The 576,716-nt window shown below is 47.6% G+C and overlaps 4 protein-coding genes and 1 pseudogene across 5 annotated transcripts; 3 read left to right on the top strand and 2 right to left on the bottom strand.

The window, feature by feature from the left end:
- Positions 1–150,945: 150,945 nt before the first annotated feature.
- Positions 150,946–152,430, bottom strand: LOC142447915 (elongation factor 1-alpha 1 pseudogene; annotated as a pseudogene).
- A 28,790-nt stretch (positions 152,431–181,220) lies between these two features.
- On the top strand, positions 181,221–191,315 carry ZNF572 (zinc finger protein 572). The gene is made up of 3 exons (XM_075549280.1): positions 181,221–181,945; positions 183,880–183,993; positions 184,653–191,315. The coding sequence occupies exons 2-3, from the start codon at positions 183,912–183,914 to the stop codon at positions 186,152–186,154; spliced, it is 1,584 nt and encodes a 527-aa protein (XP_075405395.1). The 5' UTR covers positions 181,221–181,945; positions 183,880–183,911; the 3' UTR covers positions 186,155–191,315.
- Positions 191,316–198,253: 6,938 nt separating this feature from the next.
- SQLE (squalene epoxidase) lies at positions 198,254–215,518 on the top strand. Its single transcript, XM_075549279.1, has 12 exons — positions 198,254–198,424; positions 198,776–199,136; positions 202,380–202,620; positions 205,583–205,763; positions 207,380–207,476; positions 208,850–208,963; positions 209,053–209,224; positions 210,019–210,114; positions 211,645–211,787; positions 212,213–212,309; positions 213,465–213,552; positions 214,983–215,518. The coding sequence occupies exons 2-12, from the start codon at positions 198,846–198,848 to the stop codon at positions 215,173–215,175; spliced, it is 1,713 nt and encodes a 570-aa protein (XP_075405394.1). The 5' UTR covers positions 198,254–198,424; positions 198,776–198,845; the 3' UTR covers positions 215,176–215,518.
- WASHC5 (WASH complex subunit 5) lies at positions 214,910–265,900 on the bottom strand. The gene is made up of 29 exons (XM_075549278.1): positions 265,735–265,900; positions 257,955–258,265; positions 257,055–257,200; positions 255,849–255,933; positions 255,037–255,137; positions 251,677–251,866; positions 250,827–250,979; positions 248,263–248,376; positions 245,919–246,090; positions 242,412–242,539; positions 241,284–241,413; positions 239,146–239,258; positions 236,914–237,080; positions 236,720–236,795; positions 235,444–235,554; positions 234,499–234,639; positions 233,264–233,344; positions 231,799–231,900; positions 230,702–230,881; positions 228,542–228,666; positions 226,977–227,139; positions 226,475–226,577; positions 226,305–226,384; positions 222,958–223,061; positions 221,775–221,904; positions 220,103–220,199; positions 219,409–219,562; positions 217,226–217,313; positions 214,910–216,433 (listed from the first exon to the last, which is right to left on the bottom strand). Exons 2-29 carry the CDS (start codon positions 258,138–258,140, stop codon positions 216,377–216,379), a joined length of 3,477 nt encoding a protein of 1,158 aa, XP_075405393.1. The 5' UTR covers positions 258,141–258,265; positions 265,735–265,900; the 3' UTR covers positions 214,910–216,376.
- A 44-nt stretch (positions 265,901–265,944) lies between these two features.
- NSMCE2 (NSE2 SUMO ligase component of SMC5/6 complex) lies at positions 265,945–540,532 on the top strand. Of its 2 annotated transcripts, XM_075549277.1 has the most exons (8): positions 265,951–266,067; positions 271,342–271,491; positions 273,304–273,468; positions 314,531–314,637; positions 350,734–350,887; positions 532,816–532,916; positions 533,336–533,442; positions 540,259–540,532. In XM_075549277.1, exons 3-8 carry the CDS (start codon positions 273,318–273,320, stop codon positions 540,374–540,376), a joined length of 738 nt encoding a protein of 245 aa, XP_075405392.1. In that variant the 5' UTR covers positions 265,951–266,067; positions 271,342–271,491; positions 273,304–273,317; the 3' UTR covers positions 540,377–540,532. The 2 variants fall into 2 exon arrangements, with proteins under 2 accessions (XP_075405391.1, XP_075405392.1); XM_075549276.1 differs by lacking the exon at positions 271,342–271,491 and having other exon boundaries at positions 265,945–266,067.
- The last annotated feature ends 36,184 nt before the right edge of the window (positions 540,533–576,716 follow it).

The raw sequence follows: 576,716 nt of genomic DNA, 5'->3' as shown, positions 1-576,716 counted from the left end.
CAGACATATGGGCTAATATTGGACTTATGGAATTGTTCTGGGCTGGGTTGGGATGTTTTCTCAATATGCAATTGCTGCTTTATATAAAGATCTTTCTTATACCCATATGAGCGTCTATGAATTTGTTTCTCTAGTCCACCCGGACTAACACACACCGTTTCTCTCCCACGTCCCTCCTGTTATTTGGGAGAAGAGAGGCCTAGAGCCCTGGTGGCGCAATGGTTAAGTACTCAGCTGTGAACCCAAAGGTTGATGGTTGGAGCCCACTAGCCCCTTCCCAGAAGAAAAGTCCTGGTGATCTGCTCGCCTACAGAAAGATCAGTGTAGGAAATCCAACGGGGGCAGTGCCACTCTGTCCTCTAGGGTCACTAATAACTGGAATCGACTCAGCGGCACACTGTGTCAACAAAGATAGAGGAAGGATCTCTTCCCCTGAGAGAAGCAAATTTCTTTGCCTCTGCTATGGGTTCCCACCACGTGTGCTTGTGTCCAGGATTTGCCGTGCTAATATTGAGTGCTCTCTCCTGGATCATCCGCCTCCCCTCTGCTGGGCCCTTTCCCTCTGCAGGCAAAGAGCCTGTGCTCGCTCCAGTGTTTCAAAAACAAGCCTCAACAGTCTAATAAAGAGGTAGAGATTGTCAGATTAGATCGAATAATAAACAAGATCCAGCTACAGACTATCTATCTAAGACTATCTAAGAGGCACGCCTTAGATTTGAAGATTCAAACAGGTTGTAAGTAAAAGAATGGGGAAAAAGACAGCCCAGGCACACAACCACCATAGCAGAGTCGGACGGCCTATACTAACGCCAAACTAGCCTAAAAAAAGGACATCATCGCAGATTGACGATGAGGGATATTTCATAATGCTCATGAAGGTCTGGCGACTGGTAGTCTTACAGTTTTGGTAAGGAAAGGAAGCTGTCAGTTTGGAACTTATAAAAAATGTTTATGTAGATTTCTCATGCTTTGGCTATGCTTTGCTGAGTTTCTGGCAGGGTAGGCGCTCAGTAAGGGAACAACCACAATGCAGTGGTACCCCAGTTTGACCCTCCAAGCTGCAGACGTGGACTTTCTGTGCACTTCCAGATGGTGACACATGCCACGGCCATCATGTCCAGACCACTCATATGGAACAAAAACATTTTTGTGCTTTATTTATGAAATATTTCTTTAAAAATAACTTTAACGAAGCACGATCAAAACAAACATTCTAGTTAAAGACTACGCTTGGGGACTTTCTAAAGACCATGAGAACCAGGGGGACATACGTTTCCATCTCTCCTTCATAACTTTAATTCTCACAATCCTTAGTCTCCTCCTTGTTTGATGATCATAAAAAGATCATTACTATTGAGTACTCACTATGTGTCTGGTGCTTCAGTTCTCCAGGTATGACCTCAGTTACTCTTGTCCAGGACCAGTAGGGTCAGGTTGGTTCTAGTAACGTCACCTTTCTCAGACACACATGCCTGGACATAGAGTTAGTGGCTTCCCTAGAGTCTCACAGCCCAAGAGGAGAAGAGCTAGTCTGGAAATCCAGCCTCACAGGAGATTATTTCTCTTTACTCCTTGGGCGGTTTATCTCAGAAACAGGGTACATTTCTTTTCCTTCCTTCTTAGACTTCAGCCCAAAGTAAAGTCTCGATGGTTTAACCTTTAATTTTATCCAATTCAGGCTACATCTCTCAGCTATATCCTTGTGCAAGGTGTTGTGCTGGCTGGTAAAGAATGCTTCGTTGTTGTGCCCTCAAAGCAATGCCAATTCATAGCGATCTCATAGGACAGAGAAGAGCCCTGGTGCCATAGTGGGTTACGAGCTGAGCTGTTAGCTGTGAGGTCAGCAGTTTGAAACCATCAGCCGCTCCTCGGGGGAAAGAGGAGGTTTTTACTCCCATCAAGATTTGCAGAGGCGGTTCCACAATGGCCTGTAGAGTTTCTAAGGACCAGAATGTACTCGATGGCCGTGAGATAAAAGTGTTAGATGCAGGCTCTTTCCTGAAAGAACTTTTTTATCTAGAAGTGGGTTGGGGTGGTACAAAGATGACAAAGTGCAGTGTAATGTAGTCTAAAGATCAATGTCAAAGATGGTGTGGTAGTCACCTAATCTGGTGTCAATTTAAGGATTAAATGTGTAGGGTAGAGTCTAGGCTGTCAATCTGGAGCTGGCCAATGAGACTTCTGTGTGGGCTTGGCCTTCTCCTGAGAATTCTGGGAAATCTGGTACTTCCTCCTTGGAGGCTAGAGAGACTCTCTCTCTTTCCCTGGGAGACATTAGGAGCAGACAAGACACATGGACCTGCCCTGATGCAGAGACCCCTGCCAGCGCTGAGATGTTTCCAGTGCCCCTGGAACCAAAGACTTTCTACCCACTGACCTGTGATCTACATTCGGCGTCATTGCATGTGTTTCATGTGTCTGAAGAGGACTATATAGATTGGTATCGGACATATGAGCTAATATCGGACTTATGGACTTGATCTGGACTGGGCTGGGATGTTTTCTCATTGTTCAATTACTCTTGCATATAAACCTCTTTCTTATACACATATGTGTGTCCATGGATTTGTTTCTCTAGTTCATCCAGAGTAACCCAGATGGTAAAGTGCAAGCCTTCTCCATCACTCTCCACGGGTCTCATCGGCACTGACAGTTCTGCCAACGTTTACCAAGCTTTGACATCTTTACCTGAAGGCTTTCAAATGATCGTGTTCTCCCACAGCAAATAGAACACCCCAAACTGGAGACAGAGTGCTTAGAGTTGAACCAGCCTCCTAAGTCACTTCCTAAAACAGAGTTGCCTGGGTCAACGTGAAGGCACAAAAGGTGAAGATCAAACAAATCCAGTGTGATCGAGTGCATCGACTTACACAGCCCCGTGCACAACAGAACAGAACGCTGCCTGTCCCCCCGCGTCATCCTTACACCGGTTGTGATGTTTGAGCCCATGGTTGCAACCACTGTGTCACCCCATCTTTTCGGAGGTCTCCCTCTTTGACGCTGTCCCTCTGCTTGACCAAGCAGGATGTCATTTTTCAGGAACTCGTCTCTCTTGGTAACATGTCCAAAGTACATTCAGTGAAGTCTCACCATCCTCACTTCAATGGCGAAGTGGAGGGCCAGGGAACAAGAGGAGAGGACGTCCATTGAATGGCAGGGTAGGTGACTGAGACGCCAAGAACACTTAAGGCAAAAAGAAATGAGGGCCCCCAAGCTCTGAATTGAAGATTTCCAAGAAGAAACAAAGTATTTTAATTTCGAGGGCAAAAGCCTGGAGTTAAAAACCCAAAGGAAAGACCATGGTAGGCCTTTCCCAGGTGGAAAGGACTGGAGAAAACAGCTGAGCCTGAGGTTGAATTGTGGAAGGAGTCTACAGGTAAAATATTAAGTGATGTGGGAACATCAAAAGAAGATAAGGGAATGCACAGGCCAGGTTGCTGCCTTCAGTGGTCCCTGACCCCGTGGAGCCAGCACTCGGGCCACCTGGGGGTCGCAGGGCATAGGGTCACGATTGCCAAGCAGGACTCTTTGCAGGAAAGGGTGGGACGCGCTCCAGCCATTGCTCTTGGGAAAGGGAGAGAGTTGGTCATATCGGCAGACGAGATCAAAAATAATAACTCAAATAATGAAGTGGGCACAGTGTTCACAGCCCCTCGGCTGCAAGCCCCGCCTTCCTCCAGCCCTGTTTGGTTGCTAGAGATTCTGGTCCTTTTTCAACTCTGAGAATAAGGCATTTTATGAAATGCCAGGACATGGTGGTTTTGTAGTGCAACCGATAGCGCCCCAAACTTCCAGTGGCCAATGTAAGGACACATGGGTGGTAAGATAGGCCACCATCCTTTTATGTTCTATACAAGAAAGAAAAATGAACCCATTATTGAGATTTGGAAAATATGCATTTAGAACTTAAGAAACCGTCTCTTCCTTCCCTCCTCTCTCCTCCCTCCCTCTCTCCTCCCTCCCTCTCTTCCTCCCTCCTTTGGTCTCCTTCCTCCTCTTCTTTTCTTTCTGTGCCTAAAAGAGCTGTTGGGCAAGAGCTCAGGTTCAGACCGAAATGTCTCTGCTTCCCGGTGTGATGAGGGAAAGCGACGGAACCTTCCGGTCCGATTCGCAATGTCCGTTGAGCTCCGTCAGAGTTGAAGTGTCCTTATTAACATGAATATCATAACACCTTTCCCTGACCAACTTGTTTTTCACTTGCTCTTGTTTACTGACTGCTAATGGCCCACGCCTTTTATGCCATCTGCCCATGAGGAGTTTGCAGTTGAATAGGGGAGATAAAGAAGCAACTAATTGTGATGCCTGGCAAGACCCCTCGATGAGGAGAAGGAGACAATTGAATCTTGATCTGTAATCACTCAGCAAATATTTATTTATCTTCTCTTATGTGCAGAAACAAGGCCAGGTGCTGAGGTTGAGTGGGTGTGTTTCTGGGGCATCCCAGGCAGAGGGAACAGAGATGTGAGGGGGTGGGGGACATACTATATGGGGAACAGCAAGTGGTCCATTGAATGTGGGCGGCTATAGGAGACCTAGCGAAAGAGGCGTGTTGCCAACCCATTTGGTTAATAGGAAAACTGAAGCTCAGAGAAGGTTTACAGTTTGTGCTCAACTACTAACCCACATTTGAGCCTCGGCATAAAGGCCTGACCTGCCCCTTCTGTAAAGTTCACAGCTGAGAAGGCCCCTGGAGCAGTTCTACTCTGTATCCCAGGGGGTCCCCCGCCCACTAAGACAGTCAGAATTGACTAGAAGACAAAGGATTGATCAAGGGTCCGGTGGCTACCAAGCCTTGTGTTGGAACCAGCTGTTTGTCTGTATGTTTCCCATGATGAGCTTCTCGGGAGTAGGAGATACCATCCTTTATTCGAAGGGCTTGGCACCAGGTGGTCACATCACAGATGCTCAGTGAGTGATGGATGGCAGGTCCCTTCCTGCAGCCCACAGCCTTTCAGAAGTGTTTTTATCATTTGTGTTTAGAATGAAGTACTCCCTAGAGGCCTGCTCTGCCCAAGCTCTACCCAACCTCTTCTCTACAAGGACCCGGTTTCACTGGTCTAACCACTCTAAATCAGAATCCCTGCCAGGCTCCCGGGAGGTCAACTGAGTTAGCAGGACAAGCAATGCCTCCTAGTACATCGAGGTAAACCCAAGGTCTCTTCCTGGAACAGCCTTCTCTTGCCCCAGGTAGTGTGTTCTTCCTGGCACTGAGATCCCAGAGGTGACTCCAGGCCAGGTCATTCTGGCCCAGTGAAGTCGTGTGCTTCAAGAGAAGGACTTTGTGAACTGCCACTTGGAGTTACTGCTCATCTTGTGGAAAGAGAGCTCTCATCGGGGCCTAATCACCCCACCTGCTCCCTGTCGCCCCTTGACAGTGGAGAACAAGGAGGCCCAGGGAGAATGGACTTCACCCAAATCACCCAACAGAGGCGGCGATGCAGGAGAGGCAGGCCACTGATAACAAGAAGCCAGGCTGGGTCAAATCTGCTCTTCCTCTTGATTAGCTGGAGGGGACGTGAGGGGTGACTCATCATCGGTGAAAGGGCAATGATAATCATTGCTGTAGGGGCCGCTGTGAAAATTGAGTAAGTTCATGAGTGACCGGAAAGAGTTTCATATGAACCTAGAATGTCGACACCGAGGAATTCCTGGTGAAAGTAGAAGGTGATGAAGAAATGATAGCTATTACTACTTTCTGACTCAGAAAACCCCTATTGGGAAGAGTAGACACACTCCTTGGGGTTCCTAAGACTTTAAGTATTTGTTAGGGCAGATAGCTTCTGCTCTAGCTACCACGTAGAGCAGTGGTTCTCAACCTGTGGGTTGCGACCCCTGTGGGGGTCGAATAACCCTTTCATAGGGGTCACCGATTCATAACAGTAGCAAAATTACAGTTATGAAGTAGCAACCAAAATAAGTTTATGGTTGGGGGGTCACCTTAACATGAGGAACCATATTAAAGGGTCACCGCATTAGGAAGGTTGAGAACCACTGACAGAGGCTACTGGATTTGAACCATTGACCTTGAAGTTGGTATCCCAATGTTTACCCCACTGAAATAGGAAGGTAGCGATGAGTTGGCATCAACTCAACAGCAGTGGGTTTTTGTTACCACTTTATGGGTCCCTGGGTTATGCAGTTAATGTGCTCAGCTGTTGACCAAAAGGTTGGAAGTTTCAGTCCACCCAAAGGTGCCTTGCAGGAAAGGCCTGATGACTTACCTTTGACAAGCCAGTCATTGAAATCCTGATGAACACAGTCCAACTCTGACACAAATGGGTCTCCATGAGTTGATCCTGTCTCAGTAGCTACCTGGCTTTGGTTGCTGTTAGCGGCAACAGAGTTGTGTAACACCCCCCGCCTCTCTCTGGCCCTTCTCTGAAGCCTTCCCAGCGAGGAGGAGTGAATTGCCTGGCTGGTAATTTTGGAGTAGAAGGATACCCCGTTCTCTCTGGACTCTGGCTACCACCAGAAGCCCACAATCTGCCCTGCTCCTCCGGGCCTTATCATGATGTCCAAGCCTCATCGTTGCCTGGGAACCCAACTGCAGGGAGACGCTGAGCACACCCACCACTGCCCAGGACGAGGTGGTGAAGTCAGTCTGAGGCCAGGAAGCCCATCGTTGCGACAAACCTAAGCCAGGCTCTCACTTTCCACCTGCCAAAACCAAGCCAAACTCACAGCCTTCTAGTCCACCCTCAAAGGGGAGGGTAGAACTGCCCCCGTGAGTTTTGGAGACTGTAACTGTTAATGGGAGTAAAAAGCCCCATCATTCTCCCTTGGAGCTGCTGGTGATTTCAAACTGCTGACCTTGTGGATCGCAGCCCAATGCATAGCCACTACACTACCATTTAAAAATGCGCTGTTATTTTCACTAAAAATACGGGTCTTGTACTCTCAGCCCTGACTTTATCCCTTCTTGTATCTGCTAGGAGGCAGAAACGTTTTCCTGATAACGTTTGTCTCGTGGGTGCTGAACTCAGCCCTCATGGGCATTTCCTTAGAGCCCGCCCCAGATGAGTAGATCTAAGAGGCTACACACACTCACATCGCACACTAGCTGGACGGAGAATCGATGGAAGCTGCCGAGGAGTTCATTTTACTTGGGTCTACAATCACCACCACTCGAGCCATTGTATTTTCAGTCATCTCCTTTGCAAGCAAAACCTGGATAGTGAGTAAAAAAGCCTGAAGCCTTTAGGCGATGGTGTGTGGAGACTATTGACTGTGGCCTGAAAAGAAGGACTGCAATTGTCTTGGGAGAAGTACCGCCAGAATGCTCCTTCGAAGTGAGGGGGTAAGACTTCATCACGTGTACTTTGGACAGGCTGTCAGAGGACCCGGCCCTGGAGAAGGACATTGTGCTTGTTAATGAAGGGCACTGGTCCTCAACCTTCCTCATGCCACGACCCTGTCATACAGTTCCTCGTGACCCTTTCATACAGTTCCTCATGTCGTGGTGACCCCCCAACCATCAAATTATTTTCGTTGCTACTTCATCACTGTCATTTTGCTACTGTGATGAATCATCATATAAATATCTGATATGCAGCATGACCCCTGTGAAAGGGTCCTTCAACCCCCAAAGGGGTCGCGACCCACAGATTGAGAATCTATGATGTAGGTGGTCAGCGAACAAGAGGAAGATCCTCAGGGAGTTGGGTGGACACGGTGGTTGCAACAATAGAGCATAGCAATCATTGGGGGGTGGGGGGAGCAAAGGTGTGGAGATCTTTGTCCATGGCATCGCTGTGAGCCAGAGCCAAGCTGACAGCACCTAACGACAGCAGATACACATCCCTTTTCCTGAAGCTTCTTAAGCTGCTTCTAAATGATCTTTGACAAACATGCAAATCAAACCCTCCGTTTTCTTCCCTGATGGAGGAAGAATGTGGAGAAGGTGGAAGGGTCATTTTTCCAGAGTTTGAGATGAAATCCATTCTGTCCACTGTTTGTAGACATTTGACGACCAGCCAAAGCCACCATCCTAACGGATAACTAGCAGGAAACCGAACTACAGGGCAGTGGAAGGTAAACATACACTGTGTGCACCTGTCCTCCCATCTCCAAAAGATAGGGGGGGGATCCACTGAAACATTAATGTGGGCAGAACATGATGAGTGCCTTCTGCAAATGCGTCACAATGAGCATGTTTTAATTTTACCATCCAAAGAAACAGTGATTAAAAGTAAAACTCACTGGAAAAATGTTTTTGAGAGACAAAATAAGCCTTAGATCCTTTAATAGTATTTATGCAACCTTTACTAGATAGCAGGCTCTGTACTGTGTGCTGTGGATGTGCAAAATGTAGAAAACATGTTGCCTATCCAGGAAGAGATGAGGCACCATGGCAATGACCTTCTGTGTTTGAGTTGAAAGACTTGAACTAGGCTGCTCCTGAAGGACATGGGAGCAGCTAAAGATTAGTCAGTTCAGTTTAAGGGCTGTCAGAGGATCCATGTGCTGGAGATGCCAGCCCCCAAGGCTGGATCCTTATGTCGCTGTTGCCCACAGTTTACTGGGATAGGAAGGGTCATGATCCAACATAGAGTTTCTGAGTCTGTGAATCTTTATGGGTGCAAGCAGCCTCCTCTTCCTCCTGTAGAGTGGCTGGTGGGTTTGAACCACTGCCCTTGTGGGTAGCAACCTACTGCCTAACCCACAAGGCCACCATAGCTGGTAGTTTACATAGACTATTCAGAAGAAAGACAAAAACAAGACAAGGAAGCTCTTGGAGCTCCAGAAGGGGAACCAGCCTTTTTTTTTTTCTAAGAGGGCTCCTTCCAGTAGAGGACACGTGAAATGAATCTCACAAAACATGTGTTAGTCTGGGTACTTTAGAGAAACAAATCCGCAGGAACGCATATGTATAAGAGTTTTAGTGAACATCAAGAAAATATTCCAATCTAGTGATGCCCAAGCCCACAAGTCCAACATCAACCCATTAACCGATATGTCCAACAACTATCCACAAAGTCCTCCTCCATCTCACAAAACACACACACAATGATGCTGACTGCATAAGGAATGCCAGTCAGTGAATCTGTAAACATCTCAGCGCTGGCAGGAGTCTCCACATGGCTGCTCCAGCACCCAGGGCTGCATCGGGGCAGGTCTATATGGCTTCTCATGAACGTCCTGCAGGAAGTGAGCCCCGCCAGCTGAAGCAGGGAGCTGACTAAGGCAGCTTCACCCTGGTCCTACCATCAGAAAGCAAGAGACCTGAGAACTCGAAAGGCGAGACTCATTGAGCCATTTATCCCTCTGCCCTTCAATTAACCGCACATGTGTTTATCGGCCAGGTTGGCACAATAAACTAACTCAATCCACCTCTTGCCAATCTGGCACCTGTACATAATTCTTTAACTTCACAATTTCAATTAAGTAACATCTACACCTTAACTCTATAATCCTGTGAATTTTCCCCCCACCTATGAAAGCATATAAGCCAACCACTTCATGCCTTTATCTCCCCCAATTTTGGGTATCCAATTTATATACTGCCCACTTACATCAACCCAGTTCTCTGAGGAGACGATCATATTTTTTGACATGAAGAGTCTTCATTCCAGTTGGAACCTTGTGAAGTCTGCATCCATAAGCAAAGTCAAATCTGACAGGCCATCCATAAAGTCAGCAACAATATGCACCAGTTCACAGGCTCAAAGATCTCCAGCTGGTCGGGTTCTGGTCAACTCAATGTGAGCTGCCTCACTCAGCCTCCACAGAGTGTCTGTTGGTCACCTTGCCTTTAGACCATGGGCTCTCACCAATATTCAACAAGCCTAGCCCCCTCGTGCTAGGTCATGAACCTTAGACCAGTCAACCCACTCTCATCTTCTCCTCTTTTTCCTATAAACCAAGTCCACAGGTGTCAGTGGCCAAACTCAACCCGTCTCTTCATTGCTGCATTTCTCCCACTTCCACTCGGCAAGCAGATCCAGCTGGTCACCTAGCAAGCATTTCAGCCTGCTCACAGGCTCCCTTTAACATTCAGAGAGGAGGTTTCTTCATGGTTCTAGATTTTTTCCAGCTTCTGACAAAGGCTACTGATTCCTAAGTACTCCAAAGCATTGGGCGGGGCATGCCTTTCTTTGCAGAGCTTTCTTTGCAGATGTGGCCTAAACCCATCTAAAGATCGAATTTTAACGGCTGAAATCAAGTGGGCTTACAAACTTTCTATTTTCCTTCTTCCCATATTTTCCCCAGAAAAGTATCAAGTAACTAGTGTGACTTTATCTGACCTCTGGCTAATCAAGAAAAAAATACCACAAGGGAGAGGTCAAACAGACATCTACTCTCCATCTTATGATTTGTTTCTCTAGTCCTGTACTCCCAAGGTACCATAATGTGTTAGTCCGGGTACTTTAGAGAAACAAATCCACAGAAACTCATGTATAAGATCGTTTTATGTAAAGGTTAAGTGCACATCTAGAAAATATCCCAACCCAGTGCTGCCCATGTCCAATGCCAGTCAACAAAGTCCTCCTCCATCTCACAAAACAAACACAACAATGCTGACTGCAGGAGGAAAGCCGAGTCAGTGAATGTGTAAACATCTCAGCGCTGGCCGGGGTCTCCCCATGGCTGCTCCAGCACCCAGGGCTGCATCGGGATAGGTCCATGGCTTCTCCTCTGGGATCTCTTGCAGGAATTCAGCCTTGCAAGCTGAAGCAGGGAACTGCTAAGGCAGTTGCACCCTGGTCCGACCATCAGAAAGCAAGAGACCCGAGAACTCGAAAGGCGAGGCTCACCGAGCCATTGATCCCTCTGCCCTTCAATTAACCCCAATGTGTTTATTGGCCAGGTTGGCACAATAAACTAACTAACTCAACAGATGTGCACAGTTATGGTCCAAATGAATTTACAAACCATGTTTGGTTTTGAGTCACAGTTCTCAGCCGTGTCCTGCTTCAGAATTACCAAGGGGGCCTTGTAAAAAAATCGAGTTGTTTTAAGCCCCACGTTCTCTTTCTCTGGGGTGAGGCTCAACATTTTACATTTCCCACAAGTTCCCATGCTTATGCTGCTGGTCTGGGGACTACACTTTGAGAACCCCTGGATTATGAGAAAGGGACATTCGAGGCTGCCCATAGCAGCATTGTCCAGCGGTTAAGCCTAGGTTTGGGTCCAGTTCTGCCTCATAGTAAGAAATCTTTTCGAGTCTCTGTTTTCTCGCCTTTGAAGTGCATAACCAGTGCCCACCTTTTAGATGGCTCTGAGGAATGAGTCATTAATACATCTAGTGCTGACAACTCCTTGTCATGTCCTAGCGCTTAATCAACGTCAGGTGTTATGATTTCTTTCTGGTAGAGACTGCCTCCTCATAGCAGAGACTGAAAATGCCCAATCCTTGAGTGACCAGTCTCCTTTGCAGCTAGGTCATGGGTCTGTGATCCAATGCTGGCCAATGATTGGAGTAGTAGACTGTTTAGAAATGGTCCTCTCCTCTGCAACCAGTGGGATGTCTGGAGCCCGGGTAGCCGGCCTGCGACCATGAAGCGTTGGGGAAAGCCTTGACTGAAAAGAACAACAACAACAACAACATGAATTAAGTCAAGATTCTGTAGATGACACATTCAAAAGATGCCTGGGGCCTTGAGTCTCTGAATTAACCAATTCTGTGAATTGTTTCCTCCAGATGTCTACATAGGTGAGGTAATACATTCTTGCGGTGTCAGGTCTGTTTAGTCAGGAATTCTCTTCCTGATGCCCACAGACGCAGTGACTGGCTGTTGCACTGAGTTGGTGGTGTTCAGATGTACCATATTGAAGATGAGCTATTGATGAGACATCTGAGGGGAGATGTCCAACATAGAATTGGGTGTATTTTCTGATAATGGTGAGGTCTAAGGAGCCTTGGTGGTGTATTGGGTTGGGAATTGGGTGGCTATTTGCAAGGTCAGCAAGTTCTACTGTGTCATTTGGAATAGCTACGAATCAGAATCACCACCATGGCAGTGAGTTGGGTTTTTTGGAAGGAGCGTTCAGACCCTGAGTGTGCAGTCGTTAAAGTCATCAGTGGTTCGAACCCACCAACCATGATAATCTGCTCCCATAAAGATTAGAGCCCTGGAACCCAGATGGGGGCAGTTCTACTTTGTCCTCAAAGGTCATCAGGAGTCCGAATAGACTGTGCCACGATGGTTTTTTAATTGTTGTTGCTTTTTAGGGGTGCTCGACTGCGATCCAAAAGTTGGTGATTCAAAACATACCCAGTCGCTCCTCACGTGACAAGACCTAATAATCAACTCCTGTAAAGATTACAGCCTAGGAATATGGGGGCAGACTGACTCTGTTATATGGAGTTGCTATGAGTTGAATTAGACTTGATGAGGCACAACAACAATTAGAAGATTATTATGATAAGGATCAAAAATATCCATTAGGTTTGCTAATGACACAATTATGAATGGTCGTTGACAGGGCAGCCTCAGGAAGTGATGGAGGGAGAAGCTGGGTTGCAGAAGGAATGCGTTCTTAGGATGCACAGACAATGCACTTAGGCGAGTATTTAAGAGAGCTGGGCGATGCAGAAGGAGAGAGAGAGAGAGGGATAGCTGGAAGGGACCACATGTTACTGGGCTGTTAGGTGACACCATTAATTCCTGCTCATAACGATTGACCCTCTGTTGATACATCACCAGGTCCTGTGTCATCCCCACCACTACTGTTATCTTTGAGTCCATTGTTGCAGCCGCCATGTGAATCTGTCTCATCGAGGGTCCTCTTTTTGTCCTCTCTCTACTGCAGCAAGCATGATTTCCTTTTCCAGAGACTGGTACCTCCTGCTATCACGTCCAAGTAAGTAAGTAAGCATCCTCATTTCTAAGGAGCACACTGGTGATACTTCTTTCAAGACTGATTGGTTTGTTCTTCTGACAGTCCATTGTACTTTCAGTTTTCTTTGCCAACACCATAATTCAAATGCATCCACTCTCCTAGAGTGATCCTTATTCATTGTCCAACATTGTCATCATGCAGATGAGGCAATTGAACATACCATGACGTGGGTAAGAAACACCTTAATCTTCCAAGCACTTCAGCGACGGCATCATGGCTCTTCAACACATTAGGTTTGAAGTTGATTTTATTTGACTTCTTGCAATGTAATACATCATTTGATTTCTTGCCAGTTGCTTCCATGAACATGGATTGAGAAAGAGAAGTCTAGCAAGAGGGGTCACATAGGATCAAGACTGGCTTTCTTTTTAAAGAGTAAGAGTAGATACTTGGGCATGTTTATGGGTCAAGAGGGGAAATCCAAGGGAGAAGTTGAAGCTGCAGAGAGAGGGAAATAATTTGTGGAGCAGGATTTTGGAGCAGGTGGCTTGGAATGGACTCACTGAGGAACTGGGACATTTGTCCTCCAAAGTGGAAAGGGAGGAAGCAAGGAGGAAGAAAAGATGCCTCTCCAGGTGGGCGGTCACAAGTGGGGCGTGGTTTATAGCTTGGTGGCATCGGCAGTTTTGTTGAAAGAGGAAGTACAGTTCTCAAGAACAGGCAGGTGGAGAGGAGTGGTTGGGGAAATGGGATGAGCGATTTTGGAATTTCGTGACCATCATCAAGGGAAAACCAAGGAGTGTACTCACCCAACTGTCTGCCCCTGAGGTCTACACGAGAAAACACCTCTGTTGTTTGCTGGAAACACAGCGACTGCAATAAGAAGCCTTTGGAAAACACCTTTCCGTCCCTGTGCTGCCTGTGTTGAAGCCCGGATTCCCACTTAGACTCCGGCTAGAGAGCTGATTGGCTCCTGTGTGAATGAACAGGTAGCCCAAAGGAAGGCCTGCGTTGGGGACCGGCTGAGGAAGAACAAAAGCAGAAATGTGTGTGTATGTTTGTGTGTGTGGCGGGGCAACCCAATGGATCTCAGGAGTATGTTTTAAAATCTATACTAATCAAGAAAGAGGAAGAAAGGATGTGAAAGCAATTTGGAAGTGATGATTTATATACATCTACATATCTATGGGAAAATATATACCTGAAAAGAAAAATGTTTGGCAGGCGATCCATCAAAGTGTTGATGTCTTTAGGTGTGTGTGATCATGAGTCCTTCTTGTTTTCTTTGATTTTCCTTATTTTCTCATTTTTCTATGTAAACAAATTGTTTATATGATGAAAAGGGGTTTTATTTATTTATTTTTAAAAACATTTTATTAGGGGCTCATAAAACTCTTATCACAATCCATACATATACATACATCAATTGTGTAAAGCACATCCATACATTCCCTGCCCCAATCATTCTCAAAGCATTTGCTCTCCACTTAAGCCCAAGGGTTTTATTTTTGAAAGATAAGAATGACAACACTATCTGTGCAAAACATCAATAGCTGAAAGGAACCAGGACTGTGGTAGTTACATAATCTGTTGTTAATTTAAGGCTTAAAAGTGAAACGGTGGAGTTTGGCCTGTCAAAGAGATCGCAGATTGATGACCTCATTTGGAGGCACTAAGGAGATAAATAGCTCTTTGGAGGCAGGACACAGGCTAAATTCCTGCAAGACATTCTTATTGACAAACCACATGGAACAGTCTGATAGCATCCAGAGCCTCAGAGCTGGAAAAGCCATGTAATGGCCCCTGCCAGCCCTGAGATACTGAGATGCTTATACTGCCACTGGATCCACAAGACTTCCCGCCCACTGGCCTGGGATCTTCCTACATTTGGCGTCATTGCATGTGTTTCGTGAGTCTAAAGAGGACTTTATAGATTGGTATCAGATATCTGGGCTAATATGAAACTGTGGACTTGATATGGATTGGACTAGGATGTTTTCATAATGTACAATTACTCTTTATATAAAGCTCTTTCTGATACACATATGAGCGTGAGTTAGTTGGTTTATTGTGCCAACCTGGCTGATAAACACATGTGGGGTTAATTGAAGAGTGGAGGGATAAATGACTCAGTGAGCCTCACCTTTCGAGTTCTTGGATTGCTTGCTTTCTGATGGTCGAACCAGGGTGTAGCTGCCTTAGCCAGTTCCCTGCTTCAGCTGGCAAGGCTCGCTTCCTGCAAGACATCCCTGAGGAGAAGCCACATGGACCAACCCCGATGCAGCCCTGGAGCTGGAGCAGCCTTGTGGAGACCCCTGCCAGTGCTGAGATGCTTACATGTTCATTGACTCGACTTTCCTTCTGCAGTTGACATCATGGCGTGTGTTTTGTGAGATGGAGGGGGACTTTGTGGATTGGTGTTGGACATCTGGGTTAATGGGTTAATGTTGGACTTGTGGGCTTGGATAGCACTCGGTTGGGATGTTTTCTTGGTGCGCACTTAACCTTTATATAAAACTCTCTCTTATACATGAGTTTCTGTGGATTTGTTTCTCTAAAGTACCCAGACTAACACAGCATATCTCTCAATTTGTTTCTCTAGTCTACCTAGACTAACCCAAAGACTGAAGACATATGAAAATGATGTCCCTGTTTCTTTGAACCAGAAGTTTCTTAAACACCCTAGAGCCCCCTTACATTTGTAAAATTTATTACGTTTTTCAAGCAACTCTTGAGTCCTCTGATGATTCCAGTGAAGTCCCTGGGCAGGTGTTTTGGTTTCCATTTTAGAGGGAAGCACTGGAGCCCTTGTGGAAGAGCAGGCTGCGCGCTGGGCTGCGAACCGCAGGGTCAGCAGTTTGAAACCACCAGCTGCTCTGAGGGAGAAAGACAGAGCTTACTTTCTGCAGGACTTGCAGCCTCAGAAACCCATCCGGGCAATCCCACCCTGTCCCACGGGGCGCAGTGGGTTGGCATGGACTGGACTGTTGTGAGTTTGGTTTGGGAGGTTTTAGAGAGAAGACACTGCAATCGAGTGCGTTAAGTCATTTGTTTAAAGCAGAGAGCACACTACAGGCAGAGCCTGGGGGCCAGGGATGGGTCTCCCTCCTCTAGTCCTGCTCCCCCACTTCTCTTCTCCTTCTTCCCCATCCTCTCTCTCCTCGCTGTCTAGGTCCTGCACAGGATTTATTTGCTCATGGCACTTAGTGATGGAACCATTACAGTCAGGAAGATACCTTGGATCTGGCTGAAAACCAGGGGGCCATCAGGATGATTACATCATAACCACCCCTGGTGTTGCAGCAGTTAAGCCCTCGGCTAAAGGTGGGCTATTGGAACCCACCAGTCCCCCCCACGGGAGAGAGAGATGGCCATCTAAGTAAGCAAAGGTTACGGCTTTGGAAAGCCTATGGGCCAATTCAACTCGATCTCAGAGGTTGCCCCAGTAGAAATGGACTGCACTGGCAATGAGCTCATTGTGTGACTTTTGCACCATTTATCTGCTTTGCTATCGATGGCTATTTGGGTTGCTTATCTCTGTGTGTGTGTGTGTGTGTGTTTCCTGGTATAAACAGCAGTGCTCTGAACATTCTTGCACGTTTCTTTTGCTGGACATGTGACCATATCTCTGTTGAGGATACAGCTAGGAACGAAACTCCTAGACCACAAGGTTATCTTGTGTTAACATGGCAACAACAACAGAAAATACCGCAAGTGGGTGGATGTCTCTGAAGAACGGAAACCACTTCAGAGACTAGGAGCCCCAATCAGACATTGACAGGCTCTGCGTCCCACTAGGGGAACATCCTCCTTGGTTACTTTCTGCTTCTCATTGTTGTCATGGTTGTCAGTTGCTTATAAATGTGTAACCACATGGTATCCATCTTCCCCTGTGTACGTCTGTTTTGTATCCCTCTTTAGAAGACACCACGTACGAGGGACCAGGTTAGGAACACCTTCCCATCTTCTCTTCTGTGCAATCTCATGTATAGGGCCGGGGTTTGGGGCTTCAGCATATACCTTGGGGACACAATTCAACCCAATAGCACCGGGTAAGTGTGGACTCAGTCATGGTAGATACAGCCAAAGAGTTTACCGAAGCACTCCTTTCCAGCCATCAGGCCTGATGATCAACCACACTTGGTCTTGTCTCCCTCCCCACACCCTACCCTTCTTTTGGTCCATCCTGGGACATGTGACTTCTTAAAAATAAGGGTATTGATTGACACGTTAGCCACAAGAGAAGGCAAAACAAAAGCTAGAAGTGAGTTAATGGCATAAAAAGATGCTTTGATACATTAACTTGAAATGACACTACAAAACTCTCTGTCTCTGAACCTATTTAGATAGATGGATGGATGGATGGATGGATGGATAGATAGATAGATAGATAGATAGATAGATAGATAGATAGAGCAGGCCTGGTTAATGGTTAGTGGATCTAGCTGCTAACCGAAAGGTTGGAAGTTTGGGTCTATCAAAAGGTGCCTCAGATGAAAGGCCTGGTGGTCTACTTCTGAAAAACCAGCCTCTGAAAATCCCATAGAGCAAAGTTCCACTCTGACACATGGGCTCACCATGAGCCTAAATCAACTCAATGGAAATTGCTTACAAATAAGCAAATATTATAGTATCTGTTGCCACCAGGTCCATCCTGACTCATAGCGACCCTAAAGGACAGACTAGAATGGCCCCACAAGGTGTCCAAGGCTGCACATCTTTTTTTTAAAGATAATTTTATTGGGAGCTCTTACAACTCTTGTTACAATTTAGACATCAATTGTATCAGCCACATTTGTACATATATTGCAATGTTCTTTTCTAGACATTTACTTTCTTTTTTTTTTTTTTTTAGTTTTTTACAATTTTTATTTATTTATTTTTTTTCCCAATTCTTTTTTTTTTAATTTTAACAATTTATTGGGGCTCATACACTTCTTTTCACAGTTCATATATATACATACATCAATTGTATAAAGCACATCTGTACAGTCTTTGCCCTAATCATTTTTTTCTCTTTTCTTCTTTTACATTTTATTAGGGACTCATACAACTCTTACCACAATCCATACATATACATACATCAATTGTATAAAGCACATCCATACATTCCCTGCCCCAATCATTCTCAAGGCATTTGCTCTCCACTTAAGCCCCTTGCATCAGGTCCTCTTTTTTTTCCCCTCCTCCCTCCCCCTTCTTCCCCCCTCCCTCATATGCCCTTGGTAATTTATACATCGTTGTTTTGTCATATCTTGCCCTATCCGGAGTCTCCCTTCCCCCCTTCTCTGCTGTCCCTCTCCCAGGGAAGAGGTCACATGTGGATCCTTGTAATCAGTTCCCCCTTTCCAACCCACTCACCCTCCACTCTCCCAGCATCGTCCCTCACACCCTTGGTCCTGAAGGTATCATCCACCCTGGATTCCCTGTACCTCCAACCCTCATATGCACCAGTGTACAGCCTCTGTCCTATCCAGCCCTGCAAGGTAGAATTCGGATCATGGTAGTTGGGGGGGACATTTACTTTCTGTTGAGCCCTTGAGATCAGCTCCTCTTTGCCCTCCACCCCCTATGGCCCCTTGATAGATTATAGATTGTTATTATTTTCATATCTCACACCGACTGCTGTCTCCCTTCCCCTCTGGTTTCTTTGTTTTTCCCCCTGGAGGGGTGTATGTGGTTATGCGCCATTCATTGTGATTGGCTCCTCCTTTCTCCCTTCCTCTCTCCCCCTTCCCCCTACCCTTTTGGTATTGCTAGTCCCATTCCTCTTCCTGGGTTCCGTGTGTTGTGAGCTTTATCTCTTGCCTATACCTATGTACGTGTTCCCATCCACTCCAGAGTGGGAAGGAGCACTGGGGTCATGATAGAGATGGGTGAGGAAGCCTCAAGGAGCAAGAGGTATATTGCGTGATCCATTGGTGCTCTCCTGCACCCTGATTGACTCATCCCTTCCCTGCGACCCCTCTGGTGGGTGGGGGATGTTCCATTGTCTACAAATGGGCTTTGGGTCTCTGCTCCGACCCCCCTCATTCTCACCAAGGCGTTTTGGTTTGTTTGTTTGTTGTTTGTTATGAATCTTCTGATGCCTGTTACCCAGTCCCGATGACACCTCATGATCACACCAGCTGGTGTGCTTTTTCCATGTGGGATTGTTCTGTTGGATGGCCGCTTGTTTAACTTCAAGTCTTTAAGACACCATACGTTATATATTTTAATAGCCAGGCACCAACCACTGTCTTCAACTACATTTGCTTATGCACCCATTTTGTCTTCAGTGGTCGTGTCGGGGTGGGGGCCAAGACTGTGAATATTACAGAAGTAGACTGCCACATCTACCTCCCACAAACATATATCTGAAACATAAATATATATTCATACATTTACCATATACAAACTATACCTGACACATAACAGATGCTCACTAACTTGTTGAAATAAAACTTCTTAGATAAAAACCAAAAATCCTGGATCCAGGCCCTTGGGCAGCCAGGTGCAGTGCACATGGCCCTGGGCACACTGCCTAAGCTTCCCACCCCCTCACCCCCCGTTCCCTTGTGAATGTGGCAAAGTGGAGAGAACACTCCCAGCCCCGCCGGCTTATTGTGAAGATGAACTGAAGTGGTCAGGATGGAGATCTTGGGCCGAGAAGACGGCCGGCGTGGGACATACAAATGCGAGTTAGGCTTATTGTGAGCAGTTGACAGAGACTCCGCCAGACTCAGGCTCTCAAAGGCACCTGGCACATTGTCCCTTGAAATTTCACTTGCAAAAGCAATTCAAATTGGCTTCCATACAGACACTTCCTCATGAGCTGAGCATCAGCCAAAAGACACAGAACAAAGAGCTACAGTAGCAGTCAGCATCTCAAACAGCAAGGCCACGTGGACCAGAGAGACCGATTTTAGGATCAGCTTTCTTCAAGTCTCCAGGTCTTTATGCATCTGTGGTGAAGCCCCACCAGGGAAAATTTTAATACCCTTCCCCAGGGAAGCACAAACAAAAGGTTTTGCCAGCATCAACTGCAAGACCAGTTGCCACGGAGCCTGCTCCTACTTGTGGTGACCTCATGCATAGAACGGCTCCGTAGGGTTGCTTTCAGAAACAGATTGCCAGGCCTTTCTTCCAAGGGCCTCGAGGTGGGGTGGAACTGCCAACTTTTGGTCAGTAACTACTTGCCATCCAGGAACTCAGCATGACCTCACTCACTGCCATTGAGTCAGTGCTGACTCGTATCGACCTCCCTGTGGGTTTCTGAGACTGTAACTGTTTATGGGAGTAGAAAACCCAGTCTTTTCCCCGGGGGCTGCTGGTGGTTTCAAACTGCTGACCATGCAGATCTCAGCCCAATGCATAACCACTACACAGCATCAACTCTAGAACTAAGAATTTACAAGTGGCCAAAGTCTATTCTTCTGATGCCCTTTCCCAGCCTCAACTGATGAAGTAGGACTCTTGGTCTAGCAGGGGTCACTCTCTGAGCAGGCATCGTCTTCGTGCCCATCATTATAGCATCAATGTGATCTATAAAATACCTGGGTTCGTCTCCACTGGCTTGTCCGTTTCTAAAGCTGCTCCGGCCTTCAGGATCAGGCAAAGCAAGCAGGGTTGGGACGTAAACAGACACAGCTATCTGGAGGACCACACACCGACAAAAGCCCACGATGACAAGCCTCTCTCTCACAACACGCCTCTGCTTTCTGAGGCTGCATCTGATGGGCAATGGTGAGAGTCGTCATTCTTGGGCCGTGTGAGACCGTAGCTGATGGTCTGTCCGCATCCACCCAGGGAAGAGCTTCCAAAGCGAGCAGTCAGAATCACCTGGAGGTGGAGACTTGGCCTGAAGAGCAAGGGTGAGAATGAGCAGAGCAGTCCTCTAGGTCAGGAGGATGTGCACAGCAAGGGTGAGCATGAGCAGAGCAGTCCTCTAGGTCAGGAGGATGTGCACAGAGGAAAGGCAGCAGGAGGCTTTCCATGTGTAAGGTGAGGGGGTGGCAATAGAAGGTGCCAGGCATCTATAATACCGACAAAATACACAACCTTCCTCTAGTTCTTTAATACTTCCTCCCTCCTCCACTATCATGATCCCAATTCTACCTTACAAATCTGGCTAGACCAGAACATGTACACTGGTACAGATAGGAACTGGAAACACAGGGAATCCAGGAAAGACAATCCCCTCAGGACCAATCAGGAGAGTAGCAATACTAGGAGGATAAGGGAAGGGGGTGTGGGGAACAAGGGGAAATGGATCATACTCATTAACATATGGCCCCCCTCCCAGATGGACGGACAAAAGAAAAGTGGGTGAAGGGAGACAGTGGTTGTTGTAAGACATAGAAAGGAAGAATAATTTATGAATTACCAAGGTTTCATAGGGGAGGGAAGATGGAAGGAGGGGAAAAATGAGGAGCTGATACCAAGGGCTCCAGTAGAAAGAAAATGTTTTGGAAAAGATGATGACAACATATGTACAAAAGTGTTTGACACAATAGATGGATGTATAGATTGTGATAAGAGCTGTAAGAGCCCCCAATAAAATAAAATTTAAAAAGAAAGAAACAAAGAAAGTGCCGGGCATTGTACTCAACCCTTGTTTTATCTCACTTAATCCTCAAAAACATCCAGCCATGGCCAGGGAAGTACTATTCTTCGCATTTAAAAGTTATGAAAACCAAGGTTCTGGCTCAGGGTTGTGCTGCCAATCAATGGCAGAGCCATGAATTCCAGCGAAGGACCACCCTGATTCCAAGGTCAGGGTCGAGTGTGTCGGTTGTGTTTGGAACTGAGGGCTTGTTTTTTGCTGTAGGCCTTCCTCCCTGAAATAGGCACTGCTTCGATACCTCTGGGCTCTGGGCTCGGAACTGTCCCATCTCTCCTGAGTGAGGAGAGTCAACTGTTTGTCAGGGAGCCAAGGTCAAGCTATGTAGGGCTAGGACCTGTGTTACTTCCTGCGTGGGGAAGTGGCCTGCTCTGTGGAAGGGGGGTGGCTGGAACTGGCTTCCTAGCTGGCGGTGGGTGAGGGAGGCGGGCAGGGTCCTGTCAGCCGGCGGATGCAGGCTGGGCTCCAAAAGGGCCTTTGTCTGAGGCTGGGCCCCAGGCCAGAGTGGCATTCTTCGGTGGATGCTGCCAGGCCAGCGCTGAGTGGGGCACCTGCGGGGCAGGAGGGAAAAGAGAGTGAGGAGCTGTCTTTCTTCCAAAAGGGAGAGAGCCTGGAGGGAAGAATCTGGTGCTTGGGGGGCCCTGGGGTGTAGAGGCCATGGCCACAGGCAGGTCAGGGTTGGAAAGTGACGCCAAGACCCCCACACCTACACTGGGCAGAAACCACGGCCATTATTTTTTCTGTTTCTGTTATCTCTCTCCATATATTTAAAAAAATAGACAAAATCTCTTTCTCTTTTGCCTCCTTGCTTATAAAAACTCTTGGATCACAAGGATCCCCGGTGGTGTAGTGGGTTAAGGGCTGGATTGTGGACCGCAAAGTCAATAGTTCAAACCTACCGGCTGCTCTGTGGGAGCAAGGTGTCTTTTTACTCCTGGGAAGAGTTAGAACCACAGAACCCCGCAGGGGCAGTTCTGCCGTGTGCTGAAGGGTCGCTGTGAGTCGGCATCCACATGATGGAGTAATAAGGTCCTGGATTTTCCCAGTGGGAAAAGACTTGGAATCTGTTCATGTCTCACCCACGTCCCCTTAAGTGGGTGGGCGCGCCCATGTCCCGGTTGGTATGAGTCAGTTGGCTGCTAAGGCTCCCAGCTGCTCCGTCTCTGGGGTCATTGCTCCCCGCTTTTAGCAACCATCTTTCGGAGGAGGTGGCTCCCCCACTGGAGTTCTTGAGTAGTGCAAGTGGTTACCAGTTGAACGGTCCGCAGGTCAGTCCCTGCTGAGAGGTGGCTCCGAAGAAAGCCCTGGTGATCTGCTCTCAGAGCCGTCAACACCTTGTGGAGCCTGTAGTTCTACTCAGCGCACGTGGACATCTCCGGGAGTCAGAATTGACTTGTTGTCCATGGAGTTGGGTACTTCCTGTCCCAACTGCTTGTGGTCCAACACTGACGCAGGGGCCTCCCCGGGGTGCCAGGTCTGTGGAGCAATGCTCGTTTCAGAGCCCCGACCTCGTGGACCAGGCAGAAGCTGGACGCAGACTGCGAGCACTTCCTCTTGAGCTCTCTCCCGCCTGTCTTGCTTCTCCCCACCTCTCCCCCCACCGCCCGCCACATACATTCTACTGCTAGAAAACCTGACCTCATACACCCTTTTTACATTCACTCCTTTTTATACACAACCGAGCTCTTCCTGGCTCCAGACATGTGTGCGTGCACAGGAAACACAGCAGCGGACCAACTAGGCCTGGCTTTGTCCTCAGCAGGCTTGGAGTCGAGAGGGAGGAGACATGTTAAACCATGAGGCCTCTCACTACGAGTATACCTTACGACTTGTATTAAAATGCACGTAGTGTCGTGTATCAAACGTATGGAGCTCCGAGTTAACATTTCTGGAAGGTTCCAGCCATTCACCCATTGTCTCTCAACTCCACATCCAAACTTCTGTACCTTGCTCTGCGGTGCAGGGGCTGGGACACTGCAAACTACATTTCCCAGAAGCCCTTGCTGATGTCTTCTTGCTACCTGTGGGTGAGAGAAGGCAACAGAAAGAGACAGGAAGACAGAGTCTTGGCCAATTTTGTCACCGCAGAGTGGAAACCCCCTTCAGATGGTCCTTCTCCCCAGCACCAAATGTGACCTGCTGCCCCTCCATTTCTCAGGTCTGGGGCCTCCCCTCTCCCCTTGGTTTCCTAGTCCATTGGGGGTAGCAAATGGTTCCGACTGCCTTTATCCCTTCCTGCTGTTCTTTCAATCCTACAACACCTGGGGGAGCTACCTGCCCCGCCAACACCACCCCCCCATTTCATATTCAATTCCTAGTGTGATTTCTCTATCTGCACGTAGACCCTGGCTCATACCTGGACCAGTGGGCAGCAAAGACCTCGCTGAAGAAATTCACTTGGCACTCGGGGCTACAGGAGCCGAAGGAGTCAAACCGGGAAAGGGAGCGAGGAAGAAACAGAACACAGAGACGCTGGCAAATACCAAGTGGCCGAAATGGACAGAGGAGGCCTTCCTGGCAATAGCCTTGCTGGCTGAGGGAGAGACTGGTGTGAATGTCAGGTCACAGCAAACACGAGAGGAGGCCCTCTGCCTGCTTCAGCGAGGGGCTCGTGCCGGACAAGCAGCCCCTCCATTCATGGGATTCTTCCTTTCCAAAGGAAAGTAGCCAGGGTCCCGGGCAGCTCACTTGATGTTTTTGTGTAAAGCAGGAGAAGGTGCCCCCTCAGGGCAGATGTAACTCACCTGCGCTGTTTGGCTAAAGGGTAGTGCCTTTGTATGAAAAATAGAGCAATCTTCCAGAAAAAGCAGCCCAGACATCTTTGTGTAATGTACAAAATGCACACCGTGGTGGCAGCCTTGTATGAGGCCCAGTCGTCAAGACTGGGTATTTGGGGTGAAAGAGACCTAGATTCAAATGCCACCTCTGCTTCTCGTGCTACAGTCTAACTTCTCCACGTCCCTGCCGCCATGCCTGAAAGGCGGGGTAAGAGAAGGTCTGTCGCAAAGATGCAGTCATCTTTGCAAAGCACCCAGGTCAGTGACTGGCACCCAGTACAGAGCCAGTATCATTGAATTCATTTCAACTCAGAGTGGCCCCATAGCCCACAGGCCGCCCAAGACTCGACTCTTTTATTTTTAATATTTTCTTTAAAAAATAATTTTATTGAGGGCTCATACAGTTCTTATCACAATCCATACATACACTCATTGGGTCAAGCACATTTGTACATTTGTTGCCATCATCATTTGCAAAACATTTTCTTTCTATTTGCGCTGTTGGTATCAGCTCCTCATATTTCCTCTCCACCCCCTCATGAACCCATGACAATTTATAAATGTCTTATACTGACCGATGTCTCTCTTTACCCACTCTGTGTCATCCGTCCCCCTAGGAGGGTGTTATATGTAGATCATTGTGATCGGTGTCCCTTTCCTCCCCTGCCTTTCCCTTACCCTCCTGGTGCAAGGCTATACACTTCATGGAAGCAGTTTTCCACATCTTTCTTTGGAGCAGAGCTGGTGTGTTCTAACCACCAACTTTCCAGTTAGCATCCAGACTCTTAACCACCATGCCACCAGGGATTCTTTGGTGACCAATATCAAACCAAATCAAACCAAGCCATACCATACCATACCGTACCATACCAATCCAATCCAAACCAAGCCATGCCATACCATACGAATCCAAACCAAACCAACTAAACCAAACCACATCAAACCAACCAACCAAATCATACTTAACCAAATAAACTAAACCATATGAAACCAAACCCACTGCCATTGAGTAGATTCCAACTCATACTGACCCAGAGTAGAACTGCTTCCTAGGATTTCCAAGACTAACTCTTTATGGGAGCAGAGAACCACATATCTCTGTGGGTGCCTAACAGACTCTTACAACTTATCATGACTTTCATTATGAACGCCTCTAGTTATTTTAGGCCTGAAATCAAGCTCCTTAGCATGTCGCTTTCAATATAACAACTTAAAAAGAAGTTCCATTCTTCTGTAAATTGCTACTGGTGTTCACGTGGTTTCCTTTGAGGGCATTTTCTTCTAGGGAGTTCTTATTTGTGGTGTAGAAAATCCCTGAACTGCCTTTCCTGTCCTGCCCCAACGCACATGCCACCACCTCTCTCTGCCCAGATTCTTGTTACTGACCCACCAATCAGCACACCAACCACCGCATCTTCACATGTAATCGCCCACACCTGTCACAGTTATCGTATGCATGGAAACAAATGCATGAGGTGAGTGTTCAGATTGCACAACAGACAGACAACAGCATGCTACTTGGACAGAAACACAGCCAATCTCTAGAGCTTGCATGCTGCCCGCATTGCCTTTCGATGCACGTGCTTGTTTAGTGTTCGGTCCCCAGGATGATTCTCCTCCTGTGGCAACTGCCTCACATGGAAGCTCCGTGTGACTTCCTGGCTCGGAGGAGCATGTGTTCCCGAGAGTTGGTTTGCACAGGAAGCAAATGTCCATGTTGTGTCATGCTCTGTCAGCCTGCGGTTACTCACCACCTCTCCCCACCTCTTCTGGACCCACATAAGAAAAACACGGGTGGTGACTTGGGCAGTAACGGCCTTCGTCAGTCCCCCACTGGATCGGGAATCGGAGTGAGCTGCCAAGGATTCATTAAACCTGAATGTTCTACAGTGGACAGCCCATTACTCCCTGGCCATTGCCCAGTCAGGTCATCCTTTTGTTTGCTTTATTCATTCATTCCTGCAACTTTGGTCTGCTTTGTGTCCATGTCGGCTAAGCACTATACTTGGAGAATCTCACACTCGCCCAATAACCCAGGGGTAGGTGCTGTTACTCTCTCAAGTGCTACCTATACGTAGGGAGGGAGCCCTGGTGGTTGAGTGGTTACGTGTCGGGCTGCGAACCACATGATTGGATGTTCGAAACCACCAGCAACTCCCTGGGAGAAAGACTGGGCTTTCTACTACCATAAACTGTTGCGATCTTGGAAACCTACAGGGTGGGTCGCCATGAGTCAGCATTGACTCGATGGTAGTGAGGTATGAGGAATTAGGGGCATTGATGATCTGTGTATCTTGTCAGTTGGCACAAAGTAAAGCTTGGATTCAGAACCACATTTCTGACTCCCAAACAATGCTCTTTACTATGATCCCACACTGCTCTTTTTATCCTACAAGACATTGCTGATAGGATATTGGTTTGCACGTGTTTGCATCTGCTTTCTGACTGATGGTTCTTGTGGATGTTTGGGATGGGCAGGCTAGCGGTGGGGTAGAGAGGCATGGATGGACCATTCGCCCACCATTGTCATTGTTGTTATGCTGTTGTCCCAGCCATTGTGATCACAAGTCCACCCCCGCACTAAACTGTGAACTCTCAGAGGACAGAGACTCTGACCCTCAGCTCTGGCCTCTTACACCTGGGTCTGAACTTGGCATTTGGTAGTTACCAGTGCTGCCTGGCCCAGCTGAGGTTTCTCAGCCCCAGAGCTGCCCTCTCAATGCTCCGCTCTGGGGCTAGGACTTGGAAAATGGCTTTTCTTCTTAGTCACCCAGCTCCTTCCTATCAAAAGCAAGCACAAAAGGGAAGACGGGTGGGGGGGGGGGGGGAGGACTTTCTCTACCCTCCTTGCTCTCTTCCTGTTAGAATTCCCACAGCAGTAGAACTTTCTCCTGGCAGTAGTATGGGACTTCACTGCCAGCTTCTCTCATCCCTCCGCAAACCAACCTCTTTATGCCTTCTCAGAGGTACAGCCATGCAGAGACCTGACTTCAGGCCCACAGCCCCTTCTCAGAGCTCCTGATGTGTCTCAGGTCTGGGATTGAGCTTCTCAGCTCCCTCCTCTGAACCCTTGAGACGTCAGCACCTGCTGCGCCATACCCCTTCCTTAGAGGTTTTAATCCTAACCCAGAGGCCCCCCTTCTGAGGTTTGAGGTTCAGACAACCAACCCTACCCTCTTTCCTTTGTGCTTTCAACCCTCTGGGCGACAGGTGGCTCCTCCCCACAGGTATTATCTTTGGGTTAATGCAGGCCCGCCTTGCTATTAAGTCAGCTCTCCAACACTTAAGCAACTGACTCCCTATATTAAATTCCCTCTGTTGAAATCCTTTCTGTGCCTTTTGTTTTCCTGACTGACAGAGGCTGGCGGTCAGTAAAAGTGGGTTGTGTGAGAGACAGAGGACTTAGTTTTGAGGTAAGTGCTAGAAGAGATCACAATGCAAGTTGGTGCCCTTCTTGGCCTGCACGTCCAGGAGACCCTCCATAGTGTGTTTGTTCGTGAAGGAGATCCACAGACTCTGCTTCTCGCGGTCATGCCATGCAGGCTCTGGACAACAGTGATAAAAACCAAACTCCCTGCCTTCGAACTGCCTCTGACTCGTGGTGACCTTTCGGAACCCGGTAGAACAGCCCCCAGGGGTTTCCAAGAGCGTAACTCTTCACAGAAGTAGAAAACCTCATCTTTCTCCCTCGGAGCAGCTGCTGAGTTCAAACTGCTGGCCTTGGGCTTAGCAACCCAACACTACCAGGGTTCTGGCCTAAAGTGACAGATGAGGAAGAAAGCAATGGGCAGCTTTGAGCACAGTGCAAGTGCGGACGGGCAATGAGGATAAGAAGCATCATGGGATGTTTGCAGGTACTTGAGGACGGGGATTTATTGAGTTCTTAGGAACCTCCCACGTCCCACCTGGACTTTTCCTGGGACACTTGGATAGCCCTCCCGGTCCTCCTCTCGAGGAACATTGCTGCAGAAATGCCTGGGACCCAAAGTGATCGCCAAAGGTCTTCTGAGACAAGCCTGCACTCGCTCCATTCTGAAGAATATGTATCGAGCTTCGCTTCTCTCAAGACACTCTGCCTACCTCGCTTCCACGTATCTTCTTCACAAGCAACTTCATGGTCTCTCCTCTCCTCTGCCAGCCCCATGTGCCAGCGAGCTATTATTGTTTTCATAACGATGGCATCCTGTCTTGAGTGCCCACAACACGACAAGCTGTGTACTGCTGCTGCTGCTGAGGGGTGACATCTTGTTGATTTATAACCCACAGTGACCCCATGTGACAGAGTAGAGCGTGGCTTTCTGATGGTTCGAACCATCTGCCTATCGGTTAGGCTTAGCCAGAGTGCCGCCACGGCTTCTTGTGAGCTCTATGTGAGGCCCTTATGTGCACTCCACCTCTTATTGTCCACAACAAGCCTACCAGGTAGGCCTCTTAGGCCAGTTCTGGAAACCAGGGTCCAAGATGCAGATTTACAAGCAGACGGTTGCTGGGGAGTGCTCTTGGAAACAAGGCCTAAGACAGAAGTGGAAGAGGACAGCTGGAAAAGGGAACTGTGATGTGGTCCCAACCAGCCCCGGAGATGAGATGATGACTCAAAGTTTATCCAAACTGAATCATGGAGCCAGCCTGGGGACTCTGTCTATGTCTGAGGGCAATATTCAGGTAGGGACTGTGTTATGAGCCACTCACAGTCAACCCTTTTGATAGCTGGTGCACAAGGCCCCAGTGTCCATGAGAAAAGCTGAGTATGCCAACCAGCCCCGGGATTCTATGATCACTTCTGCTGCCGAAAGGTGTGGCGAACAAAAGAGAGCTCACTCTACACGCCAACTGAGTGCCGAAGGAGGCTCAGCTTCCCTTCCCTGCGTAGCTCAGATCCCAGCCACCCACCAGCCCTTCCCTGTCTGATGCCCAACCACCGAGGGCTGGCTGACGAAGTTCCAGCCACAAGCTCGGGAGGCCATATGATGCCCTCAGTCAGACCCAAAATTGGGGTTTTCCTCTACTTCCTCAGAGTCCTGGTTCCAGGCCAGGAGTCCACATGACTCCCTCCACTTCAAAGCCACTGGCTTGCCTTGCTCCCCAAGGATTCCTAGAATTCACAGACAAGCGGCCGTTCCAGCAATAGATGCTTTAATATTTCAATAAAGATGCAAATGAAGACACACATAGGATAATAGGGTGATATCTGGGCGGGATCAGAGCTCAGAGTTCACATGTCCCAAAGAGGGACACGTCATCCTCTGCCATGCGCGATCACCAACCAGGAAGCTCCGTATGAGCCCCCACGGCACGGGATTCTTGTCAGTCTCCCCGTGTGTTCATGTGAGATTGCCTCCTGCTCTGTGGGGCTTACTCCGAACCAGACACCCGGGTGGTCCAGCTTGGGCTGGTCGACCCCCCTCTGCCCCCACTCATTCGCTTCAGCTATTGGTCTGACCCTGATAAATCTAAGTGTCTTGCAGTATCTACGTTGCAGGGTTGAGGAAACATAGAGGCAAACTCCTTCCAACATCACACAGCTAAGCTGCAGCGGGTCTCAGTCCCAATCCCAGAACTAGTTGATTGTGAAACAAAAAACCGTACCAGCCACTCCCTCAGCAGCAGCTCACCGGTACCGTCATCCTCGGGCTGTTCCCACACTGGCCGCTGATCTTCCTGGCAGTCTGAGGGAGTGCAACTTCCCATCTCCTCACTGAGGCAGGACAAACGCCAAGGTGTCCTTCTGTGCTCCAGAGTTCCCCCCGGGGCCCAGGGGGCATTGTCTCGGGAGAGGAATTTCTACATGACTCAGAGAAATAGCCTCTTCCCGGGGCTTCCACGGCAAGTTGGGCATGTCGGGCCCTGCACAGCTCCAGTATGGGCCACTCGCTGGGTAGAGTAAGTGGGCAGCCCGTGTCTCCTTGACCAAATCCTGGAGGCAAGGGAAAACCTTGCTTCTCTGTTGCCCATACACCAGAAGGTGTGTGTCGGAGCTGCGGGCCCTCACAGAGTCTCCAAGGCCCCACAGGAGGCAAAACCAAGCAGACAAGCGCTCACGGCACGCGCTGCTAATAGGCACATGAGACCGAGCAGTGAACTTGGATTCCGGCGATAAGGGCTTCGGGTCGAGCTGTGCCGCTAACCAGTCCTCCTGGTTTGGGTGCAGGCCTGTCAGCACCCCTGGCTCCCACCTTTTGTGATGGCAGCCCCTGCCCGCAGGTTCCTCTTGGACTCTGCCGTCCCAGACTTTTTGATTTAACCCCAGACTCCTTCTCTGAGCAGCACTTTTGCGGTTGGTTCTTGCTCTCTCTCAGAGCAAATCCAAAACCAATCCACTGCCAACAAGTCCATTCCCATGAGAGCAACCGTGCCTGAAACATGGACAGATATTTTAAAACCTCCAGTTCTCGCTGGCGACCCTGAGATGAAACTGCGGCTTTGGGTTTGGCTGTGTGGGGCATGAAGAGGTTTTTTCCCACCCCTCAGAATCCGCTGGGTGAAGGAAGATATCTTTGTCCCTAGTTCCCCCAGGATCAGACTCTGAGCTGAGGGTGTGAGTGCAGGGAATTCATTGGGGATTTGCTTCCCAGGAAAAGGAGGACACGGGTAGAAGAAAGTGGCCAAGGATGGTGTGTTAGTCTGAGTACATTAGAGAAACAAATCCACAGAGACTCATATTATAAGAGAGAGTCTTATATAAAGGGCAAGTGCCCATCAAGAAAACATCCCAACCCAGTGCTGTCCAAGCCCACAAATCCAACATTAACCCATATTCCAACACCAATCCATAAAGTCCTCCTCCATCTCACAAAACACATGCAATGACACTACCTGCAGGAGGAAAGCCGAGTCAGTGAACATGTAAGCATCTGGCAGGCGTCTCCACACGGCTGCTCCAGCACACAGGGCTGCATCGGGGAAGGTCCATGCAGCTTCTCTTCGGGGATGTTTTGCAGGAAGTGAGCCTTGCCAGCTGAAGCAGGGAACTGGCTAAAGCAGCTGCACCCTGGTCCAACTATCAGAAAGCAAGAGACCTGAGAACTAGAAAGGTGAGGCTTACTGAACCATTTTATCTCTCCACCCTTCAATTGATCCCACATGTGTTTATAAGCCAGGTTGGCACCATAAACCTTAACTGTCTCAGATAGGCAGAGGTCAGTAGGGTGTGAGACCAGGTAAAGTCCAGTCTCTGTCTGATCCCACATGGGGGCAAGAGGTGCTTGCTGTCATGTTGATGGAGGCAGATGACCAGGTCTTTCTTCTGCAGAGCTGCAGGGTGGATTTGAACAGCCAACCTTTGGGCGAGCAGCCTTAACTCTTGGTGTACCCCAGGTTCTCCTGCAGAGTCATGAAGCTTGTCCCTTATGCTGGAGCCATGAAGTCTTCCTGCATGACGTCCAGGCAGCTGTGTGTGCCAGGCCTTCCGTGGAATCGGTTTCAGAGCAGACCACGGAAACACACGACCGAACTACTGAGTCCCAAAAGGAGGGAGGGAAAATGATAGGGTTACGCAATAACAAGACGGTAGACTACCTGCCACATCTCCGTAGGTGTTTGTCTGCTTCTGTAGGTGTTTTCTTCCACTGAGTCCTTGTTTGACTCCCACTGACCCCAAACAACAGAACTGAAATGGCTTCCTGGGCTTTGGGGGCCCTTAATCTGCCCAGGAGCTGCTCACCCGGTCTTTCTTCTGTGGAGCTGCGGGGCAGACTTGAACCACCAAACTTGCGGTTAGCAGCCAAGTGCTTAACCATTGTGACATCCGTGCTCTTTTGCAGGTAGGCAGTGCTTTCTGAATCCACTGGGCTGCTGGCTCTCCTTAATTTCTGCTGGTCTCCTGGGATCAGGGCCTCTGGAAGAGCAGGTGTGTGCTGGGCTAGGTCAGGACACACCTGACTAAACAACAGGGGCCACAGTGACAGGAAAGCACAGCTGCATTGTTGTGACTGCCTGTGTGGATGTGGCAGGTGTCATCTCACTGTGTTTTCCTTGTCATATTCCCTGCCCCCACACCACTCCACCCCAGCTGTGAGACTGTGGGGAAAAGACATAGACCCCCTACCCACCTATAATCATTGAAGGCTCCCGGTGTGGACAAAAAGTTGCAGACAATTCTGGAATGTCTCACCTGTCTTCTGATGGCTAAGCTGACTTCTTACTGCCAGGCACTAAGATTGTTTTCTTCTATGGATGAGCTAGCTTCCTGAGACTTGGCAAGACATTAGGAAATACATCTGTGGTCATAGGACCGGTGAATAGCAGGACCAAGCTGTGATTTCAATTCCGATGGACTGCAAAACCCAACTCTAGCATCCACTTTCCCTGCTGGCCCCAGTCCTCTGGTGAGTGCCAGCCCCGGGGATGCAATGCCTATGAGCTTGCCTGCTAACCCCAAGTTCAGCAGTTTGGATCCACCGGCTGCTCCATGGAAGAAAAGACCTGGTACTCCAGTAAAACATCTTCCTGTTGGGTCGGGACCAACTCATAGTGACCCTCTAGGACAGAGTGGGGCTTCCCGTGTGGGTTTCCTAGACTGGCCTCTGTAGAGGGTGTGAGAAAGATAAAGGGATGATATCAATGGTGTGATTTTCTACCGGTTATTGTGTGCCCAGGGTCATCTGTGCCCAGCAAGGCCTTATCTCCCAGGTGGCCATGCCCATGACCGAGAGCCCTCTGCATCAGAGTACTCCACAAAACTCCATGCCATCGCAGCGACGCTGACTCACAGTGGCCGTGTAGGACAGGGTAGAACCGCCCCTGTGAGTTGCTGAGACGGTAATGCTTTATAGGAGAAGAAAGATCTATCTTTCTCCCGCATCAACATGCTAGATGGTGTTCAACAGGACCCCCATCCAGGTTGCCACTCTCAGACTCTCTGGGCTGGCGCCCTGGCAGTCTCTCCTCTCACAAACACCTCCGGCAGATCCCACATGTGCTAAAGGTTTTGGGAGTCTCTTCTGTGTTTCCGACAGAGCCCTCAGACGTGGTGGCCCTAAACCCACCACTGCCAGGCTGAAAACTCCTGGCTCCATCACTGACCCTCAGCACTGCTTCTACATCCCAGGCATGGTAGTTGCCCTTAGCCTGCCATATTTCAGGCCTGATTTGTTCTCTGAGATTCTTCCCTCTGCTAATGCCTCTGGTATTTTGTGCTACCTTGACTTGTCACAGGAGCCCTGGTGGTGTAATGAGTTCTGCACTGGGCTGCTAACAGAAGGGGCAGCAGTTCAAAGACACCAACTGCTCTGTGGGAGAAATAGGAGGCTTTCTACTCCCATAAAAATTTACAGTCTCAGAAACCCACAGGGACAGCTCTACTCTGTCCTATAGGGTAGCCATGAGTCATAATTGGCTTGATGGGAGTGTGTTTGGAGCTTGGTTTTACTTATTGTTCTTATCAATTGTGCTATCAAGTCAATGTTGACTCACAGAGACTCCATGTGACAGAGTAGAACTGCCCTAAGGAATCTCCTAAGCTATTATCTTATGGGGAAATATGGCTAAGTCTTTCTCCTATAGGTGATGGTGGGTGGGTTTGAACCTCCAACCTTAAGCTAACTGCTTAGCTGTTGTACCACCAGGGCTCTAAGGCCTCCTCATTCTGGTGTGGGGCAGAGTCCTGCACACCCCAGGCTTTAGCTGACTGCTCTGGACTCTTGATCTCGCCTGCCTGGCTTGATGGAGTCTGTTAGCTTCTTGGGAACTTCGCTTCCCAGGCCCCTCTGACCTGGCCAAAGTCCTGGCCATGGAGGTTCAGTGCAACAATTCCCATGATACCATGAGAGACTGCTCCATCCTAAATCCCAGAGGCCCAGGGACAGGAGCATAGGTAGAGAGAGAAGGCCTGATTACTGCCTAGCTCTGCTGCCTTCTGGGTACTTCTCCTTGCTGTCTGGACCCAAGCCTGCCCACAGCCTTTGGTCAGAGAGACATGTCCTGAGGTTTCTGGTTTGCAGATTTGAGGAACTCCAGGGGGAACCTCAATTCTCCTATGTGAGTCATTCAGAGTCAACGTCAGGGCTGAAAAGGCCTTTTTTTAGAAAGCAGCCCACAGTAAAGGGTGGGGTGTTGGTTGGTGTTGCAGTGTTGACTGTGGCACTTGGCAACCCCCCGGAAGCCTCAAGGTGGGGCTGCCCTTCTTCCGGAGAAATGATGCATGACCACGGGCAGGCATCACGGTCACCCCAGCGTGATATTCTGCGGGTAACTGATGTTGTGTTCCATGTGGTCCTCATGTAATGTTCGTGGCTATTTGGTACTCTGTACCAGGCAGCAGGAGACCTTTATGTCCGCCAATTCCTTATAGGCACAGGGAGGCTGAGAAACTTGCCTACAAGTCACACCGCCTGTGAGCAGCTTAGCCAGGACCCACACCCAGGCAGGCTAGTTTCAAAGTCTGTGTGCTTAACTGTGAAGCTGTAGCTGACTCACTTCAGCCTGGGGAGATAGAGTTTAGTATCCTTAGTTTACATCGGAGGGACTTGAAGCTAAAAGAGGTGATGTGACTCGTGGGGGTAGGAGGGGGCATTCATTCTCATAAACTCTCTGCCAGCAAGTCGATTCTGACTCACAGAGACCCTAGATAATGGGGTGGAACTGCCCCCTGTGGGTTTCTGAGGCTGTAAGTCTTTACAGAAGCATAAAGCTTCCTCTTTCTCCCAAAGAGCAGCTGGTGGGTTTGAACCACTGGCCTTGTGGTTAGTAGTCCAGCATGCAACCCACTACTGCATCAGTAACCATTACCACCTTTAAAAGTTGGTGTGGATGAACGAGATTCCCACTGTCCCTACCTACTATCCAGCGAAACCATAGCCAAGGGAATGGGCTTGGCGGAATCAGCAGGGGAAAAAAAGAAAAAAGGGGGAGGACCTGATGCAAAGGGCTTAAGTGGAGAGCAATTGCTTTGAGAATGATTGGGGCAGGGAATGTGCAGATGTGCTTTATACAATTGATGTATGTATCTGTATGAATTGTGATAAGAGTTGTATGAACCCCCAATAAAATGTAAAAAAAGAAAAGAGGAGAAAAAAAAGAAAATGATTAGGGCAAAGAATGTACAGATGTGCTTTATACAATTGATGTATGTATATGTATGGATTGTGATAAGAGTTGTATGAGCCCCTAATAAAATCTTTAAAGAAAAAAGGGGGGGGGAAAGTTGGTGACTCTGGCTATATTGAGCATATCACCTACCTTTCCGTGGTCATGATCTTAAGGCAGGTGGGGCCTCCTCAGAGGTACATAAGGGCCATGAGAGTGGGTCAGGGAAATGCCACTTCTTGCTGATTTTGCTGGCATTCAGATTCCCACCACTCCGCCCACCCCCATACTTATTGCGAATCAATTGTGTTCAGACTGGTGCATATATTTGTGTAGTCAGGCACTGTGCTGGCTTGGAGAATGCTAAGAAGATACATCCTCAAGATGTTCAGGATCGTGTGTGTGTGGTGGGGGAGGGACAGAGAAAGAGTGTGGTAGCGAGAAAAGAGAATAAATAAGGTCATTTTATTATTAAGATCATTTTAGTGGGGGCTCTTACAGCTCTTGTAGCATTCCATACATCAATTGTATCAAGCACATTTGTGCAAATGTTGCCATCATCATTTTCTAAACATTTTCTTTATATTTGAGGTCTTGGTATCAGCTCCTCTTTTTTCCCTCCCCCTACACCCTCATGACCTTTTGATAAATTATAAATTATAATTATTGCTTTCATATCTTATACCCACCACTGTCTCCTGTTACCCATGTTTCTGTTGTTCATCCCCCTGGGGTGTGGGGGCGTGGGGGTTATGCATAGATCATTGTGATTAATCCCTCTTTTTCCCCTCCTCTCATACCTTTTCCCTGCCCTCCTGGTGTCTACTCCCATTTCTGTTCCTGAGGGCTTTAGCTGACCTTGATTCCACATGTCCTGAGCTCTTATCTGTACCGGTGTACATGCTCCGGTCTAGCCAGAACTGAAAGGCAGGACATGTTGCTAAGGTTGCTGCCACAGAATTGACCCTCCACCCATGGCAGCCCCACGTATAATGAAACAGGACGTATAATGAGTCCAGAGGGTCTTCGTGGGCTGACCTTTGGGAACTAGATGGCCAGGCTTTATTCCTGGTCCGTCTTACACTAGAAGCTCCCCTGAAGCCTGTTCAGCACGATAGAAGAGGAACCCACCACTGACCAAAGGGTATGACTGTGCATGAGCAGCACTGGCCAGGAATTGAACTTGATCTCCAACAGGGAAGACAAGAATCCTACCACTGAAGCACGAATGTCCCCTATGCTGAAATATTAAAGGGCAATTAAAATGAACAAACTGCGACAAGATGCAATAACATGGATGCGCTTTGCAAAAAGACTCAATGAAAGAAATCAGAGAAAAAGACTAAGTAGGACTCTACTTAAATAACGCACCGTATCAGGCAAGACGAGCTGATTTTGGATGGTATCCGCGAGCTGGTTCCCTCTGGGAGGGAGTTTGGGGAGAGCAGGAGGAAGGGGGCTTCTGGAATGACGGTGCTCCGGTATTCGAACTCTCCCTCCGTGCCATGGTTACTGGAGTGTTCATTCGGTGAATACACACAGGATTTGTGCTCTCGATTCACGGCCTATGTCAATAAAATATTTTCTTTTAAAAAGTAGCAGTGAGTAGTATTCCGGTCAGGAAGCGAGCGCAAGCAAGGGCAGAGAGGAACCACTATGAGAATGTGTAGAAAGTTACAAGGAGCTAGATGTTTCCAGAGCATCGAGTGTGAAGAAGGCTAGAGCAGAGCTGGGGTTGAAGGCGTGGCAGTTGTCAGATCATGGAAAACTTTAGCTTCTACCAAAGAGTCTGGGATCTTCTTAGCATCTAGGAGATACTAAAAAAAAAAAAAAATTCCAGGCAAGAGCCACCGCAGTAAGATTTGAAAGGAAAAATGATATTCTAGGTCCACTAGTGAAGAGAGACACACCTGGGTGAGGGAGCAGACCGTGCTCTGCCCAAATAGAAAAAAAACATATCTTTTTAATCTCTTTTGCAGACCGCGCAAGCCCGCCTGGGCAGGTTCCCGCTGAGCACGATGCTTGTGACACACAAGTGCACGGTATGTATATGGCGCCACGTGAGGAAACCACGGCAGTGTGGAGGTTCTTGAAAAACTTCAGATGTGAGATGATGAAGCGCTGCATGGGGCCGGCGGTTTGGGAGATCTAAGGAGAATCTGCTTTGAGAACCATGGAGGAGACAATATTAGTAAGACTTCATTGCCTGTGAGAGGTGAGGAAACACGGGCTGAGGAGGATTCCTGAATCTGCAACACCAATGACTGCGTGGCCGGAGCCTCCACTGCACGTGGCCAAGGCCATTCAGAGGGAGTTCAGAGATGGCTCGAAGACCAGTAGGATTTTAGACAGGGTTCCCAGAAAAGGCAGGACTCCAGGCACGGGGGCATCTTGGAGAGTTATTTTGGGGTCCTCCTTGCCGAGACTTGATGGCTGATTTCAATGGTAGGCCTCTGATGTCCCGTACAATCACGGTTTGGTTTTCTTGCCTCTTCTGGTCATTGTGCCCGTGGTGGACACAAAGCCAGAGCTGTCGGGGGCAGAGCCAGCAGCACCGCTGCCCGGGGTCTGAAAGACTCCGTCTCTCTTTCTGCCACAGCTCCGGACAAAGGCCGCCTTATGCACCATCTATTTCAGTCATTTCTATGAGTGCCGGGGAATATTTTTCAAGCTATCCCTTTTAAGCATTATCACTTGGCTGTTAAAAAAAAAAATCCATCACAAGCATTGGAGTTTCTGAAAGGGGGTTAAAAATAGCTCAGGGCGCTAGGCAGCTGCAGCTATCGGGAAATTGAGCCCTGTGCTTGCACTTTCGCTGGTTTCCATTTCAACCCTTGCAGCTGGAAATCCATAGTTTTTCGCCTGCCAGCAAACAGATGCCAACGGAGGAAGGCACGGGGCAGGGCCCTCTCTCGACTTGGGGGTCACACTTGGCTTTTGTGAAAGCCGAGAGGCACCAGGGTGGGGAGGAGAGGGGGAGAGGGCAAGGAAGAGAGAGCCGATCCAAACCTTAGGTCTGCGATCAGCCTCTCCAATACACTAATGCAACTTCATATTTGGGACTAAGAGACAATAAGCTTTTGGCTTGGTTCTATGAATTTCAGAACACCAGCTCGCTAAAGTCCCCTTGGCTGATGTGCATCAGCTCACCACTGCACGCTCTCATGTTATGCCGATGGCCATGTTATGACGGCCGTGTCGTTGGCATTCCCACCTCACAAATGGGAAAACTGAAGAAGCGACTTGTTAAGTGACACTGGCAACACTGGCAAGCACATCACCTGCCCAGGAGCAGCTTTCTTCCTTCATTTCCAACCTGTGCACCTTTTATTTCTTTTGCTAGCCTGTTGTTCTGGCCAGAACTTCCAATATTTGGTTGAATAAGAGCGTGGGGTCCCATGTGCTTTTTGTTCACTAAATATGGTGATAAATGTAGGTTTGGGTTTGGGGTTTTTTTGTAGATTCTTTTGAAGTTGAGATAGTTCTCTAGTTCTTGTTTGCTAAGATTTTTTTTAATCAAAAATGAGTGTTGGATGTTACCAAATATGTTTTGTGCATTGATATCATGGCCTGGGTTTTGCCCTTAAGATTGTTGAGAGGGTGGATTCTATTGATTGGTTTTTAACTATTGAACCAGCGTTGCATACCTGGACTACATCGTACTTCGCTGTAATGTTGGGGTTCATTCCTTTTTAAATGTTAGGTAGAATTCACCGGTGAAGCCATTTGGGCATTGAGATTTCTTTTTGGAGGAGCCTTTAAATGAAAAATATCTTTAATGGTTTTAAGGACTATTTAGATGATCTATTTCATCTTGGTTGAGTTTTGGTAGCTAGTTGTTTGGGAGCTATTAGAACTTTTGTATAAATTCTTGAATTTATAAATATAAAGTTATTCATAAACCTTCTGACTCATGGTGACACCTTGTGTCACAGAGTAGAACTGCTCCATAGACGCTACTAGGCTTTAAATCTTTAGGGAAGCAAACATCGAGATCTTTCTTCTCAGTGTCACTGGGTGAGTTTGAACTAAAACCCTTTAGGTTACTACCCAAAATATCCAGGCACTGCCATTGTGCTTATTCCAACTCAACTCATGGTGACCTTGTAGGACAGCACAGAACTGCTCTTGGGCTTTCCAAGACTAACACTTCACAGGAGCTGACAGCCCGGTCTTTTTCCGCGGAGAAAGCACCAACCCTGCAGTTAGCAGCCTACGCAGAATCTCGTCCCCACACCAGGGTTCCATTCAGGTTAGTCTTCAAGTGCGAGACATTTCTGCCACCTAGGAACCAAGAGTGCCACTGTATTCCTTGGTTGCTTTGCAGACTCTGTAGTGACGTCCCCTACCTATTTTATTCCTGACGTTGATTTGTGTCGTCTCTGTTTTTCCTCTTTTCATCTTGGTCAATCAACGACTCTGTTTTTTGTTTGTTAGTTTTACTAAGGCACAACACATGCACCAAGACCTTTTGTAAATTCAGTTCATTTAAACATCTGTTTATGCAATATTTCTGTGCAAGAACTGTGGACAGATGATCCTTAACCAAGAAATATGAGGCTATTGGTTCCCTAAAAGATTTACAGCCTTGGAAACTTGATGGCCGTGGCTTTGGCTTGGTGGCAGGCTCCTTTACCAGCCATAGGAGGAAACATTTGTTTTTTAAAACGACAGTGTTGTTGTTGCTGAGTGTCATTGCTTTTATTGTGGGTTATGATAACCCCATGTGGTATAGTATAGAACTGCTCAATAGGGTTTCCTGGACTATAATCTTTACAGGTCTTTTCTTCAAAGGAGTCACTGGTGGGTTGGAACTGCCAACCTCTGAGTTAGGAGCCAACTACTTACCACTATGCCACCAGAGCTCCTTATTATAATAGTAGTTATCATGGACTCTTAAAATTTCCCAGGTGCTGTGCTGAAACCTCCCATGGATTGTCTCATTTAATTCTCGCGGTCATACTAAGCATGTATTCAGTAATGATTATGGTTGGGAGTACCTGGCGTGAACCAACAAACCTTATCCTTACGAGACTATGAAATTGCTAGTATTCTATCGCTCTCATCGATGAGCTATCTGAAGCTCAGGCTTCTGAGACAACATTTTGGAAAAGTCCTGGAGACTCAGTTTGAACCCAAGTCCTGAGCAAGGCTCCTGCTCTCGGTCCCCATTTCAGACAGATGCATGGTAACTGCTCGAACCCTTCCATCTCAATGTTCTGGGACCGAAGCAGGGGAGCTGTGCTCTTGACCTCAGCCCATCTGGGGTCTTCACTGTGGCATCAGGGGCTGGCAAGAAGAGGAGTGACTCGGGCTGAGCTGGCTCAGTATGACGATACAAGTTTATGTTCTGGTCAACAAATCTTGCAGGAAATCTTATTTGTAAAATACTCTCTTGCCACAGGGTTGCTATGACGTTTCTAGGTGAAGACAAAACTCAAAGGTTGTCGATGAAAGCCCTCAAAGTTAAGGAGCATGATGGTTAGATTCTCTGTCAACTTGTGTGGTGAGCTCTGTGTGGAGGGAGGGTGGACTCCATCTTGTCAAGCAGGTCACAGCTGATGGTGTCTCCTTGGAGGTGGGGCCTGTCCTTGAGAGGCACTGGGAGCTCCCCTCTCTCTTGTGCCTCCTCACCTTCCTGCTTGCTTGGATTCTGTGTCTACCTCCCTCCAGGGGTGGCCCATTGGCCTGCTCTCTTTGGGAGCTGTGGATGCCCTGGCACGTTCCTGCCGACTTTGGATCCATGCCCTTTCTCCATCTACTGGCCTTGTTAGGTTCCTGGAGTGGGTTGTCCCTCGGCTCTTTGCTTTGCATGCTGAAAGAATTCAGGCCGAAGAAAGTTTTGTAATCCAAGTGAGTTTTTTTAGGTTTTACAGTCTCAAAGGGGTACATGCTATTTCTGGAAAGCTCGAAGCTGTGCAGAAGCAATGGTACAATTCTGCTTGACAAGAATGAACATGACATTTGGGTTAATTCCCAAGTAAGAATAAACTGAAAGACCAAACAAACAACCAAACACAAATCCAGCAGTGGTTTGGGGCTCACCCTAAATCCCAGCTCCAACTTAAGAACAATTAGTTCTTACATCATGGCCCTGCTCATGGAAGGAAACCCAGGGAGATGGGTGCTATAGCAAAATGTGGGGAAGAAATCAGACGGTACCCGGCTATCCGATAAAATAGCATCTGGAGTCTTAAAGGCCTGTATCTGAGCAAGAAGTCATCTAAGTGAGATGTCAACTAAGTCCATATGGAAGAAGAACACCATCATCAGTCACCAAAGGAGGGTGAAGCATATCATCCAAAGTTGAAGGAGGGATTAGTGTCAGAGTCTACAGTCTGAGACTCTGGTTTGCAGAAGGATGTGGATGACAGCGGGAGCCCAAGATGCATGGGCAGAACTAGACAGGAAACAAGCCTCCGGTGAACTCCCTCGCTTCACAATTGAGGGACAGGAGGACAGTGGTCACTAAACGGGATGCATTAGTGAGTTGAGACTAGAAGTCAAAGGCATAAGCTTGACTTGAACGGTTAAAACTTGTCAGCAGATTCTCCCTAGGATGCATGCTGGAACTGATCTAGTTTCCAAAATCTTACGTATTTTGTATTGTTTGATTTGGTTTTTGACTGTGCACTTTAGCAGGTATTTCAGGAGTGTTGTGTCATTGGGGGTTACCCTCTTGAAGTTGTGGAATATGTTTTTTCAATTTTTTTTGGTGTATGGAAACAGGACCGATAAACCTAGAGAGTCAGCAAGTGGAATAAAGGTTTTGGGTGGAGGGGTACATATAGGTGGGGGTATGCTGAGGGGGGTGATGTCATCAAGGGGTCCGTATAGAAAAAGAGTGTTTGGAAACGGATTGTGGTAGCAAATGTATAGTTCTGCTGGAGGTGAATAAACTATGGGATGATTTGATATATGTATTCATCCCAATTTTTTTTTAAAAAGGTGCACCTGACTAAGCGCATGGTATTTTCAATCACCTCACATGCGTGTGGGCATTTGACAATATAAAGGAAGGCCACAGGATAATTGAAGCATTTTGATTAGGGTGTGTTGAAGAACACTGAAAATATCACGGACTGCCAGAAGAGAAAACAAATTTGTCTCGAAGGAAATATAGCCAGATTGCTCCTTAGAAACAATGATGGGGAGACATAGTTCAGGCATGTTATCAGGAGGAGCCGGTCCCTGGGTGAGGGTAGCCTGCTCAGTAAACTAGAGGGTCGGTAAAAAGGAGGAAGACTCTCAATAAGATGGACGGACACAGTGGCTGTAACAAGAGGCTTAAACATAGCAACAATTGTGAGAATGATACAGGACCGACTAGTGTCTCTTTCTATTGTGTATAAGGTAGTTTTGAGTAGGAACTGACTCTAACAACATGCCCTTAAAGAAGATTCAGAAGAGAAATCTTCATGCAACATTAAGATGACTCATTACTGCTTATAGTGAGACCTTCCCTAAGCAAATGATCTCATGTTTTAACTTCTAGATCGTTCTGCTGCAGAAACATTGGCTCATGTGCCAGGTATTTATATACGGGGAGATTTGTTACAGTTCTGGCTGGAATAGAAAAAGTTGGAAAACCATCTGAATGTCCAAAAACAGACAACTGGCTACACAGGTATGTGGTGCATCTACACAGTGGAATACTAGGGAGTCATTGACAAGGCAGTCAGGGCTCTAAGCACACCAGCACGGACAGACGCCAAAATCCAAGGTTAAGTGAACAGAGAAGTCACAAAACAATGACTGTAATTTGATCGTCTATTTATAAATGGGATGATTTGTAAATGGGGCTTTTAAATATATCTGAGGGAACTTCAAAAAGTCTGTTTGTCTGTTGTAGGCCCAATATCATAGAAAATGGAATTAAAATATGATGGAATTCTTTTAAAAGTCCTAAGTCCCCTTTTACTTATGGATTGTAAATTTCAGTATGTATTAAACACACATATACACAACTCCCTACCACCCTATTGTAAAGGTATTTTCCTATATAGGAAGAATTGAACAGCCAGTAGCTAACAGTGGATAGATACTCTTGGAGGAAGCATATGGAAATGGGGAAAGTTCAAGGAGATTCAATAGAGAGCTTTCAAATACATTTGTTGTTGTTTTCTGTTTAGTTTAAAATTCTACACGGATAATGTACTTGTATACCTAAAGAGGACGCTAACCAAAGAACCGAGCCCACTCTTCACTCATCGCGACCCGGTCTAGGGCTTCAAAGACTGTAAATCATTATGGGAGCAGACAGCCTCATCGTTCTCCCAAGGAAATGACCGGTGGATTTGAACTGCCTACCTTGTGCTTAGCAGCTCAATGCCTAACCCACAGCACCACCATGGCTCCTTGAATCAGACTATACATAGTATGAAAAACAAACAAAAAAAACCAAAGTGAAAATTCCTAGTGATAAAATTTCAGGCAACAGCCTCTGCTCTTTGCTGGCTCTCACCCAGCTGTGAGATTTTTCATGAGTCTCTCTCTTTGTTTTTCTTTCTCTCGACCCCATTTCCTCTTATAACGAAGAGACTTAACTGGATTACTCATTGCTGAGCACTTTATTAACTTTCAGGAAGCTGACTACTCTTTCCACACACATGCATTTATTTCTCCACATGTGTTTTCTGTGTGTGGAGCAAAGACTAATACACACACCACGGATCCATCTCAGCCCTAACGTTCTTCGACTCAAGTTGAAGTTGCCCGTCAGAACTGATATGCCTCTCGGCTGAGTGGAAAATAACGAGGTGATCTTAAGTGACCCACAAAAGCTGACAGTAGCTCTAGCAACGTATTTCCTTGAGTCTTAAGCTCAGATGTTGGCAGCGCCTTGTGGCTCAGGGGTTGTCTGGGACCCAACGACCTGCCTTGGATGTCTCTACTGAGTTCGGTGAGGAATCTACATCTTTAGAAGAACCATCCATGAATGGTTCTCGTGAGAGTCAGATCCTATCTCCTGGTCTACTGTGGCCAGACCCCGGGGTCCCAGGTCCATCCTAGCCTCGACCCTTAGTCCCAGCCTCAGAGCTACATAGCTTTCCAGCCTCAGGGCTACAGCAGGAAGGCCAGCCACTTGGAGAAGAGTAAGTGGAGTGGTCAGGCCAATAAACACCGTCTTGTGAAATGTGAGTACAATCTCCAAGGCCTCCCCTTTTCTGAAAAGTGCTATCTACACTTGACTTTTGCCTCCTTCTCCATCACTGGCAATGCTAAGGATTATTCTGCTCCTTTCAAGAGCAGGATGAGATGCCCCACAATTCCAGGCTTTGGTAGAACTTTGCTGATGTTGTAACCAGCTAGACTCTACCCTGTCACTCTTAATCCTCTCAAGTGCTAAACTGACACCAGATTATGTAACTACCACAATGACCCATTTAGAATAATTTTTTTAAAAAACAAAAACACCACCAAGAAAATACATTCCATTGTAACACCATGTAGCAAAGGCCTGGGGATCCACTTCTGTAAAGCTCTGAGCCAAGATGTGTTTAAATATGTGTCTGGGATCAGTGGGTGGCTATGGACAAATCCTCTCAGTAGTCATTTTGACATGGTGTAAATTTGAAGAGCACGGAATTCTTCAGGGATGGGTTAGACTAGAGAAATGGAGATCCCAACTTCAGAACTGTATAGACCTAGTTGGAGGATATATCAGGAAACAATAGCTTCACATTTTGATGTTTTTGTTTAATAGAAATTTCTATGTTTTTTTAAGGCGTCCTGATGGCATAGGAGGTATCTGTTGAACTGCAAACCACCAAGGCAGTGTTCGAAACTACCAGCTGCTCTGTGGGGGCAAGACGAGGCTCTCTGCTCCTGTACAGACTCCCAGGCTCGGAAACCCACAGGGACAGGGGAATGGACTCCATGTCAGTGCATTTGGTTTATGAGTATGTGCGCTTGCATACGACACTATTAATTGGGCCTCACCATCCTGTTTCATAGAAGAAAGAAACTGAAGCTTCTAAGAAATTAGGTTCTTGCCAGAAGTCACCACGTGCTTAACTCAGAGCCCATGTGCTTAACTTACACAGTATCTGGTCTACAGACCACCGGCAACATTAGCGAATATTCACATGTTGTCTTTTTGTCCATCAGTTGTCAGGGTTCAAATAGCACCCTTTCCCTCGACCCTCCCTCCTGTCTGCTCGTTCACGCTCTGGGGCTATAGGTGAAGCTGTGCATTGCGTGGGCCAGGGCTCACGGGCAGTGTGACCTTGGTTTCTGCTCAAGGCCTGGAACAGGAAGTCCGTGGCCGGGGTCCTTCCTGTGGACTTCCCCAGGCCGTGCGGACTTTACAAGCTCCGCTCTCTGGTGCGGCCATTGAAATGAGCCCACGGTTTATTTTGGAGACTGCTCTGGAGGTCTTGTAGAAAACACCATTGTTTCCATTGTTCTAGAAAGCGGGCTGGAGCAGCCTTTCCCAGGGGTTGGGCCTGCCTTTCCCAGGGGCTGAGTCCTTGAACAGAGAGGCCAGGAAGTGGTGGCAGCAGGGCCAGGGCGGGGGCAGCTGACCAGGCTGCTTCTCAGGCTCTTCACTGGCGCCCATCTCCCTCCCGGGGATGGCCAGAGCCATCCAGTTTCTGGTTAGGACAGAAATCAAGGATCCTTTTATAAATACAACAAGACAGGAGTGTTTAAGGTGAAAAGGGTAATTCCTCTCACCATCCCAGGCATGACACCAGATGCGGCAGAGTTGGCTCTGGGGCACACAGTCTCTGACTCATGGCAGCTCCAGGGGTGTCAAATGAGAACTGTGTTCATAGGGTTTCTTTTCACTGTAGTTTGCTGTTATGAATTAGGTGCGGATCAGTTTTGCATGCTGATACATATTCATGCTCCTTGTCGGTGCAATCCTCACACGGCAGTACCCCTTAGCCTATTGCTTCCCTGTTTTTCCTAGCTCCCTACTTCCTTCTTCCTTCACTTTGTTTTTGGGCAAATGCTGCCCTTTGATCTCAACGGGTTGATAATTCAAAAGTGTACATGCCTTGTTGGGGCTCTTATAGACTATTGTTTGACTGAAAATTGAGTCATGGGGGTGAATTCATTTCTATACCCAAAGGGTGACTAGGGGTTATGGTCTTGGGGGTTCCACCAGTCTCTTTTCAACCAATACGTTGGAAATGATTTTGAATTTTGTTCCACATTTTCCTTCCATTCTATCCAGGACCTTCTATGTCAGTGGTTCTTAACCTTTCTACTGCCACAACCCTTTTTTTTGGGGGGGGGGGAGGGGTGTTGTTAAAATATACACATATTTATTCCATAATTTTTTACAAATAAACATATCATTATACAACTATTATTATTTTTTAAAATCATTTTATTGGGTTTCATACAACTCATCGAAATCCATACATAACGTTAATTGTGTAAAGCACATTTGTACATTTGTTGCCCTCATCATTCTCAAAATATTTGCTTTCCACTTGGGCTCTTGGAATCAGCTCCTCATTTTTCTTTTCTTTTTTCCCCTCCCTCCCTGGTACGTACTCCCTCAAGAACCATTGATAATGTATTATTATTTTATCATATCTTACACTGCCTGACGTCTCCCTTCACCCTCTTTTCTGTTGTCCGTCCCCCAGGGAGGAGGTTATATGTAGATCCTTATAATAGGTTCCCCTTTATACCCCACCTTCCTTCCACCCTCCAGGTATCACCACTCTCACCACTGGTCCTGAGGGGGTCATCTATCTTGGGTTCCATGTGTTTCCAGTTCCTATCTGCAGTACTGTACATCCTCTGGTCTAACCAGGCTTGTAAGGTAGAATTTGGATCATGATAGTGGGGGTAGGAAGCATTTAAGAACTAGAGGAAAGGTGTGTGTTTCATCGATGGCTGTGACCCTTTCATACAGTTCCTCATGTTGTGGTGACCCCCAACCATAAAATTATTTTCATTGCTACTTCATCACTGTAATTTTGCTACTGTTATGAATCAGACAACCCCTGTGAAAGGGTCATTTGACCCCCCACAGGGATCGCTGTTCTATGTGATCCTTTCAGAGCAGTTGGTAGTGGTAGCTGGCAACCATGTAGGTCTTGGCTCAGGCTTGTGAGGACTGATGTTCAAATGGTTCATTAGTCCACTGACCCATTTTTTCCATTGTCTTCCACTTTCTTCAGTCTTCTTTTCTCCAGACAAGGAGAAACCAACAATTGTAACACAGATGGTCACTCACAAGTGTTGAAGATCCTGATTATTACTCAGCAGAGTCAGACGTAGAGCATTGTCTTTGTGCACTACATCGTAATGCCAATTGAGTGGTTCCATCTAAGACATCTCGATATTTTGCCCCCTGTACATTTCATCAAATTCACGTATCTATTGCAGCAAGGATAAATACACATGTACAAATATCGTCATGGGGTTTTCAAGGGCTGATCCCTTGGCAGTAGATAGCCAGGCCTTTCCTCTGAAGTGCTTCTGCATACATTTAGACCCTCAAAGTTTTGGTTAGGAGTTGAGTGTGTTATTGTTTGCATGACCCAAGGACTCCTTAAGATATATGTCTATTTTTTAAAAATCATATTTTGGGGAATCTATCAGCTCTTATCACAATCCATCTATCCATCCATCCATCCATCCCATACATCCATTGTGTCGAGCACATTTGTACATAGGTTGCCATCATTATTTTCAACACATTTTCTTTCTACTTGAGCCCTTAGGGGGTATATGTCATTGTTGTTGTTATGTTCCATGGAGTCGGTTCTGACCCACAACAACCTTATGCACAACAGAACGAAACACTGCCCGTCCTGCGCCCTCCTCACAATGGTTCCGATGCCTGAGCCCATTGTTGCAGCCGCTGGGTCAATCCATCGCCTGGAGATCCTTCTTCTTTTTTTGCTGCCTCTCAACTTCATCGAACACAAGGTCCTTCTCCAGGCGCTGGTCTCTCCTGACATGTCCAAAGAAGTCCAAAGTATGTACCCTGTTTCCCCGAAAGTAAGACATCCCAGAAAATAAGACTTACTTATAGTTTTGCCTCTCACGGAAATATAAGGCATCCCCCAAAATAAGACCTCCCCGAAAATAAGCCCCCCGAAGCTACCGTAACATGTGTTCTATCTATCTAAAAGTATCTCCCTCTATTGATAGACTTGTATACCTTTTATTCTTTCAATGTTGTAATGAAAATTATTATTCATGTATGAGGCCCTGGGTTCATTCCCCGGCATCGCCACCCAAAAAATTATTATTCATAAATGCTTGTCTCCTCATTCAATTATTACTCTTGAGGAACTTCAAAAAGGTGGAATTACTGGATCAGAGGTAAACACATTGTAACATGTGATGTGTATTTTCAGGTTGACCTCTGTAAATGTTAGACACTGTAACATCTCCATAAATAATATTCATCATAATGTTTCCACCACCAGTATCTGAGGCTACCTGTACCCCCTACCTCTGCCAGCTAAGCAGTAAAGCAGGACCCCAAAACAGGAAGAAAATTGTCCAATATATTTTAAAAATTTTTGCTCATAAATGAAGTTAACTGTACTTTTGCATTCGTTCTGTCATTTGCTTTGGGGACTGTCTATGTGGCCCCTCTTCTGGGGTGTCCTCAGGAAGATGATTTAAAGAAATCATCTTCTGAATTTGTATCTGCACTTTCTTTACTAACGTGAGGTTCTTTCTATTCTTGGTTTTCAACTATCCAGAGGAGAAATAACCAGGAACTAAGAGACTTAAATGTTGATTATAGCCATTCTTTCGTGAATCCATCAATTCTTTGGGCAATCCATTCATTTACTCTCTCATTCACTAGGAGATTATTCCCTTAGTAATTCACTAATCTGCTGGGCTCATTAATCATTTTCAAGTTGTTACTGAGCATCTGCTGTCTACAGATTGCCAGGTTCCCCTGGGAGACTCGTGGAAATCCGATGTGGTTCCTTCTATCCCTGCAAATGGTGCTAAAGGAATTCAGAGCCAGCTGTGTGAGAGGGCTCAGAGGCTGTGATCAGGGAGGGCTTCTCAGAGGGGGTGTTAGAGGATGCATGGATTCGGTTACGAAACACTGGAGGAAGGAGTAGAGAAAGAGCAGGAAGAACTTTCTAGGCGGAGGACAGTTTTTGAGCGCCTTCGAGTTGACTCTGCCTCATAAAGACCCTGTGTGACAGGGGAGACCTGCCGCACCTGGATTTCTTGGCTGGAATCTATGGAAGCAGATTTCCAGGTCTTTCTCCCGTGGAGCAGATTGCTGGGTCAGTTGGAACTGCCAACCTTTAGGTTAGCAGTGAAGCACTTAATCTCTGCACCACCAGGGCGCCTTTGAGAACAGTCCAAAGCAAAGCAAAGGGAGGATCCTTAGCCTGGTGAGAAGACAGCTGGAGCAGACATTTCCTATAAGGCATCAGTGGAGATCCTCCGGAGTCGTGGTGGCGCAGTGGCTTAACCAAAGGTCAGGGGTTCGCACCCACGAGCGGTGCGCGCTCTGCTTCTCTAAAGGTTAACAGCTTTGGTAACGCTGCAGGACAGTTCTGCTCTGCCCTGTGGGTCACTGAGAGTTGGACGATCCTCCTCAGTAGGGGGTGGTGTTAGTTCCTTAGTGGAGATCATCGGGGTTAGGACGGTGACCTGCGACAGCTGTGCTAATGATGTGGGCTTTCTCCTGGAGTCACCGGACAGACAGCTTCGCGAAGGCAGAGCTGTGTTGGAGAAAGGAGCGCTGGCGGCACCATGGACTGACCATTGGGTTGCTGACCACAGGGCCTGCGGCTCCAGCCCACCAGCTGCTCCACTGTCGGCTGGCTTCTGGCAAGAGTTACAGCGTTGGAAAGCCTAGGAGCCATTCTGCTGTCCTGTTGGGTCACTGTGAGTCAGAATCAACTTGACGGCGACAGGCGGGCGCTTTAAGAAGATTACACTGATGACGGGGTGCAGGTTGGGCTGGAGAGAAAGAGACCCAAGCAGAAACAGAAGTGAAGGCCTTTGCTCGGGTGGAGGAGAGTGAAGAGATCCAGGGTGGCGAGCAGAGCACGGGGCTCGGGATGAGGGGCCAGGGCTCCATGCCCCGCACTGCCACTAGCCTGCTTCCAAGGGAGTGCATTTCAGAACATCAGGAGATGGTCTCTCAAACACTAATTGCCAGCCACACTAACACCCGTAGGGTGGTGTCACCCAGTGAGGTCACTCATGGTGCTGTCACCATCCCCTCCCCCATGGACCTCCTCCCTTCCCAGGCCACACAGAATCCTTATTGGTGTTAGTTGCCCTCAAGCTGGTTCCACCAATGGGGTCCTATGTATAGCAGAGCGAAGCCCCCCAGGTCCTGCGTCAGCCTCACAATCGTTCTTAGGTTTGAGCCCATTGTTGCAGCCACTGGGTCAATTGATCTTTCCAAGGGCCTTCCTTTTTCATAGAAGATTGTGTGATCACCAGCCTGTGCGATCATGAGGTGTTGAAGGGATCAGGTATCAGGCATCATCAGAACAAAAAGTTTTACCATAGTGAATGAGGGGGGAGTGCAGAGTGGAGACCCACAGCCCATTTGTAGGCCACTGGAGAACCCCTTGCAGAGGGGTCTTGGGGAGGAGACTGGTACAGATAAGAACCAGAAACACAGGGAATCCAGAGCAGATGATCCCTTCAGGGCCAGTGGTGTGAGTGGCAATACTGGGAGGATAGAGGGAGGGTGGGTTGGAAAGGGGGAACTGATTACAAGGATCTACATGTGGCCTCCTCCCTAGGGGACGGACAACAGAAAAATGGGTGAAGGGAGACATCAGACAGTGTAAGATATGAAAAAATAATAATTTATAAATTATCAAGGGTTCATGAGTGAGGGGGAAGCAGGAAGGAAACGGAAAAAACGAGGATCTGATGCCAAGGGCTTAAGTGGAGAGCAAATGTTTTGAGAATGATGAGGGCAATGAATGTACAAATGTACTTTACACAATTGATGTATGTATGGATTGTGATAAGAATTATATGAACCCCTAATAAAACGATTAAGAAATGAGTTGTATGAGCCCCCAATAAAATGATTAAAAAGAAAAAATAATGTGTGATATCGTTGTAAATGGCTTTGATGCAATATTTCTTGGGGGCTGTGCATACTGTCAGCAACATTGTTTCAGAACGTCTTTCCATGTTGAATTATAACATTGTTGGTAACGGATCAGAAGTCTTTTTATATTTTCCTCCTTCTCCTTCAGTCAGAATTGCATCTCAAATAGGTCTTCGATGCAGTTCGCAAATCTAATTACCGCAATCTTGCAGCCGCCACACCAGAAAATTTGACTGAAACAGTGACAAAAGCAACAGCAGGGGCTTGTGTTATATGCAGGTGAAACCCCCTGATCAAAACATCATCGTACGTGGGTAACAATGACAGCTCTGACTATCAAGTTCAAGATGTAAATTAGCATGGCATTCTAGCCTTGCAGGAAGATTGACACACGTAAGCTGGGCTGATGCAAATATATTTTTGATAGTTTTAAAAATCAAATATAATCCATTTCTGCTGAAACACGGCCCAGAAATTCACTTTGGGGTGACTCTCAAATGTTACCCGTTGCAGCCTGTATGCCTCTCAAGCCGCCCACCCCCAACCCATCCCGCCCCTGCTCTGGTGACACCTCTGGTTTCACGACGTGTCGTGAAGTGCAGGGTAACATAAAACGAGAAGTCCGAATTGCAGGTAAGGAGGATGGTCCATTGCAGGTAAGGAGGATGGTCCGGCCAAAGGAATGGTGGATGCAACTCGGCCCTGTTTGTAGTTATAATCACAGAACGCGGTGCACACTGCATTTAGAGAGGAAGTGAGAGAATCTCTGGCAGTCCGTGGCTCAGTTGTGGCCAAACCAAAAACCCACCCCCTGCCATCGAATCAATGCAGATTCATAGCGACCCTGTGAGTTTCTGAGACCAGTTACATTCTACTCCTCTGAACAGTTCGATTTACGGCAGTAAAGAGTCCCGCTCTTTCCCAAAGAGCAGCTGGTGGTGTCAAGCTGCCCACCTTGAGGATCAAAGCCCAACTCATAACCCCGGGGCCACCAGGTCTCCATCCATCTTAGGCAGATGTATGCATTTTAGATTTCCATCCTTCTTGATGAGTTACCCTTCTCAAAAGATCGCCTTTGTTATTTGGCTAAGCACACCTAGGCACAAGTAGGCTGGCCCATGTCTTGACACTGCTGGTCTTATTAGCATTGCACCCAACTTCTGCCTGTCTTCGCCCCTCTCTTCTCTCCATGATCCAGGATGGCGCCATGTGTTAGCCGAGAGGGTGGAACGGCTCTATTGGGTTTTCTTGACTGTCATCTTCTCGGCAGGAGATCACCAGACCTCTTCCTCTCGTGGGGTTGGGGGGTGAGATCAAACCACCAAGCTTTGGCCTAGTAATCAAGCACAAACCATGTGTGCCATCCAGGAACCTGTTCTGTTACTGAAAACCCCTTGACATGACAAGTGACTGCTGTTGGCTATTGTTTTTTGTCGCCTCACCCCACAGCAAGCAACCTTCCAATGAAAGTGTCTTAGGCAGCTGTCGGGAAGCCAGGGGCTGATGAGGGAGGAGGCTGGAGCTCCAGTCCAGGGTCAGTGCCAGGAAGGGAGTAGGGCTACTTCCCAAGACCAGAGCAGGTGGTGGCAGCCTCAGTATGGTGAAGCAAGCAGGCTAGCCTGCTGGGTGAGGAAGGAAGTCCAACCGGAGTGGGGCCCTGGGGGCTTCCTGGAAGATGAAGGCTGCCCCTTAATCCTAGTAAAATCTTTGACATAATTGTGTCCGCTCAGCATTCTCCCTGTCAGTCAAATTACCTTGGGTCCTTGTGGAGTCTCTGCCCAGAGAGTTGAGAGTTAGGCTGGGTGGGTGTCAAGAGTGTTTTCCCAGAGTCCCATGGGATTGAGTGACAATTCTTCCTTTCTGCCTTTCTGCATCAGCTCATCCCTCGAACCTCCTCCTGCCATCTTAATGGAGACTTTAAGTGACGCTCTCAAAAGGTGGGACTTCCCTTCGGTGAAAGTCACCTGCTCCAGGAGTTTGTGGTACACTGTGTGGGGTCAACTACTGAATCAGAGGGCAGACTCTGGGATCAGTCGCTGCCCAGTCTTTCTCTCTGGAACCTCAGGCAAGTGATTGAAACGCTCATCACCAGTACAATGCAGATAGGACTCACATCTAGGTCACAGTGCTGCCGAGAGGCCTAGCTTCTAGGTCACAGTCTGCTCAGAGGACCAGGAGAAATTATTGTCCTTTTCAGACCGCCCAGGTTGCTGAGATCAAGCCTTGAGACATTGGCATGGAGGTGAGAGGGGGAAATCATGACAGCATTGAAAAGATGGATTTATGTCTATCATAATTGCTTTCTCACAATACAGGAAATCTGACTTTTCGTCTTATACTGACTCACTTTATGAAAGACCAACATTAGTACCAATTTTCATCAACTGAAAGATGTCTATGGAAGATTTCATTTTACGAAAAAAGTAAAATTAGTTCTCAGCATTTATTTTGCAGCAAACTGTTAAAGACGTAGCATGCTCCCCAGTCAGCAGTGTCACCAGCTCCTTTGCTAGGAACTACATTCTGAGTCTCGGTACCAACTGCCACAGCTTTGAACTGGGTCCGTGAACAATATTTGTTCCTGTTATTTTAGGATGTATCTGATTGTTTGGTATGGTTTGGGACATTATTTTGGGGAAGGTGTTTGGGAGTGCTCAAATATTTTTCCCATATAAATTACTGGCAGGCTCAAACTCTGATAAAAACAGTAACATCAATGTGGCCGGGAACCAGTGACAGAATCCTCGAGCCTCCGTGTGGCTCAGCCGAATAATAAAAGTGACCCTGGGGGAGTAATTCAGCAAGAACTACCAAAATCCCACCTGCCAGGCTGTTTCAGCTCACTCAAGTTTTCACATGGGTGATGTGCTTTCAGGTAGCTAGGGAACCCTGCTTCCCCATCCCAGTCTAGGAATTTAAAAGATCAAACATTCATGATCTCATGCTGTTTTGTGGATCGGAGGGGGGCGAGAAGGTCGGCAAGTGGTTCCGGCTGAGCCTCTCACCAGGTTGCAGTCAAGATGTGGGTGGGGGTGCAGTCATCTGAAGGCTTGACTGAAGCTGAAGGATCCATTCTCTGATGGCGCCCGTGGGTGCCTGGCATGTGTGTGCTGGTTATTGGCAGGAGGTCTCCGTCCCTCAGTGTGTAGACCTCTCCTTAGTGCTGCTTGGATGCCCTCTGAGAAGGACACGTGTCTGCCCCTGGAGCAAATGCTCCGAGAGAGCCAGGCAGAAGAGGCGATGTCTTTTGCAGCCACGCTGTCACCTCCATGATATCCTACTGGTGACACAGATCAACCTTGTCTAGTCTAGACAAGGACATAAATCTCAGGAGGCAAGGATGACTGGGATCAGTTTGGAGGCTGACTAAAGCCAGGTGCCATCACGTTGACTGACTCATGGTGACCTCGTGTGTGTCAGAGTGAACTGTACTCCACAGGGTTCTCAATGGCTGCTTTTGTTTGCTCGCTTGTTTGTTTTGTTTTTCAAGTAGAAGTTCACACTTCCAAAGTGCCTCTGGGTGCACTTAAACCTCCAGCCTTTCAGTTAACAGCTGAGCACGGTGAGCTATTTGCACCAACAGCCCCCCCACCCCTGACTCCCTAGGAGGCTTAGCGAGAAGAGACTAAGAGGAGAAAGGTGGTGTTGGGTGGGGGGGCTCCAATTTCAAGGGCACAGGGGCTGAGGGCCTGGATGCAGCACTCCACGCCAACACCAGCAACCCGAGTGTGGTACCTCCTGTCCATGGACAGTGAGATCCCCCGAAAAGGCGGGTCAGGAGAGCTTGGGAGCTGTTCCTGGCCCTGCTTCCCAACCTCAGTCAGTGGCCCTGCTGGAGATGGTGGAAGTGACTGGGTGTGCAAGCTGCTTGGCTGCTTAACCTAGCTGGAGAAGTTTCTATTATTTGCAATGAAGACCTGCAATGAGGCATGCAGACTCTTCTGAGCAGAAGGGTGTGTGCTATTCTTGCACAGACTGGAGCAAGTAGGAGAGGACCATCAACAAAGTGTGGACAACCGACGTGCCATATCATCTTGAGTTTTATTGGCATCTACATAACACCCACGGTGAAGGATGTGAGGGTGGTCTTTCATTTTGCATGTGTTGAGTGGACACTGGAATAGTGTGTCTGGCTGCAATTGTTTAAAGAGAGACAGTAACCACTTGGAACATGCCCAAAGAAGAGGGCCAGGGTGGTAGAGCACACAAAATTACATGCCCTGAGATCCAGGGCATGTTTGCCCAGGAGAAGGGGTGATTCCAAGGAGAAGCTGTTTCCATGTATGTGAAGGACTGTCTTGTACTCTGAGGCAGAGAAGTTGGACAGACTCATGTTCAAATCCTGATCATTCTCTCTTCATATGGCCCTGGCCACACCTGTAGTTAAGACAGTACCTGTTGTTGCTGTGTGTCTGTGGCAGTTACATAAGCTCCTGTCAACTTGCGAAGGGGTGGAGCCTAGCCTGTCCATCAGGTCACAGCTTGCTGACTGGAGGCGCGAAGGAGATAAATAGCTCACTGGAGGCCAGATACACTCTCTGCTAGTCTCCTTGCAAGACATTCCTGTTGACAAGTCAGATGGAGCCACGCTAATGGAGCCAGAGCCCTGGAGCTGGAGGAACCACATAGAAACCCACGCCAGTACTAAGATGCTTCCACCACCATTGAACCCATAAGACTTTCCACCCACTGGCCTGTGATCTTCCTGAATTCGGCGTCATTGCATGTGCTGTATGATTCTGAAGAGGAATTTATAGACTGGCATCGGACATATGGGCTAACATCAGATTTATGGACTTGATCTGGACTGGGCTGGGATGTTTTCTTAATATACAATTACTCTTTGATATAAAGTTCTCTATTACACACATATGAGTGTTTCTGGATTTGTTTCTCTAGCCAACACGGACTAACACAGTGCCAGTGAGTTGATCCTACCTCCCAGCGACCCTGTAGGAGATCAGGCATGGTAGTCAATAGTGCTAATACCTAGCATACAGTGTGGTCTCCCTCCCGCTTCCTCTCTGCCCTCAGCACGTGCAAGGATCTAGAAGGCCGACTTGCACTCAGTCTCAAAGTGGAATGGAGGCAGTGAGCACCTTGTCCTTGGAAGGATCCCAGCACAGGATGGACGGCCCCCTCATCGAGCCCTCCTGGGGGGCTGTGTGCCATGCTGAGCATGCTACGAGCATTTCTCGCTTTATTCCTACTGGTGACTTAGGAAGTAGCTGTTCCTGTGCTCATTTTACACTGAGGAAATGGGGCCCCTTTGGTTTAAATGGCATTACAAGCGGCAGCAGCAGAATTTGAACTCAGAAGTTGTCTGGCTCCAGACCTAGGCTTGTAGCCTTCCTAGTCTGCTGAAGGGGGTGGGGGTGTGTGGAGGAGGTGGGCCCAGAACAAAGATCAGGACCAGCCGGCATGGATGCCCTCGAAAGCTCATTCTAATTCCAGATCTTTGGTTTCCTGGCTCAGGCAGCCTGCCTCTCCACCAGCCTGCCAACCCCCTGCTGAAAGTCTGGCCCACTGCTCCCACCTCCCACTTCTCCACGCCTGGAAGGATCCAGGCAGTGAAGGGGTCTGAATGTCCCCAAATGCCACGGCAGACCCTTGCCTTGGGGCCCTGGGCAGCCAGGGCAGCCAGCATTGTGCACTGTGGCGAAGCAGGCCGAGAAATCTTTTCTTTTCCAGAGAGTTTGCACACAGAACAAAGGGAGCCATTATCCAGGGCACGCTGGCGGCTGCCCAGGACTGTGGCCCAGGTGTCCCAGGCTGGCCCATCCCTCGGTCGCTTTCTCCCTTTGTCTGAGGAGCACAGATGCTTGGCCTTGCTCCCTCCTCTGTCACCCCCCCTCCCCAGACACCTCCAGACCTTATCCCTTGGCCACTGTTTTCCTCCATAGACCAGATCCAGTGTGGGTTTGGGGCTGAGGTCAGTCTGGGGGTGCAGGCACCTCTGTCCCCCTATTCTGCATGGTGACCCATCTGTCCCCAGCCCTCTTGGTTGGCCGAGTGGTCTCACCAGGCTCTTCCAGGAAGTGCCATCGCAAGGGTCTTCAAGATGTGACACCTGTCCTGGGTGCCTCCTGAAGGGGGCACCTCTGAGCAGGTTCTACTACCCAGCTTGGCCCCCACTGTTCATAATAAATCAGATGTGGAGTGAGGAGGGATGGGGGGCGGTCCAAGGAGGTGCTGGGTGAGGCACCTGTATGAAAGGTGCCTGGTGAGGCAGCTGGGAAAGAGGGGATGGGGGCGGGTAGAGCTCAGCCTCTACTCAGCTTGAAACTGAGCTGCGGGTGGGGGGTGCACTCAATGTAGGAACTGCCCCAGGCGCCCAGCACCCTCGCTCTCCCAGCCCCACAGTCACGTCCCACATGTTTTCCCTCACAATTTCCTCCTGACTCGGCAGGAGGAACCTGTTTTCAGACGATGTCTTCCTCATCCTTCCAAAGCCTGCTCAGGTGTCACTTAGCTGGAATTGACTCACTTCCTCACCTGCCAGAGGGACTGTGGTGCCCTCTTGAGTCAGGAACCACCCGTTTGCATGGAGCGAGTCCTGCTTGCCTCAGCTTGCTGCCCATCGCATGGGGAGCATTGGTTGGGTGCTGCCAGGATCGTGTGAGATCACCCGTGTGGTTGGTAGAGCCCTGGCACCGGGCACTGAGCTGGTATTCAGACCAATGTGGCTATCTCCATCCATTCAGCAAGACACTTAACAGAGGCTCTCTGTGCATTAATCAGGTCACGCCTGGGGGACCGAGGTGACAGAGGTCTGGCTCCTCATGGCAGCGTGCATGCAGACCCCTGAGAGGCCTCAGCACCCAGGGGTACAGGCAGAGGGAAGAGTGGACTGAGGAGAAGCCTGATGGCTCATGGGAAGGAAGCACCCTAGGTGTGATTCTGTGTCCGCATTGTTTGGAAGAGGTCCTGGTATTCCATGAAAGAGACATAGGACCATACCCAGTTATCAACGCAGCTGCCACCACCACCACCATCAACACCACCATCACCATCACTATCACCACCACCACCATCACTATCACCACCACCACTACCATCACCACCACCATCAACACCACCATCACCATCACCATCACTATCACCACCACCACGACCATCACCATCACTATCACCACCACCACCACCATCACTATCACCATCACCACCATCACCATCACTATCACCACCACTACCATCACCACCACCACCACCATCACCACCACCACCATCACCACCACCACCACCACCACCACCATCACCACCACCACCATCACCACCACCACCACCATCACCACCACCACCATCACCACCACCATCAACACCACCACCACCACCATCACCACCATCACTATCACCACCACCACCATCACCACCATCACTATCACCACCACTACCATCACCATCACCACCACCACCACCACCATCACCACCACCACCACCATCAACACCACCACCACCACCACCATCACCACCATCACTATCACCACCACCACCATCACCACCATCACTATCACCACCACTACCATCACCACCACCACCACCATCACCACCACCACCACCACCACCACCATCACCACCACCACCATCATCACTATCACCACCACTACCATCACCACCACCACCACCATCACCACCACCACCATCACCACCATCAACACCACCATCACTATCATGACCACCACCACCATCACCACCATCACCATCATCACCACCACCACCACCACCATCACCACCATCACCACCACCACCACCACCACCACCACCACCATCACCACCATCACCACCACCACCACCACCACCACCACTAAAACCATCACCATCACTACCACCACCACCACCACTACCACCACCACTATCACCACCACCATCACACCACCACCACCACCACCACCACCACTACCACCACCACCACCACCACCACCACCACTAAAACCACCATCACCACCACCACCATCATCACTGAGTTAGTGTATTGCGCCAACCTGGCTGATGAACACATGTGGAGTTAATTGGAGAGCAGAAAGATAAATGGCTCCATAAGCCTCGCCTTTCTAGTTCTCGGGTCTCTTGCTTTGTAATGGTTGCACCAGGGTGCAGCTGCCTTAGCGAGTTCCCTGCTTCAGCTGGCAAGGCTCACTTCCTGCAAGACATCCCTGAGGAGAAGCCACATGTTCCTACCCTGATGCAGCCTGGGTGCTGGAGCAGCCGTGTGGAGACCCCTGCCAGTGCTGAGATGCTTACAGGTTCACTGACTCGACTTTCCTCCTGCAGTCGGTATCATAGTGTGTGTTTTGTGAGATGGAGGAGGACTTTGTGGATTGGACATATTGGTTAGTGGATTAATGTTGGCCTTGTGGGCTTGGGCAGCACTGGATTGGGATGTTTTCTTGATGCGCACTTACCCTTTATATAAAACTCTCTCTTATACATATGAGTTTCTGTGGATTTGTTTCTCTAAAGTACCCAGACTAACACAACCACCATCACCACCACTACCACCACCACTGCTGGTCCAAGCAGCACTTCACCTCAGCTGGGCTACTCCAACAACCCCCCCACCCCGAACCTGCTCCCCTATTTCCACCTGTGCCCCTCCCCTCACTTTTTTACCCAGCACCCAGCAGAGTGAAAGCCCGAGAATAGATTTCACTTGAGCAAACCCTCCAGTGTCTTCGGCGCCCTGTACAGGGTCTGCGGAGGCCTGAATCCTGCTATCAATCACAAAAGTACACTCAGTGTACAATCACCGCCCCCACCTCCCCCATACTCCGCGCACCAACCCCACGGGCACATACGTCCTTCCCAAGCACAGGCGCGCACATTCCCACGCAGGGTCTTCCTGCTGCCCTGCCCTTTCCCCGGACGGCTCCTTCTCCAGACTCCTCCAAGGGTGGCTTCTCCTCCATTGGTAATGACAGGCTGCCCTGCATACTTTCCTGAGACTCAATGATTTTCCACGATCTCTCTTCCCAACAAGACTAGAAGTTCTTCAAGGGCAGGGGCTCAGTGTCTCCTTTACTTCCCTACCTGCTACACCTAAAACAGCTGCCGGGCATGATGTCACCTCTGTTTGTTACTGAAAGAAAGGGAGGGAGGGAGGGGGAGGGCGGGGTGGGGGAAAGGCTAGAAAGCAGAAAGGAAGGAAGCGAGGAGCGGCCACCCTTGAGGTGGCGGGAGTTTGTTCTCTGCGGTACCCTCCATGCCAGGAAGAACATGAGAGGCAGAAGATGGGAGATGGGGGCTCAGAGGGAGATTGTCTCCATGACAACGGCTCCATGGCCAGTGACTGCTCTTGGGGTGAGGCCAGTGGACGCAGGCGGACTGACGGAGCCTGGGGGGACGCCAAGGGAAGCAGAAGTCAGTGCCCAGGCTGGCCGTCAGCTCAGACGCTAGGACGCCTTCCCTCGTGCCGCCCCATCACTCTGGCCTGGGCACACATGGCAGATGGGCTCGCAGCAGGGCGCTGGAACTCAGCAGGGCCAGCTTCGCTTGTGCAAACCCCTCCCCAGCCTTCAGCTTTCAAGCCCAACAGAGCGTCGGAGCCCTGGATCACAAAGCCAGGCTTCCTGGCCAACGTCCCTCATGCACTGCCTGCATGGAAAGTGAGGCTTCTACCCCTGCACCCCCACTGCACCACTAGGTGCCGGGTGACTGCGTGCTCATCCACAGCCCTGCTGCAGGGTGGCCCTCTGGGGGCTGTGTGTTGCTATGGTGCTGACCTCATTTCAACAGAGCTTCCAGACTAAGACAGACTAGGAAGCGGGAAAGCCCTGGAGGTCGCCTGCCAAAAATCCAGCCAATGATATCCCTGTGGATTAGACAAGGGTGGCCAGGAGGCAGAGTAGTAGCAAACAACCACAAAAAGTAGCAATAATAGTAACAAAAAGCCCGATAATAGTCCTATTCTAGCAAGAGCAATAATAAAATCTCCCAAGCAGTAATATAAATACATATAATCAAGAAAACACTCCTTGTATGCCAGGCACGTTACTCTCCACATCCATTTCATGCTCGCTGCAGTCCTGGGGAAGGGGGCTAGCTGTCCCCTTGAAATGGGACCTGGCTCTCCGGGCCGGGCAATGGTCCTTTGAGTCCAGCAGCAGCTCCTAGGGATAACGACCTGACGCCTAGTAATCGGCTCCCCTGACCATAACCCACAAACCCCAACATTACTGAGTGCCTTTTGCAGAATTGGATGTTGGGGTTTTGTCTTGTTTTGAAGCTTTTATTGTAAGTTGGGGTGAACGTGTACGGAGCACATGTGTTTTCCGCTCAGCCATTTCAACACATTTTGTTTCTTGGTGCTGCTTTGACTCCCCTCAATGTAACAATGCTCTTCCCACTTCTGCCTTGGCCTCCAGGCTGCCACAGTCTTCTGCAGCACCCTCCTGCCTCCCCAGCTTGGTTTGGGGGCAAACCTTGCCCTTCGGGTCTCTGATCGTGCCAAGGGTTTCATTCCTCCCCGGGGCTGTTGCTCACTCGAGAGACCTGCCTGTTGCTCGGCGGGATGGGGATCCTTGGGGTGGGTTCAATCCCAGGCTCAAAGGGTGTCCAAAAGCCACAGTCTTGGGGACCCCATCGGGTTTTCCAGAAGCAGGAGGCCAGCCTCATCCTTCTCCTGTGGAGCCCCTGGGAGCTTGAATCCTTTCAGTGTGCAGTTGAGTGCTTAACCGCTGAGCCACCAGGGCTCCACCAAACTCACCACCAGCAAGTTGATCCCAATTCCTACGACCCCTACAGGACAGAGCAGCTGCTCTGTGGGGTTTCCGAGAGGATCCATCTTGACAGAAGCAGACCGTCTGCCTCATCTCTCTCCTGCAGAGCGGATGGTGAGTTTAAGCCACCGACCTTTCAATTAGCGGCCACAGCACCTCCAGGGTCCTTCAAGGTCACATCCAAGGAAACCCTGGGTGGCCGTTCTACTTGGTCACGTGAGGTTGTTACGAGTCAGGTAAGGCTCCGTGGTACCCAACAACAATCAGTGTCACCTGAGCGCCAGTCCGAGTAGACTAGAGAAACAAATCCATGGACACACATATGTGTATAAGAAAGATTTATATACAAGAGCAATTGAACATTGAGAAAATATCCCCGCTCAGTCCAGATCAAGCCCATAAGTCCAATATTAGCCCATATGCCTGATACCAATCTATAAAGTCCTCTTCAGACTCACGAAACACATGCAATGATGCCGAATGTAGACGATCACAGGCCAGTGGGTAGAAAGTCTTTGGATCCAGTGGCATTGGAAATATCTCAGCGCTGACAGGGGTCTATGCATGGCTTCTCCAGCTCCCAGGGCTGCATCAGGGTGGGTCTTTGTGTCTTGTCAGCTGCTATGTCTCCCAGGGTGTGAGCACAGAGTCTCCCGCCTCCAAGGAGGAAATACTGGAGTTCCCAGAATCCTTAGGGGAAGGCTATGCCCACACAGAAGCCTCATTGACTGTGACCTGACAGGCTAGACTCCACCCCTACACACTTAATCCTTAAATTGACAATGCTATAACTACCACAGGGGGCTTGTCCAGAGTCTCGGTCAAGAGGCACCAGGATTGAATCTCCTCCTGTTCTTTGTCTGTACGTGGGCCCGTCCTGGGTAAGCAGGCAGACTGCTCACCTCTCCCCAGGCTGCTCGCACACAGTCCTTTCCTCCCTGTGCAGCCGGTTGCCCTGCGCGTCTCGTCCTTGGTGTGGGATAGACCCCGGGCCACGTTGGAATCATGTTTCATCCTGCTGGTTCAGTAATGAATCCGCATCTTGAGTTATTCTGACAAATGTCCACAAAGCCCGAGCTCTGTGCCAGGTGCCTAGAGGGCAGCGATGAAGGCGATCGTCTCTGTGCAGGGCCGGGATCTGTGTGCTCTGCTGTGTAAATGCTCCCAGAGCCCACAACAACCTCATTGTCCGTAAGTGCTGTCGATTTGGTTCCAGCTCATAGCAACGGGCCACGGAATGGACCGCGGCCATCCTGCACCTCCTCGTGCTCCTCCTTCATGTTTGAGCTCCTGGTTGCAGCCACGGCGGCAGTCCCCCTCCGCGAGGGCTTCTCTCTTCGCACTGCCCCGCTACCTTACCAAGCATGAGCCCCGTCTCCAGGGACTGGTCTCTCCCGACGAGTCCAGAGCGGGTCAGACGGAGCCTAGCCATCCTCGCCTCTAGGGAGCACTCTGACCTTATGTCTTCCAAGACGGTTGTTTGTCCTTTTGGCCGTCCTCGGGACTTCCAAGGTGCTTTGCCAGCACCACAATTCAAACATATCCATTCTTCTTCAGTCTTCCTTATCCAACATCCAGCTGCCACCTGCCTAGGAGACCCCTGAAAACACCCAGTGGCTTGGGCCAGACCATCTTAGTCTGCAAAGTGTCGTCCTCTCCCTTCGACACTTGAAAGAAGTGTTGGGCAGCTGGTTTACACAATGCAGCATGTTATTGGATGTTTTTTTTTTACCTGACAGTTCCATGAACATTGATTGTGGATCCAAGCCAGACAAACTCCTTGGCCACTTCAGTCTTTTATTGTGAGCATACAACGTTTACCTGACGGGGCTACCAGGGCTCCGTCCCCAAACTCGCAGCCAGCTGGTCCCTTCTGACTCGTAGCGACTCTGTAGAGGGCTTCTGAGGTCTAGAAATCCTGTGTTTTCTGATCACAAATGAGGCTCCCTTAAGACAGCCTGGGTTTGCTGCCCAAATCCCAGATGGTGTCGCCTTTTAATAAAACTTTTTTTCTCTCTAGTTTGGACTTGGTGTATCTGGCTTGGCTGCTCCAGGGCATGGCCCCTTATTAAGGGTAAAAAGCACAAAAACATGAAGAGCACAGCGTGAAGGAGCCTGGCAGCAGCTCTGAGGGAGACCGACTGGGCTTTCTCTGTAAACAGTTATAGCCTCAGAAACCCACAGGGGGTCCAGGAGGCAGCGCTGACTGATGGCTTGAGAACAAAGTAGATCAGGAGACCCCTGGTGGAATAGTGGTTATGTGGGGCTGCTAACCACAGGTCAGCAGTTCGAAACCACTAGCTCCTCCTTGGGGAAAAGACTGGGCTTTCTACTACCATAACCAGTCACAGCCTCAGATACCCACAGTTCTACCATGTTGTGTTAGTCTATGTACTTTAAAGAAACAAATCCACAGAAACTCGTGTATAAGAGAGTTTTACATAAAGGTTAAGTGCGCATCGAGAAAACATCCCAACCCAGTGCTACCCAAGTCCACAAGTCCAACATTAACCCATATGTCCAACACCAATCCACAAAGTCCTCCTCCATCTCACAAAACACACCCAATGACACCGACTGCAGCAGGAAAGTCAAATCAGTGAAGGTGTAAGCATCTCAACACTGGCAGGGATCTCCCCACGGCTGCTCCAGCACCCAGGGCTGCATCGGGGTAGGTCTACACAGATTATCCCCAGGGTTGTCTTGCAGGAAGTCAGCCCTGCCAGCTGAAACAGGGACCTGCTAAGGTAACCGTACCCTGGTGCTACCATCACAAAGCAAGAGACCCGAGAACTAGAAAGGCAAGGCTCAGCGAACCATTTATTCCTCCGCCCTTCAATTAACCCCGCATGTGTTTATCTGCCAGACCTGTCCTATAGAGTCGTTCTGAGTGTGATTGGAATTTAGAAGGAGGTCGGGAAGAGAACACTTTTTTTTACAGAAAGAGAGTGCAAACAAGGGAGGCAGCCGTCCCCTGGCTTGACATTAGTGGGGAAAGAGTTTCTCATGCCACTCCATTTCCCTACGCTGCACCCCTCTGGGTGAGTGTCAGGAAAAGCCTGCATGTGTTGACCTTGGGGTTACAAATACCCGTTAGCGAGAAGTTCAATTGGAAATATGGAAGCCACAGCGAAAGGGAGCACCTGTTTGGATCCCAGGAGAGAGGTCTGCAAGGAGGTTCACGGAGACTCTCATGTCTCTGAGACAGGCGTCCTCAAACTACGGCCCGCGGGCCACATGCGGCCCACCGAGGACATTAATCTGGCCCGCCGGGTGTTTTTGCCCCGTTTGTTTTTTTACTTTAAAATAAGACATGTGCAGTGTGCATAGGAATTTGTTCATAGTTTGTTTGTTTTTTAAACTATAGTCCGGCCCTCCAACGGGTCTGAGGGACAGTGAACTGGCCCCCTGTTTAAAAATTTGAGGACCCCAAATTGTGATGGTTTACAAGCAGGCATTACCTCTGATTCCCCAAAAGACAAAGAAAAACAAACAAACAAACTCAACTCAAACAGTTGCAGTAAAGTTCAGCAGAGAGTGAGGCAGGAGCAGAGCTTTGTACATTTGGGCCAGCCGGGCCAACTTCAGGTCTACACCAGTGCACAGATTATGGGCAGGGCGTCTGGGATGTTTGCATTCAGACCCCATCCCTGACTTCCTGTCTGCCTCCAGAGCCGAAAGAGCCCAAGGCCAAGAGGCCCAGTCACACACGGTCTGGATGTTCCATTCCAGAGCACCTCAGCAAACAGTCACGTTCAGACCCGCTCTTCTCTCCTCCCTGCCCCTCCAGGTCAGGAGCGCTTACACTGGGTGCCAGGGCAGAGCTGCCCAATGCACCAGGTAATAGTGAACTCGCCGAGGAACGGCCTGTGGGCCAGCACGTCGGCACCAAAATGAAAAGACAGGCCTTCCCAATCAGTGCCTTCTTTCTGGTAGAATTTGGCATCGAAGCAGTCACTGTGTATTGGGAGCCTCGGTCCCAAGGATGATGCTAAGACAGAAATCATAGGTCATTGGGGTGGGGCTGAGGAGGGGGCCGGGATCGATGAGAAGCCCTGTTCTTCTTAGAATGGAAAAAAAAGGATATCTATTTCCTCGTTGTCAAGCAGTTGGGAGTGGATTGGGGCTATTTATAATCTGCTGCCGAGCTAAAGCGGTTCTGCAGCTGGGCCCTGAGGACAATCAGGACAGTTTTCTTCTCCAGCCAGGTCTGCAGAGGAGCCACCCCCCTCCCTCCTCCAGCAGCCCACCCCCACAGTTCTCGCCCCAGGCCTCCCTGGCTGCCAGCCCCAGCTGCCAAGGAAGCACAGGATGCCTTTGAAAGCAGACAGACCAGACTCTCTTGGTTCCGAGATGAAGGCAGGGATTGTGACCCTTGGTGGTACAGATTGGTCTAGAACAGGCTCAGGGAACATCCGCCGGGTTTAGCACAGGGACCTTTGAGAGATCTGGGGAGGGCGCATGCCCAGGCTCTGCTTCCTTCTGGAACAAGTTGCTCCTCATCGGAAAACAGGGTTCCTGGGAGGGCACATTCCAAAGCACTTGCCTGGTGAGTCCTGGCAGAAGGGCCAGCCGAGAGGCAAAACAACCTCCAGGTAGTATCTGCTGCCCTCCGGCAAACCCCAACCGCCCCCCCCCCCCCCCCCCCGCCTGTGAGCCTGATCCGCAAGGTCAGCAGTGTGAAACCACCAGCTGATCTGCGGAAAAAGATGAGACTGCCCACCGAGTAGAGATTTACCGTCTTGGAAACCCACAGGGGCAGTGCTACCCTGTCCTATAGGGTCACTAGGCATCAATGGCAGAGCTTGGTTTGGGGTTTTGTCCTTACCAGGGAGTGGTCTTCAGCCGTTAGATGGAAGGACCTGCTATTCGGGGTGACGCTGCAGATGAGGCCAGCAGGTCACATCACCCGTGGTGCAATTTATCTGAAATACCTGGACTAGGCAGGTACATACAGACTTCTGGGACTGAGGGCTTCCAGGGGCTGACAGAAGGGGGTGCCCTAAGAGGAGTAGCTGGATAATGTGGGTGGGGCCTCCTTTGGCAGGTCATGGAAATGCTTTGGAACTAGATAATGGCGGTGGGTTTCACACAGGAGCAAGAATGTAGAAAAGCCGAATTGCTTGCTCTGAAACGGTCAACTTTATGTTATGGTTATTTCACGTCATTTATTTTTTTTTAAAGCAATTTTGCCTAGAAGCAGAGCAGACAATGCAGACACTAGCAGAGAAACGAGTTGGGGTGGAGTAGAGTGTCGAGGGCCAGGTTGAACCTGGGAAGTCCCCCTCTCGGTTGACCTGGAGGACAAACGATAGGGGAGAGGCCTAAAGACCCAGGGGCATTGGCTCCTCATGGATGCCATGGTCTTTGACACCTTAAAGTGCAGTTGATCTACTTACTCAACCGGGAACTCTGGTGATATTGGGCTGCGTAACCAAAAGGCCAGCAGTTCAAAACCACCAGCTATTCCATAGGCGAATGATGAGGCTTTCTACTCCCATAAAATTACTGTTTCAGAAACCCACTGAGGCAGGTCTACCCTGTTCTATAGGGTCACTGTGAGTTGGCATTGACTGGATATCAGAGTAGGAGAGAGAGAGAAAAAAAGAAAGAGAGAGAGAGAGAGAGAGAAATTCAGCCATCAGCCATTGAGCATGGATAAAGCAGTGCTTAGATGATAGAAATGGTTACTACGGTTGGCTGTGAACCACAAGATTGGAGGTTGGAGGTTGGAGTCCACCCAGAGGCACCTTGAGGGGAAGGCTTGAGGACCTACTTCTGGAAACTGTAGCACAGCTCTGCTTTGCACACGTGGGTCGAATGACGCCATGAGATCTGGGTGTGTTTCAATGATTACAGTTAGAGTACTCCTAGATAATCAAGGATAATGTCCTCGTCTCAAAATCCTGAAATAATGGCAACTTGGGTTACGTTAGGGTAGGGTACCATGTTGATACTGGACCTGGTGTGGGGGATAAAGAGATGCTTAAGACTGACATTGCCTGATGGAACTTGAAATCTAATTGGTGCATCAGACACTAATTAAATCAACACACACACACACACACATATTCAAATTTAATCAACACTGTGAAGTAAAAGAGCCAGCTGTGTGAAAGGCAAGAGGTGATGTGGGGAGGGCAGGAGGCATTTCCAGACACGTCCTGACATGTAGCGAAGACTCAGGAGTGGGTGGTTAAACTCAGCAGCAGAAGGGACAGCTTGTGGGCGGGCCCGGTGAGGACAGCTCCTGTAGCATTGGCATGATGGGGGAGCGTCACACGCAAGATGGCGACTAGTGCAAGGGGAGGATGGAGAAGTAGGGACAGGACAGGACGGATTGTCTGGGGCCGGGGAAGTCAGGACACCAGGCATGGTTTTATTTGAAGTGCAATGGAAAGCTTACTGGTAGCTGAAAACAAAATAAAATGTCCAAGTGGAGCAGTCCGTCAAGCAGCCCCATGGATTGACCAGAGTGAGCTCTGATTCTTTTACCAGCCAATCAGAGAAGGCAATGTGAACTAGGCTCAGTTCTTCTCTGGGTTTCGGCAGGGATGTAAATACATGCTAATAAGGAGCCCTGGTGGCACCGTCGTGAAGTCCTTAGTTGCAAAGCAAAAAGCTGGTGGTTTCGACGCATCAGGAGCTCCATAGGAGTGAAGATCCAGGGATCTGCTCACATAACATTGCAACCGATGGAGTCCAAGGGGGGCAGTTGTGCTCTGTCACATGACCTGGGGGTCAAGCAGCTAGCCCTCAGCAACACCAACAGCAAGGCGTCATGCCTGCTCATATGTCCGTGTGCTCTGCACATCGAAATTCCCACCCCCTGCCATTGAGTGGCTGACTCCTGCTCACAGGGCCCTGAAGACAGGGGAGCTCTGCTCCCCAGGGTTTCCGAGACTGTGAATGTTTATGGGAACAGAAGCCCTCGTCCATCCTCCCCAGAGCAGCTGGTGGATTTGAACTTGAGGCTACCAGCCCAGTGTTTGACCCCCGGTGCCGCCAGGGCTTCTGGTGGTGCACAAAACAGTGCTGCATGGCTGCATCAGATCTAAGACGATACTGCCTCACCTCAAAGGGGTCAGTTTTCCATGAGACCATGTCAGCTTCCATGGCACGGAAGCTTCTTCTTCTTCATTTAATCCACTTTATTTTTAGAAGAAGTTTGAGATTCATAAAAAAATTTCACAGATGTACAGGAAGTTCCTACAAGTGCCCATCCTACCCCCACCCCACCACACACACACACACACACACACAGACACACACAGAGTATTGGGGGGAGGAAGACCTCTCAGTGCCCCCCTTTAACCACACTATCGCACGGCCCAGCTCCAGTGTACGGCTCTTCTTGCCCGTCCGTGTTCATCGTGGAGGCAGCGTGGGCACGCTGAGCCTCCACTTGTTGCCAGGAATGCCTGACCAGAGACGCTGCTCACCTGTGTCCCAGAGCAGCCTCCCCTTCACTTGACCCCAGAGCTTCCTGGCCTTGGCACTCTTCCAGAGGCAGGGAGAAGCCTAAGATACACAGGAGGCCCCTGGAGTGCAACTTGCCAGGTTTGCCAGACACCCTTGAAGGAAACACTTAACCTGTCCTCACCGCAATGTGCCCTCCCCTCGAATCACCACCATATCCTACCAAAGAGCTTGTAGGAACACTTGGAACTCACTGGCCGACTGCGTGCTGGGAAACTCCCGTGTCCATCACGGAGTCAGCACGTTCCTCTCCTTTGGTGAGTCAGGCGGCCCTTCGTGCTGCCTCACCACATTGTCTTCCTCTTCCCCACGGGACCAGCAGTCTCTTCCGTAGCACGTGCTGAGGATCTTCTGAGTCAAGAGGAAGGACAGATGATGAGTAAGTCACTTTGTTCTGCAGTTAGGAGAGCAAGTTCGATCCAGAAGTTAGGAATCCCGACCCTCTTGAAGAGCTGAGAGCCGCTTGGGCCATTCCAGTTGGTATGTTAATAGGAAGACAGCCTGCCTGCCTGCCCCATAGAAATGCCTTTAGGTCCTCAGTTTATCTCAGCACCAGGCATGGACTAACCTAGTAAGCACGGGACCCGCAGGCTTATTTGTGTTTACTTCCTCATCTTTTCCCCCCTTTCTTTTCTTTTTTTAATTTTATTGGGGGCTCATAAAACTCTTATCACAATCCATCCATCCATCCTTGTGTCAAGCACATTGGTACATGTGTTGCCATCACCATTCTCAAAACTTTTTCTTTCTACTTGAGCCCTTGGTATCAGCTCCTCATTTCCCCCCTTCCCACCCCCACCCTCCCTCCCTCATGAGCCCTTGATAATTTATAAATTATTATTCTGTTTTCATGATGTAGACTGTCTGATGTCTCCCTTCACCCACTTTTCTGTTGTCCACTCCTCTGGGAGGTAGTTATATGTAGATCATTGTGATCACTTCCCCCTTTCTCCCCTACCTTCCCCCTTCCCCTTCCCCTCCCAGATTTGCTACTCTCATTATTGGTCCTGAGGGGTTTATCTGTCCTTGATTCCCTGTGTTTCCAGCTCTTATCTGTACTAGTGTACATCCTCTGGTCTAGCTGGAATTGTAAGGTAGAATTAGGATCATGATAGTGGGGGGAGGTAGCATTAAAGAATTAGAGGAAAGTTGTATGTTTCATCGGTGCTATACTGCACCCTGACTGGCTCATCTCCTCCCTGAGACCCTTCTGTAAGGGGATGTCTAGTTGCCTACAGATGCACTTTGGGTCTCCACTCCACACTCACCCTCATTCACAATGATATGATTTTTTGTTCTTTCATGCTTGATACCTGATCCCATCGACACCTCATGATCACACAGGCTGGTGTGCTTGTTCCGTGTAGATTTTGTTGCTTCTCGGGTCTGATGGAGGTTTGTTTATCTTCAAGTGGAACCAGGTGGAAATGTGGGCTACTGTTTAGAAAGTAAGCACCTTGAAGCGTGTGCATACTGTGTCTGTGGCATGTTGGGTAATCGGTCCCTGCTTAGCGCCCGGCTCTTTTAGGCAGTGGGGAGAGGAGGGGGGCGAGGGGTGTAGGAACCATCTTGGCCTGGAACCGTGAGCTCTTGTTCCAGCTCAGACACTTCCCTGTGAGACCTTGGATCGGTCACTGAACCTTGGCCAGCCTCCTGTCTGTAAAGGGCGGGCACCACTGAGGCAGTCTGCTGAACAGCCGCCTCCACTTCCAGGGGAGCTGGTTACCGGGGAATCAGCATTTATGATGACCTTGACAACATTCTCAGGCAGCACCTCGTATTGCCCAGGCCCCACAGAAATGCATCTGGGCCTGGGTGCCCTTCTCAGACCACCCCAAATAATAGGAACAGTGGCAACCCAGCCCAAGACCTCATCCCCATTCATCTACAATGTCTCTGTCTGACCACAGAGGGGGTGGGGTGACAGCCGACAACACAGGACTGTAGGTGCCAGAGAGATCAGCAGGGCGGACAAGGAGGGGTCGGCAGGGAAAGGACCTGGGAGAGACTGCGGGCTGGGGTGCATGGAAGACGAATGCGGTGCCCACCTAGAGCAGGTTCTGGAAGACAGCAGGCTGTGCAGGACTCCCGACCCTCATGGGCTCTGTGGTGGCGCGGACGGCATGGCAGGAAAGCGGGGTTGTCCTTAAGTTATTCCGGGACCTCTTTTGGGTCGTGATCAAGGCCGAAGGTACAGAGGATGGCTCCGACTTACACATAGCAGTGATTTTGCATAACGACCAGGCTCTTTGGAGACTAACCACGTTGCTATGTGAGGCCTGAGTGGACTGCATTCTTTTGAGCTGAAAGGCCCCCAAATTTGATCCCCCAAATATGCCAGAGAAACATTGACTCCACAGGAGATCAAACCAAGTCATGAGCGCCACTGAACAAAACCGGGCAGTGTGTGTCCTGAAGTCAACTCACCCTGGGAGAAAGGTGCGGAGGGCTCTCTCTGCTTTCCCTGAGTTTTATCTTCTCTCTCCTTCCCGTCTCTCCTCTTGCCCCCCCCCATGAGGGGGCTACCCGCTGTTCCACCCAGCCTGCGTGTGCACCCCAAAACCCAACCCACTGCCACTGAGTTCATTCTGACTCTTAGGGCCCCTCTGTAGGGTTTCCGTGGCTGTGGATCTGACGGGAACAGAGAGCATTGTGTCCGCCTGTGTGTTTGAACATACATGGAGAATTCCTTGCCCATCCGGTAGTTGTGACGTTCTGCCTCTAAGGGAATATGGGTTTTAATATTAAAATTAACCGAATTCATATCCCAGCTCTGCCACTAACTGACATTGACCAAGGCAGTGGGCCACTGAGCTTCAGAGCTGCTGCGACGTGATTAACTCCAGTGCCGGCCGCCGCCCCTCTGCCCCTACCTCCCCCCAGCAGATGCTGCACAAACGTGGGCTTTTGTTACCAAAGGAGCCTCAGGGGGAATCCTGGGTTACGAGTTGGGCTGTTAGCCATAAGGACAACAGTTCAACCCCCCCAGTTGCTCCATGGGAGAAAGACGACCCATTAAGAGTTACAATCTCCGACACCCACAGGGCCGCTTCTACTCTGTCCTTTCGGGTGGCTTTGCGTCGGCATTAACTGAATGATACCAGTTGGAGGAGTTTGGGGTTGTCGTTATAATAAACGGTAGCAAGTAAGAGCCCTGGCAACACCGCTGTTAACGAGCTTGGCAACTGTGAGGTTAGCAGTTCAAACCCACCCAGGGGCTCCACGAGAGGAAGACTTGGTGACCTGTTTCTGTGAAGAATTACAGCCTCACGGAGACCAGGAGAACTAGCTCGCGCTCAGATGCCACCACTGACAGCTCTGATCAGGACCACAGAAGGTCTTGGACAGAATGGGAGAAAACCTAGTCTGATAGAGGCTAGGGGAGCTCCTGAGTCTGTGGCCCTCAGGCCTCCTGCACAGCTACTCCGCAGAACAATGAACAATGAATCTACAAGACTAAGAGCGGCATGTGCCCCCAGGAAGCGCAGAAGGCAGGAAGGGGCAGGAAAGAAGGTCACATGGAACTGGGGAGCTCAGGGAGGAAGTGGGAAGAGTGCTGTTACATTGAGGGGATTGCAACTAATATCATGAGACAAAATGCATATCGATCGTTGGAAGGGAAACTAATCTGCTCTGTAAACTTTCACCCAAACCACATAATAACAATGAAGAAATACAACCTAAAGAGCTCTGTGGGACAGACTTACTCTGTCACATGGTGTAGCTCTGAGTTGAGCTCTACTCAAGTACACCCAACTATACCCAACACAAACAAGCTCACAGAAGAGCCAACCAAAGAACTCACATCCCGTGATGCCTCAGCTGTGAGTTCCAGCTATGTCACCTTTGTTGGCATCTTGCAACCTGGGACAGACCAGGTGTGAGGCCAGGACCTGCCTTTCACACTCTGCTCCAGCCAGGGTCCAGGATGAAGGGGTACTTTGGGGGAGCAAGTTGTATCAGGAGCTATGGGTGTGCATCTTGGGTGGATAGTCAAGTGAGTCTCCTGTAAGAGAATTCTAGAGACCAGCTCTTAGCTAACATTGCAGCGGGTTTGAGAGGGGTATGATCTGCAATGAGAAAGCTTATATACAAAAAGGATAAGCAAAAGTTAGGGTGCAGGGGGCTTGGGGGTCCCCTGCAGTATAGACAGGGCCCAGAGCTTTATTAAGGGCAGGCTTAAATACCTTCCCTGCACACAGCCTGCAACACATGACAGGTTTACACACAAAGGACCAGTCCACAACTTGAAGGCTTACAAAGATGCATCAACACATCGGCCAAGTTATTCACAGATGGGAAGGGAAGATGAGGTTGGGGACATGAAGTAACTTAAGTTTGCAGACTGTAGGCATAGTCAAGGACTAGGAGGCAAGGGTCTGTGTATCTCAAGTGGAGAGACAGGCCGGCCATTGCTTCATCAGCTCCCATGGCTGAGACATGAGCATTCTCCCACGGGCCCTGAGACATGGACGGTGGTGATCCTGTCCCATTGACCTAAAGGCCAAACAACTTGCCTCAATCACCCCCTTCTCCTCTCCTTGGGGGCTTTGCTCCCTTCACATGCAGCGATTGATCACACGGTTGTATGGTCTGGTGCTTCTCAGCTCTGACCACCGTGCGGTGTGATGGCGGGTACACCGAGTTAGATTGCCGTCATTCCAACCCCTCTACCCGCCATGCACTCCGTTTATAACCTCAGGTCCAGACCTCGGGTTTCCCAGTCATAAAAGCAGAAGGTCATGGCAGAGCTTGTGTCGTGGGCTGTCGTGAGGATTACGGGAGACAGCATACCTGACACCATTAATGCTATTAGTGTTCTTTTAGGAATAAATGCTCGAGGAATCTTGAATTACAGATGACACATCAGAGAATAGTGAAGGAGGGGGGCTTGTCTCAAAGCAACAGCAGCAGCAAACTCACTGCCATCGAGTAGATTCTGATTCACAGCAACCTTCTAGGACAGAGTAGACCTGCCCCCATGGGTTTCCAAGACTGGACATCTTTCTGCGAGTCTAAACCCCAAACGAACTCGCTGCCCTCAAGCCTGCTCTGACTCATAATGACCCCACAGGCCAGGGGAGAATGGTCCCTGTGAGTTTCCAAGACTGTCACTCTTTTGGCGAGCAGTCTTTCCCCTGCTTTATGGACGCCAAATGCTATTCCCCTCCTCCGACTCTTTGGCCAACGTTGCTGTGGGAGCTACTGGTGTACCCCTGAGTCCGTTCCACCTCACAGAGACCCTCGCTGACAGAGCCGCACCGCCCCGGGAAGGCTTTCTGGGCTGTAATCTTTGTGGCTTGGTTTGGGTGAAAACTACTCATTGTGATTTAGCTGAAAGTCTGCAGACAAGTTTGTTTCCCATGCAACGGTTCATACACACGTTGATCCGTGACGTTGGCTGCAATCTCCTCAGTGCAAAGCACTGCTTCCGCAGCCCACCGTTTCCCTGTGTCCTTCGTTCCTCGCCCTTCCTGCCACTGAGCTTCACCCCTGGGCAAAGGCTGCCCGATTGTTCTCAGAGAATGCCCCTCCCGGGAGTTACTGTTCTCTTGGTATGGTCTCCTGGTTGTTTAGGGGCGAATGAAGCTGCTGCAGTGACTTCAGTTCCAGGGATGACGGGTGTCCAAGGGCAAAGTCTCAACTGCAATTGTTATCGGGGCAGATCAGGAGGACTTTTCTCCCACGGATCTGCTGCTGGTGGGTTCAAACCACTGGCCTTTTGGTTAGCGGCCAAGCACTTGACCATTGAACCACCTGGGTTCCCTTCAACAGTAGGCGTGATCATCACCTTTCTCAATGGTGTGGGGGTTGTTACATGAGAGAATAAATGTAATATGCCCAGCATGGTGCCTGCCCCCAACAAATGGTTATTGGTGGTGGGATGATTCTTACTCTAAAACTGTCCCTTCTCCTATATTATTAGCAAGAGTGTAAATTGGCACTATCCTGTGGCTGGCAACTCGGCTCTACCTTTCAAAACTACAAATCCATCTTCCCAAGATCCAGCAGCTCCACAGGCATCTGCTGATGGTCCACCTTTGGTTCGCACATGGTACCAATTTGGTTTTGTTGTTGCTGTTGCTGTGTACTGTCCAGTTGATTCCAATTGTTTGTTGACCAGATTTTAAACTCACCTCCCAGGCATCGAGTCAGAGTGGACTCATGGTGACTCAACAGGACAGGGTAGAACTGCCCCCTTTGAGGTTTTGAGACTGTGACTGTTTACAGAAGTAGAAAGCCCGTCTTTCTCCCGGGGAGCGCCCAGTGTTTTCCAGCTGCTGACCTGGTGGATCACAGCCCAGCAAGTAGCCACTGTGCCACCAGGTCACCAGACGAGGCTGATTACATGAATTATGGCGACAGGGATCAGAAAGCTATGCAACTGTAGGGTAAAAAGTGATGGAGAAAGTTCTTTGTGTTCTGGTGAGGGGAGATCTCCAAAGACAAAATCACTGCCATCGAGTGGATGCTGACTCAGAGCGACCCTGTGGGCCAGGGTAGAACTGCTCCTGTGAGTTTCTGAGACTGGAACTCTTGACCAGAGTAGAAAGTCCCGTCTTTCTCTGGAGGAGAGACTGGTGGTTTCATACCGCCAACCTTGGGGTTAGCAGCCCCGTGCATCACCACCAGGCCACTGTTGTTTGTCACATCAACACCGAGATGCTCGTGGGTGTATGTAAAACATAGTTTTGAAGCACACACTGCAGGAACTGAGTTTCTGAGACATGGTCCAGGGTGAAAACTTTTGACTCTAGACCAGTGGTTCTCAAGCTTCCTAATGCCATGACCCTTTAATACAGTTCATGTGGTGGTGACCCCCAACCATAAAATTATTTTCATTGCTACTTCATCACTGTCATTTTGCTACTGTTATGAATCAGGCGACCCCTGTGAAAGGGTCATTTGACCTCTACAGGGGTGGAGACCCGCAGGTTGAGAATCACGGTACTAGAGGATCTGCCTACTTTCTGTTTCCTTATCTATGAGGACCACTGGCTGCCACATGGACTCCATCTCATGGGGTTCCCACGTGTGCCAAAGTCCAACTGTGCTCCACAGTCTCCAGCGGCACTTTTTTGGAAAGCACATCTCCAGACCTTTGTTCCAAGTCCACTCAGAGTAGACTGAAACCCCAAACCTCCATCCTTTCTGTTATCAGTTAACTGTGTCAATGACCCAGAAAACACACACACACACACACACACACACACACACACACACACGACGGGATATTCAAAAAATGGAATTTTTTTTCAAAGCTATGTATTTAATTTTTTTAAGAAAGCAACCTTCTCACCTTCAACGTACTCGCCATCATGCTTAATGCATTGATCGAATCTCCGATTCCCTTCTTGGAAACATTTTTCAAACTCATGTGTTTGGAATGGCTGACAGCAGCTCCCTCATTTTATTCTTCATCTCTTCTATGTCGTCAAATCACTGCCCTTTTATGTCCCTTTTCATTCTCGAAAACAAAAAGAAATCACATGCTGTGAGGTCAGGTGAGTCAGGTGCGTGGGGCGAGATAGGCATGCTGTTTTTACCCCAAACTGGTGCACTGAGATGGCTGGGCGAGCAGGGATGTTGTCACAGTGGTAAAATTAGTCCCCCGTCTGCCACAAATCAGGCCTTTTTGTCGCACACTGTTATGCAGTCTTTTCAGAACCTCTAAATAGAAAGTTTGATTAGCAATCTGACTTGGTGTGATGAACTCCAAATCTACCCCCTTCACATCATGTCCGTTTTTTGGGGGGGTGGGGAATAAATATATATATATATATACACACATTTGAGACTATGTCATCTACTAAAAAATTCAATGCAGTAACTTGTATTGAGAGAGAGAAAGAGAGAATAAATGATGGAGGGGTCTGTCAGTCTGTTTCTCATGGCCGTCCTTCCAGGCAGAGTAAGAAGGATCAGCTAGGATTGATACAGCTACACGTGAAAGAGTCCGCATGGGCTGGGTGGTGGTTGGACACCGTCTGCATTCCGTCTAGCTGAGCTTGAGTGTCGTTTTGATAAGACAAGGACAATTACCAGTTAAAACCAGATACTAGCAGGTGTCTGGCAGCCCCAGACCACTAGCTGTCTTTGGACCATGAAGTGACAGCTATTGTTTCAATAGCTGCATCCACATCCCCGGTCCTCTCCCTGGGGACTCCCTCCCACAGTTGCCCTTCTCTCATGAGAAGAGAGGTTACATATAAAAGGATGGGTATGTTGCATTTTTTCCCTTCCATCGTTGAATTTCTTAGATGAATCTACATGGCAAATAGGAGCCAGTGATTCCAAGTCTTCAGGAAACCAGCAAGTCTTAAACCCACAAAGGCAAATCTGGTGGACATCTCTCTGCTTCCTTAGCAGAAAGACTTAGCTGTTCTCTTCAACCTATAGCTATAGAGTTCTTGTCTAGAATTAAGTTATGGATTTAGAGGTGAATACAGTGATACATATAGATAAATATTCCTTATTGTTTCCTCGACATTTGACTGTAATTAAATCTCTTTGCCTAAACATTGGCACACATTCTTGTTATAATTATATTATCAATAAGATAATATGTCAGTTTGTATAAATTCACAAGTACATGCAGGGATGATAATATTAATAGATATATAGCAAGCTAAAGGGTGTATTTTCCCCCCCTTCCATATTCTTTATCTCATTTGGCCTTTAAACAACCTTATAAGGTGAGTATTGATTCAGCATCATTTACTGAGTGCCTATTATGTCCTGGATACTGTAATGGGTCCTGGGGTTTGAAATCTAAAACGATATGACCTTGGTATGCAAGGAGCCCACTGTCTAGACACAGAAATCAATGCAGACCTGGGTAGTGGATGATAAAGGTACATACAAGATAAAGTGAAGGTCAGAGAAGCAGCACCCAGCCCGGCAGGAGGGTGGGGAGTTCAGAAAAGGCTTCCTGGGGGGAGTGTGGCCTGAGCTGTGCTTGAAAGGGTAGGTAGGACAGGAAGAAGAATCCCTGGGGAGCACAAATGGCTGAGTACTGGGCAGCTGGCTGAAAGACTGATGGTCCACCCCAGGGAGAGGTGCCTCGGAAAACAGGCCAGGCCGCTTGCTTCTGGAAGGTCCCATCCTTGAAAACGCCATGGAGCAGAGTTCTACTCTGCGCACAAGGGGTCGCCATGATTCAGAGTTGACTTGATGGCAGCCAACAACAGGACAGGACAATCAGGGAGAGGGCTGACCTGGGATTATAAAAAGAACTCCTCGTCCTTTAAATGTGGAGGTGGGGAAAGAGTAAGGAGGTGGTAGGGAAAGGAGTGAGTGAAAATGTAGACGTGCTTTTGAGGAGCATAGAAAGTAGAGAGAGATGAAGCAGCAACAAAGTCCACATGGAAGAAGCATATTAGCCTGTGTGATCTCAGGATTGTAAACAATAAAATCCAAATCAGAAGGAGGGAATGATAACAGAGATGAAATTTCGAACCCCTGGTTTGCATCAGGCCATGGATAACAGAGAGGAGCCCTGATGGCATAGTGGTTACACATTGGGTTTGACCCACAAGCTTGGTGGTTTGAAACACCAGATGTTCCATGGGAGAAGTATGGGCTTTCTACTCCCATAAAGAGTTACCGTCTCGGAACCTCACAGGGCATTCTCCCCTGTCCTATGGGGTCTCTGTGAGTAGGCATCGACTCATCGACTCAGTGAGATGGAGAGCAGGGGAAGCCCAAAATCCATTTGCAGCGCCTACACATGAATGAAGCCTATGAATTCCCTCTGGCCACAGTGGAGGGATGTGAGGAGCCTTGTTATCAAGCAGAGAGCAGTGTAAAGTGGATTATGGCAGGCATAGTTATATTAATAGCTAATATCATTTGATCTTCCTTTTGACCAATCTTAAAGCTGTTTCAGTTAAAAAAAAAACGTGAAGGGGAAATTTGCGTCGATTAAGCCTCTGGGGAATGCCCTGTGACCATAAAGCAGGGCTGTGAACAGCCTTGCGAGCATGTAGGATGCATCGGAACGAGGATTACTGCAAATGCAGCCAGTTAAAATGCAACCCCTCATCATCTGACCTCTCTTTTGATCCATTTAAATTTTTTCTAGGTTTTAATATTTTCTGCTTTCTTTTTGAGAGAGGCTTTTATTTGTTTGGCTTTGTTGTTGTTGTTGTTTATTTGGTTTTTTTAGTTTTTTGTATATGAAATCTATGACAGGTACATCTATTGAGACAGTAATGAATTAATGGCTCTGTGGGTTTATGGAAGGGAAGGTTCGGGAGCAGTAAGGATGAGTCCAAGAATGAAGAAAAGATTCTACAACTGACTGTGGTGATGTAAAACTTCCTGGTGTGATTGAACGATTGAGTTGTATGATAGGTGAATTATAGACCAATAAAGCTGTGTTTAAAAATTGAGAAAGAACCCAGAGATTTTTTCAATGATCTCTCCTAATCACATACTTCCCTTTTAAGTTGAAAGTAGCCAAGTTAGCAGTTGAACGGATCAGCCCCAAACAATGGCCCGGGACCATAAGTCTTGTCCTGGAATCCACATGGACCCAGGCAGAGGAGCGATTGAGTTAGCGTCTAATGGTGTTTTCTACCACTCTTCTTCCCCGAGCTGCGGCTAAGCAGCAGGAGGAATCCACCCCAGTGCATGCAGGTGGCGCCCCACAAGTCTGTGTTACACAGGATCTCTTTGTCTCTTAGTTCGAGACTTACTAGTTTTTGCTGGTAGTGGTCGGAGTAGCCCTCTCGCCAGCGACCAGGGCTGCTCCCTCACATACCTGGCTCACACCCTCCACAAGTCCGAACAAGGTTCCTAAAGCTGCTCCTGGCTTTATGATCCGCTGTCCCACGCACAAGCAGGGCTCTGTCTGGACGTGCTCAAGCCTGGGAACAACAAAATACGGTTGAAGCCGGCTCATGCCAAACCCGGTGCTGGCACAGGCAACCCGAACCTTCCGGTGAGCGAAGGGAAGCCCCGCGGAGCATGCAGGAAGTAGCAAAGTGATTGTTGTCAGTAGTTCCCTTTGAGTGGTGACCCCGCGGGCTACCGAGCAGAACTGGGCTCCATGGGGCTTCAGTAGCTGAAAAGGGCCCTTGTGGTGCAATGGTTAAAGTGCTCAGCTATGGACACGACCCGTCAATCCACTCCTGAAACCAACTCCAGTCGGGGCAATTCTGCCCAGTCACCTGGGCCACACAGAGTCGGACTGACACAACCACCGCCACGATCTTAAAGGAAACATCATCCCCAGGCTTATCTTCTGAGGCGCCTCTGGGCCAATCCAAAGATGAAGCATTCTACTCCCAATAAAGAGGTGCAGTCTCGGCGGAAACGCACAGCATCAGCTGTACCCTGTCCTAGAAGGGTCCCTAGGAGTCGGCTTCTACTTGATGGCCACTAATTTGACTGATGTTTTGGAATGTTCGTTCATGCTCTGTGCCCTTTCAATTGGGGGGAAAAAAATCCTCTTGTGCCTATTTGCGTCACAATCTGGAAGGCTATATGACAATGTGTTAGCTAAAGCCACATATATAATGTAATATGTGCATGTATATTGACAGCTACATAAGTTAATTGTGGATTTCTGTGAGTGGTGAAATTGTAGGTAATTTTCCTTTCTTTCCTCTTTTGGGGTCTGTATTTTCTAATGCTTTGGGAATTATTGCCTACCAATTTAGGGATTGTGTACACAGGAATTATTTGAATGATTATTTTTTAAAGGAATTTCCCCAAATTTTCAAAAGCAGCCCTGCCTTGCCATGCCTGTGATGAAAGCAGGAAATCCAGCCTGCCCTATAACCCCCTTTTGAGATAGGCAGAGTGTTTGGAAGTGGACGAACTTGTTTTCTGCCTGGGGCATGCCAGGTCTTACCATCTCTCCCCACTCCGAATGACAGACTTACCATCTACAAGTTTCAATGGTCTTAGGGCACTAGAGAAGCCTTGGATTAATACACTCTCCCTTTCCAGAGAGGGGTCAGTGGGGTGATACATGTTTTACTCATGGCTCTGGGGCTAACTGTGCGGTGGGGTGCAGCTCTGGGGAAGTTTGCACGCGGTACTATCATCCAGGACACCGCCTTCACTCCAGTGCTCCAGGTCATCCATTTCTTTGCAGAGGTCGTTGGCTTGGCCACATCTGGGGAGGTGTAGAAGCCAGGGATCAGACACAATTGGTGACTCATGAAGGGTGCTGAACAGGAAATGAGCTATGATGTTGGGTTCCTGAGTCGATGCCCTGTCCCTGTGCCAACCTTTTCTCTTGGCTGCTGTGGTAGGCTGGGTTCTCTAGTCACATGCACACACACACACACACACACACACACACATGCACACACAGAGAAATGTATATCAAGAGAGTGGCTTACACAGTTGTAGAAGTGGACAAGTCCAGTCCCATTCAAGTCTGTGAGTCAGATGTTCAACTGGAGGCTTCCTCTGACTCAGAGCTGCAGTGGCTGCCAAACCAGGAAGCTAGAAAAATGGAGCAAAAAGACCACAGGTTGGTGGACGCAGAGTCAAATGAATACATTGGCAGCAGGCTGCTGGTGGCTTCAGGGATCAGTAGGCAGTATGCCAGGAGATTGGCTCAAGTCTGAAGAACTGGAGGTCGAGGAGCCAGGTGCAAGATCCAGACACTACAGAAGTGAGCAGGCTTCCCCACAGCGTCACTGCATAGAGATGTGGGCCACACACTGATGAACCGACCTTCTGTTTGTAGTAGGGCTGTGACCTGAGGAAGGGGATAGCCCTCTACTCCCATCTTCCAACCACTTGGCTGCTCTCAACAGATCCTCCGATGAAGTTGATTACATCATGTTAGATCACATCATTAAATCCATTCTAGGTGTCACCTTAATCCAGTCTATGCTCACTGCTGCTAGGCAGCACCTTCCTCTCTGCACACAGGGCTCCACCTATTTGTACCATTTACCAAGCACCATTCCAAATTTTGCCCAAATGGGTTCATGACTTGAATGCCTTCCTGCACCCTTCCCTTCTCTGCTGTTCATTGAACACTTTAGTTTATCAGTCACTCATAGAACACTCACTCTGTGGCAGATTGCTATTCTAAGATTTGAATCTCACAAGATCGTTATTAATGGAGAAATGACTGAAGTTGTCAAGGATTTCATTTTACTTGAACCCACAATCCATGACCATGGAAACAGCAGTCAAGAAATCCAACAACCAGCCTCTACTTAAATACGCCCTCAATGCAAGAACACGTTGTTCTATTAAACTGGCATTACATGGTGCTCACCTTCATGATACAATCGCTGAAGACAAATGGGTGCATAAGAAAATGTGGTGAAGAAAGCTGATGGTGCCCGGCTATCAAAAGATATGGCATCAGGGGTCTTAAAGGCTTGAAGATAAACAAGCGGCCATCTAGCTTAGAAGCAACAAAGCCCATATGGAAGAAGTACACCAGCCTGTGTGATCATGAGGTGTTGATGGGATTGGGTATCAGGCATCAAAGAACAAAATATATCATTGTGAATGAGGGGGAGTGTGGAGTGGGGACTCAAATCCCATCTGTAGGCAACTAGACATTCCCTTACAGAAAGGTCTTGGGGAGGAGATAAGCCAGTCAAGGTGCAGTGTAGCACCAATGAAAAATACAATCTTCCTCTAGTTCTTTAATGCTTCCCTCCTCCACCCCACTATCATGACCCCAATTCTAACTTACAAATCAGGCTAGAGCAGTGCATGTACTGGTACAGATAAGAGCTGGAAACACAAGGAATCCAGGACAGATAAAGCCCTCAGGAACAATATTGAGAGTAGCCAAACCAGGAGGGTAAGGGGAAGGTGGGATAGAAAGGGGAAACTGATCACAATGATCTACATGTAACCCCCTCCCAGGGGGGTGGACAACAGAAAAATGGGTGAAGGGAGACATTGGTCAGTGTAAGACATGAAATGATAATAATTTATAAATTATCAAGGATTCATGAGGGAAGGAGGGAGGGGGAAATGAGTAGCTGATACAAAGGACTAAAGTAGAAAGAAAATGTTTTGAGAATGATGATGGCAGCAAATGTACAAATGTGCTTGACATGATAGATGTATGGATTGTGATAAGAGTTATACAACCCCCCAATAAAATGATTTAAAAAAAAGAAATTCAATAACATATTGCATTGGGCAAATCTGCTGCAAAAGACTACATGCATGTGTTAAAGATCATAGATGCCACTTTGAGGGCTAAGCCGTACTTGACTCAAGTCATGGTGTTTTTAATCGCCTCATATACATGCACAAGCTGGACAATGAATAAGGAAGACTAAGGAAGAATTACGGTCTTGTCAAAGACTATTGGAAGTACCACTATTGGAAGAACCAGAACAGCAACCACATCTGTCTTGGCAGAAGTACAACCCAAATACTCCTTAGCTGGTGAGACTTTGTCAGGAGAGACCGATACCTGGAGAAGGAAATCATACTTGGCAAAGTGGCGGGTCGGTGAAAAAGAGGCTGACTCTCAATGAGAGGGATCGGCATAGTAACTGCAGCAATGGAATCAAACATCAGAATGGGTGCGAGGATGGCAGGATTGGGCAGGGCTTCATTCTGTTGTACAGAGGGTTGCAATGGGTTCAATCCAACTGGGTGACACCTCGCCAGTGAATCTTGTGTCAGGGAGACCTGGAGGCGCAGCAGTTAAGCACTCAGCTGCTAACTGAGCTTCATCAGCGGTTAAAACCCACCAGATGAATAGAATCTTCTCAGAGATTGATCTTTGTTGCATGGTGCCCTGGCGGCATAATGGTTAAGCACTAGGCTGTTAACCAAAAAGGCAGCAGTTTGAACCCACTAGCAGTTCTAGAGGAGAAAGGCTTGAAGTCTGCTCCTGTGAAGATTCCAGTCTAGGCATCCCTATGGGGCAGTTGGGCTCTGTCACAAACAGTCGCTATGCATTGAAACCAACCCAACAACACAGCATCACAACAACAGCATCCTTGGTGCTGCTGGGAATGGTCTGCGAATCACCCTCCCGGAAGCAAAGACCCAGGTCAAAGTATTTGATTCCCCAAACCAAACTCACTGCCATCAACACTGTTCTGACTCTGAGCCACCCTATAGAACAGAGTACAGCTGCCCTGGTGCTCTTCCCAGACTGTAAACCTTTACAGGAACAGAAAGCCTCTATCCCCCACCCCTTCCACCCGGAGGAGGAGCAGCTGGTCATTTTGAACTGCTAACCTTGTGGTTAAAGGCCCCATGTGTAACCCACTATGCCACTCCTAAAGTATAATGATAGGCCCAGGGAAGTCAGGCAGTCAGCTGCTCGCTAAGCCAGGAAGGGGAGGAGAAGCATCGTTAGCTCTTTGAGTGGAAGTTGGCCACTTTCTTCCATCAAGACCATCCAGAGCTGAGAATTCCCCCGAGGGTGATCCCAATTCTAATAAGAACGAAGTGATGTTAAGTACAACACAGCAAAGACAGGGGTCCTTATAAGGATGCAGGATGCCAACAGTCGGCAGCAAGTCACTCCTCAGAACAATCAACTGTTTGAGATCAACCTTGCGCCCAAGGGCGAGCTGCAGAAGGTTTGCACAGAAGACAGAGGAAACAGGAAACAGAGAGGGAGTGGGATGAGTGAGGTTTGTGGGGAACTTAAAAGAAATGTATGCATACATTAATGAATTGATTAAAGAATTTAAAAAGGCGGTAAGATAAAGGGTAATCTGCAGAGGGCCCTGGCAATGGCAGGGTAGAAAGTCTAGACTTCCTGTAGGCTGGAGGCAGCCCCGGAGGTGTTTTGAGAGCATGGGGTGGTGCCTGGGAGAGAGTCATCCGTTTCTCTGTCTGTTTAAACAGGTGCTGGCTGTGCTGTACAATAGCCGTGGAAGCCACAGCAGCATTGAAGGAAAGAACATGAACCAGTGCAGGCGGTGGAGAACATCAATCGCCCCGTGTGATTGGATCCAGAGTCTAAACCGGTGCCGATACCCCTGCAGGAGCCCCGCAACAGAGGCCAGAACTCAGAGCAGGAAGGGAGCTAATGAAATCAGCTTCACAGGAAGGAAAGGCATCTAAAAGGCCTCATTTGCCACTGGACGCACTCTGTCCTATTAGCTCCTGCAGCAGGAAACAAAGGAGCTGTTGGGGGCCTCCCTTGGAATGAAATTGGGGGTGGAATTTTACCTACCCAGCATCTATTTCCACTTCCTGGAAGCACCTCTAATTTTCTTTTTTAAAAATTAATTTATTTTTAATCATTTTATTGGGGATTCGTACAACTCTTATCACAATCCACACATCCATCCATTGTGTCAAGCACATTGGTACAAGTGTTGCCATCATCATTCTCAAAACATTTGCTTTCTACTTGAGCTCTTGGTATCAGCTTCTCATTTCCCCTCCTCCCTCCCTCTCTCACCCTCCCTCCCTCACAAACCCTTGATAATTTATAAATTATTATTATCATTTCATGTCTTACACTGACCACTGTCTCCCTTCACCCACTTTTCTGCTGTCCATTCCCCTGGGAGGGGGTTATAGATAGATCATTGTGATCGGTTCCCCCTATCTCGCCCCACCTTCCCCTTCCCCTCCAGGTTTGGCTACTCTCAATATTGTTCCTGAGGGGGTTCTCTGTCCTGGATCCCCTGTGTTTCCAGCTCTTATCTGTACAGTGTACATGCTCTGCTCTAGCCAGATTTGTAAGGTAGAATTGGGGTCATGATAGTGGGTGGTGGTGGTGGTGGTGGAGGAAGCATTAAAGAACTAGAGGAAAGTTGTATGTTTCATTGGTGCTATACTGCACCCTGACTGGTTCATCTTCTCACCAAGGCCTTTCTGTAAGGGGATGTCCAGTCGCCTACAGATGGGCTTTGGGTCTCCACTCCACACTCCCCCTCATTCACAATGATAGGATTTTTTGTTCTGGGTGTTTGATGCCTGATACCTGATCCTATCAACACCTCATGATCACCCAGGCTGGTGTGCTTCTTCCATGTGGGCTCTGTTGCTTCTAAGCTAGATGGCCGCTTGTTTATCTTTAAGCCTTTAAGACCCAGATGCTATATCTTATGATAGCCGGGCACCATCAGCTTTCTTCACCACATTTGCTTATGTACCACTTTGTCTTCAGCAATCGTGTGGGGGAGGTGAGCATCACAGAATGCCAGATTATTAAAACAAAGTGTTCTTGCATTGAGGGAGTACTTGAGTAGAGGCCCAATATCCATCTGCTACCTCAATATTAAACCTATAAATATATGTACATAGTTCTATTTCCCCATTATATAAAAATATATTTACATATGTACGTGACTGTATTTAGACCTCTATAAATGCCCTTTCCCTTCTAGTTCTTTCATCTATTTCCTTTTACTTTCCTCTTGCCCCATTATCATGTTCAGCCTTCATTTGGGTTTCAGTAATTCCTCTAGGTTACACTGCCCTTGATCAAGCCCTACCAGGCCTCCTACACTCTACTTGCACCTCTAATTTTCATTCAAAGCCCTCCAACCTATCCCCGTCAGATTCTGACCACATGGCACTCTGAAGGGGCTGACTCATTACTCTAGCTCCCTCTGGAACAGTGTGGGGACCGCCCAGCTTGCCAGGGTCCCCACTTCCCTGCACCATTCGGTCAAGTCACCTGTGGCAAACCTAAAGACATATGATTCCCTGCAAATGGCTCAAATTCCCTGACACTTAAGATTGGACTTGTGGCACCATCACCCTTGTTGATGCTGTCATTCCCTGGAGCTGGATGTACAGAAGTCCCCAGGGTCCACCTTTTGTATTGTTGTGAATGTACCCAGCAGAATGTGTACCGACTCAACAGTTCCTCCCTGTAGGATTCGGTGACAATCGTCCTGGGAGTTCAAGAACTCTTCTCAACCTCCGTTTGTGAGTTGTTCCTCCCCTGTTTACATCATCACCCTGCCTGCCAAGAATCCTGCCTAGTCTTTTGACTTGTTGTCCATTTGAGTCTGTATACATAGCACACTACGCAAGAGAAACATTCTGTTTATCTTTCCTGTACATAGCAAACTACGCAAGAGAAACATTCTGTTTATCTTTCCTGTACATAGCACAATATGCAAGATAAACATTCTTGCAAGTTAAGGTAAACTCAAATTCAATGCCATTGCGTCCATTCTTATAGCAACCCTATAGGACAGAGTAGAACTGCCCTGGGGCTTCTGAGACTCTAACTCTTTAGGGGAGTAGATAATCTCTTTCTCCCATGGATTGGCTCCTGGTTTTGAACTACCACCGATGATTAGCAGCCCAACGTGTAACCTACTATGCCAACAGGGCTTCAAGGTAAACATTTGATTTTTAACAAGACTTGGTGGGTAGTTTTTGTTTTTAAAATTTAAATATTTTCTCTGAGTAATAGTTTGGGGGCACTCATCTAGCCTGCGTGGCTCTAGAAACTCTAGGTTGTGTGAGAATTTGAAATTCTATGCTACATTTCCCCCCTTTTGATCAGGATTCCCTATAGAATCTTTCATCAAAGTATTCAGTGATGGGAGCTGGGCTCATAGCAAAGGAGGCAGGCAGCTGTTCGTGCAGGCACACGTTCCAGTTCCTCCTGCCACCCTGGTGGTGCTTCTTCCTCTGTTGTTCTAGGTCACGGGGCTGTAAACTGTGGCTCTCAAGCCACATTCAGCTCTTTTGTACAGACATGTGGCTCTGAAATAAAATTGAAAATGAAAATAAAACTATCATAGTTTCATTGTCAGATACTGGTGATTTCATATGTTTGTGCAAATATATTTATGGCTCTTGAAATTTTTTTAGTGGTTTTGAGGGACAGGATTGGCTCTTCCATCTCAAGTTTGCCAACCTCTTTTCTAGGTGAATAGAGACCAATTATTATACCCTGGATGGCTGCTTGCCCTGTATGGTCTAGCTCGTAACACACACCCACTAGTCATTCTTCTTCGAATGGGAGAAGAAGAAGAAGAAAGAAGAGTACGGAACCTGTGGCAGTTACATAATCTCCTGTCAACTGAGTGAAGGGGTAGAGTCTAGCCTGTCCATCAGGTCATTGCCAATGAGGCCTCTGTCGAGAATTATCATACACCATCTACGGGATTATGGCTGGAAGGACCATATGAATGGACTATATCTCAGTTTTGTGCAATAAGAGACATTTCTGAATCCTCCATTTTCAGAATCTCCATCCTGATACAGAGGTGACAGGATGTGGGGCCTTGGCACCCCCTCTTAGGGACCACTCCAATTATTATACCCTGGATGGCTGCTTTCCCTGTATGGTCTAGCTCATAATACACACCCACTAGTCATTCTTCTTCGAATGGGAGAAGAAGAAGAAGAAAGAAGAGTACGGTACCTGTTGCAGTTACATAATCTCCTGTCAACTGAGTGAGAAAAAAGAAAGCTTCATTGTTGGTGCGTTCTAAAGCTTGTACCCATTTAAATTCTCATGAGAATTATATACAAGCGCTGATGGCGATTATGGCGTGTGTGTGTGTGTGTGTGTGTGTGTGTGTGTGTAACATGCAAAGATACAAATCAGCAATGTCCAGGACCTCAGAGATTTGTCATTGTCCAATTGTTTTCTGAGGGGAAGCTCCTCCTTCATCATGGAGGCAGACCGAAAAAGGATTTGCTTTTTAGAAGTGTGCTTTGTAGCAACATGTGCGCAACATAGCCATCTAGCACAAAGGATAGTGACAGTTTATCAATAGGGTCCGATAGATTTTCCTATAAAGACGTTTCTCTAAGTGGAGTAATAAAAGTTCACCTGAGATTTACATTTGGTATAAATATCACCCATATAATATTGTATTAGTCTGGGTACTTTAGAAAAACAAATCCACAGAAATTCGTGTATAAGAGAGAGTATTATGTAAAGGATAAGTGTGCATCAAGAAAATATCCCAACCCAGTGCTGCCCAAGCCCACAAGTTCAATATTAACCCATAAATCCAACACCAATCCACAAAGTCCTCCTCCATCTCACAAAACACACGCAATGATGCTGACTGCAGGAGGAAAGCTGAGTCAGTAAACGTGTAAACTGTGCTGGCCGGGGTCTCCACACGGCTGCTCCAGCATCCAGGGCTGCATCAGGGTAGGTCCATGTGGTTTCTCCTTGTGGATGTCTTGCAGGAAGTCAGCCTTGCCAGCTGAAGCAGGGGGCTGCTAAGGTAGCTGCACCCTGGTGCGACCATCACAAAGCAAGAGACTCGAGAACTAGAAAGGTGAGGCTCACTGAGCCATTTATCCCTCCACCCTTCAATTAACCCCACGTGTGTTTATCAGCCAGTTTGCCACAATAAACTAACTAGCTCAGATGTGTTCTGTTCATTTAGTGTTTACAGTACACAGAGGAGCCCTGTTGGCGTCGTGGTAACACGTTGAGCTGCTAACCACAGCCCAGCAGTTCAAAACTAAAAGCAGTTTCTCAGGAGAAAGATGAGGCTGTCTACTCCCGGAAAAGTTAGCCTCAGAAACCCACAGGGGCAGTTCTATCTGTCTTGTAGAGACTGGGAGGCAGTGAGGTTGATTTTTTAATGCTCTAAGGGCACTGCTCCAAATTTATTAACTAATTTATTAACACAATGGCCCTATAAGATGAGAATTTGATATGTTTCACAGATGAGGAGAGTACAGTGCTCCTTCCAAATGAGGAAACTGAGGCTCAGTAAAATTAACCAACAGTGTATTGTCAGTGACTGGCAGAGCTGGGTTTTAAACCTAAGCCCTGTGGCTCTAGGGGGCTATATTCTTCTGTCATAAGATTAAATGAACCGAAGGAAGACACGTGTAGTGTCTTTCTACCTGTGTTACTCCAGGTAGAGTAAAGAAACAAATCCAGGGACACTCATATGTGTATAAGAAAGAGTTTTATATTAAAAAGCAATTGTATATTAAGAAAACATTCCAACCCAGTCCAGATTAAGTCCATAAGCCTGATATTAGCCAATATGTCCAATATCAGTCTATGAATTTCTCTTCAGACTCACGCAATACATGCAATGATACTGAATGCAGGAAGATCACAGGCCTGTGGGTGGAAAGTCTTGTGGATCCAGTGGCAGTGGAAGCATCTCAGCACTGGCGTGGGTCTCCATGTGGCTCCTCCAGCTTCAGAACTCTGGCTCCATCAGCGTAGCTCCATGTGTCTTGTCAGCAGGAAGATAAGTCTAGACTCTATGCCTGTGCCTGCAATCCCATTTTGGAGGGAGTTCTGCTTTGCTAAGGCGCAGGATTAAGGTGGGATTAAGGCCTACCTCCATCGAGGGTGTGAACCAAGTCACAGCCTGTATTTCCTTGGGGGTAAGGTCTACTAAAGACAAAAACCACACCTCCATCCAAGCAGTTCCTCTGTGTTTAAGGTCATCCTGGAGTCAAAATGAAATCCCAGGACCATTGGAAGAAGAGCACATTCAGGATCTCTGTGTGAATAGAGACCGGGACCAGAAGCCACAGCGGGGAACCCATGAGACACAGCAGAGGAACAGCAAGGTGACCCTGGGCCTGTGAGGCAGAGCCACCGACAGGCTTCCTGGTCTACAGAGGCAGAGGCCAAGGGACCCCATGGTCGAGAGGCTGAGGACAGGAGAGAGACTTGACTGCTGGCTGAGGAGTGGTGCTGTGTGGCCCAATGACTGTATTCTTAGTGGTCTTGTCTCCTGGTGACCTATTAACTTCCCTAAGCAAACCCTTTCAATGATGAGTGCTGTCTGTGAGCTCTGTGTCGCTGTGGCAACAAATGATCAGAGCCAGCATAGAAGTGGAGTGCTTTGGGAGGAGTGGCTGGTGTCAGGATAGGTAAGGAAGGATGGAGCGTGGAGGCGTGTCTCACTGTGTCCAGGGGCAATAGGGAAGCCAGAGGAAGTCAGGTATGGCCTCTGAGCTGTTTTACTACAAAAACCAATTGTGACAGATGACATGATTGCAAAGTAAATCTCTCTGAAGCAAACCCTCCTTTCCTACTGAAACCCTCCCCAAACCTGTTGCTGCAGAGTCAGTTCTGCCTCTCAGCCACGCCCGTGTCGTAGAGTAGAGCGGCTCCATTGGAGTTTCCTGGTTCCTGGCTGGTTATTCACTTACCGAAGCACATCACCAAGTCTTTCTTCCATGAGGCCACGCTAGATGGTGTGAACGGCCAACCATTAGGTTAGTAGTTGAATGTCATTAAAAACCAAATTCACAGTCATTGAGTTGATGCCCAACCATAGGCTGCCATCTTTTTGGGAGTAGAAGACCCAGTGTTTCTCCCAAAGAGTGACTAGTGGTTTCAAACTGCTGACCTTGCAGTTAGTAGCCCAAGTCGTAGCCGCTACACTACCAGAGATCCTTATTTAATGCAATAGCACGCAACAAAAAGAGAGTATGTGTTTGGGATCTACAAATAATGCAGAAGACTTTTGCTTGGTGAGGAACTGGCGAGACAATGGTGAGTCTTCTGATACCCTGGTAGTTTCCTGCAGGGAGTCAGAATAGCCTAGTATCCACCACCCGTGGCCTTACAAATCAAACATTTACTCGGTGTGTGACCTTGGACAAGCGGCGCATCCTTATTAACGAGCCTCCATGACCCCATCTGTAAAGTGACCATGACTGTGGTACCCACCTCCAAGGACTATTGTGAAGATGGAGACAGTATGAGAAAAAAACCCTGTTCAAACCCCATTGTTCCGCAGTCAGGATTCATTGAGTGAAGTCCGTCTCCCGCGATCCCACATGACAGAGTAGACTTGGACTGTAGGTTTTACTAGGCTGTCATCTCGCTTTGCTCTGCACAGCTGCTGGGGGGTGGGGGGCAGCCTTTCCGTTAGCAGTCAAGTGCTCTACCCCTGGGGCTCCTTGTTCAAAGCCTAGCCTGCTGGCAAGAGCTGTTAGCCACACAGGGGCATGTTGCTGTGTTTTTCCTCAGAAGAACTTTTGTAACCCCAGGATCTTCATCTCATGGGGGTCACGCGTTGCCTTCCGCATCTTCTTGGATGACTGGACTTTCTCCCAATCCTAGAGACCCCTTCTTATGACGTGACTCTCTGAACTTTGCTCCGCCCCTACCCTCCACTTTATTTTTGATGTTTCACTCATGTTGTCTTGTCACCTGGTGACGTCTAAGAAGTCCCATGGAGCTACTATGGGGCTTTGAAAAAAGCTGTTTTCAAAACATTTCCTTTTAAAAATGAGATGTTCAGTTACAAGGATCTGCATATAATTTCCTCCCTGGGGGGTAGACAACAGAAATGTGGGTGAGGGGAGACGTCGGATAGTGTAAAATATGACAAAATAATAATAATTTATAAATTATCAAGGGTTCATGAGGGAGGGGGAATGGGGAGAGAGGGGGGGGAAATGAGGAGCTGATACCAAGGGCTCAAGTGGAGAGCAAATGGTTTGAGAATGATGATGGCAACAAATGTGCTTGACACAATGGATGGATTCATGGATTGTGATAAGAGTTGTACAAACCCCCAATAAAATGATTGAATAAAAAATATTAGATGTTGAAGATTCTCATGTTTTGTGAGCTGTGTCCCATGGGAAGCAGGCTCTGCATATCAGGGATCATGGGAACAGATATTTTGGAAGCTCTAGAGCTGGGGGAGCCTGCACTGGGCTTGGAGACCAGGTATGCAGGCATTCTTTAGGAGGCTGGGGGTGGGAATGGATGGTGAATTTAATACTGCTAGCATCTCTTGGGGTGAGGGCTCCAGTCAAAAGCAGGGGTCTGGACAATGCAATGTCCCGAGGATAAGTGATGGCAGTCTTGATGTACTTGGGAAACTGAGAACAGGAAGGGGTGCCAGTTCAGTTCACTTGGACCGAGGTCTATTGGCCGTGGTGAGTGCAAAAGTGAACAAGCAACTCTCCATTTGGGAGATGCTCCTGGTTTGGTGGGTGAAACTGGCCATTGAAGGGCAGCTTCAACACAGGTGGAAAATGCCAGCTCAGTCCCTCTCATTTTGTAGAGAAGGAAACAGAGTCTCAAAAGATGCAGCATGACTCAAAGTGAGCTGACTGAGGTGTGAACTGGAGCCCACGCCTCTCAACTTCCAGGTGAGACCATCACGTCTGCCCTACATTGTCCCTGTTAATTGTCCATAGAAATTGTTGAAGGCCAGCCACGTTTGCACAGGCGAAGAGAGGAGAATAATTAAAACCATAATCTGAATAATTCCTCACGGCAGCTGAGGAAAACTCTGTCATCGGTCTGCTGTAGCAGCTGTTAGGCGCTATCAGGTGGGTTCTGACTAATACTGACATCTGAGAGCAATACTGCCCAGTCCTGAACCAGCCTCACAATTGTTGTTCTGGTTGAGCCCACTATTGCGGCCACTGTGTCAGTCCATCTCCTCTAGGGTCTTCCTCCTTTTCGCTGCCCCTCCACTTTATCAAGCCTGATGTCCTATTCCAGGGACTAGTCTCTCCTGAAAACATGTCCAAAGTATGTGACACAAAGTCTAGTCACCCTTGTTTCTAAGGAGAATTCTAGCTGTGGCAGTTACATAATCTCCTGTCAACTTGCAAAGGGGTGGAATCTAGCCTGCCAATCAGGTCATAGCCAATGAGGCCTCTGTGTGGGCATGGCCTTCTCCTGAGCATTCTGGGAACTCCTACTTCCTCCCTGGAGGTGAGACACACACACTCTCTGCTTTGTCTCTTGGCGAGATTCTTGTTGACAAGCCAGATGGAGCTACGCTGATGCTGCCAGAGCCCTGGAGCTGGAGGAGCCACGTGGAGACCCACGCCTGTGCTGAGATGCTTTCGCCACCACTGGATCCACAAGACTTTCCACCCACTGGCCTGTGATCTTCCTGCATTTGGCGTCATTGTATGTGTTTCATGAGTCTGAAGAGGAATTTATAGATTGGTGTCAGACATATGGGCTAATATCGGACTTATGGATTTCATCTGGACTGGACTGGCATGCTTTCTTAATGTACAATTGCTCTTTGATATAAAGTGCTCTCTTCCACACATATGAGTGACTCTGGATTTGGTTCTCTAGTCAATCCAGACAAACACACTAGCTTACTTCATCCAAGAGAGAGTTGTTGATTCTTTGGTAGTCCATGTACTTCCAAAATTCTTTGCCAACACCATAATTCAGATGCATTCATTCTTCTTGGGTCTCCTTTATTCAATGTTCAACTCTCACAGAGATTGGCCTAGCTTTCCTAGTTGGCTTTTCATCAAGGACTCAATTGGAACTCCCCATTAGATTGACAACAAGTTATCTTCTATTATTTTACCCAAAGCTGAATAAATTTACTGGACTGATAGGTTAAAGAGGTTTAGTCTGTTGGTTCTCAAACTTTGTTTCATTCTTAGTACTCAAACCAGGGAACCACAGACAAGCGTTTAAAAAATTGTCAGACCTCTTCTTGTTTTCTCCTTTGCTGCATGAGCTTTAGCGGAATCAGGTCTCTCGCTGGTAATCTTGGGTGTCATCTTGGAGGGGTGAGATCAGTGAGCAGTGGAGGCGTGAGAGAGTTAGGCGTTGTGGGCAGTGACGGCTTCTGAGGATTTTCTGGATTGAGGTAGCAGGCTCAGAAAGACACCCACAGGCAAACCTTCTTTCCTGTGTGTGCTGGCAGCATCTCAGAATGGTGCTGGGAGGTAGGATGGAGTTTTGAAACACTTCCCTTAGGGAAGCAGAGGGCTGATGCAATTTTACGTATGTGTCTGTTGAGCTTTGGTCCAGAGTGAATCATCTCTAAGGCTAGACAATCACGTAAAGACAACCTCAGAATTACTCAGTCCTCAGCTGCAGCTTTGCCAACTTGGACAGAAGTCAGGTTCACTTTTTGCCATGGCTAAGCTTTCAGGAACCCAGCATTTCTCCTTCCGAAGGAGCTAGGAGAAGCTGGAACTCATACCCTGTGCTTCTCACCCAAGAGGGTCAATCTTCGACCAGTCAATCAATGGGCTTGAAATTCCACGTGTGATTTTTATGTTTCTGAACTCCTACAGAGTTCTACACTTCCCCATAGGCGTCCTCACCAATGCAGCACTGTGCTAAGAATCTCAGTGAAGATCTCCACCCTCCCCCCACCCGCCCCAGTTTGGTTGCCGTTAGGTGCCAGTTCTGATTCATAGCAACCCTATGTACAACTGAACGAAAGGCTAGCTGGCCTTGTGTGTCATCTTCACAATTGTGATGTTTGAGCCCATTGTTGCAGGCATTGTGTCAATCTTCCCTTCTGAACCTCTACTTCACCAATCATGATCTCCTCCTCCAGGATCAAGTCATTCCTGGTAACATGTCCAAAGGATGTGGTATGGTTCTGTCCTGTTGACAGATGGGGTAGGTGATTGACCCTCATCACCATCATTTCCAAGGAGCATTCTGGTTGTACTTGTTTTTTTGTTTGCTGGTTGTGCTACTTGTAAGACAAATGTACTCATTCTTCTGGGAGTCCCTGGTTCTTTCAATATCCTTTGCCAACACCATAATTCAAGTGCATGAATTTTTCATCATTGTCCAACTTTCTTATTCTTTGTCCAACTTTCACATGCATATGGGGCCACTGAAAACCGGATGGACTGAGTCGGGTGCCCTTTAGTCCTCAATGTGACCTCCTTGCTTTCAATGCTTTAAAGCGGTCCTGAGCAGCAAGTTTTCCCAGTTCAATACATCGTTTTGTTTCTTGACTGCTGCTTCCACGAGCATTGATTGTGGATCCACACAAAACTCTTGATCACTTCAATCTTCTCTCCACTTAGCATGATGTTGCCTACTGGTCTAGTTGTGAGGGTTTTGGTTTTCTTTACATTGAGTTGTAATCCATCCTGAAGCTGTAGTCTTTGGTTTTCATCAGGAAATGCTTCAAGTCTGGATCACTGTCAATAAGCAATATTCTATCATCTGTCCATTGCTAGTTGCTAATAAGCCTTCTTCCAATCTTGATGTGACGTTCTTTTTAAAAAATCATTTAATTAGGGGATCATACAACTCTTATCACAATCCATACATACATCAATTGTGTCAAACACATTTGTACATTCATTGCCCTCATCATTCTCAATATACTTGCTCTCCACTTAAGCCCTTGGTATTAGCTCATCCCGCCCCCCTCCGTCCCCGCTAACTCTCCCTCATGAACCCTTGATAATTTCTAAATTATTATTTTTTCATGTCTTACACTGTTTGACGTCTCCCTTCACCCACTTTTCTGTTCTCTGTCCCCCAAGGAGGAGGGTAAATGTAGATCCTTATAATCGTTTCCCCCTTTCTACCCCACCTTCCCTCCACCCTCCAGTATCACCGCTCTCATCACTGGTCCTGAAGGAATCATCCGTCCTGAATTCCCTGTGTTTCCAGTTCCTATCTGTACCAGTGTACATCCTCTGGTCTCGCCGGATTTGTAAGGTAGAATTTGGATCATGATGTGGGGTGGGGGAGGAAGCATTTAAGAATTAGAGGAAAGTTATATGTTTATCGTTGCTACACTGCACACTGACTGGCTAGTCTCCTCCCTGAGACCCTTCTGTAAGGGGGTGTCCCGTTACCTACAGATGGGTTTTGGGTCTCCACTCTCCATTTCCCCTCATTTAAATGGTATGATTTTTTGTTCTTTGATGTCTGATACCTGGTCCCTTCAACACCTCGTGATCACACAGGCTGGAGTGCTTCTTCCATGTGGACTTTGTTACTTCTGAGCTAGATGGCCGCGTGTTTACCTTCAAGCCTTTAAGACCCCAGACGCTATATCTTTTAATAGCCGGGCACCGTAAGCTTTCTTCACCACATTTGCTTATGCACACATTTGTCTGTAGCGATTGTGTCGGGAAGGTGTGCATAATGGAATGTCAATTTAATAGAACAAAGTGTTCTTGCATTGAGGGAGTACTTGAGTGGAGGTCCAATGTCCATCTGTTGCCTTAATACTAAATCTATAAATATATGCATGTAGATCTATTTCCCCATCATCCTATAAAAATATATTTACAGATGTACATGACAGTATTTAGACCTCTATAAATGCCCTTTGCCTCCTAGTTCTTTCCTCTATTTTCTTTTACTTTCCTCTTGTCCCACTATCATGCTCAGCCTTCATTTGGGTTTCAGTAATTTCTCTCAGTTATATTGCCCTTGATGAATCCCTACCAGGCTTCTCACACTCTCCTGGCCACTAATTTGGAACACTTGTTGGTCCCTTGTCCCTGGGTTGGTCAACACCACCTTCTTTCCACCACCTCTCCCTCTCCTATGTCCCCCCGAAGCCATCAGTCCCATTGTTTTCTCCTCCAGACTGTTCATTCAGCCTATCTCATCTAGATAGACCTGCAGAGATAATATGCACACAAAAAACAAGCATGGCAAGACAAAGCAACAAAAGAAAACACAACGACAACAACAAAGAAAACCAATGACAAAAATAATAATAAATTTCTTAAAAGAAAAAGAAAAACCTGTAAATAGATCAAGGTCTATTTGTTGACCTCTAGGAGTGTCCTCCAGTCGAGTCCGATGGGGTGCCATGCTCTGGCCCTAAAGTCTATCCTTTGCACTCCCTGGGGAGCTCCCTGCTCTGCTCCCCCGACTGCTCTGCCGCACGCCCTTAGTGTTTTGTCTCAGAGTGGTGGGGTCAGACCGGGCCAATCCCAACACTGAGTCTCCAGTGTTGTCCCCCAGAGGGCCATGGGTCAGCGAGTTGTGACATTCTTCTTCACATAATCCAACTTCTCTGGTTATTTACTCAGCATACGGAATGAATAAATATGGTGAAAGGTGACAATCCTGACTGCCCTCTCCATCTATGAACAGGATCTGCAGAAGCACAATGAAATGTTCTGGAATTCCCATTCTTCAAGATGTTGACTATAATTTGCTATGGTCCACATAGTCTAATGCCTTTGCATATTCAATAAACAGACAATCAAACAGGTAAACATATTTCCAATATTCTTTTATTTCAGTCAAGAACCATGTGAGATCCCTCATTCTATGTCCCTTTCTGAATCTGGTTTGAATTTCTGGCAACTCCCAGTCAATGTACTGCTGAGAAAGATTTTCAATGATCTTCAATAACATTTTACTTGCAGGTGACATGAATGGTATTATTGGATAATTTCAGCATTCTCTTGGGTTGCCTATCTTTGGAATGGGCACAGATATGGAGCTCTTCCAGTTGCATGGCCACGTACCCGTCTTCCAAATTTCTAGACATAGACCAGTGAGTGACGCCAGTGTGGCACCCTCTGGTTGAAACATTTCAACTGGTATTCTGTCGATCAGTTCCCTTAGCCTTGGTTTTGTTTAATACCTTCAGTGCAGCTTGGACTTCTTCCTTCACGCTATTGGTTAAGGGCGGCATGCTATCTCTTGAAAGAGTTGAATGTGGAATCATTCACTTTGTTACAGTGACCCTGTGTATCCCTTCCCATTCTTTTTGAAGTTTTCTGGATCATTCACTGTTTTCCCCACTCACACCACCATAGAGTCAATTGTGACTCATAGGGATCCGCTAGGACAGGGTAAAATTGCCCCTTGGCTTTCTAAGACTAACTCTTCAATGGGAGTAAAGAGTCTCATCTTTCTCTTGCAGAGTGGCCAGTAGTTTTGAACTGCTGGACTTGCAGTTAGCAGCCCAATACATAACCCACCCTGCCCTCCAGGATCCGACAATATTCCCTTGATTCTCACATGAATTTAGATCAGACAGAGGTAGACCACAGTTGCTGAGATGTGGGAGCTCTGGGATAAACAGAGATACTTGGACATCGTGAACATGGCTTGGCATGGTCTGGAGCTGGTTCTTAGGATATGGGAAGTTGGCCAAGTCTACACAGGCATGATGTGAGTAGACTTCACCCTCCAGTTTATACCCCATGACCTGGGTCCCTGTGCAGGGCGTCTCCTCGAGGAGACCGCAGAGGATGTCGGTTGCCTCATGAAGAAGCATCCAGAATATTTTCTGCAGCCTTCTCAGTAGTCTCAACATTGTTGCCATTGCTTCTTTCTGGCCCCTGAGACTGAGTTTCTTGAAAATTGCTTTTGAAAGCATTTGACTTCTGTTCCTCAAATCCATTTGAGGCATTCTCGTTCTTGTAGGAAACTCCAGACTTCTTGGTTATTCCAAGAGTCAGGTGACGGGTCTGGGTGCTCCTCTGGTGCCAGAGCGCGTTTTTCTTTGTTTACTTCTTGGTGATGTCTAGTAATTTTGCTAAAAATTGTCACTTTCTCTAAAGTTTCCCCCTCTGATTCCTTTCTGTGCAGCCACAGAGGCTTCTTCGGGTTTGACAAGAAGCTAGCACTTCATCTGAGTTGCTGTAATTGAGGTGTTTGGAGAGGGCCTCAAATATAGATCTTTCTGCTCTTCTTAGCTGCCTCTTCTTTGCCCCAGAGAATGCTTCAATATTGTAACTCAAGGCTTCAACTTTTTCTATCAGCCCCGCCCCAGACCCCCCGCCAGGAGAAACCTCAAGAATTATAATACTTGACTTTTCATTCTGAACTGTCTCTTGGAAATTTCAGTTTTGAACTGTCTCTTTTATGTCATCATTTCTTCCATTTGCGTTTATTCTACATTCAAGAGCAATTATCAGAGCCTCCCCTGACATGCACGTTGATCTTTTTTCCCCTTTGTCTGTTCAATGCCCTTTTGCTTTGTCATATATAGCTATCCTACCACTTGTCAAATCTACTCTTGAGATGTTGGGTTATACCCATGGTCGTCTTTTGGCTCTCATGAACTTATTTAAATTGTCCTCAGCTTCAACCTGAGCTTACATATGAGCGATTAATGGGGCGTTCCTTAGTCAGCCTCTCTTCTTATTTCGGTTGGTAACATTGAGCTTCTCCAGTCTCTGTCCACAAATGTAATCAAATTGACTCCTGTGTGTTCTGCCTATCAAAGTCCTTGTATACAGTTAACATTTACGTTGTTTTAAAGAAAAGGTATTCACAATGAAGAGGTCATTAGACTTGCAAAATTCTACCATATAGCTCTAGCACCGAAGCCATATTTTCCAACTATTGATCCTTCCTCTTTATTCCCAACTTTCCCATTCTAATCAACAGCAATTATCAATACATTTGGTTGCATGTTTGATCAATTTTAGACCAAAGAAGTTGGTAGAACTCCTCAATTTCTTCATCTCTAGCTTTAGTGGTTGGGACATAAATTTGAATAATTTTATTGGATTACTTAGTAGATATGTCGATATTATCCTATTGTCCTACAGATAGTATGGCACTTTAAAATAGATCTTGAAATGTGCTTTCTAAAGATGAACGTGATGCCACTCCTCTTGAATGTGTCATTCCTTGCACAGGAAACCTTAGGATTGGTTTAAATGGCCAGTACTTGTCCACCTCAGCTCACTAACGCCTAGGATATTTCTCTTCATGCATTCGGCTTCATCTTTTAGAGCTTCCAAGTTTCCTAGGTTCGTGCTCCATGCATCCCAGGTTCTGATCATCAATTCATGCTTGCAGCTGATTCTTCTCACTCTTGAGTCGTGCCTCGTCAGCAAGGGAAGGTCGCGGGAGCTGAACTCCATCCCTGTCATTATGGCTCAGTCTATTCTGAGCAGGCAGCCCCTGCCCAGTGGTATTTTGAATGCCTTCCAAGCTGAGGGGCTCATCTTCTGATATCATATGTGACAATGTTCTGCCGCGATTCATATGGGCTTCCAGGGCTGACCCCTCAGAAGTGGACTGACCATTCCTTCTTCCTGGTCACTTCTTAGTCTTAAGTTCCAAGGAAACTGTTCCCCATGCGTGACCCTGCTGTTATGTGAAATACCAGTATCACAACAAGATAGGAGCCACAGTATCACAAACCCACCGATGAGTGATGGATACCGATTTTAGGCTTTCCCCCTATAGTTTTCCATAGTCCAAAATTTATATATAATATGTTATAGTAACATAAAATTGTATGTTTAATTATAGTGGACCCTTGAATGACATGAGGGTTAGGGGCACCAATCAAAAGGTTAGATGCACAGTCAAAAATCAACATATAACGTCTGACCCCCCATCCCCAGTTATTCATTAAGTGGGAGTGGATCATCAAAAAAGGCCTTCATAGCCGTTGCCTTCATATTGAAAAGGCTAAAGAAGAGGAGGAGGAGGGCTTGGTCTAGTTGTCTCCTGAGTGGCAGAGGCAGAAGATGGGAGGAGGTGGAACGGGGTGGGGAGAGGCATACACCTTCAGTGTAACTCTATGGAAATACATTGTAATATCTGTATGACTCTTTGTTCTTCTAAAAATGTGTGGATGTGGTACCAATCCTTCTTCCATCATTTGCTTTAGTCGCAGTGTCTGTATCATAGAAGGGCCCATGTCATAAAAGAAGTCTAAAGCTGTCTTGAATAATTTAAACCCTTCTACCAGGTTGTCCATGTAGAAGTGGACCCACATGGCTCAATCCTGTTTTGTTCAAGGGGAAAACAACAGGAACCAAACTCACTGCTATCTAGTCAATCTGACTTGGGGTGACCCTGTACGATGGGGTAGAACTTCCCTGTGGCTTTCAGAGACTGTAATTTCCTTACGGGAGTGGAAAGCCTCGTCATTCAAGGGGTAGCTGTAGCTGTGAGTAATTCTACATTGTATTATTTACTTAGATGAAGCCAAACTAAAATTCACTGGCATTGAGTCCATTTTGACTCATAGCAGCCTTGTGGATGGACTAGAACTGCCCCTGTAGGTTTATAGGGCTGTAAATTTTTAGAGTGGCAGAAAGCTTCATGTTTTTCCTGAGAACCACTTTGTGGATTTGAGCTTCATACCTTGTGGTTAGCATCCCAACAGAAACCATTTATTTAGACAGATATAAACTTTGGGACCCAGAGCCAGCACTCAGCTGAACTCCCCTTTAAGTCCTGCTCAAATTCAGCTGAACTCCCCTTTAAGTCCTGCTCAGATGTCACTTGTCCTCTCTGGAGATGCCGCCAACTTCTGCAGACTCTCCTGACGGCGCTTGTTGCACCTAGCACACACCTTCTCTGGAACCCTCACCACACTTTGAATTCGCTCCCTGGTTTCCTTCTTATCCATTGAAGGAACTCTTCTAATAGCATTTCCTGCGAGGACCATTTCATCCACCCACCGACACTGAGTCATTAACATACCAAGGCTGGCCGCGGCAGTGAGGACATTCTGATTACTCTGATCCAGTTGTAATGGGAACGAGTTCCTTCAGTGGATGAAGGGACACATTCATAGGAGAGTACAATCTGGGGATGGAGAGGATCAGTCTCATGTCTGCAGGGCAGGGGTAAGAGGACCAAGGGAGGCAGACATACCTGTGTGAGTCTGGGTGGACTAGAGAAACAAATTCATGGACACACATGTGCATAAGAAAGAGATTTATCTACAAGAGCAATTTTACATTAAGAAAACATCCCAACTCAGTCCAGACCAAGGCCATAAATCTGATATTAGCCCATATGTCCAATATCAATCTATAAAGTCCTCTTCAGACTCATGAAACACATGCAATGATGCCGAATGGCAGAAGATCACAGGCCAGTGGATAGAAAGTCTTTGGATCCAGTGTCGTTGGAAACATCTCAGCACTGGGAGGGCTCTCTCTGTGGTTTCTCTGGCTTCCGAGGTCTGGTTGTGTCCATGTGGCTTGTTTTCTGCAATATCTCCCAGAGAGTAGCAGAGAGAGAGAGAGAGGTGTCTTCCATCTCAAAGAAGGGAGTACCAGATTTCCCAGAACTCTCAGGAGAAGGCCATGCCCACAGAAGTCTCACTGGCTATCTCCAGACTGACAGCCTAGACTCCACCCCTACACGCTTAATCCTTAAATTGACACCAGATTAGGTGACTACCACAATACTAAACATCTAAATAAGTTGTAGAATAAACTAAGTTACCAAGCGCCAAATGAATATTCTTGTCTCCTACCTTCACCAGTACGTTTTGGCAAAAAGTTGAAGAATATAGCCACAGGGCATGGAGATCATTCTAAGGTGATATAAATACTCTAAGGTTGACTACAGGGATATTTACACATATCTGGGAATACGTGAAACACCATTGGATTGTATACTCAGATGGGTGACTTGTCTGACAGCTGATTTATTTCTCAACAAATCTGCTAAAAAATTTTAAAAAGATGGTATATTTAGGCATGAATAAATATAACTTTAATGTATTTAAATCAAGGAGTTCATAATAATGCTAACCAATAAACAATCTTCATGAGGCACTTTGATGGGGAAGATTTTGTGGCAACTTGGCTGGGCTAGGATACTCAGTGGTTTGGCAGTTATCACCTGGTAATCTCCCATGATATGACTTAACACAATGTAGTAACAGCCAATCAGTTCTAAGCCTCCACAGTAGGATAAGCTTCGAATGGAATGCAACTCTCTTACTCAGGTCACAATCCTGAGTAATTAATTAATTGCCTCGCATGTATCCTGCTTCCAATATAAGTGGACACTCTGAGAAAGCTTGCTTCCAAGGTCTGGAACCTGGATCTGGCTCATCAACCTCCGGTTCTTTAGACATGAGCCCATGGCCTGCCTTACTGACTGCCAATGTTGGGAGTGTTGGTAGCCTGTCATCTGACTTTGGATTAATCCTCCTCTGCAGTCACAAGCCTGACCTGCTGACCTTAGAATCATCCAGCCTGTGGTCTTCCTGTCAGTCTTGAGTTCCTTAGCCCTGGCAGCAATCTGAGCAGGAGAAGCCTCCAGCTGGACATCTGACCTACAGACTTGGAACCTGCCTGGACTTGAACTTGCCTGTTCTATGACTGTGTGAGTCATTTTCTTGCTATAAATCTCTCCCTATTTATACATACATAAACTTCACTGAGTTTGCTTCTCTAGTGAACTCAGCCTAAGGCAGTCACCACAAGAGGCTATGTTATGGAGATTATTGATATTATGGTGAAAAGATTAAATGCAGGCAAAGAAATAAGCAAGCACTTGTTTATAGGTAATACTAATTTCCAGTACCACTATACCTCAGAGTATACCCATATTGTACTATGCCCATATTGTTCATGAGAGAGCACTTCCTTTTATAGACATATCTAACTATTAAATAAAGAAGTAATTGGAGCACCACCGTTTTGCAGCTCCTAAGGAAGTAATGCTTCCAGGCAATGGTTATTAATAGCTGACAGCGTCACAACTACAGAGGTAAACTACCAGATGTCTCTTGACAGAAAAGCACCTACTGACTACAAAGTAGTCTTGATCTAACTCTAGATCTACCTACCAATTTATAAGAAACACTGGGGACTGAGAAACGGGTTAATAACACCATGGGGATATAATTAGGATAAATAAAAATATATTTAAAAACTATATAACAATATAGTCTCTTCAACAAAAACGTGTGAGGGAAAAGCAAGAAACTGTAGATTAAAACATATGTAAGAGATTTATCGACCCATTACAACTTTTAGACCTTATTTAGATACGTGCTTTTAAGTACAAAAGAAAGATAAATATAACAATTGGGAAATGTGAATGCAGATTGAATATTCAGTGGCTACATTTATTTTTGTTGTTGTTGGGATAAGGGCCTTGTGATCCAAGCATCCTTATCCATTTAGAGGTGTGTACTCAAATATTAAAGAACTATTATATGATGCCAGCAACTCTCTCAAAATAGCAAACAGGTGGTGAGGTGGGAGAGTATAGAAGGCATAAGACTGGCCGTGTATTGATAATTGTCAAAGCTGACTGGTGGGTATATTAAGTTGATTCCATACATACTTACATATCATTTTAAATATTCCTCCAGAAAAATATGAGATGTTCTGCTCCCCTAAAGGTCTACAGCCTCTAAATCAAGGCCACTATCAATCAAATTTGTACCCAAAGGAACTAGTCACATCCCACCATTGCAGGAGGCAGCTTGTGAGCAAAAGGCAATGGTGCTGAAGGAAGCTGCACTGAAAACATTAGCCCAAAACAAGGACTTGATGGGCTACCAATTGAAATGTTGCAAGCAACTGAAAAAGCACTTGAAGCACGCACTCATCTTTGCCAGGACATTTGAGAGAAAGTTACTTCACCAACTGGAAGAGATCCATTGGTTGTACGCATTCTAACAGAATGCTCAAGTGATAGGACAATATTGCTGCTGTCACATGCAGGTGTCATCTGCTAACAGGTGTAACACGGTATGCAGCACAGGGGCTGCCAGCATTTCAGGCCAAATTCAGAAGAGGATGTGGAACAAGGTATATCATGGCTGATGTCAGGTGGATCTTGGCTCAAAGATGTGTACTGTGTTTTATTGACTATGCCAAGGCGTCAGACTGTGGGTCATAACCCACTGTGGATAACCTTGAGAAGAATGGGAATTCCGGACCACTTCATTCCATTCCGGCGGAACTCGTATATGGATCAAGAGGCACTTGTGCAAATGGAGCAAGGGAATGCTGCCTGGTTTAAAATCAGGAAAGGTGCCTGTCAGGGTTGTATCCTCTCACCAGTCTCAATGTGTATGTTGCGCAAATCATCAGAGAAGTTGGCTTATATGAAGAAGAATGTGGCATCAGGATTGGAGGAAGGCTTATTAACAACCTGTGATATGCAGATGACACACCATACTTGCTGAAAGCAAGGAGGTGTTGAAGTACTTGCTGATGAAGATCAAGTATTGTAACCCTCAGTCAGGATTGCATCAATGTAAAGAAGACGGAAACCCTCACAACTGGACCAATAGGGAACATCGTGATCAATAGGGGAAAAGTTGAAATTGTCAAGAATTTTGTCTTGTTTGGATCAACAATCAACGCTTATGGAAGCAGCAGTCACGAGATCAAAGGCCGAGTTGCGCTGTGGAAATCTGCTGTACAAGTCCTCTTTCGAGTGTTGAAAACAAGGATTTGATGTTGCTTTACTTTGAACACTAAGGTGTGTCTGGCATAAGCCATGGTGTTTCCAGTGGCCTCAGACGCATGAGAAAGTCGGGCATGGCATAAAGAAGACCACAGAAGAGTCGATGCATTTGAATTGCAGTCCTGAGGAAGAATACTAAAAGTATCATGACCTGCTAAAATGACAAACAAATCTGTCTCGGAAGAAGTAAGGCCAGAGTGCTCCTTAGAGGCGAGGATGGCGAGCCTTCATCTTACAGACTTTGAACACATTTTGAAGTGAGACTGGGCCCTGGAATAGGAGGGCATCATGCTTGGTAAAACAGAAGGGCAGCAAACAAAGAAGTGGAAAGCACTCAAGAAGGTGGATTGATACCAGGGTGGCAACAATGGGCTCAATCATAGGAGCAACTGAGCGGATGGTGCAGGACCAGGCAGTGTTCCACTCTGCTGTGGGTAGGGCCACGATGTGTCAGGACTGCATCAGGAGAACTACTTTATGTCCCTGCAGGACAGGTGATAATCTTGTCTATCATAAAATGGTAATGATGTCTCTAATGTGAACCAGAGGTGTCGATAAACCGTAGATGTATGCATGGATTTTGAGCTCACACTTAATTCTAGCCCTAATCTAAGAACAATTGTTTCTTATGACATGGCCCTGCTCAATACTCGCCCTTATGAAGAGATCACTAAGATGTAAGTGCTATAGAATAATGTGGTAGGGAAACCAGATGGATCCTGACTATCAGAAAGAACAGTGTGTGTGGTCTCAAAGGCATCTCTAAAAACGAGCAGTCATCTACATCAGGCATCAGCTAAGTGTGCAGACAAGAAGCGCACCAGCCTGTGAGGGAAAGAGTGGTATCAGAGATTCAACTGTGAACTCCCACTTTTCAGAGGCAATCGGTGACAGTGGAAGCCCAAAATCCAGTACTCTTGCTAGATGACAGAAAACATTGTAAAGTTGACTGTGGCAGATGTAGTCAGGTTACAATATAATCTTATCATTTGATCTCCCTTTTGACCCATTCTAAAATCACTTGTTTTTAAGTATTTTCTTTCCTTTTGATTGAGGTTTTCTATGTGTTGTGTAGTCATTGTTGTTGTTTGCTTGTTTGTTTCCTGTCTGTGTTTTGTATGGTTTCCTGTAAAAGCAATCCAGGACAGGTCCATCCATAGTGACAGTAAGTGAATTGACGATTGCCTAGGGGCATGTCAGGGGCAGATGGGGAAATGGGAACTCACAACGAGTATGGGAAGAAAATATTCTGAAATGTACTGTGGGGATGAGTGCACAAGTCTTCTTAATATGATTAAACAATCAAACCGTATGCTATATGAAGCTTATGCCAATAAAACTATTAAAAATTAAAATGATTTACAGGCTTGGAAACCCACAGGGGTGGTTCTGCTCTGTTCGTAGGGTTGTTGTGGGTCAGACTGACTTGAGGACAGTGAGTGTTTGAGGGAGTCAAAAGTTCCGAGTGTGGAGTCGAAACACACATATGTACTTTGCGTGCGTGCACACACACACACACACACACACACATGTCCATGCCAGCATTAATTTTAAATGACCATAAACTGTAACTAACCCAAATTCCTTTCAACAATAGAACACGTAGCGAAATGATGCCATCCTCCGACAATGCACAGTAACATGGTGATGAAAATGAACAATCTGGGGGGGGGGAGGGGGTACCGATCGCAATGACCTACATATAACCCCTGCCCAGGCGGGTGGACAACAGACAAGCCGGTGAAGGGAGACAGCAGTCGGTATAAGAAAAAAAAAAAAAGATAAATTATCAAAGGTTCATGAGGGAGGGAAAGTGGGGAGGGGGAGGAAATGAGCTGCTACCAAGGGCTCAAGTAAAAAGAAAATGCTTTGAAAATAATGATGGCAACAAATGTACAAATGTGCTCGACACCGTGCATATATGTCTGGATTGTGATAAGAGCTGAACGAGCCCCCAGTAAAATGATTTTTAAGTGAACAAGCTATAGCTTCATGAAACCCCATTCATGAGTTTCATAAATACAACTGGTGTACAAGAAACCAGACACAAAGAAAAGCTAGTCTCCTGTCCATTGATCAAACTCCGAAACCACGCTCACTGCCATCGAGTAGATTCCGACTCACAGGGACGCGACAGGACAGAGTAGATCTGCTCCTGTGGGTGTTTTGAGACTGTAAATCTTGACAGGAGTAGAAAGCCTCACCTTTCTCCTGGGGTCAGTTGGGCAGTTACGTAATCTGGTGTCAATCTGGGACTTGAGAGGATTAAGAGTGAAGGGGTGGTGTCTAGTCTGTCATCGGGTCACAGCCAATTAGGCCTCTGTGGGCATGGCCTTCCCCTGAGGATTCTGGGAAAACTCTGGTATTTCCTCCTCGGAGTCAGGAGAGGCTTTTCTCTCTCTGCTCGCTTCCTGTGAGACATCCCTGAGGAGAAGCCACATGGACCTGCCCTGATGCAGCCCTGGGTGCTGGAGGAGCCACATGGAGACCCCTGCCAGCGCTGAGATGCTTACGCCGCCACTGGATCCAAAGACTTCCTACCCACTGGTCTGTGATCATCCTGCATTCAGCATCATTGCACGTGTTTACTGAGTCTGAAGAGGACTTTATAGACTGGTATCGGACATATGGGTTAATAACGGATTTATGGGCTTGTACTGGACTGGGTTGGGAGGCTTTCTTAATGTACAATTACCCTTTATATAAAACTTTCTCTTATATACATATGCATGTATATGAATTTGTTTCTTTAGTATACCCAGACTAACACAGGCAGCTGGGGGGGGGGGGCGGGTGTCAAACTCTCAGCCTTGCAGCTAGCAGCCCAGTGTTTACCGGGCAGTGCTTCCAGAGCTCCTTGTTTCCATTTATATGCCCGTGTAACTTAAAGCCTCGCTAGATGCTAGGCATCAGGATAAGAGTGACCTCTGGGGAGGAGGTTGGAGGCAGCAATGGTAAAGAACAGGAGGGCGTACCGTGCATGGTCAACGTTCTGTTTCATGACCCAAGCATCACATGCAGAGGTTTACTCACTTTGTGGCAGTCCATTGAATTAGACACTTCTCAAGGTGTGCCTTTTTCTGTATGCACCTTTTAAACCTCCACAAAATATGAAATAGGCTCTGAATGAGGGTCTGAGGGACTTTCCTTTCCTAGCTTCTCATGCTACCTTTGAAACTGAAAACTGGGAAGGGCCAAGGTCAGGGACACAACAGGCAGGGAGTGTAACCAAGATTAAATATATGGAAGGACAGCTGTTGGGAGGGGGGGAGCAGAAACCTAGTCAACAGCAGGAAATGCCCGCTCTAACCAATGTTGAGGGGATAGTCCAAGGTCAGGGGTAGGTGGGAAGGCCAGGCCAGGCCATCCAGGGTGTGGCATGCTCTCTTTACTGAGGCAGTGCAGTGGGACAGAGGGCCACAAGGCAATCAATGAGTGGCGCCAGGCTTGTTGCGCAAGCTCAGGGGGTGGTGTCCAAATGCAAGGTTAGCGTTTGAGGACTGCTGGTACATTCTAAAAGGATGAGGCTGGAAATGGGCTCAAACACCAACACTCAGGAGAAGTTGCTTGGATTGGGAGGGAGCTGGGTAGAGTTGGTGATTTGGAAGGTTTGTGGTTATATGAGGCTGAAGTCACAACTGGTCTATGTTGACCACTGAACGGATAGAGTGAGAGGGGTGAAGTGTCCAGGGCTCGGAGGATATAGGGTCAGGGTGGAGGTCAAAGGACTTCAGCATGGATAAGGTTTGCAGCTCTGGAGCCTTTGCCCAGTGGTTATGTCCAAAAGGCGGAGAACTCTCAAGTCAAGTACCAACACTTACAAGGTGCTCCGGCTCAGGCTCAGAGAAACGTAGGTCAACATCCTTGCTCTCAAGAGCAGCTGGGTTTGAGCCAGCCACTTAGGCATCCTGTGATTGGTTTTCTTCATCTGTAAAATGAGCTGAGAACTTACTTAGGGTTGATGTGAGGAATCACTGAAAGAGCGGGTGCAGAGCGTCTCATGAGGACCAGTGATGTAAATGGCAGCCGCCACCTGGAATGTCAACTCGGGGGCACCAGTGGGCACACACTGTGAAGTCAGTTTTAGCAAGCTGCCATTTGCAACCTTCCCCGAGGATCCTCGGCTGAACTCAGTTTTGATGGGATCGCTGCACTCGCAGCCCCTGCTCCGTGAGCTGGGACTGTTGTCTTTGAGCTCTGTTTTGTTTATTTTGTGACCTACACCGATAAAGTTCCTTCTTCTTTTGATTCTGCAGATTCTCCCAGTTGGTTCCCAAGGTGCCAACTCTTGAGGAAGGGCCTCTGTTGAGAGACAGACTCTGTCTTCCAACCGAAAGAGGGTGTGTTAGTCCAGGTAGACTGGAGAAACAAAAGCAGCGACACTCATATATGTGTAACAGAGAGTTTTATATAAAAGAGCAGCTGCATATTGAAAAAGCATCCCAGTCCAGTCCAAATTAAATCCATAAGTCTGATATTAACCCATGTGTCCAGTACTAGCCCATAAATTCCTCTTTAGATTCACATAGCTCATGCAATAATGCAGAATGCAGGAAGATTACAGGCCAGTGGGTAGAAGATCTTGTGGATCCAGTGACGGTGGAAGCATCTCAACACTGGCGTCGGTTTCCAGCTGAGTGTCTCAACAGCAGGAAAAGGAAGGCAGAAAGAGTGGGTCTGGCCTTCAGTGAGCTATTTATCTCTGTCGTGCCTCCAAATGAGGTCATCCAGCTAGACTCCACCCCTTTGTTCAAGTTGACAGGAGATTATGTAACTGCCACAAAGGGAGAGCTGGTGTGGAATGATTCTGATTTAGTCCAGTCAGCCTCTGCATCCTTCTTTGGTTCGTACCCTTATGTGGATTCTCTGGAATCCTGGTTGGGTGAAATCAACGTGCTCTTTCATGATGCTTATTCCTTTTCTGAGTTTCCCTGCAGCACCCCGCAGCTGGCACTGTGGCCCTGCTGGAGAGACAGTAAGGATCCCAGGACACCAAATAATTCCTGACAATCCTGCCTTCCCAAAGAGCTCACTAGCTTGCCTCCTGGTGGATCAGAACTCCCTCTGGCTTGATCGATAGCATGCTGCTGGCCGAGCTTGCCCAGACAAAGCCTGAACTCATCCCCAGCCACATCTCCCCAAGTCCTGCTGCTGCATCTTTGATAGCTTTTTTTTTTTTAACTTTAGGTACCCTCACCAATCAGTCCTTCATCTCTTTCACCTCACCAGATCGTTTGACGGCTGTTGCTCACAAAATTCAGAACATATAGTTTCTTATATTTGTAGCATCTTCACAGTCACCAACAGCGACCGTGATTTCAAACTTAGGACGGTTTAAATTGTGCTTTTTGTTGGCTGTGGGCTGGAGTCAACAGTGATTGAAACATGAGTGTCACCATTCATTTTCTCACCCTGTGCACACTAAGGAGAACTCTGGCTTGGGAAACTTAGGTTTCTTCTCCTTCTCCTCCTCTTGGCTCCAGGAAGGGTCTTGTCTTGATAGACAAGTTCTTAGATGTCCATGATAGAGAGATATTGGAAAATGGAGGAGGTCCACACATGGACTTTTTCCATAGGCTGGTCATCAGGGACAGAGGCCCAGGAGCAGCAGCAGGGTGTGAGGTCAGTGGATGGTGGCGAAGAAGAGTGTTCCAAGTGTCTGACGGATACCAGTGACTTGGTTACTTTTATCACATGAACTATATTTCTTTACTTTGGCACTGGACCACAGGGGCTATGCGTGAATAACTAACACAGGTGCAATGAGCGGAGACCAGTTCAAGTTTCTCAGAAAGGTTGGGGAGGACATAACCAAGGATACAGAAGGTCAGGACCTGGAATTGGTGTATGACTGAATGAAAGGCAACTCCACGGACAGTCATCTCATGACTGCTTGGTCTCTCCCAGATGGCATCTCTTTCTCTCCGGCTCCTTTTTTCTTCTGGTTAAATGTGGCACCTGCTCACGCATGGTTCTCATGACGGCCCTGTGGCACTGTAGGTCAGGTGTTGGGCTGCTAACCCCCAGGTTAGTGGTTCAAACCCACCAGCTGCTCCACTGGAGAAAGATGAGACTGTCTGATCCCCAAAAGATGCAGTCTCAGGAACCCTATATTGGATTGCTATGAATCAGAATCAACTTGATGGCAGTGGATTTGGCTTGTTGTTGTCCTAAGTCCTGGAAGGGAATCCAGTCAGCCCCGGTCATCATTTTGAGCTGGTCCACCTTGTTCAGTAGTCCCCCAGAAGACAGGCTGGCTACCTTGGGTCTGGTATGAACAGCTAACCCAATCAGGTTTTGTCAGAAGGGGCAGGCTCACTTGGAGCAAAAAGCGTCCCCTGTGACGCTCCTTGGGAGCCCTGCTGGCATAATGGGCTGTGTGTGTGGCTGTTCCCCATAGATCAGCAGGTCACAAGCATCAGCTGCTCCGGGGGTGGGGGTGATAAAGATGAGGCTTTCTACTCCCATAAAAAGTTACAGTCTGGAAGCCCACTGGAACAGTTCTACTCTGTCTTACAGGGCTGTTATGAGTCAGAATGGGCTCAGTGGTTTTGTGAGTTCGGGTGACTCTCCCTCCAATCGGGTTACTGGTGGAATTGTCGGCTTGTATGGGAGATTAAAAGGAGTTGGTTGCTAAACAGAAGACTAGTACTTCAAACTTACCCAGCGGTTCCACAGGACAAAGCTCTGACAGTCAGCTTCTCATAGTCAACTCTGTCACAAGGGGTTGCACTAGAAATCAGCATCAACTCAGTAAAGCCAAACATCAACAGCAAGCCAGTTGCCAGTGATTCCTGCCCCTGGCCAGTCCATGTGTGTCAAGAGTATAGATCATTGCTCTACAGCAGCGGTGCCCTACCTTCCTCACGCCGCAACCCCTTCACACAGTTCCTCATGTCGTGGTCACCCCCAACCATCAAATGATTTTCATTGCTGCTTAATCACTGTCATTTTGCTACTGTTATGAATTGGGTGACCCCTATGAAAGGGTCGTTTGACCCCCAAAGGGTTTGCAACCTACAGGCTGAGAACCGCTGCTCGACAGGGTGTTGGCAAGATGAGATCTGGTGATCTTGTCCTAGTATCACGGAGAACACAAGCCAAGATTCTGGACTCAACTCTGTCTAGAGCTGCAGCTTTAAGTATATCGCATCCCTTCTCCAGATCTCAGGCTTCTCATCGTGAAACTTTCCCCATCACCACCACCTTCACGGCGCTGTTGGGGGACTCGATAAAACCTTATGTGAGGTGAACAAGCGGCCATCTATCTCAGAAGCAACAAAGCCCACAAGGAAGAAGCACACCAGCCTGTGCGATCACGAGGTGTCAAAGGGATCAGGTACACGGCATCATCAAAAAAAAACTTACCATAGTGAATGAAGGGGGAAGTGCAGAGTGGAGACCCAAAGACCATTTGTTGGCCACTGGAGATACCCTCACAAAGGGGTCTAGGGGAGGAGATGGATCAGTCAGGGTGGGCTGTAGCACTGATGGAGAATACAGTTTTCCCCCAGTTCCTAGATGCTTCCTCCCCCTGGTTACCATGATCCGAATTCTACCTTGCAGGACTGGATAGGGCAGAGGTTGTACACTGGTGCATATGGGAGCTGGAGGCACAGGGAATCCAGGGTGGATGATATCTTCAGGACCAGGGGTGTGAGGGGCGATACTGGGAGAGTAGAGGGTGAGTGGGTTGGAAAGGGGGAACTGATTACAAGGATCTACATGTGACCTCCTCCCTGGGGGATGGACAACAGAGAAGGGGATGAAGGGAGACACCGATAGGGCAAGATATGACAAAATAATAATCTATAAATTATCAAGGGCTCATGAGGGAGGGTGGAGCGGGGAGGGAGGGGGAAATAAAAAGAGGACCTGCTGCAAAGGGCTTAAGTGGAGAGCAAATGCTTTGAAAATGATGAGGGCAAAGACTGTATAGATGTGCTTTATACAATTGATGTATATATATGTATGGATTGTGAAAAGAGTTGTATGAGCCCCTAATAAGATGTTTAAATAAAAAAAGAGCTCCCAATAAAATGATTTTTTTAAAAAAGATGTTCGGGTGCTTTACAAATGAAATCCTACTGATGGGTGTATTCTGAGACTTCCTGATTTTTAAAAAAGCATGAATACAAAAAATATGTACCTTGTAACAAAAGTTATAAGATTCTAATACACATTTTTGCATTCATTATATATATGTGTGTGTGTGTATTTTTAATCAGGATTTCTTAGACATAGCTGCACTATAATTGACGTGAACATTTCGTGCTATACTGTTTGTTTGCCCCAAGGGCAATGAAGCCCACGATACAAGTCGATCTTAAACTCAATGGAGGGCCCCCAGAAGTTAAACTCTGTTCGTTTTCAGTTGGCGCAGAATAATCACCACAATTCTGTGTTTAGAACAACATGCATTTCTTGCCTCACGTGTCTGCAGGTCAGAAGTCTCAAGGTGGCGGATCTGGCTTCACAAAGTCAAAGGCAAGGAAAGGCATCCTCGGGGGCTGCTCGCTCATCTTGGGTCCAGCCCCTTCTTCCAAGCTCACTGGTTGTTGGCAGAATTCAGTTCTCTGCAGCTGGAGGACCGAGGCCCTCAAGGCTTCGAGGCCACCCACAGTTCCCCATCACACGGCCTGCTTCACAGCCTGGCAGTTTGCTTCTTCAAGACCCATAGAGAGCCTGCCAACTGCTTTGGAACTCTGACGTCTTTCATCTCCAACTCTTTCCATTTCTGCCCTCTCCATCATCATTTAAAGGGCTTGCCTCCAGGTCAGACACCACCCCTTTGGACTAACCTCACCTACAGTGACTGAGTGCCCTTTGAACGGTCCCTTCTGTGTTCCACCACGTTTGCCGAGCCGCGCCCTCCCACCCTCAGAGGCATGCATCGGGAGACGAGGAGCTGGGCCACCATCTTTGATTCCACCATGTCTAAAACGTCAAGGCAGAATATTCCTGACCTTCCTTCCTGGCTTCCTGCTCCACTCTGAGGCCTGTGCCCAAAGAGACTGTCCGAGGCCCTGAGTGAAAACGTCCTCATTCCCTGCGTCGCCTCCCGTGCACATCCCTCGGGCCACGGAGGAGTCCGGGGCGGCAGATAAACTTGAGCGTGCTCCCCAGTCCTGCGGCCGCCTGGTGTTTTCTGTTGAGGAGGGTTATTGTGGCTGTGTTGGGAGGCTGGGCACACAGACAAGCCCTAATGCGGACGATGCCCTGTGTGATGGAGTCCTTGCTCTCAGGTTACTCGTTATGTAACCACCTTAGGAGCGCTGAGAACACGGACTGCGCTGGCATGTTCTGCTTCAGCCCACCTGAAAATAAGGGAGCTGCCAGGTCTGTGCGGGGCCCCACCCCCACCCCATCTCCCTGCTCACTGATCCCTTTGCTTGAATATCTCCCACCCTTGGGATGCTTAAACCTCCTGTATGCTAAGAGCAGAAGACACGAGAGAGGGTCCTTCTAGTAGCTGGCTGGCGGGCTAAGACACCCATCCCTCTGCGCTCCCGTCCTGTCTCCACTGGGCACGCCTCACCCTTCTCTCTTCCTCCAAGGACTAGAGGGGGAAACATTTTGGGTTTTTTTTTTTTTTTCAACAAAGGAAATCTCCCTAGAGCTGAAACTATAGACACTGCGGGAATCGCTGAACAAATGTCCGGCCAAGGGCCTTGCTTTGCCTTGAGGCGACCAGCAGGCTTTGACAACTTCAATCAACTCAAATCAACACTACTCCCCCCTCCCTACTTCTTTGGGCCACCAACGGTCCAGCTGATTTACAATAACCTCTTCACTAAATACTCCCCCTTTGGGAGATGGGCTGTCTGCTTCTTTCCGGATTGGGACCTTATGTTTGCCCCAGTATCATTTCTGCTGCCTGGAATACAGCTGCATACATACTTGTTGATTGAATGAACAAATCAATGAATGAGCTTACTAAATTCTCCCCGCTCCTGTAACACAGGACTAAGAGGGTTTATGTGTGAGTATCATTTGCTTTTGTTTTTTAATAAAGTCCAAAGAGACTTCTCTCCTTTCCTTGTCCTCAAAAGAAACTCCGGTTTATTGGCCAATAGGGAGGCAGAGGGAGAAGTGGGGGTGGGGTGGGAAGAAGGTAAGTGGAGAGACTGGGCTCTGGGAGGAAAGAGATAATGCTCCTGGTGGTTCTTGTGGGCTCGTCACCGGCACCGGCAGGCTATACATCCCCAGCAGGGAAAGGAAACTCCAAATGGACTCCAGGCTGGGAACAATAGTCTGCTTACCTCAAGAACCTCCTGGGAACTAACTCTGTGGGAGGTGAGCCCAGAAGGCCAGCTCCAGCAGAGTCGGTCTCCTAGAGGCTCAAATCTTAGGAGTCCTTAAGTAGGGAGACAGACAGGCTTCAGGGAAGAGAGAATGAAGGCATTTCAGGAACCGGAGGAGAATAGAATCTGTAGCTGAACCCCAAAGCAGCGTTTGCTCCCGAGTCCATAGTAAGCTCACCCCACAACCCCGGGTCTAGTCTTCCTGCGCCTCACAAGGAGCTGTTTAGCCAGAACATCACATCAAATGGAATCATGTTAAAGTCTGGGATCAAAACTGTCCAAGGGGGCATCGGAAAGACCCTCCCCATCATGACAATCCATCCAAGGTCTATGCTTGGAAGAGCACCAAATCTGACCCTGACCAAAGTTGCATCCGTTTATGAGATCATCATCGTGTGGGACATCCTGTTCTAGATCAGTGGCTAAGACAAAGAGGAAGTCCGATCCAGTTAAGAGCTTTCACGCATTCCGGGTTTTCATCCCAAGCAGGACCAGACCTCAAGAGTGCACCAAACCTCTTGGTTGGATATCCTCCTTGACCTACCAGCGACTGGATCCACACTCAACCTTGGGTTAAAAGCCTTTCTGTCTGAGGCTCTCGACACCCATTTGGGCTCACCTAGAAGAGAGTTTTCGGGTCAGGTGGGAATGAAGCCAAGTTGTTCCCAGGTGACCACCCACATCATGATCACAGCCTGTATCAGCCAAGGCCATGAAGGTGCTGTTGTAATCCCACGGTGGCTCAGAAAAGCCCAACATTCCTTGAATCTGAGAAACTTCTGCTTTCCCAAGAGGAATTCCCAGGCAAGACCTGCAGCATGGCAGTGCTATTAGACACCCTAAGGTTTGGAAGCCGGCCTCAAGGGAATGTCCACATCTGTCAGCTGCTGCAAACAACCGACTAAGAACAACCCGTTTTCAGACTGCTTTCTAGACATTTGAGCCTCCTCCTGGGTCCTGTGGTAACACCCCCTCTGCTGGTCCCCAGAACCACTGAGATGGGTCCAGCGAGGACGTGATGGGCCCAATCGATAGCTAAAGCTCTCCTAAAAACAAAACAAAACAAACAAACAAAACCCCACAAGTACGACTGGCTACTCAGCGTGAACTAACCTCTTAAAAAAATGACCTTAGGCAAATTGTGTCTCACTTTGCTGTTATTTTGGAATATGATGAAATGACGTCATCAACCCAGGAGTCCTACCTAAAACTTGTCCTTAAATCATTGGAGCAAAAACCGTTTCCCCCAGGAATGAACTTTGAGTTCATGATGAACGTGTCCCTGTCACAGGGGACCCGTGCTGACCGAGAGCAGGGCTGTCTCTCTGCTTGGGGACTCCCCACTCCTACCACTTGACTAACTTTAATTTCCAAGATATTTATGGGGCAAAAAAAAAAAGCTTTTATTTTTTTCCTCAGCTCTACCACAGATTATTAAATATGCTTGGGCTTCCCAAGGTTTCTGTGGCTCAGAGGCCCTAACTTTGCTAGGCCACCAAGAGAGGGTTTGTAGGTGGTGTCTTGTTAACCTCCAGCCCCCAAATACGGGTTCAGCCTAAGAAACTCCAGGGTGAAAACCAGGTGCTTGACCACCATGAAGCTAACAAGCACAGCAAAACGTGGGAAGTGAGGGAGAGCGGGATGGAGGGATTCTCCGGTCACCTGCTCTTTCCAATCTCATTCCCCACAGGCCTTATGTGGCTGCCTTTGTGTCCTACATCCCAGAAACTTCTAGATTCTTCCCGTTCGCTAATGCAACTGCCTCCTGTTCCTAATGGGGTCCAGGAAGGGACCTGCCAGTGTCGTCTCCCCTAAATGCTTGCAGTGGGCACGTGATGGCTAGCTTAGTAAGCAAGACCCTTGTGCCTCCATGTTTAATTCTCATTGATGGGAGAATGGTTTATATCATTTGCAGCTATTCAAGGCTCCAGGTCTCTGATTTGGAGCGGCTGGGATAGGGGACGCAGGGAATTTCCCTCAGCCTGCTAAGGCCCCAAAGGCAGGTTTTTCCAGATTGGAGGCCACACTGAAACTCCAGTGCCTTCTCGGGGGCCCCATGTGTGGATCCGCAAATGGGGAAGCCGATGATACCTGACAAGGACCCGGCCCTGCCTAAAGGCTTTCCTCTGTGGGTTGTTCTCGTTTTGATAATTGGTCAGCCAAACCAAATCCACCTGTGGGCCATCTTTGGTGGTCCTGCCTGAGTGTCCCTCTGGGCAGGTTCAAATGTGTCTCCTTCCACATGGGAGAAAGACAAGACTTTCTACTCTGTAACCATGTGCAGTCCCCGAAACTCACCAGAGGCCGTCCTACCCTGTCCTATAAGGTTGCTATGAGTCAGCTTCGACTTGATGGCGGTGCGTTTGGTTTGGGGTTTATGTACCCGCTGGTCTTCAGGGTCAGGCATGCTCACTGGTGACTTGGGACCTTTGCCTTTCCCTCTCTGGGCCTCGGCCTCTTCACTGGTAAAATGGAGAAAACATCAAGCTTATTAACTCAGCCTATGAGGAGGAGGTGCTCCACTGCGCTTGGCTCTGTCTTAAGTGACTGGGACCCCACTAGCCCTCCCCCTTGAGCCCCAGGACAAAGAGCAGCTCGGTAGAAAGCCTCACGTGAAAAGCCCGCCTGGCTCCAGCCTCTTGGTCCCTCCCTGCGGCTCTCTCTGGACCCTCAGTTTCTCTTGGTTGCTGGGCCCAGCCCTTGCCCCTGGGAGCCAGCCAGTTGCGTATTTGGCTTCTCTGCCACGAGCTGGATGGTGGGTCTCGCTTGGAAGAAGGTTTGCCTCTGTCTCCCACATCCCCCTCGATTCCCCCGACCCCTTTCCAGAGGTGCTTAGCATCTTGTTGTCCTGCCCCGGGTGCTGGGTTCAGGCCACAGCACCCATCAGTGGGGAAGAAGATTGTGAAACCGAGAACTGATGCTTCATGTGCACAGAGGGGAGAGGAGCTCTGCCCACCGGGCGCCTTCTTGAGAAGGGCCTTCATCAGAAGGTCCCAGAATCTTCTCGAAGGCTGCTTCCTCGCTCCCCTGCTCCCCGTCACTAACTCCGACCCGCTCAACTAGTCTTCACTCGAATGTCCCTTCCTCTGCCCCCAGAGAAGCCGTTCTTGCCTGAAATGGACAATCAGCAGCACCGCCCGCACCGCCATCCCGCACCCAGCATGCTCTCAGAATAGAATTATCGCTCGTGTGTATTGGAGCGATCGGTTCACCACGTTCTCCTTCCTCGACAACAACAAGGAGATCCTCACGAGAACTCACCGCAGGCAACACGATGGAGTTGCCCACCCAACCTGGGAATCGTTCTGGTGGCTCGGTTGGAAGCCGTCCCTGTAAAATCGGAGCTGGCTCAGCACCACAGCCTCACTCCGCCCAGTGGGAAGGATGGAGGGGAAGCAGGAAGTCACACCCTCACCCTGTAAGGGTAGGAACCAGAAGTTGCCCCTATCGCTTCCTCTCACGTTGCGTGGGTCAGAACCGGGCCCTCTGACCATGTGCGGCTACCGAATAAGCCAGGACTCATGGTCTCCATTCTGGGTAGCTGTGTATTCAGCCAAACCCCAGGGAGGCTTTCTAATGCAGGAGCAGGAGAGACAAGTGGGTGTCAGGAAGGAGGGGGATAGGCACTGCCTACCAACCATCCCCTTATACTGTAAGACACATGGCTCCAAGAACCCAGATTTCTTCTTGTCACAGCCTTGCACTCAGTCAAACACTGGGCAAGGTAGGAGATGGTGGCAGCCAGGCTAGCTGGAGGAGTGGAGATGCCTATGAGTGGATGTGGTAGGAGTCGAGATAGGTTCACATCCTCGCACTACCATTTGCTTCGCTATAGGGCTTGAGACTCAGCCTGCTCGTGCTCTAGGAGCTTCAGAAACCACATCACAGGGCTGCCGTGAGCGTGCAGTGGACTCGGGAACATCTCAAGTTGGTCTGGCCTTGTCTGCACACCTGAGGCTTGGTGACTCGCACCCCCTTCAGCCACCCAGAACCTCCCAAGGGAAGGTCGGTCACTCCTTATGGGAAGGTGGGTGCGCACGCTGGGGTTGCCCCACGCTCTGAAAAAAGCAAACAACCAATTCAAATCGGCCCCTGTTGGAGGCCGGACAGGCGTCACAAGCGGCAGCTTCTTCGTAGGCTCCTCTTTCCCAGGAAACAGCTTCTTCCGGGATAAGACAGACCGAGTTCTGTGGAGGTGACCCAGAGGGGTGGCGCTGAGATCCAGCACCCCACACCCAGGTCAAATGCCACCTCTTCAACTCAGCCTTCCCTGGACCCTCTTCCTTCCAACCATTTCCTGCCCAGGAAGGCCCGGAAGAGTGAGTCACTTCCTTGGGTTCTTGCTGAGCCTTGATCTTGTTCCTGTCTAAAGCTGTCGGGCTTCTCCTTCCACCCCTTCATTCCCCAGGGCTTTGGGCCTACCCTCCCCCCCCCACCCCCGCCTTCCCTAAGGGGAGGTTGGTGCGCCAAGATTAGCCAGAAGGTGGCTGAACCAAGTCTGGAGGGCACACACGTGGGCTCTGCATGGGCTGATCCCCAGAGGGCCATGGCTGCTGCCAAGGAGGTTGGATGCCCAGGAGGAGGACACCCCAGCCGCTCCCCAGCGGAGATAGTGTACTTTGGTCAGCAGGGTGGACACGGCACAGCCTGCAGGTGACAATTCTGTTTCCAGGGAACCTCCTGATTCTGCCGTTGGGCTGCGCTTGGTGGAGAGCAAAGCCAGCAGGGCGGATCTGTGAATACTGATTCTTCCGTCCTCGGCATGGTACACACACCGCCCCTGTAGGTTGTGGCTCCCTTTCCAGGATTGGGACCTCTCATTCTGGGCCCACAGACTTCAGGAGGCCCTCCGAGACTCTTTTTTCATCTCCAAAGGGGGCAGGGAAGCTTGATTGTCTCATGTTCTGATCGCTAAACCTCAAGTCTCCCCAAGGTCAGCCTTTTGATCAGACACTCAGAGACTTTCCCCCTAATGCGTCTGTCTCACGGCCTCTCATAAGCGACGCAGGACTGTCTAGTTATCCAAATGCAAAAGGGGTTGCAAAGCAGCAAGAAGCATGGCCGAGTACTTGGAGGTGGCGACGGGATGCTGGCTAAGAGTTCAGATCTTCGACCACATCACACTGTCTTCTGATGGCTGCTGCGCTCTCCCTCCGTACCCTGAGGGCTCCTTCCTCCTGGTGGGAACGGGACCTTCTTCTTCTTGTGCGCAAGACATAAAGACTGAAAACGAGATGCTGTTGGCTGGGCACTCTTTGTTGGGAAATGACCAGAACTTACATTTGTGAGCACTTTACAGATCCGCCTGCCTGGTTTTATTTAACCCTAAACCACAATGCCAGGAAGGAGGGTCAAGCATTCACATTTCTGACTTTACAGAGGGGAGGGAGTTAAGAGACGTGCTGAGCTTCCCTTGAAGGTGAAATCAGGGCTGAGATTGAGAGTAGGCTGCACTTACTTCAAGGCCTTTGCTCTTTCCACCAGCAGGGAGTGCCAGAAATGGGGAGTGTGCCCTTTTCAGAACTTTGGGTCTCCTGCTCACAGGCCTCTTCTTTTGGGGCCCTATGGAAGCCTGGGGCAGGAGAACAATCGGAAAAAGAATGCTAATGCTGGATGATGCTTCTCCTTGGTTCACTCCACCTAGCAAGAGTGTTAGCCAATCTAGCCTGAAGCAGTAGTTCTTCAACTGTGTGGCGGAGGACCCACTGACATCCTTAAAAACAAAGGACAGCCCAACAAGCTTTTGAGTATATGGATTATATCTGTCAATGTTTATCACATTAGAAGTCAAAACTGGGGAATTTAAAAAAAAAACGTTTTCACTAATTTCCTTCAAAACAAAAAGGTAGAGTATGCCCAGAGGGGCACTGTTCTACACTCTTACGCCTTCCTCGCCTGCCTTCAAAGACGACAGCCGGGTTCTCCTACCAGCGTCTACATTCAGTCTTTTGTATTGTGTTCTTTTAGTTGAACTATATGCAGAAAGTTCAACCACACACAGATAAGTAGTTGGAAAAAGAAGGAGTATTTTAGCAGCCTTGTCAATCATAGTGGGTATTCTCCTTTGGCACAACACACCCTTTGTCACGAGAAAATGTTCTAAAGGTCAGTTGCATGGAGGCCGAAACCCTGTCAGCACATTGCTCCCACCCAGTGATCGTTCAGGGGATCATTAGCCCATGCTGATTTGCCACATCATGCCTTGACCATGTGGAAATTATTAGTTCATCTAAGTGATGGAGTTCTTCCTAATGTATAAACCACTGTCTTGATGGAATGTATACATATTGAACCCACATTCACTTATGTCACTGCTGGTAGCAAAGCTGCCCAGCTGATCGTGGCAAATACAAGTTTATTCCCAAGTGATTACACTTTTCACTCAAAAACTCAAGGTTTGTATCATCAGCCACGTTTTTTGCCACCCCGCTGTCAGCTGTTCTCCTTCGCGTGGCAGGCTCACCTTGTTGCTGACAGGTTTTAAACAGAGGTGGAAGATAATGTCTGCCACATGGCCACGTCTGAAAGCGGCAGTTTGTGAGGTATTGGCTCAAGAAGACTGCATTCCATGGGGAAGAAGAGCGGCTCCTTCTGCTGGCCACTCAAGTGATTGCAGAAGCACTCGCCCTCGACGGTGACGAGCCATGGGATTTTGGGGTGCAGCCGAAAGGCCTCCACTTTCCATTCCATCAAGCATTTCATCTCAGACACCTGCTGTTGGATGCCACCGCCTTGACTGACGGGAAGGTTTCATCAGTTTTTACCTGTATTTGCCCTTTGGGGCGTTAGTTCAAATGCCAACATGGTGAAAGGGGAAATAAGGCCTTAATATTATTAGGAAATAGCTAGGACATCCCATGCAAGGGTCTCTGGGGATGACTGGGTGGTGGTGGCTTCCGCAGACCATCCTTTGAGGACCACTGACTTAGAGCAGCAACCAGTGGTGAAGATTCAGAGACAGAATTCAGAGGGTGGAGCTTCCCACCCACCCTACACCCTAGCACAGGGAACCATCCATCAATCTCTGTTGGTTGACAGATGGGTATGCAAATTGGATTGTCTCCAAGCGCTCCACAGATCTTGGTTTGAGGGGATTTACATTGAGCCCCAGCCTTTCTCTGAGCCTCAGCTGTCTCTTCTGTAAAATGGGATAATAATGTTTTCTTTACACTGTGTTTATGGGAAGTCGGTCATGATGGTGGCAGTGAGTGCACACGGCTGCAGAGAAGGGAGAAGGCGCTGGGTCTGAAAAAAAAGAAATCATCCTTTCAGGGTCGGTGAGTATTCTTGGGGGAGGGAGAAGCCAGAGCAGAGCGTCAGGTCATATGGCTCAGATGACCGTCGACTTTGCCCCTGTAACTCAAACTAGGCAGGGAATCGTCCTTTCATAGGCTCCTCAGCAGTACTGGAACAAGCTTTGGCCCCTCTTCCCTCGCCCGCTTCTTTGTCACCCACCCTTGGGTCTGCAGGGAGCCCTCTGTTCTGCTCCCAATGCTACAGTTCCACTTCCCAATGTAAGATGCCTGGGTTCTAGGGCTAGGCAAAGAGCTCTTAGACAGGACACGGCCACATATTCACACCCAAAGGGAGAAGGCGAATGCATTAGACTGCATGGCGAGCAATGCCCTTTGTTCCCCCCCCCCCCCCAAAGGCCCTTTGCTAAAAGACGAGCTATAGACTGAGAAAAAGTATTGGCAAGCCTCCTGTTGGGCTCAACATCACAAGGGTGAGGACGGCGCGGGCCAGTCAGTGAGTGTTTCCTTCTGTTGTACATGGGGTCCCTGTGGGTTGGGACCAACGTGATGGCATCTCACAACCACAGCAGCAGCACATGTTCTTTTGCCTAGAATCTATAAAGACTTCTCCAAACTCAAAAGTACAAAACACAAAGTCCAGTTTGGAAAATGACAAAAGGCGTAAGCATTTCACCAAAGGGAATCGATTGTGTGTGTGTGTGTGTGTAATGCGCACATGAAAAGATATTTAACTTTGTTATCCATTAGGGAAATGCAGATTAAAGCCATCATGAAATATTCTGGTGGTGATACTGGACTGTATATAGTCTGGCAAAATGTTATCATGGGGGGAAACTGGGCAAAGGGTACACAGGATCTCTGTGTATTATTTCTTCCAACTGCATCTGAACCTAAATGACCTGAACTTGAAAGACAGATGTAGCTAGATAACTCAAGCATAAATTTGATGATGTCCCGCCTCTGCTCCAAAAGCCCCCCGTCCTACTCAGAATAAGTCTTGCTTTGCAAGTCCTCCAGAGTGTGCCTGACCCCAGCATCCAGTGCCATCATCTCCTGCCACTCTCCTCCCCACTCACTCCTAAAAATGCTCTCCTGGGAGTGCCGTTCCCCAGCGCAGAGCCTTTGCATCGGAACTCTCCTCTATTGGAAGCTCTCTTCCGAGATCTTTGTGGGATTTGCCCCCATCATTCCGATCATAAGCAGATACCATGTCATCCCCAGAAGGGCTTTTCTTGGCCGTTTCCAAAACGGCACCCACACTGTCTGCCACTCCTGCCTCTCTCTCTCGTTCAGCTCGGGCAGTATGTGGGTGCATGTGCTCCTTCCCATAGTGCCAATCTTCCTCTCTAGGGTGTGAGGACCACCTGAGCAAGGTGGCCTCTTGGCCTGTCATGTTTACCACTACACAGCTTTACACCCAGGACGCAGGCTACGTGCTCAATAATGCCTGTGGAATGAGTTAATGAACATAGAAGGTCAGGCCAACGTAGGTAAATGCTTGCTTTACCACGTGTGAACCAAGCCCTCCTTACATTTTATTTATTTATTTTGGCAAAGCAAATCTGCTCAGGTAGAGTGAAGATAACCCCAGAAAATAAGAAGACCTAGGTTCCGGTTCCACCCCTACAACTAGCCTGGCTGTGTGAGTGTGGGCATGCCACATCACCCTTGTGTCTGTATTTCCTCACCTAAAATAGGGGCTGTCCGAAGCACTTCAAAGATAATAGCATCTCAGTAACGAATGCTCCTTCAAATCTCCTCTGGCCGACTCCCATCCCAGGGCATGGTACCAGTGAACAACCACACACCCAAGCAGGGACTCCAGATGAGTCGGAGTCAGCCTCTGCGCTTCCTTCTGCACTGCCCCCACACCCAAGAAGTTGCAAGTCTTGACTAGTGGACTCATAAATCTCTCCCCCGTCTCTCTTCTAACTCTCCTTTCTCACTCATTAGTTCTTGTCTAAACCACGCCACAGCCTCCCGAGTTGATCTTTCCCCTTCACCACCCACACTACTGACAGAATCACCTTTCTATCGTGCAAATCTGATTATATCAGTACCTTGCCTAAAACCCTTTACTCCCACCCCATTGCTTTCTGGGTAGAGAACACATTTCTTCCAGTGGCACTGCTCTGGCCCTTGCCTTAACGCTTAATCTTCATCCCAGTCCCGTCCACATCATGAGCCTCTTTCAGTCATGTTCCTCTGGCTCTGCACATCTTGTTCCAACTGTCTGGGTGCTCCTAGATGCTACCCCATATTTACGGCATTGTGAAGCTTCAGATGAGCATCACTTGGGGGGCATCCCTGACTGGCCAGTGTGCTGGGTACCTCTCACTGTGCTTCCATGACAACCTATGCCTAACACTATCACATCATAGGGCAAACACAAGCCACCGGCAAGCACTTAATGCTCATCAAGTGAATCATGTACGGTAGACACGAACAAGGTCTTTGGACCCCAACATTCTTGAACAAGCTCTGACCCTGACTAGGGACCCGAGGATGCAGAAGATGACCTCTGAAATCATCCATCATCATCATCAAGCTTCTTCCAGCTTGGTGTGTGGGGAGATCGGGGCTAAAGAATGAATTCTGGACTCAAGGCGACGTGAGTCTGACGCTCAGGCCCTATTACCAAGCCGACTGACCCGAGTGGTAACCTAGCTTATTGAGGAAACTAATAAGGTGTCGCGAAGAGCCAATTACAGCACGAAGGAAAAGAACCCACACATAGAAAAATGCCTGGTACATAGTAAGCGTCCAGGAAGCGTTAGTACATCGCCATCTAGCGGCCGTGTTCGAACAGGGAAACTAGCGTCTGGGTGAGAGCATCGCGCGTGCGCGCCACCAGAGCAGCTGCAGCAACTTCCATGCTCAGTAAATGGAATAGACACTGGGAGACCATGGGGGAAGTGGGCGGGGAGGGGGTTTGGGGGATGGGAATTGGACCTTGTGTTCAGAAACAACCAGGGCAGTACCATGGCCTGGGTGCTCATCCATCCAGGCTTGGATCAGCACTACAAAGAGTGGGTCCCTGGGCCACCTGCACCATTCGTATGTGAAGGTCATTTTCACAGCATTATTCCATCGAGACCTTTCAAGTACCTCGCTGGTGCCAACGGTGGGCTATGCTAACGCTTGAGCACAGGGTGAAGGCTGAAAGGAAAATCCCAAATCATCAACCTGGTGGATTGCAACGAGCCTCCATTGGCTGGAGTCGGACATACGCCTCAGCGATCCTGCCATCAGCTGAGTATGTTGGCAGGCCACTGAACTTTGCTGATCTGCAATTTTCTCACAGGTAAAATGGGGACACGATATCGACTTTGAAGGATTTTACGGTATTGAGAGAGAGGTGAAACGTGCTTAGGATGTAAATCAAAGCCAACTCAGCTCCCTCCCTGTGATCCAAGTTGCTCCTTTTGGTGGGATATGATTCTTGGTACTTCTTTCTACCCTACTATTTCATGGGGTTTCCTCTGTCTGTTGTACTGATGGACCGCCTTCCTCTCACGAGCGTAATGCTCATGAGAGCAGGAACTTTGTCTGGTGCTTGATTGGCTTCTGCCTTCTTAGCACCCAGCCACGCCTGAGGGTGATGAATCAATAGACAAGTGACGCTTCAACCCATCTAGTTCCTTCCACTTGAAGGTAAGCTCATGGCAATTGGACCCCATCTGTTCTCTCGTACCACATAACCCCCCACCATGGGCTGATTTCTAACAAGGACCAAGCCTTTTGTGGGTTAGGAATTGGGGAGTGGCCCAGTTGAGGGGAGGGCTCCAGTTCAGGGGCTCTTATCACGTCCGCTGGGACTGATGTCATCTGAAGGCTTGACAGGACCGGAAAGATCCACTTCCAGGTGGTTCACGTCCCTGGCTGCCTGTTCCTGCCCACTAGATTCCCCTGCACAGGAGGGGCGGCTTCTAAGGGAGGGGCTTCTCTATGCCCAGCATCGCAGCCGACTCACTCTAGAGCAAGCAACCCAAGAGACCACAAAGCAAGGAAAACAAGACCTTTATAAGCTAATCTGTTGCCACCCAGAATGAGAGGCGCATACCATCATTTCTGCCATATTGTACTCGTCACCCCTATCAATCTTGATTCAGGTGGGGGGAACCACAGAAAGGCAGGGATACCAGGAGGTGGGGATCGCTGGGTGTCATCTTGGAGGTGGGCTTCCACAAGGGCCGCTTACGTACCAGTGTGGCATCAGTGCCTGGGACATGGTTGGCTTTTCAACAGTATTTGCTGAATGCGGGATTCGGGCCTTGCCTTCAAGAAGCTGGCATTCCAATGGGAGAAACAGACACGTAGAGTAATGTGACCCAGGGCAGAAACGGAACTCAAAATTCCAGAGAGGACCATTCAGTTGGCGGGAGGAGGAGATTATGAACAAGGTACCCCAGTGGGTGATGGGTGAAGGCTGTGTCCCAAAGGTCAAGCTAAAATAAACCAAGTGCCACCGTCAATTTTCATGGAAGAGAGAACAGCATGTGCAAAGGTGCAAAGAAAGAAAGGAAGATATAAGCAAAGGGAGAGGGAGAGGCTAGAGGGAGTCGTATCTCTCCAGGGTCATGCGTATGTCCCTTCACTGTCCATCAGACTTCCATAAAACGATAAGGGGGGAAGGATTGAAAAGGAGTGCCAGGATGCGGGGTGAGATGTGTGGCTGAGGCTTTGCATCACACACGTTTGTGGGGAGCCCCTACCAGGCCCTGGGCTCTTGCTAAGTGCTGGGGATTCCAAATCGATCCGCGCCAATGGCCTCTGTGGGAAAGCAGCCCAGGACAGGAGGGGCATGTCGTGTGAAGGCATGTTCACAAACAACAGTGATCTGAACCAGGGTTCAAAGGCCGTGATGAGAGACACATGGCACGGGCTAAAAGGGTCCAGAGGAAGACAATGCCGCAGTCATTTGGAGGGAGGCTGGGTACACATTCAGGATCTAAAAATGTCTAAGAGCCCAACTGGATCCGTTTTCAACGAAGACACAGTTTCGTTGTACAACCCACCCTTCTCCCGGCACCATCAGGAGGGGTGTTCCTAGGAACCTTGCTAACCCAGAAGGCTCAGCCAAGAGCTGTTCCGAGGGACCCACGTGAGTATTCCAGAAGCCTCTCCAGCTTGCTGGTTTCCTTTTCAGGGGTCAGGGGGTCAGTCTCCCCAGAGTCACGAGCTGGGAAAGTATGGAAAGGGAAGCAGAGAGGTGGGAGCCCAGGCCTCTTTCGGAGCCCCACTTCTAGAGAGGAGCTTAGCCCTCCCTCGTCTTTGTTCCTAAAGAAATGAAAGCACATCGCCCCACCCTCTTAATGTCAAGCTTGCCTAGTGAGGAGCACTGCTCCATCGGGAAGTGAAGCCCAGGGAGGCAGGAAGCATAGCATCACTTGGGCAAGGAACTCATGGAGAGAAGTGACAGGGTTCTGGCCAACCCAGATGGGCGCCGGCCTGGGAGTGGCGGTCCAGAGGAGGAGCCTGCAAAGGGACTTGGGGGCTCCAATCCCACTGCACAAGGTAGGGGCCATAGAGAAGAGCCACACTGGGACCCAGGACGCTGGAGTCTTCACCTGGTCCTTGCCACCGCACTGCTGCGCAAACCTGGCTCGCCTCACAAAACCCCTCTGGGAATTTGAGGAATTTTGATTCCAGGGAATTTAAGGTGGGTCAGCTGACCCTTCCACACCCTTTCTGAGCAATGACTTTCCCAGGGGGGTAAACACCGCTCCCCATCCCTCCCCACCCCACCCCTACCCCCAGCCTCTAGCACCCTCACTGTCTGCTTGCTCCTGGTGCTCCTGCTCCAGGTCCTCGGGTTACCACAAGCTTTCGCCCACATCACGCAGACAGTGGGACCTCCCCCCCGGGCAGCAGCCATCCAGAGAGCATTGCATCAGGAGAAAGCATGCTCTGCCTTGCCCTCGTCACCTGCAGCCACGAAGGTCAGAACACATTGCCCTGGTTACAGCAAGGCCCAAGGGAGGAGCTCAGTTCTCCAAGGCGTGAGGGTGGGAGGCAGTCGGGACAGGTTTCATAGAGGAGGTATTGCTGAAGCCTGAAGAGGAACTTGCGAAAATGTATTCCGTCAAATGCAGAGTGGGTGGGGAAAGACCTTGGAGATAAAAAGGAACATTCCCAGGGGGGCCCCTCTGGGGAGCTGTAAGTGACTCTGCAAAGCTTGACCCCAGGAGCCTGGGGCTGAGCTTCTGGAGAGAGGCGGAGCTTGGGTCACCAACCATCCTTTGGACCAAGCTGAAAATGATGTGCATTGTGCCCTACAACGATCCAGACCCGAAGGTTCTAAACTCGAGACTAACATGTGAGCCCAGACAAGCTACTTAACCTCCCTGCCTCAGTTTCCTTGTCTCTGACACGGAAACAGTTGGCAATAGGAGCCGAGTTGGATTCTTAGGATAGGTGTCAATGAGATGCTAGTAGGTGTGAGAGCTCAGCCCAGCACCTAACCTACAGTCAGAGCTGCCCAGTCCCCGTGCTAAGGACTATGGTCCACATTGCTCGGCGTGATGAACCACCGATGCAGACGGCGCCAGCCATTTCAAAGCATCGCTCACTCCTGAGAATGCCAAGTACGCATGCTGCTCTTCCATCTAACCGCTGGCGGCGGCTGCCCCCCTGATCTTGAGATCAGATGCACACACACATCTCAACACAACAGCCACTTTCGATGTTCCCAGATTTGTATACAAGAAGATGGGTCCAGAGTTGCATGGCTTCCGGCAAGGTACGGAACAGGTTGTCCCTTCCACGCCCAAAGATGCTCCCCACAGGCTGAGGCACAAACATTCAGCCACCTGCATGCTAGCTGCCGCGTCCTGTCAGCTGGAGTACCGTCTCATGTCTTCAGAGCTACCGCAGGAGTCACTCACACACACACACACACACACACACACACACACACCCACACACACACACTCTTCCCAATGGTTTGCGGCTTCTTAGTACAGCAGTACCCTTGGGGGAAATCTTTACAGGCCTGCTGTCAGGCCCAGCAGCCCCCCCCTCTCCTTATTCCAATCGACATGGTCGCCGGGGGAGACACAGATGACCACACCACTGCCATCCACAGTCGCCAGGGACTGTGCGTGGACTCCTTCTTACTCTGGGAGCATTGGGTGAGATTCCGAAGCTCTGAGATGAGCCGAGAAGGACCAGAGTCTGCTGTTGCGAGACTGGTTCCTTCAGATCAAGCCAGCACGGCATCGGAATCCACGAAGACAGCTGTCTGCATCGGCCACTAAGAATGCTGGGGTTTTTGTTGTTGATGTTGTTTTTGAATAAATTAAACTTGATTTTCTATACAGTAAGGGTTATTTCTATTTAAAGGGTTGAAAATCAAAGAATAACGTCATGTGGATTATTTCCTACATACAGATCTTCCCATCTGAAATGTGAAATGAGCACCATCCCCATCTAATAAACTTTGAAATCCACAACCTCTTTGGAAAGTTCAAGGTCATCAGATAACTCCCCCCACACTGTTGAGCCAAAGCCAATCCGTCTTTCCAGACCCAACACAAATGCCACCTCTTCTGTCTGTTCCTTGTCACAATCATTCCCCCTACTCCAGGCTGCCAACCCAGGAAGCATTCCGAACTGCAGCCCACAGCAAAACGCAATGAGAGTGATGTACGGTTTGCACATGAGAATTGTCTGCAGGTTTTTTGTTGTTTCTCTTTTCTTTTTTCTCCTCTCCCAAATGATACCCCAGCCTGGGCCCTTCCCCAGAGCTATCAGAATCTCTCAGGGGGCGGGAGGTGGGGGTTGTCTTCCTGAGGCCAGGTTTGAGAGCCTCCAGGACCCCTAAGAAACCTGCTGTTCTGACCTGAATACAAGGTCCCTGGGGAACCTTGGTGGGGTGTGTGGGGGTGGGGGTGGGATGGGGGATGACACATCAGAGATCTGAGTCCAATGCAGCTAAGTTGCTACCCCCAGACCCATAGGCAGGCCCTTGTGTGGCAGCACCCCAAAGCATGAGCAGCCTTGCTCTCGCTCAGTGTGCCTGACCTGAGAGTCCTGTCTGGTAGGAGCTCTCCCATGTGTTCTAGACAGCTGCTATCCGGAATTGTGTGGCAAAGACCTTGAGCTGGAGTGTAGACATGTGTGGTCCCAGGTGATCCCTGTGCTAGGAAAAACTATCAGGAATACTCCTCTCCTTGATTACAAATTCTTCCTTCAGAGGTGTTTGTGGAATGGACCTGAGGACTAACTGCCTTGTCGCCTTCTGTCTTGCATGACAATTACTGTGTCCCATCCTCGTCACTATTGACATTTTGGACCCAACAATTCTTTGTGTGTGTGTGTGTGTGTGTGTATGTGTGTGTGTGTCGGCTGTGGAACAACATCCCTGCCTTTTACCTCTGTGTGCCTTTAACATTTCTACATTTCTCCAGCTATAACTACTAAAAATGTCTACAGACATTGCCAAATGTCCCCTGGGGGTAAAAACATCTAGAACCATCGCTATAGAGAGAACTCTGAGGGAGGGTTGGCCTCTGTCGTAGCCCTCTAGTCTGGTCCACTGCTTGCCTCCCTCAGTGCCTGGCAGGAGGCTGGCGGTTGTTCACCCAGGGCCTGGGAAGTGAGCTGATTTCTGAGTGAGAGCCGTTGGGGCTGGCTTTGTTTGGGGGACCTTAGTGTAGAATTTTCCCCTTGTGGATCCCTCCCCTGCCAAGCAACTCTGTGGCAGGCTCTGAGTTTCCCAGACTCTGGAGACTTCGAGTCCAACGTTTATGTTAAAAACCAGAGCAAACACTAAAGGGAACAGGGTTTAGAGCAAAAGGCTTGGCCTCTGGATTAAAGGCGGTTTTTTTTGTTTGTTTGTTTGTTTTTCAGCCACCTGATTAAGAGCTCAAAGACAGGTGAATCCCAGGGTGTGCTCCAAGGCTGTGGCTGGAAATGTTGAGCCGCGAAGCTTGATCCTGGGTCCCCAAACCCCTGAGCATGGCTGGGTCCTTTGGTCCCAGGTGTAGCACGCAAACAGTAGGGTCTTCCCACACAGAGACGGTGGGTATCTGAGAGGAGGGCGGACTGGTGACTTAGAAGGGACTTCCTGAACCCTGGGTCTTGGAGAAGATCGACCCCTGAGCCAGACTCTGGAAGACTTGGAGGAGGACTCGGGAGAAAGAGCACCTACAAGATCGCTTCAGGAACTTTGAAAGCTTGGGATCATTGACTTATAGAAATAAAGATGCCCATATTTCTGTGGAACCTGAAGTTTTGGCTTCGGGTTTGTGTCCATGGTAAATATAAACCGCCATGTTAGTAATAGCTAATATTTACTGAGTGCTTTCTGTGTCCCAGCCACTGCTCTTTTGGCTTTGGTATGTCACCTCCTTTCCTTTTCACAAGAATCCCATCGGTCGGTACCGTTGTAATCCCCCAGTTCCCGCAGAATGACAGCAAGTCTGCTCTTGGTGGCTGGCTCGAGGTCCTGTAGCATCTAAGTGATGCCTGACAAACAATAATAGCAAATGGTGTGCCAGGCACCCTGTCACGTGCTTTACATGTGTCGACTTACGAAAGCCTCACAACAACTTAATGCAGTGGGTACTATACTATTACCACTCCCATTTTTCAGAATGGAAAATGGAGGAACAGGGACTAAGTAATGGGCCCACGATCCCCGGTTCATACTTGGCCAACCTGGAATTTGAACTTGGGAATCTAGGCTGTAAAACCCATGCAACTGACAACACTAAGCTGAGCTTGGGGCAGACCAGGGCCCAAACTTGTAAACACTGTTCTGCTGGTCTCCTGGCCAGGTGGGTACTGGATAGTCACAAAAGGCTGAGTGTACAACACAATTTTAGTGAGAACCAAAGGGTGGTTAGAGCCAGGCAAAGCAGAGCCAGGCAGCCCTCGGGTTGTGGGCCTACATCTGGCATTTACAGCTAGCACAGATTGCCACACCAGTCATCCGCCTGAGTAGGTACTAGCTGTCTTCCTCCAAGGGCTGATCACTAGAGATGGCAACTCCTTCTAACAGCGGAGCACGCTGAGAGGACCAGGGGAAGAAAGTGAGACATCACGCCAGCCGAGAAACAAGGCAAGGAAGGAGGGCCTCCAAATAGCAAAAAAGGTAAGTCTGCGGGGGAAACACAGGTGTCCAATAATAAGCCAAAGCATCAAGTCACCCGCGGGGTCACCTGCATGACACTTTGTTCTCCACCTAAAGGTGCTCTGGGTTCGCATTTTCTCCTTCTGTATTCCACAGATAACAATCATAGTTAACTCCCTAGGTCACGATGAGTGACTTTGCTTAGTTAAACTGATGTTAAAGGTGTTTTTTTAAGATAATTGGCGAGGTTGAAACCCCCTCGATATCAATGAGTGTCTTTGTCTAGTTCAACTGAAGTTAAAGATATTTTTAGATAATTAGCGAGGTCTAAATGTGGGTGGAATGTTGGATGGTATCAACAGATTGTTCACTGTGATGGGTTTGACACCAGCATTGTAATTAGAGGGAAATGTTCCATCACTGCCCTCCCCATTTACCTCCTTCTTTCTCCCCTTCCCTTTCCCCTCATTACCCCACCCCTCGCCCCAGCCAGTTACTAAAGAGATTAATCATTTACTATCTGAAATGTACCTTTTGCTTTAAAATACTTGCCCCAAGATGGGCTGGGGTAGGAAACAAGTGTGTCAAAATGCTGATGGTTGTTGAAACAAGGTGATGATTTCATAGCTTATTGTCATCTCTACGTTATGTCTGGAAGTTTTTATACTAAAGCATACATTGCGGTTTTGACCCAAAGGCATTTTTTTTTTTACTATTCGGGAACCTAACGGGTCCATGACTAAATTAGAGTCAGAGACATCTTAATGGATCTCACTTACCAGAACCCAGTAATTAACAGAAGTGTCAAGTCCCCATCTAGGTCACTCGACTCATTGTCTGCCCTGGCTTGAGTGCATCCTAGCCTTTTATGAATCGAGCTCAGGAAAGACCAGTAATATAAAACGCTCTCTTGTCCACTCGTTCCTGTCTCAACCAAATCATCTCATCCAGCCATTTCCCTTCATCAAGAATTTCTCCATCCCTTCATGGTTACATTGGTCCCCCCTAAATGAGTGCTTCAGCAGAGGTCAGTTTTGAGTATTCTCCCAAGCACATGGGCTGGGGAGTGTGGCGGGGGTGGGGTGGAATCTGCCCAAAGGATTGGGAAGCGTAACAATTTGGCAGTGCACTGCGGCAATGATCTTCGTCTCCGGCTCTCTTCTCCATTGAAGGCAGAAACTTTGACCCTTCCCCTGCCACAGATAAAACCTTAAGCTTTAGGTTTGGGTGTACAGCAGTGTTCCTGGGAGACCAGCTTCTGCATTTAAAAAGAGGTATTGTGAGGAAATGCACATACATGCTTTTATTTCCAAATGTGAGCAATGGAAGCCCCCCCCCCCGCCCGACTAACGAGACCCGTTCCCCCAGAGAAGGGAAGAGGCAGCATGTAGAAGGAAGGAGATGTCAAAAAGACTTCTAGGACAGAACCTGCTGCAGGTCCTCCATGGCTTAGAAGAGATAACCTGAAAAGGGGGAGGGAAATCTTTTGACTTGGACTTTGAAATAGAGCTGGTGCTTAGGAATGGGTGGTCGGGGAAGGCGTGCTCTCAAACCTGAAAACCTAACCGCACTTCCCGTTGGTGGGATAATCAAATGGAGAAAAGAAATCCCTTCACTAGACTTGCATAGTCATTAGGTTGACAAAATCTCTCTCCCTGGTAGTTGTTCTTCAGCTGGGCCAAATTTGCTCCCCTGCTTCCCGGGGACATTTGACAATGTCTGAGGAGTCCCTGGTGGTGCAGCAGGCTGTCGGCCACAGAACAGACACATTCAAATCTACCAGCCACTCTTCGGGAGAAAGATGGAGCCAGCCGTCTGCTGAGGTTGGCAGTCTTAGGAACGCTAGGGTACCCGTCTCCTCTGTCCTGCAGGGCAGTCACAATGAGCCTGAATTGCCTTGAGGACAATGGGGGCAGAGATACATTTGGGGCCGTCCCTGGGAGATGCTACTGTATGCTAGTGGGTGGAGACCTAGGATGCTGTTGCCCATTCTACATAATCAAGAGTTATTGGCGGGGAGGAGAGGAGGCGGTTTATTATAGGAAAACAGAATTAAAAGACTTTTGGACAGATTTTTTTTCCATGAACTTTTTGGAGCCCACCTGTATGAGGTTCTGGTTGAGATGCCCTGCCCTGTTGTGAAGACAAAAAGAACCAAATGATAGCCTTTCAAGGTCACAATACCAGTAGTCCTACTCGGGCACAGGGGGCTTCAAAAAGTTTACAGGGAAATCCTCTTCTCTATTTTTTTGTTCCCACTTTCTTCCACATATTTTGAGGTCCCCTCATATTGGTACTGTTCTTACGGGCGTTTGATGTGTCTACAGGATATTGTAAAATAACGCAGGGGGCAGAGTCTGTGAAAGCTGCTGTTGGAGGTGAGGGGGCGAGTTCAACTTTTTGAGCAAGAGAGTTTTAAATGTTCAAACTAAATCCCTACAAGTTGGCTAACCTCGCAATCACTTTAGGCACTTCCTTCAGAGCTGTTTCTCAGAGTTGCTCAAAATTTTATGCCAGGCCACCTGCCTAAAGTTTTATATCTCTCTCAAGAGATATGAGGGACTTCAAAAAGATCCTGGGGAAATGTCCTGATTTCTTAAATGCAATTATTCCAAGAAGCCTGTAAGCCTCCTTACAACATACCTGATTGTTGGGATGTGCTGATTGGGACATAAGAACTAGGAGTACATTCACTGGAGGCCTCTGACCCAGTCAGCCAAAGGCACACATCATAAAGACGTCATCACTACCCCACCATAACTGATGCTATCTTCCCCAGCTTTTGTAGCCCCTGCTCCCAAGTGACAGACCGCTCACTTCACCCATCACTCAACACCCCTTTGGTGCTTCCTTCCAAGTCTCTAAAAGCCTTCCCCCTTCACTTTCCAAAGAACAGCTTCACACCGACTAGGTCTAAACACTCCTGTTAGCCCATTCACAGGTTGTTTAGAGGCCTCGGTCTGTGTTTCCTCTATGAATATGATGCGAGGTATGAGTATAAAAATCAAAGAAATTCAAGTTAAAATCCTACCCCACCCCACCTCGGACCGCCTCCCACAGGGCCTCTGGGGCCTCTCATAGGATGGCAGTCTCAGTGTATACATGAACCCTTACATGCTGTCTGACTTCTAAGAGACAGAAAGAACATTCAGCAGCCAGTTCAAGTCTATGCCTGGGAACCAAGTGCCCAGCATCACTTGGGCCACATTGTGAGTTGACCCAGTGGAGGGCCTACTCAGATTCAAAGAGGAGGGGAAGTCAGGTCAGGAGAGACCTGTCCCCGGAGAAGGGCATCATCTTTGGTAAAGTGGAGCGGTGGCGGCATAGACGAAGGCCCTCCAGATGGCTGGGCACCGTGGCGGCAGCAAGGTGAAGCGGGTGAGGCTGGTGCGGCACCTGCAGTGTTTCGTTCTGTAGTGCACAGGGCCGCTGGGGAGCCGACTTGATGGCACCTGAAAACAACACCATTTCTATCCGGGAAAGGGCAAGCTCATATGGTGAAGAGGGTGTGCAAGTGGAGACTCCGTTGTGTCCAGCCTTGAAAAATATCCAGTGGGGTAGTGGTCAAGCAGGTGGCAATGCCCAGACTCCACCACAGTGGCTACAAACAAGGCTTCTGACTCCAGGGACTGCCAGGAACGGTTACATTCCCACGCCGCCTGCCACCTGAAATTCCCTTACTAAGCCTCTTGGGTTGAAGGGTCTTCTAGGACTTAAGAGTGACTCCCGAGTTCTGGATACCACATTTCCAAGGAGAGTGGTGTGGTTCAGGGAGCAATCGCTGGGGGCTGGCTACAAGAGGAAGTCCACAACCCCCACTCTGTATTGGCATCGGTGGAGGTTGAGTGTGGACATTCCAGTCCTCGGGACTGCCTTTCATCTGGCCCTGCCTGCTGCCAAGGAGGGACAAGTCGCAGAAACCATCACTCAGAGCTCCTTGGGGACTGGCTGCATTGCCATGCTACCCCCTGCCTCCTGGCCCCCATCTGCCTCTCCTTCCCTTCTGCCCTGGGAGTGGAAAGATGAACTCAAACACTGTAAAACTGCAGCCAGGCCATTTCAGGAAATTGGAGGAAGCAGGGCACTGGAAAGATGGTAGGATGGCGGGTCTTAAGCTCAAAGGAATAAATGTTCCTCAAGTATTTTTGTTGCTTTTTTCCCCTCATTCCAACAGCTTCTCAAATACATTGAGTCAAGCAGCTTTGTCTGCGAGGTTCTCCTATTTGGGTCTCAGGGTTGGTCCTGTCTAGGGATGAATCCGCTAGCAAAGGGTCGAGCGCACTGGAGAAAGCGGGCCTGTTTGCAAGCAGAGGTGGGGTATAGGGACATTCTCACAAACAGAAAGCATTGCTATGCTAACAGCGAGGGATGGTTTAGCCTGGCTCTGTGGAGCCCCAGACTCTCTCAGAGAAGGCGGACTGATACTGCATTCCCTATTGGCTAGTGGAACCAACCGACCAGTGGAGTGGAAGGTGGCTGGCCTCTGGCCCCCACCCCTACATGTACTCTGCCCGCCCCACAACCCTGGTTGTTTCCTTTGTTTCCGTCCAGTCCCCACTCCAAGGTGCTCCTTGTACCCACGTAGAGAGGGAGCACGAGGAAGCGGAAGGGGGTGAAGGGAAGGAGCTGCAGCGGCAGAGCACAGGCCTAGGATGAGTTGTGAAGAGGAGGAAATAGGGCATCTTTTGTTCTGTGATTTCTGACCTGCCCTCCTCTGGGTGCCTGAAGTAAGAGCCTCGCTCGGTCAGGGCAGAGCACGTTATGGCCTGGGTTTTAGCACCCCTTCACAAAACCAAGGACTAGCGGGCAGTTCCGCTCCTTCGCCTTAGCCCACCCTTCCAGACACAAAGAGCCTTGTTGCCCATGATGCTGGTCAAGATACGGTGGCCTTTCATGATAGCTTGCCAAGCCTACCTTGTCACCTCTGACGCCAATTCTTTGTGAAAGAAACTCTCATTTCTTCCAGGAGGTTGGCTACTTTTATAAGGTCCGGGGTAGTACCCTCTGAACAGGAGGGGCCACTCAACAGTGGGTCAGTGTCCTCAGCTAGCCCAAGAACATCATCCCCGGGGTATAAAGACGACAAGGTCAGGGGTGGAGGGGCGGGCAATGCGAATTGGGCCAACCAGAGCCAGTTCAAAGCTTTTATGTACGGATGCTGGAAGAGAACCTGTCTCGTAAAGGCTCTCTCTTTGTAGACTGCAGGGCGCTGGTGGAGCCGGCCTGAGAGAGCAAGGGGGGGGGGGGCGGGGGGGAGTGCTTAGTCAAAAGAGGAAAGAGAGAGAGAGCAGTCATCGGAGGAGCATTTGAGTTCCAAAAAGGGTACTGAAGAATCAGTTGTAGAAAAGGGTCCAAACTGGTTCCCCGGGACTTCCCCAAGCAACTCTTTCAAGAGTGTTCTGTTAGGTAATAGAGGGTGGCAGAGCCCAGGGAGGGAGGGAGCCTGCTCCCCCACCCTGTTTGGGGTGCTGTGGTGGGGCTGGTGCTCTCTTCTTGCTCTAGACAAGTGCATTTAAGCTAAGGCGTGACGGCCCGGCAGAGCAGAGAGGTGAGTAAAGAAGAGGTCTTGGTTTGGCTAAAACCGGCGCTGCCCTGTTGTCACGTGGACTAGATGGGAAGCAAATGAAACCTCCTGAGAACTTTCTCCCCAAGGTAACAACAAGCCCGATGCGTTCAAGCCCTGGCCCAGGGCCCGAAGCTCCCGATTGGAGAAGACCAGCAGCCCAATTCCAACAAAAGGGTTCTTCCCTGAGGGCAATGCCAAGCACACAGAGCCAACTGGCCAAGAGATGGTCCTGTAGAACAATCCAGGACAACCCAGCAGGCCCGTCATGCAATTTCGCGCCCCCGCCCGGCCCCCCAGACCAGATCCTGCCCAGTCCATTGCTATCGCCTAGTGATTGGCGTCTCCCTTTTGCCTCTTTTCTGAAGGTGGGTTTGTGTGGTGGTTCTCCTGCTCTGATCACAACATTGTGTGGTGGTGTACAAATTTCCTAAACCTATTTGGCCTGCAGCTCCCTTTTCAGAAAAAACAACAACAAACATTACTCAGGGCCCCCTGGCACTTAAAAGCACGTAGATATCTGCTTTGCAGCTGCCACCGCCCCCCCCTACCCCCGATTATTCCAACACTATTCCAGGGCGAGGAACCAGTCACATTGGGGAACCCTGGTATAAGACACCCCGAAGATCACCCAAGAACTAGACCTGAATCTGATTGTTTACCACTGAGATGCTCTCCTGGCCTGGGAGCTAAGTCACGGCATTTGAGGTTGTCTCCCTTAGAGAGGAAGTAGACGTGTCTGTGTTTGGAAAGAGGAATGTCCATATTTTTGGTGGCCAAATGCATTGGCCAGGGAAAAAACACTATTGCAGGTCACCCAAGGCTGGCTCTTTTTTATAGCACGACACTATTTGTATCTGGGTCCACAGCCAGCGCATCTCTAGCCAGGTAGGGCCATGTGAGTATTTCCCCAACTTCTGGAAAACCAGAAGAAGTGATGGAAGCAACTTCTAGGTCATGCCCTGACAAGGAAAGAGCACCCCACACACACACCTCCTTCTGCCCACTCTGCTGCTGGAATTCCCCTATGGCTCGAGCCATCTCTGACCATGCGGCCAAGGACATCTCCCGGAGTGGCAACTCCTCAAACCCGCAAACTAGCCTCGAGGTTCATTCATGATCTTTTGAAGGCTTTTGGAAATTCATCTCAGAACAATTATACCTTATGAAAGTGATTGCCATGCTAGGAAGGTTCAAGAGTAGGAAGCTTGAGTAAAGAGTAGAATGGAGAGACCAAAGAAAGGAATGTGAAAGCCCTCATCTCCTCTGATGAGCGCTGGGCCTTCCTGGTTGTTGGGCAAATCCAAGTGCCCCTTTGTCCTTGAGGTGGGGGCTCCACGGGGGTGGGATTGCTTTCTTATGCTCTCCCTACAAAGTTCCCGGTGGAATTAGCCCAAGATGCAGAGTGCTATCTGCTACGTGGGTCAGAAAGGAGCTAGAAGAATTAAGACTGTGCCGTGCAGCTGTGGGCTCCAACCCATTACCACCGAGTCAATTCCGGCTCATGGCAACCCTCCAGGAAAGAGCGGCACTGCCCCACAGGCTTGCTAAGGCCGCCATCATCTTGATGGACACTCTGCTCTGAAGGGACTGGTGATTTGAAGCTGATGGCCTTTCGGTTACCAGCTAGGTGCTTAATCACTGTGCTCCCAGGCTCCCTCCTCTTCCATTCACAGAAGCCCCACCCCCACCCACCACCCACCCCACCAGGGTGTGAGCCCCAACTCTGTCCTCGGGTTAAGAGGCATCCAGTGGAGCAGCTCTTTCTACTTCAGCACAGCCCATCCTTCTTGCTGTGGGACTGCTATCCTGCCAGGCACGAACTGAAAACATGCCCAGCCCCTAGCCCCTGGCAGTGTTTGGAGTCACGGGTGCCACTGGTGAGGCTCCTCCTAACAGGAGGAGAAAACCGTCTGTGGGCAGACGTGGGTGAGCAGGACCCACCCCCCACCCCTCTGGCTTTCCCTCAAAGCCATTGCCTCACCCAAGAGCAAGTCCCGTCATTAAAATGATTTCCTGTCTGCGTGCAGTTTCTTGAAGGGGTTTATAGCACGTAGCCAGCCGACTTCTTAGAGTCCTGCGCTCATTAACTTACACATTGCTTAAATGTCGGGGGAAATGTCATGTGTGGAGTTCTAATGCTTCGGCTGATGACGTGAACGTAAGAAATCTGTCTTTGGGAAGGGTGAATGCTCAGAAAGGCATTGTAGGCTGGATGCATTAGCACGTCGGTTAGGCAACAGCTGGGACTTCTCCTTGTATCAGTTGCCGTTCAGACGGTCACACCACGCCTAGCCAAAAGCAACCGACAGAAAGGTGACTCAATTCTTAGTGTCTACAGCTGTTTCCCTGTGAGTCAAAGGGGTTGAGCTCAAATCACTGCTAAGGTTTCTTCTGTTGCTGAACTACTGGTTCCGATTAGCATTCAGGGACCCTCTTGTGCGTGTTGACACCAGATTATATTTTTTTGCCCCCGGGGCACATCAGCTGCCACCAAGAACTGGAAGTTGGATCCTCCTCCACAGCTCAGACCTGCAACCTGCCTTCCTCCTCTCAGACTCACAGCCATCAGCGCTGTAGCAAGACACACGGCTGAGTGTCGGGTCTGCCAGCCACACTTACAAGCACTCAACCTTCAGCCTGTCTCAGGTCATTACCAGCTTGAGCCCATCGCGGCTGTTGCCGATCCACTCTCATGGTGGGCACCGGCTTCCCACAGCATCTGGGAACAAATTCACGTGCTATTTTTCATCAGAGTTTTCAAAAGAGCTAACATCGGAATAGTCCTTCCATACCCATCCTCTTAACTACTCTGGTGGCGCCGGGGTTTACGCGCTGGGCTGCTAACAAGGTCAATAGCTCGAATCCATCATGTAGGAAGATGAAGCTTTCTGCTCCTTTCTAGACTTCCAGCCTCAGAAACCTAAATTCTGCTCTGTCCTGTGAGGTCAATAGGAGTCGGTGGAGTTGCCCTGTGGCCTCGGTGGGTTTTTTTACAGGTGGAGGAACCAAAACTCACAAGGGCCAAATGACTCCTCAAATCACACGGGGGCAGAGTAGGACTCCAACCCATGTGTGCCTGGCTCCCAAGCCCAATGACTTTTCCAGAAAAATTCTCCCAACTCCTGCCATTGAAATGCCACCTAGGATTATCAGGAAAGAGTTTGACCCAGTCTGCCTCGCACCCCTCCCTGTGAGTCCTATAGAAACACTAATCCCATACCTTCTCTCCACTGTGTTAGCCCCGGAGGAGGGGATTGCTAAGGGTGGAAAGGGGAGAGGAAGGAAAAGGTGTGGGGACTTCAGCTCAAGGAAAGCAAAGGACTGACAGGGGCTCCCACCATGGCGTCTCTGCCTGCAGTCTGTGCCTAGCGCCTCTTCTCTAACTGTTAAGAGCACATTATTGCCTGCCAACTGTTAACTGCCATGTGCCAGCTGTTAACTGCCAAAGGCTGCCTCTCTGATGTCAGACCTGGTCATGTGATTGGCTTTGGCCAATGACCCCTGAGCAGGCATGACAAATGCCTCTTATCAGTGGAAATTTTAAAGAGCTACTGCAGATTTCCAGTTTCTCTCTTTTTTCCCTCCTTTCAAGAGATCCACATTTTCTAGATCAGTGGTTCCCAACCTGTGGGTCGCGAGCCTTTGGGGGGTCGAATGGTCCTTTCGCAAGGGTCGCCTGATTCATAGCAGTAGCAAAATTACAGGTTTGAAGTAGCAATGAAAATAATTTTATGGTTGGGCGGTCACCACAACATGAGGAACTGTATGAACGGTTGTGGCATTAGGAAGGTTGAGAACCACTGCTCTAGACAGAGGCTGCTCCCCACTAGCTTTGATTCCATCATGAAAACATGGAGCAGAGCTGAGCAGAGCTACAGATCAAGAGGAGAAATAAACCTTTATTGTTGCGAGCTACTGAATTTAGGAGCGGGGAGAGGTCATTTATTTTATTGGGATAATTTCACATGTACTACTTAACTGTTCAATTACATTAAGATGTTTTGTGCAATCAACACTACAACCAATTGCAGAACAATTTTCTTCTTGTCTTCATTGTCATTAGCTCCCCATCTCCTCCCCAGGCCCCTTGTAATGCCACTAGGTGATTATCAATCCAGTTTCTGTCTCTATAGATCTACCCATCCTGGGGGTCGTATATGGAAAACCATACATAACACAAACAGGATGCAAACAAACCTCAACAATGAGTAGATAAAACATAGAAAAACCTAATTCCAAAGAAATCATAAGGAACTTTAAAGTGGAACTTTAAACTGGAACTTTAAAGTGGGTCAACAGGGAGATCAAATCATAAGATACTACATTTTAACCAGCACATTTGCCGTAATCGACTTTACAATGCTCTCGGTCTGATCACCAGGCTGTTTATATCCATTGACTTTGGTCAGAGGTGCTTCACCAGAGGCTTAATCCATGGTCGGTGGGGGGTGGGCGTGGGGACTGCTCCTGGACATGGATTTTGGCCTTCCACTGTCATCGTAACCTTCTGCAAACCAGATGTTCACAATTTACGCTCTGATACACTTCCCTCTTTTGCATTTAGATTTTGTTTACATCCCTTGGATTACACAGGCTGGTATGCTTCTTCCATGTGGACTTGCTTGATACTTTGTTTAGATGGTTGCTTGTTTTAAGAAGTCTTTAAGGGTGGTGTGAGGTGGTGGGATATTTCTTTTGTAGCGTAGTTTAGTTCATGGCATCTGATTTGAACACTTACACCATTGGCTTTGAAATACTGGCCAGAGGGCTCCTTGTGAGCAGGTATTGCATGACTTCCTGAAAGTCCGGAATCCAGCAGTGTCAGCCCGTAATAAAGCAAACCAAATTCACTGCTCTGGAGTTGATTTTGACTCGTGGGGGCTCTACCTTGGTTTTCCAAGACTATACACCTTCACAGGAGCAGGCAGCCTCATGCTCCTCCATCATTACGGCTTGTAGGTCTCAACCACCAACCTTGCAGTTAGCAGGCCAATGCCTAACCCTTTGGCATGTAACTAAAAAAAAACTCAGTGCCCTTGAGTCAATCCTGACTCATGGGGACCCTAGAGGACAAAGTAGGACTGACCTTGCGGGTTTTCAAGACAGTAAATCTTCACAAGAGTCCAAAGCCTCATCTTTCTCCTTAGGAGCAGCGAGTGGTTTCAAACTGCCGAGTGTGGCGTTGAGCAGCCCGACTTGTCACCCACTGCGCACCCAGTAGTCCTCTCTCACCCTTACTGCTGTCGAGTCCAGTCTGACTCAGAGAGATCCGCTCAGACATAAAAGATCTGGGTTTCTGAGACTGTCACTCTTTGCAGGGTAGAAAGCCTCATCTTTCTCCTTTGTGCCTGGTGGTTTCAAACTGGGTAGCAGCCCAATGCACTGAGGCTCCTCTAGGTACCAAACCTCTGATGACTGGATGGGTGGAAGGAGGGAAGGAAAGAGGGAGAAATAAATGAGCAATAACATCTCAGAATGCTGGAGTTCAGAAGAGATGGGACCATGGATCAGTAAGGCTCCCTCTGGGTAGCGTTGTGCGTTCTGGTGCCTCCATCAGTTCTGCTCTCCAACTAATCTGCTCTCCAAGAGCAGGACTGACTTGCTCACAGCTTCTACCAACCAAATCCGCATTTCCTAAAACCGTGTCTCCAAATAACGTATGTGTGCTTCCAGGAGCCAACAATTGTGTTGATTAACCAGGAAAATGGAACAGAAAACATGTCACACTTCCCATCTGTCCTGTCCGTGATCTCTTAAATACAGGTGACCCTCGGGCCCACCTGATCCCTATGAGCAGGAGATATGCAGCTTCAGGAAATGGTTCTTGGTTTAAGTAATCACCAAGCAGACAATTGCATGTCGTCCTTATTCCCCTTGCACCTATTTCCCGCATTGTTCCATCCTGGCAGAACAGTTCAACTTCTAAAACCAAGAAGCCCTTGATCAATCTTGATTATACTGCTTACTGGTTGTGCGACCTTGGGACAAGCGACCAAATGGATCCGACTCCTCACCTGTAAAGTGGAGGTGCACAATTGCGACAGAAGGGCCACTGTGGGCCCGTGGACAAGTACGCAGACTAGAGCTAACCTGTAAGAGGTCGGTCGTTCAATTGTGCTAGACCCTCAGGTGCAGAGAGGTGTGGCACAACCCTACCATGTGGGCGGCAGCCTTGGAGACCCTGTGGGCAGTTCCACTCAGTCTTAAGGGCATTCTAGATGCTGGGATTGCTTGAAATGACACCGAGCAAACAAATGTGTTTTTCTGAACATTCTCTAATTGAACCCTTAAAAACCCACAAACCCCCAAGGTATCTTCTCGTGGTTGACAGATGGAGCTCAGCCGCCTTCTGGATTCATAGACAGGGGCTGCCGTAACAAATTACCAGCAACGAGGTGACCTAAAACAACCGAAATGTATTTTCTCACAGTGCTGGAGGCCACAAACCTGAAATCATCAAAATCAAGTTCTAGGGGAAAACCCTTCTTGCTCTTCTAGTGGTTGCCAGTAAGCATTGATGTTCTTTAGCTCGCAGTTGTACTGGTCCAGGCTCTGCCTCCACTGTCACTGCTGTCTCGGTCTGTGCTGTCTGCCCTCGGATATGCCTATGTCTTCCCAACCATTGGCTTTAGATACGATTCTAATCCATGTTGACGCGATTGTAATTACATCTGCAAAGACACTATTTTCAAAATAAGGCCACCTTTGTGTAGGCATAAAGGAGAGAGAGGGGGTGTCCTATTCCCATAGAGAGTAAGTCTTGGAAACCCACAGGGACAGTTCTACTTTGTCCTGTAGAGTCGCTATGAGTCTGAATCAACTCGAAGGCAGTCGATTTGGTTGGTTTGGAGTTGTTTGGCTTTGTTTTGTTTTACACGTACAAGGGTTAGGCCTTCAACATCTATTTGGGGAGGCACAATTCAACCCATAACATGTGACCAGAAGTCATATCGCTGGCTGGTAAGCCAGGATTTGCATTCAGAGAAACAATTCCACATTTAAGGAGGAGGAGCAGGCAAATGTTTCACTTGCCCAAGGGGGGAAAAATAGAAACAAAACAACCAGTAGCCATTTCCTACACAATTATCTTCTTCTAGGAGCCCCCTGGGTAATATCTTAAACGAGTAGTAAACGTGACTACTAGCCAAAAGGTTGGCAGTCCGTCTCCAAAAAAGCAGTCCTTGAAAAGCTTTTGGAGCACAGATTTACTCTGACACACACGGTATCGTCATGAGTTGAAAGGAACCTATTACAGGCTCCTGAGAGGATGAGGCAATGCACCTGTATGGTAAGGATGGACACTGCCCTGTCTCCCAGTACATGACTCTTGGCCAGCAGCCCTCCTAGTTTCATGCCATGACCTCTTTTTGCTCATTTACTTAACTCCATGGTCTATTTCTTTCTTCAAGAATTACTTCATAGCTTTTCCCAAGGAGCTTCTACATGCTCAGCAACATGTTCTTGGGGTTGGACAGATACAATAAACTATTTCAAAATGTGCAGAATGATGCTAGCTCTTCCTTGGTAAAGTAGCGGGGCAACATTACGGAGGAAGACCTTCAATGAGATGGAGAGACACCGCAGTCGCAATGATGGGCTCAATCACAATGAAAACTGTGAGGCTGGCATAGGACCTCGGGGTGTTTTCTCTTTCTGTTGCATACAGGATCACTAACAATTGCAATCAACTTGACAGCACCTAGCAAGCTAGGGCTGAAGCTGAAGAAAACTAAAATAAGCTCACAAGAGCCAAAATCAGATGCTGAGTACATTCTACCTGAATTTAGAGACAAATTTGGCACATTGAAGACCTGGGGAAATTGTGAGATGACAGCAAAAAGGGGTGAGCATGATAGTGGGATGGGAGGAATATGAAAGGGAATAGAGGAAAGAAGCAGGCAAAAGCTATTTATAGAGGTATAGCTGTATCTTTATATATGTAAATAAATTTCTAATAAAAGGGATAGAGGCCAATATACATAATATGTATATGTTAAGTATTAAGACAGACATTGGGCCTCTGCTCAAGTACTCCCTCAAGGCAAGAACACTTTGTTCTAATAATCTGGCACTCTGTGATGCTCACCTTCCCAACATTATCACTGAAAACAAAGCGGGTGCATAAGCAAATGGTGCCTGACTATCAAAAGATGTAGTGTCTGGGGTCTCAAAGTCTTGAAGATAAGCAAGCGACCACCTAGCTGAGAAGTAACAAAGCCCACATGGAAGAAGCACACCAGCCTGTGTGATCGTGAGGTGTGGATGGCATCAGGTATCAGGTATCAAAGACCCAGAACAAAAAATCATATTAATGTGAATGAGCGGGGAGCACAGAGTGGAGAACCAAAGTCCATCTGTAGACAATTGGACATCCCTTACAGAAGGGTCACAAGGAAGAGATAAGCCAGTCAGGGTGCTATATAGCACCAATGAAATATACAACTTTCATAAGATATGACAAAATAATAATTTATAAATTATCAAGGGTTCATGAGAGAGTGGGGAGTGGGGAGGCAGGGGATAAAATGAGGAGCTGATGCCAAGGACTTACGTGAAGAGCAAATGTTTGAGACTGTTGAGGGCAATGAATGTACAGATGTGCTTTAATACACAATTGATGGATGTATGGATTGTGATAAGAGTTGTATGAGCCCCCAATAAAATGATTGGGAAAAAAAAAAGAAACAGACAACTTTCTTCTAGTTCTTTAATGCTTCCTCTCCCTCCACCCCTCCCAACCACCACCACTATCATGACCCCAATTCTACCTCCCATGTCTGGATAGACCAGAGGATGTACACTGGTACAGAAAAGATGGATAACATAAAAGTGAGTGAAGGGAGACACTGGCCAGTTTAAGACATGAAAAAATAATAATTTATAAATTTATCAAGGGTTTGTGGGGGAGCGGGAGAAATGAGCTGATACCAAGGGCTCAGTAGAAAGAAAATGTCTTGAAAATGATGATAGCAACATATGTACCGATGTGTTTGACATAATGTATGTATGTATCTATGGATTGTGATAAGAGTTATATAAGCCCCCAATAAAATGACTTTTGTTAAAAAGCAAAAAGAAAAAAGGTGTAGACAGGTGTCAACTTGGATGGATGAAGCAGAAAATAATATCCTATAAGAGGGAGATGGGAGTTAAAGGGGTAGATGGAAAACGACAAATCCTTAGGAGGTCTGATAAATTGTTTAAGTTGTTGAATAAAAAACAGGTTATCTGATATGTAAGCCCCATCTAATTCACAAAAGTTTGAATTAACTAAACTAAACTCCTCGATGGTTGCTCTATAGCTTATTAAAACTGGAATTCCCAAACTGATGGAGGGTTTTCCCACAGCATTGAGAACTTGGTTTACTGGTGCAAAAGGCACTCCCGAATTCCCAAGGTGGACTTGAAAGACGTGCAGATATTCATTTCTGGAGGTTGACCAGAAGCACTAACATGACATGCGTGGAGGTGAGGCAGCAGTTGATGTTTTCTCAAGCTATGATCGCACCATTTCGCAAGCATGGCTAATAGATTGTGTGGCATGTGTCCAAACACTGTAAACAGTGCGGCATATATCATTTCCAAACTATCAAAAACCCAGTATGCAACCCTCCCAGCCCTGAATAGCCCACATAGCAACCCAAATGTGACAACACATAGGATGCAAGCTGAATACACACTTGAATCACAATTGGGGGAGGAGCTCTCCCAAAAAAGACTTTGCGCAAAAGAAAAATAAATGATAAACATATACCTGTCCAAAAAAAAAAAAAGAAAGAAAGAGAGCAGATGGTGCCTGGCTCTCAAAAGATGTATTGTCTGGTGTCTTAAAGGCTTAAAGTTAAACAAGCAGCCATCTAGCAGGGAAACAAATAAGCCCACAGAAAGAATCACACCAGCCTGTGTGATCATGAGGTGTCTACAGGATCAGGTATCAGATATCAAAAGATCCAAAACAGAATTATATCAATGTGAAAAAGGGGGCCTGGAGTTGAGACCCAAGGCCCATCTGTAGATGACTGGGCATCCCACCACAGAAGAGGTACAAGGAAGGGAAGATTCAACAAGGGTGCAGTATACCACCTACAAAACACAGCATTCCTCTAGCTCCTGGATGCTTCCTCCCTCCCACAATCATGACTCAGTTCTACCTTATAAATCTACTAACAAACCCAGGGCCAAGGGAACAACAAGATCTAAAATTAATGGTCAAGGAGGGCAATGTAGCCAAGAGGAAGTAAAGAGAGGCTAATGAAGGTCAAACTTGATTGTGAGACAAGAGGAAAGTAAAAGGAAATAAAGAAAATCTAGGAAACAAAAGGCATTTATAGAGGTATAAACAGGAATATACATATGTACATATATTAATATATAGTGATAGGGATATAGGTATATGTAATATATTTATAGGTTAAATATTAAGGTAGCAGACATTGGGCCGCTACTCAAGTCCTCCGTCAACACAAGAACACTTTATTCTAATAACCTGGCATTCTGTGATGTTTACCTTTCTTTCTTTTTAAAAAAAAAAATCATGTTATTAGGGGCTCATACAACTCCTATCACAATCCATACATACATCAATTGTGTAAAGCACATTCGTACATTCATTGCCCTCATCATTCTCAAAACATTTGCTCTCCACTTAAGCCCCTGGCATCAGCTTCTCATTTTCCCCCTTCCTCCCTGCTTTCCCTCCCTTGATAACTTATAAAATATTATTTTGTCATATCTTGACCTGCCCGACGTCTCCCTTCACCCACTTTTCAGTTTTCCTTCCCCCAGGGAGGAGGTTATAAGTAGATCCTTGTAATCGGTTCCCCCTTTCCACCCCACCCTCCCTCCACCCTCCCGGTATCACCACACTCACCACTGGTCCTGAAGGGATCATCTGTCCTGGATTCCCTGTGTTTCCAGTTCCTATCTGTACCAGTGTGCATCCTCTGGTCTAGCCAGATTTGTAAGGTAGAATTGGGATCGTGATAGTGGGGGTGGAAGAGAAAGCATTTAGAAATGAGAGGAAAGTTGTATGTTTCATCATTGCTACACTGCACCCTGACTGGCTCGCCTCCTCCCCGTGACCCTTCCACAAAGGATGTCCACCCCACATCCCCCCTCTTTCACAATGATATGATTTTTTTGTTCTGATGATGCCTGATACCTGATCCCTTTGACACCTCATGATCGCACAGGCTGGTGTGCTTCTTGCATGTGGGCTTTGTTACTTCTGAGCTAGATAGCCACCTGTTTACCTTCAAGCCTTTAAGACCCCGGACACTATATCTTTTTTTTTTCCTCATTAAACTTTGTTTTAATGGGTCTGAAAATCCTGTGACAAATTTTTGGTCAAGTTGTTTTCCTTTTAAAAAGTACTGATTTTAAAAACTAATAACTGAAAACTGCCACAAAAAAGAAACCAATGGTCCACAAGCATTATTTTCCTTCTGAAAGTTTTACGATGCATTGTCATCATCAACCAGTCTTTACTATGAAACTTCAATGGCCATTGAGACAAACAGTGCTGAGACCGTCCTTCCACCCCTGATTAAGACTGGAGTGGCAGGTGTGATGGGTAATATTCATTTAGCCTTCTGAGCCTTCTGGGCAGACTTGGTGACCTTGCCAGCTCCAGCAGCCTTTTTGTCCACTGCCTTGATGACACCCACAGCAACTGTTTGTCTCATGTCTCGGACAGCAAAACGACCCAGAGGAGGATAGTCAGAGAAGCTTTCCACACACATGGGCTTGCCAGGCACCATATCAACAATGGCAGCATCACCAGACTTCAAGAACTTGGGGCCATCTTCCAACTTCTTGCCAGAACGGCGATCGATCTTCTCTTTGAGCTCAGCAAACTTGCAAGCGATGTGTGCAGTGTGACAATCCAGCACAGGTGCGTATCCAGCACTGATCTGGCCTGGATGGTTCAGGATGATCACCTGAGCAGTGAAGCCAGCTGCTTCCATAGGTGGGTCATTTTTGCTGTCACCAGCCACATTGCCACGGCGAACATCTTTGACAGAGACGTTCTTGACATTGAAGCCTACATTGTCCCCAGGCAGAGCTTCACTCAAAGCTTCATGGTGCATTTCAACAGACTTCACTTCAGTGGTAACATTGACTGGAGCAAAGGTGACCACCATTCCAGGTTTCAGAACCCCAGTTTCCACTCTGCCCACAGGGACAGTCCCGATACCACCAATCTTGTAGACGTCCTGGAGAGGCAGGCGCTTGTCAGTTGGGCGGGTGGGTGGCAGGATGCAATCCAGAGCTTCAAGTAGCGTGGTCCCACTGGCATTGCCATCCTTGCGGGTAACCTTCCACCCCTTGAACCAAGGCATATTAGCACTTGGTTCCAGCATGTTGTCACCATTCCAACCAGAAATTGGCACAAATGCTACTGTGTCAGGGTTATAGCCAATTTTCTTAATGTAGGTACTGACTTCCTTAACAATTTCCTCGTATCTCTTCTGTCTGTAGGGTGGCTCAGTGGAATCCATTTTGTTAACACCAACAATTAACTGTTTCACACCCAGTGTGTAAGCCAGAAGGGCATGCTCAAGGGTCTGCCCATTCTTGGAGATACCAGCTTCAAATTCACCCACACCAGCAGCAACGATGAGGACAGCACAGTCAGCCTGTGATGTTCCTGTAATCATGTTTTTAATGAAGTCTCTGTGTCCGGGGGCATCGATGATGGTCACATAGTACTTGCTGGTCTCAAATTTCCACAGGGAAATATCAATGGTGATGCCACGTTCCCGTTCGGCTTTCAGCTTATCCAAGACCCAGGCATACTTGAAGGAGCCCTTCCCCATCTCAGCAGCTTCCTTCTCGAATTTTTCGATGGTTCTCTTGTCGATCCCACCACATTTGTAGATCAGGTGACCAGTTGTGGTGGACTTGCCAGAATCGACGTGTCCAATGACGACGATGTTGATATGGGTCTTTTCCTTTCCCATTTTGGCTTAGGCTTTTGCGATGGTTTTCACCGACACCTATATTCTGGCGGCAAACCCGTTGCGAAAAAGCCACTATATCTTTTGATAGCCGGACACCATCAGCTTTCTTCACCGATGTTTACCTTGCTAACATGATCGCTGGAGACAAAATTGGAGCATAAGTTAATGCGGTGCAGAAAGCCTACGGTGCCTGGCTATTACAAGATATAGCATCTGGGGTCTTAAAGGCTTGAAGTTAAACAAGCAGCCATATAGCAGGGAAGCAACAAAGCCCACATGGAAAAAGCACCCCAACCTATGTAATCACAAGGTGTCAATGAAATCAGGTATCAGGCATCAGAAGATCCAAATCAAACAACCATTTTGATGCAAATGAGGAGGGATGTCAGAGTGTAGACCCAAAGCCCATCTGTGGACATCCCTTCACAGAAGGGTCACAAGGAAGAGATAAGCCAGCCAGGGTGCAATATAGCACTGATGAAACACACAACATTCCTCTAGTTCTTTAATGCTTCCTCCCCCTCCCCATTATTATGACCCCAGTTATATCTTACAAATCTGGCTAGACCAGAGCATGTACACTGGTACTGAGAGGAGAATCCCGGACAGATAAGCCCCTCAGGACCAATAATGAGAGTAGTGATACCATGAGGGTAGGGTAAAGGTTGGGCGGGGGGTGGGGTAGCGGGAATTGGGAGAAAGGGGGAACTGACTGTGATGATCAACCTGATGAAGGAAAATAAAAACCCAGAAAATTTCAAAGAGCAAGAAGAAAAGGCAAAGCACTGTAATGAAATTTGAAAGAGCTGGGATTATAAACTCGAGAGGGTAGAACATGCCAAAAGGAGTGTAGAAAAATTCAAACCTTGCATTGCAGTAATGAAGGATTCTACGGGCAAAAGTTTGAACTCCGAAGGAACCATCCAACGAAGCTGGAAAAGGAATACACCGTCACTGTGCCAAAAAGAACAGGGTGACGTTCAACCATGCCAAGAGGTCACGTATGATTAAGAACTGGTGATAATGAAGTTGTCAACGCTGTACTGAAGGCACTGGCATAAAGCAAGTATTCCGGAGGGTACAGCACACTCATTGAAATATGTCAACAAGCTAATGCAGTGCTGTAAGCCCTCGTTCATCTACACCGAGAAACTTGGAAAACAGCTACTTGGCCAACCAACTGGAAGAGGTCCATATCTGTGCCCATTGCAAAAGAATACTGCCAACTAGAATGCAGAAACTATTCGACAACACCATTCAAAGCACAGATTAAAATGTTGTTGAGGGTACTTCAACAATTGTTGCAGCAGTTCATCAACAGCTGCTAAAATTCCACGCTGGATTCAGAAAGGGGTGTCATTGCTGACCTCAGTCTCTCTTGGCTGAAGGTAGCAAACATCAGAAGGATGTCTACTTGTGTTTTGCTGCTGAGCCAAAGTCCTTTGTGTGGATCACAACAAAGTATGGGAAACAAGGTGAGAAATGGAAATTCCAGAACCGAGAAACTATTGACAGTGTCAAGGAGTTTATTTCACTTGGACCCACAATCAACATTCATGGAAGCAAGAGTCAAGAAAAATCAAACGGCATATTGCATGGGGCAAATCTGTTGCAAAAGACCACTTTATTTTTATTTATTTAAATTTTCGTTTATTAATCATTTTATGAGGGGGGATTTATTTATTTTTAACTGATCACCTTTTTAGGGGCTCTTCCAGATATTACAACAATCCATAAATCAATGATGTCAGGAGAACTTGTACAGATGCTGTCATCATCACTTCAAAGCACTTTCTACGTAAGCCCTTTGATACCAGTTCCTCTTATCCCTCCCTCCCCATCTTACCACCCTCTTGAACCCTTCACAAATTACATGTTATTATTTTTCAAATCTTATACCATCCAATGTATCCCTTCAGCCAGATTTCTGTTATTCACCCCCCCTTGAGGGGGGTTATGCATCCATCACCCCTTTCCCCTCCCCCACCTTCCCATGCCCTCATGGAATCATTACTCCCATCACAGTTTCCGAGGTGTTTATCCTGGATTTCATGTGTCAAAAGCTCTTACTGTACCAATGGATATATGCTGGGCTAGCAGGATTTGTGGGATATAACTGGGCCATGATAGTGGGGGGAGGAAGGATTAAAGAGCTAGAGGAACGTTCTATATTTTGTCGGTGCTGTACTGCACCCTGGATAAGTCATCCCTTCCATATGTCCCTTCTGTGAGGAAATATCCAGTTATCAGCAGATGGGCTTTGGGTTTCCACTCTGACCCCTCTTCTTCACAAAAATATGATTGTTTGTTTTTGATCTTCTGATACCTGATCCTGTTGACACCTCATGATCACTCAGGCTGGTGGGCTGCTTCCATGTGGACTTAGTTGCTTTCCTGCTATATGACTGCTTGTTTAACTTCAAGCCTTTAAGACCTCTTTTAATAGCCAGGCACCATCAACTATCTTCACCACATTTGTTTATGCACCTATTTTGTCTTCAGTGAGGGTCGGGAAGGTATCACACAGTGTCATGATGTTGGAATAAAGTGTTCTTGTGTTGAGGAAAGACTTAAGTAGAGGCCCAAAACCCATCTGCTACCTTAATGCTTTACCATATAACTATATATATACATAGACAATACCCCTATCTTTATATATTACTATATGTACATATATACACAAGTCTATATTTATACCTCTCTCTATACCTTTTAACTTCTAGCTCTTTCCTCTATTTCCTGTTCCTTCTCTCCTGCCCCACCATCATGCAAACGACTGCTTTAATGTGAAGAGTAAAGACTGGAGGATTAAGGTGCATCTGACCTAAGCCATAAAATTTTCCACCCGGTCACATGCATGTGAAAGCTGAGAAGTGAATGAGGAAAACCTGATAAGAATTGATGCATTTGAATTATGATGTTGGCAAGAATATGGAATATACCATAGATTGCCAGAAGAAAAAACAAGTCTGTCTTGGAAGTAATACGACCTGAATGCTCTTTAGAAGTGAGAATGGCAAGACTTCTCACATGCTTTGGACCTGTTATCTGAAGGCACCGGTCCCTGGAAAAGGGCACCATGCTTGGTAGAGGATCAGTGAAAAAGAAGGCCCTTGAGATAGTTAAGATTTATTGTGCTAACCTGGCTGAAAAACACATGTGGGATTAATTAAAGGGCGGAGAGATAAATGGCTTGGTTAGCCTCACCTTTCTAGTTCTGGGGGCTCTTGCTTTCTGATGGTCTAACCAGGGTGCAGCTGCCTTAGCCAGTTCCCTGCTTCAGCTGGCAAGGCTCACTTCCTGCAGTCGGCATCATTGCATGTGTTTTGTGAGACTAAAGGAGAACTTTATATATCGGTGTCAGACATATGGGCTGATGTTAGACTTATGGGCTTGGACAGCACTGGGTTGGGATGCTTTCTGAATGTACACTTGCCCTTTATAGAAAACTCTCTTATACATCGAAGAGTTTCTGTGGATTTGTTTCTCTAGTCTACCTAGACTGACACCCCCACCCCCCGCCACAATGAGATGGATTAGCACAGTGACTTTATGGGCTCCCACCTCACAAGCATTCTGAGGATGGCACAAAGCCATTTGTTTGTTCTGTTGTACATAGGGTCACTATGAGTCATGAGTAGCATCTAGCCATAACATTAAGAAACTTTGAGAAAATATATGGCTGTTTGCTAAAGCCATCCATGTGTGGCATTTCTGTTATAGCAGCCCGGGTCACTAAGACATCTGTAATCTTTGTAAGGGAAAAAAAAATTAAGAACAGTGTCACTGATGTGCTCTTCTTCTGTATTCAGACTGGTTTCCTTTCACAACTGCCCCAAATCCTGCCTTACTCTCCCAGGTCCAACGCTGCACACCAGTGGCTTTCCTGTTGGAGTTTCTACCTCGGAAATTTCCACAATGTAAGAGGATAACGTCTTCGTAAACCTGCTTTCCATCCTTGCGTCCTACGTACCTTACGTGAGTTCCTTATTGCCAATGAAATCCACTGCCCGTGGAGGCTCCCAGTGCCAAAATCCAGGAAAGAGTGGGTTGACATTGGTAAGTGATGTATAGGTGTTAATTAGACAACATAATTGGATCCTGTTGGAAAGAGCTGAGCTATAAAATTCTAGGATAAGCTACACATGGAATTAAATGAGTAAAATTAGGTCAGTGGTTCTCAACCTGTGGGGTGCAATCCCTTTGGGGGTTAAACGACCCTTTCACAAAGGTCACCCAATTCATAACATCAGCAAAATGACAGTTATGAAGTAGCAATGAAAATAATTTGATGGTTGGGGGGGGTGGTCACCACCACATGAGGACCTGTATGAAAGGGTCGCAGCCCGAGGAAGGTTGAGAGCCACTGACGTAGATGTACAATCTCTCTTTTCCTCTCCCTTTCCACGTCTCTTCAAACACAAACCTGCTGGTTCTGGGGTTTCCTTCCATTTTGTTTTTGGTTCTGTTCTGCTGGACCTGGGGTCTTGACTGACTCTCTTCGTGACCACAGCTGCCACCTCCTGGTGACCAGCTGCCTCCCCCTACTCTAAAGGCAAATTCATAAGGTTTGAGGATTTTACAGAGCATAGAGTTACAAGAAACAGCAAGCACAGAGAAGGTGAAAAGACTGCAAGTTTCTTAGACACGGTACCTGGTCTGCAACTCCGCGCTCCTTGCCAAACACTGATTGGACACCCCAGAGGGCATGAGAATTCGGCTATGAAGGTGGGGTTCTTTCTCTTGAGCTCACTCCCACTGTAGGATGATGGTCTCAATATATACATATCAGAATAAAATACCACTCTCTTCCTCAAACCCCCTCTGTGCCTTAGTTGTGCTCAGAGAGCTCTCTTGGCTCTTTTCGGGGGCCTTCAGGTCCCCCACCATCTGACCTCTGCTTTTCTTCAGCTCCACCTTTGTCATGAGTGACCCAACAATTCAGGTAAACAGTGCTTACGTCATAATCCAGTGAACAGGTTCAGATTTTCTCACCACATCAGACACTCGGTGTCCAGCTCTGACAGCTGTCTCTCTCCCAAGCTCACAGCACCTGCCTACTGAATCAAAGCGTCTTTTCAAACCCACAGTCCCTGGCCAGGACCTAGTAGGCAAGGGGAGGCCACTTCCTTATTAACCTACGGTGAGCAGTTGTACTGATGTGGTGAAACTCCCGTGAAATTGCTATGGGCTTGACCTTGTTTATTGGATAGTCTGCCTCTTTTCACCCTGCGTATTGGGTAAGCTGTCCTTGCATGTTCCTCTCCACACTCCCTGCTCCAGACTACCATGATTCTCTTGCTGGATTTGGCATACTCCCACATCTCTCCCCCTCAGGGGATTTGCGCTGGATAATTTTTCTCCGAGGCCTTTCATCTATGTGGATGGCTTCTCCTCACCGCGGGATCTCACCTGAAGTGTCACCTTCCCAGAGAGGCCTTCTCTGACCACCTTCTCAAGGAGACCCCTCCCTCCAGTCATTCTCTGTCCTGTTACCATCTTGTCGTGAGAGCACTAACCTCCACCAGAATTCTCATGGCCACTTGGGTTTGTCTCTCCACTTTCTCCTGCCCCTGCTAGACTGTCAGCTCCATGAGGCAAAGACTGTGTCTGTCATCGTCGCTCTCCTGGTCCCAGAACCAGACAGCGCATGGTCCGTAAGTCTTCGTGGGACAGAAGAACATAGGGTGTTATTTCACTTGCTAGTACCTGAGTATTCTAGAATATTTAAGGAGCTAGTAACTAGTTCCCAGTCAGTCGATTCTGAACCCTGAGGAGCCCGTGCATGTCACAGTAGAATGTGCTCAGAGGGGTTACAAGGCTATGATCTTTCCGAAGTAGATCATCAGGCCTACCTGCCACAGTGCCTCCAAGTGGTTTTGAACCACTAACCTTTGGGCAAGCGGTTGAATACAACTGTTGGTGCCACCCAGGGACTCACTCCCTACAAAACACCTATTCACAAATGGTTAGAGTACCTTGGAAGATACTCTTGGTTCTCTGCTATGAGGCGCCATCACATACCACCCCACTCCAGTGGTCTAAGTGAGCCAATGCAAGCCAGGACCCACCTGCTAGGAGCAATAGGAGGAACACAGCGACACTCGTGACATTCTGAATAAGATACATGCTGCTATGAGCTGCCATGAGGTGGCTCCAACTCATAGCGACCCTGTGTTCAGCAGAAGGAGACCCGCCTGGTCCTGGGCCATCCTCACACATTTAGGCTTAAGTCCATTGTTGCAGCTACGCTAGACAGTTCATCTTTTTGCGCGTCTTCCTCTGGTTTTACTGACTCTCTAGCAAGCACCATGTCTTTTTTGGAGCGGGTCTCTCTTGATAACATGTCCTACATGCTGAGGCCAAGGCCCGCCGTCCTCACTTTCAAAGAGCGTTCTGGCTGTACTGCCTCCAGGAAAGGTCTGTTTGTTTCCTTGGTAAGCCATGGTATTTTCAATGTCCGTCACTGATACCATAATGTAATAATCAGTCTGTAATCCTCAAAAGTATCAAAGACATAAAACCCAGAGGCTGAAGAACTGTTCTTGGTTGAAAGAGACTAAAGAGGCTTGACAGCTAAATGCAATGTCTGGTTTGAAACTGGATTCTTTTGTTAGATTTACTCACAATACTTGAATGAGATCTGAGGGTTAGACAGTAACAACAAGCTAAACTCACTGCCACAGAGCCTATAGACAGGGTAGAACGGCCCCTGTGGGGTTTGGAGACTGTAACTCCTTATGGGAATAGAAAGTCCTGTCTTTCTCCCCCAGAGCAGTTGGTGGTGTTGAACTACTGATCTTGTGGTTAGCAGCCCAACACATAGCCACTCCGCCACCAGGGCTCCTCTATTAGCAGTAACTAGCAATGTTACTATCCTGATATTTATGACTACATTTTGGTTATGGAAGGCAAAAGAGCTGAAGCACCTGAGCTATGAAGAACTGATGCATTTGAACTGCGCAATCGGCGGATAGTATTGAATATTACATATTTTATTGAATATGATGCTATACTATATACAATATATCCTGAACTGCCAGAAGAATGAACCAATCGGTGTTAATGAAAATTTGATTAGAAGGCTTTTTAGAAGTGAAGATGGAAGACTTTAGCTTGAGGCTATGCGTCAGGAGAGGCCAATCACTAGAGAAGGGTAAGATCAAGAGTCATTGAAAACAAGAGCAACCCTCCCTGAAACGAAATGGCACCATGGTCACAAAGCATCTCAACTACCATGGAGAGGGCACAGGGCCAGCAACATGTCATTCTCTTAAACATAAGGTCACCATGCGTTGGAGTCAACTTGACAGCAATTAAAACCAGCCACGAGAATTTCAGTTAGGTAGAACATGTGCTGAGGAATCATACAAAGATATTTTGTGGGGAACACAATTCAAGCCATGATCCTGACACAATTCCAAATGGTTCACCGCGGTGAGAATTCATGCTAGTATTTCTCTATTGTGCCCAGGACCGTTTTGCCTCCATCTAATTAGACAAGTATCACTTTGTTTGCATCAAGATTCTTCAGGATCATATAAAGCTGACTTTCTCTGCCACCACACTTTCATTTGCTGTGGCCTCACCAAAGAGCTGCCTCTGGAGCCACCTGCTGACACAGCTTAGAATTTTGAGCCCATTAATATGATGAAAGACAGTCCCATCCCTGCTAACATGTGAGAACTACAATGTAGTCTCCATGCTATCTCCTTGACTTGCCGTAGTGCCCAGCCAAATAGCTCTCCCTCTGTTCTCATCCGCCTCGCTTTAAGTGCCATAGTCACTAATCCGCCCACGTTCAAGGGGGTGCTACAATCTCCTTTAGTATTTAAATAAGTTGTCAGGGCAAGCCACCCGCTAACACATCATTACGGGTCCGGTAGGCACAATTGTACAGCGATAATAAGTAAAGATTATAGTAAAGATAGAGAGAGCATGAGAGATAGAGGAGAAATATTGAAATAAGTGGAGTCAGACACAATTCATGGTAGCATGCTCACCTCAGCCCCGCTTGGTGGTCCACGTGGAGAGAGAGAGAGAATCTTTAATTCTGACCAAGGCTTTTATATTCTTTGGGAACACACAAGCCCCCTAATTACAGGTGAAGACATACGTCACAGGAAGGGGTTGTGCTAGAGTTAATGCAGTAATGGGAGGGGGTGATCTAGGGGTATCCACATAATAGGAAGGAGGGATTGGGGTTATCTCTGTGGCAAGATGGGCGGATCCTAGATTTAGGATGGCAGCCTGTTTCCCACAACCATGGGCAATACTTAATCGAGTGCAAAGATATGTGGAGCAGAATTAGTTCAGGAACAATTGTCTCTGTGCTTCCCCGGGTTAAATAATGCAGTGGCACAGGGAGGGAGCCATAGGATCCCTTTTTAAATTTTTTATTGAAAGATGATTTTATCGGGGAATCTTACAACTCTTGTTACAATGCATACATCGATTGCAGCAGGCATGTTTGTACATATGTTGTCTTCATTCTTTTTTTTAAATCATTTTATAAGGGGCTCATACAACTCTTATCACAATCCATACATATATCAATTGTGTAAAGCACATTTATACATTCATTGCCCTCATCATTCTTAAAACATTTGCTCTCCACCTAAGCCCCTGGCATCAGCTCCTCATTTTTCCTCCTCCCTTCCACTCCCCCCTTCCTCATGAACACTTGATAATTTATAAATTATTATTTTGTCATATCTTGACCTGTCCGATGACTCTCTTCACCCACTTTTCTGTTGTCTGTCCCCCAGGGAGGAGGTTATATGTAGATACTTGTAATCGGTTCCCCCTTTCCAATCCACCCTCCCTCTACCACACTATCACCACGCTCACCACTGGTCCTGAAGGGATCATCGGTCCTGGATTCCCTGTGTTTCCAGTTCTTATCTGTACCAGTGTACATCCTCTGGTCTAGCCAGATTTGTAGGGTAGAATTGGGATCATGATAGTGGTGGTGAGGTGGGGAGGGGAGGAAGCATTTAAGAACTAAAGGAAAGCTGTATGTTTAATCATTGCTACATTACACCCTGACTGGCTCATCTCCCTGAGACCCTTCTGTAAAGGGATGTCCAGTGGCCTACAAATGGACTTTGGGTCTTGACTCAACACTCCCCGCCTCATTCACAATGATAGGACTTTTTGTTCTGATGATGCCTGATAACTGATCCCTTCAGCACCTCGTGATCATACAGGCTGGTGTGCTTCTTTCCATGTGGGCTTTGTTGCTTCTGAACTAGATGGCCGCTTGTTTACCTTCAAGTCTTTAAGACCTCAGATGCTATATCTTTTGATAGCTGGGCACCATCAGCTTTCTTCACCACATTTGCTTATGTACCTGCCTTGTCTTCAGCGATCTCATCGGGAGGTGTGCATCATGATATGCCAGTTTAATAGAACAAAGTATTCTTGTATGAGGGGGTACTTGAGTGGAGGCCCAATGTCCATCTGCTACCTTAATACTAAAACTATAAATATATGCATATAGATATATTTCCCCATCCTCATATATAAATATATTTACATATGTATATATCTTTATTTAGACGTCTATAAATGCCCTTTGCCTCCTAGTTCTTTCCTCTATTTCCTTTGACTTTCCTCTTGTCCCACAATCATGCTCAGCCTACATTTAGGTTTCAGTAATTCTCCTTGGTTACAATACCCATGATCACACCCTATCAGGCCTCCTCCACCCTCCTCACCACCGATTTGGATCACTTGCTGTTCCCTTGTTCCTGGGTTTGGTAATACCACTACCTTTCCCCCCACCTCCCCCTCTCCCATGTCCCTCTGGAACTGTCAATCCCATTGTTTTCTCCTCCAGATTATTTATCCAGCCTATCTTATTTAGACAGACCTGCGGAGATAATAACATGCACAAAAACAAGACAGAGAAAAACCACGCAACAAAATAAAACAACAAACCAATGACAAAAAAAAAAAAAATACAACAAGAAAGAAAAGCTTGTAGTTAGTTCAAGGACTGCTTGTTGGCCTTTAGGAGTGTTTTCCAGTCCAGTCTGTTGGGGTGCCAAGCCCTGGCCCCAAAGTCTATTTTTGTTATCCCCTGGGGACTTCGTTGCTTGGTTCCCTTGCTGTTCTGTTGCACACCCTTAATGTTTTGCCTCGGTGTGGTGGGATCAGATGGGGCAGAATTCCTACACTGTGTCTCTGGTATTGTTCCCTGTAGGGCTAAAGGTCAGTGAGGGATGTCGTGTCTCATAGTGGGGCCGGCCATGTGGTCTTCTCTGTGGCCTGGCTGTTCTGAGCGGGAAAATCGTCCTCAAGGCTTGGTGGGCCAGGATGTGCTCCACTCTCTCTTCCTCCCCTTTAATTTTCTCCCATGTGCGCTGATCAGACAGGTCCCTCTCCCAGAGCTGCAGATTCAGTGCTGTCCTCTGAAATAAATTCTTCTGGGGGGAGGGGCAGGTATCCACGTAGTTGGGATTGGGGCTGCCCCCTCAGACCTCTCCACTGGTTCCCTACTCCACTTTGGCATTCACATCTTGGAGCATCTGGTTGAAGTCTGGTCCCTCTTTCCCTGTGGAGATATAAACAATACCCTCCCCTTGGGTGGGTTAGTGTCCTGTGCCCCTGCTACCCATTTCTTTTTAATTTTTTCCCCCTTTCCTCACCTCCTTTTTAATTGGCTACCATATGTATCCCTGGATTTGGTCTGGCCCCTGCCATACTACCTGGTGCTCAACCCCAGGAATGTTTGTATACATTTTTTCCCTATGCCCCTTTTGCATTTTTTTAAAAAGCTTACCTCAGTGGATTCATGTTGTGCTTGTTCTTTTGTGCTTGGCTTACTTCACTTAGCATGATTTCCTCCAGTTCTTCCCATGCAGCAATATGCTTCATATATCCATCACTGCTTTTCAGCAATGCGTAGTACTCCATTGTATGTATATACCACAGTTTTTTAATCCTCTCATCAGTTGATGGAAATTTGGGTTGTTTCCAACTCCTTGCAATTGTGAACTGTGCCTCAATGAACATTGGAGCACAGATGTCTGACCTTGGTTTGTTTCTTGCCTCTTCTGGGTATATACCCAGTAGGGGGATTGCTGGGTCCTATGGTAACTCAATTTGCAGCTGTTTTAGATATCGCCAGATCGATTTCCATGGTGGTCATACGTACATACTTACAAGTCTACCAGCAGTGGATGAGAGATCCTGTCTCCCCACATCCCCTCCAACACTTGTTGCTTTCTGATTTTTTTGTATTGGGCTATCTTTGAGGGTGTTAGGTGGTACCTCATTGTTGTTTTGATTTGCATTTCTCTTATGGCTCTAAAGATCGGGGACATTTTTTCATATGTTTGTTGGCCATTCGGATTTCTTCCCCTGTGAAACTTCTGTTCAGGTCCTTTGCCCACCTCCTCAGTGGGCAATTAGTTTTTTTTTTTTCTTTTTGGAAGCTGGCAGAGTATTGTAAATTTTAGTAATAAGGCCTTTGTCTGATATGTCATTGCTAAAGATGTTTTCCCAGTCTGTGGACTCTCTTATTACTCTCTTGGTGAATTCTTTCGATGTACACAGGTGTTTTATCTTCAGTATGTCCCATTTGTCAATTTGTGCCTCCTCTGTGTTTGTGTCCTTCCCTATTTCTGATAGCCAGTGTATTCCCTGCGCCAAAGTTCTCAAGTTGGTCCCAATTCCCTCATTGATGGCCCTAATAGTTTGGGGTTTAACTTTAAGGTCTGTGATCCACCTTGAGTTTATTCTTGTGCATGGAGTGAGATAAGGGTTTTGCTTCGTTTTTCTGCAGGTAAATATCCATTTTTTTCCAGCACCACTTGTTAAAGAGGGCATCTGCTTCCCACTGGATATTTTTTGGGCCCTTATCAAAGATCAGTTTTCTGTAAACTGATGATTTTATTTCTGGGTTTTCAGTTCTTTTCCATTGGTCTGGATATCTGTCATTGTATCAACACCATATAGTCTTGACAACTATGGCTGTATAGTATGTGCTAAAGTCAGGTAAAGCAAGCCCTTCCACTGTGTCCTTCTTCTTGAGGAGTTCTCTGCTAATTCCGGGCTTCTTCCCTCTCCATATGAAGTTGGTAATCACTTTTCCCATTTCTTTGAAGAAAGATGAGGGTAATTTTATCAGGATTGCATTAAACTTATATAGTGCCTTAGGCAGGACTGGCATCTTGACTATATTGAGTCTTCCAATCCACGAGCATGAGATATTCTTCCACTTGTTGAGGTCACTCTTGCTTGGTTTCTTGTAATAGTGTTCTGTAGTTTTCCTCATATAGATCTTGTGTTCTTTTAGTCAGGCATATCGCTAGATATTTCAATTTGGGTTTGGCTATTGTGAAGGGTAGCATCTTTTTTATCTCCTCTTCTGTGGTCTTATCCAATGTGTGTAGCAGTCTATTGAACTTCTGTTTGTTGATCTTGTATCCTGCCACTCTGCCAAACTCCTCTATTCCTTCAGCACACCCCTTGTGGAGCTTTTGGGATTTTCCAAATATAAAATCATATTATCTGCAAATAATGATAGTTTCACCTCTTCCTTCCCCAGATGAAATACCTTTGATGTCTTTTCTTTGCCTTATGCTGTTAGCTAAAACCTGCAGCATGATATTAAATAAGTGTGGGGACAAGAGGCAACCTTGTCTGGTCCCCTTTTTCAGTGGGATTGTGTTAGTCTTTTCTCCATTGACTACCACGTTGGGGAGCCACAGGTTTTCCATGGACCCCACGTTTGATGAAACAGAAGGCCAGCAAGAGCAACTTTCTGGAAGAGGATGTGAAACAGTAGCCACCATGATGAACTCAGACACACAGGTGATTTGGCAATCTTTCACTGTGTTGCGCATGAATGGGAGTGGACTTGCTGACAACTCTCTGTCAATTAATCAGTCTGTCCAGTGGAAGTGGGAAGGATGGGGGAGAGACTTTTCAGGAACCTGCTGAAAGCACCAGAATTCCCACCCCTCGAAATAACCACAGCATTCATCTATGGGTTTGCCAGGCTGTGGTGGCTTCAACTACCAGCAGGGGCTCTCATGGTGGGCTGGCGTTTCCAGACTAAGACAGACTAGGAGGAAGGACATGGTGTTTTGCTTCCGAAGAAGTTGGCCAATGAAAATATTGTGAACAGCGGCATGACGTTATCTAGTATTGTGCCAGATGCCGAGAGCTGTGATTTGAAAGATACTAAAGATATATGACCTGGGAAGAACTGATTGCTCAAGGTAGCATTGACCGTATTGACATGGTGGAGTAAAAAGTGCTTGGTAAAGTAGATGGTCAGCAAAACAGAGAAGGACCTTCATTGAGGTAAAATGACCCATGGGCTACGACAATGGGCTCAACATGACCGTGATTACGAGGATGGTGCAGGACCGGCAATGGTTCATTCTGTTCACATAGGGTCACAATGATTCAGAACTAACTCAATGGCACCGAACAACAACAATAACCAGAAAAAAATCCTTATAATTCTGAAAGATGAATGTTATTTACCCAAATTACTAAGGCTTAGGGAGGTTCCATTTCTTGGTAAAAGGTTATTATTTTATATGAGAGACAAGGATGTTGCTCAAATTACTATATATCACACTCACTGCATGGCTTTATATCGCCTGCCAACTAGTGATGCCATCATTTTAACTATCTGCTCTTTTAAAATTCAATCATCCCTGAGAAGCATCAAATTTACTGATACTTTCTTAAAAACATATCATCATCAGTGCCAAGCCCATCTCTCAGAAACAGGAGAATACCCGGGCTTGTAAAACAGATAGTTTGTCTTCTTGGTGGTGATGGTGGTGGTGGTGGTGGAGAATCGTCAGCACCGGGGAGCTGGTGACCATCAGAAGCGAGCAGGCGATGCAGGAGAAGAAGGTCTGATTGGCTGCTCTGAGTGTTCCCAACTACTCAAAGGCTGATTTGCTGAAGGCCTCCAGGAGTGTGACAGCTGTGCTGGACGTGAGCCTGTGCTACACTTATTTCAAGGCCCTACTACCTTTGGCCACAACTGGCTCACACCTCACTCTAACTCCCTGAAACAGCTGATCTCTCAGGTGTATAGCTTTCCCTTCCCACTTCTTCGCCATACCCAGTGGAAGAGATAAAAAGAGGAAAGGATGTGGGCAAATCTCTGCTCCCTCTGACTCTCTCCACAAAGCTATAACTAGGAATGTTGGTGGACTTTCCAGTCCTAAAAGAGGATTTAGGGAAAAAAAGATTAAGGATCCTTGAGCTACCCGTTCTTGGATGGGATTCCTAATAGGGATTGAGAGGATGTTCTAGGAAAACACAGTAGAACTCTAGAAGAATTCAGGGGGCTGGGGTTAAAAGTACAAACTGACAAAAAAAACAACAAAAAAGGAAAATTAGAAACCACATAAAAACAGAGCCCTGGTGGCATAGTGGTTAACAAGTTAGGCTGCTGTGGGGGTAAGCCCAGCTCTCCACACCTAATTGCAGGTTCCATAGCAGTTGATATATATATATATATATATATATATATATATATATATATATATATATATATATATATATATATATATATATATATATATATATATATATATTAGTAAAGTTATAGAGAGCATGAGAGATAGAAGAGAAATTGAAATAATAGAGTCAGACACATTTCATGGTAGCATGCTCACCTCAGTCCCGCTTGGTAGTCCATGTGGAGAGAGGGGGAGTGGAAGGAGGACAAAGGTAAAGGGAACAGGGGAGTGAGGATGGGAGAGGAGAGGGGGAGCTGACAAGAGGCCAAGAGGGGAGTCTGAGAGAGCGCTTTATTGCTAACCAAGGCCTATATATCTAATTACAGGTAAAGACATACGTCACAGGAAGGGGGTGCACTATAGGTTATACAGCAATGAGGGGGGACAATCTAGGGGTATACAAGCAATAGGAAGAGGTGGTATTTGGGGTGTACATGTGACAAGAAGGGCAGATCCTAGATTCGGGATGGCAGCCTAACTTTGGATGTCACTGAGCCGGTTTGACCTGTTCTCTGGGCCACCATAGAAACCATTATCAGTAGGGTGTAAACCCCACCCACAGGAAACAAGCTAATGGTCACAAGTCTTTAGAGAGAAATAGCCTATTGTCCTTAACAGCAGGGAGCGGGCCTACCCATGCTGGGACCAGACAGTAGTCTGACAACTGTCTGCCTTCAGGGAAGATATCTCTAAGCAGCTGACCTCTCACCATATATTGGTAAAAGAGCCCAATACTTGGCATGTCTTTGGGGGAGACAATGCTGGGGAAAAGTCTCTTTATAACCAGAAGGTTATAAAAACTGCTAACCACAAGGTTGGCAGTTTGAAGTCACCAACTATTCTGTAGGAGAAAGGTTTACAGTCCAAGAAACTTACATGGGGCAGTTCTGCTCTGTTGGCATGAATTTGATGGCAGTGAGTTTGGGCTTTGGCTTTAAGTTTGGTTGGAATTGCACAAGAAGAAAGACAGAGAGAAAATGGGGGAGGGGAGGGGAGAAGAAAAGGAAGGACATGAAGGAAGGGAGACAACTCTGTAGAAATTTTATTGGAAGAAAATTTTCCTAATGTAATGAAAGAAGAGACGATATGTATTCAAGAAGCTCAATAACCCTCAAGGAAGATAGTCCCTCAAAAGAAATTCACCCAAACATGTCCTCAAAACCAAGGGCAAAGGAAAGATTCTGGAAAACAGCTCTCGGGAAAACTAAAAATGTCCGACAAAGAGCCACCAGCAAGATCAGGCTCCGATTTCTTGGCAGAAACCAGACAGGCAAGAAGTTAATGGGATGATACAAATGAAATCTAGAAAGAAAGAAACAATGTCAACAGAGGATTATAGATCCAGTACAATTGTTTCTCAAATGTGCAATTAAGACACTTCCGGATAATCAGAAATTAAGGGATTTGTAAACCTAGACTAACTTTACAAGAAATACTAAAAAATAGTTTCCTTTGTCCAAGACCAACAACAGCAAACAACAACCTGAGATTAACACACGACAACATCACCCAGAATCCAACAGAAAAGTATCCAAAGTAAAATCAATCTATAACACAGAAAACAGTGAATCAGAGATGTCAATTTTTTTCAGAGATGCCAATTTTTAACAAAAATGATGCAAAAAACAGAAAGAATAATTAGAGCATTTATAGAACTTCCAAAAAGAAAAGAAGGCAAGACAATATGAAGATTGACTGGATTGTTTTAAATTTGGGAAGAAAATTGTACATTGCAAGGAGACCTCAAGGAAAATTAATAAATCTCATCAAAATAAAATCATAAAGCTCTGCAAAGAACCCACTGACATCAAGTCAATTCCAACTCATAGCCACCTCATACAAGAGAGTAGAGCCGCCCCTGTGGGGGCGTGCCACTGTCAATTCTTTTGAAATTTTTTAAGTTAAAAGATCATTTTATTGGGGGCTCTTACAACTCGCAACAATCCATACATCAATTGTTTCTAGCATATTTGTATATATGTTGCCATCATCGTTTTCTAAATGTTTACTTTCTGTTTGAGCCCTTGGTATCAGCTCCTCTTTTTTCCCTCCCTCCCCCTACCACCCTTGTGACCCCTTGATAAATTATTATTTTCATCTCTTACACTGACCACTGTCTTCCTTCCCCCACAGTTTCTGTTGTTGTTCATCTCCCTGGGGCTTGGAGTGTGGTTATGTTTCGATCATTACAAACGGTTCTCCTTTCCTCCCCTCCTCTCTCTACCTTCCCCCTACCCTCCTGGTATCGCTACTCCCATTCCTGTTCCTGGATTCCATGTGTCCTGAGCAATTATCTCTTATCTGTACCTGCGTGCATGCTCCAATATAGCCCAAAGTTAAAGGCAGGACTGGGGTCATGATAGTTGGAGGTGAGTAAGCCTCAAGGAGCAAAAGGAATATTGTGTCTTTCATCGGTGCTATTGTGCCCTGGTTCACTTATCCCTTCCTTGTGACCCTTCTTTGAGGGCATGTCCCATTGTCTACAGATGGGTTTTGGGTCTCTGCTCTGACCCTCTTCATTCTCAACAATATGGGTTTTTGTTGTGGGTTTGTTTGTTTTGGGTCTTCTGATATCTGTCACCCAATCCCATGGACACCTCATGATCACACAGGTTAGTGTGCTTCTTCCATATGGGCTTGTTGCTTCTTACTAGATGGCCACTTGTTTAACTTCAAGCCTTTAAGACCCCAGACGCTATATCTTTTGATAGTCGGGCACCATCCCCTTTCTTCACCACATTTGCTTATGCACCCATTTTGCTTCAGCGATTGTATATCACAAAATGCCAGGTTAGTAGAACAAAATGTTCTTGTATTGAGGCAGGGCTTGAGCAGAGAGCCCCAAAGTCCAACCACGAACTCAGTGTATTGCTATAGAAATATATGTACATAGGCCAAATGCCTCTATTTTTATGAATTACTGTATTTACATATATACACACCTATGTTTATACCTCTATCCATAGCTTTGCTTCCTAGATCTTTCCTCTGTTTCCTTTACTTTCCTCTTGCCCCACCATCACGCTCACCCTTCTTCTTCCTCTTAGTAATTCCTCTCAGCTAGATTGCTGTTGCTTCAACACTCCCAGGATCTCTACGTCCTCTTCATTGTTGATTTTAATTCCCTAGTTGTTCCCCTGTCTATGGTGTTGTTTGCTCACCACGCCCTTCCCCCGCCTCCTCCTTCCCACAAGTCCCTCTGGACCCATCGGTCCCATTGCTTTCTCCTTGAACTTGCTTCCCATATCTCTCTTATATAGGTAGGCAAAAGCAACAATATCAGAGACAAAATAAAGGACTGAATAAAAAGATAACAATAACTAGGAAACAAACACACACGCCATAAAAGCATACATAATTCCAGGTCTGTGCGCTGACCTTTATGATCATCTCCCCTCTGGTCCAGGGGGAGTTCTGGGACTGCCCCTCCTAGCCTGAAGTCTATTTTGGGGGCTTCTCAGGGGCTTTGTGGCTTGGCTTTCCTCCCGTTGCTGATCTGTTATGTTCCCTTCTTGGTTCACCCCGCTGTGGGGGGTTCAGACTGGACTAATTCCTTGCCACGTGTCCCCAGTATTATCCTCTGTCACGATATGCTCCAGTGAGGGGACATCATGTCTTGAGCTGGTGTCAGCCCTACAGGGACTATAAATATTTCTGGGAGAGAAAGCCTCATCTTTCGCCCTTGGAGGGGCTGGTGGTTTTGAACTGCTGACCTTGAGGCTAGCAGTCTAATGTGTCACCCACTGGGCCACCTGGGTTCCTCCATAAAGGTCTAGTAAACACCAAAGTCATGGTAATAGAGAATGATGACGTAACACTTTGAGGCTTTGTCGCAAGAATACTCATGCTTTCACGCCCCAACACTTCTAATTCTTTGAGTTAATTTACGTTTGCACTTACATTTGTTCACGCTGTTTTTAAGCCTGAAAGCAGCATCTGTCTTTATGGGAGGATTCTAAGTCGGATTCACAGTTCTCCTAGTGTAGGCCAAGATTCTAACAAGGGCATGTGGGCAGGATGGGCTCTTTAAAGCCCACCTCATAACCCGGCCGTCCTCACTTTACCTCTTTGCGTGGCATGCCTTTTTACTGTAGTGCTTCATCAGTCTCCCCAGAGATGTGCGCGCAATAAATACTTCTGACTCCGAAATAAATACTTCTGACTCCGACCCATATTTCAGCGTGGCAAAAATTACCTGCTATGGCAGTGAGAAACTTTTGACTGGATTGTGTGCAGATACTTTGTCTGAATGCCTTCGGAAGTTACAGTAGCCAGCTGGAAGAGGATACTTTATTGGCAGATAGCAATGTGTCTGGCAGTAGATCATCACAAAGGTGACAAAAGCAATGTGATAGCAGCTGACAGGGAAATGAGTCCGAGGACGAATGCACTGGAAATGACATTCTCCCAACCTTGGAGGACTGCATAACTACTTCCGGGGTAGCTTCCACGTGGAGAGCCGTGGAGTGGAGTGATGAATTTATTTTTGGATTTCTTTGCTTTAACTACTCCTCAAACCCACTTACACCGCACCAAATGGGAAAATGTCACAAAGCCTCCATCTAAACCTCACCACACATGGGTGTTACCCATAGCGAAATAAAGGTTCTTGGTTTACTTATAACGATGGGACAAGTGGAAAGGCAGAAGGGGACGGTGACCGGGCAAGTGATCCTGTTCTTCAAGGATCCATATTTCCTGCAACGACGGAAAGTAGAATGGGTTCAAGCAAATCCTTACATTCTTTCATGTTTGGGATGATTCACCAGATCACTTCATTCCACAGTTTCGATCTCTGTCCACACCAGCACAGCAGTCCTCACCCAATGCAGCAGTGTTATCATAGAGAGGCTGCTGCAGCCTCCGAGCAGCTAATCTGACATAAAGAGTAAAATAGGGGGGTTAACAAGGCTGCTGTGTGACTGACTGTGAGACTGGCTACATTTGCAACTTTGAGACTTATTCAGGTGAAATAAAAAAGCTACTAGGCCCACCAATACTCTGGATCACACAGACCCAAAGATAAAAATCAGGTAAAATGAAAATGGAAAATAATATATATCAAGCGAATGGCGATCGAAAAAGAGCAAGAGTGGCAATGCTAATTCTGATAAATGGACTTTAAGGTAAAAGCCAGCAAAGGCAATGAAAGATATTATGTGATGCTTAAAGGGTCAATCAGACAAGAGGACATAGCTTAGCAAGTATGGAATCACCCATTGAAAATTTCCAAAAATACAGATACCAAGCTTTACGGAGCTGAGAAGGAGAACAGACAGTGATAGTGTTGTTGGTGTCAGCTCATAGCACCATTGTCCACGACAGAATGAGATGCGATCTGGGCCTCTGAGCCCATTGTTGTACCCAGTGTGACATCTTGTTGAGGCTCTTCCACTTTACAGATGAGTCTCAACCTCCACTAGGCACTAGAGAGATGAAAAGCCAAACAAGGAGCTATCATCTCACCCCAGCAATAATAGCAAAGTTCAATAAGACAGAAAACAGCAAGTAGTGGAGGGGGTGTGGAGAGGCTGGAGTGCTCATATACTGCCGGTGGGCCTATAAAATAGTTTGGAAATTTCAAACATCTCGAACAAGCTGATCTCTGGTCCACAGAGATGGACTAGGGTGCCACCTCTGTGGACTATGGCTCTTCCTTAAAAAGCTGGCAATTGTGCTAAAGAAACAAGAGCAGGACAACAACAGATATATGCATACCAGATTCATTGCACAAGAACATCAAGTACAGAAGTATAATGAGATGTGCTAAGGCCTGGAGTTAAAAATTCAAAAAGGAAGAACAGCAGGTCTCAAACTGAAAGAACTGAAGAAAATACTCAGGCCTCGAGTTGTAATATTGAAAGATCCGATGGACAAAATATCGAATGATGCAGGAAGCATCACAAGAAGATGGACGGACACACAGTCACTGCACCAGAAAGAACTGGCTGACACTCAGTCATTTCAAGACAGAGCATATGATCAAGAAGCCAATGGGAGTGACGGGAGAAATATAAACTGCCCTGAAGTATTAGCACAACCCAGTCTCAAGGAGCTATTGGAATTGAAATGGTTCAACAGCCTGAAAAATCACTGGAAATACTCAAGTCGTCTGCGCCAAGAAGTTTAGATGACAGCTACTGACAAACTGACTGAAAGAAATTCGTATCTGTACATGTCCCAAAGAAAGGTGACCCCAAAGAATGTGGAAATTATCAAAGAATATCATTAATATCACTTGCAAGTACATTTGTGCTGAAGGTCACATAACAGTGGTTATAGCAATCGATGGACAGGGAGCTGCCAGAAATTTAGGCTAGATTCAGAAAGGGATATAGAACGAGGGGTGTGGAACTGACATCAGGCAGATCGTGGCTCTATCTGCAGAGCGTGCTAGAAAAAACCTTTACTTGTGTTTTATTGACTATGAAAAGACATTTGACTGTGTGGATCATTATGGAGAATATTGGACAATGATGTGGATAATTATAAACAATACTATGATAATGATGATATTGGTTAATTGGGTGGATAACATTGAGAACAGTGGGAACTACAAGTCACTTCCTTTTGCTCAGGTACATGGGCAAAGAACAGACCAACAGGTAATACTGCATGGTTTAAATTCAGGAAATATGCATCATGCTTGTACCCTTTCACCATACTTACAAAATCTATATTCTGAACGAATAACCTAAAAATCTGGACTATATAAAGCAAAATGTGGCATCAGCATTGGAGGAAGGATTTGTTAAATTTAACAAATATTTTTATTGGGGCTCATACAACTCTTATCACAATCCATCCATCCATCAGTTGAGATGGAGGAAGGATTTTTAACAACCTACGATATGCAGATATCACAACATGCTGGCTTTATGACACAACCTTGTTTGCTGAAAGCCAGGAGGACATGACGCACTTACTCATGAAGATCAAGGATCATGACCTTTAGTATGGGCTGCAACTTAGTGTAAAGAAAACAAAAATCCTCACAACTTGATCAATAGATAAATGGAGAAAAGATTGAAATTGTCAAGGATTTCATTGGATCCACAATCAAATGCTCAGGGAAGCAGTAGTTATAAGTAAAGCAACACAGTGCATTTGGCAAATGTGCTGCATGAGACATCTTTAAAGTGTTGAAGAGGAAGGATGTCACTTTGAGTACTAAGGTGCACATGACCCAAGTCATGGTGTTTTTAATCAACTCAAAGGCATGTGAAAGATTGGACATGGGAAAGGGATGACCAGAGAAAGGCTGATGCATTGGGATTATGGTACGGGAGTGGGATATTTGAAGCACCACGCACTTCTAGAAGAACAAACAAATCTATCTCGGAAGAAGGACAGCCAAAATGTTTCTTAGATATGAGGATGGTGGAATTGACATACATTGTAATTTGAACATGTCATACTGTGGGACCAGTCCCTGGAAAAAGACATCATGCTTGGTAAATGTGAAGGTCAGCAAAAAGAGAGGAAGGCCATCGTGGACATGGGTTGACACAGTGGCTGGAAAAATGGGCTCAAACAGGACATCAGTTGTGAGGATGGTGCAGGACCAGGTAGTACTGGTTCTGTTGTGCTATGAAACAGAAGCAGCTTCGTGGCACCTAACATCAATGTGCTCACTGCAGCATGATTCACACTAGCAAAGAGATGGAAGCAACGTAAGGGCTCATCGGTGGATGAACAGATAGATAAACTGTGGTACATATGAGGGGGTACCAAAACAAAAAAAAAACACACTGAAATATTCCCCAACCGCCCCCACAAAGCTACGTATTTACTTTTTTTAAAAAACAAAACAACCTTATCTCCTTCAAACTACTCTCCATTACACTTAATACATCTGTCAAATCTGAGATTCCATTCTTGGAAACATTTTTCAAACCCATCATCTGTTTGGATGGCTTGCAGGAACTCCCTCTTTTTTCTTCACCTTTTCTATGTCATCGAATCACTGTCCCTTCATGTCCCTCTCCATTCTTGGAAACAAAAAGAAGTCAAATGGAGTGAGGTCAGGTAAGTATGGTGCTGTTTTTGCCCGAAACTGGCACACTGAGATGACTGCGTGAGCAGGTGCATTATCGTCGTGGCAAAACCAAGTCCCCCATCTGCCTCAAATCAGGCCTTTTTTGTCGCCCACTGTTATGTAATCTTTTCAGAACCTCTAAATCAGCGGTTCACAAACTGTGGGTACACATTTCCCAGGAGTCGCCCGATTCATAACAGTAGCAAAATGACAATGATGAAGTAGCAACGAAAATAATTTTATGGTTGGGGGGGGGGTCACCACAACACGAGGAACTGTATGAAAGGGTCGCAGCATTAGGAAGGTTGAGAAACACTGCTCTAACTAGAAAGCTTGATGAACAGTCTGGCCTGGTGGAACAAACTCCAAATGCACTATCGCCTCACATCAAAACAAATGAGCATCCTCTTGAACTTTGATTTCACTTGATGAGCTCTTGGGGGGCCAGGTGATGCTGGCACTTCCCACTGGCTTGACTGATGCTTGCTTTCAGAGTCATAGGAATAGCACCATGTCTTGTCACCGGTAATGACCTTGGCAAACAAGTCTGGATCTCTTCGGAGCTGTTCTTTCAAAGCAAGGCATGTCTCCATCGGATGCTCTGTCAGAGGCCCACATCTTGCAGTGCCCCTCTCACACTCCAATCTTCTGCTGAAATTCACTGCCCCGAGCTCCAGGTGACTTCCGCATTTTTCCATGGTCCGTTGTTGGTCTCTGAGGACAAGTGCACAAATGATGCTGACACTTTCATCCGTTCAGGAAGTTGATGGATGTCCAGAATCAGGTTTGCCAACAAATGACAGTTCACCTTTTTTGAAACGAGAAAACCACTCGTACACTGATTTTTTCCCATAGTGCTGTCCTTGCAAGCTGTGTGTCAATAGCACAACTGTTTCTGTGGCATTTTTCCTGAGCAAGAAACAAAATTTCACAGCTGCACACTGTTCTCTTAAATTGGCCATCACACACACAAAAAATGAGGTTCAAGCGAAACTGCTTTGACGAAAAAAATTCACTGTGACCAAAGAGAACCTTCTAGAAGACGCCACTGGATGCACCAACTCAGAGCAAGTTGCTTTGATACTTGCCTAGTGGGGGGGAAATGTGTACCATGAAAACTCTTCTCAGCAGAACTATTTTTCCATTTTGGGGAGTGGTGTACCCCCTCATACATACAATGGAATATTATGCAATGTCAATTGAAAAGCATTCATGAAATACTTTATAGCATGGATGAACCTGGAGGAGTGAAATAAGTTAGTCACAAAAGGACAAAATTGCCCGCGCTCACGTCTATAAAATGTCACAGAAAGGTGAACACGCAAGAAAAAGTTATTTGATGATTACAAGGGAAGGATGAGGAGGTGAGGCAAAATCAGTAACTAGATAACAGCCCCATATAAATTTGAATGAAAGACAGTAAGGGGATGGTCGGTGCATTATCACTAAAGAAAAGAAAGATAGATCGAGATCGAGGTGCACTGCGGTTACAGGCACAAAGGTAAATACTGTTCCATACACAATCCTGCATCATCAGAAACAACAAACATTAATCTGCAAATGGGAACAGAGGCAGACAGGTAAGATGAAAAGGGACTAACCAATGACCATGGATGGATTTGGTAGATGATATTTCTATACGTATATTTATATGTGTTCTTGATATATCCATGTACATAATAGAGGGGAATAAAAGGTTAAAAAGAAAGCTGCAACTAAACACTGAGCGAATGAGTCCCAGGGCCTTGAGGCCAAGGACCACAGTCACAGGGACATCACGGTCAGTTGACATAGCATAGCACACAGACGTGACCTAGGTCCTACGTTGCTGAATCGTGACTGAGGGCCGAGAGCTTGTGGGCGCCATCTACAGTGCAGGCATTGGTCTCTCCCACTCTGGAGCGAAGAGTGAAGACAATCAAGGGTTTATGGAAACAATCCATCCAAAGGACTAATGGACCTGCACACCTTAGACTTCATGACCCAGAGAACTAGATGGTACTCTGTTACCACTGCTGTCCACTCTAAAAGGGATCACGTTAGGACAACGGTTCTCAAACTGCGGGTCGCGACCCCTTTGGGGGTCGAACGACCCTTTCCCAGGGGCCGCTGATTCATAACAGTAGCAAAATTACAGTGGTGAAGTAGCAACGAAAATAACTTTATGGTTGGGGGGGGAGTCATCACAACATGAGGAACTGTATGAAAGTGTGGCAGCATTAGGAAGGTCGAGAACCACTGTGTTAGAAGGTCCTGAAGAGAGGGAGAGAAACAAAATTCAAAATCCTAAGACAGACGAGGTTCACCAGTCAGATAGGAGCTCTGGTGGCGTAGTGGTTACACGCTGGGCTGCTGACAGCAAGGTCAGTAGTTAGAAACCACCAACCACTCCAAGGGAGAAAGTCTGGGTTTTCCATCCCCCTAAGAGGTTACAGTCTCAACCTGTGGGAGCAGTGCTACCCCGTTTTATAGGGTTGCTATGAGGTGAAGATGACTGGATGGGTTCTGTGGTGGTGGGGAAGACGTGATGGGCAAACGGGTTGTGCCTAAGACATGCCGGGCCTCTCAAGGGTTGCAATGCAGGGTCTGGCTCCGGACTCTTACTTACTCACATATATACCTCCCGACTCTTCTTTACATGAGCCGAAGACCAGGTCTTTGGAAACTAGCCACATTGATGCATGAGGACTAAGTGTATTGAATTCTTCTGAGTGTACGGACTGCAAAAGGAGATCCCCAAATATGCCTGAGAAAGAGTTCCTCTCACCCACAGGAGCGCAAACCAAGTAATGAGAACCATGGATGGCGTTTAGGATTTTGAACCATTTCTGTGTCAACATGGACCAATGGCAGGGAGTTTGTTTTGTGTGTTTGCTTTCCCGCTGGTCAGATACAGACCATTGGGACTCCTGAGACTATGGCCTTTCGTCACCTTTCAGACCTGGAGCCGAAGTCACCCGCCCACAATGGACGGGGCTCCAAGGTGAACCGTAACACAGGGAGGTACGCCTTCCTTTTAGAACAGTCAGCCATGTGAAATCAACAGGGCAGCATTTGCCCGGCGTTCGCTCAGATAAAGTGCAGAAGGTGGGAAGGCTTAGGAAAGAAGAGTGACCGGAAACAGTAAACGCAGGAGAGGAGTGAAATGTGAGCTACTGCATTGCGGGGGTCGCAGGTGATGGTCTGAAAAAAAAATGCGTATGAGTTGTTCAATGGAAAACTGATTTGCCTGTGGAGCTGGGACACGGAGCTGGCTGTCCATGGGTGCAGAGACTTTGTTTCTACATCCTTGCGATGAAAGGAATACTGATTAAGGGCCTTTTCCTCAGACCCCAGTGCCCCTGTGTGAAAGCCCCCTTCCCTGGGATGCATTCTTTCAGCATCTGGGCTTGACCTCAAGCAAACATCCCTCAGTTGCTCATGGTTACTAACCACGAGGCATCTGGGGAAAGTCTCATCCACTTTGGTGGAAGGCAGCCTAAACCTGGCTTTCATTTGGGCATTTCACTTTTGATCAAAGCTTCAGAAAAGTCTTCCACCATAAGTAGACGTACTTATCATATCGGAATATAAAATGCTTGTAGCTTCGCATTTTGGTCACCAAGTAATAGGATTGTTAACCGGTGGCTGTTTAGTCAGCAGCAATCTTCTCCTGCACCCACGTCGTACAAGAGGAACCGCTCCTTTGCAGACCCCAGAAAGCTTTCCAAAACACCACCAGCAGTACTTGGCAACTAAACGTTTGCTATCAATCTTCAGCCCCCAGCCTTTTAAGGCACTTTTCTTTTGAAATGGTCTCTTCCCTCCTTGCAAAAAAAGACGGTAGCTGTCTCTGTGCTGTAGGACTAGCTGCGCTTCTGGCAGAAAAAGAACAAGAAAAAGGAAGGAATACAATTCTTTTTTCCTCTCAACAATCATTTCTGCTTCCAGAGGGGCGATACCGCTCATCTTGTATGAGTCGGGAATTGACATGATGGCAGTGAGTTTGGTGTCTGGAGGGGCGCTGTCTCCCCTCTTGGAAATGCAGGACCTATACCGCATTCCTGATGTTCTCCCAATGTTCTTGGGAATGCAAGAGTTTCTTGCAAGACATCTTGTGAAAATCATTGGGTTGAGTTTGAGGACATCAAGCACCTTCTTTTTCCACATAAATATGTTGGGTTATATTTCACCTCTTGGTGCTGAGTTTATTCATCGTGTTAAAATCCTATTAGACAGAGTAGAACTGCTCACAGGGTCTCCGAGACTGTGATCTTCATGAAAGCTACATCTTTCTCCCAGGGAGCAGCTGATGAGCTCACATTGTCAACCTGTCCATTAGCACCCACGTCCTTAAACTACTGGGTCACCAGGGATGTAAGGAATGACATGAAGGAGCCCTTCCTTGGAACGTTCAGCTCCCAGAACTGTGAGAAAACAGATTTCTGTTCTTAAAGGCAGTCCTGGGATGGGCTCTGTTGGAGAAGACCATGGTGTGAGAGGAGCACGTTGTAGGGATTTGACCCTACCCAGGAGGACATGGAAAGGCTTTGTGAAGAAATGATGTGAGAGTTGACATTTGAGGGCAGAATCAGATTTATTTTTTTCTTCGAAGGTCACTGTGACTCCAGTGAGGAGAATAAGGGACAGGCAAGAGAAGACGTTTATAGAGCCGTTCAGAGCCAAGGCAGTCCTGCAGGTGGGATGTGCATGCCTGTCTGAGTTAACGGTGTCATTGATGGATAGGAGAAGTGTCTGGATTTGAGAACGTTTTATGAAATTAAATAGACTTGGCTTAGTTGGGGATTGATTGTGGGAGACAGGGAAAGACTCATGGGTTTCTGCATTACTGAACAGAGCATACTGGAAAAGGAACAAGTTTAGTTTAGTCTATGCCTGTGTGTATGTGAATGGGGAAGAACACAGAAAGAGAAGTAAGCTTAAGGTTTTAATTTGGGTTGGAGGTTTTATTGAGTCTTCTAATTTGAGATATTAAGTCAACCACTGGTAATGAGTCAAAAGCTTAGAGATGGGGCCTGGACCGGAGCTACAAATTGGTGAACACATTGGCTAGATGGTCTTTTAAAACCCCCGGGGGTGGACGAGCTTGCCTTGCCAGAGAACATTTGGGTTATCATGGAGAGGGGTTAGGGTTGGCCTTAGGAAGCCTCAGTAATTGGGGAAGACTAAAAGGACTGGCTAGAGATTTTAGGGGAATGCCTGGTTATCATCACAAAAAATTGTTCCAAAAGAAACGGAGTGCTCAGTAGTGCCAAACTCCGGAAAAGGGACTCAGAGATGCAAAATACCAATCACAGTAGCAGCATGAAGGTCATTGGTGATTTGCTGCAGGAGAAACAGGCTACAGAAGGACTACGGATGCCATGGAGATAGATGCAAAAAGAATATATGAGGGAGTATTTGGAGTGGGGAGACAGAGGAGTTGAAAACGTGGTTCATTGGGGGAAGGGGAGAAAGGGGAAACCCATCACAAGGTTGGATTTGTTAGTGCCTCCCTCGCCCCATCTCCCCACTTCCGCAAGGGAACAAATAACAGACATGTGGGTGAAGGGAGGCAACAGACAGGGTAAGATATGAAATAATAATAACACATAATTGATGAAGGATCAAGGGAGGGTGGCAGAAGGAGGGGAAAAAGAGGAGCTTATACCAAGGGCTCAAGCAGAAAATGTTTTGGAAATGGTGATGGCAATATTTGTACAAATATGCTTAGTACAATCGATGTATGGAATGTTATAAGAGGAGCCCCCAATAAAATGATTTAGAAAAAACGGTTCATTGATAATGTCCATTTTCCGAGAGGATGGGACGAAAAGGGTGTACATCAGTGAAGAAATTATCTTAACTGTAACTGGGTGCAGGCTTGGACGTTTGCTTTCAGGCGGATACAGTGCTTGGCTTCTACTTTCCCTTGTAATAATCCTTGTAACAAGGATTCTCCCAGCTCTATTAATAACACTGCTTGTAATCGAATTGTTTTTCATGGGGATGAATGCCTTGGTTCTCCAATTGTTTCACAGACAGGCTTAATCTACATTTGTATTTACAGAGGTGGGGCCAGAAGCATTAGGCGCTTCATTTATTACCTATTGATTTTGATTCCGAGGATGAACACGGTAAGGCCCTGGTAGCAGGACGCATATCAGCTCCAATCAGTCGCCCCCCTGCAAAGTGGCTGACAAGAGGGAGGAGCTGCGTCTTGCCTGGGAGTCCCAGGTAAGTCAGGGGACTCTTCTCCGGGATCCTAGGGGTTAAGATCAACGAGAGCTCGCCGTCCTAGAGCTGCCTCGGCGAGGCCCCTCGGGGGCGTTCGGGCAACTTCCTGTCTCTGTCCTCCGGGCCTGAGCGTCTGGGGCCCTGCGCTCCCGGTGGGGTCTGGAGGAGAGGGGCTCCTTCCCACGGAGCAGCGGGGCGAGCTGGGGGCGCGGGGCGCCTCGAGGGCAGCCCCCAGAACAGTGAGTGCCTTCTCGGGGGGTCGGGAGCCGGAGGAGCGGAACCGTGCCTGGCCCGGAGGAGGATGCCGCGAGCGCCCAGGCCCCGCGTCGCCCGTCGGACCGACTGGTCCTCGCGCCCGCCTGCCTCGCCTGCCAGCTCCCTCCACGGTCTTGGGGTCGGGTCTCCGGGGGCCTCTGCCAACGGCCCTGTAAGCTGAGCTGCAAGCCAGGGAATTCTGTTGGCAGCCTCTTCGGATTCCCCGCTCCATCACGTTTTCTGTAAGATTGTCAAAACGGCTCTACTCTGGGCCGTGCCATCTTACAGGGCAGCCTTTTAATGTCATTGATGGCGCAAAGTTTGCAGCCCTTTGGCTGCGCCCCTCGCCTCGAGGGCTCGTCTCTCACCGAAGTTAATAGAGAAAAGATGGACTCTTGCTTCCATGGCGTGCACTTTGACAAACTGATCTAAATCCAGACGGCAAAACACACCACCCCAACTGAAGACGGTTCCTTGTACTGAGTCAAGTACTCAGGGATCCTTGAAAATGAGACTTGACCCTTGTCCAGAACAAAGATCCAGCATGCTTAGGGAACACAGGCGCACTTTGGTAAGAGCTCTGGGGAAGTAAATCTGTTTTCTAAAAATCCACGTATACAGTCCCAGGGTCCTTTGCGTTTGGGGGCAAGCCCTACCATTTGCCACTGGGCTGTACTGTAACAGATACAGGAGCCTGGGTGGCCAATCCAGTAGACCTGGGCCTGAATCCTCCCCAAAGCACTTCCTGATGTGTATAACCTTGGCAAACTTTCCCAACATCCTTTTTATTCATCGACAAAATGCGGATTGTTCATTTACTTCCGGGAGCTATTTTGAGAATGAAATATATGCATACATTCTTTCCCCGCCTGGCACATACTAGGCAGCATTAGGGTGAAAATGATAAGTATGTTTTTGTCATATCATCTAAATGAAATTCTTTAAAGTTTTTATGTAGAGCCTCAAATGAACCCCAAGTCTGCATACAACTACTTTCCACTAGGAAGCAACAGTTTCTGGTCCCTTAAAGTAGATCAAAGGCGCCCAGGTAGTGCAGTGGTTTAGCACTTGGCTGCTATCCAGAAGGTTCATAGGTTGAATCCACTAGCGGATCCTGGGGAAAAGATTTGAGAGTCTTTTGTAAAGATTTATAGCCTTGGAAACCCCATGGGACAGTTCTATTAAAGTTGCTGTCAGTCAGAATTGACCGATGGAAAAAGTAAGTCAAAGAGTGTGGTTGATTCCAGAAGCTTAATTTTGTCTGAAATAGCTATTGTGATGATAGACTTAGTAAGAGGAAAGGATCTCTGGTGTTGCAGTTGATCAGGTGATGGGCTGCTAACTGCAGTTCAAACCTACTAGTCACTATTGTAGGAGGAAGATGAGGCTGTCTGCTCCCAAGAAGATTTATAGTCTCAGAAATCCGAAGGGCCCGTTCTACTGGATCCTATAGGTAGCTGTGAGTTGAAATCTACACAATGGCACTGGGTATTAAGAGAAGAAAGAGGTTCCTCTTTAACCTCCAATATATTTAGGGGGTGTTAGCTAACCAAAAACTCAGCAGTTCAAACCCATCAGTGGTTTCTTGGAAGAAGGATGTGGCAGTCAGCCTGCATAAAGATTACAGCTGTGGAAACCCTACATGGCAGTTGTATGTCTTACATGATTGGAATGAGTAGGAATTGACTCAATGGCAATGGTGTGGTTTGCTTATAATGATCTATTTTATCCTAACTTCTTGTTATTGATTATATAAATTTAATTTTTCTTTTGGAGTCCTGGTGGCAATTGGCTGGTCAGCATTGGTCTGCTACATGAAAAGTCAGCAGTTCCGATCCATCAGCTGCAGGAGAACGATGAGGCTATCTACCCCTGTAACGATTTATAGCCTCAAACTCTATACAGGGTTGCTATGAGTTGTAATCTACTTAGTGATAGTGGATTTGGGGATTTATGTAACTTTTGTTTGAAAGAGATTACAAAGGTTCCTTCTCCTTTTGAGGACCAAGTTATTCTTTTGAAACTAAGCCAAAATATTTCCTTTCCTTTCTAGGCTTTGTGCTATATATTTATCCTAAAGTGCTTCTTGTGCCAGCGTATTGCTTCCTTATAATTTCTTTGTTTTATTACTGATGCCTTTTTCAAAACACTTCTTTGCTTTTTAATTTTTTCAATAAAAAGAGCACACCTGTGTTTCTGAGTCATGGGTGAACAATTTGTATAGCCTCCCTTTTTTAGCTTAATCTTCAGACCTTTAATATGAAATTTCATTCATTTTGTTGTTATTTCCTTAGAAAAAGGTAGGCTAAACTGATAATTTGTAATGTATTTGTTAATTTTAAACATATTAGAGGATTTTCTAAAATTGCTTAGGACCATGTTTCTTATTTTCAGTATGGGATACAGTGCTTTTTTTGGCCTGCAGTTGTTATATACAGTTGAAAAGAAAAGAAGAGCAATACATTTTAATAACTTCCTCCAAATATGACCTGTTTCCTTCTACAGGGTTTCTGATCTCTAACTTGGCTGTGATCATTATGATGGAACAAGAGAAAGAACTGTTGGTCGCAGATTCTAATGGCGCGAAGGAGAGAAAGAATTTGAAAAGCCCGTATCCAGGTGAGGGATTGACAAGATGATCTGAGTCCTTAGGGAATTTGTATTAGCTATGGAGGCGCTACGATACTGTTTAAAGAACAGAGCACCAGAATGAGACAGACTTGCATTTGATCCGCTGCCCCGTCACTTACGAGCTGTGTCAGCCTTAGTTTTCTCAACTTTGTGGAAAAGTGAGTCATAATATGTCTGGCATTTTTAGGATTAGTGAAATATATACAAGCTATTTTTTGGATAAATTGTAGCTATTATTGTGATTTATGTATTTGATTAGAGTTTAACTAAGGTATTACCTGTCTGGTTTTCACCTCAGATGGTGTCATAGTTTCTCTTTGATTTGGATCTCCCCTTTCGCGAGAATAGAATTTAATGCGCTTATTTTACATAAATAGTCCTCTTTGACAATTGCTGACAACTTTGGTGCAAATTTGTTGGTGGTGTTCTAAGTACAAATATTTGACCATAAGAATGTTTTAAAATGACCAGTTCTTGGTAAATATAGAGAATAAAACAAATGAAACTAGTTTATAAAAATATTTAATGTAAAATAATTTATGAGGTTTTACTTTGTTGTTTTCTGTCTTTTACTGCCTTTCAGAATGCTGTCCCCACCCACAGCAAAGATTGGGGAATATGTTTAGAATATTTCTTTATTCTTTCAGGAGATGAGCATAAGAATAATTTGGAAATTGTGCAACATAATAACCCTAAGGCAAATAAACTTAAAGAGAAACCTTCAAAGTGCTCTAAAAGAGGTGGCTCGCAGAATCCTCAGCATGAGGATACAAAAGAAACTCTAGTACCATTGTCCAAAGGAGATGAGGTTTGGTGTCATGATTCCTATGAGAATAAGTCAGAGAGGCAGTGGGAAAATTTTATAGGAAAAGAGGAGGAAAAAGCCAATCATTGGAAGTGGGATCTAAGAGAACACACCAGTGTCTCCATCCAACAGAATACATCCTCCGAACACAAACCCTATAAATGTCTTCAATGTTGGAAAAGCTTCAATAACAGTTCTCATTTGCGTCTTCACCAGAGGACCCACTCAGGAGAAAGACCTTATAAATGCTCTGAGTGTGGAAAATGTTTCAGTAACAGCTCTCACTTGAGTCAGCATCTGAGAACACACACCGGAGAGAAGCCTTACCAGTGTGGTGAATGTGGGAAAAGCTTCAGTAATAGCTCTCATCTTATTATACACGAGAGAACTCACACAGGAGAGAAACCCTATAAGTGTCCTGAGTGTAGGAAGTGTTTCAGTAGCAGCTCTCACCTCATTCAGCATCACAGATCACATACAGGTGAAAAGCCATATGAATGTCCTGTATGTGGGAAATGCTTCAGTCACAGCTACGTCCTGATAGAACACCAGAGGACTCACACTGGAGAAAGGCCTTACAAATGTTCTGACTGTGGGAAGAGTTTTAGTCAGAGTTCCAGTCTGATTCGTCATCAGCGTATACACACGGGTGAGAAGCCCTACAAATGTCTTGAGTGTGGAAAAAGCTTTGGTTGTAATTCCACTCTAATAAAGCATCAAAGAATACATACAGGAGAAAAACCCTACCAGTGCCCGGAATGTGGGAAGAATTTCAGTCGAAGTTCAAACCTTATTGCACACCAGAAAACACACCTAAGAGAGAGAGCTTATGAAAGTTCCGAATGTGAAGAAAGCTTGAATCAGAACTGCAATGTGATAGAAGAATGCCGAGCCCAGCCAGGAGAGAAGCCATATAAATGTGGTGAGTGTGCAAAGAGTTTTGGCCTTAGTTCCCATCTTATTAGACATCAGAGAACACACACCGGAGAGAAGCCTTACAGATGTTCTGAATGCTGGAAGACTTTTAGTCAGAGTTCCACACTAGTGATTCATCAAAGGACACACACAGGGGAGAAACCTTATAAATGCCCTGATTGTGGTGAGTGCTTCAGTCAAAGCTTTAACCTTATCAGGCACCGGAGGACCCATGTAGGAGAAAAACCTTATAAATGTGCTGACTGTGAGAAATGCTTCAGCAGAAGTGCCTACCTCAATCAACACAGGAAAATGCACATTGCAAAGTCTTTTGAGTCTCCCAAAGCTGAGGATTTTCCACATGAATGGACTTGGGAGAACTCTTCAGGAGTAATGACTCTCATTCCTTCATTTTCAGTTCCAAATTGATCTTCCTCTTTTATCCTAAAGTCTGTTAGTTTGTTTTTAATTGGACCCATACAACTAAGGTAGTCTGTAATTTTGTGCTCCAAAGTTCTTTGGTGTTTTTGCCAAAATGGGAAAAACTCAAACTTCCTAAGTTACAGGATGGAAGACCCAGAGAACCAGATCATTGGATCTGTCTAGTGGAACTTCTAACACCAAGAATGGAGAAAAATAAGAAAATGTTTGAATTTTTTTGTTTGTTTTTCAAATGTTAGAATTTTATTTAAGGTAAGATAGGATCAGCTTCTAAAGAAATTATAACCATGGCAATAAGCAAATGGACACCTGGGATCCTGATGCCAAGGTTTCCATTGAATTAGCTTAGTTCCCTCTGACTTAGTGGGTGAAGATAGATTGTTATAGACCCTTGGAGTTGACCCAGAGAAAACCAGAGAAAGATTATTTTTGAACAACAACCAAAAAATGTGATTTCTGACTGTCTTATTGAGTCCTAAGGAAGAAAGGAGTCATCTGTTTAAAATGCATTTTTATTTACTTAAAGTCAATTTTCAAAGCATCTAGAACTGCATTGTCTAATAACCTGTAGTTCCATGTGGCTATTGAAAATTTAATTATAGTTTAAAATTTATTTCCATAGTCACAATAGGCATATGCCAAGTGCTCAATAATCACATGCAACTGGTAGTTTGTGTATTCAAAACCATTATTCTTGACAGACTTGTAAATATTTCTTATAAGACAATGTAGTATGATTGGTGGCTTCTGCTTTCCTTTTTAGACTACAACGAAGAAATGGGAAAGAATTTTGAAGGCACTGGATCTGTGAATTGAATATTCTAATGATTGGGTGTTTTAATTTATTTTCAATTGACAGTGATAGGAACTGGTTGTCTCTTGGCCCAAGCTAGATTACCAAATCAAACAAACCTACTGCCATAGAGTCTAACGGACTCATAGCAACACTCCAGAATTGCCAAGATTGGAAATCTTTATGGAAGCAGACAGCCTCATCTTTATCCCGCAGAGTGGCTGGTGTGTTTGAATTTCTGACCTTTCAGTTAACAGTCCAAAGCTTACCTGGCAACCCCACCAGGGCTCCTAGACTCAAACTAGGCAGCAGAATTTGTAAATTGTGCTCCTAAATTGTTGACAAAAAGCTATTCCTTTGTAGCTTTCTTGTTCTATAACTCTTGGTCAGATCAGAAATTGAATTTTTTTTTTGATGTGAGGGGGGATAGTGCATTTTGGAGTCTGTTCTACGGTCAGACTCTTAATCAAGATTTCTATTTAGAGGTTCTAAAAATATTACATAACAGTGTATGACAAAAAAGGCCTGATTTGTGGCAGACGGGACTGGTTTTGCCACTGCAACAATGCACCTGCTCATGCAGCCATCTCAGTGTGCCAGTTTTTGGCAAAAAACGGCATGCCCTTTTTCCCCCTTGCACTGGACTCACATGACCTCGCTCCCTGGGAATTCTTTTTGATTCTGGAAATGAAGAGGGACATGAAGGGACAGCAATTTAAGATGTAGAAGAGATGAAGGAAAAGAAAAAAAGAGATGAAGAAAAAAATGAGGGAGGTGTTGTCAACTACCCAAACAGATGAGTTTGAAAAAATGTTTTTTTAAGAATGGAATTGCAGATTTGACAAATGTATTAAGTGTAATGGAGAGTACTTTGAAGGTCATAAGGTTTTGTAAAAAAAAAAAAAAATTTAAATAGCTTTGTAAAAAAATCAGTTTTCCTTTAGGTACCCCCTCATATATTTCATGAAGAATATGATGATGATGAAAATTAGGATTATAGCTGGTGGGTGATGCACTCTCATGGGGATTATTATTTCTTTCATGATTGTGTTGTAACTGACAAGGCAATTGCGTCCTTTTGTATTGTTATATTATTAAAACTAGAATAGGTAACAAAATGCAAATAAAGGTATATAAGAAGTGTTTGGGATATTTAGTGTTATCAAAAATGGTGAAAACATTGGACATTAAGAGCTTTCATGTGAGCTCGGCCTAAGCATTGTTGTACACACAATTCAAAACCAAACCAGCCGTCACAGCAAGCCCCTTGTGATCCCTAGGGTTTTCAATGGCTAGTTTTTTGGAAAGTAGGTCACCAGACCTTCTAAGGCAACTCTAGTTGGATACAAACCGCCAACTTTTATTAGCAGCCAAGCAAGTTAGCTATTTACACGAGCCAGAGATTTCATGTGTTATAAAGTGTTAGCAAACCTGTCACAAAAATAATATCTGAGGCTATTTATACAATATTCATTGTTACAGACAACTAAGAGTTTGATTAATATTTGATCATTAAAGTTAGGGGATTACAATTAAACCCAGAATTCAGATGCAAGGCAGTAGCTGTTACAAAATCACCAGTTAGGTGATCTCTGGCAGGTTACTTAACCACGCAGGAGCTCACATTTTCTCATCTGTAAAGATAACACCCAATAGGAATGATGACAGGTTAAGTAAATATTTGCAAAGCATCTAGCACAGGGCTTAAAATATAAGCGGCACCAATAAATGATAGTTGATTGTGATTATTATTGCGGCCAGGTGATGTGATTCATGTGTCTAAAAAAGGAGTAACAATACAAATGTCAAGCTACTTGTAGATTCTTCATCGACTTCCTCAGGAAGTCTAAAGAATAAAGTACCGTGAAAGCCTTGTTTTCCCAAGAATGCTTGGGCTTCCTCCTTTAGTTTTCGCAGGTCTTAATCACATGCTTCAGTCGTTGCTGTAGACCAGTTCTTTGGATACAATGACTCCGTATTCCTTCCCTCTTCTTTTGATGCTTCCTGCGTCATGCAATATTTTTCCCTTAGAATTTTTCAGTATTTCAGCTTGAGGCTTAACCTTTGTCTTCAATTCTTTTGGTTTGAGATATGCTGTGCCTGTGCTTCCGTTTTGATTTTCTAACTATGGGTCTTTATGCACATCTCATTATAATTTACTTTGTGTTCTTTTTTTTTTTTTTTTTGGTCCTTGTTTATTTTCCTTTTGGGGGGTGTGGGGGTGGGTCTCCTGCAAGGCCCCTTCCCATCTGGAGAGGGACTAGGTGTCATAATACAAGTAGGGCCTGGAGCGTCTACAAGTACTGAGGGGGCTACATGGGCTTGGCAGCAGCTACAGGAAAGGGGCTCCTACCACAGGTGCATGAGGTATCTGCATCTGCCCCTAGGTCTTGCTCTTGTTGGGTTTGGGACCTGGAAGGGCTCAGGGATAGGACAGCAGCAAGAGGCAAGGGGCCGTAGACAGAGGGCCCCCGGCAGCTGGGCAAGTTATACATTCAAGTTTGAAGCGAACCCTTTGGTGGGGGACTGTGGGTGAACTGGAGGTTTGGCCCGCTCCTGCCCCTGCAGACCCAACCAGGCCTGCCCCTCACTGCAGAATACTGTGTTCTTGAGCTGTCTCTTGAAATTTTTTGTTCATCTTTTTTATTTCAATTTTTCGCTGTAGCTACTGTATGTTCAAGAGCAAGTTTCAGATTTTCTTCTGACACCCACTTTGGTCTTTTCTGTCTTTTTAAGGATTATTCTTCACATATGATGTTTTTTATATCAACCCAAACCTTTATCTGGTCTATACCTATTAGCATTCAAAGTATGAAATTTGTTCTTGAGATGGTCTCTACATTCAGATGAGATAGATTCAGTTCTGAATTTTTTCCCATTCAGACTTGCTTTCATTTTTCTTCAGCTTCAACCTGAACTTGAATATGAGCAGTTGATGGCCTGTTCCACAGTCTTCCCCAGCTTTATTTTAGCTGCTGATATTGAGTGTCTCCACTGTCTTGCCTCATAAATGTAGTCAATTTGGTTTCAGTGTATTCTGGTGAGGTCCGTGTATATAGTTTATGCTGCTGAAAAAAAGTATTTGCATTGAAGAAGTAATTTTGCTTGCAAAAATCTCTATCAATCTCCAGCTTAGTTCCCATCACCAAAGCCCTATCTTTCAACTTCTGTTGCAATCTTCGTTTCCAACTATTACACTCTAGAAGATCATAATTTTTAAAAATTGTTTTATAAAGGGCTCATACTCAACTCGTATCACAATATATACATCAATTGTGTAAAGCACATCTGTACATGCTTTGCCCTCATCATTCTCAAAACATTTGCTCTCCATTTAAGCCCCTGGCATCAGGTCCTCATTTTTTCCCCTCCTAACCCCACTCCCCCTTCCCTCATGAGCCCTTGATAATTTATAAATTATTATTTGTCATATCTTGCCCTGTCCGACGTCTCCCTTCACCCACTTCTGTTGTCCTTCCCCCAGGGAGGAGGTCACATGTGGATCCTTGTCATCGGCTATAGAAGATCATAATTATCACTGAATTTTGATTGCAAGTTTGCTCAGTTTCAGTCTACATGTTGGGAAAAAGGTTCAGTTTCTTCATTGCTAGCTTTAGTGGTCAGTGTGCACATTTGAATAAAAGCTGTATTAATTGGACTTCCTGGTAGGCATAGTTAGATATTACCCTATCATAAATAATATTGTTATAAGATAGATCTTAAAATATTCTTTTTGACAATTAATGTAACACCATTCCTCTAAAGTTTGTCCTTTCTGTCATAGTATGATTTGTCTGACCCCCAAATTGCCAATATCAGTCCATTTTAGCTCATTAATGCTTAGGATATGAGTCTTCATGCATTTAATGTTTGACAACTTACAATTTTCCTAGGTTAATTTTTCAGTTACAATTATTAAAGGATTTTTTTTCCTGTTGTTGCTTTTAATTTTGAGTCATACCCCACGACCAATGAAGGTGATGCTACTTTGAGGAAACAGCTCTTGAGTGCCATCTGACCTCCGGGCTTCTCTTTTGGCATTAGATAAGGTTCCACTGCTCTCTTAGGTTTTCAGTGGCTAGTATTTCAGATGGATTGCCTCTTCCTTCTTCCTACTTTATTTTTAGTTCGGACACTCTGCTGAAACCTGTTCATCACGTGTGATCTTCCCTGGTATTTGGAATCCCAGTGCCATAGCTCCCAGAAGCACAGCAACATACAAGCCATCATAGGAGGACAAACCGACAGAGAAGTGGGCAATGGAACTTAGTAAAGTAGAAATAGTACCTTCAGAAGTATATAGACCTAGATGGAGGGTATGTCAAGAAACAACAGCTTTACATTTTTATACTTTTGTTTAATAAAGATTTCTATGATTATTGATTTACCCTTGTATATAGAGTGAGTTATTTCAAAGAAATGGCACAAGCTGCTGTGGAGATTGGCAAATACCAAATATGTCCGTCTGGTGTCAGGTTGGAGACTTCTCCTAACCCATGGTTTCAGGAATATTGAATCTGAAATCAGATCATATGGCAGGCTTTTTGGTTATGTTCCAAGAACCAGAGGTCAGAGGATGATGAATCAGATGCAGAATCAACAGAGGACTTTGCTTGAACATCCACATAGATTAAATGCAGATTTTTATCACCAAAGAAACTCCCCTGTTAACCAAATGGCTCCACACATCAGCTGACAAAATGGAATCTGATTACTATCTTCCAAACCACTGAGAATCATGATATATAACTGTCATACCTGTATCAGTATATTTACCATAGCAAGATTCAAATATAAGTAAGCAATGGTTGTGTAAGTTAATTCAGTTCAGAAAGTACAGGCACTCAGAGTGTGCTCCATGCTAAGTATTACAAATGCTCTCCGCATCCACCATCACCACCCCAGCCCAAGTCCAGGGGTAGATCTTGAACTGCCTGAACGATTAACTAAGGACCTAATCCTGGAAGGATGATCCTATGTAGATAGAAACACATGATTAAAGTTACTTTCCGAAAATTAACAAAATTACCTATTTAGAGGATATGGAGAAAGTTGCACCTTCACCCATTGCTGGTGGGTATAGAAAACATTGTGGAAAATAGTTTGGCTGTTTCTCAAAAAGTTAAACTAGAATTACTCCACAAGCCAACAATCCTAATCCTAGTTATAATACCCTGAAGAATTAAAAATAGGAACGCCAAAAAGTAACGTGTACACCAATGTTCATAGTCACAATAACCCTAAGGTAGAAAATACCTCAATGTCCATCAGGAGACAAATGGATAAACAAAATGTGGTACATACATATAATGGAATATCCAACATCCAGAACAGAAATTAAGTTCTAATTTGTACAACATGAACTGTGACAACATGTAAAAATTAAAAAATATATTGTATGATCCAATTATATGAAATAAAAAACCACATAAAGACCAAAGTTTATTCATGGATACCAGGTGTATTGGACAGGGTTCTCTAGAGAGACAAATCATATTGCTAGTAATTATATATAAATATATTTATAAAGATATATAATTCAAGAAATGAACCGTTAAATTATATACAGATAGATAATACAAGAAATTAACAGTTAAATTATATAGCAGTGAGACACTAGCAGTCCTTCAAGGCTTGAGAGCTGTCAGTTGCCAGTCCTCTTCTGTAGAGAGAGCTGGGCTATATATATCCAGGCAGCAGATAGCAAGGCCGGTCCCCAACTGTCATCAGCTGTCAGTCCCCAGCTCCAGAGATGAACATTCCAATCGTGTGACCTTAAAGGGACCTCAACTTACAGCGACACAGTCCACAGGCTTGGCATCCCACAGGTAGTGTACCCCTTTAAACTGAGGCACAGAACAACCAAGGTGAGGCTCACCGAGCCATTTATCCCTCTGCCCTTCAGTTAATCCTACTTGTGTTTATCGGCCAGGCTGGCACAATAAACTATAGCAATCCACCCCTTGCCAGCCTGGCACCTGTACACAATTCTTTACCCATACATACTTATGTTAACGAAATCACTTATACTTATCAATCATCTGTCATACATATAAATGAAAACACTGAGTCAAATTATATCTGATGTAACATACTTGAACAAAGGAAATATACACAATAATCACATACAAAGAAAATACATTGACAATTACAAGCCTCGCTTTTGCAATTGATCACGTGGTTGTAATTGATAGGCAGAACTACCTTCTACTGCTACCCATTCTGTATTACCTTTGCTCTCAGCAAGCACCTCAGCTGGCTGTGGTTTTTGGCCTCGTGGGGTGACCCAGACCTTCATTCCTGAGGGGTCTGGGTCATTATAAGTCCTGTTAGGATTGGGTTGCTGTAACTACCATTTACTTTAATAACAGGGCATGGTAACACTAAGAGTTGGCCTATGGGATCTCCTGGATTCCAGACATATTCTTCTTTACCTCCATTATGTAGCACCAGTCCAATTTCTCCTTGGTAGTCAGCATCAATCACCCCACTCAGTACGGTGACACTCTTCCTGACCTGTTGATCCAAAGGCATGCGAAGTCCAAAGTGCCCAGGGGGCATTCTCAGTTGCCAGTTCAGTGGAATCCGTGCTGTGTTTCCAGGTGGGAGTGTTCCTTTCCTCGGGACCGGGACCTCCAAGCCTGAGGAACACAGGGTTGCTGGGACAGGAAGCAAAAATGCTGCAAGGGGATTACTAGGAGTAATAGTGAGTGGTGCCACTCCAGCTTCCACCCCTTGGTTCCTGGACCCATGAATTCTGGCTATTGGAGACACAGCACCGTATACTGGCCGCTGGTTTAGAGCGTATACAGCTTCCTGGAGAACATTGCCCCAGCCCCGCAAGTTGTTGCCATGTAGTTGGCGCCGTAATTGTGTCTTTAGGGGCCCATTCCATCGTTCTATCAAGCCAGCAGCTTCAGGATGATGAGGAACATGATACGACCAGTGGATTCCATGGGAATGGGCCCATTGCCGCACTGTACTTGCTGTAAAGTGAGTTCCTTGATCCGAAGCAATGCTATGTAGGATGCCATGCTGGTGGATGAGGTATTCTGTAAGTCCATGAATAGTAGTTTTGGCAGAAGCATCACGTGCAGGGAAGGCAAATCCATATGCAGAGTAGGTGTCTATTCCAGTAAGAACAAAACGCTGTCCCCTCCATGATGGAAGTGGTCCTATGTAATCAACCTGCCACCAAGTTGCTGGTTGATCTCCCCGAGGAATTGTCCCATATCTTGGACTTAATGTTGGTTTCTGTTACTGGCAAATGGGGCACTTAGCAGTGGCAGTGGCCAAGTCAGCCTTGGTGAGTGGAAGTCCATGTTGCTGTGGGTGGAATTGCTTTCTGTTAATGTTGGTGGAATAATTTGGAAAAGGACTATAGTTATGGTTGTACAAAATAACAAATGTAAGCAATGCCACTGAATTCAACAAAAGAAGTTGAATTGGGAAAACTTTATATATGAGGAGACTTCAAAAATTTCATGGAAAAATGGAATGAAAATAGAATTTTTCATATATATATATACACACACACACACATACACACATATTTACCACAAAAATTTAAGGTATACTTTTTTGTATGTATATATGTATGTACCACAGTTTTAATTTTATTTTTTAATTGTTTTATTAGGGGTCATACAACTCTTATCACACTCCATACATACATCAATTATGTAAAGCATATCTGTACATTCATTGCCTTCATCATTCTCAAAACATTTTCTCTCCACTAAAGCCCTTGGCATCAGGTCCTCATTCCCTCCCTGCCTCCCTGCTCTCCCCTCCCTCATGAGCCCTTGATAAGTTATAAGTTATTATTTGTCATATCTTGTCCTGTCTGATGTCTCCCTTCACCCACTTTTCTGTTGTCCATCCCCCAGGGAGGAGGTCACATGTAGATCCTTGTAATCAGTTCCCTCTTTCCAACCCATTCTCCCTCTACCCTCCCAGTATCACCACTCACATCACTGGCCCTGAAGGTATCATCTGCCCTGGAGTTCCTTTGTTTCCATTTCCTATCTGTACCAGTGTACATCCTCTGGTCTAGCCAGACTTGCAAGGTAGAATTCAGATCATGATGGGGGTGGGGAGGGGAGGAAGCATTTAGGAACTAGAGGAAAGTTGTATTTTTCATCAGTGATACATCACACCTTGACTGGCTCATTTCCTCCCCTAGACCCCTCTGCAAGGGGATCTCCAGTGGCCGACAAATGGGTGTTGGGTCTCCACTCTGCACTCTCCCTGCCCCATTCACTATGGTAAGATTTTTTTGTTCTGATGATGCCTGACACCTCGTGATTGCACAGACTGGTATGCTTCTTCCATGTGGGCTTTGTTGCTTCTAAGCTAGATGTCTGCTTGTTTACCTTCAAGCCTTTAAGACCCCAGATGCTATACCTTTTGATAGGCGGGCACCATCAACTTTCTTCACATTTGCTTATGCACTCATTTGTCTTCAGCGATCGTATCGTGGAGGTGTGCACCCAATTTTTTTCTTTGGTGCCTGATAATTGATCCCTTCGGCATCTCATGATCACACAGGTTGGTGTGTTCTTCCATGTGGGCTTTGCTGCTTCTGAGCTAGATGGCTGCTTGTTTACCCTCAAACTTTTCAGACCCCAGATGCTATTATCTTTTGATGATAGCTGGGCACCATCAGCTTTCTTCACCACATTTGCTTATTCACCCCCTTAGTCTTCAGCAGTTGTGTGGGGAAGGTGAGCATCATAGAATGCCAGTTTAACAGAAGAAAGAATTCTTGCATTGAGTGGAGGCCAATGTCCTTCTGCTATAAGGTATACTTTTAAAAATATATAGGCAAACAAATAATATAGTTACAGATCATGGTGAATGTTATAATGGAACCCTCAAAGTATCATAATAAACCTTTTCCTTCTAAAATGAACAAACAATAGTTAGAGACTTTTATGAGTGAACATGTAGAGAATTTAATGATGACTCAAAAAAGCACTTAGACTTGATAAATCAAGGACAAGATTAGCAAGTAATAATTATTCCATGATACTCCCATTGTCATCTCCCAGAGTCAGTTGCTTAAGTCTCTTATCATTTTAGCAATATGGGAACTCAAGAGACAGCAATAGGCATGTCACTAAAGATTTATCTTCAGGAAAATTATTTCTCATACATTGAACTGATTTCCTCTTTGGAACTTAAAAAAATTGTTACATATTTCAAATAGCCTAATTTGTTGACACTAAGAATTAAAAGTCTTAGTTTCATAGCAGAGAGAATTTAAAGCAGTTATTAATAATTAAGAGTATTGGGGAACAGAGGTTTCACTATTTGTAAGCTGTGATTTAACCAAGCCATTTAATCTCTAGGTTTCATTTTCTCATTTTAAAATGTAATGTTTTTTGGTTTTAAGGTTAAATGATGTATGTGGAAGTGGTTTAGTAAATTCTTTTTTAAAAATCCATTAAAACAGAACGGGGTGAAGCTGATCAGGTAGATGGCATACTTTTACTTCTATGGCAGCACTGGAAAGGATTTTAGACCTCACGCGGGAACTGTCCCTTCTGGAAGATGAAGGAGCACTAATGGAGCTGTGGATTAGGCATTGCACTGCTAAGTGTACCGTCAGTCTCCTGTTCAAACCACCAACTACTTCATGGAAGAAAGGTGAGGCTGTCTGCTCCCTTAAAGTTTTAGCCTCAGAAATCATGTAGAGGGTCACTATGACTTGGAATCCAGTCCATGGCGGTCTCCTGGTGTAATGGGCTACACATTGAGCTGCTAACTAACTGCAAGGCCAGCAGTTCAAACCCCTAGTCACCCCTCAGAACAAGGTTTTCGACTCCTAAAGATTTAAGGTATCTGAAACTCAAAGGGACAGTTCTATTCTGTCCTATAGGGTTGCTATGAGTCAGAATAGATGGCAGTTTTGAGAGGCTGAGTGACTTATGACTTGTTCTGTGCAGTCACAAAGCTGGTTAGTGACAGAATCTAAGTCTTCCTATACCCCTGTCACCTGACCATAACATCTCTATCGTTATGGTCAAGAAAGTATGAATAAACCGAGTGTTTTGTGATTGATGAGGGTGAAAGGAGCCTTGTTGGAAGAATTCCCAGTTCAGTTTTGCTGTAAAAGGAGGATTTGTACCAGCATCATGAAGTTTAGAGAAGGCAGTCCACTGGTCAAAGTGCGAGGTAAAGTACTGAAAACCCACTGTCGTAGAATCGGTTCTGACTGGGAGACCTGATGGGGCAGAGTAGAGCAGCTCCGTAGGGTTTCAGACTATCCATCTTTACCAGAGCAGGCAGCCTCATAGTTCTCCTAGGTTTGAACCACTGACCTTTTGGTTATTACTGTCTTAGGCATCAATAAATATTTGTGGGATAGATGATTTTTTTTTTGGGTGGGGGAGAATAAAAGATTTTGTGATTTAGGTGCTAGGGGGTTTCCTCGTTGTATAACAGAGTCAGTCTCTCACTCTGGGACTTTTGCATAATGATCGTCCCTCTGGAATGCTTGTCCCATAATTGTCTAGGACACAATTTCGGTAACTCTCCAGGGCCCTGGCTGGCTTCCCCAGGCCCGGCAGGTCCTTGTTGCCATGGTGCCTAGCCCACTCCCTGGGGCACCTAATTTACATCTCTACATCTTTTTGTCGCTGTCCCTCCCACCAATGTCTTATCCTGAGCATAGTGCCAGTGCCCGGGGTTTGGGTGAAGGAAAGGTCACCCTGGACCCACTGTCTGCTCTCCTGGCAGACAAGTTCATTCTGGTTGGTTTGGTTATGGCCCTCAACAGTTCTTTCTTCCGATCGCTACCCACCCCAGGCCCAGGCCTGGAAGTCTGGGGTCCCGGCTCAGTAAACGCCGTCGGGACAAAATGCGACCATTAGCCTAGAGGCGGCCACCGCCTACCCCCCCCCCACCCCCCCACGCTCCCAGAAGTCCTATCGATCCTCCGGGAGGGCCCCGGGCGGCTGGGGCAATGACCGCGGCGCGGCCCCAGCCCCCTCCAGAACCAGGCCGAGCCTTCCCCCCACTCCCACCAACCAGCGGGCGCCCGCTCCCCAACACCTACGCCCCCCTCACCACACCCACCCACCCTCACCACACACACCACGCAACATCGCCCTAGCGCCTCCGAGGGCGTCACCGCGCGGGCTCCGCCGCCTGCGATTGGCTGGTCGCAGCATAGCGCCATCTCGGCCTACCGTGCGGTGCGCATCCTCATTGGCTGGAAGTGGCGGCGGCGGGCGGGCTCGCGTCCCGGAGCCCCGCCCCCTGGTACCTCGCCTGGGAGGAGGCCGCCGGGGCCGCTGAGGCGAGCCGGGTCGCGCGGCGGTTACTCTGGTTACTGTGGAAGCCCCGCCCGCGAGGGATGTGGGTGAGGAGGCTGCCGGGAGCCGCCGCCGCCGCGCACTGAGGGAAGCTCACCTGAGCCTGCTGGGAGCTCTCCGGCCTGCCGCGTCGCCGACAGGAAGGTTCGGGGCTTGGGGAGCCTGGGGAGTCTCCGCAGCGGGGAAAGACGCTAGACAGGAGCTGGGCTTCGTGGAGGCGGAGCCCGGACTCTGAGGTCATCTTTTGTCTGAGAGAGAAGGTGAAGGTGGCCGGCATTGTCGCCGGCCGCGGCGTCCCGCAGGCCACCTGCCGCTGGTGATTGAGGAGGAGGATCTGACCGCACGCGGCGCCCCCCCCCGAAGCAGGGAAGGATGGGTCCCCAGAAGGAGGCGAGGGCCTGATCGGGAGCCCGGGGTTGCCGAGCCTGCTGTCGCCTGTGCCGGGGTTCTCAAGCGCGGCCGCCGCTCCACACGCTGTCCTCGCCCGCCCTTTAGGAAAGAGAGCATCTGGGAGGAAGTGGAGCCGCCGCGCCCGTGACCGGTGCCACCAGCGACGTCGGCAGCCATGTGGACCTTTCTGGGCATTGCCACCTTCACGTATTTCTACAAGAAGTGCGGGGACTTCATCACCTTGGCCAACAAGGAGCTCCTGCTGTGTGGGCTGCTCTTCCTGTCGCTGGGACTGGTGCTCTCCTACCGGTGTCGCCTCCGTCCCGGGGGCCTCCCCGGGCGGCAGCAGAGCCTGGCCCCGTTCACAGCCCTGGCCAACGTTCTGTCCGCCTTGCCTTTGGTTGGCGTCTTTTGGGCCAGACCGCCCCCGGGATCCGAAAAGAAAGAGCAGGTGGACACGAGGAGGGTAGGTTGGAGTCGGGGTGGGCAGAAAGGCGGCGCTCTTCCTTGAAAACGAGGCTTTCCGACGCTGGGGAGTCGACTTCCACTCGGGGGTAGTGTGGCGGGGCACTGGAGTTTGGAAGGCTGTGCTCTTGAAGGCCTGTCTCCTACGCAGCCACTGGTGGGTTGGGTTTCCATGGCTTAGCACCCAGCGCTTTAACCACTGTGCTACCAGGGCTCCTAAGTTAGGATTGGGGCCCTCCCTGGAACTGGAAGTTTTCTTCCCGTGTGCGTTAAAAAGGCAAGAGGAAGTGTGAGTGCAGGGGCTTTGCTATCTATTCTCCTTCCGCTGGATCTATTTTCTTTCAAGAAAGACATGCTTTTGCCTTGGCACTTCCTTGGTCACAGCCTTGACATTCTTGGGAGTGGCTGGGGATATTCGTTTCTTTGGTAAGAAAGGTTGGATTCTGAAAGGTGATGTGAAACGTTAGGAACCCATTTTGAAGGACAATATCCCTTTCTGTGAGGAAAAACAGGTCTGGCCATTTCCATTTAAATCCTCTGGTGGCTAGGATTGTATCTGAACCTGGGCAAAGGAAGCCAGCTATAGGTGGGCCCACTGCTGTAGTGACAGACAGGCTAAGGATAAGAGCAAACTGGAAAGTCAAGGCAAAGGGCTCACCGTTTTAAAGGCTCAGTAGGACCTTGAACAAATATACAGTCAAAGGCCAAGCCGAGGAGGACAGTGGTCAAAGATGTTAAGGGAAAGGTTGCAGAGGCTCCTTCATTTAGGACCTGTTTGCCAGTGGAGTTTGGACATTTTTCAGGAGCACTGGAGGGTTTTTTTTTTTTTTTAACATGTGGGAGTAACAATATTTGATTTTTACTTCTTTGAAAAGAACATTCAAGAAACTGTGGAGAATGGGCTCAGTGTTTGGGCATGGCAGCCTGGGAGATCTGGCAAGAGTGCAGCAGCATTAGGCCATGTCTGGGATGCAGGTGACTTGTGGTTAGGGCAGAGTGCTCTATGAAGTAATTTACCCTTTGGGTTCTGGAAATACCCAGTGGTGTTGGTAAACTGTTAAGAATCAGTGGCCTCTTCTTAGGTGGGCACCATTCTAAGTTGGTAGGGAATTAAATTGCTTAATGTTTGCAAATCGCCTGGTCCATAACTAGATTAAAATACAAAGGAGCTTTAGAAAGTTTGTAGTAAAATGGAATTAAAATAGGTCCCCCCCCCCAAACTTTTTGAATCCCCTTTGTAGTAGCTGTTGTCATCAGTCTAAAGGTCATTTTTCGCCGTTGCTGAGGAGAGTCCAAAATGAATTTAGTGGTGTATTAGATGTGCACTTGATGAAGGGGAAAGGAAACAAAAGTAATCTTTAATTCTCAATTTGAGAAGGATGGTTGTCTGAGCTCACATTCCTCAGGGTCACCAAGCTTTGGAAGACTGCTGGAAGGCCACCAGTGCTATCATGCTGTGCCTAGACATTTGGGGTAGGAGAATTGAGAGACCAGTAGCCTATATCTGTCCTACTTGTGGATGCCTCAGGCGTTTTTGCTTATCTCCTAACTGGGAGCTGTCAGGCTGGCATCTGTTTTTACTAAGCTCCCATGAATGCTGTTTCTACTGACCAGGCTCTGACAGACTGAAGCCTTCTAAGAGGTCTCCTCCCAGGGCAATGAATGTACAAATGTGCTTTACACAATTGATGTATGTATGGATTGTGATGAGCCCCTAATTAAAAAAACAAAGAGTTCTCCTCCCAGAAGAAAGTGTGTGTGTGTGTACAGGGAATACTTAGAAAAATTTATCAGAATTGGTTAAGATGACCAAAGGGACTTGTCTTAATCCCAGATCAGAAGAGTACTATAAATACAGTTTGTTATGGTCATACTGTTGGGGAGAATCAACAATTGCCTTTTCCCATAGTAAGTGACAGAAAGGAATTTCTCTAAGAGATATTCTAAAAAATGGAATGGACAAGGTCTCAATCCCCTATTGAGGTCAAAGAAAACAGGGTGAATGAATGCTAACATGTGGAATCTGTTAGAGCAACCCCAGGTGACAGTACATTTAAAATCATAAGAGACTTAAAGTTCTAAAGGGCGTTGGGGTTAATCTCTTTTATACTTGAGTTCTTTTTTTTAAAAACTCCATCAAATGACATTTATCTTAATCATAGGGTTCCCTACAATTTGGTATCTGAAATATTTTCACATACCCAAAGGATAAATATAAGATTGAGTTGTTCATTAAGGAGAGGAACCAAACCAACAGACGTCACTGTTCTTGATGGGCGAAAATCTCAGAAGAGGACTTTTTTCACTTTGTGGGCTTTATGATCCTAGTTAGAAGTTTTTGATTTCAGCCCCATCAGTGATGAGATTTTTAATATTTATCCTTGTTTCGAAATTTAAGGACTTACAGTTTTATCAGACTGTTGGAAGATCAAGACGGTGGGGAATAAATCAAATATATCTTTAAGGAATAAATCAAATAGATCTTTAAATGATACAGAACAGATATTTTAATACCCAAGGGGCAATATGAGTTTTCTTCTTTTGGAATTTTTGTTAGAACATAGCCAGGGTTTGAAAATCTTTGTAAATTTAAAGTGATTTTAGATGAAGGTAGATTGTTGAAATGAAACTTTTAGAGACCCCTTTGGGGGGGCCGAACCCATTCATAGGAGTCACCCGATTCATAACAGTAGCAAAATTACAGTTATGAAGTAGCAATGAAAATAATTTTATGGTTGGGGGTGGTCACAACATGAGGAACTGTATTAAAGGGTCGAGGCATTAGGTTGAGAACCATTGCTTTAGAGAGAGAAAACGAAGGTGAATTGTAGAAATCTCTTATGGGTTCAAGCTTTTAACATGAAATCAAAGCAGAAGTTTTAAGTGATTGGCATCTGGTCGTGCTCAGTATATGAAGCATTGAACAATTGCTTTTCCCTCTAAGATACTTTTTCCAGACATTTCTTACATTTGACTTGGTGTGGATTTCCAAATATCTGTATGACAGCATTTTCAAAATGCCTAGGAAAGAAATCTATCATTCGTTTTCTTGAGATTATTATACTTTTTAATTTAAACAATGTTTTCTTTCATTGACATGTGGATGGTATCTTGATTCAAAAACTAAGGCCAGTTGGTTGGTAATACTTAAATTCTAGCTTCTTTCCAAGGTGCAGAAACCCATAGTGTGTAAAAGGGGTAAAAATGTAGGAAAGAGTAATTTTTTTCTTCTTTTTTCAAACAGCGTGAAAGAGGAGTGAATGCTTCAGAAACAACCGTAGGAGGTGCAGCCGTAACTTCTCAAAATGACCCAGAAGTTATCATTGTGGGCTCTGGTGTACTGGGCTCTACATTGGCGTCGGTGCTTTCCAGAGATGGAAGAAAGGTGACGGTCATTGAGAGAGATTTAAAAGAGCCTGACAGGATAGTTGGAGAATTTCTGCAGCCAGGTGGCTTTCATGTCCTTAAAGACCTGGGTCTTGAAGGTAGGTTCATTTTCCAAAAAGTGAGATGGTATAAGCAAACATTTTAAGACTATTTTAGTAGTAGTCAAAAAAGTATTCTTTTTTTAATTCTCAAAATTTTAATGTTCTACCAATTACAAATGAATTGCCAGTTGTCCAAAATAACCACTGAATTTTCATGAAGCTAAGAACAAAAGAAAAAACAAAACCCCATTTTTAATTGTGTAAGGAGATGTGAAGTATACTTAATGAGGTATAATAAAGTGACTAAAAATGGTAGTGATCAAAATAAAGGAGGACCTAGACAATTCTTTGAGTAAGGGCATGGGATGTGGTGACACGTGAAAACTGTCATTTGCAGAGTGTCCATTCTGTCCTGTTCTTAGAATAAGTATTGTCACCAGGAACTTCCATATAGGCAATGCTTATCCATTCAACTGATGTCTTTCAAGCAGCAGCTATGCATTTAGTGAATACTTAGTCACCTTTCAATTTGTAGAATGATGTCTAAATACACAGACACACCCATACTGGAGAATGGATCGAAGATTGGGTCAATGGGATAGCAAGATTGGATGCCAGGTGTCTAGGCAGGCTCACTGCCAAACTAGAGAGGAGAGATAGTGTTTGGGGCTAGCGTGGTAACAGGCATATAGAAAAGAAGTGGGTAGAGTCATGAACAGCTTGGTTTACTGACAGGTTGGATATGAGATGAAAGGGCAATATGAAAGACAATTTTTAGAATTTTAGCTAGGGCAACTGATTGATGATGGTACTGGTTTGCTGTTAAGAAGACCGAGAGGGAAAAAAAATTAACCAAAAAAAAAAAAAAGAGGAAGAAGGAAAAAAAAAGACCAAGAGAAAAACAGGTGTGGGAGAAAATTTGGGGGGGGGGATCTATTGAGACATGAAAGGGGAGATAATCTAATTTGAATATATGAATCTAGAGCTCAGAGAAGTAGAATTGGCGGGGTGAAGTTAGACATTTAGAATATGTCAGCATATTTGTAGTATTTGCAAGCTCTGGCAATGATTGAGACCAACCTAGGAGAGAGTGTAGGGAGAATAAAGCAAGTCCCAGGAAACTGATATATAAAGGTTGAATAGAAGAAGAGAAGCCTGCAAGAGACTCAGGAGGAGCTGGTAGAATGGTAGAAGGAAATGTTTGGTTTTACTGAATCTAAGATAGGACATTGTTTTAGTAGGAGGAAATGTTATGTTCTAATGAAAGGGCAGGACAGCTGTGTTATGAATTTGCTATTGAAGGGTCAGGCAAGATAAGGTAAGATGAGTATAGCGGAATGGCCATTGGATGGGCAATTTGGAGGTCGTTGGTGGCATAGATTAAGGTGTTTCCGTGGAGTTGTTTAGGCAAAACCTTAAACTCAATGGATATAAAAATGCTGAGACTAGTCTACGGTCCTTGAGACATTTTGGGTAGAAAACATGAGTAGGGCAGGGAGAGAGGGGATATATGAGGACAGAAGAGGTTTAGCTCACACTAGGGTTCAGCTGTATGGTGATGAAGATATTACAGTAGCAAGAGAGATAGTGGATGCACGAGAAGAGGTTAGAAAAGATAGGACATTTATTCTTTCATTTAACACATGTACTAATTATTGAACAAGTGGTAAGTACTATTCTAGATGCTGAGGCTACCATAGAGAACAAAACATACGCACAAAATCCAACATGGGCATATATTCTGTGTGTGGTGTAGGGTATTAGATCATATATTCCAGTGTATGTGATAGACAATGTTAAGGAAATAAAATATATATTAGCTAGTGATTATCTAGTATCTAATCTATCTACCTATCTATCTGCTAGTGTTAAGTTTTATAGAAACAGCAGAAAGGGGGGTGGTGGGAGATGAGGTGTGTAAATTTAAATAGAGTGGTTGGCGATGGCCTCATTGAGAAAATGTTTGAGTTAAGAAGTGAATGTGGTGAGGGAGTAAGCCCCTGGAGATTTCTGGGGTGGGGGGGGGGGTGGGAATTCCTGGCAGAGGGAGCATCTGGCGAGAAAGCCCTGTTGGAGGAGCCAGCTGACTTTGGTGAAAGAATGAGAGAAGGGGGTTGACTGGGATGAAGAACAGGTCAAATGGCTAATGGAAGACTAGGTCTCAGAGGATATGGGGCCTGTAAGAATTAGCTTCTACTCTCGGAAACTCACTAGGCAGGTTTAAGAAGGCACGTACTTTGCAAGTATGATCGGAAAGTATTCTGTAATTGTGTGGAAAAGAGAATAGCAATAAGGTGGCGGGGTCAGAAAGTAGTAGAGGAGGATGAAGAGCTGGGTGCCTGATGACTGCAGGAGAGGATGGGAAGTGGTGAGGTTCTGGAAAAACCAGTAGAACTTGCTCAGGGATCAGATGGTTAGGTTGGAGAGCAAGAGAGAAGGCACAGCATTGAAATGAGATTAGCAAACATAATCAAGAAGTCCAAACCGATCCCTAAGGTACGCAGGTGTGCTGAGAGCAGGAAGGTGAGGGGTACCAATTAGGAAGAGGAAATGGGCTGGCAGGGTCCCAGATAGCAAGGGAAGAATGTGCTTTACAAAAGGAGTGACTGCTCAGAGACGACGATTAACCCCAAGTCAACAGTGTAAATATCAAGTGGAGAATGGCTTACTACAGTCATGCTTTGGGAATGTCCATATGGACAGAACCTGTTTCCTCAATAGGAGATTGTTGCTCAACTGTTTTCCAGCTGCATTTTCTTGCGAGAAGTAATGTGGCACACAGCCTGGATGTGGCACACCTATCATGTCTGATAAGAGCTATTACAGACAGATTTGCAAAGGACTACTGTTGCTCTCTCGAGCATTTCGATTTCAGAATTAGTTGTCCAATTTTCCAAACCGTATTACAACTTTATGAAGGCAGGGACTTTTCTCTTTTTAATGCCTCTGTGTCTTCTTTGGTGTGAAATATAATTCGATGCATTTAAGGAAAATTGTTTTGAACCAAATTGATTTGCAGATACCGTGGGAGACTTGGATGCCCAGATTGTAAACGGCTACATAGTTCATGATCATGAAAGCAGGTCAGAGGTTCAGATCCCCTATCCTCTGTCAGAAAACAATCAAGTGCTGAGTGGAAGAGCTTTCCATCATGGACGATTCATCTCGAGTCTCCGCAAAAGAGCTATGGCAGAACCCAAGTAAGAGAGACCACACTCCAGCTGTAGAACACAAATGAATTTACAGGAATGAATTTCATGTGGTTTCAGAAATTTCCCTTTAAGTTTGGGCTTGGAAGAGTGGCAAAACATCAAAACCGTGTCAGAACACAGTTTTAGATCTTTGTTGCCTTTGTGAATAGTATTTCGAGAATTTTTCCTTTGACTACATAGATTTGTGGTGGAATGTAGAGGACACAGTTGTTTTAACTGAGTAAAAGTTAGTGTGTGCTACTTTTGAGTTAGGGTTTGTGTGATAAGGATACCTTCAACTCATACATAGTCAAGATAAATTCGAGAAAACTCTTATTCCATTCCTACTAAGAATCTAGTCTGATAGGACTGGCAGCTGCTTTTGATTAGTAACTTATATTTGCCTCTTGTCTTTAACTACTCTGAGAACCCTCGAATGTCTGAAATAGTCGTGAGTGTTTGCAAAGCAAGTGAAGGCATAATTCTCTGAGGGCTGAAAGGGCTTGATATCCATGGACACAGGATACTTTCATTACAGAAAAATTGGAAAAGACCAAGATATAAAGAAGACCCTAGAAACTATGTGAAGAATCTTCTGAGTAGGATGAACTATTCTTCCAAATAAATTTTACTACCCACCTCCTTTTGTGTATGAATGTGCAAATGTTCTCTCCACATGTTATTTTTCCACAATTCAGATAAAAATCAAATTTATATTTAACAAGACTTTTCTTTGTCATTCTATTAGTAATATATACTTGCTGTTGATAGGCTAGAAAATAAAACCACACATAATACTAAATTCTATGAAGGATTTTTTTTTTTGCTCCTGGCCATTCCAAACCTTTGTCTTTGCACATGCTGTGTTCGCACATACTTTCACGGCACTTCCTGCTGTAGATAAGCTGCAGTTTACTGGAATGCAGCTTATCAGACCTTCCCCTGCTCTAGCAGCGAATAGGCTACCACTTCCCTGGACATCCCAGTTGTCAGAGTTGTCGTCCTCTGGAAGTAGCGCAGTTGGAGAACGGTGCTTTAGTGTACGGCACTCACATGTGATTATAACCTCTTAGCAAGTTTGTTTGCCGTTTTAAACTCTTTTGGTGTAAGTCTCTAACATGGTTTCTGAGGTAAGAGAGGTGTTGTGCTTGCTGAGTGGGGACTGGCCACTAGAATAAGCTGACAACAGTGCTGCTCTCAGTCTTATGCAGAATATGTTATTCTCTGAGATGCTGAAAAGAAAATGCTCCTTTCCTCTGAACTCTTGCCAAAGTGCAGTCTTCTTTGAAACTTGCCAATTTGCTAGACATAAGTGATTATTGAATGTTTTAACATGTATTTTTATCATTAGTAGTGAGGTTCATTTTAACCAAATGTTTTGTGGATGTTTGCATTTTTCTTTTGTGACAATCCTTGGTCCATTTAAAATAAATGGATTTTAATGGAAATGACACAGGAGCAGAATATCAATTATATTTCATATGTTAAAACAGGATGCTTCAGTTTGTGGATGTCAGTAATATTTGCAAAAGTGCATATGCTATAAGGCTAAACTAAAGGCTTAGGGCTGGGTCAGATTTAATTTATTCAAATGTGCCACAGTAGAGACTTGTTTTGTCATTTAGTGCAAAGTTTATTGAAGGCGTCGTGCTCCAGTTACTGGAGGAAGATGATGCTGTGACGGGAGTTCAGTACCGGGATAAAGAAACTGGAGACATCAAGGTCAGCTTTAGCAACTGTCTCTTCCTAAGAGATTTTTGTTCTTCTCCCCCCCCCCCAAATAGTTATCCCCTCATTTTCTCATTCGTTAAATTGTCTGATGAACTTGTAGATCATAGCACATTGCTCTTGGTCCTAGAGTCTAGGGTGTCTTACCAGGCTGTGCAAATGAATTTTTAAACCAACCCCGTGTGGTAACAGGTGCGGTAAGCTATAGCCAGCTCCTTCTCTTTGGGGCAGATGGTGACGATCACCCAGCATTGTGAGTGTGAGGGATGCTGGTGGACTGTTCAGCAGACATGGTCTAAAGGGCAACCTTTAGGCTGTGTCTGTTTCACTGTACCACAGTTTTTAAAGTACCAGGACAAAATGGAGGGGTAACATCTGTCATGTAAACCCAAACCAAACCCCGTGCCACTGAGTTGATGCTGACTCAAGAGTAGAGCTACACCCTAGGATTCCAAGACTAGATCTTTTTTTAAACAAATTATTAACTGGGATTTAGTACATTCATCATTCCATGTTCATTCACATCAAGTAGAATTGTTCAGTTGCTACCACCATCAGTTTCCCAGAGACTGTAGATAACCTCATCTTTCTCCAACATACCCTGATTGCACAGCTTAAAATGTACACACACAGAGAAGCAGAAGGGACTTGCAAGGGAGATAAAGGAAGAATTCAACATGAAAGAACAGATTAGGATGAAACAAGCAATTATTTAATTCCGAAAATTGCAAACTAAACTATTTACCAGTACCCGCACATGTTAATCTGACCTAAAAAGGGCCAAGGACTACTCTGTTGGTTATTTCCTATTGTATCCTTTTAAAAAAATAAATCCTTTTATTGGAGGCGCCTACAGCTCTTATAGCAATCCATCCATCCATCCATCCATTGTGTCAAGCACATTTGTACTTTTATTGCCATCAGCATTTTCAGAACATTTTCTTTCTACTTGAGCCCTTGGGATCAGCTCTTTTTTCCTCCCCCCCCACTATTGTATTTTAATTAGGGAGATTTCTTTGCTCATAGTATAGTAATGCAAATGTAAACATCCAGGTGGGCAGAAACTCGCACTGCATGACACTAGAAAATAATAGAATAAGCGAATCTGGCTAGTTTTGGTGATTTCAGCCACCTAAGGTCCAGGACTGCCTGTAGTTGCCTGTGGTTTTCCTAACTGAAAATCTAAATTGGGCCTTGTATACCTTCATCTCACTTTATTAATATCTTATAGTTATTCCTTCAGCCACTTCAGCTCCACCTCACAACTTCTTGGGATACCTTCCATTTAAGTTTGTCATGTACTTTGAAAGTACAACCTTTCCGCGGCACCCTTCACTTACCGAGAATTCTCTCTGTGTGTCTCATAGGAACTCCATGCGCCACTGACTGTTGTCGCAGATGGGCTTTTCTCCAAGTTCAGGAAAAACCTGATCTCCAATAAAGTTTCTGTTTCATCTCATTTTGTCGGCTTGCTAATGAAGGTACAGTTGAAGTGAGATTGTACAAAAACAAAAGCTAGGTGGCATTTGAAAATTATTAATATGCTTGACATATTTATGTGTTTTTCTAGAATGCGCCACAGTTTAAAGTAAATCATGCTGAACTTGTTCTAACGAATCCGAGTCCAGTTCTCATCTATCAAATTTCCTCCGACGAAACTCGAGTACTTGTTGACATTCGAGGGGAAATACCAAGGAATTTAAGAGAATACATGACTGAAAAAATTTACCCACAAATACCTGGTAAGAAAGAGGATTTCACTCTTACTGTAATCTACCCACAGTCCAAAAGCAAATCTCTCTGAAGGCTCTCCATCGTCAGTTCGTGAAGTGGCGCATAAAATAGGCCCAGATAAGGGAGGCAGCAGGTGGAAACTACAGCCAGCTGCCGAGATACCCTGGCTCTGACCTAGACCAACAGATTCAAAACACAAAGTCCAGTCAGAAGTTTCAATGTTTTTATCATTAAAATAATTGTTTCAGAATAATTATTATCGGCCTGTCTTGTGTTACTTAAAAGCAGCCTGGACAACCAGCTAAGGCCTCTGAAATCTTGAAATACTTAACTATTTCTGTGCTTAGTTTCTGTAATAATGATTAGAACCCACTTCCATCGAATCCCTTTTACTCATACTGACAGAAGAGCCAAGTAGAACTGCCTCCCTTGGGGTTTCTGAGGTTGAAAAGCCTCATTTTTCTTCTAAGGAGCAGCTGGTAGATTCAAACGGCCGACCTTAGAGAAGATGTGGGTGCTTTTCTTCAGTCTCATTGTCATTGTCTCTGAAATTGTGTCCTTTGTCATACTTGTTTATTGTGTTCCATCAGCTATTGTCAACATTGTTTTCTTAGATTGCCTAATCATTAATATGAATAAGTTATATAAAAATTTAGCTGCCAATTAATTCTTGTTTTACCTCAAAACGTGTATGTAACAACCATAATACATACGTAGGTGTTTGTATTTGATAAACATAGTGGGGTAATTTGAAATTGAAATGTTAAAACTGTTCCTTTGGGTCGGGTGGGGTTTATTGCAGATCATTTGAAAGAACCGTTCCTAGAGGCCATTCTGAATTCTCAAATTCGGGCCATGCCAGCAAGCTTCCTTCCTTCTTCACCAGTCAACAAACGAGGTATCAATTTATTGGACTGGTTTTATAAAGAAGCATCCAAATGACATATGAGTCTCACTCTAATACTGGGTTGGATGGCTTGGAGGACATTGGGGGGAGGTCCTTTCATCACTGCATGCGGGTAATGACGAAGACCTGAACGAGACTGAAGGTACTAGAAATGGAAGGAAGGGTGTGGATTTGGGTGATGGATGTACAACGCATGACATTTGCTCAGGTGGATAATGTAGTAAGGGATGGTGAGGTGAGGTTTCTCCACTGACCAGGCTTCAAGCTTAGGTGACTAGTGTTTGCCAGCCATTCGCTGGTATCGGAGGGGAAGTTTAGGGACGTGTTGGAGAGGTGATGTGCCCCTTTTTGGACAGATGGAGTAGGTGTTGGTAGGGATTTGAGTGGAGACTTGTGGACACCACTGAATGCATATCTGGAGCTCAGGAGAGAGGTCCGATGGGAGCTGCTGCTAAATTCAGGTTCCTGAGCCCAACAAGTATTACCATCTGCTATGGACACACACACAGTAAACGATGAACAGTCATAACTACGGTGCACGGCAAACGTAGCACATGCTAAGTGGGCACAAGCAGTATGTTGAGATTCCAGCGCCTAGGATTGGGAATGTTCCCTGAAGGAAAAATAACAGCCCTTCTGGTTTTTTTTAAATGAAGACACCAAAGTAATCCAGAAAAATGTAAATTAACATTTAGAAGCTGCCACTTTTAAAATTAATGTGTATTGGTTGTAATGACACGATCGATAAAGATATGTATAACATTACAGGGGGGACTACTCTTCATCTTATCCCCCTCACACTATGATTACAGTTGCCTGTTTCGCAGTCTTCTGTTTGGAAGTCACCAGGTCTTGGATCCAGAGGTCAGCGTGGAGTAGGCATCCTAGAGACAATGGGTGCAGCCGGAGCCAAGTGGTGCTTCCTAGTTCTCCAGTTCTGCTGCACTAGCGTTAATGTGCAGAGGATTAAATCAAGATGTTCCTCCAAAATAGTTATCTTTGTGAGACTCTCTGCCCCTTGTCTTCTGCCTTGAATTTCAACATGGCTGGGCATAATCTTCCTTGGGGCTATTTTCTTTCCCTTTAAACTTTGAAGACTTATCTCTCTATTCAGCTGGCAGTGGATATTGCTATGAAGCCGGAAGATCCCTAGGTTGTTTTTGTTACCCACTGTTGAAATTCTGCTTTTTATTCAGATGCCTGTAGAACTAGACTCGTGTGTGAAGTTCAGGAGAGCAAAGGCCAGCCTCTTGTTCTGTGTCCTCAGCATGTGGTGTCTATCTGGTGCCTGATAAATGGCATTTCAGTCACTTTGGGAAATTTTGGCTCAACATGTTTCAGTCATAATTTTCCCCCTTGTATTTCTATTATTTTTAAAATTTCTTAGTATATATATATATATATATATACACACACACACACATACATATATATCAATATTTCCTATAAACAGTAGCTATTTTCCTTTCCCCTCCCCAAAAGATGCTTTCGGATGTCTTAACTCCAATTCTTTCTTTGTAGGGGTTCTTCTTTTGGGAGATGCATACAATATGAGGCACCCTCTTACTGGTGGAGGAATGACGGTCGTCTTTAACGATATAAAACTGTGGAGCCAACTGCTCAAGGGTATCCCCGACCTTTATGATGATGCAGCTATTCTCCAGGTAAGAGAGTAACTTGCCCGTTAGGAAAACCGCCTCAAGTTGTTTCTTCTTGGGGCTGAGAGGAGTGGGGTTTAATGGAGTGATCTGAACTTGGGAGCTTGAAGCACAGGCGTGGTTCTTACACGGCCCTGTTTGGCCTGGGCGAACCTGAATGGGAAGCTGTGCATCTCGGAGCAGCCACATTTCTTTTGTGGAATGCTGCCTTCGAGGGCCACTCTGCTCACGGTCATTGCACAGCTAGCGCCGGAGTCGCGGGACCCACTGCTCTGGAGATGTTGGTGTTTGTAACGGATGTGCATGAATATATGAATATCTTCAGCGTTGCCTGTCGAAAGACCTCCAGATGAGGATTAGCTAGAAGGGGTTATAAACGTCAGAAGCAGCCCCCACCCCTATTATACGTGATCCTTCTTTTTCTTTTTTAGGCCAAGAAATCATTCTATTGGGCAAGAAAAAAGACTCACTCCTTTGTTGTGAATGTTCTCGCTCAGGCTCTTTATGAATTATTTTCTGCCACAGATGGTAAGTGTAAATACTTTGGATGAATACTGCTAAATTTCAGATTTTTCACATAGCAAGGGATCGTAAGGCCAGAGATCCTGCCCGACTTCGCTGACTCCCAAGTTAGCAGACCTTTTTAACTACACCGTTGAACGAGATTTTGAACTTCTCACTGTCCCATATTCATCACGTTGTCTCCCATATTCATCACGTTGTCTGGAAAGCCTGTTGGTCTTCCCTTAGAGAACATTTACAGTAAGACTGCAATAACGTACGCACACATGGTTTTCATTCCTCTGGACACCAGATCATGCATATCACACGCTCAGGACACTTCTGCCCCAGTATCGAGAGGCTGCACGATCATTTGGACACAAGTAGTGTTACATCAGCTGACGGAGCCCTCAAATCAAGTGCCGTTTCTGTCCTGGAAAATTCCGGCTCTTTACTCAGCACAAGGTTTCGGAGCTGTTCTTTCGGGTGTCCCTTTTGTAGGAAGGTGTGATAGTAAACAGGACTTCACAGCAACACTCAGTTTCTGTGAGCGACAGAGCAGAGGGCAGCTGTGCCTGCTCTCCGCACAGCAGCTCACGGAGCAGTGCGTTGTAGGGTAATGAAACTGTGCAAGAATAAATAGAATTCAGATCCCATTACTTGAGTGCATTTGTCACCAGCCCTTTGATGTAACCTGACAAAGACCCCAGTGGCTCAGCATTAGTGATTTGCTTAAAATATAGTGCGCAGCCCAGGTCCCCTGTGCTGCCTTTGTAGCGCCCCCTCCTGCTGAAAGAAAAACACCTTACTGGAACCGACTTGTTGATCTCATGGATTGACATGAAAGGTAAAATGACTGGTTGAGCAAGTGACACAGAAAAACTAAGCTTTGGGTTTGTCTATGCCTACCAGGAGCCCTTACAAGTGAAATATAAAGCTAACAACCATTATACTGAAAAATGTATATTCGTATTTATACTGCTATCTATATTGTTGATAATAGAATTTAGAAGAAAGCTTTCCTTAGTTGAAATTCCAGGGTTGAATTTCTTTAAAAAAAAAAAAAAAGATTTGATATTTGTTACAATTTCATGATTTTTTTTTCAGACATACTATTCATTACTGCCCTAATTTAAATGTGTGGATATTCTGGTTAAGAGTAATTTTTACATTTTATTCTAGATTCTCTGCATCAACTCAGAAAAGCTTGTTTCCTTTATTTCAAACTTGGTGGAGAGTGTGTGGCCGGTCCCGTTGGGCTACTTTCTGTGTAAGTTGTTGGGATGGCATGGAGATGTCTGTTGCAGGTTTTCTTAGGACAGATCAGTGGGATTGGCTGTCTTTCTCTTTCTCATGATTATTTTATTGTCCATTAGCATCATTCCTCAGGTATCCCTTAGAAACAGACACACCTCATTACTATCAAGTCCATTTGGGTTCCTGTGGCTGCATGGGATAGAACAGAACTGCCCCTGTGAAGAAGGCAACTTCCAGCTCTGCGCTTTCCTGCTGGAAAACGGCATGGACTGCTCTGTGGGAGGGAGCCATGGATAACTGAGAGCTGGTATTAAAGACAATTTGAATAAATTGCAGGGACTTAGTAGTAGTTCTGATGTTACAGACATAGGTATAACGATTTCTCCAACAATCTCCTAAATGAACTTGCTATTTTCCCCTCATTCATCGAGAAAGCTGAATGCAGTGTTACTTTTGAGAACCCTATCCCCTGCCCCGAGGGATCCTGGTGGCACTGTGGGCTACCAGCTGGGCTGCTAACCACAGGTCAATGGTCAGAAACACGAGCTGCCTGGGACTTCCAACTCCTGTAAAAATCGACAGCTCTTGGAAATGTGCAGGGACAGTTCTGCCTTGTCCAATAGGCTGGCCATGAGTCGGAACCAGTGAGATGCCCCCAGGCCACAAGCTGTCAAGTGCTTCCAAGGAGATCTCAAAAGTAGTGGGAGAAACCAGCTCAAACTCCCAGATAGGTGTTGACTACAGTAAGAGGACGATTCACTGCTCTGAAAGGAGAGAGGCCTAACTCATGTCTGGTTAAAAAGATAGAGAAAAAATAAAAGGTCTCCGCTTCAAGCTTGCTGGGCAGACAGACACCAGCTTATGAGGGCCCCACTCCAGCTAGTTTGTGTTAGCATTATAGTGGACACTTACTGGTAACTCTGATAGCAAAATTCCAAAACACCAAACCAGTTGCCATCACGTTGCTTCTGCTCCTGCAGACACTCCCTGGGGCTGAGCAGTACTGGGCCCCGCATTTCTGACAACTGCTCTTAGAAGTGGAAGGCCAGCCCTTTCTGATGCAGCACTGGGTAAACAGGAACTTTCAGCATCTTGGCGAGCATGCTAATCGTTTCCATCATCTGGGCACTCCTGCCATTTATATTAGATCAGGGGTCCTCAAACTTTGTAAACGGGCCAGTTCACTGTCCCTCAGACCCGTTGGAGGGCCGGACTATAGTTTAAAAAAAAACTATGAACAAATTCCTATGCACACTGCACATATCTTATTTTGAAGTAAAAAAAACCAAACAGGGCAAAAACACCCAGCAGGCTGGATAAATGTCCTTGGTGGGCTGGATGTGGCCCGTGGGCTGTACGTAGTTTGAGGATGCCTGTATTAGATGACTCAAAACTGGTACCTCTTCATGAGCACTTTTTAACTTGTTCTTTTTCCCCCCACAGCTTGACTCCGAACCCTCTAGTTCTTATCGGACACTTCTTTGCCGTCGCTGCCTATGCCATGTACTTTTGCTTTAAATCCGAACCCTGGATTACAAAACCCCGGGCCTTTTTGAGTGGTGGTGCTGTTTTGTACAAAGCGTGTTCTGTGATACTTCCTCTGATTTACTCGGAAATTAAATACTTGGTTCACTGAGCTGAAAAGAGAGCCATCTGTGAGTGAGTATGTGGAACTGGCTGGGTCCTGAGAGGGTTGGGAAGCAGCAGTGTATATGTAGCACTTCTGCGCGACTTTCAAAACGCCAATTCTTGGATACCATGATTAGGGCTAATTTGTTTTCCAAGTTACTTGTATATACACGTGTAAATATATCCTTTAATTAGTAACTTAAATGAAGGGTCAATCAAGTTAGATATTTCAAAGAAATGATTGTCACCACAAATGCGTGTCAAGGCAGAGGAATTTGTTTTTCTTTTGCATTCACCATATGGAACGAGTCATTGTGGGGCATGAAAATAAAATGCGTAGTGAACTTGGATGTGCTTTGTGTTTTCTGTTGTGGATTATTATTATTATTTTTAAGCATAGCTTCATGAGAAGAGTGAAGAAAACCCCAAAACTATTCTTGCTCAGCCAACGATGTTCCAGTTGCCACAAAGGATTTTAGAGGCAATAAAATTTTTTGGCTAAACTGTTAGAAAAAACAGAAGCTTAGGATTAGCAATATAGTTGTGGGGAATTGGGGCAGGGTTCAGGGGTTACAGTCTGCTGGGGAATTTTGGGAGAAAGGAAGGTACAGATAAAGTGAGGGCATCCCACAGAAGGGGTGCTGGAAATGCCCTGGGCACCTGGGATTGGTAAAGAAGGTGGGCCTCAGCCTCCAAAAACTCCACAGCACTTGGCCCACCAGTGTGATCACGTGGGCCTGCCAGCCTGGTGTGGCACAGCCCCTATGCTCCCAGATTCATCTCAACTTTCAACAAGCCTTTTTATAGTGTAAGTATATAGTATTGACAACATAAGCAGAAAGCAGCAGGATGATTTTGGGTACCGGCAGTACTATTTTGCTAAAAATTTGAAGTTACACAAATAGTTCTTTTGAACATAAAACTAGTAGATTTATGCATATCAATATTCCGCATTTATAAGAGGCAGTACAAAACTGTTCTGCGTCTACATGATATAAATTGCATATGCTAATACGATTTAAACAGAATGAATAATCTTAACTAGGGCTGTGAGATAAATCAACTCAGGATGGCTACTGTCTCCCACAAGAGGGAAGCAGCCGGGGTACTTGAGCAGTTGTTTCCAGCTGCATGTTCATTTTCGTGTTGGTGGAAAGACTTACGAACAACCCCTTTCTTGAAGCAGCAGCAGCAGCAGAAACATTAAGTTACAGTACTGTTCTGAATTCATCAAAGATGAAATTAGGCACGTGTGCTTCAGCAACCTATAGACCGTGAACAAGAGTTCATGTAATCAGTTGTATAATCCAAAACAAATGGAAAAATTTCCCCACGTTTCTTCTATTTAAACTACAGATAACTTTGGGAGTGTGGTGAAAATCACTTATTTTCTGAAGTACCTATCACAGTGAAGGAGAGGGGCATCTCAGAGGGATATCCCTCCCAGAGTCCTAGCTCACTACTCCTGTCTTTTTTACAGAGAGCTCATTGGAGTGACATTTCTTAATATGGCTCTTCTTCCCACGCCGCCTTTCCAACTCCCACCAAGTGATGGGGTAGGACTATGCAAACAGGGCATGTGCAACTAAGGACAGGCTAGCCATCTTGGGTGCAGAGAGAGCGAGCCCGGGGCCATCAGAAGAGTGTGTTCCAGATCTCTGAAGTGGTAGAGGCTGAGTGCAGACACACCAGCAGCTGGGGCATGGAGGGAGACTCGGACGGTGAGACAGTGACAGGCAGGCTTCCTGGTCCATGGAGGCAGAGGCCAAGTATCCACATGGCCGAGAGGCTAAGGACCTGAGAGAGACTTGGGTGCAGGCTGAGGAGAGGTGTTGCTGTGGGCTAAAGACCTTATTCCCTACTGTTCACTTCCCGACTAAACCCCCATCTGTGTGGCCAATGCAATGAATTCTTGAACCCAGAATGCAAGCAGAGTGCCCCGGGAGGAACTGTCTGGCTTGCCTGCTGGCAATAGGGAGACTGGAGGAGCTTAGATTTTACACCTCCCACCGCCACGCCATTTTCTGCCTCATCCGTTGTTCATCATGCTCACGTACCCTCCTGGGAAGTTTTGTGTATCGAACATAGTCCTCCAGGAACAGAAGGGCGCCTACCACATCGGCAGGCATCTCAGGTATCTTCTGGCTGTAAAAGAACAGTCTGGATCACATAACTGCTCTGTACAAAATACCTCCTCAGTCAAACCATTTGGCGGTGGGTGGGGGCGGGGACATTAAATCACCGACCACCTAAGAAAATCCAAGAAGCGCACTTTCTTGATTTAGACCAAGCCATGCTTGTGTCCCTGGTTCCCATGGAGTATCAACTCCTTGTATGCTCTGTGCTCTATCTGCAGCGCCTGGGATTGTGCCTGCCACATTCTTGTGGGATTGGTCCGATAAGTCCAGCATCTGATCCTCCTCCCTATGGGACCCTCCTACCCATGCACCATTCAGCCAACAACCCTGGCTCTGCTCTTGAACTAAACTCTCCCAAACCAAAGTGACTGCTGTTGAATTGATCTTGGCTCAGAGCGGCCTGATCAGAGTTGAACTGCTCCCTGTTGCTTCTGAGACTTTAGGGGAGCAGAGGAAAACAACAAATAAAATCAACAAAATTTGCCATTGAGTCCATGTGGACTCAGAATCCCTATAGTTTCCAAGGCTTTTGTAAATACGAGATCAGACAGCTTCACCTTCCCCTCGAATGAGGAGCAGCTGGTAGGTTTGAACACCAACGTGTGGAGAGTAGTCCAATGCTTACCCAGCAACGCCACCAGGGCTTCCTGATCCCACAGAGCAGCTGAACTGCGTGTGGATGTTGTGGTTACCAGCCCAGCACTGAACCCACAATGACGCCAGGGCTCAACGTATGACGTCTTCTCTTTGTGGAACCTGCATGTTTCATCATTTCAGAAGCTTTTAGGTATTAAAAACTTTCCACTTTATGTTCAAATTGCCACTTCCAAAGTTAGCAAAGACTTTCCTGGTGCTGTATCATTTCTCTGATGGATTTTTTGTTTTGAGCAGGTTTATGAGCGATAAGACAGTATATCCATACTTTGGACCTGTTGAGGGCCATCGGGTTTGGTACAGTGGAATGGCAGTGAAAAAGAGGAAGGCCCTCCATGAGACGGGTGGACACAGTGGCTGCGTCAGTGTTTCGTGGCCACTTGATGGCATTTAACAAGAGACTCCCAAAGTCCCCACTGCTCTCAGTCCTTCAATGTGTCACCCTAACTCCAAAACCACACTCACTGCCATCATGTCAACTGCGACTCACAGCAACCCTAGAGGGCACGGTGGAACTGGCCCCGCGGGTTTCCCAGACTGTAAATCTTCATGGAGTAGAAAGCCTCATGGCTTTCCTGAGGAGCATCTGGTAGATTTGAACTGCTGACCTTACAGTTAGCAGCCCAACAGGTAACCCTGTATACCTCAAGGCACCAAACCTACCCACTGCCATCGATTTAAGCTGACTCAGATGGACCTTATAGACCACAGAACTGCCCTGCAGGGTTTCTAATGCTGTACTCTGGAGGCAGCATGCCACAGCTTTCTCTCTTGGAGTGGCTGGTAGGTTTGAACTGCTGACCTTTAGGTGAGCTTTGGTGAGCCCTGGAGCCTCCAAGGCTCTTGTCTCTCAGGATCAAAGAGCTACTCCCTTGCAATGGGAAGAATCATGAATTCCCCGCTTCCCCAGGCACTGTCACTCCCATCAAGGCAGCCTTGCTTCAAAGAGCATGTTTCTTTTTTTCTCTAAATCATAAGCTGCAGTCAGAGTTCAGGAGGCGAGAGAAACGCTAGCCATCACAAACGGGGCTCCCTGCAAGGAGTCAGCATCAGCATGGGTGAAAGGCCACAGGCTGGGACCTTTCTGTGCTAGTTCTGCCTCATTACACACCAGGAGCTCAGGCACGGGCCAGGTGCTCACACACACCCATTCCCTCATCCCTCAGGCGGGATCCCTGCAGGCAGGACTGGACAGCCTTCCCTGGGGCTTAGCCTGGGCACAGTGGGGCGGGACACTACACTTGGGCCTCCAGGAATTCGTCCTTCAAGGTGACTCAGGCTGGGCCTTCCTTTGATGGCACTTTGTGAGGAGCTGCCCCCCGACTGGTTTGACGGAGAAGAGTACCCAGCCCCTTCCCCGCTGAAGGAGGGAGAGTAAGAGGGGTTTGGTGCTGGGGTGCAGGTGGCGGCCGCATGGAAGGGTGTCTTTCCATGGCACGACGGCGTACCTCGTGCACTGCTCCACGGTGGAGCGGATGAACTGGCCGAGCAGCGCCAGGAACTGGTCCGTGTACCGGGAATGAAACTGCTTTAGCAGAGTGAGCAGGCCCAGGACCAGCGGTGGCCAGTCGACCGGGTCTGCAGGCTTGCGACAGACCATTCCTGCAGGGGGGTGGGAAGGGGGGGTAAACAAAATTCAACACCAAATAAAGCAAACCCATTGCTGCAGAGCTGATTCTCCTTGGAGACACCCTGTCACACCGAATGGACCTGCTGCACAGGGTGTCTAAGACTGTCCATCCTTATGGGACCAGACAGCCTCATCTTTCTCCAACGGAGCCGTCGGTGGTGGGACTGACCCCCCGGGGCTGGCTGCTTGTATTGCTGGTCAGAGGATATAACAGTACAAGCACTTTGGTGTGGGGGTAAGATCTGGAAGTTTCTTATCAAGTGAAACTGGTCCGAGAGGCCACCAGGGCTCTCATTCTGGGTGTGTGTGACTTCTTGGTTGATATCGAATCTGCTGCCTACATGTTGCATTGAAGGGACATCAATTTCAGAGGCACAAAGAACTATAGTTTAGCAACATACCTTTGTAACTAAAAAAAAAAATCTGACACAGCATCCTACACATAGAGCTGTTTGGTTAGAAAGAATTTAGCATTATGTTTACTTACTGTGAAGAGAAACACCGTACAGTACCTAGGTTTTTGTTGTACTGCAGTTTTGGTAACTGGGCGATCAGAAATAGAAAGTTGACAATTGGAAAGTAAGGCAAGCGCTTTGTTGTGATGTAGATCTGGGGAGAGAAAAATGAAAAAATGAGCCAATTTTTTCAAATATCTCTTCTTCAAACTCCCCCCATTTCAGCCCAGGGATGATTTCTCGTCATTTGCTGCCTTCCAAGGATAAAAATGCCAGCATCACAATGACTTCTTCTAACAATGAACCTTTCTGGGAAGAGGAAAACCACCCCAGACCCAGACCACGGCCATCAAACGGATTTCACCTCACAGCGACATTCCAGGGCCCCGTGGACCGGCCCCGTGGCATTCTGAAGGCTGTGATCTTTACGGAAGCCGACTGTTGCGGCTTTCTCTTGTGCAGGGGCTGGTGGGTTTGAACTACCAACCAAGTGCTTTAACCATGGCACCATGAGGGACCCACGCTTCCCCCAAATGTCATTAATAAAGGGGAGTGGGTTGGGCAATACAGAGAGAGCAAAATCAAGTGCTTTCAAGGAGGGATGCTGGGATTGATGGGAGCGGGGAGGGGAGTAGGAGAGAGAGAGAGAGAGACAAAGAATAGATCATGTGGCAGGGCCTAGAAGCCCAGAAGCTGAAGGTAAGCGAGGACTGCTTCCCCTGGCCAAGTCATAGATCAGTCAGTCTCTACACCCAGCCAGCTCCACCCTCCCAGCTCCATTTTGATTCAATGGAGGGGGGGGGGGTAGCACAATGGTTAGAAACAGCATAGGCTGCCTGGCCCCTTCCTTCATTGGTGTGGGGCTTCAGGTAGGTTTTTAACTTCTGAGTTGTACCAGAAATCACTCACACTGACGCTGGGTCGATTCTGACTCACAGCGACTCTATAAAGGGTTTCCAAGACAGTAACTCTTTACAGAAGCAGAGAGCCTCATCTTTCTCCAGAGGAGTGATGAGTGGGTTTGAATCAGCAGCCTGATGCCTAACCCATGGTGTACATCTTCGGTCCCTCCTATGTCACAGAGCTGCTGTGAGGTTGAGACCATCCGTGGTCAGGGTGTAGCACAGGGTTTGGCACCAGAAGAAAGCACTCAGAAAGTATTAGCTGTTACTTAACACCATCCTCTTTTATCTGAAACCTGTCAGACTGCACACACTTCAGCAATTGAAAATATATCGATTTTAGGTTTCATAGGGGCTGGGGTGACACCCTATAGTCACAGCCATCAAGATTTTCCGCATCAAAGTATAGAAATAGAACGAGTAAATAAATAGCCTTCTCTTTGGCAGTATGGTCAGATTCCGCCACCAAATGAGATCTGCCATTAACTTCTGGAAGCCCATTCAGTCTGACTGAGATCGGTATTGCCAAGGAGGAAATCGCTTCGTGCACGAAGGATCAAGACTACCATCCCTGAAGTTCAAACATCAAACCCCGGACAGCCAGTGCCTTTCATGTTTCACACACTTTGGTGACCACTGCGTTGCTTGGTTGTCTCAAGTCCCTAGTCAGGGGACACCTGGGGAATGGAGCTGAGACGGCAGGACACTCGGTAGGAGAGGGGAGCTGGGACCTGATGCCAGGATCACCCACCGTCTGTCTGAGCCCCCGCCTGGTGCGCTTGCTCACTGGCTCCACCACTGCAGACGGACGTCTCCCAGTCACTGACCTTATTCAGCGGATTGTGGATGCCAGCGGCCTCCAGATAGGCTGTGATCTCATACAAGAGGGTGTTGTCTTCTTTGGGGTAAGGCAGTGAAGGGTCCTGATAGTGAGCTTCAATGTCTGCTAGGAGAGCCCTAAAGGAAGGGTGTCCCCACAAAAAAACAGTAGTAAACATCAGCAATTATTTACAAGCCAATGAGGCTATCTTTGGGGGCTGTGATTACCTTCTCTGGAAAATGAGGGTGGTGTCTTTCTAACTCTCCACCTCTGTGTCTGTGATGGGTTATACGTGGACCATTTGACCTCGAATCCTTGACCTTCCCGACCCACTGCCGCCTATCGTGACTCAGAGAGACCTTATTGGGTGAGCAGAGCTGCCCGCCAGGGTCCCAAGGTGGTAGTCGTCACAGAAGCAGGCTGCATCGTCTTTCTTCTAGGGAGCGGCTGGTGGGTTCGAACCATTGACCTTGAGGTTACCAGCCAAGTGTCTCACCCCTGTGCCACCAAGGGCTCTTATCTGACCTGTTTACATGATCTAGTTTGTCAATAAAGCACGTTAGTGAGCATGAAGCATGGATGGTTTACTTTAAATAAACCCAACCCAACCCACTGCCATCGAGTCTATTCCAACTCAAGAGCAACCCTGTCCAGCGTTTTCAGACTGTAAATCTCTTTGGGAATAGGTAGCCTCGTCTTTTTCCTGTGGACCAGCTGATGGGTTTGAACCTCCAACCTTGTGAGTAAGCAGCTCCTTTACCTTTGACTAGAAGGCTCAAATAAAAGCCAGCTACTGGTGAGGTGCAGGCCGGTGTTACAGGACCTGCAAGCTCACAGCGCTCCAGATGACTTAACACACTTCTAGGTAAGGAGAGGTTCAGTCCGAGAGAAAGCCCATTTGGATCTTGGGTAATAATTGCTTTCTGAGTAAGTAATTAACGCAATGTCTGATGTGTACTACCTGATGGATATATGTTGGCTAAATTGATAAAAATAAAATATATAAAAAAGAGGAAGATAGAAAATGAGACCAAGGAACAATCCGACTTTCAAAGATAAATCTGCTTCTCCACTGGAAAGAAGCCTAGAGAATTGGAGAGATCTCTTGTCCTACAAGAGCTTCTGAGAGTCGGTGCTCCTGAAGGTGGGGTGCTAGTTCATGCTGAATGATGCAGGCGCCTGGTACTCACTGATTGAGGTTCTCCAGAGCAGCTGCCAGATGCTTGGAGTCAAACCGACAGGAGTAGTTTAGTTCGTTTGCAATCTGCTGTCTCAGAATCTGCATCTGCCCAACCTGCGGACACACAGTGGTTGTTAGCTGGTGCACATCTACGCTGCCAAGTGACAGCACCAAGGCACACACCCGATGGCCACTTGCAAGGGGAAGCTCAATCGCTGTACAGAAAAGGCTAGGGGCTTCTTGGACTAGTCCCAGGGGTCACAGGAGCAAAACTGTCGTCTCTGGAAGGCACAAGGGAAGTGTGGAGAGACTCTTGTATGGCAGCTTCACAGGGGCCCAAGTCTAAGCATTTCCAAAGGGACCGTTCCCACTGGGTATGCATGCATAACGACTGTCTTTTATGAAGCTCTGTTGTTGCCGTGGTTGCTGTTTAAGGGTTAGCAGCTGCTGAGAAGACCTTCTTCCCACTTGTCCTCTTTGGGCCAATCCCAAGTCCACGGATGCCATCTCAGCCTTGTGTCCCCAAGTGTGAGTGCACATCTCAGGACTGTAGATTCGGCACTAATCTGGATGATATAATAGTCTAACAAGAATGTGTAAACTGTAACAAGGATGTGTATAATTTAACAAGAATGCCTAAATATAACAATAAGGACTCAGTCTACCCTGTCCCACAAACCTCTCTGGCCCCAGGAATTCCTTGCTTGATTCTAGGTACATTATGTCTAGACTACTCTCTGTCCAGGGTTCCCTGGGAAGTACCAATCCGGACATGGAAATAGAAAGGAAGTCAGTTCAAGAGCATATTGGACTTTACTCATCCATCACAGGCTCTCTCGTTGCCCACTGGCTGCCCTCCTTGAGGAAGCTCCTGGAGGTGAAGGAGCAGCTCATGCTGCCCAACATTTGCCTCGTTAGAGTCACTTGGCACGCCATCCTCTCTGCATGGCTTCTCTGGGGTCACACCATCCAATACAGTAGCCACCAGCCTCACGTGGCCACAAAGAACATTTTCTGTGTTGGGGAAAGTTCTTACGGACAAGCCGGCTCCAGATCAACCTTGGCTCAGGGATCCTGAGATACTGGTCTTTGGGAGCTTTAGTGAAGGCCACGGGCTCGGGCACCATCGCTGGCTCCTACTGAACTACCACCCGCCTGAAATGAATAACCCTCTGGAGAAGCTACTGGGCTGTAAGGCCCGGGCACCTTGGTGCTTTTGAGACTCTCAGAATACCACTGTCATCTCCCTCTTTGGAAACTAGACTCAGCTTGTCCCGCCAGAGGCCATTTTTGACACTTCCTGAGAGGTTTTCTGGCAATTAGAAACTGGGCCAAATAGGCACTCAAAACCCCACAAGGTCATGAGAAGGTGAAACTGATATAACAAGAAGGGACCTGGCAGAATCAAAGGCTCTTTGGATTATTTATTCATGCATTTAGCATGAAAAATGTTTTTTTGAAAATATTTTTTAAAATGGAAAATATGACATTCCAGACTTTAATTCTTACAGTATGTCCAACTTTAAATCATAAAAGTTTTCCACTGGAAAATCCATTCTACTAGGTTTTAATCTCCTATGTTTCATTGAGCTCTCTTATAGCAAAGGCCAATACTTTGGGCATATCAGGTGCTGCACAAAGGTTGCTGTACATCTTTGTAGCAGTTACATAATCTCCTGTCAACTTGAGCAAAGGGGTGGAGTTGAGCCTGCCAATGAGGTCATAGCCAATGAGGTCTTGGTGTGGGCATGGCTTCCTCCTAAGGAATCTGGAAACTCCTCCCTTCCTCCCTGGGGAAGGGACACACACACTCTCTCTGCAAAACATTCCTGTTGACAAGTCACATGGAGCCACGCCAATTGTGCCAGAGCCCTGGAGCTGGAGAAGCCACGTGGAGAACCACACCAGCACTGAGAGGCTTCCACCGCCACTGGATCCACAAGGCTTTCCACTCACTGGTCTGCGATCTTCCTGCATTTGGTGTCATTGCATGTGTTGAGTGAGTCTGAAGAGCAATCTATTGACTGGTATCGGGCATATGGGCTACTATCGAACTTATGGACTTGATCTGGTCTAGACTGTTTTCTTAATATATACTCTTTGATATAAAGCTCTTTCTTATACACACGAGTGTCAATGAATTTGTTTCTCTAGTCAACCAGGTGTTAATACAATCTTGATCATCAGATGCCAAGAGAAAGGCATCCAGGAGACCAGAGGGCCCGAGGGAGCCGCCAGTACAGTGGAGAAGGTGGATGATCAGCTTCTCAAAGGAAGTGAACTTCCACCCAGCAAGTTAACCACATTGCTCAATGTGGGAGTTACATAATCTGTTGACAGGTTGAGGAGTAAGAGTGAAGGAGTGGAGTCCCCCTGTCAATCAGGTTGTTGTAGCTTGATGACCCTATTTGGAGGTGCTAAGGAGATAAAAGGAGATAAGGAGATGGCTCACTGGAGGTGGGACGCTGGCTCACTCCCTGTGACACATCCCTGTGGAGACGACACATGGAGAGAGGCTGATGGAGCCAGCCCTCTGGAGCTCGAGAAGCCATGTGAAGAGTCCCATCAGTGCTGAGATGCTTACACCACCACTGGATCCACAAGACTTCCCACCCACTGGTCTGCGATCTTCCTGCATTCAGTGTCATTGCATGTGTTGCCTGAGTCTGAAGAGGACTTTATAGATTGGTATCAGGACATATGGGCTAACTACTGGACTTATGAACTTATCTGGACTGGGCTGAGATGTTTCCTCAATATTCAACTGCTCTTGTAGATACACTTCTTTCCTATACACACATGAGTCTCCCTGGATTCGTTTCTCTCGTCTACCTGGACTGACACACTCAATCTTAATGACTGACAAAGACAGTGTTCTGTTCCCAATGTAAAGATAATTCCTGCAAAGAACCTGGCGATCTATCACCTATGCAAGCATGACAGGCCAAAGGTGCAGGTTGTCCCAGTCTACTCCTGACTGAACGTAGAAATGCAGAGATTAAGTATCTTAAATGAACTTGTTACCTAAGGGTGGAATATAATGAGGGAGACATTTGCTCAGACTTATGGAAGGACATTGAGCATAAAGGCATTTCAAAAACCAACAGCTCGTTGAATGAAAGACAAGCAACGGCCGGGGAAGAGCAGGGGCCATCACTCAGAAGCAGCCGGGTGGGAAGGTCCAGACACAAATGCAGAACTGATGATAAAACTATGGCTGCTGCCTCGGAGCTGTTTCCACACCCAGCGAAGGACACGTGCCGGTCTGTAGGCGCTGAACTTCGGAGAAAGCGGTAACTTAGAAACGAGAACGTGAACAGTCACCCCCACAAGTCGACTCCCCGCCCCACATCATACCTTCATGATAGCCTCGAGATAAGCTGTCCAGATCTTCTGTGTTTTCGCAACAGCAGAAAAGTAGATCTTATTTGAATTTGCTGGAAGGTGAAAATCCAGTTTTTGTCTTTGGTCACCTGGGGAAGGCTGCCCGGCTCTGTCCACCCGCAGGCTGGCGCGAGGACACTTACCGACGGTACTTTTGAGGGGGCTGACAGCATTCATGAGGGTCTTTAGAGTGTCTTGAACGGTTCTGTCCCTCAGGATAGTTTTCTGAAACATACTGAGGAAATTCTGAAAACGAGAAGGCATGATGAGAGAACCAGACACCGTTGAGAAAAAGGAATAAATACTCCAGATAACGAAGACGTTGCACAAGACAGAGGTTGTGTCTACACCACAGGCCATGCCGGGCTGATGAACTGGATGACGGAGGGAAGCAGTAGGTTGGGGCTCTGATGAGAAACAGTCCCTGGGAAAAGCAGCCCCTGGTTCTGAAGGTGAAAGACTTTCTTAGTTTTGGAAACCCACAGAAGCAAATGTCCCATAAAAGCACTGCACTGCCCCCAGCCCTTGCAGTTTAACCCTGGGGTAGGTGCCTGCTGTCAGCATCAGAAAGCACGGACGGAGCGTAAGCTGCCCAGCAAGGTCAACTCTCCTCTGTTTCAGGGTGGCGGACTATCAGGAGCTCACCTGTAATTCTTTCACAATCATGAAGCACAGAAGCCTGTCTAACCCATTCAGACCAAAAGTTCCCAGCGTGGTCTGGATTTCTGAGAAGAGCCGACTACTGGTCACTTCTTGGTGTGTTTTCATATCATACCAGGTGTTCAGCTGGTCTATGTGGCATGTCATTCTAGAACGAGAACAAAACACATGGAAAACCATTAGCCGCTCAGCATTCACCCGAGAGGTGTGGAATTAGGGCGCTGTCTGACCCCAAGCTACAGTTTGGGTGGCACGCTTCAGTTGAAATGAACTGTAGTTCTGAGCCGTGCTGACAGGCCAGGGTGAGGCTTGGCTGTCAACCTGGAAGGTGGTAGAGCCCACGTGGCTGTTTGGTAAATTTCTAGAGACAACCAGAGCCTGTGGCCACTGCCATTCTGGTAATGAATGGGACGTGGAACCCTCACTATGTCAGTCAGAAACTCAACTAGGCAGCCGTAGCTGGAGAGAGAAAGGCGTGATAGTATTTGGGGGGGGGTGTCATTCTACCAACTGCTCCATGGGGTGAACACGTGCCAGGAAATGACCCAGAACGTAAGCCTGCACTCTTCCCGTCGCACCAACTGCTTCGCCCGAGGCTCAGTGAGGAGCGGGCCTAGAGGCAGACTTCCTTCTTCCAAACGTGGTGCCCATCCCAAATGTGCTTAAGGGGAGCTGTGCTTTGGCCATTTCCCCCCCATTTAGAACTCGGGGGACCCAAATGTAAACTGGGAGTCATGGTACGTCAGAGGCTGCATAGCAGGCGTGTAAGAGCTGGGGCTCGGGGTCAGGGCTCTGTGTGCGAGGCAGCTCTTAACTCTGCCTCAGTCATGTCACCTTTCCAACGGGAACAACCATGCCCACCCAGCAGACGGCTGTCCTGCGTAAAGCAACTCCAGGCGGCCACTGTGCTGGGACCGGCTCGGTGACTGGTGGTGGAGCTTCGTATCCAAAGTGTGTTGGGTTAAGAAACAGGGAGCGCATTGCGAAAGGTCGGGAGCACCATTCAGTGCATTCTGACCCAGCACCCGGCCAGAGTAAAGCTGCCTGTGGGTTTCTCAGGTGGCAAGTCTTCATGGGAGCAAATTGTCACACCTTTCTCCCGTGGGGCAGCTGGCAGGTCTGAACCAGCACTGTCCTGTGAGCAGCCAAGTGCTTTACCCACTGCACCACCAGAGTGCCTTAAGAGCGGACAAACTCGAGAACCATTGATTGACTCGTTTGGGGGAAGGCACCCGCTACACAAGGGGTGGCCGAGCAATCTGTAATCAAACACCTTTGTCTACTGGTGAGGCCCGGGGGCCAGGGGAGAATTTGGTTCCGTGTTATGTTTGGTCCTGGTTCAATCTATGCTTTGATGTGGGCGCAGGTGGGGGCTCCTGAGTCACATTGTGGAAAGCAGGCAGCCTTCAAGAGAGCAAGCTTTTATAAACAATACAGGTGGGATTCACCTGCAGCAGAGATTCAGGGTGTGACCTGAGGCTACACAACCCCAGTGTGCAGACTTAGCTTGTCCACGTGAGCAAGGCCAGGGGGATCCCAAAGACACTTACTTTGGGTCGGTAATCCGCAAGATTTCTCTGCAGAGTCGGCCGATAAATGTGACGGACTCGTCCACGGGGGTGAACTTGGGTATCGGAATGTGAGTCGACTGGTACATGCTTTGCCAGTCTTGAATCTAGGCAAGGAAGCAAAGGACTCTTTAGGACATCTCAGATCATGAGACGGAGCCAGCCCTTTGCCACATACTCTGCCAAAGACAACATCGTATAAGGAGCGATGACCCACGAGGTCTTCGGTTTCACAGAGCAAAGGTTAGAAAGGATCGTCAGCCCCTCCCCCCCTCCCCAGCAACCTCTATAAGAAACGAAACAGCGGTGAAGCAGTGAAGTGACTGAGGAGAAGCTTGAAGAGGAGACTTGGGCACACGTGGTTTCTGGTCTTAGGAGATGGCGTGGATCAGTGAGATATGAAAGTCTCAAAGATCCCTTAACCTGGGAGATACTTTACTTTCTAAAACGTCACCTGCACACGGTTCCTTGTTACCTGCTAATGAATGTCACACATCAGAGCCTTGGCATTTAGGAACTGTGATGTTGACCTGGCCCCTTCAATTTTCCTTTGTGAAGCTGTTTCCTATTCTGGCCAAGAAAGTGTTGGTTTCCCAACATGCCTCTGATCCTGCCATCCCTATTCTTCAGCTCCCATATCACGGAGACCCTCCAAGGTCTGGGTGGAGTGTAGCTTCCTATTGGTGCTTTTTCTCTCTGTCAACTCCCCCTGAAGAAGACTCAAGTCTTCTGAATTGAAGACCACGTGGATTATAACAATTCGAAGCAGTGGCTTCATTTTGCATGAATATGAGGGGGAACCCCCCAAACCCTGCAATTGCACTGGGTGGAGCGGAGCCCTCGTAGTACACATTTTTCCCACTAGGTGAGCATCAAACAACTCACTCTGAGTTAGTGCACCCAGTGGTGTCGCCTGGAAGCCTCTCTCTGGTCACTGAATTTTTTCATAAAAGCAGTTTCACTCAAAATTAATTTTTTTCTGATGGCCAATTTAAGAGAGCAGGGTGTGTCTGTGAAATGTTGTTTCCTGCTTGGGAAAAATGCCACAGAACCTTTTGTGATGTCGGGCACAGCTCACAAGGAAAGCACTACGGGAAAACTCAAGTGTACGAGCGCGTCTCTCGTTTCAAAAAAGGTGAACTGTCGATTGATGACAAACCTCATTCTGGAGGTCCGTCAACTTCCCGAACAGAAGAAAATGATGACTTGTAGTGTATTTGGAGTTGATTCTACCAGGTCAGACTGTTAATCAAGTTTTCTATTCAGAGGTTCTGAAAAGATTGCATAACAGTATACGACAAAAAAAAGTCCTGATTTGTGGCAGCAGACGGGGGACTGGTTTTGCCACCCCAACAAGGCACCTGCTCACAAAGCCATTTGAGTGTGCCAGTTCTGGGCACAAAGCAGCATCCCTCTCCTGCCCCACATACCTTCCTCGCCTGACCTCGCTCTGTGCGACTACTTTTTCTTTCCTCGAATTAGGAAGGCCATTAAAGGACAGGGATTCGATGACGTAGAAGAGGTGAAGGGAAAACGAGGGAGGTGCTGTCAGCCAGCCAAACAGATGAGTTTAAAAAATACTCCCAAGAATAGAATCACAGACTTGATAAATTATTAAGTGGCATGGAGAGTACTTTGAAGGAGATAAGATTGTTTTGTAAACAAAATTTAAATAGCTAAGTTTGAAAAAAAAATTCCGTTGTTTTTTTGGGGTACTCCCTTGTACATGAATTCCCTTCTGAAGGAGGGAGTAAGGGCACTCGAGGCGTGACGGCTGAGCTCAGCTGCCATCACCCCGAGCTTCTTGGGCACGTAAGCCAGGACCTGTGCGTCTGCAGAGCGGGCAGCTCAGGGAACCCCACGGGGCAGTTCTACTCTCCTCAGGGCTCACTGTGAGGCCGGGAGAACTTCATGGCAACAATCACAGCTTCTCCTGAGGAGAGCAGGACCACCTTTCTGTATCCCCACACCTCTGAAGGGTCTTCCCCAGGGAACCGTGACTCCACCGCACACCGAGTTTTAGGAGCTACTTCAGTAAATGTTCTTTATGGCGTTCCAGAAGTTTGGGGGCTGTATTTTAAATGTCAGAGAAGAACCAAATTGGTTAGGAACTAAAAAAAAAAAATCATTTTGATACAATACCTTTGTTCTTAAGAAGTTATTACACTCTTGTTCCACGTTGTAATTTATAATACGAGACACTTCTTCCTGCCAAATCTTGAGGCCGTAAATGTTGACATAGTCCTGGATGTATTCGAAAGAGCGATGGAATCCGTCCATGGTAGCCCCCAGCTCCTTCAGCTTGGGCATCAATTCACTTGGCTGTACAAGAGGGTGAAGTCATTCTATTATGTTGGGGTAGACTGCTAACCACGAATACGGTCCTTAGACTTTAAATGGTACAACAAAGACAAGACCAGTGCCACGGCTCCAGAGAGCAACACGACTACTCCTATTCTGCCTAACACAGAGGGAAGAGATTTAGCACAGCTACTTCATTCACTTGGAGAAAACTTCATAGAAAGAAGTGTGAGAACTGGTGAGCATGATGCTCTTTGATGACTGTATCTAGTCTGCAAACGCTTATAATAGTCTCGGTTGGATTTATTGAGGCAAAAAGCACCCTACATATCGAACTCAGGCTTAAGCGGTTCTCCCCTTCTGAGAAAGATGATCATATTCTATAACAGAAGTGTACAAATCATAGCTTCCTTTCCCTCCATGTGGTAAAATAATCACCACCCCCCCAATGGGCAGTACCCCAGGGCAAGGCGCCCAGGGCCAGGTCCCGAAGGTTAGGACTGGGAGTGGAGCGGGGGCAGGACGAGTAACAGGGCCCTGCGATGGAGGCACTGGAACGAAACGTGTCTGAATTGGGGGCAGTGAAACGGATGGTAGGCTCTGCACCCCGTGAGCGCATTCCCCACACCAAGTCAAGCACAATTACAGCCTTCGAATTCCTGTGCCTTCTGGCTACGGCCTTCTAACCACAGGAAGTGACTCGGAATCGGACATCCATTTGGTTCTGAACCTGCGGGTCTCCACGAAGGGAAGAAGCAGGGGGTCGGAAAGTATTTCCTCTCAATGAGAATGGATCACAGTAAGGCGGCTGAAAGGCACATCAGTGGATTGCACCGAAAATCACGCCTTTGAGGAAAGGCAGAGCCCCTAAGCGTGAAAACGGTGTTCTCTGGTGGCTGAGTGGAGAGAGAGACGCGAGCCACTGGGTTGCTGGGTACCTTGGCTCTCGGGTTGAAGATCAAGCCCCTGTGCAGGGCAAAGGCAACACGTTTCACGAGCTCCTTCCTGATTCCATCTTCCAGCAACTGCTTCGGATCCACCTACATGCAAACCAGAAAGCAGGAAGTGGCCGTTAGGGGAAGCTCCATCGTAAATGCAGAGGAAACATGGTTTCCAGAAGCCACAACGGAGCCTTCCCATCTCACCTCCAAATGATTTGGATTTTACGCCTTTCCTGCTCCCTTGACCAGGGAAACTTGGGGCAGCCCCAGCCAGCCTCTCACCTCGTTTAGACCTCATTGCACCTCGCTAAAATTCACGATCGCCTTCCAATAGGACGTTCTGAAGACCAGGGGCTTGGGGATGGAAGGAAAATTTGCTATGGCCCCATGTTTTTATCGCTTCCTTAAAACTAGCAAGTGCCTTTCCTTATCACTAGGAGCAGGTGGTGGAAAGCAAGGTTGAATTCAGTTGCGTGTCACAGCTCTCCAAATGACACCTCAAGAATCCCTGTCCCCATGAGGAGAGTCAAGGCTAGTGCTGGACAGGCCGTGTTTCAGCAGCTCTTTCTGGCAGTGTTGGTCACGTGCTGGCTGTGTGCAATACGGACGCTGAAACCGGAAACTAGCACACCCACCACCTACACCATTTGCTGAGGACGTTTTTTATTCTGGAATGCGGAAGTTCTTTTCAATTCACTAGGGGACATTAGGAACCAGGAAACAGCAAATACTTTTACATGTCCCTGAATTCCCTGATAGGTGCTTCTTTTACTTTCCAATCGTAAAAAAATAATCCATTATTTTAAAATAAAGGAGATAATTGATAGGTTTCTTAAAAATTAATTTATTAATTGTTTTATTAGGGGCTCATACAACTCTTATCACAATCCATACATACATCAATGTGTAAAGCACATTTGTACATTCATTGCCCTCATCATTCTCAAAACATTTGCTCTACACTTAAGCCCCTGGCATCAGCTCCTCATTTTCCCCCTCCCTCCCTGCTCCCCCTTCCCTCACGAACCCTTGATTATTTATAAATTACTATTTTGTCATATCTTGCCCTGTCCGACGTCTCCCTTCACCCACTTTTCTGTTGCTCGTTCCCTAGGGAGGAGGTCACATGTAGATCCTTGTAATCGGTTCCCTCTTTGATAGGTTTTATTGGGTTTTGATGATCTTTAAACTTAAGAAAATTGTAATAATGGTACACATGGTTAAGTGCCTAGTTTTTCCCTGCGCGGTTGATGGTTTGAACCCACCCAGAGGTCTAAGGGGAGAAAGACAGACCAATGATCTGCTCTTGTAAAGATTCCCGTCAAGAAAGCACCCCGGGCAGGGAAAGAAACCTCAAGGGGCAGTCTGACTCTGTCCTGCGTGCGCTTAGGCGTAGAGAACGACTGGCGAGCACCCCACAACCACATGCCTTGGCCACGCAGACGAGCGTGGACAGGATTACCTTGATAATGCCGACCAGCGTGGTTTTCATCATGAGGATGCCTTCGGTGAAAATGGAAATAGCATGAGTGAGCTTGGCAACCTTGAACAAAGAAAAAGAGGCATAAGGAAGCACTTCTGCAACAGACCCGCTGCTTCATGGGAAGCAGAAAGCGCTGGCTACCAGCCCACGAGTCAGAAACCCTAGTGGCTTCGTGAGTTATGAGTTGGGCTGCTGACTCCACGGTCAGCAGTTCAAAACCATCCTCTCTTCTGTGCCCGCGAGGAGTTACAGTCTCAGAAACCCACCAGGGCAGTTTACCCTGCCTAGTCGTGTAGCTGGGAGTGGCAGTGCGTTTGAGGTTGGGCCCTGGTGTGGTCAGAGAGAGGAGAGTGAGGGTGGGGCTTCAAGACGCATGCATATTCAAGTCTCAGACAGAAATGCGACCCACAGTGCAGCTGAGAGGCCACTGCTAGGCAGATCAGGCACCTCAGGGAGCAGATCGCCACCAGCTCTGTAAACGCTGACAGTCTTTGCTCTTCCTTGGGCTCCAGCTCTCTCATCCAGACAGACGGGCCCATCCAGCTACCAAAGGACGACTCCTGAGACTACTGAAGGCACTGCCCCTTCCCTGTCCCTCACCCTCCTGTCAAGCCACAGCATGCATCAGTGGCAACAAGGGGCGACATTCTTGGGTCTGAATACATGGAGGACACCAAGGTTGGCCATCTAAGTTTCTGATGTACTTTATGGACCTGCACCAGAGAGAAATGGACACTGGGCATGGCTCCTTCACCTTTCACTCAGGTAGACATTTCCCAGCTTTAATTCTAAGTTCAGACAGAAAGAAAAGCAGAGGAATGTGGGGAGAGCCACCCCTGAGGTGGGAGTAGGCTTCCAAGGCAGGATATCGATTACTTTGTGCCCCTTGAACGTTGAAGTTGAGGGATGTTAGTCTAAAGGGAAGAGGGTCGATTCATCAAAACTGCTCAAGAGGAACGTGCGGAGTGGAGGGAGTGGAGCTCCACTTCCACTGGACAGCGAGCCAGTTGCTCAAAGACACCAGAGGAGCAAGGCATGATGGGACTGAAATGGTCATCGCTGAGCCTGTGAAAACGGATCTGCACTGGTCCCGAGACCACGAGGACAGAGTGAGCCAGGCAGAGCATGGCCTTTCAAGGCCCCCTTGGCACCTGTGACATTACGTGGTTTTTAGCTTTAAGGATCAAAAGGCCCAGGTGCTGGGGATACGGCACCTCGTATCGTGAGCCCAGCTGGGCATAATCTCTCAGCTTGTCCTTGTCCAGGCGGGTCGGCACCTCGATGATGTCGTGGGTCTGAAGCTTTATGATCTTCAGAAGAGACGTAAACATGCTTTCTGGAATGATCTGCAAGACCTTTCCAAACAGGGGCAGGAGGAGGATTAGGATGAAGGCACCAGCAATCACAAACAGCACTTTCCCACGGGAAGGCATGCGGGGCAACGTGAAACCTTGTTTTATTAAGTACTGCTGTGCACAGCTGTCAGGTTCCTGGATGGAGGGATCATTCAGCTGGCTCAGGGCTGGGCAGCGCTTCCTGTGACCTCATGGAAGGTCATGGAACCACGAGTCCAGGGGGCTGGACAGCAAATGACACCCACCATGAACAAGGCCAAATTCCTTTAAACATTAGGAACTCAAAATGCCTCACCCCCCACCCAGATTTTAAAAGACTGGTCCAGAGATGCTAAGTAAACACAACTTGGATTATTCACTTAGGAGGCGACACAGGTAGACTTTGAACCCAGAATGGCTGGACTCTGTATTGGTCAGCGTTTATTAAAACATGGGCTGACGCTCCCATGAAAATGCTCATCCCATTGTGACGAGGCTCGGCTCCGTGTAGGGCTGGCTCTTTCACCAATGAGCTCTGTGACTTTATGGAGCCACCACACTGGCTGTCCCTCGAGTCCCACATCCAGAACCTGGGCCTGGGGCCTACCAGCATTGCACACCCAGTCCACGGACTTCTTTGAAAGTGAAAACCACACCTGTGCTATGTGGTGGCAGGAAGAGGAAGCTTACCTGAAGGTCCTGCACATTTCAGGAATCAAATGAAAAGTAAGGGCAGGGACACAGGACTACCCTCACAGGGCCCCAAGCAAGTCTTTCGTCTATCCAACGACATTTAGTACGTAAGCGCCTTGCTGCGTGCCTCACCTTTCGCACATAGGACACCAGCTCACCAGAGTAATACTGAGACACGCTGAGAAGGTCGGGGCTGTTGGCTTGGTTGATGCGAAGAAGGGGCAGGTCAAGGGCAGAGGCAAGCTGAAAGACATACAAGATCTCTGTTTCTAAGGGCCGGAGAACTCCGCCCCTCCTTTTCCAGGTGGCCATCAACAACAAAGCTCTTGGGCCCTGTCCGACAGGGGTCATGGACGCTTGGATTTCATCAGCATCAGGAGTGCCCGCGACCTTCATGGCAGAGGACTGCGAAGCCATTCAAAAGAAACGGAGGACGGTCACCTGCCAACACTCTCGTGCTGACCCACAGCCACCCCAGAGGACAGGGTACAACTAACTGCCCTGGTGAGTTTCCAAGGCCGCAACTGTTTACAGGAGTAGAAAGCCCGCCCCGTCTTTCCCCTCGGCTATGGCGGTGGTTCGCAAAGCCTGGACCCCAGGACGGCTGTCTCAGCAGCAGCTGGGAGCGGGGTAGAACTGCAGTCAGAAACTCCGGGGCTGGAAGCTGGCCTTCTGTGTTTACACAAGGTCTCCTGGTGGTTCTGCTGCAGGCCCAAGGCTGAGTCACTGTGCCGTGCAGGAGAACCACTCCTCTGTGCGGCCAGACTTTTCAGTCGATGGACTCCCGTGCAAGATATGACACGAGTCCCTGCACCTCTAAGCAAGTGAAAACAACAACAACCACCCAGAAGATACCCGCAGAGGCCCATCAACTATCAAGCCCACTGCCGATGGCGGACACACTGAAATGTGAAAAAGGCCCGTTTCTGTCTTGATAATTTGAAGACATTGCTAAGGTCTGTGTTCACTGGCTGCCACCTGAGCTACCTTGAGGGCAGGGCCCAGGCCTGTATTGGTCACCACTCCTTGGCCTCAGCCCCGAGTGAGCAGGGTAGACTCAATAGAGATGGCCATGAGAAGAACCTGATGACAGGGTGCATGTTCTGCTGTGCAAGGGTGCTGCCGGGAGCAGCAGGCGGCCCTGGAAGGAACCTGACCAGCACGCTGGTCAAACTACAGCTGGGTCTTCTCCACTTAAAGACCCCCTTTGGGGTGGAAACTCCGATTCTTAAACTGAAATCCACGCATTTCTGGCGTCTTTTGGACAAATGGCTCACAATGTTCAGTGGATAAGAACGCTTGAAAATGCACGGAAGTTTCCCAGAGGATGCATGGTTGGGCTGGATTGGTGAATGAGAGCAGCGCTCCCCTGGGAACCACGCAGGTGACCGCCCAGTTCTTGTCTTACCTTCAGGAACGTAGCCCTGAGTTTAGTAACCATGGCTGGGTTCACCCGTATGCTCTCTTGCATGATGGAGGTGAAACTGTGAGGAGAGATAAAGGGGAGAAGTTGTAAGTAGCAGCCCGCACTCAGGGCAAACGGCAGTCTGCCGATGCCGGGCTTGGGACATTAATCAGCAGGTGGGTCACCTGGCCAGTTACCTGTCGATTAGCTGCCAGGCGAAGGAGAGGTCCCCTACGATCTGCATTGTGATCAGGACCTCCTCTTTGATGTTAATGGTCCGGATCATTTGGTGGAGAAACCTTCGGGTGTCAGCCAGAAATTGACACACTTGCAGATTGGATTCCAACTGGTGGAACTCTTGAACCTGCGGTGCACAAGCACGTGGCAGTTTTGAGTTCAGAATGGCCTTTGCAAGGTTACAAGCTTTTCCTGAGTAAAGCGTCCTACTTACTAACTACGAATGTTGGATAACCTCTGTGTTTCACATTACAACGTTAGGGTTAGAGAAGCCAGGTTAGAAAGCAATGTATACATCTCTGTGATTAGCAAACGCTCCATCGCTTATTGTCCTGAACATGTATGACCCAAGAAAGTGAATGCTTCTGTTTTCCACTTATCAACAGACACACATGGTGAAACCTTCCTCATTCTGAAGATTCGCAGAGCTGCGCAGAGAGGAACAAGTTGCGCCAGAGCCAAGGCATTGGCATTTTCACATGGAGCGCAGTGGATGGACCCCTAGAGTCATGATTCTTGCACAAAACCACACCAAACTCACGGCTCTCCAGTCAACGCCGACTCATCGGGACACTAGAGCACAGCGCTGCTCAGCCTTCCTCACGCTGCGACCCTCTCACACAGTTCCTCATGTGGTGGTGACCCCCCACCATCAAATTATTTTCGTTGCTACTTCATCACTGTCATTTTGTTCCTGTTGTGAATCGGGCAACCCCTGTGAAAGGGCCGTTTGACCCCCACCCCCCCAAAAGGGTGCAACCAACAGGTGGCGCACTGCCGCTGTAGAGGGTTTCCAGACTGCCAGTCTTCACAGGAGCACACACCTCGTCTTTCTTCCACAGAGGGGCTGGCTGGAGGGCTTGGGCCTTGCTATTCACAGCCCCGAGCCTAACCCAGGGGCACCGGGGATCTTCAGTGAGTCCACAGTGCCCTGACATTTCAAAGAATTCCAGGGGCCTGGCTCATAGGCCACAGTAATTAATGCAGAAGCGGAGAAGCATGCACATTTTACAAAGCTGTGGAGAGCTGCTAATGAGCAGCCATGACAGCAGCGACAGCACAAAGGGGCACTTGTTCAGGGATGGCCAGGGAAGCGCTGGTTTTATATGTGCTGCCACGAAGGGGGGCCGCCGAGGGATCCACCCGGGACAATGCCTGCCAGAAGTTCACTTCCATCTCTGGGAAAATGTACACTCAGACCAACTGGGTCACAGATCATGAGCAGAGGTGGTGTTTTCAGTACCAGAACTAATCGTCAGGACGTGGGTGCTTGGTACTCTCCATTTTAAACCAACTGAACATGCATGCAGACTTTCAGGGGAGATCATGGTCACGGTTTTCAGGCATGATCAATCATATTTGGGGAGATTAAGAACCCACACAAGAAAAACTCCCACCACACCCCCTATCCCACCGTAGGGTCGGGGAAAACCAGGGTCTGGTCATTGTACAAGGGCTGTCATTGCTGCGGGCTACTGGTGGCTCTTCTCTTCCAACACACGCTGACAAGCACGCAGACAGCAGGCACATGCAGCCCCGTTGCCTTGTTTTCCTCCGGATCGCACTCTCCCTCAGGTTTCTACACAACTTTTATGACTGCCCCCCCTCTAGAATCAGCAGCATGCTTCAGGTGGAACTATGCAAACATTTGTTATCATCCTCTTCAAGCCCCCAATTTCAGGGCCCTGTACATCGGGGTGGGGAACAGTTTTTCTACCAAGGGCCATTTGGGATATTTATGTCATCTGGGGCCATGTAAAAGTATCCACTTAAAGCAACCAGCCTGCTGTGTTGGTCCCACGTGTCATGAACTCCCCTAATGCGACGGCTGGAATTGCTTTCTTTGGTGTTAGCCGGTGTTGATGATTTCATGGGGGTGCTCCCCACCCGTCCTGTATTCCAGGAGCCCTGACGGCATGCTGGTCACAGCCCTTGTCTGGGAGCCCTCAGGTTCGAGCCACAGCTGCTCCGCAGGAGAAATAAGAGTCACAGCTCGGGGACTCTCGGGAGGCAGGTCTCCTCTGCCCTCTGCGGTTGCTCTGCATTGGCACTGACTCTGGCAATGGTTGGGTATCAATACTACAACATGCGCATTCACAGTGTCTCTCTTCTGAGGACACAGTAGACTTGTGCATGGAGTAGGTAGCTGGGGGAATAACTCATGAACTATCATTTACAAAGCGTGTCCTTACCTCCTCCAGGGCTTGGATCAGTTGCACGGTTTTGCGGCCCGCCGCAGTAGAATCATCGTAGTTCAAGGACAGAATTTGTTTTGAGATCTCCCTGAACCACGCCTGAAGATTTTCTGTCGATACAGAAACAAGGAGAGACTTTTGGAATTCTCGAGTTCCTGTAAGAGAAGCGGGAACTTCCACGGAATTGTCGTTTACAAATCCACCTTATCCTGTGCCTCATGCTGAATCTCAGGAGCTCTCCAAACCACTACCTCTGCAGACCCGGAGCGAGCAACCTGGGAGAAGAAAGGGCGCCTTCTCCACAGACGGCCAAGCCCACAGTCTCCGGAGACATGAGGAGGCCCAAGCCCAGGCTACAAATGAATCCTGGCCAGGTGGTTGGGGTCGTGAGGAAATAAATGCTGCAATTCCTGGGAGAACTTTCTGGAGAGCTGACTCGGGTGGGCGAGGCAGAGAGAGAGAGAGGTGTTATCTCTAGGAGGGGCAGGTGGAAGCAGTGAGCTGGGGGAGAGGTTTGGGAGACTTCCTGAGGTGCCATCTGCCCTCCTTGCCCAGAGCAGAGAGGCGGGTGGGCTCCAGGCCAGGGGGTGGGCTCAGCTGCCTTACTGACTCTCCAGTCTGTGGACGCCCGGCTTCGCATCCTTCTCGGATGGAGGGTGAGGTGCTGGGCTGCTGAGAATCCCATCCGGGCATCTTCACAATCACCTGTCGGCTTTTAGTTTATGTCTTACCAATGGGACATTATTCTTCTATTAAAAAAGATTTCTAACTCATTCCAAGAATTGGCAAGACCCATGTCACGTTATCCAAGAAGGTAAGCTCTGGCTTACGTGTTTACTTAGAATTCATAGGGAGCAGTTTTGCATCTTTGCCCCACACCGAAGATTCTGCTTCTGGGTCTGCGTGGCATGTCTCTCACCCAACTCCACAGTGCCTGCCTGTAGAATTGAAGCCTCTTTTCAAACTTACAATCTGGGACAGGGACTGAGGACTCAGTCAGCAAGGTAAGCGTGGGCTTCTTTGTGCTCGCTACCTAATCTGTGGTGAACGGTTTCCCATTTTTCATTCCAATGAAGACATTGAAGATGGCTCAGTCAGCCATGGAACCGCCGGTCCGTGGTTCACCAGAGGCAGTCTCACTGAGCAGTTGATCTCAGAGGTGGTGAAACCCACATGGACCTGTTCACCACAGATCAGTAGGCAAGCACAAGTCCGCCTGTGCTTACCTTACTGGGCACGCCACCAAGTTCAGAAGAGTGAGGAAAGGAGGGGGAGGGCAGCAGGAGACACAGGGAGGAAGTGGGATATGGTTCCTAGGTGCCATCAGGTCGGCTCCGACCCACAGCGACCTCACACAAGACAGAACGACGCAGCGCACGGTCCTGCGCCGTCTTCATAGTGGTTCCCGTACCTGAGCCCGTCGATGCAGGAAAGGGGATAAATGATGTCAGATTGAAGGGACTGCAAGACATGAGATGAAACAACATGCGTACGAACTGCTAACAGTAAAGCTGATGATCTGCTCAGTTAACGTTTACATAATTCTCAACAAAAATGTAAAGAACGTAACCAACAGTCTCACGATGGTCTGCAGAACCCCTCGGCTGCCACTCGATGACAGATGCATCGATGAAAGCGACCGAAACCAAGCAGGTTCAGGAGCCCAAGACTCGGACGCGCCCACATCCGAAGTCACTAGTACTCACAGGTGATGCGGCCTTCTGAGAAACCATGACCCCTGCAGATCCTCAGCCCACCACTCAAACGCGCAGCAATGAACCCAGTTTTACAGCCTCGTTAGAGGGCAAGCGAGGCGTCTCTAGAGCTCATGCACAAACTGTTGTCCGAGAACCGGACGGGTCCAGTTAAACCACGAGAACGCCTAGTTCAAAGATAAGGAAACTGAAGTCCTGAGAAGACAGCCACCTGGCCCGAGGGGCAGAAAGTTAGAAGTGGCCAAAACTGAACTTCAGATCTTTATCTTTTGTTGTTGTGTGCCCCAGAGTTGAATTTCACTTAAAAGGAGCCTGCGATGCTAACACAAAAGAGGGCCAGGCTTGGGCATAAAAGCGTGGAGGGATCACAGGATGGCAGTGCTAACAGTCCCACGTCTGGGACTACGTCTCTGCCATTACCATTTTTCTCCACTCTGGTTAGGGGCTTCACTCCAGAAAAGACCTCGGCCAGCTCGGTCATCCGCTCCGAGCCCTCGTTCTTGTAACGCTCCCACTTGCTTTGCTTCTCGGAGAGCATCTGCTTGAACATCTGTGGGCGAGTCAGAAAAAACTGGTTAATGTCGGAGCCGATCCAAATCAGTTTATGACAAAGCCTGCAGGACTCCTGACTTATTCTAATACATTGGTGTAGATTTCTAAGGTGATTCTAATACATAGGTGTAGATTTCTAAGGTGATTCTAATACATTGGTGTAGATTTTTAAGGCTCCTGAGTGGCGCTGTTGGGCAAGTGCTGGACTGCTAACCAAAAGGCCGGCGGTGTAAGTCCACTGGAAACCCTGTAAACTGGAATTAACCTGATGGTCGTGCCTTCAGCAGCTCTGCCACATGATGGGCCACTAATTGGAATGTTGGCAGTTCAAACCCACCATCCACTCAAAGGGCAAAAGACGAGGCTGGAGAAAGACGAGCTGTCTAATCCCTTACGAATTTATAGCCTCAGAACCTCTGTGAAGTGCTTCTTCTCTGCCTACAGGGCTGATCTGAGTAGTAAATGAGTCGTGGGCGGGATGGGAAGGAGCCCTGTTGGCACAACTGTTAAGCACTTGGCTGCGAACGGAGAGAGAGACTGGTGGATTGATGCGGCCAATTGCTTCCATAAAGATGGTGGCTTGGAAGGCCCTCGGGGCAGTCCAACACGGACCTGCATGATTGCCATGAGCTGGAACCGACTCAATGGCAGAGGGATTGGTGACAATGAACACTTAAGGTCACTCCATCCTTTGGTCCCACCCGATGTTCCCATTTCTCTCGGGGAAGGGGCCATCAGGCTGGATCAGGGCTCTCTGTCTTATGGGGCCCAAACCACGCTCCTTTCCTGTAGCACTGACACGTTCATTAGTGACTCTTTCATTAATGTCCATCTCCCCAGTCTTCTGCACGTTCACTCACTGTACCCGACAGCTAGAGTCTGGCTTATACCACAAAGCTCCAGCTTCTAAGTGTTTTTATAAACATGTTTACGAACACAAGATCCCCAACCAACTCCCCTTCTCCCACGACTCTGGTTCACATTCAATACTGTTACCTCTTTGAGAATAAACTCAAACTGCGCCGTGTCCAGTAGCAGCTGGAAGAGGATCTTGGGGCTGTACCTGGAGTCCGTTAGAATCTGGTCCTTGATTTGACGGATGCGCTTGTTGTTTGGGTCACAGGCTGGAAAAGGGCAAGAGGAGATCTCTCTGCTCACCCGGAAGTACAAACCTGCACTATCCTCTTGAACATCAAGTTTCATCCGGGGGAAGCACGTCAGACAGGAGAGAAACCATGACAGTTTCCCAGGCTTTGCAGTATGACTGAACGGTCAAGGACAGTTGGATCTGGCAGGCTGCTGAGTGAGAGAATCAAGCGGTGGGGCAGCATGTCCACATTGTGTAAGCATTAGTGAGTGTGTGTGATGTCTAGCGATATCTTGTGTATGTACTACCAGCAGGATATCTACAGGTACATATGTGTTTGTACGTATTGAAAGGGCAAGAAGACAACAGCCCATCTGTTCAATGTGGTGACCACTGGGGATCCACGGGAGGTTTGGAGAAGGCGTGGAGGTCAAAGGGAGGTCAGGAAGGGTCTTTCAGCTTTATACTTCTATACAGTGTTCAGTGTGACAGGCGCAGGGATGGTTTTAAAAGCACACAGTACAGTAACAATTGTAGACACAGCAAGGCATGCTGAAACGTCCTGAAGGCCCAAAGGCCTGGCAGGCCCTTCTGAGACTGTCCTTCCCAAACACCAAACCCCCTGCCATCGGGTGGATTCCAACTGGCAGCTGCCCTGCACAGGGTTTCCGAGGCTGTAGGTCTTTACGGGAACAGACAGCCCATCTTTGCTCGGTGGCACGGCTGGATGCTCTGACCGGTCCCCAGCCCAATGCCTACCCCACAGTGCTACCACTACCCAGGCCCAGGGAGGTAGGGACTGACCCAGGGGCACCACACCAGCGGTCTTGATTGCTAGGCCAGCCTGCCAGCTGCCAAGCTGGACCCTCGCAGAGGAAAGAAATGCTATGTTCAGAGAAATGAATGCAACAAAACTGTAACCTTATTTAACGAGACCAGGCTTGGGGGGGCCAGTTATTTACCTGCAACAGGCTAAGAAAGGAGGTTAAGAGAAGGATACTTACCAGCAAAAGATAAACTAAGCCCTAAGACTACCCCAAACAGGGAACAATACAGACAGCAACCAATGAGCCACCAAGCTCACAGCAGATCATGTGAAGGCCTCTGGGGCTGTGCTAAGCCCTGCAGGCCTGCATGTCCCACGTGCCCCCTCAGATAGCGCAGGCTGGCTGGCGAGGTGGACGAGAAGGTGCGAGGCACCTGCACCACTATCGCAGGCTTACCCGACCCACCCCTCCCCGCTCTTTCTCACCCCATGCATATGACTCCGGTGGAGGAACTTATGTTATGGGGTATTTGGGGCACTTCAGTTGGGTGAAAAACACTCTCCCTCACTCCCCAGGCGTTGCCTACTCAGTGACCCCATGTGACAGGGGTTTCAGCACTGTGACTCTATAGGATTAGAAAGCCCGTCTTTCTCCTGTTAGTTAAACACCTACTTCTACACCCTTCCATTGGGAAGGGAGCCAGGCCAGCCTGGAGGAGGCCCTGTTTCCAGAGCAAACTGCTGTGGGAGATTTGTCGGGCACCTGTAGAACTGCTCAGGAAGAAAACACCGAGCAACTCGTGGCTGCTGAGTGCCCAGGGGGAAACCTTTCTCAGAGGACAGTCCCTTGTCTAATTCACCCAGAAACTTCTGATCTCCATTTGCTTCCTTTGTAGAGAAGGGGCAGAGACTCTAACCTCAACCAAACCTGGGGCAGTCAGTGGACGCTCATGCTCCAGTGACCCCATGGGACAGCGTTCATATGCTCCTGTGGGCTTCCAAAGCGGCACTTTGCAATGGGAGGAGACGGGCTCATCCTTCTCCCTCGGGGTCTCTGGCGACTCGAACCAGTGACCTTGGGGTGAGCAGCCTGATACGTAACCCACTACGCCACCAGAAAAATCATTCTATCTTCCTCAACAGGCAATGAACGTGTAGCCAATTAGCCCCTCCATAAAAGCTGGGTGTGGTTCCAGTGTTTCCAAGGCTGGATGATCTCCCTAAGATTGGACCACCAAAAACAGGACTCAGTGAACTAAGGGGACAGCCCCTCCAACTGTGGGGACCTTGCGGGGTGGGGAGTGGGGGTGGGGGGGTCAGTCCTCTATAGGCAACGTTGCTTCAGGGTAGCTTTTCCAGAGCATTCTGGAAGTATGCAAAGCTGGTCCCAATGGTGGCAGTGGGCTAAAAAACACATGACATACACCCAAACTTCATCAGAGCTGAGTGAGCAGTTCCCGGTCTTCCTATGACTCATAACTAGAGGACAAATCATTCGTTCCCGGTCAACTACGACCTTGTGCAATCAGGTCAGACAACTGTGAGGCCCCAGAGTGAAAACCAGATGTGGCTGACAACCACAGGCCAGGCTCTGGGGAGCGGAGGCTGCTTCCTGAGCAGGTGCAGACCTGGGGAACCGCTGGCTCCGGGGACGCAGGCTCGGTCAGGCAGAGGCTGAGTCCTCAGACCAAGCACAGTCAACTTCATGGTGAAATAAAGGGAGGGCTTGGCTCGCTCAGAGGGTGCATCATGGACATGTGGTACAAGAGCCTGTAGATGGAGTCCCTGTGGTAGAGGCCTCACTTGGAACTGGCGTTTCTGCCAGGACGAACACTAACTGCAGACAGCTCTCTGGAACACAGTGGAAATCCAGCCCCTGAAATTTGGAAACTGGAAAGGGATCTAGGTCAATAAGCAACATGAGGAGGAAAATTGGAAGGTAGCACTTGAGAGAAAACAAGTTGAAGAAGCGGGAGGTTTCTAGTCTGAGAAGAAAGCCTACACATTTCCACAGAGAGAAAGAACGAGGCAGCCCAACTGCCGTCTTCATTCTGACCACTCACAGGAAGCGCAGCAGATGGCAGTGAGGGAGGGCCTGTGGGGCGCCAGGTGCCAGAGCATCTTGCCTAGGAGGGGGCGAGGCTCCAGTGTGGCTGCCGGAAGCAACCGAGCAATCTGGCATGGGCTGTTTTTTTTTTTCTTTGGAGAGTCAGAGCTTTATCTGAACTGCCTGTCTTAGGGGTGTTTTTTGTATCAAAACCAAAAATGCAGCAGGTTTTCTGGGGCTGCTGAATGACTCAACTCTGAGGCGGAGGGACAAACAGCTCTGGAAGACTGGGTTAACTCGGGCACCGTCACCAAGTATTTCTCAGGAACTGCAATTGTGCAAGCCCTGAACCAGCTTCTTTTCCAGCCTCCGATCCACAGCTTGTGTGTCACAGGCCGCTTGAGCCTGGCAGTGGAATGTACGCAATCTCCCAGGGAAAGCTGTTCAGGTACACGCACTCACATGCCAGGTTGGCTCAAAGTGGGCTGCTCCCGCAAGAAGACCCACGTGGCTCTCTTCCTGCTACACAGCGTGCTGTGCACCCTGAAAGGCTTTCTGGGGAGCAAGGGAACACGGGGCTCTCTTGGGTGGGGGCGGCAGTACCTGAGTCGGCCGTGTGGAGCATGAGCCAGCGGATGGCGACGTTGCAGTCTCTCAGGCAGTGCAGGAGCCTGGGGATGTTGTCCAGAACCACCTCCTCCCGCAGGAAGCCTTCCTTCAGAAACTGCCGCAGCTGAGCGTGCTCGCGGTCGCTGACAGCGGCGCAGCGGATTGCCTTTGGGGATGGAGGCGGGGGAAGGAAGAATTCTTCATCTTGAAAATGAAGCACGTTCAAATTAATCTCCTGACAAACAGTAACAACTTTACAAAAGGTGGATCCCATCTGGGCTGAAGTTTGTCTGGCTCAAAGGCAAGTGGCTGGCTGGGCTTTCTTAAAGGTAACATTTTATGGTGGCTTCTGTGAAGGTGTCCGGAGCAGTTTAGGTTCCCACTGAACACTTTCTACACAAGTTGTCAGTGACAAGTGATACTGGTTACACCCTTCCCGTTGCACGAGTGCTCTTATTATCTTATTCTGCCCATTCTGGTTGTTCTGTCTCCATTTGTCTAGTTTCCCTGCTACTACATGCTCATCTCTGTGGCTTTTATAAGGAGCATGGTAACAGTGAGTGCGTGGTTCCTACAGATCAGTGTTTCCCCAATGGGCGATACTACCACCTGTGGGGTACGGGGCAGGGGTGGTGGTGGTTCTGGAATGATCCAGGGGGCTCCCAAAACAGAGAGCTATTCGTTATCCTGGGTTAGGGGCTAGATTACACATGATTTTAATTGCCAGGGGAGTGCTGAGTAATTTTTTCTGAAAAGGGCGTGATAGGCCAAATAATTTGGGGAACCTACGGTGTAGATTAAGGAGTCCTGGGGCGTACTGGTCATGTGTTGGGCTACGGTCCACATGGTCAACAGTTCAAGACTACCACTTGCTCCAATGGAGAAAAAGCTTTCTACTCTCCCGAAGACTTGACTCTCCCCTGTCCTAGACAGGCGCACTGAGTCAGTAGTGACGCGATGGCAGTGAGATGTTAATTTGTTTGTTTGTTTGTTTATGGTGTATACTACTTTCCTGGGTCTTTGCTTTCCTTCTTTTCTGGGCGAGTAGAGGCCAATTATTGTGTCTTAGGTAGGAGATCACTCTCTCTCTCACACTCTCTCTGCTGGACTTAGAATTCAGTTCAGAGACTACATCCTAGTTCTGGCTCTGAGTAAAAACTGGTCGAGCTTTGACCTTAGCTACTACATATTGTTTTCTTTAAATGTCACAAGGAGAACTGGTCCAGGTGACGCCATAAATCCCTTGTATTGGCAACTTGGAGGAAAGGAAACAAAAAGACAGATGCTCAATCACCCATGCTTCCTTTCTTATGGACCAAAGCAGACAGAGCAGAGCAAAACAGAGGGTGAGACTTCCCTACACACACAGTAAGCGCAACTACGAACTGCACCTCGGTATCTCAAAACTGACTTTTCCCATCAGCCTTTTGAGACTATTCCTTCTGCGAAGCAAGAATTACAGTAAACTTGAAGTGCCAACCAAGTTTGTTTAAAACCATCGCAAAGTACCTCTTCAGATGATTCAGACCAAACCTCTTAAAACGTCACCAATGAGAAAACACACACACGGAAAGACTTTGAGCAGCAAAAACTCTGCATTGAAATCAGTAGTCGAGACATCCAGTCACTGTCTCTAATACGTTTCCAGGAGAAGTGCCAATCCGGAAAGTACTCATACACTATTGATGGAATTCAACTGATTGGACTAAAACAAGTGGAAGTGTTGGGCACAACACTGTCCTAGGCACAGTGGGATCTCAAACACCCAGCCAGTGAGCAGGAGGGTCGCCCTGGCTCAGCGACCTCTGACACTCTCCACAATGAAAATGCGTTTTCTGCTCGGCTCACTGCGTGTACTTCTTGACTGCAGACCAACCGTTCCCTTCTGCTTTGTGTTCTTGGAAAGCAGTCAGGCTCTAGCCGTTTAAACCGGTGGAGATGAACGACCCGAGTCTTGCTGAGTATCGGAGAGGATGGGTTTAAATTACAGCAAGAGGACGTATTGCGCGTACTCAGTTACCACCTTCAACAAGCAGCCTACTGATAAAAACATACTCATTTCAAACGTTCCTGCAATCAGCTCTGTCCAAGCACAGCACACGGGGGCTGCTGGGCCCTAGGTTGGCCTGATCCATCGTAGGGTGGCCAGTCTTCCTTGGGACACTTTACACGCCCCCACACAATTTAGAACTCTAGCAAATTCCCGCTTTCACTAAGCACTGCACTAGACCATCTATGAGGACGGACGCCTTCCACATTCTGTGGGACATCTATTTAGCTGTGTCCTGCCGCCTGTGTGAGAATGGCCGCTATGGGAGCATGCTCGGCCAGCACCTACCTGCTCCCTGACGTTGGAAAGGTCCAGGGTGTTGTTTAAGGCGGTTTTGGCAGCTTTGTAAGGTTCCCAAGCATCTGCTAGATTTACTGTGATTCCCATGTAAATGCTAATTACCTGAAAGAGTGAAGGAGACATTGGTTCAGTATTTGTTACAAAGCCTGCTCACTTCTAGGCTAGAACCCAGTGGACACAACATGGCAGCAGGCAGAGCCGATTCCTTCAAGTTAAATATCATATCTACTCCATTCCAAAGAACACACAGAAGTTTCCACATCGATGGGGGGCTTTCAAATCATTCGTGGATACATTCCATTGTCTTTTTAATGCTAAGAAATGCTGCAAGTCCCCTTGTATCGGTGAGCATTTTTGCTCATCAGCACTTTGAAACACAAGAGTTTGTGGGAAAATGACCCGAGGTAGTTTTTCCTTTCTTTGGAGTCTGTCGGGATGTTCTGTTACAGGTGGGCCTCACACAAACCGGATCCCTGGTGGTGTAGTGTTAATGCAAGGCACAGGTCAGCAGTTCAAACCCACCGGCTGCTCTGAGGGAGAAAGATGGGGCTTTCTACTCCCACAGAGAGTCACAGTCTCGATAAACAAGCGGCCATCTAGCTCAGAAGCAATAAAGCCCACATGGAAGAAGCAAACCAGTCTGTGTGATCATGAGGTGTCGATAGAATCAGGTATCAGGCATCAAAGAATAAAAAAATCTTATCATTGTGAATGAGGGGGAGTGCACAGTGGGGACCCAAAGCCCATCTGTAGGCAACTGGACATCCCCTTACAGAAGGGTCGCAGTGAGGAGATGAGCCAGTCAGGATGCAGTGCAGCAACGATGAAACATACAACTTTCCTCTGGTTCTTTAATGCTCCCCCCCCCCCCCCACACACACACTATCATGATCCCAGTTCTACCTTACAAATCCAGCTAGACCAGAGCATGTACACTTGTACATATAAGAGCTGGAAACACAGGGAATCCAGGGCAGATAAACCCCTCAGGACCAATAACGAGAGTAGCAATACCAGGAGGGTCAGGGGAAGGTGGGAAAGAAAGGGGGAACTGATCACAATGATCCACATATAACCCCCTCCCTAAGGGACAGACAACAGAAAAGTGGGTGAAGGGAGACATCAGACAGTGTAAGGCAAGAAAAAAAAAATGTATAAATTATCAAAGGTTCGTGAGGGAAGGAAGATGGGAGAGGGAGGGGAGAAATGAGGAGCTGATACCAAGGGCTCAAGTAAAAAGCAAATGTTTTGAGGATGATGATGGAAACAAATGTACAAATGTGCTGGACACAATGGATGCATGTATGGATGGTGATAAGACCTGTATGAGCCCCCAATAAAATGATTTTTAAAAAAAAGAGTCACAGTCTCAGAAAAAAAAGAGTCACAGTCTCAACAGGGGCAGTTCTCCCCATCTTATAAGGCTTTTAGGGGTCAGCATCGACTCACTGGCAGCAAGTTTGGCTCGTTTTTTAATCATGCAAAGTGGACATTGAACTTCACTAATGCTAAAATGTTTCTGATGACAGTATCAAATAAGGGAAAAAACCTTCTTCATTCTATTCAGACATGTAAACATAACAAAGAAGTTTGACAAAAACGTATAATACATTGTGGACAGGCATCCTCCTCTCCGAGCCAGTGAAGAATCTCTCTCAGGCCCCGTACCACCGATAAGGGACACGATTCAATCGTTGGTAAAAAGCGGAACAAAATCTGCTGAGAACATGCGGGCCCTTCAAAAACGATTGTTTCTTATTCGTGGCACTTGGTCAAATGCTCCACGTGCAAAGAGAGCATTTCCTATGTATTAACATGCTGTAAAGAAAGCACTTTATATACAGTAAACATGCCGTCCTATTTAATCCTGTGACAAAGCATATTTTTAACAAAATAAAACACTAACAGTTACAAGCACACCCCAACAGTCTGTGGCCATAACAAGCTGCTAACCCAAACCAGAGCCCGTGCTCTGATTCCCACTCACAGGGGTCAGAGGACAGAGCGGAACTGCCTCTCAGGAGAGCCGTGAGGATCAGTCTGTACAGAGTCATTCTCGGGGGGAGCAGCTGGCGGGTTCAAACTGCTGACCTGCGGTGAGCAGCCACGTGCTTCATCGCGGTGCCACCTCGACTGCTGCCTTTTGGATTAAAGTTAGGTTAAAAGCGAGGTCCCCAACCGCACAATGATAAATTCGAGGGGTTTTGCTAGCTGGAGGCTAAAACAGAGAAGAATCCAAAAGATGCAGTCACATTATGCAACTTACACAGCAATCGTCGCGGCTAAGCACGGTGCATTCGGTAAGTGGCTTTACCTTGTGAACATCCTCTTAGGAAACAGACTACTGGTTTTCAATATAGCCAAACCACTGAACTGCATGGGGCATGGATTAGATGTCAATGAAACAGAAGAAGAAGGAGAAGAGACTAGCGGGCTCTTGAGACAATCGTACGGACTGTAATATCCTCGACACAAACTCGAGAAATGCTCGGTCCCATTCTTGATGACACCACAACCTCTGGGTAAAGGTTCTGGTGAACAAAGATACTTGCCCAATTATCTGGAAAGTACTTATCCACGATCTCCCTCATCTTGGCTTGCTGGCTGTGCAGGATGGAGGGCTCGAAGTACAGGATGACATACAGCATGGCGGCTTGGTTGGCCAGGGCTGTGCTGCGGTGCTCGGGCAGTGGGTACGCAGAGACCTGCAGGGCAAAGGGCCCAGGCACCGAGTTAGCAACGTCGATGGGATCTGCAACGGTTATCCAGCGTCGGGGAGTCCCAGGCTCTCGCCAGCCCTCAGGCTGTGGCATTCCAACCCATGGCCTTCCGTCTTATCCCAACCCCATGATAATATTCTCTTCCTTCCAGCCCAGGGGCTCCATGCTTGTCTTCCTCAACAGACAATGAAGTCCGAGGGTCGCTTGCTTTGCGGTAAGCGAACAGGACACTCATTACATGGAAGTAAGCGAATGGAACACTAGACACTGAAGAGGCAGCAACTTGTGAGAGCTCCGGGTCCTCGCACCCCTGCTCCGGCCATCGCCCGGGCTGCGCTGCGCTGCCCTGCATCCCCATCATCAGTTGCAACCTCACTACTCCTTTGAGCACTGCTTCCCACCCGAAAAGGAACCGATTTTCTGTCCCATCTGAGCCGATTTCTTGGACAAATAAAGGAGTGCATCTTCTTTCCTTGCAAACTTCAAATCCCGTTTGCTCCCAAAGATCTCTTACCTGTCAAAGTGAACCCTTTCATTCCTCTATCTCCTGGCTCTCCACCCCCCAGCTTCTAACAGAGCTCAGAGCGTTTTCTTCCTGCCTGGCTGTCTTCCTCTCTTGAGGGGACGTGAGAAGGGAAGTGAAACCTCAAACTCGTCAGATGGTGACAGATTTACTCCCCACCTGGTTGTAAATATCGTCAGATCTGAGGCGGCCGATGACCATACTAATGAAGGAACCGTTGATAGGCACTCTTTGGAAATAGCTCTCGGGGTAGTTGGGGGGTCTCTTGGCTCCTGGCTGGCTGGAATAACCTGTACTTCGAAGCAGCTTACAGATGTCATCGACATTTGAATCGGCAGACCGGGCAGCACTAAGTCACAGGCAGCAATGGAAGTAAAAGACCAAAACACATGGCACAAATCAGAATCCCCCAATACAGCCGAGCACAAGATTTCCATTTCAATTTGACGCAAAGAGTTTTGGATACGATCATGGAATCAATGTATACTCTATGGTATAAAAGTATATGCCCTCAAAGCCTATTAATGCTGCAAACTTATAATATGGGCATTGGTTCTTTGTAAAAGTCAAATAAGCCTTTACCCAAATCCTTGGGTCTGGACTGGCTTTGGAATACACCAGAAAATGCTGCGGTCCATCCACAAACCCCAACCAACCTCACTGTCAGCCAGTTGATTCTGACCCTCTAGGACAGGGTATGGCTGCCCCTGTGGGTTCCGAGGCTGCAAATCTTTCTGGGAGCAGAGCCTCATCTTTCTCCCTCAGTGCAGCTAGTGAGCTCGAACTGCTGGCCGTGTGGTTTACCAGTTCCTACGTGTAATCCACTCTGCCATGTTCCAGCAGTGAGTTGGCATCCCATAATGGACACAGGCTAAGATTTCCACAATGAAATTTATGGCTAGTCACACACGTGGAACAATTAGAAGCCACCTCCAGCTTTGCTGCTGTTCTGGTTGGCTTTTGACTCCAAGAGACTAGAGTGTGGGTCATGTTTTGATGTCGAAGGAGATATTCTGTGCGTGTGAGAGCACGTAGGTTTAAGAAGAGTAAGTAGTTAAAAAAAAAATGTGAACCGGTGCCACTGACATTTCGCAAATGGAAAAATAATTCTAAAAACACCAAAGTTACCATCCCTTCTGATTCACAGCGACCTCAGAGGGCAAGGCCAAGCCACGGGAGGTTTCTCTAGGCTGAACGTCTGTATGGAAGTTGACTGCTGTGTCTTTCTCCCAGGAGGGGCTGGTGGTTTCGAACCACAGACCGTTAGGTTTGCAGTGATGCGCTTTAACCCTGTGCCACTAGGGCTCCTTGGGATATGGGCTGACTGGTTTTCACTGGCCAGCTGCTGCTTCGGTAGAGTCTAATGCGAACATCCGTGCTTCCTTCGATGGATTAGAATAGCAAGCCCTGGAAGGAAGGCACCAGCTTCAGAGGGCAGACTTGGCAGAGCACCTCCTGCTGGGCGCAAGGGCCTGCTGTACTGCAGTGCTGACTCGCAATCGCTCACAGTCGCTTTAATAATGGATGCCCACGTCCCCGGGCATTAGCCGTGTTCCAAAAGGGACAAGGCAGCTTCTCTAAGCTTAAAGCCAAAGGCACCCAACCAAACCAAAGAGGACTTCCCCTTCCTCACATTAGTTGTTTCTCTCTTTCCAGGTTCTTTGAGAAATATGGGCAGGGCGGCTTACATTTCCTTGGAAAACCAAGGCCACTGACACAGTGCATTATGCACGCCGTGGGCACTCCCCGGGAACCCATGCAGGCGAGGCAGCAGGACCCAGGGAGCTGAATGGATAGTGACCCCAGACCACGCCCTCTCTGTTGACCTCCCTCACTTATCCATCTATTTTCTCTTCATCCGAAAGCTTGAAAATGGTCATTCTGCTCAGGATAGCTTGAGCCTAAGTTCCTAATGGACTCCTGCTTATTGACTGAAGCTTCTCGGAATCATAGCTATTTCTGACCTGGACCTTGTATCCAGATTCGGACTCATTTGCACAATAAATTAAAAACCTGTGTGCTGGGTCCTCAGGAGTGTTGGGCTGCTAAGTACCAGGTTGATGGTTCAAATTCATCAGCCACCCCAGGGGCAAAAGGTGAGGCTGTGCACTCCTATAAAAATTTACTATTTCAGAAAACTACACAGGGTCACTGTGAGTTGGCATCCATTTGATTGACTTTTCCGGCTTACGCTGGGTCCTAGGTGGAAGACTTGGGGGACAGGGCTCCTGCTTTCCAAGCCCTCCTTCCTGAAGGTCCCGCGCCTGCAGACACATACTTCACACCATGGTGGGTGTGTGCTTTTGTGGGGCTTGTTTTTGATTCTAACTATGTGAGACTTCACTGCCGTCTGCCCTGCGTGATAACTTTTCAAAGTCATCAACCTGAAATGACAAGGAATTGTGTTCATTAAATGCCCTCTATCCTGTCAGGGAGTCATGTTAGAGAACGTCACACAAACATAACCTTCGTGATGCCACTGTGTGCCCTCAGGCAGCTCTGAATCACAGTGACCCTGTATGACCACACAGAGCCGCCCCATCTTGTTTCCTTGGCTGAAATCTTTAAGCAAGCAGGTGGCCCGGTTTTGCTCCCAGGCGTTGGCTGGGTTTGAATGACCACGCTATTGGTTAGCAGCTGAGAGCTGAATGTAGGTCTTCTGGGATGTGAAACAGTATCTTCAAGATAAAGAACATTCAGGTTTCCTTTTTGTTTATTTAAATTGAGACTATTGTGAATACAGCAACTTACATCACCCAGCAACATCCAATACTCCACAGATGACTGAAGGAGCCCTGGCGGGTCCTGGGTTCGATGCTGGCCACTCCACAAGGGCAGCAGTTTGAAACCACCAGTCACTCCCAGGGAGAAAGATGAGGCTCTCAAATCTCCTCCCAGAACGGTCTACTCTGTCCCATGAGGTTGCTATGAGTTGGTCAACCCAATGGCACTTTGTTCTCCTCTTTGTACATAATTATTTGTGGGCTATTATGGTAAAGTGCCTGTCATCGAGTCTATTCTGACCTATAGAAACCTATGTAGGGTGCCAAGGCTGCACATTTTCACACGAGCAGATTCTCTTGCTAGGTGCTGCTGAGTCAGTTCTGACACACAGTGACCCTTTGTATGGACCAAACAAAACACTGCCCAGTTGTGTGCCATGCTCCCAACTGTAAGCTGGAGCCCCTGGATGCAGTCACTGTGCCAGTCCATCCTGACAGCCCTCCTCTTTCACGCCCCTCTACTTGACCAAGCGTGGCATCCTTTCTCTCTCTCAGGGCAGGTGGTGGGTTTGTACCACCGACCTTGCTGTGAACAGCCACCATCTACCTGACAGTGCTTCTGTTAGAATACAGATTGTACAGTAATGGCCAAACCCCTCCGTGTTCAGAGGGGAGGAGATGACCATACAATTGCCCCAGATCATCTTGCTGCTGTTCCCAATATAAGAATCATGGGCAGACGCTGCCTGTGACGGAGACCAGTGCTTGGGGAGTGTGTGGTACTAGGCCCAGGTACCTGTATCGGTAGTAGGAAACTAGCATTCTCTCTCTGACTTCTCCTTCCATCTTTTGGTCGATGACCAGCAGCATCACGCCATATAAGTAAAGTGCTTCACACTAGGAAGAGAACGAGGCAGTAACTGGCACTTACATCACAGGAAATGGGTTATGGTCAACATTAGAAAACAGAAAAATTGCCAACATTCCTCCTAAAAGCTTGATTCTGAGCATGGAAAATGTGGGTTTTTCCCAAGGGGCTCTCACCTTTTGCCCAGAATGGACTTTGAAAAGCTCCTGGAAGTAAGCTCTAACTCACAGTGATTAGCTGTCAGTGGGTCTAGTTTTGTTCGAGATCCCTAAATACAACCTGTCTATTAGAAAGACCTCTTCATCAGAAAGCCATTTACTCCATCAGCACCTTTGCTTAGGGATCACTGTCTGCTAGGTACGAGGCTAGATGCTGAGGCTGCAGGAGATGAAGGAGAGGGTGCTTCTCATGAGAAAACTCACCACTGCTACTCAATCTTTCATTCACCGTCAACTTGTTCAAAGCCTGTTCTGTTCTGAACTCAGATATGGGCCTGCCGGTCAGAAGACAATGAGCAATTTATTTTGCTTCTCTTTACAGACTAGTTCTCTAGATGTCCTTGGGACTGGAAGCATGAAGAGAAATGTCAAGTCTGATACCCTTGAATTCCTGTTTTGAATGGTCACTATTGTGGGTGTTAAGTGTGGTTGAGGCAGTCCCGCCTCACAGTGACCCTCTGTACAGACGACTGAAACCCTGCCTGGTCCTGCCAATCACTGAGAATGGCCACAGTTACTTACCAAGAGTTGCTTTCCATCTTCATTGAGAAGCACAGTTTCTAAGGTTTGCTGAATATAAACACCTTCATGGAGGTCATCCAGGTATCTAGAAATGGAGCCATAAGGCATGTCATTCACTGATAATGGAGCAAAATCATTCAGTCCCATTTAAAAAAAGAAAAATAGAGAAGTTTCTATTTTAAAAAGACAAGGCACAATCCCAGGTATTCCGGCCTTTGGTTTGGTCCTTGTGCTTCATGTGCTGAAGAACAGGGTTTTGTGGAACTTCTGGGACTGGTGGCTCATCCAAGGAAAGAATGTTTCCTAGGCCTGCTGTAGGACCCACCGATCTCTCAGGACCGAGGGCTGTATGGATCATATTAAGAGCTGAATGAGCCCCCAATAAAATGATTTAAAAAAAAAGCGGTAGCAGCATCTGGACTGGCCAAGGTGAAGGATAAGAATGAGCAGAGGCCGGTCCTCAGACCTCTAGAAAAGACAGGAAGTTAACTGTTAACTGCAAAATCCACCTCCCCCCACCCTTCTCACACGAAAGACTCGAGGAGCACATGATACACTCTAGGACTGAAAGCCAGGTCACTTTGTGTAACCAAAATGACTGGATGCCTCACGAGAGGCGGAAATGACCCCAACCCTCTAAAACCCATCAGGTGGGCAGTATCCCAGGAAGAAGGCAGACAGAAGCTGTGCAGGTCTTCAGAGAGATGCAGGCCCCAGTCAGTCCTACTACCCTCTCGGCTGATGACTAGAAGCTATAAAACCAAGCTCACTGCCATCGAGCTAATTTTGACTTATAAAGACCCTGCAGGACCAAGCAGAACTGCCCCTGTGGGGTTCTGGGATGGTGAACCCTTACAGGAGTAGGACGCTTCATCGTTCTCCCGTGGAGCATCTGGTTGGTGGGTTTGAACTACTGCGAGTAGCAATGCAAACTGCCGCCCAGGGGTCCTCAAACTTTGTAAACAGGGACCAGTTCACTGTCCCTCAGACTGTTGGAGTGCCGGGCTATAGTTAAAAAAAAAACTATAAACAAATTACGATGCACACTGCACATATCTTATTTTGAAGTAAAAAAACACCCAGCAGGCCAGATAAATGTCCTTGGCGGGCTGCCTGTGGCCCACGGGCCGTAGTTTGAGGACCCCTGCTGTAGCCCATCAAGTCATCAGGATGACCAGAAGTAGCTAAGGGGAAATTCGTCCACACCTGTTTAAGTCGACGATGTACTTATGCACACTCTGAAACGCTAAGTAGAATCTGGTCACAATCTCTATGTTGTTTTCTCGGAATTCTTCATCTAAATCCTGCAGCTCTGGCTTAGCTTCCAGTTTGCTTTCCCAGAACTCTGGGCCCTGGGAAGGAGAAGCACATGGAGGGGGAACATGAAGAAAAGCATACCTGCGGATAACTGTGTCTAAAGAGTCTTTCAAAATGTGTTCTTAGGCTTTAAAAGGCTTCTTCTATACAACCCTTGAAGGAGAGGGGGTGAGATGTATAATAAAAAAATCATGGAAAGAAGTGGATCGGAATGGCAACCAAGAGGAACATGCATTTAAGGGGGCGCTGCTGTGGGAAGGCAGCATTCTGCCGTGGGGGTCCCACCGTGGAGTCTACTGTGTCCGGAGCCCCACTCAGCAGCACTGCTGTACTTTCAAGTTAATCACTGACATTGAATTTGCCGCAAAAGCTTTCCTCTTCGGCTCTTTCTCCACAATTACTGCATATACTCGCGTATGAGCCGAGTTTTCCAGCACATTCTTTTTTAAAAAATCATTTTATTAGGGGCTCATACAACTCTTTTCACAACCAGTACATACATCATTTGTATCCAGCACATTCGTACATATGTTGCCATCATCATTCTCAAAACACCTGCTTTCTACTTGAAACCTTGGTATCAGCTCCTCATTTTCCCCCTCCCTCCCCGTTCCCCCCTCCAGCACATACTTAATGCCATCTTTGTGATAAAATTAGGTGCCTTGGCTGACATTCAGGTCGGCTTATTCTCGAGCATATGGGAACTTAATCGCTCAGTGTCTTGGAGGGCCCAGGGGAGCAGGCTTCGGCGGGGAAGATGGTCTTGAACACGCCTGCGAGGAGGATTACCTTAAAGTAGCTGAAGTCAAATATGATGTCCCCATACTTCTGCTGATCGGCTCGGTCTTTCAGCCTGAAGACAGCGGGGATGAACTCGGAGAGCCGCAGGAGTTCGGCAATGATGGCGTTGCCGCAGGAGACGATCCGCAGGATTGCCTGGCCGCAGAGGTTGTTCTCCGCAAGGAAATCCAGCATGGTGAGGCCGGCCGACTCCTGAGGGCCCTCGCCGGCAGGACTGCTTCGGGGGCCTCAGAGCGGGAGCCTGCAGACCCTGAGATGAAGCTGAGTCTGCTGGCAGACTGGCTGCGCCATTAAACAACCTGCACGCCAACAAAAATGGTATTCTTTTAGCTAAGAAGAAAATCATTTTTAAAGGGAGTGTGTGCATATGCACATGCAATGCCAACATACTCTTTTTCCCTCCCAAGCCCTCTACATTTTCTTTTCAATGGTGACTTCTGTCATGGAAGGCATGTCTTTCCCCCCTCAGCCCTGGGTGAGCTGCTCCCCTTGAGAAAGGGTGCGTTGCTGCTGAGCTTGGGAGGAGGGTCCACAGGGCACGTGTGATGGCTCTGCTGGAGCCTCAATGACGCAAGCTGTCCCCTTCTGTCTGATAGCTTAGCAAGTAATTACGGTCACAGTCGACAAAGCTGCGCGAAGCCGCCCTGTGCATGCCTCTGAGGGGTTTGCCCCATTCTTTCCTAGAGATGGAATTGCAGGGTGAAGCTTCTACATGCCAAGTTCTGCAAAAGGCTGTGGAGATGGTTTATAAAGGCTAACTTGGAGTGGTGCACAGGTCTCTCGTAATGTAACATAATGGTCTGGCCCTGTCAGTAGAATCTGTTCCCAGAATGCTGGAGCACAGCAGGACAAAAGTTAGAAGCGCTCAGTGTACTAAGAGTGTCGAGATGGCAAATCAGTCCTTCTGCAGTTTCTTGAAGGCAAAGTGCAGTCTCCTAGATTTGAGCCCTTGGGGATGTGGATTTCTCTGTCTGCCCGGATGCAAAGATATCCAAGGAACTACATTCTGATGCCGTCGTTCTTAAGTCTGGCTGCATCTCAGGTCCCCAAAGGATCTTGGGGCTTTTGCTTCAGTTGGTTAGAGTCAGTCCTAAGGTCTCCATTTTCAACTAGTTCCCTGGGTGACTCGGAGGTGGGCCTGAGGAAGATTGCAGCCAAGGAAAAGAAAAGGACACTTAATTTCTGTGTCCCCTGAGCTGAACTCATGCCTTGGCACTGACGGGTACATGTGACAGTTACATAAATGACAACACTCCTGGGAAGGAAGGACACAGAGACACCTGCCCACTCCGGATGCCTCAGGGAAGAAGTGGAGGAAGAGGTGATGTGCTCCAGGGCGGGGTCAGGAAGGAGCGACACTAAGTGTCGCAGCCGCTGCACTGCCAGCACGGAGTTTTTCCTTGGGCTTCTGCTAGGAAAGGGATGCTTTTAGAATGAAGCCCCTGCAGGTGACGCAGTTCCCCCGTCTGAATAGGCGATCTTTCATAAATGGACATCTCCGAGGAATGCTGGGCTCGAGATGACAACCCAGGAATAGTAAAGCCAGGTTAAGAGCTACCAGAGAACGCTTTTCCTTGATGCACCACCAGCCAGCAGAGGGTAGCCCGAGTGCGGGTTTCTAAAACCAGCAAAGCCACCGCATGGCTGAAAAGCAGAGAGCAGAGAACCCCACGGAGAAACGGGCAACAGCAGCAAAGAGGGGGTTTGCATAAGAGTAGTTCAAGTGACGAATGCATGAAACGGTCCTTAGTTGCCTAGCAGTCGGTTCCCATTCAGAGCAACCCTATGCCAGTTTCCTGGAGTAGGCAGTCTCCTCTTTCTCCAGAAGAGTGGCAGGTAGATTGGAACTGCCAACCCCAAGGTCAGCAGGCCAACGCCCACCTAGCTTCACTACCAGAGCGCCTTCACCAAGCAGGAAGGAACTGCAAATTAAAGCAAAAAGCAACAAGGACTTTACTGGCATTAGGCTGGTTGTGTGATTTAAGACACATGACAGCACCTGCTCCGGGTATGAGTCTTCTGGGAAACTGAACCCACGTGTATGGAATTTAAAAACACACCTACTCCTGACCTAGTAATCTCATGTCTGGGCTTCTAGCCCCATGAAATAACACGCTACATCTACAGACACAGCCAAAGGACGCTTCTAGCAGCATTGCTGGTAGTCTTTTAAAAGATAAAAATGTAAAGCTCATACGTGTGAATGGAGAAACATCAGAGGGAGATGAGCTGATGGGGGTGGAAGCGAGAGAAGGGGAGGCAGACACTGAGTAGAAAAGGAAGAAAAAGACTTTACTGGGAAAGAACCAACCAACATCCAAGCAAAAAAACCCTGCTGTGTCGTGACCTTGGTCTCACAGCATCTCAGAGCCGCCTGCCCCGCCTTCGAATCACCTTCTGCAGCGTGTAACACTCAGCTCGCTGCCGCCACGTCGATTCAGACTCACAGTGACTCTCCTTTACTGGAGCAGAGAGCCTCGTCTTTCTCCCACAGAGGGGCTGTCGGGTTTGAACTCTCGACCTCGTAGTTGGCAGCTCAGCATGTAACCTACGGTGCCCCGCGAGCTCTGCTACCTCTCAGGGGCAACTCCATAAGCCGTCTTGACTCCACAAGCCTTTCTCTCCCCCGAGCTTCCACCTGCAGATGGAGGTGCGGAGCGCTGGGGTGAGGCAGATGGCAAAGGGAGGGGTGTGGGTTGCACGAGGAGGTGAGAAAGACTCACAAAAGTGAAAATATTATCCAGGCCCGAAGAGGAGTTGTGCGGGGTGGCGCGCAAACAGTAAAGTGTTCCACTACCAGCTGAAAGGTTGGTATTTCCAGCCCACCCACAGGTGCTCCAGAGAGGCCTGTCTGCTTCAGAAAGGTCACAGCCTGAAACCCCCAGGCAGCAGTTGAGCTCTGCAGCAGATGGGGCTGCCGTGAATCAAAGTCATGGAGCACAGAACGTCATGAACCGCAGGGCCCCTAGGGGTTTCCACACTTCGTGAAGCAGGTCACTTGCATCTGGTACCCTACTGGTCCCACTCTCCCGTTCTCTCAGACTCTTGGGATCATTTCTCTTCGTTCCAGGGGTCAGGGAGGCAATCTCCTTACAGCCCGGTGGTAGCTGGTTTCCAGAATGGCTGCCCACAATGCCTCAGCCCTTATGCTCACGCTGCTCTAGCCCTAGAGGATTTCCCGGCCCTAGACCTGGACTGGGCCTGTGCCATGCTGTAATCACTGTGCCAAGTCTCCGCCCCCAGAGGCCCTGGTGGCTCCCACTCTGGCTCTCTGAGCGGCCATGGAGGCAGACTCGCTATCTAAGTCGGAGAGATCACGGGTGTTCCCAAGAGGAAGGGCCACGTGTCCTGACACAACATGGAGGAGAAGCAAGAAAGCTGAAGTAGGATCTCGGGGTCCCAGTTGTCCCGGCCCTGCTCAAGCAAGTGAAGTCCAGCCCACCACTATGCCACGTTCACATTTCCGACTCTCAGAAGCTGGACAAAGACTACAGTGGAAGTGGCTTTGAGGGACTAAGCCTGGGCTGGCTGGTTACGGATCAGAATTTCAGGGTTGCGTACCGACCCTACAAGTGGTCACCTTCTTGTGATGCTACAATGACTACAAAGCTGCACTCTCTGGCTGTTGCTTTTGGGCAGTGAAGACAATGGGGCAATTCTGTAGCCTCTGACTGCACGCGCCTCTACGGCCCACCTTCTCGGCTGTCTTGTTCTACCGCGGTTGCATTTTTGTGAAGGGAACTGCGCCATCAGTCTTCCTTTGGGAAAAGACTACAATGCAATTGGGAAGGGTACTGCCGTTCACAGGTTCTTCTCCTACATCAAGTTCAAGGGGTCCTTGTTTGCAGAGCTAACTCCCAGCTGAGCAATGCTATGAAGTGATGCCACCCCGAGATCCACAAGTACCCCACAGCAGTGGGGGATGTCTTCCCATAGGACATAATTAAAACTGGTGACAAAAAGAAGGTCCATGTTACATCAAATGTAGACTAGACTTGTAATAAATGTATTCATCCACTGGGAAAACCGAGTCAAGAGCTGTTTTATCTCAGGGGAATATAGGGTCTCACCAAATCGTGAATTTGATAATACGATGTCTTGGACATCACGGAGGAGCCCTGGTGGCATAGTGGTTACGTGTTTGGCTGCTAGCCTCAAGGTCAACAGTTCCAAATCACCAGCTGCTCCAAGAGAGAAAGACGGGGCTTTCTGCTGCAGTTACGAGTTCCAGTCTCAGAGACTCACAGGGGAAGTTCCCCCTGCCCTGTAAGGTCGCTGGAGTTGCCATCGATTTGGTGGCAGTGAATTTTTTGCACACCACAGCATCTGGTATGCCATTACAGAGGTGAGATTTTGCAAAAGAAGTTTCAAGACATCATTTCCCTCTCCCAAAGGTACCCCCAATCCTTTGAAAATATATTCTTTTTGGAAAGGGTGAATTGTGTCATTATCTTTGTTGCATTTCTTGCCTCTAGTTGTTAATTTCCACAGGTCATTGTCTGGCAAGTCATGGGCACTGGAATCATTGTACTGGGCCCATATGTTATTAATCAGGAAGCCTGCGTAGCAAAGATAACTACTGAGCTCACCAACACCACTCACCAGGGATACTGTAGCAACAGCATTCTGCTCGTGGCCACCTTCCTATCAGTGCCATCTTTTATTTCCACATGAAATAAGAGGGCTTCGCTGTACGGAAAACCAAAACGAGAAAGCCCATGGAGAGGCTCATGTGACAGGGACAGAGGCTTACCAACAATCCCACGAGTGAGCTTGGAAGTGCATTCCCACTACCACCCCAGTTGAGCCTTCAGATGAAAGTACAGCCCTTGCTCACACTTGACTCAGCCTCAGAAAACTCTGAGGCCAACGCAAGTCAGACACCTGGTTTCTAAACACGGACAATGTGAGATCATAAATGTCCATGGTCTTAAGCCACTAAAATTTATGGGAAGTTTATTATAAAGCAATTCTTAATAATCTAGGAACATGGCATTCCAGGAGGAGATTACAAGTAAATGCAAAGTTCTCGGGTTAAGACTGTGCTAGATGTTTCAGGGACAGCAAGGAAAGCAAAGGACAGAAACAGAGAGCGGTGTGTGTTTGTGTGTGTGTGTAGCCACTAAGGTGTCTAGAACTCTCTCTCCTGGGAGTATACCACACAGTGCACATAAAGGCATGGTTTTTTAACAAATCATTTTCATTTTTCCTGTCTGCTTGTCAAGTCACACTGAACTTTAGCTAGGTGAATTTCAGATAATTTTGAGGTTGTCTACAGTGTAATTTTCTACACTGATATGGAGTGAGGGAGCTCTGGGAGCAAAGTGGTTATAGCACTCTCCTAACCTGAAGGTTGGCAGTTTGAATCCACTAGCTGCTTCATGGGAGAAAGAAGTGGCTGTCTGTCTCTGTACAGACTTAGAGCCTTGGAAACTCCTTGGAGCAGTTCTACTCTGGGCCACTTCAAGTTGGACTTGAAAGCAATGTTGTTTTTGTTTTGTTTTTATATATGGACTGACATAAGCAATGAGAGGAGGCGAAAATCAAAGATGAGTAAAACTGTCCCTTCTGTTAACCAATGTAGTCACCACAATTTGAAGCCAAAGCAGGTGAACAAGTAAATGTGAAGAAAGCTGATGGTGCCCGGCTATCAAAAGAGATAGTGTCTGGGGTCTTAAAGGCTTGAAGATAAACAAGCGGCCATCTAGCTCAGAAGCAACAAAGCCCACATGGAAGAAGCACACCAGCCTGTGTGATCACGTGATCCTGAAGGGATCAGTTATCAGGCATCAAAGAACAAAAAAAATCATATCATTGGCTGCACACCTCCATGATACGATCGCCGAAGATAAACGGGTACATAAGCAAATGTGGCGAAGAAAGCTGATGGTGCCCGGCTATCAAATGATAGTCTCTGGGGTCTTAAAGGCTTGAAGATGAACAAGCGGCCATCTAGCTCAGAAGCAATAAAGCCCACATGGAAGAAGCACACCAGTCAGTGCGATCACGAGGTGCCAAAGGGACCAGGTATAAGGCATCATCCAAAAAATATATATACCATAGTGAATGAAGGGGGAAGTGCAGAGTGGAGACCCAAAGCCCATTTGTCGGCCACTGGAGATCCCCTCACACAGGAGTTTAGGAGAGGAGATGGATCAGTCAGGGTGCGATGTAGTACCGATGAAGAACATAGCTTCCCCCCAGATCCTGGATGTTTCCTCCCGCCAAATACCATGATCCGAATTCTACCTTGCAGGACTGGATAGGGCAGAGGTTGTACACTGGTGCATATGGGAGCTGGAGGCACAGGGAATCCAGTGTGGATGATACCTTCAGGACCAGGCGTGTGAGAGGCAATACTGGGAGAGTAGAGGGTGAGTGGGTTGGAAAGGGGGAACTGATTACAAGGATCCACATGTGACCTCCTCCCTGGGAGACGGACGGCAGAGAAGGGGGTGAAGGGAGACTCCGGATAGGGCAAGATATAACAAAATAACAATCTATAAATTATCAAGGGCTCATGAGGGAGGGGGGAGCGGGGAGGGAGGGAAAAAAAAGAGGACTTGAAACCAAGGGCTTAAGTGGAGAGCAAATGCTTTGAAAATTATTAGGGCAAAGAATGTACGAATGTACTTTATACAATCGATGTATGTATATGTATGGATTGTGATAAGAGTTGTATGAGCCCCTAATAAAATTTAAAAAATAAAAGAATGTGATATGAAGCTGCAATTTTCAGTTCGGAAAGTAATCCTTCGCAAAAGACAGCCTGCTTTCAAAAATGGCATTTAGCACACTCGCACCAATTATCCCAAGTACAGACCAGGGTTTCGGAAGGCAATTCAATTATTCTGGGACAAACCACTGCTGACTCACAAGACAAAGGCAGGCCCATGTAACATTAACCCCAACCTCAGTTCCATAAAGGAAGCATTTGCTTCCAGGAGTCCATTATCAAGAACAAAATACAGTGGCTGTTGACCAAGACAAAGGTGGTTGGCATTTCCCTTTCAGAGATGTTGTGACATGGCCCAGTTCACTCAGGTCCGAAAGATGACAGAAGCCGCAGAACCAAGGCAAGGTGCCCATCGTGGAGAGAGGCAGTAACCAGCCCCCTTCTCCAGCCACTGATTTCGGAGAGAGACTGCTTCCCTTACTTGCCTACCCACTCTCCCCCCCCCCAACTGTGAGACCACCCCTGAACTACTTTTTCGCAATCAAGAAACTGCAAACCCAAACTCACTGCCATCAAGATGATGCTAACTCATAGCCACGCTCCGTAGGGTTCAGGAGCACCCCTGGGCGCAGCCAGCCTTGTAGCTTATCCCATAGCGCCCCCCGCCCCGCGAGGGCTCCTTACTCCGTCCCTGGTGAGGAAATCAAGGTAGAGAGAAGGGCAAACGACTTGCCTAAACTCCTGGCCCATTACAGAATTCAGTTCCGGGTCTGCGGCCGGTAAAAGCCCTCATCAAGCACTCTTCGGAAAGAAGACGAGCAGGCGCGCACAGCTTGCTCCCGGGAACTTGGAAGAGTGCAGCAGGTGAGCGTCTCCGCCTCAGGATGCGCCCAAGGATGGGTGGCGTTTCCTCGCATCCGAGTGCAAGCGAAGAGGGTGCACTGCTGCTCCCCGCGGCCTGGGTCCCAGCCGCCCCCCCCCAGCGCCGAGACCCCCCCCCCCGCCGTCGCCGCCGCGGACGCCCCTCGGCCGGGCGGCGGAAGGCAGCGGGCAAAGTGAAAGCCGAGGGCGCGCGTTCCACGCCCGACTCACCTGTCACCGGGCCGCGCCGGCCGCGCTCGCGCAGCGCCAGCGGTCACGCCTCGCGTCGCCACGCACTCGCCCACCCTGCCGCCCCAGCAAGGGGCCCCGGTGGCCGTTCCCGAGGGCGATGGATCGCGGCTTCCGCCCCGGGCGCCCTCGACTGTCACGTGACCAGGGGGCGGGGCGCGGGCGTGGCGTCACGTGGCCGCGCCGCGGCGACGGCGGATGACGTCGGGTCCCGCTCCGCGTTTCCGCGACGAGCGCCAGGGGGGCCGGGAAGGTGCCGCGGCCGCGGGGCGGGAAGTCGAGGTGCCGGCGGACGGAGACAGGCCCGGCAGCCGGGTAAGGCCGCGCCGGGCGGGCCGTGGCGGGGGTGGCGGCCGGCCGGTGGGCTCGCTCCGGGCGCCCGCGCGGTTCCGACATGAGTCAACTTGGGTTTGGACCCTGGCGCCCTACGCGCCGAGAGACCGGACAGCTGGCCTCCCCTCCCGAGACGCGCTCTCCAGCCTTGAACCCCGCGTGGGGTGGGGCGGCCTGGGGCGGAGGGACCACGATCATTCGACCCGAAGGCATCTGGTTTTAACTGTCTTTCCAAGCACGGGGCGAGTCCTGTCAATAAAACTGCACGTCAGCTTTCTTTTTCCAGTACGTTGGCTTGAAGATGGGCGAAAACGACAGGCTAACTCCCACCACGACTTTTTAAAAAAAAATCGTTTTATCAGCCACGGCGACTTTATGGCACTTAGCTCCAGAAGGAAACAGTCCTTGTATTGACCCGTATTTTAATTCTTTCCATTGTTCTTCCCTCCCGACAGTTCGAGACACCGCTCATCATTTTCTTCCCGTTTAGGAGTGCTTTCTGTAGCTATTCTGTTAGGGTAGGTCAGCTGGTGGCATTCCCTTGCTGTTGGTTTTTTTAAAATCACTTTATTGGGGGCTCATACAGCTCTTATCACAATCCGCCCATCCATCCATTGTGTCAAGCACATTTGTGCATTTGGTGCCATCATCATTCTCAAAACATGTGCTTTCTACTTGAGTACTTGGTACCAGCTCCTCATTTCCCCCACTCCCTCCCCGCTCCTGTCTCTCTCCTCCCTCATGAGCCCTTGATAACTTATAAATTATTGTTATTTTGTCATGTCTTACACTATCAGACGTCTCCCTTCACCTACTTTTCTGTCATCCCTCCCCCAGGGAGGGACTTCTATGTAGATCATTGTAATCAGTGCCCCCTTTCCACCCCACCTTCCCTCTCTTGTGTTTTCCCTCGCTGGAGAATGTCTTCATGCCTGAGCATGGTCTCTGCTGGGTGTATTATTGTGGATTGACAGTTCTATTTTTCAGCTCCTGAAAACGGCTGCTCCTTCTGGTCGCCGTGGTTTCTGATGGATCTGGAATCGGAATGGTTTGCCCCATAGAAAAAGGCTGCCTTCTGGTGGTTCGTAGGGAAGCTCTGAGCTGGGGCCAACGGGAGGCAAGTTGTCTCTGCTGCCCCGATTTCAAGAGTCATCGTTTTTAGTTTATAGAGGCTTGAATATGATGCACCTTGATAGAGATCTCTTTGCGCTTCTCCTATGTAGACCTTCCGGATTGGCGAAAAGGTTAAGTGTTTGATTACTTACCTAAAGGTTGGCGATTTGAAATCACTCAGTCGTACCACGGAAGAAAGGCTTGGCGACCTGCTGTCCTAAGGATCGGAGTCAAGAAAGCCCAATGGAGCAGTTCTGCTCTTTAGCATGTGGGGTCGCCCTGAGTTGGGATTGGCTGGACAGTAACAAGTGTGGCTTTGGGGTTTTTATCCTGTTTGTGGTTCATGAACTTCCTTGCAACTTTAGGTTTTTGTGTTTTGCCAAATTTGAGAAGTTTTCAGCTCTTAAGAAAAGAACAGAAAACATTGTCCTCTTCTAGGATGCCAGTGACTTGAATGTTAGGTCTTTTCTTAGAAGTCCTGTGTCCCCAGAGGCCTTGTTCATCTTTCTTTATTTTTGCTTCATCTTTCTAGTCTATTTGTTGAGATTTAGTAATTTCTGTTGTTCTATTTCAATTTCATTGGTTGTTTTGTGTGTCTTCTCCATCGGCTGAGATACTTATTTTAGTTATGCAACTTTTTAGTTCACCATTTCTCATCTGCTTTGCTTTCACATCTTATGTTTATTTGCTGAGACTCCCAAGTGTTAGTTTGTTCTAAACATCTTTGTAATTGCATGTGGCAGCACGTTTTCTCACGGTGGCTGCTCTCAGACTTCGTCAGCTGCTCCTGGCCTCTGTCTTCTTGGTTTCGACACCCGTGGATTGTCTTTTCTCAGTCACGTTGAGATTTTACTAGCTGTTAATATCATGAGTGATTTTTGATGGAATCTGGAGCATTTGGGACTTTACAAGACCTTTGATCTTGTATTGATTTTCCATGTAGCCGCCTCTAACACTGGGCTGATGGCTGGTGGGTGAGGGGAGGCACTGGCGTGTTATTATGTAAAGGTCCACCTCCTCACTTGGTCTCATCATGGCTGTGCAGGGGTGGGAATGCAAGCTCCCCCTCAGATTCCCCTGATGCATCCCTGGCTGGGTGCCTTCTTACTGCTTTCCCCATGGCCTTCACCAGAGGAGCTGGTGTTTATTGCCAGTAGGTCACAGGGCAGAGGATGGAGTGAAATGCAGACTCCTCACATCGTTTTCACCAACACAGCGGGAAGGGTGAAGCAGGGCCAAGCAGGATGGGCGTTTGAGCTGCCCACTTCACCTGTGCCAGGAGGAGCCACTTGCTACAGTCCCATCTGGGAGGAAGTCTAAGCCTTTGCTGGTGGGAATGAGGCTGCAGGGTGACAGCGGTTTGCATGTGTTTTGTGTGTGGTGTTTGGCTAGAGCAGAACAGTTGTCACCTAAGAATTTTGGCTTCTGCCACTGTTGTCACTAGGTGCCACCAAGTTAATTTTTTATTCCTAGTGACCCCATGTGATAGTGGAACTGCCCCATGGGGTTTTATTGGTTCTCATCTTTACAGAGCAGATCACCAGCACTGTTGCTGTTGTTGTTGGGTGCCATGGAGTCAGTTCTGACCCACAGTGACCCTATCCAGAACAGAATGAAACATGGCCCAGGCCTGCACCATCCTCACAATGATTCCTATGTTGGACCCCATTGTTGTGGCCACGGTGTCAATCCATCTTGTTGAGGGCCTTCCTCTTTTTCACTACTCCCCCCCTCCCTCTAGACTTTAGCGAACATGATACCTTCTCCAGGGACCTGGTCTCTCCTGACAACGTGTCCAAAGTACACGGGACAGAGTCCCCACCTCCTTGCCTGTAAGGAGCACTCTGGCCGTCCTTCTAAGACAGATTTGCTTGTTCTTTGGGCAGTCCACAAGAATATATGCTGCATCTTCTGAATCTTCTTCACCAACATCATGATTCAAATGTATCGATTCTTCTACGGTCTTCCTTACGCATTGTCCAACTCTCACACGGAGTGAATGGGTTAGTGTATGAGCATTTTAACCACTGAACTCATTCTGGCGTGCTGGGCTGCCCCTTCTTGGTCCTTTGGTTAGATAGAGCAATTTTTTCCTTGGGAATGTTTTTGTTTGTGTCGGTTGTTCAGTGGGGGTTGTTTGCTGCTCGACCACCCAGTCAGGAGTATTTCAGACAAAATGACAGCCCACTAAAACAGCATGGTGCCGTTGCTCAGGTTCCCTGCCCCAGTGAGGCTGCTGTCTCGCCACCTTGTAGAGACTTGTATTTGTTCTCTGCAATGCCCAGGGTGTTTCAGTGGAACCAGGCATCAGGCCCTGGCAGTCTGGCTCCTGACGCTGCACATTGAACCCCTAGTCTGTGCTGCTCCCACCATGCAGCAAATACAGATTTGAATACAGACCTGCTCTCTTGTGTTTACATGCAATCGATGTTCCAGGAAGACAGGCCCTACTGTGGTAGCTACATAATCTGTTGTCAATTTGAGACTTAAGAGTGAAGGAGTAGAGTTTAGCCTGTAAATCAGGTAGCGGTTTGATACCTCATTTGAAGGCGCTAAGGAGATAAGTAGCTTGCTGGAGGTGGAACATAAGCTAACACCTGTAAGAAATTCCTTCTGACAAGAGCCCTGGGAGCTGGAGGAACCACATGGAGACCCCTGTCAATGCTGACATGCTTCTACCGCCACTGGATCCATAAGACTATCCACCCATTGCCTGTGATCTTCCTGCATTCGGCATTATTGTATGGCTGTGTGAGTCTGAAGAGGAACTGACAGACTGGTATCAGACCTATGGGCGAATATCGGACCTATGGACTTGATCTGGACTGGGCTGGGATGGTTTCTCAATATTCAATTGGTCTTGTATATAAAGCTCTTTCATATGTACACATATGAATGTCTCTGGATTTGTTTCTCTAGTCTACCCAGATTAACACACCCTACTGACCCAACTGCCAGTCAAAAAGTATTACTACTACAAAAAAAATCACAGCAACCTTTATTAAACAAAACTATCACAATTGAAGCTGCAGCTTCTCAACATATCCTCCTTCTAGGTCTGTACATTTCTGAGGGCGAGTTTCCATCTCTCCGTCCCTTCACCAAAGCCTCTGCCCTCTTCCGTTTACCCCACACCAGTGCAGCAGTTGAGCCTCCTGGAGGGGCTCACAGTGTATGTCAGTGTTCTTTGACTGTGGGGAACGAAAAGAAGCCTAAAGGGGCCAGTTCAGGGCTGTAGCTTGGCTGGGATAAGGGGTCCCAATGAAGTTCTTGCAGGATTGCCCTAGCCACCCTGGATGTGGGTGCAGGAGCGTGGGTGAGGGAAACACCTCCTGGGAGCCGCTTTCTGGGACATGTTCTCTACTGCAGCTTCCTCACACTTCCTAGTAACCCCCACCATCTTCCCATGTCCTTGGAGAAAATCTATCAGAAACACTCCTGGGAAATTCCAATAAACAGCCACCGCTGAACCTTCTGAGCAGATCGCTCTGCCTAGAACTTCACTGGCCCAGCAGATCCCCTGCGACTTGTCTGTTTCGAAGGCAGTCCAAGGAGGCCAAGTCAAGCGTGTGACCGAGTTTGTCTTCAGCCACCCACTGAGCAGCGAGCCAGGTGTGGACACGTTGTGTTCGGGATAAACTGTGCAGGTGTGAGCTGGAACCCAGCAGCAGGGCTTTTGGCCTTGCCCTCATGCGGTGACATTGTCCCAGAGGTTTGACCCTGGTTCCTTTTGATCACCATGCCTCTAGAACCACACTGTCACCACATTGCTTGCCATGGGTCACTTGACATCTAAATTCACTGAAATGACATCAAGTTTAAAACTTAGTTCTTCAGTCATACTAGCCCCCGTGCAAGTGCTAAGATGCCAGCTGTGGACAAACTCACTGCCTGCGACTCGGCAACCCTATAAGGCAGGGTAGCATTGCCCCTGTGGGTTTCTGAGCCTGGAAACCTTCATGGGAGCAGAAAGCCTTGGCCCTCCTCCATGGAGAGTTAGGGGGGTTTGAGTCACCAACCTTGTGGTTAGCAGCTGAATGTGTAACCCACTGCACCACCTGGGCTGCTTCACAGGTCAGTAGCCATCATGTTGGAGAGTGCAGATTACAGAATGTTTTGTTACCGCAGAATCATTTTTTTCAGATTGCACCGTTGTAGATCTTGGAGGATTGTACCAGAATCAAGACTGGCCAAAAAACGGAGTCATCTCTGAGTCATATTCGTGGCCTCTGAAGGACTGTGTGTGCGCGCGTGCACGCGCGTGTGTTTCTACAATAGTTGGTGTTACGAAAGGTAAACCCCTGAAATCCAAAGGGCTTTACACAAGCCAAGTTTCTCTTACACACGGACCCTGATTGGTGAGCAGAGTTCCTCCCTGCAGTGATTTAGGGTCCTAGGCTTCTTCCAGCCAATCATTCTCTTCTTCCATCTACATATCTCCAACAGAAGCTTCCAAGGCCACCGTGCTTTCTAGCATCAGACTCTCAGATGGGAAGACCTCCATCAGTCAGTCGTTCCTGTGTTGAAGCCTGTTGCCACAGCCAGTGCCAACCCGTCCATGGAGAATCTTCCTCTTTTTCACTGACCTTCCACTTTACCAAGCGCTTGTTCATCTGCAGGCACTGGTCCTTGCTGATAACATGTCCAAAGTGTGGGAGATGAAGTCTGCGGCAGTTACATCATCTCCTATCAACTTGAGCAAAGGGGTGGAATCTAGCCTGTCATTCAGGTCGCAGCTTGATGACCTCATTTGGAGGCTCGACAGAGATACATAGCTCAGTGGAGGTCAGACCCACTCTCTCTGCCTTCCCTTTCCTGATGTTGAGACACTCAGAGAGCTGGAGGAGACCCATGGAGACCTGGGCCAGCATTGAGATGCTTCCACTGCCACTGGATCCACAAGACCTATCCACTAGCCAGTGATCTTCCTGCATTCGGCATCATTGCTCATCATAGACTCGTGCTGCATGAGTCTAAAGAGGAATTTATGGACTGGTATCTGACATATGGGCTAATATCGGACTTATGGGCTTCATCTGGACTGGGCTGGGATGTTTTCGCAATATATAATTGTTCTTTTATATAAGTTCTTATACACATATGAGTCTCCCTGGATTTGGTTCTCCAGTTTAGCCTGACTAACACCAAGTCTCACCATCTAAGGAGTCTTCAATTATACTTCTTCCAATGCAGATCTGTTCATTCTGGTGGTAGCCATGGTATTTTCAGGTTTCTTCACCAACACCATAATTCACATGCATCCATTCTTCTCTGCTCCTCCTCGTTCCTTGTCCAGCTTTCGAATGCATGTGAGGCCTTTGAAAATACGTTATTTGAAAACAACATAATTATATACTATTAACTTATAAATTAAACTGTGATACTATATATTTAGATAAATTAATAATGTTGAGCATTGTACAATGTTTGAAGTACTGGGTTCGATGTATCATAAGGGTCGCTTGAGTTGGTCAGTGTGAGTCTCTGCTGCATTGTTTATCTTTACATTGGGTTTTTACTTTCTGAGAACTTTTTCACTATGTTTATATTTATTACTGAAGTAATGCTTTCATGAATGAAACTGATTTTCTGGGATTAATACTCAGTTTGCTTTCATGTCAAATTGATGCGTACCTGTAGGGAAAGGTATATACCACACAGAGAATTTCTAGATTAGAGGGCTTAGAAGAAAATGAATTTGGTTTTATATTTGTCTTGTTAAACAATAAAAGGTCAACATAAGTGGCACGAAGTGATTGTGAATAGTTTTTGTAATTTTTGTTGAGGAACTGTAAATGCGTCACAATGATGTGTCCTGTAAACTTACTGTTAATGCTCCTGAGCTGGCTCATTTTATACCCCAACAGTCAGCAGAACTGACCATCCCCATATTCGAGTGCCACACACCCCATTTGCCTGGCTCCACCCACTTCCAAAGACTGCGTAGAAGCTCCATATCAAGCCATTCACTGTACCATTGGGGATGCTAATACCGGAGCTGGCAGATATTGGCTACAGTTATTTGAATGTCTTCCGTAGTTTTAATTCCTATGCAGTATTATTCTGACTCATAATGCTTATTTTGTTCTTCTTAAAAAAATATAGATAAAAGTTCCAAGATGCCGGGGCGGTCAAACTCAGCTTCCACTGGCTTCATCTCCTTCAGTGGCATAGAATCTGCTCTCACCTCCTTAAAAAGCTTCCAGTCCTGTATCAACTCCGGAATGGATGCCGCCTCTCATGTGGCTTTGGATCTTGTGGAGACTCAGAGTAAGTAGCTCTGTCCTTCTGAAAGCATCTTTCTTCTGTGTGGGCTTGGTGTAAACACTCTGTGGTGGAATTAGTCTCAGACATAGACACTGCTCACCTGCGGGGCAGTCATTCACCCCTTCCGGGCATCTATTCTCTCATCCTGGTCCCCACATCATCCCATGTTGTTCCTGCTGTTGTTAAGTGCCCGTGAGTCGGTTCTGACTCACAGTGACCGTCTGCACCACTGCTCTGCCCTCCTGCATCCTCACAATGGTTCCTCTGCCCGAGCCGTTGTTACTGTCAGTGTGGCAATCCATCGTCTCCTGGAGGGCCTGTCCCTTGACCAGACATGACGTCCTTCTCCAGGGCCTTGTCTTCCCTGACAACATGTCCAAGTACTAGGTAAGATGAAGTCTCACCATTCAGGCCGGCCATGTTCCCTTCACCCTATGAATGAACAGCTTCATTCTGTGCACGACAGTGGTCGCATCCCACTAGATCAGCATGAGATGCCTACAGGCACCGACATGAGTGAAAAACCCAGAGAGCCGTCAGTGATAGACAGCAGTCCTAAAGGGGAGGAGCCGGGCCCAGGAGAAAAGCCTGTGAATTGAAGTGCACTCCCAAAGTGGGTACGTTTGAAAGTCTACTCAAGGCTGTGAGTCTGACTCAATCATGACTTCAAACATGGCAGCCAGAAGTATAAAGCGGAGCACATGCCACCTCCTTCAAGCTGGGAAGTAAGAGGCACGTGTCATTTTCATCAGTCCGTGCCATGGATCCTGGATACCATCCTTGGCAGCTGTCCAGTGTAGGGACCTGTGGGAAGACCAGTCCCCCGCTAGAGAACAGCCACCCTCAGCATGAAGCCGAGGGTGGTGAGAAGTGGCCGGAAGTGGCGAGGGGTCACCATTGGTAGCCCTGGGGAGGAAGCGAGGGATTGCTTCGTGTGATCTCAGGTCGGCTGGCATGGCTGCTAGACTTGATAGCTCGGTCTCAGCACTTCTTATCTTTGTGACCTTGGGCATCATCTGTCCTCCCCTCTGTGTGCTCAGACAGACCCTCAGTCACAGACGTTATGGGGATGACATGAGATAATAACTGTGTTAGTCCAGGTAGACTAGAGAACCAACTTCACAAACACACTCATGTGTATAAGGAAGAGGTTTATAAACAAGAGCAGTTGAACATTTAGAAAACATCCCAGCCCAGTCCAGCCCAAGCCCATAAGTCCGATATTAGCCAATATGTCCGATAGCAATCCATAAAGTTCTCTTCAGACTCATGAAATACATGCAATGACACTGAGTGCTTGATGACCACAGGCCAGTGGACAGGAAGTCTTTGGATCTAGTAGCGTTATAAGCATCTCAGAGCTGGCAGGGATCTCTACGTGGCTTCGCCAGCACCGGGGCAGGTCCATGTGGCTTTTCCTCAGGGATGACTAGCAGGAAGTGAACAAGAAGGAAATAACCAAGGTTTCCAGAATTCTCAGGAGAAGGCCATGCCCACACAGAGCCTCAATGGTTATGTATATCTTGACTGACAGGACAGACTCCACCCTTTCACTCGTAATCCTCTCAAATTGACACCAGATTATATAACTACCGCAATAATTTACACAGTCCTCAGAGCAACACCTACCACTTGGTAAGCACAAAGAAAATGCTACCTCTCTTTTGAATAACTTTGTTTTTATTTATTTACTAACTTTTATTTATTTTTTATTTTAAAATACCCCCCCCATTTTTAAAAATCATTTTATTGGTGGCTTGTACAATTCTTAATCACAATCTATACATACATCCATTGTGTCAAGCACATTTGTACATTTGTTGCCATCATCATTCTCAAAACGTTTTTCTTTCTACTTGAGCCCCTGGTATCAGCTCCTCATTTCCCCCACTCCTTCCTTGCTTCCCACTCTCTCATGAATCCTTGATAATTTATAAATTATTATTTTGTCATATCTTATACTCTCCGACATCTCCCTTCACCCACTTTTCTGTTGTCCATCCCCCAGGGAGGAAGTTATATGTAGATCCCTGTAAGCGGTTCCCCCTTTCCACCCCACCCTTCCTCCACCCTCCAAGTATTGCTATTCTCACCACTGGTCCTGAGGGGTTCATCCGCCCTGCATTTCCTGTGTTTCTGGTTCCTATCTGTACCAGTGTACATTCTCTGGTCTAGCCAGATTTGTAAGGTAGAATTGAGATCATGATAGTGAGGTGGGGCACGACGACGAAGCATTTAGGAACTGGAGGAAAAGTTGTGTTTCATCATTGCTACACTGCACCCTGACTGGCTTGTCTTTTCCCCGCGACCTTTCTGTAAGGGGGTGGATGACTTTGTTTTTAATTTTGTTATATTTTACTCTATCTTTATTGAGAGGGTGCTGGCGGTGCAGTGATTAGAGTAGCACTCTCCCTGGGAGCAGAGAAGGCCCCACGACCCCAGCCCATTCTGTGAAAGAAAAGGGGCAGCCTATTTAGAGAAGGGATGGCCTTGGAAACCCACACAATTAGGCCTGGTCTTATTGGGTCACTATGAGTTTTGATGGCAATAAAATGTGGTGGGACTTTGGGAGCTGGGTCAGAATTGATTCAATAGCCATGAGTGAGTGACTGAGTTAGTTCTCAGCGTGTTTCTTTTTTCTTTTGTATCAATTTATAAAATCACAAAACAACTTGATTGAGCTTGCGTCTGTGCATTCTAGAACGTGTTCCATCTAAGTGTGCAATCCTGTGATGGACGGAAACGGTTTGAGTAATTGGTTTGCCCTTGCACTGGCCCTGACCTCTCTTCTGAGCAGAAATCCTTGCCCCTCCGCACAACCTGAGAGGAGGGGACACACTTCTTGTTGGCTTTGGGGGTTGCCGGGTCTCGTCAGAAAGCTGACTGAGTCTCGACAAAACAGACGATAGTGACCAGTCAGGAGTCCTTGGGCGCACAAATGGCTAAGCACTCCAGCTACTAGCTGACACACCCTGGCGAGCGGGCGTCTGCCCTCAGGGCACAGGCGTGGTGACTGGCCTCTGAAAGGTCCCAGCTCCTCACGTACACAGGGGCCAGCACCAGGTGGACATGAGTGGACAGCAGCGGGGGTAGCCCCTCCTGTCGCTGCCCATCCCATTCTTGGTCACCGAGAACCTGGCCTCGGAGCATGTGAAGGGTACAGGCCCATTGTGGTGTTTGCCTCTCTCTTCCCGGTTGGTGGCATATCCGGCCCCTGAGGTTGCCCCTCTTCAGCGTTCTGATTTATTTGGAATGCATGCCTCAGCCTGGGTCCTATAACCGCCAGCCTATAACCCTTCAGCTCTCCGGGCCGCCGTGCTTTCAGTGCTTTCTCCATTTGTTGGTGGGACAGGTCTTTATTTGACTTGGGGAATGAAACTTATTGCCTTAGAGGATTCCCCCCCCCCCCCAAATAACTGGAGCTGAATGTTCAGGTGTGACATCTGATGAGCTGCTTCTCTGCTTTCGACAGCAGCGTGTGCCAGCCTTGATGGCCGGAAGTCTCGTGGCTTATTGACATCCTCTGGACACAGCTGGATTTGGGTGCCCCTTCAGCATGGTTAGGGAGACGTGGAAGCCTGGCTCTGCCCCGTCTGGCTAGTGTCCCCTCTCGTCTCACTCGGTGCCAGGGGTGGGTGACCTTAGAGGTTTGGTTGATGTATGGGAGGTGACTCTCCAATGGGGATGCCTGGGTGTGGGGTCAGGATGGAAAGTTTCCATCAGCTCTTTGCTGAATTATCGTGAGGCCCATGAAGCAAAGGGTCCTTTAAATTTGTGGGATTCAGTGGCTGAGAACACCTTGCTGGATTCTCTTCGGTTTGCTTGTTTCCGTCTGATTGCGGCTGTGCTTCCTGCCGCTGGCGCCCGAGCAGTGCATTCGACTCTGTCACAGCCACGAGGGCAGGGTTGCCGCGTGCTTTACTCACTCACTGTGGGCTTGCCACTTGGCTGCTTTCCCCTGTGAGCTCACTGGGCCCTGACAGAAACTGTGGCATGGGAACTGTCATCGTCATCGTCCCCTAGGGAGGTCCTTTACCTGAAGCCATGCAGCTCAGCAGCAGCAGGGTCAGCGTTTGTGCAGATGTGACTCCGTGGCTGCTGTCTGTGACTTCTGCTAGCTGGAGGGCACGTGCTGGCAAGATACCATTGCAACACACTTTGCTTGCCGTGTTGGTGTGGTGGGGCCTGGGGTACCCGAGAGGAGGCTGCATCGCTGGGGGCGCAGTCCTCAGCCCCGCCCCACAGACATTCTTGATTCTGAAGCTGGATTTTCTGCTTTTGGTTTAATTTAACCAAAAGACCAGGAGCCCTGGTTGTGTACTGGGTTACTTATTAAACTTCTGTGTTGACTGGGTTGATTAGAGAAGCAAATCTAGAGATACTCATTTGCGTAAGAAAGAGCTTCATATCAAAGAGTAATCATATATTAAGAAAACATCCTAGGCCAGTCCAGATCAAGTCCACACATCCGATATTAGCCCATATGTATATCAGTTCATGAATTTCTCTTCAGACTCACGCAGCACATGCAGTGACACAGAATACAGGAAGATCACAGGCCAGCAGATACAGTCTTAAGGATCCAGTGGGGGTGGAAGCCTCCAGGCCTCTCGCAGGTCAGTCTCCCTGGCCAATCTCCCAGGTTTCAGCATAGCTCCTCAGGGCTTGTCATCAGAAAGGTGAAGCAGAGAGCGAGGGAGGCTGGCCTCCAGTGAGTTCTTTATCTCAGTCACGCCTCTCAATGAGGGTATCAAGCTCTGTCCTGATTGACAGGCTAATTCCACCCTTTCAATCTTAATGCCCTTGAGTTGACACAAGATGATGTATCTACCACAGCTTCTAATTGCCTGGTCTGCGGTTCAAAGCCACTAGCTGCTCCTCAGGAGAAAGGCAAAGCTTTCTACACTCCTGTATAGAGTTAGTCTCAGAAACTCCTGGGAACAGTTCCATCCTGCCCTACAGAGTCGCTATGAGTTAATTGATCGATGGCAGTGAGTCTGTAAGCTAAGGAGCCCTGGTGGTGTAGTGGGTTAGCGTGGGCTACTTACGGCATGGTCAGCGGTTTAAATCTACCAGCCGCTCCACCAGAGAAAGGGGAGACTTTCTGCTTCCATCAAGATTGACAGCCTCAGAAACCCACAGCAGCAATTGGTTGTTATGTGTTGGGGTTGACTCGGTGGCAGTGGGTTTGGTCTTGGGGACTGTTAAGCCAGAGTTCAGTCTGGCCAACACCACCCAGACAAAGCAAATGAGCTCTGTGAGGCCACCGTGCTGGCCGTGGACAGCCCACTTCCTGCCTCATGATAACAATAGTGCTTAGAGGCAGCAGGCTACCAGGTGTCCTTTGCTAGACCCTAAACCGAAACCAGACCCATTGCTGTCAAGTCAGTTGCAACACCTGGTGACCCTTTAGGAGAGAGTTGAACTGGCCCGAGGGTTTCTAAGGCAGTCGGATCTGCACAGCAGCAGACTGCCTGCCATCTTCCAGGCCGCAGGTGGCTGCTCTGGCTGGAGCAGGGAGTGCAGGAGTGTGAAACCACCCTTTCCTTTTCTTTCTTCTCTTTTTTTTACCACCCTTTCCTTTTCAAAAAATTTGTCTTTAAAAAAATAATTGTATTATACCTTTGCCCTATCATGCTGGGTCTTGTTTTTAGGGATTTTTTTTTTTTTAAGGTAAGAAGCACTTCATTCGAAGTGATGGTGAACAGTTGTTTTAAAATTAAACGGTGTCTCTGTGTGTATCCAGGTCCCGGGTGGTGCAAACAGTTTGCCCTCTACTATTAACCTAAAGGTTGGCAGATGAAGCCCACCTAGAGTACTATGGAAGAAAGGCCTGGCGATCCACCTCCATTAAAGTTACAGATAAGTAAACCCTATGGAGCAAGTCTATACTGAAAATGAGTCAAACCAATGGCAACAGATTTGATGTCTCCAGGTTTATGTGTGTAAATGACAAAACCTGGAACAATCAATAAATCAAGTCTTTCACATTCCTTAAAGTTCATACACCACTTACATGGATTTATGACGTTCTCAGTGGCGAATCCTGCTGAAGTCGACAACCTATTCCTTCTTGGTCATCTGTTCTGTGTCCGGAAGCTCCCCTGAAACCTGCTCACCTTGGGTGACCCTGCTGGTACTGAAATCCTGGTGACATAGCTTGCAACGTCACAGCAACATGCAAGCCACTAAAGTATGACAAAATGACAATGAAGTGTTCCAATAGATGACATCTTAATAACTGCTGAAAAGATTGAAGTTGTCATCTTGCTTCCCACCATAATCAATGCTCATGAAAGCAACAGTTAAGAAATCAAAGAACATATTTGCATTGAGCAAATCTGCTGCACCAGACCATGTTGAAGAGCAAGGACTAAGGCGTGCCTGACCCAAGCCATGGTATTTTCCAAGGCCTCACATGCCTGTGAACGTTAGATAGTGCACAAGGAAGACGAAAGAATATTTGATGCATTTGAATTACGATGTTGGCAAAGAATCTTGACAGTACCGTGGACTGCCAGATGAACAAACAAATCTGTCTGGGAAGAAGTAGCCAGAGTGCTCCTTGGGAGCGAGAATAGCAAGGTTTTCTCTCCTGGTTTGGAGCTGTTATCGAGCGAGACCAGTCCCTGGAGGACTCAAGCTCGGTTAAGTGGGCAGTGAAGAAAGGAAAGCCCGGATGAGATGGATGGACACAGCGGCTGCAAGCAAGCACAGGCGCAAACAACCACCGCGAGGATGGTGTGGGGCAGGCAGGGCTCCGCTTTCTTGTATGTGGGGTTGTTAGGGTTAGAACCAACCCGGGGAGGCCACCACTTGCATGATGCTTTGCCCCTGACAGATGAGACGCTTGCACCGTTGGTGAGCTCTCAGAGTCGGTTTTGTTTCTCCAGAGTCTGTGTTGTTTGCCACAGAGGGAGGGATGCTGCTTGGCTTCCACTGAGAGAACTGATGGCCACACGGACTCTGTCCTCCGACCTAGTTCTTTGACCTCAACCACGAATTCTCTGATGATGAATAAATCGATATGAGTGACAAGTAAGGAAGCTTTCTTCTTCACAGGACATTATATATATATATACACATATATATACATATATATATATATATATATGGGAGCTCTTACAGGTATTATAACATTCCATAATTAGATCCAGCGTAATTTGTACAATTGCTGCCACCATTTTCAAAACATTGTCTTTCTTCTTGAACTCTGATATCAGCTTCCTTTTATCCCCTCCCTCCTCTACCTTATCCCCCAGGAACCCTTATAATATTACATATTATTATTGGTGTTTTGGTTTTTTTTTGTTGCATTATCTTACACCAATTCTCAACCTGTGGGTCATGACCCCTTTGGGGGGGGTGAACGATCCTTTCGCAGGGGTCGCCCAATTCATAACAGTAGCAAAATTAAAGTTATGAAGTAGCAACAAGAACAATTTTACGGTTGAGGGGTCAGGGTCAGGGCATTAGGGAGGTTGAGAACCACTGCACCATGCCATTCAACGTATCTGTTCACCTACTATTCTCTTATTTGTTCCCCTCAAGTGGGGCTGGACGTCATCATTGCTACTGGTTCCCTCTTGCATTTCATTCATCGAACAACCTTAATTATACAAACGAACATACGCACGAGGACATCATATGAAGCTGAATTTCAATAAATGTAAGCATCTAGATTCACTATGGGACTGCTCTTACTGCCCCCAAGTGATGTTCAATTATTGATTAAAAGGTAACTAGGTTCTCCTCCAAGACCTAATTAGCAGACAGGTTAAACAAGTAGCAGGCCTGCATCTGGGCTTGCTTTGCTCTTGGTTACGTTGTAACACATTCACACAGAAAGGATTTGTATAGTGGGCTTCCCTTAGTGTCTTATAGCCATCCTTAGAGTGTACCCGGTGAGGTGAAGTCATTTCTGGCTCATGGGGACACTACAAGGACAGAGTTGTACCACCCCTATGTGTTAGGGTTCTCTGGAGAAACAAAACTAGGACACTTAAGATTTTGTAGATAGAGCACAAAGGAATATAACAGCTAATTAGTCCATACAGCAGTACAGGGGACTAAGTTCAACTCACTTCTGTGGAACAGTTAATATAGTGGAAATCCTTCAACTCAAGAAGGCTGCTGGGTTCAAGGTCAACAAAGTAGACAGCTGAGTCTTCCCTAGGACAATGTAGGCAGTCCGGTCACCAACAGTCAGCAGCTCAGGAGCTTAGCGAAGCAGGCCCGGAGGGGATATTAAACTCAAACAATGCAAGCCGACAGGATCTTCCAGCTTCAATTTTAAGTGATGTGCACACCACACCAGCAGCATGGCGAAGCAGGTCTCCAAGGAACCTCAAGCTCTAGTGACACTATCTCTGGGTTAGCCGCCCCACAGGTAGTGTAGCTCACAAGTTGAGGCAGAGAACTAGCTAAAGCAGCCTCGTGCTGGTCCGATCACCAGAGAGCAAGAGAGAGGGGATGTGGGTGGGCTTGCTGAACCTTTTATCTCTTTACCCTCCAATCAAACTGACCTTATTAATCCCACATGTTCCTATTGGCCAGGTTAGCACAATCAACCTACCTATCACACCCCACCAGGGTTTCGAAGGCAGTCATCTTATGGAAGCAGATGGGAATGCAAACGGCAGCTGCTGTGCCGCCAAGACTTCTTTTACCTCTAGGGCAGATAATCCTCAATGAAAACAAACAGCCCAACAACAACAAAGCGATCCATCCTCTCCTCCCTTGGTTGCTGATGTGTCCTTCCTGAGAGATGGGCAGCGTGTGGCCTTCCGAAGTCACGAGATCAGTTCCTGGGTTCTTGCTGTGTAGGGGACTTTTTTGCACATCCATTGTACAAGGGGGTTTCAAAAATAGGTCGAGGACAAAGTCCATGATCTCTTAATTCCACTTTCCTATGAATGTTTTTGAAGTCTGTTTGCTCGCTTAACGTGTCTGGTCTTCCGTCCAGGGGCAGAGAGACCCCAAGTGCTCTGAGAGCTTCAGAGCTTGGGTCTTTTTGGACACCCATCCATGTTAGCAGCGTGTACAAATGTGCTATTAAATAGCTCTGGAAACTGTTCTCTAAATAGGAATATTTAGCTTCAGAATGTAGAAATTGAGCACATCGGTTCATTTATGTCCTTATTTTGGGAGGAGGTGGGCTGGGGAGGTGGGGCAGGGACTTGCTCACCACTTTTGTCAAAGAACATGCTGCTCACCTGCAGGGCCCGAGAGGAGATGCTGGAGGTTTGAAAGGAGACTGGAATGCTCCTTTGTACCATTCGCAGGTGGTACTCGCGTTGCTGGTCCAGAGGCCGTGCTCTAGAACCCTGGCCTCGTCCTTGGTTGCAGTTGTTGGGAGGAACATACCACTAGGTGGCAGCAGAGCACTTTGCTGAGGTCCGCACAGACCTTTGCAGTGATTGGCAGGCCCAATTAGCCCAGATGTGTAAAGAGTGGACCTGTCTTGCCTCTCTCTGGCAAGAGATTCCACAGCACTGTGACGATGACACCATTTTAAGATCTCTCCTTCCTGGAACACTCCTCTCATTGCCTCTGCCTGCCTCAGCGTTTCCAGCGGTGGGTCCAGGCCCCGTTGCCGAAGGGCAGTGTATAAGCAAACTCCGAGTTCTCATTCTCGGTGACCACCTCGCGATTTTGTTGCCATCAACCACATAGAAAAACCACTTGGAGACCATTTAGACATCTTGCCCCCATACCCATCACGCCCACTGAACCTTGCTCCCACCGGGCCTGTCGTGTTTGTCCGGGGTGTGTGAGATGTTCAAAAGGGTGGGGCTGGCTTTCTTTCCTCTTCCCACTGCCTCCTCTGGTCAGGAAGCTGGTAGGTTCCTTCCCGAGAGCTGCTGTGTGTCTCACCTCTGCTCAGGTTACTGCAAGGCTGCCACCTTATGTTCCCAAGGATTCCAGCCCCTCCTGATTCTCTTCCTACCCTGACTGTCACTGCCCTCGCGGTGGCCAGCTCTGCAAGGCATGCGCTCCCTATGGCTAAGCCGCTCCAGTTCCCGGTATGATGTCACTTTTCAAAATAGTAAATGAGTCACATTTCTGTTTTTAAAACAGCATGTATAGTATATGAGTACCTGCTGGGTGTTTCTTGACTCAGGAGAGGCATCTTTCTGTGGACTAGGTGTTTCACCCTGGCAGCTGGGTGTGGGTTCCAGGACCGGACAGGGTGTGAGAGTGACGAGGACAGAAGAACCAACAATGGAGCTGTTGGAGCCACCAGTCCTTCAGAGCGAGACCAGGGCTTGCTTCATCCATGACCTCGGACCACTGGGAGGATCAGACAAGTTTAATGTGAAGCGAAGAGGGAGGGCGACTCACCACACGTGGAACAGACTTCCAGGGTGATTTTCGAAATAACAGGTTCCTCTCTAGAAGACGTGAAAGTTCATGTCTTGCAGTAGGAGAAAGGGACTTTCAGTCAGCTGGTGATTACCGTGGGTGAAACTCACGTGTGATTATTCCAGGGAAAATTATTTTATTACTGCCTAGTAAGCCCGATCTTTCTTCCTGTACCTATAATGAGATGCTATAGTTGGGTTGTATAAAACGCAGGGTGAGGTGAATGTATGATGGTGCTGTCCTGTAAAGATGTAATGTAAACCAAATATGTAATTTAGAACTTTTCTATAATAATAATAAAACTTTTCTAGCAGCCTCATCACAAAGGTTAGAAGTAAAGTTGATATTTCACTATGAACTCCAAACTGCTGTCACAGGGACTGGGCCCCAGAGACCCTCCAGGGGAAGTAGGGCTCCCCCACAAGGCGCCCAAGGCTGTCAGTCTTTACCAGGCAGACTGCCTCAGCTTTCTCCCCTGGCGCAGCTGCTGGTTTGGAACAACCAGGCTCCATTAGCCATCCCGCGCTTAGCTGACTGCCTTCTTCAGCAGGTGACCCCTGTTAAAGAGTTGCTGTTGTATATCTTTCTATACCGCGTTTCGAGGAGCCCTAGCTGCTGAGTGGTTACACATTCAGCTGTGATAGGAGGGTCAGCAGTTTGAAACCACCAGCTGCTCTGTGAGAGAAAGACTGAGCTTTCTACTACTGTAAAGAGGTACCCACAGAGGCAATTCTACCCTGTCCTCTATAGGGTCAGCAGCGATTTGATGGCAGTGAGTTCCCAGTCTTCAGTGAATCTCATTCCTGACTAGCCCCATTGTGTGGTTGCTGCCCCCAGGACTGCTGGATTAGGCAGGGATTGCTGTGTGGGCAGCAGCAGGTCATAGGGTAGTTCACTCTCAGTCGCACTGTCAGAGGGACACAGAATGAAAGGAACATTTAAATCAGCTTTGCAGAATTTTTGTAATTTTGGTTGGGTGCTTAAGTTGAACTGGGTGGTAAAAATAAGATACAAGTTGCCCAGTGGTTTCATGTATACTTGTCCCCCTTCCCATGGGCGTCACCAGTACTTTAGATGTTTTCTAGAACTGTTTAACTTGACCATAAAAGCCACTTACTTCTGGGATCCTATTAATATCTTGTATGAAATGGCATATGCTAATGTGAATCCAAGGAGGTGAATCCAAGGTGGTGTAGTGGGTTAAGCTTTGGGCTGCTGCTCACCTCAAAGCCAGCATTTCAAATCCACCTGCCGCTCCGTGGGAGCAAGATGAGGCTGGCAGCGCCAAGAAAGAGTTGTAGTCTCGACAATTCTGCTCTGCCCTCTGGATCGCTGAGTTGGCATGTGCTGGGGGCAGTGGGCAGTTAATGAGACTCCCCATCCAAGGTTTACAATTTGTAGCTGCAAGGGTAAGCTTTCCTAGGGTATTGGGCAAGCCAGAGAGAGGAAGCCCCAGAAAGTTCAGCAGCCAGAAGCCTGGCCTCACTGTGAACAATGAGGCTTGTCAGCAGTTGACCTTGGAAATGCTAATTTGCTGGTCCCCCGGGTGCTGATGTGGGCAGTTGATATTTCTCTGTGGGTGGGAGTTAGGAACCTAGTCTGGAGAACTGGAGGCCCCTGGGGCAAGCTCCAAACAGCTGTGTGGCTTGCTTCATATTTGCATGTGACCACGTTGCAGTTGCCCGGAGGCCTGTTCCTTGCATGCACTTCTTGGAAGGCCTTTTAGAATGCTTATGTTTAGGCTGAACTTCTGGGGGACTTCGATTCCCTTCAGACCTGCCCCGCTTTTCACCTCCCCCTTTTTGTCTAGCCTTCGCTGCCATTACCGATAACAACAACAAACCAAACTCATTGCTATGGCGTCCATTCAAACTCATGTGGACCCCATGTAGGTGTCCGAGGTTGTGAGTCTGTGTGAGGGCAGATCTTTTCAACTTTTGCTTGAGGAGCAAGCAGCTGGTGGATTTGAACTGCTGACCCACTGGCAGTTCATGTCAGGTGATTGCTAACTCTATCCTGGTCACTCCCCAGTTATTTATTGGACCATGCCCTCAAAGAACGAAGAATTTAGTTAACAGATAAGGCTGCACGCACACACAACACACACCTCAGGTGGCGCGGTGGTAAAAGTGCTCCGCTGGGAGAAAGACAAGGCCTCCGTGAAGATTCACGGCCGTGGAGCCCCGCCTGGACCGCTCTTCACTGTTCTGTGGGGGCGCTGGCACTTATCACTAACAGGGTGACAGTGGGGTTAGTAATCTCTGTACCCATACTTGACATGGGTGTTCATTACGTCACTGGCTCCATCCCTCTATATGCACGTCTGTGCCCGTGGTAGAGATTCAGCCTACTCCACAAACTTCCTGCCCTCTGCTTGCAAACAAACTCACTGCCACCGAGTTCCAACTCACAGCAACGCTATCGGACCCGAAAGGACTGGCCCTTAGTGTTTCCAAGACTGTAAATCTTTACAGGAGCAGTCAGCCTCATCACACTCTCACAAAGTGGCTGGTGGTTTTGCACCATTGGCCTTGCAGTTAGCAGTTCAGTGCTTAGCCCATAGTGTCACCAGGCCTCCCCAGAGGGCACCCATTCATCTGCCAAGGCCAAGCATAAGTATCGTCTTATTTTGTCCAGACATTTTTCTCCCACCCAGACCGACTTTGGTCCCTCTTTTGTTTGCTGTGAAGTCATGCATCCAAACAATAGGACCTTCACATGCCTCAGAGTGGCTGCTGCCCCCACTAGCTCCTGGGCTTTGAGATGACCAGTGACTAACACCCTGTTTCTCAGCCAACTTCTGGCTCGGTGTTCCATATGGTCTCTGTCGCAACTTCCCAGTTTGGCTGTTGTAGCTGGCACGCAGACATGAGCAATCTCTAAACCATGGCGTGTGTTCGGCCAGGGTGGGCTGCACTTTGAGAGCCCATTGGTTGAACTCGGTAGGCTGTTTTCAAAAGTGGTTGCTCCGTTTCTCATTAACAGAGTCTTAGGGTCTCCATTTCTCTATGCCCTGCACAACACCGGTTATGCCCTGACCTCTGGCCCGTGGCCAGCCTAGTGGGTGTGAAGTGGTGTGGCACTGTGGTTTTAATTTGCATGTCTCTGGAGAATAATGGCAAGCACTTTTCCATGGGAATGTGGGCCATTTGTATTTCTTCTCTGGAAAGATGTTGACTCTGGGTCTTGGTCCATTTTGAAATTTGGGTTCTTTGTCCTTTTATTTCTGCCGTCTCTTATTACACGAGCTCTTTATAGGCTCCCTCATCAAGTGTGTCACAGACACTCTGCTCTGCTGGGTCTTTCTGATAGTGCCCTTTGATACACAGGCCTTAATTTTGGTAACGTCCAATTGATCTCTCCTCCCCCCCCCCCCCGATGATTATGCTTTTGGGATGATTCTAGAATTTATAGCATTGCAGATTTACCTCTATGTTTTTCTCTAATATATTTACCATTTTAGCTCTCACATGTTGTAGGTCTTTGATATGTCGTAAGTTAATTTTTAAATAGGATTGAGGTGAGGGTCCAATTTCATTCCTTTTGCCCGTGACTATTTTTGCTCCATTGAGCAATCTTGGTGCCCTTCTTCAGTATCAGCTGATTACAGATACATGAATTTATGTCCATACTCTTAATTCTGTTCCATTTATCTCTATGTTCATCCCTTTACCACTGTCTTGTTCACTGTTGCTTTGTGGTAACTTTTGTTCTTGTTTTAAAGATTGCTTTGGATTTTGTCAGGAACCCTCTTGGTGGAGTGGGTTGTGTGTTGGCCTGCTAACTGCAAGGTCAGCAGTTTGAAACCACTTGCCATTCCTCAGAGAGAAAGATGAAGTTTTCAATGGCTATAAAGAGTTTCAGAAACGCACGGGGTAGGGGGGAGGCGTGTGGAGTGGGATAGGGGACAATTCTATTCTGCCCTATAGGGTCTCTTTGAATTGGAATTGACCCCATAACACTGTTTTTTTGGGGGGAGTCCTCTTGCCAATCCATATAAATTTCAGGATCAGCTTGGGCTTGCATTGCGTCTGGAGAGTGCCACGGTACCATCACCAAGGCTTCTGATCCATAAACATAGGTCCTTTTCTTCCTTTAGAGCTTCTTTAGTTTCTGTCAACATTATTTTGTAGTTCTGGTGTATAAAACTTACATTTTGGGGTAGGAGTAGTTATATGCTTTAACATTTTACTGTTTTTGATGCTATTATAGATGGGATTGCTTTCTCACTCTCTTTTGAAGTTATTCAGGGCAATGTGTAGAAAGAGAACTGATCTTTGAATAGTCGTCCTGCATCCTTGCTGAACCTGAGTTTTTTGGGGGTTTTTTTTGTGAGTGCCTTAAAATTTTCTCTAAACACGGTTATCTTTTGCCAATAAGGGTGGTATCACTTCCTTTTCCAGTGTTCTTTCTTTCTCTTGCCTCGTTGCCTTGGCTGGGACCTTCTTTGCAAAGGTGAATAGAAGTGGCAAGGGTCTTGTAGTTGATCTCAGGGGAAAACATCTAGTCTTTTACCACAGAGAAAGGTGTTAGTTGTGGATTTTTCATATGTGCCCTTTATGAGATTGAGGAAGTTCCCTTCTAAGTCTGTTGAGTATTTTTTAATCACGAAGGGTATGTTGGATTTTTGTCAGATGCATTTTCTGCTTCCTTTATAATATTTTGGTTTCCTTTGATACGGTGCACTGCATTACATAGCTACTCGAGTATACGCCAACCTGAATATGAGCCGAGGCACCTAATTTTAGCACAATAACTGTATAAAAATGTGCTGGAAAACTCGGCTTCTCCACGAGTATATACGGTAATTGGTATTCAGATGCTGAGCTCGCGTGCATTCCTGGCCCAACTGCACTCATTCTGATATATCGCTCCTCACGTGCGTTGCTGGGCTCGGTGGTGAGCATTGTGTTGAGGGTTTGGTGCCCTGTTTGTAAGAGATACTGGTGTGAAGCATCCTTTTCTTACGGTGTCTTAGTCTGATTTTGTAATCAGGGTCACACTGGCTTCATGGAAGGACGTGGGAAGTATTCCCTCCCTCTTGTATTTTTTTTTATGAGTTTGTGAAGAATTAGTATTAGTCATTCTTTAAATGTTTGGCAGAATTCACCAGTGAAATCATCTAGGGCTGGAGTTTTCTTTGTGGGAAGGTTTTGGGTTTGGGATTGAATATCGTTACTTGTTTCGGTCTATTCAGATGGTCTGTTTCCTCTTGACTCAGTTTTAGTCGTTTGTGTCTTTCTAAGAACTTGTCCTTTTCCCCTAAATTGGCTAATTTATCGGCTTATGACACCAACGTCGAGTTGATCCCCAGTGACCATCTGTAGGGTTTCTGAGGCTGATCGTTATGGGAGCAGACCGACACCCTGTCTTTCTGCTGACGAGCAGCTGGTGAGTTTGAAACCGGGGACCTTGGAGTGAGTGGGCCGATGCCTCACCCACAGTGCCACCGGAGCTCCTGAATCTTTTTTTATTCAGAGCTCCTGGATATATTGGCATATTATTTTTCCTTTCTGAAAGGTTGGTGGCAATGTTCTCTCTGTTGTTTGTCAACGCCATTAATCCTTCCATTCATTCTCAAGTGAGTGACTTGTGGTGACCAGCAAGCTGCGCACTAGGCACCGACCTGTGTGCAGCGGAGGGAGTTGACAGGTGAGCACCAGCCCCTTCCACAGACAATGTGTAAGCACTGTTAGTCTGGGCCCTCAAGAGGTAGAAACCCCACCGTGACTTAACCCACGAAGCTACCATAAGGACTATTCAAGTGCAAGGGCACGCCAGAGGGGTGGAGGTGGGCAGGAGGCCTTGGGCCCGCAGCAGCCCCAGGCAGGTGCTGGTGTGTGTGATCATCAGGAGAGGCTGACCCTACGTGGGCACTGAGGGACCGCATGTCCTGGGCACGTGGCTGGGGCAGCGCACTGCCAGACGTTCTCATGCCCACGATGCTGGCCTCCCAGGCAGCAGCCAGAACCTGCAGGGGAGCACCCTGCCACCCGCAGTGTTGATTCAGTGCCCCTGCTGAGAAAGCTTCCCATCACCCTCACTGTCAAGGAAAACCGCTGAGAGCGCCAGCATCCGTGGTCTCCTGTCTGGCCACACAAGGGGGAGAGAATCCAGCTCCATGTCCACCCAGGGGTGAATCCTATGAGGCAAAGGTCAGAGGAGCCTCTTTTGATACCAGTCACCTCTCCCACATCACTCTACTTCTCTCCTGGGTTCCATAATCTGTTGCAATGGCCACTCAGATCTCAAAGGCAAGACTCATGGTGATGGGGCTTGATTAGGGAGATTAACAGGTTACCACAAGTCAGGTTCAGAAACTGTTAAGGATACAGTTCTGCAACAGTATCTCTTCTGTGTTGTCTGCAACAGTGTCTCTTCTCAACCATGCCAGCAGCTACATCTCTGTGGTTCTCAGCCTCTTAGCCATGCTACCCCTTGGCCTCTGCCCTACGGGGACCAGTGTTACAAAGCTCTTTTAGCATTGGTAAGTGCTCAAGGGGCACACACTTTGCAAACCAGTCTCCTGAACAAAGGCACTCAGCTTTACTTGTTTCAGGAGTCATAGAAGTTCACCATTCAGCCTCAAGGTCTCTGCTCTTCCTCGTGATCTTGGTGCTGTGGCCTTTGGTGCCTCTCCTACCTCCACCACTTCAGGCAGGGATCTTGCTGCGCTCTTGCTGCGTTCTTGGTGCTCCTGGAATTCCTGTTTCTGCTTCTGAGATGTCTCACTCTTACACCAGCAGAGTAATATGTGCCCAGAGAGAAGGAGAGTGGGAGAGGGTGCCTTGGTGGCATAGGGTTTTGTGTGTCCAGCTGCTAATTACAAGATCAGCAGTTCAAGCCTACCAGCTACCCTGTGGGAGAGAGATGAAGACTTTCTGTGCCTGAAAAGATTTGTAGCCTCAGAAACACACGAGGAGAGAGAGTTCTGCTCTGTGAGTCAGAATGAACTCAATGGCAGTGAGTTTGGTATAAATTGGTACATAGAAACATACACATGATTTTATCACATAATTGTGAGAACATCTATATTATAGTGCTCTTGTCATTTTAAGCGTACAAGTGAGTGACATTGATGATAGTCACCATGTTGTATAACATCACCATTGTCTACTTCCTAAAGCTCGTCATCACCCCAAATAGAAACTGGTGCCCCTTAAGCAACAATTCCCTGTTCCCCCCATCCTCCGGTGGTAACCGGTGATGCACTTTCGTCCTCATGCACTTGCCTGCTCTAGACATTTCATTATGTGTGCATTCACAACAGTTCAGTAATTTATCCTTTTGTGTCTCACTCATTTTACTAAGCATCATAGCGTCAAGGTTCATCTATGGTCGCTGTGTGTGCCAGAACTTCATTTCTCCTTCTCGGTAAATGCTATTCCATCGTAAGCACGTGTGTGCTGAACATTATCCGTCCATTCAGCTATGCATGACTCCTTGAGTTGTCCTCACCTGGCTGTTCTGAATAATGCAGTAAACATGCATGTGCTTGTGTGAGCCCCTGCATCTTGGGTGTACACCTCGGATATAATTGTGGGGTCATATGGTAATTTTGTGTTTAAAGTGTGAAGAATTGCCAGACTTCCCACCATGCCCACTCGGTTTCACAAAGCCACCAGAAATGGAGGGGGTTCCAGTTTCTCTACGTCTTTGCCACCTCCTGGTTTTCTAATAATAGCCATCTTTTATGGCTGTGAGTTTGCTTTTGTTTTTGCAGTGTGTGTTAATAGGTGACTCATTGTAGTTAGAATTTACATTTTTCTATGTACTACTGATATTGTAACGGAGCCATGGTAGCCTAGTGAGTGACTTACTGGGATGTTAGCAGCAATGTCCATGGTTCAAACCCACCAGCCTTTCCAAGGAGCGAGAAGGCTGTCTGCCCCTGTCAAAATGTATTACCTTGGAGACTGCAGGATGCACTTGTGCTCAGTAGGGTCTCAGAGCCAGAATCCACTGTATGGCCGCTGGTTTGGTTTGGTTTACTGGTGTTGAGCATTCTTTTCTTGTGCCGATTGGCTTTTGGTGTATCTATCCCCTTTGGAGAAATGCCTGTTCAAATCTTTTGCCCATTTTTAAATCGAGGTGTGTGCCCTTTGGTTGTTGAGTTGTAGGTGTTATTTGTATGATCTGAATATTGTAAACCCTGTCAGAAATACAGTTTTCAAATATCTTCTTCCATTCTGTAGATTGTCTCTTCAAGTCCTTTGATGCCCCCAAAGTTTTTTATTTAATGAAGCCCATTGTATTAGGCTGGGTTCTCTAGAGAAGAAAGACCAGGACAATTATGAATATATATAATTCGAGAAGCTTATATTAAGAAAGGAAATTATAACAGGAAAGGAGAGAGAGAGAGAGAGAGAGAGAGAGCTCAGTTCAACTCACTTTCAAAGCATGAGGTAGGTAGGCGGACAAGGCATGGTGAAACGTAGCAGAGGCCAGTAGCATGGTGTGGCAAAGCAGGTCACAGTAGGACCTCATGATATGGCAGTGCTAGGTGGCCGGCAGGCTTGGTGTGGTGATGATATAATGCAGCCAGTCCAAATGGTGCATGGGCATGACCATTCCAGGTGGATGAATGGTGGTGATTTGAGACAGCAGGATCGGACAGCACACTGGTCCAAGCAGGAAGGGAGAGCAAAAAAGGGGAGGCTGGCCTCTACAGCATCTTCTTATCTGTAGGCCATGCCTCTATAAGATGTCACCAGGCTGCAACCTGACTGATAGGCTAGGTCCCACCCTTAAACGCTTACAAGTGCCGTGTTGGCACGGAAAACCTAACCATCGCATCCCCTTTGTATGTGTTGTTTTCATTTCATATCTAAGAGTGGTTGTCAAAAAGCATGACCATGAACTTTTAACCCTCTGTGTTCTGTTTTGTTTTTTACCTTCTTATTGTGAATGGGGGAGTGGTAATGATGAAACAAGGCAGACCAGTTTGCCATTCAGCAGTTCACACACATTTTGTTTCATCTCCTTCATTGTACACACTGTAATGTCACTTATCCCACTTCCTCCCTGTGTTTCCTGTTTCTAGTCTTCCTTATATTTCCTAACCTTCCTGAACTTTGTAAGAAAGTCTGTGCACCTCCCTTGTAGACCTGCCTTTTGCTTGGCTGAAAATTGAGCCCCGGAGTAAATTATTTCCAGACCTGAAGACTGACTAAGGACCACAGACCCAAGGATTCCACCAGTCTCTTCGCAGTTCCAGCAGTAAGCATGGCCTTTTTTTTGACTTTGAGTTCTGTGCCACATTTTCTCTCCCACTCTATCCAGGGTTTTCCAATGTGATTCTTTCCAGAACAGTTGGTGGTAGGGGCTGGGCACCATCTATTTCTTCTCGTCTCAGGGTTGTGCAGACTGATATTGGTGTTTGTTCATTAGTCTATTGGACGAATTGTTTTCATGAGCCTTCATTTTCTTGCACTCTGTTTCACTCTAGACAGAGACCAATCGTTGCAAGTCAGTTGGCAGGCCCGAGCTTCAAAGGCACCAGTTGCTACTCGCTGAAGTAGGACATAGAGCCTTGTGTTGGAGTCAGCACTTAGGGCGTTGACTATTTTGAGTTAATGTTTTTCATTTGCTGTGAGGTATGGGCTCACACTTTTGCATGTTCGCATGGCAGCACTGGTCCCTGAGGAAGTTATTTTCCCATTGAATAGGCTTGGCACCTTGTTGAACATCCTGCGTCTGCGCTACAGATGGGGTTATTTCCGGACTCGGAACTTTGTTACATTGGTCGTTTTCTCTCCTGACACCAGTACTGCCTCAGAGCAACTTTACAGGACAGTCTAGAGCTGCTTCTGTGGGTTTCCAAGGCTGTAAATCTTTATGGGAGTAAAACTGCCTTAGCTTTTTCCACAAAGTGGCTGGGGGGTGCGGGAGAGGGGTTGAACTGATGATCTTATGGTTAGCAACCCAACACATAACCAACACACTCTACCACCAGGGCTCAGAATCAACTTTATGGCAATGGCTTTGCCCATATGGGGTCTGGTATTACCATTTTGCACTACTGATTGCCACAGCCTTTTGAAGTTGAGATGTATGGGGGTCCTCCTACTTTGTTCTTTTCGAAGATGATTTTGGTAATGATTTTCTTCCTTGGGTTATTTGGGATGATTTTCTGCCCATCTTGGTTAGGCAGATGGTAAATGCTTTGGTTATAAAGAAAGTATGCCTTCCTTTTGAAAGGGGGCTGGCACTGAAGCTGTGTGTTGGCTTGAGGGGGAGAGTGTGGTAGTAAGGCCCATAGATGGCTTTGTGTGTGTGTGTGTGCGCGCGCGCGCGTGTGTGCATTATCTTTTGTAGGGGAAAAGGAGACATTTTGGGGATGGCTTAAGAAGCAGAAGTGTTCTCGTTGTAGGAAGACTAGAATAGGATTTTATGTCAAGAGAAGGCCGAGAGCCCTTGTGGGACTGATGAAAATAGAAGGCTCAACTAGTTACCACGGAGAGACTGGGTGACACGGGCGGCACTGAAGAGGCTGTTTGTCTCGCGCTGCCTGTCTCTTAGACTCCTTCCAGGACTCGCAGGGCATCCAGAGCTGCCCCGGTCAGACAGAGCTCTCTGTGTCGGCCTTTTCTTTGCGGGCTCAGTGCTGAGCTTGTGAGAGCCACTGGCTGAAACCTCATGATGTTGAAACTGACAGGGTGTCATCTGCACCTTGCTTCTCATTTCTCAATTTCCAAAGCGCACCATCTGCCTTTATTTAGATACTTCATCATTTTGGAACAGTATAAATAGTAGTTCCGATAATGAACCCTACCAGTTTCATGTTGCAAATCTCAACAGGGTCCCCAGGAACCTTCTGTGTGACTCAAGTGACCCCTGATGGGGGCTTAGGGCTCGCTATGAAGCAACCTCTTTCCCTTTTTGCTTTTCTTTTGGATTTTGGACATTTGCTGGCTGTACAAGGGTGCTTCAGACATCCTCCGAGCACTCCCTCGGCTTTGCATTTTATTTTTGCGAGGACTTTTTGAAGCCCTCTTGTTTGTTTCAGTAATTTACATTTCATTCACATCTTTAACGAACATTTGTGCCTTTAGTCCCATGATATGATTTTCTGATGTTTTTTTTTTTCAAGTGAAATTTATTTTTCACCACTCTTGGCCCTATCACCAGTGGGGAAACCTCTCAAAACATAATGCAAGTCCTTCACAGAATGTGCCACTCACAGTCACTATGGTTACCGGGCAAGGGGAGCCATGTGTACAAGGACTTGACTTTGGTTCTGCATCGATTTAATGGTATTGGTTGGTTCTCGTTGAACTCCACGGGAGCAGATTTGTTAGCGTTTAGCAGGTGATGAAGCTCCCTTGTTTTTTTCATTAAGAACACAGTGTCCTGCTAGAACTGAAAAGTAAGTGAGGTTTAATCCATAGGACAGAGACGCAAACTTTTATGAGAAGTATTTGTTACTTATCTGTCCAAAGATGGCCCCAGTCATCTCTCCCATCGGTGTGCACGCATGTTGACAAGAAACAACTTTCCAGCTAGCGTGCATGGTTTATGTACAGCTCTCTTTGCTAGCCCTACAGCTCCCAGTCAAAACACCATTTCTCAGCGTTGACCAGGGCAGTCCCACCCCCTTTCTTCTGTCACAGCATTCTAACCCAGGAGCCCCTGACGTCTTGGGCGTGTGTTTTGTTTTGTGTGTGTTGTTTGGTGGTTATAGTTGGCTTTTGGTTGTAGACACAGAATTACTGGGTGAAGTGAATTGCAAAGGGTTTTGACACCTTGCAATCTCTTACTATAAATATATGCGCCACTGAAGATATTCTGGGAGTGGGGGAGGGTGGAGGGGCATGTACTGGCAGCAGTGCTGGGAGCGGAAGGCCAAGAGCAGGACCCTGAAGTAGGCCATGGTCAGATTTACAGGTCAGCACTCCAGGCTACGGGCATTCCTGTGTTCAGAGGGCAGGAGCAGCCCACATATCAGAAGTCCCCTATAGAGCTGGAGAGGTTGGGGTGTAGTAAATCAGGAGCGCTCTCGGACTAGGGAAAAAGGAGAGTTCGTTCATCAGATCAGGAAGTCGGTACTGGAACAGAATGGCCAGTGGCATCGATGGCAGGGACTGCGCTAGTGGTGACACTGTCATTGCTACAGTGAGTTTTGAAATGAAAAGAAGAAAAAGAAAACAACCAACTGGGGAGAGATTCCATCTCTCTGACACCCTTAAAGAATGTTCCTCAAACTCTGGTCCGCTGTTTACGTTAGTAATACCCAGATACCCATTAAACGTGGCAGAATTGGGGTTTCTGGAAGCAGAAGCCAGTAATCTGCATTTTAAACAAGCACCCCAAGTTTTTCTACTATGTCCTGAAGCATGAGGTCCCCTCCTCCCGTGATGAAAGGGGAGATAGCTTCCTTGTACAGTCATGCACCCTGTGTGTTCATTACGTTGGATTGCAGGTGAGTTCCGATACCTCTGATCAGAGATGGTCAGAGAGCCAAGTTTGCAAGTAATGATAATAAAAATGGCTAAGGCATTTTTTTCTGCTGGACTCTGTGCTATGTGGTATTTGTGGATTATCGTTTAACTTGTATGTATGAAGAAAGGGCCTAGTATCCGTCACACAACAGAAGATAATAAGGAGCCCTGGAAAAGAGGTTACAAGTTAGGCTGTGATCTCGACTGGGATGGGGTGCTTTCTCAGTATTCAGTGGCTCTTGTATAGAAAGCTCTTTCTTGTACACATATGAGTATCTATGATTTTGTTTCTCTAGTCTGCCCAGCCTGACACATGATGGTCCCTTGCGAGTGGGGCACTAGAGAAACAAACCATGAAGACGGAGAGTGATGCTTGTTCGACCTCTGCCTCATGGCCGGTTTTCTTCGTTGGCTTACCAGCTGTCAGATATGTCCGTGCAGTTTACTGGAAAGAAGATGGGAAGTTAACGTTTTGATTATTTTGTTTGGTTACCGTCTTTGGCTATTCCTGTTGGAGAGGATGACAATGAATGTTGTTGATGCATATTTTGAGCTCTGGGGTAGAAATCTCCCCTTGAATTTCTCAGAAACCACACTGCTTAGGGAAAATGACTGACCAACGGTCAAAATGACTGAGAGAAAGGCTGGCTCTGGCTTGATGCCGTCATCACAGGCCTAAGCCCATATTTTTGTAACAAGAGAATAGTTTTGATAAAGATAAGATAAGCTAAATAAAGATTGAACCTGACTGTGAAGAATTGAGATTAGTATTGTGTATAAACTGATTTCTTCTGCTTATTATTGTTGATATAATGATTGACAAATGATTATTGGGAAGTATGAAAATAGAGATGGTAAGCCTTACCTTCAGGCATTAAAATTTGAATCTTTAAATGGGTTAGCTCATGTCTTCAAAGAAGGCTCTGAAAAGATAAGCCTGACCTAGTGCTTTGGCGTACTCAGACATTTGCATTCCAAGAGGCTTGCCCAGGAGACTGTTGACAGATTGAAGGGAAACAAACAAACAAAAAAACAAACCAAAAAAAATCTTTGGATATTTGAATTTTGAACTAGTGATTTTTGTCAGAAGCTGGAAAATATCTGGAACCACGAAGAAAACTTCTCTCTAGGACTGAACATTAAAGGGAGCCTGTGGGCAGGCTGAAATGACTGCTTGCTAGGAGCATCACCTGGATCTACTTGTTCAGTGGACGTGGAAGAAATACAGCAATAGATGGTTTGGATTGAGTCTGGCCACTGACACCCGTGGACTGGCTTACAGGAACTAGAGGAGATGAGAATGGGTCGACTGGTCTGAAGTTCATGACCTAGCACAAGGGGGCTAGGGTGTTGAGAATTTTTGATGGGGCCCATGGTCTTAAAGGCAAGGCAGCCAATGGGCACCCTGGTGAGGCTAAGTGAGGCAGCCCACATTGACTTGACCAGAACCTGACCCGATGAAGAGAAGATCTTTGAGCCTGTGAACTAGAACTAGTTGCATATTGCTACTGACTTTATGGATGGGCAGTCCTGGTTTGACTTTGCTTGTGGATGCCACCAACTTCACAAGGTTCCAAATGAGGTGAAGATTCATCACATCAAAGAATATGATTGTCTCCTCAGAGCACTGGCTTGATGTAAGTGGGCAGTATAGAAATTGGATACCCAAAATGGGGGGATAAAGGCATGAAGTGGCTGGCTTACAAACTTTATCATAGGTGGGGGAATATATTCATAGGGATATGTTTGTAGGATTAAGATGTAGGCATTATTTAACTACAGTTGTTAGCCATGGGATATTTTGTTTTGTTCACTTATAGAATGTTATGTGGTGGTGCATTTTTAATTATATGCATTTTAGTTTTATCTTTTTAAGTACAGATAGATTTTATTATTTGTTTGAAAATTGTATATGGCGAAAGAGTTGTGTGAGAGTGTCAAATTGACAAGGGGTGGACTGTGGTGGTTACATCCTCTGTTGTCAATTTGAGAGGATGAAGAGTGAAGGGGTGCCCTGAGGACCATTAATGAGAGTAGTGAAACCAGGAGGGCAAGGGAAAGGTGAGGTAGAAAGGGGGAACTGATCTCAAGGGTCTACATATAACCTTCTTCCTGGAGAACGGACAACAGAAGAGTGGGTAAAGGGAGAGGTCGGACAATGTAGACATGACAAAATAATAATAAATGTCAAGGGTTCGTGGGGGGTGAGGATGGAGGGAGGGCAAAATGAGAAGCTGATACCAAGGACTCAAGTAGAAAGCAAATGTTTTGAGAATGATGATGGCAACAAATGTACAAATGTGCTTGACACAATGTATGTATGTATTATAACTTGTACGAGCCCCTAATAAAATGATATAAAAAAAATGAAAGGGTGGAGTCTAGCCTGTCAATCAGGTCACAGCTTGATGACCTCATTTTGGAGGCGCTAAGGAAATAAATAGCTCGCTGAAGGTGGGACACATGCACACTTCTTGCGAGACATTACTGAGACATTATTGACCACGAGCTTGATGGAGCTTCACTGATGCAGCCAGACCCCTGAGCTGGAGGAGACCCACTCCAGTGCAGAGATGCTTCTACCACCACTGGATCCACAAGACGTTCCAACCCCTGATCTGTGATCTTCCTGCATTCAGCGTCATTGCATGTGTTGGGTGAGTCTGAAGAGGAATTTATAGATTGGTATCGGACATATGGGCTAATAGTGAGTATATGGACTTGATCTGGACTGGGCTGGGATGTTTTCTTAATGTTCAATTGCTCTTGTATATGAAGCTTTTTTTTATACACTTATGAGTGTCTTCGAATTTGTTTCTCTAGTCTTCCCAGACTAACACAGGCTGCTGACTGCAAGGTCAGCAGTTCCAAACCACCAACTGCTCTGCGGGAGAAAGAAGAGACTTTCTACTTCCATGAAGAGTGAGAGTCTGGGAAATCCACAGGGGTACTTGTACCTTGTCCTATGTAAGGTTGCTCTGAGTCAGAATGGATTCGATGGCAGTGAGTGAACAGAAGGTAGATGAAACTAAGATTTAGAAAGTGGAGACCACTTGACTACGGTCACAATCAGGTGATGGATGGTGGACGCAGAATTCGGGTAGCCTGCCGCCAGTGCCACATGTAACCGCATTCTGGAAGTGCTGGTGTGGGAATTCTGCCATGCAGCCCCTTCTTTCACAGTGCAGTTAGCCAGTCCCAGGTGCTCCACCAACCAAAAGTGTATGTGTGTTGGTACCCTCCCGTATTCGGCCCCGAGGAAAGTAGGGGCATATTGATGTTCTTTCAGATTTAGGAGAGGCGCTTGTTTTAAAGCAATTTAAAATGGCCAAGGATTGATCGAATACTTACATTTGGCAACATCAGTGTGCAAGTACGGAGCGTCGAGTAAGTGCACAGATTTATGCCTATGCCTGTCGATCCCAGGTGGACTTTGCAGGTCATCTACCTTAGCTCTAAACATGGAGTCATGACTTTGAAGTGTCTGAACAAGTTTCTGGACTGCTCCATGTGTGCTGAGTCAGTCCAGTGCCATTTCCACTGTCCACTTCTACCTACCTTGTGTGTATGAACCAATGGAAACATCTGTAAGTAGAATTTTTTTAAGATGATATCTATTCCATTTCCATGAGCCTAACCAAAAATCGCACAGCTTTCCACTGGCGGGTGACAGTTTGGGGCTGAATACCATGTGACGAGGTGCTTTTATGTGGCCTTTGTAGCCCTGCTTTCTGTCTTCTCTCAGAGTTATCATCTCAGAAACTGACAGAGGCAGTTCTACTCTGTCCATACAGGGTCACTCGGAGTCAGCATGGCTCGATGCCAGTGAGGGAGAGCCTGGGTTTAGTAACGTCCACCAAGTGATTGGGTGGGATTATGCAAACAAGGGACATGGAGGTGGTGGAACCCTCAAAACCAGGGTGCATGAACCCCTGACCAAGGAGACTGGTCAGCTTTGCCATTCTTTCAGGCTTAAAATGAACCATGTCAGAGGTGGGGAGTGCACATTTACTGAGAAAGAGGAGTCAGAAGTAGAGAGCTCCCAGGGTACAAGTACAGAGAAGACCAGAGAGGATGAGAAGTAGTGGCTGAAAGTGGTGGTAGCAGAACCAGAACACTGGCAGGAACCAGTGTGGTAGGCTTCCGGGCCCCTGAAGGAGAAAGCTGAGTGTCTTCTGGTAGGAGGTTTGCTGGCAGAGTGGATGCCTCAGGGCACTCCTTGGCAGAGCTTGAGTTAGTTAAACCTGTCCGAGCAGGGCAGAGTCAAAGGACCATGGGGCCAAGAGGGCGAAATAAAACCAGAGGCCTGCCTGTAGGCATGGCTGAGAAGACTATCTTAACTGAAGAACTGTATCCTGAGTCATTCCTGATCCTGGATTGTAACCTTTACTTCCTCAATCAACCCCATAAATGCGAGTATGGTCAATGAGCTAAGTGTGGCCACTGCAATGAGTTACCGAATGAGAGAGTAGTGAGTGCTGGGGGTGATGTCAGCGTCCGTAAAGAGGCTGGAGGGTGGAGGTATGTCTGGCCTCAGGAATCAGCCGTGGGCTGTGATGTTGATTTTCCTTCCCCTTGTCAAGTCAGGGGAGGCCAGATGACTCTCCCAGACCATTTTTACAGGACTCGGAAAGAATGTTGGTTACCGTGATAACAGAGAGAGGACTCGATGACTGGAGTATGTAGTAGAGAAGTTTGTTCTGCAAACACAGACTTTTGTAGAATACATTATTTATGGGACCTTAGTGCAGCTTTGGTTTTCTAGCTTAATAAAAGGCCTAAAATACCCAAGGAGTGTGAAGATAGGGACACAGCTGGTTGTGTTTGAGATTTGGTGAAAGTAGCTATTTTTTGTCTTAAAGTTCAGTGAATTTAGAAAGAATCTCTGAGAAAAGAAATGTACAATTTCAACTTTAAAACACACAAGACAGTAGTAGTTTTCAAGTGTGATTCTGTACCAGAGTCATCTCCAGCACGGGTTAAAACGGATCGCTGCAGCCGTGGCTGAGCTTTAGATGCCACCCGCCTGGGATCGGCCTGCGGTTTCCTAACGTGCCGAGGTGATGCTCCTGACCTGCTGCCCACAGTGTGAGATGCAGTGGATTCGAGAAATTATGATGAAAAGTGATCAACCTCTACTGAGGTAACTTTAGAGTAAATGTTGGTGTCTTTGGTTGCTGGCTAAAACAGTACAAGATGTCTGCTGACTTGTGGTTTGATGTCGTTGTCGAGTGCCTTCAGGTCGGCTCTGATGTTACAGCAGAACGTGATATTGCTCGGTTCAATACATCCTCCTTCCCGGTGATTATGCTTCATCCCGTTGTTGCAGCCACTATGTCAACCATCGCATTAAAGACCTTCCTCTTGTTCACTGACCCTTACTCTGCCAAGCACGATGCCCTGTCCAGGACCTGGGCCTCCTAATAACCCATCTGAACGTACGACATGAAGTCTCCGCATGCTCAACTGTAAGGAGCATTCTGGCTGTACTTCTTCCAGGATAGTTTTGTTTGCTTTTTCAGTCTACCTCGTCAGCACTGTAATTCACGTGCACCCGTTTGTCACTCTTCCTTATTCATTGCCCAGCTTTCGCATGCATAGGAGGAGATTGAACACTGTGACTTGGGCCAGGCACACCTTAGACCTCAAAGTGACACCCTGGCTCTCGAGCCCTGGACAGCTGTCTTGTGCAGCAGACCTGCCCAGTGCAGTGCCTCATCTGATTTCCTGACTGCTGCTTCCATGGGCTTTTGAGTGTGGATCCAAGTAAAGGGAAATGATTGATGGCAGTCTTCTTTGTTTACCATGAAGTTGTTTATTGGTCCAGTTGTTTTTCTTGAAGGGGAGAGCCCTGTCGAAGGCCGTGGTCTTTGATGTTCATCACTACAGCACGCTTCACGCTCTCTTCACTTTTTTCCAGCCTGCACGGCTGTATCATCGGACTCTCTCAGTTTTCAGTGAGACCCTTCTCGTTCTGATGCTGCCTTCTTCTTGTAGTCCGCCTTCTTGGGTCCTTTTCTAGCATATCCATCAAAGCAGTATGATCGAAGGATACAACCCTGACTTGCACTCGTCCTGATTTCAAGCCCTGCTAGTTGGAATCAGCTTGGTAGCAAGGAGGTTGGTTGATATGTTAGATACAATTTCTTCTTAGAGTTATAATTTATGAATATTTAATCCCAGCTTGTGTTCTTAATGTCTCGTGAAGAGTAGAATTTTTCAATTTTCTGACATACATTTAATTAGTTGCTGTGACATCCAATTGTTCCTTTATGGATTGTGGTTAAGAAAGTTAAATAATCAAAGTTTAAAAAGATTTTCTCTTCATGTATTTTTTAGGTGTTTTGTATTTTGAGGCTTTACATTTTAGGCCTGTGATGCATTCTGACTCAGTTCTAGTGTACGATGTCGTATAGATTGAGTTTTTTTATTCCTCTAGTGTGACCCGGCACCATTTGTTGAAACGATTATCCTGTCTTGCTGAATATTGCATTTGAATCTTCAGCAGGTCCGTTATCATATAGATGTGGTCCTGTGCATCATTGATCTGTTTGTCTATCCATATGCCGATACCAGGCAGTCTTGCTTGCTGTGGCCGTAGCATCTGCTGACCAGCCCTACAGACTTGTCCTTCTATGGAGTTGTTTTCATTGTGGCACCTCCTCCTTCTGACCTAATGTACAGTGTCTTGCATGCCGTTATTTCATGTTGTTTTCCATTTATTGATTTTTCCTTTTGTCTGTTTAAAGCAGGAGGGCACGTTTGAGTCCAGTTATCTCACCTTGGCCCGAATGGAAATTTCACGATAGGTTTTTGGGGAAATTAGAGAGTGCCATTCAACTTCTTTAAAGTGTTGAAAAGCAAGGATGTTACTTTGAGGAGTGAGGTATAGTTTCATTCCCCTTGTCTATATGTGAAAGTTGGGCGTTGAATAAAGACGATCAAAGAAGAATCAATTAATTTTAACTATCGTGCTGGCAAAGAATATCGAAAGTACCATGGACGGCCAAAAGAACCAAGAAATCTGTCTTGGAAGAAGTACAGCCAGAATGCTCCTTAGAGGCGAGGACGGCGAGCCTGTCTTTTGTACTTTGGGCACGCAGCCAGAGGAAGCAATTCTTGGAAGGGTATCATGCTTGCCAAAGTGAAGGGGGTGTGACCAAGGCGAAGGCCCTTGACCAGATGGATCGGCAGAATGCTACCACGATGGGCTGACACAGGAGGAGGATCGTGAGGCTAGCGCTGGACTGGGAGGTGTTTCTTTCTGTTGTACGTAGCCCCATATGCATTGGAATCGACTCGACGGCCCCTAATAACCACCAGACTTTAAAAGGGAAATTGGTAACAACATGGAAGAAGGATTTGGAGGGACAGGAGGTCAGAAAAGGGCAGCATTTAGGAAGCAAATCCACCATCGGAGGAAAACATGATAAAGCTTACAGTCGGGGCATCCAGTTGTAGGGAGAGAGCCAAGGAGGACAGCGCAGGAACTAAAGCAGGAGGAATTGATCAGGCTTGGCGAAGAGTTAGATGAGGGAGGATGTGCAGAGGAAAGAGTCAGAGGGACCGTGGTATTTAGGGCTTTTGCATACTGGTTGGTTCTGTTCAGGAAGCCACTACGTGGGCTGTGATTGATTGGATCCTCCCATTTTGTAAATGCTGCTGGAGTGTTGTAATTGATACCCTGGTGCCTTGGGTGTTCAGAGCCAGTTACTCAGTGAATATTAATAGTTCTTTATTTCTTATTTTGCAGTTCCTGATCACTGTCACCCCGAAGCAGATCCATTCGTGGGTGATTATTCCCATTGCACAAGTATTTTAATTCGCCCCACAGAGGAAATCTCTGAGAGGAGTCTAGTAGGTTTCAGGGTTTCAGACCTCTATTTGTTTGAAAATGAAGCTTTTAGAAAAGGGGTATAGTATTGGGCGTCATTGGAAAGAAGCGATCTTAGAAATGATACCATAAGGTGGAGAAAAAGAGAGCTACAAAAGAATTGCCTTTCTAGCCTCACAAGTGCATGCTGCCAGGAACGCATTCTCCGTGGAGGTACTAATAAAAGGATGTGTGCTGTGTCGGGCAGGACACTTAGGGTGTTTGTAGTCTGTGGTCGCCTTATTTCCTGGGGCTGTCATTGATTTAAATCTTAACAGATTGATGGGCTGTTGGCTCCAGTAAGTCGGATAATTTTACTCGGCAAAAATAAGAAGTGTGGAGTTTGCTCTCCAACCGCTGGGCATATGGCCCATCCTCTGACATTCTTCCCTTCACGAAATTCGCTCCCAGCCAGACATGCTGCTTTCGACCAGACCCCGAGTTATTCACACGACAGACGGTCATCCCCACCTTCAGACATTAGGACCTAAGAAGCTTCTTCTATAGCTTTGGGATTAAGTTTATCGTTTTGAGGATGTGATATGTAACTAAATTGTGCCTTCGTGGACTTTCTGCTTCCAAATCTGCCAAAACCATTTGCCATCTTTTTTCACGGTTTGAATTTATTGAAAATGAGAACTTGCCAGTCTGAGGCCCATGCTATCATGTGCACACTGAAGACAATGAACCCTTTTCAGTTGGTCAGTCTTGGAAATCTCATGGGCAGTTCTCCCCTGTCCTCCAGGGTCACTGTGAGTTGGGATGGACTGAACAGCATTGGGATCTCACTCATGAGTTTATCAACTGATGAAGTATTTTCTTTTGTGGCCACTCTCCGGCCGTTTCTTTCACTAAGCCCATGGGGTTGGATGATGTGTCTGAAATAGGCAGATCTCAGTGGGACATTTGACAGGCTCTCACAGTATGGCACTGGATTCTGCCCAATGGGGCTTGGTCACTGAAGCAGTTGGAACCACGCCCTTTGTCACTTAATAGACCTTGAAGTAAGTCTCCCCCTCCCCAGCTTGTTGTTGTCCTTCTCCCCAGGGAGCCTCAAGTCCCTTGACCAGTTGGAATAGGGAGTGGTTTGCTACAAGGGGAGTTCCCCAGCAGTAAATAAGCTAGTGAGCGTGCAAGGACAGGCTAGATGGCTTGTCATCACCCCCCTGGGCTCTGCTGGGGCGCTGCTGCATCAGAGGCAGGCAAAGGCAGATAGATAACCCTACGAAGGCCCGTGGACAGCGTGGCCTGGAGTGGGACTCTGGGAAGGCTCTTTGAGGGCGGAGAAGGTGTAAAGTTTACCTTGCTTGCTGCTCCCTGAAGGGCCCCCCCGGGCAGTGCAGGCACATAGTCTGGCTGAGTGGGGACTGGAAGGTCCCCCAACACTTCGCCTTCTCATCACCCGAGGGCGTTGTGGCTTTTTGTTGTTGTTGTGTTGAATCTGCTGTATTTGCTTTCTGAGGCCTATTTATGTTCCTGGATTCTACTGTTATTCTGCAACTGATGTATTGACTCTAAACTGAAGCAGCAATTTTCTGAGCTTTATCTACTCATGGTGTTTATTAACAACCAGGGAACAGGAGGAATATTACGATTGTGTAGAGGAGACCTTCTGAGCCTAGTTTCCCCCTCAGATTTAGCTATTCTTGATTTCTCATTCTGTGCTTTTGATCGCAGTTGGGTGAAGTTTGCAGAGCAAATTCGTTTCTGTCGCAGCAGTGTCCAGAGCTTCTGCTGCCTGGCATTGGGCGCAAAGCTCTGCACTGTAGCAGCACTCGCCCCACTCCCTCCCTGTGCTCTCCTGCCCCTTCCTGCTTCTGAACTTGGTTTGGGCCCAGCTGTTGCCCTTTGGAGCTCCATGTTTCAGTTCTCACTTCAGCTTTTCTTCTTTGTTGTAGTAGTTAGTTGCTGTGGCGTCCATTTTGGCTCGTGGTCTCCCGTGTGTTCCAGAGAAGAATGGCCCCACAGGGGTGTCCAGAAGCAGATCACCAGACTTGTCAAAGGGGGTGCCTGACTTCTAGAATTTTCCATAGGACTGTATGCCCCAGAACCTCATCACAATGGTCCCCTCTAGAGAGGGTGTTTGGAGAATTGCAGATGCCACGCATTTGGACTGCTTGAAGTTTTCAATTATATGATTTGCTGACTTGTAAAAATAGTTTTTAAAAAGTGGCTCATTAACTCCATGATTCAGCAGAGATTCGTATTGGGGAGAATTGCAAAATACATTGTTTCCACTAAAATAGCTTCCTCTACTTAGAGTCCAAGGAACCCTGGTGGCGGGGTGGGGTGGGGACGTGTATTAAGCTGCTAAAGGTAAGGTCAGTGGTTCCATTGCACTAACCACTCTTCAGGAGAAAGATGAAGCTGTCTGCTACTATTGAGTGAGAAGTCAGAGCCAGGCTCATTTTCTGTGACCACTTGGACCTCCAAGCAGGCAGAGAAGACTTAGCACAGCCAAGGACTGGGAGACTAGGCAGAAACGGCATTCATGGAGCTATGCTGGTTAGGAAATGTGCTTGGAGACACCTGCCTACTGAGCTACATGCACTATTTCTTTGTAATTTATCAGGAATTAACCCCGAAGAGTTGCCACCTAGTCGATCCTTACTCACAGCGACCCCGTGGGAAAGAGCAGAACTGCCCCCACAGAGTTCCTGAGGGACTTAGTCTGCTCGGGTCTTTCCCCCCATGTCATTGTTTGTTTTTTTTTAAAATTGTGGCAAAAATATCCACAACAAAACATTCTCCGAGGCTGTAATCTTTACAGACGCAGACTCCCTGCCACATCTTGGACCCACAAACGGCCCATCTTTCAGTTAGCCGCTCAATGCTACCAGGACCTAGGTTGGGTGAAATGGACAAGAAGGGTGTGTGAGAAGGGGATATCTTTCCACTTGGATTCAGAATCAGTACCCGTGGAAGGAAGCAGCGGGCAGGAAATCAAATGGCATCTTTCACTGGGCAGAGCTGTTTCAAACGATCTCCTGAACGTATGAAAGATTACAACGTGTCTGCTCTAACCATGGTGTTTTCAGTCGCTCCGTATACGTGGAAAAGCTGGCCAATGAAGAATTGGTGCACAAGAGGGTAAATAAGAAACGTTAGGGGACGGAAGGACAGGATAGAACCACTGGGGTGTGGGTAGTATCGAGTGGTTTGAACTGGAGATGTTCTGAATGTCAACCCCACACCTTATTCACCGTGAAGAAAAATCATTTCCAAAAAGGAGTGATGCATTTGCACGTCAGTGTTGGAAATAAGCCGAGAGTTCCACCGACCACAGGAAGGACAAACAGCATTTGTCTGGGAGGAAGCATAGCGAGAATGCTCCTTAGAAGGGACACGATCCCGGTTTGGTTTGTGTCCGGTACTTTGGATGTGTCAAGAGAAACCAGTCCCTGGAGAAGGTAAAGGAGACCTGGACAGGCTGGATCGACCACAGCGGTTGCCACCATGGGCTCCACCAGAACCATCACGGATGCTGCAGACGAGGCCGCTGGGGCGCCGAGCCACAGTCGTCCCCACTGGGATTCAGGAGCTGAATAATGGGCACCCACAGAGGTTGTGCTGCTCTTCTGTGTCTGGGCGTTAAAATGGCACATGCCCACACACTTGGGGTTCTTGGAGAGCCATGAAGCTTTTGATGACTGGCAGAGACTGATGGTGCCCAGAGATTTCTTTCTGTGGTTTGATGAATCAGCTGTATCATAAAATCTATTTTGAGCAATGCTTTTGCCCTGGTTGTTGATAGAACATAACTCTGAATCCCAAGGAAGAAGCCGTCTGTTCAGAGGCTCATTCGTCTAGGGTTCGACTGTTTCAGTCAGCCAGGCGCTCCCTTTCTCTCTCTCAAGGTAACTTGTAGGTGAATCCCTTGAACTGGAGGACAGATTATTTGGTGTTCTATGGCTTTTGGTTAAAAAGCGTGTTCACTATTTCCGTGCTGTGGGTCAGGTACCGTCTGTGATGGCTGCTTCGGCAGTGACTTTCAGTCAGACCGTAGGTCCGTCCCTGAGTCCAACACATTTTAGCTGTGGGACCGGGGGTGATTAGTTCATCCCCTGGAGACATGGGTTTCCTTGTCTCCAAAGCGTGTTTCATGGCCTCTCACTCTCTGTGATGACGGCTCGGACACAGTGGCCGGCTCACAGGGCTGGGTGTGCAGTCTGTGTGCCACGAGAGTCTATTCTTTTGGACCTTTCTCTGCTGTCCATCCCCTGGTTTCGGTGTGCCCATTGCTGCCCCCTGGCGGCCTCTGTGCAGAGAGAGGACTTTGTTTAGCCTTCCATCAGCTGAGCATCGGAGCCTCCAAGACACAGGTGCAATGGATCCCTGCTGTGAAACTTTCCTGCCCTTCTGTGGACCCTGGGGAATGAGTGCAGGGGCTAAGCCCTTCTGTATAGTGTTATGATAAGAGAATTAGGTACACACGATGAATGAAACAGAGGGACGGAAAGGTGAATATTTCTTGAGCATTTCCCCTGCATTTTTGTGTGTTTATACAGGAACCAGCTGCTTACTAGTTAATGCCATGCACTGCTGTTCTCTTCGCTGTTTATTTCCAGTGGGACGCAGTTATCAAATGCAGAGTTACTTTGGATTTCACCACTCTATGTATATATGTGAAGGAATAATTATGACTTTGGGGTGGAGCGAGAAGTCACTTAAGTTTCTATTAAATGTTACTCAAGGACTAATTCATTAGATTCCACTTCTGATGACTGTGTAATGATTGCTTGATCCCGGGCTACCAGGAAACATGAATACGCACGTCCATACAGATTTGAAGAGGCGGATGTGCATGTGGATATGCAAGAAGCTTTAAACAGTTCATGGAAAGAGTTCCATTAGCTTTTCATTTTCAAGAGCTTTTTAAACACCAGTTTTATTGGCTTATAATTCATGTAGCGTATAATTCACTGGTTTAATCGTTTTAAGATGAGATGTACATTATCACTGCCATCAATTTGAGGACATGGTCTTCTTTCTCGTGCTCATCATTATTAGCTCCCCTGACACCCCCCAAGAAACCATCAATCCAGTTACTGTCTCTATAGATTTACCCATCCTGGATTTCATACACAGAAAAACTTAAACAGCCACCACAACAACAAAGAAACTAACAGCAACAGAAAAGTAAAACAGAAAAGCCTCAATCAAAAAGTAAGCAGAAAATAGTAAAAACTAGAACATATCTCACATGGGTTAAAGGGGAGATCAAACGGTGGTGATGAATTTACCTAACTGCATCTGCAGTTACCCACTTCCCAGTGCCCGCTGCACAATAGCAGGCTACTCACACCTCTGGGCTGTGGTCAGAGGGGACTCACTTGATGCCTCAGCCATCTGTGGTTCTGCAAGTGGATTTTGGGCATCCACTGTCAGTCATAGCCTTCTGATAACCAGGTGTTCACAACGTATACCCTGATATCATTCCTTCCTTCGGATTTGGATTTCCTTAATTACAATCCTTAGATCATACAGGCTGGTTTGCTTATTCCATTTTCTTAAACTTTCTGAAGTCCCCTCATATTTAAAAAAACATTATTTTATTGGGGCCTCTTACAACTCTTATCACAATCCATACATATATCCATTGTGTCAAGCACATTTGTGCATTTGTTGCCTTCATCGTTCTCAAAACATTTGCTTTCTACTTGAGCCTTTGGTATCAGCTCATTTTTCCTTCCTCACAAGCCCTTGGTAATTTATAAATTATTATTATTTCTCACCCCCTCGTATGTTGCTAGAGTAGTTGGGGCTGTATTTTCTGGCAGGTGAGGATTGGTCTGTGGGGAGAGGGTGGTAAAGGAGGAACAGTTCCTACTCTCTGTCCGATCTCAGCAGTTTAAAATACTGTCAGGCAGTTCCCTTCCTTCTTGCCAAAATGGACATGTGTGCTTCATGACATTTGATAATTGTTCTGATTCTTCTGAGTATATGATGGTGAGTTGTAGTCTGCAACCCCACAACAGTAAATGTCTTAGCCTGGTTGTTGTTATTGGTAGATGCTGCCAAGTTGGTTCCAACTCATAGTGGCCCTCTGTACAAAACAACGAAACACTGCCCGGTCCGCACCATCCTTACAAAGGTTGTTATGTTTGCGTCCATTGTTGCAACCACTGCGTCCGTCCATCTCATCAAGGGTCTTCCTCTTTTTCAATGACTGTTTACCAAGCGTGGTGGCCCTTTTCCAGGACTGGTCTCTCCTGATCCCATGCCCAGAGTACTTGAGACAGAGTCTCTCCAGGCTTGCTTCTAAGGAGCATTCTGGCTGTACTTCTTCCAAGACAGATCCGTTTGTTCTGGCAGCCCCTGTGCTTTCCTTGTTCATCAGCACCGTAATTCAAATGCATCAATCCTTTTGCAAGCTTCCTTATGCATTATGAGTAGCTGAAAATGCCATGGCTTGAGCCTGGTAGTTTACTCATAAAATACATGGTGTTGAATGTATTCAATTGTATGTAATTGGAAGTGACCCTGTAGAGACATGCCTGAGAAGGCTTTGTAGGATTAAAACCACCTCATTCTGTAATTTTTATTTGTGTAGGGCAAAATTTCTGGAAATAGCTTGACGATGAGCAAAACTGCAGTCGAATGAGAGACATGAAGTTAAAGGGGATAGGAATAGGTGCAATTTATCTCGAGGGTGTTCCTCCTTAACTAACTATAACTCTCTCTCTCTCCGTAAAGATAAAGCAGTTTCGTGGGCCTATAAGGCATTAAGTATTTCATTCTATTCCGTACTGGGGAGATCCTAGAAGAGAATTTGGTGGCTGACACCATAGGGAACTGTGTGCAAGGCAGGTGGCTGCCTGGTGGGATAGAGAGGGGCTGATGTGTATGAAAATTGGCGGGGAGGGGGGGGTAGGAGAGGGAGATGCCTTCATTTTCATGTCTGAAGAACAGCCGATTTCTCTCTGGTTTGTGGCCAAGTGTGGCCTGGGAGGGGCCTTACTCATCGCAGCCGGTAAGAAAGCTACATGACTTAGTTCTACTACCTTCCATTCTTGCTGAACTGGTTGCCGGCTGGCTTGATTTGTCTGACGATTGGTTATCTTGGAGATGCCAAGATAAAGACTTTCTGATCCCCCTCCTGCTTTTTAACCCGTGGCCTTGGAAATGGCACTCGATTGAGGATGTGAGATATGAAGAGACTTTCGAGAGTCTTGAATTTGGGCTGGGCAGGCTCTCACGTGTTCTTGCTGTGCAACATAAGAATGACCTCATTGCTTCAGGTGGACATCCTGGGCCTCTTAGCCACAGAGGACCTGGCATTTGTCTTACTTGAGCCTTCATCTGTTAAAATAACTAGTTTGTCTCCTTTTCTTTCTCAGCCTCAGCTTTTCTCCTTCATTCTGCCCCCTGGTTGCGCATATTCGAGGACCTCAGGTAGCACCGAGGTTAAGCAGTGCTCAGAAGCTAACCGGAAAGGCGGCCATTGGGATCTGTTAGCCCTCTCGAAGGGAGAAAGATGAGGTGGGGTGCAGAACAACGAGACAGTCTCTTTGCCAGCCTTGGGAACCCTAGGGGACAGTTCCACCCTATCTTACAGGGTCACTCAGAGGTTGGGATCAGCTTGATGGCAGTAGGTTTGGCTTTTGTTTTTTTTTTTCCTGTTCAGGACATTCACCAGTGATTGCTATTATTTTACTTTTATACTTGTCGCTTCCCCTCATCGAAGTTACATGAATCAGTCTTGTTGTCACTTGAATTTGATTATGGCTCTGAATGTCTGCTTCATGTTTGACGGGCCGTGTAAGTCTCATGCCTCCTCAACACTTCAGAAAATTGGAGAGAGCAGTAATGGTACATTCCTGCTGTTAGTTCATTCTGACATTGAGTAACAGATGACATGCCCGACAGACAGAGTGGCTGCCTAGATTGCATAACAGGTTATTGTGTGACTTTAGAAAGTCATACACGTGCCAGCTTCAAGACATTCAAGGCCATCTTGAAGTGTCCCACGCTTCCATGTCTACAGAAGCGCTCCCCCAGCAGGCCTCTTTCTGTGCTTGTCTTGGGTGTGCCGCTGAGCTGGGAACAAACAAAGCCCAAACCCTCGAGAATGGTTTGAATGCTTCGGCCTCTCCTGGTCTGCGTGGCACTTCTGAAGTGTCGGTATAATGCTGCTGGTCCCTGGGGCATGGGCCCATCCTGGCCAGGGCCACCGGGTCCAGGCATGAAGGCGTGCAGGAGGGCAGCCTGGACATTGGCACACTTGCGGAAATGATTATAGTTTTATAACATGAATCAGAGCTTATCTGTGCCCTCTGGACTTGTTTGGATGGGGCAAAGGCAGGGGGGCATATTTCAGCTTGCTATTGTGCTGAATTCTTGAAGCAGTTGCTGTATTCATTGGCCAGCCGTGTGACACAGGGCTTGCCGATTCCCCCGAGGTCTCCCCATGAGGCTGCCCATGTGCTTATTGACTCCCACGTGAATGTTCACATGGAGCTTCAGTCTGCTTGGTTAGCACAAGCAAGGGCCGAGTGTAACAAGTAGATATTTCTAGGGTGGCGTTACACTGACGAGATGTGAATAGTCCTCGCCTGGCCAGACCCGGTTTGGCTGGGGGAGGACGAGCAAGGGTACGGATCATAAAAATGGCTTTGACTCCCAGCTCTACCCAGAAGTATCTCTGCTACCTGAATCCTTCCAGGACTGTTCCCTTCTTGGTTTCAGCAAAGCTGCTCCCCTTGGAACGACTAGGGAGAAAGGCCTGGCAACCTACTTCTCCAAATCAGTCACTGAAAGACCCGTGGATCACAGTAGTTCGATCCTATTGTGTTTAGGGCTGCCATGGGTTGGGGCCCAACTCGATAGCAGTGAACAACTATTACCTATTATAAAAGGTTTTGCAAAGATAAACAGGAAGATAATTTTCATGATCGAAGGCTCACGACGTGCTCCCATCACGTGGATCCCAACTCATCGCAACCCTACAGGACAGGGCAGCACCATCGCTGCAGGCTTCTACGACCACATATCTTTACGGAAACAGAAAGCGTCCTCTTTCTCCCACAGAGCGGCCAGTGGTTTCAAACTGCTGACCTTGCAGTTTGTAGCCCAGGGTGTCACCTTACAGCACTCGGGCTCCCTGCCATGGTTGCGAGTTGGACCTAAAGCAGTCAGCAGTTTGAAAACCAGGACTGATGAGACTACTGCAGAGGCTCCCGGGAATGGCTGAAGGGAAGAGCCCGGTTGTTTTGACAGGCAGCCTTGGCGAGGGTTCTAGGCATGAATATGGGCAGCACTGCTGAGGGATACAGGTGAGTAGTGTAGCCAGAGGCCACCAAAGACACCTGCCGGAGGAGACCTGGAAGCTGCTTGTAAAGCAAACGCAGCTCTCCCATGGCTGAAAGTGGTGCCAAGCCCAGTCCACCTCCAAGGACAATCCGACTGCCTTGGCCGGCTTCAGAAAGTCGGGGAGAAGGGGGAGGCCCGAGACTGAAGACAAAGAACCAGAGGAAATTCTTTTAAAAAAATCATTTTATTAGGGGCTCATACAACTCTTATCACGACCCTTACCTACATCAATTGTGTAAAGCACATTTGTACATTCATTGCCCTCATCATTCGCAAAACATTTGCTTTCCACTTAAGCCTCTGGCATCAGCTCCTCATTTTTTCACCTCCCTCCCCGCTTCCCCCTCCCTCATGAACCCTTGATAATTTATAAATTATTATTTTGTCATATCTTGCCCTGTCCAACATCTCCCTTCACACACTTTTCTGTTGTTCATCCCCCAGAGAGGAGGTCACATGTAGATCCTTGTAATCGGTTTCCCCTTTCCAACCCACCCTCCCTCTACCCTCCCAGTATTGCCACTCACACCACTGGTCCTGAAGGGATCATCTGTCCTGGATTCCCTGTGTTTCCAGTTCCTATCTGTCCCAGTGTACATCCTCTGGTCTAGCCAGATTTGTAAGACAGAATTGGGATCATGATAGTGGAGGAGGAGGAAGCATTAGGAACTAGAGGAAAGTTGTATGTTTCATCATTGCTACATTGCTCCCTGACTGGCTCGTCTCCTCCCCGATACCCTTCTGTAAGGGGATCTCCAGTGGCCTACAATGGGCTTTGGGTCTCCCCAGAGGAAATTCTCTAGGCCATCTTGACGAGCGGCCGTGACAATGTCCATGTCAACTAGTCGCCTACATAGGCTTTAAGATGGTCTTTGTGATTCTTTTTTTTTTTTCCCAACCTTTATTAAAAATGGGCTTTGCCAGTAGCCGGGTGGGAGTATCATGTTGTAGTGGGGTGCCACTGAAGCACTGAAAAGTCCAGGTGGGTAAGAGTGGCAGAATCTTTCTCAGCGACAGGACTGTAAGTGGAAAGTCACCATTGCTATCTTTCCCCTGTTCCGTTTTTGTCTTTCAGCTGAAGTGAGTAGTGAATACAGTATGGACAAGGCGATGGTTGAGTTTGCTGCAATGGATCGGGAGCTTAGCCATTACATAAAGGCTGTCCAGTCTGCAATAAGTCATGTAAGTTTAATACTGGTGGTTATTCGCCGTCACTCATTTGGTTATAATTGGTTACAACTGGCCAGCCTAGTGCTATGAACATAAAATCAAAATTCTTCTCTAACCTTTAATATTTCCTTATCCTTACCGTAGCAGCTATTCATTTCCTCCTAACCAGGAAATCTCATGGAGTAGGAATCTGAAATCTTCTTCCAGCTGGGCCCCCTAGGTTACTTTCAGAGATTCTGTTGGCTTCAGCTTTCGTGCAGTCCATGCCTTGAGATGTCTAGTCTAAATTGTTTATAAGTTCCCAAAAACCATATACAACTTTCGCCTCCCCCCCAATTGTTATTCCTGTTTCAGCATTCCATCTCAACCAGGTTTGGTTACTCATTCTCCAGTTTTAACTACTCTGCAGCGATTGCAACATCCAGGCAACCAGACAATAGGAGAGATCTTTCGAGCGAGTTTAGAAATAAAGAAGGTTGGCATTTTGGCTTTTCTGGGAGCCAAACATATCTTTGTTGAGTCCAGCGGCACGAGGCAGTGGAGGTGGGAGCCCTAGCACATCCTTGTCAGCGCTCTATTGACTAAGATGTGAGCAATACGATTGCAGTCTTGTTTCTGAGAAGTCCTTTGTCCTTGGGCCAGTGGAAACTCCCTGTCGCACTGATCTGAGTTCACCTGGTAATAGGGTGCTCTTGTGCTTCTCGTTTCTATATTTGTCTTTTTATATGTGTAGCTATGGGAAAATTGCAAAACTCAAATACTGCTCCTCAAGGAAATAGGAATAGAAATCTAGCACACACACCAAGTGCATGGGTACCGCCTGGTTGCATACGGCTTTTCTATATTTTATGGTTAGTATTGATTAATTGAAGGAGCCCCTGGGTGGCGCCAGTGGTTAAGCAATCCACTTAGCCTAGAGGTTGACAGTTCTAACACACCCCGAGGCTCCTCAGAAGACAGGCCTGGTGATCCGCTTCTGGGAGGTCACAGCTTTGGAACGCCTGTGTGGTCTACTCTGCGCACAGGGAATTCACCATGAGCCACACGGATTCAGTGGCAACCCAGTACAATCCTATGAAGCGGAGTATCAGGGAGCTCGCTTTAAGAGTAGCTGCTTACCGCCCCAAACTGAACCGATTTAACTTATAAAATTCTCATATTTCTAGCCATCATGACTGCTAGACCTGCTACTGTATTTCGTCCCTAGCAAAAGATGAAAATGGTACCAGATTTCAGCCTGTGAAATGGGTTCGCTGAGCTCATTGGAGCCCCAGGATTTTTGGTAAAGTTGGTGGAATATGGACCCAGGCTAGAAAACCGCTGACTTCACAAGAACCAGAGTGGCTGTGCAGTGATAGAGAGCTTGTGTTGGCGACCAGCGAGCGGAGTTTGGCCAGCTGTGCGGCTCGATCTTGCTTTGACCTTTCCTTTAGAAAGAACCCATGTGACGGGCCTTTTTATCTTCCACCTTCACATTGTGCAAATATGACAACCTAAGATATTAGGTGAGAAAATCCAGTTTTGGTGTCGAAGAGCTTCATGTCGATTTCTTGTTGTTCTTTAGGATCTGTAACTGTGTCAGGTAGTTTTGCAATAAAAAAGCAAATGTCCCACTTCAAGAAACTGATTCCAGGCTAGACAATTCCTGGCCTGCCCATTTCACAATGTCGTATGAGATTAGATACCCTGGATTAGAATACTTTGAAATTCTAGACTCTGATGGCAAGATAAGATAGTATTATTAATACCTTTGCCCAGATATTTAAGTCTACTTGGAGCAATGGAATAGGACCTTCCTTGAGAAACACGGTTGGCCGCTGTTTGAAAGCCGTCTATGTTGTCCTGACTTTGTGCTGTCCTGCTGGGATTCAAGAGTGCTTTGAGTGTTCGCTGTTGGCTTATCCAGTTACAGTGGGAGTTGTTCCTGGCCTCGAAAGAGAAAACATGGTTTTCAGTCAGATGCTGAAACAAGGAGGCAGTTTGGGGAGCCTCCCAGCAGCCCTGTGCAACCTTCTGCTTCATTGTAGACTTTTGGGGAGGTACCTCGCTTCCGTTTCCACAATCTTTGCCCAGGCTCTGATCCACGCTCCCGCAGTTAATTTGAAAGTATCTGTACTCCCCCTTTTTATGAAATCTCATGCCGCCACAGGCAGGGTTTGTCCCCGCAAAACAATAAACAGAGACGACCAAGCCTTTTTCAATCAGTCAAGAACAGTAGGGCCTATTTTTAGAAAGAAACATCCTCACATCCCAACCTTCTATGGGATTCTGAAGCTACATGCCTCTGCTTTAGATGTATGGCTGTTAGACATTTACTTTGGAACCTTAGAGGCAGAGAGTGGCTTACCCACAAATCCCTTTGGCATTACACAAAAGCTCTCAGATTGCCTTTCTTTGTCCTTTAAGGAAATGGAGCTGCTACATTCGAAGATCCCAGGGTATTTTTTTCAGAATCAGCATTTATTTCAGGCCCCTGAGACAAATAAACAAATCCTGGAACACCGTTCCTGCTAGTTTGTAGAGGGAATACTATGCAGCGAGTGAGCACTAAAAGAAAAAATTCCAGGAAGAGTCGGAATCGCCTTGACGGTGGCAGGTGGCGTGGCCTGCCAAAGGGAAGGAATGCCTCGTGTGCCGGGGGTGTCAATGACTGAGCGCCCCGGTGACATCCTGGGAACCTGGAGACTCCTTCCTGAGGAAGTGAGAGTTAACCTGCCACGAGAGTCACATGTCCTGGGCCACGTCTTCGTCTCTGTGACTTTCGCATGAAATGAAAACATTTCACTGCTGATGGTGTTCCTGGTAGAGTCCCAGAGTGCCTCGGGCAATCCAGTGACTTGATTTTGAGAACATGAGGCCAAAGAAGGGGTCGCCGAGAGCCCTTTATATAGCAAACGCTAAACAGGGAGAGACTAGTTGAGTGGCTGAAGGTGAGCCACTGGCTCATTCTCTGCGTACCCACCTGGATCGGTCCTGTGAGTCATGTTAGTGGTTGATGAAGAATCGAGGGCTTCCTGAAACTGGCCTCCTTAAGCGGCTTCGCTGGTTCAGCACGGCCAGCGGGACTTGCTATTGTCGTGTACTCATTGAACACCATGGCCATGCGTTCTTACTTCTGACGTGAGTTTGTGTGTTTGTTTTAACCAAACCCTGTCATCCCAGTCCTGTGATAGGGGTACAGCTATTTAATTCAGGAGATCCTTAAATCCATTGTCTGACACGTGTGGGTTTTTTTTTTTTTCAACTAAGAGATGATGAAAGTTCATCATGTGGGCAGGCAGTCTCTGCCATTTAAAAACATTAAAAAATTATTAAGGGCTCTTACAGCTCTTATCACAAGGCATGCATCCATCCATGTGTCAGGCACATCTGTATATATGTTGTCATCTTCTTTTTCAAAACATTATTTTTCTACTTGAGCCCCTAGCATCATTTCCTAATTTCCCCCCTCCCTCCCCCATATACCTTTGAGAATTTAGAATTTATTCTCTTTTTTGTTCTTATGTCTTACACTGACCATTGTCTCATTTCACCCACTTTTCTGCTGTCTGTCCCCCTGGGCGGGTGTGTCATATGTTGATCATTGTAATCGGTTCCTTCTTAACCCACCCCCTCCTTACCCTCCTAGTATTGCTTCTCCCCTTAGTGGTCCTTAGGGGTTTATCTGTTCTGGATTCCCTGTGTTGTGAGCAATTATGTACCAGTATACATGTTCTGGTCCAGCCAGGTTTATAAGATAGAATTGGGGTCATGGTAGTGGGAGGGGAGGAAGCATTCAAGAACTAAAAACTCTTAATCCTCATGGCATAAGACAGGTGTCAGCCTCCTCTAACCTGTGGCCAGAAGAACAAGATGTTGCCTGCCTAACACTCTTGAACCCTCTGACCTGGACCACCATATAGGAGGCCTTGGTTAGAATGGGGAAAAGATGTACAACAAATGAAACAAACATAGAAATGGGTGAAAATGGAGGATAAAATAAAATAAAAATAGAAACCACCAGACTTGTCTAAGAGATTGGAGGAAGCCAGTCTGAGAGTCTTCCTTCGTCTCAAGTCCCCCTTGGAACTGCAGGCCCTCCGGAGTCCCCCTTCCAGCCGATGGGTGAGCAGGCCTGCGAAATAAAACAACAGCCCCGGAGAGGAACGTGCTCTTTTGGAATAGTCAACTCCATGAGGAGGCTTCCACAGGCTCACGGAAAAACGGAACAAAGAGTTGAGGGAGTTTTCCCCACAAACTTTTTGAAGCTTCCTCACAGGTGATCCAAAGGGCAACATTTGCCCCCACCCAAAGATGAGACGATAGGTAGGGGAGATGGCTAGAAGCAGGAGCCCAGGGGAGAGTGAGGAGTGCCAAGCCATTAGGGGATTGCACCCTTGTGCTGGCACTTGGAGGTAACCGAAGTTTATACACGAGTTATTGCCGGGAAAGCTAATTTACTGTGCAAGCTTTCCCCTAAAACGCAAGAAAATGCCACCCCCCAAAAAAGATAACCAAACAGAAAAAGGGCAGGAGCCATGGAAGGGCCTGATAAAAGGCACCACTGCCTGCTGTCCTGTGAGTCAGGGCAGCCCCAGGCATCTTCTGTGCTTTACGGGAAAGAAGCCTGCTGGGGTCATGGTGCAGGGGCAGGCTGTGCACCTCAAGGTCAGAAAGATGCTGCTGCCCACTCACTCCCTTCAAGACGTACAGCACTGGAAACCCACAGGGACAGGGCTGCCGTGAGTTGGAATGGGCTGGGAGACAGGGAGCTTTTTGAGTGGGTTGTTGTGGTTTTTTGTTGTTGTTGTTGAGCAGTAAGTTTAGACTCCCAATTGGATGGCTGCCTTAGGGGCAGACAGCTCGTGCCCTTGTCCTAAGGTCTCCCGGAGTGTGAGTTGACTGGATGGCGGCTGTTGGGGGCTGTCGGTCGGTTCCCACCCAGAGCGCCCGTGGGATGGAGAAAACGGCCCCGCCGGGGTTTCCAGGCTGTAACGTTGAGGGGCATGCCGCCATGCCTTTCTCCCATGGAGCCGATGCACTCTGGACTCTGCCACCATAGCTCCTCGCGTGATCCACGAGCTTAGCAAAAGTAACGCGAGCTGGCAGGTTGTATGATATTTTGAATGATAAATATGTTAGCAAACTCCGTAATTACATAATTTTACTCGGCTGCCCTTCTTTAGTGCGTGTGCTGCTCGAATGCCCCCCCCCCCCCAAGACTCTCTTGGACCGCTTGTAGATTGTGTAAGATTGAAAACTCGTCAATTGGATCCCAGCCAGAGACTCTTTTATTTATTTATTTTTGAAAGTCACAATAACAATTCCTACCAAAAGCCTGGGGAAATCTTTTGCTTCTTAACATGATGGGTGTGGAATCAGTCTCCTGGGGTCTGTCGGTAGAAATTTTGGTGGATGTGCCCGGCGAGCTGTGGGTTTGACACCATAAGCTGGCCTTTCCGTTTCCTCTGCCCTTTAAAGGCAGCAGATGGGGATTTAGAAGAGTGGAGCTGCGCTGTGCCTAAGCTGTTGAAATCAACACAATCTGAGCTACAATAAAAGAACAAGGTGGGTCAAAGGTATCACTTACCTCAGCTCCGTCCGTCATTGTGCAACTCACATCGACTGTTTTTGACGTATCACTTCCTCCACCTCCACACCCTTTATCGACCGGTAAGTTTGCGTTGTGCACAACTTGACACGTGAGAGGTTCCTTAAGCTCCATAACTTTCACGTGAAACCGATGGGGCGGCTCACAAACTGGCAGGGATAGAGAACCAGAAGTTCGTCTGACGGGGCCTGAAGTGAGGTCCAGGCCAGAGGGGGTGAATCCCTGCCCTTGGTGACCTCCTGGCTGAAGAATGCACCCCCCTGCCCTGGACACTGCGAATCACTGACGAGAGAGGCAGGAGGGTCGGGCGGGTGGGGCCCCGGCTGGCAGCGAGGAGATTCTTGAGCACAAGTGCAGTCAGCCGTCCAGGGAATCTCAGGAAGGAGCGAGAACAACAAAATACCCAAACTCCTTGCCGTCGAGTCCGAGCTGACTCCTAGCGACCCTCTACAGCAGGGCAGAGCTGCCCTGTGAGTTTCCGAGACGCTGACTCTTTACGGGAGTAGGAAACTCCAACTTTCTCTTGTGGAAGGACTGCTGGCTTCGAGACTACTGCCCTGGAGGCTAGCAACCTAGCCTCTTACCCAGGAGGCCACCAGGGTTCCATCAGACTCCCTGCCATGGAGTCGATTCCGACCCTAGGGATCCTACAGGACAGGTAGAGGTGCCCTGTGGGTTTCCCAGACTGTAGCTATTTCGGGGAGTTGAGAGCCCCATCTATTTCCTGTGGAGTGGCTGGTCGTTTCGAACTGCTGACCTTGTGAATCACAGCCCAATATGCCCCCACGATCCCACAGGGCTTGAGAGAGCATAGGGGAGTGAAATCAGGAGAACCTCTCTCCTTCGGAGCCAGCTGGGCACGGACTGGAGATTGCCCTCATCCACTCCTGCCCCAGCTCTCTCCAGAGTGGTTTCTTCTGACCTGCTTTTTCCTCAGACGGCCTCACTTATTCCTGCAGGAGTGTCCCATAACAAGGAAACAATAGTCACTTGTCCCTGAAGCATGAGGATGCTTTTTACTGTGTACGACACTACGTTAGCACTCCCTGCACAGTTCTTCTTCGATGAAGGCTGCCTTTGGTAGTATTTGGACCTAATCTGTAAAGTTAGGTCTGGATAAAACAACAAGGAACCCTCCCAAACTTCCTGCCATTGGGTTGGTTCCAACCCCTACCAATCCTATACGGCAGTGTTTCCTAAAGTGGGCTATATCGAGTGAATGATCCAGGTGCACAAGCAGACACTTACACGTTGTTACCCTGCTTGAGGGGCTATAGTAGAAAGGTTTGTCATGACCCAGGCGAGCAGTGGTGTTTCTCCCTCTGAGGGGCAGTAGGGCAAATATGCTTGAGAACTGTGCTACATAGGGTTTCCGAGATAGTATATCTTTACGGCAGCCGCCAGCCTCATCCTTCGCCCTCAGAGTGGCTGGTGGGTTTGAACCCCCAACCTTATGCCTGGCAGCCTAACCCACTGCACCCCCAGGGCCCCTTAGGCCTGGGTATGGAATTGCACTCATTGGGTTGCTTCTGTTATAGGAAAGAATCCGGATGCCATTGTCTTGGATTCCCAGGTTGGCCGTTCTCTATCACTGTTCCCCAGGACGTGAATAAATGTAACAGGAGAAGGGCTTGAGGCCCAATAAGTTTGGGGAAACGCACGAGTGGAGGCATTTCCTTAACCATGTGGAAGCCTTTTGCTTGCTCTCCTATGCATTGTGCTTCTGCAGAAGGGAGTCAGTCATGTCCTCAGAAACAGTCCTTTTGGGGCAGAGCCCAATGTTTCGCAGAAATGTCACCATGGTCTCACCCCTGGTTTTTTACAGAGGAAGTGGCAAGAAGGGCCCAGCCGCTGGTTGGTGGCAGACCCTCTGGGGCACACCAGGCCCCTGGGAAGGCATCACACACCCGACTGACATGCATCTTGGAGAAGGGAGGTCAGGAAAGCGCCCGGCCTTGGCGCAGGTGGTCACTAGGAGTCATTAACAGCAGGAGGGAAGCCACCAGAGTGCCCACTGTGGTCTCAGGAGAATGGAGAGGGAGGCGTTTGGGCACGAGCTCTTAGGGGGGTGGAATGGGCAGAAGGACCCAGGAACAGTAGGCAAGCCCCTGAAGGTCTCTGCTGGGCCTGGCTTACCTTCTCACTCTGACTGGGCCTGGGCTGCCAGTGTGATGGCCAGTCACTCTGCTGCAGTGGGACCCAGCCAGCCTGGCCGCCCGTATCCTTGGTTATTTCCGATCATAGGGAGGTTCATCAGTACAATAATCACCAGTGGCCATTGAGGTGATTCCGACTCAGGGCGGGCAACCATATGTGTATCAGCGTAGGACTGGGTGCTGCAGGGCTTCAGTGCATAGAGCACCCGGCCTTCCTTCCGAGGTACGTGGACTCGACCCTTCCGCCTTTTGCTCAGCAGCTGAGTGCATTAACCACCTGAACGTCTTAGTACCGCAAACTTGCATATTTCTGACTGGGCGCAGAGACCATTGAGCACGTTAACCTGTATTTTAGAGGTGTTTTAGGTTCCTTCCTATCAGACTTCTAACCCTCAATCTGTAATTAACCCTCAACCCTGTAATCTGCATCTTGCCCCACTGTCTGCCTGGCTTCTGGGGAGGGGTCGGGATGGGCTGGTGGTGGACGGGAGGCGGGGAGTAGTGTGAACTGGGGCTGCTTCTCCAAATGCTACGGCTGATGGCAGAACGAATGCCCATTCAGAGTGGAGCAGGAAGCAGTTGTGCCTTCACAATGCACTTGTTCGCTTGGGGCCATTCATATGTTTAGTTCAATGAAGATGCACATGCCCTTTGGCATGTGAACACAAAATAGCCACAAAAGTATTTCCAACACTACTACAATGTGCTAACGAACCTCCTTAAAATGCTTCAGAAATTCAGGGAAAAGTCAGGAGCCCCTGACGTAAAAAGTCTGGTTTTCCTGCATCCTGGCTCTGAGCCTTGGTGGCTTCTTAACTCGGAGGTGATAGCACACGATGACAAGACAATGTATGGAAGCCCTGAAACCAAGCTACCTCTTAACAAATGGGGAGCTTCCCCTGTGAACGAATGAGCTAAGTGTTGGGTTGCTCTGGGAAGAAGAGGGAGCAGCCTACGTCTGTCGAGTTACAGCCCCAGAAGCTCACCGGGGCAGTTCTCCTCAGCGTCTCTCTCAGTGAGTCAGAACCAACTCAGTGGCAGTGGGTCTTGGTGTTGTTACTGATTTATAAGGTTACTCAGAAAAGTCTATCAAAGAGCAGTCATTTCCTTGGTCACATAGTCTCTGGAGAGAATGCTGAGTCAGAGAGATGTCACTGAGTAGGGTGGTCAGCGGGCAGCCATAGGAAGAGGCCAGAGACCCAGTTGCCAGAGAGGGGGTCGCAGGCAGCCTTCCTTGAAAGGAGCGCTCTGTCTGTGGGCCAAGGGAACGGTGCTGGGGCTGATTGAATAGGTCAGAGTGACCTGGCTGGGCCAAAAGGACGGCTGTTCAGTTGGATTTGAAGTCTCCTATTGAGTAAGTGGGAGCCCTGGAGGTATAATTGTTGAGTGCCCACTTGCTAAGGGGAGGGTTTGGCGTACCAACCCAGCTGCTCCACAAGAACAAGACCTGGTGGCTTGCTCCCTTCAAGATGACAGCCTAGAAAACCCTCTGGAGTTGACAGCACACGCCACCACAACTGTCATCACTCTGCTTGTGTCCAGTGCATGTCCTTCACCATCTGCTTGCTAATGCAGACGGGGGTCCTGCTAAGGAGAAGAGCATTGGTAATTCCGGGTCACTGAAATATCTTTAGATATTTAAGTCTTCACTCAAATTTTGCAGACATGCCGCTGTACAAATATTTTGTTCTAAATTTATGTCCATTTCTTTCTGGGCCTTTTTTTTTTAAAGTCATGAAATGGATGTTAACTACTAAGATGTATCCTTCAACTACTCTGTGGAAGGAAATACAAATCAAAACCACCGTGAACTATATTTCACACCCATGAAGCCAAGATCAGACCAAGCCGTCTGTGCCTCCCTGAGACCCCCAAACTGAGTGAGCTGCCCCGGACTCATTGCCAGCTCCCGGTGTCCTGTCGACCCTGGAACAGAACCTTGCACCTGTAGGCTCTGACCTTTCAGAAGGAGATTGCCAGGCCTCTCTGCTGAGGAATCTCTACATGGGTTTGCAGCAAACAACCTTTCCGTTAGGGATCTAATACTTAATCCTCTGTGTCACCTAGGGGCTCCTCACACCCACTGGGATGGCAATGATGGAAACAAAACCAGAAACCGGAAAAGATCAAATGTTGGCAAAGATGTGGAGAAATTGGGGCCTTGGCGAACAAGTTTGCAGGCTCCTCAGAGCATTATCATGTGACCCAAAAACCCCACGCTTACCTAGATGCCTACAACTGAAAGCAGGGCCTCGGAGAGCTACGGATACACCAGGGGTGATTGCAGTGTCCTTCATACTAGCTAAAAGGTAGAAGCAGCACAACGTCCACCCACAGAGATGCACCAACCAAAAGAGCACTAGTCAGTCATGAAAAGGAATGGCACTCTGATCCATGTTGTGATGTGGGTGAGAAACGTTGGGAAATGGTGGTGGTGGGGACCCCCCCAGGATGAATGCAATTAGTGTCCTTGGATCACACACGTTAAGATGGTTCAAATGACAGATTTTATATTATACATTTGAACATAATAAGAGTTTGAAAATACCTCAATGAAAATAGTAATCTTCAGTTCTCGTAGTAGAGACTACTCAGAGGAAGCGATTGTCTGTCAGTTTGTCATCCTGTGGTGGCTGGTGTGTTGCTGTGATGTTGGATGCTATGTCACTGGCATTTCAAATACCAGCAGGGGCACTCCAAGGGAACAGGTTTCAGCAGAGCTCTCAGATTAAGAACAGACTGCAAGGAAGGAATGGGCTGTCCACTCTGGGGGATTTAGCCACTGAAAACCTTCCGGATAGCAGTGACAGTTCGTCAGATGGTGCAAACTTCAGGGATGGAAGCAGAAGCTTGTCAGAGAGAGGGCCAGAAGATGAGCCCTTTAGGTTGGAAGGCACTCAAAACACGACTGAGGAAGAGCTGCCTTCTCAAAGTAGAGTTGACCACCACGACCTTGATGGAGAAAAGCCTGTGCTGATGGTGCCTGACTCAAAATGAGAAGAAGCAGGTGCACACACTCAGTAATAACTGCAAGTTGCAATGTAGGAAGTATGAATGTAGGAAAATTGGAAATTGTCAAAAATGAAGTGGACTGCATAACGACCAATATCCGAGGCATCCGTGAACCAAAATGGACTGGAATTAGCTGCTTTTCTTGTTTGTTTGTTTTTCTCTCTAGGGGACATTTTATTGTGTTTTGGGTAAAAGTTTACACAGCAAATTAGCTCGCGTTCAATAATTTATATCGACATTGTGTTCTCTATCATAAAATGATAACGATGTCTCTAAAGTGAACCTGTGGTTGTTGTTGTTGTTGTTGTCAGGTGCCATCTAGTAGGTTCTGACCCACAGCGACCCCATGCACAACAGAACGAAATACTCCACGGCCCTGGGCCCTCTCGATTGTTTCTGTGCCCGAGCCCACTGACGCAGCCATGGTGCCAATCCATCTTCTCGAGGGCCTTCCCCTCCTCTGCTGCCCCTCTTTACCAAACATGATGTCCTTCTCCAGGGACCGGTCTCTCCGTACAACACGGCCAAAGAGCGTAAGACGAAGTCTTGCCATCTCGTCTCTAAGGAGCACTTCTTCCATCACAGATCGGCCTGTCCTTCAAGCCTTCCATGGTACGTCCGACATTCTTCTCCACGGCTACACTTCAGACGCAGCTAGTCTACAGCAGTGGTTCTCCACCGTCCTCACGCCGCGACCCTTTCAGACCGTTCCTCATGCTGTGCGATAAGAGTTGTAAGAGCCCCTAATAAAATGTAAAACAAAGAAAGTACTTTGTGCATAGCAGATGTTTACACTATGATTCATAACAGTAGCAAAATGACTGTGCTGAAGTAGCAACGAAAATCATGTTATGGTTGGGGGGTCACCATGGCATGAGGAATTAGCTGTTTAAGTCAGAAAATCATATGGTTCACTTTGACAGATTCAAGAGGAATTGATTCGGCCACATTCTTCGTCAAAAAGGATATTTCAAGTTCAACCTTGAAGTACAATACTGTCTGTGATGGGATAATATCTATCCCCCTACAAGGAAATCTTGTCAATAGAGCTATGATTCAAATTACGAACCATGTTTTAAAGCAAGTGATGAAGAAATGGATGAATTTTACCATTGTCTTCAGTCTGAAGGCAATCAACATGCAATCAAGATGGATTGATAATTTTGGGTTATTGGATTGCAAAAGTTGGAAGCGAAAAAGAAGGAACAATTGTTGGAAAGTATGGTCTTGTTGACAGAAATGAAACTGGAGGTTGCATGATTGAATTTTTAAAGACAAACAACTTCTTCATTGAAAATACCTTATTACAACAATACAATGATAACTACATAGGGGGAAAGGGTGTATCCTCCCCCGCCCAACGGATTTTTTTTCCAGGGCTATGTATATACTTTTTTTTTTTTTTTTAACAAAACAACCTTATCACCTTCAAAGTATTCTCCATTACACTTACTATATTTGTCAAATATGAGAGTCCATTCTTGGAAAGATTTTTCAAATTCATCAGCACCTCCCTTGTTTTTTCCTTCACCTCATCTGTGTCGTCAAATCGCTGTCCTTTCATGTCCCTCTGTGTTCAAGGCAACGAGTCTCTCAGAGCGAGGTTAGGTGAGTAAGTTCTGCAGGGCAAGAGAGACATGCTGCTTGTTGCCCAAAACTCGCACTGAGATGGCTGTGTGAGCAGGTGCATTGCCATGGTGGCAAAACCAGTCTCCCGTCTGCCACAAATCAGGCTTTTGTTATCACATACTGTTATGCAATCTTTTCAGAACCTCTAAATAGAAAGCTTGATTAACAGTCTGACCTGGTGGAACAAACTCCAAATGCATTGAGTGGATATTTTCCTCCGTTCAGAAGTTGACAGGCATCCAGAATGAGGTTTGTCATCAATGGACATTTCACCTTTTTTGAAAGGAGAAAACCACTTGTACATTTGAGTTTTTCCCATAGTGTTGTCCTTGTAAACTGTGTTCAACATCACAACAGTTTATGTGGCATTTTCCTAAGCAGGAAACAAAGTTTTACAGCTACACCCTGTTCTCTTAAATTGCCCATCACAAAAAACAAGGTTTGAGCGAAACTGCTTTTATGAAAAAATTCACTGTGACCAGAGAGAACCTTCCCAGACGACATCACTGGGAGCACTCACTCCCTGGGCTGCTCGATTCTTTCCTGAGGGGGTGGGGGTGGGGGGAGGGCTTGTAGGGTCTGATGTGGTGGCTCCTGCATCGTTCAAGAGAAGATCAAAGCAGACGTCGGAAGAGGCTCTGACACTCGATCTTGATCATAGAGCAGCTAAGGCAAAAGGAAGAAAGGATGAAGTCAAAGAGCTGAACAGAAAATTCCAAAGGGCAGCTCGAGAAGACAAAGTCAAGTGTTATATTGAAATGTGCAAAGACAGATGTAGAAAGCCAGAAAAAGAAGAACACATTTAGCATATCTTAAACTGATAGCACTCAAGGGAAAACTAATCCAAACTTTGAGTTGCAATTTTGAGAGATTCTGTGGGCAAAATACTGACCAATACAGGAAGCATTGAAAGAAGATGGAAAGAACACACAAAGTCGCTGCACCAAACAACTGGTTAATGTTCAACTATTTCCAGAGGTGACATGGTCCAGGGCCAAGGACGCTGAAGGAAGCAGTCTAAGCTGTGCTGAAGGCATTAGCCTCAAGCAAACCCTCAGGGATTGACTGACTACCAATCGAACTGTTTCAGAAAGCCAATGAAGCACAGGAAGCACTCACTCAACTGTGCTAAGAAATCGCGCTGATTGGAAGAGATCCATATTTATACCTCTTCCAAAGAAGGGTGACCCACCCGAATGCACAGAATCACTAATATCGTGTGTGAGTATAATTTCTTCAGCAATGGTTGCAGCAGTCCATTGACAGGGCATGGCCAGAACCTCAAGCTGGATTCAGAAAAGATGTGGAACAAAGGCTATTATTGCTGATGCTAGCTGGATCCTGACTGAAAGCAGAGAATACCAAGAGATGTTTTGTGTTTTGACTATGTGGATCAGAACAAACTCTGGATGGCCTTGAGAAGAATGGCAATTCCAGAACACTTCTTTGTGCTCGTGTGGAACCTGTACCTGGATCACCAGGCACTTGTGTGAACAGAACAAGGGAATGGTCTCGTTTTAAGTCAGGAAGGGTGTGCGTCAGGGTGGCATCCTTTCACCATACCTAATCTTTATGCTGAGAAAATCATCATAGAAGCTACACTAGACAGAGAAGAATGTGGTGTCAGGATTGGAGGAAGGCCTATTAACAACCTTCAATATGTAGGTAATACAAACTTTTTTTTTTTTGCTTTTTAACACTTTATTTTTTTTAATCATTTTATTGGGGGCTCATCCAATGCTTATCACAATCCATCCATACATCCATTGTGTCAAGCATATTTGTACATTTGTTGCCATTATCATTCTCAAAACATTTGCTTTCTACTTGAGCCCTTGGGTATCAGCTTCTGATTTTTCCCCTCTCTCCCTGCTCCCCCTCCCTCATGAACCCTTGATAATTTATCAATTATTATTTTGTCATATCTTACACAGTCCAATGTCTCCCTTCACCCACCTTTCTATTGTCTGTTCCCTCGCTGAAAGACAAATGGGTGGATAGGCAAATGTGCTGGAGAAAGCTGATGGTGTCCAGCTATCAAAAGATATAGCATATGGGGTCTTAAAGGCTTGAAGGTAAACAAGCAGCCATCTAGCTCAGAAGCAACAAAGCCCAAATGGAAGAAGCATACCAGCCTGTGTGATCACAAGGAGTAGTAGGGATCAGGTATCAGGCATCAAGGAACAAAAAAATCATATCATTGTGAATGAGGGGCAGTGCAGATTGGGGACCCAAAGTCCATCTGTGGGCCACTGGACATCCCCTTACAGAAGGGTCTTGGGGAGGAGACGAGCCAGTCAGGGTGCAGTGTAGCAATGATGAAACATAGAACTTTCCTCTAGTTACTAAATGATTCCTCCCAGCCCTACCCCCCCTACTATCATGATCCCAATTCTACCTTACAAATCTGGCTAGACCAGAGGATGTACACTGGTACAGATTGGAACTGGAAACACAGGGAATCCAGGATGGATGATCCCCTCGGGACCAGTGGTGAGAGTGGTGATACCGGGAGCGTGGAGTGAAGGTGGGGGTGGAAAGGGGGAACTGGTTACAACCTTTCTTGATGAAAGTGAGGAGGACTTGAAGCACTTGCTGATGAAGATCAAGCTGCAACATGGATCACAACTCAATATAAAGAAAAGAAAAATCCTCACAACTGGACAAATACGTAACATCAACTATAAACTCAGAAAAGATAGACGTTGTCAAGGCTTTCATCTTGCTTGTGGAAGCAGGAGTCAAGAGACAGCCTGTGGGCTGGATTGGGAAAGTCTGCTTTCCGAGACCTCTTGCAAGTGTTGAAAAGCAAGGGTGCTTCTTTCAGGACTGTGATGTTCCTGATCCAAGCCATGGTATTTTCAATCACCTCATATGCATGTTGAAGTTGTGCATCGAATAAGGAAAACCAAAGAAGAGTTGATCCATTTGAATTGTGAGGAGGCTGGAGAAGACTATGGGGCGTACCATGGACTTCCCAAAGAAGAAACAGATCTGTCTTGGAAGAAGAACAGCCAGCATGTACATCTGAAGCAAGGAGGACGCGATTTCATCTAATTTACTTTGGAAATGTCATCAGGAGAGGCTGACCAGTGTCTGGAGAAGGCCTTCATGCATGGTGAAGTAGAGGGGCAGCAAAAAAGAGGACAGTCCTTGACACAATGGGCCGACACAGCAGCTGCAACAGATGGACTCAAACGTAAGAATAGTCATGCGATGACCCAGGACTGGGCCATGCTCCGTCCTCTTGTGCATAGGGCCACTATGCATGATATCTGACTCGCTCCTCAGAACAACAACAATATCCTCGCAAACATGTTTTAGTTTATTTGCTTAACCTTTATTTCCTCTGAAGGTAAGCATTTCAGTAACTTTAAATGTTGTTATTAGGGCTGTCAAATGTCTTTCAACCCACAGTGAAAGGCCACATGATAAAGTGAAGTATGGAAACAATAGGCAGATGTAGTTAGCGTGGTTCTACCTTGCCACTGATCTCAGACATTCCGCCGCCTACTTTTTCTTCCCTTGTGACTGATACCTGCAAGGTCTCATGGGCTTCTGCGCCTGCCTCAGCTGATTCCTAGACTGTTTCTGGTACCGAGAATAAGCCTTCTCTGCCCTTCCTTCAGGCTTCTCTCTGTCACCGGGCTTGAGACAAGTCAAAAGTGCCCAGAGAAATACCAAATAAGAAACAGATGTGATCCAGGGACCGCGCAGAGGAGCCTCCTGGCAGATTCAGAAACTAAATTCGACACAGTTTAAACCTTGTTCAAAATGACCTTGGGAAAATCTTGTCGGCTCATTTTCCCCACCTTAACACACCTACATTTAATAGATGAAAGCTGAGTGTCTTAGATCATATTCTGAGGGTCACTCAAAGTATTGATGTGGGGATCCAGTTCACGCATGATTAAACACGTCTTTGCGATCAGAGAATGGCTGCAGACATGCTCTTGGTCGTGCTCTGGTCTCAGTCTCATGGTCCCCTCATATAAAAGGTCCAATCAGAACACTACCTTCCCAGACAGTCTGTTGGGCCAGTTCAATTCAAGGTAGAGCTGTAAAAGCTCAGAAGGCTAGGATAACTTTTTCTAGGATTCCAAAAGGTTGATCTTACACAATTTCTTGATGGACCAAGAGTGATCATGGGGTGTATCAAGAAGAAATGTTCAGAAAATTGAAAACTGCATTCGTGAGCAAAAGACCAGTGAAGCTGTGCTAAGGACTATCTTTCCATTGTGACAATGTACCTGCTCATTCTACGAGGGTAGCAAGACCTGTCCTGCGAGAATTTGACTGGGAAACCTCACCCCATCTACCCCACAGCCTTGACCTTGCCCCTCCGAACTTCTTTTGGTGTCCCAAGCCCAAGAGCATTGAGAAAGCACACAGTCTGGACCCCTCAAGGGTGCTGACCCTACTGTCTTGAAGTGACATTAGGGAAAGACGGCAGAATTCTTCCGGGGGTGGGTGGTGGTGGTTGTGGGATGGAAATACATAGACATGCAGAGAGGAGACATCAGTGAACAGTCACTTCACATTATGACCTTTTCATCCAATGCAGCTTTCAGCGACTTTGTCACAATACCTTTGGGCCTCTACAGGTAGTGGAATTGCTGTTGTCAGAATACCGCAATTGTAGTGTGTTGCCTGTATGTGCTAAAGGAATCTACACGTTCCAGGAACGCTGCCAGTGTCAGGTTTGAATGTTCAATTTACCGATTTTGCTCTCTTTTATTCTCAGCCATTGAATCCTGTGCGGCCACAAACATGTTTCTTTTGCCCTTTTTGCTCTTGGCAAAATGAGCCCAGTGCTATCTGGTTTTACCTATCTGGAATTGACGTCTTGATTACAAAGTATGATAACATGTGAAAGGACCTTAGAGGGAAAAGTGCTATAAACTGCAAGGTCTCCGTGTTCTGCCCTGTTAACCTTTAACTTCTTTTCCTACCACAGATGGCTTGCCACAAGTGCACTTAAATCCCCTAGCTGTCCTAAACTGTCTAAACTTGACTAGAGAGTGGTGACTTTCATCCTGACATTGATCAAAGGGACACTTGTGCAAAATGTGCATCCACTTTTTTGCCCTTAATTTAGTCATCTCTTTGGTAAATGTTTATTTCTGTTCCTTCCCACCTCCCAAGAGTTTCACATAAATCTCATGTAACACTTCCATAAGTGACTAATGCAGATTAAGCTAACTCAGTGACTGAGTCACTTTGATTGTGAAATACTTAGTTTGAAGTATCTATGTATAACGATGAGGAAATATACTTAAGCTTTGTGCTCTGATGACTATAGCAGTGTGCTCATTAGGCAACAATAATGAGTGGAATTTTTTTGGGGGGGTGGGATTGGGAGGACTTCAATCTGATGGACTGAAGTCTAATGAGTGGAATTAATGAAAAGTCATAAAAGCAGACGAAATGAGTCTAAAGATACCACTGTCACATCTATTTCTCTCGCCCTTTAAAAAATAAGTTTTATTGGCATGGAATTCACATATACAATTCAGTAGTTCAGTCATATTAAGAAGAGTTGTACAGTCCGTTTTAGAACATTTTCTTCTTTCTTGTACTCATTGTTTCCCTCCCCTGCCATACTCCCAAGAAACCACAAATCCAGTTACTGTCTATAGATTTACCCACCATGTATTTCATAACCGAAAAACAAGCAAACAAAAATAATAAATTAACAATAGTAACAAAGTGAAACAAAATCCCCATTCAGAAAGAAAGCAGAAAACATTAAAAACTAGAACAAATTTAAAATGGGTCAAAAGGGAGATCATATGAGAAGTTGTTAAATTTTGACTTAACTGCATCTGCAATGACCCACTTTCCAATGCACTCTGCATGAGAGCAGGGCTCTGCTCACCCCTGCTTTATGTTCAGAGGGGATTCACTGGAGGCCTAATTCACATGTGTTTCCCCTGCACTTTTTTTTTTGACTGAAAACAAAACTTTAAAATGGGTCAAAAGGGAGATCAAAAGATACGATATTCCATTTTATCCTAACTGCATATGCCACAATCGGTTTTACAAGGAGCTCTGTCTGATAACAAGGCCACTCACATCCCTGGGCTATGGTCTGGAGGCTTAATCCCTATGTGGAGGCTGCAAATGACTTTGGACTTTCACTGTCATCCGTCACCCTCTGCAAACCAGGTGTCCACAGTTTAAGCTCTGATACCATTTCCTCCAAATCTGGCTCTCATTAACTAGACCCTCTCATAAGCAGTTGGTGTTTTGTTTAGTTAGAGTATTGGGCTCAGAATTGAAGGTCTGCTTGCTACCCCATGTTCTGCAGGGCTGTGACCTTGGGTGAGTCAGGGAGCTTTATCTGCCCTCCAGCTTCCTCATATCTGAAATGGGATGGGGGTGGGGAGTAATAATAGTATTTGCCCTACATACCTGCATTGTAGATAAAGTGAGATCTTTGATAGGAATATGTTTTGACAGAAATAAAGTGGGTAATGTGTTAGCCTGCTGACCTCCAGGTCATCAGTTGTAAATGACCAGTCACTCCTTGGGAGAAAGGGGAGGCTTTCTACTCCCATGAAAAATGAAACCCACAGGGGCAGTTCCACGCTGTCCTATGGGGTCACTGTGAATTGGAAGCGACTCAATGGCAGGGAGTTTGGTTGGGCCTGTTGGGAGAGCTCACAGCTGAAGGGCCAGGGGACTGAGGTGTGAAGGAGACTGATGCCCCGATTCTGCCAAAACAAACTGGGTGGGAGGCCCTGTAGGTGTTGGAGTTGAGAAGAGGAAAGGTACAGCCCCAGTAATTGGAATGCAGAATTGAATTAGGGACTCCTGGGAGACAGCTTCCTCTAGAAGCAATATCTAATGGCTAGGCTTTCAGAGCAGTCCCTTAAAACAAAACAATAATTAGTTCCTCAAGATTCAATTTCTATAAAACTGTAACAGAGTTCATTGCCATTGAGTTGATTCCAACTTAATTCGACCCTATAGACAGTAAAACTGCCCGTGAGTTTCTGAGACTCTTAACTCTTTACGGGAGTCGGAAACCTCGTCTTTCTCCCTTGAAGTGGATGGTGGTTTGGAACAGATGACCTTGAGGGGAGAAATCCAACTCGAAACCACTATGCCTCCAGGGAGCCTTTGTAGTGTGGTATCTAGTGTTTAAAAAGGTGTGCTGCAGGACTTAGCTAGTCCTGAATAAGAGCTAGCAGATTCACTTTTCCCTGTCACCCCCAGTCATTCAGTATTTGTCCAAGGCTGTTGTGGTTTGCAGGACCTAGTGACATTTTGATTAAGTACTTGGCTGCTAACTGAAAGGTCAGCCTTTTGAACTCCATAGCTACTCTTGTGGAAGAAAGATTACAGTGTGGGAAACCCACAGGGGCAGTTCTGCTTTGTCCTCTCGGTTGCCATGAGTGGGAATTGACTCAGTGGCAGCAGGTTTGGTGTGGGTTAGTTGGCGTTGAACAAAAGCAGATTGGAGCTCTTGTTCGGTCATGCCCCCTCAGTCCCCTGGCCTTTGTGGAATTGCTGATACCAGCTTTCTTTGCCTGAGGTTCAGGGGCGAGAAGCTCTGGCCTCTTTAATGGTCACTTTGCTCTCCGAAGTTCAGGGTGGATAGTGTTGTCTCAGAGTCGCATGGGGAGTGAGTTTTGACAGCCGAGGCTTGAAGCTCTGGTTCTGGGGGAAACGTAACCCAAGGCTCTTGTCATGAGACCCATGCCGACAGGTAGGCCTGGTGCCTGCACCCCCTTGCTCAGCTGAGGTGAGGAAGCCTAGTCCTCCTCTCGGGCAGGGACGCTCTCCGTTGGAACCGGCTTGATGGCGGTGAGTGAGTTCTAAAAGTATGCTTAGGACCATTTGCGTGTCTTCTCTTTGGGAAATTAAGTCTGCATGAAATATTCACGTGACCTCTCCCCTCCAGCCCCCTCCCCCCATACACTGGTTTGACAGGTGTGCAGGTGCGATTCTGCCCCTTTTAAAGAACTGTGGAGCCAAAGAGCATTGGTGTGGAGATGTCAGTGTAAACAGAAGAACCACTTGAGAGGAGGCAGTATTACTGATGTTTTTAAAATGTACACTATTTTATAATTGTGAATTAGGTGGAAGTTTTACACTTTAGAACACCACTTTATATTTAGCAGTTTAAATTACGTCTCAAACCTCTAATAGCTCAACCTATCCCCCCTCTGGGTTGTTCTTCTCACGCTGTGGATTGCAGTCTTCCCCTTCGGCCAACGTCATGTCTGTCCACCCTCTTAGCTTCTTCTTGCTTCTTCTTACCCTGCCCCTCTTGGTAAGCTCCAACGTCTGTTCCCTTTGGGATGAAAGCTTTTGTTTTGGGTTTGCTTTTTCCTCTGCGATATTCTTCTTTATACCAGTGGACTCCTATAATATTTGACCTCTTGGGACTGACTGATTGCACTCAGCATACAATTCACCAGGTGGATTCACGCCATGAGGAGCTTCCTGGTTTCACCATAGTTTTTTAGTTTATCTTTTCTTCTACCAGTGGGCATTGAGGTGTTTCCATCTTCCTGCTGTTGTAAGCAGTGCTGCAGTGAACGTGGGCATGCCTATGTGCGTTCATGCCATGGCTCGTACTTTTGTAGGGTACTACCTAGCAAAGGGGTTGTTGGGTCGTATGCTAGCTCTGTTCCCCGTGGTTTGAGGCAGCACCATACTGTTTTCCACAGGGGTTGCATGTTTTCGTGGTCCCACCAGCAAGGTACGAGGGCTCCAATCTCTCCAAATCCTCTCCAGCATTTGTTGTTTTCTGGTTTTATTTTTAATTTGACTGTCATTTTGTTTGTAGTGTATTTTAAAAGTGTCTAGTGGTGTGTCTATGAAGAACCTCAGGGTTGTGAATGAAAAGAATATGAAAAATCCCTTCACCTCTTGGTTGAATGAGATGCTTTCTGGGTCTACCTACTCTGATGTGCAGCCCCTTCCTAATGGAGCAAGCTGAGCAACCATTGTCTCGGGTTTGCTGGGTGCCAGGCAGAATTCTGAATTGCACTGGGCTGAGTCGATTTGAAAACCTGTTTTCTCCTTGCCAGGTTAGCCCAGAGACTGGCTCCTGGTGGGTTTCTAGAAGCAGTGAGGGAGAGCGCTCATGGGAAGCAGGAAGTGATAGTGGTATGAGAGGCTATAGGGGATGTGTCACCCACGTGTCACGGGGCTGGTGGGAAGAACGTCACCCTGGGGTCAGAAGACCTAACGTCATCTCTGCACCTTGGCTGCGGCTCCTGACTCTCCAGCTTTCTCACCTCGGAGAAGTGGATAATAGGACCTCACAGCACTGTTGCAAGCGAGACGATGTAGGGAGAGTGCCTGCTGCCATGCCTACACACAGTCGACCTTGAGAAAAAAATCAATTGCCACTCTGGGCCCCCTAACACACAGTTGTTGGGAAAGGAAATAGGGAAACAAGATGTGAAAGTTGGTTGATACATTTAAAAATGCCATCCTAATCAAAGATGGCAGTTTTTGTTGACTGCTCCCTTTGTGCGTGGACAATATTGTCAGTGCCAGGGGCTGCCAGGATGAACAGCACGGTCTTAGAGGAAGTGTGGCAGGACGCTCCTGGGAAGCGAGGATGGGTAGCCTTCGTCTCACTTCCTTCGGACCTGTTTTTTGCGAGGACCAGTCCCTGGAGAAGGGCATCGTCACCCTAGGCCAAGTAGAGGGTCAGTGAAAGAGAAGGCTTTAAGGAAACAGTTTGACTGGGTGGCTACAACAGTGAGCTCAGACATAACAATGGTGCTTTCTGGGTTGTACTAATGGTCGCTGTTGACTTGGTGATGACTCCCTGGCACTAACAGCAGCCCCCGCTGCCCCCTGGAGCGCCCCACCCCCCATTCAAATGCATGCGCAGGCAGGAAGGGAGATGGGTGCAGGCAAGCAGACCCAGGTCTCACTGGCTGGCCACCCATCTGGAAATACAAGTGAGTGTCCAGCAAGTGATTTAAAGATATTCTGTCACATCATAATCAGTGTCCTGGAATAAGGGGAAATATTCATTGTATTTGTCCTTCTCTTGCTAAGTGGTCTTTGAGAAAACGTATTTAAGGTGACCAAAAAAATTGAGAAAAATCATCAGTCTACTATCTATTTGGGGGATATTGGGCTTTTCTGACTCAGGTTGATTGCCACGGTGGCCACAACAATGGGCTCAAGCATCACAACAGTTGCGGGGATGGTGCAGGCCCGGGCAGGGTTTTGTTCTGTGGTGCCTCGGGTCCCTGTGGGTCAGACCCAACTCGATGGCACCTAGTAACGACACCTTTTCTCTCCCGGGGTGACACACAGTTAAAACACCCAGTCAGTTCTTAACCAAAAGGTTGGGGGTTCAAGTTTACCCAGAGGTGACCAACTTCTAAAAATCATCCTTTGGAAACCTTGTCATGGATTAAACTGTATCTCCTGAAGTATATGTCAGGTAGACTGGCCCCTGGCTCTCAGTAGTTTGGTGGTTATGTAACAAGGTAATGTACCTTTTGGTTGTGAAGATTAGTTCATAGGTCTTCAAACTTTTACCTAATGCTCCCTCTTCAGAACAAAATTACCTAACTCCACCCCAACCCCCGGCAATTATAAACTTTTGCTTTTGATTATATATTAGCTCATCATCCAGGATGATGTGTAATTCTTTTTTTACAGTCCCCCCCCTCCCCCCGATTGTTCTGGCCCTTCCCAGGGGATGATCTCCCCTGCTTTGGGAAACCTTGCTCTACTTCCTAAAGGATGTGCCTGGAGGACGTGGCAACAAGGGGGAGATGTCTGGGAACCCTCACTGTGGTGACCCTAGAGCTGGGACATACTCCAGTGGCCCTTCCAAAGAAAGGGCTTCTACGGAGCAGTCACACCAGCCCATTCTCCAGCTATCTCTTGCTGTCTTCAGAATAGAGAGTAGTTGGCTTGTAGCTCCTTCCTCCCACCTCCAGCCACTCCACACACTCACACTGGAGCAAGAAATACTTCTTTCACCCTCCCTTCAGTATTTCATTGTTCAGATTCTAAAGTGAGAATCCTCTTTACTCCCACATAAGCTTTGGTGTCACCCACCACGACTGAGTTGTGTAGACAAGAGACGTTCATCCAAACATGTGTAAGAAAGTTGAGCTCTTCATGATCTAGAACTTGGATCACTAGGAGCCTTGAATTGACTGCAACATGGACTAATCTAGAGAGGAGGCTGTGTGTATTGAGAGTAGTGTTGAAAGCACTTGCAAAATCAGCCCTAAAGTGAAGAGGCTAGAAAAGAAAACCCTGTTACTGTCAGGGGGATTGCCTAGAGAAAGAGGGAAGGAGGGAAGGAGGGAAGATGGTGGCATCCCATTCAATTGTACATTTGGCTGCATCTTAAACTTAGAAACAGTGTGACAATAACAACCCCTCCAATAGCTGTTAACATTTGTGTGCTTGCTGAGTGCCAGACAATGTTCTCTAAGCCGCCACTGTCCGATAGAACTTTCTACCATGGTAGACATGTGCTGTGTGTTCACAGCCAAGAAGAGTAGCCTTGAGCCACATAAGACTTTTGAGTCCTTGAAACGTGGTAGTGCTTCTAAGGAACTCGATTTTTAATTTTGTTACATGTGACTAGTGCCCACTGTAGTGGAGTTCAAACCCCGTTTTCTACAGGCCTTACTTCAGGTGGGGAGGCTCCCCTCCCCTATGAGTTAAACAGAGGTAAGAGTTGAGAATACCAAGGTTCTGAGACATTCTTGCCCCCAGGTGTTATATCTGGAAAGTCTGAGTGAGGACCTGAAGGCTCAGCCCCCTAGTAATCTGCTTCCAGGGGCTGTGCTGACAGCTCCTACACCACACCTTGTTTGGGTCAATCTCAAGAAGGTTATGTCCCCCCCACAGAGCCACAGACACATGATGTGTCCTTGCTGCAGGGGAGGCCGAGGAAGCAGCTTTCTGGTTTCTCCCCCAGAGAGTTACCTGTCCCTCAGGAGAATGAAGATCCCCCCAACATAGCGAAGGTGTTTGCAAGGTTTGGGACTGCAGACCACCTGACAGCTCAACCTTGCAGATGCTTTTGCCAGACTGACAGGGTGACAGCAAGAGCCAAACACCTCTCAGTTACTCTTTCCAAGTCCCAGGTGCTAGGGCGGTGCTCACTGTTGCTCTTGTTCTCTTGCTTCATGATACTCTGTACCTTGCGAACTAAGTCTCTGACCTCACCTGCCGTCAGTGTACGTCTTAAAAAACAGGAGAGGAAAAGGCAAGGGCAAGTCAGCTTAAAGAATCAAAATATCCACGTCAACCCTAGGAAATATGAGTAGAGCCTTCAGTCTTCGCTTTTCTGGTTGGTCCTAAACCCATGGTTGCTGCTCCCATTCTTCACTCCATGTTCTTTTGTCCTTTGTTAGCCCTCAGCTGATTGTGGGTTTTTATCTGCTTAAGACACCCAAGTCTTCACTCCTTGGCGACCTGAATTCTGGGTGGTCCTGTCTGCATTGAGTTGCTTCAGCCACCCATTGCTCTTTGATCACTAGATATTGCAAAACCAAGAGATATTCCAGCTTCCAGACACGAATTTCCCTTGTTTCTTTCTAGTAGCAATTCTGTAGAGTCTTGTTAAGATTCATTACCAAGACCAATTCCATAACCTCCCCTTTTATCTGTCTATTCCGTGTCAGGAGGAGCTCAAAATTACCTGGCTGCAGTGTAAGCTTCTGCATCAGTGGAGGCATTGATGAGTCCCTTGAGGAAGCCACTCTTCTAGATGTGGAGACTGTTGAACCAGTAGAACCAGAGACGCAATGATGGGGGTTGGGGATGGCCAGTTGGTCATTAGGCACGATGAGGGAGGAGGAAAGGGATAACCACTCTGGATCCTTGACTCCTAGACCCCTGTGTCTTGGTTGTAGGAGAAACAACATCGTACCTTATCCCTTGGTTCCGAGCATCCTTGGGACTGATCCAGACTTCTGTAGGGTTGTTGCCCAGTAGCATGGAATGGAATCTTGAGTAGATAATTTCAGCATTCTGAAAAATGAGCATTCTGGATGATGGATACATGGCCAGACCAAGTAGATCCCACTATTATCAACACAGCGCTGTACTTTTTTTCACTATAAAAGCATGAGTCAGATACTTTGATGATGCATAAGACATTTACTAATTCTGTGGATAGTGAAGCAATTTCAAATTTTGTAGAAGTGTGTTTTCATAAAATAACTAACAAGTGGCCACTGAAAGTTAAGGTGACATACCCGAGGTCATGTGTTGTTGATCTTGTTAGGTGCCGCCGAGTCCGGTCTGACTCACAGTGAGCATTTTATGTTTTCATAAAACTCAGGCATGGGCGAAGGGTTCATTCTGAGTTGTTCTCTTGGAAGTAAATGTAAAGTGAAATACTAAGTGGAAAGGGTGATTGAATGGGCAGAAACTGTCTGTCACTGACTCAGTGTGGCCCTGAGCCAGGCTCTTACTTACCTACTGGGAACTGCCCAAACCACAAATCTGGAGAGTTGGGATAACTCTGCTTATGTATCATAGTGACTCTATAGGACAGAACAGAACTGCCTCTGTAGGTCTCTGAGACTGTACATCTTTGTGGGAATAGAAAATCTCGTCTTTCTCCTGAAGAGTGGTCGGTGATTTTGAACTGCTGATCATGCAGTCAGCAGTCCAGTGCATGACACACTATGCCACCATCGACTCCACGACAGTGAGTTTCATGCTCCGTATGAAAGGCCTTAGACCAGCGGTTCTCAACCTGTAGGTCACCACCCCTTGGGGGCTAAGCGACCCTTTCACAGGGGTCGCCCGATTCATAATAGTAGCAAAATTACAGTTTTGAGGTAGCATTGAAAATAGTTTTCTAGTTGGGGGCGGTCACCAGAACATGAGGAACTGTATGAAAGGGTCGCAGCATGAGGAAGGTTGAGGACCACTGCTGTAGCCCATTTTGATGAAGGACCTTGCACAAGTGCCACGGGCTGGTTAATAACAACAATCAGGTACCCTCAGCTCACCTTCTCAGGAGAGCCTGTGTGTCACCCGAGCCACGTCTAGAGCGTTTGCCGGTGGTGAGTGTGCCTGGTGTCTGCAGTCATTGGCAGATGCTCTGCTGACAGCTGGAACTCCCTCTTCCTTCCATGCGTGAAATGCCATTTGTTTGGCAGTTTGAATTTTTTTTGGTTTGTTTTCTCTTTGATCCCCCTACTATATCCCAACCCCCTACGCAAGAGTTCGTTTACACTTCTATCCCCACTGCCTAGCACAGTGTCTTTGTGTGGTAAGCATTTAAAAAATATTTACTGAATAAATAAGTACACAAACAATGCATGTTCCTATGAATTCTGCCCCTCCTTCAAAACAAAGCAATACAAAATAAAACAGAAGCAAGATCAACTGTTTGGTCCCTGCCCCCCTGTAAGGGGGTTTTGTGCAAATACGCGACCCCTGTTGGTCCTAATCCTGTAATAGGCATGGTGCCACGAGACACTTACTAGCGTAAAAGTCAACAACAGGTTCTCTAACATATGCACATCGATGGCTGGCTGCCCTGTCCTGTCTGACTCCCATCTGCTAGACAAGTGTGCCCAGTACTTGAGCAGGACTGGCCCAGTAGAACCAGGAGCACTCTCACACACGAGTGTGTAAATGCTTTCCTTTTCACCATTTTTTTTTTTCTGAGAGGCCTGAAGGAGGAAAGATGCTTCCATGCCTGGTAGGTTGTTGCTTAATAATGTGTCTTACAACACTTGGCAAACCATTAAGTCCATTCGGTGTGTCATAATGCTTAACAAGGAAGTATTATCTCTAAAGTGTTTTGTCAGAAGTCAAACCCATGCGAAATAATATCACTAGGAAACCTAGTCAGTTAAAAAGAATTGGGTCCAACAAAGTTCAGAACAGGTTGTGCAATTGACAACAGAAACTGGCATGAGATGAAGGGGTATAATCAATGTTGGTCATCATGAGTGTGTGATATATATGTGTGTGCATATATATAAAAATATTTTTAAACAGGGCAAAGGCCGTATATTAAACTGACAAAAATATAATATCTCTCCCTATATAAATGCAATTAGTTTTGGCCCATTGAAACTATCATGATTCTGAGCCTGGACATGCTTTTAATAAAAACTTTACCAAGCCTTGTGTGTGTGTGTGTGTGTGTGTGTGTGTGTGTGCGCGCGTGCATGCGTGCTATATAAAGGTGGGGAGACTGTTGGCCTATATAAATGTACCCTGTGCCAGACCAGTTGGATTGGTGATGTGTCATAGTGTGGGCCCGCTTCCATAACGTCTCAGGGCCTACCACCTAATAGGAGCTCAGTAAATATTGAGGCAATTCTCTCTAGATTTCCAGGATGAAAGCAGATCCTGGAGCCTTAGATAAAGTTGACTGTGAATTAGAACATGAAATACTTTGTCTGTTGAGCAAAACACACAGTAAATTACTTATCCGTAGCATGTGTGGAACAAACAAACAAAATTTATCAAGGATTTTGCATTACTTGACCAAAAAATGCCCATAGAAACAGCAGTCAAGAAGTGAAATATTAGGAGTACATTGGGAAAATCTGCTTGCAAAAGTCTCGGTGGAATGTTAAAAAGCAACAAAGTCACTTTGAGGACTGAATTGCCCCTTACCCAAGCCGTGGCATTTTTACTTGGCTCAGATGCACGTGAAAGTTGGGCAATGAATAAGGACTGAGAAGAATCAATGCCTTTGAATTGTGGTGTTGGCAAAGAATATCGAATTATGTCATGGACTTCTGGAAGAATGAGTAAATCTGGCGAGAAGGACATCATGCTTAGTAAAGTAGGGAGTCGGTGCATAAGAGGAAGACCTCAGTGAAAGATTGGTACAGTGGCCTGCAGCCATGGCCTCAATCAGAACAATGATTGAGAGGATGGTGCAGAACTGACCAACATGCTGTTCTGTTGTAGACAGAGTTGCTGTGATTGGAGCCAGCTTGACGGTACCTAACACCACCACCACCAACATGTATTGAAGGCTGTGCGGCTTCCTAAATGTAACTTATTAGATAATCTTATTTTGCAAGACACATCTTTGGAAGATTGTTTGAAAGGAAGTAAATCCATCTGGCCTTGGTTGGTTATAGGAATGACTAATTTTATATTGGATTCTCACATGATTCATCCCATTAATATCCTTGGCTCCTGTGATCTCCCCTCCCAGTGAAATGATGGCTATAAGGCAATCATGATAATTGAAGGAGGAGACCTTGACTTTGCCCTGTGGTAATAAAATGATACACCTGGAGTAACTGTGTGGATCTACAATATTTTGGAAAGAAATGAGGCATACCATCACAGATAGAGCATATGGAAATGAATACGTAGCGTCATTGTGGGCAAGAACAAAGTCTCCCTTGCGTTGCTAACTCTCATGTTTTCGTTCCTCCAGCTCTCCGCTGCTCAAAGGGACAGAGCCACCAGGGGGCTGACTTAGTTGTGTGTCTCCCTGACTTGAGAGGCACAGGAGTGTTGGGGTCCAACCAAATGTAGATAGTCGCAAATGGTTTTGAGCTGAAATGAAGTTTATTTAAGAGTCTCTGGGAGTTTGGGAGACTTATGTTTTCCTGTCTATACCACCTCTCCACCTCAAACAGGTCATCAAAGATCTGGATACAGGGAGTCGATCTTTGTGCATCTCTGTTCTTGCTGAAGTCGCCAATGACTAATGGATACTTCTTAATTAAGCCTTGTTTTTAGCTTGATTTCTCTTTTGGATATTTTTTTTAACAACTCTTGTACTTTTTTTGTTTTAGATTCTTTTAGATGTTCCTTAAGACGCCCTGGTGGTTTCTTAATGGTGAAGCTCTCAACTGCTAAGTAAAAGTTTTGTATCTGGAACCCAGTGGCTCCAAGGGAGAAAAAGCTGGCAATCAGTTTCCTTAATGATCCCAGAGCCCCAAACCAAACTCTCTGCCATCGAGTCAGTTCTGGCCAAGGGGAGCCTATAGGGCAGTGTACAACTATAAAATCTTTATGGGGATAAAAAGCCGTAACTTTCAGCGGAGTCGCTGGTGGATTTGAACTGCTGACCTTCCAACTCACAGTCCACTCTACCATGATTTTACCCTAGAGAACTGTGTGGGGCAGCTCTCCTCTGGCATTTGGGGTCATTATGAGGCAGAATGCCTATTAAACGTGGTATGCTCCAGAATTCTGTCCCCTTTACCGCTGTGGCATTCATTAGAAGCCATACACTAATTCTTCTGCCTGGGAATCCCGGGCCTTGCTGAGCTCCTGTCTTCCCAGGCGCCCTGTCCATACAGATAATGCTAACAGCAAAATCAGCGGCATCAGTCACAGCCACGGGGTGCTGTGTCAGACAGCGAAGGGCTTGGTTTCCTTCCACTCATTTCGTACAGCAACTCTGTAAAGTAAACACTGCAATTACATCTGTACAAAGGAGGAAAGTAGGCTTAGAGGCCTTTAGTAACTTCTGCAAGGTCATTCAGTTAGTAGCTGAGCCTCCTTTGTAATATCAACCCTAGGCCCAAGATTTTAATCCTCAAGAGTTTAGTATGTCAAAATGGAATGCATTGCTATTTCCCTCGGCTTCCCAACACACACACACACACACACACACACACACACACACACACACTTTCCCATTACATATACTCTGTTCTGCTTGAAAGGCTCGTGTTTCATCTCTAAGGTTAGAACTTGGGAATGATACCTGCTCATGAATTACAAAGGCATTTTTATGTCCCAATGATCTTGTTTGCATAAACTGGAAGTTTTAGATACCTGATCTTGAGGCTCATGCACTGACTGGATTATAGTAGTGTTTCCCAGCGTGGGCAGTGCCTTTCCTGGAGTGGGGGGTGGGACAGGCACTGGACCAATCCAGGGAGGCTGCAAAAGCAGGCGCCTACACTTGACCCTGGATGATGGGCGAGAGTACAAATGCTTACCACTGCCTGGGGCCTGCCAAGTAGTTTGTTTTATTTTTCCTGAAAAAGTGTTGGTAGGCCAAATAAGTTTGGGAACCTATGGACTATCCAGTGTTTTAGTTTTTTAATTATTGTGAATTGAGTTATGATTTACAGAGCAGATCATCAGTTTTCCATTCAGTCATTCATGTTCACGGTTTCATCTCATTCATTTCCAATGCCCTTAATGTAAATCACTGATTCTACCCTGTATTTCCTGTCTCTTTCCTGCTTCTTCCCTAATCCTTGTAAACCGTGTCCTTGGGTAAATGCTCCCCTTTATCTCAAACAGCTGATTATTCAAAGGTGTGCATACCTCCCTTGTGTTGTACATATACATATATCTATTCCTTGGCTGAGCATTGAGCCCTAGGAGTGAGTAGTTCAGTTCCAGATGGAAGGGGAATTAAGCACCATAGCCTCAGGGGTTCCACCAGCCTCCATCCAACCATTGAACCCGGTCTCTTTCAGGATTTTGAGTTTTGTTCCACATTTTTCTTCTAATGTGATCCCTTTCCGTGCAATTGATGGTGGCAGCTGGGTACCATCTACTTCTTCTGGTGCCAGGGTCATGAGACCGATATTTGTGCCTTCTGTTTTCAGCAGTCTTCTTTCCTCTGGACTCGTAGAAGTTGATCGCTTGTTCAGTTGGCTGCTGACAAGTTTTCAAGACCCCAACTATACAGTGTTTAAAAACAAACTAAGACACTTAGAGAAATCTAGATGTCTAACTTTTCTTACATTAATGTCTTAACCACTTAGAGTGGTTAGGCTGGCAGTTTTTAGGTTTTACATATTTTGCCACACTGAAAATCAAACCAACACCTGGATTTGCGGTCTCGTATGGCAGAAGCCACCTGGAGCTGCGTAGCCACCACTTTTCGGCACGGGGCTTATACCTTTCGGTTCTTAGCACACAGCCCTTCATTACTTCCTATTTTGAGACACTCACCATGGGCTGTCACAGATATCAGTGACCCCTGGCAAAGACTATTGCTACGTTTCCCCAGCGGACTGCCTCCTGCCCTCTCCACTTTGTACCCTACCGTTCGATTTTTCCCAAATGATATTTGTTCCTGGCTTTCTCTTATTGCTTTTGTCCTATGGTTCCTCATGGGTGTCTTCCTCTTCATCCTCAAACACGTTCACGCCTCTGTGGTAAAGGTGAGAGGAAAAGCACATGGGTTTTCGGAGCACCACCCAAGCGCTCCGGTTAAGCCCAGGTGTGACCTCCTCAGTCTTCATAGCACCGACTTAGTGTTCTTAATTCCTCATGTGGAGGTGAGAGCAATCCAAGGGCCAGAGTTTCCCCAAGATCCCCGGGTCCTCCTCATTCCTAAAGTTGTATTCTTTCTCCTCCACCATGTCAGCTCTATCTCAGGCTCCTATGGTCTACTTTCCTCTTTTCAAACTATTTAATGTCTCTTTAATTCTCTCATCCCTGTGACCTCTTTCCGCGGCCTCTTCCTTTGCCATCGCACACAACTCCCTCAATTCCTTCTCTATCCCAACCTGGCATAATTGTCCTTCTCTACACTGATACAACTTCATCACTTGTGCACCTATTGCGTAGTAGACAGGGTGCCAGACACCAGATGAGAACCTTGCCTGAGAAGCTTCACAGGCTAGAAGGTTGAAACAGATGAATATGTAGGGAACCAAGGGCTGTAATTTTACCAGTGGTTGACAACTGTGTTGCTGTTAGGGGTCCTGGAGTCACAGTGGCCTTAGATTCAACAGAATGACAGCCTCACAATTGTTGCTGGGCTTGAGCCCCTTCTTGCAACCACCGCGTCAATCCATCTCATTGAGGGACTTCTCTCCTTCCCTGACCTTGCTTTACCAAGCACCATGCTCGTCTCCAAGCAACGTCCCTTGGTCTCCTTTTAGATCGGTTTTTGTTGCTGAGTGATGTTGAGTTGGTTCCAATAGAACAAAACACTTCCTGATCCTGTGCCATCCCCAAGATTGTTCCCATGTTTGAGCCATTGTTGTAGCCACCATGTCAGTCCAGCTCGTTCACGGTCTTCCTCTTTTTCCCTAGCCCTCCGCTTTACCAAGCCCGATGACCCTTTCCAAGGACTGAGAATGTGTCCCAAGTACATGAGACGAAGTTTTGCCAACCTTGATTCTAAGCGGCATTCTGCCAGTCCCTCTTCCAAGACAGGCCTGCTGGTTCTTCGAGCAGTCCAGGGTACTTTCCGTCTTTCCAGTGCCGCATTTCAAATGCTGCCGCGCTCCTTCCATCTCCTGTGCACGGCTCTCCTCAGTCACCGTTCATTGCGTTTAGCTTATGTGAGCGGGCTCCTTTTCCTTTTCCGAAGCAGCCTCCCCTCCGACTTTCCTTCTTTCCTATTGAGTTTCTTTTAGGTCTCTCTCCTTTTTCTCTCCATGACCTCCTTCTAAATGTAACTAGATAAGCACACCTGCCCTGCGCCAGACTCTTTCTGCCTTCCCCCCAATAAAATGCCAAAGAACCGAGCTGCCGATACTAAGTATTTCAGAATCATAACTGATTTTTTGTCTTCCAAGACTGGGTGATTCCACTTCAGAAATAACCAAGTAGCCATTTCTGCTCCCGGTTAACCTACAGCAGGACCTGCTGTCCCCAGCTCTTTCTGGAGGATTTCCTGCATGCTTCGATTATAATCGTCGCTAACAGGCATTCATGCTGTTTCACTTCACTTCTTTCCCTACTGCCTATCAGGCCAGGCTCCAGTTGCATAGCTGACTTCCTGAAGCCCTTTCCCATCTGTCTCCGATCAGCTTCTGATCACTGCCTCTGCAGTGCCAGTGTTTGATGGAAACAGGGCAATCGCGGGATACGGGGTGGGTAAGTGGGTGGTAAACACAGTGTGCAGTGGGTCAGCACTTGGCTGCTGAATGAAAGGTTGGTAGTTCTAACCTACCAGCCATTCCACGGGAGAAAGACACTACAGTTTGTGTTCATCAAGATCCGCAGCCCTGGAAACCGATTGGGCAGCTCTGCTCTGCTGTAGGCTTGCTCTGAGTCGGAATCAACTCAGCAGCAACAAGTTATGTGGGTGGTCCGAGAAACCTGACGCGCTCTTCTTCCTGGGACAGCATGAAATTCTTACCATGGAAGCTCCAAACTGCCAGTGAGTCAATGCAGACTCACAGCGGTCCTGTAGGACAGGGCAGAACTGGCCCTGTGAGTTTCTGGGACTATAACTTTTTATGGGTATAGGAAGCCTTGCATCCTACCCTATAAATATAAATGTCAGAACTTGGCTTCTTTCTGCCTGATTTACATCTTGTTAGGTTTCACTACTCTCAAGTTGGCCTGACCAGTGGCCACCCAATATCCAATAGGTTTGGACCGAAGCACTGGCTGCTTTTCAGACGCAGATGCCAGGCCTTTCCTCCTTGTCTGTCTGAGCCTGGAAGCTCTGCTGGAACCTGGTCGGCTTTGCTGCAGCGTACAAGCCCACACTGACGGACTAATGGTGGCTGCGCTTCAGGTTGTTGGTTGGGCACTGATCAGACTTCCCCATGGAAGAAAGGAATTCTATCACTGAGCCATGTTTTCCATTTTAGATTTGACTAATCAAAATGTGTACCGATTAAGCACACAAAACATGTTTTAGTCTTTCACCATGACAAAAGCTAATCAAAGCAGGAGAGATTGTGGATAACCTCTGAGTATATATGTATTGATAGTCAGATTTAGAAGGATTAGAAATATATCTCACTGGCTAGAACTAAACCCCGGGTTCTGCGTGTCCCCCCACCCCCCGGCCCATATCTGGCCGGTAGTCTTGGCGTTGTCTCTGACTGACTGGATGAGTGTAGACCACCCATGGAACTTCCTTCTGCATAGAGCACTGTGTTACTTGAGAAACTAAGGAAGGAGGAGATCACGATGAGATGTTCTCTTCAGTCAGTGGTTCGCAACGTTCCTAATGCTGTTGTGGTGAATCCCCAACCATCAAATTATTTTTGTTGCGACTTCATAACTAATTTTGCTACTGTTATGAATCGTTCGGCCTCCAAAGGGGTCGCAGAGACCCACACATTGAGAACCGCTGTCTTAAGGGATATCATAGGTCAGAAAGCAAGTATGTGCACTCTACTACCAAAGAGCCCTGGAGACACTGTGGGTTACTCATCCGACTGCTAACCACAAGGTGGGGGATTCAAACCCACCAGCCGCTCTGCAGGAGAAAGACAAGGCGGACTGCTCTCAAAACACCCTGTGAGGTAGAATCAACGCCATGGTTTTCTTTTGGTTTAGATGCTGCTATAATTAATAAATTGTGGGCCAGGTCATGTTGAACAGTTGCCCTGGCGGTTTCGTAATTTCGTGTTGGGCTGGATCAACCCTAGGTCAACAGTTAGAAACCACAGCTGGAGAATATGGGATGTTCTACTCCCCTAAAGAGGTGCGGTCTTTGTAGCGCACAGGGGCAGTTCCACCCTGTCCTGTAGGGATTCTGTGGGTTGGCATTGACTCGATGGCAGTGCATTTTGTTTTGTTTTGTTTTGGGGTATTTAGAAGGAATAAGATTAATTCATTTAAAAAACAAAAACAAACAAAAAATAAACATTGCATCCTCCCTCTAGGATCCAAGCACAGGCAATTCAGTGACCTACCCATGTGCCTTCAAAGTCTTTGTTGTATCCGTGGAGACAGGCATGGTGAGGTGGGTGTGACGAGTGCTGGGAGAGGTCTGGGAGAAGCTGAGGTGGGTCAGGCATGACAGTTCGAGTTGTGCTGGAGGGCAGGAGTATCAGGACAGGGCCAAGGAACCAATATGGAGGCCTGACAAAGGACAGTCTGGTGAAGCAGTAAGGCCACAGCTTAGCCATAGTTTGAGGATAAGGAAATAGGGAACAAGAGTAGGAAAATGGCCCTTACCTTCTCATGCAGCTAAACTATGAAGTGAACATAGTTGGGGGAAAGGGGACCTGGGATTATAAGAGCTTGTTTTCAAATATGGGGTGCCAAGTCTACTTAAAGGTTGGGGGCTTCAAGTCTACTTAAAGGTTTGTGTGGAATGAGCCAATAGGAAGGGAGAGTTTGTTTTGAAGGAGAATGAAAAAGGTGGAATTCGGCCAAGTAAAGCACAAGGTTGAAGATGGATAAGATGTGTGATGACACACGGACAGTTAAAGGCTCATTGTGGCATCTGGGATGTGTGAATGGGTGTTCACAGTGCCGTGCTTTCCACTCTTCTCCCAGAACATTTTGTATGAAAATATTGGGGGATACAATGATGACAGACTGGTTAAACGGTAAAAGGGGGACATGTACACCTTGTGGCAGGTCAAGTTCATTGCCTCAGTTTCTTTCATAAAGTTGGTCCCATTCCCATTTGCTGCGACCAAGGGAAGGCTCCTGGAGGAAAGAGCATGTGGGTGGGCTAACACTTGGTGCCCACGAGAGTGGACCAAGCAGATATGCGTGTAGGGGAGGTGGTGCCACTCAGGTTGAGGTGAAGTGGAACTGCACAGTGGAACCCCTGTGAAGCTCTCCTCAGTACTATTCAAAGACAAGGAGTGCTGTTGGACCTCTAACCCCAGTGTTGGTGGTTCAAAACCACTAGCCACTCCGAATCTTTCTGCTCCCACCCAGAAGTATAGCCTCAAAAACCCAGAGGGGCTGTTCTGCTCTATCTTCTGGGTTCACTATGAATCAGAATGGACCTTTTGGTGATGGGTTTGGTGTTTGTGCTCTTATCGGAAGACAGTGGGATAAAAAGTCATACTACACAGCTTTGTTAATGCTACTCTCATTAACACTTAACTAAGGCCATTGTGTTGTCGCCCTCAGGTCAAAGAAGACCGTCCAGAAAATGTACCAGATTTAAAACTACTGGTGGAAAGGAAATTTGTGGCATTGCAGAATAAGAATTCTGATACAGACTTTCAAAATAATGAGAAGTTTGTGCAATACAAGCAACAGCTGAAAGAACTTAAGAAGCAGTGTAAGTCAGCATGCTTTGCTTTGTTTTGGCTTTTGTAAATTAGGGACCTTCCCAGATGAGCGGTCCCTCCAAAAGATAAGTGTGCTTATCTGCTTGGCTTGACCCTCTTTCTGAAGTGCTTTTGATTGCTGCTATGAGTCTGCATTTCTGTCTTAACTTCTGGTTCAAACCAGCCTGCTCATTTGAGAAAGCCAGCATTTTCCATAAAACCCTAAGGAAATTCCCCAGCAATGTCCTGGCAGTGCCCTGCTGCCAGGAGGGGTGCTGGGAAAGCAAAATGACACCAAAGACCTTCTTCTTAGTCTTCTCGTTTCCATATATCCAACAGCAGTGGCGGTTTTCCATTTCGAAACTGCTGTGCCATGCTTGAACATAACCATTCTTGGATTCCGGTCTTGCTGCTGTGCAGTAATAACATCAATGTTTTCAGAGTTCTCTCTCTCTCTTTTTTCCCTCTTCCATTTCAAACATGAACCCTAAACCTCCTTGATTCCTTCAATCTTTGTGGCACTATGCATTTCATAGGCTTTTAAAATTTCTTGTCGTCTCATCATTGTGTGATACTGGGATGTATTTTAATGAGCATAATTGTGATTGAAAGAGGAAAGTGGGGAAGATTATGAATCATACAAACTTTTAAGGACACCATTTGCCAGAAATAATACATCTTTTCTGTAAGGTGAAACCCGCGTGTCCTTTCTTGTCCCTTGTCTGTCTCCATGGGTACCACACAATTATTTTATGTAAATTTGTTGTTTTAGCATGAACACCTGTTTAGTTATATTGGTTTCTTCCCTTTAGGATCAAGATTCTTATTCAGAAACCACTGAAAGAGTAGACAAGTAAAAGACAAGCATTGGCCTCACATCCCTCCGTCTGCGTAGACGTGGGAGGAGAGCAGAATATAAGATGAGAATGTCAACTCCCACGTCCTCAGTTGTGTTTAGTGTAAGGGTTCATATTTTGAAATAGGCTTTCTCCTAAAGATCAGCCTTTTCTTCCAACTGATGCTGAGGTCTCAAAAAATGACTGAGGAAGCTGCTTAGCTCTCGTCCCTTTTACAAATAACTTTAGGTTTCACAATTGGGAATGTTTTGCAATCATGATGAGACTCTTGGTTTTACTGTGGATTTAACCAGTAAGCATTTTCCCCTAATTTAACTCTGCTTTGTATTCTTCGTCGAACATCCCAGAAACTCAAAACTTTCCTACAGCAATTTGCACTATTCCCTCCAATGGGCGGTAATCCCCCCAAATGGGTAGTAATTAACTGGTGGCGTTTTGCTATTCAGGATGAAAGTGCGGTGCAGTCTAGTGTTGGTGAAAATAAGCATATACCTTTCCTTTGAGCCAAAAAAGAAAAGAAGGTGGGGGGACAAATTTAGCATCCTATCATAATTCCTGATACGGTAGCTGGTTTATCCTACAGGTTGAAGGATAAATAGTCCCAAATAAAAATGTGTTCATTCTTTGTTGGTATTTGTATAGTTATTATCCCGTAAGAGAAAACTATGAAGCCTTTTGGATTCACATATTCTTAAGGAGGCACTTTTTAAATTAAGGGTATACCATTCAACAATATAAATATTAGCATTATAGTTATTTATTTATTCCACTATAAAATAAAGCAGAAAGATTTCCCCAGACCAGTAGTACACACTGTTTGGATAGACTTTTAAAACCTGTGACACAGTAAGTTTAGAATGCAAGAAATACTTCCTTATAGAAAGAAGTTTCAGGTTTCTCTGTGTGTGGTCACAGTAGAATTAAGGCAAGAAATCCTCCTTTTTATTTCCCCCAACGTATTGTTTTCAGAAATTCTTTTCTCAAATGACAGCTAAATATTAATACTCTTAAAGTGCTCCATAAGATATACATGTTTGTATGTATGTATATATACCTTACTTGCAAAGTGTATTTCTTCGCCTACTATGAAATTTATGATTAGCCCTTTTAGTTAAAATTGTCCCACATGGAAGGGATTTTATTTCTTTGGAAATAATGCTGCTTCGAGGGTCCTTAGTTAGGAGGACCATATTGGTCCCACCACATTGGTGCAGATGGGCCAAAGTGACTCTAATTTACAAAGGAGCCAGGGTCTGTGTTGGGTTTTGAGATGGGTTCAGGAGGCGAGACCCCACAGTGATAATCATTTTTAAAACTGGAATTGAGCAGCCATGGTTCGTGGAAACTGCCTATTTAGCAAAGCAAGGGCTGAAGTGCTTTCTGGCCTGTGGCTACATGCAGGGCTCTTTTAGGAAGAGTGGTCTCACCCTTCCACCAGCTCCACTCGACAGGTGCATGGACGCCTGGGTTCAGTTAGAGTTTGCCAGAGAAGGGTCTGGCCACAGAAATGCCCCCAGACAGTTCTCAGGTGGGGAGACCTCAGGATGGATACCACAGTCAGGGGTCTTCAAATTCACCTGGGCAGCCCTGAGGAAGTCCCCTGCGGGCTGGCCCTGCCGTCATGAGTGAACCAGCTTTATTTAGCTCGGCAGCTGGCTCTCTAACTATGTGCTCTCAAGATTACGTTACGGCCTACTAATGTATCGAGAGACCTGTACTAAAGAGCTTTGGACTATATTTACCGATATTTATCACATTAGGAAAAAACAGGGCTGAAGAATTTAGGCAACATGTACTCAGCTAATTAAAATTTCCATTGTATTTTGTCATTGTGGGTAGCCCTCTTGAATTTTTGTCATGTTTTTTTCTGTATATGAAACCCAGGATTGAGGAACCTGTAGAGATGACAAGTAACATAGGAATTCTTAGAGGGCACAGTGTGGGGAAGGGAGCCGCAAGGGGAGCTGATACCAAAGAGTTCAAGAAGCAAGAGTAGGTTTGAAACTGCTGGTGGTAGAAAATGTACAATACTGCTTGATGTCATTGAGTTATGGAATGATATGATATCTGTAGTAGCTCCCAATAAAATGTTTTTGATAAAAAATTCAATGATAAACCCATTACACGTAACCATAAAAAGCATTTTGGATGAAATATAATTATCTATTTCAAAGTAAACCCATCAAGAAAAGTAATATTTCATACTTTTGCAAACCTCTCCAATTTCTGGGGTAATAAGACAGCTGGAGCCTGACATGTGCTTCTTTTGCATTCAGTATGTTGTGAAGATGTCTTGACTGAAGAAGGAAAGAAAACCCAGTCTCACATGTGATGGTTGGCCCCTGGGAAGTTCTCCCGTAGAACGCCACAGGTCTAGAGCAGAGTCCAGGAAAGGACAGGCCCGTGGGCCGGCCACCTCCAGTCTGCCTTCTGGTTTTCTATGTCTCACAAGCTAAATAAGGATTCGATTTTGAAATTGTTGGAGGGGAAGGAAAAAAAGTCACATGAGCAATTCTCTTTCCTTTTTTTCTTTTTGAGTGAGTGAGTGAGAGAGAGGGAGACAGTGCGTGAATAAGGTGAGAGTGAGTGAGTGAGAGAGAGGGAGAGAGTGAGTGAATAAGGTGAGAGTGAGAGAGTGAGTGAGAGAGTAAGAGACTGAGTGAGTGAGAGAGAGTGAGTGAGAGTGAGTGAGTGAGTGAGTGAGAGAGAGGGAGACAGTGCGTGAATAAGGTGAGAGTGAGTGAGTGAGAGAGAGGGAGAGAGTGAGTGAATAAGGTGAGAGTGAGAGAGTGAGTGAGAGTGAGTGAGTGAGAGAATAAGAGAGTGAGTGAGAGGATGAGTGACAGTGAGTGAGAGGATGAGTAAGAGAGAGAGTGAGTGAGAGGGTGAGAGAGTAAGAGAGAGTGAGAGAGTGATGGAGGGAGTGAGTGAGTAAGAGGGTGAGTGACAGTGAGTGAGAGAGTAAGAGTGAGTGAGTGAGAGATTGTAAGAGAGAGAGAGTGAGTGAGAGAGTGAGTGAGAGAAAGAGTGAGTGAGGGAGTCAGTGAGAGAGTGTGAGTGAGTGAGAGGGAGTGAGGGAGTGAGGGAGTGAGAGTGAGTGAGAGTAAAAGAGAGAGTGAGTGAGTGAGTGAGGGAGTGAGAGAGTGAGTGAATAAGGTGAGAGTGAGTGAGGGAGTGAGAGAGTGAGTGAATAAGGTGAGAGTGAGTGAGTGGGAGATTGTGAGTGAGAGTGAGTGAGAGAAAGAGTGAGTGAGAGAGTGTGAGAATGAGTGAGCGAGGGAGAGAGTGAGTGAGAGAGAGTGAATAAGGTGAGAATGAGTGAGTGAGTGAGTGAGAGAGTGAGGGAGGGAGGGAGAGAGTGAGAGTGAGATTGTGAGTGAGAGAGTGAGGGAGGGAGGGAGAGAGTGAGTGAGGGAGAGAGTGAGTGAGTGAGTGAGTGAGCGAGGGAGAGAGTGAGTGAGTGAGCGAGGGAGAGAGTGAGTGAGTGGGTGAGAGAGTCGCAATACTCTTTCTTAACATGTGAAAATGATAAGGCAATCAGGTTCCAGTGTTCACAAGTGAAGTCTTATTGTAACCCAGACACCTGCATTCATTGTCTTATTGCCTAAAGCTGCCTTCACACAACAGTGGCTCAAATGAAGAGTTGCCACAAGGACTAACTGGCCTGTAAAACCTAAAATAGCTGCTTTTTGATGCTTTACAAAAAACAAGCAACTTACCAACCTTGATCTGGAACATGTCCAGAAATAAGGTTTGCTTAAAAAGAAAAAAAAAATGTAACTTTTAGTCTTTTCGTAAATGCCATATGTTTGGGTCTTTAGATCTTTACATTTAAAAGTGTTGAAATTTTTGGACCCCCTTCTGTGTCAGTTATCTCAGAGACAGCGCAGTTGGCGCTCTGAGTTGACTGGAATGTGGAGTCCCTGGGTCCTTGGAGCAGATAATGCACATGAGCATGAGACACTGTGAGAACTTCTCAGGACAAATATGAACTCAAAAGCACAGAAAACATCAGGCACAACATGGGACATGAGCGAGGACCATCCTCCTAGGGATGTGGAGCTTGTCAGTGCACTGGCGCTACCACAAGTGGCCCGAGTAAACAGTGCCCTGAGATTGTGGTAGCTAAGGGAGATGCATACGGTGGTTACCATCTCATACACTCCCTATACCAACCTTGCTGCCATCGAGTCAGTGCTGACTCATGGCCACCTCCTGTGGGTTTCTGAGACTGTAATTGTTTACAAAAAGTCCATTCTTTGTCCCTTGGAGCCACTGGTAGTTTTGAACTGCCAACCATGCAGACCACAGCCCAACACATAACCACTATGCCACCGGGGCTTCTTCTCACACACTACACTCATTTCAAAATAGTCTTAACTTTCTATGTGCTTTAGTTGCTAACACCATCTTTTTTCCTTCTTCTCATTTTAAAAAACAGTTGTATTTTTTAGATACTATCTAGTAGGTGTAGTTTGGCAGTGGGTGTAGGAGACCTGGTGGCAGATAAGGCTGTCGGCTCCCACAAGGATTTCGTCTCCAAAATCTGTGTAGGGTCCCAGTGAGTCATAATGGACTGATGGCAGTGTGCTCCCTTTTGTTTTGTCATTAGAAATACGCTATCAGCTTCAGCTCACTTGCCAGGATTCTGAGCAAATTTGAATGAGAAAATGCAAACTCTCCGAGGTCCCTCCAGAATGACGTTGCGATTGAGAAAGTGCAGTGGAGGGAATACGAGCTCAGCCATCGGCCTGCGCTTGATTGCCGCAGTCTGCCTCCCTGCATAGTCAACCCCCCTGCGTAGCACAGCGCTCCGGCATGGAGCCAGGCAAGCCCAGATCGCCCAACGATGACTTTTCCACGTCCGGACCGCAGGACGAGGTTGGTGACAGTGATGACGGTGATGACTGCACGGGGAACTGCTTCCAAGAGGGGATTCCATTCCCCTACATGGGACTCGGGTTCCTGCTCACCCACATGGTGAAGCAAGCGCTGGGAGTTGGTTGCAGGCAGACACAACCAGACTGTTTTTGGATGGGATGAATTTCACCCATCAAAACTATATGTTAAGGTCGTTTTCTCTCCTCTTTACACTTTCTCCATTTTTACTTGTTTTTGCTAATGATTACAACTCAACATTTCCTGCAATTATGACGTCAGGAAAACTTGACTTGATTGTGCCGATACCTCTTTGTGGGTGATGCTTCCTCAAGGCTTCAGAAGTCATCCAGCAATCTCTCCAGCATACTTTTTAGTTCTTTATGGTCATTTAGCTACTACTGCCTGATTAGCAGACCTCACAGCTGTAATTGGAGGTCAGTTGAGGCAGGCCTGTGATAAGCAGGGTTCTCTAGAGAAACAAAAGTAGGACCATAGTCATATGAGTCTGCATATACTTCTTGGCAGGACACTTATTGAGGTAGTTAGCTTATTGTGCCAACCTGGCCGATAAACATATGTGGGGTTAATTCAAGGGTGGAGGGATAAATGGCTCAGTGAGCCATTTCTAGTTCTCGGGTCTCTTGCTTTCTGCTGGTTGGACTAGGGTGCAGCTGCCTTAGCCAGTTCCCTGCTTTAGCTGGCAAGGCTCACTTCCTGCAAGACATCTTTGAGGAGAAGCCACATGGACTTACGCCGATGCAGCCCTGGGTGCTGGAGCACCCATGTGGAAACCCCTGCCAGCGTTGAGATGCTTACACATTCACTGACTTGGCTTTCCTCTTGCACTCAGCATCATTGCGTCTGAATTGTGAGATGGAGGAGGACTTTGTGGATTTGTGTTGGACATATGGGTTAATGGGTTAATGTTTGACTTGTGGGCTTGGGCAGCACTGGGTTGGGATGTTTTCTTGATGTGCACTTAACCTTTACATAAAACTCTCTTACAAGTTTCTGTGGATTTGTTTATCTAAAGTACCCAGACTAACATACTATAAAGTTCTGTTCAGATTCACTAAACACATGCAATGAAGCCAAATGCAGGACAGTCAATCACAAACCAGTGGGGAGAAAGTCTTTGGGTCCAGTGGTATTGTAAGCATCTCAGCGCTGGCATGGATCTCTCTGTGGCTTCTCTGGCCTTAGAGCTCTGGTTGCATCCATGCGGCTTGTCTTTTGCAATGTTTCCCAGAGAGTAGCAGAGAGAGACAGAGGTGAAGTACCAGATTGCCCAGAATTCTCAGGAGAAGGCCATGCCCACACAGAAGTCTCATTGGCTATTAATCCTTAAATTGACACCAGATTAGGTGATTACCACAGGGTCTAACGACCCTTTCACAGGGGTCGCCTAAGGCCATCGGAAAGCTCATATTTCCGATGGTCTTAGGAATCGAGACACCACTCCTCTATCCGTCTCTAGGCGGGTCCACCCACCTGCAGATACGCTCACCTACGAGTACCCAGTGTGAAGATTGTTACCCATGCTACATCCTGCTTCAAGACAACATTTCACTTATTTGCCATTAGAAATAAATATTTCACAATACAGAATTACATATTGTTTTTGTGGTTAATCACTATGCTTTAATGACATTCCATATGTAACAATGGAAATATATCCTGCACATCAGATATTTACATGACGATTCATAACAGTAGCAAAGTGACAGTTATCAAGTAGCAACGACAGTAATTTGATGGCTGGGGGCCACCGCTATATGAAAGGGCCGCGGCATGGGGAAGGTTGAGCGCTGCTGGTGGACCGGAAGGAGCGCTGCCTTTGATGGGTCTGCTCCATCAACAGCCCTTCCTGCAGGTCTGTGGGGTTACAGCACGGTCACCAGCATTGCTGGAGCGCGTCTGCGATCTAGGGCCCCTCGGACTTGGAACAGACTTGCTGGCAGCGGGCAGTTTGTCTGTCTGTCTGTCCCCATTATTGCTTACTTCTCACAACTTGATACAGTGACTGCAGTCCCATTTCATAGGTTAGGAAACAAGCAGAGAGAGGCGATATGCCCTGCCTCGGATCCCAAGTGCTGACACGCACACCGGGGTTTGGTGGCACCAAAGCTCAGTCCCCTTTCCACACCCTTGATGACACTTCCATGGTGGTGGTTCAGAGCTTCTCTCCGCTCAAGGGACCTTTCATTTCTTGAAAATCTGACTCGTCCCAGCCACAGTGGCGGAGCCGATGACGCAGAGGGTGGGGTTCTACTTCCCGCCTGAGAGGGCAGCTCTTTCTTGGGGACTGTCGTTGGAGAGCCAGGTGTAGGAATGACCTCACGCATGAGCGAGCCTTTAGCCTGTGACCGTTCTGTCGCCCTCGAAACAGCCCACTGCACAGATAAGGAAGTGACAGCCATACAGGCCTCGGTGTGAGCCAGGGGTGCAAGTCCATGACAGCGCCCAGCGCAGAGGCGCTGTCCACGCCACGCCCCCGGGCCTGCCGTGGGAACGGCTGCTGTGATGGCAGGGAGGGGGCGGGATACTTGGTGCTACCAGCGCAGCGCAAGTCCCACGAAGTCACCCCAGTTGGTCCTCGCCAGGGCGGCGGCGGGGTGCAGGAGAATGCCAGCACAGCGCAGGCGCTCCTTCCAGCAGCCCGGACTCTACTTGAAGACGCAGTGCCGCGGCAGGCGTGTCCCCGCGGACAGGGGAAGTTGGCGTGAAGGATGGCTATAATTAAAGTCCTTGGGAAAGAAAGGCTCAGTTATCTAGGGACAGATGAGGTCAGCAGCAAGTTTAAACACAACCTGGGGAGGGTGGGCGGGGCCCTCACTGTGGCTTCTTCTGGGCCTGTGATGGCCCGGGTGCTCAGGAGGCAGCAATGGAAGACCAGATAGTAAGTGTCCGCGGGGAGTGCACATCATCCCAGAGAAAACAATGACCTCGTCCAGCTGTGATTCCCAACGTGGAAGTAGTTCAAGTTCTGGAATGGTGAGGTCGCCTGGGAGTGTCTGGCCCAGTGAGTGGCTAAGTGGTTTTAGGTACCACTTCTCATTCCTGAAAGACATGAGTGTGCCTATCGTGTTCATTGTCTTTGTTAAGGTAGCTTTAATCAAATATTGTATTTCTATGACAAAGGGGGAAAACCTAGCATGTGCCTATTGAAGTCTGGTGTTGGAGTCTCTTGCATGGAGACAGATCGTTACTGAACAGAGGGATCCTAAATTTAGTTGGCCTACCGCCCGCCCCTCTTTGCCGAAGAAGCAGATGAAATATGTATGGACAGTTTGCAGTATTTTCTTTTCTTCTTCAACCTGCCCCTGCCCCTGCCCCATAATTGCATCTGAGGCTACTACCCATCCCCCACCATTCCAGCACCCCTGGGCCGGGTGGGGGCGGGGGGAGCAGGGATCTCCCCCTCTGGGTATCACTGTTACTGAACAGCAGCACTTGTAATCCAGCAGGTGGATTTGTTTGCACGTGGAAACAGTAAGTGGCAGGCTAATTTGAGATGCCTGGAAAAATTCCAAGTGAGGGAGCCGAGCCCCTGGGTGGTGTAAATGGTCCCTGCGTTTGGCTCTGAAGGGAAAGCTTGGTGATGTGAGCACACACAGGTACACACACACACACACACACACACACAGTGACACCTCAGAAGAAAGACCTGGTGATCGCCTAAAAGAATCAGCCACTGAAAGCCCTGCTGGGGTTGCCGTGAATTAGAATGGACTCAATAGCAATGCATTTCCTATGGCAGGGGGCCTCAAATTTTTTAAACAGGGGGCCAGTTCTCTGCCCCTCAAACCTGTTGTGGAGGGCCGGACTATAGTTTTATAAAAACGATGAATGAATTTCTATGCACACTGCACATATCTTATTTTGAAGTTGAAAAACAAACTGGGCAAAAACACCTGGTGGGCCAGATAAATGTCCTCAGCGGGCCGCACTTTGAGGACGCCTGTCCTTGGCATAATGGAAAGGGCACGATGTGAGTTTTGCCACTAACTGAGCGGGCAGTTCTGTTCCCAGCTCAGGATCTGAGGTGTCCTCACGCAGGAGGGGGGACAACTTCCTCTCTGAGGGTCTCTTCCCAAGTGTTGGCACTGCAGCAAGTGCCTCCTTGCCAGCATATTCTGTGTCCAGGCTATATAAAGAACTACAAGGAGTGATCAAATAAGTAAACAACCTCACTAAAACATGGGCAAAAGCTTGAGCAGACTCTTTCCTGAAGGAAAATACACAGATGGCCAATAAGCAGAATGCACACATTCACAGCATAAACACTTCCGGGTGGGTAGCACTTTGTTCTGCCCTGGCCCCACCTGGGTGAGCCTACATCTTGTAAAGACGTTTGTGTGTGGGTCTGTATTTGGGAAGCCTGCAGAGTTTTACAATCCCCACAACAAAATCGCTCAGTTCACTCCTAAACAACTGCCAGCTAAGTGTGAGAAGCTTGCCTGGGAGGGTGTTTCTTTAGAAAAGAACCAAGTGTCAAGGAGAATAAAAGGCTCATTTCTTCTTCCAGGCTTTGAGACAAATTGGAAGAAGGAAGCTGTGTGGCTGCTCTTGCTGGCTCCCAAACTCACTGATTGTGCCTTTTCTGCCTCTGCCCGGCACCACATCCTCCTGGCACTCAGGGAGAAGAGCTCACAGGTCATAGGCAATGCCTCTGTTCACAGCCACCATCCCCATTAAATGTGTAGTGGTGATGGTGGTTTTTCAGCCAGGCCCTACCCACCTCGCCCTTGAAAATATCAAAAAAAAGCTCACTCCCTCAAGTCACTTCTAACTCATAGCAACCCTATAGGACAGGGTAGAACTGTCCCTGTGGGTTTTTGGAGACTAACTTATTTTTTTCCTTAAATCATTTTATTGGGGGCTCGTACAACTCTTATCACAATCCACCCATCCATCCATTGTGTCAAGCTCTTTAAAGAAAAGATAGCCCCATCTTTCTCTGATGGAGCGTTGGTGGTTTCAAACTGCTAACCTTGTGGTTAGCAGCCCAACATGTAATGCACAACACTAGACCTCCCTGGAAGTCTTAACTGTTCTTGTAGAGAAGATTTCCATCACAAAAAACAAGGTTCAAGTAAAACTACTTTTACGAAAAAATTCAGTGGCCAGAGAGAACCTTCCCAGGTGATGCCACTGGGTGCACTAACTCAGAGGGAGTTGCTCAGTGCTCACCTTGTGGGAAAAATAGGTACTACAAAAGCTCCGCCCAACGGAGCTTTTTTCTGGTTTTTGGGGGGGAGGTACCCCCTCGTAGACCACACCCTTGAGGAAACTTAATCAGGGCTGTGGCCTGAGGAAGAAGGTTGCATTCCACTCTAATCTCATAATTGATTGGCTATTCACAGTAGATCTCATTATAGAGTTGATTACACTGTGTTAAGTTACATCCTGTGGAATTATTAGGCTTTAACTGCTGAACTGCTGAGAATCCTGGCCAAGCCAAGTTGGCACAAACCTAACTATCACCATGTTCTACCATTTTGTATTAGTGTCCACAATGGATGAGAGTTCTAATCTCTCTGCATGTTCACTCGCATTTTAAGTTTTCTTTTAGTGTTTTTAATTTTAGGCATTCTAGTAAATATGTAGGATGATCCCAGAAGGTGTAGTGGTTATGCATTGGGCTGCTAACTACCAGGTCAGCAGTTTGAAACCACCAGCCGCTCACTCCAAGGGAAGAACTAAGAGACTTTATACTGCTATAAAGAGTTATAATTTCCAAGGACAGTTCTACCCTGTCCTTATGATTCAGAATTGACTTGTTGGCAGGGAGGGTTTTGTTTTTTTTGTTTTTAGTAATTATATAGTGGTATGTCATTTGCGGTTTTAATTGCCATTTTTGTATTGACCAAAGATGTTGAGAGTGAAGTTTCTTTTTTTTTTTAAATCATTAAGAGTGAAGTTTCTTTTTCATATGATGTCCATGTTTCACTAGCCTTTTACTGCTTCACGTGATGCATTCTTTGGTTCATTCAAGGACCATCCTAGTTTACAGCTGTGTTTCTCCAAGTGTGCTTCCCAGGCACATAGTGTCAGCATCACCTGGAGATGTAGTAAACATGCACAACGCAGGCCCCACCCAAGACCTGCTGAATCAGGAAGGCTGAGTGGGGTTGATGGGTAAGCCCTTCAGCTGATTCTCCTGCTTGCTGTAGACTCAGATCCTCTGTTCTCAGTGGTGAGAGGACCCAGGATAACTCACTACCATCAAGCCTATTCCGACCCATAGCAACTCTTTAGTAAAGATAAGGTGAAGTCCTAGCAGCTCTACCCCCAGAGATTCAGACTTAGTTGGTCTGGCAGGGTGGTAGGCCCCATTGTTTGGGTTTATTTTTTAAGTCTCCAGGTACTGCTATTAAACAGTCAGGATTGCAGATAACCAATTCCAGCTCTCCTGCAATTTACAATTTAAAAGCGGAAATCCAAAATACAAAGCTTAGCACAGTTGTAAGTTACTCAGTAATTAGCTAGTGAATTAAATTGTTCTTAGTGTCTTGGGCTTGAATATAAACTAAACTCACTTTATCCTTCTGTGTATAAGGGCCTTATTTTTAGACTCCATGTTGTACTCAGCATTCATTCATTCATTCATTCAGGAAATGTTTACTGAATGTGCTGGAACTATAGTCATGAACAAAATAGACACATCTCTGCTCTCGTGGAGCTTATTCTGGTCATTGGCACCAAGCTAGCACTTCCTCACTGGGCGTGTGTTGGTGAAAATGCAGTACATAGAACAGACAGGGCGATAGAAACTGAGAGAGAGGCTGTATGGAAACCGTTGAACACCGAGTTACTTAATTTACAATGTGGCATATTTAAAAAGCAGAATTGGTGGCCTTAATAATTGTGTTAGTCTGGGTTGACTAGAGAAACAAATTCAGGGGGAGCAGGGAGGGAGGGGGGAAATGAGGAGCTGATGCTAGGGACTTAAGTGGAGAGCAAATGTTTTGAGAATGATGAGGGCAACAAATGTACAAATGTGCTTTACATAATTGATGTATGTATGGATTGTGATAAGAGTTGCGTGAGCCCCTAATTAAAAATGATTTAAAAAAAAGAAAATTGAGAATACGGAAAAAAGAGAAACAAATTCATAGACACTCATGTGTATAAGAAAGAGTTTTATATAAAAGAGCAATTATATGTTGAGAAAACATCCCAACCCAGTCCAGATCAAGTCCATAAGTCCAATATTAGCCCATATGTCCTATACCAGTCTGTAAATTCCTCTTTAGACTCACCCAACCAATGCAATGATGCCGAAAGCAGGAAGATCACAGACCTGTAGGTGGAAAGTCTTGTGGATCCAGTGGTGGTGGAAGCATCTCAGCACTGGAGTGGGTTTCCATGTGGCTCTTCAAGCTTCAGGGCTCTGGCTCCATCAGTGTAGCTCCATTTGGGTTGTCATCAGGAATGAGAGAGAGAGAGACTGGGTCTGGCCTCCAGAGAGCTATTTATCTCCATAGCTCCTCTGAATTAGGTCATCAAGCTGCAACCTGATTGACAGGCTAGACTCCACCCCTTCACTCAAGTTGACAGGAGATGATATAACTGCTACAATAATGATCTTATTGTTGTATTATGCTTAATTAAGCAAAGCCCTTCAGAATTATTTGCCTGGCAGCTGTAGAAATTTGTATTAGCTCTTACATTCCTTTTTCTTCCTCCTCTCTGATAATTTTTTCCATGGAATTAATTTAATCACCAACATATGTTGATAGAAGTATTAAAAATAGAGATTGCCTAAGCCTAGCATAAGAGCCTCAAATCTGGAATGAAAACTGTGACTTCACATTCTGAATCAACCAAATGTTCTCTGATCACTTACTCACTTGCTGCCATTGAGTCAATGCTGACTCACAGCAACTCTGTAGGACATAGTAGAACTGCCCCTGTGTGTTTCTGAGACTGTAACTCTTTACAGGAGTAGAAAGTCATTTTTCTCCCATGGAACTTGCTAATGGTTTTGAACTGCTAACCTTGTGGTTAGCAGCACAACACATAACCACTATACCACCGGCATTTTTTGTTCTCTGATCAGATCAATTGTACCTTGTAAGGTCTCAGTGCTAGTAAGAATACTCACTAGTCGCAGAGTTGTCTAAGAATTCGATCAGATATGTATGTGAAAGTGTTTGGTAAATTGTCATTTACTACCCCAAATATAAGTTAGTTATTGATCTTCTAAGTTGCTTCCAGGCTTTTACTCTCCTGCTGTCTTATCTCAGAGAAGGCCTATTGTAGAAGTTTAGCATTGACGTGGATTGTTCAGTGCAAGGCGCACACTCAGTGTTCTCATTCCAATGAGTTGCAAGCTACTGTGAGACTGTCAGCTAGTTAAGGGTGTTCTGTAAATGGCAAGGGCGTAAACCAAAAATGTTGATGGGATAGCAGATGATGTTTCAGTCTAGCATGAGCTTGGGCAACTTTTTCATGATAGGGAAGAGTGAGGAGAGGACTGAAGTGTCAGGAATTTTTACCGAATGAGCACCCTCTTCTCTGATGAGAACGTAACTCAGCACATTGAGGTAACTGCACTATTGCTGTGAGCTTTCAGGTTCACTAACACTTCACATTGGGCCTAGCTGTAGAGACCTGACTGTGCTGTTTGACCTTGGCCTTTTTTCACGGTGACATTTCACACATACCTGCGCGTGTATGTATGTGAATGTATGAATAGGCAGACTTCAATGGGCAGAGGACTCTGCGAGTCACAGGAATATACTGGATTGTCTCATAAATAACTAGCTCACACATGTAATGCACATAGCATGCATAGGTTTGCAAAACAAACCATATGGTGAATGTGTTATTTGAGTAAGTGTTGTATAAATAGATAGTATGCAAGTCATGTTAGGGGATTGGGAAAAGAGAGACTGGTCGCTAAAGATTGCAGGTCCTTGGTTGACCCTTCACATCACAAAATTTGGAGAAGAAAGGAGAGTAGGGTAGAGGTTGACAAGGCTCTGAGTAGAATTTCTCAAAATAAGTCTGCTTATTTCAGAGAATAAAATCCCCCTTTTTTTTGTTTTAATAAATTACTTTGTTGGGGGCTCTTACAGCTCTTGTATCAATCCTTACACCAGTTGAATCAAACATGTTTGTACACATGTTGCCATCATCATTTAAAAAGCATTTTCTTTCTCCTTGTGCCCTTGGTATCAGCTTTTCTCCCCCGCCCCCATCCTCCTACCCTTGTGGACCCCTGATAAATTATCATTATTTTCATATCTTACACTATATGTTGTCTCCCTTTGCCCACTTTTCTGTTGTTCATCCCCCTGTGTGGTGGTGGTGGTGGTTATAGGTTGGTCATTGTAGCCGGTTCCCTGTTTCTTCCCCTCCTCCCACCACCTTCCCCCTACCCTCATGGTATTGCTACTCTATTATTGTTCCAGATGGGTTTATCTGTCCTGGATTCCCTGTGCCGAGAGCGCTTACCTGTACCAGTGTACATGCTCCAGTCTAGCCGGATTTGTAAAGTAGAACTGGGGTCATGACAGTGGTGGGGAGGAAGCATTAAAGAACTAGAGGAATGTTCTGTGTTCCCTGGATGCTATGCTGCACCCTCGCCGACTCGTTCCTTGTGACCCTTCTGTGAGGGAATGTCCCATTATCTACAGATGGCCTTTGGGTCTCCACTCTGTCCCCCATCATTTGCATCAATATATTTGTTTATTTGGGGTCTGCTAATGTCTGATACCTGCTCCCATTGAACCTCTTGATCACACAGACCGGTGTGCTTCTTCCATGTGGGTTAGATGGCCACAGACCCCAGACGCTATGTATTTTAGTAACTAGGCACCATCAGCTTTCTTTACCACATTTGCTTATGCACTCCTGCCCTCTCCTTCCTGGCTCCAGCACTTCTGGTCCAGTCCTGCCTTCAGATTTCCCCGCAGCCTCCCTCCAGAGGGGCCCCTATTTGCTCCAGTAGGACTACTCCCACCAGGCCCCACAAAAATAACAGAACATTCCACTATAGGTCTGATCATGGTTGGCTTTTTTTTTTTTAACTTTTTAATTGTGGCTTATGATGTACAGAGCAAATTGGTTTTCCATTCAACAATTCACACACATTTTGTTTCATGACATTGGTTGTAACCCCTCAACATAAAAGCAACCTTGCCACTACTTCCTTGGGTTCCCTCTTTCCGTTTGCCCTTCTCTCCCGCCCCTCCCTGCCTTCTGGAGAGAGGAGGGTAAATGCTGCCGTTTGGGTCCCACACCGCTGGTTGTGCTGAGGGGTATATACCCCACTCGGTGTTACTATTCACTGGAGAGGCCTGTCTGTGGCTAGCTGATAGTTGATCCTCAGGGGTGAGTTCCATTCTAGGTGTGCAGGGTGACTTGGGGCTGCATTCTCAGGGGCCCCCACTCTCATACCAGCAAGCCCACGCTCCTAGGCACAGCTCCTGATAGCCTCTGGAATAAAGGCACTTCTTGGTACCAGGTGGTCTTTCACGTTTTCCCACGCTTCTCTATGTCCTTCAAGTTCCCAGAAGGCTGTGTTATCATCCCACTTTCCAGATGAGAAAACTTAGGTTAAGAGAATTGCCCAGCAGCACAGAGCTCGTCAGTATCGAGTTAGATTCAAGCCCAGGCCTGCCTGACTGCCTCCAATCCCCCTCCCACCCCCAACAACAGAAAAATACAAACCACTGCCCAGGAGTGAATTCGGACTCATAGCAGCTCTGTGGACAGAGTAGGATTTGTGAGACTGTAACTCTTTGTGGGAGCGGGCAGCTGCATCTTGTTAACCTTGCAGTTGCAGCCCCATGCTTAATCCCCCACGAGGGGACACAGGAAAGCACAGTGTCTGGGGTAGAGAAATAACCTGTGGGGTGTTGGGGAACTCCAATGAGGCAGATGCTTTGCTTAGACCCCAGTCAGTTTGCTTATCGCGTTAGAAAGTGTTCCATACTAAAGACCTGTCTGTTCATGTTAGAGCAGTGGTTCTCAACCTGTGGGTCTCGACCCCTTTGGGGCTTGAACGACCCTTTCACAGGGGTCGCTCGATTCATCACAGTAGCAAAATGACAGTGATGAAGTAGCATCGAAAATAATTTGATGGTTGTGGGGGTCACCGCAACCTGAGAAACTGTATGAAAGGGTCATGGCACCAGGAAGGTTGAGCACCACTGGGTTAGATGAAGGACAACCGGTTTTTGTCTGGCAGGCCTTAGACTGCAATTAAGTTTCTGTCAAGACTGGACTTACTCTTGGGAGCTAGAATGTTGCGGCAGTGGCTATAGATCTGCTCTTCCTCTCGTCAGCCAGAGTTACGGACAGGAGCGGAGCCCCTGCTTGCCTGACCTGACCTGTACTTGAAGGAGGTTCCTTTGTTGGTGGCAGATTTCTGCCGTGACAGCCCTTAGTGAGAGGAGAGGACCAGGCTGAGTTTCAGGGTGGGTTTAGGCGCGAAGGCTTTTGAAGATGTCTTAAAGTAGAGGGATATCTAATAAAAATGATGAGGCTCGATCATGTGGCAGATTATTTGGCAGGAAGAGGAATTTGAGGAAGAGACTGTGGTAGCTTTGAACTACACTAATTATTGGTCACAAGTCGGGCTACTCACACCCAGGTCGGCAGTTTGAATCAACAACCATTCCGAGGGAGAAAGCTGAGGCTTGCTCCTGCTGTAAAGAGTGTCAGAAACTCACATGGGCATTCTCCCCTGTCCTGTTGGGTCACTATGAGTCAGGAGACTCAGGAGCTCAAGATGACTCTGAGCTGTCTTGTTGGAATAACTGGAAAAATGGTGATACATGAAGAAGTGGTCGGATGTCTCGTGGAAGAGCTGATCTTGAAGCAGGAAGGGCGGCTTTCCTCTCAAGTATATTGAATTTGAGGTCCTAGAGCCTGGGATACATCTTCAACGAATAGTGGGAAATGACTTGTGGTGTCAGATCTCGGCTAAAGAGGAAGGAGAGGATGTTCTCTCTTCCTTCACCTGCAGTCAGGACCCAGGGGCCTATGGACTAAAAACCCCAAAGAGAGAGTTTGTCTTCCCAGTACCCTGTTCTTGTTCTAGTTGAATTTGCATCGCCCTGGTATGTGCGTGCCGTCAGGTCATTGTTGGACATAGTGACCCCTATTCACAAACACCCGGCCATCCTCTCAACTGGGGTTACCTGGGAGCTCCTGTTGCAGCCCCTTGTCTGTCCGCCTTCACAGGAGGCCTCCCCTTTTTCACTGACTTTCGACTTTCCCAAGCAGGATATCTTTCTCCAGGGGCTGGTTTCTCCCGCTATGCTCCAAGTCCTCCAGACCCAGGCTCAGCAGCCTCACTTCTGAGCAGCATTCTGACTGTATTTCTTCTGGCAGTCCTTGGAATATTATTTAATATTCTTTATCCATATCAGAGGTCCCCAGACTTATTTGGCTTACTGCCCTGTGGCAGAAGAAAATCCTTCAGCACTCCCTTAGCAATAAAAAAATTTTATACTATCTCCCTCCATCCAGGATAAAAGTATCTCTTTTTGCCATCCCCCTGAATCCTTCCAGTGCCCCCCAGGGAGGGGTGGTGTCACTCCCTTTGGGAACCACTGGTCTGTGTCATCATTCAAAGGCATCAAGTCTTCAGTCTCTTTTCTGTTATTTCCGTTTTGTATATGAGTCCATTAAGAATACCATGGCTGCAAATGGGAGCTGGAGGCACAGGGAATCCAGGGTGGACGGTGCCTTCAGGACCAGGCGTGTGAGGGGTGAGGCTGGGAGAGTGGAGGGTGAGTGGGTTGGAAAGGGGAACTGATTACAAGGATCCACATGTGACCTCCTCCCTGGGAGATGGACGGCAGAGAAGGGGGGAAAGGGAGACTCCGGATGGGGCAAGATATGACAAAATAACAATATATAAATTATCAAGGGATCGTGGGGAAGAGGGGAGCAGGGAGGGCGGGGAAAAAAAAGAGGACCTGATGCAAAGGGCTTAAGTGTAGAGCAAATGCTTTCAGAATGATTAGGGCAAAGAATGTATGGATGTCCTTTATACAATTGATGTATGTATATGTATGGATTGTGATAAGAGTTGTATGAGCCCCTAATAAAATGTAAAAAAAATTAAAAATATATAAAATAAAATTTAATACCTTATCACTTAAAAAAGAATACCATGGCTTGGGTCATCACGTGCACCTCAGTCCTCAAAGTGACATTCCTGCCGTTAACACTTGGAAGCAGTTTTTGCATCTGATTTTCCCAGTGCAGTCTATCATTGGACTTCTAACTGCTGGTTCCATGGGCACTCATGGGGGATCCAAGTAACACGAGAGCCAACTCTACTATGTTCTTTGTTTTTCATGATGTTGCTCACTGGTCCAGTAGCGAGGCACCTTAAAATAGCAACCATTTAGGTGGCCTGGCCCAACCATTTGGACTGGGCTTAGCTGGGCAATTCTTTCCTGGTTGGGTTGGGCCCCTTACAGATATGTGGTCAGCTTCCAGAGTGACGGGAAGCTTCTTGGTCTAGGCTGCCCTCTGCCCCCAGCTCCATGGGGTCTGTCCCCTGCTTCACCAGGAGGTTTGTTCTCACTGTGGGAGAGGGAGGGCAAGAAGAGCTTTAAGAGCAGAAGCTGAAGCTCTCTTGAGGCCGAGCATGGCGTTGCATAGTGCAATGGCCGCCTTGCTTTGTTGGTTAGCGTGCTCACCAGGCCTGCCCTCTCCAAGGTGGAAACAGACTCCATCTCTTGATGGGAGGAGGCAGGGAGTCTCGAGGCTAGATTTTTCTGCTCTCATGTTTGTTCATTGGTAACATTCTGATAGCAGTGTTGACTGCTGAAACCGCATTGTGTGTGTGCTCGCGTGCGCGCTGACGTGTATGTTCATGTATGTTTTGTTAACCTGCTCTTCTTAATATGCTGCCCCTGAAAATCAAGAAGTACTTGAAATAGCCTCACTCTTTTGATTCAGCCCTTTGACCAGAGTCAGGTGTGTTTATTTATTCTGACATCAGTACAACTGGAAGAGGTAATGCGACACAATGAAATGAACATGCCACCAGTTTTCTTATACTTGTAGAGTGTCTCTGAGTGGCTCTTTTGTACCTGCCACTGTAACAAAGAGAGAGTCATGTGGCCCTGATTTTTTTTCTTTCTTTTAAGGTGTCTCTCTTCTTATGGGATGTTGTATATATATATGATGTGTGTATATATACACACATGTGCATATGCATATATATGTATATGTGTGCACACACACCATATATATAGTTCCCCCCCATTCAGTTCAGCAGACATTCATTATTAATGCACTAAGGACTAGACTTTAATGAAATTTGGTACACAGATGGTTTAGTCCTCTCTGGAGAGCAGAGAAACAGTAAAATACCTTTAAATCAAAGTAAAATAGGAAGTGCCTCAAGAAGACCATGGGGTGCTATCAAATGGGATCACGGAGTTGTAATCAACTCAATGGCAGTGAGTTTGGTTTTTGTCAAATGGGAGAAAGAAAATCGGAAGGTAATTGACCAAGTGCTGGGGAATGTGATTCACATAAGCAACACCTGAGACGGGAAAGGTCTTTGAAACTAGAGGCTGGAAGCCCCATAGAGGAAATGAGTTTTGAACAAGACTTTGAAGAGGAGGGAGATTTTTAATATGTGGAAATCTGACTCAATTCTGGATGGAGTTCAGTGATTTCTCAAGGAGGTAATCATTTAATTAAAGAGAGAGCATCTTTTAAAGTAGTACATACTGAAGGGCATGAGATAATACAGTGACAGAAAGGGTCTCTAGAAAACATGAGGCTGGGGAGATGGCTGCCAACCCCTTTCCCCTCCAAAAATGCCAAAACTTGGCATGCTGCCATCAATCAGCTGTTGGCACTTTGGTTGGAGAGTTGAGAATTTTCTTTTCTTTTATAAAGGCAGTGTATGTTTCATTTTTATTGAACAATGCTTTCTTTAGTCTCATATTAGTTTTTTTAAGAAACAAGTAAAAACGTGTATCCTTCTCACAAGGAAATCCAAAATTAACAAAAGTAAGGAAACCCCCATTGAGTAATATCAACTGGTACTTTCTACAAGTGTGTTCTGGATCTGTTTAAAGGCTAAGCTTGTAGCAATAAGTTGGGGGATTTCCATGTCCCAAATTTGACAGATTCACTTGTTTGTCAAGCTTTTTATTCCAACTAGTACAATTTAAACATTTTTGACGACTTTTGAGAAATAGGATTGGTTACAATGTGCTTTATTTAGTGCACAGTATTTAAGATCTACCAAATGCCTGAGTGCCCAGCTTAACTATATCTCAGTAGTGGACTGTAAGCATCATGATTTTTATTTTAGAAAGGCAAAGGCAGTATAACGTTGCTACAGTGGTATTTAGTATATCTGCCGCCGAAGCAAGCCCAACTACAATGGTATTTATAAACCATGAGCTATAACCTAGTGTGGTAGTTACATAATCTGTTGTCAATTTGAGACTTAAGAGTGAGGGGGTGGAGTTTAGCCTGTCAATCAGGGCACAGCTTGATGACCTCTTGGAGGTGCTAAGGAGAGAAATAGCTCACTAGAGGCAGGACACATGCTCACTCCATGTGAGACATTCCTGTAGACAAGACACATGGAGCTATGCTAGAGTCTTGGAGCTGAAGGAGTCATAGGGAGACCCCTGCCCGCACTGAGATGCTTACAATAACACTGGATCCTCAAGACTTCCCACCCATGGGCTTATGATCTTCCTGCATTCGGAGTCCTTGCATGTGTTTTACGAGTCTGAAGAGGACTTTATAGACTGGCATCAGACATATGGGTTAATATCGGACTTACAGACTTGATCTGGATTTGGACCAGGATGTTTTCTTAATATTCAATTGTTTTTGTATATAAAACTCTTGCTTACACAAACATGAGTGTCCATAAATTTGTTTCTCTAGTCTACCCAGACTAACTCATCTAGTTTATCATTAATGTCTTACATAATCCATCACTTCCTTTCCCCTGAAAGCAGGGATATTTGACAAATATTGCCTAATTAAATGCTCCCATGTGATAAATTTCTACAGAATTGTCTAAAACATTTCTGCTACCTTTGTCATTTTGGGTGACAAGAATTTTGAGAATTTATGAGGTCTTACCATTTTTCATATCTTAATTGTATGTGTATTCATTTCAAAGAGAACCTATTGCAGTCCTATTATGAATTGAAAATGATGTGGCCAATGTTAGAAATGCTAACACAAATCCAGTTGAAGGTACTGATAGGATTTGATGCCACCGTTCATAGTGGCCCTAAATATAGTCTTCCTGGGTCAATTCTGCCATGCTGGGTGAGTTAGATGGGAAGAATCTCAGGCACTTAGTTTAGTGATAAGGGTGTCCCCATAGAACTGGGGCTACAAGAGCCAGGCAGGTATGCAGAGTATGTGGGCTAACCATGCTATCGTGTGCACCCTTCAAACAGAAAGGTGAGGAAATGAGAATGAGCAACTGAGTTGCTGGTCAGGCCGAAGTTTTAGCAGAAGAGCAGGTAAGTGGTTCAATGGGTAACTATTGGCAGTAACTGCTGGTATAGGAACTTGACGTCTTGCATCCTTTGTTGATCAGGTGAAGAAACATGGTCCATGAGAGAGCTCTGCCTCACAGAATCAGTCATTTTTTCCAGTGGAAGAACTTCCTAAACATTGGCTAGGATTGATTTGCTGCAAACGGTTGTAGCGTTTATTATACACTGTCCCAACAAACCTGCCCAAGGAGGTGGCTGAATTCTAGCCCTTGTTACCAAGCCATGTAACCTGGTCTGCTTAGCGGAAAATGTGTCCTTTTCCCCAAATGCCCAGTTCCATGGAACAAGCAGAGGCCTTGTTCCAAAATGCCCACCTTAGAGCATAGGTTGAAGGTGAGGAACATACCCTAATCTTACTATTTTAAAATTCTTAGCGTCAACATGTAATCCTATTTTCTCATTGTAAAATTGCATTTAGCACTGGATGATAGCAACTGAGCATAGTTTAATCCTTTTAAAAACTTTTTTTATTAAATGAAACAAGAAAGAAAAGAACTGAAGTATTTGGCTTTAAAGGAGTTGATAAACCTTTTTCCAAAACTGAAATCTTAAACATTTGAGTGCCGTTTGTACGCAGCTGTATGTTTTCCTTCAAGAGCACTGAAAGCACATGAATCATGCCACAGGAGAATGGCCTTTTCAGTCTCTAAGGGTGTTTGCAAGCAAGTAGTGCACATGCAACAACTAATGTCACTTCATCCCAGTCTCACAGCCGTAGGGCTAGCAGTTCTGAACTAGGATTTGACTACCTGCAGTCGGTTAAGCATTGGGTTACTAACTACAAGATCAGCAGTGCAAATCCACCATCTACCCCTCAGGAGAAAAATGAGGCTCTCTGCTTTGGTAAAGATGTACAGGCTCAGAAACCCTGTGGCTAGTTCCCCCTTTGGTCTATAGGGTCACTCTGAATCAGAATCGACAGGATGGCTGGGAGTTTGGTTTGGGTTTGTCTTTCCCAGTAAGCTTTGAACCTTGTAGTTCTTGCTTAACATCTAGGATACCTTTTGGCCATAGAATTAAAGCAGAAAATTAGAATACAATTCTACCCCTGAGAGCTTTATAGGGAAGCCTTTTACATTGACTATCGAACTCTCATATACAGGATAAAGAATATTTCTAATATTGCAATTTTGTACACCAATATCATTCCACTTCACCTTAATCATGGTAGTGACTGTTGGCTGGCATGTTCCTTACATAGGAGCAATACAAGGTTGGTAGACAGAAGGAGAGAGTTATACCAAAGGTTAAGTAGACCAGTCAATCCAAACCAGAGTATACACAAACTGGGAGAACCAGAAAAGGTAAACAGGCCCAAGCAAGCAGACAGACTGTTAATAGTCATAGCACCTAGGTACATAGGCTCAGGAGTATCCAGAACATGGGACTAAGATATAATAAGATGCAGCTTCTAATCATTTGTGGGGGAAATGGAGTTAAAAGGTAAAGGGATTTTCCCATGATCTTTTTGAAGCCTCCCCCCAGCCCCCCACATTCACACATACACATTTAGAAGAATAGGGTCAGAATTAGCAAGAACAGACGAGGAAGCTGGACATTGGGGCTCAGTGTCCCAGGCAAGGGTCAATGGGGAGGCAGGACAAGGTGGTGTGTGAAAGATGAGAATTTGCTACAGAGACCTTCTTCGCCTCTGCTAAGATTCTCATACATGCTTTCTGTGGCGATTAGCTTTAGTTTATACCCCTCCTGGTGGCATAGTGGTAACAAGTTGGGCTGCTAATCACAAGGTCAGCAGTTAGAAACCACCGAGCTGTTCCACAGGAGAAAGGCTGGGGCTTGGTACTCCCTTAAAGAGTTATAGTCTGGGTCCCAGTCACTGAGTTGCAGTTCGCTCCTGGATCCTTGTCACCCGACTTCTCCCGTCACTGTCTTCTTCAGTCCACGAGGAAAAGGAATCCAATCGTATGCCCGCTTATCCAGAACCTCCAGTCTCGACCCCTTTGCTGATGCCAGTAAGGTGATGACCTGCTGCCTGCGGGGACCGAGGATTATATCCATATAAGAGTTCAACAGCGGAACATCCGGAAGACCCTTACCGCTGTCTCAGGGATTGCTGGTGATTATGACACAAATAAACTAGTGAAGACCTTAAGAAGTTTCCCTGCAGTGGAACTGTGATTGAGTATCCAGCATGTGGAGAAGTGATTCAGCTCCAGGGTGACCAGCGCAAGCACAATTCCTTGTAGAGATTGTGGACCAGCTGAGGAAGGGCTATGGGTTTTAAGTGCTTGTGGCCAACTGAAGCCTGCAATGAGTCATGTCCCCTATCCCTTGTCACAAGGTTAAAACCTCACAGCTTGTACAAGGGTAAGTCAAAAGGTCCCATTCCAGGCACAGACATTGATTAATGCACCCAGTCAGTGATAAGCCCTCTGAGTGATCCACTTGTCTTAGTCTGGTGGTGCTTTTTAAAAAGATACTTCTTTGTGCCATGGAAAAAACTTACTTTGAAGTCAGGGCTGATATCAAATTCTTAACAAAACTCAGGTGGACATCTCCCCAAATCAACAAAGCTTTGCAACAAGCTGACGGGACTGCTGCCACCTGAAACAGCAGTTTCTCAACTGATCAAGCATTTCAGGGAGAGTCAGGAAACCCCAAAGATGAGCCCCATAAGCAAGACCATCAACCTCCACAAAGGAAGAAGCTGACCGAGGTCTGGAGAGTGGAGGAAGACCACCATAGAGTTACTTACCATTGACAACTACTGGAGTTTCCAACCTCACTGGGTTCTGCAGTTTTAATTTTATGCCAAATGTCTGGACCTCAGGCAACTTTGGGCATCATGGGTGCCAAAAGCATTGTGGGAAGATCAGCGAGCTCAAAAGGCTGATCTCTCCATCCAGTCTTTTAAGCAAGACCAAAGCTATTGAAGATGATTCATGGGATGAATTAGAACATTTAAAATGAACATTATTTGAGTTCTTCAAAGAGGCTAAACATGTCATTTTTGACGTGGTTTAAGTCAAAGAAAGAGTTTTGTAGGGAAGGGTTAGACACAAGCACCACTTCAGAAGTATATAGACCATAAAAAAAAAGTATAGGCCTAGATGCAGGATACATCAAGAAACAGTAACTTCATCTTTTGATATTTCATCTTTTGAAACAAAGAAAAAAAAAGAGATACAATCTGGGAATCCCCCAGGGGCAGCTGTGCCCTGCCCTCCAGGGTTGCTACAGTGGGAATCAACCCAGTGGCAGTGAGTACACCCCTCCTGGGGGCCTTTCAGGTCTAGATGAGGAGAATCTCTGAGTGATTGATAGATCTCCTGAAATCAGTGATCAAGAGAACCTGGAAGTCACAATTTCTTCCCCTTCTCTTTTTAGCTTTTTATTGTCCTATTTTGTTTGCAAAGCAAATAAACGCTCCCTTCAAAAGTTGATACCTTTTGTTTCAGGACATTGGTTGCAGCCCCCTCAAAGTCACAGTTCTCTTCCCTGGGCTCCCTGTTTCCTTCCTGCCTCTGCCCTTTGTTGTAGGCAAAGCTGCCCTCTGGGTCTCCTGTGGTTGACTGTACTGCTGAGCACTGTTCCTTCCCGTGCGAATCACTGTATAGGCCTGTCTGTTGTTTACCTGAAAGTTGATCCCCAAGAGGTGGATTCAGGCCCAGGCTTGAAGGGTTCCTAAGGGTCCCGTCTGTGTCACACCAGTAAGTGTGGTCCTTTTTTATGACTTTCTATTTCGTTCTACTTTTTTCCCTTCCTATCTCTGTCTAGAACCGTCTGTTGTGACTCTTTTCCCAGCAGTCTCAGGAGTAAGTAGCCAGGCACCATCTAGTTCTTCTAGGCTTTAGGATTTAGATGGTTTCCACGTGTCTGATTTTCTTCACTTTTTCCAGGCAATAAGAGGTTTGGGTAAATTAGTTGTAGTCCTTTAGGCTTTCCGATTCTGATAGGTTCACAGTTTACATAAAGGCAAAAAATGCATGTTCAACCAGTATGTTTGGTGGTCACACCTACTCTATGCTGAGTCCTATCTGGGAATGAAGGATCCCAGGGGGTTTAGTGGTGATGCCTTGGGCTGCTAACCCTAAGGCCAGCCCTGTGAAACCACTAGCCACTCCTTAGGAGAAAGGTGAGGCTTTCTACTCCCATAAAGATTTAGTCTTGGAAACCCACAGAGGCAGTTCTGTTCCATCCCGCAGGGCTGGTGTGACTTGGAGTTGACTCACTGGCAGTGAGCTGGGTTAGGGGTTTGGTCGGGTAAGCATTGGACTGCTGACTGCAAGGTCAGACACACCAGCTGTACCTTGGGAGTAAGCAAGGCTATCTGCTCCCATAAAGTTACAGCCTCAGAAACCCTGGACAGGGTCAGTAGGAGTTGGAATCAGCTCAAGAGCCAATGGTGGGAATGAAAGTTTCCAACCAAGCCAATTAGAGTTTCTTTCTTTCTTTTTTTTTTGGTTTTTCACCACCAAGGCATCCCATTCAGAGCTGTTCCTCAGGAGCCACGGATTTTGGAAGCGTCGATATGCCAAATAACTACCCTTGTGCTCCAAAAGTATTTATTAATTGAATTATGATGCTGGCAAAGAATGTTGAAAGTACCATGGACTGCCAAAAGAATAAACGAATCTGTTCTGGAAGAAGTACAGCCAGAATGCACCTTAGAGGCCAGAACTTGGTTCCATGTGCACTGGACATGTTGTCAGGAAGACCAGTCCCTGGAGAAGGACATGATGCTTGGTAAAGCAGCAGGGCAGTGAAAACACTGGATGGACACAGTGGCTGCATCGCTGGGCTCAACCATAAGAACAGCTGTGGGCTGGCACTGTTTCTTCTGTTGTACCGACGGTTGCCATGAGTCGGAACCCACTTGACGGCACCTAACCACATCCCTGTGCTAGGCTTTTCAAATGACTGGAAACTGCTTTTGAATCTCTAATTTTCAAGGAGACCTGGAAGAGTTCTGGAGGGTCTTGATAGGAGGACTGGGCCCCTTTCTTATTCAGGGAATGGGTATTGCAGTCACCAGTCTGCATGACTACCTGGGCTCCCAGTCCGGCTGTTATAGCTGATGTCCCATGAAGTGCAGCCCAGGTACCCTGTGAGGCTCTCATTCCCCGTTGCTGACCCAGCCCTTCTGGGGGCTCAGTGGTTTGTGGCCATCCAAAGGTGAAGGACACCACAGGAGAGTAGACAATGCAGAGCCAGCATCAGGCCTTACCAACGCAGGGGGTCTCTTCACTCTTCCATTGTTCACCCTCCAAGAAATAATTTTCAGCTCTCTCTTGTCTACACTTTGTTTATTCCTGCTTATACATGTTCTACATGCACGTCAGTATGTATATGATTATTAGTGAGTCTTATTTTCTCAGTTTTTAGATAAAGGTTACCTATAAATAGAAGTTCTAAAATTTTGCTTAGACCCTGAGGGGTGCACATCCCACTTTGGAAGTTTTCCTGGGAGTGCTGACTTTGGTCTGTGTGTGTGTGTGTGTGTGTGTGTGTGTGTGTGTGTGTGCGCGCGCGCGCTTATTGCACAAAATACTAACCACTGGCTATAATTGTAGCATAGATTCTAGAGATAAGGTTGAGGTTTCTAACCAGTATGAACAGACAGGTGAATTTAATTAGGGTAAAGTCTTAGCATCTATTTTTTCCCCTTCTCTCTGATTCATTGTGCTATTTATGTATAAAAATCCCACATGCATTTAGAATAGAAATAACATATTTGGCGGGGCAGGGCTTGGGGGAGGGGATGAGGGGACTTTTTAAAAATCAATCAGATGTTATTTATTCAACATTTCTGTCTTCTCACCAATGTCACCATTGTCAGGCACAGCACTAGTCCCTGATCATCCACTACACATGATATTGTATAAGGATTCTGCTTGCTGTTTGTAGACCTCATTCTCTACAGTTTTACCTGCCTTAAGCATTGTAGGCCCCCTTGGCTACACTGGTAGTTACCCTGTGAGGTGGGCATTGGGCTACTACCCCAAGGTCATAGCAGTTCAAACCTACCAGCTACTTCCACAGGAGGAAGATGAGGCCATCTGCTCCCGTTAAGGTTCACAGTTTCGGCAACTTTATAAGGAGTCGCTATGAGCTGGAATTGATTTGATGGCAATCGGTTTTGATTGGATTGGATTGGATATGGCTGCACTATCAGAGAAATGTGATTGGTTACAGAGGCTCTGAATACAGAGCCAAATAAAACGTCATGAACAAAGAAAATGTTCTAAAATCGATTGTGGTGATGATTGTACAACTCTTCTTGATGTGATTGGACTATCGAATTGTATGACATGTGAATTACATGCCAGTAAAACGTTTTTTTTGTGTGTGTGTGTGTGTGTGTGTGTTTTGTAGTGGTGCCAATTTTTAAAAGAGCCACCAAGAACGTACTGTGTATTTGCTATTTAGCATTTGCAGAGAGTAGCAGTGAGGAGCTATCAGGAACCGAAAGAATAAACCAAGTCACCCTGTCGCATTTGCTGTATTCCTAAGATGAGCATTTCTGCTTCATTTATCTGCCTGCGGTCCTGCACCTAATGGCTGCATCTATATGCACCATAAACACTAGGGAGAAGCAACCATGGAAACACTTGTTTTCTCATTGGGCTAAATTTACTCTGGGTTGAATATTAACACAGTGCCTGGCAGTACTTTAAAAGCAAAAATAGCTTAAGTGTGACTCACCCTGAGTCATTTATTGCTGGTGCTGTACACTGCCTGGAGCTTGACATTGAACAAGTTGGCAGCCTGCATTGCTACATTTTTTCTAGGAACTCTGAACACATTTCATTCTTGTGAATTTGCTTGTGCAACGATCTTAAATAGAGTAATATATTTGTTTTGCTTTCAAAGTCAAGTGAATTGGAGAATGGTGAAACTGAGGTATTTTTCTTGGGCTTTCTGGAAGAACCAGATTCTCAGAATTCTCCTGTGGTTCTAAGACTTTATTTTTTAAAGAATTAATACAAGGCATGGAGATGGTTGTAGATGCCCTGGGCTCTGGGGACTGAAAACTTCATGCTGATGAGACCATTAGTAGAATGAGCCTGGTAGTACTCTCCAGTGGGATTCATAAATGCTCTCTGATATCAGCCAGCAAGATGGACTGTGCCGTCCAGAAAACCGAGCCCTAATCTTTTCCTTGAGTTCGGAGTGGGGTTTGCATCTCAGCTCGCCTTCTACTTGAATGTGTGACTTATAGATTTTCTTTTGTCTTGAAAGGTGTGTGGTTATCTGCCTAGTGCTGCCGTAACAGAAATGCCACGAAGAGATGGCTTTAGGGAACAGACATTTCTTCTCTTGAGTTCAGGAGACTGGAAGTGGAAATGCAGGGCACCAGCCCTAGGGATGGCTCTCTTTTGGTGGACTCTGGGCAAGGGTTCTGTGCTCAGCATCTGTGGCCTTGGTGTCCCTTGGCAATCTCCTTGTATCTCATCCCCATTCTTCCCCTGGGTCTCGAATGTTATCCCATTCCAAAGGAGACATTTTATTTCCAGCTCTTCTTTCCCGGTGGTACTGATGTGCCCTTTCTCTGCTCTCCTCGCTCTCCTTTACCCTTTGTCCATGAAAGAAATTTCGGGCCACACCCTAGGGAAACTCCCCTTACATCAGATCTGGCTGTGGCCTGAGCAAAGGGTGTTGTATCCCACCCTAGTCCCCTCACAGATGATTGGCTGGCCCCATCAGAGTACATCATGAGGGGAGATCATTGCATAACTGCCCAAGGACATTATTACATAACTGGCAAACCACTGCAAGTCATGGTCCAGCCAAGTGGACACACATTGGGGAGGGGGGGTTGGGGGTGGCACAGTTTAATCCTTAATATGGGAGTGGGAAGTTTGTGGGTTTGGAAAGGCAGATCCAATCCATCTGTGGGATTCTTCTTGCCCTTTCAATGGTTTGCAAGTCTCTCTCCCAAGAAACCAGAGTGGCTGAGGAATGAGGGAGAGAGAGCAGCTTGTTGGCTGATGGTGGGAAAGCCTGGGGCGGAGCGCTGATCTCCTCTGGGCTGGGGTCAGGCATGACTGTGAGTCTGAAAGTATAGATCTGAGGATGTTTTTCCCTGCATGTTGCAATCTTTACTTTAACATGTTTTTGTGTTTAGTGTTGGGAGTTGCCTAACAGTATAATTTCAACTGAGGGTTCGTTTTAGCTTTTATTATAAACTGTAGAGAAGGCCACGTCTTTATGTGCTTAAAGGCCTCCACATTTTTGCTTTAGGATTTCAGTGATTTATATAGAAAGCGCTTTCCTGGGACAGCCTCCGACCACAGTGAGCCTAAGTCAATGGTTGGCAGTATTCTGAAAAAGGCTTCTTACCATAAAACTCTGACTTTCGACGATGTAACTCTGTCAGGGAATTTCAACATGGTTGCATAAATTGCGTTTCATATTACAACTTGTTCTCTGCTTGACTTCATTGAAAATAATAAAAGGGCTCTTTCAGAAAGAGCTGGTGAGTTAGCATCAGTATTTTAAAAAGAAAGAAAGAAAGAAGGTACTTACTCATAATGTGTCCTGTTTGCTAAGTTTTCAAAGCTAGCCATCTCAACCACGCCCACAGGCCCGCTCAGAAACCCACTTACTCATTTGGGCGAGTTCAGAAACCTCTTCCCATGAAAGTCAAGCAGCGAGAAAAGTATAGCTCGCTGCAGATTCTCCCTGAGCTCTATGATGGTTACGCGGAAGGCTGACATTTGGAAATTGAATTGCTGCCAAATCGTGAGTGCAGCGCGTAGTTCCTTATTCTGTAGTTGCCGAGATTCCGTCGCCTAGAGTCCTTTGACCCCAGTGCCATCTAAAAATACCCACATGGGGCTTTCTTATCCCAAAGGGCACATCCCATCCATTGCCCTGACCCTGGGGGACAGGTGATGGGGCCGTCCTGCTTCCCTAGGTGGGCTTGCTGACCCTCTGCACACTGCCACATGTTGGTTTGAGACCCCCAGAACAGAGTGGCAGGTCCCTTTGAGCATCCACCAGCAACCCAGAAAGAATTTGGAACAAACATGTCCTGATCAACAGCTCCATCCTGAGCATCTCTCACTGGCACCACAGCCAGGTAACTTCCTTCATAAACCTTTGAATCGTGAATTTTGTCTGTGAGTCCTGGCTGGCCATTGAAATGCACATTAGAACCTAGAGATCAGGTAGTAGTGTAGTGGTTCTGTATTTGGCTGCTAACCACAAGGCCAGCATTTCGAAACCACTAAGCTGCTCCTTGGGAGAAAGATGAGGCTTTCTACTCTGGTAGAGAGTTGTAGAAACCCACAGGGGCAATTCTACCCCGTTCCATGGGGTCACTATGGGTCAGAATCTACTGGATGGCAGAGGGCTTCTAGCCACTTAGTGCTGGCCCTGTGAAAACTGAACTCTTGCCATTGAGTGGATTGTGACTCAGAATTTTAAGGACTGCCCCCCGCCCCCATACATGAATTTCTTTCCTTATTTTCTACCCTGATGCTATTGCAGCAAACTCCAGCGTTGTAAGTACCTGCTAAAAACACCCCGGTTTTCCCAGCAGGAGCTGTTCTCGCCATATTCACAACACCCCCCTGCTGTCTTCATTGCTTGTAGTAACAGGGGGAGAAACATCCACAGGAGTGGGGCCCCTGGAAGTTCTAACCCCGATTACGTATGGCTTTTCAATGACACAGGAGGTCCGCACCCTAACCCCACAGGGAGGGTCAGCTGTGCTTTTATGGTCTGTTGATGAACTCCAGGAGGGTTTGGTTGTCCCTTCTCATGTCAGTTGAGTGGGCTAGTCTAAATGAGCCTTGGAGCAGGGAAGAACTCAGTGCCATCGAGTCCTTGCTAACTCACAGAGACCCCCTAGATTTGTGAGACTGTTTACAGAAGTAGTAAGTCCAGTCTTTCTCCCTCTGAAAAGTGAAGAAGCCATTTGCTTATTAGTTAAGACAACAGGCAGTACGTAAGCACTCCCCACACTGTACCCAGTGTAAAGTAGGCGCTCCATAGGAGGTCGGTACTCCGGAATCTATTTCTACTTCTCGCACCACCACTGCGTTCCCTATTGAGCCTATGTAGTATCCTCTTTCCTTTCATTCATGCACCCAGAACTGACTGTTCCTGTATGCCAGCATCTGTGAGATATTTGCTACAAACAATAATCAACCTCCAAGAAATACTGTCCTAAGGAAATAACAAGTGATGTAAAATCAGTGGCAAGGAGGGTGTAGGAGGCCTGGTAGGGCTTGATCGAGGGCAATGTAACCAAGAGGAATTCCTGAAACCCAAATGAAGATTGAACATTATATTGGGACAAGAGGAAAGTAAAAGGAAATAGAGGAAAGAACTAGGAGGCAAAGAGCATTTATACAGTTCTAAAATACAAGCATGTACATATGTAAATATATATACATATAACTATAGGGAAATAGATCTATGTACATATATTTATAGGTTTAGTATTAAGGTAGCAGACGGACACTGGGCCTCCACTCAAGTACTCCCTCAACATAAGAACACATTGTTCTATTAAACTGGCATTCCATGATGTTCACCTTCCTGACATAATCGCTGAAGACAAAATGGGTACATAAGTGTGGTGAAGAAAGCTGATGGCGCCCGGCTATCAAAAGACACAGCATCTGGGGTTTTAAAGGCTTGAAGATAAACAAGCGGCATCTAGCTGAGAAGTAACAACGTCTACGTGGAAGAAGCATACCAGTCTGTGTTGATCCTGAGGTGTTGATGGGATCAGGTATCAGGCATCAAAGACCCAGAACAAAAATATCTTATCATTGCACATGCGAGGGAGTACGGTGTGTGTGTGTGTGTGTGTGTGGAGGGGGATCCTAAGCCCATGTGTAGACAATTGGACATTCTCTTACATTCATCTAGGACAGATAAACCCCTCAGGACTAATATTGAGTAGCGATACCAGGAGGGTCAGGGGAAGGTGAGGGAGAGGGGAAACTGATCATAATGATCTACCTATAGCTCCCACCCAGGGGGATGGACAGCAGAAAAGTGGGTAAAGGGAGACATCAGACAGTGTAAGGCATGAAAAAATAATAATTTATAAATTATCAAGGGTTCATGAGGGAGGCAGGGAGGGAGGGAAAAATGAGCTGATACTAAGGGCTCAAGTAGAAAGAAAAGGTTTTGAAAATGATGGCAACATATGTACAAATGTGCTTGACACAATGGATAAATTATGGATTGTGATAAGAGCTGTAGGAGCCCCCAATGAAATGATTAATAAAGAAACATTTTAAAAAGGCTGCCCTGGCTTGGGAAGGCAAGCACAGAAGCCAAGTATTACGCTATGTAGATTCTACCAGTGGCCTTCAAACGATTTGTGGGGGAATTGCGTTATCTTTTTATTACAGTTTCTTCACAAACTTTTTGAAGCCCCCTTGTGTCTTTTTAATTTTTTTTAAACTACTCACAAAGATCCCAAGAAGTAAAAAGGAATTTGTTTATTAATCAAAAACAAATGGACCTGTGCTGCCAAAGCACAAGACAAAGTAACCAAGGTTGGTGAGGGCTTTCCTGGGAGCTCGTTGGCTCCTTGCCCCTCTCGGGCCGCTGAGTCTGGTGACGACAAGGGCCTGGGCAGGGACAGGCTGAGCACATTATACCTCCGTGCATCATTGGCCAGAGGCAGGTTTGTTCGTCTTCTTTGTAAACAATGACAACCACAGCTTTCTTGGTGTTGTATGTGAAGCTCAGCTCAACTCATGGTGCTGTGGGGTGGATGGCAATATTGTTTGTTTTATAGATAATATTGAGGCTTATAGAGCCTGGCTTATCTAACCAACCGTGTACTCATTATTCAGACCCAGGGTGTCCGGGGACAGACCCATGCCCTTAACCATTGGGGGAACTGCCTCCTGACCTTTGGCTTTGCTGAAGGAAGAGAAGGAACTCAGGGCGGGGGGGGGGGAGGGAAGGGGAGTCAGAACATTAGTGATATGGTGATCTCTTTTATGAAGTTTATGATCACACACACAGAGTGATTATTGTGGAGTGTTCTTGTTAAGTACTATGTCAACTAAGTATTGGACTACCAGCCTCAACATTGCCAGTTCAAACCCACCAGCCACTCCATAGGAGAAAGATGAGGCTACCTGTGTTCAGAAAGATTTATGACCTCGGAAAACACATCCATATGTAAGGGTCGCTATGAGAGTCAGAACCCTGGTGACACAGGTTGTGCGTTGAACTACGATCCTCAGGGTAAGCAGTTCTAAACTACTAGCCGCTCCTGGAGAGAAAGACAGGCTGTCTACTCCCATAAAAATTATAGCCTTGGCCTATCTGGAGACTCCGGATAGGGTAAGATATGACAAAATAACAATGCATAAATTACCAAGGGCACATGAGGGAGAGGGGAGCGGGAAGGGAGGGGATAAAAAAAGAGGACCTGATGCAAAGGGCTTAAGTAGAGAGCAAATGCTTTGAAAATGATTGGGGCAGGGAATGTATGGATGTGCTTTATACAATTGATGTATGTATATGTATGGATTGTGATAAGAGTTGTATGAGTCCCTAATAAAATGTAAAAAAAGAAAAGAGGAGGGGAAAAAAAAGAAAATGATTAGGGCAAAGAATGTACAGATGTGCTTTATACAATTGATGTATGTATATGTATGGACGGTGATAAGAGTTGTATGAGCCCCTAATAAAATGTTTTTTTAAAAATTATAGCCTTGGAAACTCACAGGGGCATTGCTATCATGTGCTATAGGGTCATTGTGAGTTGGCATTGACTCAATGGCAGTGAATTTGTTTTTTTTATGAGTCAGAGTTGACTGGCTGGCAGTGGTGGGTGGAGCTGGAACAAAGTGGCACATGGAGTGAACAAAATTTGAAGTGATTTACCCCCTATCCAGCACAGTTTTCTTGGGCTATATGTGCTAACTCCATGAAAGGAGCTGAGTCTGAGAACCTGATGTCCTCGCTCATTACCTCAGAGACTAAAATCAGCTCTGGAGGCTGAGCTGGGTCCTACCCCTTGCGGAGGCACTGCCAGGAGCATATCCCTTCACAGGAAAGCTCTGCGGAGATCATCCCCCGCTGCGACTCTTCTTTCATCATTTGAACCTGTGTGCCACTTTGATGCCATGCACTGGGAACCTAGGGATTCTTCTGCTGCTGCTCAGTAGTGATTCCCAGCCCCCCAGTGCTGCTTTTGCTGTTGGCTTTATCCACGTTCCTGAGAGCTGGAAGGAGTGAAGGAGTGAAAATCATGCATCCACCCTGTTCCATCGTTGTCACCTGCCCCCACCGGAGGAGCAGGGGTCCAAAGGCACAGGCAAGGAAGCCATGTCGGGGCAGCCCCACACAGTCCACTCATTTGGCATGCGCTCCGGGTACATGCACTCTTAGTTAAGAAAGTATTCTTTTTTTTCTTTCATGCTATATTTGATAAGAAAATGCTTTTCCCTTAACACAAGAACAAATTATATTTGTTTGTAGAAGGAAACTGCAAGACATTTTGTTTCCTACTTCTGGCAAGTATAGTCTTCAGTGGCTGTTGGCCAATTACCCTCCCCTTTGGTGTGTTGGAAAGTCATGTGCCTTAGACAGAGAAGGGACACATATCCAGGTACAAGAGCAATGTTTTCCTCCATCTCAAGGAATGATTGCCAAAAGAAGAAGGCTTAATAAGGGTTTACACTTTAATTTCGGTTTCCTTAAGTATGTGTGGTCCTCCCCTGCTGCCCCCCCCCCCCAGATCACTCACATATGTAAGGACACTTAGGGAACTTTGGGTTCCACACCACCTCTTTGTTTATTATTATTATTTTTATTATTATTGAATGCATACAATTGTCTTCAAGGCAACCAGAACCAGGCATTTTGTGTTGAGCTTGTTCTCAGTGCATTCAGCTGACACACTGGGAGTCAAGATGCCCTTGCGGGAATGCATTGCAGCCCTGCTCCAGACAGAGTGACCTTGGGCTCAGGCGCCTCGTGGCCCAGTCGTTGGGTGCACTGACTTCTAAACATGCCCAGTCCCGACATTTGAAAAGCACATTTTATAAATTCACCAAAGAAGGAAGGTGGCTGTTATCAGATGCTAAATTCTGATCATGGGTTATTCCCATGGGTCACTTGTAACTGAAGACAGCGCGTCTTTTGTAATTGAAGCTGGAGGATGTGGGGAGCTGCTCCCCCCTGTGCTGTGCTGGTCACTTCCAGATCGTTCCTGATGCTGGGGGGCTGGGGCCTGGGAAGTAGGTGCAGGCCCAGGGTCCACTCTAGAGGAGGGTTGTCCCAGTTCTGGTTCTCACTTTCTGACTCCAGGGGGACAGAATGCCACCATGGGGGGGGGGTAGCAGCCTCACTATAGAAGCATGGTTCAGGTAATGAAGAAGAGGGAAGGAAGGGGCCGCTTTGGGAGAGTTCGGAATAAGCATCCTGAGGGGGTGAATTAGGGAGGGAGGAGGAGGAGGAAGACAGAGGAGAGGAAGAAACAACTTTCTCTCTTCCCCTTACTCCTTCCTACTGACAATCGGGCCATTTCTGCTTTCTCCTGCAGCTTCCTCTTTCCTCTGCCCCTTTGAAGGCACCGCTCTCCCAAACTGCCTCTCTCGGTTGCCGGTTTGACTCTGCAGCAGCCCACCAGCGGTGAGGGACCACATTCACCATCGGGAATACCCAGTGAGGTCACTCAGATTCTCTTTAGAGCCAGCCTTTCCTGTCCATGGGCCTTCCCACAGATAGGCTTGGTCCTTTCAAGTGAGAATGCGCCCCCGTGCCTCTTCTCCTTCATCCACACTGGGGACATCTCCGGATCTGTGAGGCAGGAGGAGCAGGTCTAGACCTCTTGGGGGAAATCCTAGATACAGGGGGTAAGTCCCTTCACGAGACAACAGTGAGAAAGGGCCGGCCTTCCCCAAGTTTTAGATACAGCCCCTCAGGCTCAGAGACCAAGCCACACAACCCAAAAAGGAATTGCCAGCGCCTCTTCTGCCTCCAAAGCTGGTGCTGCGATGCCACCCAACTACCTTGTCCAATGTTTATCTGTTCTCTGTCACTCTTGGAATTCAAGAAAACCTTAATTCACGTCACTTTTCTGAGCTCCAGTAGCCATCCTTTTTTTTATTACGTCTACATGAATATTAAAAATCAGAAAGCCTTTATTTTGATGATAAACATTTTTTTCGTTTTTGTTGGCAAAACTCACTGAACTTTAATTCTTTTAAAATATTTAATGTGCTTACACTATACTATGTGAAATAACACTGAAGTGCGTATTTAACTTTGGCTAACATTTTAAAATTACTTTTCTAGCTATAAATATATATAATGTAGAAACTTTGGATCATAAAAAGAACAAAATAAAAACCAGTATAATCTTTTAACCTGGTGACAACTGCATTTATAACCCCTTTGCTCCCTGCACCATCCCCACCTCCGCACACCTGATATTTGCAAAATTGGGATAATGTGTATATAGTTTGGGGTTCGGATGATTTCACTCAGTATAATGTAAGCTCATTAAGTATTCGTAAGTTGATGCCTACTATTCCACTTCTGAGGAAAGAGCTCAAGTGGCATGATGGGTAAGTGCTAGGCTGCTAACTGAAAGGTCAGCAGTTCAAACTCACCAGCCTCTCTGTGGAAGAAAAGCCCCAGAGCTCTGTCTGCTTCCATCCAGAATCTAGCCTAACTAACCATTGGGAGGGCAGTTCTGCTCTGACTTAAAGGGGAGCTACAAGTCGAAATTGACCCAGCAGCAAACAACAACATTTCATTTTTTGATGTGCCATATTTGAATGATTGCTCTATCACATGCATGGTAGTGTATCAATGGATGGATTAAACACAACAGTTTGTTCTACACATTGTCTTAAGTGTGAAAAATGCACAAGTTATAGGTCATTTCTCTGCCTTGGTAATTTCTGCATTTTAAGAAGTAAAATGATGGTCTATTTTTCAGGTAGGAAAAATTTATCTGTTTAAAATTTATTTATTTAACATATATTTTAAACGTTGGAATAAATGAGTTGTATTTTGCTTGGTTGAAAAGTTACTCCCTTTGAGAGTGTTTTGGTACAAATATTTATTCAGTTAGCTGTCATTTGTTGAATCCTTCCAGTACAAGGTTGTTAATTGCTGAGAATAAAAACATGCTTTCTCGGGTCAAGAATTTGGTGACATGTGTAAATAACTAGTAGTAGAACACACCGAAGTACATACTAAAGTAAAGCTGCAGGCAGAGTCCCTGGGGATCCAAGGAAAAAGGGACTGCTTCTGCTCAGTGGAAAAGGGCAGCCTTCCTGGAAGAGTTGACATTTGAGCTGGGCTGTGAAACGTGGATAGAATTTCACCTGGAGAAGGTAGTTAAGGACATTCATCTGATAGTTATAAACGGAGCTCTGACTGTAATGTGCCCGGGTCGTGGGGGCAGGGGCTGGGAGCAAGATGGAGGAAAGTAATAGCAGGGAGAACCAAGAGAATCAAGAGGTCAAACTACCCTCAATCAATTTGCGCTTCCACTTGCAGTTGGAAGTACAGACTCCGAAAACCCAAGTGAGCCCCAAAGTTAAATCCATCAGCATCCTTTGTCGGCCCCCACCCTACTCTGCAGGGATTAGTACATGTCTTTTAAGGGGCAGGAGCAAAACTCAACCCAGGCCTGAAGTCCGTGCTTCTTTTTAAACCACTCTTGTGGAGCCCTGGTGGCATAGTGGGTTGCACCTTCTGCTGCTAACCAGGAGGCTGGCACTTCAAAACCACTAGCCCTGCCCCACTCCCTCCACCCCAGGGCAGAGATGAGCCTTTACTCCTGCCCTGTCCGATAGGGTCACCAGGAGTCAGAATTGACTTGCTAACAGTACCAGGCTGGGTAAAGGTGAGGAGAAACCCTGAAAACTTTATCAAGGGTGTCTAACATTCCAAAATGGTCCTGTTTTAAGGTATCACTGTATGTATGGCGTACATAGCCAGGCCGTTCTCCCAAGGAGATGCGGGTGCTTTCAACTTGCCATCAGCAGCCAAGGGCTTAGCCATTGCTAATGAATGTGACAGCTGAGCAGTGGGATGCATCTAATGGCAGGTTGCCACTTGGCAAAAGGAGAGGTAGTAAGAAGCGAATTGAGCAAGAAGACTATCGTGAAAATCCAAGGAAGACATGAGTGATCTGAGCGGCTGCAGGGGCATGCAGATAGAAACGAAAAAAGACATGGAAGAGAAAGTGCAGAGGGAAGCTAAGGACGTAGCCGGCTGATGGACTGAAGGTGGTAGAGGCAGTCTCAACTTCGGTAAATCACATGCCCTTACTGTTAAACTGTTGTTAAGCTTGTCTCCAAAGTGCTGTACAAAAGTTCTGACATGGTGATCCCAATGAGTAGGCTGTGCACACCCGTTTAAGGGAGTGCTGGAGCAATTACTCAGTTAGAAAGCACTGGGCAGGAGAAAAAGCTAGACAAGGGAGGGTTTGGTTTGGGACCTTAGGAGTTAGATACACGTAAAGAAGAATGTTCACTGGAGAGGTGTTCTACAGTGTCAGGAGCGAGTCTGAAGGCAGAGAAGTAAAAAGATATTGAGTTTAAGTTCTACGTGGAATTTAGATTTTATTGCCCCAAACTGAGTCCAGTAAATTCTTTCCGACTTATACTTTCTGTACAAACATAATATTGAATGAAAAATTCAGGAGTTAGTTTTACATTATTTATAGCTCCATATTGTTAGTTTGCTTCAGTGTTTCGTCAATTGTTTATGGATTTTGGGGGGGCCGTTATCCTTGTTCAGTGAGTGAACATTCTTAAAAGAAATCTTTTGTGTAGTCTAAAATATTGTAGATGTAGTTCATTGACCTACCGAGACGTCTTTTTTTTAAACATTTTATTGGGACTCATACAACTCTTATCCCAATCCATACATATACATACATCAATTGTATAAAGCGCATCTGTACATTCTTTGTCCTAATCATTTTCAAAGCATCTGCTCTCCACTTAAGCCCTTTGCATCAAGTCCTCCTTTTTCCCCTCCCTCCCCTTCCCCCCTCCCTCATGAGCCCTTGATAATTTATAAATTATTATTTTGTCATATCTTGCCCTATCCGGCGTCTCCCCTCACCCCCTCCTCTGTTGTCCGTCCCCCAGGGAGGAGGTCACATGTAGATCCCTGTAATCGGTTCCCCGCTTCCAAACCACTCATCCTCCACACTCCCAGCATCACCCCTCACAGCCCTGGTCCTGAAGGTATCATCCACCCTGGATTCCCTGTGCCTCCAGCTCCTATCTGCACCAGTGTACAACCTCTGCCCTATCCAGATTTGCAAGGCAGAATTTGGATCATGGTAGTGGGCGGGGAGGAAGCATTCAGGAACTGGAGGAAAGCTGTATTCTTCATCGGTGCTATAATTGGCTGACAAATGGGCTTTGGGTCTCCACTCTGCAGTTCCCCCTTCATTCACTATGGTAAGATTTTTCTTTTTTGATGATGCCTTATACCTGATCCCTTAGACACCTCGTGATCACACAGGCTGGTGTGCTTCTTCCATATGGCTTTGTTGCTTCTGAGCTAGATGGCCGCTTGTTCACCTGAGACGTCTTAAGAACATTCACTTATGAAGCCTGTGTCCACCAGACATCGAGATTCATACCAAGAAGAATGTGGAGATGGGCACCTGGGTGTCCTATAAATGGCTTATGGTTTAAAGTAACATTCCTATAAGCGGTCTAGTTTTCTTCTGCCCCACCTCTTTTACACCTTGGATCCTAGCCCAGAATCCTTTCAATTTAGTAGGGTCCTGCAGGCACAAGGAAAGCCCCAGATGCTGGCTGATGGTTTTTGTGTGCCTCAATTTGATTTGATTTTAATGAAGAGTGCTATTTTTTTAAGCCCTCAGAACAAAACCGTTTATCACCGATATTCCAAACATGTTAATCTTTCCCTTTGGGGAAGTGGGGGTAGACTCTAGTTCCTTTCTAGCTTGTGAAATCCAGTCCGTTTTCCTCCTTTCATCGCCTTTCTGTTAGTTTCAGTATCAGTATTTTCAGCAACTAGTGAATGCCTTGTGTCCTTCATTACTTTGCCCTTCGACTCTTCAGAGAGTTCAACGGGAAGCTTGCATGGTTTGTTTGTATTGTAGCCCTTGCAGCATAAGGGATGCCGACCACATTCTTCCTCCAGGTCTTGGCACATCTCATTATACTACTTTGTTTTCATGGGGCATCATCTGGACAGTTATTTTCAGTTTTAGTCAGCCATTTGTGTTAGTTTCTCTATATTTAAGTGCAAGATTCTGTGTCCTTTGATAGCCGTTTTGATCTTTGCTTTCTTTCCGGTCTTCTTAATGCCTTTTGGTTTTCTTCCCTGAATGATGTCTTTGATCCCACTGCCATCAAGTTAAACCCAACTCACAGGAATCTGTAGAACAGCGTCGAACTGCCCCCAAGGGTTTCAGAGGCCGTACATCTTCATGTAAGCAGAAAGCCTCATCTTCTCCCTTGGAGTGGCTGGTGGGCTCAAACAGCCGACCTGTAGTTAGCATGTCAGCATGTACACCTTCATACCGCCAGAGCTCTGTGTCCTTGATATTGCCCCACAGCTCATCTGGTCTTCAGTCGCGTGCATCAAATCCATTCTGGAGATGGCCTCTAAATTCAGGTGGGGTATACTCAGGTTGTGCGTTGGCTGTTGTGGACTTTTAAATTTTTCTTCCGCTTCAACTAGAACTTGTGTAAGAGTTCTTGGCCTCTCTCTGACTGATGATACTGAATTTCTCCTTGCGCTTTCCACATGTGTAGTCAATCTAATTCACTCCTGTGAGGGCCACGTTTATAGTCACTGTCTAGGTTATTGGAAAAGGGTGTTTCCAATGAGTAGGTGGCTGGTCATTCAAAGGCGCTTGACTGTGTGGCTCATAACGAATTATGGGTAACACTGTAAGGATGAGAAGTCTAGACACTAGCTGCTTCATTGTGGTAATGAGGAACCTATACATAGAACAAGAGGAAGTCATCTGAACAGAACAGCAGGATGCTGTGTAGTTCATGTTCAGGAAAGGTGATGTCAAGGATGCATCCTTTCGCCATGTCTATTCAAACTGTATGCAAGTAGTTCAGGAGGCTAGGCTGTATGAAGACGAACATGGCACCCACCAGAATTGGAGGAAGAGAATTGATAATCTGCAACATGCAAGAGCTGCAACTTACCGAAAGGCAAAACATAAATAAACAAACCTACAATATGTATTGATGGCGTTCAAGGATTGCAGCCTTCACTACACCTCAACATCAAGAAAACAAAAATCCTCACATACAACTGGACCAGTAAGCAACATCTGATCCGGATAAATGGGGAAATACTAATGCTGCCCAGAATTTCATTGTAACTTAGATCTGCAACCGATATTTATGGTAGCAGCAGTTATGAAATCAAATGACAGTGCACCTTTTTAAAGCTTTAGAAAGCAGAGGGGTCACTTGAGGACTGAGGCGTGTCTGACTCTGAGCATGGTCTCCAGTCACCTGGTGTGCATGTGTAAACCGGGCAGTGAATGAGGAAGATGAAAAAAGAACCGATACATAGGCATTGCCATGTTGGCTAAGAGTACTGAATAGCCCATGAACTTCCAGAAGAGCAAGCAAGCTGCCTTACACAAAGTGGCACCAGGCTTCATCTCACGTCCACTGGACATGTCCTCAGAGGGGATCAGTCCCTGGAGAAGAACGGGATGCTTGGTAAAGTAGAGGGTCAACAAGAGTCGGGCTCTCACTGAGCTGGACTGACACAGTGGCAGCAACCATGAGCTCAACTCCAGTAACGGCTGTGAGGCTGACAAAGGGCTGGGCAGCTGAGTCTGAACCTAGCTAACAACACTGCACACCCAAGGGGTGTGTACGCCGCGGCGGGCTGACCACACACGAATGTGAGACGTCACCTGCTCCGCTTTATTACTGAACAGACGAAAGGCACGCCGAAAGTCCCTGACTGGGCTGAGTTCACAAAATGAGTCATTGATGCACACAGCAACTGAAGGTGGAAACCTACCTATTGGGGGCACAGGAGAGCAAAATCAAGAAGACGGGGCTTAGATTGTGCTTCAAAGGAAAGAAGGGGGTGGGGAATAGCTATGTGAGAACGCAACGATAGCAGTAACACTAAAGCACAGATAAGCAAGTTGGGGGGGGGTGTGGTCAGTGAACCCAAATGGATCAGATGAAACTAGAGGCTGTTGACACAATGTGAAGAATGGCGGCAGCGTTCCTAAACAATGGGTGTACAAATTCTTAAATGGTGCCTGCTTTACTGTGTGTGCTGCCGTCACAAAGAAGAAAAACAAAGTTTAAAGCAGCAGCCACTGTGTCCCCGTCCCCCGCCCCCCCCCCCCCGTTGTCCTTATGTCCTTAGGGCAGGGGCAGCAGCATGAGCTGTCGGTCCAGGTGAGATATTAGTACAGCCCTTCTCGTCGACGGGTTCAAATCCAGAAGGATGAGACTGGCTGCTTCTATAAGGGCTTACCGCCCTGGAAGCCCCCGGGGGCAGTTCTGCTCTGTCCTGTCGGATGTCTGAGTTGGAAAGGCCCCAGCAATGGGCTGGTGGATTTTCTTTGGGGCGTCTAAACTGAGCCCCGAGTAGAGTAGGTACTGCTGCCCTGGACAGCTGAGCTTTGAGACGCCCCCTGGAAAGAGTCGATTGGGGCATGGACCAAACTCACAGTGTAGATTGATGGTTGATGGCAATTACAGTATGACCTTATATATCTAGAAATATAGAACATTATATGCAAAATACACCCCTCCCCCTTGCTTTTTAAGCTTTTATTCTCAGGGGATTTTGAGACAATAGAGATTTAGGACTGTTGGCTACAGAATAAAGCTTACATTCTCAGGATAGGAACACTCAGTAACTGGTGCATTTTTGAAAGATGTTTCTGGGGACTTTCCGGGTAATAGACAGGAGGGGGGCATGCCACATAATAAGGATTTCACAAATGAGAGATTGCAAACATCTTCAAGAAAACAAATAGTGGTTTCATCACTTGGCAGTGACGTCTCCTTCTACTCTGTATTAACCAGCTAACTAACCCCCTGCCATAGAGGGCACCAGGCTGCTCTCTGTGGGGTTTACAGCTGCACACCCCTGTGGAAGCAGGCTGCTTGGTCTTTCTTCCGCGTTTTGTAAGGAAGGACAAAGAGGAACTGATGCATTTGAATTGGAGTGCTGGTGAAGAATACGGAAGAGCCCACCCATGGACTACCAGAAGAACAAATCCACCTGTCTGCGAGGGAGCACTGCCAGAATGCACCGTGAGAGCGAGGATGGCCAGACCGGCTCACATACTTTGGACATGCTGTCCAGAGCAACCCGTGCCTGGAGAAGGTGCCATGCCATGCCATGCTCAGTAAAGTGGAGGGGCGGTGACCAAAAGGAAAACACCCAGGAGCTGATTGACACCCCGTGACTGCAACAACAGGTTCAAACGCAACCATTCTGAGGCTTCCCGAGGACTGGGCAGTGTTTCGTTGAGTTGTGCATAGGTTGGTGTGAGTCAGAATGACTTGGAGGCACCTAACAGCAGTGTAAGCCAGCACAGTACATGCATGACAGCCTCCACTTGCACCCTGCCCTTTAGTATCGATAGGCACTCAGGAACCAATCCCTTTATAGCCATTGTTGTTCCTAGAACAGAGCTTTTGCTTCCCCTGGTGTGGCCACAGGAGCCCTGGTGGTGTAGTAATTACACGTGGAGCTGCTAACAGCAAGGTCAGCTGTTCAAAACTACCAGCCACTCTGCAGGAGAAAGACGAGTCTTTCTATTCCCATAAAGAGTTGATTCTTGGAAACCCATAGGGGCAGTTCGACCCTGCCCTACAGAGTCACTGTGAGTCAGAATCGACTCAATGACAGCAGTGTGTCTTTTTGGTTCATGTTGCCATCAACTGGTCCCACTCATCCGACTGCCGTGCACACCTTAGCCTGCAGCCCAGGGTGCATCACGGAAGCAGCATACTGTGATGTCATCAGCATTTCATTCAAAAGAAAAGATACCCAACCTGGTAGCTTGGAACATTCTAGTGTTTCGTGCACAGAAGACTATTGTTTCTAGGATTATTTTTGTTTCACTTGAACATATTTATTGAGTTTCACTTAAATAGATGTATTGTTTCTTACTACAGGCTAGGGAGGTAGAAGGGGTACACTTCATTTTAGCATGGATCAGATTGTCATGTGATAATCAGTTCATAAATCTGTCCCCTCTATGAGAACACGCATCCCTCTAAGGCAGGCACCTCCTTCCCTTCCTCGCTCTGTCCTCAGGTCTGCCTGGCACGTAGAACGCATTCATTCAGTGCTTGTGGAGGGAGGGAGAGAGGAAGGGTCACCTAAGTTCTTGAGCCTCCCAAGTCTTTGCTCCTCAACTAGAGTGTTACCTGCTCATCTCTGACGCCATCATGAAGCTGAGGTTGTGGGTGAGAAAGGAGGAAAGGGTTTTGTGGACAGTATTTGCCCATAATATACATTGTCTGGCCTGATTCTCCTTGGTGGGCAGTTAAGCCTCTGGACCTCCTGAAAATCATTTTTCAAAACTGTTAACTAGTATGTAAACATATTCCTAACCTTCTTTTAAAAACCTAATCATTACTAAAACATGTCAGCTGTTAATTTCACCTCAAGTGCTGTCGTGCTGGTGTGTGAATGAATTGTTTTCCAGCATTCTCTCCCAGGTAAACAAGATATTTTATTTTCCAAGATTTTCATATGATGGTGACAAACTACATTGCAAAACAGTGGTCATATTCCAGACTTGTCACTGGTTTGGAGGCTTAGTTACACAATTGCCAACTCAGACATCCTCTATAGTGATGAAAAAGTAAGGAGTTGGAGTATGACACAGTGCTATTAAGTTTTTTAGAACATTTTTTGGGTCACAAATACTCCTCAAAGTGACGCAAGAGTTGGCTGTCCACTGCTAACTCAGAGGTCGGTGGTTCAAGACCACCAGCTGCTCTGTGGGAGAAGAGTCCTGGTGATGACAACTTCAGACACCGGGGAGGAGGCATGGGGGTGGAGTGTCGCCGTTACGTTCTTCAGTGAGTCAGAGTCGACCAACAACAGTCCACTAACCTTTTGACTTCTAGCCAGACACATGGATGTCCCAGTAAGACTTGTGTACATGGTGAAACCCTCATACCCAGCCCGGAGTTGTAATGGGTAACTGAGAAGTCAGAGTCCACTTAGGGGGAAAGGAAAAAGCAGGATAACTTGTTATCTTCCATCCACTTGGTTTCGACCCATCATGACCCTGTGCACAACACAAGGAAACACTGCCCGACCCTGCACCATCCTCACGATTGTTCCTATGCCTGAGCCCACTGAGGCAGCCTCTGTGTCGATCCATCTCCTCGAAGGCCTTCCTCTTTTTCACTGCCCCTCCTCTTTACTGAGCACAATAAATTAGATGGATTCAAGTCATTTTCACTGATCGCTTTGGATTTTGTTAATGTTGTGATTCTAGGTCTCAGTGGGATTAAAAACTCAAATGATTTTAAACCCTCAGGATGCTTACTTCTGTCCGGTAATTGATTTATTCAGGGTCTGCCTTCCCTAAAGTCCCATGTGGCATTTGTTTCGATTTTAGCAAGACATTGCTAGGTTTTTCCCACTGTAATGATTGAATAGGGAGTCCACTTGCTTGTCCCTATTTTAAGATTTATATGCACTCTTGAATATCCCCCCCCCCCAATAAAGTGACTGTAACTGTACCGAAAGAAATGTTTTGAGGTTACCGGAGCAGAGTGAAAGAGTGGATGAAGCAATAGGTCAGAGCAATGGTTCTCAACCTTCCTAATGCCGAGTCCCGTTAATACAGTTCCTCATGTGGTGGTGCCCCCCCGCCCCCAACCCTAAGATTACTTACGTTGCTACTTCATAACTGTAATTTTGCTATAGTTATGAATTGGGTGACCCCTGTGAAAGGGTCGTTCGACCCCCAAAGTGGTCATTCTGGACCCACAGGTGGAGACCCGCTGGGTTAGACAGTAGACAATTGTTAGCTTGAGTGAAGGGGGGGAGGAGAAACAGAAGTGGACTGGGGCAAGGTAAGCTATTGAGCAGTTTGATGGGTCGTTTAAGTTGTTGAATACAAAACTGATTGTGTGACATATAAACTCCCACTATATCACAATAAAAATTTCTTTAGATGGAATGTAAACTACTGTGTCGATGTGAATGAGGGGCTTTGGAGTGGAAATCCAAAGCTCATCTGTAGGGCATTGGATATCCCAACACAGAGGGCTTCTAAGGAAGGGGTGATTCAACCAAGGCACAGTGTAGCACTGATGAAACACACACCATTCCTCCAGTTCCTGAAGGCCTGTCGCCCCCCCCCCTTCCCAAACTCCACTACCATGACCCAGTTCTACCTTATTGTTCTACCTGGACTGGAGAACACACACATGGGTACAGATAAGAACTCTGGACACATGGAATTCAGGACAGATAAACCCCTCTGGAACAGCACTTGGAGGAGCAATATGAGGGTAGGGGGATGATCGGGAAGGGGAAGGAAGGGGCAACTCATCACAAGGTTAGATTATATAGCCTCCCCACCAAAGAGGACGAATGACAGAAACATGGGTGAAGGGAGACAATAGACAGTGTAAGATATGAAATAATTAACAATATATAATTGATCAAGCATTCACGAGGATGGGAGGTGGGGGAAAGAGAACTTATACCAAGGGCTCAAGTAGGAACTGTTTTGAAAATGATGATGTCAACATATGTACCAATATGCTTGATACAATGGATGTATGGAATGCTACAAGAGCTGTAAGAGCCCCAGTAAAATTGATTTTGAAATCATGAACATTCATTTTATTTTGTATGTATTTCTTGCCATGTTTGGTACTAATACAAAGAGGTGCCCCGCATCCCAGACGGGGAGAGTCATTTCCTGTCCAAGACATCACCACCCTCATAGCCTCTCCCGTTGGAAGCCCGGACAGCTCCGCTTTCTCATCTCTCATTGCATAAATACAGTAAGGAAACCCTTATTGATTCTGTTTGTTTGTTTGTTTAATCTCTTGGCTGTACCCTTTCATTCCCATTGTCCGAACTAGGGGCCAGGAAACTTTTGAGATGGAAGAGCCAATCCTGCCCCTCCCAACAATTTAAAAATTACCTGAGAGCCCTAAAAGTACTTTCACAAACAAATGAGATCGCCATTATCTGAATAATAGTCTTTTAAAAACTTCTATTTGCCTTCAGAGCTACATGAATGTATTAAGAGAGCCGCCTTTTTCTCAAGAGCTGTAGTTTGGCCGTCCCTGGTCCGGACTATCATTGCAGTTGAGGAGAAATGGCCCATGACACCTTATTTTATAGACCCTTGATCTTTCAAACATCCCTGTGACGCAGGGCAGTCGTCTACATTTCTCAAACTGGGCAAGCTCTTGCAAGTCTTCTCTCTATTGCTCAAATGTCTCCTTGCTCCAAGTCTTCCTTCCCGTGTAGTGAGTCGCTATGAGGGTACCAAACCCGTCTCCAACATAACGTTTCCTATAACAACTTACTATAGCCCTTTACAGCGTGCTAGGGATTTCCACGTGCATGAGCTCGCTCTATGAAGATTGCCCTGTGAGGTCCCTATTATGTCATATCACCACCGAGCAAAACAGCCTGTAATGCCTTCCCATCATCCTAGTGATAAATGCCAACCCTGATGGCATTCCACCTTTGTAGGAGGTGCCTCTGTGATCGCTTAATTAATTCTCCTTGCAAACTGGAGAGAGCTTTAGCCAGGTGACCTTCATTTTCCACCTCTTCAGGTACCATTTTCATTTCACCTGCTCAAAACTCAGCTCCACGGTTCCTCCTCCTCCCCTCCCTCTAACAGCCCCACCAGGGCCACAGGGCCCCTTCAAGTCCCTCTTTTCTGGGAGACCTTCCCTGATACATGCTTGTCTTCAGGTCCATTTTCCTCACTTCTTCATTTCCGTTGTCATTATGTGCTTGCGCTTCGGTGGTGTATTTTTAGCACCCCTCTAGTTTCGGGCTCAGGGTATGAATAGGATGTATAATATTTTAAAGTAGAAAGATAGGTCCTCTGGCTCCCTCACCCCTGTCTACGTATTAAGTACTGTTCTGTGTTTGCTTCGGCGTCTCTCACAGCACTCTAGACTTCCCAGCCGGGCTCGGTCATCCGTTGCGATGCTGCCCACAACTCACAGACCGTGCCCACCGTCATGGAGTTGATCAGGGAAGCTAAGAGGTTCAAGTGAGGCGTGCTCCGGATACAGATGTTCCATCAGGACAGCTTCTTCTCTGCCATGTCCATGGGCAGGCAGGCCTCTTTCTGACATGGTCTGTGCCCTCCTCAGGCAATGCTACATAAATAGTTCTTGGGGGCTGCTAATGCCCAAAGGACATGCGAAGCCTCAACCCCAGGACACGGAGCTCCAGCTCCATGGGTCAGCAAACCCAGCTTGCCCAGTGAAGGGCTCAATGGCATTCCATTCCTCAAGCCAGCCTCCTCGCCAGAAGCACTCAGCTGTACTTACTCTGGGACCGTGCAGTCCACTGCTCCAGTTCCTGGATCTGCTGTTGCTTCTGCTCCTCTGTCGCTCTTTGTGGTGTCAAAGTTGGATCAAGGAGCCTCACTGTGCGAGAATCTCGGGGTCCAAGGGACACGCTCTTTTCTCTTGCTGGTAGTGAGATTTCACCCTTCCTGCATCTGAGATGGCTCATTCCCCCATCCCCCTCCTCCCCTCCCTCAAGCCAGATGGCAATCACAATTAACCCTGTTAGCTGTCACTCACAGCTGAATTATCTCCCCCCACCTTCTTTACGCATGCCCATCTGGCCCATAAAGGCTCTGGCTAAAAGAGTCAACTTAAATAATTCACTGCAGTGCAGTGTCCTGAGAGTCGTTTTTCTGTGTAGACACACGAATATACCAGGGCACACACGCAGACATGGATTGTAGTACACACAAGAGGGATTCAAACAGTTGGTGGAAATAATGCCTTTAAAGTGCTTGGCAGTTATCTTTTAATTCAACATTTCCATGGGCTTCATGAACACACACACCTATATGTGCACGATTTATCTTTATCGATAAAGCCGCTCTTCAACTATTTTTGTACCTAACAGTATATCTTGGAAATCATCTCCAGTCAGTGAATGTATATGATTGTGCTTACCTACATCTCTTTTTAATATCTTGCCTTGAACGGTTTCATGTCAAATTGTTATGTGCACATACACAGGGGTTTCAGAAGTGGGGAAAGTACATGGTCTTTGATCTCCATGTTTCCATGATCTTTTAGAAGCCCCTTCATGGACTTTACCCACCTTCTGAAACAGACACAGAAGGTGGCCTACATGCATCGTCGTCTCTTTTCCCTTCTATGACGTTGTGCCTCGTTGTAGCTGTTGGCTTATTCCACTGTTTTTGCTGCGAGGAATCAACCTATTTGCCTCCTAACCCTGCAGGTAGGACAGATAGATATATTAAGAGACACATCAAGTGTCCTGGCGAGAAGCAATTGAGAAGTAACCTGACTTGCTCTTTTACCCAGTTCTGCTTAGAAAAAATGGGCAGTTTTGAGCCTATGCACAGTGGCATCCTCTAAGCAGCCCCGAGCTGAGCAGATGAGGAACAAGAGACTCAAACTCTGAGAGAAAGTGAGAGTCCTGAGCAGCTCACAGGCCCGGGCCGCCTTTTACTCGAGGCTATTGGCCAATCCAGGCCCCTTGGCTTTTCCTGCCTCATAGATAGCGAGGTGATAAAGGACTAGGAAATGATGAACAGCACAGTCATCATACTTTCAGGGTGGTGGGAGCAGGGAGTTTTCCATTTATTGACCTAGGTGGTGGTTGTACAGATGAATGATTTTCTACACCGTGGGTAGAAGGGGGGGGAGTGTGTGTGTATTTCCTTCATGATATATATTACATATACTCATATGTGAAAAAAGCATTACATATACTCAGGTATATGAAAAGCATTAAGTGTAAAAGCCCAAGTTGCCAATCAGTTGATAGAGTAAGTGTCTACCCATATATGTGTGTGGGTGGGTGTGTAGACATACAGAAAGAGCCAGAATGTCACCGTGGGCTTAGTGTTGGGTTTCTAACCACAAGATACTCACTTGGAACCCAGCAGTCACTCCTCGGGAAAAAGATAACTAACTGTCTGCGCCCATCCAGACCAATCGTCTCAGAAACCCTAAAGTGCCACAGGGGACTGGAGGACCGTGGGTCTGCACATAGATGAAATGGAAAGATGCGTCTGAGCTGGAGCCAGAAAGCATGCATGTGTCTCGTATGCATAGAATGGAAACACGTCTGGAACACTCACTTACCAGACAACTAAAGACATCCAGGCGTCCTTCCCGAAAGTAAAATGGAGCTGGTGAAGGAGCGAGAAAGCAGCTTAACACTTTTTGTTCTAACACCACTGATGGAACTCCTGCCCTCGCGTCCAGGGACTTCCTAGATCCAGAGAACCGAAGAATGAACATGACATAGGTCGGGTCCTTCTGAGACCGGATCGTCTGTACAGGCTCCCAAGGTCTGGGGTAGAGCGCAGCGGAGGGAGGGCTTCTGTGTCTAAGGGTGGAAGCAGGAAGCCCCATCTTGTTTAGAATGTGATTTAAAAAAAAACAAAACAGTTTCTTTGTGGCACGCTCACTTTACCTATGCGTCTAATTGAACAGAACCAATGCCACCATGCAATGAACCACCAACAGAGGCTTCTTGCCAAAAAGGCCATCCGGGCAGATGGCAGGACAGAACCCTTTAAAACTCTTAAGTGAGCCCTGGAATTTTCAAGTAGTACACTCTGCATCAAATAAGTACACAGCACCCCGCCCCGCCCCTCACACCTCTGCCCTGCTACACCCACCAGACTACCCGATCCCCAGTGACACCATCAATGTACTAAGAATTTACCCAGAGCAGTTCTCAGTGCCCACTGCTATGTAAAATGATGATACTGTTAATAGTAAGTCTGGACCATGCAGCATTTTCAGATAGGATAGGTAAATATAGAATCTTACTTTCTGCAAACGTCCTTCTTCAAAAGGCTTTGAAAAATTACTGATGCAGTCATCATTTTGGTTTTTTGTTCCTTCTACAAAGTCGGAGACGGTGGGATGCTTCACATGTAATGAATCTCTGCGGCTTTGATCCCTGCACATCATCCTGGAACTGTTCTTGCCTACCGATGGTTTCCACACACTGGGGCTGAATTCCGGACCATTTGGATGCTGATTCACCAGTCTGTGAATCCCCCGAGCTCTTGATGAAAACCCACCACTCTCTCATTTCCCTTGGATGAAAGATGAAGCTAGTGGGGAGCAAGGCCAGTTCCACCATCATCCCTGTGTGAGCAAGGTGGTTTCTTACCAAGGAAATTCTTTTTGCCGCCAGAGACATCCCGGAAGTTGCATTGGTAGCTTCATGGTAGACACTTTGGGGGAGCCTTTTCCCTGCCGAATCCACTGGATATTTATAACATCAACCGCAGGCCACACTGGCCCAACATTCAATTACCTGGTCCCTATCGCGGTGGCGGAAACTACTTGTCTTTGTTGAGGCATGTGATGTTAGCTGGTAGTGATGATTTCCTGAGCCTTATAAAGGCCCTCCAGCAGGATGTCCCCCACTCCTGCTCTATAGTTGGGCTAGAGAACATGAAAATCCTCGAAATCAAGCCCATTACCACTTGTAAAAAGAAAACTCAAAAGATTTTGCCTGACCTTAGTAAATGTGTAACAACATCTTATGAAACATAAGTTAGCATTTTTCAAAAAGCAAACCAGCCAGTAAAGTATATCATGTGGCAATATGAGAGCCTACCCAACAACAAGAACAAAAATGAAGATATAAGGGGGTAAAATTATATTCCTTTCTTTAATAAGTGCTTAATTGATGAGAAGAAGGCAAACATGGTCAACATCTATAAAAATACCACCTAGCACGCTCAAAAGACCTGTGTTTTTCAGGATGTGCATGCATCTTCTCAACTCTACCAAAGTGCATGATGCACTGTATGTAGAGACCCCTACAGGCAGGCAAGTGGACCATAAATAAGGACAAAGAGTGTCGTGAGTCCGAGAAAGGAATGAGTGTTTGAGCTACTTCTTCCTCTTCTGGCCCCCGTTCTTCTCGCAAGCTCAAGCCCCTGCTTTTTTCCGTTCTCTTTCCTCTTTTGGAGGGTCAGGGTCTGTGTTAGGCTGGGTAGACTAGAGACACAAATTCAGTGACACTCATAAATGTATAGGAAAAAGCTTTATATTAAGAAGTAATTGTATATTAAGAAAACATCCAGACCCAGTCCAGATCAAGTCCATAAGTCTGCTACTAGTCCATAAATCCCTCTTCAGACTCACGCAGCCACAAGCAATGATGCAGAGTGCAGGAAGATCACAGGCGGGTGGATACAAAGACTTTTGGATCCAATGGAGGCAGAAGCATCATAGGGCCGAGGAAGGTGTCTAGCGTGGCACTGGCAGCTCACCAAGTGGCTCAACAGGAAAGCGAAGGTAGAGAGAGCTTTCAGGATCCTCCTCAGGAGAAGGTCACACCCACAAGGAGGCATCATCAGGCTGACTTGATTGACAGTCTAAACCCCACCCCTTCACTCGTAATGCCTTCATGATGACACGAGATTATGTAACTACTACAGGGTCTAGAAGGGGATTCAGCCGACTGAACTCCTGTGACAATGTCATGGAGCAGAACTTCCAAGAAGTTGAGCGGCATTTAACAGGCTAAAGCTGACAATTTTCAAAACTATACCATGTTCAAACTGATGCCAATCTCTTTGTCCATTGATGATCTTTGTAATGAAATCAGTGGTTGCCATATTAGCTGCTCTTGAACTTTTGGTCAACCTACGCAGTAGACAGAAACCACTTCTCCGTCTCTGTTCTGTCTTTCTAAATTCTCCTTCTAGTGTCCCCTTTGTCTTCCGCCTCCCTGTTGTCATCGTTAAACCAAACAACCAAACCCACTGCCATGAGCCCATCCCTGTGCAGAGTGACCCTCTAGAGCAGTGGTCCTCAACCTTCCTCATGCCGTGATTCCTTCACACAGTTCCTTCCTCATGTTGGGGTGACCCCCAGCCATCAAATTATTTTCATTGCTACTTCATAAATGTAATTTTGCTACTGTTAAGAATCGTAATGTAAGTGTCTGATATGCAGGATGTATTTTCATTGTTACAAATTGAACATAAAAAAGCATAGTGATTAATCACAAAACAATATATAATTACATATTGTGAAATATTTATTTCTAATTACAAATAAATGAAATTTTGCCGTGTAGCATGGGTAACAGTTTTCACACCGGGTACTCATATGTGGGCATATCTGTATGTGGGCAGACCTGCCAGGAGATCGGTCCCTAAGACCATTGGAAATGGGTGTTTTCTGATGGTCTTAGGCGACCCCTGTGAAAGAGTCATTCAACCCCCAAAGGGGTCATGACCCACAGGTCAAGAACCACTGCTTTAGAGGTTTTCTGAGGGTTTGTAAATCGTTATAGGAGCAGATAGCCTCATCTCTGTCCTGGCGGGTTCAAACCTTGGACCCTTCAGTTAGTAAAACGCTAACCCAGTTGGGCTACCACTTCGTACACATAGAAGGCCCATGTGACAGTGGCGAGCTGCCTCAGAGTTTCCCAGGCTGCAATCTTTCTCAAGTACACACCGTGTCTTTTAGACACAGAGCTGCTGGGTAGGTCTGACGCTACCCAGCTCTTAAGCGTGACACCACTAAAGCTCTTTCTTACAGCCATCCTGTGATGATAATGAATCTTGGTAGAGGTGTACCACGACAACTTGATACTGTTAAGTAAATCTGTGTGTGTGCGTGCATGCGTGTGTGCGCACACGCGTGTATGAATAGACATTTTTCTTTTGTTAGTTTGTAATACATCTCAGAATATTTCTTTTTTTTTCTGATGGTTAAGATTTTTTTTTAGCAATTTATTGGGGCTCATACAATTCTTATCACAGTTCATACATATACATACAACAATTGTATAAAGCACATCTGTACAGTCTTTGCCCTAATCATTTTTTTCTCCTCTTTTCTTTTTTTACATTTTATTAGGGACTCATACAGCTCTTATCACCATACATACATATACATACATGAATTGTATAAAGCACATCCATACATTCCCTGCCCCAATCATTCTCAAGGCATTTGCTCTCCACTTAAGCCCCTCGCATCAGGTCCTCTTTTTTTTTTCCCCTCCCTCCCCTTTCCCCCCTCCCTCATGTGCCCTTGGTAATTTATACATCGTTATTTTGTCATATCTTGCCCTATCCAGAGTCTCCCTTCCCCCCCTTCTCTGCTGTCCCTCTCCCAGGGAAGAGGTCACATGTGGATCCTTGTAATCAGTTCCCCCTTTCCAACCCACTCACCCTCCACTCTCCCAGCATCGTCCCTCACACCCTTGGTCCTGAAGGTATCATCCACCCTGGATTCCCTGTACCTCCAACCCTCATATGCACCAGTGTACAGCCTCTGTCCTATCCAGCCCTGCAAGGTAGAATTCGGATCATGGTAGTTGGGGGGAGGAAGCATCCAGGATCCGGGGGAAAGCTGTGTTCTTCATCGATACTACCTCACACCCTAATTAACCCATCTCCTCTCCTAAACCCCTCTATGAGGGGATCTCCATTGGCCGACACTTGGGCCTTGGGTCTCCACTCTGCACTTCCCCCTTCATTTAATATGGTATATATATACATATACACATATATACACATACATACACACACTTATATCGTTTGTTTTTTTTTTTTGCATGATGCCTTATACCTGGTCCCTTGGCACCTCGTGATCGCACTGGCCGGTGTGCTTCTTCCATGTGGGCTTTTTTGCTTCTGAGCTAGATGGCCGCTTGTTCACCTTCAAGCCTTTAAGACCCCAGACACTATCTCTTTTGATAGCCGGGCACCATCAGCTTTCTTCACCACATTTGCTTATGCACCCATTTGTCTTCAGCGATCCTATCATGGAGGTGTGCAGTCAATGATATGATTTTTTGTTCTTTGATGCCTGGTAACTGATCCCTTTGGGACCACTCGATCACACAGGCTGGTGTGTTCTTCCATGTGGACTTTGTTGCTTCTGAGCTAGATGGCCGCTTGTTTATCTTCAAGCCTTTAAGACCCCAGTCACTATCTCTTTTGATAGCCGGGCACCATCAGCTTTCTTCACCACATTTACTTGTTCACCCACTTTGGCTCCAGCTGTTGTGTCGGGAGAGTGAGCATCATAGAGTTCCAATTTAATAAAAGAAGGTATTCATGCATTGAGGGAGTGTTTGAGTAGAGGCCCAAGGTCCTTCTGCCACCTTAATACTTGACCTATAAATATAGACACATAGATCTATTTCCCCATCCTCCTATATATATTTGCATGTACATGTCTTTGTCTAGACCTCCATGAATGCCCTTTGACTCCTAGCTCTTTCCTCCATCTCCCTTGACTTTCCTCCTGCCCTACTACCATGCTTCGTCGCCACCTGGGCTAGAGTATACCTCTTCTCTAAGCAACCTTACCCTTGATCATTTCCCACCAGGCCTGCCACTCCCCCTTCTAACCAAAGTAAGTGCCAACAATGATGTTGCTTACCTTTTTTTTTTTTTAGTATCTTTGACTCCTTTTGCCAGTCAGAAAACTATCCTTTAAAAAATGTATATACACACATAAAATTCTGGCTACAATTCCATCGTGTTTGGGCTCCTTAGAACCTACTCCTGGATTCCACCTAGCTTCAGAATCCCTGCCCCGGTGAATTGATGGAACTGAAAGCTATCTGGTTCCATGGCTCCTGGTGCTTCGTTCACCAGGACATCAGGAACGTGTGCCCTGGGTCAGAACGCTGCAGGGCACGAGGCACAGGGCCACCCTTCAGAATTTACAGTCTGAGTGAGGTGGCGTACAAATGAAAACACTTTTTCAAAATAAGAGGATTAGAGAAAGCATAGCCAGTGCTGAAATTTTTACTCTAGTTCTTTCAGAACGAGTGAGCATCCACATTATAATAGAACATACAGGCTATGTTTTGTATTTTTTCAATATTCCTGAATTGTGTGGGGGCCTTATATTTCAGACCATCACCTCTTCATGCAACAGTTCAAACCATTCATCACTCCCCTTAGAATATAGAAGATTGAATATTGTTAGCTTAAAGAATTATACATTGTACTTTGTATACCATACATAGTATATACCGTATATACTTGTGTAAATAAGCCGAGTTTAGCAGCACATTTTTTAATGCAGTTTTTGTGGTAAAGTTAGGTGCCTCAGCTGATATTCAGGTTAGCTTATACTCGAATATATACAGTAATATTCTAAGTCAATGAAATATCATATACTAGACCAAAGAGCTCTTAAAAATATTTCAAAAGTTAAAATTATACATACTTGCTACATTCTCTGGTCACAAGAGAAACAAATTCGGGTTTATGTCAAAGAATTAGTCAAAATAATAATCAATTGAAATTTTAACAAAAGAAAGCTTAAATAATTGACATCAAAAGAAATATGAGAACTTTCACTTCAGAATATTCATTTCTAACCAAAATATGCATATCAAAATTTGTGGTGGGAGGAGAGTTCACCAAAATCTGTGTCCAAAATTGTTTTCGATGTTGATTGTTGCCTGATTAAATAGGAAAGCACAGTCGTTAGTGCATTACGCAGCTGTGCAAGAAAAGCGATACCAGTAATGGGGGAGGGAAGGCTATGAAATAAAGAGAACATCAGCATCAACAAGGGTAGGAGGATAATGGTAGTAACGGAAGTAGTGAGTTAGAAAAACCAACACATTAGTATATCTAAAAGTTCACTAGAAACATGAAAGAAAATCAAGATGGGAAAAAATAAATCGGGACTAAAAGGGGGCTTGTAGCTAGGGTGTGGTGGCAAAAATAAGGCTCACTCCCATTTTTCCGTGTGCTGTGTGTTATGCGGGAGCATCACCTGCCCTCTCTCACGCAGTAGGTACTGCCTCGGGATGTTGACACAGTGCTGCATTTGACAGGGCCCGCGGATGCAGAGGCGCAGAAAGGTCAAAGCCACGTGCCCTAGGGCACTGGCAGAGCCCACGAGCAAACCCAGACAGATGCCAGAGTCCACTTTCCTAACCATGATGTTTGGTCCTAATTTCCTGATTGATTGAAGTTCTGGAAACAAGAATCCGGAAGGCGGATTCTGAGACGAGGAGTGGATTTGAACCTCAGAGTCAGCGGGGCAGCGGCTGCCCTAGCTCGGCCCTGGGAACCCCTTCAGACAGAAGCTGGTGTGGCACCATTTCTCGCCCACGTGCAGTCTTGGCCAGGAGAGCTTTGGGAAGCTGGTTTGGAACTCCAGTTTCACGCCGCTGCCCAAATAACTTCCCGGAAATCACTGCGCAGTATGTTTGGTGCCAGAACACACGCGTGGGCCGTGCGAAGGGTGTACCTGTTTCCTCCGCACACATCCTCTAGGCTGGCTTTTCTCTGCTTGTGATGGGGAAGCCAAAGCAGTTCTTCTTCCCACACCTCTGCACTCAGGTTCCAGAGCAAGTACTCAGTGCTGAGGAGCTGCCGGGCTGCCGGGCCAGCGCTGGGCTGCTAACCACAAGGCCAGCAGTTCAAACTCCATGGAGGCATGTTGGAAGCTGTCTGCTCCCATCAAGATTACACTTTTTGAAATCCCAAAAGGGTTTCTATGAGTCAGAATTGATTCAGTGGTAGTGGCTGATTTGTGGCTATCACATGGGCAGGGCTTTTAAGAAGGGGGACAATTGTCCCCCAATAGGCCATTGTTTTGATTTTTCAGGTTTGAGATATTTCGTTTTTACATTTCAAACATTAAAGTCAGGTCTGATACTTTTGAGTGTATTCAAAGGTGGTGCCAGCCAGCCAGTTCCGACTCCATGGATCCTGCGTACAACAAGTGAAGCACCCCTGAGCCTGCGCCATCCTTGCAGCCACTGTGCCATGCCACCCTGCCGAGGGCCTGCCTCTTTTTATTCCTGACCCTCTACTTCAGCGGTTCTCAGCCTGTGGGTCGCGACCCCTTTGGGGAGTAGTGGGGTTATCAGACAACTTTTTCACAGGGATCGCCGGATTCATGACTATAGCAAAATTACAGTTATGAAAATAAGTTTATGGTTGGGGAGATCACACAACATGAGGAACTGTATTAAAGGGTCGCCGAGTCAATGAGGTTGAGAACCACTACTTTACTTAACCAAGGATGACCTTCTTCCAGGAACTGGTCTCTTCTGATAGCATGCCTGAAGTATGTGAGATAACATCTCTCCACCCGCTAGGGACCACCTGGCCGTGCTTCTCCCAGGCACCATGAACACACGGAGAAAACCTGTTCCTTAGCAGCGCTTCCTTTTCTTTTTCCTTCTTGTGACGTGGCAGTGCCAGTGTGTTCACAGTGGACTTTTACAGACAACATCACGCGTGCACATGGACCTGGCACGGTGGATGGACGGATGGATTGTGGTAAGCATTGTACGAGCCCCCAGTAAAATGATCTTAAAAAATAAATTGAAAAGTGAAAACATGCATCACCTAGAGTTTTCTAGAGCTCTTTCTAATTCACCTGAGGACTGAGATGCAGTTGTGGTCTCATGATACAATTGCACTTCTAGTTATCTTTGTATTTTTAAAAGTGGCTTCATCATAAGGGGGGAGCGTGCAGCAGGGAGGGGAGAAAAAGAAGAGCTGATACCAAGGGCTCAAGTAAAAAGAAAATGTTTTAAAATGATCATGGCAACATATGTACAAGTGCTGATACAATTGATGTATGGATTGTTATAAGAGCTGTAAGAGCCCCCAATAAAATACTTTCTATTTTTAAAATAATAATAAAATAAAAGTGAGTTTGGTCTCTCAACACACAACAAGCTGTTGACGTTTTTACAGCATGCGGGTCAAGACTGTTCTTTCTTTATTGTAAAAAGAACATTTATTAATTTAAAATAGCCTATTTGTTTTACTTTTATCCTCACGCATTCATATTTGACATTGTTTAGCTGTAATTTTTCTGTTTCTCGCTGATTTTTGTCACCTGCACCTCCCAAACATTTCTTAAGAATGTTTGCTCATGTGACTCAAACTGACTGTGATCTTTAAGCAGTTACATTTGTGGTGACAGGTAGATGGCCATGTTGATTATAACACAGACGAAATGCTTATGTGGTGACCTAAAAGCTGTGTGCACACAATGATCCTATTTTTATAAAATGTGTTTCAAACTCTGACAGGATTTCCGGAATAGGGTCTAGGAAGAATGTACCCCGTCATTTGATGATGGAACTACCAGCGATTTTAGATTTTTTTTCCACAGATGTGTTACAAGTTTCTCTAGTCAAAAAGCATTCTTTCCATAATAATTGCCCTATAGCCTTTCCTTCTGCATATACAGAATCAGAACCTGAAAGCAAATTCTTAACAGGAGATCAAACCAGACTGACTCAGTTAGCTTTTGGATAAAGAAACAGAGGCTGATTAAGCAAAGTCAAATCATTAAACCACTGTGTCTCTGTTTTAGGTAGATAAAAATTGGCCATTTTTGTTTCTTTGTTTTGTTTTTTAAAAATCATTTTATTGGGGCCTGGTACCACTGTTATCACGATCCATTCATACATCCGTTGTGTCAAGCGCATTTGTACATTTGTTGCCCTCATCATTCTCAAAATATTTGCTTTCTACCTGAGCCCTTGGTGTCAGCCCATTTTTCCCCTTCCGCCCCACCCATCCCTCACAAACTCTTGATAATTTATAAATTGTTATTATTTTGCCATATCTTACACTGTCCAATGTCTCCTTTCACCCACTTTTCTGTTGTCTCCCCCAGGGAGGAGGTTATATGTAGATCCTTGTAATCGGTTCCCCCTTTCTACCCCACCCTCCTTCCACCCTCCCAGTAACGCCATTCTCACCACTGGTCCTGAAGGGATCATCTGTCCTGGATTTCCTGTGTTTCTGGTTCCTGTCTGTACCAGTGTCCATCCTCTGGTCTAGCCGGATTTGTAAGGCAGAATTGGAATCATGATAGTGGGAGGGGGGGGGAAGCATTAAAGAACTAGAGGAAAGTTGTGTTTCATCATTGCTACACTGCACCCTGACTGCCTGTCTCTTCCCCACAACCCTTCTGTAAGGGGATGTCCAGTGGTCTACAGATGGGCTTTGGGTCCCCACTCCTCACTCCCCCTCATTCACGATGATAGGATTTTTTGTTCTTTGATGCTCGATACCTGATCCCGTTGACACCTCGTGATCACACAGGCTGGTGTGCTTCTTCCATGTGGGCTTTGTTGCTTTGCGTCTAGATGGCCAATTGTTTATCTTCAAGCCTTTAATTGGCTGTGTTTAAAGTGTGAAATTCAGTGACGTTAATCACATAAAGTGTTGTGTAACTATCACCAATCTTGATTTCTCAGACTGTCCCACCTTCCCTCGTGCTAGCCTCTGACTTTCCTGGAAGTCAGACAGTGCGACGTTGGTCTCCCTAGAGCTGGCTCCCTCACCTTCCCTTCTGGTTTCAGGGAGGCCCATGCCATAGCATGCTGCAGAACTTCATTCCCCTCTGGAGCTGAATCAGAAACCATTGTATGGAGAGACGACTGGTTTGTGGAATGACCTTGGGGTTGCCTTCACCTTTGGGCCATTGTGAATGTACTGGGTCCTCGGGTCACAAGCATCTGACTTACAGGAAACTCTTGCTTGGCCTTCATTGTTGTTGTTTGGTTTCCCTGTCTGTACATGGGGATGCTTAGCACTTCTTTGGGAAGACTGTTTTGAGCATTATATGGGAAAGCACATGCTCAGTTTTTGGCACCAGCCTGGTACCTGCCAAGTGCCCCAGTCCCTGTGATAGATGTTTTCTGTGCTACCCTTTCAGACTCAAAAGAAATTACTGTCCTTCCCTGCCCACCCCAGTGTACTGCCAGTAAAATTAAAACAACAACAACAAAATTACCCAAACTCATAGGAATCTAGTTGATTTTGACTCGGAGTGACCCTGAGGGACAGGGTAGAACTGCTCCTGTGGGTTTCTGAGACTGGGACTCTCTCCGGGAGCAGAGAGCCTTATCTCTCCCCTGTGGAACAGCGGCCAAGTTTCAAATGGCGGGCCTGAATGCTTAACAGCCCCCTGGTAAACCACTCCCCCACCGGTAAAGTCAGATGTCCTGTAAAACAGACAAGTGTAAGGGCATCTTCCATGTGCTTGTGCGAGCTGCATGGTACCATGTCTGGAAGAATGTTGAGATATGTTATCTGTGAAAGAATTTGAATGAGTAGTTGTACAAAGATTCGGAATTATTTTTTGCCCAGCCTGAAGCTTTGCTTAAAATATATACATCATAAAGTACTGATTGATAAGTGTTTAACCCTGCGGGGCAGGCTTGTGTTTCTGTTCTGAGTAAAAATGATGCAATCGTTCTGTAGATGAGTGTTTGGGGGAATTCCTGAAATATTTCTCAGATAGACTTACAGGCTTGTCATTGCTTTTTTCTTTTTCAAACTTTTTCCTTTCATTCTGATTAGTTCCAGGGAGTTTTGCATCTTCTCAAATGCCATGCTAGGTGGGAAGTGATAGCCACAGGGACATTGCAAAGCAGATAAGCATAATACTATAAAACAAACAAACAAGAAAAGCAAACTCACTGCCATCAAGCTGATTCCAACTTGAATAACCCTATAAGACAGGGTAGAATTGCCCATGTGGGTTTCTGAGACTGGAACTCTTTATGGGAATACAAAGCCTCCTCTTTGTCTGGCAGAGGCTGGAGGTTTAGAACTGCTGGCCTTGTGGTTACCAGTCCAGCACATAACCAGTACACCAACAAGGGTTCCTAGATAAAATTATAAGCATCTCTCTTAGTGTGTCTCATAAAACCCGAGACTCATGTGATTTCTCTTTATTTGGGACAGTAACTCAGCCATGACCTCTTTCTTCCCAAAAGCTGAAGAGGAAATCAACTCAGCAGAGATATACAGAGCCATTGCTCCTACACACCCCATACCTGAGAGCAGTCTTGCCCAAGCCCATTCCTTGGGGGAGAAAGGCTTTTACTTTCCCAGTGAAATGCTCCGTGTATATCCGCTCCGCTCGTCAATCGTTCCCCCAGGTCCTTGTCTTGATCCCTGTGTCATTATTCTTTCTCCCCTGAAGTTTGTGCATTGTTTGGGAAGCTCCTCAGAAAATCGGGAGCCAAACCCCAAACCAAACTCACTGCCTCCCCTGTGACGATAGCACCGCTGCGGCACACACACAGCAGAACTGCCCCTGTGCGTTCTGAGGCTGTAAGTCTTCATGGGAGTAGCCAGCCCTGTCTTTCTCCAGTGGCACAGCTGGTACTTGTGAACTGCTCACCTTTCAAGGAGCTGCCCAATGCGTAACACGGGGCTTCCTGAAAAGCAGGAGAGAACCCGTATTGTCAGGTCTAAGTGTCTATTTCTAATACCTGTCACTACACATCTCTCTCAGTTCGGGAGCCCAACCCATCCCACTGCCGTCAAGTCCGCTCCCACACAGAACCCACTACGCCACTGGGGCTTCTTTCTCTCTTTGAATCGTCTTATGGGGGCTCGTTCAGCTCTTATCACAGCCACCCACTGTGTCAAGCGCATTCGTACATGTGTTGTCATCAACATTCTCAAAACATTTGCTTTCTGCTAGAGCCCTTAGTATCAGCTCTTCATTTTTCCCTCCCTCCCCGCTTACCCTTCCCTCATGAACCTTGATAATGTATAGATCATTATTATTTTGTCATATCTTACACTGTGGGACATCTCCCTTCACCCACTTTTCTGTTACCCATTCCAACAAGGGAGGAGGTTATATGTAGATCCTTAATCGGTTCTCTGTTTCCGCACCACCCTCCCTCTGCCCTCCTGGTATCGCCACTCTCACCACTGGTCCTGAGGGGATCATCTGTCCTGGATTCCCTGTGTTTCCAGGTCCTATCTGTACCAGTGTACATTCTCTGGTCTAGCCAGACTTGTAAGGTAGAACTGGGATCATGATAGTAGGGGGTCGGGCGAGGGGAGGAAAAAGCATTTAGGAACTAGAGGAAAGTTGTATGTTTCATTGTTGTTACACTGCACCCTGACTGGCTCATCTCCCCCCCACCCCGACCCTATTGTAAGGAGATGTCGAGTTGCCTACAGATGGGTCTTGGGTCCCCAATCAATACTCCCCCTCATTCACAATGATTTGATTTTTTTGTTCTTTGATGCCTGTTAACATCCCTTTGGCACCTCGTGATCACACAGGCTGGTGTGCGTCTTCCATATGGGCTTTGTTGCTTCTGAGCTAGATGGCTGCTTGTTTAACTTCAAGTCTTTAAGACCCCAGACACTATATCTTTTGATAGCTGGGCTCCATTAGCTTTCTTCACCACATTTGCTTATGTATGCGTGCTTTGTCTTCAGCAATCATGTTGGGAAGGTGAGCATCATGGAATGCCAGTTTAATAGAACAAAGTGTTCTTGCATTGAGGGAGTACTTGAGTGGAGGCCCAATGTCCATCTGCTACCTTAATACTAAACCTGTACATATATGCACATAGATCTATTTCCACATCCTCATGTATAAATATATTTATATATGTACATGCCTTTATTTAGACCTCTATAGATGCCCTTTGCCTCCTAGTTCTTCTATTTCCTTTGACTTTCCTCTTGTCCCACTATCATGCTCAGCCTTCATTTGGGTTTCAGGAATTCCTCTGGATTACATTACCCTTGATCACACCCTACCAGGCTTTCTACACCCTCCTCACCACCGATTTGGATCACTTATTGTTCCCTTGTCCCTGGGTTTGTTAACACCCCTTCCTATGTCCCACATCCCCCTCTCCCATGTTCCCCTGGAACCATCAGTCCTATTGTTTTCTCCTCCAGATTATTTATCCAGCCTATCTTATTTAGACAGATCTGTGGAGATAATAACATGCACAAAAACAAGACAGAGTAAAACAAAGCAACAAAAGAAAACAAACCAACAACAAAGCAAAGCCTGTAGTTAGTTCATGGACTGTTTGCTGGCCTTTAGGAGTGTTTTCAGATGAGTCTGATGGGACGCCAAGTCCTGGCCCCACAGTCTATGTTTGGTGTTCCCTGGGGACTTGGTTGCTCTGTTCCCTTGCTGTTCTACGTACGCCCTTAGTGTTTTCCTTGGTGTGGTGGGACCAGATCGGGCACAATTCCCACACTGTGTCCCCAGTGTTGTCCCCTGTAGGGCTGTGGGTCAGTGAGGAATGTCGTGTCCCATAGTGGGGTCAGCCATATGGTCCTCTCTGTGGTTTGGTTGCTCTGAGTGGGAATCTTTTCGTCAAGGCTTGGTGGGGCAGGATGTGCTCCACTCTCTCTTCCTCCCCCTTCGTTTGCTCCCGTGTGCTCTGGTCAGACAAGCCCCACTCCCTGAGCTGCAGCTTCAGTGCTGTCCTCTGAAATGAAGGGTGGGACAGGTGTCCATGTAGTTGAGATTGGGGCCTGCCCCTCAGACCTCTCCACAGGTTCCCTGCTTCATGCCGGTATGGTGCATTTACATCTTGGAGCACCGGGTTGAAGTCTGGTCACTCTTTCTACCCCAGGGTTTCTTTAATTCAGTAAAGTGTATGTATGTGTGCATGTACGTGTGCGTCCAGTTCAGTTTCACCTTCTAGAGTTAGGCATCTACTGCAGTTCTTCTTGAGGACATCATATCCCATTTCCTCTGACTCATAATACAAACCGGTACCTCTGCAAGCATCTGCCTTTCTGTCAGTCTGGCTGAAAGCTGTCTAACAACCATGGTCTTCGACATCCTTTCATCTCCCATTGAATGGTTGGACTTGTGTCTGAGTCACTGCTGTCCCACGACACCGTTGACCATGATGTGTGATGCATCACCGGACCTTTGAAGGGCAGCCGTAGATGAAAATGGGACTGGTGTCCCACAGTAAAGAGCGTCTCCTTTCAAAAGAAGGAAAATGAGCGGTGCTCATTCAGGCTCCAAGCTTTTATTAGCTCGGACTTGCTAGAGGAGAGAAATGAAGCAAGGAAGTAGTGTGAATGCCCGCATCCATGACACATTCTAAATCGCTGCCATTGCTTTATGTAACTGACCCACAGCAGTCCTTTGCTGCATTCTTTGATCTCAGCACTTTTTTTGTGCATTAAAGGGACTCTAATTTGATTAGCTTCTCAAATGCTCTAACTTCCATTGGGCCTTTACCCTCTTGCTTCTTGGTGAGGAGAAGTTGGTTAGACAAGGCCTCCTGGGTGCTGGCCTGACCGAGACCCATGAGGACGGAGTGTTGCCAGACCAAGTGCTATCATTTTACCGCGCTTGGTGCGGCCTAAAATGGTTCACAGCTGGTAGAGGAGTAGTTCAAAGCCCAAGACCTCAAATCCTTCGACCCTTCTCCCATCAAAGGGTAGCGTGCACAGGGGCCCTCCCCATATTCCCGGGCTCTGAAATGCCTGGCAGTGGGATGTGGTGAACTCACTAGTCTATGCACCTGGGCCCAGGCCCTGCTAAATTAGCAGCTTCACCCTCCTGCCTGTGGGACCCCAGGCGGATCTCTGGGAATGATCAGAGAGGCCCTCGCAGCTAGCACCAACTTGTCAGCCTCAAGAATCTTGGGGTTGCATCCTTCTGGCCCAGGATGGGTTGTGGACCAGAAACCTGCTCTCGCCACTGCAAATTCATTAGCAAAATTAAATTACTGTTCTATTGTAAAGTCATTACGTTTCAGGGTGATTTTAAGTTGAAACAAGGAAGTAGACCAATCCTTTTTGCTGATCAAATTTGGAGCCTTGTCAAGTTAGGACGGCCGGAGGAGTAGGGCCTGACCCGTCCTTCCTGCTTTAGCACGGCTGACTTCCTCAGTGAGAGAGCCACTGAGCCGCAAGTGGACTGGAGGAGACAGGGTGGGGTGTTTGGGGCGGGAAGCAGCATGGTGAATGTGGGGAAGGAGGAGCAGTGAGGTAGTCATGAAGCCGAATCCTGGAGACAGGAAGTGCTGATTAATGTAGCCAGAGAGCTTGGCAAAGGTTGAACCAGGGAGGGCCTTTGTGCTGGGGGTGGGAGGGCTGGGGGGCGACAGGTTAAGTACAATGATGTCGTGCTCTTATTCTTGTTGTGTGGAGGCTCAGCGCAATCTGTGGCATGCTTTAGACAGAGTCATCTGTCAACTATAGGGAAGTTGGATTTGAGAGTATTAAGCCTAGGTGGAAATAAAGTGAAAAAGTAACAGCTTTTGATAGAAACAAAAATTTGATCATCATTTGCTTAAAGGTGGTAGTTGAAATTATTACGGGACAAACTTGCTGGAAAATATAAGAGGTACGGGACAAAACTGTACAGTACTGTGCCATTCAAAAGATGCCAAAGGAAATTGAGCACACAAAAGAGATAGGATAAGAATGGCCGGAGAAGTTTCAGGGGTCATCACAAAATCAAGGGAGCAGAATTTTCTAGAAAAAGGAGATAATCAGTGTCAGAGGTGAACAACAGGTTCAGTAAGATGAGGATAGAGAAGTCTTTGATGATCTTGGCAAGGCTCAGTGTGTCCAGCTGGGTTGTCTAGAGAAATAAAACCAGTGACACTCATCGATGATAGGAAAGAACTTCCTCACAAGAAGCAAGTTAGCGACAAGAAAGCATCCTAACCCAGACCAACTCAAGCCAGTGGATCTGACGCCCCTCTTCAGAAGGCCCGTGGCACGGGACGGTCAAGCGGGATGCAGGGCTGTCACAGGCTGGCAGGTGCAGACTCGTGGATCCACGGTTGGTAGAAACATGGCAGGGCACAGACATCTTGGAGGTTGGCTCCCAGGGCCAGCAGCCTACATGGGACCATCCAAGAGGCAGACACCGTCTCAGCAAGGAGGCAGGGAAGGGGCTCCTAACTGTAAGGTCAGTCGTTTGAAACCACCAGTTGATCTGTAGGCGAAAAAGGAGGCTTTCTATCTCTTAAAGAGTTAGTTTCAGAAACCCACAGAGGCAGTCCTCCTGTGCCCTAGAGGGTGGGTATGAGTTAGTGGCAATGAGTTTCGAGAGAAGAACCGAAGCTCCGGAGAGGGTTTTGTTAGGTTTGTGTTTCTTTGTTTCTATGGTTCTTGTTGTTCGCTTAAAGAGAATGGGAAAGATGTGAATGTTATCATCACCCAAGGATCTCATTCCAGCAAAGGAGGAGATGTTGAAGAGAAGATTAAGAATAGATGGAAAGGACTAAGGTCAAGGGAAGTCCTTGGAGATTGAAAGGATATGATAAGAGTGAGTAGTGTTGAGGGTTAAGTATTAGGCTGATAAACACGAAGTCGGTGGTTCAGGCCCACCAAACACACTGAAAGAGAAAGAGATTTGCTCCCATGAAGAATTACAGTCTAGGAAATCATATATAAGATCATTATGATTCAGAACTGATAGTGGCAATAGGTTTGGGTTTTGGTATGTTGTCAGGTGCTGTCATTTGGGTCCAACTCACAGTTACCCCATGTACAATAGAAGGAAACACTGCCTAGTTCTGAGCCAGCCTCACAATTGTTGCTATGTTTAAGCCTGTTGTTGCCACCACTGTCAGTTCATCTCATTGAGGGTCTAACTCTTTGTCGCTCACCCTCTAGTTTACGAAGCATGATGTTCTTCTCCAGATAACACGTCCAAAATAGGTAAGATTCTTCTAAGGAAGATTCTGGCTATGCTTCTTCCAAGATAGATTTGTTCATTTTCTGGCTGCCCCTGTTATATTTATTCTGCATTCTTTTCTAGCCCCACAATTCCATTGTGCTAGCTCGGCTTTAGTTTTTCTTATTCGCTTACCATGACTTGAGTCAGGCACAGTTTAGTGCTCAAAGCAACATGTTTGCTTTTGAGCACTGTTCTGCTTCACACAAGACTGTATTTTTACATTGCCATGGCCACACACAACTTACAGACAATGATCATGATCATGGGGTTACAATTGTGGAAGTTAACAGGTTACAATTCAAATGCAGATACTCAAGATACAGTTGTTCATTCAGGATATGCTACAAAGTTCTTTCAGGGTTGCTAATAAATTCCCAAGGGGTATGTTGTAAGTAAGTAAGCCTCAACCCTGAAGTTACTAGACTCCAGCTCTGCAGGTCAGCAAACTCAGCTCCCCCAATTAAGTGCCCAGAGGCACTCCCACTCCACAAGCCAGCCTCCTGCTCCAAAGCACTCAGCTTTATTGCTCCCTGGGCTGGGGAGTCTTTTAGTGATCTGTCCCATGGTCCAGCTCCCAGTTTTGCTGTTGCTGCGCTTCTGTTACTCGTTTGGTATCAAAGCTGTTTCCTGGATCAAAGAGGTTCAATGCACAGGGATATCCAGAGCTAGAAACAGCTCCGCCACTCTGGCTTTTTCTGGTGTGGGATGGGTTATTGATATGTAGCAGGATGGCAATCACAACAAATCCTGTTAACAAGTGCTCCCAACTGAATCCTCTCAGTAGTTCCCCCCACTTTCTGACTCAGGCCCATCAGGAAAAGTCATTTGGTGGGAGTTACAGCCATATGACAAGAAGAACCTTATTAAATAGCTTACTACTCTGCAAACACCTTAAAGAATTATTTGCCACATTTTGGACCAATGCAATATTATATTAAATTTCTTGAATGTTGTTTCTATGAGTGTTTATTGTGGCACCATGTAAAATGAAATCCTTGTTTATTTCCATTTATTATAATGTTGTTTATTATTCAGTTGGGAGGCTGTCCTATCTATCTATCTATCTATCTATCTATCTCTATCTCTCTGTATTAGGGTAGAGTCCATAGCCTTTGATCTCCATTAGTAAGTCCTCCTCACTTTCAGCAAGAAAGGTGTCATCTGCATATTGTTAAATTGTTAATGAGCCTTCTTCCAAGCTTGGTGCCACAGTCTTCTCCCGACAGTCTAGCTCCTCAGATGATCTGTTCAGCATACAGATTGAACAGATGTCCAAATGTACATACTTTATAGGAGGGGGGCGGGAAACTGATGTTTATCATTTTTTTCCAGTGAGGTTGGAGACGGCCTTGTCTACTGAGGGAAGAAAGTGAGGCGGTGATTGGTGGCAGGGTTGAAGAGGTTAGGGAGTTGGAGAATAATCTTTTAGGGAGAGGGAAACAAGGGTCAGATCAAATTAGGAAAAGGCCTTCCATAGGGAGCCCTGGGGCCCCATTGATGTTGGAGATCCTAGCTTCCTACTAGTAACCATCTGTATCATCTTGTGATGTTCTCCAAGGGAATGCCACCTGACCCCATCCTCATCATCCCTCTTGTGAGGCAGGGCCTCTGGAAAGTACCAGGTTTTGTTTAAGGCAAGTAGCTAGGACAGTCTGTATAAATCTGGTGGGTGTCTTGGGTTTTTTGTTTCTTGGGTCTTATTTTATTTTGTTTTCCTTTTACTAATGGCATGCTGATTCCAAAGGTAAACTAGAAAAGATTGGAAAGGGACTGAAGACTGAGACAAGCCACCAGTGAGAAAAGGCCGAGTGGCCCTAAGAGGAGGAGGGTTCGGGGGAAAAACTGGGTCTTCTCAAATGGGTGGGGAGGTTGGTGACCTGATTTGCCAGTGGTGTCTGTGGCTCAGATGACCCATGAGCGACTTGTGGGGAAGGGACTGCCTAATGCACATTGGGATTGCACATAACCGGAAGTCACAAACAATTTCTGGCCTGCTCTGGCAAGGGTTTTGTGAAGAGGGGAGAACCCTGGACTGGTCGGGTGGGCTTAGAATTGAGGTGGGGCCTCCCGCCAAGCGATGGCTGTCATAGGGTTAGCAGTGGAGTACTGGGGTCCTGGCTGGCTCTCCCCAAAGAACCATGAAACAGTTTCATCTTCGTCTTTGCTGGTCCCCTCTTATTGCAGCTCCCGCACAGTTAACAGTAATAGTAGTCATAAAAGTAATCGCTGTGTTTATATGGGCTTTGTAGTTTATAAATGGATGTTCTCAACAGCTCTAAGAGAGCGGGTAATGTTATCCTCCTTGTAAAAGGAGGGATGCCTGTGTCTCAGGAGAGAAGGGAAAGGGAAATGGATCCGATAAAAACAACAACCAGATCTTCTGGCTCCCAGTGTCTTCCAGCTATGCCACCCTGCAGTTCCAGAGCTGAAACCAGGGTGGGCTCATCAGGCCCCACCTCCTCTTGTATGGAGGAAGCCATGGAGCGAGCAAGCAGCCTGCCGACAATGTGGAAAGAATGCAGATGCTGCAGGCTGGGTTGGCAGCAGAGCCGACTCTGAGGGGGCGGTTAGAATGCAGAAGGACTGATACCCAGCGCTCGTGGGACCAGCGTCTGTGGGAAGGAAGGGAAGGAAGCAGGACAGGGTGGAGGGCAAGGTCCAGCTGCGTTGTTGCAATCTCAACAGAAGCCTCAGCTGACCCAGGAAGTTTCCAAGATGAGATGAACCCGGAGAGCTGCCCAGAGATGGGGAAAGGAGGCCAAGCTTTTGTTCCCCAGTAACCAGCACCCCCAGGAAGGGAGCAGACCCTGGGCAGAGTGCCTCTCTGTGTCTACAGCAGCGCGCACAGGAAGCAGACGGCAGAGGGTTTTCTGGCAGCGGCGCCCAGGGACCTCATTCCTAAGGAGCAGCTGAGGGGTGCCTCCCCGAGTCCACCACAGGGGACTTGGGAGTGACCCAGCCATGAGTATAAATCGCAGCTGTGCCACTGCCTGCCTGGCTTCTCGGTCAGGAGGAAAACTAACGGGAAGACTACATACGTACGGTAAAGTAGCGGGGCACGGACAAAGAGGAAGACACCAGATTGACAATGGCCGCGTTGATGGCACAAACATCAGAACAACAGTGAGGGTGGCCCAGGACCAGACAGGGTTCATTCCCTGCGCACGGACTTGCTGTGAGTCGGCCTGCTGGGCGGCACCGAACCCTCGCAACAACTTCGGCCCAGTTTCCTGGTTCATGAATTAGGAAGACAAACCAAGCCAGTCTTTGGGGAAGGTGACTCAGAGAATTCAGTGAGATGAGAAATTTAACAAAGTGTCTGTCATGTCGGAAACAAGTTATCAGGACACCATATTCTGGCCTTCTGGGCCAGTCCCAGGCATGTTAGATTTTTCCATAAGGTTTGCTCACTCTGTGTTGCATTTAAATTTAAAGAAACACGTTCAGTAACTTTCTAGAAGCCAGAGCCAGTGTCCGAGCCAGAGTGGAAATGCATCCTTCCACAGTGCTCAAGTTTGGGGCTCCCATCAAGAAATCGCGGGGAGATGCTGTGTGACGAGTCAGAATGTGATGGACAGGAGTGGGCCTCTGGGCCTGCCTTTCCCTAGGAGGCACAGCCTCCTGTGCCGCAGTGACTGCTGTTCGTTCCGACCTGGATCGCGAGGACAGCAGAATGAAGGGTGCAGGCATCAGGAGTGGTGCCACTCTGTGTAGACAGCACCACGGTGAAAAGAGAGCAATGGTGTGGGGGAGATCTCTTTGACTCAATGGGACTAAATATATGTGAAGGGACTTATGAGGCTCCGTAACTTCTTGGAGCACCTTTGTGTGTGTATGGGGGCTGTCTAAGTCAGTGGTTCTCAACCTGTGGGTCGCCACCCCTTTGGGGGGTGGGGTGTCGAGCAACCTTTTCACAGGGGTTTCCCTATTCATAACAGTAGCAAAATGACAATTATGAAGTAGCAACGAAAAGAATGTTATGGATGGGGTGTGACCACCACATGAGGAACTGTATGTATGAAAGGGTCGGGCATGAGGAAGGTTGAGAACCACTGCTCTAGAGCACAGGTTCTTGCCACCTTTTCAGAAAAAGCATTGCTCAGTGCCCCAGCGTGGACACCTTTCCACGCTGCTGCCTGTCATCCAGGGTAGGTGCCAGCGTTGGCAGCCTCCCTGGATTGTTGTGGTATCGCTCACTGTAAGAAACGCTCCTGGCTCCTCCCTTATTGGCTGTACAACGGGGATTATTCATTCTCCCTCTCTGGGACCACGTTGTTCCAATAAAAGGAGGTCTTGCATCTGGGTGGAGTCTGAGACTCTTCCAGTTCAATCCTGGTCTGATGTCTCCATTCCTAATAGATCCCACAGCACAGGCATCTCAGGCAAGCATGGCTGTCCTCTGCCCCAGAGGGGTGATCTCACGTCTCCTTGTGTCTGATGGAACTCAGATGCTGAGTGGAGCCTACAGAGAAGAGTCCTGTATGGCCACGGCAGGGAAACCCCAACAGTTACGTTTCCTGGAGATGAGGAGAAAAATCACTGCTGTGTGAGTCAACCGAAAAACTCAACAGCCATCACAATCATGTACTTAGCTGCAGCGTGTGTGTGTGAGAGATTATCCAAAGTCTATTGCTTCATGGTTATTGATAATTACTCTTGTGCAGGATAGCATGCAGAGCAAGTTTATGCAGGCTGTACCTTAGTGCTCGTTAGTCTTGGGTGGCGGTAGCTGTTAGGTACTGTCGGTTTGGTTCCGACTCGCCGTGACCCTGTGTACAACAGAATGAAGCACTGCTCAGGCCTGCCTCATCCAATTGTTCTTATGTTTGACCCCATTGTTGCAGCCACCACGTCGATCCATTTCATCAAGGGCCTTCCTCTTTTTCTCTCCCCCTCCACTCTAGCAAGCAGGATGTCTTTCTCCAGGGGCTGGCCTCTCCTGACAATATGTCCAAAGTACATGAGATGAAATCTCACCATCCTTGCTTCTAAGGAACCTTTTGGACCTACTCCTTTCAGACAGATGTTTGCCCTTGTGGCAGTCCATGGCACCTTCAATATTCTTGACCAACATCTCGGGAGAGAGTGGATAGGCAATCAAACTCCAGAGGCTGAACATGCTAAACGCATATTTTTCTATGTGAGCACTGCATTGACGTGGTCAGGTGTGGTGTGGGTGCAGTGTCATAAAGCCTTTATTGTTTATGGAAGCATCTGGTTTTAAAAGTTTTTCCACTTGGCTGCCGTGTTCTCTGATGATTATTTCCCTCATGTAATTGGGTGTATGACTGAGTAACTCTTGAAGTCCAGGGTAACTGTGCTCTCGCTGGAGAAGCATCGCACAGGAAGCAGTGCAGTGGAACTCTTGCACTCATCGCGAGGCTCTGGAATTTTCCTGTGAATTCTGGAAACTTAATCAGTATACCTCCACGTTTCCATTTTCTTCTTGCCTGAGCCATTAGGCATTTTCACAGAGCAAATATTTAATCCTTAAGATTTCATAACCAGGGGATTTAAAGATTAGCTTTGAAAATAGGTCAGAAGAAAACATTTCCTTTGGTTAAAAGCTAATCAGGTAAGGGCATAAGAAAAGCCGTTTAGAAGCTTTTGAAACACATTTGTGCAATCAGTTTTATGTAATGGCTTGCAGGCTGCTGTCTGTGGAGCTAAAGTAGATGAGTCAACTCTTCCTGGAGTTTTGACACTCATTCCTTCATCCAGGCATTCTTATTCACCGATTCATGGCTCATGCCTCCCTTCCCCAGACCCTGCTCTGGACACTGATTGCCGAGCTCACTCGGATGGGCCATGTTCACTGGGCATCGGGTCTGGGCCAGGCACTCTGAAGTGCTTGTAGCTCCACACTGGAGTAATGGGTTGAATAAGGGTGGGGACTAGCTTTCCATGAAACCCACTCCCTTTCCTCCCCTCTGAACCGGTATCCTCCTGTTTGCCTCCTGGCTTTGACATACGATGCAAATGAAATGCTGGTTTTAAAAGCGCTTTGGAAAGTCTCTGGCATTATTTCAAAACAAATAGTCGTTATCTTACTGTACTAATGGTTAGAACCATTCCATTGCCTCTGTGAAAATGGGTTGGGGATGAATTTGTCTTCATTGCTCCCTTGGACTAGACCAGGCATTTGTGGTAGTCGTTTGTCCCATTTCCTTCACGTGGGGCAGGGACAGCTAGTAAAACTCATTAAGAACATCTATCTTTATCTCATTATTTAATCCACAGCCCGGAGGCGTAGTGCACATGAGTTGGCCTGCTAACCTCAAGGCCAGGTGTTGAAATTCACTGACCCTCTACAGGAGAAATATGCGGCCCTCAGCTGCCCACCGCAGCAGGTCTACCTTGTCTGATAGGGGCAATGTGAGTCAAAATCAACTGGGTGCCAGTGAGAGAGAGAGAGAGAGACTGACGGACTGATTAAGACCTAGAATAAAGGGGCAAAGAGGGGACTACAGTGTGAGATGCTGTCTGTCTTCAAGAAACAGACTTGGATTTGAAAGTGGTCAAGCAGGAATCATTGCCTTAAGTGCAGTATCTCAAGGATCTTCACGGAAATGACGGTTTGGCTCTATAAGCTTTTGAGTGGCCCCCTCTTAGACATTGACAAGCTCAGTTAGACCTATTGAGTCATGCTTCTTCTTTTTTTTAAATACTTTCATTGGGGCTCTTACAGCTCTTATCACAATCCATACATTCATCCAGTGTGTGAAGCACATTTGCACGTGTGCCGCCATCATCATGTTCAAAGCATTCTCTTCCCACATGAGTCCCTGATATCACCTCCCCATTTCTTCCCCCTCCCCCACACACCCTCCCTCACAAACCCTTGATAAGTTATAGATTATTTTTTTCCATATCTTACTTCATCCTCCATCACCCCTCACCCACTTTTCCGTTATTCATCCTCCTGGGAGGCGGTTCTGGTTTGATCCTTGTGATCGATTTCCTTTTTCTACCCCCACCCTCCCTTAATCCTCCTGGTATTTCTATTCTCCTTGTTGCCCTTGAGGGGTTTATCTATCCTGGATTCCCTGTGTTGTGGGATCTTATCTGTAGCAGTGTGCATGCTCTGGTCTAATCCAATTTGTAAGGTAGAATCGAGGTCATGATAGTGGGGTGAAGGAAGCACCAAAGAACTAGAGGAAAGTTGTGTGTTTCATCGGTGCTATACTGCACCCTAACTGGCTCATCGCATCCCTATGACCCCTCTGGGAGGAGATGCCCAGTTGTCTACAGGTGGGCATTGGGTCTCCACTCCATGCCCCCCACTCCCCATTTATCTTGGGTATGGTTTTGTTATGGGTCTTAGGGGCCTGATACCTGCTTCCATTGGCACCTCGTGATCACACAGGCTGGTGTGCTTCTTCCATGTGGGCTTTGTTGCGTCCCTGCTAGATGATTGCTTGCTTATCTTCAAGACCCCAGATGCTATATCTTTTGATAGCCGGGCACCATCAGCTTTCTTCCCCACGTTTGCTTTGGCGCCCGTATTGTCTTCAGCAATCATGTCGGGAAGGCATCACAGAATGTCAGATTGTTAGAACAACCTGTTCTTTTGTTAAAGGAGTACTTGAGTCGAGGCCCAGTGTCCATCTGCAGCCTTAATTCTTACAAGGAAATTAATAAAATTACTTTTAGCTTCATCTTTGGTTTGTGGCTAGGTTTGTGATCCACTCTGCTGCAGTTCTAGAATAAGGTCAGAGGCTGGACCTTCCTTGGCACAAATGCAATCCTGAGCTAACTCAAGAATCATTCTCCAGAAAAAAAGAGGAGCTGATGTCAAGGGCTCATGTAGGAAGAAAATCTATTGGAAATGATGATGACAACACATGTGTGAATGTGCTTGAACTATTAGAGCCCCCCCCCCCCCAAATGATTCATTTAAAAAGAATCTTTTCTCCAAGACCAACTCCAGAGTAGAGTGTCCCTTCCTCACTGCTGATTCTTTCCTGTCGAGAACCATGACTACCATAGAGCACTCATTAACAAGGAATGAAAGCTGATAGCTGCCCCTTTGAGCTTCCCAAGGTTGTCAAACTTTACTGGAATAGAAAGCCTCATCTTTCCCCTGTGGAGCAGCTGGTGAGTTTGAACTGCTGACCTTGCAGTTAGCACCCTATAAGCATGATCCAGAACTCTCAGAGTAAATCTTGCTAGCCCAATATGATCTACTATAAGGTGAAATTTGAGGGAAGTCCTTTTTTTTTAAAAAAGCATTTCTGTTTATTTTAGATTTGCTACTCCATTCTTGTTCCTTCCTTTCAAAAGGTAATCTTTTGCTCCCAGAAAATACCTGTGTGTGTCTTCTGCTGAGTCCCCTGCTGCCTGTCACACTCCGGTGACACTGCTAACCCTTAGGTGTCTCCTCCAACCCTTTATAAAAAGGATCCTGCTATCCTTGGAGGGACCCTGAAGTCAAGTGCCCCTCATGGCACCGCATGTGTAGTGAGTAGAACTGTTCCTTAGAGAGTTCAGGGGGTGCTCTCGAGGCCTGTCTTCTGGGGAACCTAGGGGTGGATCTGACCAGTTCACTGTATGTGTCACTCGGAAATTCCTGTATAGACTAAAGTCAAACCCAAGGACATCCGTGGCACTCAAGAACTGGAATAGACATTTCCCCCAATGGCCACTGAACACATGAAGAGATAGATAGATTCCCAGGGTCACGTGCCTTCAGAGAAATGCAAATCAGAATCCTCAATGAGATGCCAGTTCACTCGCTCTGTGATGGCTAACACTTAAAGATGAAGCAAAATCAGAACACACCAGAAAATAGCACTTGCTGGGTGGGGAGAATGTGTCAGTAGAATCCAGGCATCATGTACTGTGGACATGTTCTCAGGTGGGACCAGTCCCTGGAGAAGGAAAGCATGCTTCCCAGAGTAGAGTGTCAGCAACAAAGGGGAAGCGCTTCCACCAGATGGGATGAGAGGGTGGCATAACACTCGTGGGGATGGCGCGGGACCGGGAGTGTTGGTTTCTGCTGTGCACGGGGTTGCTATGAGCTGGACCTGACTCAGGGGCACCGAACCACAACAGCTGTGCTTTTAAAGACCACACACCCGGCCCTTGCAGCACCGCACTGCACGTGAGCGACGGCCGTGAGTCAGAGGACCTGGCTCTCGGGATTTGTGAGGCAGGCAGGGGACGGCGGTGACTGCTGCACTGCGCAGCGCTGCAAGCTCCCTCCTCACTCGCTTCCTATTCCTCTGCTGCCACTCACCGCCAGCTGCCCTTCTTTCCCGGACGCTCCAGTGGCAGCTGTGGCAGTGAGCACTGTGCCACAAGGTTGTAATGCAGGACTTACTAAACAACAACCAAATCACATAATGTCCTATTTATTTTTTAAGTCATTTTATTGGGGCTCATACAAATCTTATAATAATCTATATATAAATTGTACCAAGCACATTTGTACATATGTTGCCATCATCATTTTCAAAGCATTTTCTTTCTACTTGAGTACTTGGTATCAGCTCCTTTTTTCCCTCCCTCCCCACCCTCTCACCCTCATAAACCCTTGATAAATTATACATTTTTATTATTTTCCTATCTTTCACCATCTGCTGTCTTCCTTCACCCACATTTCTGTTGTTTGACCCCCTGGAGGGTAGGGGTTGAGGTTCTATGTCAATCAGTGCAGTCAGTTCCTCCCCCTAATATCCTATTTCATAGAACATACCATGGACATTAAACAATGTCAAAGTTGTATTGGCAAAAGTTGTGTGATGGATTTTTTTAAAACACCAAACACACACGTGCACGCATGCGCATGCACGCATGCTAGCTGCCAAATCTGCTTATGTACAACCAAATAAATACCTATGGGATTTGGATTGTTGGTTGAGCGTCATGAGTTCATGGGCCTATGCCATGTTTAATGCTTCTTCTGTTTTACCTCCGAGTTCATTGTGTAGTGCCTGGCACAACAGTCGGTCTCTACCTGGAGCACGAGAAGGCTAACGTTCAGAAATAGGAGGAGGAGATGGACTGTGTGGGTCATGGCCTCCATGATCGACCAACTGCCTCCTTTGTCCTGGGACCAGAAGAACCAGACAGTGGCTGACTACCATTTCTGAACATTTTGATCAAAAATTTCTTAGAAAAATTCTGATTAAAGTAGGGGAAACACAGAACAGAATCTCAAATTCTCAAAGACTGTAAACTTCCTGGGGTGCCCTGGTGGTATGGTAGAGTATGGGTTGTGCTGCTAACCACAAGGTCAGCAGGTGGAAGCCAACCAACCACTCCACGGGCAAGAGATGAGGCCTCCTGCTCCCATAACGATTTAGTCTCAGAAACCCACAGGGCAGTTCTACTCTGTCCTGGAGTGTCCCCGTGAGTTGGACTTGACTCCATGACAGTGAGAGTTTGGCTGACTTTCTGGAGCCTTGCAGGGTGGATAGACTCTTGAGACCATTGCTCTGAGGTGATCCTTAAGCCTCAAACCAGAGATATCCTGAAGGCTCCATAAGACCGACCAGTAGTTCAACTTTACTCTTTGCAGGTACCTGCTTTGAGCATGGTGCTATTCTAAGGCGCATCTCCAGGGGCTCCGCTTGGACGGTGAGCTAGGCACCTTAGAGCGCAGTGAGTCTATGTTAAGGAGGGAGGAGCAACTCGGCCAAGCAGGGTGAAAAGGGCTGCACAGGCGGAAGCATGTCATCAGTGTCCCAAACAGTGTGTGTAGGGACTTGAATTGGGATCTGTTTTGATGTGTGCAGTCTCAACCACGACTGTAAAATAAGTAAAATTTAGGAAAGGAGAAGCAGGAAAAAATGTCCATGGTACATTACCTTTCCAATGCCTTCACACATGCAAGGGTAGTATGTGTCCTTAAATCCCGTGGCAAAGTTGGTCTTTACTTTCATTGGTCTATACTGTCTACACAGCAAGGAGCCCTGGTGGCCTAGGGGTTACGCATTGGACTGCTAACTGCAAGGTCAGCAGTTCAAAGTCACCAGCCACTTCTCAGGAGAAAGAGGGCTTTCCCCTCCCTTAACGAGTTACAGTCTGGGAAACCATTTAGGGCAGTTCTGCCCCGTCCTACAGGTTACTGCGCGTGCGTCGGCATTGACTCGATGGCGGTGAATCGGATACAGGTGAGAGGGAGCCCTGGTGACATAGTGGTTGGTTGCGTATTTGGCTGCTGTCAGGTCAGCAGCTGGAAACCATTAGCCATTTTACGGGAGAGAGACGAGGCTTTCTCAATCCTTGAAGAGTTACTTACTCGGAAGCCCACAGGGTCTGTGCTAGTCTGTCCTGCAGGGTTGCTATGAGTTGGAATCGACTGGATGGCAGTGAATGGAGTAAACAAGCTGATCCAGATGAGAAAGCTCAGGCTGGGAGCAGGGGCCCAGACCAGGCTGAGATGAGCAAGGCACTCCCCAGGAGTGCCCAAACTCAGTCAGAAACACAGGAAGGGTTTCTTGGAGGGTTTGTGTGTGGGGGCGAGTGGTGGGGGTATGTGTGTGTGAGAACATCAAAATTCCTGCAGGATCTGACAGGGCCGAGATGAAGAGGAAGTGAGTCATGCTGCTAGAGGCATGACTTTCTTGTCTTGTCTTTCTTTAGAAGTGTGACATTTTGTTCATCGTGGAAATTGTTCATTCATTTGGGTTGCTAATGCATTCCCTTGAAGTATCATTTCTCTTGATTACAGGGTTTGGGGCACTCTCTTCTAGTTTGTTCATAAGGCATGTGTCTCACCCGGCCCCCCCAGCCAAGCCCCGCCTGAGAGAGGAAGTGCCCAAGACCAGGCTTGTTAGCAGCAGAGTCCCCCATTGGAACCCAAGTGTTCTAACCCCGGGTCCTGTACTCGCGTCCCCGCACAGCTCCCTAAGATGCCTCTTTCTTTGTCTCTGAACATCTGCTGGTTTGTTGTTGTTGTTCTTTAAATCATCTTAGGCTTGCAAGGTTCTACTGTTTGAGAATGTCTTCCTGTTTCCAGTTGGACTTTCTGACCCTCCCTCGTCACCACCGTTATTCCTCTGTACACGTATATCATGCATCCTCTGTTTGAAATGATTTGTAAGCATTTCTGGGATGGAGCTTACCCTAAGGACACACCATGAAATAGTTGCCTTGTCTAGAGTCATATTCTGGAACCCAAAGTCAGAACAAGTGAACACATCGCATACCACTGGGACTAGTGCGGGGGGGGGGGGGTTGCTTTTTCCTGCACCGTTCTCGATCGCATCGCAGACTGAACGCCTGGCTAGAGCAGCAACCAGAAGTTCAGTTTGTCCTATAACGTCACAGTGCTCCCAGTCTCGCTCTGAGTCATTCCTGAATAATGAGGTAACAGGCCGCCGCCGAAGAGCTAACATTGCCTAAGAGGAAGTTGCCCAGGACTGAACAGGGGTATAATGTATCTGGCTTTTATTTTCCTTTGTTAAGATTTCTTTTACTCCTGCGAGTAAGTTCCCTCACACTTGGCTTTGCTTCTGACAGATCTTCAGCCATCCATGAGAATTTGAGGTCCAGTATACCTGCTGAGAATTAATAGAAAAAGAAAGGACTAGAAGTTTGGGATTCAAAATAGAAGGTACACGGAAAGAGAAGTCCTAGGTTTGCTTTTGCTTTATAATGAAGCCTCCTCACTTTACAACTAAGCCCTCCTCACTTCCAGCAAACAAGGCTAAGTCATCTGCATATTGCAGTCTGTTAATAAGCCATCCTACAGTCCTGATGCCAGATTCTTCATATAAGCCAGTTTCTTTGATTATGTACTTGACTTACAGATTAAACAAGTATGGTAAGAAGATGTAACCTTTCCTGATTATAAACCAGGTAATATTCCCTTGTTCTGTTCACACAACTGCCACTCAGTCCATGTATAAGTTCCTCATGAACACAACAAAGTGTTCTGGAATTCCCATTCTTCTCAAGATTATCCAGTCTGTTGAGGTCTACACAGTTTCATGTCTTTGCAGAGTCAATAAAACACAAGTAAACCTATTTCTGGGATTTTTTCAGCTTTGAGCCAAGGTCCATGTGGCATCGGCATTGATGAGCCTTTGTCTGACGTACCGTGGACATACTGTCAGAGAGACCTGTCCCTGGAGAAGGACGTCACACTCGGTACCGTAGAGGAAGGTCCTCCTGGAGGTGGAGCAACACAGTGGCTGCCACAGGGGGCTGAGGCACAGTGACAGTTGTGAAGGTAGCACAGGACCTGCAGTGTTTCCTTCTGTTGTGCATGGGGTTGCTGTGGGTTGGAATTGACTCAATGGCACCTCATCACAACAAGTCTTAATAGAGGTAAAGGAACAGTCTCTGGCTGGTGCAAATAGTTAACACACTGGCTTGCTGACCAAAGGTTTGGAGACCCAACAACGCTGCAGAAGGAAGACCTAGCGAGCTACTTCTGAGAAGTCAGCCATTGAAATCCCTATGGAACATGGAGTCGCCAGAAGTTGGGAAACCACTGAACCACAATAGTTAGGGATCAGGAAGTTGAGAGCAAAGAAACCCAGATCTTGGAATTATACAGCAGTATCTGGCATAGTGGATACACATTGGACTGCTCACCTCAAGGTTGGCAGTTTGAAATCACTAGCCCCTTCTCAGAAGAAAGATGAGGCTCTCTACTCTCATAAAGAGTTACTGTCTTGGAAACCCATGGGGGTAGTTCTACTCTGCACTGTTGGGTCACTGAGTCAGAACCGACTTGATTGCAGTGAGTTTGCTTTGGTTTGTCTATTAGGAAGGACAGATCACAGTTACTGTAACTCTGGGAACGTTGTAGGATTAAACGCTGCCTCATAAGTAAAGGTGTTGAACATCTGAGTGAAAAAAACACCAAAAACCAAATAAAACTCACTGCAATGGAGTGTCAATGCTGACTCACAGCGACTCTCTGGGTCAGGGTAAAACTAGCCCTCTGGGTTTTTAAGACTGTAACTCTTTATGGGAATAGAAAGCCTCATCTTACTCCCTTAGAGCAGCTCGTGGTTTCGAACTGCTGACTTTGCAGTTAGCAGTCCAATGTGTAACCACTATGTCACCAGGGCTCCTTGGACCAAACATAGAAGGAGGATAAAGATACCTCTCTTAAATATATGCTTTCTTTATCATTTGTTGTTATTAGGTGCCATTGAGGCGTTTCTGACCCACAGCGACCTCATGCACACCAGAACTTAACACTGCCCGTTCCTGCACCTTATTCACAATTGCTTCCTATGCTTGAAACCATTGCGACTGCCATCTGTCAGTCCGTCTCACTGAGAGCCTTCCTCTTTTTCGCTGTCCTTTGCCAAGCATGATGTTCTTCTCCAAGGACTGGTCTCTCCTGACAACATGTCCAAAATATGTAAGATAAAGTCTCCCCATTCTCGCCTCTAAGGAGCACTCTGGCTGTACTTCTTCCAGGACAGATCAGCCCATGGCACCGTCGATATTCTTTGCCAGCACCACATTCAAATGCATCGATTCTTCGTTGGTCTTCCTTATTCGACGTCCAGCTTTCACATGCAGATGAGGCAATGGAAAATACCATGGTTGGGGTCAGGCGCACCTTAGTCGTCCAAGTAACATCTTTGTTTTTCAATCTGAAGAGGTCTTGGATATGAGAATTAGCAGATTTATTGTTTAATGCTAATAAATATGTACATAAAGGTGTTTATCCATTTGGTTCTTTTATAGGAGATTGTGGGAAGAGTAGGTGGTCGAGACCAAACTCCTAAGGGAGTTGAGTGCTGACTTAAGAACTCAACACTTTATCTTCAAGGTCATATTGAACTAGAAAGAAGACTTTGCAGGGAGGAAACTGATCAAGCAGACATTTCAGAATGTTTCATCTGGTGGCATTGTGAAGGAAAGAGAAGGAACCATAGCTGGGGCCTGCGTTTTGTATGTATTTGTGAACATAAATAAAAATTGACTGAGCAGCCAACATTTGGATGGAAAAATTTTAAATGCAGTGGAAAGGAGGAGGACTGTGAGAGGTAGTGCAGAGCAAATTGGCTTTGTCATTGGGATGGATGCTGCTTATTAGAAGGAGGAAAAGTTTAAAATTAAAAATTTAAAGAGCCCTCTAGAATCGCTTCTTGGCCTTTCGGCTAAGTTCAAGTGTAGAAGTCCCTAGATTTTATCACAAGTCCCCTACTGAATGGCCAGTTCATTCGGGGAAAACAAAGCAAAAGGACCTGTTCATCTAGATAAGGGAAACATGTTATCTTTTGTTTCAAACCGATTTTTCTTTGACACAGCAGGGTGATGGACAATGAAATGCTCCATTAGGTTTTTGGGAGGTCAGCCTGGAATCTGGGAGAAAGATCAGGGCCAGAGGTCACAGACCTAGATACCATGCTGGCACTTTGGCAGGAACAGTGGAGAGAGCTAAGGTGAGGCCGTCCACTGACTGGAAAGAGGACGGGGTGGTGCAGGAGGAGCAGTCTGAGAGAGGAGTGAGGTCACCGTGAAGTGCAGGAACGAAAGGGGAGGAAGTCATTTCAGGAAGCATGTGATCTCCAGTGGCAGAGCCGCAGATTGAGGCGAGTGAGCAATCACAGGAGCAGTCTTGACTTTAGAAAATAAAAAAGGAGATCCAGGAGGAGGAAGAGTGTCAGAAAGCAGGAAGCTCAAAGAAGAGGCCATTCTGTTAGATGACCATCACTTGAACTTGATGTGATGTTGACTTGCGAGATGGGATTTTTCCTGGATGGCTAGTGAGTGACCATTTCTATCTCTCGTCACTGATCAATTTTTTTTTTCATTCATCACTTTTAAAGACTTCTTTAAAACTGCCAAGTTTTGGGGAAAGGAGAGGAATCCTTTTTTTTTTTTTTAATGTATTATGCTTTTCAAGTATCATAATTTTTCTTTTTCACTCGACAGGAACCTCTAGTGAATGGTTATGTTTGTTCATTATCCCAAAATAGATTTAAGATATATTTGGCCCATTGCTTTTAGTCAGAGAACTTTGGTCCATAACATTCCAGAGTTTTTCTTTTTTGTTTATTTATGGAGCAAACAAAACAATACCATTTGAAATGGAGACTCCGTTGCTTGATTGCTTTGTATCCTGTGCTTACCATAACTTTGATGAAGAGACATGTTTGACCTCAAGGGTTCTGAGAGATGGGAGCTTTCATTGAGCAGACTTCTTTCTACAAAATCCTAAGATATTCTCGCTTCAGGCTTCGAGTGTTTGCTGCTTGGCTGTAGGTCATAGAATCCAGCTAAATCTCAAAAGCTAAAAGACACGCCCGAACCATTTGGGTCTGCATTGCCAAGGGTCCCCTCAGTCTCTTGCTTCTCGGCAGGGAGCCCTCCAGTATCAGGCTTTCTCCACCTCCTCATATGAGATTAGCATGTCAATCGATTCATTGCTCACATGTCTGTTACCAAGCTGGGATTGTAACTGGGTCCAGAGCTGGCTCACATGTCATCTGGGTTTCCGGTTACTGTGGAGTCTCAAGCTGAAGCAAAATAAGTGAGGCGGTCCACTGCTAAGTGAAAGATTGGAGGTTCAAGTCCACATAAAAGCACTCCAGGAGAACATCCTGGCACTCCTCTCTGACAACCAGCTGTTGAGAACCCCAAGGAGCAGTTCTACTGCGACACACGTGGGGTCACAATGAGTCGGAGCTGACGCAACGGCGCCTGGAAGCCTCTGCTCATCCATCACTCCTTCATCTACTGCGCATGTCCTGAATACCGCTGTGCTTGATGCCAGGGTGAAGGGAAGGACGCTTTGTCCCTGACTGTTCCTGACGAGTGCAGAGCATGTCAATGCAGCAGCACACACAGCAGCAGTCAGCGGTCAGAAGAGAGCGAGCGCCGAGAGCGTGATCAGGAGAGGGGCAGGGGCAGGTGGAGACGGCACATGAGGCAGTCCATGGTGACCCTTGTATGGCTTATTAGAGAACCTGCATTGGATCCTGAAGGCGATGGCACCCAAGGAGCAAATGGCATCGTGATAGCTTTCCATGGTAATTTCAACATTCTTCACCAAGACCAAAATTCAAAAGCATCGATTCTTGCTTTGGTTTTCCGTATCACGGGGTAGTTGGTTGGGATCGTTGCCTCATTTCCAGATGAGAGAACCCTGAGAACTCAGTGACTTGCCCAAGGCTATTCATCTGTCACGGGGACATACTGAGCTTTGAATCTGCAGTTTTCTTTATCTTATCACATTCATACTAGAAGTTTATTGTCAGCCTTATTATACAGTGTTTGCCATTTCACTTCTTCACAAGTCTCACCACATAGCTATAAAAAAGGGGAAGCAGGATAGGGTAGTGAGTGAAGATGGCAAGTGACTGAGCCTGTGTCTATGTAGGTGTGTGTGTGTGTGTGTGTGTGTGTGCGCGCGCGCGCGCGCGCGTGTGTGTGCGTGTCTTGAGAATAGTAATTAAACCAGAGCTTGCCTCATAGTGTAGCTGACGAGAATGGTGTTCACTTTCTGGTGAAGCTGCAACCTTGGTTTATTGAGCCAACCAGCCCGCTGTGGTGTCTAGTGTAAATTAACACTATCTTCCTAGGGTCAGTCACAAAATATTGCTACTACCACTCTAGCACCTACATGCACAGGTTTATTCCAAACATGTCTCTGCTATCGTTTGGGTTGCTATAGACCTGCTCTCTCAGGAAGCCACTTGCGTTAGTCTCAGTCTCATTAGGATGCCATAAAAAAAAAAGTCCATTCTAAACCGTGGCTAAACAGGGGCTCTGCTGGGCCAGTTAATTCAGGACAGAGAGGTCAGCTCAGAAGGTTATAGTCAAGACTTTGAGACATTCCACAGGAGTCTTCTTGATGGATTTTTTTGAAGTACACAGGATGTTCACAGGACAAAAATGTTAAGAAAATGGAAAGCTGTACTGGTGAGAAAAAGGCCTGGGAAAGGGAGGTTTTTTGGTTTTTTTTCCCATTGTGACGATGCACCTGCTCATTCTTCCAGGATAACAGGTTGGCTTATGGGAATTCCTTATGGGAATTTCCTTATGGGAATTCCCCATTTTCCTTACAGCCCTGATCTTGCTCCTTCAGGCTTTGTTTTGAGCTCTTGAAGTCATAAAACTGCCATTCTGATATGGTTTAGATTGACATGTGCAAATTATAGAACAATTTCATTGATACACATGCAAGTAAAATGCTACTAAAGATCATTCAATAATAGTGATCACAGTACACTGACAGGGAACCACCAGATATGCAGGCTGGGTTCAGCAGAGGATGTGGGACCAGGGATATATATCACTGCCGACATCAGATGGACCTTGACTGAAAGCAGAGAATACCAGAAAGATGTGGACTTCTATTTTATTGACTATGTGAAGGCATTTGACTTTGTGGGCCATAACAATCTATGGGTAGCCTTGATAAAAATGGAAATTCCAGAACTCTTTAATTATGGGTAATGGATCAAGAGGCAGCTGTGCGAACAGAACAAGGGCATCTTTCATGGTTTAAAATCAGGAAAGATAGGTGCCAGGGTTGTGTTCTCTCATCATGCTTGTTGAGTTTGTTTGCTGAAAAAAATCATTTGAGAAGGTGGCCTATATGAAGAAGAATGTGTCATCAAGATTGGAGAGGAGCTCATTAACAACCCACAATATACAGATAGCACAACCTTGCTTGCTGAAAGTGAAGAGAGCTTAGAGAACTTGCTGATGAAGATGAAGGACTGCAACCTTCTATATGAATTACAACTTAATGCAAAGGAACTAAAATCCTCACAACTGGACCAGCAGGTAATATTATAATGAACAAGGAAAAGATTGAAGTTGTCAAGGAGTTTACCTTGCTTGGATCCCTAATCAATACTTGGGAAGGAGCAGTCAAGCAATCAAATGACGCATTGCATTGGGTACATATGCTGTACAAGATCTCGTTAAAGTGTTGAAAAGCAAGGATGTTACTTTAAGGGCTAAGGTGCTCCTGACCCAAGCCATGGCATTTTTAATTGCCTCCTATGTATGTGAAAGTAGGACACTGAATAAGGAAGACTGAAGAAGACTCATTTGAATCCACTTGAATTATTATGCTAAATAACATCGACTGCCAAAAGAACAAAGAAATCTGTCTTGGAAGAAGTACAGCCAGATTGCTCTTTAGAGGAAAGAATGACAAGACTTCATCCTGTGTACTTTGGATATGTTATCTGGAGGCACCAGTCACTGCAGAAGGGCATCGTGCTTGGTAGAGGGGCAGCAAGAAAAAGGAAAACCCTGGACAAGAATTGACACAGTAAGAACAATTGTGAGGATGCCCTAGGTCTGGGCGGTGTTTCATTCTGCTGTACATAGATAGGGTCACTATGACTCAGTGGCATTTAACAGCAGCAAATCTAAGAGAGCAGAATTCTTTGGGAAAGTGTTGGGAGAGATGGGAACACTGTCTTCAGAAGTGTCTAGACTTAGATGGAGGAACAATAGTTTCACATTTTGATATTCATGTATAATAAGGGTTTCTATTAGTTTTATAGCAGTACTTTTTTAATATTCCTGCTCAACAGAAATAAAGCAATTTTTATAAGGAAACATGGTGTGGCAGAGAGAACACTGACCTTGGAGCTAGACAGACCAGGCTTTAAATTCCTCCCAAGAGGGGTCTGGGTGACATAGGATGCTTATCAGCTACGGATGTGTGGGAGGATATGATGATCATGATGTATGTCAACTGCCTAACAGGCAGCCAACACTTAATTACTGCTTGAGACATGGTACCTTATTGTGTTTACTAATCCCGAAAGAGCCACTGATTTTGCTGTTGTGTGGAAGGATCGGGTCACTTCAACTTTTGAGGAATTCTGGTCTAGTTAATAAACTAGTCAGCCCCTTTGATGTTGCGTCCACCAGATGATACTGGTAATCACCCCTTCCTCACTGACAAACATGGGATGGTAATTTCAGTAGGCCAGTCATCAGTGTGTGCTTTCCAAAACATTATAGTCATGTTACAGTAAACTTTTATATTTGTTGCATCACAAAGATTTATTGAAGTGATAAAAGTTATTATGGAAAACAGTGTACGGTAACTATGGCAACAGTTATTTGATCTCACAGTAATTAGCTAAGCATTTCGTTGCACAATACTTTCACAATGCCTTCCTGGTTAGTTCATTAAACAAAGTTAGATTTTGTTTGAACTGCCTCCCTACAGTGCCCTAAACTTGTTTTTTAGTTCAAAAGAATTAGAAAGTGCATTTTAAAACTACCTTTCCAAGCTGTAGCTTCTAGACATATCTGAGGTGGTGACTGGCTGTGACTTGGGTCTTTGTTTGCCCTATTATATGATCATGATTCATTGGGTTAGTTTATGAAGGGTGGCTTTCAACCTAGAGTGGACTGAGAAGAGATCTGTAAAAGTTGGGGACAGTTTCGGCCCAAATGGCAGGTGGCCATGCCTGTCCTTCTGATTGCTTCCCTCCTCTCCCCGTGAAACGGGCTGCTGAGCGCCACAGCTTGGAATCCTGAAACCCCACAAAATGGTCACTGCCTGGTGAGATGCTTGCCTCCCGAGAGACCTGGAACAAGCAGGTGCCCAGGCTTTCTAGAGCTGCCCCGTCCTGCACATGCCCCTTCTGCCCTGTTCAGCATAGCTGGCACTGGGCTCCACGGGCACCTCTTTTGGCAAAGTGGGTTGTGTTACAGATGATTCATCTAAATGCTGATGTCATCTTCAGGATTTTCCTTGATCTGGAAGATGATGGCCTCCAAACCTGTGGTCAAGACATGATTATCTGCCCCCCACCCCCAAAGTCCAGATGAGGTCTAACCCAGCCAGTTCGCAGGCCTGGGGATCCTAAGGGTTAGTGCGTGTGCGCTCAGGATTTCAAGAATAAGAAAAAGAATGACAAATAAAAAACAGTGTTAACTTCTTTGCTAAAAATGTTGTAGTTCCAAAATAAATAACTAAAACAGAATTTTCAAAAAAAATTTTCTTTAAGTTCCTCATCTGTACTTGGTTTGAATTCCTATCAACTCAACTCTGGTTTGGTCATGGTTTTGTGTTTGTTTTCTTTTGTGGGATCTTTTTAAAGCAGTACTAGCTTTTAGGCAAGAACATTTCTGGCCTTCTGCACTGGTCCGTGCAACCAGCAGCCCTTCTTTTCAGGGCCGAGCACATGTAGCTCCAGCCTCGCTGGCTGTGCTTGGAAGGAACTCTGGGGAGAGCCACCTCTTGGAAGGAACTCTGGGGAGAGCCACCTCTTGGATTTGGAGTGGTTTATCCTTTGGTGGCCCAGTCTGATGATGATAAAATTAACGATGGCAGAATCAGAGGTTAACCTAGGCGACGTCAGTCCCTCCCTCGGGGATGCTTTCCCCCATCTTGACCAGCCTTGCGCTCACCTGTTTAGCATCTCAACTGAAAAGACATCACTCAGCCAGGGGTTTCCCTCCCCATCCAGGGGGGGTCTATCCTCCTGGAAGAACTCTAGGTCAGTCAGCTGGTCACAGAAGAGTTTCCTGTCTCTCCCAGACCAGCCCAAAGGCTGTCGCTTCTGTCAGACCTCAGATCATCTCCCCAGACCATGGCCACTACCCTGTACAACTCTGGGGGACCCCATTCACTCAGACTACTGTGTCAGTGGCACACCTTGGAGTTGTGTAAGTTGGTGAACTTGGTAATGACTCTCTCCTCAGGATCCTGGTGGCCCTTGAGGTCTTTCTTTCTGCCATCACCACACTCTGTCTTACATCCTGTACACAAGTCCCCTTTCCTCTGCTAGACTTGCATTCCTTGGAGAAGGGAACCTTGTTTGTCTAACAACATGACTGGTGAGTGGTCAACTATCCCATCTGCCATTTCTACAGAGTCTGAGGCTCTGTGGTGTGGATTTTATCCACCATCTTCTTTCTCACTTAGGTTTCCTTCCTCTGAGTTCATCTGGAATATTTCCCACACATTTTAAACATTATTATTTTTTATTAGTTTGTATTTAATACATATGCCATTCCATATTCCAATCATGTCGAGTGGTATTGTACAACTGCTGCCACATCCGTTTCCAGACATTCTTTTTCGACATGGACTCCTTGACATCGTCTCCCTCTCACACTACCACCACCACCACCGAAACCCCTTCCCCTGAACCCTTTATTCTACTTGCTGTCCCTAGAGTTTCCTCAATCCTGGGTTTCATTTACTAACAAACAGAAAAGCAAGTAACAGCGCCGCAAGAGGGTAACCTCCATTGGTATGACACCTCTGAGATACGCTCTAATGTGAAGAAAAACAAAACCAACCAAGCAAAGAAGAAACCCAAACAAAACAATGCAAACCAAAAATGCAGAAAACTTTGCAAACCAGATCAGGTCCGGGGGGGAATCTACTGACAAGGTTGTAACGGTTCAAGTCAGATTTATGCCTTTGATCTTCTATGCACTCCGTTTAGTGGCCTCTTTCCTCCTACCCCTCAATATTACATAGAGGGAGTCCTCTTATTTCCAGTTTTGTTCCACTCATGGATCTTGGGCCCCCACTGCCATCCATCATCTTCTGCACATCGGATTCTCAGAACGTAGGCTCTGCTATGGATCCCTCCTGCGACTTTGGATTATGTGGCTTCCAATCCCGCCCATTTCTGAGGAAGGCATCTCCCCTCTTAATCCTACAGTGAAGGTCCTGAATGACTAGACATTGACAACCATACTATATAGGGACCTCGACAGAACTGGAGACATTGAGGGGAAGATGTATTGTTGTCCTCGTCGACTCCCAGACACACACACACACACACACACACACGAATGAAACAGCAAATGTTGAAGCAAACCAGCATGAAATCAAATGTTCCCTCAGCACCCTTGAATGGTCACCTGGTGGTCATGACCGAGGAGTCGTAGCAAACTGTAAACTGAAGGAGCCACTCACATCCAATTACAGAAACAAAACCATAAAATTCCTTCAAAAACGGTTTGACCAGGAAATTGCTTCTTCTTTTTTTATTTAATCATTTTATTGGAGGCTCATACAATTCTCATCACAATCCATACATACATCCATTGTGCCAAGAACATATGTACATTTGTTGTCATCATCATTCTCAAGACATTTGCCTTCCACTTGAGCCCTTAATATCTGCTGCTCATTTCCCCCCTCCCTCCCCACTCCCCCACCTCATGAACCCTTCATCATTCATAAATTATTATTATTTTGTCATATATTACACCGTCTGACGCCTCCCCCCGCCTTCCTCTCTGTTGTCCCTCCCCCAGGGAGAGGGCCATACATAGATTCTTGTAATGAGTTCCCCCTTTCTACCCCACATTCTCTCCACCCTCCAGGCATCGCCACTCTCACCACTGGTCCTGAAGGAGTCATCTGTCCTGGATTCCCAGTGTTTCCAGTTGCTCTCTGTACATCCTCTGGTCTAGCCAGATTTGTTAGGTAGAATTGGGATCATGATAGTGGGGGGGAGGAAACATTTAAGAACTAGAGGAAAGTTATATGTTTCATCATTGCTTCCCTGCACCCTGCCTGGTTCATCTCCTCCTCACAGCCCGTCAGTAAGGGGTGCCGGTTGGCTGCCAATGGGCTTTGAGTCTCTACTCTGCACTCACCCACATTTTCAATGATATGATTTTTTTGTTCCTTGATGCTTGATACCTGATCTCTTTGACAGCTCATGGTCACACAGACTGGTGTGTTACTTCCATGTGGGCTTTGTTGCTTCTGAGCTAGATGGCCACTTGTTTATCTTCGAACCTTTAAGACCCCAGATGCTATATCTTTTGATAGCTGGGCGCCATCAGCTTTCTTCACCACATTTGCTTGTGCACACGTTTGTCTTCATTGATCGTATCAGGGAGGTGGGCACCCATTGATATGATTTTTAGGTCTTTGATGTCTGATAACTGGTCACTTCTGCACCTTGTGGTCAGACAGGCTGGTGTGTTTCTTTCATGTGGGCTTTGATGCTTCTCAGCTAGATGGCCACTTGTTTATCTTCAAGCCTTTGTTTGAGCCGTGGATGCAAGTTTTAGTGTGATTTAAACTGTATGGAAGCAGAGTGGCTGAAAACACACTCGTCCGTTGTTGGGCGTGTTAGAGTCAGTTCCAACTCTTTGCAAATCCACGTCCAACAGAACAAAACCCTGCCGGACCCGTGCGCACACGCGCACACATGCACCCACCATCCACACAATGGCTGCTGTGTGTGAGCCCCTTCCTGAAGCCGCTGTGTCCATCCAGCCCGTCGAGGCTCTTCCTCTTTTCCGTAGGCCCTCGCGCTTTACCAAGCGCGAGGGCCTGCTCCAGGGACCGGTTGGTTCGGTTCCTCATATGACATGTCCAAAGCAGGTGAGGTAAAGTCCTGCCGGCCTCACTTCTAAGGGGGCATTCCAGCTGTACTTCTTTTTTTTTTTTTAATTGTTTTGTGATGGTAAAAGAAAGTTTTTTTTAATCTTTTTATTGGGGCTCATAAGGCTCTTATCACAATCTTTACATACATCAGTTGAGCAAAGCACCCTTATACATTCGTTGCACTCGTCACTCTCATAATTCACCTTCCACTTGGGTTCCTGGAATCAGCTCGGTTTCCCTTTTTTTCCCCCCATCCCCCTCCCTCGCCGATCCCACCCCTGGTCCCTTGATAGTTTATAAATAATTATTATATCTTATCTTATACTCCCTGGCATCTCCCCTCACCCGCCTCCCCATTGCCCATCTCCCAGAGAGGAAGTTACACATAGATCTCCAAGGTCGGTTCTCCCTTTCTACATGCCCTTCCCTCCTGGTGTCGCCACTCCCACCGCTGGTGTTGAGGGGTTCGTCTGTCCTAGATTCCCTGTGCCTCCAGATCCCCACTGCACCGCTGTACATCCTCTGGTATAACCAGGTCCGCAAGGCAAGGTAGAATTGGGGCCATGATGATTGGGAGGGGAGGAAGCGTTCAGGGACTAGAGGAAGGTTTTGAGTTTCATTGTTGCTACACTGAACCCTGAGTGGCCCATCTCCTCCTCACTACCCCTCTGGAAGGGGTGTCCAGCTGTCTACAGATGGGCATTGGGTCCCCATCATGCACTCCCCCTCTTTCACGGTGATGTGATTCTCACCACCACCCCACCTTTGTTGTTGGAGACCTGGTGTCCTCTGTCCTTCATGGTCACCTATGTTGGTGTGCTGCTTCCGTGTGGGCTCGGTTGCTTCTGGGCTAGATGGCCGCTTGTTTGCTTTCAAGCCTTTAAGTCCCTAGACGCTATATCTCTCAGTAGCCGGGCACCATCAGCCTTCTTCACCACACTTGCTTATGCACACTTTCGTCTTCAGCAATTATGTGAGGAAGGTGATCACACAATGATTGTTTTTGTTCCTTTGTATCTGCTACATGGTCCATTCAACACCTTGTATTCGCTTAGGCCATGTGCTTCTTCTCTGTGGGGTTTGTTGCTTCTGAGCTAGATGGCCACTTATTTGCCTTAAAGCCTTTAAGACCCCAGATGCTATATCTTTTTGATAGCCGGGCACCATCAGCTTTCTTCACCACATTTGCTTACACACACGTCTGTCTTCAGTGATCATGTCGGGAAGATGGGTATCCTGCAATGGCTGTTTAGCAGGGCGAGGTGCTGTTGTATTGGGGGATTATGCATGAAGGCCCAATGTCCATCTGCTACCCCACAACTGAACCTATAAATATATGCTTATAAATCTATTGTCCCCATAATCATAAATATATTTACATATGTACATGTCTGTATTTAGGCTTCTCTGTATGCACTTTGCCTCCTACTCCTTTCCTCTATTTCCTTTCACTTTCCTCCCTACCCATTACCATGTTTAGCCTTCATTCTGGATTCAGTAATTCCTCTCAGTTACCTTGCTCTTGGTCACTCCCTTCCAGTTCTCCCCTCCCCTCCCTCCTCTGGTTTTGAACCACTCGCTGTTCCCTTGTCCCTGTGTTGGGCGACACCTCCTCCCTTCCCCTACCTCTCACGCTCTCATGTCCCTCCAGGACCGTTGGTCCTGTTGTTTTCTTCTCTCATTATTTGTCCAGCCTATCTTGTCTAGGTGTACCTGCTGACATAGTAATATGTGCATACAAATGGATATGACTTTGACTGCGCCCAAGTGGCCCATAATAACATGGCTTTGACAGAAGCAACATCGACACGCTGATAAGCAGAAAAGCCACTAACATACAAAATTTACAAGGTAAAAAACAAAACAAATTTTTAAAAGACTAAACAAAAAGATAGCAAATATTAAAAGAAAGATTGCTAGTAGTTCAAGGTCAGTTCGTTGGCCTTTAGGAGTGTTTTCTAGGTGTAGCTTGTGAGGTGCCACGTCCTGGCCCGGAAGACCATCCTTTATACTCCCTCGGGCTCCCTTTGCTCTGCTTCCTCCGCTGCTCCATTGCACGCCCCCAGTGTTTGCCTCAATGTGGCGGGGTCAGCTCAGTCGCCCATCCCCCATTGTGACTCAGGTGCTGTCCCGTGTAGGGCCATGTGTTGGTGCAGGATGTCGTATCTTGTAGTGTGGTCAGCTGAATGGTCCTCTCTGTAGGATGGGCCCTTCTAGCTGGTCTATCGACCTTGGGCTTGGTGGACCCAGGTGTACTCCACTACGTCCTTTCTCCTTCTTTTGTTTCAGCTTCCTTCTGGATGTGGTGTGGTGGGTCAGTTCCTTTCCCACTCCAGACGATCTATTTTTGTTTTCTGTGGTATTCCCTTCGAGTGTGGGGGTCGGCCTAATTCTGGTTTGAGCCGGCTTGTCGTCCAGCCTCTTTGTATAGACCTCTGTACTTTGCGTTGCCCTCCTTGTTTGGTGTGTCGTGTTGGGGTCCGTATGCATGTTCCAGATCTGTGGGGACACAACCGATACTCTCCCCCGGGTGGGTTAGTACCCTGCCCCCCCCATACCATCCATTCGTCCAGCATAAAGAAGGAGTAGTGGGGTAGGGAGAGGGAGAACCGGGAGGGGGAGAATCCAGCTGTACTTCTTTCAAGACGAATTTGTTTATTCTTCTGCCAGTATTCTGATTTTAATTTATATTGAATTTAAATGATAGTAGTTCAAGGATGCTTAAAGTTAAACTAATTATCAGTACCTGGTAGTGGGCTTGATTGTTGTAGAGGAGAGGACACGTGGATATTTCATTATTTTATTTAATGGTTAAAAAGAAGGGGTGGGGGGAAGCAGGAAAGGGCTTTGCCAGCATAGGAGAGCCCCCTTTCTGCGGAGAGGTTGTGCAGTCTCTGGGGCCCTCTCAGATAGTGCCCATTGGACTTCCTTAGCCTTCTGCCCTGGCCCACTCTCGGGTAGACGTGTCATCAAAACCCTGGGACAGAACACTGGAGCTCGTCGCTGAGGGATGCCACTGCCCGTGGCCGTGTCCTGGGAACAGCTCGGGAGAGAAGGCCTGGGAGGCAAGCCGGAACTGACCTTCCCCTTCCCCTTCAGCCGAGGCTGACTCAGAGTGCAGAGCCATTGTTCTGCAGCTGGTTGTGAGGTGGCAGGGTTGACAGTCCAGGTAGACATTTCCTCCGCACTTGAAAGTCAAGTTAATTGGAGTATGCTCTTCAGGTAGGAGGGAGTCTTCTCAGCTTTCGAGTTCTCTCTCTCTCTCTCTCTCTCTCTCTCTCTCTCTCTCTCTCTCTCTCTCTCTCTCTTTCATATAAATCCCAGCCCTAACAGCTGAAGTTCCCTCTCTCGCTGCTATCAGGTCATTGCTGACTCATAGTGACCCTGCTCTGGGTTGCCGAGACTGTAATTGTTTGTGGGAGTACAAAGCCCAGTCTTTCTTCCCAAGGTGGTTTCCACCTGCCGACCATGCAGGCCCAGGGCTCCTTTAACCTGTTGAGAAACTGCTGCAGTTTAAAGTAGCGCTCAGTGGTGATACGCAAGGTAGCCAGGGAGCCCTGCCAGGCACTAGCTGGAAGGTTGGCACTTGCAATCCACCTAGCGGCTCCCTCGAGAGGAGAGATCTGGGAAATTGTTCCCGTGAAAAATTAGAGCCTGGGAAACCACGTGGGTGGCCCTGTGCCGCCACATGGGGCTGCTGTAGGTCAGAATGACTTAATGGCGGCCAGCAGCAGTAGCAGCAAACCCATCTCTAAGGTTGGCGTGCCGTTGTGCTAGAGAAAGGGCACACCTACCGTCTAGCCAGGTCTACCTTCATAACGCACTAGCCAGGTGTCCGCTCGCCAGGAGAGCCAGCATGCAACTGCACTTGAGGCACAGTCGGTGGAGGTTGGCGTCAAATGGAAATGTCAAGCACATGAACTTTCTCTTGCATTTGTGTTGTCATGATAGTCCATCGACTCTCACCTCCCATGGAGCTTTGGGGTTGTTGTTTTTTTTTTCTCCTTTCTTTTTTTAAGATACAGATTCATGTGATCTCGCAAGGTTGAGAATTGCCAGTTAAATGCATATATCTTTCAAAGGAAATCATCAAAAAGGACATTCCACTCTTATTACAAAGCTATTGTAGGAGCAAATATTTTGATAGATGTGGTTCGGTGCACCTGGGACTGACTGAGACACGGCTGAGCCCGAGGCAGCACGCAGAGAGAGCCTGGGATAATTCCAGGGCGGTTTCCCCCACCGTTGGGCATATTGCAAATGGCTGCGCCCAGACAGCATGAACACTGGCCTTCTCCAAGCCCTGGTCAGAAAACACCCCTTCCTGGGAAGAATGGCCTTGTCGTTGCGGCGTGGTAGTGGCCACGGGACGATTTCCCTCACAGATAACCTTGTGGTGGGGTCTGCATTGAGTAGGGAAACGACGGAGAAGCCAGTCAGCAACTACTGGCAGAAGTGAAGTCTGGAGGGCATGTGTGCTGTAGATATGTGCATGTGTCGGATCGGGACATTGGCCTGTCCTGAGGCACAAGATGCGTTAAAATGGAAAGATGGCTACCTTGATTTTCCTCTTCTGAAGCGAAGCACTGAACTGCTAAGCCAACACAAACTGTAATTGATAATTTACTAAGGTAATCAAGTACATCTTTCATCTTTGTTGTTAGGAAATAAGTGTACACATTGAAAAGGTTGACTGCTTCCCACCTGCCTCTCACCTTGGTAGGCAGGTTGCTCATTAAATGAAAATTTCAACACCCACCCACCTCCGCCCCGCCTCCTTTAAACCAAAGTCCTGTCTTCCTCTCCGCCTTGGGAAGCTCGTCACAGGGAGATGCCCTTGCTGCCTGGCTGTCATTCTTCATCACCGAGGGCGACTTAACCTCCCCGGTGCCGCCACCGGCATTCTTTAGGAGCGAGCAAGATCTGGCTCCAACGGTGTGATGATCAGCCTGCACTTTGTCTCTCAGTTCTCGGTTTCCAGTTGGCTGCAGGAGAACAAGTCAAATAGTACTGCTGCAAAATCCTGGCAGCCTGTACTGAATACAACTATCAAAATGTGAAGCTGGTCTTCCTTGGCAGGGCCTCCATCTAGGCCTAGATACTTCTGAGACAGAGCAAGGGAGCCAAGGTTCAGACAGAGCATGCTGGAGCCCTGGATAGCATCATGGGACTACATTTCCCAGAACTCCTTGATACCCAGGTAGCCGCCCTGTGCTCAGGAAACATTAAAAACCCAGGATGTGCCCCAGTGGCATAGTGGTTATGAGTTGCACTTTGATCTTCATGGTTGGCAGTTCGCAACCACCAGCAGCTCTGTGGGAGAGAGACTGGGCTTTCTTCTTCTGCAAAAGTTATAGTCTCAGAAACCCACGGGGGTCACGAAGTCAACATTGGTTGGATGGCAGTGCGTGAATTGAGATGGACGTGGGGACTGGGAGAAGGTTAGAAACACAGAGGCCAGCTGCACTGGTTGGAAAGGTTTTCTTTCTCCTGTGAATTTCCAGATAAAAGTCTGGTGCTGCCCTGTGTCTCTTAGTAAGACAACATCTCATTCCAGCAACACCCTGAGGATATGGTTTCCATCTCTCTGACCCCTCCCCCAAAGAATGCTGAGCTGTTGTTGGATTTACAACACGTCAAAACAGTAGTTTGGGCATCCTTGGGGCAATCAAACCATGTTCTTTTAAAGTGTTCTTTGCCTGTGGGGAACAAGAAGAAGTCTAAAGGGCCAAGATGAGGGTTGTGGTGGGTGAAGTAAGGTTTCCCCACCAGATTTCCCCAGGACAGCCCTCCTCCCTCCCGAAGGGAGCGCCCTGCATCGCCGGGATGGAAAGAAAGCGCATTCCTCAGCACCACTTTCCTGGCCTTTCCCCATCAATCTAGTCCTCAGTTTTCCTAAAATCTTCCTAGTAGCCACCCGCTTTCCCCATGATCATTCTGTGTCCTTGGAAGCTCAAAAGACACCAACTGTAACTTTCCAGTTGACCTCTCTGTCTTGAATTGAACTGGTCCAACACATCCCCTTGGAAGCCATCGTTTTGATTAGACTGTTGTTGGTTCTCTTTCCTTCCTTCCTTCCTTCCTTCCTCTCCCTTCTCTCTTGCCTTCTTTCTGTTTTTCATTTTTTTAAAACACCTTTACAAGATGAATGACCTTACAACTGAAGAACCTCGTCTGCCACCATGCACTGATCAGAGAAACATGTTTAAACATGTTTGTGTGGAATAAACATGTGCCTCCAATGAGGCTTCAGAAAGTACATGGCAAATGGACTTGAGCGATTGTGGAGTTTTCCCACGAACATTTGGAAGCTCCATTGTCCGAAATGGACCCAGAGGCGCACGACCTTTGGACTTACCCTTGGAAAGTCCTTGATGGCAGAAACCACCTTTATGGCTTCAGTGGGTGGGTGCTGAATGCCGGTGCCCAAGGGCCTCGTGGCTAAGGGAAGAACAATCTTCCTGACACCCCAAGAGCTGTCAGCAGGCCCGAGGGGAAGATGGGCTTTGGAAGAACTCGTCCAGGCTGTCCTTAATTCCCACGCAAGCCCAAGCCCACTGCCACGGCGCTGATTCCGACGCTCAGCAGCCCCATGCAGGGCTTCCAAGACAGTAAACCTTCCCGGGAGCAGACAACCTCCTCCTCCGCCACCAGCAGAGCTGATGGGTATGAGTGGGGACCTTGCAGTTGGCAGCCTCACTTCTAACCCGCCGCACTAGCAGCGGGAACACAGGTGATCAAACCCAAAAACTCCCTGCCCCCGAGTCTATTCTGACTCATCTGGCCCTACAGGACAGAGAAGAACTGCCCCTGTGGGTTTCCGAGACCCTAACAGTTTACAGGCGTAAAAAAAAGCCTTGTCTCTCTCCTCTGGGTCGCCTGGTGGTTTCCAGCCGCTGCCCTTGAGGTTAGCAGCCCCATTCATAACCGACTACACCACCAGGTCATGAACTAGCTGAGAACATATTTTTTATTACATTATAAAATCCAAACGTTGCTGGTTGGAGACCTGGGGATTCAGTAACGGCATTTCATTCAGTCCTTGGAAACTTTCTCGGGTGCACGTTGGCCCCCCCCCAGGGTGCTGTCCACCAGCCTGAGAGGGGCCCAGCTGTGGAGACCCCAGACTTCCAGGAGAACGCCTAGCCCACCCACCCAGAAAAACCACACCAAACTTAGGACCAGCAAGTCAATCCTGACTCCAAGAGACCCTGTGGTACAGGGTAGAGCGGCCCCTGTGGGTTTCCAAGACTGTAACTCTTTAGGGGAGTAGAAAGCCTCATCTTTCTCCTGAGGAGCAGCTGGTGGTTTGGGGGTCAAGAAATGCCAAATGTCAACTTCCAGGTGGCCTGCAGCCCTTGTGGCGGTTAGAAGTAGTCGAAGATGGCTTTAGGGGACTCCGCCATGTTTCTACTGCTGCCCAAGACAGGCTTTCTGTCTTCAACCCCGCTGAGCAGCTCGCCTTAGCCGTTTGCAAAATGGCAGCCAGGTGATGGCAGTGAATGAGCGAGTGATAGCTGAATCATCCCTGCTGCTTCTATCATTTCGTATTAGTTAGGTTGTATGCGTATGATTTGTTAAGTTATTTGGGGGGACTGAGAACATGCAAAAATTTGCCCCATGTTAATGACTTCCCATTGCTTCTTGGCTTTATGTCGAGTTGACATATGGAAAAGAGTTTCATAAGCACACCTTACTCTCAGTTGGGGTGGAAACCTGTATATGTACAGTGAGTGGGTCTCCAATTGACCTGTGCTCCAACTAGACCCTAGACTCAGGAGTCAGTTTGTCCGTTGGATTTCTCACGTTGGGCTCTTAAATGCTAAGCATAGATGGGCATCCCTGAAAAGACTGATTCACCTCCGTTAAAGTCAGCCAGCCCGGCACACATTCACTGTGTGTTGGCCGTGCATTGTGTTCCACTTCTAACCCATGCAGCAGCACTGCAGCAGAAAGGCCTGGCACTCTTTCCGTAAAGATCACAGTCCAGAAAACCCCGCGGTCCATCATTCTACTCTGTAAGACTTGAAATTCCCATGAGTCAGAATTGACTTGATGCTGAGCTTGTGTGGGGCTCTTCTACAAATGACTGGGTAGAACTGTGGAATGGGGGGGGGGGTGTTTGGGGCCCACCAAGGAGATTGGATAGCTTGCCAGAAATGTAAATGTGTCACATGGTGCCCATATGGGGTCGGGCCATGCAGCACTGTGCAGAATACTGAGGTAGGGATTGGTCAGTTTTGTTAATCTTTTATCTTTAAAATTAGCCGTCTTAATCATGGAAAGGGGTGGGGGACAAGGGAGAATCTCACGGTCTTTAAGAAGGAAGAGCTAGGAGTGCAGCATTATCACCCAGAAAGAAGAGCTATCCCCTAAATCTCTGGGTTGAAGTGCCTCACTCTAGGAGGCACTCACATCAGAGCCCTCCTTGATGAAGCGAGCCACGAGTACAGAACAGCAGTGGGCTCCCTGGCCCATGGAGCAAGAAAGCTGAGTGCCTTTGGACAAGAGGCTTGCTGGTGAAGTGGTTTGCTTCCAGGCACTTAATTGGAGGTTTGGGGGCATGCTGCGCTCATCCACCCAGAGAGCTAGAGCTGAGTCGGGTGGTGGGATGGGCCCTTAATCAACAGAGCAACGAAGGGCTTCGAAATATTCATGGGAAAAACTGGAATGAAATGGAATTTTTCCCGTGAACTTTATAATGCCCCCTCATACTCCTGACCAAGCAAAGCAGAGCCCAAGGAGTCATGTGGCTGGGAGGGCGAGGACCAGAGAGAGACATGTTTTTGAGCATGACTGAGAAGAAGCTGTCCTAACCAAATAACTGTATCCTGACCATTTCTGTGCCTGCATTGTAACCTGTTGACCTCCCTAATAAACCTCACAGTTTTGAGTATGGTCTGTAAGTCCTGGGTAGCCATTGGAATGGATTGCTGAACCTAGCAGGGACGTAGGGGTGCTGCAGGAGGGATGCTTGGCCTCAGGCTTGGTAAAGAAGGCTGGAGGGTGGAGGCATGGTCTGACCTCTGCCTCAGAGGAATCAGCCGTGGGCTGATGACTGATTCTCCTCCTCCCTCGTGTAGTCAGAGGAGGTCAGACACCACCCCCATAGCATTCTTACAGTCTATTCATTGGTTTGTGTCTTGTCTATGTATATCATATATTCTGCTTGGGCCCTGAGGATGAATACAACCGACGTTTTCAAAGTATCTGTCAAGCACCAGTTACGCATGGTACAGAGCACCAGTGTGGAACCATATTGGGCTGCCCTGGACTCTTCCTTCTGCAAATGTTTTTCCTTACATTATGAGTGTGGACCATGAAAACAGATGTGATGGAAAAACAGACGTCTTTATATGAAGGCAGTATTGGCAGCCAAGCTGCCTGGGTTAGGTTCTTGTTTCTGCTTCTTGATACCTGTGTGATCTAGAGTCTATTGTGTAATCTCTACACAACTTTGGTCTCACTTTGCACATCTGCCTATGGGGATAGTCACAAGATCTATGGACTAGTGGGGTTACGATGATTAAGTAAGATGACGATGCTAACAGGCCCAGCGTGTACAGAGTGGTTATTGAGCACTGCTGCAGCTGTTGCTTGTAAATAAGAAAAAGCTGAACTTACCATTAGAGCAGTGGTGCTCAGCCTTCCTCACGCCGCGACCCTTTCACACAGCTCCTCGCCTTATGGTGACCCCCCCCCAACCATAAAATTGTTTTCGTTGCTACTTCATAACTGTCATTTTGCTACTGTTATGATTCGGGCGATCCCTGTGAAAGGATCATTTGACTGCAAAGGGGTCGCAACCCACAGGTGAAGAACCACTGATCTAGACCCATGTTTGTTAAGAGCCCTCAAGTCAGTTCCAACCCATAGTGACCTCCTGGTCTTGTGCCATCCTCTCAGTTGCTGTTTGGGGTCCTTGTGGCAACCACTGTATCCATCCATCTTGTCCAGGGTCTGCCTCTGTTTCTCTGCCCCTCTCCTTGACCAAGCGTGATGTCCTTTTCCAGGAGCAAGTGTCTCCTGATAACCTTTCCAAAGGAGTCAGACTTGGCCTCGCCATCCGGGCTTCCAAGGAGCATGGTGGCGCTACTTTTTCCAAGACGGACGTGTTTACTCTCCTGGCAGCACATTGTGCTTCCAGCATTCTTCACCAGTACCACGATTCAAAGCCCCAATCTATGCTGAGGCTCCTATTGGCCTCTGAGTAACTGCCCATTGGGAATTTCTTATCAATACCAGTAAAATCAGAAATACATGAAATGAGATGGCATTATAGGTAGTCCCCAGTTTACAACAGGGTTTCCTTCCTCCAGCTCCAGCATATAAGTCAGTCCTGACAGACTTATTTTTTTAAGTTTTCATTATGATTGCCTTTTATTATCACCACCTGGAACATCTATGAGTGAAAACTGTCATCATAATTTGAATTCATCATCAGGGAGGCACTGTCTGTGTGAATCATGACACAGAGAGAGATACACAAAGGAAACTATTGCACAGTGGTGGGTGGAGACATAACAGCACTTGGGGGCTGGGGGTGCCCTGTCTCGGTCTAGCATTGGGATACTATTGACCCAGGAATGACTAAAACACATCTTTAGGAAGTAAAAGTGATGCTTGTGGGTCCCCCTCTTTTGTGAAGGGAGTCCCTGAATAGCACTAACAGTTAAGTGCTCTACTGCCTGTCAGAAGGTTGTCAGTTTGAGCCCCTCGCCCTGCGACCACTCAGAAGACAGGCCTGGCATTCTACTTCCCAAAGGTGAACCCGCCCCCCCCCCCCCCGCCCCCTGAGCAGTTTGCTCTGCACACGTGGAGACACCGTGAGCACATCCCATGGCTACTAACACCAGGAGCACCTTTGCGGAGCCCTGCTGGCAAAGGGGGTTACCTGTTAGGCTGTTGTGGCAGTTCCATGCTATGTCAGCCTGCACTTGTGTAGAGATGGAGTCCAACCTGTCAATCAGGTCCCAGCCTGATGATGCTTCCTGGGATCTGTGGCCATTTAATAAAAGAGACACTGGGGACCCCTCTCCTCTCTTTCTGTCGCTTCACCTTCCTCTTTGCTGGGGCTCTGTGTGCCTCCAGAGGAGTCCCCATGTGGACTGCCTAGTCCCGAGAGCTGTCAGTGCCTTGCATGTTTCCATTGACCTTGGATCCACACAACTCTGCACCTTCCAGCCTGTGAGCTTCTTGTTTCCTGCTTCACCCTTCTGTGTCCTCGGCCTGCACCCATGTGAGTCTGAAGAGGGCTTCAGCTAGCATCAGGCCTATGGATTTAAGGTAGTCTGGGATGCCTTCTTGATTTAAGATTACTTGTAGATATAAAGCCCTTTCTTATACATATATGAGTATCAATGGTTTTATTTCTCTAGACAACCTGACCAAGCCCTGCTTCTAGTCACAAGGTCAGCAATTCAAAACCACCACCTGTTCCATGGGAGAAAGATGAGGCTTTCTCCTCCTGTTAAGAGTTATAGTCTCAGAAGCCTACAGCGGCGGTTTTCCCTGTCCTGGAGGGTCACTGTGAGTTGGAATCGACTCAGTGGCAGTGAAGAAAGAAGGAGAGAGAGAGAGAGAGAGAGAGAGAGAGAGAGAGAGAGAGAGAGAGAGAGGGAGAGAGAGAGGGAGAGAGAGAGAGAGAGAGAGAGAGAGAGAGAGAGAGAGAGAGAGAGAGAAAGGAAGGAGGAAGGAAGGAAAAGAAAAGAAAGAAAGAAAGAAAGAAAGAAAGAATAGCCCCTGGAGTTGCAAACCCGGCTTTTATAAGGCTGCTTTAGAAGAGCTCAAAGGGTGGCTTCAGAGAGAGAGCTCCAGCCATCCACACCATTGGAGTCACTGATCCAGTGTGCTCAATTTACAGGACACGGGAGACTCGCCTTCTCCAAGACCCCTGGGCCAGTCATCTGTGCACTGCTCGGGCAGGCTCGCCCATTCCTTCTGACTCCTCACCTTTTTAAAGACAGATCCCATCCGTTTGCCTCCGCATCTTTAGGTTGCTGGGAAGTATGTTGTGCCAGATACAAAAGCCCTCTCCAATCTCTGTGCCGTGCTGGACAAACCCTCCTCACAGCTGAACCTAACGAGCCTGGCTGGATCACTTTATGCTGTAGTAACACTAGAAGAAAATGAAATCATGCAAGGGGGAACCAAGAACAGCGCAGTGCAGCCTGAGCGTTATTTCGGGTTTCAGAAAAAGCAATCCCATTGCAAGCAAGTAAACTCAGCTGATCCCAACAGGAAAAACCTGGTTCCCCGGCTAGAGCCCGTGCAACGAGAACCTGACCTACACACAGGCTTTTTATGGCTGACGTGCCAGCTGCCTCAGAGACACCACCTGGGTCGTCGTTTATTTTTGAGAGAAGCTACAGCTCTGTGAAATTCTAGGAAAGAATTGCAGCAGCTGGCCCCACATCTGCGTGAATGATGCAGTGTGAAGAGGGCTCTTAATATAGCCGGGGCTCCGACTCGGATGTGCTCGCTCCCATGCGGCACTAGGAAGTGTCCACTGAACTAGATTGGAAGGAGCTTGTCGTTCCAATAACTGAAAGCTGAAATGGCGTGATTTGCTCTGGAAAGCACCACGTACTGACCTTGAGTAATCTCTGTAAGCAAACACCGAATTGTAACTGGTCCATCCCCACTTGCCAGCTGGAGAGAAAGTGTCTCTCTGCGCTTAGGGGAGTCGAAATAAATCGCATCGGCAGGAGGAAGTTGGTTTTCTTAAGAAGTCTTCATCTCAGTCAAAGAGAACAAACCAAGCTCACTGCCATCTAGCCGCTGCTGACTCCTAGCGACCCTCTGGGACAGGGCAGCACTGTTCCTGGGGCTCTTTGAGGAGCAGAAAGCCTGATGGCTAGCAACCCGGCGTGTCACCCCTATGCCACCAGGGCCCTCTCATCACGGCCAGTCATTCAGAAATGCCCTGTTTCCTTCCCCTGTTTGTGCTGCACAGGCATTGCCCTGCGCCTTGGCGTCTTTCTTTCCTCCCTCCCTCCTTTCATCATCTCTGCCCTCTCTTCCCTCTTTCTTTCTACACATAGTTCTTCAATGCCTGCTCTGTGCCACAAGAGAAGGAGAGGTGGGGGACAGGAAGAAAGGAGAGATGTCGTTTCTGCTCTCATGTGAAAGTCTTAAAGTCTAGGTCATAGGCTCCCAGATTTATTTGGCCTATTGTCCCCTTTTCAGGAGACAAGAAAAATAAAACCAGAACTCAGCGCCCCCCCAACCCTCCCCAGCCATTGAAACCTTTTGTGCTGTCCCCATGATCCAGAATAAAGTGTAGGCATCTGCTCTTGCAGCCTCCCTGAATTGCTCCCGAACTGCCCAGGGGGCACTGTCATCCACTTTGGGAAATGCTAATCTAAGTGATGTAATGGACATTACACCTAGGTAACTTAGATAACACTGTGCCTATAAAACACTCTGTGCACAATAACTATTACCTGCGTGTGTTTGCAGAAGGGCGACTATCCGGGCCTGCAAGCCTGTGACTCCAGAACCAAAGGCACTGCCATTGAGTCCGTTCTGAGACCTCCCTAGAGGACGGAGTAGCATTGCCCTGTGGGTTCTGAGGCTGAACATCTTTACAGGAGTGAAAAGTCCCATCTTTCTCCCTTGGAGCTGGTGCTGGCTTTGAACTGCTGACTGTGCGGTGAGCAGCCCAACACGTAACCCAGTGTGCCACCAGGGCTCCTCAAGTGTATAATAGCAGCTATCATTCACTGAGCACTTAGGATCTGCCAGGGATTCTTTATATATGTCCATTCTCATTTAATCCTTATGGCCATCTGAGGATAGGCATTGTTATCTCAATCTATGAATGAGGAAACTGTAAGTGAGTTGTCCAAGGTTGCATGGCTCACAAGTCAGGATTTGAACTCGGGTTTGTCTTGACTGAAACGTGAGTTCTCAGCCACTGGAACTTACTGGGGAGCCGTACTCGTACAGACCCCACAGTCAATGGCCTCCTTAGCTCCTCTGCGTGCCTCTCAATACCTGCCCCGGCTTCTTCCTAGAATTTAGGATTACTCCCCTGCAAAGTCACATGACCCTCAGATCCAAAGGAAGTCGTCATCAGGAAAGGTCAACGCCTTTACCTCTCACTAGTTTTACTTTGTATTGCTTTATCTTTCCATGATTCAAATTTGCCCAATTTCCAGAGAACTTTAAACAGCATCTTTATATATGTCTCATGCACCTTGAATTTGTATAGAGCATTCTATTTTAGGATGTACTTGTATGTTTTACAAAAGACCAGAGAGATAAATTTGAGGTCTAAGGTGTGCCTGGCACAAGCCATGGTATTGTAAGTCACTTCTTTTGTGTGTGTAAGCTGGATAACCAATAAGAAAGACCAAAGAATAATTAATGCATTTGAATTATGGTGTTGGCAAAGAATGTCAAAGTTACCATGGGCCTCCAAAAGAACCAAGAAATGTGTCATGGAAGGAGTTTAGTAGACCCTTGCAGACTTCGTCTCATGTATTTGGGCACGTCATCAGGAGAGACCAGTCCCTGAGAAGGGCATCATGCTTTGTAGAGGGGAGCACTGGTGAGAAAGAAAAAGACTATGGGTATGGGCTTGGGCATCTCACACTCGTGAGATGGAGCAGAACCAAGCAGTGCTTCCTTCCGCGGCACCCAGGGTCGCTGTGCGGCGGAGCCACCTCATCAGCACCCAACACAAGCAGTATTCATCTCTGCACTTCCAGCACCCAAAGCTTGCGGAACTGTCATCAATAAAAATTTGCTGAAATGAATCAAACTCTGTATCAGAACACATAAGAAGCATACCAAAGAGGGAGGAATGATTCGGAGGACAATAATTTAGAGGGCAGCTATCCCAAGCATCCTATTCTTGCAGCTATTACAGGGGCCCTGGGTGTTAGGTAGATTCTGTTCCGCCTCACATCGCTGTCTTTTCGCAATTGGCATCTGAGAGGGTTTCAAAACGTTCGTGGGAAAATGGAATTAAGAAATAGCGAGATTTTTCCACGAACATTTTAGCAATATGCACCCCTCTCAGCAAATTTGCTCTGTCTCTCCCCTGAGCCTGCTAACTCATGCATTCAGTTAGCGTCGGCACAAGGGCTCACCTCGGCCAGGGCTTCATGCCCCATCTGTGCCAGTGTCTCCGGCATGGCCCTTAGCAGGCGGCAGGATGGTTGCCTGTTTCCTGTTTTCTCATCTGCCTTCTCCAGTAAGCGGTGAGCTCACCGAGGACAGAGACCCAGTCATGCTCCACTCACAGTCACCGTGCCTGGCATGCTGGCATGCCTGTGCTTACTCAACGTTTGATGACTGATACACAAGAAAACAGACTGTGGGGGCCCTCCGACTGAAATCTCTAATGTCAGGCCTAAGTGTCTTGACTTAAGTAGTACCTTAGAGCCATGGATTTTCAGGTGTTTTCAAATTCCAATGTCTCCCAGTAAAGGTTGTTAATCAGATTAGCTGATCAACTACTGGGCTTAAATCAAAGCATTCACTATCAAAGCCTTTTTGTTTATGAGTACAAACCCACCATTGATGTTTCCGAAAAGAATTATTTTCTCCTCTGAATGTTAAGTAGCCACAAAAGCCGGTGTACGCATGTGATGGCATTTTTTGTTGGAGTTTAAAGAATGTTGGCCTTTGATGCTCTGCCATGAGTAGAAATGGTTTCCACACTGTAAAGTCAGCAGTGAGGAAAGCGGGAAGTTCTAGGCTGGCACCTGAGAAGGAATGTGAGAATCCCCAGGCGTCCAAATCCAACAGATACCTTTTTATAGCACAGGGGAACATATAGATATTATTTCTGGCTAACGGTCCCTATATCTCATGTATGAAAAGTGGATTGAGATGCCATATTAAATAGCAATGCCTTCATTAAGACATCACTGAAACAGAAGACACAACACACATGAGCTTTGTTGAGTTAAGGGTAGAGTTATAAGGGAGCTGGTCTGTCTCATGGAATCCAAGGGAAAGGGGACTTGAACTAGGATCTAAAATAGAGCTCTCTAGGTCAGCAGTTTGAAGCCAACATTTCTCTCCTTGGGAGGAAAAGGAGACTTTCTACTCCCGTAAAAAGTTACCGTGTTGGGAACTCACAAGGGCAGGTCTGCTCTGCTCTGAGTCAGCATCGACTCGATGGCAGAGGGTGAGTTTTAGAGGTCGTTGGGGGGTCCTAAGATCTCTCACCTCTGCATTCCATGTTTTGCTGCTTTTCTCTGTGTGACAAAAACTGGCTGCCTAACTTATATAAGCTGTCTCAACTCAACCAGACAGCCCAGGCTGAATTAGAATTTCCCAGTTCCATCCCAGCCTCTCACAAGAGGATAAGGTAGCTGGCACAGTGATAAGTCAGAAGTGCACTGTGGTCCAGCGAGACAGATCATGTGCTACCAACACAGGTACCGGATTGCCCATGTGAATGCAAAAGAGGCCATTCTCAGACCAGCAGGGTCATCTTGGACCAGACGGTGACCTCTCCCATCACTGAAATCCAAGGCAGCAGGCTGTGAAAAGCACAGCGTATAGCACTTACCCTTCTGCTTCCTCCACCAGAACGTGTCTACCTTTAAGCCAAGAACCACATCTTACTTATGTTTATTCTCTAGTACCCGGAGCAGTGTCCAATAGGCATTGGGTAAATGTGAGGCTGAGTCAAAAAAATTATTGCTATAAAATCATAGAAACCGTTATTTAAAATATCAAAACGTGAAGCTGTTGTTTTTCAACATCTCCATCGGAAAGGGCGAGACGAGTGCTGGGAAGTTGACGGGGTAGGTTCTCGAGGACATTCTCATAGGACCACTGCCATTCTAACCCTCAGAGAATGAGCAGATGCATTGTGGTGATGCGGGGCTGGAAATTGCTCTGCACAACCTTTCTGGCATTTCATTCCCTAACGGGGCCCCTGAGTTTCTGAAAGCCTCTTTGTAAAAAGCCCCCCCACCCCTTGCTGGTCCTGTGCCCCTCTATGTCCCCATTAGAGTCGGAACAAAGAGCCAACCTCTCCATTACAACGGCCTCGCAGATCCCCTGGGCAGCTGTTGTCTGGATTGGATGTCTCTCAGTCAATCCTAGTTGTGATTCATTCCATTGATGGTCCAAGCTTTGGTTTGCTTGAAAGACTGATGGACAGTGCCTAGTTGGAAAGGTCTGCCTTGAGCTTTATGCTTTTAAGAGCTAGCTCTATGGTACCAAATTGACAACCACAACTGAAAAAAAAAAATTGGCCGGGAACCCTAGAGGGACAGTGAGCTTATGCTAATGAGGTAGGAAAGACTTGGGTGAAGGAGGATGAGACTGGGTTCAGAACTGAAAGGACATAACCCGTACCATTAAGTAGGACACAGAGGAGCCGTTGAACTGGTATATCGTTCGCTGTGTTCACAGCAACACTAAATAAGTAACATTGAATAGGAAGTGGGGGCTGAGAGCAATCCATTAAGGGGAAAAAAAGAGTGGGGAAGGAGGTGGAGAAGATAGGAGAGATGCTATCAAGCAAAACAAAGTCTTTTTAGAAAGAAATCGATGGGGTTAAAACCTAAGGTAGCTACCACTAACTTTGGTTTTGCATCCCCCCAAGTCTATAGGTGGTGACCACAAAATACTCCATTTTCATTCCCTTTATTGTTTTATTTTTTTAAGCATGGCATATATTAAATGCGTGCGATACTAAATGATTGTTGAGAAGAGCTACATGGAAATTATAAATAAATATCATCGATGGTTGCAGTAGCTTCTCATCTTATTCAACAATTTTAAATCGATCACCCCTGAGCTCAGAGCTTGATGTAAGTATCTGACATCTCTGGGAGATGGTGAACAGTTAACTACATGCTCCGTAGGAGCTATTCTTTGGCTGGCTATGCTAGGAGATTGGGATTAAGATCACAAAAACAATGAAAAAGACATGATCTGTAAAGAACAATCTGGCAAGATCAGATGATGTACCAGCAAACATGTTTTGTCAATACTGTGGAAGGATTTTCTCCAGCGATTGCCCATGAGCCTAGGAGAGAAGGAATCTAGGAGATGTGTTTTCCACAGTTACAACCATACACCTGTTGCCAATATCTAGCAGGAGTGAACTATTTGGGAAGCAAGCCAGCTCTTCTAAACAATAATTAGCAAGGCTTTCGAATAGCTGTATTAATTAGAGTAACCAGCAGGAGCTTCTGTATAAACAACCCCCAAACTACAGCAGTTTATCAATGTGTGTTTCTCTAGATAGAAAGTTCAGTGCAGATTAGAGAAGGGAGAAGCTCTGCTTCATGAAGCTATTCGGGGCTCCAGTCCCCTTCCATCTGTGGCTTCTTTCTGAAAGTCTCTTCCATTCAAGCTGGTCCATGGACCAAGAGTGGGGTTGGAGCAGGTCTGCTCATGTTCATTGGCCCAATCTGAGTCACCTGTACACCATCTGCTTACGAGAGGTTGAAGGTATATCCAGAAGGGAAAAGGCTGCGCGTGTGTGCGCGCGCGCTGAGCAGTATGTTCAGTGACCACCACCTTTGCCATCTGTAGCTTCTAGATGTTGTGGGAAAGGTGTGGAAAGAAAAATGCTGTGTGGAAGCCTTTGGCATTTTCAAAATAAACTTGGATAGAAATGGAAAGTTTCAAAGTCGCTTCTTTCCATGAAGTGATAGGTGGTTAGGATGTAGGAAATTACCCTGGCCAGCTTCTCAATGCTGGTCATGTTGTTCGGGTCGGCAGACCATCTGCTTGGACACGGCTGGAAAATGACACGCGGGCAGATTCTGAAAAGTGCAGGCTGTCTGCTCAGAGTACTGGGCGGTCCTGTCTTCCCTTCCCCACTCCACGTGGTAATAGGGACAGGCCAGGAAGACATGGCGCCGCCCTCTCAGAGGCTCCTCCCCCTGGAAGATGTGGTGCACTGTGCCCCTGCTGGACTTGTTGAACCCCTCTTCCACCTGGAGCACCATCTCCAAACCAGGGATTTAGGGGAGTGTGCGATTCCCCCCTCTTGTGGGCCTGGTACCTGTCTGATGCCATCTGCTTTTGTCCTTGGCCACAGCAGCTGGGCCCTCACCGTGGTTTCATGTAAACCCTCCTGTGGTGTGTGTCGCTGGTCACTTACTGCAGCCCCGAGCACCATCGAAATAATTGATATCTGCACAAAAATCCAGCAGCAGACATGATTATGATCCTCCTTTTACTAATGATGAAACTAGGTACAGAGATGTCCAAAAAAATTGCCCAAGGTGAAATAGCTAGTAAGTGGCCCAGCTTGAATTTCAACCCAGGCAGGCACGCTCCCCAGGTTGCCCTCGCCACCGCCGAACCACTGTGCAAGGAAGCTCAAAGGGACTTTCTGCTGCGAAATGTCAGGGAGACAGAATGGCCCACCTCACCGTGCACTTTCAGGGAGCTTGTTTATTAATCGACCTGGGAGTGTAACTCCTGCCAGGAACTTTCAGATATTATCGAGGGAGACATACATTGGGGCCGAACTGCATAGTCGCGGCCCTCCCCCGCCCCCTCATTGAACTTGGCAAAGGGTTCTGATCTTGTTGCTCACCGGCAAAGTCTTCTTGCTTTGATTTTTACTGGTTATATTTGAAATGTATTTGGATTCCATTCAATAAGTGGTCACGGGCATCTATTGTGTGGAAAGCTCCATGCTAATTATACTACAAAGGAGTATAATTATTAGTCACCTGGGACACCGATTAGTGGACGCAGCAGGATGACCCTAAATGTGAGTGAGGCCGTTGGAGCTGTGGGAGACCATCCTGTCAGTCTTGAATCTTCAGCCAGCTGGTGTTGGGGTCCCTAAAGCAGTGGTGCTTGCGGTCATGATAACAGTTATCGTTCCTCTGCGCATTATACAAACAGCATTGATGAGGTGTAACGTACACAATGGTTTTTAGTATATTCACCGAATTGTTCAACTATCAATTTTCAGAAAATTTTCATCACCGCAAAAAAGAAACCCTCTACCAATTAGTAGCCACTTCTCACTTTCCTCCAAAGCCCTGCACCCCTCACTCAATCCCTGCCATCAAGTTGATGCCAATTCACAGTGGCCCTGTCGGCCGTATAGAACTGCCCCTGTGAGTTTATGAGACTATACCTGTTTATCGGAGTAAGAAGCCCTGTCGTTCTCCCCAGGAGTGGCTGGTGGTTTCAAAATTCAGACCTTCCGAATCTAAACCCAGTGCATAACCACTATGCCACCAAGATCCCCCACCCTCACCCCCATCTCTAGGCAGCTACTAATCTACTTTCTGTCTCTATGGATTGGCCTATTCTGGGCGTGTCATGTGTCTGGAATGCGTAATGTGCCATCCTTTGTGTTTGGCTTCGTTCACATTACATATGATTTTCAAGTTTCCTCTGTGTTGTAGCATGTACCCACCCTTCCTTCACTTTGATTAACATTCCTTTGTATGGACATAGCCCATGCGATTTAACCATTTGTCAGCTGATGAACCTTTGGGGTGTTTCTGCTTTTTTTTGCTGTTATGATTAACACTGCTATGAACATGTATGTACAGGTTTTTGTGTGGGCCTGTGTTTTCATGTTCACATCTCTTGGTGTATATCTACGTGTAGAGACTCATTGGGTAACATGGTAACTCTATGTTTATCCTTTTTAGGAACTTCCGAGCCGTTTTCCCCAGCGACGTACCGTTTAGATTCCCACCAGCGGCGTGTGAGGTTGCCGCTTGCTGCACGGCCTCATCAGCCCTTGCTGTTCTCTGTCTTTTGCATTGTAGCCACCCACGTGGTGGTGTGAGAAGTGTTCGCTCGTTGTGGTTTTGCTTTGCGTTTCCCTGATGGGTTACTAGTTGGATGCTTACTCGATTGGCCTCCAGCAAAAAGCTGAAACACTGTCCTTTCACATTATGTACAGAATGGCAGCCCTAATGTGATTGGCTGGGATTACTTAAGCCAGAAGGGGAAAAACCAACCAGCCAGTCTGTGTGGGGCAAATGGCACTCCTGGGCTGAGAGCAATGCCTGGAAGAGCATGACGTGAGATGCCGGGGGGGGTGGGGGTTCAGATCACGCATTCTCCTGGGGAGTAGACGTGCATGCAGCATGTGTCCAGGCTTGTCCCGGAGCCCCCAGGACTCTACTGACCTGGCTGATAATCCAGAGCATCGGGTCCACAGTGTGAAGGCCCTGGCTTCGCACTTGGAAGTGGAGCCCGGCATCTCTTCTGGGTCTTGCGGTGGTGGTTGGCCGTGGCCCTCGGCCCAGTGACCTGTCTCTCCTCAAGAATCCATCAGTCTGGGTCTCACTGGTGGCCAACAATCTGTCGCCTGAACTCCTTAAAATAGGCTGGACTCTCTCGAATGTCCTGTTGCCCCAGTGGCACCGGGCGTGGCCGCACAAGAGGGAATGCTGTCTCTGGAGTTGTCTCTGTCTCCATTAAAAGCGCTCTCTGTTGAGCCCTGCGATCCTTGCCCTGGTCTTCACTGTGTTCCTGTTGCCCTTTCATCTCCAATGGCGCCGAGCTCCAAGCAGATTTCTTTGAGGGTCTCCGGTGCTGCGGAGGCCTCACAGCTCTGCCATCTAGATGTCGTCCGCAAGCAGGTCTGTGAAAACAGCACTCACGAAGGCCACTCGATGAGAAAGGAGGTGAGGCAGGCGGGGCTGAGTAGAATCCGGGGGACACCCCCCGCCCCTGAAGGTCCTAAGACCTCTGAAAAAGTACCCCCTGGCTCTCCCACTGATGGGAGGACCACCCAGACTTAGCCTCTCCCCAGTGGACTAGGTTCTCATGTCACCAGTTAGCACAGCTCCGATTTGAGCCCAGGAAGGACAGAGGAGGGAAGAGAGGAAAACAAAGCAAAATAAACCCCCAAACCCACGCACATCCCTTGTGTCATCATTACTTTTGCCTTGTTGCCTTGAGGTTTTTTATTTATATGTTTGTCCTTTTAAATTTTTCCTTCACTTTTCATACAGGCCTGGGACTTTGGTTAGGAGTTGTTGTTGTTCGGTGCCGTGTCCTGGCTCTCAGCGCTCCTGTATACGCCAGATGGAAACCCAGCCCGTCGTTGCACTGCTGTGTCAGTCCGTCTGGTCGAGGGTGTTCCTCCTGTCCGCCGAGTGTGATGACTTTCTCCAGGGACTCATGTCTCCTGGAGGTGTGTCCGCAGTGTGTGAGATGGTCCCCGCATCCTCGCCCCTACCGAGCACTCTGGCTGCACTTCTTCCAAGACAGACCTGTCTGTTCTTTTGGCAGGCTGCAGTATTTTCAGTCTTCTCCAGCTGGGAGGAGAAGGTCTGGTCTTGGCCGGTTTTGTGGGCAGAGCATGAATTTTGTTGCTCCCCCCCCCCCGCCAAAGAAAGAAAACAATAACTCAGACCTTTGCTCATGCGTGTGGTGGGGGTTCAAATCTTCGGTGGGCTCCATGGAAACCTTATTTGAGCTGAATCTTCACCCCATGTTGCCGCTACTGAAGACCCTGAACTATGCCATAATCTTGAGGGGCTTTTAGTAGGACAATCAGAGAAGGACTACATTATGAGTATTGAAGTGTTAGTAGGAATTATAGCTCAGATTCTGCTTGTTGCAAATGTATCAACAACCCTGGAGTGGAGGTTGAGCATTTCCTGTGTGTTGTTGGGTAGCGTATAGCTTTCGCTAAGTCAGAGATGCGTAAATTTTTGAGACATAAATATCAGTCATATCCCTCACAACAATTTAAAGATTAATTGAGAGCCATATTTTGACAGACAATTGACATCTCCACGTTCGGAATAATAGCCTCTAAATGTGTTCCACTGTATTTCACAGCCACACGTATGCACCTGACATGAGCCGGCCCCTGAGCTCGGTGCCTGATCCCATTCCTTCCGCAGCCCTCTATAGCCGGCGCTGCCATTAGCTTCGTCTTTCAAACAGGTTTGATGAAATTTGCTGCTTGCTTTATCCAGAGCTAGCTCGCTCTCTCAGCTCTTCTGGACCCCACTTCCCCCACGCCGCCCCCTCCCCCCGCAGTTCAAAACCACCAGCCACTCCTCGGGACAAAGGTGAGGCTTTCCACCCCCCCTAAAAAGTTAGCCTCGGAAACCCACTAGGAAAGTTCTACCCTGTCCCGTAGGGTTGCCATGAGTCAGCATCGGCTTGACGCCTGTGCGTGTGGTTGTGTTTGGGTTGTCTCACCCTTCCCTCCCCAACCCTGCCACAGACGTCACTGGAAGGAAAGATGGCGGAGGGCGAGGAAGCTCAAGAAGAGAGAGAATGAATATGGATGAACGAAAGGACAAAAGAAAGAAGACATACTGCAAACAGAGACACGGCTGCGGCTGGCTGTTCGTAAAAGCTAAGCGGTCCTCCTCCACTGCTCGAATCCGAGCGCACAAACACAGGACAGTCACTTCCGAGCAGAGTCTGACTCGAGGCGGCCAGTAGGAAGCTGGCAGAGCTTATCTCTCTCATGGAGTGAAAATGGACGGGAGGCTCCTGACTCTTCCCAGACAAAAATTAGGACGAGAAGGAACCACTCATTCCGGTAGCCAAGCAACTCTCTCTACTTATTTTGATAGCAGCGACATCACACATTTAGAAATCCTTCTTTCTCATTAGTCACCTATCCAATTCAGTTGTAATCTCGCTGGCCCATTTCATGATGGCAGATCCCAAGAGTAACGAGTGAAGTAAAATCTCTCTCTAAACACTCCAATCTTCAACAGCCTCTGCTTTGTACCTTTGCTGTTTTTTCGTCAAGTTCAGTGTCTGAGTTTAATACAACTAACGTGATCTTCCTGCAGCCACACCTGGCCGTGGGGTCTCTCCCAGCCAGCTTCTTCCTTACTGTCACACTCACACTTCTGGGGGGGGGGTGTTCCTCACCTTGGCACCCCAACCCCTGCAGAGGCGGTTCCCGAGTGGGCTTCACAGGGTCTCCATTACATGGAACTCTGTTGCGGAGCCCAGTGACACCATGGTTTAAGTGCTCGACTCCTCACCAAAAGGCTAGCGGTTTGAACCCACCAGCCACTCCGTGCATATTGTAGGCCAGCCGTATATGTTTATTAATATATTATCCAAAAGCTTTGTTGTTGTGTACTGTGTCTCATTCTAGAGACAAGTGTGCATGTTGAGAAGTAGGCATTAAAGAACCCAAATTTGAGCTCAACAAAGATTTTTCCCACCACTTGGAGCTACCTTAAAATAGACAGAGCTGCCAGCCTTGACAGAACAGAGAGAGCTGCCCCAGACGACAGTCCTGTAGACCCCATGGGGCAGTTTGACTGTGTCCTGGAGAGTTGCCAACAGTCAGGACAGACTTGATGGCAGTGGATGAGTGCCAACCCCGGACCCTGATGGCAGACCAGGTAGGCACTTGTCTGCAGGCGGACAGGTCACCGTTTGAACTTGGCAGCCTCCCTGTGGGAGAAAGCCATGGTGATGTGCTTCCCTGAGCTATAGAAACCTGACGAGCTGCTCTGCTGGGCCCTGGCCTGGAGGAGCTCTGTGAGTTGGACTCCACAGGCGGCAGTGGGTTTGGTTTGGATAAGTAGCAGTGGTCCTTGGGGGACCTCCCAGTTCTGCCCACTTAATCTATTTGAGCTACTTCCAAGGAATAATCTTTGTGGAGACTAAATTTGGTTTCTTGAATGCCTACCTCTTAATACGAAGTCTTCCTCCTGGAATGAGACACGGTTTATTTAAAGAAACAAACAAACTTGGAAGAATAGATTAGTTAGTGTACACTTATTGGTAGCCCCGGAAATGCAAAGGAACTGCCAAATGCCTTAGAGTAGTGCAGTCCTAAGTGTGCTTTAGGATATTAACCCTTGACCTGGAGGTAAAAAGCACAGGCTCTGAATCAGTAGGGTGCCAGTTGGGCTGCTAAGCTTTCTACTCCCATGGAAATGTAGTCTCTCAAGTCCACAGGGGCAGTTAGTTCCTCACTGCCCTATAGGGTTGCTGTGTGTTGGCATCGACTCAGTGGCAATAAGTGAGTTGAATCAGGTGGGGGCAGAAATGGTGCTGACTGTCTGTCAGGCATTGTTGTAAGCACTTGCCATGACTTAACACACGAGTCCTGACCCCAGCCCACGGAGGCCTGTCTGTGCTAACAACCTCTCCATTTTACAGATGAGAAAATGGAGTCATGTAGCTAAGGAACTGGATCACAGACTCCCCAGGTAGGAACCACCAGAGGCAGCATCAGAAGTCAGGCAAAAAGGTCACGAGACCCCATTCTCAGTGCCTTGGTGACAGTCCCTGTTGCTGCACCTAGTCATGGAGGGGGCAGGCAGGGACAAAGGGGTGGGTATGGGGGTTCTGTGTAACCACCTCAGCATCGGTAAAACATAACCAGACCAGTGGTTCTTAACAAGAACTGCATGCCTGTAAGGGTTTGGGTTGGGGTGTTTTGTTGTTGTTGTTGTTGTTTTTAACGTGTTTCAGCCCCACCCAGACTTCTGATTCCTTTAAACCAGCTGAGGTATGTGGTTTGTTGTCAGTAATCTGAGGTTTATGTCAACATCCTTCTAAGCAAGCAGGGTGGTGTTTCTTTTTGCTTGTTAATTAATCTTGATAACTTCCAAATTCAGAGCAGCATTAGTCAGCACTGATAGAACTAGGTTTGCGGAGAGAGTAGAGCTGGACGACTTCAAAAGTCCCCGCTTTCTGTACCTCCAACCTTGCTGAGCTGTTTACCCACATGCGTGCTCAGAGCCGATCTGTTGAGGAAGAGCTGATGCTGGTGAGAAGGGATGTATTGTGATTCCCCCCACCCCACCCCGAGCCTGTGTTATGTAGCTCCACCAGACCCAGTGGACTCTTCTGAAAATAAAGCCCTTAGCAGTGTTCAGGGCACCGCCTACAAGCGTTTTGCAGTCCTAAGTGTGTCTGAAGTCGAGCTTCGGAGGTGATACATAGTGCTGCGTGACCCAAGCTTCCTCGTCGAGTGATTGGCAGAGTCAAGATGAGACCGTTTAGCCAGGTGCTTCTTGCCCTTTGAGGCAAGAGAGGGACCCAGTAGGGAAACAGTCCTTCTTCCTTTGAGGAGTCTTCAGGGAGAATTTGGGGTGGGTCGTTTTGTAGAGGATGGGGGAGGAGGGGGCTTTGGAGGGTTGTGACTGCTCTGGCCCCAAGGTGTCCGGGCTTCCTCGAACTGTGCTAGTTTCCATGCGCGCACTTTTCTGAAGCTCCCTGCCCCCCACGCCCTAACTGGGTCACTGTGATTTCCATTTCAGTCTAAGCCAGATCAGAGACCACAGACAGGTTCTGAAACCAAAGAGGTGCTGCCAGCTCTAGGGCTCAGCTCTGGTTCAGCAGTTACTTGCCAAGACCTTCTATGCACCAGGCACTGGGGTGGAAATACGCCAAACCCACTGTCCCCCTGCCCAAGTCGTGCCAGTAGGTGGGCAACTGCAGTTGGGTGAGCAGGTGATGTGGCGGAAGCAGGCACAGTATGCGTCGAGGGCAAAAAGGAGGGGTGCCTGTTCCAGCCTGGGATAGGGAAGAAGCTGGCTGGTCTGAGGTGGCTTCCCGGAGGAGCACTGCCGAGAAGAGTCCTGAAGGATGGAGGGGCCTTGCACTGAGAGCAAGGATAAAGTGCTCCCAGCTGGATCCTGGAGCCCCGTGAAGCTGTTCTTAATCATCCAACCAAACCATCGCTCTTCCCAACTCATCCAGATAATGGCCGGCCTGACCAACTGACCTTACATCCTGTCTTTTGTTTTTGACTTTAAAAATTTTATTTCTCTGACACCTTAACTCAATGGCTTTTTGAAATTTGAATTTTAAGAAGAAAAAAACCCACACATACAAAAAGATGATGTAGACTATCTTTTTTGCCCCTACAACCAACAGTCCACAGGATTGTTTCACCTGACCTCTGGCATCTTAATTTCATTCGGTGGGAGTAGGTAGCATGCCAGGGTGCCAGCAGCACAGGCGTGTGGGAAGGGTGGTGGTCGCTGAGGAGAACCCTGCCTGCCAGCAAGGCTGCCACCAGAAAGGGACACCGCCTCAGTGAGAGACCAGGTGTAAGCAGTACCCAAAGTCTCTGGAGACCCGAGAGTTGAGATATCGAGAGCCCTCCTGGTCCAGGATGTCTGAAGCCCACCACTGTGGACATGGGGTGGGCCAGGAAGTGAAGGCAGAGACAGGCAGCACGTACCGTGGATGAGAGCGCAGGTCAGTCATCCCTGCCCGCGCCCGCCTAGTGACATCCACAAATGACGGACAGGTCCACAGATCTGTCAGTGCTTTGTCTTCTCCTCCAGAGTATCGACAGCCACATTAGCCCGCCCGCCCTCCACTCTGGTGCTTGTGAGGCTACAGTGGGGGCTGTGGGAGAATAGGGGTCCTATTTCCTCAGAAAGAGCATCTAAGCACGCCACCAACCAATTGGCATGGTTGATTCTGAGTCGTGGTGACCCTGCTTCAGATGACAGTAAGTGGAAGACTGTGGGGTTAGCCCCAGCTTAGGGCCACCATACATGTATCAGAGCTGAGCTGTGCCCCACAGGATTTTCTGTGGCTGATGTGTTGGAAGTAGGTCTCTGAGCCTTTCTTTTAAATGGGCATGCACTGGTTTCTGTGTTGGGCTGCTAGCCACAACTCCAGCAGTTCTAATCCACCAGCAGCTCTGAGGAAGAAAGAGGAGAGTTTCTACTCCTGTCAAGAGGAACAGTCTTGGAAACTCACAGGGGCAATCCGACCCTGTCCTATAAGATTGCCAAGAGTCGGGGTCGACGCCACAGCAGTGAGTTCTGAGCACTGGTTATTGAGTTTATATAGTACGACAGGCAATAAGCTAAGAACTTGGCTTGTGTCTTCTGATGTAATGTTTCAAACAAGTCTATAAAGTAACGAGACTGTCATGTTGGAAGAAAGGGTTGGGTAGCTTGCCTGGAGTAAGATTTGAACCCAGGTCTGCATGACTTGGTGTTGCTCTACTGTAATTTAGTGTGGCCAAGAATGTGTCTGCCAGTAGGCTGGTGGTACAAGACTAGCTGTAGCCTCCCCTTTACCTGCTCTGCCCAGGAGCTGTATAGGACCTCAGTCTCTGTGCTGTCCAAAGCCTCGGGGTGGGGGGTGGGGTGGACCAAGAACCGAAGCACACAGTCATTTGCCTGGGGCGCTCGCTGGCAGAACCTGTGCCAAGCTGCTGCCTCTTTTGCCACGTGGAGACCTGAAAGACCTCCCTCCTTCCGCATCTAGCCATCCCCGTGCAGCTGAGGGCTTGCACCAAAGGCTGCGTCTCCTGGTCCTGACCACACTGGGCCAGAAATCGAGACCGCTCTCAGTGCAGCTGCTTCACCCGTGACCTCGCCGTTCAGCTTTGACTCAGAGGAGCCTGTGGGAACTGTCAGACCCCCCACTCCACCGGATGTTGTTGTGAACCGAGTGGACATCCTCAAAGTCAGGTTGACTGTTTAGGACCAAGCCACCGTGAGGAACACATAAGGGTCTGGTCAAAAATAAGGTAATTTGCCAGGGTTGACCTTAAGTTCCTTTGATTTAATGCTCAACTAATTTGAACTTGATGATCACCTCTGAAGGGCGCACTGTAAGACAAATGGCAAGGTCGTGAGTTTCTTCAAGCGTAGTAAGTTCCTGTTATGTCAAGAATAGCAGAGGTAAATGGCCTCTCGCACCTAGTGGCATCGTGGCTTAGGCGTTGGGCTGCTAATCACAAGGTCGGTGGTTCAAACTCCAAAGGAGAAAGACGGGCTTTCTTTACAGTCTCAGAAACCCCACGGGAGTGGTTCGAAGCTGCCCTGCAAGGTTTCCAGGGGTCAGAGTCCTTTGAGTGGCAGTGAGCTTACCACCACCCTTCCCTTCAGGAGAGACAGGTCACTTAACAATGCAGGGCATGTGTTCCCGTGGTGTTCACAAATTCAGCTGTGCACACTCAGCAGAATGGAAAGTGAAAAATTTACAACTCAGACCACACAAACAAGTCTGTCCACCATTCCCAGAGTGCTGTAAGTCCATTATCCCCTCGGTTGGCCCAGCTCTTCCTCTTCTCACTGTCTCTGTCTGTCTGTCTGTCTCTGTGGGTAAAATTTCATCTTATGGAGTACAGTTACAGTATTTAAAGATCAATGTTTCATGTAACAAGGCCCCAGGAACAAGTCAATGACTTCACCATGTGCCCAGCCAATAAGAGGGACTCCTCCCCATCATTGATTGCGGCAGTGACTGTGTTAGTCCTTCCTAAGAGACTGTTGGCTTGGTTTTGGCGGATCTGAGAGCTCATCGTACGGTTCGACTGTTGACATAGTTTTCCGAGCACGATTTGACTTTGCGAGAGTGGCAATGGACAGACTGGTGTCGGCAAACCTGGTTGGTCTTTCCTGTGGGCACCTCATTTGACTCCATTCGTGGCTCGACAGACTGCGTTTTGGGTTTTGTTTGTTTCTTCTTTAATTTATGAAGTAAAGATAATTATGGAGGGGCTTCAAAAAACTCACAGAAAGATTCTGTTATCTCTTTACAGTTTTCTCATGCACTTTTGAAGTCCCTCTCATATTTTCCATTCAGTGGCATTGCTGTGACGATAAAATGAATGGTGTTATAGAAAGGGCCTAACAAAAGATTTAGTGTAAGTTAACAGTTCCAACCCTCTTCCTATTGACTGTGAACTTTACCTGTGAGAGCCAGGGAAGATAGTTAGGCAGAGGAGTGACAGGACGGATGTGAGTCTTAACCAGGCCGACTCTGATGTCACTGTGAAGCAAGCTCTGAAAAGCAGAGTGACTAGAAACCAGGAAGCGAGTAAGCAAGGCCTACAGCGGTTTCGACAAGAGACTAGGGCCTAATTGGAGACAGTGAAATGGAAACAGAGAGGAAGACCCAGCCCGAGGACCTTCTGAAGGAGAAGTGACAGCATTTGGGGACGATCTAAATTAAGAAGAAGAACAAGAGGCTTTCCAAGCGAAGGGCAGCTTTGAGGTTTCCAGCTTGGAAGGTCGGGTGGATAAACAAAGAAGGACCCGGCTCCCCACTTTGAAGAAAGACTCCCCTGAAAACCTTCTGCAGAGCTTGGGAACACTGTCAGAGACTGACGGCCTAGAGACGGCAGCGGAAGACCCTCGGTGAGATGGACTGACCTCATGGCTGCAACTGTGGCCTCAGGCATCGGGATGGTTGGGGACGGCGCAGGAGCGGGCAGTGTTTTGTTCACTTGTGCACAGGGTCACTGTGGGTTCAAGCTGACTCGATGGCACCTAACAACGACAACAGCCGCTCCTCTGTTGTTAGGTGTTCTCGAGTTGGTTCTGACCCATAGCAACCCTATGCACAGTTGAACGAAACCCTGCCCCTTGCTCCTCTGTAGGGACCTCCAGTGCCCAGTGTGTGGTTTCCTCTCTCGCGCTCTCACCCCAGTCAATGTACTTGAGTCTGGATGCATAAAGGACACAGTAGGAAAGACCCTAGTTCACATAGAGCTTAGTCCGTTATACTCAGTGGTATTTCAGGGAGATGTTTCCTGAGCTGCATAATTGCTCCAAGCGATCGGCATGCACTGGGTAAGTGGCACATTTCCTTCTCGATGCCTTATCAGAGCCGAGCACTCCTGCGCCTGCCCACAGTGCTGGGAGCAACCTGGTCGGAGAGGATGGCCACGGCCTGGCTACCCAGCATGCATTCTGATCGTCTCTTTAGCATAATGGTGAAAGGCAGGAACCCCCAGACTCTCCGGTTGTATTCCTCATCGCCCATCGCTAAGGGTGGCTTACTCCAGGCAGAACCCTTGATCTGGCTGAGCTGCTGTTCCCCCCTGTGAAAGGGGGGTGGTGACGGTGCCTCCCTACTTGAGGTCACGAGAGGCGGGATGGCAAGTCCCTGCGTATGAAGGACTTAGAGCTGCCCTGGGCACACATGGAGTCAGCCAGCTGGAATGTTAGCAATTCGTGTTACTGCTTCACCAGGGCCTGTGCAGATGGTAGCCACTGGCCAGTGAGGGCAGTGCCCCACCCCTCTGGCAGTCACTTGCGGGCCAGCTCCCCTCCTACTTAGCATGGAGGGAGGAGCCCACCCTTCTATCCACTTCTCCTTCAGCACTGAGGAGCACTCTGGTCCAAGGGCAACCTAGCAGGTAGTCAGCTTCAAGCCCCTTAGCCAGAAGCAAGGAATTTTCTCTTCTTTAAAAAACTCTGAAATCTTTAAGGGCCTGGTGTCATTCTCCGTACTGTAGAACTCCAAATGAAAAGAGACCTGTCTCCGGACTCCCTCCATGGCCTAATTGTAAGGCCTGATGACTCTGACTCTCAGGCACTTGCTCTCTGAGTTACAATGAGAGACCCGTATGCAGCCTTTGTAAATCACACAGCGGACAGTTGTCCTCACTTTGTGTGTTTCTTGAGTTGGGGAAATGCCTCTTTCCTTTGACACCTCCCCTTTTGTGGTGTCTTTTATGTTGTTCAGATGACTTCTAGCCACACAGGCTGAGGGAACAACAATCCAAAGTAGAACCCCCTCTACCCCCCACCGCATTGTCTTTAGTCATTGGCTGCTGGCTGCTCGGAGATTGGAGGGTAGAGGCTGTATCTGGGGAAGGGAGCGTGGTGAGCTAGGGGGGAAATAAGATACCTGTTTCACTTCCAGATGGTTGAAAACTGAGTCATGGGGCCAGCAGATAAAAAGGTCATTGAGAGCCATTTGCCCCACCCTTCCTTTTGGAGGCCTGGTGTGTGTGTGTGTGTGTGTGTGTGTGTGTGTGTGTGTGTGTGTGTAAGAAGTATTGGGTTGCTCCCCGCAAGGGCAGCAATAGGAACCACCAGCCCACCCCACAGGGGACAGGTGAGGCGATCTGGTCCTCCAGGAGGCCATGAGTCGAATGGGCTCTGTGGCCATGGCTTGGGCTTTTGTTTGGTTTCTGTGGGAGTGGGGTGGCCAGGCGGCCCTAGACCCACGTATGTGAATGCCACCACCACTCCAGTTCTCCCCTGGCACCGGCTCTTCTACTTCCTGACAACAGAAGGTGACGTGCCTTTCCGTGCCACCTGCCCGCCACCCGAAGGCAGTTTGAGCAAAGTCATGTGAGGCAAGTCCGCAGCCAGCCCTGCCAGGCATGCATCATGATAGCACAGAAGGGGGGTCCTGCCGCGTGGGGGTGAGATCACTTGCAAGCAGCACTGACTGATCACCTAGTGAACGCTGGTTCCATCATCACCTCTGCGTCCCCTGAGCACAGAAGCAGGCTGCTTGTCTGCTCAGTCTCCCACGAGGTTGTGAGCTTCTCACCCGGAGTCTTGAGTGGCTTCAGCAGGTCTGAAATTTCAGCATCTTAAGCAAGGCCGACACTGAGCGGGAGCATGATCTAATACGATTGGATTGTCCAAACAAGAAGCACCAGTCTGGGGCTGAAAGGTATTTTGTTTTGTCTTAAGAAGGAAATGTTAAAGGCTCCGCTGTGAGAACCTCAAAAAGATAATAAAACAGGTTAGAAGTCTGAGCCCTTTCCATTTCCACGGCGATCGGTGGTATTGAAACAGACGTTGAAGCAGAATGAGAGATGACTAAACAAAAACAAGAAGTGGGAAACGCTAGTAGTGTGTGTAGTGAGGAGGATGAAGCATCGGCAAACACTTGGGACATTTTGCTTAGGTCCAGAGAGCACTTGGGAGACGCCAGCTCCACATGTCCCAGGAGAGAGGACACGTGCTCGGCCAAGCGCCCCAACGCTGGTTGAACAGAAGGGACTTCCATGCCCAGCTCCCCGACTGAGAGATTGGAAACAGATTATTTAACCTCTTGGCTTCTCAGCTTTTCCATCCTGAGTTGAGAATTGGAATATTATTGGATTGTCATGGGGATTAAAAGAGATAAAGTGTAGGACAGGGCTTGGGACAAAAACCTGGATCAAACAAGTACCCCAGTAAATGATACCAATTAGGAACATGTGTAATAGCTTTCTGTTCTGAACACTCACTATGGCGTTCCAAAGGAAGACCCACGTCGTAGATACTTTTCACTCCACTTTGTCCATAAGTCCATGTAAAGTCCTGGTTGCTTTAACTCCTTAATCTTCTCATTCATTCTCCAGTTGGGGTTTGTTTGTTTCTTTATTATCTTCTCTCAGCCAATACCATTCTCACGAATCCATGCATCTGACTAAGTGTGAACCGAAGTGGAGTCTACCTGTGGGACCGAGTCACTGAAATGTCATGCGCTTCTTCCTTTTCTTTTCTTGTTCCTTCGCTGAGGAGCTCATACTCGTCCCATACCTGCTGCGGAATAAATGACAGATGAGTGAGATGTGTTGGTGAAATCCCTGGTGGTTTATAACAAATCTGCCACAATCACAAAACACTAATACAGAGTGTAGTCTATTGATGCATCTCCATAGATCACAAAGGGGTGGGGGAAACCCAGTGCTAATGGTGAGCTCATTTTTGATGTTAGCTAATGACTACCACTGGACCACAATTGGTTTTATCAGATTAGTTGATAGCTCAAAGCTGCTCCCTGGTAGTTAAGGGCTTCCACACTGTCTTCTGTGTGTAACTGAGAAGGGGCGGCGCAAGTGGGGGAGGGGGATGCTGTTCTGGGTGCCCTACTAAGGCATTTGTGTGGCCTACCAGCAGAGGGCTTGGCCGGACACGCTCACAGCTAGAGACAGAAGCAGATCCTTGTAATGCCTTTCCAAGTGGTAGAAACCAGCAAGAAGAGTACTCGCTGCCATTCTCTGTAGCTCAGCTCTTTGCTTCATTTGAAACACAGAAACTTGGTAGAAATCTGGAAAGAAAGTGGGGCGAAAGCTGGACCTATTGTTTTTTGCCGTTGTTAGTTTTAACTCTCCAAAGATGGACATTTGTCTTCACCTTTCAGAGAATCCTGGACTGTCATCAGGCCCTAATGCCGTGTGTGATGTCACTTGAAATTCTTAATCAGTGGTCAGCCTGAGTCTGCCGTTCATTTGATAAGCCAGGCAGTAGTCATGGCACATTATGCAATGTTTCAGCATTTCCCCTTTTTTTCCTGTAAATGGTCACTTTCCTGGTGAGTGGTATTTGAAGTCTTTTCCTGGTTGAGAAGCCTTCAGCTGAAATCATCAGGGATTTCCCCCTTAGCTGCATGGAAAGAAATCCAGAGAACTCAGTGTCTTGCTTGGAAGGGAAAGACATTTGGAATAATTGTGTGCTCATACTTGATGAAATAGAATCGAGGACTCTTGGTTTTCTCAAAAACAGATCCCGACCAGGTTAGAGAAGAAATCATCCAGAGACGTTTGTGTCTCTGACCTTGGGGGTTTCAGGGGTTTGGGGCTTGTTGTGCTTTAGAGATGCACCAAAGTGGAAGCATTAAAGTAAGATGTGAGATGCTTGGCAAGAGTTTTGGTTTTGTTTTTCTAATTCAGTGTCCGCAAAGCTGACAGAAACCTTTCTGGTGCAAAGCATTATTAGAAAACCATCTAAATCATTTTCCTCGGTTCCACCCATAGGGCCACCAAAACCTAGGGTGGCAGAGCCAGGTCTTAGAAAGCATTCTGGACAGGACCGCGAGGAAGAGGTGCCAAGCTGTGGAATTCCGACTGGTGGCAGCCCCTCTGGTGTGAGGGTAGAACTGTGCTCCATTGGGCGTTCCGGGCTGGTGTTTCAGAATTAGGCCACCTGGCTTTCCTTCTGAGGCTTCTCTGGGTAGACTTGAACCTCTCAGCTTTGGGGTAGGAGCCTTGAATATTCATTTCCACCACCCAGGGATTCCTGTAGCTGTGAGCGCTACAGGAGTGAGTGCTCTGCCCAGTGGCAGGATGGAGTGGGGTGAGCAGGGGCCAGCGAGTTAGTGTGAAAAAGAATGAGGACCTTACTTGAGAGAAGAGGGGTCAGAGAAGGCCTCTCTGAGAAGTGACCTTTGCACTGCCCTAGAAGGGACTGGCATGGACAGCAAGAGAAGCAGACCAGGACAAGGGAGAAAAGAGTCCAGGCAAAGGAACCTGGGGCTGGAATGAACGTGGGTTCAGGATGCAATAAGGAGGTGGCTGAAGCCAGAACCTCGGGGAGCAGGCTGAAGAGAAGACCTGGAAGCTAGGGATGGGCAGATCTGAGAAACACCAGCTCCAGGGGAAAAGGAACAGCAGTGGGGTTCATCTTTTCAAAGGTTCTTACGCAGCACTTCCACAGTACCCCAGTTCTAAAAACAGCATGTGAAAAACACGCAAAAGAAATCGTAAAGGTTTGGGTGCCCAGTTTGAACCAGGTGTGAGTTCCAAATGTGTATCTGGTGACGGATAGGCCTGACAGCATGACTGCACTGGGACGAAACAGGCCCCCTACTTGCCAGCTCCGCAGCTCCTGTTGTCGGCTTCCACGTAAACGAAGGACAGGGATCCGGAACCCCAGCAGCTTACGATATTGCACTCCTTTCCCGCCACCCTCAGCCCCAGCGTATGTGTTCCCCAGGGCTTCAGGACGCCCAGTCCCATATTTCGCCAGAGACTGAAGGTGACACCATAAAGCCCTGTGATAAGGAAGGGACCCCCGCTTCTCCCAGCTCTCTCTCTCTCTCTCTCTCTCTCTCTCTCTCTCTCTCTCTCTCTCTCTCTCTCTATATATATATATATATATATATATATATATATATTATTTCTCTCAGAAGGTAGGAGAAATTTGCTCAGCAGGACAAAGTGAGACAGAGGAAAAACAAAAGCCCACTGCCATCGAGCCGATTCCAACGTGTGGCGACTCTGTACAGGCTGCTGGGGTGCCGTCATCACCTCTCGTGCTAGCCGCTGGTGGATGGAACAGCTGAACTTGCAGTTAAACAGCCCGACGCTTACTGCACACACACACCCCCCCCACTTGTGCTCCTGAGAATCTGAGGGAGCCTGGTAATGGCCCTAAGATCCCGGGGCGCCACAGCTCTGACAGCCGGATGATGGCTCTGAGGCCTCCTCCCGGGGCTTGGGCACCGAGGAGACCCTGTGAGCAGCCCCGCTCCAGCAGTGTAAGGCAGCCTTGCATTTGAAGGCTCGCATCTGGAACGGTGGACGATGGGACAGAGTGGCATGTGGATAGCAAGCCTTCAGAAACTGAAGTGGAATGACTACAGGAAATACTTGTTCAAAATAATTTTGCAAGTAGAAGTCAAGGCTTCAATACCTGGGTGGATACTGAAGCTCCAGGGCATGTCCCTGTGTGCCACCCCCCTTGTCCCTAAAGGCCCCTCCAAGTTCCAGCACCCAGCAGCATGCCTTTTGCAGTTTCCTCTCAAGTAGCCCTGCATTTTTAAAGCTCTGGACCACACCCAGAGGACACCCAAGGCCAGGTGTCTGGCATTTGCCAGTGTCCCTTTCTTCACCACTGGCAGCTCGCAGGCTGGGCTTCTGGCTTTGCTTCCTTCCGCAGTGGCAGTGCCCTGCAGAGATCCATTGAGTGTCTTTGCAGCCTATAAACCACGCGTGCACGACCTGCTAGCTATTAATGTACAGCACTTCAGAAAGACGCGAGCCGGGCGAGCAGGCAGGTCTGAGAAGTCCAGGACCGTCTTTGTATGCAAACAGTGCATTCGGTAATGTGTGGGCTGTTTGGCATAATTCCTTCATCCCTGTTCTTATGTGATCTGTGTGGAGGTGCTGTTGGCGTGTGTGCCTTCCTGGAGAAGATCCGGTCCTAGCAGAGGCATGGCAGTGTGTCATGCAAGGCCACTGAGAGCAACTTCTTGTCTCCCTGAAGGTGGGACAGGAGCCGTGCTGAAGGATGGCGGGAAAATTAGACACCGGGCTCCCAGGAGCCAAGGCAGACATGGAAGAGCGGTCATGCATAGCGTCTCCTCCACCACGGTCTTTTCATGAGACCAGACCCTGGTCTTCCTTTTCCTTTGCTCTTCATGTGTGTGTGTGGCAGGGGAGGGGGGGGGTGGAGGGAGGAGTGGGGGTGGGGGACACAAGAGTTCAGAGATGGAGGGATCAGGGCACTTTGGGTAGTGTGTAGCACACAGGCTGTAGACACAGACCTGCCTGGGCCTCAGGCTATTGCTCCCGTCTCCAGGTCACCTGGTGGGGAAGCTTCCCTTCTAGTGTTGCCCTGGGGCTGAAATTAGGTGCCTGGGGGAATAGTTAGGAGCCAGAGCCTTGAAAGGCAGGCGGGCCTGCATTCAAAATTGGCTACGCCCTTCTGCTAGCTAGGTAACTTTGCATGCCCCTGAACCTCCATGCAGAGGCCTGATGTTGGAGCGGTTACAGGTTGGGCTGCTGCTCACCGTGAGGACAGCATTTTGAAACCTCCAGCCACTTCCAGGGAGGAACCCCACTGGAAAGATGAGGCTTCTACCCCTATAAAGAGTTGCAGTCTCTGAACCCACAGGGCAGTTCAGCCCTGCCCTGTCGGGTCACCACGACTCAGAATCCACTCAGGGGCAGTGCATTTAGGTTAGGTGGGGAGAGGGGGGACTTTTTTGGAGTGTCTGTTTCCATATCTACCAAATGGGAATGATGGTGTCTCCCTCATGGGCTGGTAAGGATACCATCGATTAATGACTTGGGCGGGCTTGCTACCACCCCCACCCCCCACCCCCACTCTCGAAACCTGGCTGGCACCCTCCTCCAGCAGCAAGTATATAGAGCAGACCCATGCTGGGGGGCAGTGCTTGTCCCCTTAGGAAATGCGTGCGCGCTGGCAACCTCTCGTCCTTGGTCATTGTACCGCTGAAACTGTTCAGAGAGCAGCAGGAGGCAACTTGTCAGCTGTTCACTTTCCATGGTGGTCACAGGGTGGGTGGCACCTTCATTTTCCCAACACTGACCACTGCCATCGCCAGGCGGATGCCGCTCTTCCAATTGGAGGTCATGTCTGCACAGTTTTCCTCCCGTCCACCCAAACCAGGCTCACTTCCATCGAGTCAATTCCGACTCATCGTGGCCCTGGAGAGCATGGTAGAACCGCCCCCTGTGCGTTTCTGAGACTGTAACGCTGTACGGGAGTAGAAAGTCCCGTCTTTCTCCCAAGGTATAGAGCTGGTAGTTTTGAATTGCTGATCTGCGGATCACAGTCCAACTGGTAACCACTACCCCACTCGCCTCCCCTCTTGCCTTCCACGAGCACACCCTAAATGAAGCTCAAACAACTGGCTGCGGAGACCCCGGGGCTAGCCAGTGCTCACCAGGACCGCATTCTTCTTGGGCGCTCAGCCAGGTCACCGCTCTGATCCATGACAACAACCACGTTTCAGGCACTACTTAGTGGGGAGATTGCATTTTCTTTCTCCGACAGATTTCCGGTTTACACAGGTTCTGGCTTTCGCCAAAAGCAGGTGGGTAGCATAGAGCCCAAGGCCTTGCACTGAAGGAGACAACTGCCCTGTTGGGAAAGGAGAGCTTACAGAGAGCAATTAGGCAACAGTATGAGGAAAGTATATGACAAAGCACAAAGTCCATTCCAAGTATGTGGATGACTCCAGCCACCAAGTAAGGGAGAGGAGCTGAGGGCGTTTGTGGGGGAGAGTCCAGACTGTGACCAACCAGCATGTCTTGGAATGACTTCTTCCTTCCTCGGGAGCCCTCAAGATGAGGGACAATAAGATTATGATTTAAAGGAACCTCCACAACCACCCTCCCCAACACACACACACACACACACACACACACACACACACCACTTGTTTGTACCTATACTCTACTTCTCAGTGCTTTGAAGTCTTCTCCAGTAAAGTGCTGTCGGAAGGGCTTGGCCGAGCATCAAAGGTCCTGCTCTAGCTCCCGAGGGAGAGGGGGAGTCACCATCAGCATCAGCCCAAGGCTGGTTCCTGTGAGGGGGAGTCGAGCGTGCTCAGCCCTCCACCCTTGCCACCAGCTCCGGCACCAGAGCGGCGCTCGACTTCTCCCCTCAGTCTCATCATCCACTGCGCTGGCCACACATAAAACTCACAGCCCTTGCTCACGATTCGGGTTTAAGAGGGAAGTGACAGAGAGATCCACTCAGCATCAAAGAAGGTGGAAAGTGTATGAATAGTAACATTCTCTCAATAGTATTTCAACTTCTTCCTCTTCTTTTTTTAGTATTTCAATTTCTATAACTTGGATAGTTTAATGATACTATTAATAGAACTACCAAAAGTCCCCTAGAGGCTACTTATATTAGCTCTTAAAAAGCTGGTAAGGATAGAACCCCCTCCCTGGGGATGGACAACAGAACGGTGGGTCAAAGGAGACCTCAGACAGTGTAAGACATGACAAAATAATAATAATTTATAAATTATTAAGGGTTTGTGAGAGGGGAGTTGGGAAGGGAGTGGAAAAAATGAGGAGCTGATTCTAAGAGCTCAAGTAGAAAGCACATGTTTTGAGAATGATGATGGCAACAAATGTACAAATGTGCTTGACACAGTGGGTGTATGCATGGATTGTGATAAGAGTTGTATGAGCCCCCAATAAAATGATTTTTTAAAATTCTGGTAAGGCTGCCACTAAAGTAGAATAGGGATCGCTATAAACTTTAGCTATATGAAGGGATTTTGAGCTCGCACTTCACTGTAAGCCCTAACCTAAGAACAATGAATTCTGATGATGCAGCCCTGCTCAACACTTACCCTCATGAAAGGATCACTGAAGGTGCTATGGGCGCTATAGCAAAGTGTGGTGATGGAATCAAATGGTGCTGGGCTACCAAAAGGAATAGTGTCTGGGGCCTTAAAAGCTTGTCTTAAAACAAGCCACACTCTTAAGTGAGCTGTCAGCTAAATCTACACAGAAGCAGCACATCAGCCCATGAGATCCAAGGATTGTAAATAATAAAACCCAAGATCATAGGAGGAAATTGTATTAATATTAAGCCTTACATTCTGAGCACCTAGTTTGCAGGTGACAAGCTAGGATGACAGTGAAAGCCCAAAGTACATTTGCAGATGTTCCTACAGCAATCAAACTTCCACTGAATTCCCTCAGACCATGGGCCAAGGGTGTGAATGGCTTTGCTCTCAGGTAGAATGCATTGGAAAGTGAATAGATGCAGCCATAGTGAGGCTTAAATATAACATTTTCACATTTGTTTTCCCCTTTGACCCATTTTATTCATTCTAGTATTTGTTGTTTTCTGCTTTCTTTTGGATTGAAGTTTTTCTGTATTTTGTTATTGTTCTTGGGGATGGGGTATATGATTTTCCTTATATGAAATCCAGGATAGGTAAATCTAAAGAGCTACTAACTAGAGTAATAGTGTCTCAGGGTTGGTGATGGCGGGGGTGGCTAGAGGGGAAATGGTGCCCTAATGGTGAGTACAAAAATGAAAAGGATGTTCTAAAATCCAATGTGTTAGGCCAGGTTGACTAGAGAAACAAATTCAGAGACACTCATATGTGTAAGAAATAACTTTGTACCATGAAGTAATTACAGTATATATCGCAAAAAAACATCCCAGCCCATTCCAATTCAAGTCCATAAGTCTGATACCAGTCCATAAGTCCCTCTTCAGACTCTTGCAGTTTTAAGCCATGATAGCTAGTGGAAGAATAACACCAGCCAGTGGGTGCAGTGGCTGCGTCTCCAGGGCTCTGGCAGGTCTCAAAGTGACTTGCTGACATGATGGTGAAGGCAGAGAGGAACCGGCCTCCAGAGAGAACCATTTACCTGGATCGCACGTCTAAAGGAGGTCATCCAGCTGTGACCTGATTGAGAAGCTAAACTCCACCCATATCTTCTTAGCAGTGCCATGTTGGCACACACACACAAAACCTAACTGTCACAGGTGACGATGGCACAACTGTTTTTAATATATTCAAACCATTGCATTTTATGGTATGTGATTATATATCAATGAAGTGGGTTTTTAAAAATTAATGAATCAAGGCCATGCACTGGGAGAAAAAAATAGAAGACGGGAGGAATACACAGAATTACTCTATCAAAAAGAACTGATCAGCATTCAGTGATTTCAAGAGGTAGCATACGATCAAGAACCTCTGGTATAGAAGGAAGAAGTCCGAGCCACACTGAAGGTATTAATGAAAACCAAGGGTTCAGGAAGTGACAGAACACTAATTGTAATGCAGCAACAGACCAGTGCAGTGCAGGAAGCACCCACTAGTCTGTGCTGAGAAATTTAGGGATAGCTGATCTAGAAGAAGCTGCGAATTCACTGGAAGAGATCAGTATCTGTGCCCACTCCAAAGAAAGGTGACCCAACAGAATGTGGAAATTAGCGGACAGTATCATTAATGCCACAGGTAAAATTTGCTAAAGATCATTCAGAGCTTGTTGCAGGAGCACGTCAACAGCACAGTGCCAGGAATCCAAGCTGGATTTGAAGAGGATGCAGAGCAAGGGATGCCACTGCGCATGGTAGGTGGATCGTGGCTAGATGCAGAGAACACTCGAAAGATGTTCACTTGTGTTTCATTGACGATGCAATGGGATTTGACTGTGTGCGACATAACAAACTGTGGCTACCATTGTAAAGAAGGGGGATTCCAGAACACTCATTGTGCTCCAACGTATACACAGACCAGGAAGCAGTCATTCAATCAGAATAAGAAGATACTGCATGGGTCAAAATCAAGAAAGGTGTGCATCCAGGGCTGTATTCTTTCACCATATTTATTCCATCTGGATGCTGAGCAGATAATGTGAGAAGCTGGACTGTACCAAGAAGAATGTGGCATCTGGGCTGGAAGAAGGCTGCTTAACACCCTGTGAGATGCTGATGGCAACCTTGCTTCTGAAAGCTAGGAGAACTTGAAGCACTTGCTGATAAAGATCAAACACTACAGCCGTCCTTCTGGATTACAATGCATTTTCTTTGGTAAAGAAAACCAAACTCACCACTAGACCAATAGCATCATGGTACATGGAGATAAGATCGAATTTGTCAAGAATTTCACCTTACCTGGATCCACCGTCAGTCCTCATGGAGCCAGCAGTCAGGACATCGAAGGGCATATTGCATTGGGTAACTCGACTGCGCAAGAGCTGCTGAAAGTGGTAAAGAGCTAAGATGTCACTTTGAAGACTATGGTGTCCCCAGACTATGGTGTTTTTAATTCCTTCGTGTTCGTATGGCAACTGGACAATGACTAAGGGAGACCAGTAAAGAACTGATGCATTTGAATGATAGAGTTGGCCAAGAATATTGAAAATTCCCTGGACTGCCAGAAGAACCAACCAATCTGTCTTGGTGGAAATACAGCCAGGATGAAGATGCTGAGAAGTGAGGGCAGCCAGACTTCCTCTCATATACCTTGAACATGTGATTGGGAGAGACCTACGAGTCCCTGGAAAGGGACGGCTTGCTCGGGTAAAGTAGAAGGGCAGCGAGAAGGAGGAGAAGCCTCAGAGAGGGACTGGCACTGGCTGCAACACTGATAGTGCTGCAGGACCAGGCAGTGCGTGTTTCTTTCGATTGTGCTGTGAGTCAGGCTGACTTAAAGGTACCTAAGAACAATAGCAATCAGCTACAGTTCACAGTCAGGGCCCACTCGGGAAACAGAACAGCTCCTCAGCCATGCCAACAAGCATGCCTCTTCAGGTGCTCAGCCTCCGCCTAGACTCTGCCCGGCTCAAACAACGGTCACAACGCTCTCTCCTTCCTTTAATAAGGGCCCAGGGCCATCCTGCTCTGCCTTTGAGCATGAGTCTGTCGGGCTCTCAGCGCTCTCACTCTGTGTATCAGCAAGCCTGATTCTGCCACCTGCCTGCAGGCACCCTTCTTTGTGCCCTGTTTCTGCTGCCATGCTTGCCACTACTCACCATCTTGTAGCATCCCCACTGTGACAGTTCTTTGTCTCCTCGGTCCAGGAAGTTCTCAGCACAGGGACCCTCGGTCCAAAGGATGCATTTCACCTCTTCTTCTTGGAACTAGTGAGGTCCCCTCCACCTCTAGAGTAACTCATTGTAAGCCTAGGAAGATGGCAAAACTAACCGACCTCCTCATTAGGGTTCCATACACCTTGTTTGCGTGGTCCCCGCACTCACACAGATGCATTTACCTTGTTAGCAATCTGTAGAGTCCCCCTGATGGACCACAAGTACCCCATTGGCATAGTCCCCCACCCCCAGTCATTTGGTGGTAATTACGACAGCATGGTGAGAAAGGCTGTGTAAAAGTGATCCATTACACCATAACTGCATTGACTACCAAGAATTTCTGTCTTCTATATTTCGTTAATCAAAGACAGTTGCCCATCAGATCTTGATCAACCTAACATCCACTCAGTGTAGCAATTCTGTGACTAATTGCAGTTTTTAAAAACAAGAAACTAGATTGCTTTTCATTTATTAATTATGAATTTAGAACCTGCTTGTCTCATGGGCATATGTGTATCCAGAAGGGTGCAAATACAGAAGCCGTACAAAAAATGACCATTCCATTGGACTACATAGAAATTTAAAAAAAAATTTTCTGACAAACCACACTCTGAATTGCGTCAAAAGCCAAAACACCGACTGACGGTGGGAGATGTAATTCATGTGGTGGAATGCAGTTTCCTGCACAAAGGTATCTTACAGACAATAGGAAGCGGCCAAACCAAGTACTATTATTACTTTTAATCAAAGGACATAAGCGGGTAGTTCTGAAAAAAAGAAATGCCTGTCACTAATAAGCACATAAACAAGTATCTACCTTAACAGAAGGGATGAAAATATAATACATTTTTTGCCTACCAAATCATTAAAAAGTTGTTCATAGAGGTTTGCTAATACCCGGTATTGCAAAGTTGAGGCACTTTCAAAAGTGTTAGCTGGACTGCTGACTGGCACACCTTGTGGGAAGGTGAGTTGGCAAGCCAGTTGAGTTTAAACCCCAACTATCCTCTAGCAGCAACACAATAAATCATTGATTTCACAAAGACGCACGCAAAACCAAAGGCAGATATGTGGTGACGCACGTAAAACCAAAGGCAGATATGTGGTAATGTCGAGCACAGCATCTATTGTATCACAGATGTTATGTCACACCAAAAGCTGAAAGCAGAATTTCAGCTTCTCCTCCAAGTCTAACCTCCCACCTGAAACGCACCAGCAACAAGGGCAGCATTTATGGACCTGCTGCCCTCAGACATTGCAGGAGCCATCTAAGGCCAGTGATCTCTGGAGACAGGAAACAAATGAAGATTGAGTAATCTGCATGACTGATCCCCCTGACCCCCTGGGGAGAGTCCCTGGGCCATGGCACAGGGACATGGAGACCGGGTATATGTCTGTGGCCTCCCAGAGTGGTGGAGATGGCTCTAGGAGTGCAGGGCAGCTGGGATGGCTGCCAGGAGAACGCTGTGTCCCCAGAGGAATGTGGCCATCCGAAGGGGCTCCCTGCAGTGCTAAGGGGAACGTGAGTGAGCACCTGCGAAGTAGAGGGAGCCGTGCTCAGAACCCTCGCCAGGCAGGAGGAGTGCCTGCACCCCCACCGCTCCATTAGCCATAGCTACAAGGAGCCGGATGTAAGTAGTTGGAAATGCTTGTGGAGGAGTTCCCTTATCGCCTCGTTCTCTTCCTCTACAAAGTTTTTAAAGCCCTTTCAGATATGTATGAAATACATGTAGCTAGACGAGGAAGCTTCCAAAAGTTTGAAGGAAAAGGGAATTAGACGATAATGAAATTTGTACAGGAACTTTTTGAAACCTCTCAAAAGTACACATACGTCTCTTTCAACCTATTTAAGTGATCATCAATTTTTAAAAGGAAAAATAAGAATGATATCTTTTTAAAAATCATGTTATTGGGGGCTTGTACAACTATTATCACAATCCGTACATACATCCACAGTGTCAAGCACATTTGTACATTTGTTGCCATCATTCTCAAAACATTTGCTTTCTACTTGAGCCCTTGATATCAGCTCATTTCCCCCTCTCCCGTATGAACCCTTGAGAATTTATAAATTAATATTTTGTCATATCTTAAACTGTCACTTCACCCACTTTTCTGTCATCTGCCCTCCAGGGAGGAGGTTATATGTAGATCCTTGTAATTGGTCCCCCCTCTCTACCCCACCTTCCCTCAACCCTCCCAGTATCACGACTCTCACCACTGGTCCTGAAGGGATCATCTGTCCTGGATTCCCTGTTTCCAGTTCCTATCTGTACCAGTGTACATCCTCTGGTCTAGCTGGATTTGTAAGGTAGAATTGGGATCATGATAATGGGGAGAAGGAAGCATTTAGGAACCAGAGGAAAGTTGTATGTTTCATTGTTGCTACCCTGCACCCTAACTGGCTCATCTCCTCCCTGCAACCCTCCTGTAAGGGGCTGTCCAGTTGCCTACAGATGGGCGTTGGGTCTGCAATCTGTACTCCCCTCCTTCACAGTGATGTGATATCTGGGAGAACGGGATCTTTTTGAGGCATCTCATACATGTGGAAGTGAAATGTGCAGCAGCAGTTGCACGCAGACGCTCCCTTCCACTGCCATCTGGTCACCTCGGACCACTAGCAACCCTGTGGGGGGAGGAGAACTGCCCGTGGGCATTACAAGGCTGTCAATGTGGATGAGGATGAGAGCAGAAGGCCTCCTCCTCCTCCCGTGGAATGCCTGCTGGCTTCCACCTGCCCCGCTCATAACCCACGCCGCCACCAGGGCGCCTTTGCAGAAAGATGAGAGGACAAGGAGAAGTGCTGTTGAAATGCTCATAAAACAAGCATGGGGGGCGGGGGGAGCGGGGAGGGAGGGGAAAAAAAAAAAGAGGACCTGATGCAAAGGGCTTAAGTGGAGAGCAAATGCTTTGAGAATGATTGGGGCGGGGAATGTATGGATGTGCTTTATACAATTGATGTATGTATATGTATAGACTGTGATAAGAGTTGTATGAGCCCCAAATAAAACGTTTAAAACAAACAACAAAAATCTGAAACCAAATGTAAAAAAAAAAAACCAAGCATGGAGTTCAATTATATCAGTTGAAGGTAGACTGTGATAAGGTCAAACAAATGTATCCTCGGTTTAAAAACAAAAACTCAAGTTGATTCCAATTCCTATCGGCCCTCTAGGGCAGAGTAGAACTGTTCCATAGGACTCCTTAGCCTATAAATGCAACTCTTTCTCAAGAGGCAACTGATAGCTTCTAACTGCCAACCTTTGGGTTAGCAGCCAAACACTTTAATCGCTGCACCCCTGGGGTTCCTACATAATACTAAGGCAAAGCACTAATACATAATAAGCCTCGGAAGAAGATACTATGGAATCAGGAATGTCTCACTTAAAAAGATACCAGGACAAAAGAGCAGATAGGACAAGTGGAAAACAAAAAGCAAGAAAGTAAATTTGAACCTAATCTATAAGTACTGTATATACTCGTGTATAAACCGAGTTTTCCCAGCACATTTTTAATGCAGTTTTGTGGTAAAATTAGGTGCCTCGGCTGATATTCAGGTCGGCGTATACTCAAGTATATACGGTAATCCTCTTAAATGTAGATGGTCTATGCATAATAGCTAAGAAATAGAGATTAGAAGAATGGATATAAAAGAAAGACTTCAACTCTTTGCTGCCTATGAGAAACCCACTGAAAGATAAACACACAGATTAAAAGTAAATGAATGGAGGGACACGCTGACACTAATCTAGAGAAAGCTGTCGTGACTACGTTGATCAGTGTACATGTCAAAGCAAAAGCTATCGCTAGGGTTCATGAGGACCAATTTATAATCAGAGATCAGTTCATTAAGAGGACACAGCTTGACTGATCGATTAACAGACCTTTAAATTCACCATTCAAAAACTGATACTGGGAGGAAAAATAGATAAATCCACAACAGCCAATGATTTCAGCAATACACAGAAAGTGCTCAGAAAATAAGAATAGAATGCTTGAATAATGCTATCATCCCACTTGGCCTAATTAACATTTATAGAACACGCCACCTAACAACAGAATAGGCACTCTGCACAAGTGCACTTGTAACATTTAGTGAGAGAGACCACACTCTGGATCATAATGCATGTCTCAAGCTGAAAGGACTCAAGTCATATAAAGCCTATTCTCTGACCACAGTGAAATTAAGTTAGAAGCCAATAACAGTGATATCTAGAAAGTTTCCAAAGATTTTGAGACTGATAGCTACTTTGAAATAGCCTATGGTCAAAGACACGTCAAAAAAGAAAGTTAAAAGTCATTTGCGCTAGATGTAGATAGCATGTCGAAATGTATGGAGTGCTTATAATTTATGCTCTAAATTGATTGTACCTGCCCGTGTGAGAAAAGAAGGAAAGCTTCAAATTAACCTCCGCACTTGTGCATTGAGGAACCCTGGAAAGAAGACTGCACAGAACCCCAAGTCAGCAGGTGAATGAAAAAGATCAGAGTGATACTCAGGCAAGTAGAAAGGAAAAACTCTCAGTCAAGGCCAAGGGCAGGTTGTTTGAAGAGACCGATAAAATCACCCCCCAGCCAGAGTGAGGAGGGTTCAAAACAAGCAGCCATCTAAGTGAGGAACCAGCTAAGTCTCTATGGAAGCAGCACATCAGCCTGTGTGATCCAAGGATTGTGTATAATAAAATCCAAATCTGGAGGAGGAAAATTCTGAGCACCCAGTTTGCAGAAGGCTATGGATGACAATGGAAACTCGAAATCCATTTGCAGGGTCCTCACCTGGATTACGTCTCCTGCGAATCCCTCTGACCACAGTCAGAGATGTGAGTAGCTTGCTGTCAGCCAGAGAGCACCGTAAAGTCGATTATGGCAGGTGTAGTGGCTTCCAATGCAGCACCTTATCCTTTGATCTCCATTTTGACCCACTTTAAAGTTGTGTCCATTTTTAATAGTCTTTTCTTCTCAGTTGAGGTTTTTCTCTGTTTTGTCATTGTTGCCGAGGTTCTTTGTTTTGTTTGTTTCTTGTTTGTATTTTGTATGATTTTCTGTACAAGAAATCCAAGAGAGGTAAATCTATGTAGACAGTAACCTGGGGCCTGTAGTAATTGCCTAGGCCCATGGCAGGGAGGTTGAGGGGAAACGAGGCGCGAGCAACAATGAGCTCGAGAAGAAAAGGCGATTGAATTGGTGGTGGTGGTGATTGCACAACTCTTCACGATGTGCTTGAGCGCCTGAGTTATAGGGCAGGTGGATTCTGTGCCCATGAGACTGTTTTTAAAAAGAAAGATGATACAACGGCCGACATTAGAACAAGATGGAGACATACTATATCTTCTAAGAGAAGGAATAATATGTTAACACTGAGAAAAACTGCAGCCAATAATGGCAACACCGATGAGGTGAGCAGATCCCTTGAAAAGTGGAAGAGTTACCAAAGCTCACTTACCTACATAGCCTGATTACTGTTGTATCTTTTTTCTTCCTTAATGAATTTGTAGTTATACGATTTCCCAGAAAGAATATCTCAGGTACATATGGCTTATTATTAAATTCTACCAAATATTTAAGGAAGAAATAATACTAATTCTACCCAAAGTTTCCCAATAAATTTAAGAGAAATAAATACTACCCAGTACATTCAATGAGAGACCAGTATTACCAAGATATCAAAGACATTATAATAACAGAAAACTACGTACCTTTATCTCTCCTGAAAATAGATGCAAAAATTCTAACCAAAATTTTAACAGACTGAATCCAAATATATATAAAGGATCATTATAAATGGCCAAGTAATATTTATTCCTGAAGTACAAGGTGCATGTAACATTTTAAAATACATGTAATCTGCCATGTCAACAGACCAAAAGAAAGAAAACTTAGATGCCACCGAAAGATGTGCACAAAAAGCATTAGACGAAATCCTTCTTGAAATCCACCATCTTTGCAAAACCTAAAGCTGGCATACTTGTTTATGGTAAAAACTGGAAGCTTGCCTCCTGATGAAAAGAAAGGATACCTGCTCTCACCACGTCCATTGAACATTGTTCTGGAAGTTCTAGGAAGTACAATAGGTCAAGAAAAGGCATCTGGGTCTGAAACGCATGGTAAAACCACTTCTACATGCAGAAAACCCAGTGGAACCTGTACAAAGGACCACTAGAACTCATAAATGAGTTGTGCACATTTTCAAGATACAAAGTTGATAAACAAAAATATCTTTTTATATTTTTATAGAATATAAATGAACAATCAGGCATTAAAATTTGTAAAAATGTTATTTATAATGATGTAAAAATATGAAATACCAATGGTATATCCAAGATGTTGCAACAACTCTACACTATAAAGTATTGCTGAGAGAAATCAAAGAAAACCTAAATAAACGGAGAGATATACCATATTAATGAGTCAAAAGAATCAATATGCTTTAAATGTCAATTCTCACACAAATCCCAGCAGTATGGGGTTTTTTGTTTATACATATTGACAAGCTTACTCTGAAATTCATATGCATAAGACAGATCAGCCAAAATTACTTTTAAAAGGAAAAAGTTAGAGGGCTTACTTTAAGAGTTTAAAAGTTACCGCAATCAAGGTAATATAGTAGAATAGACACCAGTTAAATAAATCCGTGAAATAAAATAAAGTACCAAAATAGACCCATATGTAGGCAACCAGTTGGTTTTTGACAGGTATGCAAAAGTCAATGCAGTAGTTGCCTGTAAACATCCAAAGACAGTTTGGTGGAGAAAGGCTAGTCTTTTCAACAAATAATCCTCTAACAATTTAGAAAACTATATATTTAAAATATAAACTTTGGTTCACGCCTCACACCACATATTTAAAAAAAAAAAAAGGAAGAGGCCGGCAATCCATAGATCTATGACTGTAAAAGCTCTAGAAGAAAACACAGGAGAAACTCATTAATTTAGGCAAACAGTTCTTAGAATACCAAAAGAACAGTCCAGAAAAAGAAAAAAATACATTGGACATCTAATCTGAAAGACATTTAGGAGAATACAAAGATGATTGACAGGCAGAGGTATTTGTACATCACAAATCTAATAAAAGATTTCTATCCAGAATATAAAAGAACTCTTGAAACTCAAGAATAAGAAGACAAGTCAAAAAAAAAAAAGCGAGGAGGGAGTAGATTTCTAAAAGATCATTGAAGTGAGCAAAAAAATATTGAAATAAAGAGACTAATAGTGGTAAAGAAAGCTGATGGTACCCGGCTATCAAAAGATATAGCATCTGTGGTCTTAAAGGCTTGAGGATAGGCAAGCGGCCATATAGCTCAGAGGCGGCAGAGCCCACATGGAGGAAGCATGCCAGCCTGTGTGATCACGAGGTGTTGAAGGGGTCAGGTATCAGGCATCATCAGAACAAAATATCTTACTATAGTGAATGAGGGGGGAAGTGCGGAGTGGAGACCCGGGGCCCATTTGTAGGCCACTGGAGATCCCCTTGCAGAGGGGTCCCGGGGAGGAGACAGCCAGACAGGGGGAAATGTAGCAATGATGAAACATACAACTTTCCTCTAGTTCCTAAATGTTTCCTCTCCTCCCCGCCTACAATCATGATCCCAATTCTACCTTGCAAGTCTGGCTAGACCAGAGGATGTACACTGGTACAGATAGGAACCAGAAACACAGGGAATCCAGGGCAGATGTTCCCTTTAGGACCAGTGGTGTGAGTGGCCATTACTTGAAGGGTAGAGGGAGGGTGGGGTGGAAAGGGGGAACCAATTACAAGGATCTACATGTGACCTCCTCCCTGGGGGATAGACAACAAAAAATAGATGAAAGGAGATGTGGGACAGAGCAAGATATGACACAATAATAATTTATAAATTATCAAGGATTCATGAGGGAGGGGGGAGCGGGGAGCAGGGAGGGAGGGGAAAAAATGAGGACCTGATGCCAGGGGTTTAAGTGGAAAGCAAATGTTTTGAGAATGATGAGGGCAATGAATGAACAAATGTGCTTTACACAATTGATGTATGTACGTATTGTGATAAGAGTTGTATGAGCCACTAATAAAATGATTTTAAAAAGAGAGACTAATAAAGAAAATATACAGGTAGAAATAAAGACATCTAAAAGTATTCAACCTGATCAGTCACTAGATAAATGCAGACTAAAACTCTAATAAGTTACCACGACAGTGCTGTTTCTTGCTAGTAGCAGCGCTCAACTCATGCCATCATATGTATCATGGGTTGTTGACATGACTGTGGTGATCCATAGAGTTTTATTTGTCTGTTCGATATATATTTTTTAATCCATAGAGTTTTCATTGGTTGATTTTTGGAAGTAGATTGCCAGGCCTTTCTTCTTAGTCCATCTTAGTCTGGAAAGTCCACGGAAGCCTATTTATCACCATAGCAACACAAAACCTTCACTGGTAGGTGGAGGGTGACTACCCTTGAGATGTTCTAATCCCGAATCAAACCTGTATCTCAGACATGAAAAGTTAAAATCTACCACTGATTTGCACTAAAAATGAAAGGCTAAAATGTTCCTAAGTAGAGGGTTAATTAAATAAGTTCTAAACATCTGTAAAACCGGGCAGCAGTTCATTCTGGCATACCATAGGGTTCTTATGGCTCTGAAACAACTGGCAGCACTTAACAAAAACAGAAAACAATATTAAGTAGTTATTTTAGCAAAGGAAGTCCATCTGTATGTACCCATATGGAATGATCCACAGAGTCTATTGTAAAATAAAAAGCAAGGTGCAAAATAGTGTATATTAATGAATAATCCTTTTTAAATGAAAAATAGGCATGTTTCATGTCTGTATATGACATATACATATTTCTTGGGTATACATCTGGTCTGTATGTATAAATGATGAAGATATATATGTGTCCCACAAGCTGTTTCTTTTTTTTTTTAACTGCTAAATAATTATTATTTATTCAATTTTGACTACCATTTTATTTCTCTTTTTTTAAACATTTTATTAGGGACTCATACAACTCTTATCACAATACATACATACATCAATTGTGTAAAGCACGTCTGTACATTCTTTGCCCTCATCATTTTCAAAGCATTTGCTCTCCACTTAAGCCCTTTGTATCAGGTCCTCTTTTTTTTCCCCCTCCCTCCCCACTCCCTCATGAGCCCGTGATAATTTATAAATTATTATTTTGTCATATCTTGCCCTGTCCAACGTCTCCCTTCACCCCTTTTTCTGTTGTCTGATCCCAGGGAGGAGGTCACATATAGATCCTTGTAATCGGTTCCCTCTTTCCAACCCATTCACCCTCTACCCTCCCAGTATCGCCCCTCACACCCTGGTCCTGAAAGTATCATCTGCCCTGGATTCCCTGTGTCTCCAGCTCTTTTTTGCACCGGTGTACATCCTCTGCTCTATCCAGACTTGCAAGGTAGAATTCGGGTCATGATAGTTGAGGGGGAGGAAGCATTTAGGAACTGGAGGAAAGCTGTATTCTTCATCGGTGCTACATCACACCCTGACTGACTCATCTCCTCCCAGAGACCCCTCTGCAAGGGGATCTCCAGTGGCCGTCAAATGGGCTTTGGGTCTCTACTCTGCATTTCCCCTTTATTCACTATAGTAAGATTTTTTTTTCTGATGATGCCTTATACCTGATCCCTTTGATACCTCGTGATCGCACAGGCTGGTGTGCTTTCTTCCATGTGGGCTTTGTTGCTTCGGAGCTAGATGGCCGCTTGTTTACCTTCAAGCCTTTAAAACCCCAGACACTTATCTCTTGATAGCCGGGCACCATCAGCTTTCTTCACCATATTTGCTTATGCACCCATTTGTCCTCAGTGATCGTATCATGGAGGTGTGCACCCAATAATATGATTTTTTGTTCTTTGATGCCTGATAACTGATCCCTTTGGAACCACATGATCACATAGGCTGGTGTGTTCTTCCATGTGGGCTTTGTTGCTTCTGAGCTAGATGGCCACTTGTTTATCTTCAAGCCTTTAAGACCCCAGACCACAAGCCGTTTATTGAAGCATACAGAGAAAACCAAGCAGTAGTTATTTCTGAGGATGGGACTGTGGTTTTGTGGGAAAGAGAGGGAGGTATTTACTTCACATTTTATTCACATCTGTTTATTTTTTTAACCATATACATACAGCTATTCTTTTATAAATTATATATTTTCACAAAACTGATTTTTAAAAGATAAAGAGGTATGGAGAAAAATCACAGTTGGCAATTATCAATTGACATTTAATTGCCAATAGAAGAGAATATAATTAGCCAGGTGAAAAACAGAATTGAAATATCATCCGTTTGGGTTTTCAGCCTCTTGAATGTCAGCTTGTAAAGAAGCTATGGATGGCACTTGAATGACATTTGTCAATAAACTGCTGTGAAGAAGGAGGCAGGGGAGAAGCAGTTATGAAAACCACCCTGGTTTAAGAAATTGATTTAATGGGTTTTCCCCATGTCGGTGTGAGTTACAGAGTGGCTGATGAGTGTTATGCGTCATCTCCTGATGAGACTGAAATCAGGGAGTCCTCTTTTTAAAAGGCCTTTTGGATCGAGCTGGAACATCTACTTTTTCAGGAACTGGTGAGAGCTGCAGCTGGGACGACCAGAGAGCAGTCTGGCCTGTTTTACCTTACCGGTGTTGGGCTCAGGCTGTAGTGAAAGAAGAGGTGTCAGAAGTAAGATTTATTGAAGAATACATGCAAGACTTGGGTGCTTGACCTGAAGAACCCCATCTCTGCGATACGGGATAAGTCACCACACAACACCGATGCGTAATTGTTGAAGGATTTAGAGGCAAAACTGTATTAGGCAACTAATTGCCAGCGGGATTACCCTGAATGGCTGAACAGAGACTCGACATCTCTAAGTGGGTTGGAAGGATTAATGAGTAGGTAGTCTGGGCACTCCCTTTGCATCTCTTGAGATTAGTGCGGATGAAGGAGCGCCTCCTCCAGAGAAGATTGCCATATTCCAGAACAATCATAATGATGGGTGAGGTTTTCCGGCACAAGGAAATGCATTTTTAAAAACTGTTTGCTGTAGTGAGACGAACATGCATGGAAGTGGCATCCACAGACCCCTGGCTGACCCTTTTCCAGTCTTCCCAGGTAACCCATTAGTTATCACATTGACAGGGATGGTCAGGCTCTGGTCCACAAGTGGCAGTGCCCTGGGCCCTGCTCCTGGGGGCCTGATGCCGATGCCGCCTTTACAAGAGATGCCTAAATTATTTATTAGACCCTGTCCTTCACTCCGAGCAGGCTGGGGTTGAGTGTGATAACTGTATTCTCCTAGGAAGGCGTTAACCCCCATGCAGATCTCATCAAGCCCGAGAGAATAGACTGAAATCATGTACAGCAAGGCACCTGGGTCGTTAGGAATGTGTAAATGGCCCAGGACCTGAGGGCTGGGATGGAGTACTGGGTACCCAACTCAGTACCTGCTTTCAGTGGAGGGGATCTGGGTGCCCAGTCCAGCTGGTTTGGGAACTTGATGAGCTGCCGAGCCAGAGGTGAGTGATGAGTCGTGTTCTTGTGAGAGCCCAGCTCGGGGCTTTTCAAACTGTGGTCTTGAGCCTCCACGTGATTCACTGGCCCAGCTGTCTCAGGGTGTCGTATTTGGCTGTTGGCATGAAACTGTGGTTGATACCCATCCTCTATATGCCAGCAGGGCCAGCAGCGGCCTCTTTCCTGCAACCCAGTCTGCCAGGTCTCTAATCTCTTTTGGCTGCTGTTACCCCGTATATGTGGAGGCAGGGGAGAAGTAACTCTGAAATGTCCCATCTTTACATCTAGAAATAGTCCTGACCACCTCTGAGGGGAGGGAATTTCCAGTGAGCCTGGGTGCCTGGTCTCCTGGTTCCCCCTGGAGTGCCTCCTCTCCGGCATGCTCTTAGACCACCTGCACAGTAGAGGAATGTGAGACCCACTGGCCAAGCCCACCAACATTGAGCAGTTTTATTAGTTTAGAATTGAAAACCTAAAGTTTAGACAAGAGAAAGGTACTCTTTGGTCATGTTGCAGCAACATCAAGGTGGGTCCTCAGAGGACCCCCAAGGTCCCCCTGGGAAAGCAGGGCTGAGGGATGGCACTGCCAGCCTGCCTCAAGCGATAGTAAGGCCGTCTCTTCTACTCGGTTGTCATGGAGAGGAGATGGCTAGAATGTTCTCGGTGGGGGTTGAGAACCGTCAGGGGGCACAGCAGCAGCCCCTCACTGCATGAGCCCTGGGCTGTGAGTAGCTCTGGCCACCTCAGCTTGGCTCTTCCTTTAAAGCTGCCACCCGATCTTTGGATTGCCATTGTTCTTTGATGTTTTGTTCCCTTTCTGTTTCGTTACCAAGACCACTTCCCTTTGAACAGATGCTGAGCTCTGTTTATCTTCAGGGTTAGGTGTTGATGTTGGTCTCTAGCTGACATCCACACCTGCCTCTGATTACAGACAGCAGACGGAGCCCAGCAGCACACCTGTTGAGTTTGTTGCACTACTCCTGATGAACCTTGAGGGTCTGGGGACCATCTTAACTTGGGAGAATCACGCTCGCTTGTCACCTCACCTGCACATAAAGCACAGCTAGTGGGTGACTTCTTTCTTTTGGGGACTCCCTCACAGCCATAAAACCCAAATCCAGGGCCACTCAGTTCTGACTCCTGGTAACCCCCTGTCAGAATAAGACAGCGCTCCATAGGATTTTCAGTGGCTGTAATTCTACCCAAGGGGGTCACCCAGCCTTGTTCCTAGGACACCACTATTGTTGCTTGTGTCACCGAGTCAGTTCCAACCCACAGCAACCCTGCACACAACAGAATGAAACACTGCCTCATCCTGGACCGCCCTCATAATTGTTCCTATGCTTGGGCCCATTGATGCAGCCACCGTGTCCGTCCATCTCATTGAGGGCCTTCCTCTCACTTGCTGCCCCTCTGCCTTACCAAGCGCGATGTCCTTCTCCAGGGACTGGTCCCTCCTGGCAACACGCCCAAAGACTGTAAGAGGAAGTCTTGCCATCCTCACCTCTAAGAAGCACTCTGATGTACTCCTTCCAAGACAAACGTGTTTGTCCTTTGGGCTCTCCATGGTGCTTTCGATAGTCTTTGCCAGCACCACAATTCAAATGCATCATTTTTCTTCATTATTTAATGTCCAGCTCTGACCTGTATGTGAGACAATTGAAAATACCATGGGTTGGGTCAGGCACACGTTGCTCCTTAAAGTAACGTGCTTGCTTTTCAGTCCTCTAAGGAGGCCTTTGCAGCTGCTTTGGTCCATGCAACACCTCTGGGTACACGCAAATTGCTGACGTAGGCGCCCACTGCAAACCGTTGTCGTATAAATCCTCTTTGAGCCTCGGTTTCCTCATCTGTAGAAAACCCAAACTCACAGACCTCGAGTCAATTCTGACTCAGAGCGACCCTACAGGACAGGGTCGAACTCTCCCTGTGGGGCTTCTGATATCATATCTCTGCAGGGGAGTAGAAAGCATTTGCAGTCGACCTCATACCCTTGCCAGGAGAAGACCTGGCGACTTGTGGACTACCTGCTGGTGGCTGTGGCTTCGTTACTGCTGGGACTGTCCAGTCTCCTCTAAGACCCAGGTCTACCTAGAAGCAAGGCTGAGATGCAGCTAGAGCCCGTGTGGGCAAGTGGAAGGGGGGGGGGTGGGGTGAAGACGTAGGAGTGAGAGGGTGTGAGTAGCTGTGAGAAGTCAGGACAAACGGCTCGCACAGTGATGCGGATGGAGCTGTCGTGAGGTTAGCAGGAAAGAGAAGCTGCTTTTGACCCACCATGAGAGGGCTCACATCACTCCATCATGTTTTGGGCATTCCCAAGCCTCAGAGAGAAGGGCTGGGCTCAGGAGCAGAGTGCCACCGCAGAAGCTTCAGAGATTAATGGGTCAAACGAGGAGCTCGCATACGGAGGACGCTGCATTTCACTCCGCATCTAATGACACTCGTTTCTCTAAGCTGCGAATGTATTCTACAGTCTGAAGGAAGCACAGAATTGAGACTCAGCTACGCTGAAGAAGAGGTGGTTGTGCTGGGGACCAAGGGAAGTCTGCCAGGTGACTGAGGAATTCCACCATCACGTATGTCCGTCCTCCCTGCCGCTGCCTCAAACCAACATGTGGCCTGAATTAGGCCCCGCCCTCTTGGGCCTCCTTTCTGCGGGGCTGGCTCGAGACAAGGCCCCTTTCAGCTCGAATGGAGCGTATGGAACTAGAAACCCACGCCAGGCTCTCAGGATACACGTGGCCCGTGTGTTTGTGCACACCCGCGTCCACACACACCATGCTCTGAAAGAGCTGGCAAGATGTCATACTGAGGGAGAAAGGTTTCTCCTCATTTGGAACACAGCATTGGCTGCCGGACGGTTTCCCTGCCTGGAAAACAGTTGCCGGCACCCTGGGCCCTTCCTCCTAGGGTGCTTGTGAACATTAGCTAATGAAAAGATTGTAAAGCACTGGGTAAATGTCAAGTGCTGGTAATGGGGCCCAGTCACCTTGACGGGCGGGGAGGGTGGCAGGGAGCTGGCATGTGCAAGATGAAGCCAGCGGTGGATTTCCTCTCCGGAGGCAGGAGCTCACGCTTCTCTGCTTTCCACAGCCACTTGCAGCTCCCTTACAGCGCTCTCAGGTGATGCTTCAGAGTCGCAAAGTTGTGGGGGCCACCCAGGCAGACCATGTCCTACTTCCCGCCTCAGGACCCAACTCCCCTGGCAAGCAATGTCAGATCAGACTCCGTGACTTAAAATGCCACTGACGACGAAAGTCGCAGCTTGTAGCGAGGGGTGGGGGGTCCAGGGGGCCCACTGCTTGTTGCCACAGACTCGTTTGCATGGTGATCAGCGAGAGTAGTGGAGGCATCGTGACCTCCTGCGTGCACTTGACAAGCTCCAGTCAGCCGCGGCCTTTCAAGGACAACTCCGGGGCCCACGTTTCATTTAGTTGGCAGCTTTCTCTAAGGGATCAAAGCCGTTTTGTGGGCTCGATCTATTTAATTCTCACAGCAGCCTCGCCAAGTAAGTGACTGCTATCGTCCTCATTTGGCTGATATGGAACCCACAGCCAGATATGGAAGCTGGCGCGTCAAGGACACACACACACAAGCAGGTCAACAGCAAGAGTGGCTCCCAATGGATGGGCCAGGACAGAGAGGCCGAGGGAAAAGAATGCAAGACAAAATTGAAAATCATATTGAGACCACACTTACTGGTGTGATGGAGATTGCTGGAAGCCCCAAGGCTGTGACCCTTCAAGCCCGGCACTGAAACCCCCCACCCCACCCACAACCCAGCTCCACTTTTCATCCAAACAGCAGACAGGCTCAAGAGGGAACAGCAATATCCAGGGGAAACTGACCTGCAGAACTTGCCACCCTCGGAGACCAGAAGGGCAACCCTTGCCCAGAAGCACAGCTCAGAAGGCAGGGCAGGGCCAAAGGAGGACCTGAAGTGGGAGCCCTGGGGGAGGAGGGAGCCCTGCTGTTACATTGAGGGGACTGAGACCCATGTCACAGAACAAAATGCGTACCAGTTGTTGGGTGGAAAAACCAATTCCCTCTGCAAACTTTCACCGGAACAGCATTCAAAAGCATGTTAGGGCAGTGGGGAATGTGGTTGGGGAGGACGGGGGGAAGGAAGTTGGAGTCACACTTTCCAAATACTCTTCTTTGTCCAAACCCTCTAAGGGAGACCAATTTAAGAATTCCACAAAGGGCCTGTGTGTCTCCAGCTCCCAGGTCTTTAGGAAACTGACCGGTTTGCTGAGCCTTCCTGTTCTGCGTACTCTGAGATTCTAGAAAGGTCAGCGTGAGCTACACTGAGGGCACATGAAAGGGATTGCCTGGGATCCAGAGTCAAGAATACCTCCTGGGTTTCGCTAGTTCCGAAGCCTTGAAAAGGACGCCTAACCTGTGGGAACTCCAGTTTTTGGCAAAACAGGAATAATAGTTCTTGCGTGACAGTTGTGTGTCCTAAGTGGGGCAGTGTGTGTAAAACGCTTAGCGCAGGGCCTGGCTAGAATCGGCCTTCCATGAATCATGACGCTCATCTCACCAAGCAAACAGGTTTCCAGGTTACTTTTTCCTGGGTCATAAGACTTCCATTGAAGGTTAAGCTCTCCTCCGGCAGACCTACGTTTCCTGCAGGTCTTTTTGTCCAAGAAGGCTTGACTTCCACTGTCCCATTAGGGTTACGAGAAGTTTTCTCAGGAAGATGCTTCTGTTCTTTAGATTTCTGTCACAAGATTACCCTTTTACTTGACCCTGTGATAAGCAACTTAGTCTTAGGAACCTGTGATTTCAAAAGTCTTTGGTTTCTCATGTGTGTGGCAAGCGTGCATGCAATCTCTTTGGATATAATCCAGTCCGGGTTCTGAGAGAAGGGGTGGGAGGAAGGAAGAAGGGAGATGGGGAGAGTGGGGCAGAGAGGGCCCCTGTAGGAGGTTGGGGGTGGGAGGAGTGGAGAAGATGACATCATGACTTTCAGAACTTGGAAGAGGCAGCACTGTCTCAATGAAACACTAAACCATGACTGCAACATCAAGGCATTTATTGCTTCCAACAGCATTCCTTCCCAAATGTGGGGCACGTACAGCAAGAATGGCCCCTCTGCAGACACAGAGAACGCCGCGCCTGTCCCAGAGTCAGGGCCAGGGCCCTGTGCATGTGTTTGTCTCACGGGCCTCTCCTTCTAGTTCTGAGTGGTCACCAGCTTTGCCAACCACCAGGTTCCCATTTTTCCAGAGGAGGAAATTTCTCCTCCAAGATAGCGGGTTACGGGCAGAGGCCCACCGGGCGCTCGGATCCTCCCCCGGCATCAGTCTAGGGTTCTTTCCACCACCCCCGCAGGCTCCCTGAAGTCCACTCTCTGCATCTGTCCCTTCTCATTTGTACAACAGAGATAATAGCTCCCGGCCCTCGAGGGCCGCCGGGAGGTGGAATTCGTTGGAGGCTGTTCAGTGCACTCCGTTCTGTACTCCGGGGCTGTTCTTCAGACAACTGAACGGGTGCTAAATTAAGCCACTTTGCAGAGCGCTCTGAGTCATCTAGTGGCAGCTGTCTGCGCCTTGCTGGAGGCGCTTTGATCTTTGTCATCGCGGTGTGTTTGTGAGGCGCTGCGGGCTGGGCTGAGTGGGTTACTCAGGTAATGGACCCTGCCCTGGAGAGCAGGGCTCCCGAGAAGTTATCCCATGAAACCAGTGAGCCGGTGTTCTCGGAATGTGGAGAAGTGAGGACATTCGCTCAGGTCACAAGGCAGTTGGCTCCCTCCGCAAGCAACAGCCCTTTCCCCGCTCACCCTGCGGGAGCAGCACAGTTGCTCCAGAGGACTGGGATGTCCTAGCGTCTGCGGTAGTTCCTCAGGAATGGCTTCAGCAGAGAGCTGGCATTTCATGTGCATCCTGAGCTGAAGTGTCAAAGAGAGGAGACGACGGGTAGAGTGTGCTTGAGAAGAATGGGCCAAGACGGGGTTTGAAGTACTGTAGCTTGAGACCTCCTAGTAAGAAGTCTTGGGCGTGTTTTTATACCGCAGAAGGACACCAGCAGAGGGAGGCCAACCCTCAAAATTACTGCGAGTGCGTCCAAGAGAACAAACCCGCAGTCCTCTGGTTGATTCACGCTCACAGTGACCCTGTAGGACTGTGGGTCCCAAGACAGTCCCTCTTGACGGGAGTTGAAAGCCTCTTCTTCTTCCAGCGGAGTGACTGAATTGTGGGAATGATCCTGGAGGGTTCAGAAAAACCACTGCCGTCGAGTCTAAGCCCCTGTGACGGGAAGCCTTAAGTACAGGTGTTTTCTATCAGGTGCCTCTCCCCCATGTAAGCAGCGCTCTCAGAGAGGTGGTGCTGCCCATCCACACAGGCAGACCTGGGGAGATTCGATCACTTGATCACAAACTCAAGTCCCGAAGGAGACAGGATTTAAGCCCATGTTAAGTCCCACCAAGCCTGTCTGCTACTCCAGGAGGCTTCTCGGAGAATCTCGAGAGGAAAGTTCTGGAGAGTCAGTCAGGGGGCATCAAAGAAAAGACAATGTAAGGAACACCATGGCGTCTTGGGGAAGAGCCCACACGCTTGTTTGCAATGGCTTGCTCCATGCTCAAGAGAGGGCCAGGGAAACCCGACTAGAGGTTGCTCATTTGGCAGGTCATTGGCATGGTGACGTGAAGGATCACAGAAGAAAGATAAGCCATGTGTCATATGTCATAAAAGTGACTGGTGATTTCGTGTGTTTAAGATTGAGAACTGATATTGCGCGACCAGAGGGGGAAAGTTCAAAGTGGGCAGGGAGGCTGGTGTGCCATCTGAACGCTAAAACAGGAGCACTGGGTGAGGTCACCTCCCGCCTATCACTGAAGGAGAGCCTGTTTGCGTGTGGCCTTGCACGGGGCACTGAGCTAGCAGCCTCGCGCAGGGAAGTGCATAGGAGGGACCAGGCCCTAATGTTATCACACCTCATCCTGCCATGACAGAGAAGAGGGAGGACAGCTAGGCCTGGTGGGGTCCCACTTCCAGTAGGAAGCGGATCACGGAGAGGGTTGGAAGAGGCTAGGAAAGACGGAGCTTTGAAACCGAAGATGAACACACCCAGGGTTGTGGGTTTCAAGAAAGAACAAGACCTGTTGGACATTCTATTCTTTGCTGACGGCATTCAAGAATCGTTCCTTTAAATGAAATCCTGAAAGGCTCGCTCAATGGTTACAACAATCCGGCCAGGTGTCACTGTACCAGTTTACAGATGAGGAAACTGAGCCCCTGACAGGTGGTGACCTGCCTAGGACCGGGATGGTAGGTGAAGCAGGATTCTCACTTTGGATCCCGTGTTCTTTCCATTGCTGCCCCACGTCCTCCCCACAACCTGGAGGGGAATTAGTTGGATGCAGAGGCCAAAGCTATGTAAGGATGCTGAGGGTCAGAGTGGATTCGGGGCCCTGAGGAGGAGACCTGTTGCCAACAATGGAACTCCTGCGGGGTAGAAATGCGAGAAGTCGGCCTAAAGGAAATTCACGGCCAGGGTCACTGTTCCACTTGCCATCTGTGGCCCCTCAGCACATGCCTGGCACTCAGAAGCCTTAAATCTGAGTACAGCCTACTCTTTCTCTGGATGAGGGGGAGGTTCCTTACTGGATCTTTACAAGCTACCCTCCAGTCCACCTGGACATGTTCCAGACCCCAGAAGGATAGGGGCGGGACCCAATGTGTGATTTTTAAACTTGGGGTCCTAATGACATCATAGCCATTTACACCACACTCCCCACCACACCCCGCCAAGCTGGTCTTCCAGGAGCTGTGGGAATCCTTTCTCCAACTAATCCCAGGCTTTTGCCATCTGTGTTTGGAAACACCCCCAAGTTTCATTCTCTTGTCCCTTTCAGTGACTGATAAAACCACTTGTTTGGATTATATATTTACACGCCAGCGACTAGTTACACAATGAATAAGGAAGATCACAGAAGAATTGTTTTTCTTTTGTTTACTCAGGAAAATGTTTATAATCTCTTTAATCAAGAGTAAACTGATTTAATCAAGTTATTTCATTGTTAGAAGTTTGCTAATTTCTACATATGCCCTTCACAAGACTGTGGGAGCAGACACGTTCCTGTCTTTTTAGTGGAAATAACAATGTATAAATTTTTCAAAGTCCACCCATGCGTTGCAAGGGGCAAGGTCTACTACAAAAGACCTCTCGCACGTGCTGAAGAGCAAAGCCGTTGCTCTGAGGGTTAGCCAGGTGCACCCCTGTGCTGTGCAAGCCGGCAGTGACTAGGGAAGGAGAGCCGGTGCGTTTGAATTAGAGTGCCGGCAAGGACTACTGAAATCCCCGTCACCTGCCAGAAGGGCAAACAGATACATCTTGCAAGGAGTACAGGCCATAGCTCCTTAGAAGGGAGGATGGCAAGGCTCCAGTTCTCTGGGCATGTGATCAGGAGAGACCAGGCCCTGGGGAAGGACATCGTGCTTGATAAAGCAGAGGGGCAGCACAAGAGAAGAAGGACCCCAGTGAGCTGGACTGACCCAATGGCTCCAACCGTGGACTCGAACATGATGATTGTTGAGATGACCCAGACCAGGCAGTGTCTGGTCGGGTAGTACACAGGGTCACTGTGGCACATCAGGTTAGGCTGTGGGAGGTTTCATCATCTGGAACAAGTATGGAAAGGAGAATGGACTAATGTTTTGCTTTAAAAGCGAGTTAAGGTCCCAAGCCCTGTCCAACGTGCATTTCACATCTCATCTTCTTGGGAAAGTGTATCCTAGCCACCAATTTTATTTCTGTTATTTCACTGCCTTGCAGCCTCACTGCCTCTGTCAGTGTGCGGCAGGTCTGGACATAAGTCTCCTTTGTAGTCCATCGGCTCTTGCCGAATAATGCTGTGATTACAAGGTTTCCTCGGTGCAATTTTCAAAATGTCAGTAATCACCACATGACACCTGCCTGTTAATACTTGGGTAACTGACTCCATTGCTCAATCCATGCTTAATACTGGTCCGAGTGAAACAGGTTCTCATCACTTGAAATCCAAATTTTATTTGCTAAGTTTCAAGTGGCCATTTATCTCTCTAACATAAATTAGGGTGTTTTGCAAGCTTGGCTTGCAAATACATTGACTCTTTGGAAGGCAATACATTGGCTTCAAGGTGACCTTAAAGAATCATCTGAGTTGCTTGCCTAGACATTCAGGAAAAAGAATTAATACAGTTTGAGTCCTTTCCAGGGTGGAATTTTGAGAGGTGTTGTTACATTTGAGAATAAAGGATCGGTGGAATTTTGGGTAGCATGCCTTCTGTATTTCCAGGTGGCAGAAATCAGAACAGGGGCTTACCAAATCGGGGCTTGGCAGAAATCAGAACGGGGGCATAGCCCTCAGGTCAAAGAACAATCCCTTTTATATAAAAGCTCTTGACAATATTCCACATGTACTCAGACCAACAGACACCACCACAAGTTCTTCTCCTTGCTGGGGTTTCCTAGCTTCCCCTTTGCTTGGATTTTCTCACTTCTCCTTGGATAAGGAGCTCTGGGGATGCTGTGGGGGAGCCGTTGGACCTCTCACCCCGAGGTTGGCAGTGCAAACTGCAGGTCAGCTGCCCCACAGGGAAAAGAGAAGGCTGTCTCTGCAAAGACAAATCACCTCAGAGACACTTTAGAGGGTTTGCTGCCAGGTAAACGGATGGGTGGGTGGGTGGGTGGATGGATGGATGGATGCATGGATGGATGCCTTGTAGTCCGCATTGACTTGCTGGCAGTGGATTCAGTTTCATTTACATTTTCCTTTGGAACAGTATTTCGGGATAGCAAGGCCCGCTTGTTGGGACAGCCGTGTGCACAGGCTGTTGCTTCAAGACTCCGAGCCAGGTGCACAAACCGATGCCCTGTGACTGCGCTAGTGCTGGCAGCCAGCATTGCCTTCGAACCTCGCAAGCAGCACAGAGGAGAAGAGAAGAAAAGCCGAGGTAGCAGTCCCATGGCGAACATTGTCCCATGGCGAACATTGATCATGACGAAACCTGCGTGCTGAAATCCCAGCCGCCCTCTTTGCAGGCTGTCAGCCTTCCCAAAGACAGTGCCTTGCGTCTGTGCGCAAAGAAACGTGCTCTGAATTGAAGTTAAAAGACATGTGTTACGGGAGCAATAGATGCCATGTAGATGATGGGCTCAAGCTATCCCCAGTCGTGACAGGACGGCACGGGACCAGCAGAGTTTTGTTCTGCTGGTCTGACCTGGATCATCGTGGTCATCGGATTTCAGACCCTGAACTTGTAATGATGTCACTCACCCTGGCTTTACAGTGGACCTGAAGGCTAAGGAGGAGGAGACAAGCTGGGGAGAGCCCCAGGTCCCCATCATGAGACATGGCCTACCCCCGAGAAACTTTGTCCAAAGTGTCCATTCCTTAGTCACTTGAAGAAGCCTTTTTGAATGTGTTCAGACACCTTGCTCTGTCAGGACTCCCTGCCTAGCAGTGTCTATCATCACACAGGTGAGGTGGGCCTTGGGTCACATCCAAACACCCGGCCGCCTGGCCCCCGCCTTACTGTTGAGCAGTGGTTTTCCACCTTCCTCATGACGCTTCCCTTTAATTTGGTTCCTCATGTTGTGGTGACCCCCACCCCAACCATAAAATTATTTTCGTTGCTACTTCATCACTGAAGTTCTACTGTTATGAATCGGGAGACCCCTGTGAAAGGGTCGTTTGACCCCCCCAAAGGGGTCGTGACCCACGGGTTGAGAACCGCTGCTGTTGAATATAGGGTAGCTGTGGGTCAGAGCGACGGCTGTTGTTGGCATTAGCTGCTCTTGAGTTGATGCTGACCCCTAACGGCTCCCCGTATATCAGAATGGAACCCCGTCAGGCCCCGCGCCCTCCTCACTATCTCTGTTTTACTGGAGCCCATTGGTGCAGCCAGGGTATCGATCCATCATGTCGAGGATCATCCTCAATTCCGCTGATCCTCTACTTAGTGAAGCATTCTGTCCTCCTCTGGACACCTTCCTCCCCTGATCATACGTGCAAAGTAAGTTAGCTGCTTAGAGTTCTTACCGTCAGGCTCCACCGCTAGAAATGGCCTTGCCTGCAGAATTTACCACACCCACTTTTTTTTAAAATTTGGACTCATAGTGGGGAAAGGTTTTTTTAAATCATTTTATTGGGGGCTCATACAACTCTTATCACAATCCATACATGCATCAATTGTGTAAAGCACATTTGTTCATTCATTGCCTTCATCATTCTCAAAACATTTGCTCTCCACTTAAGCCCCTGGCATCAGCTCCTCATTTTCTCCCCTCCCTCATGAACCCTTGATAATTTATAAATTATTATTTTGTCATATCTTACACTGTCCAACGTCTCCCTTCACCCACTTTTCTGTTGTCCGTCCCCAGGGAGGAGGTTATATGTAGATCCTTGTAATCGGTTCTCCTTTCCACCCCACCCTCCTGCCACCCTCCCGGTATTGCCACTCTCACCACTGATCCTGAAAGGATCATCCGCCCTGGATTCCCTGTGTTTCTGGTTCCTATCTATACCAGTGTACATCCTCTCATCTAGCCAGATTTGTAAGGCAGAATTGGGGTCTTGATGGTGGGGAGGAAGCATTTAGGAACTAGAGGAAAGTTGTATGTTTCATCGTTGCTACACTGTACACTGCACCCTGACTGGCTGATCTCCTTCCCGCGACCCTCTGTAGGGGATGTCCAATTGCCTACAGATGGGCTTTGGGTCTCCACTGTGCACTCCCCCCATTCACAATGATATGCTTTTTGTTCTGATGATGCCTGATACCTGATCCTTCGACACCTTGTGATCGCACAGGCTGGTGTGCTTCTTCCATGTGGGCTTTGTTGCTTCTGAGCTAGATGGTGGGAAAAGTATTTTTTTAAACTAATTGTATGTCTTTTTGTTGTTGAGAATGTACACAGGCCTGCATACATCGATCAAGTCATTTCTTGGTGTACGATTCAGGGACATGATTGCATTCTTCAAGGTGTGTCACAATCCCACTTTTCTTTCTGCCCAACAGTTTATTGGCACATAACTCACACATGAGCAGTTCAATCATTCAATCACCACCACATCTATCTTAGAGCCTTCCCAGCCCACCTCACCCTACCCCCACTGCCCCATGGTCCCATTGCCTTCTAACTGAGCTGTGCAATCACTCCCCCACTCCCACCCTCCCTGCTCACTCTCCAAATCCCCTTCCCTCCCCATCACCCACCCCACCCCGGCATTCCCCACACGTTCCATCAGTTGTTACCGTCATTCTTTAATAACTGTTCCTCCTGTGCCTCACGGCTGGGAATCCCGACAGAGACCAGTGAAAGATAAAGCACTCTAAGGTGGTGAGGATAAGATCATATTAGTATAAAGGCAAAAATACCAATGATTTGTAAGACGGAGAAGATCCCCATCGATGTTCAAAAACCCAGGGGAGACATTTCTGCCCCGGAACATCCAAGAGACTCTTGCTTGCACCCAGTCCTACTTCAGGTTGTGTCTGTCGGGAGCTAGCTGGCCCGCCGGTACCAAGTTCGAGCCCTCATGTTAATGGCTCGTCCTGGCTCTGCTCTTGACTGTAAGCCCTTAGAGCAGAGACTCGGCCTTACTGCCCTTTGTGTGCACAGAACCTGCCGGGCGCGCTGGCACTCAGCTCCTGGCTGGGAGCGGGTGGGCGCAGAGGAAGAAGCACACCAGCCTGTGCGATCATGAGGCGTCAAAGGGATCGGGTACCAGGCATCATCCGAACAAAGCAGTGAGCCCTGGGTGGGTTCGCTTGAGGAAGGGCCTGGTGGCACAGCGGTTATGCACTCCGCTCCTACCCACCAGGTTGGCAGTGGAAACCCACCCAGGAGCTCTGAGGGAGAAGACCCAGTGGCCTCCTCTCAGCAACAAACCCAAACCAGACCCACAGTTACCCAAGACAGGGGGTCTGAGGCTGTCAGTCTTTACAGGAGCTACTCCGAGCAGTGATAGGTTTGAACTGGTGACTGAGGACAGCAGCCCAGTGCTTACTGCGCAGCCCCACCGGGCTCCACAGAGATACTAGTTTAGGAAGTCCCAAGGGGCCAGTTCTCCATCAAATGTTGTGACTGTGAGTGGAAATAGCATGACAACACCTAATGAATGGCACCTGCACAATCTGGAGACTACGTCAAATCATACCATAACCCCTGACTCTATGACGTGATCGCTTGTGATCTACATGGTCAGTTATTGGTACTTCTTATTGGAACTGGGGGGTGGCAGGTGTGCTTGCTCTCCCGGCCTTCTGTGCTCCCCCTACCTCCTTTCCCTACAAGAGTACTCCCGAGTGGAGTCGCTGCCCCTCCCGGGCCATTTTCAGAAGGCCTCTGGAAGCTCACTCACCTGCTGTGCCTCACACTCGGCTGGATCACTTGTTGACGACTTGTCTGCTCCCTGCGTGCTGAGGGCCTAGGAAATAGTAGGTGGTCAGCCGACATTCACGAAATGAAAGTTGCATGAACCGAATCATACCTCGGGCGTCTGAATGAAAAAGGAAAAATAAATGTTCTTTGAATGTTACTCCTGATCCTAGGAAACGCAACCCTCTGACCTTGTCTGTTAGCACAGCACGAAGCCGAACTGTATTTAGATCACATTGGTTTCACGGAAGGAGCTCTGACGGCCTTGTGGGCTAGGTGTTGGGCTTCTAGCTCAAGGTCAAAGGTTCAAACTCACCAGCCAGTCCTGGAGCGAAAGATGAGTCTGTCGGTTCCCCAGAAACCCTACGGAGGTAGGTTGTTATGAGGTGCAGTCGATGCCGCTGGGTTTGAGTTTAAGTGTCACGCTGAGAACGTGACTTGGACAGTAGTTATGAAATGAGGTGAAACCTGACAAATCAGATGTGGTCACCAGCTTTGTTCCGATCCTGCAAAACGACGCCTATGACCAGGCGGCTGAGGCGCCCTGTGCATCGCCTCCCTTTGCCATTAGCTCCCCTCTGGAGCCCCGAGGCCCATGAAAGTGTGCTTGATGGCCTCTCTGGGTTTGTTTTTGTTTTTTTGCTTTCTTGCTCTTGCTTGGCCCCAGTACTCCCCTTCAAGGCTGAGTCATCATTTCGGAATGAAGCCATCGCAGGCTGTTTTGTCATTAGCTCTTTTGCTATTTAATTTAGACTAAAGCACCGAGGGATAAAATTAGCTCCCAGAGGCCTCTCGGTGTGTCATCAAGTCCCTTCTCTATGCTGCTGTTGGAAATAAAAATAACCCCCTTCTAGGGAAGTCCTGGCCCCTGTGGCACCAGCTCTGTTAAGACGAATGGCCCTGAAATCTGGGTCTCTTCCTTCCTCTAAAAGACCCCCAAACAACATTTTTCTTGACAATTAAATGTTTCCTTTTCTTAATTTCATTCCAGCACTCCTAATTATACCCCCCCTATAATGAGTGTGCTAATTACATTCCCTGTGTAATTCTTCTGCCTCCTTGATGTTCATCCTTCACTTATTTTTAGGCCACTTCCTTTCTGCAGGAGCCATGGTGGCGTAGCAGGTTACTTCTTGGGCTGCTAACCACAAGGTCAGCAGTTCGAAACCACCAACAGCTCTGTGATTTCTACTCCTGTAGAGATGCATGGTCTCAGGAAACCCGCAGGGACAGTGCTCTTCTGTCTTACAGGCCACTGTGGATCAGTCAGCCTTGATGGCAGTGAGTTGGGAACCCTGGCCACGTAGTGGGTTATAAGCTGAAGGGTGCAGATCGAAACCGCAGGCCACTCCACGGAAGTCAGAGGAGGCTTTCTGCTCCCGGGAAGAGTTTCCGTCTCAGACACCCACAGGGGCCATTCGGCCTTGTCCTATAGGGTCCCTGTGAGTTGAAACGGACTCGTTGGCAGCGAGGTTTTCTTTTGGCTCCCCTTTATGTGCTCCCAACCCCCTTCCGCCACTTCCGCACTCAGCTCGCTGCAGGAGTGCTCACAGTTGAGGCCCCCCGGTGCGAGTCTTCCCTAGCTGGTTCTGCCTCCACCAGTCCCCTCGCCAGCCTGGCTTTCTTCTGTCTGAAGGAAAGCCAGAGAATTCTCATCAGAGAAGCTGGAGAGCTACACTCTGGCCTTGTTCTGTTGCTGAGGTGAGGTAAAGGGTGTCACCCTCTGCTGCGCAGTCCAGAGTGAACCCACGCTCCAGGCTGGACCCTTGAATGTCTTGTTCCTCCTCAGCAGAATCTTCACTATGTGCTAAGAAAGGCAGTTACTTGAGAGCTTTGCAGTTCCCTAAGGAGGCTGGTAGCGCCATTCTTAAACCCTTGATTGTCAACTGAAAGGGCAGTGGTTCAAGCCCAGTTGGCCGCCTCATTAAAGGAAGATGTGGCTCTCTGCTGCGATGAATGACTCCAGCCTGGGAAACGCTGTGAAGCAGCTCTACGCTATCCGGCAGGTGCACTGTGAGTCAGAACTGACTTGATCACACTGGGTTTGGATCGTTTGTTGTTGTTGTTATTGTTGTTTTTAATTTTATTAGGGGCACATACAACTCTTATCGCAATTCATACATACATCAATTGTGTTGAGCACATTTGTACATTCATTGCCCCCATCATTCTCAAAACACTCGCTCTCCACGTAAGCCCCTAGCATCAGCTCTTCATTTCTCCCCTTCCTGCCTCCCCTCCCCCATGAACTCTTGATAAGTCATAAATTATTATTTTGTCATATCTTACACTGTCCGATGTCTCCCTTCACCCACTTTTCTGTTGTCCATCCCCCAGCGAGAAGGTTATATGTAGCTCCTTGTAATCGGTTCCCTGTCTCAACCCCACCCTCCCAGCATCGCCACCCTTACCACTGGTCCTGAAGGGATCATCTGCCCTGGATTCCCTGTGTTTGCAGTTCCTGTCTGTCCCAGTGTACATCCTCTGGTCCAGCCAGACTTGCAAGGTAGAATTGGGATCATGATAGTGGGGGGGGGAGCATTCAGGAACTCGAGGAAAGTATGTTTCTTTTTTTTTTTTTGCCCTAATCATTTTTTTCTCTTTTCTTCTTTTACATTTTATTAGGGACTCATACAACTCTTACCACAATCCATACATATACATACATCAATTGTATAAAGCACATCCATACATTCCCTGCCCCAATCATTCTCAAGGCATTTGCTCTCCACTTAAGCCCCTTGCATCAGGTCCTCTTTTTTTTCCCCCTCCCTCCCCATTCCCCCCTCCCTCATATGCCCTTGGTAATTTATACATCGTTATTTTGTCATATCTTGCCCTATCTGGAGTCTCCCTTCCCCCCTTCTCTGCTGTCCCTCTCCCAGGGAAGAGGTCACATGTGGATCCTTGTAATCAGTTCCCCCTTTCCAACCCACTCACCCTCCACTCTCCCAGCATCGTCCCTCACACCCTTGGTCCTGAAGGTATCATCCACCCTGGATTCCCTGTACCTCCAACCCTCATATGCACCAGTGTACAGCCTCTGTCCTATCCAGCCCTGCAAGGTAGAATTCGGATCATGGTAGTTGGAGGGAGGAAGCATCCAGGATCTGGGGGAAAGCTGTGTTCTTCATCGATACTACCTCACACCCTAATTAACCCATCTCCTCTCCTAAACCCCTCTATGAGGGGATCTCCATTGGTCGACACTTGGGCCTTGGGTCTCCACTCTGCACTTCCCCCTTCATTTAATATGATATATATATACATATATACACATACATATATACATATACACATATATACACATACATACACACACTTATATTTTTTTTTTCATGATGCCTTATACCTGGTCCCTTGGGCACCTCGTGATCGCACTGGCCGGTGTGCTTCTTCCATGTGGGCTTATTTGCTTCTGAGCTAGATGGCCGCTTGTTCACCTTCAAGCCTTTAAGACCCCAGACACTATCTCTTTTGATAGCCGGGCACCATCAGCTTTCTTCACCACATTTGCTTATGCACCCACTTGTCTTCAGCGATCCTTTCATGGAGGTGTGCAGTCAATGATATGATTTTTTGTTCTTTGATGCCTGGTAACTGATCCCTTTGGGACCACTCGATCACACAGGCTGGTGTGTTCTTCCATGTGGACTTTGTTGCTTCTGAGCTAGATGGCCGCTTGTTTATCTTCAAGCCTTTAAGACCCCAGTCACTATCTCTTTTGATAGCCGGGCACCATCCGCTTTCTTCACCACATTTACTTGTTCACCCACTTTGGCTCCAGCCGTTGTGTCGGGGAGGAAAGTATGTTTCACCGCTGCTACGCTGCACCCTGACTGGCTCTCCTCCTCCCCGCGACCCTTCCATAAGGGGATGTCCAACTGTCTACAGATAGGCTTTGTGTCTCCATGGATTGGGGTTTACGAAGTTCTTGAAAGCACATTTTCGGAGCCTTTTTTTTTTAAATCCTCTTTTCCTTCCTCCTTCCTTCCTTGGTCCTCTCTCTGCCCTCCAGCCTATTCTTTAAACTTACATCAGAGAGAACACCCAGCACCCCTTGTAATTCCATTTGTCCACAGTTTTCTGAAGGCCCCTGGTATGTAGACTGCCTGTAGGACATGGCCCCCAGGGCCTATGGAATGAAAGGCTAGGTCAGCCAGTCACTGGACTCTGCCCTTTCAGTTCCCTGCATTCTCCTCACTTACTGTGCTTGTGTTACTGTCTTCATGCATCTTTCTAAAGAGGGCAAAACACTTCATCTCCTCTGCACTGAATCCTAATCAAGAGAAACAACCTGCAGAGAATTGGACACCTAGCCCCATTGAGGGAAGAGTCCAGTGGGACCTATATCTAAATTTTATCTACCACTGCTGCCAAGTCGATTCCACTCCTCGTGACTCCACAGGACAGGGCAGACTGGCAAGTTGGAGAGTTTCTAAGACTGCAGTCTTTATGGAAGTAAGCAGCCTCATCTTCGCACACCACATTGGGTGCCTTCAAGCTGCCGACCTTTGGTTAGGAGTTGGTTGCTTTAACCACTGAGCCACCAGGCTTCCTCCTGAATAGCCTGGTGTGTGTAAACCTCAGAACTCTCCTCTCTGGGTCTCGAACAGGACCCTCTGCCCTGCGGAAGACCTAGAGAGAGAGCAGAGCCGTTTCAAAGACACGTAAGAGACTGGGCGCCATGGACTAATTGGGATGGAGCTCCTGCCATGCTTCTTAACAAATCAGATGTGGTGGTGGTGGTGGTGGTGGGTGCTAGATGTCATTGAGTCGATTCTGGCTCTTGGCAAAAGAAGACCACAAGGAAGCATATGGGCTCCACTCTTTAGACTGAGGCATCCACGGGGGTGGGTGCAGGGGTGAGGGGTGCTACACGCAAGGCTGCCCAGGGGAAGGCAGAGGCTCGCTACTAGTTCTCCTGCACTGCTCAGTGTGTCTGTGCTCAGAGATCACCCATAAAAACCGCACAAAACCATAGCCATGCAGTTGCTTTCAACTCATAGGAACCCTGTAGGGCAGAGTAGGCCTACCCTATAGGTTTTCCAAGGCTGTAGATCAACTTGAAGGAGGCAGACGGCCACAGCGTTCTCTGCAGTGGCTGGTGGTTTGGAACCAGCAACCCTTCGGTTGGCAGCTGAGCAGTTAGCCACTGCACCACCAGGGCTGCTGTGTGACCAGTCACTGCCAAGTTCCCCCGCCCACTCCTTGTCACCTGCCCTGGGCTGAGCGAGTCCTCAGTGGGGCAGGCAAGCCCTTGGTACATTGGGGTGTGGGTAAGGAAAGAGTGTCCCCCACTGAGACCATTGCCAACACTGAATGTTATGAAGGAGGAAGTTTTAAAAGTGATTTCTTCATGTTTACAAAATGAACAGATGACTCAGACCTATTGTACACATTCACAAGAGCTGTGTCCTAAGCTGATCCCAGTGTTGCAGTCATGTGTCTTCCGCTGCATGGGAGGAAGGTTTAAAGAGGGTGGGAAGTTGGGGAGGGCCGGGGAGAGGAAGGCAGCCTGGGGTTAGGCTAGGTGCTAGGGACTCTGTGGCATCGACGACTTTCCTTCCTTCCTTCCTTCCTTCCTTCCTTCCTTCCTTCCTTCCTTCCTTCCTCTCTCTCTCTCTCTCTCTCTCTCTCTCTCTCTCTCTCTCTCTCTCTCTCTCTCTCTCTCTCTCTCTCCCCACCCCCCGTGTGTGTGTGTGTGTGTGTGTGTGTGTGTGTGTGTGTGTTTCACCTTGTCCTGCCACTTGGCTCCTTTTCTGGAAGGTGGGCATGTTTTCAGCTAAGCTAACTCCAGACAAGATACTGGGAATGACCACCAGATGTCTGGGGAGCCGTTGCTCTCAGAACTCTGGAGCTTCGCTGACGTGGCTGTTGACAGGATGCCTTAAGTCTCACTAACTGGGGCCCCGCAGTGTGACCGCCTTCAGTGTCATCCATATTGAGTGTACTTTGGGGGCTGCTCTTCCAGCTGCCTTTTTATCTCCTCCTTTCTTTTCTTCATTTTATTGGGGACTCTTACAGCTCTGATAACAATCCAGACATCAGTTGTATCAAGCACATTTGTACCTATGTTGCCATCATCATTTCTATAACATTTTCTTTCTACTTGAACCCTTAGTACCAGCTTCTTTTTCCCCCTCCCTCTCCCACCATTCCCCCTGCCCTCATGACCCCTTAGTAAATGATAAATTGTTATTTTCATATCTTACCATCTCCTGTCTCCCTTCACCCATGTTACTGTTGCTCGTCCCCCTGGGATGGGGATGGGGGTTGTTAGACATGATCACTGCAATCTGTTCCCCTGTCTCCCTTCTTTTGTTTTTTTTTTAACATGAATACATTGTATCCCCTACCTAAGATTTTGTCAGTAGAACAAAAATAAATCTGAATACCTTTTGTGAAATCGCAGTAAGAGCAGAGAGAGGGAATAGGATTATGTGATAAAGCCAGAGGGAGGGTAGCATTTTGTAGTTGTCTGGCTTTTAAGTCTGTGGAGTAGCCTCTTTGCTTAGACTTGGGGTCCCTGGGAGGGAATGTGGGCGAGTTCCCACAGTGGCCCAGCTGCGAAGATCGCCAACACGTGTTGCCCCAGCTCAGCCACTCCAAAAGCTCAGGTCACAACACGGGCACCAGCTCCCTCACCAGGCCTTATTCCTAAGTAAGTGTCCCCCATAGGTCTCTGCTCTTCTTCTCCCGAGGATGAAAACGCCATCCTTCCCCTGGGGAAACTGCACAGAACAAAGCATGCCTTTAGACCGGCTTTCTTCTGTCATTGAAACCACGATTTCCAGACAGAGGAGCCAGAAGGGAAGCCATTGTGTCTCTTACCTTGTAAGGGAGCAAATGAGTTTGAATCACTCCCACTGTTGTTAAGATAATCGCATCTGGAAATGTCTGCAGCTGAAATAACTCCTGTCTTACTCAAAAGTGAAACGTTGCCGTTTTAGAATTGAGCAATTACAAATTGGAAGGTTCCTTTTTTTAACACATTATGATACTTTATATCATAACTTGTTTCCATTTGACTCTGCGGATAAACACACCCATCCTTTCCCATTGCTGCCCATCCAACATGCATCGCCAACATCACTTGGTACTGGGAAGAGTACACACGTAAAAGGTCCCAACTAAGTGAATCTTCAGGAAATCTCAGGTGTTTTCCCTAAGCCCGCTGCCAAACCAAAACAACAACAAGCAAACAAACCAAAAGCCCGGGCTCCTTGCCGTGGAGTTTATTCTGCCTCATGGCGACCCTAGAGGCCAGAGAACTGCCCCAGAGCTTTTCCAAGGCTTCACAGGGGTAGAGAGCCTCCTCCTTTGCCCACAGTGAGGCGAGAGGGTTTGAACAACCAACCTTCTGATTAAGAGCCCAACAGTGAAAGCACTACCCCACCAGGGCTCCAACCACATGGCATGTACAGTTATTTCCTTTTTCTACTCATTTTACTGTAACTGTTAAAAAAAAGTTTATTTTTCACAATGATCATCTTTGTGAATAGTGACCCAAGGTTCATTGAAAATATGAGGTTGTCTTCCATCTACATTTCTCTTATAAAAACTGATGTCATGAATGCCAGTATAGGTACCACTGTCCAGCCTGGGCAAACACCACAAAGTTAAAAGGAGGCACACTTTAAAAAAAAGTGATCTCTTACTGTGCTTTTAGTGAAAAGTTACACAGCAAAATAGGCTCCCCCTTAACAATGACTACACACATTGACCTGAGACATTGGTTAGACTTCTCACGATGGTTATCCTTCTCTGGAAGCACTGGGGAAAGAGGGCCAGTCTCAGAAACCCACGGGGCAGTTCCACTCCCTCCGACAGGGCCCCACTGAGTGAGAGTCACTTGATAGCGGGGAGCTTGGCTTGGCTTGGCTTGGTTTAGAAATTCCGCCATGTCCTGGTTTACCTGATTCCATCTTTTGTTGTGGCATGAGCATCTTTTTTGGCCATTGATCTCATAGAGATAGCTTTTTTTGCTTTGTTTTGTTTTGTTCAAGGTGTGTACTATTCACTGGTGATGTTCTTTATGTTTTTGAGCCAATCGGTTACCTAGCTAAAATGTGATGTCAGAGTATAGTCTCTCTTCAAGGTTTATGGAATCTCTTTGGGCCACAGAGACCTCTGTTCTCAGCCAGGCCTGGTGCAGCTAGACTTCCCAACCATTCAAGTTCTGGGCCACATTTCCCTCCCCTTCTAGCAAGATCTGTCTTCCGAGGTCCTCATGAGAGCAGTCACTAATGGTTAACTGGTGTGTGTGCGTGTGTGTGTGTGTGTGTGCGTGTGATACTTGCTTATTATGACGCTGTGCTGTAGGCATAGATGCTTGGTGGCAAGGGAGTAAAATCTAATGATCTAAATATAGAATGCACAGCGGTGTGTTTCCTAGAACATAATTGCTGTCATCTTGTGAGTGATTTGTTTTTGTGACAAAGGTGGGGCACAGGAAGTGGATGGCGTGACCTAGACAGCACAGTGTGGCTTCCATGCTGGGAAGTCAGTCATTAGGCAAGGGCCAAAGGTGTCTTATGCTAACATAGTGCTTTCAGAGTGGTCCTCTCCGCTGTCTTCCTCTGACCTTCATGATCCATCTACATGTGGCTGTGTTTGAAGCATCCTCTAGTTTCCGGGCCATTCGTTCCATGCAAATGTGCTACGTTCCCGCCCCTTGCCTGGCGCCCTGAGAATATGAAGATGACCAGACAGAGATCCTTCCCGACGGAATCCACACCCTGCTAGGGAAGCTAGCAAAGTACACCTGATTCCAGCACGGAGCGCTTGCTTGGAGAAGGGCCAGCTGAGACCCAGAATAGCACAGCAATGGGCCCATCATTGTATAGTTTTGTTGTCATGCTTAGGAGATGTTAGGAACTAAATTGTGTGTCCCAAAAAGACATGTTAAAATCCTAACCCCCAGCACCTGTGAACATGACCTTGTTTGGAGTTAGGGTCTTTGAGGATGTTAACCAGAGATCATAGTAGGGTAGGATGGGCCTAAATCCCATCTGAGTGTGGTGTCCTTATGAGAAACATTTTGTCAACTCCATTGCCAGGTGACTTCGGAGTTAAGCTGGGGCTGCACGTCAGAGCACACCTGCCAAAAGCCAGGAGAGATAAGAAAGGACTTTTCCCTGGAATCTTCAGAGAGTGCCTGCCTGTCCCTGCTGACAACCCGAACTCAGACTCAATCCCAAACCAAAGCTATTGCTGGCAAGTCAATTCTGACCCTTAGCAACCTTATAGGACAGAGGAGAACTGCTCCCGGGATTTCCAAGGCCATTAAGACTTTACAGAATGAGCCCTGGTGGCACTGTCAGGCAAACATTGGACTACGAACTGCAAGGTCAGTAGTTCAAATTCGTTAGCCCCTCCCAGGGAGGAAACTGAGGCCCTTTGCTCCTGTAAAGTTTTACATCCTCAGAAACCCTGCTGTTGTTGTCAGGTGCCATTGAGTCAGTTCCGACCCAGAGCAGCCATGAGCAAACCTATATAGGGTCAATATGAGTCACAATTGACTCAGTGGCATTGAGTTCGGTTTGGGACTGCCAAAACTTCCTGGAGGTGCACTGCCACATCTTCCTCCCTCACAACAGCTGTTGGCTTTGAGTTACCAGCCTTTGAGTTACCAGCCAAGCATGTAACCAGGCCGCCTCATTCAGACGGTAAGCTAGTTGTTGGGCTAGTCCAAAGCCGTGTGACAATGAACTTCTGTTCTTTAAAGTCTTATCAATTCACAGAACTTTGTATGGCAGCCCTGGGATTTTAGAAAGGTGACAACGAACGAGTGAGCTGGGGAGAGACTGAGGCCGAGATCCAAGACATTTGACAATAAGCTAAGTAGGAGACACGCCGTACGTGAGTCGCAGCCGCAGCAGCAGCAGCAGCCATGAGACTCAGGAGAGAGGAAACCTGCCGAGACGTAGAAATGGAGATGAGCAGGTGCGGGTGTAGTTGGATGCCCTGCCTTGGTTACCTGGATGGGTAGTATTTTCAGTCCTCTAAAGTAAAATAATTTAAAAACAAACAAAAAACACAAGAAGCGTTCAAATGGGATTGCTCACTTTCTGATTTTTGCTTCTTGTAGCCATTGGTGGTGCTCAGTGCTGGCCACCGTTTTCCTTCGGAGTGACTTTTCTAGTCAGTTGCCCAGGACAATATGTAAAGCAGTGCTTCTCAGCCTTCCTAATGCCACGGCCCTTGAGTACAGTTCCTCATGTGGTGGTGACCGCCCCCCCAACCATGAGATTATTTCCGTTGCTACTTCATCACTGCAATTTTCCTACTGTTATGAATAGGGAAACCCTGTGAACGGGTCATTGGACCCCCAAAGGGATCTCAACCCAAAAGTTAAGAACCGCTGATGTAAAATGTGCCCCTCGGATTCCCCGCTTTGGCTTGGTAGCCACCGCTGTGCATGGGGCATGGAAAATCTCAGAGCCATTTCTCAGTACAGCATCTGTATTTAACTGAACACACATGTTTGGTCTACATATTTCCTATGTCTGTATGTACATAGATGTATATGCACATGGCCTCTCGTGCTTACTGAAAGCAGAGGGCTTGAAGTACTTACTGATGAAGACCAAGGACTGCAGCCGTCACTACGGGTGACAGCTCAATGGCAAGAAGCTCAAATCCTCACCATGGTCCAATAGGCAGCATCCCAGCAAGCATGGCTGCCGCTGTGGAGGATTTGGTTTTTCTTGGATCCACAATCAGCCCTCCTGGAACAGCTGTCAGGAAATCAAATGACATGTTGCATGAGGGAAACCTACTGCCACTCCATAAAGTGTTAACGAGCAAAGACGTCACTTTGAGGACCAAAGGGCTCCTGCCTGAGCCATGATGTTTTCAGTCACACCATAAGCACGAGAAAGCTGGTCAGTGAATAAGGGAGACCATGGTGTTGGTGAGGAATATTGAAGTTACCAGGGACTGCCGGAAGAACAAGCACATCTTTCTTGTAAGAAGTACAGCTGACGTGCTCCTTAGAAACGAGGATGATGGGACTTTGTCTCATGTACTTTGTACATGTTACCACGAGGGTCCTGTACCTGGAAAGGGACACCTGCTTGGTAGAGGGAGAGAGACCTTCAACAAGATGAACAGGCACAGTGGCTACTACAGCAGTGGGTTCGAAACATGACAATTGGGGGGGGGGGGGTACAGGACGAGGCAGTGTTTCATTCTGATGAACAGATCAAGTTGCTGTGAGTCAGAAATGACCCAACGGCACCTAACAACCACATAGATGTCAGGTACCCACCCTGTGCTAGCTCTGTAGGAGTCCCAAGTAATAACCCGTGTTTATTACTCAGTTGCCATTTGGTAGGCGCTGTTCTCAGAGCTTCCCCGACTAGAACTCATTTAGCTCTCCTGCTACTATGAAGTAGATCTATGTTGAGCTCCATTTGACAATGGCGGGGATTGAAGCAAAGAGAGGTAACTTGCCCAAGAGCACTCAGCTAATGTCAGGATGGAAGCAGCAATCAAAGCAGGCGGTCTGCTTCCAGCGCCCATGTTCCGAAATGCTGTCATGATCCTCATACCCGCGCGCCCTTCCCTTTCCCTTCCGCGCCTCCCCAGAGAGCCCCACCTTCTGCATGGTGGGGTTCACATAGTTAACAACCAGTTCTTCACCCTGATGACCACTGTGTGCATTTTAAAAAGATACAGTAAAAGGTAGTTAAGTATTTTCAAACAACTTGCATAATAACATGAAAGAGGTGCACAAAACTAAATTATAAGGAAGAAGCATTAAATAATACCTGACCCCAAAAAAACCCCAAACAATAAAACTGTTCTGTAAGGTATTTCCATATTGCTTCTTAATTAGCATCCTTGCTTGCAATACTCTATTTTTATTGCAAGCATATTTCTGTCTAATTTTTTATACCTGTGGACAGAATGAATATTGCTATGGGTACTTAGAATACGCTGTTGCGAAGATGAGCATTACAAAAGAGGGAGGGGTGTAAACGTGCGATTTCCACACTGGGCAGCTGCCCAGCGCCCACCTTAGAGAGAACCCGGATGACAAGGCCCACTTTACAACCGATTCCCCCAACAACAAATGTGGCTTCAATTCTGCTGAACTGGCGTGAACCAGCTGCCCTTCCGTGAGGATCACTTTACTCCCCACCCCCAACCCCACGGAGAACCCCTAGGCTACTATTGTGTTGTGTATAAACTCCTCCATGGAGGCTTCACAACATTTGCAGAAAAAGAGGAATTGAACAAGAATGGAACTTTCCCACGCGCTTTTTGAAGCCTCTCCGTGTGTTACTTTGCCCATCACCCCAGCTGTAAGTCCCTCATTCTGTCTCTCCGCCCAGACCTGCCCTCTTCCCTCTTTGTAGCCACACCCCACATTTGGCACAGAGCAGGTGTTCAGTAGATGATACAAGTTGAATGGAGTTGCCTTGAATACACAGTGCTTGTCCTCGGGTAGATTTCAATGTACGTGGAATAAAAGATCCAACCCCACGAAATAAGTGGATACGGAGCCAATTTAAGCTGAGTCAATTCCATATAGTCAATAGTATGGTTTCAAGGGGGCTTGACTGCAGAAATTGGATTGGATAGGTGAACATAGGATAGAGGATAGGATAGGATAGGATAGGATAGGATAGGATAGGATAGGATAGGGATGGCTTTCCCAAGTCAATAGAATCTGAGATGAGGGCAGATTATTCTTATGAAGAAGAAGAGAAGGAAAAACATTGATTGGAATATTGACCTGAGGTGGCCGTTCTTGAGATGCCACCTGCCCAGGGCATTTATCAAGGTTGCCTTGGAAGATGGAGGTGGAGAGGTTCTTCTCATTGACACAGGTCAACCATCAGCTGCTGGTAGAGAGCAGCCCCTCTCCATCCTGTGGGTTTCTTCTTTCAGTATTCTGCACATGCATAGTCCGCAGAAGACCATGCTGCAGTGCACCTATCTGTCGTCCGTGGCTGAACGCCCTGAAAGTAAGGATTGTTCTGACCAATGCCAAGCATAGTGCTTGGCACGTCGTAGTAGCCCAAGTGACAGTGACAGTAACCGTTTCTGTTGCTGCGTTTTCTCAGGGCCAACAAGTCAATTTCTGCTCACAGCAACCTGTGTACAGCACAGCTGTGTATTTCACACCCCCTGCCATTGGGTCCTTTCCATTGGGTCCTTTCCCCTGCCATTGGGTCCTTTCCGATACGACAGGGTGGGGTTTCCAAGACTGTACCTCTTGACAGGAGTAGAAAGCCCCCTCTTTCTTCCTAGGAGCAGCTGGTTGTTTCAGACTGCTGACCTTCCAGTTAGCAGCCCAACATGCGTAACCCACTACACCATCAGGACTCCTAGAACATGTATAGAGCTCTACACATGTATATAATTGAATATATATTAGTATATTATATGGTATATTATATGGTAACACTCAGTGGATCCTTTTATGTCCTAGCCATTGTTCTCACTGTTTTGATGTATTAGTTCAATCTGTGTTGAGTCTTCTTGTTGTTGTTGTTGTTGTTGAAGATCAGCATGTTGAATTGTGCCAACCTGCGAATGTCGTAACATCTAGGTAATCTTTAATTCTGTAGGCCCTCTCTGGGCATAATATACAGTGTCTTAATTTGGCTGCTCACGTACTTCAGAGGCTTAGCCAGCTCCAGGCAGCTAATGAATACTAGGGTTCAGCCCCCTCCAGATGCGAAATGGTAACTAGGCCTAATCGAATAGCTGGCACCAGGGCAGACCACGAGGAAGAAACTGAGAAACAAAACTGGATAGCCGACAGCCCCAAGAGTGGACACCAAGGCTAGCTCGTCCATAGCGCGTCATTCCCAGCCCGTCCTACAGGGATGGAGCCTGTGGATGTCCTTCTTTTATTTGCTTAGGGTCTAAGATGTACCTGAACCTACAGGTAGGATCGCCAGTCATCCCAGCTGCAAGTCACTGGGCAGAAGAAGTCCGCACTTGGCATTGGCACCTTTGCACACATGATAGCCGTAGAGCTCTAACCCTAAAGTCAGTGTCCTTTTGCACATGAGGGTGACGCTGACATTTGTCCTGCACCAGTTCAGCCTCCGGTATGCCATCCTAGCATAGAGCAAGGCACACCATCCGGGCAGTCCACAGCCAACACGGTACAGGTAGCAAACACATATATGTAAAGTGCTTTCTTCATATACTGTTAAATATCCAGAAAAACATTCTGTCTTCTTTGAAAGAGCACATCGCCCTCAACTTTTCTTCCTGGCTGGCATAAAACTATCCAGCTGGGAGCCAAATTTAAGATGCCTGAAGACAGACAAGTGACTAATACACAGACTGTGTGTGGCCAAGGACCAAATGGCTTCTCTGACCACGAGCTCATGTCTAGAGCCTCCCTTGTGATTATTCATGGCCGCCTGTAATTGTAAAACTTAGACTTACTTCCTGCCTTTGATGTGCTATCGGAGGATAAGGCTGCCCTCCAAGCTAGGGGGAGGTTCTCTCTGTTATCTGCCTCAAACCTATAAAGCCACCGTTGTGTGAGGGGCGTGGGTGTGTTGCCGCATCTGTTAAACGTGGTAAGTATACCTCGTGAAAAACGTGCCTGCTCCGGCCTTGTTGGATGAGGCGTGCTACAAATCAAAAGCCTATTGAACACCTACCACGAGCTCTGTGCTGAGCCCTGTCGTAGCGGCCAGGCAATGTGCGCGAGCAGGACAGCCGAGGCCCTATGGAGGGGAGGCGAGAAGGAGAGAAACAAAGAAATGGCATTTCTGGATGTGTGCTAAGCAGAGAGATGCAAGAATCATGTGATGAGAGAATGCCTGGTGTCATTAGCTTGGGACATTAGGGGAAAGATGACATTTTCAAATGATAAGATGGAGAAGGGCAAGCAAAGATTGGGGGGAGGATAAAGGCCCAAAGATAAGGAGCTTGGCATGTTCCAAAAACAGAAAGGGGGAGGGGAAAAGCCAGTGTGACTCAGTTGTGGTGGGTGAGAGAGACTGCTCAGAGGTTGGCGGGCACAAGCTGGCAGAGGACTATGTAGGCCACTGTAGGAAGCATGTGTGGGAGGGACATGCCCTTGTCGCAGCAGGGGTGCCAGGCGGGAGGCTACTTCAGGGGCCTGGAAAGGAGGCTCCAGCGGTCTGGACTGAGATACAGTGGAGAAGCAGAGAAGGGAGGGATCTGGAACAGGGCTTAGGCCTAGTCAGCAGAACCTTCTGATGGATTGGACGTGAGGAATGGTGGCCAGAGGATAGCCAGGAGTTGGGCTTGAGCAACCAACGAGCTGCTGACTCCATGGAGTAAGACCAAGGCATTGCTCTGCAGCTCTTCCCCAACAGCCGGCAGCGGACTGACCATGAGATCCGCTCTCGGCACCCAGGCAGTAGCCGCACCCCCCCCCCAGCATGTCCCTTGGCTTTTGAAAATGCTTGGCTGTTCAGTTCTCCTTCAAGGGTTTTCCTTTCTCCTTCCTTCTCTTGGCATTCATTTTTCATCAGAAAAATGGTCCCATTTAGATTACTTACCTCATATCCCCGTATGTAACTCAGGGGACTGATTTGCTTCTGCCCGAGCTTGCCCCCCTCAGCCCAGCACAGAGCCCCGTGAGCCCTGCTGTCTGGTAGGAAGGGGACACTGGCGTTTATTTCTGCAGCATCCCTCCAGGAGTGTACATAGGAAATAGTATAATGGGTTTTCTCAATTTTGTCTTTACAATCAAGAAAATGTTTGTGGTGTCTTTCATAAAGAGTAAACAAATGTAATCTAATCACTTCATTCTTATAAGTTTGAGAATTGCTACATGTGCCTTCAACATATTAAGGGAGCTTACTTAGGCACGCCTCTGTTTACAAGGAGAATAACAATATATTCATTTTTCAAAATCAAGCAATATATTGCATAGGGCCAATTTGCTACAGAAGACGTCTTTAAAATGTTCGAGAGCTAAGTTGTTCCTTTGAGGACTCCAGTGCACCTGAGTCGAGCCATGGTCTTGCCCAGTCACCTCAGATGCATGTGAAAACTGAACAGTGAATAGAGGAAGAGTTGATGCCCACTGATGAAGTGAGCAGATAATATTGAAAGTTCCGTAGATTGCCAGAGGACAAATGACTATCTTAGAAGAAGTACAGCCGGAATACCTCTTACAAGCAAGGATGGTAAGACCACATCTCACGTCTTCAGACTTGTTCTTAAAGGGACCAGTCCCCCAAGAAGGACATCATGCTCAAGTAAAATAGAGGGTCAATGCCACAGAGGAAGAGCCTCAGGGGGCCAGATGGACACAATGGGCTCCAACATAGCAACAGCTGGCACTGGACTGGGCAGGGCTTCCTTCTGCTATGCAGAGTCTGGAAAAGACTCAGCGGGGTCTCACAACAATCACCACAATTTTTCATAGGCATTTTTGGAGGCTGGAATGAAATCGTACAAATGTTCGGTAAACTGGTGTTATTATTGTTAAAGAGCTAGTAATCTAGAGCCATGTATATTCCTTTCAAATGAAATATTTTTGATAGCAGAACCAATATACCCACTTTAATACTCATATTAGACAGGCGAAAAAAAATAGAGCCATCCACTTATTTACTAAATTACTAAATGCATCCGTGACCTTAGGTTTGACCCTACGATAGCTCCGGATCCCAGGCTCCTCACCCAGTTGAGACACTTGGCTTCAATACACTCAGGCTTCCAAGTTCTGTGTTCCCAGCTAGTGAAGTGGAGTTTGCTTTGGGTTTGGTTTGTCTCTGTCTTCCGTTTTCCAAGTTCATCAGAAAATGCCTTTGGGCTGTCCGCATCAGTGTGGCCAGGTGCCACCTTCCGCTAGCACTGCCCTCGCTTTCTTTAATAGAGAGGGCGGGTAACAAAACGGGCTCGCCATCGAGAGCCTCCCCCTGTGGACGCCAGCCCGGGGGCTATTACCCACGTGGGCACTCTCGCCTGGCCTCACCTTGGTCTCCCGTGATCGCTGACGCGGGGGCCACCTACCACCTTTGAGTCAGTTCCCCGTTCCACCTGCCCTCGTGCGTGCCACTGCACTGGCGCTGGGACTGCCTGCTTCCTCTACCTTTTTGAGATTCAAAAATAGAAAACATAAGCCAAGCCCACTCACTGTCTTCTACGTGGGCCAAACTCTGCTGGTTCACCTAACAGATTTCTCGGGTGAATTCCACAGCACAGTATGTACAGTCAGAAAGAATAATATTTTATAGTTTATCAAGGATTCATGAGGGAGGGGGAAAAAAAGAGCTGATACCCAAGTAGAAAGAGAATGCTTTGAAAAGGATGATGGTGACATGTGTACAAATGTGCCTGATACCATGGATGGATGCATTGTGATAAGAGCTGGAAGAGCCCCCAATAAAGTGATTTATTAAAATTTTAAAAAATTAAATGTACAGTCAGAAATCTGCCCTCCACCCCCTGGTTGTCTAGAGTAAACCTAGGAGGAATTTACAAAAAGATGCTCTTTATGGACAACTGTGAGGACTCAGTGAGGATGGGGGCCGGGATGGCCTTGACCAGAGAAGCTACCAGTAAGCTCCGGGGACCTCCCCAGGCCTCCCTACTCTGGCCTTCCTCCTCTCAGGGCCCAGTGTCCTGAGGCATGTGCTGTGCGGGTCAGGGAGTCCTTCACAGACAGAGCAGCTGACTCTTGCTTCACGCACACCAAGTCCCCAGGAGCCGGCCCGGGGGTCTGAGGTGGCCATTCTCCGAGAAGCCTCGCTGCCGGCTCCTCCTAGCAGACGCACTGACCCAGCGAGCGAACGTGGCCACTTCCCTGTTTAGTAGCTTGTCTAACTGAGAGGCTGACCAAAGGGGGCTGTGTGAATTTATATTTCTGTATAACTGGCGAATCATTTCTCAGCTGTTCTCTTGAGTACCTAAGCATTCTTATTCTGCTGGAAAAAATAAACCCAGCCTCCCTACAGGGAGCTTTCCAGGGAAATAGTTGTTGTTACCAAATGCATGGTTTGTGGACAGTGCAACCAACCTCATTGACATGGCATCGATGCCAGCTCAGAACTCTGGTGGTGTCGCGGGCTCCCTGCTGGCTGCGGGGAGGAAGATGAGGCTTTCCGCTCCAGAAGCCGGGCCAGTTCTGCGCGCTCTCAGGGTGGCCACTCAAAGAAGGGGACGCGGTGTGGCATTCTGTAGCCCTGCTGGCGTTCCATTGTCTCCTGGTTTTGTCATCAGTGATGCGCTTTCAAGATGGCAAATGTGACTCATAGACCCCTGGATGCCTGCTGTCCTGCTGGGGCAGACCAGGTTCTGGGGTCCTCTTTCTGGCCTTTGTCAAGAAATCAAGAGCTGGCGTTGGGGCATTTCCCTAAGAAAGCATAACACGTTGGCATGCAAATAGCATTACCTTTCAAAGGAAAAAGTGAGCCCACCACCCCCCCCCAAAAAAAAAAAGAAAGACGAGGGTAATTAGAGGCTGAACATCTGGGTTCCAGCCATTGCTTCACTGCATAACCTGGAACAAGATCTGTGGGGCCCTCAGCCCTCCCCATGTTCCCCCCACCGACGCCACCACCCCTGCCGTCCAGTTGATTCCGACTCAGAGCCACCCTATGGGGTGGAGCAGACCTGCCCTGTGGGCTTCCAAGATTGTACAGCTCCTGGTGGATTTGAACTGCCACCCACGCTGTTAGCAGTCCAACACTTAACCCCCTGTGCTACCAGCAGTCCTTTTCCTGCCCCCAGTTGCACATTTTCAGATAGAACTCCATCGGGCCAGGGAGGGACCCAAAGCTGTCTGTTCTGCAGAGCTGTAAAGTATGAAAAGTTGGGTGTACTAGACAAGCATTCCCCCCTCAAAGATTCCAAGCAATGTCTATATTACCATTCAGGAGCCTCGGTGGTGCTGTGGGTGAGGCACTGAGCTGCTAATGCAAAGCCCGCCGCTCCGCCTGAGGGAGGAAGATGAGGCGCTCTGGTCACATAAAGATTGACAGCCTTGGAAACACCAGATAGGGTCACGATGAGTCAGCAGCGACTCAGTGGCGGTGAGTTTTATGATGATGACTTTATGGGAGAAGCAAATAAGGGAGAGAAAGGCGGAAGGCAGAGTCACGCCATCACCACTTGCTTCTAGAAAGCCTTCGCTCTTTGATCTGGGTGCAAGATAGAATAGCTGTCCTTTGAAATGCTCACTCCCGTGCTCCTGTCCAGAAGGCAGACGGGCTTCTTCCTTCCTCTGGTGTGCTGGGGGGCAGGTGAGGTGGAACGAGCAGAGCAGGACCTTGACTCATCAGCTGTTCCCAGCGGTGGGCCAGGGACACCAAGGGATGGCTAAGCCAAAGTGGTTCCCTAAAAGGCCACGACTTCACTCACTTGTTCACAAACTCTTTTCACGAGTGTGTCTGCCAGAGGCTCTGCGGCACAGTGACAGCTCACAGATGGAATGCACACACAGACATCAAAATCCAATCGTCCCCCATGAGTCCCCACTGCAAGGACATCTGCAAATGCGTAAAACAGTGCCAGTCTCCTCGCTGTGGTGTATTCTGTTTTGTTTAGGGAAATCTGTTGTTGTTGTTGTTGTCGTCATTGTCGTTGAGGACCACCCAGTCAGTTCTGTACAGCAGAACGAAGCACCACCTTCTGCCATCCTCACAGTTGCTGTTCTAGTTGAGCCCATGGTTGCAGCCCTGTGTCGACCCATCGTGTCGAGGGTCTGCCTCTCCTCTGCTGCCCCTCCACTTTACCAAGCAGGATGTCCTTCTCCCTCCTGGGAACATGTCTAAAGTGCTCGAGACGAAGGCTCACCAGCTGCACTTCTCAGGAGCCTTCTGGCTGTACTTCTCCAAGACACACCTGTCACTCTGCCAGCAGCCCAAGGTGTATTCCAGGTTCTTGGCAATCACTGTAAGTCGAATACATCTGTCTTCCCTATTCGTTTGTCGAGCTTCATTCTTGCCTTGTGAGGCCACTGGGAACACCCTGGCTGGGGTCGGGCGGATGTTAGTCCTCAAGGCTGTGTCTCTGCTTGTTCACGTGTAAAGAAAGGTCTTTTGCAGCAGATTTGCCTATGCAATGGATCGTTTGATTTCTCGACGGCTATTTCCACAGATGACTTGATATTTGACTCCATGCTATTTATATAGAAAGTCTTCTGTAATAAAATAAACTTGCTTTTCATTTTGAAGTGTTATTTATATTAACATAATAGGTTTGTGGTTGTCCTTTTAAGGGAATTATTAAGTACATACTTTATAATTCCTTAATTTCCATTGCTAATGTGGACAAATACTGATACATAATTTGCTAATGTTAGATGTGGCCCAGTCTTTCCCAATTCCCAGCGACACCATGGGTCTAGCAGAAGGAAACCTGCCCAGTCCTACCGCACCCTCACGAGCATTACTGTGAGCCCATGTTGCCGCTGTTATGTCCACAGTGCTCCCCCACACCCCAGCCTGAGCGGTTCATCTTCCAGTACTCTGTCAGTGTTCCACTGCCGCTCATAAGGTATCAGAGACCACCGGGTCCTCCTGCCTGGTCTTAGTCTGGAAGCCCCATGAAACCATACACAATGGTTGGTCCTGCTGGCATGTGAAAGGCCAGTGCCACAGCTGCCAGCTGCGCAGCAACACAGAAGCCACCACCATAAGATATGCTGGGTCCTTAGTAGTATCTAAAAGAGTAAGAGGGTTCTAAAACCAGAAGGTCTAAGAACTCTTGGACCTAGACTACCTAACAGTCCTTACAGTCCCCGTGCTGAGCTCGCTAGCGTCTTCCTCTCCTCAGCTGTACAACAGAGCTAGCCAGGAGACTTAAAAGGGGCCACCTTGCCAGCCCAGGATCATACCACTGGAATGAGCGAGATGCCCAACGCCTCTCACTTTGGGCAAAGTCACGCATGCGTACTGGGCTTTAGGACGTCCCCGAGACCCAATTCTCGATAACTTTGAAATCCTTCTTTCATTCCCCTAAGCCTCAGCTTCCTTTTCAGAACTGGGGAGACCCATGTGTACCCCTCAGGTACCTTGGGCACGAGAAGAATCCATATCCCTCCACGTGCCCTCATAGGGCCCAGCAGCCAGAGCGGAGCTGCTCTAGGTCTCCTCCGTGTGCCGAGTGGCACACCTTTCTTCCGCCGAGCAGCTAGCGGTTCCACCCAGGGAAACCGGCCCTCTCCCTTCAGACTATTCCTTCCCGTCTTTGGGGTAACTTTGGATCAGAGGGGCTTAACGACTTTCCTTTCCCTTTTCCCTCTAGACGGCCTTCCAGCAGACAGAGAGGTGGATGGGACCGAAGGCGTTGACGAAGATATGATTGTCACCCAAAGCCAGACCAACTTCATCTGCCCTATCACACAGGTACCACTTCCTTCTCCTTCCTCGAGGCTGGGGGTGGGCAGCTCTGGGCGGGGGGGGGGGTGCCATGGAGTAGAAAGGAATCACTGCCTAGAAGCAAAAGCCTTCCCATGGGTTTTTGATTTGATCTCCGTTTGGAAGTAGGGAAGGCTGAGGAGTGTCCGTGGAAGATCCATGGGCTGGAAACAGCTTAGCCCACCAGGTACCCACAGGCCGAGGGATGTGGCCGGGGTGGCTTTCCCTGCATTTCCCCTGTGGTCGGTCCCCTGCCCTCTCAGGGGTCTCAAGCCATGCGAGTGGCAAGTGAAACCTGGAAAGCCTGGGGAGTAGGCTGGGGAATGCTCCAGAAAATAAGTGACTTGGGGAAATGACTGGAAGTTGATCATTATCATTCCTGAAACCTAATCTCTCCGTAATCACAGTTGGAAATGAAGAAGCCAGTGAAAAACAAAGTCTGCGGGCACGCCTATGAAGAGGAGGCCATTGTCCGCATGGTGGAGTCCAAGCACCGGAGGAAGAAGAAGGCCTGGTGAGGGGGGGATGGGCCTCCTGGGGGTGCCTGGAGGGGTGAGTTACTGCCAGAGGAAAGGGCACTCAGGCGTCTCCCCTAAGTCACATTCACCTCCTGAACGGCATAAACATGGAAATGGACTTTCTGTCAAAACAATATGAGGAAAGAATTAGTAATCTGTCCAGGAAGAAGCCAGCTGTTTGACCACGCTTTCTAAAACGAGAAAAAAGAAGTGGGCTGAGTCTCCATCACTAACTAGCAGGAGTCTTCATGAGTACATGCTACTGAGAAGTAGTCTGAGCAGGGATTTCGGGATCTTTCTTCATTTCCCCCCTCTTTCTGTGTAGGAGAGGGCTTCAATCGTTTATGGAACACTGGATTCAAAAGAGAAAGGGATTTTTCCCCACACCCACAAGACACAATATGTGTGATATAGATAGCAGTAAGTCCACAGGCTCAGACTCCACCACAACCACCAGGGTCTGGAGCAGCGGGGCTCAGCCTGGGGTCCTGACCCTTGGGGTCAAACGATCCTTTCACAGGGGTCGCCCGATTCATCACAGTAGCAAAATGACAGTGATGAAGTAGCAACGAAAACAATTTGATGGTTGGGGGTGGGGGTCACCACCGCATGAGGAACTGTGTGAAAGGAGCGCGGCGTGAGGAAGGTTGAGCACCGCTGGTCTGGAGGGTCACGATCTGTAAGGGAAAGGGTTCACACCTGTGAGGTGGTGGCTCTTAGGGGCCGTTAAGAATGCAGTGGTTCGTAGCGTCCCCGTGCACACCCGAGCCAAATCCTGCCCTGTCTGCACCATCCTCAAAGGCGGTGCTTCCTTGGAGCCCATTGCCACGGCCACAGTGCCAATCCATCCCTTCCTCGTTTTCATGGGCATAAGGTCTTCCCCTTTCTCACTGCTCCTCTACTTTACCCAGGATGATGCCTCTCTCCCTGGGCTGGTCCCATGTACGGGAGACCGAGCCCGGCCGTCTTTGCTTCCCAAGAGCGTTCTGGCTGAGCTCCTGCCAAGGCCGCGCAGTCCGTGGTCCACTCAGCGCTCCCTGCCAACACCGTAACGTTCACTACTTCAGGAACCTCCCCGCAGGTTAATTACACTCATGAAAAACCAATGAGAGGCGATTTCTCTACAACTGGATATGTTTGGGGAATTTTTCTTTTATACACACCCCAACCCACAGGGAGTTTAAAAAGTGCATGGAACATGGAATGAAAGACAATGAAAACTTTCCATGAACTTTTAGAGCCGTGTGTGTGTGTGTGTGTGTGTATTATGTGTATGTGTGTACATACACACATAAACAGGGGCTCAAAAATTCATGGAAAACTTTCATTGTTTTTTAGTTCCGTTTTCCATGTACTTTTTTAAGTCGTGTGTGTGTGTTACGCATTGTGCTGCTAATCTCACGTCAACAGTTTGAAACCACCAGTCACTCCAAGAGGGACAGATGGGGCTTTCTACTCCTGTAAAGAGTGACAGTATCGGGAACTCCCAAGGGCAGGTCTACCCTGGCCTGTAGGGTCGCCATGAGTCAGCACTGACTCAGTGGCAGTGAGTTTCAATTGGTTTGGTGTACACACATATGTCATAAGCAGAGTATGCGTACGCACACACACACAAATACAGAGTATGTTTCCTGTAAGCCACTGGTTCTCAACCTTCCTCACGCCACGACCCTTGAATACAGTTCCTCATGTTGTGGTGACCCCAACCATAAAATTATTTTCGTTACTACTTCATCACTGTCATTTTGCTGCTGTTATGAATCAGGTGACCCTAGTGAAAGGGCCATTCAACCCCCAAAGGGGTGGCAACCCACAGGTTGAGAACCACTGCCTGTCCTGTCACGCAAAGAATCCTGAGCTGGCTGAGCTGACTACCTGACTCGGTTTGCATGTCTTCATGCTCTTATCACAGATTTGTCACAGGAATGGAATTGCAGGTGTGACCAGTGTTCAGTATGCTCCTGATAACGGTCCCTTTGATGTGAAGTTTGCTTCTCCATCACCCACAAGTTGCTGGTCCAGACCCTGGGGCTGGAATTCCCACCACTCCTCATTGGAGTGTGGACCTAGTGATAGGCTGTTTGAGACCCTAGTATCTTGATGGTCATTAAGTATGTCGGCGGCAATATTTACTCTGGAAGAAGGACCTAATGGTTGCAGAACTGAGACTTTTGTCTGAGTACATTTGCACCTCCTTGGGGTTGAGAGGTTTCTCTTCGCTCGTGAGCATTCCATTGTAAGCCCATGCCAGGTGGTGGTGCTGACTCGTGGCTGTGATGCCACCTTCCCCTTGCTGCTGCTGCTGTTTGTTGTTAGGTGCCATTGAGTCAGTTCCGACCCACAGCGACCTTCTGCACAGCAGAAGGAAGTACTGCCTGGTCCTGCAGCATCCTCACAACTGTTCCTATGTGCGAGTCTATGGTTGCAGCCGCTGTGTCACTCCATCTTGTCAATTCCTCTTTTCCGCTGCCCCTCTGCCAGACCAAGCATGATGCCCTTCTCCACGACGGGTCTCTCCTGACAACATGTCCCTGACAGTGTATTATTCTTATTTTCTGAGCATCGAAGCCATCCCTTCTCTACTAGATTTTTTCTATTTTCATTCCCTTCTCATCGAAACTTAAACTTCTGGCTATAATGGCTAAGACAGGTTTTCCCAGAGTTCTGTTCTGCTGTGCCTCTTTCTTCCCGTGTCTGTTTTTCTAGAGTCAGGCTTGAAAGGGGGCCAGCCCTGAGCCCACACACGTTGCTCCCTGCATGTTCCAGGAAGGGGTGGAAGGAGAGCTACTCCCAGAACAGGCGTCCCAACTTGGTGTGTCTTCTCAGTGACTTGATGCGCCGACGTTCTAGGACACTTGGCCTTTTTCATCCGTGTGTGGCATTCGGGTACACTGGTGTCGACTTTTCATCTAAAGGAGTTTGGTTTTAGTTGGTTTTTTTAATACTGCTTCTCATGCTTCATTCCGTCTGGAACTCGGCTGGTTCCCTGAGCTGAATTAGAGGGACTCTTACCCTAATGGGAAAAAGATTTGGATGGTCAGAATCTCTACGAGGCCTGGTCACCTCTGACTCATAGTGGCCCTGGAAGACGGAGTAGCACCGCCCCGGAGGATTTCCACGGCTCTGCCTCCTGGTGAGAGCACACAGCTTCATCCCCCACGGAGCAGCTAGTGGGTTTGAACTACCCGCCTTATGGGTAACAGCCCAACGCTTAACCCACGGTACTACCAGGGCTCCTGTACAGTTCCCTCTAGGGGCCCCTGAGGGCCGTCTAGAGTCATGTGGATTTCATTGGTGTCCTCACCCATCCGTTGGTAATCCAGCTGTCTCACTGGTGGGTTTGAGGTTTGACTACGGCCTGGGTAAAGCATGCATGGTGCCCGGCAGGGCTGGTACGCTCCGACACCATCGTCGACATCACCGGTGTTCTGTAGATGAGGGAGAACCTGGCAGGGCTTTGGGGAAACCAGGAGACTCCACCTGGGCTTGAGGCGGTTGCTCCCTCTTGATAGTGCTGTGAGGGGAGGGCTACAAAGGTCAATTTGGATGTTTCCGCGGTGACTCGGTTGTAGAAATTCAGGTGCTTCTGCAGTAGGAAGCTGGGGTTGAGGGGTGTGGCTGTGGAGGCACAGGGGACCTAGGGATGAGTGCACCGTCTCTGTGTGTGGCTGGGAGACAGGTGGGACCTGTCGCCATTCAGGGAGGCTCACTTGGTCTGGCTCACGCTGAGCATGATGTCGTCCCAGCGAGACCGCCATCTGGGCGTAGCCAGCAGACACAGAAAGCGTGGGGTTTGAACTCTCGCCGGAGATGTGCAAGGTGAGGTGATCCCTGCAGAGCGGTCAACCCCACTCACCTGCCATCGCAGGCACAAGTATGGCAGACATTGCCCCGCCCCCATCCCCGCGCCCGCCCACTGACTCCGAGCTCAACCAGGCCCTCAGTCCCCCAAGGCCTGTGATGGGACCCCCAGAAGCAGCCTAATTACAGATTACAGAGGGGCCCCGGGAGGAAGCCCCAGCGAAGCCGGCTGAGACTCGGCAGCTTCTAGCTAGACGTGCGCGAGAATGGAGTGGAGTGGAGTGTGAGCACAGGGTGGGTGGGCAGGGTCTTGACCGCGAGGGCCATTCGGAGAGAGGTGCATTCAGGGCCTCTTCCAATGTGCCTCTTCAGAACTGCTCCCCCAGACACTCCTGAGTAAGCCCAAGCCGTGTCCCTTCCCATGATGCATGTTAGGGTGACTAGCTGTTCTGGATTCCCTTTGTTTAAAAATGCCTCTGACACATCTCATCTGAGAATCTCAGTCCTTCCTCCTGGATTGTCCCAGCGCTGTGTGTCAGACTGGAGCCGAGGACACAGTGTTACTGGGCACAGGGTGACTCTGACTGTGCCTGCTTGGGGTCCCAGAGGCCCCTGCTGCACTGGCTGGGATCCAGATGGAAGTGCTGGGACTCCAGCCCTCACTGACGCTGCCTCACAATGAGGGCCTGAGACAGAGCTCCGCACAAAGCTGTTTGCTGTCTTCCCAAGGAAGCTGCCCTGTGCTTTCCCCCAGCCAGCACACGCCCACGGTGGCAGCCTTGTCTGTCCCTGTGTGCTGAGGGGCAGCGTCTGCCTGCAATGAGCCCGTGGACTGACACCCATAACTGGAGCCTGCTCTGGAACATGAGCACCCCATCTCTGAGCCAGAGACAATCCTGGGGTTACCAGTTCCCAGCACACCATTGAGCCTCTGGGTGAAGACGGAGGTATACGAGCAGCAGCTCCCAGACTTTGGGGGTGGGGGGGTGGCACATCCCTAGCGAGGCTTAGACGACTGCCCAGCACCAACGCAGTTGCCTTGGGGACCTTAGGGTGGAGGCAAGAGGCGCTCTTGGGGTGTAGTTCCCGCCTCTCGCGGCCCTCACGTCCATGCAGGGTAGAACTGCCCCTGTGAGATTCTGAGACAGAGACTGTTTACAGGAGCAGAAAGCCCCGGCTTTCTCCTTCAGAGCTGTTGGTAGTTTGGAACTGAGGACATTGCGAGGTCCACAGCCCAACGCTGCAACCACGATGCCACCAGGCTCCATCCCTTGCTACCTAGCGAGTCCCATCACTTGAGACTCAGAGGGTGCTGGATAGGTCGCTCGTGCATTAGGTAGGGTGAGAGTCCATCCCACTCAGCTTCCCTGAGGTCTGTCCGTCAACCTTTCCAGAGCTTGTGGATTGGTCCTTGGGAATCCTTGGGACCCGGATTCGGGAGCTCTTAAGACTCAGAATCTTGCCCTTTTGAGCTGATGCCAATGTCACCCTGGTTCCCCAAAGCTCTGGGGCCCCCGAGATCTAGAGTGCCTGTGCCCAGCTTACCCAGCCGCAGCAGAACGCTCTGCCCTGCCCGTGGCCTGACCTCAAGACCCGGCTTCTTCCCCAGGGCCTGCAGGACTGAGTGCTGCCCGGAGTGGAGGTTGCCACACCTCACCTGCTCACCTGAGGGCTGTGGGGATTGGTGCGCCAACGTCTAACCAGAGCACTGTTTCCCCACAGGCCGGGATTCAGTGCCGTGCCATCGAGGCCCCTTCGCGTGTGTTCAGTGGGGAAACAGCCGCTTGTTTATTTGCCGTGTGCTGAGAAGCAGGGTCGTCCCCTGCCCCTCCATCAGCCTCACCTGCAGGAAGCCCTGGTGGTGGTGGAGGGTTGGTTCTTAGGTGCTATCAGGTCGGCCCCGAACCACAGTGACCTTGTACATCAGCAGGCCTTTCTTTTGAGGGGCTCAGACCAGCTCCTTCCTGGTCAGTGGTTGAGCCCATTGAACACCCAGGGGCTCCCAGCCTGGGCCACACACACCACCTAGTTTCTCCCTACCCCTCGGTCCTCGGATCAAGCATGGAAGAGCCACCATCTCTGTCCCCCCACTCCCACCACCACCCCCCACACACGCACATTAGAAAAGTCTCCCCCTGGACTCATTTCTTAGCTCTCCCCTTCTCTCCCCATGTCTTCCTAGCACCCTGAGCCAATGCCAGGTGCAGCCCGGATCCAGCTGGTCCCTCAGGACAGTTGGTGTGTCCCTAGCCCCTGGCTCAATTCAGGACTTGGCGAGCCAGTGAAGTAAGACATCCACCTTTTCACCCCCACTGACTGTGGCCCTGAATCACCCTTCGGGCCTGGCACAGAACTCACCTCACCTGGCTCAACCTTCAGTCCCACAGGCAGGTCCAGAGAGGTAGCACCCTCCCTTCCCTGAGCCTCAGACTGCAGACCCACAGGCAGCATTGGCCCGAGATAAAGCTGGCTCACAGGCAGGACAGGAGGCGGTGGGAAACAGGGAAATGGGGAGGAAGAGGGGACTGCAGCCAGTGTCGGGAGACAGAATGTACGTGAGTTGTCCAGTGGAAATCCATCAGTCTTTCAACTTTCACTCAAAGCACATTGAAAAAGAAACGTTTCAGGTGACTCATGGGAAGAGCTACCCCCGTACATGTCCATGACTGTGATGCTTTATGGGAGCAGAAAGCCTCATCTTTTTCCTGGGGGTCGACATGGTGTGGAATGCCCACCACATAAGCACGATGGATTAAGTGACTTCAAATGCATTTTTGACTTTTTGGGACCCCCAGGCGGCAACGTGGAACTGCCCCCCTGGCGCACCTGGGCTGTCGATTGTACGGGAGCAGGCCCCCGGGGCTTCTCCGCCAGGGAAGCTTCCATCTGAGGCTGAGCACTTAACCTTTGCGCCCCCAGACCCCACCTCCATGCACCCCTCCCCTCGTAATCACTCAGCCTGCAGTGTTGCCGTCCAGCCGGCTGACCTGCTGTGTCTTCCTTCCTCGCAGTTGCCCTAAGATCGGCTGCAGCCACACGGATGTGCGGATGACAGACCTGGTCCAGGACGAGGCGCTCCGCAGGGCCATCGAGAACCACCACAAGAGGAGGAGCCGGCGTATGGAGTAGGGACAGCCTGTGCGCCACCCCTACCCCCCGCCCAACCCCCTGCCCTCAGCTTCATGCCTCCCAGCCCTTCTCCAAGTTTCACAGCAAAACAGCAGAATATTACAGCATTTACTTTTTAAGTGTTCTGTAACTTGAAATAAAGCTTTGACGATCTGCACCGGGCCCTGTCGACATCACTCTGTGTGTGGAGATGGCCATCCGTGTCTGCAGCTCTTATCTGCATGTTCCATTGGAAAGGCTAGGTCCTTAGGTGGAAAAGTGACATCACGCAAAAGCGGAGGAGGCCAACATCAAAGCAAAAAACCAAAGATGACTACATCCTGGCATCACTGCCAGTCCACAGACAGCCACGGCTAGCTGAGCCGCCACAGTCCATGACGTAATGTCAGCCAGCAGGGTGGGTTTGAAAGACATGATCATGGAATTCAGGAGCTATTATCCGGTTCCCCAACCCCTGCTGTCAAGCCAGGCCCAACTCATAGTAACCTCTAGAGCAGCAGTTCTTAACCTGTAGATCACGACCCCTTTGAGGGGGGGCAAACGACCCTTTCACTGGGGTAGCCTGATTCATAACAGTAGCAAAATTACAGTTATGAAGTAGCAACAAAAATAAATTTATGATTGAGGTGGTCACCACCACATGAGGAACTGTATTCAAGGGTGGCTGCATGAGGAAGGTTGGGAACCACTGCCCTATAGGGTTCCCAAGGCCATAAATCCTTTCAGAGGCTGACAGCCTCCTCTTTCCCATTGGGGAGCTGGTGGGTTTGAACTGCCAACCTTCCGGTTAGCAATCTGACGTCTGTGCCACAAAGCCACCCAGCTTCCTTATTAAGGCATTTGGTTGTCTGTGAAGTAAGTGGTTGTTTAATTTCCTAAGATGCTTTGATAGGAATCTGACTTTCCTGAGGGGGGTGGGGGATGATGTTTAAGCCAATACAAGCTACTTGGCATATAAGCTGGCTCCTTGGTGCAACCCTGTTTCCGACACAGATAAGGACAAGCACCAAGTGCTGGCCCAACATCTGATTTGCCTTGCTCCCCAACTCTTTGTAGAGAATTCCAAAATATTGCTGTGGGTGCAAATTAGAAACTTCAAAGCGCCATTCGGCTGTGAACAGCGGGTGTGTGGTGGTGGTGGTGGTTGCTGATAGTGCCATCGAGTCGGTTATGACCCAGTGGGACCATATGCACAACCGAATGAAGCACTGCCTGGCCCTGCACCCTCCTCACCACTGTTCCTTTGCCTGGGCCCCTAGTTGGAGCCACTGTGTCACTCCATCCCATTGAGGGCCTTCCTCTTTACCAAGCACGATGCACTTCTCCAGGCACTGATCTCTCCTGACAACACGTCCAAAGTCTAGGACGGAGTCTAGCCGTCTCTGACTGCTCCAGCACAATTCAAAGGCGATTTGCAGCCTGTGAAGTTTAGTCCTTTCGCATGACAATGTTTCATAAGTTGATCTTGCCAGTGAAGAAGTTTTAAGTTCTATATAAACTTTCCTTTTCCTCTCTGACGGTTAACCCTGTGGTGGCCATTTCCACCTGGCCGATTTTACCTGTGCGCAGCGTGGGAGCCCAGTAGGACAGCCTGGCTTATCTGGGGTCTCCAGGTTTCTCCCTCTGGTGGGGTGCAGACTTACCGCTTCGCTGTCTCTTCTTTCAGTGGGAAGTATTTGAGTTGCCCTCCTCTGGCAAGAAGCCGTGGAGGTGCAGTGCTGACACGGCAGGCTGCTGACCACACGGCCCATAGTTGCAAACCATTGGCCGCTCCGAGGGGCAACGAGGAGGCTTTCTATTCCTGGGCAGGTTGGCAGCTCAGAAAGGGCAGTTCTACTCTGTCCTATGGGTTCATGATGAGTCAGAGTGGACTCAGTGGCAGTCTATTCTGAGGCAGGTGCCCACCTGACACGGTCCCTGCTCTTGCAGGTTGGATGGTATGGGGTTTCGGTAGCATGCCTTATTGAAACAGTAGGAGTTTTCTTCAACTGCATCTGCATTTCTCTTAACCAAGAAACGCACTGTGTAGCACAGCTCAAAGGGAAGAAGTTTAATCAAAGAAGAGATGGAAACTCCACGTCGCCATCCCCACCTAGGGCTCCCCACTCCCCTATAGTCCTCCCCAGGATTACCTCCAGGCCCCAGACACCTCCCCAAGGCCGTTGTTGCTGTGTGCAGGCCAGTGGATTGAGTCCAGCTCACAGGGACCCTCCACAACAGGAAAGTGGGTGTTTCCCAGGCTGGCATCTTTGGGGGAGCAGACAACCAGGCCTTTTCCCCACAGAGCTACAGAGCGGGCTCCCAGCCAAGCACTTACCCATTGCTCCAGCAGAGCTCCGGCTTCACGTAACCCACTCTTGCACCTTTGTCCCTGCCCTCTGCATTCCTCTCACATACCGCAATAGCCTGGAGCGCCCGTCCTTCCAATGAGCTACGTTGAGTTTTGAAAACCACAGGCCAATTCCTCTCTCCACTCCTCATGCCATCGGGAAGCAGCATGCTGGCTCCAGCCTGCAGAACCGATGTCGTCAGTGGTTAACAGATGGGGAACCTCTTCCACGAGAGGGACTGGCAAGACGGCTACAACCATGGGCAATGACCAGTGAACGTGGCGACGGCGCAGGACGGGGCAGCCATCCATTGAGCTGAGCACAGAGACAACCAGACAGTACCAGCCAACTACCAGATGGCAAACCATGACCAGGAAAGGAAGCATTTGGTGGGGATTTTTATTATTTCAAATGAACAAGAGAAATTTTTCTTGACGCAAACTGCACTGCAGAAAAGCAGACCAGAGAGCATGCTTTGTCATAAACACAGCACCGACCCGCGATGCCAGCTGAGCCGTTAGTAACAGAAGTCACAGAAAGGGCTGTCGGGTGGACTCAGAGTCTGCCGCTCACCACACCTCACCCAGCACGCGAAGACCCCCATTGGTCCCGAGAACTAGACAGGAGCAAAAGCGAGGCTGAGCCTGCTGGGCAGAGGGAACCTGGGGTGTGTTTGCCCACAGAGACAAGCATGAGGCTTCTCTTCCACACAAGAGTCTGTCAGAGGTGGTACAGTACATGCCACGAGATTTAGCACCTCGGCGACAGGACTCTTACCTTGGGCCCCCTGGCCCCCACAAGGGCGGTGGATACAGTCCAACAGGTCCACACATTTGGTAAGGGAAAGCAGGACATCTTTCCTTTCTTCTGGAAGTTAGCGAAGTGGCACTGAATGGAAGAAATGACGTAAAAGGCTAACGGAAGATTTCCAAGGGCAGCTAGGGAAAACCAAGTATTATACTGAAATGTGCAAAGACAGAGAAAATCAAAGGTGTGATGTTCAAGCTAAAAGAACTGGAGGGAAAACCCAACCCTGAAATTGAAATAATGGAGGATTCTGTGCAAAAAATGGTGAAAAAAGCAGGAAACCTGAAACGAAGACAAAGAGACTACAGAGTCACGGTGCCAAAGAGAACTAAGCAGCCATTGCAGGGGGTAGCACATAATCTGGAGCTGATGGTTGTCAAGGAAGAGGGCAAAAGCTGCACCGAAGGCCTTGCTGACAAACAAAGACCCAGGAACCGAGGGACCAATGAGAACATCTCATAGTGCCGCCCCGAGATGCTTCATCTAGGCCGGGGTCCAACCTTCCTCACGCCGCGACCCTTTCCTGCAGTTCATCATGTGGTGCTCACCCCCAACCATCACATTATTTTCCTTGCTACTTCATCACTCTCATTTTGCTACTGTTATGGATCAGGTGACCCCTGTGAAAGGGTCGTTCGACCCCCCAAAGGGGTCGCAACCCACAGGTTGAGAACCACTGGTCTATGCCAAGACATTTAGAAAACAGAAGAGATTCACAACTAGGCCCATTCCAAAGAAAAGTGATCCAACAGAGTATGACATTATCAGAGTGTATCCTTAACATGCCACGCGGGTGGAGTTTGCTGACGCTTCTTCAACACTGGGCGGCCCGGTCCATCGGTGGGGAAACTCTGGGAGTTCCAGCTGTGTTCAGAAGGGGGGTGTAGAACGAGGGGCGTCATTGCTGATGTTGGCTCTTGGCTGAAAGCAGAGAATAGCAGAAAGATGTTTACCTGTGTTTCATTGACTAGCCAAAAGCCTTTAATTGTATGGATCATAATAACAAATTACAGACAGAATTGCAAGGAATGGGACTTCCAGACCACTTAATGATGCTCGTGGGGCCCTGCAGACAGTCCAAGAGCCACTCCTAACAGAAGAGGGGGGTGCTGTGTGGTTTGAAGTCAGGAAAGGTGTATGCAGTAAGTGACACGGGGCGGTCACATCTGACCTCCTCGGTCTCCCCTATTGCCACAAGGCATGGGCCAGACAGGCATCCACGGTCCTTCCTTCTTCCCTTGTTCTGACACTGACCGTCCCTGCCACACCACTCGACAACTGAGCTGGGTTCAAGATATCTTTGCAGGGGCCCATACAGAACTCAGATGATACTCCCAATTAACAATACGTTACCACAGTCAGGATCAGTAAACAGTGAGATACAGGCATTGGCCCACAGTCATACTTCTCAGCCAGCAGCCAAGGCTGGCTGCCTCTCAGCTGTGTGGTCCCTTGCCTTCTGCTTCTATGGTCCAGGAAGCCCACCTGTCACACCGACTCACCATCCCACTGTCTCAGGCCAGAGGAGAAGAAGGTACCCGCAGCCTTGGCACTGCCTCGCTGAGCCTCTGTGCCAGTCTCTGGCCCATCTGGTCTCGGTGGCCTTAGACTATCTTCCCGTGGTCCTCGGCCTTCTCTCCGTGCTTGAGATGCTTTTGCACACCAAGGGATGGCCTTGATGGAGCTGGAGTTTCATCCTTCAGGTGACCATACCCCCAGGAAAACATAGGCTAGGGGATGAAGTCAGGCCCTCCAGTGAAGTGGGGTCTAACGTGTATCCCACCCTAAGCCTGTGAGCAAGAAACCCCCCCCCAATGAGATCCTGACCACAAGCATAGAGGCCACAGTCTGCTCTCATCCCAACTCAGACTCCGGCCCAGGAGAAGGCCCGGGCTCGCACCGGGCTCGCTCGTTTCAGGGTTACATCATTGCACCAGACTCACCCCTCTGTGTGCAGAGGGAGTCCCGCAAGACGCTGCACCCTGTGGAGGCCACGGCACCAGGATTGGAGAAGACCCATGACAACCCTGCACTAGTAGATGACACAGCCTTGCTTGCTAAAAGTCCAGAGGACTTTTGAACCTATTGAAGATCAAAGACTTCAGCATGGTCAGCAGTTCGAAACCACCATCGGTTTCCTGAGAGAAAGACTGGGTTTTCTTTTTTATTATTTTATTCTTTTTAATTGTTTTATTAGGGGCTCATACAACTCTTATCACAATCTATACATACATCAATTGTGTAAAGCACTTCATTGCCCTCATTATTCTCAAAACATTTGCTCTCCACTTAAGGCCCTGGCATCAGGTCCTCATTTTCCCCCCTCCCTCCCCGCTCCCCCATCCCTCATGAACCCTTGATAGTTTATAAATCATCATTTTGTCATATCTTGACCTGTCTGATGTCTCCCTTCACCCGTTTTTCTGTTGTCCATCCCCCAGGGAGGAGGTCACATGTAGAGCCTTATAATCGGTTCCCCCTTTCCAGCCCACCCTCCCTCTACCCTTCTAGTATCGCCACTCACACCACTGGTCCTGGATTCCCTGTGTTTCCAGTTCCTGTCTGTACCAATATACATCCTCTGGTCTAGCCAGAATTGCAAGGTAGAATTGGGATCATGATAGTGTGGTGGGAGGAAGCATTTAGGAACTAGAGGAAAGTTGTATGTTTCATCGTTGCTACATCGCACCCTGACTGGCTGTCTCCTCCCCGAGACCCTTCTGTAAGGGGATGTCCAGTGGCCTACAAATGGGCTTTGGGTCTCCACTCCTCACTCCCCCCATCATTCCCTATGATAAGATTTTTTTGTTCTGCTGATGACTGATACCTGATGTCTAGGACACCGCGTGATCACACTGGCTGGTGTGCTTCTTCCATGTGGGCTTTGTTGCTTCTGAGCTAGATGGCCGCTTGTTTACCTTCAAGCCTTTAAGACCCCAGACGCTATGTCTTTTGATAGCTGGGCACCATCAGCCTTCTTTACCACATTTGCTTATGCACCCGCTTTGTCTTCAGCGGTTGTGTTGGGAAGGTGAGCATCATAGAATGCCATTTTAATAGAAGAAAGTATTCTTGCAGTGAGGGAGTACTTGAGTGGAGGCCCAACGTCCTAGAAAGACTGGGTTTTCTACTCCTTTAAAGAGTTACAGTCCCGGAAATGCCCAGAGAGTCACTGGGAATCAGCATGGACTTGATGGCAGCGAGTTTGGTTTGGTTTGGGGGAGCATAAAATAGGCACGCCCTGGTGGCATAATGGTTATATGTTGGGCTCAAGGGCAGCAGTTTGAAACCACCAGCTTCACAGAAGGATGAGCCTTTTTTATTTTCCTCCTATTAAAAATTACAATATCAGATATTCACAGGGGGTAATTCTCCCCTATGCTTAAAGGGTCACTAAGAATCAGAATCTAATAGATGGCAGTGAATTTGGTTTCTGAGGTTTAACCAAAACAAAGATCCTCACCAAGGGACCAATAAACAACGTTCCAATCAACCAAGAAAACACTGAAGCCAGAAAGAAGGGCGTGGAAGTGAGGCATCTGACTTCTGACTTCACCCCAGGGGAAGGAGACTCAAAGGCCAAACCAGCCCAAGGCCAATTCCTATGAACACAGGTCAGACATTCCTCCACCTTCCATTCTCCTCACCCATTCTGACACCGGTGGTCCCTCCCACGGCACTCCCTACTTCTCTGCTGAGTTGGAGAATTCATTGCTCTGGCTGCCCAGAACTCCCAGACAACACTCCTGTTTCTGAGGTTTATTAGGGAAGTTCACAGGTTGTAATTCAGGAACTTAAATGCTCAAAATACAATTCTTCCTCTCAGAACCACCTCTATGCACCCATGCCTATAGGCACACACCTTCTGGTCCTTGGCCTTTCAGCCAATTGGCCCCTTGGCCTCCGCCCTGCTCAGGCAAGTGTTACAACCTCATTTAGCATCCTTTATAAATGCCCAAAGGGCACCCTACCCCACCTGAAGCATCCGCTCAAAGGCAAGCCCGTTAGCACACCTAGCTTCACCAATTAGATGCCTGGAGGCAGGTCACTCTGCAAGCAGATTTCCCGGAAGCCCACCATGCTGCCTTGTGCTGTGACCCCGGTTCTGCTGCGCTCTCTAATGTCACAGCTCTTGGTCCCTAGATTGAAGAGGTGCAATACAGAGATTTCAGGGTCCAACGGACACATACTCCACCTCTGACCTTTCTTTCTTAATCAACCTATGCACCCCTGACCCCCTTCCAAAACCCTTCCCTAAGACTTCTGCTCCTGAAGGATGGGGAAATTGACCTACTCACAATGGAGTACCAATTTTTTTGCAGTCACAATTAAACCTGTCAACAATCACTCAGAAAGGAGCCGGAGCATGCTATCTGCATTGGCCCCCCACCATCTCCTACCCAGACTTATCAGGGGGGAAGGTGTTTGGTTATAGATGTGGGTAGAAGAGTCGCATCAAGTAAAACACGGCTGTCGAAGATGCCATCTTCCTTGGATGTACAATCAACACCGGTGGAAGTGGCAGTCAAGAAAGCCAACAGCACCTTGCCTGTGGTGAATCTGCTGCAAGGGCTCTCCGTACAGTGTTAGCCAGCAAAGATGTCACTTGGCAGACGGAGGTGTGCCCGATGTACTGTATTTCCAGTTGCCTCATGTGCATCGGAAAGCTGGACAAGGAAGAAAAGAGAGTCGTCGATCAGAGTGCCTCTGAATTGGGGTGTAGGTGATGCATTGACCACGTACTTCCAGCAGAATCAGCAAACCTGTCTTGGAAGAAGTACAGCCATAATGCTCATTAGAAGCAAGCAGATAAGACTTTGACGCACATACTTTGGGCATGTGATCAGGAGGGACAGGCATCATGCTTTCTTAGAAGGTGAGAGTGGCGATACTGGGAGGGTGGAAGGAGGGTGGGTTGGAAAGGGGGAACCGATTATAGGGATCTACATATAACCGCCTCCATGGGGGACAGACAACAGAAAAGTGGGTGAAGGGAAACGTCAGACAATGTAAGATTTGACAAAATAATTTACAAATTATCAAGGGTTCATGAGGGAGGAGGGAGGGAGAAAAATGAGGAGCTGATGCCAGGGGCTTACATGGAGAGCAAATGTCTTGAGAATGATGAGGGTAACAAATGTACAGATGTGCTTTATACTACTGATGTATGTATGGATTGTGATAAGAGTTGTAAGAGACCTCAATAAAACGATTTTTTTTTAAGTGAGCCAAAACAAGAAGAAAGCTAAAGCCAGGCTGACACAGATTGGCACAGTGGCTGCAACAAAGGGCTCGGATACATAGTAACCAGAGTGGTGCAGCCCAGCGGGTGTTTCATGCTGAGCTACGCGGGGTGCGGGCGCCCTGGGAGTCGGACGGAGCCGGGTCCATGACACCTAAGAGCCACCACGCCTTCGCCTTTTCCACAATTGCAAACGCGAGCCAGTAGAATTTGCAGTCCCTGTGGCTTTGATCGGGAGCCCTGGGGACGTAGGGGTTACGTGCTGGGCTGCTAACTACAAGGTCAGCAGTTTGAAACCACCAGCTGTTCCGCAGGAGAAAGTCGGGGGAGTCCTGGAAAGAGTTACCGCCTGGTAACTTCCTGGGGTGGTTCGACTTTACCCTGTAGGATCGCTATGAATCGGCATTGAGTTACTGGCAGTGAGTTTGGTTTGGGTTTTAGTGACTTTTATCACCAAAAAACTGTTCTGTTTTTTTTTTTTCTTTTCAGATTTGTTACTATTATAGAGATAAATCCACACTCATTTTAAAGTAGAGCCCTTCATTTACTGCCGACAGCACAGGATTAACAAAACTCAAATTGTATAGTCCTGGCTCAACTGAAACCCTGTACAAGGTGTATGAAGCCTTGGTTTTCGGGTGTTGGGTGACAGGTGACACAGGACAGATGCCCGAGGATAAGAAACAAGCCAGGTGAGCCTGTCTTTGTGCCTGGAGAATTCCCAAGCCTGGTGGAAAGGGGTCACTGAGGCAGGGTCTGGTGACCCCTTGCAAGAGGCCAAGGTGACTAGAATTCTTCGCAGGGCAGAGAGCTGGTCAGGAGTCTTCAGCTGAGTAATGGTCACCACATGCTGGTGAGGGAACCGCCTGAAGCCACAACCAGAGGGCACGCACAGGTCCTGTGGTCGTGGAAACCTCACACAGCCAACACTGAGTCCCCGTCTCACGGTGGGACAAAGTCAGCCCCAGACAATGCCACAGCTTGGTTGGCCCTGCTCCCCAGGGCTTCAAGGACAAGCCTCTTCCAAAGCCGGACTCAGCAAGTTTGTCGCTCAATAGGCTCAGCTGTGTGGGCCAGCCATGGCTGCTGGGCTGGGCATGGTAGCCGGGCACTGCCCTCCCCAATATACAAAGGAACGTCCAGGGAGACTTTATGGGTGGATGCCGAGATGTGAAGTTCAGGTCATTTTCACACCCCCTGCCTCCAAACACGTTTCTTTTTAAAATTTGGTTTCAGCATTAAAAACAATCAGTCTTACCTCATAAGGCAGTGGTTCTCAACCTTCCCGATGCCGTGACCCTTGAATACAGTTCCTCATGTGGTGGTGCCCCCCCCCCAACCATAACATTATTTTCGCTGCTACTTCATAACTGTAATTTTGCTACCATTTTATGAATCGGGCGACCCCTGAAAGGGTCATTTGACCCCCAAAGGGGTCTTGACCCACAGGTTGAGAACCACTATCATAAGCCATACAAAGACATGGAGGGGGGGGTCTCGATTTACCTCCAGGTAAATCCTTACTGCAACCTTACTACAAAAGATCCAGCTGTGTCCAATTAACGGTGTCTGAAAAGAACCCTCAGACATACAGAAGGAAGCACGGGAGGGAGGAAAAGAGCAGGCCAGCACCCATAGTGAATGTCAGTTAGCCAACCAAGGAGCAGCAGGCACACACGACACAGACAGTGCAGGGGCTGCCCACCAGGGGGGTGGGGAGGAACCAGGCGAAGACACAGACCCAGAGATGGCACACACGGCGGCATTCTGAGGCAAGGGCAGTGAAACCGCCGCGGTAAACTCTAACCTCTGCCTCTAGTTACAATTTCTATTTTGGTCAATGAGACAGGATTCATATAAAACATATCTTGGATTCGTCTCTTTGGAGATAAGGACGTTCCGGAAGTGATCGGACCAGAGATGAGGGATGACATGCGGAGCCACGGGAGGCTTGCTCAGGAGCAGCTTCTTGTCCTCTAGCCAACGGAGGGAGCGCTTTCCCTCGAGCTCCGAGCTCACCTCCATCGAGTCCCTGTGGGGTAACTGTTACGACAGGAGAAAACCCAGTCTTTCTCCTGTGGAGCTGCTGCTGGCTTCAAACCGGCCACCACGCAGATCACAGCCCGGCCACCACGCAGATCACAGCCCAATGTGTAACCACTACGCCACCAGGGCTTCCTCCCCTAGGCCCTTGAATTCAGACTTCTAGCCTCCTAACCTGCGAAACCATAATAAACTGTGGATCACCTGGAGAACCATGGGAATTCTGGAACACTTCCCTGTGCGCGTGCTGAACGTGGACATGGATTAAGAGGCAGTTGTGCAAACAGAACAAGGGAATCGTGCGTGGTTTAAAATCAGGAAAGCCGTGCATCGGGTTGTATCCTCTCGCCGTCCTTATTCCATCGGTACACTGAGCAAATCCTCAGAGTAGTTGGATAATATGAAGAAGAGTGAGACATCAGGATGGGAGGAAGGCTTATTAACAACCTACAGTGTGCAGATGACGTAATCTTGCTCACTGAAAGTGAGGAAGGCTTGAAGACCAAGGATTTAAGCTTTCAGCATGGATGACAACTCAGCGTTAGAAGGACCAAAGTCCTCACAAGTGGACCAATAGGTAACGTCACGGTAAATGGAGCAAAGGTGGAAGTGCCAAGGATGTTGTCTTGCTTGGATCCACAATCAATGCTCATGGAAGTAGCAGTCAGAAGATCAAAAACGCATTGTTAGGTAAATCTGCTGCAAGACTTCTTTAGAGGATTCAAGAGCACGGTGTTACTTTGCAGACTAAGGCGTGCCCGCCCACGCCGTGGTATTTTCTCTCGCATCGCATGCATGTGAAAGTTGGACATCAAATGAGGGAGACCGTAGAAGAATCGATGCATTTGAATGGTGGTGCTGGGGAAGAATATTGAAAGTAGTATGGACTGCCAAAGGACAAACTGATCTGTCTTGGAAGACGTCAGGCCAGAGTGCTCCTTGCATGGCAAGACTTTGTGTTACATACTTCGAACAGATTGTCAGGACAGACCCTGGGGAATGACATCATATTTGGCTAGATGGAGGGGTGGAGAAAAAGAGGAAGACCCCTGATGAGATGGACTGGCACAGTGGCTGCCTCAATGGGCTGAGAGCCCCGGTAGCAGTGGTTGCATGTTGGGCTGCTAACTAACAGGTCAGCAGTTTGAAACCAGCAACCATTCTCAAAGAATTACAATCTGGGAACTTCCCCCCCCCGGGGGGAGGGAGGAGTGCTACTCTGTCTTACACAGTCAACTGGATGGCAGCGAGTTGAGTTAAACTTTGAGAAAATTCTGTTCATTAAAGCCACGCCCTTGCCATGGCTCCGCGATGGCAGCGCTGGGTGACTGAGACACTGTGTGCTGGGGAAGATCGAGGACGGCACTGCGGTGCGACTGAAACCAGTGGGACGTCTTTTAAGTGACCCAGATCACATTTGTGGGAATAGCACCTACAGCATCCGGCAAGGAAAAAACACTGGAGGGCGGAACCGCAGATTGGACACCGAGGACGAAAAGATGAGGGGTCGGAAGATTCAGCACTAGAAAGTCTCCAAATGGAAACACGGGAGCAAAGGCACAGGATGGGATCCAAGAGAAGCAGCGTGGTTGAGCTACAGGACAAGACTGAGCGGCTCAGATGTCTGTCTCTGAAGGCCAGCGGAGAGCGGGCCGCAGAGGGCCAGCACACCAGCTCAGCCTGCTGCTAGGCCAGAGTTACCCAGTGCATTCACTGCTGTCACACCACAGTGGGTGGTTTAAGGAACAGAAATCCACCTTCTCAGTCTGGAGGCTAAATACCCGAATCGGGATCTGGGCTGTCCATGTCAGCCTCTCTCCTCCCATCTGGGCTCAGCCAGTGACCTGAGTGTGCCTTTGTGGATCCACACATATCATCCGTCACACGAACCCATTCCGATCTTTTTATAACTCAGAAGTGATCAGGTTTACGATCTCACCTACTCAAGCATGATCTAATTAATAGAACAAAGCGAACAGGGTCACATCCACAGCCAGCGAGTCAATTCTGACTCACAACGACCCTTCGGAACTGAGTAGAGTTGCCCCTGGGGGGTTCTGAGGCTGTTCATCTTTATGGGAGCAGGAAGCCTCGTCTTTTTCCTGCACAGTGGCTGGTGGGTTCAAACGACTGACCTTGTGGTTAGCAGCCCAAGGTGTAGCCCGCTAGGCCACCAGGTATCCTTCCCACAGGTATAAGTGGTGAGATTTCAACACACGTCCTGAGGGCCACACAATTCAACCCATGACAACTGCTAAATCAAATCTTTTTTGTTTTTAAAAATATTCTGATAGTTGTATTTTCAAGATGATTGGCTTATTGGTCATCCTATGCTTTTAAAAGCGGACCTGGTACTTCACTAAACTGCCCAAGGGTCCAGGTTCCGGGCACGCCTGAGGACCCCGTGGTCACTTGTGCTCCACCTGGCATGGACAGCCTCCCGCGCCGGCTTCCTCCTGAGCCACACTGTGGTTGTGAGAATCTCTGTGGCCGGCCACCCCGGCCGCCAGCACGGAGCCTGGCACCTCAAATTTGTTCATGGAACGTTTGGTAAAGAAGGCTTGGGAGAACAGATATTCTGTCTAATTATTCAATAAGGAGAAATACATGCTAGCCAGGGGCTGTCTGGCCCAGACCCATGGTAGTTCACACCTGCCCGAGTTCCTCTGGCACATTCCAGCGACGCTGTTTGTCTTTCTTCCCAGTACCCTGTGTGCAGGTACAGACACTGATCCTCCGAGGAAGCAGACACATGTTCCAAAGTCATAGAACTGGCGAGTGAGGGGGCCAGACCTGGAGCCATGCCACTCAGAGCATGGCCCCTAGACAGGGACGGCTTAGGCAGAGAAGACAGCTAGTGTCCTGAGGAGGTGAAGCCCTGGAGGGACCTCAGCAGGTCTGGTGGTCTCAGAGGGATCTCCAAGTTCCAGCATAAATGGTTATTCATGAGTACGACTGGCTACCAACCACAAGGTTGGTGGTTCAAGTCCACCCAGAGGCCCCTTGGAAGAAAGTCCTGGCAGTCTACTTTGGAAAAGTCAGTCACTGAACACCCTGGGGAGCACGGCTCTACTTGGACACACACGGGGTCCCCCTGAGCCAGAATCGATTCGAAGGCAGCTGAGAAGAAGAAATAAAGACTAGGCATGAGGTGGCGGGATTTGACATGCTACACGTCTTAACATGCTGAAGATGGAATTCTTAAAATGGGAGCAGAGGTCCCAGGAGCCCCATACTCATCCCGGGGGCCTGGGGGTTGGCACCCTGGCCTCACTCACCACGCTCTCCCTGAAATAAAGCAGCCACGTGAGTGTGGTGGCAGCAGCTCTCTGAGTCACGGAGGCCCACCCGCCCGGCCTCTGCGGACCTTGGGCTGGCCGCACTGTCCGAGGGCAGCCCTGCAGCCGCAGCCCCGCGGCCACTGACCAGCGGGGCTGCAGTTTCCCTTGAGAAGTGTGAGCCCGGAACAGGACTTTCGGGAGCCGGTCCCCACCCACAGGGCTCAGCCGGGTGTTCTGCTTCTGCCCTGAGTCAGTGGCCATGAGCTCACCAGCCCGTCCCCATCTGCTTCCTTGAAGCAGGTGACAGCCTCCGCCAGCCAGGATGGGGGTGGGGACGGAGGCAGGGGTGGGGAGGTGGGGGGGAGCCTGCTCTGGCCCCAGGCACACCCTCCTTGCTCAGAGTCTCTCTCTGCCCTGTCTGGGAGGCTAGGGACCTGTGAACCCGCTTGGCATTCAGACCTGTTGAAGTCCTCAAAGGAAAACAAGCTTCACCTGCCTTTGGCCGTGGGTGCTGCCCCCTGCGGACCCCCGAGCCACGGGCGCGAAGGGGCCCCACATAGGGCACGTGGTCCAGTTCGGCTGAGAAGCCACGCTGGGGCGCTCCTGGGGCCGCCGGGAGCTATTGCAGGGCCCGTTTCGCTAACCTCAGCTCTGCGGAGGCAGCCACTGGGGGACTGGGGTTTGGGGAAGTCAAGCGTCCTGTAGCATTCTTTCCAGAACACAGCTGAGTGTGTCAGAAGACGCAAGTTCCAACTTCACTCCCTTTCTTAGTAGCCCCTGCCCCCTAACCTAGGGTGACCCGGCTCAACTTTCTGAGCCTCAGTGGCCTCCCTGTGAAAGGAGGTTTCCCCCTGGCTCTGGGGAATCCCTGGGAGGGACAGGCAGGTCACCAGCTCAGCTGCTGACTGCAAGGCTGGAGGTTGGAGCCCATCCGGATGAGCCTTGCGAGAAAGGCCTGGTGGCCGACGTGTGACAAGTCTGCCCCGCGTGAAGGCCGGTTCTGCCCTGAGACCCACGTGGAGTCACCAGGAGTTGGCTTCAGCTCAAGCCAGTCGTGTCCCACGCTTGGGGTCCGAAGAGCTGTCACCAGAGAGGCTCGCTGGAACACGGTCTCCTGAGCGGGAAGCCGCTGGGTGTGAGCCCACCACGAGGCATGGAGTGGACAGGGGCCCAGCTGGACATCGTGGGAGGGCCCAGGATGCATCAGTCCCCACCCCTGCGTTTGAGGGGCCCGAGGCCTGTGAGACATCAGATGCAAGTGTGTGGACCTGCAACCCCACATGCTAGCCGAGCTCACAGTGGCGGCTGTAGGCGGGGACACGGAGAATCGGCTGCATGGCAACGGGCGTGGAGAGATGGCGCAGGGTTGGGGATATGCTAGCTAATTTTTCTAAAAATGAATATGTAGGTGTTTACGTGGATCTAGGCATCTTTTGAACACAAGTCATAACCAGTTAACTAGTCGCTGCTGAGTCAGATCTGGCTCATGGCACCCCTGTGGAGTCAGCATGGACCGGCTGTCCAAGGGCTTCCGATGGCTGGGCTTCAGAAGATCACCTGGCCTGGCTTCCAAGGTGCGTCTCTAAGCTCCTTTTTAGCAGCCAAGCCTGCTCTCCATTTGCACCCCCAAAACCCCATTGCCATTGAGTCAATCGCTACAGGTCGACATAGCACTGCCTCCTCACAAGGTTTCCAAGCTTATAAGCTATGGATACCGGCAGCTCCTCTTTCTGCCCCAGAGCCGCTGGTGGGCTTGAACCACCAACCTGTCAGTTTACCACCCAAACTCAAAACTACCTTACTGCCGTCCAGGTGACACCGACTCCTGGTGACCCTTTTAGGACAGAGCAGAACTACCCCCGTGGCTTCCACGGCTGTAAATCTCTACGGGAGCAGAAATCCTCGTCTTGCTCCCTCAGAGTGGCTGCTGGCTTCAAAGGGCTGACCTTGTGGTTGGCTGTCCCATGCTTGCAACCCTATTGCCACAGGGCTTTGAGCTCTGAATGACTGTCCAGGGCCGCCTCGTGCAGGTCAGTGAGCGAGCGCACAGTCCTCGAGGAGCGAGAAAGCCTGCAGGGAAGGACTCTCGGGCCGAGGGGCACTACTGACCTTGGTTGAGCAGAGAGGAAGCGGCCAATAGGGATCTGTAGAACCTGCGGCTGCGGAGGCAATTCTGACTCACGGAGACCCCGCATTTTGAGAATAGGACGGGGTCCCCGGGGGTGTCTAGTGACTGACCTTCAGAAAAGATGGCCAGGACTTTCTTCCTAGACTCCTGGGGGTGGGGACTCAAACCACCAACCTTCTGGGAAGCAGCAGCATGTTAACTGTTAGCACCAGCCAGGGACTTATGGGTAGGGAAGAGATAAGCCAAGGCCCTCTCCCCCAAGGTACCGGTATCAGTACGCCCTGGAGGCTGGGCTGTGGGAGGTCAGGGCCAGGGGGAGGTTGTTAACGAGAAAGGAGTTCATACAAATGGGGACCCACTGGGGGAGCCCCCGGGGGCTGGCAAACAGGCCGAAACAGATATATGCATGGACATGCATTCATGCAGACTGTCAAAGAAGCGTCGTGAGCAGCCAGCCGGCTCACAGGACCGAGGTGTGTTGGGACAGAGGCTGCTATACCCAGGGTGTGTAGCAGACACGGGCACGTGGCCGTGGCGCGGGTCCCTTAGGAAAACAGGGGCAAAGAAAGCCCCAAGGTCCAACCAGACCCTCGGTGAGCCAGGCCCGGGCCTGCTGAAAGCAGCTACGCTGAGGGATTTGCTAAAATGTCCCGATTGTAAAAGTGCACTGGGTGGGAAGCGGGACATGGAAGCCATCGTGATTTGTAGTGTGCCCGCTCCCCCGCCCTAAGAAAGCAGCCAGGGCCAGTCTCAGGTGTGAAGTCCCTGTGAGCACGGTAAGCACGGCTCCCTTGTGCTTACTAAGGCCTAGTGAGCAGTTACAACTGCATTTCACCATGTGTTGTGGTGAAACACACATAAATTGCTCACTACCGTTCAGTATGTAGGCATGAGTGAGCCGTGCTTACCTAGAAGCAGACTCTTGGATGTGGTAACAACATATGAAATTGTTCGCTACCAACTAGTTAGTAAGTCCAGGCTTACCTGGCTTAATAGGCAACCCAACACTGGTGGGAACCCCCGCTATGGCCTGCGGGGAGTGGGGTACGCACACCCATATCCCTGAGGTAAGATCTGACTTCTCCCTTCTCAGATGAATAAACCTCTTTGTAAATGTTTGACTTCACAGGCAGAATGGTTCCCAGACTGGCCAACAAACCAGTCTCCCCCAGCTCCCAGCAGGCTCAAGGGCTAGTGTCCAGGGCTGGTGTGGACGGACTGGGGGCAAGTGGATCGACACAGTGGCTGCCACAGTGACCTCCCAGCTCACAATTGTGAGGCTGGCACAGGACTTAGCAGTGTTCCCATCTGTGGCACGTAAGGCCTCCGTACAGTGGACCGGACTCAATGAGACCTAACAACAGCCTCCTTCACTTTGTGATATAATTATCCTCCATTTTCCGTGTGTGGAAAATTCTCGCCTCGATGATAAAGAAGCAGGAGGCTGGTGGGTGTGTCTTGAGGTGCACTCTGAAGAGAGCTATACCTTTACTCAAGCCACAGCCCTTGGCTGATGCGAGGGGGCTGTCTTTGAGGCGTGGCTGCATGTAAAATACATTGAATGCTCCGGCAAAGCTCGCTCTGGCTCAGCACCCTGCCTTTAGCCCACAGTCATCTACTTCCAATTCTTGGGACTTGGGCCAGCAGCCTGTCTCTGATCCGCTGCTGCAGGGACTAGCCAGCTTCTGCAGCCCTATAAACCAACAGCCTGTCTCTGACCTGCCAACGGAGGGGTCATCAGCACCTGCATCCCTGCGTGTCAGGAGAAGCCTCCAGCCTAACACCTGACCTACAGATTCGGGACTTAAATCTCTATCTGTTTACCTATCTACAAGCGGGCTTCAAAAACTTTGTGGAAGTGTCGTGTTGTCTTTTAACTGTTTTTCAAATGAACTTGCTGAAGTTCCCTTGAGCCTACTACTACCCCTTACAAGTTTATTTCTCTAGAGAACCTGCCCAAGATACATAGTAGCTCCTACCTCTCCCCTACCTGCTGCCTTCACTTTCCCCAAGATGCATCCAAGAGCACCCCCAGTGCACCCAGTGTCAGATTACCCAGCAAGCAAGGTACGCATGGGCTTATGTGTGCTTACTTACTCATCTGTAGGAAACCACTTCACAGGTTTTCACCACTTCAAAGATTCTGCTGTCGGCATGACTGGCAGCTGCCTCTCTCCCAGGCCCCCAGCCCCTTCCTACAGAGTCAAAAGCTTCTTTTCAGGTTGACAATCCCTGACAGGGCAGAGGGCCCAGGAAGCAAGACCAGCTCGGGCTTCCTTGTGCTGACTCACTCACCTGTGGTGAACAGTGTCACATGGGCAACGTTTGCCCGTGCTCCGGGCACCAAGTACCCCCTCCTGCCTCGGCCCAGCACCAGTCCTGGGAGAACCACCTCCCGCTGGAACGCTACCTGGCCAGGCTGCCCAGCTGGCAAGCATGCAAATACACACCGACCTCGGAGTTTCACAACCGCCCTGAGTCACTTCCGTTCACAGAAGACGTGGCAAAGAGAACCAGGCTCAGTCCCTCCGAGAGAGGAGGGACTCAGACACCTTTTTGGCTGCTGGTCTGGGGACAGGAGCACATGCCCATCCGGAGCCTTCCCCAAATCTTTCTCCCAAGGACGTTCTCTGGACTTCTGTGCTCTTGGCAGGTCACAGATCTGAAGGGAAAACAGAATAAGCCCAGTCTAGATGGTCAAATGTTCCCCCTCACACATGGTGTCTGTCTCTTTCACCTTTGGCCACATACCCTCCCACTCCCAAACCTCTCCCAGCTGCCCCGGAGGCCTGTCGACTCACCAAGTTGGAAGTTCTGTAGTGATAGTAACGGGATGTTGATAACCATGGTTTAATTTCTGCCACAAAATGAAATCCAACCCTCAACAGGAACAGTGGCAATTTTAATAGTGCAGTGACATCAAACCCACAATTCTCTTCGCCCGGCCCTCAGGGTTGCAAGATGGCTGCTACCGCACCAGATGTCACATCTGCTTTCATGGCAAAGGCAAAAGAGAAAATAAAAAAAGAGAGAGAGACAGGCACAGAATAGTTGGGCTAGCGGTGCCTGCCCTAGGATCAGTTATTTATGGCTGTGTAAAAAAACAAAAAGAATTATCACAAAACACAGTGACTGGAAGCAACCAACTGTGGCTCATGGTTCCGAGAACCAACAGTTTGGGCGGGGATCAGGTGGCAGAACTTCTACTGGGCTTCCTCATAAGAACCCCAAAACCAAACCAAACCCACTGCCATCGAGCTGACGCTGACTCATAGTGACCAGAAGGGACAGAGTGGAACTGCCGGGCAAATTTCCAAGAAGATCGCTTCTCTCCCGTCAGGAGTCCGTGAAGACTGCCTTGTCCAAGGTAACCCCGCTTCCACGGGTCCTCTGTCCTCCATGGTACAGGTTGTGGGGGTAGCTAGCTTCCCACCACTAATCACGGGTTCGGTAGTCTCCATTATACAATTAAGCTATTTAAAGATTATAGTAAAGTCATAGAGTAATAGGAGAGATTGGAGAAAGAGTAATACGAAGGAGTCAGACACATTTCATGGTAGCATGCTCACCTCCCGGCGGCCATCATCTCAACAGCCCGGTCCGTGCACAGCAAGGGCAGAGAGGGCAGGAGAGAGCGATTTATTACTAACTGAGGCTTATATCTCTTTGGGGGCCATGCAAGTCCCTTGATTACAGGTGGAGACATATGTCACAGGAAGGGGTTGTGCTGTAGGTAATACAGTAATGAGAGGGGGGCAATATAGGGGTATACACACAATAGAAAGGGGAGGGATTGGGGGCACGCATGACAAGATGGGTGGCGCCTAGATTCATGATGGTGGCGCCTAGATTCATGATGGTGGCCTCACCTTGATTGCCTTTGAGCTGGAGACTTGATTTAGTCTAAGCTTTCAGGGGAAGCAATCTACTATCTCTAACAGCAGGGAGTGAACCCCACCTACAGTGGGACAATGGGGTCTGCTTGCTCTGGATGGCTGAGGCCTTCAGGGAGATAACTTGACAATCACTTACCATTAGTTGCAAGCAGTGTCTTGGGTCTGACATATATTTATTTGGGGGAGACGAGCTGGGAAACAGTCTTTTTATATCTGTTTCCCACAAAGGGTGAGTAAATGATGGTCTCCTATATGAGGGCACAGAAACCACGGGCTGCACCCCAAGAGAAAGGCAGGGATTTCTACTCCCATAAAGAACGACAGCCTTGGATGCCCACAGGGGCAGCTCTACTCTGCCCTCTAGGTTGCTGTGGTCTGCAGCCACTCAATGGCAGGGAGGGAGGGAGAGATCGGACAGTGATGCTTTATTGCAGGGGTGTCAGACTGGCGGCCCACAGGCCACATGCAGCCCCCTGAGGTAATTTTTTGTGGCCACGGTGCTCTGAAATGAAAATGTAGCGAGGGAATTGTATGTACAGTGTTGCCTCGATCTCCCCCAAGTGCTGTTTTCTTTATAGCATTTCTTTCTATTTTCAGCCTCAGGTTTTCCAATCCAAGTTTCAGGTTAGCTGAGACTTCCTTACCTGGTGCTTTGGGGGCAGCAGGAGAGAAAGAGCAGAAACCTCGACATCTCGAAGAGCTAGCCTAGGGAGCTTCCCACATCACCTCTGTCACAGCTTAGTGGTAGAGTTTTGCCTCTCACACTGGTGCCCAGATAGACTAGCAAGAAAGGGCTGGCGTTCTACTTCTAAAAATCTCTTAAAAGAAAAACCAACAAACAAACCCCCAAACAAAATCAAAATGCACTTTGATCAGTGCTGACTCACAGCCACTCTATAGGGCAGGGTGGAACTGCTACTGTCAATTTCCAACACTGTAACTCCGGCCTGGTCTTCCTCCTTGATCCAGAGCCAGGCAGGAGGTACATTCTCAATAAACGATAGCCGTGGTCACCGTGTTTCTTATTTTATAGCATGACGTGTCACCTGCCAACGACGACAAATTTTGAGATATTTATTAACTCCTTCCCTTCTCATTGCAACCCTCTGAGATGATCTCTCTGCCTTCTAGATGGGGACACGAAGCACAGAGTGGGGAAGCAACTTGCCCAAGGCCACGCAGCTTGTTTGTGGCCCAGTCACAATCCAGGCCCAGGCAGGACTCAGCCATCCTGACCGCTCCCCGAGGCCACCTGCCCCTTTGTTCTTTCCTTCGGTTCTCCTCTGCCTTGTGGCCCACAACTGCTTTTCCTTCCAACACACTCACTGCCGCCAGAGCCCGTTCTGACTCACGGCGACCTGATAGCGTAGGGGCGATGTGCACCTACGGGCTTCTGAGACTAACGCTTCACGGGAGCAGACGTCTCCTCTGTCTCCTTCGGAGCGCCTGGTGGTTTTGTGTGTAACCACTACTTGTGTAACCCAATGAGTAACGACTATGCCAGCCTCACACAAACTAAACTCACTGACAGCGGGTGGAGGCCAGCTCACAGTGACCCTAGAAGGCAGGGTAGAACTGCCCCCTTGTGAGTGGGTGGCGGGTGATTTTGAACTGCCGACCTCGTGAGTTGCAGCCTGGCGAGGAACCGCTCGCGACACCATTAGGATGCCATATGCCATCCTAGACCTGCTCAAAGCTACGCCATCTGTGGTCTCCACCACTGCCAGCTTCTTTTCCTGGCTCAGTCCCTCAAAACCTGCTGCCAGGTTTTGACTGAGGTAGACCGAGGCCTGGCTGTGCGTACCCACAGTACATCCCTCTGCCGCCTGGGCCAGCTACCCACCCAGGGAGGACCCGTGACACCAGCAGGGGCAGCACTGGATGGGTGCTTCAGCAGGAACTGGGGGAAATTGTGGAGGGCCCTTGGAGGCAGTGGGTACCTTGTCTTTGGGAGCAGGAACAGCAATGTTGCTCAGTAAGAACCCCGTCCCTGCCCCCACGGAGTCCTGAGTCCCTCAGGTCCCCCAGATGGGCCCCCACGCAGGCAGGGCAGTGCCCAGCCACCTGACATAGATGGTTCTATGGGGTCCCTGACCTGGGCTCTTAGCCAGACTTCGCTGCTGGTTTTGTTTTAGACAGTTAAGAATTTTCCCCTTTCCTTCCCTATCGTTAACGACCTTAAAGACCTGGCGCCGCCGCAAGCCCTGCTCAAGAAGGCATGCTGGATGCCAGGGACCGCCGGCCGGTGCGGCCTGAGCCTGGCCACTGCTCCGTCCAGCTCGGACGGAAACTGTTGGTCATTTTAAAAAGTATCTGAAGTCATGGAACCCGTGGTTGTGGGAAACCACGTGGTTTTCCTTCTCTCACCGACCCCCAGCCGGCCAGAATTGGAGAGGACACGCACAGTGTCCCCAGAGGTCCCTGTCCCCGTCAATGTGACCTTCCTGCCATGGGACGCTCCAAGTGACAGGCCACAAGAAGACCTCACAAACCCTCCGGGTGGGACTCCGGGATCTTTCTGCCGGGAGCCCGAGATGGACAGAGTTGGGAAGCTGGAGATGTGAATCTCTTTACCCATCATGCACTTCCACCTCTCCTCTCAGGGAGAGCCAGGATGTGGGGTCTGAGCCACTTCCCGGGAGGGGCGGGAGAGGGCCCAGTTTCTCCGGAACAGCCTGAGGGTGGTGACTCAGAGGTGGGGGGGAGCCTTGGCAAGCTCCCCTCAGGAAACACTGGGTTGATTGTGGCCATTGTGTTCTCGTTGCTCAGGGGTGTGTGAGTGAGTGAACTGCAGACAGGGAGCCTGAGCAGGGACCCAGCCTGGGTGGAGGGCACAGAGGGGAGGCCTGGCTTCTTGGGGACAGGAGGTATCCCTTTCAGAGCCAGCTGGGCCGAGCCTGGGCATCGCTGTGCGAGACAGGGCAGCCAGAGCAGGAGGGGTCGTGTGGTAGCCATGGAAGAGGTTTGCCTTGACACCTGTGGGAAGGAGTGGGGCTCAGGGACCGGGGAGGTTGGAGGCAGAGTGGGAACCACAGTGCTGGAGAACCCAGAATTGCCAGGAGCTCCACAATGGACCCAATGTGTAGAAGGAAGGGCTGACTTTGCACTCCAGCACCCTCACATGCCCCTGTGAGGCCACAGGCGATGGGAGGGGTGGCCTGGGCTTGGCTGCGGGCACACTGCCTCTTGCTAAGAGGTGACCATGCGACCTCAGAATGCACAGAGGGCCAAGAGTGCTGAGGCTGACTGGACCACCATAGCTAATGGCTCCAGGGGAAGTCCACAGGAGGGAGGGAGAACTGGAAGGCTGTCTTTCCTCAGTGGACCGGCCACAGGTTGCTTCTCTAACCACTGACCGCCATCTGTAAACTCCTCCAGTAAATAAACTCCTGACCCCTCCACGCCTGCTCAATGGCCATGCCTACTCTAGCTTCACATTCTCCTCTCAACGCGCGCCAGCCACGCCTTCTCTCCACAAAAGCAGACGCTCGCTGCCCCAGGGCCTTTGCACATTCCGAGTCCTCCCCAGGAGCCTCTTCCTCATGCCATGCCTGCTCCTACCCACTCCCACCCTTTCGGCCTGACCTGGGATGTCACTTTCCCCGGAGACTTTCCCTGAGCCCCGCATCAGAAATAGCTGGGCTACTCTCTCGCTGCTGTTCCCAACCACCAGAGAGCACAGCTCCTTGAGCACACGGATTTTTGGAAACCATTTCTGCGATGATTTGGTTAGTGTCTGCTCCTAACTCCCAGCAGACTACAAGTGCCACCTGGCCAGTGGCCACGTCTAGTTCATGTAGTAAGGGACCCCTGCTGCCCTTGGCTGATAAGAAGAGAGGGGAGGGGAGGGGAGAGGATGGATGCATGGGGAAAAGGGATAGAGGGAAGGAAAGAAGGATGCCTGCATTGAAGATGAGAAGGCAGGAAGGGAGAAGGGTGAATGGATGGGGGATGGGTTGAAGGAGAGAGGGGCCGCCGGCATTGGCAGGGGAAACTTCTGGAGAAGACCATCACAGGCCCATCCACATTTCACTCTCCCATCCTTAGTCTTGCCCCCATCTGTTCTCGTCCCTCCCCCAGGGCTCTGCCACGGCTGGGCTGAGGCTCCTTGGGTGGGAAGGCAGAGACAGAAGGGCAGGCCGGAGGCTACCTCCCTGCAGAGCCCACCACAAGCCTCCGTAGCCCTTCAGAGGCAGCTTCCAAGCGCTGTGCCCAGCACTCGCAGAGTGAGTGAGCGCCCTTACTTCTCTGGGCTTCCTGATGACCTGGTGCAAAGGCAAGAACCAATGGGGACCCCAAAGTCCTTCCCCCTCCCGCATAGAGCTTCCCAAAGCACAGGGGTGCGGCAGTGGCCAGGAATTAAACGGTGGCCTCAAAATCCTAGACTCTATCCTGGTAGAAATATCGAAGGAGCACTCTGTCCGTGCTTGTTCGGAGACGGAGGGGTTTGTCCTTGTAGCAGGCCACAGCGCTTTCAATGTTCTTCAACAACCTTGCGCATGGGAGCAACAGCCAGTCCTTGCCTCCAATCTCCCGAGGATAACTGGATGACTACATTATATGATATGTGAGGTATGTGCCCATAAAACGATTTCAAACAACAAAAAAAGATGCATGAGATCACAGCACTTCCGGGTTTGGGACCATCAGAAGACCCGTTCGGTTATGAAGTCATGGCTGACAGTTGGTGGTAGCTGGTAAGGGTGGTTTCTTTTCATTTTGTTTTGACTGTTTTTTGTATCGATCATTTTATTGGGGATTCTTACAGATATTATAATAGTCCATCAATCAATGGAATCAAGCGAACTTGTACAGACGCTGCCATCATCCTTTTAAAAACATTTTCTTTCTATTTGAGCCCTTGATAGAGCTCTTTATCCCCTCCCTCCCCCTCCTACCACCCTCATGATCCCTTAATACATTATTTATATATATATTCATATCTTACCCCGTCCAATGTCGATTTTTTTAATGTGGCAATGCCGATTCCAAATTTTAAGAAAGAGTGTATAGTAAAATCCAAACATCGAGAAGCACTCGCTTAGGTTGAAGTCTCTGGTATAGCAGCTCCCAGCCAGAGAGGGTCCCCGAGACTTTCAGGCACTCGGCTACGACCCAACGGATGGCACTTGGAACCCCACCCCCACCCGGGGCTCCTCTGAAGAAAGGCCTGGCGACATGCTTGGGAGGAGAGGTCACCACAGCGAATGCACCATGGAGTGCAGTTCTACCACGAACGCTTGTGGGGTCGCCGTGAGTCCGAATAGACCGGTGACAACCAGCTTGCTTGGTTTGTTGTTTAAGCCTAAGAGTCTATGGAGTACTGCCTGAAAGGAGCCTCGTCCTAGAGCACCAGCTGAACGGCACCCGGAAGCAGGCTTGGTGGTCTTCTTCCCAAAGGTCAGCCTTGTGTCTGTACACATGGCCGCGCCATGTGCCAGAGTCAAGTCCACAGCAACGAAGGACAAGAGTGCCTCCCGATGTGGAGCGTCTTGTCACCTTGCCGGACAGGTGCCCCGCTCGCATCTCTGAGTCGCACTCTAAGTTCACTAGTATAAAATACCTCCTGGATTTCTAAGACTTAACATGAATAACCGGATGTAAAATATCTCAAGAATAATATTTTACATCGGTTCTATTTTGAAATGTTAGCATTGTAGACGTATCAGGATCGAGAAAGCGTGTTATTGGGATTACAGAGTTACTCTCTCTGTTTCTTTTCATTCTTCGAGCTGTGACTACTAGATGATTTAAAATTGGACATGTCTCATAACACATTCCTACTGAATAACACTGGCCTCATTGATTATGGGACATTATCCCACATGGGGGAAAGGAGGACCACATGCCCTCCTCATTCATATGTCCGATCACAGAGCAGGAGGCAGGTGCCTCACTTAGCCTCTTGCTGCTTAACAAATGACCCCAAATCATAGTGGCTTAAAACAAGTATTACCAGCGGTGAGGGTGGCGATACCGAGAGGGTGGAGGGAAGGTGCAGTAGAAAGGGGGAACCTATTACAAGGATTACATATAACCTCCTCCCTGGGGGATGGACAACAGAAAAGTGGGTGAAGGAAGACAACATACAGTGTAAGACATGACAAAATAACAATAATTTATAAATGGTCAAGGGTTCATGAGAGAGGGGGGAGCGAGAAGGGAGGGAAAAATGAGGAGCTGATACCCAGGGCTCAAGTCGACAGCAAATGTTTTGAGAATGATGATAGCAACAAAGGTACAAATGTGCTTGACACATGGATGGATGGTTTGTGATAAGAGTTGTACGAGCCCCCAATAAAATGATTTTTAAAACAAAAAAATAAATTAGAAAATTCTGTAAGCCAGCAACATGGGCTAGGCTCAGCTTGGTGGTTCTTCTGCTGGTCTCGGCTGGGCTCATTCACTGTCCATGTTCAGTTAGGTAGCTCTGCCTCGTTGTCGGGGCAACAGGCACCCCCCGGTCAGCATTCTTCACCCTCCAGTCGGCTAGCCCTGGCTTGTTCATACTGAGGTTTCTGAGTTCCAAGGACAGAAAATGGAAGCTGCACGACCTCCTGAGATCAGGCTCGGAACCTACCCACGTCACCCACACGGCACCTGTTAAAGGTAGACTAGCTGAGATGCACGCGGTGGACCCGCTCAGGGAGAATTGCTGCAAAGACTTGCAGCCACTTTTGCCATCTACTTAAAGTAACCGATTAGAACCACACAGCCCCTTCAAGGAGTGCAGGGGAGGGACGTGTTCTTTGTTCCCTGCTCATTGTAAGGGCCTCGTTGCCCTTTCATCGGCCCCTGTCATCTGGCCTCCATGAGATCCCTGCCTCCATAAATTAAGGAAAACGAATGTTTTATTTCACAACCACGTCGGTGTACGGATGAATGGTGCACAGAGCACAGGCCTTGTGCAGTGTGCCTCTGGGGCCTCACGAAACGCTGGCCTGGTTCCTCGTGCCTGAGCAAGCGCAGGACTGCCCCGGGCCCGTGGCTCAGCCACCGGGGAGGCCTTCCGCGTGACCGAGGGTGGGGCGGGCATCCTCTGAGTGATTTACCCATCGCCTGAATTAACCGTGCCCTGCTGACCCTGTAGGGTCTGACCTCCCTGCCCCTCCAGACAGCAGGGCAGTGAGGGGATGGGCCGTCGCCCAGCTCCCAGACACCGAGGAGAAAGCCGGGTGAAATCAGGAAGCGTGCCTTCGGATGTTGGAGATCATTTCATGCCTCTGATCGGCGCTCTGCGGGGAGTGGCGCAGATGGCTCCGCCCCCCGTTTTGTAGATGAGGCTGAGATGGAAGACGATCATCACCGTTAGATTCAAGGACCTGACCTTTGCTAATTAGCGGGCTGAGCTAATTCCCTGATACGGTGCACATCCCACAACAATAAATATGAAATAATAGGGTCATGAGCCCTCGTAACAGATGCTTCCTGTAATAGCCAGCAGATACTTGACCTCAGAGGCCAGGCTGGCCTGAGGGGGTTATGGGAGAGGCTTCCCTGCCCACAGGCCTTGGCTGAGGGAAGGCTGGGTAGGTCTTTCTAATTCCTGAAGAAACAACTGAGGCAGCTCCTCAAAACCTGGGCTTCGTTTTTGCTTTCTTCCCATATAGTTACCTTGACCTGTTGTTACCAACCTCGCCTTGTCTCTGCCCCCAGTGGATGGCTGCAGACAAGGTCTCTCAGAAATACACTTGTCTAAGTCTCATCTGGTGCCTTCAAGGCCCCAAACCAAGACGGTCCACCCGAAAGAGTAGCTTTGAAGGGAGATGCTGGGCCAGTTCCGTGCGTAGCAGAGACGGTTTGATTCTGGCTCATCGTGACTCTGCACAGGGTTTCTGAGACTGTAAATCGTTACAGGAGCAGACAGCCTCTTCTCGCTCCTGGGGAGGGGCTGGTGGGCTTGAACCTCCTACCCCTTGTATCAGAAGGTCATAGTGACTTTCTTCCTGCAATTCCAAAGGAATCCCCTTGAGAGATTTTCTCCAAGGGCACAGGGTGCTCAGGGGAGCTTATTGGGCAGAAAGGGTAAGGCAGCTGAAAACTGCACTGTGGAGACAAAGGCCAGGAAAGGAGCGCCCGGGGATGCTTTTCATCCCGACAACGCGCCGCCTCTTTCTCAGAGGGCAGCAGGGCTGGCTGTCCCGTGAGCGTGTCATATCCCACCCACCTGATGGCCCTGGTCTTGCTCCTTCCGACTTCGTTTTGTTCCCAGAACTCAAAGAACTTTTTAAAAGGAACACGGCTTGAGTCGTGTGGTTGTGCAAACGGTTGCCTTGGCGTGAGGTCAATGGTGCAGCGTCAGGTTCTTTGGGGAAAAAGATGGAAACACTGCCCTCAGAACTAGGTAGAACCTAAGTTGAGAAACCACAGCTTCTTTTTTTAAAAAAACAAACATTTTATTAGGGGCTCATACAACTCTTTTCACAATCAATACATATACATCCATCAATTGTATAAAGCACATCTGTACACTCTTTGCCCTAATCATTTTCTTTTCTTTTTTTACATTTTAGTAGGGGTTCATACAACTCTTATCACAATCCACACATATACATACATCAATTGTATAAAGCACATCCGCACATTCTTTGCCCTAATCACTCTCAAAGCATTTGCTCTCCACTTAAGCCCTCTGCATCAGGTCCTCTTTTTTCCCCCTCCCTCCCCGCTCCCCCCTCCCTCATGAGCCCTTGGTAATCCACAGATTGTTATTTTGTCAAATCTTGCCCTATCCGGAGTCTCCCTCCCCCCTCTTCTCTGCCGTCCCTCTCCCAGGGAGGAGGTCACATGTGGATCCTTGTAATCAGTTCCCCCTTTCCAACCCACTCACCCTCCACTCTCCCAGCCTCGCCCCTCACACCCCTGGTCCTGAAGGTATCGTCCCCCCTGGGTTCCCTGTGCCTCCAGCTGAAACCACAGCTTCTTATGCCATTTATTTTTTGTGTAATAGAGGCTTCTCTTATTTTGTAACAATACATCTTGACTTACCCTTGTATTATTTATTATTATTACTACTGTTGATGAGGAGCCCTGGTGGTGCTGTCAGGTAAACATTGGACTGCTAGCCACAAGGTCGGTGGTTCAAACCAATCAGCTGCTCTGTGGGAGAAGGGTGGGGCGATTTTTTTTAAGGGTGGGGCAATTTTCTCTAAAAAAGATGCTCACTTTCCTGACACGATCGCTGAAGGCAAAGCAGGTGCATAGCAAATGTGGTGAAGTAAGCTGATGGTATCCAGCTATCAAAAGATAAAGCATCTGGGGTCTTAATGGCTTGACGGTAAACAAGCGACCATCTAGCTCAGAAGCAACAAAGCCCACATGGAAGAAGCACACCAGCCTGTGTGATCACAAAGTGTCGATAGAATCAGGTATCAGGCATCCAAGAACAAAAAATCATATCATTGTGAATGAAGGGGAGTGTGGAGTGGGGACCCAAAGTCCATCTGTAGGCAACTGGACATCCCCATACAGAAGGGCCCCAGGGAGGAGACGAGCCAGTTAGGGTGCAGTGTAGCACATACAACTTTCCTCTAGTGCTTAAATGCTTCCTCTCCCCCACCCCTCCACTATCATGACCCCAATTCTACCTTAAATATCCGGCTATACCAGAGGATGTGCACTGGTACAGATAGGAACTGGTAACACAGGTAATCCAGGACAGATGAACCCCTCAGGATCAGTGGTGAGAATGGCGATACTGGGAGGGTGGAGGGAAGGCTGGGTAGAAAGGGGAAGCTGATTACAGGGATCTACATAGAACCCCCTCCCTGGGGGACGGACAACAGAAAAGTGGGTGAAGGGAGGTATTGGACAGCGTAAGACATGACAAAATAATAATAATTTATAAATTAACAAGGGTTCATGAGGGAGGGAGGGGGGAAATGAGGAGCTGATACCAAGGGCTCATGTAGAAAGCAAATGTCTTGAGAATGATGAGGGCAACAAATGTACAAATGTGCTTGACACAATGGATAGATGTATGGATTGTGATAAGAGTTGTACGAGCCCCCCGCCCCCATAAAATGATTTTTAAAAAAGATGTCCAGCCTTTGAAACCCGGGGTAGAGCCATTAGGAACTGGAATGGACTCATTGGCAGTTAGTTTGGTTTGATATTATTACCTTGTGCCAATGCATCTATGCTGCTGGCTGCTCCTGGAAAGGTCGGAGAGTGGTCCTATAAGAGAGTACAAAGCTGTCCCATAGCCCTGGTAGCACAGTGGTTATACTCTGGGCTGCTAACCGCAAGGTCAGCAGTTTGAACCTACCAGCCAATCTGGAGCAGAAAGATGAGGCTCTCACCATAAAGAGTTACAGTCTCGGAAACCCACAGCAGCAGTGCTACGTTGTCCTACAGGATCACTCTGAATCAGAAATGACTCGATGGCAGTGAGTTTGGCTTCCTTTTTGGGGGTGATCTGTACAGGAGCACATGGCGACATCTTGCTCCCACAGCACGACCATGAGTCAGAATTGACTCGACAGCCATGAGTTTGCTTTGTTTTTCTTTTGGTAAAAGAAAAACATCTTCATGGAAGCAGCCGCCACCTCTTTCTCCCATGGAGCAGCTGGTGAATTCAGATCTCCAACCTTTCCATTAACAGCTGAGTTCTTAACCACCACGCCACCAGCCATTCTTAGGGGGTTGTGAATGGTGATTCCCACCCCCACCCTGCTACACACACACACACACACACACACACACACACACACACACACACCAGTGGCTCATGTCATGGACCTGCAATGTACCTTAGCCAACATGATGCGGCTAAGGATCTTCAGAGGAGATCATGTTGGGATAGCTCATCTACCCCACGCCCTCGGCGTCAGATCCCACACTCAGCCTTCCCGTGAAGACAACTGCACTGCAGTGTTTTCCAGATTGTAAATCTCTGCGGAAGCCAACTGTCTCATCTTTCTCCTGCACAGTGGCTGATGGGTTTGAACCATTGACCTAGTGGTGAGCCGCCTGGTGCTTAACCCACTTGCAACACCGGGGCCCCATGGGATATTCCAGGTGGGTCCTCAGTCAAGAGATGGGTGTCCTTTAAGAGACCCAGAGGAGACAGCCCTGTGAAGATGGAGGCAGAGGTTGGGGTGAGGCAGCCACAGGCCAGGAATGCCTGCAGCCACCAGAAACTGGAGAGTAACACCTGCCATCTCCCCTAGAGCCTCTGCAGGGAGTTGGCTCTGTTGTCATCTCCTGGACAAACTTCCAGCCTCTGCAACTCGAAAGGAATCCATTTCTGCGGCCAGAAGCCACCTTGATGGTGGCAGTTGGGTGCGGCATCTCTAGGATCCTAGAGAAGGCAGCTTCCCTGAAGGTACGTGGCCTGAGCCCACGCAGCGGGCTTATGCCATCAGTGTCCACGGAAGCCGCAGTCAGGAGATGAAACAACACCCGAGACTGGATAAAACCTGCTGCACAAAACCTCTTGAAAGTGTTGAAAAGGGAGGAGGGTCCTTGGAGGACTAAGGTGCGCCTGCCCCACGCCATGGTATTTTCAGTCGCCTCCTGTGCGGGAGAAAGCCGGGCATGGCCAAGGAAAGACGGAAGAGGAATCGCTGTGTTGGGACCGTGGTGCTGGCGACGACGAGTGAAGATCCCAGGGACTGGCCAAGGGACAAACACATCTGCCTGGAAGAAATGCAGCCAGCATCCTCCTTAGAGGTCGGGACGACGAGACTTGCCCTCGCGTGCGTTGGACACGCTGTCAGGAGAGGCCAGTTCCCGGAGAAGGACACCGTGCTTGGTACAGCAGAGGGACAGGGGAAAGAAGACCGTCCCCACGATGAGTGGACACGGTGGCTGCGTCACTGGGCTCTCGCATACGAACAGCTGGGCAGAGAGGGCAGGGCTGGCTTGTGGGTTACAACGGGTCACTCTGGGTCGGCACCAACTCGGTGGCACCTAACGGCAAACAGCAGCAGCAGCTTTATAGCATCGGTGTGGCTGTCCCCCTAAAGATCATACCCAGGACATGCTCTGGGGCTCTGGTACTCTGTCACACATGGTCGCTCCAGGGCACACGGCCACCACACGAGACTAATAATACGCAGGGCACCACAGGTTCCTGGGCTCTGGGGATGCAGCTGAGCATTTGACCGGGGTGCTGCCGGCAGGCACCGTGGTACCCCTCCAGCAGCAGCCCCGGAGGAGCAGGCTGGCGCGGTAGCACAAGCTCTTGCTCGGGCCCTGCCTTGTGCTAAGAAAACAAGCACCGTGTGTCACCACAGGAGGATTAGCCAGACCATTCCGAGCTCTGACTTTGCCTGAGTAACTCGGCCGGGCTGAAGGGCTCAGCCCGAGGCCTCCAGAGGGTGAGCAGAGTCATCACCCGGTCAGTAAGGGACGGCAGCATCCAGACACCTCCCAGGAAAGCTTGATCTCCGTGGGAACGGAGAAGAAACCCAACCTGGTGTGCCAGTGGCACAGCCCAGGCAGGAACAAGTTGGGCAAATGCAGGCTGCCAGCCAGCCGCTGGCCCTGCACCCACTGCCCTGAGTGAGCTTGGGTTCTTGCACCCCATGAGGTTTTGCCCACTTGTAGCCATCCTGATGGTCTGTAGGGGGGAGGTGAGCCCGTCACAGCCCTCTTCTGGTTCATCTTCCTGCCAGGAGATGGGGCCCCACATTAGTGACTCAGGGAGCCCAGCATGGCAGCAAGCTCAAGGGTTTTGAAGCCTAATGGGTCTAGGTTCAAGTTCCAGCACCACCTCTTAAAAACCACGCGTCTCGTAAAGAAAAGTTCTTGAGATTTAAACCAGGGCTGTGAACCAGTTCCTTCTGACTCACTCCCAGCTGGGAATTTGCATGTCCCCCCAGATAGAATCAAAATTTGCATTTTAACAAGATCCCCAGGTAATGCTTATGTATACAAACACCGAGGCCTACAAGCGTTGCTTTGCATTTTATTAAATTGCTTTCTGCAAGATTTGCATAAAGAAAAAAGAAAAAGCCGCGTTTCTCTGGCCAAGTTAATGAATGATTCTTACCGAGCCTCGGTTCCCTGTTCTCTAGGATGCACGTGCATTCTGGTGCCGTGCAGAATATCGAAAGCACCGTGACCTGCTACAAGGACAAACAGCTCTGTCTCGGGAGAAGAAGTACAGCCGGAGCGCTCCTTAGAGGGAAGGGTGGCGGGACTCCGTCTCACCTACTGTGCGCATGTCAGGAGAGAGCAGCCATGGTCTGGAGAAGGACCTCGTGCTTGGTAAAGGGGAGGGCGGCGCAAAAGATGAAGGCCCTCCACGAGATGGACCGACACAGTGGCTGCAACAGTGGGCCCAAGCACAGGAACATTTCACAGGAACCACTGTGAGGATGGCGCAGGCCCGGCCCGGTTCTGTTCTGTTGTGCGTGGGGCCACTATGGGCTGGAACAGACTCAATGGCATGGTTAGATCCATCTTTCAGGGAACACGAGACCGAGATGCGCTTTAATAGATCTAGTGCCGGCTACAGTCCACTGCAGGCTTCAACAGTTGCCAAACACCTACTGTGCGTCCAGAGCTACGCTAAGCAACCAGAGAACAAGGCTGACATGGCCCAGGTTGGTTGAGTTCTGATGGGACTAAGAGCCAGGGGGTCAAGGAGGTCCCCAGAGCAAATGAGAGATATTCAAACTGGAATCACATGTCTGTTGTGCCAGAGTCACAAGGTCGAGGTCCCAGGGTGAATGGCGACAAGGGAAGTGAAGAAAACTAGACTCTAGACCCCCACCTGGCTGCCATCTCTACTCCCAGGCCCCAGGTAGTCCTAGAACAGTGGTTCTCAGCCCGTGACCTTTGAGTACAGATCCTCATGTTGTGGTGACCCCCACCCATAAAATTATTTTCGCTGCTACTTCATAACTGTCATTTTGCTACCATTATGAATCATAAGGTAAATATCTGATAGGCAGGATGTATTTTCATTGTTACAAATTGAACATAATTAAAGCATACTGATTCATCACAAAACAATATGTAATTATATATTGTGAAATATTCATTTCTAATTACAAATAAATGAAATTTTGTCTTGAAGCATGGTGTAGCATGGGTAACAGTGTTAATATAACAACAGTGAATTACATTGCTACAATATCAATAGTATACTTAAAAAGCCAACATCAGTGTGAACGTTGAGATAGCTTCTTTCTCACCAGATCCGCACACCTGCATGTGGGTGGACCCCCCTCGAGACGGATAGAGGAGCGGTGTCTCGGTTCCTAAGACCATCGGAAATATATGTTTTCCAATGGTCTTAGGCAACCCCTGTGAAAGGGTCATTCGACCGACCCCCAAAGGGGTTGAGACCCACAGGTTGAGAACCACTGTCTTAGAGGTACCAGGTGTGGATCGGGCTAGCGTCAGGCTAGAGGGCCAGCCTACCTGTAACTAGCTTTCCTGAGATGTCACTGGCCAGAGCTCCCAGACCACAGGCCTGGTACTGTGTTCAATGGACATGCCACAGTTCACTGGTCTGGTCACCGGTTGACGGATATACGGGCTGTTTCCGGCTGAGACAGTTCTCTCGGGTGGATTCCTTAATCATTGCGGTAGGGGAATATTTAACTGGGAGAGAAACTGCCAGACTGTTTCTCTAAGGTGGTTGTGCCTTGATAAGCACGCCGTTCACTTCCCAGGCGTCGTACTAGGAGCCTGGTGGAATCTCATTGTGGCTTCAGGGTGCAGTTCCCCATGATGAAGGGCCCCAGCAGCTTTGACGGTGCTTGCCTGTTTGATTCTCTGGTGAACTGTCTTCCCACAGCTCTTGCCTACATTAGCAATGCGGGCGCCATGCTTCCTGCTTCTTAACGTTGGCTTTTGAGAATTTGTTATAGATCCTCCACACAAATGCTTGATCAGATCCATAAGGAGCCCTAGTGGCACAGTGGCTAAAGCCCCCACTCCTAACCCCAAAGGTCAGCCCTTCAAACCCCTTAGCAGCGCTCTGGTGAAAGATGTGACCGGGCTGAGCCAGCGGTGATTCCACAGCAGTGGGATTTTGATTTTTAATCAGATATAGGATTTGGAAATATTCCTTCCTTGCCCGCGACTTATCCGTTCTCTTAGCAGCAGCTTTCAAAGATCAGACGTTTTTCATTTGGGTGAATTTTTGTTTAAGTTTTGTTTTATGGCTCATGTTTCTGGGGTCATGTCGCTGAAACAATGCTTAACGCAAGGTCAAAGGGGGCGCCTGCTAGTTTTACTCCAGGAGTTTCCAGTTTTACATTTAGATGTTGGCTACGTTTTGAGATCATTTTTTTTCATACGATAATGAGAGATAGACGTAAGCTTACCTTTTTTGCATATGGCTAGCCAATTAATAATTGTCCCGGGCCAGGGTTGAATTTCCCAAGAAGTGAGGTAAGCACTAGCTTACTTGTGCTTACTGCCTAATCTGTAGTGAGCAGCTTCATGACTTCACCACCTCAAAGGTCCCCAGCTGTTCTTTTCTTCATCTTGCATTATCTTGGCTGAAACCCTGCTCATTGAGGCTCTGGAGGGGGTGGGGGCACAAACGGCTTGCACTCTGCTTTTAACCTCAAAGCTGGTGTTTGAAAGTCACCACACAGTGCCGCAGAAGCCCCGCTTCTGCCAAGAACACCATTCTGCCCTGTGACCTCTGAGGTCACCATGAGCCAGACTGGATCAGTGGCCGTCGTTCGTTCTGTTGGTTTGCTTTTGATACGAGGGGGCTTTAAAGAGTTCCTGGGAAATCCCATGATTTTTTTCATTCCCTTTCCTGTGAACTTTCTGAATCCCCCTCGTATTTATTGACAGATGCCAGTTCTGATCTTAGAGTTTTCCTTAAATCAACCGAAGAATTCCTCACAGCAAGCCCACAGAGCGTTCTAAAATGTACATTCGACAGATGTCAGAGAGGTGAAGTGACTGACCCAAGGCCACACAGCCTGTAAAGCAGTGCCAAACCAGAAAAACAAACCCACTGCCAGTGAGCCGATGCCAACTCACAGTGACCCTATGGGACAGGGTAGAATGGCCCCTGTGAGTTGCTGAGACTGTCACTGTTTATGGGAGTAGAAAGTCTTATCTTTCTCTCATGGAGCAGCTGGTGGTTTCAAACTGCTAACCTTGCAGTTAACAGCCCAACAGATAACCACTGTGCTACCAAGGCTCCTTATAAGTACTACAGCCAGGATTCGAACTCCCCAGTTAAATCATGACCCAGTCCTACCAGAGGGTGGAGAGGGAGGCTCAGAGAGGTTAAGTGACTTGCCTGGGTTGGTACTTGGGTGCCCCTGTCCTCTCCAAACACCCCAGGTCATGACAATGCCCAGCTTGCCTCTGAGCTTCTGCCAGCACCTGCAACACCCAGCACTACCTCCCACTGGGGAAAGGAGCACCCGACCAGGAGTTTGAGCCTTCTGGCCCCTGCCAGCTCACCAGTGACCTGCGACTAAGAATGAGCTCACCTGTAAATTGAGGTGACCTCCTTCCTGTGATCCCTCAGGCTTGTGGAGGAGCTGGGTCCACTGTGTGTTCAGAGAGTGGGGTTCCAGTCTGCTAACGCCCCAGCCACTGCTGTGTCAATGGCTGGACCTGCAGGGCCTAGTTCTGTGGCTGGGTTGAGTTCGGGGTTACCTGCTGAAATCTCCATCACT

This window comes from Tenrec ecaudatus, chromosome 5, assembly GCF_050624435.1.
Source record: "Tenrec ecaudatus isolate mTenEca1 chromosome 5, mTenEca1.hap1, whole genome shotgun sequence".
Lineage (NCBI taxonomy): Eukaryota > Metazoa > Chordata > Mammalia > Afrosoricida > Tenrecidae > Tenrec > Tenrec ecaudatus.
The sequence above is the reverse complement of the archived record's forward strand: the minus strand, read 5'-3'. Positions and strand labels throughout refer to the sequence as shown.

Excerpts from the sequence above, each read along its gene's own strand:
- ZNF572 (XM_075549280.1), top strand. The coding sequence starts at position 183,912 with ATGATGGAACAAGAGAAAGAACTGTTGGTCGCAGATTCTAATGGCGCG. Across the intron at positions 183,994-184,652 it reads TTTGAAAAGCCCGTATCCAG|GAGATGAGCATAAGAATAAT; the intron begins GTGAGGGATTGA and ends TTATTCTTTCAG.
- SQLE (XM_075549279.1), top strand. The coding sequence starts at position 198,846 with ATGTGGACCTTTCTGGGCATTGCCACCTTCACGTATTTCTACAAGAAG. Across the intron at positions 199,137-202,379 it reads AGCAGGTGGACACGAGGAGG|CGTGAAAGAGGAGTGAATGC; the intron begins GTAGGTTGGAGT and ends TTTTTCAAACAG. Across the intron at positions 209,225-210,018 it reads AATTTACCCACAAATACCTG|ATCATTTGAAAGAACCGTTC; the intron begins GTAAGAAAGAGG and ends GGTTTATTGCAG.
- WASHC5 (XM_075549278.1), bottom strand. The coding sequence starts at position 258,140 with ATGCTGGATTTCCTTGCGGAGAACAACCTCTGCGGCCAGGCAATCCTG. Across the intron at positions 234,640-235,443 it reads TGGTGTCCTATGTGCGAAAG|GTCTTGCAGATCATTCCAGA; the intron begins GTGAGGCACGCA and ends CTGTTTGGAAAG. Across the intron at positions 223,062-226,304 it reads ATCTCGAGGCTATCATGAAG|GTTGGGCAGATGCAGATTCT; the intron begins GTATGATGTGGG and ends GTGTGTCCGCAG.
- NSMCE2 (XM_075549276.1), top strand. The coding sequence starts at position 273,318 with ATGCCGGGGCGGTCAAACTCAGCTTCCACTGGCTTCATCTCCTTCAGT. Across the intron at positions 532,917-533,335 it reads TCATCTGCCCTATCACACAG|TTGGAAATGAAGAAGCCAGT; the intron begins GTACCACTTCCT and ends CCGTAATCACAG. Across the intron at positions 533,443-540,258 it reads CGGAGGAAGAAGAAGGCCTG|TTGCCCTAAGATCGGCTGCA; the intron begins GTGAGGGGGGGA and ends CCTTCCTCGCAG.